Source organism: Panthera pardus, unplaced genomic scaffold, assembly GCF_024362965.1.
Source record: "Panthera pardus isolate Hobbes unplaced genomic scaffold, ASM2436296v1 HiC_scaffold_13, whole genome shotgun sequence".
NCBI lineage: Eukaryota > Metazoa > Chordata > Mammalia > Carnivora > Felidae > Panthera > Panthera pardus.
The window spans coordinates 149,522,109-150,051,365 of NW_026526688.1; the positions used below are offsets into that span (position 1 = coordinate 149,522,109).

General features: G+C 36.4%; 6 protein-coding genes and 2 long non-coding RNA genes across 13 annotated transcripts; 6 read left to right on the forward strand and 2 right to left on the reverse strand.

The window, feature by feature from the left end:
• The first annotated feature begins 28,975 nt into the window (after positions 1–28,975).
• On the forward strand, positions 28,976–80,585 carry TMPRSS11D (transmembrane serine protease 11D). Its single transcript, XM_053900718.1, has 10 exons — positions 28,976–29,042; positions 47,345–47,466; positions 49,597–49,715; positions 57,170–57,237; positions 63,848–64,005; positions 67,343–67,381; positions 70,187–70,364; positions 75,827–76,086; positions 77,210–77,352; positions 80,398–80,585. The coding sequence occupies exons 1-10, from the start codon at positions 29,035–29,037 to the stop codon at positions 80,557–80,559; spliced, it is 1,257 nt and encodes a 418-aa protein (XP_053756693.1). The 5' UTR covers positions 28,976–29,034; the 3' UTR covers positions 80,560–80,585.
• A 16,804-nt stretch (positions 80,586–97,389) lies between these two features.
• LOC109275093 (transmembrane protease serine 11C-like) lies at positions 97,390–149,424 on the forward strand. The gene is made up of 10 exons (XM_019463144.2): positions 97,390–97,445; positions 106,147–106,265; positions 113,356–113,474; positions 118,215–118,282; positions 121,856–122,019; positions 137,530–137,568; positions 141,078–141,249; positions 142,429–142,688; positions 143,925–144,067; positions 149,109–149,424. Exons 1-10 carry the CDS (start codon positions 97,390–97,392, stop codon positions 149,268–149,270), a joined length of 1,302 nt encoding a protein of 433 aa, XP_019318689.2. The 3' UTR covers positions 149,271–149,424.
• Positions 149,425–159,863: 10,439 nt separating this feature from the next.
• Positions 159,864–181,275, forward strand: GNRHR (gonadotropin releasing hormone receptor). Of its 2 annotated transcripts, none has more exons than XM_019468493.2 (3): positions 159,864–160,457; positions 178,481–178,572; positions 181,025–181,046. In XM_019468493.2, exons 1-3 carry the CDS (start codon positions 159,939–159,941, stop codon positions 181,044–181,046), a joined length of 633 nt encoding a protein of 210 aa, XP_019324038.1. In that variant the 5' UTR covers positions 159,864–159,938. The 2 variants fall into 2 exon arrangements, with proteins under 2 accessions (XP_019324038.1, XP_019324028.1); XM_019468483.2 differs by having other exon boundaries at positions 159,924–160,457; positions 178,353–178,572; positions 181,025–181,275.
• Positions 178,299–198,426, reverse strand: LOC109278275 (uncharacterized). Its single transcript, XR_002085576.2, has 2 exons — positions 198,288–198,426; positions 178,299–178,516 (listed from the first exon to the last, which is right to left on the reverse strand). It is a non-coding gene; the product is annotated as an uncharacterized LOC109278275 (long non-coding RNA).
• A 94-nt stretch (positions 198,427–198,520) lies between these two features.
• On the forward strand, positions 198,521–289,378 carry UBA6 (ubiquitin like modifier activating enzyme 6). 2 transcript variants are annotated; one of them, XM_019468540.2, is made up of 34 exons: positions 198,588–198,637; positions 202,077–202,139; positions 220,462–220,579; positions 225,430–225,524; positions 226,057–226,085; positions 230,552–230,646; positions 231,176–231,287; positions 239,065–239,145; positions 244,526–244,648; positions 246,886–247,009; positions 248,738–248,841; positions 249,453–249,515; positions 250,258–250,334; positions 250,952–251,018; positions 257,276–257,419; positions 258,597–258,664; positions 259,780–259,858; positions 261,004–261,084; positions 265,411–265,488; positions 266,838–267,019; positions 268,530–268,635; positions 270,583–270,672; positions 270,768–270,848; positions 271,620–271,748; positions 273,320–273,371; positions 273,460–273,523; positions 274,342–274,411; positions 274,940–275,011; positions 277,617–277,734; positions 279,163–279,356; positions 280,407–280,534; positions 283,768–283,855; positions 284,020–284,114; positions 287,179–289,378. In XM_019468540.2, exons 4-34 carry the CDS (start codon positions 225,461–225,463, stop codon positions 287,312–287,314), a joined length of 2,994 nt encoding a protein of 997 aa, XP_019324085.2. In that variant the 5' UTR covers positions 198,588–198,637; positions 202,077–202,139; positions 220,462–220,579; positions 225,430–225,460; the 3' UTR covers positions 287,315–289,378. The 2 variants fall into 2 exon arrangements, with proteins under 2 accessions (XP_019324058.2, XP_019324085.2); XM_019468513.2 differs by lacking the exon at positions 220,462–220,579 and having other exon boundaries at positions 198,521–198,637.
• Positions 289,379–290,859: 1,481 nt separating this feature from the next.
• Positions 290,860–297,833, forward strand: LOC128776597 (uncharacterized). Its single transcript, XR_008421758.1, has 2 exons — positions 290,860–294,223; positions 296,075–297,833. It is a non-coding gene; the product is annotated as an uncharacterized LOC128776597 (long non-coding RNA).
• A 5,408-nt stretch (positions 297,834–303,241) lies between these two features.
• On the reverse strand, positions 303,242–349,830 carry STAP1 (signal transducing adaptor family member 1). Its single transcript, XM_019468594.2, has 11 exons — positions 349,753–349,830; positions 349,134–349,206; positions 338,198–338,376; positions 329,674–329,745; positions 324,236–324,349; positions 321,710–321,766; positions 318,616–318,788; positions 317,004–317,132; positions 309,088–309,157; positions 305,456–305,552; positions 303,242–303,887 (listed from the first exon to the last, which is right to left on the reverse strand). Exons 3-11 carry the CDS (start codon positions 338,315–338,317, stop codon positions 303,865–303,867), a joined length of 855 nt encoding a protein of 284 aa, XP_019324139.1. The 5' UTR covers positions 338,318–338,376; positions 349,134–349,206; positions 349,753–349,830; the 3' UTR covers positions 303,242–303,864.
• Positions 349,831–350,083: 253 nt separating this feature from the next.
• CENPC (centromere protein C) lies at positions 350,084–431,461 on the forward strand. Of its 4 annotated transcripts, XM_019468552.2 has the most exons (19): positions 350,086–350,337; positions 354,550–354,596; positions 359,690–359,760; positions 360,478–360,572; positions 365,209–365,314; positions 370,742–371,027; positions 371,955–372,170; positions 374,999–375,612; positions 381,025–381,216; positions 387,166–387,457; positions 398,250–398,393; positions 400,811–400,893; positions 406,111–406,170; positions 411,905–412,009; positions 419,753–419,881; positions 421,780–421,875; positions 423,545–423,699; positions 430,003–430,093; positions 431,247–431,461. In XM_019468552.2, exons 1-19 carry the CDS (start codon positions 350,320–350,322, stop codon positions 431,315–431,317), a joined length of 2,871 nt encoding a protein of 956 aa, XP_019324097.2. In that variant the 5' UTR covers positions 350,086–350,319; the 3' UTR covers positions 431,318–431,461. The 4 variants fall into 4 exon arrangements, 3 of the variants coding, with proteins under 3 accessions (XP_019324106.2, XP_019324102.2, XP_019324097.2); XM_019468561.2 differs by lacking the exon at positions 419,753–419,881 and having other exon boundaries at positions 350,085–350,337; XM_019468557.2 differs by lacking the exon at positions 406,111–406,170 and having other exon boundaries at positions 350,085–350,337.
• The last annotated feature ends 97,796 nt before the right edge of the window (positions 431,462–529,257 follow it).

Consider the following 529,257-nt stretch of genomic DNA (forward strand, 5'->3'; position numbering starts at 1 on the left):
AGAACTGAGGTACCAATTTCACATGCCCTTTTCCTTACAAAGTCTCTTTATGATCACATATATTTATTGGAATAATCAGATCTATAAGAATTTCAGTGACTTCTATTGAATCTATTTTAAATTAGAACTCTTATTTTTCACTTAATGTATGCATTTATGTTCCTATGTGTCTTTTTGTGGCTTGATAGCTCATTATTGCTGAATGATATACCATTGTATGGATGTACTACACAATTTGTTTATCCATTCACCTATTGAAGGACATCTCTGTTGCTTTCAAGTTTTGGCAATTATGACTAAGCTGCTATAAACATTGTGTGCAGGTTTTTGGTAAAAGAATAGATAAATCAATTCAACAGAATAGAGAGCCCAGAAGTAGAGTCATATATATATAACACCAACTGATCTTCGACAAAAGAGCAAACACAGTTCAGTGGAGAAAGAATAGTCTTTTCAACAAATGGTACTGGAACAACAAGACATCCACAAACCAAAAATGAATCTTGATGCAGACCTTACACCTTTCACAAAATTAACTCAAGATGGGTCATAGACCTAAATGTAAAAGTTTTAAATGATATGATTCACTTGGGCAGCTGACTGCCAATTCTCTGAACTCACTTCAAGATAAAGTTGCTTCTTCATATGTAAAAACATACATAGGCTTATACATTAGTCAATATTATGGTAGTAGTATATAATTCTGACTTTCGATGTTAAGATTCAAGAAATGATATTAGAGTTACAAACTTTGTATTGCTAAACTGTTTTGGGCAGCATATCATTCTGGCTTACAAATAAGCAAATGTTGTTATATCATTTTAAATTTAATAATAAATAATGATCAGAGCATTCTACAAATAATATCATTGAATCTGTGTTAGGCCAAATCTTAGCATGAATCTTTCAACTGCTCTTACAAATTGCATTTCTTTTAAATAACTAGTTTGAGTGATTCTGAAGCAGAATTTCTCAACCTTGGCACTTTTGACGTTTTGGCCCAGTTCATTCTTTATTGTGAGGGGCTGTCCTGTGCACGGAATACTTAGCAGCTCCCCTGGCCTCTGTCAACTAGATGCCTACAACACATTCCTTCCTCCCAAATTGTGATAACCAAAAATGTCTCCACATGTTGACAAATGTCCCCAAAGGAGAAAAGTGTTCCCTGTTGAGAACTGCTGTTCTGAAGGCATTTGGTCACGTTAGAAACTAAGAGATACCTCAAAATTATGACATTGAGTATTCAAAAATTATGGTCTCCTGATCAAACTGAACATTCACTATCATGTTTCTAAAAGAAATAGCAGAATATGTCAGTGGCTATTTCAAATACAGACTGAGCTCCCCTATACACAATGTGCTTGAAGGATTTCTCTCATACCCCTGCCTAGACTATATTTGTGGAGCCCCATTAACCATTACCATAAAGACAGAATTTTATAAATACAGCCTCTTGTATAGTCTCTCTATCTTGACCACAATCCACAGTAGAAAATATATTTCACATCACAGCTCCATAAATACATACATACATATATATTAAAAATTGACACAGAAGTTTCATAAAATAGTAGTTGCCTTAGTGCAATAAAATCCAATATTTTCTATTCTATTTCAATTTTTTAAAGGGTATGAACATTTAACATTTATTTTATTTTTTAAAATATTTGTTTATTTTCGAGAGAGCTCAAGTGGGGAAGGGGCAGAGAGAGGGGGACAGAGGATCTGAAGCAGGCTCTACCCTGACAGGCTGACAGCAGCAAGCCCCATATGGGGTTCAAATTCATAAACTGTGAGATCATGACCTGAGCCAAAGTCGGATGCTCAACCAACTGAGCCACCCAAGTGCCCAACATTTTATTTTACTTTAGTTTAAAGTTTATTTATTTTGAGAGAGACAGAGACAGCACAAATGGGGGAGGGGTAGAGAGAGAGGAGACAGAGAATCCCAAGCAGTCTCCACACTGCCAGTGCAGAGCCCAGCGTGGGGCTTGAAGTCATGAAACCATGAGATCATGACCTGAACAAAAATCAAGAGTCGGACTTGCCTGACTGAGCAACCCAGGTGCCCCTCTATTTCAAATTTTTTAATGTTTACCCCACAAAGTAAGTTAATTTTAAAACCTAGCAGGCCATGACCTGCAGTGCCTATAGCACTTTCTAGAATAATAATCCACAATTATTAACATCATATTATTATTATCTCACCTACCCCCACTGCTCTTCCCACCTTCAGTTTCTCCCTACTCTGTCCATTTAGCAAATTGCAGCTCAGTTATGATGCTATTCAATAACATTATTCCCACTCACTCAAATCATCACTGATTTTCTCTTTCCCTGACAGAGTCTAAATCCATATCACCATGGATTTAGATACCTTTTACAATCTGCTAACAACCAACAGACTTTTTGTTTTTCTTGTGTTCAGTGTCCATAACTCTGAATGTTACACTTTATATCCTGAGTACATTCTCCTCTCTGGTCATGCAATGTTCTCTTTGCTCTAGAAGGTCTAACCCAAATATCACTTCTACCAAGAATACTTTTATTATTCCAGATAAAATTACTCTCCATTCAAAAGTTTTTGGAGTTTTTTTGTTCCCCCTCTAAAGCATTTCTCATACTCTACTCTGCATTGCACTTTTAATATACATGTATTATCGCTAAAGTATAGTGCTAGTAGTTCCATAAGACTAAAGACTGATCATTCATTTTTGTATCACTCACAATATTTAGGACATTATTCAGTACATATTATGTTTAGCGAAAGAATAAATTAACAGAGGCAAATTATGATTTCTATGAAGGTAAGAGACCTCAATTCTCAGTTGTTAACTGCTTCCCCCATGTCACTTTCCTGTACGCGGCCTTCCAACCTGCGCTGGTCCTGCTCTTATATTCCTGAATGTTCCTAAAGGCCCCCCCCCCTCCCTGCCTACACCAGAAGTAATCAAAATACAATAAAGCATGCATAATTGTGGCCTTTCAGGAAGCCCTCTAAATCAAAACCTGTTCTCTATATTCCCTTAAATGAGTACATCCCAAACCCATGGGAATATTTGGAAATGAGGCTAAAAATCTCCCATTCTCTTTCATTATTTTTATTTTACCTACCAGGGACTGTCCTTTCTTCCTCTTTCTGCCATCGACCTCACAAATCTGGGTACTTCCCATGGCCCTGTTAGATATCCATGATTATATTCTTCTGATTGAGGTCCTTCTCTGTTGAATCTGCCTAATAGGAAAGAACAGAGATAAAACTAAAACATACATACTATATACTTTTTTAAAGTTCACAGAAATAAAGGAATTTGAATTTTAAAAAATGATATTTTGTTTATTGATTTTAATTATCCATATAAGATTGCCTTTTTCATGTCCATTAGCAATCAAGATTTAATTGATTAATTTTTTAAAACTGTTTTTATTGTTTTCCAAGTTCAGAAGACTCCTCCATACCAGTAGTCACTAAATTAAATACAGGAAGGAAAACCCAAAATGCAACACTGAAATCCAAAAATATGCTTAATGGAAATGATTCTGGGGCTCATACGTTAATGAAGGACTGAGAAGCTCAGCACAGCGAGAGTGTTAAGACCTTTGCTATATAAGTATATGCCAGGAATATCCAAACTGGAAGAAAAATACCACATTTTAGACTCAGTAACTGAAAAATCACTTGTCTGTAACTGTGGTATTCTGAGCTAAAGTCAGAATTGCTGAGGTACAACTTTAGAGAGAAAGCTGTGTCAAAACCATCTTACAAGATGTTTAACCTGACGATTAAAGCCAGTGGAGAGGGCAATCTAGATACAAAGCCACTTAAATGGAAACAAGAAAAGTCTGAAAGAGTAAGTTCAAAGCAAAGTTTGAAACTTCAGAACCTAATTCTTAGAAGAACTAAAGGCAAAATGAGGCAGATTTTAATAGAGTAACAGTATTGTTATTTGTAAAACTAATGGTAGATGAGTTAAAGGTATCATTTCAATTTTATTCATTGAAAGACCCAAATTGCTTGCTACATTTCTAAGGTGGGAGGTGGGTTACTACAGTAGCATCTTCAGCCTATACACTTCTCAGTAGACAAAAATAGGAGTTAGCTGGCAACCTCTTCATATACTTAGGTTTTCTGCTTCAGGTTAATATAATTGGGATATGTAGATATAAGCTAGAATGGGGTCTTAATTAATTGGCATAGGGGAGAGCTGAGGAAGAAGGAAGTGATGGGGATAAATGGGAAAATTAAAGCTGAAAGTTAGGAGATTAATATTAATAGTTATTATCACCTCAAAAGGGCCCACCAAACCTTTAGACCCTGGCACTGGCCAGTAACGACAGTCAGAGAGTATATTCTACATAGTAGTCTTCCATATGGTTGGAAATTCAGCATCCCTAAGGATGTCACACAGTTGACATACTGTTGGCACCTGATCTTGATACCCCAGAGACAATACTGGTGGTACTTTTGTATGTACAGTTCCCAAGTGCTAAAAAACTTCCAGAGGAATGCAGAATGGTACAACCACTTTGGAAGAAAGTTTGGCAGTTTTCTACAAAACTAAACACATTTTTATCACATGATCTAGTAATGGTGCTCCTTGGTATTTTTACACAAGCAAATTGAAAACTTACGTCAATACAAAAACATGCACGTGGATGTTTATGGCAGCTTTATTCATAATCGCCAAAACTTGTAAGCAATCAAGGCATCCTTCAGTAGGTGAATGGGTAAATAACTGGTACATCCAGATCATGGAATATTACTCAATGATATAAAGAAATGAGCTATCAAGCCATGTAAAGACATGGAGGAAACTTCAGTGCATATTACTAAGTGAAAGGAGCCAATCTGAGAAGGCTGACTACCATATATTTCCAAGTATATGACATTCTGAAAAGGTAAAACTATGGAAACAGTAAAAATACCAGCAGTTTCCAGGGATTAAAGGGAGGGAGGGATGAACAGGTAGAGTATAGAGGATTTTTAAGGTAGTAAAACTATTCTGTATACTATAATGTTTGTCAAAACCCTCAGCATGTCAATGTTGAGAGTGAATCCAAATGTAAACTCTGGGCTTTGAGTGATAATGATGTTTTATAGTTGGCCTACTGGTTGTAACAGATGTACTACTCTGGTTGATAAGAGTGGGGGTGGCTCTGCGTGTCAGGGGCAATGGGTGTATGGGAATTCTGTATTTTCTGCTCAATTTAGCCGTAAACCTAAAATTTCTCTACATGTAAAATCAATTTTTTAAAAAAGCCATTGGAGCCTCAGAGGCCCTTGAGATGTGGTTGAATAGTATAGAGGCATACTGAGTTTTAACTCGCAATGTAGTTAGTATAAGGGAATTCTTCTTCTGGAGGTAAATTGTGTTGTTGGCAGAAAATATAAAACATATTCTTCTAACGATCAAGCTTAAACTCTTTTTGTCAGTAGAATTAAGCAGAGAACAAAAACTGAAAGTATTTTTCTTCAATGAATAACTGAATATCATGTAGCCTAAAATTCCACAGAAACTTATGGTAACAGTGTGGAGTGAGGCCCCGCACAGGGACCGACAACCTCATGAGGGTACTGGAGATCTCCAGGGTAGTATTACTACTGTTGGCTGGGAAAATCAAAGATAAAATGCAGGTTTCAGGAACAAGACAAAGGAACAAACAACCATTCCCCAGATCACCCTAATCTCTCCTCAGTCTTAAAATAGGTGTTACAGGTTTAGACATACTAGATGATGTTATGTGGTATGCAGTGTCACTGAAAATCCCTGCATAACCTGTTGAATATTTTGCATGGGCTATAATCATCAACTAGGGTAATATCGTGGTACAGAAAAGGCACTAGGTTGAGCACCTCCCTGACCGAGTTATGCAGCCCTCATAGAGTGGACTACATCTGCACTCTGGGCCTCCCAGGGCCATCTCAGAAGGCTCTGGCATTCAGTTACACTCTTATCCACAGGAATTCTCCTGCTTTCCTTTGAGAGATCATCTGCTTTAGCTGGAAACTGACAGCTAGAGGACTTCAAAATTCTCAAAATCCTCTGTTTACTTCAGCGAACGTAACACATTCAAAGAAAACGGAGGCAGTAACTATGATAGTACAAGACGTGGAAGTCCAGGCACACGGCTCCATGACACTGGTTCCCATCAAAGGAATATTTATAAATCTTAAAACCATGCTTAATGTTGAGGAAATAATATTTCTTCAAGGTATTTGATCTTTGTGGGAATGTTTCCCTGGAGAATTGGATATGAATGGAGATCCCTGAGAAAAGACTGTTTCAGTTTCAGTGATTAAAGGTAGGGTTAGTGTATAAGAGATTGGAGGAATTTCTGTCATTATCTATATGACTATCTATAAACTACACAGCTACCCTGGGGTTCCAAACTAACCTCCTCCAACATGAAGATTTGTTTTACTTTGTTTAAGTAACTAAGACATTAAAGTATGAAATGAATCACTGGGGAAACTTACATGTTTGTTACTAACCTAAACGATTCTCACATACAAAACTGTTGTGTCATTTATCTTGCTGGGATCATGTCTAGATGAAGATCATTTGCAGTTCCTCTCAGTGCTCTTCTTGAAACTATACTAAAAGTGGGAACAGTCTGGCTTCATCAAATATACATGATGGTGGTCCAGCACAAGCCTCTGGCTGAGCCTCCAACTCTCAAAGCCCCTCATGCTTTCCCAGGAGTCTAGACAGGCATTGAGGAGCCCCTTCTAGGATAGGAGTCATGCCCACAGCCTAGAACGGCTCTGTCTTTCTCCCACTGTGTCTGATGCAATGAATATTGATTGCCTTTGGTGCAAAAGCACAAACATTACTCCTGCTTTTCATGAAAACCATTCTAGACACAGTCTTTCCCTCATACTGCCTTTCACTGGGCCATTTTTAAAAAGAACTTAACAACATACTCTGATTATGCCATCTCCTATTTAATCCAAAATCCTTTTTAGATATCTCTAAAAAGATCAGATCAACAGATTAGACATAGGACAAAAAATACACAGACACAAAAATATAGGCTAGATTCCAAAGTGAGCTGGATAGCTTCTCCCTGTTCCATAACTATAGACTATTCCTAATCCTAGACAACTATCATAGTATTAAAAGTATTAATCATGGTATTAAATGGCTAAAAGCCTTGGAAAACAAATAAGGATGAATCAGTGGAATTGCATCAGTATCACTGAAAACAAAAACAAAAAAGAAGAACTTGAGTAGTCTTCTTCTGACAGTAATTGAGAATTGTTATCTTTGTGTCAGAAGGGTGTTATATTGCACTTTCATGGTTACAAATGACCTCAAGCTCTGTTTAAGTACCTCTCTACAGTCATATATTTCATAGTTTGGTGAAAAGAGTGAAACACCAATACAAAACCTGCCCATTGGTGCTCATTCGAATCAACTGGACTATTGAATAGAGGTTCAAATACTCTTTTAAAACAGTTGTAGGGGCATCTGGGTGGCTCAGCTGGTTAAGCCTTGGACTTCAGCTCCGGTCATAATCTCACAGTTCGTGCATCAGGCTCTGCACTGACAGCGTTTGGATACTCTGTCTCCCTCTCTCTCTGCTGCTCCCCCCTCCTCTGCTCATGTGCTGGTGTGTTCTGTGTCTCTCAAAAATAAATAAATAAACATTTAAAATATTTGTAAAAGATTACATCACCAAATCACACATTTGCTGAATCGTGGATAGTATAACACAGAGGTAAACAATATGAAGTTCAATGGAATGTATCTGAATCCCAGCTCCACAACCCTCCAGCAGAGTGACAATGGGTCTATTATTTGAACTTCATGATGGTTACTTTTATGTGTCATCTTGACTGGGCCACAGTTCCCACATATGTGGTCAAACATTATTTTGGATGTTTCTGTGAGGTTGTTTTAGATGATGTTAATATTTTTTTCCAGGTTTAAGATATAACTGACGAATGAAGTTGTATATATTTAAAGTATAAAACATGATGATTTGATAATACACATACATTGTGATATTATTAGCACATTAAGTTAACACATCCATGGGGCACCCGCATGGCTGTCAATTGAGTATCTGACTTCAGTTCTGGTCACAATCTCATTCGTGGTTTGTGAATTCAAGCTCCGCATCAGGCTCTCTGCTGTCATCACAGATATTTCAAGTATATAATATATTTCAAGTATACAATACAGTATTATTAACTGTAGTCACTACTGTGTACGTCAGGTTGTCAGGGGCTTAATGGCAAGATGGTGGTTAAAGAGTACAAACTTTCAGTTAGAAGATGAGTAAGTTCCAGGATCTAAAGTGCAGCATGGTAACAATACTTAATAATACTGGATTATATACTTCAAAGTTTCTATGAAAGTAGAGCTTTAATGTTCTCATAACAACAACGACAAAACGGTAATTGACATGAAGGACAACATTTCTCAATATCACATTATACACATCAAACTTTCATAATATTATGTGTCAATTATGTCTCAATTAACCTAGAGGAAAAATCAGTACATTACCTTGAATTTAGCACTAAACACCTAGAAAAAGAAATGGGAGCTGGAGGAGTGAAGATGGCAGAGAAATAAGGGGACCCTGGGCTTTCCTTGTCCCTCAAACACAGCTGTACTGAAGTCAGATCACTTGGAACACCCAGGAAATTGATCTGTGGAGTGGCGGAAGGATCTCCACAGCTGGAGGGAGAGAGCGTAGCAGATGCAAAGTGAGAAGTGAATTAGGGGAGAGAAAAATGGCAGTGCCACGGAGGGGAAGGAACGCTTTCCGTGGAGAGATGAAAGGGAGAGAAAGAGAAGGGTTGAGAAAGTGCAGCATCAAATTTGCACGAGAGGAAAACCTCTCTGGACCACGGACTGGGGAGCAAGAAGTACTTGCAACCTGAATGTCGCAGTTTTTTGTTTTTTGTTTCTTGGGTGTTTTGTTTTTGTTTTGTTTTTTGTTTGTTTGTTTTTGGCAAATAGCATTTGGAGCTCAAACTCTGAGGTTTTGGAAGTGTGCACCTTTCTCCAGAGTGGAGCTGTGGCACATGCTCCTGAGCAGAAGGGAGCTGGCCCCATAGTGCATAGGGTGGTGTAGGAATCTCCAGGGCATATAGGGAAAGAACATTCCCCTTCCTGGAGTACTTTTGGAGTATATTGCCTCCCCAAGTACAGCAGACCCTGTAGGTGGTCTTTCATCAGCAAGGGACAGAGGTGCACCCAGAGGGAATACAACCTTTGCTGCTCTTAGCAGTGCTACATCATAGATTCCACACACTGTGCATGCCTGAGACTTTTTTTCAGGAACGAAGAATTTCAGACATAGCATGGAGAGGCTCTATTCTGGAGGAGAGGGGTAGGATCTGTGTGGTGCCCGGTCCTTTAAGGCTTGAGCTCTGAATCCCAGCCACAGGCCAAAGAATAAACACAGGAAAGTTGTGGCCCAGGGCAAGCTGACTGACTGAGCTATTCTGTGAGGGCTCCTAAACAGTGTGAAGTGTGAGATCCCCTGTCCAGGGGTTGAGAAATTGGGGTGGTGCCATTTCCCCCCAACACCAACACAGTGTGACTTCAGAGAGCAGTACAGCGGCCCCCAGTAGAAGCGGGACCTGCTTATACCAAACCCTAACCCCTGTGCCTGGCAAATGGTTAATTATTGGGACGAGACTGACCCTGAGCCAATGCAGCAGGCCCTCTTCCAGGAGAGCAGCACCGCCAGCACCCCACATGGACCAAGTATACTGAAAATCAAGTGCTTCAAAGTGTTACTTACAGTTCTGGTGGAACAGTTCTGGTGGAAATAGATTCAGACTTACTTTTTTTTTTTTTTTTTTTTTTACTTTTTTCTTTATTTTCTTTTTCTTTTGGAATCAGGCTCATAGTTTCTTGTTTGTTTTGTTTTTTATTTCCCTTTCTCTTTTTGGATCAAGATTTTTTTATTATTATTATTTTCTTCTACTTCCTTTTTCTTTTTCTTCTTCATTTTTTCTTTGGAATCAACATTACAGTTTTTTGATTCTCTGGGGTTTTTTTTGTTCCCTTTCCTTTTCTCTTTTCTCTTTCCTTTTCTCTTTTCTTGGAATCAGGCTCCCCTCTGCCCTTTTTTCCAGGAATTATTTCAACAAACCAAAGTACACCTAAAGATCCAAACAGTCCCACTGCAAGCAAGGAGGAGCTCTGCACAGGACTGACCAGTGTCAAAGAGCACCCAGAATGCAACATCAGAGTGCATATGTACCAGAAACACTTCCTGAAGTGCCAGACCCTGGACAGTGTATGACCTTTTTTTAATATAGCAGTACTCTCAGGTGCAGGAAACATAACAAGCTTTAAAAAAATGCAAAAGACAGAAACTTAGTCAAAATGACAAGATGTAGGAATACTCCCCAGAAAAAAATATCCATATTGTAGGAGTTCCAGAAGAAGAGTGGGAAAAAATGGCAGAAGGTTTATTTGAGCAAATTATAGCTGAGAACTTCCCTAATCTGGGGAAGGAAACAGGCATTCAAGTCCAAGAGGCACAGAGAACTTCCCTCAATATCCAAAAAAAAAAAAAAAAAAGTCAACACTACAACACATCATAGTGAAACTTACAAAGACAAAGATAAAGAGATTTCTGAAAGCAGCTAGGGACAAAAGGTCCTTAACCTACAAGGGTAGACATATAAGGTTAGCACCAGACCTGTCAACTGAAATTTGCTGGCCATAGGAAATGGCAGAAAATATTCAATGAGCTGAATGGGAAAAATATGCAACCAAAAATTCTTCATCCAGCAAGGCTGTCATCCCGAATACAAAGAGAGATAAAGAGTTTCCCAAACAAACAAAAACTAAAGGAGTTCATGACCACAAAACCACCCTACAAGAAAATTTAAGGGGTACTCTGAGTGGAGGGAAAAAAAAAAAGACCAAAGCAACAAAAATTACAAAGGACCAGAGAACATCACCAGAACACCAACTCTACAGATAAAACAATGGCACTAAATTTGTATCTTTCAATAATCACTCCTAATATAAATGGACTACTTGCTCCAATCAAAAGACATAGGGTATCAGAATGGATAAAAACCAAGATCCATCTATATGCCGCTTACAAGAGATTCATTTTAGACATAAAGTTACCTGCAGATTGAAGGGAATGAGATGGAGAAACATCTATCATGCTAATGGGCATCAAAAGAAAACTAGAAGTGCCTGGGTGGCTCAGTCAGTTAAACTTCTATTGGCTCACGCCATGATCTCCTGGTTTGGGAGTCTGAACCCCACATGAGGCTCTGTGCTGACTGTTTAGAAGCTGGAGTCTGTGTCAGATTCTGTGTCTCCCTCTCTCTCTCTGCCCCCGCCCCTGCCACTCACGCTCGCTTGCTCTCTCTCTCTCTCTCTCTCAAAAAAAAAAAAAAATAACTACACATTAAAAAAAATTTAAAAAAAAGAAAGCTGGAGTATACATACTTATATCAGACAAACTAGATTTTAAAATAAAAACTGTAACAACAGATGAAGAAGGGCATTGTTATCATATTAAGGGGTCTATCCACCAAGAAGATCTAACAATTATAAATATTTATGCCCCCAACTTGAAGAACCTAAATATATAAATCAACTAATCACAAACATAAAGAAGCTCATTGAGAATAATACCATAAAGTAGGGGACTTTAACACCTCACTTACAGCAATGGACAGATCATCTAAGAAGAAAATCAACATGAAAAAATGGCTTTGAATGGACTTAACAGATATATTCATAACATTTCATACTAAAGCAGCAGAATACACATTCTTCTCAAGTGCACAAGGAACATTCTCCAGAATAGATTACAAACTCAGCGGGTCACAAGAAGCCCTCAAAAGATAGAAAAAGATTGAGATCATAACATGCATATTTTCAGATCACAATGCTATGAAACTTGAAATCAACCACAAGACAAAATTTGAAAACCCTCAAATACATGGAGGTTAGAGAATATCCTACTAAAGAATGAATATGTTAATCAGGAAATTAAAGCAGAAATAAAAAAAAATACATGGTGCAAATGAAAATGAAAACACATGAGTACAAAACCTTTGGGATGCAGCAAAGGCAGTCCTCTGAGGAAAGTACATTGCAATTCAGGCCTATTTCAAGAAGCAAGAAAGGTCCCAAATACACAACCTAACTTTACACCTAAAGGAACTAGAGAAGGAGCAGCAAATAAACCCTAAAGTCAGCAGAAAAAAAGGAAATAATAACAATTACAGGGGAAATAAATGATATAGAAAAAAAACAGAACAGCTCAATGAAACTAAATGCTGGTTCTTTAAAAGAATTAACAAAATTGATAAATCCCTAGCTAGACTTGTCACAGAGAAAAAGGTAGACAAAATCATGAATGAAAGAGGAGAGACCACAAACAAAACCAGAGATACAAATAATTATAAAAGAATACTATGAAAATGTATATGCCAACAAACTGGGCAACCTAGAAGACAAATTACCAGAAACTCATGAACTATCAAAACTGAAACAGGAAGAAAGAAATAGAAAATTTGAACAGACACATAACCAGCAAGGAAATTGAATCAGTTATCAAAAATCCCCCAACAAACAAGAGTTCTGGGCCAGATGGCTTCCCAGAGGAATTCTACCAGACATTTAAAGAATTACTTTCTATATGGCACCAATGTACCTTGATCACAAACTCCACTTGCCTCCCACCACAGACCCTTTGCTTACACATACAAGTTAATGATTACTATCTAATTGTTTTCTTCACACTTACCACATGTGCAAGATCTTGTTTTCTTCTCATTCACCATGTGGGTAATATCTTGTGAGCTCAATAAATATGAAGACAAAACCCCTGTTCAAGGCTCTTCTCTCCCCCTAGACATTAGCCTCTCTCATATTCAATTCTACGTTCACTCTCTTGCTGGACAAGAAAGAACTCTAGACTCATAGTCTGCAACAGTTCGAAACCAGAAAAGACCCTGAATAGCCAAAGTAATGTTGAAAAAGAAAACCAAAGCTGGAGGCATCACAATCCCGGACTTCAAGCTGTATTACAAAGCTGTAATCATTAAAACAAATGGTACTGGTACAAAAACAAACACATAGATCAATGAAACAAAAAGGATAACCCAGAAACAGACCCACAAATGTATGGCCAACTAATCTTCAACAAAGCAGGAAAGAATATCCAAGAAAAAACAAGCAGTCTCTTCAGCAAATGGTGCTGGGAGAACTGGACAGCAACATGCAGAAAAATAAACAAGGACCACTTTCTTACACCATATAGAAAAATATATTCAAAGTGGATGAAAGACCTAAATGTGAGACAGGAAATAATCAAAATCCTATGGAAGAAAACAGGCAACAACCTCTTTACCTCAGCTGCAGCAACTTCTTACTAGACACGTCTCCAGAGGCAAGGGAAACAAAAGCAAAAATGAACTATTGGGACCTCATCAAGATGAAAATTTTTTGCATAGCAAAGGAAACAATCAACAAAACTAAAAGGCAACCAATGGAATGGGAAAAGATATTTGAAAATGTCATATCAGATAAAGAGTTGGTATCCAAAATTTATAAAGAACTTGTCAAACTTAACACCCAAAAAACAAATAGAAGACATGAATATACACTGTTTGAAAGAAGCCATCCAGGTGGCTAACAGACACATGAAAAGATGCTCAACATCACTTATCATCAGCGAAATACAAAATAAAACCAAAATGCACACACACACACACACTCATATATATATACACACACACACGTCTATATGTTTATATGTATATGTATACATACATACACAATGGAATATTACTCAGTGATCAAAAAGAATGAAGTCTTGCCATTTCCAACAATGTAGATTGGGCTATAGTGTATTATGCTCAGCGAAATAAGTCAGTCAGAAAACGACAAATACCATATGATTTCACTCATATGTGGAATTTAAGAAACAAAGCAGATGAACATAGGGGAAGACAAGGAAAAATAAGATAAAAACAGACAGGGAGACAAACCATAAGAGACTCTTAACTATAGAGAACAAACTGAGAGTTGCTGGAGTGGAGGTGGAAGGGGGGATGGACTAAAATGGGTGCTGGGCATTAAGGAGGGCACTTGTCAGGATAAGAACTGGGTGTTATATGTAAGTGATGAATCAATGGGTTCTACTCCTGAAACCAGTACTATACTGCATATTAACTAACTTGAATTTAAATACATAAATTTTCTTAAAAGAGAGGGAAAAAAAGAAATGGGAAAACTATTCAAAATAACAACAAATCCAATAAAAAAAAATCAAGAAATTTAATTGACAATCCCCAGGGCCAAGGCAGAAAGAAATTCAAGTTCAGTAAAAGGTCTATGTGACTAAAGATCTAGTAGGGCATGTTAGGTATATTATAAGTAAAACAAGAAACAGAGTTTTCAAATCCCAACTGCAAAGTGAGGATAACAAGGACAAACACTTTAAATTACAAGTATTTGATTTGTAATCTATATAGATGATGCTATGTAGTTTTTTCTAGAAAAGACAGACCCAAGGGGTTATTTATTTACATACAGTTAATAATTCCTCAGAACTAGATTGGTATAATTCTTAGTATTCCTTTAAGATTTTTATTAACCAAGATAATGTCAGCATTATGAAATTCACTGAAAAGCTTTCAGCATGTTCTATACAGCCAAGGGAACAGTTAAGACAGCATAGAAAGAGGAGGAGCCAAGATGGCGGAACAGCATGGAAGCTTTTTGTGTGTCTCACATCCATGAAACACAGCCAGACCAACACTAAACCATCCTACACACCTAGAAAACTGATTGGAAGATTAACTAAACATCTGCACAACCTGAACCACAGAATTCAGCAGGTACATGACACGAAGAGCTGAACTTGAGGAGCGAGAAGTCGCAAAAGGTAGGGAACCCCTTTTGCGGACAGAGAGAGGATGGAGACTGGGGAGGGGGGAGCCTATGGGAAAAGTACCCCTTCCCAAAAGCAGCTAGAGAGAAAGTGGAAAATTGGAAACAGCCACAGGGACTAAACTAAAAAGGGAGGAAGGAGGAAGGAGAAAGGACAAAGGAGAGGCTTTAAATTCCATTAAGACTGTAAACAAGGGGAGCGCAAAAGGCAGCAACTCCACAGCTTGATACTTGGCGGTGCTCTGGTGGGAACAGTGAATCCCCAGGAACAGAGTGGGGTCCAGGAGGTTCTCAGGCCACACAGGGAAAAGTGGTTCCACTGCTAGAAGGACATTTGGTAGAAACTGTTGAGGCCACTTGGTCCCAGAAGATCCCAGAAGGTGGCCACATCGCTGGTGCTGGAGCAAGGTCGTTGAGGGTGAAGGCTGGTGCCAGATGTGTGTTGTGATTTTCCATAATCCCTGAAACGCTCCTGCTACACTGTCTCGTGAACTTTCTTTGAGGCAGGCTAGCACCTGACTGCAGTGTCAGGGCACCAGTAACAGCAGGGTCCAGTGGGCATTCCTGGGAGCAGCCGACATTCGGCCATTGCTCATTCAGCCATTGCTCAGTAAGACCCTCCCACAGAGGGGCAGAACAGGTCAAAGCCGCAGTCCTTCGGAAGTAAGGGGCCAGGGAAAACAGCCTTATCTGAGACAAAATGTGGGAGAGGTACTACCTGGGGCCTGGTCACAAAGAGAGAACGAGCAGGGAGTGGACAAGAGCTGAAGACAGAGGACTGGTGTGCAATTGCTGATCTGGGAGAACAGACTGGGTAGCTGGGTGGCGCTATTTTCTCCGCTCCCGCGCATGCGCATACGCACCTACAAGCACCACAACAATCCACCTCAGTAAGCTAGCAGTGCCATCTTGTGGAGAGCGGAGCTCTTACATCGAGCCCTGCCCAAATGCGCCAACTTAACTCTTTAAGAACACAAGCGTCACCGCCAACTTGATTTATGGACTATAAAGAGCTCAAACACTGAGCTCTAGGGGAAAACAAAGCAATTTCAGTCCTACTTCAATCTGTTAGCAGGTTCATCTATTCATTTTTTTTCATTTTTTGGTTTTTTTCCTTTTTCCTTTTTTCTCTTTTACAATTCTTTTCTTTTTCTTGAATACAGAAAGAGAAAAAATTCATTTTTATTTTAAATTTTTATTAAAAATATCTGTCTTTAATTTTTATTACTATATTTTTTACTTTTGTGTAAGTTTTTTCAAATTCTACTTTACTTCCATTATTTTATTTTAGTCTACTTCAGTGTACTCACCTTTTCAAATTTTCAAATAATTTCCTTTTTTTCTTTTTCTTTTTTTCTCTTTTTCATTTCTTTTTTTTTCTTGAATACAGAAAAAGAAAAACTTCATTTTTACTTTCAATTTCTTTTAAAAATATTTTATTTAATTTTTACTACTATATTTTTTGCTTATATGTATTTTTTTTCAAATTCTATTTTACTTCCATCATTTTATTTTAGTCTACTACAGTGGGTTCACTTTTTCATATTCTCAAACGATTTCTTTTTTTTTCTTTTTTCCTTTTTTCTTTTTCCTTTTTTGTTTCTTTTCACTTTTCTTAAATACAGAAAATGAAAAAATTCATATTTTTAATTTTTATTAAAAATATTTTTCTTTAATTTTTTCTACTATATTCTTTACTTTTGTGTATATTTTTTCAAATTCTAATTTACCCCCAACATATCATTTTAGTCTACTTGAGAGTATTCATTTTCTCGAATTTTCAAACGATTTCTTTTTCTCACCCCCCCCTTTTTTTCTCTAATCTGTCGAACCACTTTCAACACCCAGACCAAAACACACCTAGGATCTAGCATCATCTATTTTATTTGTGTGCGTGTGTGTGTAATTTTTAATTTTAATATTTTTTTAATTTAATTTTTTTTAATTTCAATTTTTCTACCTCATTAATTCCTTTTCTTCCTTCAAAATGACAAAATGAAGGAATTCACTGCAAAAGAAAGAGCACGAACAAACGACAGCCAGGGATTTAACCAACACAGATACGAGCAAGATGTCTGAACCAGAATTTAGAATCAAAATAATAAGAATACTAGCTGGAGTCGAAAATAGATTAGAATCCCTTTCTGCAGATATAAAAGAAGTAAAAAATAGCCAGAATGAAATTAAAAATGCTATAACTGAGCTGCAATCACAGATGAATGCAGCGATGGCAAGGATGAACAAGGCAGAACAGAGAATCAGCGATAAAGAGGACAAACTTATAGAGAATAACGAATCAGAAAAAAAGGGAGATTAAGGCAAAAGAGCACAATTTAAGAATTAGAGAAATCAGTGACTCATTAAAAAGGAACAACATCAGAATCATAGGGGTCCCAGAGGAGGAAGAGAGAGAAATAGGGGTAGAAGGGTTATGTGAGCAAATCACAGCAGAAAACTTTCTTAACCTGGGGAAAGACACAGACATCAAAATCCAGGAAGCACAGAGGACCACCATTAGATTCAACAAAAACCAACCATCAACAAGGCATATCATAGTCAAATTCACAAAATACTCAGTCAAGGAAAGAATCATGAAAGCAGCAAGGGAAAAAAAGTCTCTAACCCGCAAGGGAAGACAGATCAGGTTTGCAGCAGACCTATCCACAGAAACCTGGCAGTCCAGAAAGGAATGGCGGGATATATTCAGTGTGCTGAATCAGAAAAATATGCAGCCAAGAATTCTTTATCCAGCAAGGCTGTCATTCAAAATAGAAGGAGAGATAAAAAGTTTCCCAAACAAAAATTAAAGGAATTTGTGACCACTAAACCAGCCCTGCAAGAAATTTTAAGGGGGACTCTCTGAGGGGAGAAAAGATGAAAAGAAAATATGTGTGTGTATATATATACATATATATACACACACATATATATATACATACATACACACATACATATATGTATGTGTGTATGTATGTATATATATATGTGTGTGTGTATATATATATATATATAAAAGCAACAAAAGATTAGAAAGGACCAGAGAACACCACCAGAAACTCCAACTCTACAAGCATCATAATGGCAATAAATTCATATCTTTCAGTACTCATTCCAAATGTCAATGGACTCAATGCTCCAATCAAAAGATGTAGGGTAACAGAATGGATAAGAAAACAAGATCCATCTATATGCTGTTTCCAAGAGACCCACTTTAAACCTAAAGACACCTACAGACTGAAAATAAGGGGATGGAGAACCATCTATCATGCTAATGATCAACAAAAGAAAGCCAGAGTAGCCATACTTATATCAGACAACCTAGACTTTAAAATGAAGACTATCAAGAGATGCAGAAGGGCATTATATCATAATCAAGGGGTCTATAGACCAAGAAGACCTAACAATTTTAACATTTATGTGCCAAATGTGAAAGCACCCAAATACATAAATCAATTAATCACAAACATCAAGAAACTCATGGATGGTACTACCATAATAGTAGGAGACTTCAACACCCCACTCACAGCAATGGACAGATCATCTAATCAAAAAATCAACAAGGAAACAATGGCTTTGAATGACACACTGGACCAGATGGACTTAATAGATATATTCAGAATATTTCATCCGAAAGCAGAAGAATATACATTCTTCTCCAGTGCACATGTAACATTCTCCAGAATAGACCATATACTGGGACACAAATCAGCCCTCAGCAAGTACAAAAAGATTGAGATCATACCATGTATATTTTCAGACCACAACGCCCTGAAACTCGAAATCAACAGTAAGAAAATATTTGGAAAGGTAACAAATACTTGGAGCCTAAAGAACATCCTTCTAAAGAATGAATGGACCAAAAAGAAGTTAAAGAGGAAATTAAAAAGTATATGGAAGCCAATGAAAATGATAACACCACAACCCAAAACCTCTGGGATGCAGCAAAGACGGCCATAAGAGGAAAATATATACCAATCCAGGCCTTCCTAAAGAAGGAAGAAAGATCTCAGATACACACCTAACCTTACACCTTAAGGAGCTGGAAAAAGAACAACAAATAAAACCCAAAACCAGCAGAACACGGGAAATAATAAAGATTAGAGCAGAAATTAATGCTATTCAAACCAAAAAAATAGCAGAACAGATCAATGAAACCAGAAGCTGGTTCTTTGGAAGAATTAACAAAATTGATAAACCACTAGCCAGTTGGATCAAAAAGAAAAAGGAAAGGACCCAAATAAGTAAAATCAAGAATGAAAGAGGAGAGATCAAAACAACACAACAGAAATAAAAACAATAATAAGAGAATATTATGAGCAATTATATGCCAATAAAATGGGCAATCTGGAAGAAATGGACAAATTCCTAGAAACAGATACACTACCAAAACTGAAACAGGAAAAAATAGAAAATTTGAGCAGACCCATAACCAGTAAGGAAATCGAATTAGTAATCAAAAATCTGCCAAAAAACAAGAGTCCAGGGCCAGATGGCTTTCCAGGGGAATTCTACCAAACATTTAAGGAAGAGTTAACACCTATTCTCTTGAAACTGTTCCAAAAAATAGAAATGGAAGGAAAACTTCCAAATTCTTTCTATGAAGCCAGCATTACCTTGATTCCAAAACCAGACAGAGACCCCACTAAAAAGGAGAACTATAGACCAATTTCCCTGATGAACATGGATGAAAAAATCCTCAACAAGATATTAGCCAACCGGATCCAACAATACATTAAAAAAATTATTCGCCATGACCACATGGGATTTATACCTAGGATGCAGGGCTGGTTCAATATCTGCAAAACAATCAATGTGATTCATCACATCAGTAAAAGAAAGGACAAGAACCATATGATCCTCTCAATAGATGCAGAGAAAGCATTTGACAAAATACAGCATCCTTTCTTGATAAAAATCCTCAAGAAAATAGGGACAGAAGGAGCATACCTCGAGATCATAAAAGCCATATATGAAAGACCCAATGCTAATATTATCCTCAATGGGGAAAAACTGAGAGCTTTCTGCCTAAAGTCAGGAACAAGACAGGGATGTCCACTCTCGCCACTGTTATTCAACATAGTATTGGAAGTCTTGGCCTCAGGAATAAGACAACACAAAGAAATAAAAGGCATCCAAATCGGCCAGGAGGAAGTCAAACTTTCACTCTTCGCAGATGACATGATACTCTATATGGAAAACTCTAAAGATTCCACCAAAAACGTGCTATAACTGATCTATGAATTCAGCAAAGTGCAGGATATAAAACCAATGCACAGAGCTTGGTTGCATTCCTACACACCAACAATGAAGCAGCATAAAGAGAAATCAAGGAATCAATCCCTTTTAGAACTGCACCAAAAACCATAAAATACCTAGGACTAAATATAACCAAAGAGGTGAAAAATCTATACACTGAAAACTATAGAAAGCTGATGAAAGAAACTGAAGAAGACACAAAGAAATGTAAAAAGATTCCATGCTCCTGGATAAGAAGAACAAATATTGTTAAAATGTGAATACTACCCAAAGCAATCTACATATTCAATGCAATCCCAATCAAAATAACACCAGGATTATTCACAGAGCTAGAACAAATAATCCTAAAATTTGTATAGAACCAGAAAAGACCCTGAATAGCCACAGCAATCATGAAAAAGAAAACCAAAGCAGGAGGCATCACAATCCAGGACTTCAAGCTGTATCACAAAGCTGTAATCACCAAGACAGTATGGTACTGGCACAAGAACAGACACTCTGATCAATGGAACAGAATACAGAACCCAGAAATGGACCCACAAACATATGGCCAAATAATCTTTGACAAAGCAGGAAAGAATATCCAATGGAATAAAGACAGTCTCTTCAGCAAAGAGTGCTGGTGCTGGGGAAACTGGACAGCGACATGCAGAAGAATGAACCTGGACCACTTTCTTACACCATATACAAAAATAAACTCAAAATGGATGAAAGACCTCAATGTAAGACAGGAAGCCATCAAAATCCTCGAGGAGAAAGCAGGCAAAAACCTCTTTGATCTTTCACATAGTAACTTCTTACTCAACACGTCTCTGGAGGCAAGGGAAACAAAAGCAAAAATGAACTACTGGGACCTCATCAAAATAAAAAGCTTCTGCACAGTGAAGGAAACAGTCAGCAAAACTAAAAGGCAACCAACAGAATGGGAGGAGATATTTGCAAATGACATACCAGATAAAGGGTTAGTATCCAAAATCTATAAAGAACTTATCAAACTCAACACGCAAAAAACAAATAATCCAGTGAGGAAATGGGCGAAAGACATGAATAGACACTTCTCCAAGGAAGACATCCAGATGGCCAACCAACACATGAAAAATGCTCAACTTCACTCATCATCAGGGAAATACAAATCAAAACCACAATGAGATACCACCTTACAACTGTCAGAATGGCTAACATTAACAACTCAGGCAATGACAGATGTTGGCAAGGATGCGGAGAAAAAGGATCTCTTTTGCATTGTTGGTGGCAATGCAAGCTGGTGCAGCCACTCTGGAAAACAGTATGGAGGTTCCTCAAAAAACTAAAAATAGAACTACCTTACTACCCAGCAATTGCACTACTAGGCATTTATCCACGGGATACACGTGTGCTGTTTCAAAGGGACACATGCACCCCAATGTTTATAGCAGCACTATCGATAATAGCCAAAGTATGGAAAGAGCCCAAATGTCCATTGATGGATGAATGGATAAAGAAGGGGTGGTATATATATACAATGGAGTATTACTCGGCAATCAAAAAGAATGAAATCTTGCCATTTGCAACTACGTGGATGGAACTAGAGGGTGTTATGCTAAGTGAAATTAGTCAGTCAGAGAAAGACACAAATCATATGACTTCACTCATATGAGGACTTTAGGAGACAAAACAGATGAACATAAAGGAAGGGAAACAAAAATAATATAAAAACAGGGAGGGGGACAAAACAGAAGAGACTCATAAATATGGAGAACAAACTGAGGGTTACTGGAGGGGTTGTGGGATGAGGGATGGGCTAAATGGGTAAGGGGCATTAAGGAATCTACTCCTGAAATCATTGTTTCACTATATGCTAACTAATTTAGACGTAAATTTTAAAAAATAAAAAATTAAAAAAATAATTTGCAAAAAAAAAGCATAAAAAGTAACTGTTTCCTGAAACATTAGGAGTCCAGATCTTTTAGAAAAAAATTTTTTATGTTTTTCATTTATTGTAGAGTTGTTTTCCTGTCCAAGATCCCTAGCTCTTGAATCAATTTCAATAATTTTTTTTCAGAAATCTATTTTCTGAAGGCTAAATATTTTTAGTATAGTTTCACATATTATCATTTCTTATCTCTTCAATGTCTGTTATTATTACATTATTGTTCTCAATTTTCTAATTGTGATATATTTGTGTACTTTTTATCAACACAAACTACCTCTTTGCCCTGGTTCCCTTTGTTGCTTTGGATACCTACCCCTACCCACTTTGGATGTTTGCTTGATGATAGTTCTTCTCTTTAAATTTCTTTTCCCTTTAAAACCGTCAGAAGAGACTTTGTTTCATACTATATCTGTTGAAACCACTCATATATATTAGCATAATTTTATGTTTAGTACAACTTCTGTCACCTTTCTCTCTACCACTTTTTTTCCTTATATTGCCTGGCTAATTTCTTAATTATATTTTATTCCCCAAATACATGTCCATCCCCAGAACAATAGAAACCTTACTAATATTTCTATGTACTTCCCTCCTTTGGGGAGATTTTCAACATTGTATTCATAATGGTCTAGTCACTGTTTTAAATATACATAAATTTTTTTCTTAAAGCATCTAAAAACAAAAGTAAAAAAAGTTTTATGCCAATACTTAATGTAATTTCATCTTCCACAACACTCCATCTTTTCCCTCCTCTCCAGTGATATCTCTCCTTTTCCAGAGGACTTTTTTGTGCTTTTCTAGGATGTCATGGTGGTTCCCAACAGGGTTTTAGGAAAGCTACTCACCATGGGAATCCATACCCATAACTTAATAGGTTCTAGGGCCCTTAAATTACAACACTACACAGCTATCGATATATTATTCAAAAATAACTACTTTAGGGGCGCCTGGGTGGCGCAGTCGGTTAAGCGTCCGACTTCAGCCAGGTCACGATCTCGCGGTCCGTGAGTTCGAGCCCCGCGTCGGACTCTGGGCTGATGGCTCGGAGCCTGGAGCCTGTTTCCGATTCTGTGTCTCCCTCTCTCTCTGCCTCTCCCCCGTTCATGCTCTGTCTGTCTCTCTCTGTCCCAAAAATAAATTAAAAACGTTGAAAAAAAAACTTTAAAAAAAAAAAAAATAACTACTTTAAAAATATTACCATATATTCAAGTCAATATATGATGAGGCATTGTCTCAGACTTAAGATTATAATTAAATTCCTTTTATTTTTTCATCGTCTTTGCTATCTTTCATGTCATTGTTGATATTAGACAAAAATCTTCTAAACAATACTTTCTTAACACTAAACAAGAACCATACACAAATTCTTGTGGGATTTTTATACTGTCTTTGATATAATTTTAATATCAATTTTAAATACCAACAAATGTTCTATTACTACTCAAGAATCCTTCATTTTAGAAAAGACAGTTACAGGGGCGCCTGGGTGGCTCAGTCGGTTAAGCGTCCGACTTCGGCTCAGGTCATGATCTCACAGTTTGTGGGTTCAAGCCCCACATCGGGCTCTGTGCTGACAGCTCAGAGCCTGGAGCCTGTTTCAGATTCTGTTTCTCCCTCTCTCTCTGCCCCTCCCCCACTTGCACTCTTTCTCTGTCTCAAAAATAAACATTAAAAAAATTAAAAAAAAAAAAGACAGATACAAAAGATATGACAGAAGAAAAAACAAGTCCACCCATGTCACACCTCAAATTACACTTAGTCATAACCTGAAGAGAACAGATTTCATAGCAAAAAAAAAAAAAAAAGAACTGAGGCAGGTGGGAGCAAATGCTGTTTGGGCCCATACAGAGCCCCCATTTCTCCCATAGTGGCCATCTCATTTATGTACCCATCATGCCAAAACTTAGTGATACTGCACTAGAGTGACCATCTGTGCCAGTTTACCTAAGATTGGGTTTCCAGAACGCTAGAGTTTCAGTTTTAAAGCCTGGACAGTTCCGGGAAAAATGGAACAAGTTGATTCCTTACTGGTACCCTTCTCACTAGCACATTCCTGATGGCCTTGGTGAATGATATATTACCTGGGCCTTCCCATGAAACATGATATTCTAATGAAGCTTTGCATAATATATCCATTCCACCATGCCTACTTCTCTGAGCCTTTTAATCCCTTGACCTCTACTGTCTCCCATTAAAATTCTAGAATTTCAACCTTGTTTAACATGGGCCATTGCTTTTTCTAGACTTCTGGGAGCCACTCCAGCAGCGAATTGACACCATCCCCTGTACCTTGCTTGGCAGGTGTTATGTCCTGTCTACTGAGAGACTGCCCCAAGTCAATCATCCCTTCCTTAACCAGCCTTATGTACCGGAACAGTTGCTCAAGCACCTTCCAAATCCAGTCAAACAGAACATACACCCACAGCACCTGCTAGCACCTGCTGCCAGTTTTTGCAACTTCTTTGTAATATATATACTCTACTCTCTCTTTAGGCCCAACACATTCCCAGATGTTTATGTTGCAACTTAACCTTGGTAAGAGGCCTAGCATCCAGGAGAGGACATACATGCAGCTCCTGAAGAGGATAGCTATCACCTTGTAGGAAAAAGGCCTCTGCAGTGTCTCTGCAGAATACTAACTCTCAAAGGACAGAGAAGACCCACTTATGAAAATTCAGAAGGCTCAAAAGAAGTCTGCAGAGTCAAAATCTTCAGGGATGTCTAGCCAAATAACTACATTCCATGTGTCAGGTCCCAAGTTTTCCCAGGTAGGACTCTGACTTTGAAATAACAGACCTCTCTCTGTTGAGCATTCAACAATCATGGGAGTTCAGGCACTCTATCCAATCCTGTGCTTGGTATGCAGTTTTTTCCTACTCACTTACTTACCACATGAGATGAGGGTTTCCTAATAATCGACCAGAGAGAACCTTTGGATCTCGTACTCAGTTTTCAATTACATTAATGTCCCTCAACTTTCCATTATCGTTACTACTGCATTATGGGGCATACATACAGCCTACCAGCAACCATGCAATTCCACTGTCCTTATGTCTACCCCCCCCACATTCCTTTCAAATACATGAATCAACACACTGGCCTATGCATTCACCTCTACTATAATGCTGGCCCAGCTCACCGTTGGTGAGAATTTTAATATCACATCACCACCTGTGCTACAGGCTGTCAGCGTGCCACCTACCACCGAGTCCTCATTACCATCTGGGTGGTGAGTGATCCAGTCCACAAATCTCATCTTATTGCCTGTTTTCCTGGAGCTCTCTCAGTACTACCTTTCACAAGTTGGATTTTCTGGACAACAAACACTGAGACAAAGTACAAAGGCTTATTGAAAAGTAACACCTGTTACAGGAAAAGGGAGGAAGCTGTATTGTCAGGGGAGTAATGCCTATCCAATAAAATCTCTGCCAGACCAGCTGGGAACTCTGGAGTAAATGTTACTTGTTAGATAAATTTACATTACATGGAAATGGCAGTAATCTTACATCACCCTCTTGCTCAGTCATTGGTTGAGTAACCACTGAGAAGAAAATGCCCTTGCCTTGAAAAATGAGGCAAAACTTGACAAAACTAGCAGTTTCAGGGTGTCAGGTTGTCTTAAGCATATCTTTTTACTCTGGTGCTTTGATATCTGGGGCTTTGCTAACCCTAGAGGGACTGCTGCTCCCAGGGCTAGCTAGTACCTAGAGACAGCAAATGACTCCACCTTGAGGGAGTCCTTCATATGCAAACCAACCAGAGTTCATACCCTAACCACCTCCTTTTGTGAGGCCTTACAAAATCAGGTAATTGGATTTTGTATGTGTGGCCAAGTTTAATTTTACATATTATCACTTGTACATAGTTGGAAGTAAGGGAATAAGTATATCCCACTATGTTTCAAAGGCTTTTGTCTATTCAAATGGCACATTGTGGTAGAAACAGTATACTCTTTGAGGTCAGAATACACCTGGATCAAATCTAGGTTCTTCTGCTTATTCTAAAATTTACATTTATAATAAATGTTAACACGCATATTTAAATAACATTTTACAACTTTCAAAAAGTGGGAAAATTCACTATCTTTCTTTTTGTATCTATGTTACAATTCTGTGAGAGAGTCATGACGCATTCATTACCAACCATAGCCATATGACTGTGCTGCCCTGAACCTAAAGACAAAACAAACTCTAAATTGAAAGAAAACACCAGTGGTCCACACCTTCTTAGATCATCTGCTTTTTTGTTGTTTTCTCTGCTCATATTGTTATGACGGGCTCCATTCAATGATTCATACATCTGTCAGAGCAAGGCTTATTAACACACATTTGCATATTTGGAGATTCTGTCTTTACCAGGATCTCTCTGCCTCAGCCTAGGCAGGCAAAAGAAGCAACCTTGATAGCTCATACACCGCATGATTTCTTCTCCTCTAAAACAAATGATCTCTTCTATTTCCCTGAAGCCTGTTTAGGTAAGTCCTCCTAAGTCAGGTTGTCTTGGTTTTGTAAATGCAAAACTGGAGTAATAAAATCAAGCCAATGACATGGAGGAAGAAGATTCTGATAATTTTTCTATAATGTCAGCCTGTATGTTTTATTCTCGCAATGGCTATTTGTTAAGAATAGAAAAGTCAAGACCTATCCTGCCACTCCCTGAGGATTTGAAGATTAAGATTCAACATCTTTTGACCTAGCCCCTGTTAAGAGCAATTCCTTTGCCTCACAAACCATAATTTCATGCCCCACCTCTTTTTCTGTGTTGAGCTCATCACAAGCAAGCAGGAAGTCACTTTCGGACTGAATGCAATTTTTTTTTTTTTTCCTTATGCCGCTCCCCTGACTCACTCCCAAATTCTGCTGTGAATCTATGATAGGGCACCAGGATCTGCATTAATATATTCAGTTACTGGACATTTAAGTAATATATGTTGACTAAGCACCTACTCACTAAAAAAGGCCTTTGCTAAGTACTTCAGGTGATGCAAAGATAGAGAAAAGCAAGCATGTGCAGTTGGGGGAAAGTGCTGTCAACAAAAACCAGAATATTTCATATCCTTGAAAAAAAATTTTTTTAAGTAAATTTTTAAAAGTCCTTAAAATATTTATATAATTTAGTCCAATAAGTTACTTTTCCTTTCCACTTATTTCAAGGAAACATTTAGCAGTGTAGTGAAAAATAAAAAGTATATTGGTGAAGGTGATCATTGAAAGAATCACCTACAGTTAAAACAAAGAAAACATCTAAATACATTGGAAGATGGTTTTAGTATTTTATGATAAATCTATTCAGTATAAGATGATTCACCCTTTAAATTGGAGCCATTAAAATTGGTAATAACTGATGAATCTATGTACTACATCTGCCAAGTTTTCTTTCAGTTTGAAATTACATCAAAATAAAAAATTATAATGTACATTTTATACAACTATTAGGTACATATACAGATACTAAAATAGTATATATAGCTACTAGAAATAAAAACGTAATAACACAGGGATATGCTTATAGAAATAACATTCGGTATAAAGAGCATAATACAAAGTTATATACTGTGATATAACTATATGAAAAAAACTTGTACATGTTAAAAGTACTTAAAGATTAATATGTAAAATGAAATGGTTTGTTTAGATAACTTTGTTCAAAAGTTATAAAAAATTTTGTTTTTACTAAAAAAAAAAATTAAAAAAAAAATTTAAAAAACCCCAGAATATCAGACATGAGATATAGGATCCGATGGAAATATGTAAGTGAAGGGTAGAATGGTAGAGAGGAGCCCACTCCTTCCTGTCCCTCTTGTCTGATTTGCACATTATATAAAAAAAAAAAGTGTAAGAAACTGAACACTTGTCTAGTTGAAGTCCTGGAGTGAATTCATTAGCCATTAGCTATCAGTGATTTACAAGATAAAGGCACAGAATCTGAGTTGAAAAGAATCCTCTAAAACCTTCTGATTTAGCTTTCTTTCTCAGTAAGTTGATGATATTCATAAAGGAATAAGTGATTTTTCTTCTTAGGCTACAGTTAGTTGGCAAAAAAGCTAAGACTAAAATTTAAGTTTTAATACCTGATCTAATTCAATTACACATTCTGATTCTTTAGCATGCAGTATTTCTCACAAAGTAACATCAGCACAACCTTCCAGGTATATTTCCTACTCCTTCCCAACACATGGGATAGAAATGTCCTTTATACTTCCATGCTGTTCCTGCCTCTGTGTTTTCATGGGCTCTGCCCTTGCCTGCAAACACTGCCGACATTCTCCATCCTTACCCTCACCCCACACTTACTTTTTCTATGTTTTGCCATCTACTCATCTGCTAGCAGTAGCGAGTTAGAATATTTATTTCAAAACACATACTTGGAAAAAGACAAAGTCAATTTTAGTTCCAACTATTCTGCTTGCCTATCCCACAACTTTTACACCTATTCAATTACTTCTCTGAATCTCTGTTTCATATTCCGCGAGAAAAACAGTATTTTGTAACAGAGATGGGGAATTCGGAGGTAGTACTACCCATTAGTGCTTGGAAAATATTTTCTGATCATCCTCAGCTTGCTGTGGCAAAGAAGGAAGTGTATAACAATATAACACAGGCAAGAGTGTCATAAACTCTTGAATTAAAAATGACTAGAGCGTGTGGAGTAGTCGAAAGCTTTTGCAAAACAAAATGCCTATCACCTGTTATCATGTTTAGTCACAATTTACCAGAATAAATAAAATTCTTACTGATTTGTGAAATTCCCTGTTTCTGACTCCATTCTACAAGTCATACTATTGGTTCAAGTTGATTCCTTCAGACTTGTTTAACAAGTTAGATTTTAATTACGTGGGATTTCCTCCTTTGTTTTCAGCTCCTTCATAGATCACACATAATACATAGAGTCATTCATTTGAGTAGAAATCTCAGAGAAGTTGGATAGGCAGAAGAAAGGACCTCTTCATTATTAAGGATTAAAATGTATAGGTAAGTCCCGTTTTTGTCTCTGTAGTTTTAGAAGTTTTATTATATCTTAGAGCATGTGAAAAACATACAGAAGCTGAAGAAATTTTGGCTGTGTCTAACAATCTTTTCCAGAAACTTCACTGAAACTTATAGATATTGTTTAAATAATATGTTTGATGTTGTTTAAATAAGGTGTTTGGCTGACTGATTTTTTTTTACAAAATTAGTAAACCTAAAGAGACGGCTTAGGATTATGAAAACATATCTTTAAATAAGGAAGTGTTTTTGTTTTCTCATGCTTAACTTTTCAAAAAGTGATGAGTGGATTTTAAAAATGTAATCAGTAAAAAATTCTTCTGTTGTTTTAAAATTTTTCCATGATTCTGTATTTTGACTTCTGTATAGCTACTAGCTATATGTAATGAACCTGAAACCTGAAGTCTTCTTTAAGAAAATAAGATAGTATTTGTTTACTTTTCATAAACTTACCATATCCTTATTTTCAAGTATATTGTTATTGATACTTAAGAAAAAAATAGTACTTGTTCAGTTTTCTTTTTAATGAATAGTTATTTTCATACACATTTACATAAAAGGAGCAACAAACTGGTCTAATCCAAAATCAGATCGTACAATCTCAAAAATCACTATACAATTTGATATGTTTATATGTGTATCTATGATTATACCTATTGTTCATTTTGTTTTTCCATGAACACAGAAAAACCTGATACTAAGCCATTTAAAAAGTCATTTAAAAAATGTGCTAAATAAAAACATTAGAAATAGATTGGCTACATTAAGTGTAGTTGAGTTTACTTTAAATCTACCAAACTTTAGAAAACTCAATGAAAACTTAGATCATTTTAATAAAATATATATACAATTATGTGCATTTGAATATATATAAATACACAAATGAAAAATAGGTAACCATGTAAGTTTCTAACAACAATAAAGAATAATATATAAATAAAATAATTTCATACTCAATGGATATGATGAATTCATTAAAAGGGTTTAAAATCTATGAATTTATACATTGTATCTGTCCTCACTGTATGCAAAAAGTCACAGAGTTGTATTTACTCATCGACTATCACATCACAGAGCTCTACATGTGAGAAAGTCTATTGAGGAATATAAAATGCTAACTACTAATCATGCTTGTTGTATTAAAGTGGTAAGCTTATTAATTACATTTTTCCATTATTTTTAAACTATCTATAACAATGTAACATTGTTTTGGTAATCAAAATACAGTTTGAAGTGCATTTGGCTGAAACATTTTTATTTTAATTTTGTAAAGAAATTTCTCTAATTTTTCAAAAATTGGCCCTTATAAGGAGCTAAAGGTGCATCAAAATATCATTCAAAGGAAAATATAGAAAGATATAAAAACAATGCAAATAATAAAAGAGTGTACAATTTCAGAATACCTCGATCTAATTCCTAAATTGATCCACCCTACGTGAAATACGACACTCAATCAGAACCAAATTTTCCAATCACAAAAGACTCTTCTTTGAAGCCTTGATTTCTACAGATCACAGTCTGAAATATTTTATCTTTTAAATAGCCTGAACTACAAAAAATCAATCTGTGCTCCTTTTTTAACCTAAAATATATATAATTACCAATTAGTTTTGTTCATGGATTGGTTGGGTTCATATATCATGACCCGGGCTGAAATCAAGAGTCAGATGCTCAGCCAGCTGAACCACCCAGGCATCCCATGGATTGGTTGGTTTTTATGAGAATGAGATCATCAGAGTTACCATGCCAAATTGATGAAATTTTGAAAATAGTTTATGGATTCTCATCTACCAATTTGAGGATCCATGCCTAAAAACTAGTGCCTTCTGTCAACCTGAATAAAGAGTAGACTTCTCAGTGGAAAGGTGAAAGAGTATTCAAATGGGCTGGGGAGTTAAAAATTAGGCAAATTTTCACTCTGACAATTTTACTTTAAAGCCAAGACATCTGCCTGAGTTTAACATTACAAGGGATGAATTAAAACATACAGTTTCCTTCTCTGCTAGAATATTCCCATCAGCATAAACTCATGCCATACTATCTCCAATTTAAATCTCAAACTCCACGATTTTCCAATTCCTTCATATGCTCTGAAAAAGCATGGTATCCAAATTGGGTAAAAGAAGGGAAATAAAAGTGTAATATGTTTTTCAGGTAATTGTAGGCAATTTTTAGGGAATTTTTGGTATATTTCTAGGTAAATTCTGTGATATATTTTGGTTGAGAATGGGCTCTCTTGAATGGTTTGATTACTTTTATATATACATTAACCCCCCAGACCCCTCCAGGTTGTCCTTTCCTAAAGGTTGCAAAAATGCTGTGTTCCTATCTTCATCTACCTTGTTCACCCCTCTCCAAAGAAAGAAATCCTACCACAGGGCCCAAGAATCTGTACAGCTATGTTATCATGATATAATAATTATTCATTTTAAATCCTTGGGTATTCCAGATTTTGTCAAGTTTACACAAGGAGTGTCTATCTATGTCCACTAGATTACATAGAAAGTATGAAATACAGTTTGGAAAACAGGATAAAGATTTATAAGCTGGAATTCAGAATGTAGTTTAAGGAAAGACTTAAAGGTAAGGGAGCATATCTCAGCTCAGGAACAGACAAGTCTTAGCAGAAAGCCTTAAACCATAACAGATCCTATTTCCATTTTCTTCCCATTTGTCTGTGCTTGTGATACAATGAACTGTCTAAACAGACATGCCGAAGCCAATCAGGTGCTCTGCCTTCTACCAGCTCAAAACAACATGAGACAAAAGTAGGAGGAAAAAGCCATATCTGTCAAAAACATATTCCAAACTCTGCCTGTTGCTTCAATCCTGCTTTACAAATTGCTATTTTAACTTTCATAAACCATGCTTTAAATTATAAATCATTAGCAAAGAATATATGTCTTAATAGAAATTAGACAAGTGGGTATCAACTTATCTTTACAGACACAGCACCCAAAAATAGTGAACTTAAAGTTCAAGTTTTTGCCCACAAAACCCCCAGGCTGCATACCAAAACACTTGCCACACTTGGCCAGACTTTTTCTAATGGTGGTACATGCTGGGAGGTGGGGACATGGCATTACAATACATAGGAGGTAGGCTACAATTAAGTCACCTAGGATCATATATTCTCCAACAAATTCTCTCATGTCCATTTTCTTAAAAGAAATTTTTTTTAACGTTTTTATTTATTTTTGAGACAGAGAGACACAGAGCATGAATGGGGTAGGGAGAGAGATAGAGGGAGACACAGAATCGGAAGCAGGCTCCAGGCTCTGAGCCATCAGCCCAGAGCCCCACGTGGGGCTCGAACTCGAACTCACGGACTGAGAGATCGTGACCTGAGCTGAAGTCGGACGCTTAACCGACTGAGCCACCAAGGCGCCCCTCTCATGTCCATTTTCAATTTGTCCTCTAGAAGGCACTGCCAAGTTATTTCCTAGAAATTTGTTACTTACCTGATTTTATGCTGCTTCAGCCCCCAACATGGCTACGGTTGATACCCCTAAAATAAGTCATGAATCAACATCTACTATTATAAGGAAATTTAAGATATTCAATCCAATTCCTTAAATCCAATTTCTCCAACTACAAGGATCCCATTCTCTTGAGCAAAGAAAACGTCATAGTTTTTCAAAGTATGCTTTAAGTCTAAATACAGCATATGTTCATGATATGTAAAATAGAAGCACCATTCCAAGTCTAAAGCCATTCATTGGATAACTATCCAAAATGACTGAAAATAAGATTGACTTTGGGGAAGTTTACACATGGATGACTAACTCAGCAGAAAGAAAATGGCAGATTCTATTGAATACTTATAGTATCCATTTGCCAGAGATATGAACAAGTGTTTCAGTGATTAATAAAAGGATAAGTAACCTCAAGCTTTAAGGAAATATATTAAAAACAGCCATCGAACATATTTTTTCTAACCTAGACAAATTTTTACCCAGATAATCTTACTTCTTAGCCAGGATAGCTGCCTGAGTTTAATATTACAAAGAATGAATTAAAGCTTACCATTTGTTTCTCTGCTGGAATACTCCCATACGATTTCCAGTTTAAAAAACAAAAAACAAAAAAATCCTTCCTAGACCTACATTCCCTCTCCAGCTAGTGCTTTATTTCTCATTTCCTCCCTTCAACAGCAAAACTCTGCCAAAGGTTTGTCTAGACACACTGCCTCCATTTCTATTTCCTTCTTCACTACTTTTCTTTTTTAAATTTTTTATTGTGAAATATATTGCATAAAGACTAATTTTTAAAATGAGCCTCAAGGCAGTCATCATTTATTAAGAAAAATAGCATCACCAGTATTTTTGAAGACTGTGGCCCCTCCCCAACTGCATCCTGTCTACTGACTGTGTTCTCCCGACCTGGCCCAATCTGTTATCTGGCATGTTATCTAAATGTCCTTGATTTTCTTTGTGATTTTACTGCTCATAGATAGATCCCCAAATAACATATAATTTAGTTCTACCTACATTTAAACTAATATAAATGGAATCAAAATTATGTTTTAATAAAGTAGGTAGTAATAATTTATTCATTCACAAGCGATATGATATTCCATTGTAAGAATATATTCTAACTTACATAGCCACCCTTATGGTATTTTGCCATTACAAATACTGTAGCTTTAAACATTCTCAAATGAATCCTGTGGTACAAGTGTGCAAGAGTTTCTCCTGAAGATGGATTTTCTGGATCACAGAGTGTGTGCATATTTATCTTTAACCTACTCTCTCTTGTCCCACTGCAAAAAGTTTCTCTTCCCTATGGCTCTGAAATAGCTCTTGTCCAGATCTTCAGAGATTGTCTGCATTGCAAAATCCAATGGTCAGGTCTCAACACTCATTTTTACTTAATAGCTCCAGAGTAGATCATTCCTTCCTTGAAACACGATCTTCATAAAGCTTCCAAAACACCATTGTCTCCTGAATTTAATCCTATCCCATTGGTCAAACTTTCTGAATTTATGTTATTGGATTATTTTCATTTTCCTATTGCCCAAATTCTGAGTAATTTGAGGTACAATTTCTCTTCTGTAGCTATACTTACTTTCTGTATAATTCCAACTAGTTCCATGGTTTTCACTACTATGTAAGCTTATGGTTTCCAAGGGCAAGTACTGTTCCCTCAAGTCCTCAATCATTCATTGGGAAACCCAAAATGTTCTTGCTTGAAAACAAGTTTTAATTCAATGTGGCAAAATAAGCCATTTTGAATCCTACATATCCATGCACTTTATCTTTAAGTCTTTTATGATATTTATACTCCGTAAAGGATACTGCATTCATTCATTCATTATTCATCCATTTAAAAAATACCCACTTTTTCAGTGCCTAATAGTGGCACTGAAACCGTGTGGGGTGCTAGACATACAGAATGGAACTGAAAGGACTTGACCCTGCTTTCATGCTGTTTATTGGTAAGACAGGCACTAAAAAATTTAAACAAGCAAGTACCTATCTAATTATAGTTGTGGTAAGTACTACAGAAAAAAGCTTAGGGGTGGCTTTTATTAATTAAGATAAATTGAAGCAATTTTCATTGAACATATTTATTCTATGGAAATCTCAACAGAGCAAAAGGTAGTCTTTGTTGAAAATCACAAACTTTCTGGCCAGGAGACAACCTTTATCAGTGATTGATATGAAAATATGTGGTCTCATTTTTACTTTTTTAATAGGATGATATTAAAATAAGTATTGTAATAGAGGAAACTAGCCATTTATGGAAGGTTTCTCTAAGGGAGTATTATTTAATCAGAAACTTAAGTGCAGGCATGAAACAGATTATGCTAGTCATTAAACACCATAAAAGGGAGTTGGGATTATATCCTGACAGAAATGTAAAACTGTTAAAGATTTGGTGAGGGCAGAGACACTACTATGTTAGGATTTTTAAAAGACCATTCTGGCTGTCTGCAGATAATGATCCTTGGGGAAAGGAGAGACACCCATTGATGAAGGAAGACCAGTTGGAGGCTAGTGCAGTATTTCAGAAAAAAAAAAATGAAGATGGAATGGACAAATGTGGTGGGAGTGCCGATAAAACTAGAGACAGACATAAGAAGCAGAAAGGATGGGCACTGGCACTTGACTGGGGATGAGAGAGGTGTTGAGGATGAGCACTGGGTGTTGTATGGAAACCAATTTGACAATAAATTATATAAAAAATAAAAATAAATAAAAAACATGAAAAGGCAAATTTGAAAAAAAAAAAAGAGAGAGAGAGGTGTTGAGTAGGACTTTCAGTTTTTCTACATGAGTAACTTGAGAGATATTGGTATCATTTACTGAAAAAGAAATGCCAACAATGGGCTGTTTGATGGGGCAGAAACAGGTTACAAGTGCTAAAAGGGAGAAGACAATAAATTCAGCTTTAGAAATGCTGAGTTCTAGACACCAAGTGAGAATATGTAAAGGATGTAGTTGAAGACTTTGGCTTGAAAATCATGTGTAGATCAGTGTTTCTCAGAGTGTGTATTTCAGAGTGTATAATCTCTATCTGAATCCCCTAAGGCACTTAAGTGTTATATTTGAGAGATGAATCACTAAATTCTACTCCTGAAATCATTATTATACTATACGTTAACTAACTTGGATTTAAATAAAATTTAAGAATTAAAAAAAAACAATGAAGGTTTCTGAGTAGCAAGACCAGACCCACTGAAACAGTTTACCTGGATATTGGATACAGGAATCTTTTGTTTTTCCGAGCTTTTCAGTTGATTCTCATGCACACAAACACTTGAGAGCTGTTGGTTTAGATGGTAATTGAAGCTGATTGCATGAGATCAGCTAGAGAGAAAAGAGAATACCCAGACAGAGCATGAAGAAACATAAGACACCTAAGGCTGAATACAGGAGAAGCAGCCAACAAGACATTTAAGAGGAGAAACCAGAAAGCTAGAGTGTGAAATCATGGGAGAAAAAAAAAAAAGACAGTGTTTCAATAAAAAAAGGAACTGTCAATAGTACCAAACGCTGTTACCAGATATGTCCTAGCCTTCCTCAGAAAGACAGGACTGCCTCGTGGCAAAGACAATTCTTTGGCCATTTTTAAGATGTCCCCAATGCCTAGCAGAAGGGCATTGTAAGTATTCAATAGCTATTGATTTTCCTAACGTTTATTTAATAAACACTGTTAATAGAGTGCCTACCATGTCCTGGGTTGCAAAAAAAACAATAAAATAACAAAGAAGGGGCACTGACAAAGTCAAGAGGCTTCATAGCAGCACTTAAACTCTCTGTAGATCAGTTTATTCTTTTGCACAACGGGAAGTCAGAGTGGTTATTCCTGAAATTCTCTTCCATTGTTAACATTCTGTGATCATACAGAATGTTACCACTCTTGAGAAATGCCATAATAAAGAAAATATATTATTTGCAGCTAAAGCTGGGTTCTACCTAAAAGAAGAATGTAGAATTTACCATTTATTGAACACAGGCCAGAGTTCTAAATACTTTTACAAATAGTATCCCATTTAATCTCACAGCCCTCCTTGGCATGTGATTGTCTTCATTTTATAAATGGGGAAAAACTAAGGCCCAGAGAGGTTTTATCACTTGCCAGCCATCAGTTGGTCTGTCTGATTACAAAAGTCATATCACTATTGTACGATATTATCTTACATTGTCTTTTTTTTTTAAATGTTTATTTATTTTTGAGACAGAGACAGAGTGCGAGCAGGGGAGGGGCAGAGAGAGAGGGAGACACAGAATCCGAAGCAGGCTCCAGGCTCTGAGCTGTCAGCACATAGCTCGATGCGGGGCTCAAACCCATGAACTGTGAGATCATGACCTGAGCCGAAGTCGGACGCTCAACCGACTGAGCCACCCAGGCGCCCCTATCTTACATTATCTTATATTACTTGTGTAGCAATTAAAAATACAGGCTTCTGGACAGGGCTAATGCTTCATTGAATACTTATATAAAAATAGAAGAAACCCAGTAAATGGATGCATTGGTTCAGGAGACAGAAAAGAACCCCTATGTGTGTGGCTCTTCATGCCCATGTTAGGAGCCATGTTCACAGAGTAAACAGGGCCTCATCCCTGTACAGCTCCACTTAAACAACAGACCATTAAAAACTTTGAGAGATACAGTGGAGAATTAATTACAAGCAGTGCCTGCCCTCATTTATTTGATTGACCAAGCATCAACACAGGGCCCAATGCCAGATGTAATTCTAGCTGTGTTAACAAATGCTTAACTCATTTGTCCTCACAAGTCTGGAGGTACTATTGGTATCTTCAGTTTGCAGGTAAGGACATTAAGGAGAAATTAGGTGAGTTCCCACGTTCATATAGTAAGCAAATAGCAGAAGTGGAATTTGTACCCAGTTTGTCCACCTTCAGAACCTATGTTCTTAACTGCTGCCTCTCATGGTGCTTACCGTCTACTAGGAAGCAGGGATATGAAGATGGGAGATGGATAGGACCTTGTAAGCAGACAGACTTTCTTAAGAAATAGTGTTTGGAAAAACAGCGTGGGCAGTAAAGGTAAGGAAACCTACTAATAGAGTGGTCATGGAAATTTAGAAGGAGCCACCCTTGTAAAGGAGGAAAGAACAGTGTGAAGGTAACAAGTAAATTCACTGATTGTTTGTTCAATGACAACAGAGAAAACTGGAGTCCAGAGGGGTGATTTGCCTCACGTCAAGCAGTTTTTCTGACCACTTCAACAATGTTCTACCCCCACTATACATATTGTTTCCCAACATAAACCATATGTCTGCATTTTTCCTAAGCTCCAAGGGACATATTCTATTGTGTAGGCCTCAAAAATATTAGGATCAGTGACCTTGGAATTCTGTTCATTTCATTATGACATAAAACCATCATGGGAAAATAATACTGAGAATGTCAATTCTTTCCTCTGCTTCTGTAGACAAACTGGGCAATAAGCCACTAGAATTAAATTCAGGGGGCGCCTGGGTGGCTCAGTTGCTTAAGCATCCAACTTTAGCTCAGGTCATGATCTCACAGTTCATGGGTTCAAGCCCCACATCAGGCTCTGTGCTGACCTCTCAGAGTCTGGAGCCTGCTTTGGATTCTGTATCTCCCTCTCTCTCTGCCCCTCCCAAAACGGAGAGAGAGGCACAGCAAGAAGCCTCCTTGTATATTTAAATATGAATAAGCGTGTCTTCTAAGCTGGGAGTGCAATAGTTCCCATGCTCTCCTGCAGAAACACTTAATGCCTTGGGCAAGTTAGAACTCACAGAGCAGCATTTTCTTAACTGAGTGCTGGGAACATTGTGATCCTCAAAATGTTAGGTATTTCAAGGAATAAATACTTCTGTGCTCAAATAAGCTTGGGAAAACTCTAATATCTAGTGAGTTTAGGGTGCATATGGGAAGAAAGAATCAGCAGTATTAGGGAATGTGCAAAGAGCAAATGGGTTTTGTCACATCTCAACTTGAATTTAAATATAAGCTTTTTTTTCTGGGATTTCTTGGCCTTTTTTCCCCACCCTGACATATGATAGTAATATGTGTGACACACCCCCAGGGATCTAACCAGGCTTATAAGCAATTCACCATGCACTACTTGTAACTCCACCCAAAAACATAAGAAAACGCAAATCAGTAAGAGGAATGTTATGCCAGAATTATCGACTCTAAATTGTGTAAGAAGTAAATTATTTCAAAACTCTGATGCTTTAACTATTATTTGTAACAAATCACTTGCTATCAACAATAATACACCACTGTATTCCAATACTTCACTGAGAATTGCATGGCAATGGCGTTGAAACTTGAACTGAATTGGGGCGCCTGGGTGGCTCAGTCAGTTGAGCGACTGACTTCGGCTCAGGTCTTGATCTCATGGTTCGTGAGTTCAGGCCTTGCATTGGGCTCTGTGCTGGCAGCTCAGAGCCTGGAGCCTGCTTCTGATTCTGTGTCTCCCTCTCTCTCTGCCCCACCCCCACATGCTTTCTGTCTCTCTTGGCCTCTCAAAAATAAAGAAAACTAATAAAATTTTTTTTAAAAAAAAGAAACTTGAACTGAATGGATTATTGAGAACTTTTCTGCTTCTGTGAGTTTAAGCCACTCTGTCAATTATTCTCTGACAGTTTGGTAATTTTGTTACTGCAATAAGTTAATAATCAATAAAATATGGATATAATTTTTTAACAGCTTTGTTGAGATGTAATTCCAGAACATAAATATCACCTGTTTAAGTGTATGATTCAGTGGTTACTGGCATATTTATGGAGTTGTACAACCAGCACCAAAATCCAATTTCGGAACATTTTCATCACTGCAACAGATACATTTAAGTTTAAATTTTTTAAACTACTCATTTCCCAAAGAGCACTTTGACAATAAAATATCACATATGTATACTGCCATGAATATTTCCTTGTAATTTTCAGAAAGTTGGCAAATAATGTTGGTGCCAATAAAGGTTACAGATCTTCAGCCAAAAATAAGGAAAAAAAGGAAAGGAAAAGAAGGGAAAGAAGAGAATGAAGGCAGAAAATAAAACTTGTTTATTGAAAACTCAAACCAGATAGGTAAAAAAATTCTATTTGGAGGGAAATAGACAAAGAAACAAATCTTCAACTAAATAATTGTTTCTTGCTTAGAACCTGCTCTAGGTTCAATAGCTCTGTCAATAATTACACTTTCTAGAACTCAGAAGGAATACTAACATTGAACAGCAGTGCCCTCTATAGTACACTAGGTTCTCCCTAACATTAATTATCAAGGAGATAGGTAACCTGGGTCAGGAATTTCTCTGTCATGACTGTTGGTGAAATACTAGGCGTATATTCTTCTGCAATGATTGAATCAACAAAACATTGCTCCCATAACTTTGTGGATTTGATGATTTCTAGAGAAATACACTTAAAATGTCAGCATCATGAAGTTTGAGAAGAAATACTTCCATCTGTTCTGTTGTTTTCAAATCACCTAGGTAGCTCACCTTTATACACCACGCTACCATCCACCATAATGCCACTGTGCCCATTTGCACACTGAGAAGGCTCCATAATCTCCGTGATGGAAGCAAGAACCCACCCTTTGGGCAGCTGTAGAGTTCCAGCAAAGATTACTTTCCTTATAAAAGCGAGTGTATATTAAGTATAGCAGGGCAGTAAACAGAATATGCCTCCAAGTCCTTAACTGACTCTGTAAGTCAGGAGTCTTCAGACATCTTCTATTAATAATTACACAAGACTGATTCTACAGTGTAAATCTGCATGTCTTTTTCCATATTCCCCTTAGAAATCTTTTACAATGAGAGAACTGAACACTATGCTCAGAAGTTTAAAGTCAATTAAAGGAATCTTTCATATCTCAAATCTTCTATTTCAAAAACATGGCTGATGTTAAGGAAATCTCACAAAAGAAGAAATAATTTTTAATTACAAAAATTTAAATGCCTGCCTTACTTATTACAGAAACATAAAGTGAACACTATTAACAAAACTGAAAATATTACAAAATTAAACTATTTTTCAACTTAGCAGGGTCCAAATAAATTAAGATTTAATACACTATGATGAAGTATAATTTACAATATTTTCTTTCTCTAGTAGTTGTTTAATGCAGCCTCAATCACTAGGACCCAGTGAAATTTTTCTAAATCAGTTAATAATTGTGATAACTTATCTTGAAATACATTTCAATGCTATAATAAAAATAATAAAATGAAAAAAGAATGCCCATGGACTTCCAGTATATGAAAATGAATCCTTCAAGTTTAAGACCAGTTAGACAAAGTATGAATAGAGCACCATTAGGAAAGGCATTTATTTTTTCCCTCAACAGTAAAGGTAGATTTTTCCTCCTGGGGCCACACTCTCTCATGGGATTCATTCTATGACCTCAATTTATTTAAAAGAGGCTGAGTTCCAGAGTATAGCCTGAGTCCTAAGAAAGAAAAAACTTAACAAGCCAGTGAAGGAATTGAGACCACACTCTTAGCTTTATTGGCAGCAGGGTCTTACAAACCATCAACTCCCAACTCCACGACTTCACACACACACACACACACACACACACACACACACACACACACACACACACCTCTACCTATTAGTCATTTGTTCATATGAACTTGCAAATTTGGTGAGAAGAATTTGAATCCTGGATTGACTTTCCCTACAAATAACAGATTCCAGGACTTCAGCACATCATTTCAGGTCTGCTATATACAGTTGTGAAGTTTGTGCAATGCACTAAATTGCATGGCTCGGGGGAAGATTGGAAGCTGAGATGGAGGCTGTGCTCCCTGGAAAGCTGTCTGTCCCAGAGTGTTGCTGCATGCAGCCCAAGGAGCAGCTTTCATAATTTTCTCTGTGTCCCAGAAAAGCTGCCTTTTCCTAATTCTCATCAAAGTATTACATAAGTTAGCTCAGGTCCTCCATCACTTGCCCAGCCTCCGTAGCCTCAGGAAGCATAAAGTGATTTATATCTCCAAGGAATATAAACTTATTTCAATGCTACCCAAGAGAAAAATAAATTGGCAAGTAAATCATTGATTTAAAAGAAAGTCATGTAGTGCATTCCAAAGGTACACACACATAAAGTGGTGTGGGTTTGTGATTCAAGGATAAGATTCTTACCTTCCAAATTAACCTAGAGTTTTCAGAATGCACCATGGTTTAATGAAATAAATATATTCAAGAAGTCTTAAAACTGTGTCAATGACTCTGCCATCATCTAGTTGTGTAACGGGAATAATCCTCTTGTGTCTCTCTTTCTTGTGCCTAAGTTTATCAAGAACAGAAAAATTTAAGAAAGAAAGAAAGAAAGAAAGAAAGAAAGAAAGAAAGAAAGAAAGAAAGAAAGATAGATAGATAGATGTTGGACTAGATCAGTGAAAATTTACTGGAAATAGGAGCAGGGGATCCTTTTCTCCCATCCCAAATTCAAACAGAAAAGCTATTCCATTTAATCTGTTTCCCATTATTGAACTTGCAAGCAAGACCTTGTTTGAACAAAGTGTTTCTCAACCTAAAAAAATTAAAACGTTGAATTAGATGTCTACTGCCTGCCTAGTGGAACCATTTCAGAGTCTTCATACTCCAATGCATAATGTAAATACACACACATATATATTCAAATATACGTGTTTGTATATCCTGTAACACAAAGTCTATAGATATATTTTGAACTTTCCATTTCTTAGCATCAGCAATAAGGTAGGCGATAGAAATGGATAACAACAACATGATAATTAACATAAAAATCTCCTCCCATCTGATGTGGACATTTGCAGTTTGAGCTTGACAGACCTGGATTCACATTCCAGCTCTGTCATTTACTAGCTGAGTAAGTAAGCCTCTATTTCATCATCTGTAAACTAGGGTTATTTACAAGGATTAAATTCAATGATGTAGAAAAAGTCAATACAGTGCCAGGTACATGGTAAGCACTCATTAGATGGCAGAGATTATTCTCCAATCTACATTTTGTCAGTATTTAAAATAAAAATGCACATCACACAATCCTATATGAAGTCCTTCCAAACTATAAATTATTTTTAAATCCTTCTTTGCAGTGTCACTCATCATTTTTTCCCATAAACAAACCTGATGCCGACTCTGGGATGGGTATTATGTTAGGGATGGGGCATGTCCTGACAGACAAGATGCAGGTCTACTTTTCATGAGATACAGCCTGGAGGTGGGTGCAGGGAAGAAGATCGTTGTTTCCCACATGAAGGGATAAGGACTAGAAGAGGGAAATTCATTGGACATTATGAGATCAGATGAGGGGAAGCTAGGGGAGAAAAAGGCATCTACCTGGAGGGAAAATAAAGATGGTTAAATTATCTTCCGAATAAAAGGGAAATCTGCCAGGAAGTTGAGGTATCACATTTTCTAGACAAAGGGTCATCACACTGACGTGGCTGTCCCATTTGGTCTGGCTGGGGTTAAGCGGGCACATGAGGATACGACAGAAGATGAAGCTGCAGAGGTGACTATGAAGAGCTTTCAATGCCACGTGGAAGGTTTGGATGCCATCCTGAGGAGCTTGACAAACTATAGATAAATTTTCAAATGAGATAGGGGAGGGGGAGAAAGTCAGAACCTAAGATTTAAATTCAAAAATTCCCTGGAAGGATTTTAAAGGGTTGATTGGAAAGAAACAAAAATCCTGAATTCAGTCTAGAGCCCTTCCTTTCCCATATCTCATAAATGAATCATCAGCAAATCCTCTAGGGTCTAAATTAAAAATATATCCAAACTCTGACATTTCTCTTACCACCTCCTCTGCTCCCATGCTTGTCTCAACTACTATCATGCCCACCTCAACTACTGAATGACAAGTTATCTGCCCTCCATCCTATCACCCAGAGTGATCCTATTAAAGAAATAGATCTGATGTCACTCCTTTGCTCAAAACCTCAAAGACTTTTTATTTGACTCAGAAGGCAGACCTAAGGCCTTACATGAAAAGCCCTAAAAGATCGGCCCCACCGCTGACTCCTACTCTTATCTCCCTCTCATGCCCTCTACCTCTGCCTTGCTCATTCCACCCCAGTCCAGCTGCCCCCCCCACCCCTTGCTCTTCTTCAGATTTACCAGGTGAGCTCCTGGCTCAGAGCCTGCTGTTCCCTCCACCAGAATCATTCTTCTCTTGGTTTCTTCTTGCATTAACTAATTAGTGATTGAGCAGTTAATGGAAGAAGGGAGACCAGTTAAGAGGCATTTCAAGCAATATAAGTCAGGTGATAACAGTCAAAATTAAGAACAAAATAGATTAAAATAGGAAAAAAATTTAGGTATAAGATAAGCACTGTTTGGTGATCTCTTGAATGTGGAAAGTGACTAAGAGGGAGCAGGTGCAGCTAATTCCTAGGTCTCCAACTTAGAATACAAGGTAGATAGCAGTGACATTCACCAATTTTAGAAACAGTGCAGAGTAAGTGTAGTGCTGGGGAGAAAATTCAGTTTTGAACTGAACTGCTATATTTAAGGAGGTTTTAAAACATCCATAAGATGTCTGGTGATAATTGGCAGTAATGGCATGGAGCTCAAAAACAGAGGTCTGGGCTAAAGATCTATCCTAGAAAATATTATCCTATAGAACGTTTGCTAAAACCGTAACATAAAGTATGATTACTCAGGAAGAATGCTTCGTAGAAGACAACTGTGGACCAAACCTTTGTTACTAAGATATCTGAAATCTTATTTAAAAGGACACAAAATTGTCTAAAAGTCCTTTATATACATATCATGTGCATCTGAATTTGCAGTTACCCTGTCACTGTTTTCCTCCATTCTTTCAGATAATGGAAATTATTGCCAATGGCTCTATTAATCCACAGCCCTATAATGGTTGTAAGTATGTGTCAATAGCAAAGATTAATTACTACAGTAGTCCTATATAAATTTGATATATTAATGTAAGACTTACTTTCAAATTAAAATTAAATCAACAATTATTTTATTGCACACTTACTACAGTCCTACCTCTCAGTATATGTTGATCCCCTTTGCTTCCCCCAAGTGAAGTCAGAAGAGACAGAAGTCCCAAAGCTTTCCTATCTCCTGTAGTGTGAGGGAGGAGGTGTATATGAAAGGAAGAGCATGTGCTTTGATTCAAACAAACCTAGTTTCAGTTTTCAGCTCTGCCATTCCTGAGTAATTTTTAGTTATTTACTCTCTGACCCTCAGTTCTCCTATGTTCAAAACAGGGTTCATAATACCTGCTTTACAACTGTGAAGATTGGCAATATACATGTACAATGCCTGACACTTAGACTCTCATGATAAAAGTATGGAATACATTTTCCAACATTAACATAACGTTTTCAAGTCAATAAGAGAGCAAAGAGAGGGGGAAGCTGGTTAAACATGTTACAACTGAATTATCTGTTTTGCTGTTTAAATGCAAGCACTAAAAATCTCATTAATCAGGAACAAGCTTTGAAAGCAAAGTATTTTCTTGCACAGATTTCCACTGCATTGAGTAAAAATTCAGTGTTTACAAACATGTTTTCTCTACTAGTTTACAAAGTAAATATTGTGCACAATTTAGACTGTGTTGGCATAAGCTTTGTAACCAGCCACATACAGAGAGGTTCAATGACAAGGTTCACTATCAACAAGAAAGATATTTCTTCAGCTGTTTCTACAGGGTGGAACAACCCATTCTTATGCAATTAATTATGGCTTGTGAGATTAGATGACTTGAGCTCCACACCCTTTATTTATTGAGTCATATGTTTCATGGTGCTTTTTAGTCATTGAGTTTAACGTGTTTTCCATGAACTGAAGCAAAGTTGGTGCTAAAGTCATTCCCATGGGAGGCTCAACCAAGCTAAAGCATATGCTGACTTGAGCCTTTGGCTTTTCTTTTCAGCCTCCAACCTACTCCTAATCTTTCAGTACTTCTCCCTCCACACTCACAAATCTTAACACATTAGTTCATCTCTGGTTGAGGAGAAGGGTCAATCCATTGGCCCAAAATCCATTAGGTTTTTGGGTTTACCCTAGACTCCAAACCTGTCTCCTTTTGGCTCTGCCACTACTCAGCAGCCACTAACATTTTCTGAAATCACAAATGCCAAACTCTGAATTTGTGATCACATGTCATTGGTACAGTGACCACCTAAGGTAGAAGATGAGTAAATGGAGTCTCAAAAATCAGCAAATGTCAAAGTGCCAATTTTCTCCAACTTGAAGTTTACCACAGTAGTGGTTTCCAAATATTGGACTCTGGACCAGCATCAGTCAGTTTTCACCAGTATAGCAAAATGAACAAAGGAAGAGCAATAGAGTAAACAGGTATCATAAGGCTAAAGCCAAGTTATTTATTTTCTGATAGCCAGAGATTATGTCCTTCCTACTTCTAGGTACTTCAGTGTCCTTTCTTTAAATGATAAGGTTTGAGCATGGTTATTTTTTTTTAACATGTTTATTCACCAGAATTGAAGGTTGGCAAGTCTAGGTCTGCCTCCAATAATCTTTTGAAATGTTACTGGTCCCAGAACCACAGAATACAATGTGCAGGTGGTACATTGCAAAATAGCAGGAAGTGCCCTTCTGTAAGTTTCTGAGTTATGCAGAGCCCAAACAAGATCAGGCAACCCTGCAATGAAACCTAAATGTCTGGGAATCACTGACCCTCAGAGCATTCTTTTCACACTTATACCAGAATATTGGCAAAACAAATAGGAAAAATGAAAGACTATATTCTGGCTAAATGTAACTGCTTTTCAGCTCTGTTAAGTCTTTTAAATCTGACACATGCTTATAAGTTAACACATGCAACAAATATTTATAAATATCGTATTTATCACCTATTTATGCCAGGCACCCTGCAAAGTGTCTGAAACATAAGCATGCACACTATCTCTTCCCTCCAAAGGCACACAGCCTAGTGGTAACCTATTTAACTAGAAATATATTTCATAACATAACTTCATTGATCTTCAAAATGGCTTGTGAGGCAGATATTATTAATTCCATTTGTCAGACTAGGAAAGTCTCAGATTAATGACAGTGTGATCTCCAAGCACACAAGGGATAAAACAGAAATTCACACTTAGCCCTTCTGGTTACCTCCCTCGTGCAAGTATATGTGGTTGTAGGTAGGTGAAGAAGATAGCATCTGGACTATATACTCAATATAATACCATGTACTCTATTCGTACAAATCTTTTGACTCACACTGAAGTTGACAAATTCATGGGGGAAAAATGATAAATCATGCAAATCTGCTGCTGCTGGTACAGTTCTTCATTTCAGGGGCTTGCTACTCTTCCTGGATCTCAACACTTATCCTCTGTTCACACCCCACTTTTAATAATATGGAGAATATGACAGTGAGGAATGCTACTGTTCTGACTCCCTTCCCCCCACTCCCCACCCAAAATGATTAATCTTCTCTACACCACTGGGATGGTGCCCAGTTATGGGAGGTTACTACAGTAAGTGTCCAACATAGGGTCTTAGAAAAACTTACAGCAAAACAGAACAATTAGCTGTTATTCTTGAGAACTTCATCAACTGACAGAAGAAGGGAAAGTAAGTGCAAAGCATAGGTCAGATTTACTTATTTTTCTATCAACTACCAAAATGTCAACAGTTCTGTGCTGAAAGAAATTTGAAAGAAAAATTATTAAGGAGAATGTTAGTTCAGGTTCATTTCCAGGATTATGTTCTGATCAATAATCACTGCAGTTTCCTATAAATAGAACCACATATAGGCTAAGAGACTTGGGGAGGCAATAATGATCATGAGTACTGAAATCATGGCTTCTCTAAGTGAAAGAATTAGTCTTTGATCATTTTCTCTTGTTCTAAGGCCAGCACGGGTACCATCAGCCTCAAGATTCCTGAATCCCTATGTAGTGGGTTTCGTTGTTGTGGCAGGAGTGGTAATCCTGGCAGTGACCATAGCTCTACTCATCCACTTTTTAGCCTTTGGTAAGTACTAGAAGACTAAAAGTACCACTTTTTAGACCAAATAACTAAATACACCTTCAGATGACAAGTCTGTCATTCTTTTATTGCCACTTTTATTTTCTAATATAACCTAATTGAGGGTCTTCTATATCTCTAAATACATGTTTGTGTCTATATATTCCCTTGATCAGTACTTTTCTCTTCTCTCTCTGTCTCTTTTGTTTTTTTAAAATAAACATTATTACCCAGGTAAGAATTACTCTAGCCAAAGGAAAAACGTCTCTTGATTCTTTTCTGACACTAGAATTTGCTTACTGTGTTTTTTCACTTAATATCATGATTTCCTTCTTCATATAATAACCTGATAAAACTGTAGAAGTGAAATATTGCAAAGAACTTTAAGTTTCAACACCTAAAAATTGGATGTACCTAGTTATTTGTTAATTCATGATCTATTTTCTGATAAAACAGTCTTAGTTAAGAGAAGAGTTATGAAAGATAAGGGAAAAAAACAAATTTTTAAAAAGATCTGTTCTTTTACTTTTCTCTATTATAACAAAAATGTAGAACATATGGACAAGAAACAATATAAAGAACACATATACCCTGCTCATTCATAAACAATGCTCCTTAATATTTCAGTGAACATCCCTTTCAGATGTTTTAACGTAAATATGTCAAATTTCACTAGATAACATAGGCTATAATCTGATTTTATCACTTATAAATGTACTTTGAGGTTATTTTATTTCAGCTACAATTGTGTTAAGTCATTTAAATCATATGTGTGGGTGTAGATATGTGGGTATCCATGAATATGGAGAGAGAGAGAACATAACTTATTGTATGTTCTATTGTAAATGGGCAAAAATGCTTATTTGAGAGTTGAAAAACTCCTAGTGGCACAATAAAATTACCAACATTAGAAAAAACAGTAGTGAGGAATAATATTTCTCAGCCAATCTAATTACAAAGTTGTTACCACATTTTGCTATCAAATCACCCAGAGTCAACTATGTCTTAGGTGAACTACAGAGGCAGGAAAAAGAAATCTCAAGTTTCCAATTAAATTAATGAATTTTCACTTTTGATGGTACTATATTGTCACACAAACAGAACCTAGGTTAATCCTCCTCAGAGGGTGACCATTTACAGCCCTTGAAAGGCTTGTCCTTCCACTACAAAGGAATACATTACCCTTCCACTAGGATCTCCAACTCTTTCTCCTGATTGAAGTATTTCTCTGCATTAGTTATTGCATATGAATGATCAAAAGAAAGCAGGGATTTTCCTGAGACAGGTTAGGTTATGCCCTTGTTCATAATGTTTCTAAGATGTATACAGTGTGTTTTGGGAGTCTTTATTTTCCTCACACAGCTGAATGTGTCCTCTGGAAGACTTTTTTTGATGAAAACAATTCACACTGGACAACCAACTAGATATCCTGTTCAAAGGCTTATTTTCTAGTTTTAGTATAAAAAACTAATGACAAGTCAATAATACCCCTAAAAAGATTATTATTTGAAATAATTTTAAAAACTATTCAGAATTATTTTGGGTATTCCTTAGTGATAAATGAATAATAGCATATTATAGACATTCATTAATATTTCTTGAATAAATCTGCAATCACAAATCTCCCAAAAATATAGTAAAAATGAAAATTATGATACTTCTGAGCAGTTTGATTTCACAAATGATGCTGTTCTGATTTTCCTACATCTTTAAATTTTTCAGCTTTGTCAATTTAAAAAAGAGAGAGACGAATAATTTTATTATAGTTACATTTATAGTAAGTTTGGAGTTTTAAGAGAAGCAACTTTTTTTTTTTTTTTAACGTTTTTTATTTATTTTTGGGACAGAGAGAGACAGAGCATGAACGGGGAGGGGCAGAGAGAGAGGGAGACACAGAATCGGAAACAGGCTCCAGGCTCCGAGCCATCAGCCCAGAGCCCGACGCGGGGCTCAAACTCACGGACCGCGAGATCGTGACCTGGCTGAAGTCGGACGCTTAACCGACTGCGCCACCCAGGCGCCCCAAGAGAAGCAACTTTTTTTAAATTGTGTAAGATAGCCTCCCATAATCCTGAACAAACTAAAGAGTAAAGTACTTAGCAGTGAGATTGATTCTGCCTTTTCTTTGTTTTACAGATCAAAAGTCTTATTTTTATCATAGCAGCTTTCAAATCCTAAATGTCAAATACAGTAATCAGTTAAATTCACCAGCTACACAGGAATATAGGGATTTGAGTGGAAGAATTGAATCTATGGTAAGTTAATATTTCTCTTTGCTCTTTATCCCATCATCAAACAAATTTGATAATAAATCTGATATTTTGTGATATATCTGTAATTGCTAGATGCTCTATATTGTTTTCTTCCCTGAATACTGAAAGATATGTTTGTGATTTTTTCAAGTTAATTTGCTAGTATACTGGTTCTTTACATTTTTTAAGTCATAAGTGGAAAGTGTTAGAAGAGTCTTGAATAAATTAGTATTTTACATGATTATGACTTCAAAGGGTGGAAGTCTATTGTTTGTACAAGTTGAGCATTTCTTACTGCTCTCCTTGAGATTGCCTTTCTAAATCCTTTTCATTTTGCCTTCTTTCCTTTTTCTTATCCAACTAAACACACAGGTAGCAGGTGTTAAAAGATACGTTTGCATGTCCATAATAACATAGGTTAGACAACACCCTACTTTGGCTCAATGATATACATAGAAAATATGCAAAGCAAGCTCGGGCTTTCAGTTGAAGAGGCCTTCCAGGAAACCTCACAAGTGGGCCCTTTGCATTCATTTATGACCATGGACCAGTGTGTGACCTTTCACCCAGAGAGTCAGAGTTGACCAGTGTCAAGGTTGCTTACTTACCCTTCCTTTTAAAGAGTCCTAAGAATATAAATTAGTCCAGTTGCTCTAAAACTTAAACATTAACAAAATCACCTGGAAGGTTTTTCAAAACACAAATTTCTGGGCCCTGATGTGAGAGTCTCTGATTCAATAGGTCTGGGGTAAACTGAAGAATTTCCATTTCTAAGTTCCCAGGTGATGCTGATGCTAATGGTCCAAGGACCACACTTTGGGAACCACTAAGTTAATCTAAATGAGGACTCTCATGGCTGGGGGACTGAATCACTGGCTTGTCTAACACATTTTTCCCCAGAGGCAAACCTCACTAGAAGCCAACTTATGGGACAACTGCTTAGTTAGCATGGGATTAGAGCAAGGGAAGTTAGGTATATCATTTAAATGTTTAATGAGATCAGAATAACAGCTGAATCAGTGATTTGGGAGGAGAATCTATGACAGATCCTAAGATTTTCCTTGTTTTGAGAACCTTGAGAGTTTTGCAAAGTACTGGGCAGGCATTTTGTAAAATCCCATAACTGGGCTTTCTAAACTATTTCCTCATGCTTAGGGTGGAATTACAGGTTCAGGGGAGGACGACCATAAAGAAAGAGTATCATTTTCACTCCATCACATGAAGGGGGTTCATTAAATTGTCAACATGACTTATCACTGTCAACTTGATCACCCAGCTGAAGTAGTGTTTGTCAGGTTTCTACACTGTAAAGTTACTTCCTCTCTTTTCCATACCATACTCTTTGGAAGAAAGACACTATGTGCAAGCCACACATAAGGAGTAGAGGAGTGAAGCATTAAGCGTTGAATGTTTGAAGACTATTTAAAATTCTTCAGTCAATTCTCCCATGTATTTATCAACCACTTGCTTATATCAATATAGTGGTCTCTGCATTTTTAAGATTAATTTTTGTTTGTTTATTTTTAACTGTACCTATTTTTTAAAATTTTTTTTAAGTGTTTATTTTTGAGACAGAGAGAGACAGAGTGCAAGTGGGGGAGGGTCAGAGAGAGAGGGAGACACAAAATCTGAAACAGGCTCCAGGCTCCGAGCTGTCAGCACAGAGCCCGACGCGGGGCTCAAACCCACGAACCGTGAGATCATGACCTGAGCTGAAGTCGGATGCTTAACAGACTGAGCCACCCAGGCGCCCCAAACTGTACCTGTTTTTTTTATTTTTTGTTTTTTTTTTAAATATAATTTATTATCAAATTGGTTTCCATACAACACCTAGTGCTCATCGCAACAAGTGCCCTCCTCCACTCCCAATGTTTATAGCAGCACTTTCAACAACAGCCTAAATGTCCATCAACTGACAAATGGATAAAGAAGATGTGGTTTATATATACAATAAGAATAATTTTTAGGCTGCACTCCAGAAATGCTCCAGTTTACATTTTCACCAGCAGCACATAAGTATGCACAAGTATGCTTATTTCCCCACAGCATTAACCCTCAACGTTGTAAATCATTTTATTTGTTGCTAATCTAGTAGGTGAGAAGTGATATCTCACTATTATTTGGATTTTCATTTCTTTGACTACTAAGATTTAATCTGTTTTCATATAGTAATAGGTCATTTTTATGACTTCATTTGTCAATTGCCTGATCATGACTTTGCCCATGTTCTTACTGGAGCATTTGTCTATTCTATATGGATTCGAAAAAAACAAAAACAAAAACAAAAAAAACACCACTTATCCTTATTAGCATATTAAAGTTTGCCTGTCATTCACATTGCATATATTTCTCTAATAATGTGATTTGACTCTCAATCCTATTTATGATGTAGGGATTTTTTAATGTTAAACATTTAATTTTTTATATATTTCATATGTATTGCATATATTTCATATATATTTCATATGTTTATAGAGCTAAATTATCAATCCCTTTTATGATTTCTCATTTTTTGTCATGTTAAAAATGGCTTTATTCATTCTAAATACTCTTTAAAATATTAACCCTCATTTTCTTTTTATAATTTTATTATTTCAGTTTTTAGTACCAAGCTATTGAGAGTACTGTGGTTTTATAATATATTTAAACACCTGGCAGGAAAAGATTTCACTTGAAATTCTTCTGATGTATGATTTCCATAATCTCATTTATTTATCCTTCTGTAAAACCACTTTGAACATTTAAAACATTGTATGAATGATACTCTAATAAGGTGCTAATCTATAGTTTACAAAGCACTTTCACATGTATTATACAGTCATATAAATTGACAAATCACTTTTATAGATGCATAAAATAAAGGTTGTGAGTTTAGGAAACATGTCAAAGGCCATTCAACTGGAGTGTAGTAGAACCAGAATTCAAACCAAGGTCTCCTGACTCCAAATCCAAGTATCATACCATTTCCCAATGGTAACATGAGTATCATCATTGTCCTTGTCCCACAGACAACATTGTTTTCCTTCATGAGCAATAGAATAGTCTCAGAAACTTCTATGAGGCAATTCATCTCTCTTTTCTAGCTCTCAGTTTACTCATCAGTGAAATAAAGTCATTGGACCAGATAATTTTCACAGTACATTCTAACTCAAAAAGCCTATGATTTTATGACTTTCATGCAATATATTCATTCATCTGTTTTTCCTATCCTGCCTCTCTGGCCACTCCTCTCTGTCTCTATAGGCTCACCTTCCTTTATACTGTCATTAAATTTTGAAATTCCCCAAGGCTTTGACTTATGCTCTCCTCTTTTCTCACACTGGTTTTTTTCTATCCTTAGATGTTCTCTTTGATGAGTGTTACTTCAACCAACACTTGCACACTAATGACTCATTCTGTCTCCAGCCCAGACTTTTCTTCTGTACTTCAGATCTGTTCACCACACTGCCAGCCTAATGTCTCCACTTGGCTGTTTTTTTATTAATCTTAAATTTATTCTGCCCCAAATCAAACTCATGATTTCCCCAGAGCCTCCTAGCCTCCTTCCAATAATCCTGTCCCCATTAACAACATTTATTCAGTTTTCCAAACCCAAACCCTGGAATTCATCTTTGAATTACTGCCCTCTATCATTCCAAATACCCAATCCATTACCAACCTCTGCAGGTTTTATCTTCTTTATTTCCCTCAAATCCATTCATTTCTCTTCATACCTACTAACACCATGTCCATCCAAACCATCACCTCTACTCTGAACTACTAAAATAGCATTAACTGATTTGCATTTCTTCCCCAAAACTAAATATCCATAGGCAGCAAAAGAAATTATTCTCAAATTGCAAATCTGATTGTATTATCCTTTTGTTTAAAACACTTCAGCAACTTCCCATTATTTATGATAAAGACCACTAACAAGACATGCATGGTCTGGCCATTCTGGCTCCCTAGCCTCCTTGCTCTCTATGCTACAGCTGCACTGGCCTTCTTTCATTCCTGAAACACACCTGTGTGTTCCCACCTCAGGACTTTGCATGTGCCATTCACTTCACTTGTGAGGCTTTTTCCTTCCTCTTCAACTAGCTAACTTTGATTCTTCCTAACAATCTCAACTCCACCAGCATTTCCTCCAAGAAACCTCTCTAATATTGATTGGATCAAATTCCTCTACTGTATTTCTGTACTTATCAGTTTTAATTTTACTTAAATGTGGATGATAACTTGATTGGTGCTTGTCTGCTGCCATTAAATGTAAGCTCCATAATGGCAAGGACTGTTTATTTTCTCTCACCATTGTACCCAGTGCTTGATAGAAGGGGTGTGCTGCAAAAAAGTTACTGAAAACCTGTTGTTGAATGAGTGAAAAAAAATGAATAAGGCCATCTAGAAATATTGAAAGCACCAGTTTGCAATATATATATATCAAAACCATGAGCACATTCTGACTAAATGGGATGGGTCTCTGTCAATAAAACAAAAGATTTCAGTCAGGATTCATACCTGGGATCAACTGAACTGTTGAATCTCCCCTTTGTTATCAGGTGTGATAATGCAATAAATTCTGCAAACAATTGCCACTTTTTCCAAAATATATCTAATTATAGTCCCATGAACAAACTAGTTCATAGGAAGAGAAAGAAAACAATACCCATTTGAGATTAATTTTATATCACTTAAACCATCAGGGCTTCTGGGTAAAATTCATTTCAGTTACGTCCATTTAACAAGCATTAATTATTGGGGTGCCTGGGTGGCTCAGTCAGCTAAGCGTCTGTCTCTTGATTTCAGCTCAGGTCATGATTTCATAGTTCATGAGATTGAGCCCAAAGATGGACTCTATGCTAACAGCACAGAGCTTGCTTGGGATTCTCTCTCCCTCTCTCTGCCCTTCCCCTGCTTATGCACAGGCCCTCTCTCTTAAAATAAATAAGTAAGCTTAAAAAAAAAGCATTGATCATTACTTAATGCCAAAAAAAACCCAATTTGATAACATACTTGACAATGAAATGTTCTTTGAATGAATAAATAAAAGATGCATTCTATCTGTTGGTTCCTGTGCCAAGTCTTAGGGATACAAAATAAAGACATCATTGTAGTCAGAGGCTCACAGTGGTCTCCAAAATGGGGTTGTGCATTCCAGGGAGGGATTCACAGTAATTAATTGTGAATACTCAAATACTTGGATATCACTCTACATGTTTTCTTCTCATAAAGAGTTTTTTTAGAAGGAAGTGTTTTGTTACTATTTAATAAATGGATTGGCATTGGTACCTTGTTTGGTTTTATGTCAGCTGGTCCCACACACACATTGTTTGTAAAGGTATCTTGAGGGAAGAGGGGAAGGGCAGTAACACTTTTACTTCCTCTGAGTAGATTTCAAAAATGTGCAGTTTCAACTGGATTTAAAGATTTTATTATCTAGTTCTAAAACTAAACAAAGCCTCCCAGAAATCACTAAAGGAACTGAGAAGAATCCTGCAAAACACAAATTTTAAAACCACAATTCGGAGATAACTCTAATATGCCAAGGACAGTAATGACCAAGTAAAGGAAGAGTAAGGTAATAACAGAACTGACACTTCACTGCTACTGACTAAAGCAAATTTACCAAGTGAAGCAATAAACAGTATCTTTCTTAGAAGATATTTAATACACACAAACACACATACATACCCTGTCTCTTCAAAGTGTAAGAAATTAGGCGCTTTTTAAATAAAGTTCATACCATGGAGAGAAGACTTTGAAAATATGTTTAGCAACGGGTCCATCATGAGGTGTTTGGATTTTCTTGTGTTTTACTGAAAATGTTGCATCTTACCTATAAAAGTGCTTAGACATGCACACATAAAAACTGGGGGGGGGGGGGGAGGATTAACTATCATGTTTGGTTGATTTTGAACATACTTCTTTTAATGTTTTTTAAATGTTTATTTATTTTTTAGAGAGAGAGAGCACAAGCAGGAAAGGGGCAGAGAGAGGGGGATAGAGTATCTGAAGTGGGTCTGCATTGTCAGCACAGAACCCAAGGTGGGGCTCAAACCCACAAACCTTGAGATCATGACCTGAGCTGAAATCATACGCCTAACCAACTGAGCCACCCAGGTGTCCCTAAACACACTTCTTTAAAAAAAACATATAAAATGAAACACATTCCATTTGGTTTGCAAGGATAACCAATTGAAATCAGGGAAGACGGAAAGTCACGTGTTAAATTTCAACAAAACCTTTGCACAATGGTTGGGAGGGACTGACAACTTTGTGTCATGATTTATTAAATTCTGCCAATGAGGCACTTTATACATTTAGTGCCATGTAATGGTGTGGAAATATCTTCAGCATTCCAAACCAAGTATTTAAATTAAACTTAGATCATAACTTTGAATCATTTTATTACAAAGTATTTCAAAAATTATAAATTCTATCCACATTACCAATGAAAATATTATTACTAAATATAAAGGGGATAAAATGACTAAATGTTTGCTCTGTTAATTTGGTCTTTTAAATTTCTAATTTCGTCAATGTTTTATAGTATATATTATTAGCAGTACAGTGTTACTGCATATATATAATTTATAAATAAATATACATGTTTGTGCTACTCATGCATAAAATATTTTATCCATAGGAATGCATAATCAAAAATTTTTGCAGACCACTATAATAACAGATCATATTGCCACATATTTTATCTTTTTCTTGAAAACTGAACTTTCCATATCTGGTTAAACAGAAAAGAAACTGATAACTGGAGGGTGGTTGAAATCACAAAAACAACATTATTTCCATTATTCAGCTCATGAATAATATGAACAAAACCATACCTATCAAGTAAGAAGACACTAAAAATAAGGTGATTTATCTTCATGGGTAGCTAATAAGATCTTTCTTCTCTAATGATGGAAATGTGTGATAACTGCAAACATTCTATATGTAATTGTCTTACACTTTAATGGCTGGTCTATTAACAAATTTAATGATTCACTTTGTTAGAATTTAAATAATCCACATCTCACTTCAGTTCTTATCAACTATGAACATTACTGAGGTATGAGAATTCTAGACTATTCTAGAATACAAAGATAATACTGACACCCTCAATCAGTGAAGAAATATAAAATAGTACTCTGTTTTTCATTGTTTACTTGATTTTTGTCCAACACCCTTGGGAAGAGCCACCAAATCACACTGAGTACAACATCTGATGTTTAGATGCCTTCTAGTGAAGATGCATCCTATCCATTATCATGTTTGTATCATAAGTGGAGAAATAGGCACTGCATCAAAAGGCTGTTTCCCCAGACTAAATCAATCCTATGTGTTGAGATGAAATTGAACTAAAATGAACTGAACTGAAAACTCCAGTCCCTATTCCTCATTAACTTAAGTCCTGTGTTGCAAAGTTGGGAGGAAGGAGAACAACTGGAAGCATAAAAACATTTTCCCCTTTCTTTCTATAGATTACTAAAACATTCCAAGAATCAAATTTAAGAAATCAATTCATCAGAGCTCATGTTGTCAAACTGAGGTAAGTGGAACTATATAAAAATATATATAAGCTTAGGGGCGCCTGGGTGGCTCAGTTGGTTAAGTGTCAGACTTCAGCTCAGGTCATGATCTCACGGTTCGTGGGTTCGAGCCCCACGTCAGGCTCTGTGCTGACAGCTCGGAGCCTGGAGCCTGCTTCGGATTCTGTGTCTCCCTCTCTCTGTCCCTCCCCAGTGTACGCGCGCTCTCTCTCTCTCTCAAAAATAAACATTAAAGCTTTAATGTTTATTAAATAGTAATATTACTAGTAATATATTAAGCTTACATTAAGCAATATGGCCCATTTGACTTTTGTTCACAGCATAGATAATGAGACATTCACACAATTTGTTGCAATATTATGAAAGTAGTATTATGGGCAGCTTAAAAAACAATGCAAATAAACAAAAACAAAACATGCCACATTTTGATCTATTACTAATGTAAGTAAGCATATCACTTGAATACATGGTAGAAAAAAAAGAAAGGTTAAAGAGAGTTGGGTGAGGGTACAGTAACGAGGCCATCCTACTGCATAAATCCAGTGGATACCATTCACAATACAGTCTATGTAAACAGTGCCCTCTTGGAGTTGTGCAATTCTGTGGTCCTGGGCATATTCAGCCAAGATTAGAACACTATGACCAACATCAAGCTTTTTGGTTTGTATCTGCCTGGAATGCTATAACACAAAGGACCTTGTGGTCAAATCCAAGCATGTGTGGCATGAATTAACAATAAGGGGAGTAGCAGCATGCATTCTAGTTATTTGACATTCCTACCTTAGTTGAATATATACTTATCTGTGTGATGTGATGAGACAGGCCCTCCCAGCTAAAATACTGACCCTTACTGACCTTACCACAAATGCCTCAAATGCCCACATTACCCAATCCTTCAAATAATATGCAAAAGTCCTTTGAAAGGGAGGTGTTTCCCAAATACCACCACCACAAGAAAATTAATAGTTCTTATTTGCTGTAGAAATACTTAGTAAGTCCAGAGCATGAACATCTGGTCAGATACATTTTGTTGAGAAATGAGAGGGGAAGGAAGAATCCATGGGAAGAGTACTACCAAATCAATTTTAGTCAGTTCAGCACACTTTCGCCTTAGCACTGTCTTGTGAAAATCTCTGTACTAGCCACTGGCTTTCAAAACTTGTAGGATTGAATGAGTCATCTGTACTTTTTTACTTCCCACTTACTGCTCAATCCCCTGAAATCTTACTTCTGATGCCACCACAAAATGCTAATCGCCTTTGCCAAATTCAACAAGGACATTCAAATCACAAGCTCCAAGCAAATTATATCATCTTCTGTTTGGACCTCTCAGTGATATTTGGTACTGTTGTATTTTTAATCCTTCTTAAAATAGTACCATCCTGTAGTTTCTATGACCCTACACACCCTATTTTCCTCTTACCTCTCCATTCACTCCTCAATTTTCTTCACTAGCTCTTATTCCTTCTCTGCACATCCTTCAAATGTTGGACATTAGGCTGTGCTATAAGCCTCTCACCTTCTCAGTTCACATTCTTGACTTTCAGTGGCTTAACTGACCCCTATATGTTCATCATTCTCAAAGTTGCATCTCTGGGCCAGTCCTCTCTTCTCATCTCCAGTCATGAATGTACACAGCCATCTCCTTAATGTCATCATACAGGTATCTCACAGACAACTCAACTTACTAAATCCAGACCTGAACCTATCATCTCTCTCCCACCAAATGTTACCTCAAATTAAGTGAGGTGTCACTTTCAACCTAGTTGCTCAAGAAATATGTAAGTCATCTTTAATTCCTCCTCTCCCTCAACCCATACATCCAATCATCTAATCTTTCAGTTCTATTTTCTAAATATCCCTAAGATCCGTAACTTTTATTCAAACAGTGCCCTCAACCATCTCTCTCCTGGACTATGAACGGCCTCCTAATGAGTCTCCTTTCCTCCAGTCTTGCTCCACTCCACATTCTACAAAGCAGTCAGAAAGACTTTTTGAAACAAAATTCTAAACATATTACTCTCCTGGTTAAAATCCTTCCATCCTTCCATTGGCCTCTCCTGGGCTTATCTTTCACTATCATCCAACTAGACTTCTTTCAGTTCTTCCCTGGCCCTAACCTCAAGACCTTCATATAAGCTATTCTCTCTGCTGGAAATGTACACACACTTTGCCCCCTTTCCCTTCAGTTTTAAACACAGTATATAAATAGAAAGCTTGAGGTATGGTAAGTCAAAAAAAAAAATCAGGAAAGGATTACCCTTAAAAAGATAGTTTGTTATAGTTCACAAGAGGAGGGTACATGCCTCTTTGGTAGAGTTGTTATAAAGATCAAATAAATTAGTGTAAAACACATGGTCCTGTTTGGGTATCTTATTCAAAGTTTGTCATTCACTAAAGATACCTCTTCTTTGAATTGGTTCTTCTACTTTTTGTTAGTCTTTTCTTGTTGACTTGTAGGAATTCTGTATTTATAGTAGGTAGCAATCATTTGTCACTTTCTGTGTTGCAAATATATTCTTCCTGTCCATAGCATATCTTCAAACCTTATGGCATCTTTTATTGTGAAAAGTCAGTTGCAAATAGTCTTATTTAAGAAATTCTTTCTACTCATGTATGTAAAGACATTCATATTTTCTCGTAAGTTGTAAACATTTTTGCTCATATTTAGACACTTTGTATATGATATGAGAAGTAGATTTAAATTTTTCCATATGAGTCATTTTCCTTCCATTTGTGATACCACTTCTGCAATACATTGTTTACATATGTCAAAGAATCAATTTCTGGTCATTAATTCTGTTCCTTCCTATTAAGCTTAATACTTGTCATTCAAATAAAATCTACCACTATAGATTTATCTATTTCTCCTTATGCAATATATTTTAAGACATAGTGTCAAGTATATATATGTTTAGAATTGCTATATCTTCCTCAGGAATTAGTTCTATCAAGATATTAATCTTTTTTATCCCTCATTTTTTTTAATCTTAAGATCTCTTTTTTTAATGTGTATTTATTTTTGATGAGAGAGAAAGAGTGTGCAAGGTGGGGAGGGGCAGAGAGAGAGAGAGAGAGAGACAGAGGATCCAAAGCAGATTCGGTACTGACAGCAGCAAGTCCGATATAGAACTCAAACTTTAGGGCTCACAAAGCATGAGATCATGACCTGAGCTGAAGTCAACCACTCAACCAACTGAGCCACCCAAGCACCTCAGTCTTAAAATCTCTTGTGTCTGATACCATTATAGTTACATTGACGTTCTTGTGGCTATCATTTTTCAATATATTTATCTATCCTTTTATTTTTATTATTTACATATTCTTATAGGTTAGACATTTCTCCTAAAACATTAAGTTAGATAATATTTTCTAATGCATTCTAATCATCTTTGCCTTATTTTAGTGATTATCCTTAAAATTTAAATAAGGAGAGTTGGCTTAATCCATTACCCTTCTTCTACTTGGAACTCTTATTCATGTTATTATGAATGATGTTTTAGCTCCACCTTATTTATAATGACACCAAATCAGTCATTGGAATGATAGATTACCAGTTTGTCACTTTCTCTGTTCCCTATTTCTTATTGTACCTCAACTCTCCTATGTTCAATCTCTTTCTTACTGAAGTACTTCATTTATAAATTTTCACAAGAGTCAGGGCATCTGGGTGGCTCAGTTGGTTAAGCATCCAACTCTTAATTTCGGCTCATGTCATGATCTCACAGTCATGAAATCGAGCCTTGCTTTGGGTTCCATGCCAAGCATGGAGTCTGCTTAAAATTCTCTCTCTCCCTCTGCCCCTCTCCCCTGTTCACGCTCTCTTTCTAAAATAAAATAAATAAATTTTCACAAGAGTAAATGATCTGTAAAGTATCCTTTTTAATTTTTCTTTGGTCTACAAAAAGTCCTATTTTATTTTCATTCTTTTTTTTTTTATTTTTTTTTTTTATTTTTTTTTCAACGTTTTTTATTTATTTTTGGGACAGAGAGAGACAGAGCATGAACGGGGGAGGGGCAGAGAGAGAGGGAGACACAGAATCGGAAACAGGCTCCAGACTCCGAGCCATCAGCCCAGAGCCTGACGCGGGGCTCGAACTCACGGACCGCGAGATCGTGACCTGGCTGAAGTCGGACGCTTAACCGACTGCGCCACCCAGGCGCCCCTTTATTTTCATTCTTGAATAAGACTTTAGTATGGATATAAAATTCCAAATTAATAGCTATTGTGTCTCAGTGCTATTGTGCTCTAAGTGTATATATACAATTATATATCACCTTTTTCATTGCTATTAAAGAACCTGTCCTTCAGTCAAAATGTTCTTTGGTAGCTAATCTCTTCTCCATTGTCTGAATATCTTCCATTTGTCTGTGGAGTTCACAGTTTTTTAATGATGTATTCATATGTGTGGGGGTTTTTTTTATTTAGTATGCCTCAGACTCATTGTGATCTAAGCCTTCATGCCTTCATCAATTCTGGATAATTCTCATCATCTCTTGTAATATTGCTGCTCCTTTGTTTTTGTTATTCTTTAGTTTTGCATTAGGTAAACATTGAGCCTTCTCTAGTCTCTTAGCCTCTATTTGATCTGTTTCATCTCTTTATCTGTTACGTTTTGTGTGATGTCTTTATGTTCATCTTTCAGTTCACCAATTTCTCTTCAGCTTTGTCATATTCTATGTAACCCACCCATTGAGTTTTTACTTTCAGGGAAAAGTTATGATTATGTATTCCTGTCTGCAAGCTCTGTTTGTTTCTTTTGTGAACCTGTCTGGTCTGTTTTGATAAAGTCCTATACTTTTCTCATATTTATGATTCCCCTTTTATGTCATTAGTCATTTCAAGTATAGTTATCTATCTGTTAATTTTATTATGTGACGCTTTTGAGGATGCTCTCCTTTTTCTGCTGAATCTAGCTCATGATATGTTGTTTGCCATTGGGATTGTATGCTTATATTTAATCCCACTTCATAAGTAAGACACTATGCAGCCTGGATTTAACATTCAATATTACAGAGCATTTGTTACTCTAGGAGGATCAGCAGCATATGGACCTTTTTTGTTTGTTGGTTTGTTAATTTCTTTAAGTTTCTGGAACCATGAAGGTGGTGGTACTATAAATCCAAAACTTTCAGGTAGCTAGGCTCTTGATCATGAATTATCAGGAGAATCTTCTTTTTTCTGTCTAGACCTGGAACCCTAAGACCCATAGACCTACAGACCTTTTTTTTTTTTAATGACATGATGAGCGCGTTTTTTTCTTTCCAATCCATGCTTTCATTGAGGGTTTAGTTCTTTGAGAATCCTGGTCTTATTTAGAAACCTAATGTTCATCTCCCTAGTTAGCACTAGCCCAAAGAGTCCTCTCCAGCAACCATGTAAATGCTAAAAGTCAAGCCTGTTGGATACTCTAGTGCTTATCACATATTATTCATTTTCCTTATTTTTGGCTTTCCAAGATTTCCCTTCCTTTAATGTGACTTTAGCTTTGCATTCCAAATGAAATGTATTGTATTTTATCAAACACTTCTGGTTATTTTATATGGAGAAGGGTTTTTTTTTAATTATTTGGGCTTTTGAGATGTTAGAAATGGATATAAATTATTTCTTCAGTGTCTGCCCCTCCATCTAAACTGCAAAATCCATGAGAATAGCAACTGTGAATCTTGGTCACAGCTAATTTCTGAAACCAAGAATAGTGCCTACTGCAAGAAGGTACCTATTTAATATTGCTAAGTAAATATTAAATTAATATCTGGAATAAATATTACGGCAGAAATGACTATTGAGAGGAGAGGAGGAGGCCTAGAATGAATAGGAGGGACAAATTTGTCTAAAGCACCTTTTCAGGAGAGAAGATGGCCAATGTTAGGTGAAGGAAATGATGTACATGGTAATTTACACAGAAAGAAGTGGAAATTATATCAATTTTTGATAATTATAGCCTTCAGTCAAATTATTAAGGCTCACTGTGAGAACTATCTGCGGTTAGCTGATAACAGAGGTAAAATTTTAACATATGACTACAAAAGTTAAATTTTGCTTTTGTAGCCACATTAATGGGTTTAGGTAATAGAAAATTAACCTGAGGCTTTAAGTCACATAAATTTGGAACCTCTCTCCTTACAGGTTTGTTTAATGAGATAAGGGTGTTTTGTTTTATTTTTTAAGATATGTGAAGTCTAATAAAAGCTAATATGTACTGTATACTATTCACTCTTCCCAAAAGTTTTGCATATATTAATGGACATAATCTTCATAACAACCCATTTTGATGTGAGGAGACTTAAATACAGAAAGATTAAGAAACAAATAACTTACCAAAGTCAAACCATAAATGGCAGAGCTAGTATTATTCAAATTCTGGCATTCTGACTTCAAAGCAAGCTATACCAAATAGTGGATACAACATACTATGCATCAAAATCAAATATTTGTGGAACAGCATTGTGTGATAGATCATTAAGTATGCAAACACTGTTATGTGACCAGTTAAATTCTAAAGTTGAATTGCCCAAATGAATCTTTTTAATGTTTAATCAATAAGAGTATATAAACAGAACAACTGAAAATTATAATTATCTATTTAATATATTTATGGTTTTCAGGCAAGAGGGTAATGGTGTGATAGCAGATGTTGTCATGAAATTTAAATTCACTAGAAACAACAATGGAGCATCAATGAAAAGGAGAATTGAGTCTGTTTTACACCACATGCTGAATAACTCTGGAAACTTGGAAATAAACCCTTCAACTGAGATAACATGCAAGTACCATTTTTATATACCATTTTATCCCAATATATCAACTAAACCAGTTTTAATTCATATTTTAATTTAATGAGACTGACTTTTCTTTCCTTGGAATTAAACTTTATGAAAACTATATATTATAAAGCTAGACATAATACATAGTTCTCTAATATAAAACATTCTAAAATTTAAAGAATCATTTAGCATTCATATAATAAATTTTATTTCCTAAACATTCTTTATTACTTTTCCCTCTCAACACTCCTTATCTCTCAACAGGAGAGACATTACTGTCAGATCTTCAATCTGTAGGTGTGCTATAGGAATGGCAAATAGCTGCTCAAGGTCAGAGAACAATTGAATTAACACTCCACCTCACCCAGAACCCAGCATGCAATCGGGAGGTGTGTGATTAATACTCCTAGAATAAAGAAGAAAATTAGAAGATTTAGCAACATCCCTAACTCCTCTCTGAAAATATCTGTACCTCTTCTTGTCTTGAATCTATTTTCATTTTTTCCCATCCCAATTGCTACCACTCTGGTCCAAGCCCACATCATTTCTGACTTGAACTATTTGCACTAGCCTCCATACTACCCGTTTTATTTACTGTTGGCCCCTTCCAAACTATTGTCCACATACTGATGAAGTTATGTTTTATATTTTAAAACATAATCTCATCATTATTTAAAAGCTTCCCATGACTTCCCACAAAAACACAAAACAAGCAAACAAAAAAAGACCTGTAACTGGGATACCCAGCCTTACCCAGGACAGTCCCAGTTCATGTCAATTGTCCAAAAACCATTATTAATATTAATCCCTAAGTATCTTGGTTTGGACAATAAATGATATGACCATCTCATTTAAAGCACTGCATGATCTGGTTCAAACTTACCCCTTCAGCTACTTATTATACCACTCTTCCTTATTCACCATAACCTGGCCACACTTTCATTTCCTCCACCTGCCAAACTCTTCTCCTCCTGACTCAGGGCCTTTGTATATACATTGTTTCAGTTTCTTATAATACTCTCTAGTTCATCCCTTTACATCCATCAGGTCTCACCTGGGTCACTGGTTTCTAATGTAAGCCTTTTCTAACTTCTATTACTCAATTATTTACCTGTGTCATGGACTCCATTTTCCTTCATAACATTTATCACAATCAAAACTACAAAATTATTTGTGTGATATTTCTGTTGATTGTCTTCATCCTACTCTGTAAGTTTCCTAAAAGGCAAGAACAAGTCTTTCTTGTTCATCCCAGTGTGCTTCTACTACCATCTACTACATAATAGATGCTCCATTAATATTTCTTGCAGGACTAAAAAAAAAAGACTTGATATGTACATAGAATTTAAGGACACTCCTCCAACTCTGTCATGCACTATTAATAAACCATGATTCCCTTAATATAAGCTCAGGATTAAAGGATTTTGGTAGTCCCCACATTGGACTGGTATTCAATTACTATATGCCTGTTATAGCTGTACTAAATGTTACGATATTGAAATGCTTTCCTATCTATCGGTAAACCACCACTGTACCAAGCCCACAAAGATGTCTCCCCAGCCTCTTCAAATCCTCCCATCCCTACCCCCAGACTCTCAGTTCATCCCCCTGCAATTGAAGAGTTAATGCTTAGGGACTTCCAAGACACTGCTCTAGCTCCATGGTTTATTACATCCTTCTGACTGGCTGGCTGATGCTCATCCATTACAATTTGTTTAATCCCCACAACAACCATAGACTCTACTTTTATTGTTCCCACTCAGAAACGATGGACAATTGCCCAGAGTCCTGCAATCTTAATGTAGGGGAGGCAGGATTTGAACTCAAGTCTCTCTCATTCAAAGAATAAAAAGGAGTGGTCAGTTCTTTTTATTCCTGGCATCCAAAAGGATATTTGGACTCCCCTGACACAAAGCAGATATGATACCCAAACCCTGTGAAAGTTCTGGCAGGAAATAAGTTTGCAAAAATTGATTTTAGAAAGCATGAAAACTTGCCTAAGAAGTTTAGATATCTTTTATAGGAAAAAAGAAACTGGTTTCTCATTAGAAGCTTTCAAGCAAGGGAGGATATGATCGGACATAGATTTTTAGGGGGAAAAAAAAACAGCCTGGTAAAGTAGAGGCAGACACATTGAAAAGTGCAAAGGTGGAGGCATCGAACGCAGACTGAAGGTTGTTATAATAGTACAGATGTTAAATGATGAAAGCATGAACTAAAGTAGTAGCCAAAGGGATGGGGAGGATAGGCCTGATTCAAAGGATAGTTAGAGGCTAGAAGATATAAAATCTGAAAGCAAATAAAATGTGAAAATGACAGGAAGGGAGGGAACTGGAGACTGATTCAGAATTTTAGCCACTGGTAGAAGTGGAATCATTTCCTAAAGGAGGAAATATAACAAAAGTAGCAAATCTGGGGTAAAATTTGGTGACCTTGAGTTTGAGAGGGCTGTAGCATGTGCAGACCTTAAACTAGAATAGACAGACCTTCACTATCTACTATCAACATAGTTTTCTGTCTGCGCCCTCCTCCCATTTTCCCACGTCACACTTTCACTCCTAGCTCTACTGACTTCATTGTTCCACAAACATCATACATCTCCATGCACTTGTGCCCACTACCCTTCCACCTGGAATACACTTTCACTGCTTGTCTACCTAGAAAATTCCTTTCAGGTCTTCAGAACACAGCTCATATGTTTTTCTCACCATGATAACTTGGTGAATATCTCAAGTAGCATGACCACCCTCTCCTTTCTCCTCTCTACTTCATACTTAAATTTATTTGAATGATTTTTTTAAATAATTTCTAAACTGTAAGTCATGTGAGGGCAGACCTCCTGTATTTTTCTCACTGTTACACCTGCAGTACTAAGAATTGTATCAGTTGAGTAATACAGATGTATCAATATATACCTACATATATATTCAGGTAAATGAAAACTTAACTTCTCTTATACGACTTATCACATCATATCTCAACAACTTGCTTATGTTTCTCTTTTCCCAACTAAACTGAGTGAATTGAAAGCAGGAATATCTTTTAAATATCTTTTAAGTATCTTTTAGTGTTTGATGAGAAAAAAGCACAAACTTAAGTATAGATAACAATAAATTGGGGGAAGACTGTAAACACACATTTCTAGGACTTATGACTCAGAGATTCTTTCAGCAGATCTGAGATGAAGCCTAGAAATCTGTATGTATCTTATCAGGCCCTAAGTGATTCTGATGGTGGTTGTCTAAAGACTACATTTAAGAAATTAAGACTACATGTAATAATATACAGTCCTTATTGTATTCATCTTACTCTCACTTTTTTTTTTTTTAACACCAGCAATTACTGACCAGGATACAGTGCATATGTTCACTCAAGGTAAGTTTCAAAATTACCTTATAAAAATGGTTTCCAAAATATAAATAGTAAACATTCAAGTATTTGCACTCTTTGTCAAGGTAGTTTCTATTGAGGTGTTATCTTTATTCTTACTTCACTCCTGTGGTCTGAGATAAGACATTGCTGATTCCAACGGCCAGTGGAGTGATGTGTAAGTTTTCCCCTCCTTTTAGAGGAAGGTGCTGGCAGCAATGGCATTCTGTGTCAAGTCTGGCCTCAGGAAAAGTTTTTTTTGCAGCTTTGGGAAGCTTTTCCTGCCCCAGTTCTATGGTGGCACTCCCTTAGACTTATAAATTATGTTTGGTGACACCATTTATATGGCTTCTCCTAATCACCAGAATAGCTTGCTTTGTTGTGGATTTAGGTTAATCGAAAAGTATAGTAAAAAAAAAAAAATTATAAAAAGTGATGTTAGTTTTAGGTCTCAAATCTTAAGGAAAAGTCACTACTTTCCAATGTTATTCTGTATACTCTCAGGCTAGGATAGCAGAAATATAATCCCCAGAAAACAGCTGTTTACTTCTCTGGCTGATGAAATATAGTTAGAAATTAGTTCAATGTACCTCAATAGCTGGCCTATCTCAGATACTTAAGTGATGTTACAAGGTAATGGTACCTTTTTCAACTTCATTTTATATTTAATTCATGCTTATTTTTAATGAAAATGTGCTTAAGTAATTTACTAGGGAATTTGGTTGAAGGATGCAGCAGAGGAACTTATGTTCTATGTATATTCTTTTTTTTTTTAAGTGTATTTATTTACTTTGCGAAAGACGGGGACAGGGGAGAGAGACAATTCCAAGCAGGCTCCACACTGCCAGGGCCCAGGTGGACACAGGGCTCAATCTCAGAACCGTGAGAGCATGACCTCAGCAGAAATCTAGAATCAGACCCTTAACTGACTGAGCCAACCAGGTGCCCCGTTCTTTGTATATTCTTAATGAAAGTCTGGAGGTCTGTAAGAAAAAAAAAATGCCTTTGGATGGATGTTCTATTGAAGTAGTGTCACTATTTTAGAGCAATAGAAGTTGTTGCTGATGATTTACTTCTTATTTCTTAGTAATAAACAAAAGGAAATAAATCATGGGAATGAGGATGAAGAGGGCTTGAATGATCATTTCAGCTTTGGCCATTGGAGTGTTCATGGGCTTTCTCCTTTAAGGCACTTAAATAAACCTCATCTAGATGCTTAGAAACCCTCAGTTACCCTCAAGAATATTCTGTGAAATATGCCCTTGAAAAATGGCACATTTGGTAATACAGAGTCAGTTACAGAGGTAGAGTGGAACTTCCATGATGAGCTGGATTACCACTATGGAGATTTCTTGATGAAAGCAGTTTTCCTCCAACTTCAATGTGGACATGAATCACTCATAAGAATGTAGCTTCTAATAAGTTCTGAGGATCTAACATGCAGCATGGTGACTACAGTTAATAATACGGTATTGTATGCTTGGAAGTTCTAAGTAGATCTTAAGCACTCTCATCACACACACAAGAAGAGTTAACTATGTAATGTGATGGAGGTGTTGGTTATCTTGATCTTGGTAATCAACAATGTATATGGATATCAACTCATCACACTGTACACTTTAAATATATACAATTATATTTGTCAATTAGTCCACAAATTTGGGGAGGGGGGAATGCAGCTTCTGATTTTTTTTCCTGGTGTGGGTCTTAGAGTCAAGTTTTTTCAGCTTTGAGGTATAATTGACAAAATTGTAAGATATTTAAAGTATACAACATTATGATTTGTTATACATATGCATTATGAAAAGATTCTCCCATCTAGTTAACATATTCATCACCTCACATATTTACTCCCACCCTTTTTTTGGTGAGAACATTTAAGTTCTACACTCCTAGCAAATTTCAATTATACAATAATGTTATCAACTATAATCATTATGTTTTGCACTAGATCCTCAGCAGAACTTATTCATCTTATAGCTGAAAGTTTGTCCCTTTTTACCACATTCTCCACATTTCCCCCATCCTCCAAGCCCCTGGAAACAACTTTCTATTCTTTCTTTCTAGGAGTTTGACTTTTTTTTTTTTTTTTTTTTTTTTTTTTAAGATTCCACATATAAATGGTATCAGGCCATTTTTGTCTGGATTTGTTTTTGTCTGGATTATTTTACTTAGCATGATACCCTCCAGGTTCATCCATATTCTTGCAAACAACAGGATTTCCTTCCTTTTCAAGGCTGAATAATATCCCTGTATGCATGTATGTATATACAAATATATATGTATACATCCCTTTGTGTGTGTATACACACACACACACACACATTCTCTTGACCTATTCATTCATTGATAGACCCATAGGTTATTCTACACAGTGCCAACATGTCAACATTTTTAATAAACTTCCAGGGTATACCCATACTGCAGGTCCACAGATCATACTTTGGAGTAGCAAAGCTATATGGAAATTTCCTAGTGAACTTGTGGCCTGAGCTGGTATATCCAGCACTAACCTATCTTAACCCCCTTTGATGATGAATTTCAGAGAACTCTAAAGTTGCTCTAGAATTTGAAGTCTCTATGTCAATTAAGTTCAGAAATATTCTCTAAAATGCAGTCTATAGGCAATAGTAGTCACAAAGGTACTCTAAAAAACAACACATTAATCTTGCTTTTGGAAAGGCTAGCCTGTTCTAAGGACAAATACACAAAAGACAGAAAAGCTGTAAAAGATGGAGAGACTCGAACAGCATCTCCCAAATGTAAATGAATCATAATCTTCCCAGCACATTAATGCCTTTTTCTTATTAGGATGTGGGGCCCGTACAGACCTAATAACTCTGTCTGCAGAGAGGATCCTAGGAGGCACTAAGGCTGAGGAAGGAGACTGGCCATGGCAAGTCAGTCTACAGACGAATAATGTTCACCACTGCGGAGGCATCCTGATCAGTAGCATGTGGATCTTGACAGCAGCTCACTGCTTCAGAAGGTAAGGCTATAGCTTATCTACCCACCTGGGAACAACTAGGAGAGACAGATACAGGACTCCACCCTGGACTGAACATGATTGGATTATGCTAGAAATAATTGCATGTGGAAAAAAATTAATGAGTCTTTTCTGCATATTCATGATAGCAAAAACATTTTTTTTCCTCCTTCAGCTGGCTAATTTAAAACTATTTTTCTCTTTCAGGTAATAGTGTGCCATCATGGTAAAGAACAATGATCTATATGTAAGAGTGTTTAATTTAAATCCTAGCTATGAAAACTTGAGAAATTTACTGAACCTTTATAAGCCCTTTTTTTCCCTACATTAGGAAGATACTATTATCTGTGTCTTAGCCTTATTGATAGGGTTAGATACACTAATGCAAACATGTTAAGTGTTAGCAAAATTAATTGCTGTAGGAAATTTGCACATTACATCATATAAGCTGATCAGCAGGCTCATGGCTGATCTGAGACTGCCTTATGCCATTAACTAATTCTTTCAAAACAATTATTGAGTATCTACTATGAGCACAGTATTATCACAGAAGGTAATTAAACACTGCCTATACTTTAAGTGAGCCTACATTCTAGTGTTGGAGATAGACATACACAAAAATAATGATCAATAACAGTGAGTAGCATAAATAAAATGAATTTAAACAACTTCTAGAAAATTCTTCACTGATGTGACTAAAGGATAGTGCTAACATGAGGGTAATAAACTGCCAGTGGATAGTAGGATGCATAAACTTACTCATGATAAAACTTTAGACCTAGATGACTCAAATCTGTGAGGTTCAGACACACCTTATTATTGGAGCATCCTAGACCCTAACAGTTGCTGGGAATTAATCTCAAAACATTCACTAAGTGAAGACATCTAAACTCAAATGTGCCTCTGACCATATCTACTCTTTTCTCAGACTCACTCAATATCCATAGTCTAAAATCCAATTTACTACACACCCATAGCCCTCCTATTGAAACAATCCAAATTTCTTTCTCAAAGCATGAACCTTGAGCTCCAGTCAAACTGCATTATTCTCTTCCCCTGGATTCTGCCTACTTTTTCAGGTTTAAGAGCATTGTGCGCTAGACTTGTTAAACTTTACTCTCTTAATAGTTTTGTAACAGGCACTATATTATGCAGCAGTACCATCAAATCTGCAAAGGACTTCTTAGAAATAGTGAAGATTTTTCAGAATTCCAATACGAAGAAATGGAGGAAAGGATATTAACATTTTAGGGAGAAGAAGAAGATCGAGAAAATGCTCTTAAACCTGAAAAATAGTAAGAGAATAATGCAATCTGGCTGGAGCTAAAGGTTCAATCTTTATTTCCACTTGAAAGGCCAAAGAAGAACTATGGAACTAATTGATTTTAATCACTTCTGAGTGTGGGAACCAGAAATGCAAATGCTTGGATTTAGTATAACGAAGGATGTAATACATAAACAGTCTGCATTCTAAGCCCTATGCAGACCCAACTACCAAAAGCTAAGTAAAGGATATCACTATAATGAAAGTCACCATTATAAATATCATCAATGTTTACCAAAGTAATTCATGATTTTAACTTTTTTTTTTAATTAATTTATTTGGAGAGACAAAGAGTGAGCAGGGAAGGGGCAGAGAGACGGGGAGATAAAGAATCCCAAGCAGGCTCTGCGCTGTCAGCACAAATCCCACAGACGGTGAGATCACGACCTGAGCTGAGATCAAGAGCCAGACACTTAACTGACTGAGCCACTGAGGCACCCCATAATTCATGATTTTAAATGCTTGGAACATCTTTGAATTATGCCTCCCCAATCCTTCTATTCACTACTAAATTGATCCAGGAAAGCTAACAAACTATGTGAACCTTATATTGGCACACTTCCAGTAGGCCTGATTGTCACTGAGAACCCATCAACGAGGATTTCTGGGGACACGGCCAGCCTTACATCAAGATATATAGATGTGATAAGGCCCTCCAAGAGTCCAAGAGAAGATTTTTGAGTTATCACTTCCCCTATGAAGTCTTCCCTGATGCTTTCTTCCTCCCCCATGGTACTCTCACAGAAATCTGCTCAATTATCTTTAGCAGTAGTCCCTGTGATTTATGATACTTAATTGTCTCATGTGGAGCTGCTCATCAACAGAGACCATAGTTATTTATATATTTTTAAGATTTTAAATTCCAGAAAGTTAGCATACAGTGTAATACTAGTTTCAGGTGTACAATATAGTGATTCAACACTTTCATACAACACCTGGTGCTTTTTAATCCTCATATCTATTTAACCCATCCCCCCACCCACTTCCTCTCTGGTAACTATCAGTTTGTTCTCTATAGTTAAGCCTCTGTTTCTTAGATTGTTTCTTTTTCTCTCCTTTTTCCCCTTTGCTTGGTTGTTTTGCTTCTTAAATTCCACATATAAGTGAAATCATATAGTGTTTGTCTTTCTCTGACTGACTTATTTCACTTAGCATAATACTCTCTAGCTCTATTCACATCATTGCAAAGGGCAAGATTTCATTCTTTTCATGGCTAATATTCCAGTGTGTGTGTGTGTGTGTGTGTGTGTGCGTGTGTGTGTGTGTGTACCACCTCTTCTTTATCTATTCATCAGTTGATGGACACTTGGGCTTTTTCCACAATTTGGATATTGTAGATAATGCTGCTGTAAACATTAGGGTGCATGTATCCCTTTGAATTAGTATTTTTGTACTCTTTGGGTAAATACCTGGTAGTGTGATTGCTAGATCATAGGATAGTCCTATTTTTTAAAATTTTTTTAATGTTTATTTATTTTTGAGAGGAGAGAGACAAAGTATGAGAAGGTGAGGAGCAGAGAGAGAGGGAGACACAGAATCTGATGCAAGCTCCAGGCTCTGAGCTGTCAGTACAGAATTTGCAACAGGGCTTGAACTCATGAACCTTGAGATCATGACATAAACCGAAGTAGGATGCTTAACCAACTGAGCCATCCAGGTGCCCCAGGGTAATCCTATTCTTTAACTTTTTGAGGAAACCAGAGTAGCTGCACTAGTTTGTATTCCCACCAACAATGCAAGAGGGTTCCCCTTTCTTCATATCCTCACCAACACCTGTTTCTTGTGTTGTTGATTTTAGCCATTCTGACAGGTGTGAGGTGGTATCTTATAGTTTTGATTTGTATTTCCCTGATGATCAGTGATGTTGAGCATCTTTTCACGTGTCTGCTGAATGTATGTCTTCTTCGGAAAAATGTTCACGGCTTCTCCTCATTTTTTAATTGGATTATTTGTTTTTTGGGTGTTGAGATTTATTAGTTCTTTATATGTTTTGGCTAATAAACCTTCTACACTTTATCAAATATATCATTTGCAGATATCTTCTCCCATTCTGAAGGTTGCCTTTTAGCTTTGTTGATTGTTTCCTTCACTGTGCAGAAGTAATCCCAATAGTTTATTTTTGCTTTTGTTTCCCTTGCCTCAGGAAACATGTCTAGAAAGAAGTTGCTATGGCTGATATCAAAGAAGTTACCACCTGAGTTCTCTTCTAGGATTTTTATGGTTTCAGGTGTCACATTTAAGTCTTTCATCCATTTTGAATTTACTTTTGGCTATAGTGTAAGAAAGTGGTCTAGGTTCATTCTTCTGCATGTTGCTGTCCAGTTTTTCCAACAGCAACTGTTGAAGAGATAGTCTTTTTTCCCATTGGACATTCTTTCCTGCTTTGTGGAAGATTAGTTGGCCATACATTTGTGGGCCCATTTCTGGGTTCTCTATTCTGTTCCATTTATCTAGGTGTCTGTTTTTGTGCCAGTACCATACTGTCTTGATGAATACAGCTTTGTAATACAGCTTGAAATCCAGAATTGTGATGCCTCCAGTTTTGTTTTTCATTTTCAACATAACTTTGGCTATTCTGGGTCTTTTCTGGTTCCATACAAATTTTAGAATTGCTTGTTCTAGCTCTGTGAAGCATGCTGGTATTATTTCAATAGGGATTGCATTGAATATGTAGGTCGCTTTGGGTAATATAGACATTTTAATAATATTTGTTCTTCTAATCCATGAGCATGGAATTTTTCTCCATTTCTCTGTGTCTTCTTCAATTTCTTTCATAAGCTTTCCATAGTTTTCAGTGTACAGATTCTTTACCTCTTTGGTTAGGTTTATTCCTAGGTATCTTATTGGTTTTGGTGCAATTGTAAATGGGATTGATTCCTAATTTCTCTTTTTTCCTGTTTCATTATTGGTGTATAGAAATGCAACATATTTCTGTATGTTGATTTTGTATCCTGGGACTTTATTGAATTTGTTTATTAATTCCAGCAGTTTTTTTGTGGAGTCTTTAAGGTTTTCTACATATAGTATCATGTCAGCTGCAAATAATGAAAGTTATACTTCCTCCTTGCCAAACTGGATACTTTTTACGTCTTTTCGTTGCCTGATTCCTACAGCATAGTTATTTATTTATATTTTTATTCCCAGAGACTCATACTGTTTCTTATACAAAGTAAACATGTAGTAATGACTTGTTCAACTATAACTAATGAAAATAATAGTTATTTCCACTGAGTGCTTACCTTGTATGCCAAACATTGTTTCAATACTTACAACTGAGTGAGGGCATATAATCAGTCACATTTTGTGCAAAAATAAACTGAGAATTAAAGATATGAAGTAAGTTGCCCTAAATAACACAGTTAATATATGGCATAGCCAAGATTTAAGTCTATTTTTTTTTTTATTTAACGTTTTTTTATTTTTGAGACAGAGAGAGACAGAGCATGAATGGGGGAGGGTCAGAGAGAGGGAGACACAGAATCTGAAACAGGCTCCAGGCTCTGAGCTGTCAGCACAGAGCCTGACGCGGGGCTCGAACTCACGGACCGCGAGATCATGACCTGAGCCAAAGTCGGCCACTTAACCGACTGAGCCACCCAGGCACCCCTAATTCTGATTCCAAAATCATGCTCTTATTCGTTTGCTGGAAGAAAGAAAAGGAAGGGAGGGAAAGAAGAGAACAATAGCTTTAAAATTTTCTCCGTACAGAGACTGATCAAAAGAAGTTCAATATGAAAAATTCATGTATTCGGTGGTTGTAAACTACTTTTTTCTTTAGAATTTTTAACTAGCATTCACTCTTACATAAGCTATTGTACATTATAAGATTATTTCCTGGACATATAATTTTTATTTCTGTATCACCTATATCTAAACTCCACAAAACTCTTAAATTGTTGTTGTGTGGATACATTTTATTTTTATTCAAGCTTAGGAGCAACACTGAGTTAATCAACTCTTCAATTCGCAGACCCTTTAGACAAATTATCATTCATTTACTAACTATGTAATCCAGAAAATATATACCAAAGAGATACTGATCAAATAGTTGCTAGCCAGGAAAGGGATGGCAAACGCAAAATTCAAATATTTGAAATGCTCATAAATTCACAATTCAAAACACATTCTCGTATTTTTTTAGCTACCCTAATCCTCGTCAGTGGACTGTCACTTTCGGTGTTTCAACAACATTTCCTAAACAGAGAAGAGGAGTAAGGACTATTTTAATCCATAGCAATTATAACCCTGCAACTCATGAAAATGATATTGCAGCTATACAACTTGACAGAGGCATCACCTTTACCAAAGATATCCATAGGGTGTGTCTCCCGGAGGCTACCCAGAATATTCCACCTGGGTCTACTGCTTATGTAACAGGATGGGGATCTCAAGAATATGGCGGTAAGTGTCTCAGGAAAAATCAAACAACAACAACAACAACAACAACAACAACAAAATCTCCTGGGACTTGCTGTTATGTAATTAGGGAACACCTGAAGGACATGTTCTGTGGAAGGAACGATCCCATATTCTGATGAGTCCAACCTCTAGTTATTACTACATATCCTCAGCAAAGCAAAGCAGTGTCCCTAGAAATCACGGGGGATTCTCAAACACAGTAATAGGGAAACGTAAAATAAAAGTGGTGAAGAAACATGAGTTCTTCAATGAATCAGGGACTCTATAGGTCTCAAATGTCTCTCATATAAAGAAAATTTTTAATTTTGAAAAGAAGATTTTGATAGGTATTCTCTAAGGGTTTTAACACCCTCTAAGGTGTTAACAATCATTAAGGTGTTCTGAGATGAAATGAATTCTACCTCTAGAGCAAGAAACTCTACATACATAAGCATTGCTCACTCTTTGTTTACTGAATGAATAATGAGGGCAATGTAAAAGAACAAATAGGGCCATGGTGAAGAGAATATCAACCAGGGCGTGGAAGGACATAGCATTAACAATTTCCACATGCTTCAGCTCATGCTGTAGATTGTATCTCCAAGAAATAATATGAAGACTTAATTGTCCTAGAAAATACCTCATTGTGTTTTCACCACTGAAAGTAATTTGGTGTAATAGATAAAATGTGTGCCAATCATAAAAATGGCAGTGCCATTCTGAAGGAACATCAATACAAGTAAAATAAATTATTTCTTTAGCCTTGAAACCAGACTGGTTTCTCTTTCATTGGTAAATTAAAGTTTACTCAATATGTAATTTTCCAATTCAAAGTCAGTCAGTGAATAACTTAAATGCTACTAGTCAGTATTAAAATAGCAGATATGTTTTGCTCTTAAGGTCCAAGGGGCGCTGCATCACAAAGTAAAGCAAAAAAATAAAATTGATCTGTGTAGAGGGTTTATTCTTCTCTACTATGGGCATCTTTGCTGAAAAGAAACTCCCAATATATCTTCAATAGCCTGCTTTGCTAAATAAGATAGTGTTTTGGAGTACAGTTATTCCTTCCCATATTTGACATAGAATCATTAATTTACCCATTCCATTTCTGCTTTATACTTCACAGGTAGCACAGTTTCAGATCTACAGCAAGCACGGGTCAGAATAATAAGTAATGATGCATGTAATGCACCAACTAGTTATAATGGAGCTGTTTTGTCGGGAATGCTATGTGCTGGACTACCTCAAGGTGGAGTGGATGCATGCCGAGTAAGTTCAAAATAATGTTATCATGTCATCATCCAAGTTCATAAGCACTTACTGGCATGTGATACTGTGATAAGCATAGAGGTAACATAATTAGAATACACAACCCTGATCCTCCAAAAAATTGTTATATAGATTTTACAGTTAAAATTCTCTTATGAAATTGATCCAACGTTAATTTTAAGAACTTTCTTTGTGATTTTTAATATAAATAACACCTGAATATCAGCACCCTGAAGATAAAAAATGTACACAAAAAGCTTAGTTATTTCAGTCACAACAGTTTCTATAATTGTAAAACAGCACAAATGAGGGAGGGGGGAACTATTTAGATCGGTCCTGTCTTTTTTCACCAAACATAAAAATGAAAATAACTATGAAATTCTTACTTTAAAATAATTACAATAGGATTTTAATGCTAACATTTTTAATTAAATTATCTAAGCAATTAATGTGGTTATATCCTTTAATAGATTTTGATCCTATGTCTGAAATCCAACCTCATATAGTAACAGCAATAACTACTTAGTATCCAAAATTACATTTCTGGAATTAAGAAAAATTAATCTTTTCTTGGGGAATCTGCTGCTGTTTTGGGGGTGGGAGGAAATTGTATGCAGAAAAATCAAGTTTATTCTTTCCTCAAACAATGCTGACAGTTTTTTATTTCAATTTTTTTATTTCACTTTTTTATTTCAACTTAAATTCTAATTAAAATATATGGTAAAATTGGTTTCAGGTGTAGAATTAAGTGACTTATCACTTACAGACAACACCCAGTGCTTATCACAAGTGCCCTCCTTAGTGCCCTCCTTAGTACCTATCACCCATCTAGCACATCCCCCACCCACCTCCCTCCATCAAACCTCAGTTTGTTCTCTATCTTTAAGAGTCTCTTATGGTTTGCAAACATTACTGACTTTTATATTTTAGTTCTCACATTCTTGAAAAAATGGATAAGAAGTAGCTCTTCCACAGTTTTTTTCACATTTTGGGCATTTTCCCCTAAATGAAACATTTTTATTGACCACAAGTTGTGTATAAATGGAGAGGAACTGTTTATCAGTTTTCAAGAAACCATTAATTACCCATTAGCCCTTTGTTCCCTTTAAGTGGAGAGGTCTTTGTGATAGGAAACACTTCTTGTTCCACTTCCTATTTTTTTATTGCTAGTTCTGTAACAACAAATTCTCAAACTTCATAGTTTTCAAAAAAATTCACCAAATAAGTAACACACATCTACACTGACAATTCAGCATTAATTAGAACCGACTTAGGGAAACACATGAAATATAAAAGGGCATTACTCATGCCTTACTCAAAATGCCCCTTTCCTTCTGCATACACAATTTCCACTCTTCCCCTCAAGCCCGGATCAAGTCATCATGAAATTCCCCCTATGTGTTCCACTCTGGACCTCACTAATTTTCAGCTGAAATACTACAATACATAGAGTTTGTGCATCAGAAAGAACTAGCACTTTACAAAGGAGATTATGAGATCATACTTGTTTCAGTTCATTTATTCATAGAAATTGTATGTTTTCTGTGCACCAGATACAGTGCTAGCACAACTATGTGTTCCCTGCACTCATCAAGGCTATAGTCTAGAAGAGGGAACACAAGTTAAAATGCCTACACAACCAGACTGTGAAGCTGTCCAGATACAGGATAAATTGCATGTCCCTCTTAGTTTAACATCTGCTCGTCCACTCTTAGATATTATGCAGAGAAATTCCTTACTAGAAAGAATAGCAGCAGAAGCACAACAATGAAAAAGAACTGGGTAGCTGGAGCATGAACACACAACCTGAAGGAGGCAGGTGCCAATCAGCTGCATGCAGTGCTTGCCATGCGATTGGTGATTCACACACTGACCCTTCTCCCCATCTAAACTAGTAATTAGAAGAGCTAGCTACAAAGAGCAGTCAAATGAATAGCAAACCATTCTAAAAGCACACTTGATAATAGTTGGCTTTTATTAGTAGTACAGACTGTATGCCAGGCTATACTGGAAGTGTTACATGTATAAAACTCATTTAAACATATAGAAACATTACTCATAGATGAGGAAACTGAGATCAGAAAAGCTATTAAATAGTATACTGAAGGTCATATGGCTGAGAAGTGGAGAATTCTTCTTACCCAGTCTATCTAACTCCAGAACCCACAGACTCAATCTATCATGCAGCATGTAAAATGGACTAAATTTATTTCCCCAGGTAGATTATTGCATGTACAAATATTTGTTGGTTGGGTTATTATAATTGGCCAGTATTTCATAAGGAGTGTTTTACTCATTGCCTTATAAATTTCTTTGTGATTATTCACCAAAGAATACTTTTTGATGATATATTATTATGCATCAGACACCATGCAGGTACTATGAATAGGAAGATAAATGAAACTTCATCCATTCAACAAATATTTGCTTAGCATCTCCTGTGAGTTAGAAGCTTAGGATATAGCAGAGTCCAGAATAAGTATGCCTTCCCTGGCAGACCTTACAGAATAACCAGAAAAATAGACACTGAACAAGTATCCTAAATGCTGTGAGTTTTGCAGCAATGTGTGGCTGTCACAAGGGGAATTGGTGCAAGGGAATAAGTTCAAACAGGCATACAATGTGTTTGCATAAAATAATATAGAAGTGGTGAAAGAGATACACACAAGATGTGGAACACAGGAAGTAAAAAACTAACCCAACCCAAAGCTAGAAGGGGTGGCGGTGGGAAAGAACAGCCCCGGGAAGGCTTCCTGGAGGAGGTAAAGTCTGGGATGGGAAGCTGTCCACCAGATGACTGAGGACAGTCTGGGAAACATGCACCTTGTCTTCTCACACCTGAGGAAGGAACAGTGTGTGTTCTTAAAGGATTTTGGTTAATTTTCACATGAAATTGGTACACTATTTCAACTTGCTGTAACATTTCACAAGAAATGTCAGATTATTTTTATTGTCATACTGGGCGTGACTTCTACTGACAGAAATAAACTCCTTAATACTTCAGGGTGGTCTCACACTTAAATTCAATCATTGTGTTTCTTTCAGGGTGACTCTGGTGGCCCACTAGTTCAAGAGGACTCACGGCGGCTTTGGTTCCTTGTGGGGATAGTAAGCTGGGGGGATCAATGTGGTCTGCCAGATAAGCCAGGAGTATATACGCGAGTGACAGCCTACCGTGCTTGGATAACCGAAAAAACTGGGGTCTAGAGCAATAAAGGCATCTCTGTGGCAAAGTCTGTATGCAGGTGTATGTCTAAAATTCCAAAACCTTGCCTTTCAGCTGCAAAAGAACCCGAAGTTGCCCTATTTTAACCTCCTGTCACATAAATATTGTTTCACAAACACAATTTGTTCTTTATTACTACAGATTTTGTTTTCTCAAGAAAGCTATATGAATGTTGCATAGTATTGTGGCTGTGTGCCAGGGGAAAGGTGTAAACTAGTTACAGAGGTAACAATTTTATTACAGTTGTGATAAGAGCTCATAGTGAGAAAAACAGATACCCTGAGAGAAGATATTAGAGGAATCTGGACAAGTCTGCAGCATTGGAGGAGTCTTCCCTGAAAAGTCTCACTGAAGCTGATAATGGTAGAATAATAGTCAAGGCAGCAAGAATAGCATGAGGAAATAAAAATCCTATTTATTTGAAATTTCTGGTTACTCAATAGGCGGTGTAAGTCCTAAAATTAAATATGTGAAGTCATTGTACAGCAATCTTAATTACCCTATAAGAACACACTCCCAAAGAAACTGAGGAATTTCAGGTATTTAAGATCAAAGCTAAAATAGTCACTGCTCAACTGAGACCCAAAGAATTATAATTTTTATGATGAATTTTATTAAAAATATCTTGGGGCGCCTCGGTGGCTCAGTCAGTTAAGTGCCTGACTCTTGGTTTCAGCTCAGGTTATGATCTCCACACTTCGTTGAGATCAAGCCCTGCATCAGGCTCTAAGTTGACAACATGGAGACTGCTTGGGATTCTCTCTATTTTTCTCCACCCCTCCCCACTCTCTTTCTCAAAATAAATAAATAAACTTTAAAAATATCTCTCATCTATGTGAAAGAGAATTTACTTCCTCTGTAAACTGATGAAATACACCTGTGCAACCTTCTTAAGTAACTTCCAACTATACAGTGCTTTTGAACAACTAAGTAGGAATAATCTTAAGAACTAAAGATCACCCCAGTGGTGGTCATTTTTGAGAATATAAGGACCCTCAATAGCTAAATCCAAGTAATGAATTTAAAGTCACATGTGAAGTTATTTTGCAAAGAGAAGGGTTAAACAGTTTAATTTCAATAAAACTGTCTTGGGGTGCCTGGGTGGCTCAGTCGGTTGAGCGTCCGACTTTGGCTCAGGTCATGATCTCATGGTCTGTGGGTTCTAGCCCCGCGTCGGGCTCTGTGCTGAGGCTCAGAGCCTGTGCTCAGAGCCTGGAGCCTGCTTCAGAGTCTGTGTCTCCCTCTCTCTCTGAGCCTCCCCCGTTCATGCTCTGTCTCTCTCTGTCTCAAAAATAAACAAACATTAAAAAAAAATTAAAAAAAATAAAACTGTCTTAGAAAAGAAATGTCTCTCTCCTTTTTTTCTCCCTTTCTCTTCCTTACACACACATTACCAATGAACGTAAATAAAATCCATTAAAATTTAATGGCACAGTAATTTATGTAGTTTGAATCATGAATGTAACTGAATTTTTATGGGATCCTGACATTAATTAAAGCTTGGTTACGCATGACCATCTATGTGTCAGGGCTTCCTCCTTCTAAAAGCTAACTCACAACACCTGGGCATCAGAACTACAACATGCATTGTGATAAAAACTTCTTGTATTTCCTCATGTAAATTGTGAAGAGACCTACAGTGGAGTCATTTACTTTTAAGGAAAAGAAGTTAAAAATTTAACTAACTTGGTGAAATGTGCAAATTATTGATACATGTCATTTCAAATAAACTCTTTTAAAACTATTTCCCTGCCTAAGAATTTATGGAAGTTATGATTTATGAATGGCAATCCAAACCATTTATTTAATTGGTTCTCCAACAAGAGAATTGCCAAGCCAACTCTAAAGGCTTGGTACTTTCTGCTGCCTTATAATCAAGCTCTATAACTGAGGCAAGCGTCCAGCCTGACACTCCCTGGCTTCAACTGGTGAGGACAATGTTAAATTGGTAATTTAGTGTAAGCCTAAAGGGGAGCATGTTTTTGTGTATAGGTGTGTTGGTGTGTACATGTTTGTGTGTGTGTGTGTGTACATGCCCCCACATATTCATAAACATTTTTATTTATTCCTATGTATTGAAAGCTATATAAAGTACTTATTTAGCAGAAAACAGAACAAATTCCATTTATTGAAAATAAAATATTATTTAGCAAATATGTTTATTTATAAGAGAAGGAATATCTGAGGACCTTCTTTATTTATTTTTAACGTACTAATGGGTTCCATGTTACTGACAGCTAAGTAACTCCATGAAAGCAATTTTAATATTTATGGGAGGTCCTAGAAGATTCAGGGGAAATATTTTATAATATCAAAAGGAGTCTTCCAGAGTACCACTTTGCCATGAATAATAATTACTCTCGTTTAAATGGGAATGGAACAAAGAACTTCTTAGATTATTTATCTAAATCTGTCATAGATTCTAATTTACACAATTCAATTTCTATTTTCCAGTTTGCTAAACATTAAATGGTTCAAACAGATCCAAAATAGTTGTTTTCTTTCCATTTTTCATATGTCTATGTAATCCAAATCTCAAAACACAGCCCTTTTCATTTCTAATCAATCAGTTTGATTAATCTCCTACGGGGAAAACAGATCTTTTCCCTGCATATTTCAAGTGATTCATTTCTATAAGCATCAGTTGTCTTTTTAAGGACAGGTCCCTTGTCAAGGGAGATACTTAAGCAAAATCTGGATGATCACCTGCAGAAATGTTTTAAAGGATTTCTGCAAAAGGTCAGGCTTAAAAATAGATTATTTCCATGGTCCCCTCCAGGCTAAGACTCTACTCACAATTAGGAAATAGTTTGGGGGAAGCATAAGATCTCTGAGAGAGAGAGGAATTTCAGAGTATTGGGACATTGTTTAAGCTGGTGCACCACGATAAAACATACATCATCTAGAGTAAATAAATCAAACTGATCAAAATTCAAATAAAGTAGAAATCCATTTTGGAGGGGGAAAAAAAAGCAACTGAATGAAACTAAGGAATTCAAAAAGCAAACAACTCTCAGGGCGTTTTCCAGGGTGGCCTCTACCTTTAACCTCCAATCATACAAATTAGACTGAAAGTACTAATGCAATAAAAATCAGGGAATACATTAATAAAAGGGTTTTTCCCTACAAAATTCATCCATCTAACCAGTCATTCATTGTTTTACCCATCATTTGTTTATCAATAGCTTTTGAGCACTTATAATGTGCCAAGCTTTATTCTGATCTAGTCAAGACAACTTCTAGGAAAGAACAAGCCAGGCAGAGAAACAAGCAAGTATAACTTGCCCTGAGATGACAAGTTTGTGAGTTCGAGGAACAGTAAGAAGTCAATGTGGTTGGAGTAAAACTACTGAAGAAAAACATGTGTTAGAGGAGGTTGAAGAAATAGGTACATGGGCCAAAGAAGTTTTGATTTTATTCTAAATTTGAGGGCAAGATTTTGGAGGAGAATCACAACACCTGAGTTTCAGAACAACTACATTCACTGTGATGAAATCTTATACTTCCTCATGTAAATTGTGAAGTGACCTACGCTGAAGTCATTTACTTCATGGAAAAGAAGTGCAAATTTAACCAACTTGGTGAAATATATACACAAATTGTTGGTATATCTTATAACAAATAAACTCCTTTAAAATCATTTCCCTGCCTGAGTATTTATGAACATTATGATTTATAAAAAAAAAAAAAAATCTAAAACAATTGATGTAATTGCTTCTCCAAAAAGAGGACTGCCAAGTAGACTCTAAAGGCTTTGCACTTTCTGCTGCCTTATATGATCAATTTTCTGTTTCCTAAAGATTAATATGACTACTCTAAGAGAAACAACTACAATACAAAAGTAGAAGGGAGAGGAGTCAGAAGACTATTGCAGGAACCCGGGGAAATGATGGGACTGACTTGGATTGAGGAGCTAATAGTGAAGATGGTGAAAAATACTTGAATTCAGGAAATATTTGCAGAAAAAAACAGCAGAAATTTCCGATAGACTAGATTTAGGGGCTGAGGGTAAGGGAGAAATCAAGGTTGACTCAAATTTTGAGCCTGAACAACTGAAAGGAAAATTTGGGAAGGGGATCCAGTTTGAGGATGGGGAATCAAGAGTTTCTTTCTGAATCTGTTACATTTGAAATGTACAAGCAATCAGGTCAGGAAAACAACTGTAAATTCATATCTGTCGCTCAGAGAAGGGATTGAACTGCAAATACGAATTTGATGGCATTTACACTTTTAGGCAAGTAGAAGCAAAAGCCATTTTGCGTGACTAAAAGAGAGAATGGGAAATACATCTTTTAGAAAATAAGGAAATGTCTGATGACCTCTATAAATATCCTGATGTCCTAAGATGAAAAAAGTTATTTTAGTATCGCACAAAAAAAGACTTAAAGAAAAAATGTGTTCAATTTGATTTTATTAAAATTAAGAATTTTTTATTATTCAAAAGACCCTATTAAAGAATAAAAAGGGGAAATGACAGAATGAGGGAAGATACTTACAATACACATAACTAAACTGGTTAATACCTAAAATGCATAGGGAATTGTTACAAATCAATAAGGAAAATATAGGTAACTTGGTAAAAAAAAAAAAAATGGACAAAAGATTAGAACAGGTACATCAGAAAAAAGAAATCTGAATGGCCAATAAATACAATAAAAGGGGCTCAACCTCATTAGAAATAAAGAAAATAAAAAATAAAAGCATTATACCACAACTACACACCAACAGACAAAAATTGAAAGTCTGATAATATCAAGAACTGGCAAGGATGGAGTGGAGTAAATTGCTTTAATAAACTTGGGTAAGTAGCAATTCCACTCCAAAGTGAATACACTAGAAATGGGCCCACATGAGCAGGAATATACAAAGCAGCATTACTCATAACAGCCAAAATAGTGACAACAAAACGACCATCAACAGTAGACTGGATAAGTAAATTCTGTTATATTCACACAAGGGATTGTCACAGACTCTGGGTCTAGAGTTCTCTCTTGTCTAGCAAGAAAGCAGGACCCAAGATTAAAATGTCAGAGATGGCTAATGTCCAGGAGAAGACAAGAGCCCCAATTAAGGGTCCTTGCTCCATTTTTATTAGGATCAGAAGGCTTACAAACATGGTGATGGACGTGCACAAAGAGACAGTGAAATTGTGAACATTAACTCATGGACGTGAAGGAAAGGGGGTTTTGAAGATATGCCAGGTTAGGAGGTTTGGGTTTAATACAAAAGAAAATCCTGGTGCTGGGCAGTTGGGTGGTAAGCTTGTTCACAGCAGACACGAGGCACCACCTCTGTTTACCTAAACTGCTGGGGGCAAGAAAGACAGAACCTGTTCCATCAGGGTCAATAAGGCACCTTTCTTTTGCTAATTAGCTCCTCTTTGGGCAACTCTGCCCTGCAGCAGTCTAGAGCCCTATTTATTTGTTTACCTAATTTGGTCCTTCCCTCCTATGAAAGCAGCTTTCTGCTACAGTACTATATTGGGGGACGTTTCCTCCCTGAATACCTAATCTTTCCCTCATATACCTTTGTTCTATATTGGGGCCTTTGCCCCACCCTCTCTATACCTATTTACTTAATCTTGTTTACCCAAACTTGGGTGTAAGCATCCTATGGCTTTCTAATTCTTTATGCCTTGTTAACCCATCAGTGCAGGCTCAGGGAATTCCTAAACTTATTCCCCACAATGGATGATCATACAGCCACAAATATGAATAAACTAGAGCCACATTTAACAAAGTTGAACCTTAAAAACACAAAGTTAAACAAAAGAAACCAGCTGTTAAAAAATACATACTACTCCATTGATAGGTTTTTAAACTATATTGTTTAAGAATTTATTTTACTCATGAAAAACTATTTTCAAAAAAGCAAGACATCTATTACCAAAAAATATAAAACAATATTTACCTTTAGGGGACAGGGTAGAACTGTACCTAAGAAAAGAAAGGCAGAGAGCTGCTGGTTGGTTAGCATACCTATATGGATATTTGCTTTATGGTAAGTCATTAAGTTGTACATTTATGTTTTATGTGCTTTCCTGTATGTATATTATTTTTTTCATCTCTGATAAAGAACAGTTATCAGCATCCTCAGGCATAGTGAGGGAAAACAAAAATTCTCAGGTCATTCAGAAAAGAGCGCTTGAAGGAAATATATAAAACTGTTTAAAAAGTATATATCATTGTAGATAGCAGAAAAAGCATTTTCCTATTGATGATCCACATTAATATTTTGATATTGCTTTCATTTGAATTTTTATAGATCTAGCAGGATTGTCTATCAATGTTAACATTGTTAAGAAACATTTCTAGTGTGCATGGTACTATTTCTTATGCAATTAGGAATTTTCCTAATATATAAATTTGGGGATAAAATTTAAAAAAATATATAATCTCATTTTTTAATAAGAAAAGCTCAAATGATTCAGAGATTGTTAAATAATTGCATTTGCAATAATAAAAAAGTAAAACTGTTTTAAGTTAAAAAAGCCTGTATTTTTTTCTATGTGTTTGTAAATAGAATATTTGTAATAATCCTTAGAAAAGTACTTTAAGTGATTCATTGACCCCAAGTTTTTTTTGTTGGTAATTTTCTACTTTACCATTTTTAGTCTTCTCTAAAAAAAGCTTACAAAATCAGAAAGAGCATTTTATAGCCTTTATCATTTTCAGGGCTTTCATAGAAAAAGTCTTGAAATAAGCATCCTTTAATATTCTAACCATTTCCATTTTAATGGTTATTTCAATTTATTTTCCTGCTTTTGTTCTACTAGTCAAGGAAAATGGTCAGGGTTTCCCATCAATCTTTACTTGATTTGCAACAGGGAAAGAAACTATCAAATATAGTAGCTGAGTCTGACTTTAAGACACTAATATATGCTCAGAAGAGATAAATTCAGTAAGTCCCCTGGATATAGCTATATATTTAGATGTTTGTACTCAAGGCAGGGAAAGTCGCCTAAACCTGTTTCATCTAACTTTCTAAACTATCATAAACTTATAATTTTTCACAGTAGTTTTCATTGCAGGAATCCAAACTAAAGAGAAGCTTTATTGTGGTAGAGTCTTATATATACATTTTTATTTATTTTTTTTTAAATTTTTTTTTTAACGTTTATTTATTTTTGAGACAGAGACAGAGTATGAACAGGGGAGGGTCAGAGAGAGGGAGACACAGAATCTGAAACAGGCTCCAGGCTCTGAGCTGTCAGCACAGAGCCCGACGCGGGGCTTGAACTCACGGACCGCGAGACCATGACCTGAGCCGAGGTCAGCCGCTCACCCAACTGAGCCACCCAGGTGCCCCTTATATATATATTTTTAGATGACAACAATATAAGATAAATTTGATAAACAGCAGTGATACTATTAGTCTAACCATTATGGTCCAACGTTGCATATTAGACATTATCAGACATTTTTGCATATTGTTATTTTTAGAAAAAGATAAGGAAATAAATTCAACCCATAAGATGATCTGATGGTCACATTAAGTTGAAGAAGCGGGGGTTCAAACTCCAGATAAAATGTCAGAAGTCAATTGAAGTGACCAAGCCCACACAGTAGGAAAAGGCAGAGACTGCTCAACTGCTGGTTCTGTGACTCAGACCAATGCTCTCCATCTGTGTGCACCACCTCTCACCATCCACTTACACTATTCTTCCACTCACATTGGTCTACTAAAGGACCATGGTAGGTCATAGGCAGTGTTTCCATTTCCTTATCTGTAAGGCTTCAACAATAATTTTCCCTACTTCATAGCGTTTTACTTCGGGTAAAGTGAGCATTTTAATAAATTGTATGAAACAAACCATATAAAACTTATTAAGAAAAAAAGATTTAAAAATAGAGTTAAAAATAACTCTGAGCCAAAAAGAAATTTTTAAGTGGGAATTTTTGCTCTAAAGTTATACAATCAAGTAATACATTGCACCACCAGGTATATATTTTAAAAAACTATTTTTTATTAATCCTTGATTTTAATTTTAAGCAAGACCTCTTTTTCTAAAGATCTAATCACACTCAAAAAAGAAATGTCCTTCTTTAGCAGGAAGCGCAAAATCCTTTTATTTTTGCAGTTTCTAATCCTATTAGGTGAAAGATTTCAGTTCCCTCCAGTATGGTTGGGTAATTAAATAAAGGCTATCTCTTTTTGAGCAGAATGCATTGAGCTCCTTTTCAGAATTCATGCCAGACAAAACCAGGAAAAATTAAAGTGTGAAAGCTTCAAAGTTCACACTCTACTGTTACCAACCATTTACATTTTCTCATTAAGTGAAATTAACGTCAAATCTCCCCTTTTACACACACAGATCAGGCAAAGTGCTTTCCTTAAGTTAGTGTGGAAGAAAATAAGTTCTCATAAAAATACCTTCTGGATCGCTTTCTTTGATTAAAGAAATAAAGCCAGAAATATTATGAAATGAGCTTCTGTTACATTACAATACTCATTTGGGTAGAATTCATGAAGTAAAGACAATTTCTCTGAATTCTATCATAAATATATTGGAAGTGTGGTGGTTAACATATTAGGCCTGCCCTACCACTAAAGCCTATAGATAATCCAAAAGGGCCTCGATTCTGTTAAAACTTGCTCCAGATGAAAGTTTTATAAAGATAGCTGTTTTTACTGGCAGTAGTTTTGTAAGGAAATTCCCACATAAGCAGATTTGCTGGGTTACCCCAGTTAAACACATGTATTCACAGTCTTGACCAATTTTGAGGTTGCTTCAGCTAAGAACATTTATTTTATTCTAGGATTCACACATATTTCTCACTAGCTGCTCTACTTCGTTAGAGGCATTTGTCTGTGATAAGTAGAAACGATAGGAGCAAAAATTCATTTTTTTCCAGGAATTTTTTGGAAAATAATGTATGACAATGGAACAAGCAAAGGTGACTGATACTCTGCTCATTGGAAGGATGAACTGAAATAATAAGAGTAATGGTAACAGTGGTAGTTATAATAGCTGATTTTGCTTCCATAGCTGATGTAGCAGTTGGTAGCTACTCCCATCTACTAACCACCAGGTCTCACATATAACAAACCCAGGAGAGGTATTATTATTACAACTGTGTATAAGAAGCTAAGGTTCAGAGAAGTTCAGTAAAATGTCTGAGGTCACAGAACTGTTATATTGCAGAGTTAGGATCTCAAGGCAGTTTTTCAGATTCTAAAGCCTATATATTTATCCTTTAGAAACTAATCGTTAGCATGATTTGAATTTCACGTTATTTTTATTTTCCAAACTCTGATTTTTAACCTAGGAATCAGAATATCTAAATACAATTTCCTCTACACTGTTATAGTCATCTTCTCACCAGTGCCCTCCACATTACGAGAGTCACCACATTTTGATAATTTAGATTTTTCTGAAGTTTTTATGTATTCACATCTGTTATCATCAACAAACATACCCTAGCTGTAATTCAAATTGGTACCTTCAAAATCATTACACTCAGAAGGCTTAGCAAATTTCTTTGTTCTTCCTCATGTGTCTCTCTCTAAACATATTCTCACTCTCAGTGTGATGATATAACACATATGCCTCTTTTTGGAACCATGCAGCTTCCATCTGTAAGCATCCATTAAAGCTGGCCCGTTTTCCTCTTTCCCAGGCTCAAATATGCCCACAGTGCCCTTGAAGCCATTCATAAGCCTCACCACTATGACACCTATCTTCACATGGAGGCCACAAATCTCTGGAGATTACCCTAAACTTCCAACCCTTGTGAATGATGGCGATGTCTGTGCAGGGGCAGAAAGAGTAGCTTCTCAGTCTTCCCCCAATCCTGTGTCACACTTCTTCATAACAGAGGATTCTCAGATGGGGTCCAGAGTCTCAAGAGACAGCCCTTCAACATTTCATTCAGCTTTTATTAATCACCCGTTCCTGAAAATTTCCCTAACTCATTATATCAAAATGTTCTGTTCGGGACCTTGACTTCTCTAAGAAATGACAGTCCTGGGGACCTAAAGCTTCCCCTGAACTTCCTCTGGGCACTGCCTCCAATAAACTCCCCTCTCTAAAAGAAAGAAAACTAAAGCTTCCATACATATCAATACAATGAAAACAGATGGTGAGAGGGAATCCAGGATGAAGGTTTGAGGGGTGTTCGTAAAAGCTTCAGGGCTTCAGGTTAAGTCAGCTAGAAGTAGTGTTCTATTATAGTTTTAAACTACTCTATCTTCCTCTGCACATGTAGTTGACTGAATCACACTTTATCTGTAATTTCTAAACTTCTTTTCTAGTTCTAATGATGTCCTAACTCCATACCATTTACACTTATGATGGGCCACCTGAAAAATCCTGCTCTTGCTTTTCTTGTTTAGATTTATGCATTTTTCATGGAGTGATTTCACTAACATTTTGTTTATACTGAATGGTCTTAGGATTCAATACTGTTTCTTTTTGACCTTAGATATATCACTTTCTCTCTACTTTTGAGAGTCAGAGCCATTTAATAAGGTACAAATTGTAATGAACTGTTAAAATCATATAAATAGGGGTGCCTGGGTGGCTCAGTCGGTTGAGCGTCTGACTTCAGCTCAGGTTGTGGTCTCGCAGTTTGTGAGTTCAAGCCCCACGTTGGCTCTGTGCTAACAAACAGCTCAGAGCCTGGAGTCTGCTTCAGATTCTGTGTCTCCCTCTCTCTCCCTCTCCCCTGTTCATGCTTTGTCTCTCTCTGTATCTCAAAAATAATGTTAAAAAAATTATTTTTAAAATAAAAAAATAAAATCATATACAATAAAGATTATTTTTAAGAAATCAACACTAGCTCCAAAGATAGATGTATACCACCCATTTGGACTAATTGAAAAGAAAAAAACTTCAAAATTATTCTCTGATGTTATAATCTATATAATTATATTATTCTGGTAAAAAAAAAAAGATATCTTATTTGGTTTATAGCACTTCTCAGAACGTGGACACTTTGCTCTTCTAAAATCTGAAGCTTTTACGACCCCTTCTCTAAAACTTTTCTGTATACACTTCTCAAATTTGTTTTATATAAATTGCCCGTAACTTCATTTTTTTTTTCTTTTCTCAACCTTGGCTCAGGAAACATTGGTTACAGCACAAACTGCCCTTAATTTTATGGTAACATTTATCCAATTCAGAGATTAAAATGAAGACTTCCTTTCTTCTCCACCAATTCTAGAGACCCAGAGGTAAATGTGACTTTCATTTTTTCATATAATCTGGGGGATAAATGCCAACATAGAGATATAGTATTGTAGGGTTCTGCTCACTGGTAACATTAAGAAAATTAGAGGGGCGTGTGGGTGGCTGAGTTAAGCACCTGACTCTTGGTTTCACCTTAGGTCATGACCTCAGTTTTGTGAGTTCGAGCCATGTCTGGCTCTGCGCTGACTGTGGAGCCTGATTAGGATTCTCTCTTTCCTTCTCTTTCTGTCCTTCCCCTGCTCATCCTATCTCTGTCTCACTCACAATAAACAAATAAACTTAAAAATTTTTTTAAAAGAAGAAAATTAGAAAATAGTAACTGTGTCATGAAAAAGAGCTCTCTAAATAGAGGGATTCTTTCACTCTGCCCCCCCAAAAAGAGAGATTTTTATTATGCTCCTCTAAAGAATGTTCTTAAATTAGTAACATTGAAAATTTCTAAATAATTTAAAAGTGGACCAAAGAAAGACTCTAAATGAGGCAAAGAAAAGGAAGGAATAAGAACTAGAGGGTCAACAATCTAAAAGAATATTCTTCAGGACAATGTTTACTTTAAGCAAACTTGAAATTAGCCATCAATTAAAAGAAAATATTGACCGATGTTTGAGTATATATTTTCAATTACTTATGTACATATGGAAAAGTCCGATAGGATCCTACACTGTGACACACTGGATTTTAATTGTTCAGTAAGTTTTAACCACTTAAAACTGCAAGATTTGTGTATGTGTATTTACATATTATAATCATTGGGACTGAGCAGACAAAAATACAGGGCAGTTGACCTCATGTCACACGTCACAGCTTCCTCATGAAATGTACACAATCACGCAATACATGTATACAAACATTCCACAAAATCCTTGTTGGAATAAATTTTCTTAGTTTTTGTTTTTTTTTTAACGTTTATTTATTTTTTGAAAGGCAGAGAAAGACAGAGTGCGAGCAGGGGAGGGGCAGAGAGAGAGGGAGACACAGAATCTGAAGCGTGCTCCAGGCTCTGCGCTGTCAGCACAGAGCCCAACACGGGGCTCGAACCCAGGAACCCTGTGATCATGACCTGAGCCAAAATCAGATACTTAACCAACTGAGGCACCCAGGTGCCCCTAAATTTTCGATGAATTAAAATGTATTTGACTTTTATCTCAGAATTCCCATCATGATGCATAACAGATAATAGACATTTAATAAATATTTGCCAAAGGAATGAATGAATGAAAGTTAAAATCCAGTGACATTAAAAGGAAAATTAAATTTCTTCTCATAGTAGATGGAGATTGTAGCCACAGGAAATTTAATTTTATATGCAGCTATTTTTTTATCATGGTTTCTAAAATCAAAATACATTTAAAAAAAAAAAACAAACAGAATGCACTTGTTTCAAACTTTAGTGAAATTCTTTCAAAAAAATTTTCTTAGTATACAGGTTGAGTTAGAAAAGGCTATAGTGCTAATGGATCAGCTAGGTACACACAGAGACATGAACACAGATATAAACACTTCCAAATACATACAATTATATAACTTAAAGGAATTATATATCTCTATAGAAACACAATCATATGCACAATAAAAAAAGTATTTTGAGGTAAGAAGAGAGAATTTGACTAATATCTGTTTTTATGAGTTAGCCATTTTTTACAAAAATATTTAAAAATATGAATTACCAACAATTAGTATGCATTAATATATTATTATTAATATATAATAAAAACCATAAATACTATTTCTCAAATTGTGAGTTGCACATATTCCAGGATTACCTCTTAAACTAGTTTTCTAGGTATTGTAAATAAAAATTTTTGCATAGAACAATAATGTCTTCTAAAATGGCTTATTATGTTTAAAAGCTAATAATATTTCCCCTTTCCTAAGTGCCTTTTAAACATTGAAGTATTTTTGTTTTGTCTTCTGTGGTTTTCCCAACCTTCCTTTCATTAAATGTATTCCATTAGAAAACTGGATAGGAAAGTAACTTTATTTTTTTTCCTTCATTTCATTTAGGGACTCCTGGGTGGCTCAATCCGTTAAGTGTCTGACTTCAGTTCAGGTCATGATCTCCTGGTTTGTGGGTTGGATCCCTGCATGGGACTCTGTGCTGACAGCTTAGAGCCTGGAGCCTGTTTCATATTCTGTGCCGCCTTCTCTCTCTGTCCCTCCCCTGCTCATGCTCTCTCTCTCTCTCTCTCTCTCTCAAATAAACATTAAAATTTTTTTAATAAATTAAATAAAATGGATTCATTTAAAATTTTTCACCTGAAGTGTTAAAAGTGGCTATAAATGAATAGGGCCAAAAAATGTTTTAAACATTCCTTCATCTTCAAAGAAGATTACCATGTAAGCAATGATACATTAATGGGAAGGAATTAAAAGCTTAAAAAAAGGTGACACTGCCAACAACATCAATTTTCACTTTCACATCGTCTAGTTTTCTTCTAAACATATATATAATTTTACTTGGTTTGTAATCATGATTGTTGATTTGCAAACTGGCCCCTATACACAGAGGACACGGAAAGACGGAAGAGGCAGACCGCTCCAGACTGACTGGTGGACGGCACTTTTAAGAAGCAAGGGAACTTACATACAAGGCTTGTCTAAAACGCCAGGTCCGTGAGCAGATATGCACGTCACCGCAATCGTAACAGTTTACCCAGAGGAATTAGCCTGCTTCAGCCACATATTCTCTCCAGAAATTCTCAACACATTATTCTCTCAAGGCTACAGCGTCAAAAATGTCTCCCACTGTGGGAACGGTGGACAGGAGTTACATTCCAAGGATGGGGGAGGGGTGAGGAGCCCCCAATTGGTCGCTCTCTTCCCAGGTCAACTGGCAGTCATGTCCTTTCCATGACCTCCTCTAACAATAATATTAAACTACTTTGCATCCTGCCTTATTCACTTACACTTTACCTTTAACATCACTTTAAACTTCTAACCTTATCAAAAGATTTTAAATTTTCATTTAGTTTACACATCAATGTATCAGTTAATACTCATTTTAAAATTAGCTTTTAGGGGCGCCTGGGTGGCTCAGTCAGTTAAGCCTGTGACTCTTGATTTCAGCTCAAGTCATGATCTCGAGGTTCCTGGAATGGAACCACCCCCCAACCTGGCTCTGCACTGGGCATGGAACCTGCTTAAGATTCTCTCTCTCCTGCCTCTGCCCCTCCCCACAAGTGTTGTCTCTCAAAAAGAAAAAAAAGAAAAAAAATTCATTTTTAAACCTTTCCCATTTCAATCCTATAGTTGGTAGATTTTTAACGATAGCTTTTAAAGTGGACACAGCCCAGGTGGCCAGTTACATGCCTGGCTCTCGATTTCAGCTTCAGTCATGATCTCAAGGTTTGTGTTATGGAACGTTGGGCTCTGTGCTGACAGTGCGGAGCCTGCTTGGGATTTTCTCTCTCTCTTGCTCTCTGCCCCTCATCCTCTCACTTTCCCTCTCCTTCTCAAAATAAATTAAAAAAAAAAAAAAATTTAAAAAAAAAAATTTAAAGTGGACACAGAGTTGTAACAAAAAAATACTTTTAGTTTTTTTAACTGTTCTAGTATACATGATCACAAGTGTTAGATATATAGAGAAGACACAAACACATAAAATTATGGAATGTAAAGGGAAACTTAGAGCTGTAACTTCATTATAACCTCTTTCTATGGGTCTTTGTTCTATATAATTTTTTAAAGCTATCCCCTATCTCTCCTTTATACTTCTAAACATCCCATTGCTTAAAAACTGAAACTTTTCTTAAAACTTCTTTTCTGTATAACTTAAAATGTCCCCAACTTTAAAGCTCACACAAATTTGCTACTCCAGCCAATACATTTTCATGCAATAAACTGAAGTATGCCTCCCACCAAAAGTAAATTTCTTTATCACGTCTCTCTTTCAAGCCCCCGTTCTGCCTAATGGTGGTAACTGTACACTCTATTCTTATTAGATTTCATCAATGCATGGTTTTCCTAGATAGTTTGGGGTTTTCTCAGGCAAGTTACCATATTCTTTCTCTTTATCTAAGTTTTAGGTATCCCAGCTTACATAGGGTCAAAGAATGGGGGCTGAGGAGCTGATCTACAGTTATTGTCTAGACTGTCCTTTCCAGACAGACACATTGGCCCATTTGGTTCGCAGGCATTATCAACCCTCCACACCTGTCCTCTCAGAGGTCTGGGGTCCCATTTTGTCTCTGATTCAGCCTCAACAAATCATGCTACTAACTGCTGGCACAGTTTTCCAACAGGTCAATCAGCTTTCTCACACATTTTCTGCATACTTCTTAGAAGCACAGAATAAATGGACCGCTGTCTGCCACCGCTCTCAGTCAGCACCAAACTCAGCAAAACTACTTTAGGGTCTCTCAGCCTCAGTACACTGTGAAATCTCTCACTTAAGTGCTTAACCATCATGATAACTCTGCAATGTGTGAGATCCCAGGAGATTATGAGCTTCAGGTGATAGAGCAGTATATTTTGAGAAGTCCACATGGAAAAAGTAAGGATTGAGCTAACCTTAAAGAATGAGTAGGATTTACAAAGACAAATGCGAGTGAGAAGAACATACCAGAAATTTTGAGGACATAGGCAAAGGCATAGAGTCTGGAACACTCAAATACAATTAAAATGGAAAATTTTAAAGTAAATATATCTGATCAAAGTCCTATTAATAACTGATACAAGAACTGTCATTATTGTTCATTTTCATTCTAATGCAAATATGACTTCTCCGATTATCTTTCCCTTTACATGTTTGGGAAGAAAGGAGATAGTATAGGTAGAACAATGATTCTGCTTTATCATATAACAAGGTTGAGTCTCTTTAACAAAAACCTGTTACCCAAGGAAGACTTTTTTCCAGAATAACTAGTTTCTCCCTTACTCCTGGTCCCTGGCCTCTGGCAAATTTTCTCTATCGGGTGGTTAAACATTAGGATCTGTCCTATCTAGTCTCCACACCAAGATATAAATTGGCTGCTAAGAACCAGAATGCTATCCAAAACTTGGAAGATTACTGGTTAAATCCATATCTATTTTTAATAAAAATAAAATCAGCACCCTTTGGATTTTCAGGGAATGAAAGTGTTTTAATGTGTGCTATATTAGAATAGCAGTAAAAATTTCATGGAGGAATTCATGAAAGGATGATAATGGGTTGAAGGAGGCAAGACAATTATAAACTGGAGAGCATTCAGATCCTAATGGAGGGTTAGAAGTTGGAGAGCTATTAGCCTTCTGCCAAAAAGCAATAAAGAAATCCCCACATCTTTGGAAGTGAATTTTAGTGAGAAGAAGCAGCCACTCGTCTCCAAATTCACAAAATGCAACAGTGAGTAAAGACTCACTGTCCTTCTCAGAGCAGGTGACCCTATTGTTCCTCAGTCACAACAAAAGAGAGTTTTAAATTTCGCCTTCACTTGGGTCATAGGATTATTTATGGAGCAGCATATACAGAGCTCATGTTTTACTAATATAAAATTAATTAGTAAATGTTCAGAAAGCGCTTTGAAGATGAGGCGTTTGTAGGAGTGCTAAGTATGATCATTATCATAAAACATAAAAGTTACAGGATTTCGTAAGCTAAATAGGTAGAGAATGACTGCCCCACACAGCACTGGAAGACAAGATGGCGCAGAGACAGGATCCTCGGAGACAGCACGTATGGACACCGCTGCAGCACAGGTAGGCTGAAGGCAGATGGGAGGCAGGAGGGTTTGCCATTGCTCCTCAGGGAAATTCTCTGAACGGACCAAATTAGTTAAAGTAATTTCATGTGTATCCTAAAATTATTTTTAAAAATAACCTTTTTATAAAAATAGGAGCAATATATATCCCAAATGAAAGAAAAACAAGGATGATTAAGATCGACAAATCAGGAGACTATAGATGCTGGAGAGGATGTGGAGAAATGGGAACCCTCTTGCACTGTTGGTGGGAATGCAAACCGGTGCAGCCGCTCTGGAAAACAGTGAGGAGGTTCCTCAAAAAATTAAAAATAGATCTACCCTGTGACCCAGCAATAACACTGCTAGGAATTTACCCAAGGGATACAGGAGTGCTGATGCATACGGGCACTTGTATCCCAATATTTATAGCAGCACTTTCAACAATAGCCAAATTATGGAAAGAGCCTAAATGTCCATCAACTGACGAATGGATAAAGAAGATATGGTTTATACATACAATGGAATACTACTTGGCAGTGAGAAAGAATGAAATCTGGCCATTTGTAGTAACGTGGATGGAACCGGAGAGTGTTATGCTAAGTGAAATAAATCAGGCAGAGAAAGACAGATACCATGTGTTTTCATTCATATGTGGATCCTGAGAAACTCAACAGAAGACCAGGGGAGAGGGGAAGGGGGAGAAAAAAGTTACAGAGAGGGAAGGAGGCAAACCATAAGAGACTCTTAAATACTGAGAACAAATGAGGGTTGATGGGGAGGGGGGGGGAGGGGAAAGTGGATGATGGGCATTGAGGAGGGCACCTGTTGGGATGAGCACTGGGTGTTGTATGAAAACCAATTTGACAATAAATTTCATATAAAAAATAAAAAAGTGATAAATTTTAATCATTAGAATCCATTGATCTTGCTAATTTTTGTGAGACATCATTCCAGCAAAACTAAAGCATTCATGAAAAGTATGCTGAAACTGTTGAAGTAAAACTGGGGCATTTTACTTTTAGAAAGAATTTCATTTTGAAAATTGAAAGAATACAAGATAGTTATACGTATCTATTTCTAATGATGTATGTCGATAATAGAGACATTAATACTTATGTTCACAATAGGCTATTTTACCTTCAGGATGTGGCAGACAAAAGTTTTAAGTATTAATTTTTAATTATTGAAACATCACAATGCTTCACTGCTAGACATTTTTGCTGGTGTGATTTAAAATTTTAGCGGGAAACAAGAACAGGGATTTAACTTTTTCCCATTAGCTATGCCATATGCTCAGATAGCAGTTGGCCTGAAAAATCAAACAAATGGCCTGACTGGTTCCATGGTACACACAGATGAACAAATAATTTTTGTGTTTTGATTCTTAAGCTAATCAGATTAACACAAAGATAAATGTTCACATACGCATTGGTCTATACTCTAACAAGGGGCTTTGATAAACCCCTTGAGCCTGGCCCATATTTTTGATAAAATCTTTGGACAACTTTTCTGGTTGCACTATCTTGCCAACATCTAGATTCTAGGTGAACAGCTTAAGATTGTGCAGGATGTAACTTCACAATAAACAGCTTTAAGAAACAGTCATACATATTCACATTCATATTTAGCTTAATTAGCTATAAGGGAATCCCTGAAACGATTTCCAAATTGTTGCTGTTCATCCTCATGAGTTAACAAAAAGTCTAGTAAAAATGTTTAATCTTGGTTCTAATGTGTTTTATGCCCACGTTAACTCACCATGACAGTATGTGAGAACTGCTCCATAAACAGTATGTGAGAAATAATGTGTAGACATACTCTGGTTTCAGCCATTCAAAGAATTAATAATTTTTAGAGTACAACTCACCAGAAAGCCACTTTTTCTGAAATCGCTAAATAATCCTCAATATCATTACCATTTTGTTGTTATACCTGAATAGCTTCAGGACACACTTAGTGAATAAATAAAACACTTTTAAAAAATTAAGGCATGCTGCTGAAATCAAAACAAGTATTCTATTGCTCATGGTAACTACACCCAAGACCTGATTTCTGTCAAATAGGTAGTCTATTTTCAACCAACATTCCAAATAATAACACTTAGAAAAAATGGAATTTATATATCTGGCATTGTTTTTTAGAGGAATACTTAAATGAACTGGATATTGACAAAGTTTAATTTTCCTTTTGAATTCAGGAATACATACACATGCACAGGGGAAACTTCTCCTTCTAGAGATCAGAAAAGAACCCTCATCTTAACTCTAACCCTAAATATGCTGATAATCAAAGGACAAATATCTACCTGGAATGCTTATCTTCCCTAGGTTTGAAGGGTCCTGTAGAGAAAATACTGTCTTACATGCCCTCTTTAAAATTAGAAAACAAGTGTGGGTATTTGTAAAGTCCCTTCCAGTTCTAAAAGACTACATGTCTCTCATTTTAGGAACTTTACACTGAGAGGAGTTTCAAGTCAATCTCCCTAGTAAACAAATTCTTGTTTACAAGAATCACTTTTTATATCAGCTTATAGTCTAACAAGAGGAAACAACAAATAAAGCATATCTGTGTATCTATAGGTTCAATTATTATACAATTGCCAATATCCATTTTTTTTAACCTACAAAAGCAGCAGTTTTTAGATAGTTCAATCTATTAGAAGGGCACAGTGGGATGAATAGAAAATATACTCCAACTTTTTGCGACCAATTTCATACTACAATTAACACATTTTCATTGAGGTTTATTCCATGGCAAGCTGTGTTGAGTAAAATATACAGATATATATGCAGGTATGAAGGAAGATGCTTTAGGATAACATACTCATCTATGGAAATTAAGCTACCAGGTTTTACCATATAATTTAGTCATTTATCTTTTCCCCCAAATTTTAAGCTCTATTCTAGACTCAGTCAGTTGGTCAGATTGTAGATACTTAGAGGGAAACATTTTCCATGGTGTAGTGTCTTTTAGGGATTTTTATTTTATTTTATTATGAACCAAAACTGCTCATAAGCATCATACTTTCATAGAAATATTAAGATATAGATTTTTATGTGCAAGGTGAAAACCTAACTTAGACAGAATATATTTAAATGGTCAAAGTAGTTTTTAAGTAAAATGAAACTTCTAAAAACATGAGACTTGGAAACTTCACCTGCATTGGATATCTAGTTAATATTATCTCTTTAGGAAGTATCACCTATTCAGGGAATGACATTAACTAACTAAAAAAATAAATTTTTGATAGGTATTTGATTCTGTTTTCCAGCAAAAATAAAATCAATGTGGGTATTTCAAACTAATCAGGATTTAGTATGGTCATTTCAATGCATATTGATATAAATATATGAAACACACATACACACAAACATAAGCATACATAGAATATTATACACAAGGGTAAAAACAAAAAGTATATAAAATACTAAATATATAATATCAAGTACATAATATAATCCAAAACATTATTGACTGAATTGTGTCCCTTCAAAATCATACGTCAAAATCTTAACCCCTAGTACCTCAGAATCTGACTGTATTTGGAGATAGGGTCTCTGGAGTGGTAATTAAGTTGTAAGGAAGTCATTAAGATGGGCCTCAATCCAATGTGACTGGTATCCTTATAAGAAAAGGAAATTTGGACACAGACATACACACAGATGAAAGACCATGTGAATGTGAAAACCATGGCCATCTACCATCCAAGGTGGGAAACCTCAGGAGAAACCAATTCTGCCAACACTTTGATCTCAGCCTTCTGGCATCTAAAACTGTGAGGAAATAAATTTTTCTGTTTAAGCCAGAAAAAAAAAAAAATTAGGACACACATATATACAGAGGGAAGACCATATGAAGACACAAGAGAAAACCAGTCATCTATAAGCCAAGGAGAGAGGCCTCAGAATCTGCCAAAATTAATCTCAGACTTCCATTCTCCAGAACTGTGAGAAAATAAATTTCTGTTGTTGAAGCCACCCAGTCTGTGGTCCTTTGTTAACCGGCCCTTGCAAACTAGTACTACCAGTATATTGCAAACAAGCATATAGCATAAAGTACATAAAACAAAACTAATATTTTACAGTTCCTGCAGTTCACATTTATTAGTGATTTTGTTCATCACTGTATATCCCTTGCCTCGCACAATGTTTGGCACATAGAAAATACTTAATAAACATGAGTACAATAAACTACTTAATTTCTAAAAAGGCATTTCCTCCACACACATTCTGTGTGTGCCAAAGAAAAACATTTAACAATATTGAAACATGGATGCATTAGAATAAAGTTGCCTCCCAATTCATAAATACTTTGATAGCTTATTTTAAAAGCTTTTATTACTGTTATTCTCTTACTCAGTCTAACTATTGTTTCCAAATTGTGTATGTCATCTCATGCCTCTAACATTCATGAGTCTATGAATAATGATGAATAATCTCCTAGAGCTTTTTAAAACTGTTTGGATTAAAAAGGTATTAAAAGGCAGGTATTAAACATATTAAAAAGGCAGGTATTAAAAGGCATTAAAAGGTATTAATGTATTAAAAAGGCAGACTTTAACCCTAAAATACTCATAGTTACCCTAAATGTAAATTATCTAAATATACCAGTAAAAAGACAGATATTAACAAAATAGATTAAAAAACATAACCCAATCATATGTTGTCTGCAAGAAACTCACTTCAAAATAACAATAAAGGCAGGGGCACCTGGATGGTTCAGTCAGTTAAGCGTCTGATTTCAGCTTAGATCAGGATCTCACAGTTTATGAGTTTGAGCCATGCATCAGGCTCTGTGCTGACAGCTCAGAGCCTGGAGTCTGCTTCAAATTCTGTTTCTCCATTTCTCTCTGCCCCCCACCCCCACTCAAGCTCTCTCTCTCAAAAATAAACATTAAATAAATAATAACAATATAGGCCACTTACAATTGCACCAAAAATAATACCTAGAAACAAACTTAACCAAAGAGGTGAAAGACCTGTAATTCTGAAAGCTATAAAACATTGATGAAAGAAACTGCAGATGACACAAATGGAAAGATATTAAATGCTCATGGATTTGGAGAATAAATATGGTTAAAATGTCCATAGTACCCAAAGGAAACTACAGATTTAATACAATCCCTTTCAAAATACCAACAACATTTTCACAAAACTAGGACAAAGAGTCCTAAAATTTGGACTAAAATATGGAACCACAAAAGACCCTGAATAGCCAAAGCAACCTTGAGAAAAAAAACAAAGCAGGAGGTATCATAATCCCACATTTCAAATGTTTTACAAAGCTGGCTGAATGAAACATGGTACTGGCACAAAAATAAACAAGTAGATCAATGGAACAGAATAGAGGGCCCAGAAATAAACCCATAATTATATGGTCAATTAATCTTTAACAAAGGAGACAAGAATATGTAATGGGAAAAAGACAGTCTCTTCAACAAATGGTGTTGGGAAAAATGGCAGCTACATCCAAAAGAATGAACGTGGACCACTTTCTTACACCATACACAAAAATAAACTCAAGATGGATTAAGGATCTAAATGTGAGACCTGAAACCATAAAAATCCTAGAAGAGAGCACAAGCAGGAATGTCTCTGACACTGGACATAGCAACATCTTGCTAGATATGTCTCCTAAGTCAAGGGAAACAAAAGTAAAAATAAACTACTGGCACTATATCAAAACAAAAACTTCTGTACAGTGAAGGAATCAATAAAACTAAAAGGCAACCTGTGGAATGAGAGAAGATATTTGCAATGACATATCCAATAGTGTTAGTATACATCTCAGCAATTAAAAACATTGTTTTAAAGTACTATTGATATATGCCACAACCCGAATGAATTGTCAGAGCATTTTGCTGAGTGAAAAAAAGCAAAAGCCAAAAAGTTACATATTGTAGGACTCCAATTATATAACATTCTTGACATGACAAAATTATAGAAAAGGAGAAGAGACTAGTGGTCGCCAAGGGTTAAGGAAGGTAAGGGGACCTAAGGCAAGTGGGTGTGGCTATAAAAAGGCAACACGAGGGACCCTTGTGATGGAAATGTTAGGTATCTTGACTATATGAGTCTAAATACCCCAATTGTGATACTGTACTATAGTTTTGCAACTTGTTACCATTGAGGAAAACTCGTAAAATGTACAAGAGATCCCTTTGTATTTCTTACAACATATGAGTCTAATTGTCAGAAAATAAAATGTTTAATTAAAAACTTTTAAAACACAAATACACAAACTTCTCTTCTTCTGAGGTATTCTATAAGACAACTGACCCAGTGCCTTCGGTAAATCAATGTCATGAAAAATTTTTAAATGAGGGCAGAGTATGGAAGCTGTTTTAGATTTTAAAAGATAAGAAGTATAATAACCAAATGCAATGTGAAGATTTTGATTTGATTTTTGTTCAACAACAACAACAAAAAATTGTAGAAGACATTTTGAGGACAACTTAGAGGTATTTGAATATAAACTTGGTATTAGAGCCTGAGGAATTATTGGTAATTTCATTAGGTATTACAATGGTCATGTTTTTTAATACCTTTATTTTTTTATAAAGAAAATAAAGTATTTAGGGATGAATCTCATGATGTAATAACTTTTAATTAAAGTGTAAATAACCACTTTAAAACGTTTCAAAAACAAATGAAATATTGTAAAATGTTCACAGTTCTTAAATCTATGTGATGGATATATGGAGGTTTATTAAACTGTTCTGTTTTTAGGCATATTCAAAGTTTTCCATGATAAAATACAAATTCTCTTGATCCCATTTCCTTCACTGTGTATAGTCCCATTTCTTTATCACCTTTTTCAGCAAAATCTTTTATAGAATGGTCAGTGGTCATTGTCTCTAGTCACTTCCATTCTCTTTTGAAACCACCTCTAACCATTCTCTTCCCCTTCCACTCCTAAAACTTCATGCATCAAGGTCATCAATTACCTCTATAATGCTAATCCAATGGTCCATTTTCAGTGATCATTTCCTCATCCTGAGCTATCAGGAACATTTGACACAGTTAACCTCCTTCCTTATGCCTGACACACTTCTTTTGGCTCCCAGGACACCACTTTCTCTTGCTTTTCCTCCTACCCTTGTTAATTGCCCCTCTCAGTCTCCTTTGCTTGGTCTTCCTCTTCTCCCTAATTTCTTAATATGAGAGTGCTCTAGTGACCATGTCCTGGTTTTCTCTATCTATACTTACTCCCTTGGTAATCCCTTCTAGTCTCAGATACTAACCTATATGTTGAAGAATCCTAAATTTATATTACTAGCCCAAACCTCTATCTCAAACTCCAGACTTGGATATCCAACCTACATCTCCATTTGGTTGACTAGGGGACATCTAAAACACAAAATGAACAAAAGTGAACTCATAGTCTAACCCTAACCCTCAAAACTTGATAGATCAACAGACTTCCCACGTTAGTTGAGTTTAACTCCCTCATCAAGCTAAAGAACTGAAAACCATCTCTGACATCTCTTTTCTACTCATATTCCACACCAATGCATCCATAACTCCTACCAACTCTATACTCAAAACATATCCAAATTCAACCCCTTTTCATTTCTTCCACCTCTACCACTCTGGTCCAAACCAACATCAAATTGTGCTTGAATTATTATAATCATTTCCTATCTTATCATTCTGCTTTCATCCTTGCCCTTTATAATTTACTTTCCACAAAGCAGTCAGAGGGATCCCATTAAGAAATTAAATCATATTGGGGCACCTGCGTGGCTCAGTCAGTTAAGTGTCCAACTTCGGCTCAGGTCATGATCACAAGATTCATGGGTTCGAGCCCTGCATCAGGCTCTGAGTTGACATTTCAGAGCCTGGAGTCTGCCTCAGTTTCTGTGTCTCCCTCTCTCTCTGTCCCTCCCCTGCTTGTGTGCTCTCTCTTTCTCTCAAAAGTAAATAAACATTTTTAAAGGAAATTAAATCAGATCATATTGTTCTGCCCAAAGCTCACATTTCACTCAGTTAAAAGGCCAAAATTATTACAATGACGCACAGAGTCCTATATGATGTGGGCCTTGGAACTTTTCAGAATTACTGTCTTACTACTATTATCCTCATTTGCTGAGTCAGTCACAGTGCCCTCCTAACATGCCCTTCCAGGAATATCCTACTCTCATAGCCTTTGCAAAGTTGTTCCATCTGCCTGGGACACTCCAGAAACCTGTATCACCAACAACATCATCTGTTCAAGTCTACTCGGACTTTACCTTCTTAGTAGGCCTAACCTGACCACTCTAATACCACATCCTGCCACTACCATCACACATACCCTCCCACATTTCTGATCTTTAACTAGCTCTACTTTTCCTATAGCACTTAAGATCTTTCTAGCAGTTATATATCTTATTTATTAATCATACTCTACGTTGGTTATCTCTCCTCAGTAAAATGTAATCTCCATAAGGAAAGAGATCTTTGTTCCCGTTACTATGCCTAGTCCATAGAACATCTATAAATATTTGCTAAATGAATATTTTAGGATTACCATTATTATTCATATGTGCTAAAAAATAAGCAGGCCAAATATTATATCTACTAGTTCTACATGTTATTTTTCAAGTTCAGCAGTCCATTGAATCCATAAAATAAAAGAATCCATTTTTATACTTAACGTCAAGTCCATACTATTTCTTAGAGTGTCCCATATCTTGCTCATATTAACACTTGCTTTTCCTGTACCTTTCTATTCAGAGGAACAGAGCCAAACACAAAAATGAAACTCACAACATGTGGAAAGATTACCCTGGGTATCTTAATGCTGATTATTGCTGCAGTAATCATCGGACTCATTGTTTACTTTGCCACTTATGGTAAGTAGTCACTGTGTCTGACTTACTAATCACACAGAATTATTGATTCCATTATTGGGAAAATTATGAATTTTGAGAATGGAGGAAGGAAAGAAGTCAGACAAAGTTATGTAGCAGAGAGAATTTCTTAAGTTTAACAGCATTTACTAAAAACTGTTGTTTAGTGACTTTTGGCTCAGGATATTCTAAATGCAGAGATTTGGTGTATTCTTTTTTTAATTCCAGCTAAACTTTGGGTTCTGGGAATATGTTGATGAATAAGCCACAGTTCCTCCCTCTGTTGAACTTATAACATTCTGAAGAGATAATTGATGAGTTAACAAACATAAAAGCCCCTACACTGTGGGATTCTAAGCTATTTTGTTTCAAAGCTTATAATATTTCCCTCATGGAATATTTTCTTCTCATAAAATTCTTCTTAAAAAACTATAATATTCCCTACTATTGAGGAATGTAATTTAAAAAGTCAATACAAATACAAATTTTTATTAACTTTGCATAAAATAGGAAAAAAATATGGGATCCTCAAGATCAATCTTTCTTAAATACAGAACTTTATACCAAATTTGCCATGTGCTGTTCTTGTCACTTTCTTTAACTATTTCCTAACCTCTTCAAGAATGAGGACCTTTTTATAGAAAAATATTTTTTTTACATTCGCACAATAGAATACTTTGTTGACATAATAAAGACAACTATAAATTTAGCAATTCTTTTAAAATTAACTTGTATTTAATTAACTACATCTACCTATGTCTGAAAATCAGTAATATGTACAAGAATCATCATTTTTTAAGTCTAGAACAATGGCTGGTGTATACATAAATATTTTTCCCTAGAACCATCTTCTGTTATCACCATGCTGCTATCCTATGTAATTCATGGCTCATAAATTGGGTACCACTGCTTTAGAACAGAATAGTATTTTCTGAAAAAACACACTTAGGAAAAAAACTGTCTAGCTAAGTAAACAACCATTTCAGTTTATAAGGTGAAAAGAATTTCCATAGAGAAAATAGAGTTGTACACAGTGGAGTAAAGAGGCCCTCTCCCCAGAAATTGTTTATACTGCTATACTTCATCTTCCATACACACCCTTCCTAGACACAGACTGTGTGAACATGATCCTTGGTAGATTGCAATGCCAGCTGCTACCAAAGCCAGGCCAAGAGTCAGAGTCATGGCATGCTCATAAATCCTTGAATAAGATTTGCTCACTCAAGACATAGACACAGAACCTGCTGCCTTTCATCAAAAGTACGAAAGTGCCAGAAACTAGAGAGAAGAAAAGATATTTAAAGAGGTTATCTTTGGAGATAGGTATGCTGTAAAGTTTTCATACTATGAAGACCTCCCCAATATATGAATAATAGATGTTTTCCCTCTCATGTCAAGCTGAGAAATGAGCTTTGAAAGAGAAACCAATTTCAGAAAAACCTAGAAGGAAACTCGTTTTAAATATGTACTAAGTTCTTAGAACACTAAAGTAGATGACAAATTCTTAACCATTCAAGTAAGGACCTAGAGAGGTCCACATCCAGTTAATGAAGTGGGAAAGGAAGAATAACAGAACTGGGTGAGTAAAGAGCTTGGTAAGAGGGGGAAAAAAAAACTTTACATCAAGTTCAAACTGTGATTTAAAAGCAGACCTGGGCATTTTAACTTCTGAATTGAGACCATGTTTTGTGGTGTATGGTGACCATAATACTATTTGTTACTAAAGAATTTAAAAACAAAATTGTTTTTATGGTTACTAAATTATACTTGTTTGTAATGCCAGTATATATATATTTGTGTGTGTGTGTGTGTGTGTGTGTGTGTGTGCGTAATCACCATTTGCAATTTATTCTAAAGCAAAATTCTATACTGATATGTTCAGTAGGCCTAGAAGAATCTACCTATGTGAAAAGGAATATGAATTCTAATATATTTATGATCTCACTCTTAGAGTTAGTCATACATATTTCCAGAAATCATAAACTTTAGTGATTTATAAAAACTTCTAAAAAGGAAAATATTCCTAATTAAGTACCTCTGCATCAAAATAGGTAAGTTTTGTTAACAATGTAAGTTTTCTCAAGTCATAGTAAGCCTGTGGGAACAAGAATAGAACCTCCTGAGACTGTGTTAAGTACTTTGATAGGACTTATCTTTTTAAAAGTCATTGGTTTTTCACCTTAAGTTCATATACCTGATGCCACAATACTTTGCATGAGCTAAAACATTAAATGAATCAGAATGATCCTTTTAAGAAAAGGATTTGTCAGTAAATAAACCAAATCTCAATCCGGTGAACCAAATTTTAAACTTTTTATGCAGATGCTCTGGCATGGCATCATATAGAGGCAGCCTTACGATGCTTCTCTTTTGGATGAAGCTTTCAGTACCATTTGAATATTTTCTAGTTCACTACACCAGACTCCAAACCTGAAAGCAATGAGCCATCTCCTCACAAAAACTGGAAAGACAGCTGGAAAAACCAAAGCCCCACACAAATATTCACCCCAGGATACCTATCTTTGTCTGCTTCCCATGACTCTATATAATGATAATGTTGTGTTTTCTGTTTGGTTAACTTTTTAAGAGATAAATAGATAAGAAAAAAGAAAAAAGGCAACTGAAATGACCCAGATTCAATTCAACAAGCATTCATTGGGTGACTACTATGTATTTAATGGCAAATACTAGGCTAGGTGCTATAATGGAGATATAGCAGTAATGGAGGAGAGTTGCTAGAGCATCACACTACTCTTGAACTAAAAGTGTTCAGCAGGGTCAGCACAATTTTCCAACAAAGGGCCAGAAAGTAAATACTTTCCTCCTGATGAGCCATTACAGTCTCTATTACAACTACTTGAGTCTATTGCAACAAATTTTTTTCCAACAAAGGGCCAGAAAGTAAATACTTTCCTCCTGATGAGCCATTACAGTCTCTATTACAACTACTTGAGTCTATTGCTATGCTAGAGTAGACAATACATAAATAAATGTAGTGCTTCCCAATAAAACTTTATTCATAAACACTAAAATTTGAATTTCATATAATTTTCACATGTCACAAAATATTATTCTTTTGACTCTCCAACTTTTAAAAAAAGTAAAGACCTTTCTTTGTTCACAGGCTACACAAAACCAGGTAGTAGGCTAGATTTCATAGTTTGCTGACCCCTAATCCAGAGCAATGAATTTTAATCCTGGCTGTACCTTAGAATCACATTAGAAGGAATCTGGCAGACAGCAACTGAAACAAGTGAATGAAGTTAACATCAGCTATAATGGGGCAAATTGATATCAGGTGCCTAATATTTGCCAAAGGACACATAATAACTGCTGTTTTCTTACTGGCCAGAAAAACAGGTAAATTATAATTTAAATCTAATCATAAAAATATCAGTTGTATTCAAATGTCAAGCCATATAAAGTGTCCATTTTCTATAATTTCTAATTGTGTATTTAAGTAAGCTTTCTTTAAGCATTTTGGAGAACATGTCTCTTCTAACTACTCTTCTACAGAAATTTCTCAGTTTTTCTGGGCCATTAATACCATCCTGTTTAGATATGCATTTTCTTAATCCTGGTCCACAAAGAGCTGACAGAGCATGGAGGAGACCTAAACACTATTCTCCTTCTTCACTAATATCCCAGGACCCACCTCATCCCCCATAAGACTCATGGATATCCACACCTTCCCAAGTTGATCTATTGCAAAGGGAACGTTTTCAGTAGTTGCAGGTCAGTAATTCACAGTAGGAATTGCTTAAGGAATATCAGAAGTCTGAATGGAGAAAGGGGAAGTCTACATGGAGAGAGAGCTCTGGGCTATAGGGGAGAAGGAGCTAAACTTGACTGCCATAGGAAGACATGGAAAAAAAGTAGTTGAGACAAACTTATTAGGCAGGAACACAAGAGGTATAGAAGTAAATGTCTGCATGTTCTAAAACCATGGCCTTGCAGGAGGAAAAGTAGACATGGGCCCTTACCCAGGAAATAATACTTACTTGAGAACCTTCCATTTCTGTCCTTTCCTCTTCCTTTGCTGTGTTTCTTCCTTCGGTGAGGTTATGTAGAGAAATTACATCGCATCTTGAGAATATTCCTTTAAAGGCTTCGGCACAGACCCTTCACCTGCTACCACCACAGCCAGACAGAAGGGCCTTGAAATACAAGAAAGACCCCTTTTGAGTCCTTTCTCTCAGGAGAGCTTCAGAAGTAAGTTCCTTCAGAACTTCAGAAGTTCCTACATGGAGTCTCTCCTTGCCTGTCTTCAGGGAACTTCCCTTCCTACAGATGCCCCAAAATTCTCCTACAGCATGGATAATACAGGCTACACTGACCTGCCCCCACCAAATCCAGGTAGAACAAACCCTATTACCTCCCCTTGAACCAAAGGCTGAACTCAACTCTCAGAAATATACTCAGCGGCCCTCATACTTAACCCTGGCCTCACCTTAGGATCACCTGGAAAACTTAATTACAACATTGATGCTCCCGCCCAGAATAGATTGTGAGAAAGGGCACAAGTGATGACAATTCCTAAAACTCCACCTGTGATCCTAATTGGAAACCCAGGCTGAGAGCTACTTACCCAAGCCTTGCTTCTCAAGCTTTAATGTGCATAAAAATCACTTGAGTAGATGTTAACCAGACTTACTGTGTGATATAAATATATACGTATATACATAATATATATATAATATGTATGTATATATAATATATATAAATATATGTGTATATTTATACTTGTTATACATATATCAAACCATTATGTTGTATGCCTGAAACTAATATAATGTTATATGTCAATTATATCTCAGTTTTTAAAAATCACTGGGAAATTTAAAACATGTTTTAATAAAAATACAAAGAGGTGAATCAGTCAGGATCGAGTCCTCCCTGGAGCCCTAAACCCTAGCTCAGAGTGTGTCCTGATTATTTGAAAAATATGACTCTTCTAGGAAGGAAAAGAACAATGAAAATAACACTTAAAAGAAATTCTAGGTCATAAATGTTTTTAGTTGCTCAAGGTCTAGGTTACATTTGAAGGAGAGGAGCTTATTTTTTTTTTTTTTCAACGTTTTTTATTTATTTTTGGGACAGAGAGAGACAGAGCATGAACGGGGGAGGGGCAGAGAGAGAGGGAGACACAGAATCGGAAACAGGCTCCAGGCTCCGAGCCATCAGCCCAGAGCCTGACGCGGGGCTCGAACTCACGGACCGCGAGATCGTGACCTGGCTGAAGTCGGACGCTTAACCGACTGCGCCACCCAGGCGCCCCTGAGCTTATTTTTTATTATGATAGTCTGCTGGTTCTTCTGAATGTCAACAGCAACACCTAGTATACCACTCTACCTTCTAATTAAGGGTTTGGTGTCTTACATGATACCAGAGCTAGATAACGGCTTTCCTCTTTGGCGTTTGAAATTCATTTAGTAGTTTAAGAAGTTAATATAACCTAACATTGCCTCAATACCATAGATTCTCAATCTTGATAGTCTAATAGAAAAATAAAAAGTCATAGAGTATTTATGAATAAAAATATATAACAACAAAAATACTATGGTCTTCAGAATTTTCTTTTCCAGCTTTATTGAGATATAGTTGATACATAACATTGTGTAGCTGAAGGTGTACAATGAATTAATTTGATACACCATATTGAGTTGAAATGATTACCACCATAACATATATTATTTCAGACATTTCATTGTTACTGTATAGAAACACAACTGCTTAATGTATGTTGATTTTCTATCTTGCAAATTTCCAGAACTCGATTAGTTCTAGTAATTTTTTTTGGAATCTATAGGATTTTCTATATCACATCATCTGCAAATAATGACAGTTTTACCTTTTCCTTTCCAATCTGGATGCCTTTTATTTCTTTCTCTTTCCCATTTGCTATAGCTATAACTACTAGTACTATGTTGAATAAGGGTGAAGACAGTGGGCATCCTTGCCTCATTCCTGACCTTATAGGAAAAGCTTTTAACCTTTCTCCATTAGATATGATGTTGGCTATGATTTGTCATATATAGTTTTACTATGTTGAGGTATGTTTCTTCTAGAATCTATGTGTTGAATGTTTTTACGTCATGAAAGATGTTGTACTATATTCTATCAAATTATTTTTCCTCATCTATTGAGATTATCATGATTTTTATTTTTCTTCTGTTAGTGCATTTATCACATTTATTGATTTGTGTGTATTAAACCATCTTAGCATCCCAAGAATAATTTTCATTTGGTAATGGTGTATGATCTTCTCAATGTGTTGTTAAATTCAGTATTTTGTTGAGGATATTTGCACCTATATTCATCAGGGATGTTAGTCTGTAGTTTTCTTTTCTTGTAGTGTCCTCACCTGGCTTTAGTGTCAAAGTAATGTTGGCTTCATAAAATGAGTTTGGAAGTATTCCCTCTTCTTCAATTTTTAAATAGTTTGAGCCCTCTCTCTTTCTCTCTCTTCTCATTGTGCCCTCCTAGTTTATGGAATGGAGAGGTACAAAAGGACCTGAGAAAAGCTGAAAGAAAAAATTTAATTTATACTGTATTTGATGTATTAAAATAGTATAGTCCAGTTTAACACTCAACTCAGCTTTACTTTTCTATAGTTTTAAGTTTGATTTCTTTCTTCTATTTACTTAATTTGCAGTGCTTACAAGTCATGTTTCATTTTACTTTCTCTTTTATTCATTTTAACTTTCTAGGTGCTTCACAAATGATATAAACCTAGGCCTCTGCTGATTTTCCTAAATTGTGATATGTGAAGAGCACAAAAACTAAGATAATTACCTATGCCTTAATATCATTTCTCATAGTAACATATTTATCTTCAGAGGATCCAAACTTGAAAGCTGGCACATTAAAATTTTACATTAAAAATTCTGAATAAATCTTTGGATATAGTTATAGAGCTAGATTATGTTAATAAACATTGCTCTGTCAAAGTTATTTTAACAATCACTAGGAATCAAAACTATTTAAATGTTGAGTTACCTGCAATTTAATCAGAATATTATATTTCACATGATTCTCTTAAGAATGAAAAGTAGTTACACAATGTGTAACTGTTCTTTTCTCTCCTTTCCAGCAAAGACACCTTTCTACTATCATATCAGCTTTAAAGTCAATAATATTGACTATGACAGCAAGTTTGAAAAACCATATTCACAAGAATATATGGACCTAAATAAAAAGATAGTATCTTTGGTAAGTTGAAATTTTTTTCTGTGCATTGCCCTTTTAAAGGTTATGTTCCTAGAAGTGCCAGAATCCTAATAATAACCTTCCAACTTGGAAATGATTGATAATTTCATACTATTTCTTACTACTATCTTAGTTCTAGATTAATATAGTCCTTTCAGAAAGTCAGTCAGAAAACATGTACAGGAAAAAAAAACGTAATAGGGACATATTTAGAGAACACTAAGAAATGCCTGACACATGAGAGGCAGTCAATGAGTATTTCTAATGTATTAAAAAATGAATAAAATATATCCTACCTCCAAGATACCTGAACAAATACATGTTGTTTCTGATCCTTAACTAAGAAGTGCTTCAAGGAAGAATGGCCAGTGTAGAAGAGAACATATAGCCCAAAATAAAGATCATCTTGTATCTCCTCAATGTGGTAAAAAATTTTAAATGTCTACTTAAGAGTGTGCTTTAAGTTAACCTTTAGCTGACTAAAAACCTAATGAAAAGTCTTGACTACTCCTTGGACATAGATACACTCTCATTAGCTCAAGTAATTCTATCAAACAAACCAAATCCTGCCAAAAGCAGTGGTGGCATCATTCGCCTCCCATTTCTTTGAGTGCATTCTTGACAGGACATCTTCGATCTGATTGAAGCTTGCATTCTTTCCGTAACATTCCACTACCTCCAAGTTTCTAATAAATTCAGTCTTTAAAAGTCTTTGTATGCCTTTACCATTATACTAAGAGTTAGTATATAAAAAATGGAGAAAGAAAATTCCCACTTCTCCTGTAGCTTTATGATAAAAAGGAAATAACAAAGGGGCAACATAATACAATGGTTAATAGACGTTGGATGCAGAGTCCTTGTTCAATTCTAAGTTTACCCATTTACCAGCTACATAAACTTAAACAAATCACTTAATCTCTTCACATCTCAGTTTCTTCAAGTAAAAATAATATGACAAATACCTACATCATAGGATTGTTGTAGGCGTCATATAAGATGAAACACATCATCATCTTAGCAAAAGTCCTATTATTCTGTAAGCCCTTAAAAAAAGATAACCTAAAAACATACCTAAAGCAGAGCATCATTAATATTCTTAATAAATTATAAACATAACAAAGTTAATATATAACTTCAAAATAATTCAAAATATACCCAAACTAATAAAATCACTTTTCTTCTATAAATTTAGATCAAATCATTCAAATCAATTAAACTATGTTTATCTCAAAATGAATATTCTAAAATTGTTAGTTTTTATCAATTATCATATCATGTTGGTCAATCAACCACCAATCGTGACACCTTGCTTCAGACTCCTTTAGCAATCCTCATTCTCGGTTTTTAACTCATTTGTATTTTTTTAATGTTTATTTATTTTTGAGAGAGAGAGAGAGAAAGACAGAGTGTGAGTGGGGGAGGGGCAGAGAGAGAGGGAGACACAGAATCTGAAGCAGGCCCAGGCTCCAAGCTGTCAGCACACAGCCTGACATGGGTCTTGAACCCAGGAACCATGAGATCATGACCTGAGATGAAGTCAGATGCTTAACCAACTGAGCCACCCAGGAACCCCACCCAACTCACCTGTATCAAAACAGTCACCAGGGGCGCCTGGGTGGCTCAGTCAGTCGAGCTTCTGACTCATGGTTTCTGCTCAGGTCATGACCTCACAGTTAATGAAATCAAGCCCGCATCCAGCTCTGTGCTGACAGAGCAGAGCCTGCTTGGAATTCTCTCTCTCTCCCTCTCTTTCTGACCTTCCCTCTTTCTCTGCTCACTCTTCTTCTCTCAAAATAAATAAATAAACGTTATTTAAAAAATAAGGAAGTAAATAAATAAATAAAACAATCACTAGATAGTTCTCATACTTTTTCCTCTACATGTGTTAAAGTGCCTGCTTTTACTTACACGCCTTTCTGTTTTCGCTTAATACAATGATGCTCTGTGTATTAAATTATTACTGTACACAGCATTCATAAAAACAATACTGGTGATAAGAGCACAAAATAGAGCTGTGTATCATTCACAAAATCACCTATTAGTCATTATTATAATACCTATCACCTGTTCTTCTTGTGATTTTCATTAAATAATTCTTGTGATGATAGACTCTAAAAAGAAAAAAGAAATTGGATAAAGAAATGCTGCTTTACTATGAATGGTAGTAAAGCATTACCTACAGAAACTAGGCCTCCACAGGGAATATTTTCATGTTTAGATATGTGGTTTTCTAGTGGATAACTTAAGAAAAAATCTCTATGTCATTTCCTATTTTTTGTAGGAGAAAACTAGTGGACAACTCAAAATGAAATCTCTGTCATTTCCTATTTTTTGTGGGCAGCAGATATGATACCCAATTATAGTGAATAGAAATTCTAAACATTAGAGTGAGGCAGTACCTTAACAATAGTAATTAGCCTTATTAACCATCAGTACTGGCCTAAGGACTTTACTCCTTAATTAATTAATTTCATTTCTTTACTCCTCACAACGTTCTCATTTTCTATATGAGGAAACTGAGGCACTAAAACGTTGACTTACTCAGGGTCCCACTAAAAGTATGTTTCCCGCCTTCTTTATGATTTTTCTGTTCTATAATTGAAAAGCATGCAAATATAGAATCTTGAGCAAATTTCAGATTATATCAATTTCATATGGCCAATCAAATGTTCAAAAATGTTTAAACAAACTCTATGTGTTTTTCATATATAATGCATCAGATTATAGACAACCAAAATGATATCTGATATGTGTGAGGTACCAAAATTATCCATACAAAACAGGGCAGTCACGCTCGTACATCAAACCACTTGCCCAAGAGCAGGGGAGCATCTTTGGTCACTACAAACATGGTCCAATGTCAGCTTTATACCTGGTTATCCACAAACTTTTGTTGACCAAGCTCTTTTCAGGGCCTGTTGCAATTCTATTCTTACACAGGCTCTCAGACTATTTTCTAGGTTCTTCCTTGACCCCTGGAAGAGAAAGTTCCTCATCACTGCCCTGCTTCCAGGGCCCCCATAAAACCCCACTCCACTTGGTCCCAGGAGAGACAGATGTGTTGGAATTAAGAATAGAAGAGAAATGCTGTATTGTTTAGTTACCATCTTGCCAAGATTCCTTCATTGATTATATTTAGAAATAACATCTAAACTCCTTACCATGGCCAACAAGGCTGACTGTAATCTTGCCCCACCTACCTGGACAACCTCAACTTATACCCTCTCCCTTGCTCATTTTACTTAAGTCACCACAATTTTTTCTACCCCTCAAACTTAACAATCTCATTCTTACCTAGGACCATAGCACCTGGTTTTCTCTCTGTCTAAAATAATTGTCTCCCCTTGATTCTCAACTTTTCATCTTTCAGGTCCCACCCAAATGTCACCTGTTCTAAAAGGACTTATTGGATCATTCAAATATTGTCCCCTGAATCACTCTGTAGCATTATTTTATTTTATATTCTTTTTATTACCTAACACTATCTCAAATTATCATATTTATATATTTATTTCTTGGTCTACTTATTATCTGTTTCCTCCACTAAATTTCCAAATATAAATCTAATCTGTTTATAGTTTTATTTCAATAGATATCTATTGAATAGATGAACATATTCCAATGCTTTGTAACAAAAGGAAAGTGTAAACTACATATTTGCGATACTGATATTGAGTCAGTGATATTGAAGGCCTGTCTTTGCCAAAGTTAAAGCCATAGACAGTGAAATTTGTTGTTGGGTGCCCTGTGAAGGTCCTGCTGTGGGAAATCACTCATTAGGTTAAAATCAGGAACAGTTGAGAAAATGATTCTTATATAAAATTTCTGAGAGATTTTTACATATCCTGCTTCAAACCCATCAGTAGCATATACCTGAAAGAGCAGGGAAAATGGTGTGTAGTACAGCCATGAAGGGGGGCCCATAGTTAAAAAGAAAGAAAGAAAAGAAAGAAATATCTCACCTTTGGGGACATTTCTGTTAAGTTTTATGACACTGATGTTCAATAGAAAGCTGAACACGGAAGGCAATCTCTATCAGTTGGTCCTTTGAATTCACCTCTTCAAAATAAATACTGTATTCTTCCCTATCATGCTATTGTTAGGAAACAAATATTCTTGCCTTACCTTACCACATAATTTATTGATTTGAAGACATTTGTGAATAAACCTAGCTAATATAAAGATAATTTTCAAAAAGACATGTTTAGTATACATTTCATCTTTTTCTTTTTCATTTTTTAAAATATAATTTATTGTCAAATTGGTTTCCATACAACAGCCAGTGCTCATCCCAACAAGTGCCCTCCTCAGTGCCCATCACCACTTTCCTCTCTCTCCCACCCCCCCCCTCAACCCTCAGTTTGTTCTCAGTATTTAAGAGTCTCTTATGGTTTGCCTCCCTCCCTCTAACTTTTTTTATTCACCCTCTCCCTCCCCCATGGTCTTCTGTTAAGAAGAAGGTGAGAAAGAATGCATCTTTTTCTTAAATGGGTCACAATCTAGGAAAAATTTAATATTATGTATTCAATGATATTAAGGATTTATTAACTATTGGCATGTAGGTAGTAATAAAATAAAACAATTTAGCCATTTAATGGTAGCTGGTAAAGTTGAATGATGTGTACACGGGGTTCATTACATTCTTTTATTTGCTATTGTGTATGTTTGGAGTTCTCCACAATAAAAATTTTTAAAAAAATTTTAAAGAAAACATTAGTCTTTATTCATTTTATTTTTTAACAGATAAATGAAACATTTCATGGATCTAAACTGAGAAGACAGTATGTCAAATCTCACGTTGTCCAAGTAAGGTATGTAAAATAGCCCAAGAGGCACAGAGCAGAAAATTCTGTCCTTTACCTTCATGCCTCATACTTAACAGCATATATTTGTTTGGTATAAATTGAAAGGTTGAAATAAATTTTAGTTTGAGGCTTCAAAACTACTAGCATTTTCAAATGTGAAAAAAGGTATTCAAGATCTTTTGGAAAATTATCCAACCAGAACCAAGAATTCCAACTGATTATGAGTCTCAGGCAAAGGCTCAATGTATTTATATTTTATTTGAAGGCACAAGGTCAAAAAGCAAATCTAAAATCAGGAGATGATTTCAACAGAAGAAAAGAATGGGTAAGATAAGAGAGCCACATATAGAATATCTGACCTAGGAGGTACAAACTAGTAGATACGAGCCAAATCTAGCTTAGAGTTATGGATTAAATATAAAAGTTGATAACATCCATGAATATGAAATTAAAAGGAGCATAAGTGAAAAACAGGCAGAATTAAAACATAATATATTAGAAATTCTAAAAAATAAAAAAATAAGTAAAAGTTGAGAAATATCATATAAAAGACATAATTTTCAGAATGTGTTGAAAAATAAAAAGAGATCTGGCATTACAGGGCCTCATCCCCACATGGTAATAATGCACTGAAACTGAGGCCACACACTGGCAATTCCCAACACTCCCACGATGTGTGCATATGTACTTCAACCCTATCAGCTTCACTCCTCTCCTTTACTGGCCCCTCTAGAAATCCAATTCTACAGCTATTATCTAGCAGCGATGTTTATCTAAATACTGATGAGGCACAGATAACCTAGGAACAGATAACCTGCAATAGATATGAAAAAATAGTAATTACAAGCACAAATTAAAGAAAGTTAATATGTTTTAGAATCTCCCCTCCCTAAAACTAGAACTTTTTCTGTTTAATTTTCCCAGTTTATTTTTAAATAATCCAGGCTCTTAACCAGTAGCCCCCCAAGACTTTATTGATATTAAATCATTTAACCTGATAACAACCATGTATGATATGTACAGATCAGTTTCTTATTTTACAAATAAGAATACTGAAGCAAAGGTAGTTTAAGTGACTTGCCGAGGTCACACATTTAATAAATAATAAAGCTGTAGTTTGAACCAAAGTAGTCATATCCAGATGACTGCATCAACTTTAGCTTTCACTCCTGTTCCATGACAATCCATTCTCCACACAGCAAAGTGAATTTGAAGAGCACAATATCATCCTACTTAATATCCTCTGACAGTCTCTCATAAATTCCAAATTCCTTATACAGTCCACATGATCCTCCCTGATCTGGCCTTGCCTCTCTCTGACCTCACTTCAAAACTCCCATGAAATAAAGGACCATAATGTTTTTAAAGGCTGGGGTGATGGGGTATCTTAGGTCATCTGTGTTTGCTAACTGGTTTTGCCCAAGGAAAAGTAAAGTTCTCGTATTGTCATGACAGGAGGTAGTTTGACCATTTGGAGTAAGTAAAGTGCCTACCAAAGTTAGGCCCCACCTGTCTCACAGAAACTGAGAGATAGAGTCTCTATCTCTTTTGATGGTTACATTTCAGAGATGGCTTTTGCGTCCTTGAGAAAGACATTTCTGGGGCTGTCAAACTGCAAGAGGCTTTTAAAAGGTTTGCCTATAGTTCAAAGAGGCAGAGAAAGAATTTATAACTTTTCTAAAGTAAATGCTCTATAAGGAAAGGGATATTGAGGTCTAGAGTCAGAAAGAAGACTTTAATAAAACTGCGGGAAGTATTAAGTCTCTCTTGCTCAGGGCCTTTGTACTTGATGTTCCTTCTTTCTGGGACATACCTCCCCCATTTCTTCTCATGACTCACTCTTTCTTGTCATTAGGATCTCACCTCAAAGAGGCCTTCCCTGAAGCTGTCTAAAATGTTCTCATCTCTAATCTTCAAGTCATTGCTGTCTCCTTCATAGAACTCATTTTTAAGATTATTTTATTTCTTCATTTTCCTGTTTGTCTGTGTCTCTTAGTAGCATGAGAGAAGGCACCTGTGGTCTTATATGTTCATAGCTGATGTAGCTCTGGTCCCTAGAACTCTGCCTGATATATTGCTTGGACAATATACATTCATTGAGTGAATGAATGAATGAATGAACTGAAACTTCAGGAATGGAAAGGAAAATACTGTGGCAAAGAATTAAAAGCATTTGTCATATAAAACTAAAGATTATTTTATGGGTCAAGCGAAGGTAAGATCAAAATAACTTTTAGTTCATGTTTTTGGTAGAAAAGAGGATCTTATGACTCTTGATGATGTCAGATTAAGAATCCATATGCCTATATTTAGTTTAGTTTTAGATTGTTATTTGACCCAGGAGAAAAGTTCAGAGTGACATCCACGGTTGGACAAAATCTTTAAAATAAACAAAGCAATATAATATGTCCTTGTCTATTCCATGAGAAATAAAGGGTTCATCTCTACAAATCACAGAAGAAATATTAGCACTGCACAGGTATAATAGCAAAAGAACTGAGAATACTTAATAAATTAACATTCAACTACTAAATGCTTAATACTGTACAAAAGGAAATGGAAAGAATACATGTATAGTGCTCAAAGGAAGAGTGTCTGGTAAAACATAAAGTAGAAAGGGGTGATATAGAAGTTAGCAAATCTATTATCTAGAATTATCCTGCAAAAATACTATTGAAATAATAAAGCTTTATAATTACTCAGAAAACCTTGGATCTTAGCCATGGTTCCTGTTTTGTTCATGGATATTATGAAGGTTTGCAAGTGGATGTTTTCAAGATCTCTCTTGAGTCACATACTTTGAGGTTGTTGTGGATTTTCAAATATACAAATGTAGACAAATGCCTGGGAAGAGGGGAGGAGGTAGACAAACAGAGAATAGAGCAGAATAGACATCCCATCAAGTCAGTAATAATACCCCCCTTTTAAAACTTCTGATTTATACATTTACATCTTCAAGTCAGAATTACAAATAAAACAAATCCAGTCTAATGTGTTTGCTCAGTCACAATTTCCAACAGACGACAAGAACGGGCCCACCCTTGCAAGTTGTGCCTCCACCAAAAACCAAACAAACAAACAAAAAGCACTCAAGATAATAAATGATTCTCTCATCTCACCTGTTATGTTTCATTTTGTTATTTGCTATCAGCCTTACGTAGCACGTCCATGGTGGATTTTTGATACAGAGACATATTTATATTAATAAGTATATTTTGCACAGCACTGAGATTTACAAAATACCTCCGTATACATTACTTTATATGGTGTGTACAATAGCCCAGGAAATACTATTATCCCCATTACAGAGATGAAGAAATTTGTAAGTACAGAGAATGCGAACAGCTTGCTGTAGTCAGGGAATTGGCAGATGGTGAATCTAGAATACAAACTCAGTTCCCTGACTCTAAATCATACTCTCTTTACAGTTCACCATGTCCACAAAGTGCCATTTCCACTCCCTTGAGAGTGCAATAGCTGCCAGGAGCTCTATTTAACAAAATTATAAAATGACTCCTCTAAGAATGATCGAGGCTCAGTAATAAAAGCGTAATTTATTTGTCTCTTTCTGTTCTACAGCCGAGCCCAAGGGAAAGTGATAATACATGCTGTGCTGAAGTTTAAGTCCTGTTTTAAAAATAATGCAGCAAAATTTTGGGATAGAATTGAAACCATTTTATATCAGAAGCTAAAGGGAAAACCTGGGTCTTTATGTATAGATTCTTCTTCATTTAAATTTTCAGGTAAGCCTTTTTATGTATGGTATAGAATGATTTTCATCTTTTAATTTTAATATTGCGTTCTGTTATAAATATGAAAACACTTCCCTCCTTAAACGTAATTTCATATGCAATGATTATTGCTTTCAACCACTGTTAAAGTAATCAGGGTCCATGTCAATCAATTTCTTGATATAGTATCATTCTTGTATTCTTGGAATTAAACCTTACTTGATGACAGAGTTTAAAAAAAAAAGTAGGGCCTCAAATAACATTTCCTTAGAAAACAAGGCAGCCTTAAACTCTTAATAGCTTGTTCTGTGGGTCATGATTTCTCCCTCAGTTCCTTTGGATATCTCAAGAATCTAGACTCCTGGGGCGCCTGGGTGGCGCAGTCAGTTGGGCATCCGACTCCAGCTCAGGTCATGATTTCACGGTTCGTGAGTTTGAGCCCTGCGTCGGGCTCTGTGCTGATATCTCAGAGCCTGGAGCCTGCTTTGGATTCTGTGTCTCCCTCTCTCTCTGCCCCTCCCCTGCTCACACTATGTCTCTCTTTCTCTCTCTCTCTCTCAAAAATAAAGATTAAAAAAAATTTTTTGAAAAAAGAATCTAGACTCCTACATTACAGAAATGAGTTTGAATCTCTTTAACATCAAACCTACTTCCTGATGGGCCTTTAATGGGCTTTGTCTCTCTCACTCTTAAGTACAATGTATTTTTTTTATTTTTTTTAAATTCCAGTGTAGTTAACATACAGTGTTATACTAGTTTCAGGTGTGCAATTGCATAAACCAGTTCTTATTCTTGGTCATCTAACAGTATTGTGAAAGACAGCTTCTAAAAGGCAGGGACAAGTGTCCCATAATATTCATTCCCAGGATAATGAGTGTCTCTCTGGTCTTCATAAAAGGACAGCCAACGCTCAGCACAGCTAAGCTCAGCTATCAGTTCTCAGCTACAACAAATTTGACCAAGGGCAGAAAAGTATCCCTGCCCCTATAGGAAGGACTAAAAGGATGAAATGTTTGTGAAAAAAATAAATCTAGGCCAAGGGTTCATTTGCGTAGAACATCAAAAGGATCACAAAGCAAAACCTGAACATGCTTCTCCTGGATAAGAAGTCATCGTGTTGTTGAAATGTGACTCTCCTCAGGTTATTAGATGCTTTCTCTTAGAACCTTCCTTCTCACACAGCTTATCCTGTGTGTGGTGACCTCGAAAGAACAGAGAAATAAAGCAGATCTGCAAATTAGTGAAAAAACAATCTGGCTTCTTTTTCTAAGTCTAAAGTCAATCATCCCAAATAAAAATCCTTTAAATTCTGCCCTCCATTTTAACATTAACAAAGAAAGCATGTAAGTCCATATCTAACTTAAAAAATCGCTGAGAGAGGTTGAAATCAAATATTAGGAAATATTAGTTTTAACAGTTATGAAGTACTGTACAAATACTTTTGCTAGGCACTGCGGGGACTTGAAAGAGAAAAAGAGTATTGTTCCTCTCAACAAAAAAGTTTATAAAATAAATAAATACATATACAAGTATACACATTTAACCTCACACTGATTCAGTGTATATGAAAGACATAATTGGTATCATTATTACACAAATACGTTTTAAGTTTATCCAGTAGAAACAGTGTGATGTGGATTGGACCTAATGCTGTCATCCGCTGGTAAAATCAAACAGCAATTGCAAGTTCCTAAATGAGAACAGCTGAAAACTGGTTTTGTCAACAACATGCCCCAAGCCCAGGTTTCTCAGTCAACTGGTGTGTAAACCCTTGTCATCACTTTTGGCCAGCAGTCCCAGCAGAGGACAGATTCCTTTAACACGGGTCTCAGAGAAACCGGTTCCTTTCCTTCAGAGCACTTTCCAGGGTTTAATTACGTATTCACTAAAATGATTATTTGATTACTGACCATCTCTTCCATAAGTCATGTGCTTGTTTGCTCACCATTACATCTTCAAGCCTATGCAGGGGCTGGCATATAGCAGCAAGTGATTGTTGGCTGAACTGATGAATTCCACAATATCAAAGCTGCAACTGAAAACCAAAGTAGGAGAGAATATATATAGCCTTTCGCATCTAAGGTTCCACAAAGAATTAAGCCCTAACAAAAATGATGTGAGTGCCTGTTGTCAGTTCTCTTAAGGATGATACATAGGATGATTCCGGATTCATAAAAGAGAACTTCAGATAGATAAAGAGGATTAAGAGTACACTTATCTTGATGGACACAGAGTAATGTATAGAATTATTGAGCATTATACTGTACACCTTAAACTAATATAACAATGCATGTTAATTATATTTCAGGGGGGGAGTTCATTCATTTCATAAAAATGAAAGCTCCCCACGGCGTTAGAGCTTAATTCTCTTCCAGAATCCCAATTAAGGAGGGCTGATCGCAAGTCTGGCACATGTAGGCAGACACTGCCACTCCCAGATTTAGGATGGAAGGAGTGCTTCAATTATTGAGAACCATGAACACAATGTTTACTTTAATTTTCCAGTCATTCTTGAATTCCAGGAAAAATGACATTCTACTACCTTCCAAGGTACTAACAAGCAGTATTTATGGGACTGTATCCTTCAGTGATAGAGAATGTTTTCTCCATCAATTCTAAACTGAATAGATCAAAGATTTTCAAGTTGACTGGTTAGTATAAAACCTAGAAAAACCATTGATGGCATAGTTTTCCCCTGCCCATGAAAGAATAGGTTCCTAAAAAATCTCTTATAAGGCAAATTCCTTAACCTAATACCATTGACTTCAATGGGAAAAATTTTTATGCATTCCAAAACACCTGAATTTATATTCACTTATGCTTAAACCCTATCACATTCTTTTAAAATAGAGATGATAACTTCAATAGGTAAAATTGGTTAACATAGCCAATTTTCCTTTATTACTTATTTTATAAAATGACTACTTCCATGATCTTGTTATTTTATAGTATGATAACCAAAACAAAACATATATATGATACTTAATGTTTATGTAATTTAAATTTTAATACACAAAAGAGGGGAGAAAAAAGAACAAGTAAAACAATGCAAATGATATCTCACTATGATGTACTTCACTATCACTGCCATAAACTATCACACCAAGAGCTAAGGAAAAAATGTAATGCTAGACTAGATGTACCAACTACACAACTGCAAGAATGACCAGATGGTGGCCCTCTCCTGAAAGCTCTGGAAGGAAAAATTCAAGTCATTCCTTGTAAATGTGAAGAAATGCCTCATAAGCATTTTAAACGAAATACCTTATAAAGTTAAATGCTCATAATTTTAATAATCATATTTAAAAATAATAATCATTTCAACAAAAAATACCTTGTACATACTGGTACACTTAATTATCTATCGAATAGGTATGAGAAATATTTTAAATATTTATACTAAATCATAATTGGTTAAAGTAAAAACTCAAATTATGTGGAAGTAATAGAAAGAATAATAACAGAACTTTATATACAAGGATGACAGTCCTGACTCACTATTAAGAGTTTTATGAGAAGAAGAGTGAAACTCTGGCCTACCACTCATTTGTGAGCAGCTGGCCAACACTGAGATATGGATAATGATTTAGTAAAACACACTTCTTTCATGTGGCTTGATCCTGAGACAATGCATGGCTTCATTCGTACCATGCTTTAAGGAACTGAACTAACTAATCATACTTTGATAAATCCTAGAGGACATTTTTAAAAGCATACTATTGCCCAGAGAGTCCTTTCTTAACCAAGAGCCAATCTTAAGCTCTATAAACCTATTTTATCAGCAAAAGGTTTCTTAAAGTATTTTAACTAGTGTAAGACCTTGACCATTCAAAATTCCTTGGAAATAAATCTTCTAAAAAAGCAAACTTTCCAAAGAGTTCATATTTTATCTTTTTAATAAAACACAAAAAGTCTCTTTAAAATTATTTTTTCAAAAATCTTTCTCAAAATTTCCACCTACTTTTCTGACATCGCTATGGAATTCATTAATATATAGTGGATATTGGGGTGCCTGGGTGTCTCAGTCAGTTAAGCATCTGACTTTGGCTCAGTTCACAATCTCGCGGTTCATGGGTTGGAGCCCCACGTTGGACTCTGTGCTGACAGCTCAGAGCCTCGAACCTGCTTGGGATTCTGTGTCTCCCCCTCTCTCTGCCCCTCCCCTGCTTGTGCTCTCTCTCTCTCTCTCTCTCTCTCTCTCTCTCAAAAATGAACAAACGTTAAAAAAAGAAACATTAAAGTATATATATATACTATTTTATATATATATATAAAATATATTTTTTTTTTATAATATATATATATATATATATATATATATATATATATATATATAGTGGATATTGTAGTGCCCTAAGGGCATTTAGGGAAATGTAGGGTTATTGATGCCTTCAATAAATGATCCCAAGTGTTCAGCTCTCATATTTATTCTTTATATTTTCTTTCTCATACTTCAATGTCAAGCAGAGTTCTTGATGTCACTTGTTTACTCTATGTTCTTTCTTCTAACTCCTCCAAATCTATTTACATATTTCACAGTAACTTATACATAAAAATTAGAAAAGCAAATAGCCTTTGTTTGTTTGTTTTGAGAGAGAGAGAGAGCAGGCGAGGGGCAGAGAGGGAGGGAAAGAAAGAATCCCAAGCAGTCTCTACACTGTAGGCATGGAAACTGACACAGGTCTCCATCTCATGTACTGTCAGATTATGACCGGAGAAAAGCAAATAGCCTTTGAATGAGGGTATTTAATTAATTAATTAATTATAATTTATTATATGTATAATTAATTATTAATTTATAATATAAATTATAATATAAATATATTATATTATATCCTTAATTAATTATATAAGTTCTAGTGAGTTATTTTTTTAATGTAACTTTTGGCTCGTCAGACACCATCATTTCCTGATTCTTGACTTTATTCCAGAGAAAATGTTGCTAAGTCTCCTGAGAAATGTGGAGCATTATTTCTGATGGTATTTCAAAAGGTCTTCCAATAACCCTAGATATTTAATTAAAATTATATTTCTTTAAGTAATTTTAAAATTCAACCTTGAGCTTAGAGTTTGCAATATACAATATTGAATAACACAACTATGTATTAGACACACCTGGAACACAGACATGTCCTAACTGATATCCAGTATCATCCATCTGAGGTTGGGATAGATCTGTATGATGATTAATTTTATGTGGCAACATTGCTGAACCAGAGGATGCCTAGATATCTGGTTAAACATTATTTCTAGGTATACCTGTGAGGATGTTTCCAGAAAATATTAACATTTGAATTGGTGGACTGAGTAAATCTGATTGCCTTTCCCAATGTGGATGAGCATAATCCAACCTATTAAAGGTCTGAATAGAATAAAAAGATGAAGGGTAAATTCTCTCTCCCTCTGCCTGACTTTGAGCTAGAATATTGGTTTTCTCCTGCCCTTGTTCTGGGATTTACACCATTGGAAGTCTATTTCCCAGGCCATTGGATTTGAACTGGAATTACATCACTGCTTTTGTGGGTGTCCAGCTTGCAGATGGCAGGTCACAGGACTTCTCAGCCTCCATAATTTCCTGTGAGCCAATTCCTCCTAATGCATGGATGAATGAATGAATGAATGAATGAATACTTCTATTTCTCTAGAAAACTCTAATATAAATTCCCAAAGTGCACTTCCAATCACCATCAAGCCCAAATAATCTTAAATTTGAAACGGGTTTCAGACAGCCTATTTGCCTCACATAATCCTAAAAGGCCAATTGTACATATAGCTAGACTAATGCTCTTGTCTCTCTTCATATTTGTCCTAGCTTGTTTGCTTTCATTTCCCAAGAACCTAAGCCTTTTTAGCCACTGCACTCATGTCCAGCTTGAGTGAGTTATAACATAATCAAAATTAAGAGTGATGAGTTTTAGGTTAAAGAACTCCATTTTGGGAAAAGAAAAAAAAAAGGAGAGAGAGAGAGTTCCACTTTGGGGGTACCTGGGTGGCTTAACTGGTTAAGCGTCTGGACTCTTGATCTCAGCTCATGTCTTAATCTCAAGGTTGTGAGTTTAAGCCCCACATTGAGCTCCACACTGTGCATGAAGCCCACTTAAAAAAGAAAAAAAAAAAAAAAAAAAGACCTGCACTTTGGTAGGGTACATTGAGATCCATTCATTTTTGAAAAACACAAGGTCAAAGCTTTGGTTTCTAAAATTTCATTTGATAATATTGTGTAAAATGAGCTACAGGGGAGAGTCTTTAAGCAGAGAGATTGGTTAGAAAATAATTAAATGGTATAAGTGCGAAGAACTGAAAACCTGAACTGTCATAGTGAAAACAGTATTAGAATGGAATTGACATACCTGATATGAGGCAAAACAGTGAGAGAAATTGAATACAGCATCCAACGTTTAAGTCTGAGTAATTAGTGGAATGATAACTTCATATAGAAATAGCATACAATAGAGAAGTAGAATATAGGTGATTGGCTTACATTTTGAGTATTAGATAGAATATACCTCTCCAGATAAAGTTATGTATCAAGCATTTGGAAATAAAATATTGGTCCTCTGAAGGAAGTTTGGGTCTAAAACCATAAATATGATGGTCATTCCCATAATATAATAATGAAATACTAAAAAAGAATAAGATTGCTAAGAATATAAGAAGATGAAAAGAGGAAGAGTCAAAGATAGAGTTTGGGGGAATATTTTCACTTATTAAGAAGAAAAAAAGAGGAGTCAGAATTTGAGATTATAAAAAAAATAGATGAAAAGGTATGAGAAAAAGTTTTATAAATATGCCATATGGAATACATGAATTTACCATCTAGGAAGATGGAATAGATGTACTTTTCCCTATTCCCCCCACTAAATACACCTAAAATTCCTAGATATTATATATAAAACAAACTTAAGAAGATCCCAGACTGAGAGGTGACCTCAGGGCCCAACAACATGGTAACGAGTCCCATAAGTTTGCTTCATACATTCTAAAATGGGAGCTGAAGAAGCCAGTGATCCAAAAACTCCCAAGAATGCAGGGGGTTGGGGGGTGGGGAAGGCTTGCTTTCGTTAATCAAAAGACCAGAAAAGCATCAATATAGCAAGATAGAATGCTTTTAAACAATAACTGCTCTGCTGCAGCCAAAACACCATAGGAAAAAAACTATGGCTTTACCCCAACCCATGGTAGCAAAAGCTACATGGGGATCCTCTATTTCCACCCTTCCTGGGCTCTAATTAAATATATACAGGATTTATATACTGAAAACTACACAGCACTGATGAAAGAAATCAAAGAAGATGTAAATAAATGAAGAGAAAAATCATCTTCATGGATTGAAAGACTCAACATAGTAAAGATGTCAATTGTCCCCAAATTGATATACAGGATTATCTTTTTTAGAAAAAAATGTAGGAGAAATCTTTTGTATCTAGGGCTAGGTAGAGTTCTTTGGAACAAAAGCATGTTCCAAAAACAGGAAAATTGATAAACTTCATCAAAATTAAAATTTTTGCTCTGCAAAAGTCTATTAAGGATGAAAAACAAGCTACAGACAGAAAAAAAAATATTTTCATACCACTTATCAAAGGACTAGTATCTAGAATATATAAAGAACTCTCAAAAGTCAGTGAAAAAAAACAGTCAATTTAGAAACCAGCAAAAGACGCAAAGAGACATTTAACCAAAAAGAATATACACATGGGAAATAAGCACATGAATACGCGTTCGATATTATTAGCAATTAGAGAAATATAACTTAAAATTACAATGAGGGGTGCCTGGGTGACTCAGTCAGTTAAACATCTGACTCTTGATTTTGGCTCAGGTCATGATATTACAGTTTGTGGGTTCAAGACCAGCATTGAGCTGACAATACGGAGCCTGCTTGGGATTCTCTCCCTCTCTTTCTGCCCCTCACCTGCTCATGTGTGCTCTCTCTCTTTCTCTCTTCCTCTCTTTCTCTCTCAAAATAAATAAATTTTTAAAAACAAAACAAAAAAAAACTACAGTGAGATATTGCTACATCTTTATGAAAACGGCTAATTTTTTTTAAATGATGACAAAACCAAATGCTGGCAAAGATGTGGAGAAAATGAATCATTCATATAGCACTCATGAGAATGTAAAGTGTAAATCCATTCTGGAAAATAATCTTGTTTAAAAAAAAATTAAACATACAACAGCCATACAACCCATTAATTGCACTCCTAGGCATTATCCCAGACAGATGATTGTGTTTCCATAAAAACTTATACATGATGTTGATACCAGCTTTATACCTAAATGCCAAAAACTTAAAACAATCCAGATATTCTTCAAGAAGTTAAGGGTTAAACAAATTTGGGTACATCATACCCTGGAATACTACTTAGCAATAAGAAGAACTTGGATGAATCTCTAGAGAGTTACATTGAGTAAAAGAAGTCAATCCAGAAAAGGTACATACTGTATGAATCTATTTACATGAATATATGGAACATTCTTGAAATGATAAAATTATAGAAGAGGAGAACAGATTAGTGGTTACCAGGGACTAAGGAAGGAATAGGATGGAAGTAAGTAGATATGACTATAAAAGGGTAACATGACAAATTCTTGTGATGATCAAAATGTGCTGTACTTTGACAGTATCAATGTCAATATCCTGGATATGATATTGTACTAGAGCTTTGAAGATATTGTCTTTATAACATCTTGTAAGATATTGCCTTTGGGGGAAATTAGGGAAAGCATAAACATTATTTATTACAAATGCATCTAAATCTGCTATTTATCATAATAAAATGTTGGATTTTTTAAAATTACATTTACAAAACACACATTTCTTGGAATTAGATCTTAGATGTCCTGATGAATTTGGCTCTTTATCTCTCGTATTCCTAACTCTCTGAGTTACTGTTGTAACAAATATGCTTTAAATGAGTCATAGCATGAATTTTTTTAAATGTCTTTGAGAAGTCTGGCAATCTTTTAAGACTCTGAAAAACTAGCACTATGGAGTTACTCCCACTAAAATATAATAATAATATTTTATCTTCTATTCCAGCAACCTAAAGTCTTTTCTTATTGAGGTATAATTGACATTACATTCATTTCAGGTGTACAACATAATGATTCAATATTTGTATATATTGCCAAATGAACACCACAATAAATTTAGTTAACATCTGTCACCATACATATTAAGAAAAAATGTTTTCTTGTGATGAGAACTTTTAAGTTCTATTCTCTTAGGAAGTTTCAAATATGCAATATGAACTAAAGTTACCATGGTGTACCTTACATCCCCATGACGTATTTATTTTATAATGGGAAAATAATCCCCTTTTGACTCCCTTCACCCATTTTGCCCACCTCTCCCCACCCCACATTGATTGATTTGCAGATCCTTGCATCCATGGAATGAATTCCACTTGATCTTTTAATGCATTGATGAATTCAGTTTGCTAATATTTTATTGAGGATTTTTGCATCTTTATTCATCAGGAAAATAAATTTTTTCATATGACATCTCTGATTTTGGTATCAGGTAATACTGGCTTCATAACATGAGTTTGGAAGTGTTCCCTCCTCTTCCATTTTTTGGAAAAGTCTGAAAAGGATTACTATTAGTTTCTCTGTGAATGTTTGATAGAATTCACCAGTGAAACCATCTGGTCCTGGACTTTTTAGGGAGCTTTTTGATTACTGATTCAATCTCCTTATCAGTAATCAGTCTGTTCAGATTTTCTATTTCTTCATGGTTCAGTCTTGGCAGGTTGTACATTTCCAGGAATGTATCTATTCCTTCTAAGTTGTCAAATTTGTTGGCATTATAATTTATTCATAGCAGCTTCTTATGATTCTCTATTTCTGTGGTATCAGGTGTAATGTCTCTTTCTACTTCTGATTTTATTTATTTGAATCCTCTCTTTTTTTTTTTCCTGGTGAGTTTAATTAAAGGTTTCTCAAATTTGTTTATCTTTTCAAAGAACCAGCTCTTAGTTTCATCAATTTTTTCTATAGTCCTTTTAGTCTCTATTTCACTTATTTCTTCTCTGATATTTGTTATTTCTTTCCTCCTGGTAACTTCATTCTTCTTCCAGTTCCTTGAGATGGAAAACTAGGTTATTTGAGATTTTTTTCTTGATGTTAAAATCTTTTGGCATTCATTCATATAAAATTGTAAAGATACTAAAACTATGAGGCAAAACCACTTTGATTCTTCTTTTATATTACTGATGAATTAAATATGACTCTTTCCTGCTTCTATTAATGCAATATACTTTAAATAGCTGAAAGTACCATATACTAGATGCCAGTTTTAATGTTTTTTCTCCTTAAAGTGATCTACTAGTAGATACATGTATCTACTGCTACTGTAAAATTCTTCCTTATACTTTAGAATCATATAGCTTTTTTATCATTATTACTAAGTTTCAGATCAGGTTTCAGATTAATTATTCAGATAAATTATTAAGTTGTGCTTCCAAGAGCTTTCATTAAAGCTCATAATGTGGAATAATATCAATAAAGGACAAGAAAAGGCATTCAAAATATGAATACCTCTTTTTTTTAAAAAGGAAGAAATTTCTTTACTTAGTCTGTCAACTCAGGTCAGGAAGAAATTTAAACTTAAAGATTTCAGAAATATTTTCCTAACCAGTTTTTCCATTCTTGGTACCTTCTACATTCTTGTCTCTTATGTAGAATTTCTGAAGAAAAACATGAGTCCTATATGTTCTGAGTAAGAAGAGAATAGTTGTGGTTTGTGTTTAATGACAGGTTACTTGTGCAACTTCAAAAGCCATGTAATTGTCATAAATTTACTCATCAGTATTGCATAAAATAAATCTATAAATTCTCTTATGGTTATCATTGGGTCAATTAACCAATGCCTCAATATTTTTATTTTTCTTGTTTTTTTTTAAAGTATATAGTTCCAGAATAATTTATTTTTCTGTAGAAAAATACGTTTAAAACAAGCAACTTAAGGGACACTCGAGTGGCTCAGTTGGTTAAGCATCCAAATTCAGCCTAGGTCATGCTCTTGTTGTTCCCAAGTTCAAGCCCCACGTCGGGCTCTGTGCTGACAGCTCAGAGCTGGAGCCTGTTTCAGATTCTGTGTCTCCGTCTCTTTCTCTGGCCCTCCCCACTCATTCTCTGTCTGTCTCTTTCTCAAAAATAAATAAAACATTTTTAAAAACTTAAAGAAAAAAAGCAATTTAAATAAATTCCAGAGAAAAAAATTTAATTCTTTCAGCATGAATAAAATATTACAAGGCGATGGTTATTTTGCATCAAAAACTAATATATGCAAATTGGCAAGAGCAAAAGCTAAGAAATCATATGAGAAGAGGGAGTTAATAAGAAAAACTTCTTGGGGCACCTGGATGGCTCAATGGGTTAAGTGTCTGACTCTTGATTTCAGCTCAGGTCACGATCTCACATTTTGTGAGATCGTGCCCTGAGTGGAACTCTGTGCTGACAGTGTAGAGCCTGCTTGGGATTCTCTGTCTCCCTGTCTTTCTGCCCGTCCCCCACTCTCAATCCCCCTCTCCCCCCCCCCCCACCCTCCATCTCAAAAATAAATAAAGAAAGAAAAAGAAAAGAAAAACTTCTTGGAGAAGCTACCTTTCAAGACAGGTCTTAAAGAAAGCCACAGACATGAACTGAAAGAAATCCACGAAGTATTCTCTGCTTGGTGTTGTACCAGAACTAAGCCATCAAAATGCAGGCCTTCACAAAATGTCTAGGTACCAGGGAGAACCAAAGTGAAAGTGCTACCCTAAATATTAACTTTCTCTCCAATGTGTGTCCTCAAAAGGACCCCTTAGAAACACAAGTGTGTCATGTCAAAAGCATAAGGTAGATGTTATCACTTATATTTTCCATTGCTCACTCTACCAGCATAACTGTCTAAATATTCTCCCTAGCACATGTCTTGTCCTCTCTTCATTACCAGTGGTCTTTTGTGCTACTATCAAAGCTTAAAGTCAACAATGGCTAAGTATAGAAGAAGCACAAATAAGATCCAAATAAGTTTGGATTTTTCACATTTCTTGAAATATGCATTAAGATTAGAAAAATGGAGTGAGTTTCTACCTTAAAAACTACTACCTGCATATATAATTGGTTATTAGGTTTAATTAATTTTAAATATTTAATTAATTTTAAAAGGTTTATTAATTTTATTAAAGGATTTTATTAAAAGATGTATTTATTATAATTAACTCTTAAAATATTTTTTAATGTTATCTTCAGAGTCAAAATGGCAGACATATTGAAGATATGTACTGTAAAAAAACTAATCTACATCACTCTGAGGAATGACAAATATATAATGTCTAACCACAGAGATAATTTTCAGTCTAATTAGAAACACAAAGAAAAGCATTTATTGAGGTTAAGTATGCAGCCACATGACTAATCAAAACCTTCAGTGTGTAAAGAATTCAGCTTTTGTTCATCCACAGTCCAAGTCCACAACTCTGTTCCTTTGCCTTTTAATTCAGACCGGTCTTATTCACACTCCTTTTTGGGGGGGAAGTTAAGGGGCAGGAGATGAAATTATTATGAATGAACTTCCAAGGTTGACAATTCCTGTGTGATAAAACAATTCTAGTAGCTGCCTTGCTCACTAAATCCATGCCCATTTATAATTTTAAAGTTTTCACAGACCTAACACATGAAAATTTTTAAACATCCCATAAAATACATTCTGTAGCAGAATTCAGTTAATCTCCTCTATATTTTTAATGCTAGAACCCCAGGGAAACTATCTGAAAAGTAGGATTAATCAATTTATTTAGCATTTGGACTCAGGTAAAGTAAATAAATTCACCTGAGTAGAGTTAAAGCTCAGGATCTATGAAAATTTATATTATAAATGTGTCTACTGCTACTGTAAAATTCTTCCTTATACTTTAGAATCATATAGCTTAGTTTTCATTATTATTAAGTTTCAGATTTTTTAAGGAAGAAAATATTCACTGGATATCAGACTGTTACCAGTACATCCAAATTTGCATATCTTACTTTCTAATTCCAGAAAGATAGCAAATATTAAATAATTGTAGATTCAAAGCCCATTTAGAAAGCACCTAGGTATCTTTTCTAATTCAGTGTTCAATAATGAGTGAATTATGGCTATTTTTGCCCCCAGTTATTTTTAATAGCTTGACTCCTTTCCAAAAAATGTTTGTCATCAGCTATTCCTAGTTCCCCTGCTACCCCTCGATACTAAGTGACTTTTCTTGGTGCATCCAATTTTCTATGCACAAATCTGCCATAGCACTAATCATATAATATTCAATTATCTACTTAGTTGTATATCTCTTCCACTACACTCCAAGTTCATTGAGGACAGGGTCCATGTCTATTGTCTTTGATTCCTGGCCCATAGGAGAAGATCAGCGCACAGTTCCTGAAATGCTTTTTAAAACCGCTTTGTCTTATTACCTATCCTTTGATGGAATCTCCTTTTGGCAAGGGGAATGCCATTGTTTGTTGTCACTTCCTTTATACGTTACATTGTAAACAGAGTACCTTAAGTTACAGAGTTGACTCCTTGATTCAAGCATAAATCCATAAGAGTTCTAGCTTTTGAGTGTGAGCCAAAGACTTACAGCAAACACAAATAGCCACAGCAGTGACTCAATCCAAGGAGTGACAGCTTAAATCACTTCCCCCATTTATTGTACCTGTCTTTCACCTACCCAAGCAATAGTTACTCTATTAAGCTCTGGTATAATACAACTATTAAAAGCAAATTATAAGTCAAAAACATTTCTCCCCTTTAGCAAGACATACATCAATAAAGAAACCTCAAAGAAAGAAGAAAGTTCTGTGAACATAGTAGAGTTTTCTAAATAATTAGTTCATAAGGTGTAGCATTTAACATTTTTCCGGTCAAGTTACAGGAGTATAATCATTTCCCAGACTTTTGATATGGTTTTATATATTTTACTAACCACACAAAGCTCAAAATGAAACCCTAAAGGTATCATGTCCAATAAAAATTAGCTTCTGGAAGGCAGCTATGAAGGATTAGGTGGAAATGAGCCACCTTTCTGTTTAAGTGGGTGCGGCTCATACCTACTCAGTCCATCTGACAGTTGAATTGGTCCTGCCTTTTTGTTCAAACAAGTTGACTTTCTGGTAAAGAATTCTTTTGTCCCCTTGATTTGTTGTGCAACCTAATGTAAGAGTGTGTAACTATAATTGTCATATATAAATGGATACTCCCTCCTGGATTTATAGAAATGCAAGAGCATAATAAAAATGAACCTCCATTGGCATATATAGTATTTAACCTATAGAGCAACTGATGATTCATTTTTTGAAGAGAAACCCTTAAGTAGAAATGGCTAGTATATTTATAGTTCTCTACATCTGAAATTTGGGGCATAATTGTGATTCACTTGTTCACCCTCTCCCCATATACTTTCATCATGAATTAAACAGGTTTGCAGTTCTGCAGAGATTTGGGGCCCACAACAAAATCATCTATTGTAAATCTCATTCTGAAATATTCCCAAGATGTCTAGGAATGAGTAGACAATATTAAAGTCCGCTTTATTACTAATTTTTTTATCCAAAACAAATTGGCATACTTGAGTGTTCTGAATAACTGAAACCACACAAAGGGTATTAATTGTAAAAGGATCAAAATATACCAAAATGCACTCCACACCAAAAAAAAAAAATGCACTGCATAAATAATGTGCATAGTCTCTCCTAGTTATTAGCATTATTTGTTATGCTATCTGGTTATTTCAGTATCTAAGCCTGGTTTCTCAAAAAGCAGAGCCTGAGACAGACTCACATGTGGTATTTGATCTGAGAAAGAGTAAAAGGCAAAAAGCATAAAATAAGGAGGGAGAATTTCCAACATCAGGGGCAACTCTAGCTCCATCCCATAGAATCTTCTGAATTATATATCAGAACTGTGCTCCCCAATGACTAACAGGGGAAGAATTTGTCCATTGACACTCATCTTACACCAGCTCCTACAGAGTTAACTCCTACATTTCCTATTGTCCATCTGGGAATGTCCAGCAGTCCCCTTCTGGCAGAAAGTGAGAAGCTAAGGTGCTAACTTGAGAAGGGCATGTGCCAAATTACTCCTGAGTAAAGTGAATCCAAATCTGTATGAAATCAGTCACCATATTGTGGCTGATTTTAGATATGGCCAAGAGTATTTAAAGTGGTACAAAGACTAATGTTAAATACATTCATTTACCTGGTGACTTGGAATCAAGATACAGTGAAAGATCACCATTTTTATATATTTTAGTGCTTTTTAGGACCCAGACCTTTTTTTCAACTTATAATGGGGAACTTGAGAGTCTTTAGAAACAGAGGAATGAATACTAAGATTTTATTTCTCTCTATGCTAATCCATGACCATAGAAAGCATATAGTCAAAACTGAACAAAATGATTGTTTACAGAATAATGTGTTCCCCAAAACAAAATAATTAGTATTAATTAATATTTTAAAATGTTCAGAAATGTAAATATTTTTTTCTTTTTCTTTGACTTTTAGACATTGAAATGCCAACAGCAGAAAATCTTCTCAATACCTGTAAGTTCATTGACAAAGAGTTATTTTCTAATGAAATTTAATTCCTTGGATGGCAAAAAAGAACTTCACTTGACAGTCAATACAGTGTACATAAAGATGTAAGGGAAGCCTGCTTTCAGAAACTTGTAAAAGGATGACTGTGGTTGATCTTAAATTGACTGATACCATGGATTTTAAATGAGGAAGACATTATTACATGCCATAATGGCAGAGGGTATCTAGGGACAAGCAGTGATAATTAAGAACTTAGGATCTAAAACCAGCTACACATCAGTGTTGAGCCCCAGATAATACACTTACCAACTGGGTGAATTTACACAGGTTATTTAATTTCTCAAACCTTCAGTTCCAAGCCATTGTGATGATAAAAGAAGGCAGCACAAGTAAAGTACTTACAAAAGTGTACAGTTCATAATAAGCACTCAGTAGATTTCAGCTATCTGTATTTTTTATTCTGCCTATAAAAACTTCAGGCCTAGGAACTCTCTTTGGAATTCTGATGATACAAGCCAAGTTCAGTGTGCTGAGACTTACATGCAGGCAGCTCCCTTGCTGGCCAAGGCATTCTGCTTCTCTTCTCCCAACCACTGCCCAGGGAAATCTGATCCACAGGGTTGCCAGAACTTGTAGCAGGCTGTCAGAGGAGCACTGCTCTTACCTGGGCAATGAGACTAATTCTGGCAGCTGGAAATCACCCTCCAGAGCCAAGCAACACCAACGTCATTGGTCCTTACTACCTTTCAGTCACAGCATAGTTATTTCTGAGCAACCTGGGCAAAACTTAAACACAAAGCTGTATTGGATTATTTTTCTTTCTGATATATTTTTACTGAACAACCCTCAAGGAACTTAATAAGACATTTTAGGCGTCCCTGGGTGGCTCAGTTGAACACCCAACTCAATTTTGGCTCAGGTCATCATCCCAGGGATGTAGGATCGAGCCCTGCATCAAATCCCATGTTGGGCTCTGCACTAAGCATGAAGCCTGTTTAAGATTCTCTCTTTCTCTCCTCTGCCTCCCTGCCCAACTCCCACTCTCTCTCTCTAAAAAAAAAAAAATTTAAGACATTTTAAAGTCAATTATTCCAATTAAAAAATTTCGTACTGATACAATCAAAATCCACAATTAAAAATTTGTCAGGTTGATAGAAAAGGGGTATACAAGACAGGAATAAAAACAGTAGTAGGAAAGAGACTGGCCAATTTGTATTCTCTCTAGCCAGAAGACTAAGCAACCATACAGATCAGCATTCTGAATTTGATTTGACCTATCTGAGGTTTTAATTATATTTTAAATAAAAAGTAAGGGGGGGGGGGAGGGAGGCAAGAAAAATCAAACAGGGTTGAAGAAAGAATAGAGTTTGGTACATGACAAAGTATGTTAAAATACAGTCATAAATGGGATGCAAGTTACCAGGGTAGGGAGGCTGTAAGAGCTTGGTAGATTCTTTGATGTTTCTGAAAGTATCAGCCATCAAGTCTCCATTATATTCCTTAAATTCTTGAAGTTTACCCTGTGACTTGATATAACAAAAGCTCCAAGGTGTCATGTAAGATTTCAGCAGAGGTAATAACAAGGTAATGCTGCAGAGGTGGCAGCCAGAAGCTTAACAGACACAACAACCATGAGTAAATGGGAATTCAGGACAGAAATTAATGGACAAGTATAAATTAGGCTACAGTTCTGAACAAATGCACAAACAAGAAAGTGGAGTCACACAGGGGAGGTTCTCCAAGCCCACAGAGAAGCATCTTTGTTTTTATATTCCTCTGAAGGAAGTTCAGTAAAGGCCAACTTCCTTTAGGAGTTGTCCAAATGGAAGGGAGGATAGGGAAGAACCATTATACCTTTGGGTTCTGAGTTATTTGTTTTATCCTCTGTAGATTCCATGATAAGGGAGTGGAAAGAAAGGAAAAGAAAAGGGAGTTATAGTCAGTGGGTCAATATGAAAGCTCATTCAAAAATAAAAACCACAAAGGCTCTGCTTCAGCTAAGTGGTTTTATGAAAAGGATGCCTTAACAACCTGAGGTTTAGACTGCATCAAAGAAAACAATCTAGAATCAGAATCAATATACAAATTTAAGGACTTCAGAGGGTTAGTGAAGATCTTTTTAAGCCTGTATGTCCCTCCGCTGTGTTTCTGGTGCCTTTCCACCTTCAGGAAAGAATATCTCAAGACACATCTTAACACATTTCTGTGAAGCAGTTGACCATCTAACCTTTCCAATTAATTTAAATGTTCTTGTTCATGATACAAATACCTTTCTCTAATTCAGAGTTGCTTAACCTTAACACTATTAACACTGTAGGCCAATTTGTTTGTTTCAGGGACAGTCCTGTGCCTTCTACATTTTTAGCAGCATCCCCAACCTCTACCAATAAATACCAGTAGTGCATCCTCCACCCCAATTATGACAACCAAAAATATCTCCAGATATTGCCAAATTTCTCCTGGGATTAGGAGTGGAGTGCAAAATTGTCCCTGATTAAGAACCACTGCTTTCATCTATGCCCATTGCACTGATTATGGCAAGTTTTTCTCACTCTAAGTGTTAGGAACATACCCATTACAAAAATGGGTCCTGCAGTCAAATATCATTTTTATTTCAAGATGTCTTATGGGTTATATGATATGGACTTCATTTCTATATACATTTGTTGAGCACCTCATAGGTTATAGGTTCTCTGTGATAGGTTCTAGAAATATGTATATATTTTAAAATATATGGTTCCTGCCCTCTAAAACATTTAATAAGGCTGACAAACTCTAGTAAAAGATACAATAAACTGTTAAGGAACAAGCTCAGTGCTTTAGCTGGAGTAACATGACTTAGTCAAGAGAATCAGAGAGAGACACAATAATAGTGAAGTTGTACTATTACTGCAAATTTGCTTTAAAGACTTAAAGAGTCCAGCAGTTTCTCTGGATCTAAATTGACACTAGAGCATAGTCCTGTTTCAGAGAAGCATTTTACTTTGAGAAAGGGTTGGCTATCTTCATGTGTTATTCCTTTAGGCCAGATGTTATGTATTGTAACTTAAACACTAACACATTTCTGTCTACTCTATCTCTTGTCACTATCCATTGGCATTTGTAGCCATTCACTCTTTCTTATAAATGTTTCAGAGCAATCACTGTGTTAAACAACTGCTCACAAAATTACAAGCCACACATTTTCATATACAACCTAGTAACTGGTTATCAATTATTATCTTCTAAATTCAAACACTTCATTTTATATGCTTCTTATAACAGATCATAGCAAGGTCATACAGACACAGAGAGTTATGTGACTAATGAGGATGGGCAGGTGAAAATGTCAATCTATTTTGGGTGAATTCTCAAAAAATCTCATATCAGCAGTTAGTCCTAACTTCTCCAAGACTATGGGCTTTTCCTCAGTTAACAGTTAATAGTGACGTGTATTACAAGAGTTTGTTAACTATAGCAATGCATGCAAAAGCAATATCAGTATCATTATATGCTAACTAACTCCTTTTGAGCAGGTTGTGGACAACGAACAATAACTCCTTCTGGCAACAAGATTGCAGGGGGCAAGGATGCCCAAGAAGGGGAATGGCCTTGGCAAGCTAGCCTTCAACAGAACAGTGTCCACCGGTGTGGAGCCACTCTGATTAGTAACAGCTGGCTTGTCACTGCTGCTCACTGTTTCATAAAGTAAGCTCTGGACTACATAAAGGCTCAAAGCCACTCATGCACCTGAAAGTCTGAGATACGTATCTTTTAAGAACATAGATTATACAACTATGCCTCCAACTATTCAATACTGTGAAGTATACTCTCAAAATTTCTCAATGAATTATCAGTTTTTAAAAAAAGATATATTCAGGGTAGAGCAGGAATTGTCAACAGTGGCACTATTATATTTGGTCCAAATGATTCTTAGTTTTGGGGTGAGGGGTATCCTGTGCATTATAGAATATTTAGCAGCATCCCTGGTTCCCACCCACCAAATGCCCGTAGCATCCCCCCAGGACTGAAAACCAAAAATGTCTCCAGTTATTACCAAACTGAGTTTCCCTCAGTTGAGAATCACTAAGCTATACTTAATTCATTTTATAAAGAAACTATAAATCCTAAACTGAACACTATTCTTCTATTTCTTTCTCATCATTATTTCATTTGGTCTTATTTATTTAATCATAAGTATTTGAATTCATCCTGCATCCTCCAATATATATTATAGCCCTATTTGAAATTATTATTTCTTTAAAGGATACATTATTACACCAAAAGTTTGCTTTGTTTTTACCCTTTTGTTTGATGTTTAATTTTACTAATTTCTATTGGCTTTATGTAGCACTTATTGGTTTTATTTGTAAATAAAAATCCCTCTTAAACTTGAGATTTTGAATATGTTCCAGCAACACTATTTTTCAGTGCTTAATAGATAAACCCTTGATTAACAAATAATAGTAAAAGTCATAAGTATCTTCCTATTTATAGTTTTTAAATATTATAAAAGAGGATTTCTTCTATTTCCTTAATTTCCATAAGTTTACTCTGTCCCATAATCTTGCCCACTTTTTATTTAATCTTATGATCTTGTCTTATCATATTTAGCTTTCTAAATATCCTTGAGTCTTTCTGGAGAGATAAAAGGTAGTTTCCATGGCTTATCTCTTAAAATATATCTTATTAAAAAAATAAAATATAGCTTATTGCATTATTCAAAGTCTATTCATGTTATTATTTTTCTCTTACACATAGCTTTACTTTTATATGTTAAATGCACTAAGGTATTCAATACATATCTAATTGTTTTAAAACATATAAGATGTTAATTCCTGCAACTCTGAAATATAGGACTTTTAATAAATAAATCTATTTCTTTAGGGCCAGGGATCCCAAAGAATGGAATGTTAGTTTTGGTCTTCTTTTAAGTGATCCACAAACAAAGCGAAGTATCAAGGATATTATAATTCATGAAAACTATCATTACCCCGCACACGATAATGACATAGCTGTTGTGCATCTGTCCTCGCCAGTATTATACACAAGCAACATCCGAAGAGCATGTCTCCCGGAAGCTACTTACACATTCCCACCCAATTCAAATGTGGTGGTCACTGGATGGGGAACATTAAAGTCTGATGGTGAGTTCCTAACCTTCTTCCATTACATGGTTTGAGCTCTAGGAGTTAAAAAAAAATACTCTGAATCACAACTAAACCTGAGATAGATTTTCTCTGGATCATTTTGAAGATAATGTGCAATGGATTGAAAATTTATCTTCAACCACATTCATATGGAAACTACAATTTCCTAGAGCTTTTACCATAATTGCCCTTAACAATGGTAGTTTTAATAGAAATGCATTATTGAATAAGTAATTCATTTTCTTCCATTTTCTTCATTCATTATTCAATAAATATTTATCTTGATTACCACCTTTATGCCAAATACTGGTCTAGGTGGTTTGGATATATAAATCTATAAAATAGGCAAATATTCCTGCCCTCAAAATTTATATTTTTAGTAAAAGAAGACAATAACCATAAAATACAATAAATAAGTAGATTACACAGCATGTTTTATGCAGGTAAGTACCAAAGCAAAACAAACAAACAAACAAGACTACAGAGGTTTGGGTATTTTTGACGGGGAGAAATGAATAGCTCTATGTGAAAAGGCAATACTTGAGCAAAGATCATTTAAATATGTGCATTCCCATGACCGTAGTTATGTAAAGATTTAGTGGCTATTTATGTTCATAAATGCATTGGAAAGCAGAAAAAATAAATCTAAAATTAATTTTGAGGTTCAGAATTACAGTAACAGCAGAAAATCTTAAAATGATTATAAAATATAAGTTTTGGAATTTGAATTTTTCATTTTGTTTTCTAACATATACAAGTAATAAATATAAAATTCCAAAACAATTCAAAAGGGAAAAAAATCCCATTACACATGGATGAACACACTAAGTATTTCAAATATGGTCATTTTTTAATGTTTATTTTTGAGAGAGAGAGAGAGAGTTCAAACCAAGGAGGGGCAGAGACAGAGAGGGAGACCCAGAATCCAAAGCAGGTTCCAGGCCCTGAGCTGTCAGCATAGAGCCCGACGCGGGGCTCAAACCCAGGAATCATGAGATCATGATCTGAGCTAAAGTCGGATGCTCAACTAACTAAGCTACCCAGACGCCCCTAAATGTGGTCATTTTTAACAATAGCTTGGTATGTTCATTGCATTACTACGAAGGGAAACAAAAGCTTAATTAAAACATATGTTTTACATTGATTTGGAAATTGTGTACAGTAGTACAAATAAACTTAGCCAGAGATACTAATATTGACTTCAGCAAAAAGTATACACTTTTCTTCCTTTAGGAACAAGTCCTAATATACTCCAAAAAGGATTAGTGAAGATTATAGATAATAAAACCTGCAACAGTGAAGAGGTATATGGTGGTGTGATCACACCTGGAATGTTGTGTGCTGGGTTCCTGGAAGGAAGTGTGGATGCCTGCCAGGTAAATCCGCCTATTCTATTTTCAGGATTTTTTCCTTGTGTATTTTAATTCCAATTAATTTGTTCAATTTTCTCAAAAGACTGACAATTTTTAAAGGTTTAAGTTTGTTTTGTAGCCAGAGTAATTAATTAGAATTATATTGCCATCTGATAGATCCTACTAAAATACTAAAGAGCTAAGCCTCTCTTACGGTTATAAGAAGCTGGGAATAAGACTGGGGAAGAGACTAAATTTGGAATAAGCAGGAAAAAGATGAAGGGAATTTTGGTAAATTTAGTTGGATTGGCCCTCTTTCACTGAGAAACACTCAACTGAATCCAACACCAAACCTAACGATCATGGAGCTTTCTTAATTTGCGTGGCTTCAACACCGTAAATATTTTATTTATTTAATAATGCTTCTATAGCATCTCCATGTGGTAGCCACTGTTTTAAGCTCTTCACAAATGCTAATTTCTTCCAGTTATGACAATTCTGTGATGTATGCTTGTACTATTATAAGCCCTATTTCTCAGTTGAAGGGACTGAGACAAAGAAATCAAGTAATTTGTCTAAACTTACACAGGCATTAAGTGTTAGAACCCAGATTTAAACAGAGGATTTGGGGCTGCACAGCCTATATTCTGAATGCTACACTAAGCTGCCTTTCCTTATGCTTAATATGCTTCAAACACCTCTCAGGCTGTTTACAAGCAATAGTCCCAGAGTTAACAAAAGTACTACTCTGGTTATCTAGGCGGGCAGAATCAGGGGTAAATCCAGGACAACCCTTATTTTGTTCCTTCATTTCTATGCACTACTATGTCCCATACTCTGTGCTAGGTGCAGGGGAGCTAAACGTTAATAAAGCATTATTCATGTACTCTAGGAGCTAGAAGACATACAAACAAGTACTTGTAATACATAATTATCATCTCTCATTACAGATTCCCATCTTTCCAACTCTCACACTAACCCTATTCTTCAAAGTTATGACAAGCTTAGATCTCGATTTTCTCAATTTTCTCTCAGTCCATCACCCTCAGGAATATGACTGTCTTCTAAACTTATGCAGCCTAGAGGTTTTATTATTTCAACCTTTCCATTGCCAGCACCCTAATGACTTCACCATCTTCTACTTCCCCACACCCATGCTAATAATCTCCAACCACAGAGCAATATGACTATTTTACTGGCTCCTATATGTGAACTCCTGAGAACAACTAGGAGAAACCTTGCAGCCTTGTAAACTGGTGTCATATAATCACAGCTGAGTCCTTACCACATTATAGAATTATTGAATGCATCCTTTATATATATATATGCATATCCTATATAAGCAACATTTCATTGCATTGTTTGAATGTGTCCCTATATGCTCTTGTATTCCTTAACATATGACATTTCCTCATACTAACTAGAAAAAAAGAAATCATGAGAATGCCTTTAATTTCTTTTCTATATGATAAATTTATATTTGTACCTATCCTCACATTCTAGGCTCAGCACAAAAAAAAATTTCTTCTACTCTTCAAAGCTAATCTTTTCCCTGTATTCTTCATCCATTCTCTATCTATACAGATATTTGTGCTTTACATTAATTTGAACTTTCTTCCATATTTTCCAAACTGTTCCACTCCAACAATATTCTGCAAATACTATCAGATCTCTCCTTTAGTACACTGTACTCTTTCTTTTTCTGTTCTTGGTCAAATCTCTAAAGAATAGTCTACCATCAGTGTTCCATATTCTCAACTTATTCACTCTCTGACCCACTGCTTGCAGGCTTTTGCCCTACCAGTCCAGATTAGCCAAGATGGTCTAATTGCTAAATCCGATACATGCAGAATGGAAGACGGACTGGAAGCAAGTACGCTAGAGATATTATGATCTCTTAAAATATTTTACCTGAGAAGGGTAAAGAGGGCTTCAACTAAGATACAGTAAGAATGAAGAGGCACTAAGACAGGTGGACAAGACTGCGAGCCTGATTAGAAGTGAGGAAGGGTCTGACTCTTGATCTCAGCTCAAGTCTTGATTTCAGGATCATGAGTTTGAGCCCCACGTTGGGCTCCACACTGGGCATGGGGCCTACTTAAAACATCATTATCAACAACAACAACAAACAACAGGATGAATATTATTCATTTCTATTTGCTTATGGGTCAGCAATGCAACCCCGTCTATTTCTTAATTTCTCTGAACTTTCTGTAAAATCTGCTACACAAAGGCTTTGTATGAAAAGTTGGTTGTTTGTGTGTGAAAAAAAAACAGGGTAGGAATAGGGAAAAGAAAGAATACATGCTAAATTCCATACTTATCCCTGAACAAAGGGAGAGAAGATGTACAGAAGAAAAGCAGGTTTGTGGAGGTTTAAAGTTTGGGGCATGCTAAATTTGAGGTGCTTGTGGAATAACTAGGCATATGTGTCCAACGTGCCATTAGAAATCAAAACCTTGAGCTCAGGAAAGAGTTCTGGCTGTACATATATACCTGAAAGTTATTGTCAGCTGGGGAGCAGTTAAGTTCATAAGCAGAGATATAATTGCTCAGATAAAGAATATAAAATAAGAAGCACCCAAGATTTAGAACTCGGGTATAAATGCTCCTAAGAAGCTAACAGTAAGAGATAAGGAAAACTAAAGGGGAAAAATTAGAAATTGGTATCACAGGGTCACAGGAGTCCAGGGATCAGAACAAAAGGGAATAGTCAACAAGTGACACAAGCCATATAGTAAGATAAATGCTGGAAAGAGTATATCAACTTCAACAATTGTTTATTGGCAAAGTTTAGAAGGTTCATTGGTGGAAAGAAAAACCATTTAGAAGAAAGTTGAAAATAAGACAAAAAAATGGAAATTTCAATATAGACTACTACTTCAAGCCAGTTAGCTGTGAAAGGAAGATAATTAGGGCAATCGAAGAGGTCTTAAGATACAGAAAGGCTGTCATTTTTTCAGACGGGCAAAACTGAAAAAAAAAAAAAGTGTATATTCCCGGTAGGGAAAGACAGTGGAGGAAATGAAGACGTTATTAGGAAAAGCAAACAAGAAAAGAGAAGATTATTGACAGAACAATGTCCTTGGTCCAAAGAACAGGTGGGGAGATCAGCCTTAGAAAGAACTAAATACCTCCATTTATCAGACGATAGTAAATATAGATGTGGGCTGATGCAGGTGAGCTAGAAACTCAAAAGAGACAAGGACAAGAAATGGAGAGATTGCTATCTATTATTCTCCACTTACTCTATGAATTTGAAACCAAGAGATTAGGTTCAGAGTCTGGGAACCTGATTTTTAAAAATTGTAAAATAGGCCTTTTGTACTATTGGTAGGAATGTAAAATGGTGCAGCCTCTATGGAAAACAACATGGTGGTTCCTCAAAAAATTAAAAATAGATTACTATATGATCCAGCAAGTCCATTTCTGGGTATATACTCAAAATAATTGAAAGCAAGGACACAAATAGAGATTTGTACATTTAATTCATAGCAGCATTATTCACAATAGCCAAAAGATGGAAGCAACCCAAATGCCCATTGATAGAAAAGTGGACAAACAAAATGTGGTATATACATAAAATAGAGTATTAGTCAGCCTAAGGAAGGAAATGCTGACACATGCTACAGCATGGACAAAACTTGAAGACACTGTGTTAAGTGAAATAAGCCAGTCACAAAAGGATAAATACTGTATGACTCCATTCATATGAGGTACTTGGAGTAGTCAGACTCATAGAGACAGAAAGTAAAATGGTGGTTTCAGAAGCTGGGAAAAGCAGGATATGGGGAGTTATTGTTTAATGGGTATAAAGTTTTAGTTCTGCAAAATGAAAAAAGTTGTGGAGGTGGATGGTGTTGATGATCGCACAGTATGAATGTAGTTAATGCCATTGAGGTGTACATTTAAAATGGTTAAAATAGTAAATTTATGTTATATATATTTTACATAATTTAAAAATGGATGTATATGTATATGTATATAATACATATAATGTATACATATACATATATAATGTATATGTACATAATACATATGACATACAAAATAAATCAACTGTTTATGTTATTGGTAAGACTTCTGGTCAACAGTAGGCTCTTAGTAGTTAAGTTTTGGGGGAGTCAAAGGTCATGCTCAGAGTTTTGACTGTACACCTCTAAACCCCTGCATTGTTCAAGGGTCATTTGTATGCAGATGATCAGAATCAAGGTAACCAAGGGACTGGTTTCATCCAATAGCTGTAGAAATTATTCAGGATGAAGGGAAGGTCTGGAGCAAAGGAAAAGCCAGATGCTGAAGTGTTCCATCATTCTGAAAGAATGGCCTAAACATCAGTAGATAAAAACCATAAGGAGTATAGAGAGTAGTTTAGCCAAATTATACAATTCTGAAAATTGGAGAGATGTTTACATAAGAATGAAAGAGTAATAATCCAATGCTTGTGGTGGGTAAATATAAACCTTACTTTTTTTCTCAACATCTGGCTGAAAATAGGGGAGTTTAGAAAGATAATAAGAGAATTCTTCAGCACACTGATGATTTCATAAGCAACAATACTTTCAATGTCTCTTTTGGGTAATAAATAAGTTGAAATTTTTCATACATGTTTTCCATTATTGTAGTGTTGTATCCAAAGACATGTATTGACATCTTTCATTTAAATAAATGATTATAGGGGCGCCTGGGTGGCTCAGTTGGTTAAGCGTCCAACTTGAGCTCAGGTCATGATCTCACAGTCCGTGAGTTCGAGCCCCGCGCCGGGCTCTGTGCTGATGGCTCAGAGCCTGGAGCCTGCTTCTGATTCTGTGTCTCCCTTTCTTTAACCCTCCCCCGTTCATGCTCTGTCTGTCTCTGTCTCAAAAATAAATAACAATTAAAAAATTTTTTAAAATAAATAAATGATTATAAGCACAAAAATATTCTATACTAAAATCATTTTAATATTGAAATATCTAGGGTTTTATTTTCCTTTTTCTATGTCTCCCTGTCTTTATTACAAAGAAAAATAAGCAGTATTTTTATCTTTAAACTATAGTAATTGTATGTATCCTCTTCTCCCTAGGGTGACTCTGGTGGACCTCTGGTTGGTGCAGATTATAAAGGCACTTGGTTCCTTGCTGGTATTGTAAGCTGGGGAGATGAATGTGCTCTTCCAAACAAGCCTGGTGTCTACACTCGAGTAACATACTACCGAGACTGGATCTTGTCCAAAACTGGTCTCTAGTGCAGAAGTTCTTTACAGATTAAAGCTTGAGGGACACCTGGGTGGTCAGTTACTTGAGCATCCTACTTCGGCTCAGATCATGATCTCGCGGTTCATAGATTCAAGCCCCACATTGGGCTCTCTGCTGTCAGTGCAGAGCCCGCTTCAGATCCTCTGTCCCCCACCCCTCTCTCTCTCTCTCTCTGCATCTTCTCTGTTGTGCTCACTCTCTCAAAAAGAAATAAACATTAAAAAAAAAAGAAGCTTGAAAATGATCCCCTGTGAAATATTTGTAATTCCCAAGCTACACGTAACTTAGAATCACCTCTCTTTATGCACATTTAATATTGCAAACATAAAGATATATAATTTTAGAACTGTGAAAACTTTTTGTATACTAGACTTTGAAAAAGGGTTAGTGACAGTAATGAACCAGAACATATTATCTCCCCTATACCTCTCTCTAGACTGAAGGTAATTACATGAGTAAATATGGATTACAGTTTACTAAGGAGGTCTTTTCTGCTGATTTGTAGATCTAGGTCCCTTAGGAAATCATAGAAGAGATGTTAGCAATAAAGTCCCTTCTTAGTATATAAATAATCCCCAGCTGAATCACATCGTTGCTACAAAAATTATATATTGATAGGTTGTAGCCTAATGAATTGCAGTAATATAAAAATTTCCAAAGAAAATCTGTCTACCTGTTTTCTTTCTAGTCTTTGTGCCAATGCTAATCTCTTCTCTATTTATGGCTTCCTCACCTGGACTGACACAAAACAGCATGATAATGCCATGGGGTGCATTGAATAGATCCCAATGCTTTTTGATCTGTCCCTATTTCTCTTTCATATGTAAGTGAGGCCAGAAGATGTTTCTCACATGTACACACATAATAGCAAAATTATCCTCAGACACATGGGCTATGTTTCACTCGGTAAGCTTGAACAGGTAACACTGTATTACATACCTCTAATCTCTTAAAATTCCTCAATATAAATTATCAGCCAGAATAAATAATATGGAAATTTTGCTTTCGCTTCACTTTCCTTTTGCCCATACAGAAACGTTCTAGCTGAGGGTACAGATGTCTATGAATGCACTGTTAGAGCTCATGTTAACTTGCCACATAAACAGGTCAGTTGGCTTTTATCATGAATATAATCTCATGGTGATGCTTTTCCAGACTGCAGTCCACCAGTATCTCTGAAGCAGTTTACCTTTCTCTTTTGTCATCACTGACATCCCTACAGCTACCACTAACAGCTTTCATTATGATATAAATTTTGTTTACGGGCCCAAAAAATAATTGCATTAATAATAGTAGCTAACATTTATAGCCAACTTACGTGCCAGGCACACTTTACATGTATTATTACACTGAACCCTCACAACAACCTTGTAAGGGTGATTCCCTTGTAATCTTAATTTTACAGATAAGGAGACTGAAATAGAAGTGAACCTCAGAGAGTTTATAATTGGCTGAGCTGGGATTCAAAATCAGACAATTGGATTCCAGAGTCTACACTGTAAACAACTATGCCCTGTTATGTGATATGGTTATAACTAAGGATCTACCTAGTATAGTATTCTAAAATGTAATATTTGTCATAAATTTTATAGATTAATTCATACAGTAGCTTTATTATTTGATAAATTTAAAAAATATTGTGACATCTCTCTGGGCACGTGTGTGGCTTAGTCCCTTAAGCATCCGACTCTTGATATTGGCTCAGGTCGTGATCTCACAGTTTGTGAGATCATACCCCAAGTTGGGCTCTGCACTGACAGTGTGGAGCCTGCTTGGGATTCCCTCTCCCTCTCTCTCTGCCCCTCCCCTGATCACACACACACACACACACACACTCTCTCTCTCTCTTTCAAAATAAATAAACATTTAAGAAAATATTTTGACTATCTCAAGTTATACATTTACAAAAATTAGTATTTCTACTTTTCAATTTTTTAGAAATTAAGTATGTCCAAAAAGTATATGGATATTGGTCAGGATTCGTTGGTCACAAGTGAGAGAAACTCAACACTACCTTAAGTGAAAAGAAGAAATTTTCAACTCATCTAACTAAAAATCTAGAGATCTACATGTGGCAGAGCTGAAGCTAGATCCAAGGACTCAACAGTGTTTTGATCTCTAGCCACATCTTAACTTTTCTTTCATCTGTCTTCATTCATAGCCAGATGCTGCCCACTGAGTTAGTAAAGACCTACTCACTGGCTCTAGGATTAGGTTTCCTTTAGTGCTAACGGTGCCACAAAAATAGAGCCCTCCTGCCCTCTGGCTTCAAGTTTTAAAAAAATCCTGAGGATGCCTATAATGAGCATAGGTGGAGGTAAGAGGGGACTTGGTTGACAGCCCCTGTAAGCAGGGTCGGGGGACATCCAAGAAAGAAAAAAATTCGGGCAGACAAAAAACTAATGGTTATCTGTTACCCAGCGCAAAATGTGCTATTTTCTGAATCAATACAATGTTATTTCAAATTATATCATCTCATTCTATATTTTCTATATTTTCATGTGTTTATTGTCTTAACTACAGATTTTGTATAAAGCAATGTCATGCTACGTATATTCTAGTTTCTTAGTTTTAAAAAGCAAGATGATTGAGGTGCCTGATTGGCTCAGTTGGTTGAGTGATGCGCTCTTGATTTCATCTCAGGTCATGATCTCAGGGTCATGGGGTCGAGCCCCGCATCAGGCTCTGCACTGAGTGTGGAGCCTGCTTAAGATTCTCTCTCTCCCTCTTTCTCTCTCTCTCTCTCTCTCGCTCTCTCTCTCTCTCCCTCTGCCCCTCTCCCCCATTCACATATGCAGTCTCTCTCTCTCTAAAAAATAAAATAAAATAAGATAAAATAAAATAAAATAAAATAAAATAAAATAAAATAAAATAGTGGTGAATGACTAGAAAATGGAAAAGAAGGGTAAAAATTGACTTTAAGATATAATGACTAGGTGAGTGGGAAAATGGGAATATACTGAATGGAAACTAGGGAGACTAGACTGAGGACCACAAATGATGACTGCAAAATTCTTTTTTAAAATAGTCTTCAACAAGAACTGAGCATATGTATCCCTAGCATATATTTGCTTCTAAGGTAAGATGAGAATTATTTAAATCAGTATATTCTTATTCTGATGGAATATTCTATAAATATTTGTGATATATTATTCCCATCGTTTTGTTAAGTAGGAATTAGGCAATAGTTCAGTCTTATAAATACAGAGAAATTTACTAGGCTCTCTCTAGAAGCATAGGAAGTAAAATAAGTTTTAAACGCATTTCTTTACTGTTCTCCCAGAAAAAAAACACTATGTATTTAATATTTGTCAAATTATACTAATTGTTTCTAAACTAACTTTAGTGGCACTCAAAGGTACTTCTGCCATGTTGTTATACCTCACTCTGATATAAAATGGAATTAAAGATTGGAAATGTATTTAATTCTGCTAAGAAAAATACTAAACCTTAGCATACTAAACTGTATGGGGCACATAAAATTTAAAGCAAGCAATACTGATAACTTTTTATAAATGACTAATGAAAGGAGCATCAAGGAATTATAAAAGTAAATAAACCACTCTTAGAAACATCAGAAACTTTATAGAAACACTTTTAAAAGGGAAGGAATTTGAATCAAATAATAGTTAATATGTCATATAGGAATTAGTAGGATGCCAATTAATTTTATGGGAACCCAGTCTTACTGAAATGGAATTTGAGTAAAAATGGATAATACCAGGGGTGCCTGGTTGGCTCCATTGGTTAAGCATCGGAGTCTTGATTTCGGCTCAGGTCATGATCTCGCTGCTCATGAGTTCAGCCCCACATCGGGCTCTGCTGACAACACAGTGCCTGCGTGGGATTCTCTCTATCTCCCTCTCTTTCTGCCCCTCCCCTGCTCATTCTCTCTTTCTTTCTCAAAATAAATAACTAAACATTAAAAAAAAACTTTTAATGTATAATACCAATAACCACATACACTTGTATTTTTAATTTAATTTGTTATTACACATTTGCATCATAAATTATTTTTAAAAATTTTTTTACATTATTTTTTTTGAGAGACAGAGAGACAGCACGAGCAGGAGAGGGGCAGAGAGAGAGGGAGACACAGAATCTGAAGCAGGCTCCAGGCTCTGAGCTGTCAGCACAGAGCCTGACGTGGGGCTCGAACTCACAAACCGTGAGATAATGACCTTAGCGGAAGTAGGACGCTTAACCAACTGAGCCACCCAGGCGCCCCTGCATCATAAATTCTTTAAAGGAGGGGCACCCACATGGCTCTGTAGGTTAAGCTTCTGACTCTTGGCTCTGTACTGATAGCATGGAGACTGCTTGGGATTCTCTCTCTCCCCCTCTCTCTACCCCTCCCCTGTTTGCTTTCTCTCTAAATATATAAAAAAATAAAATAAAATAAATTTTTTTTAATTCTCAAAATGATTATTGGAGATGTTGCTTTCAAACATCCAATTCTGAAAATGATGGGATTAAGATGTTTGTATTTTAGAAGTGAATTACTTTATGAAATGGAAATGTTATGGGATCAACAGAAGATTACCAGCAAAAGAATTTAAAAAAATTAAAACTATGCTATTTTCAATATCCAGCAGCCCACATGAAGTTTATATAAATAAAAATATCTCAACATAATGTAATTATCTTTGGAAATACCAGATATAATGAGCTTTGGCTAGCCTTTCTTTGGTAACTACAAGTACAGTGCCTAGGACATAATGTTCAATAAATGTTCAATTAACTGAATTATTGAAATAAAAATGATCATTCTTATTTTAGTTATATTTAGTTACATATTACTAATAATAATTAAAACAAAAATAAAAGATTACTACTTTTAACATTTAGTGACTATATCAATTTTGACAAATAAACATGATCATTATGTTTCTGCTTTTTCATTCATTTCATAATATTGATTATTTGTTATATTTTTTGTTAATCTGATCTCCAATATCTTACATAGATTTTCAACACTAATTTCCTACCACTTACCTCTGACACAGCTAGACTGAAATGAGAACTATAATAATGTCTTGTGACATGATTCTTTAAATAAGATCCATCCTTAGAAAATGGAAGTGAATCTTCCATTTTAAATGCTACAGATCATTTAACATGGCTTAGAAAAAATTGAATAGCTTTTAGAATTTGTTCCTCATTTCCATAACAATTTTGTGGAAACAATTCCTCATAATTAATAATACGCATTCCTTCCTCAAATCCTTCCAATTTAAAATTGAGTGAAAATTCTCGCCTTTTATTCCCATCATAATTGCCACAGACATTATCATTCTTGGTTAAATGAAGTAAGCTATGTTTTGAAAAACAGAGGGAAAAAATTATATTCCTTTTCTCTGATAGTGTGCTGCCTCTATCTTTTCTACCAAAATTTTCTCCCAAATACTTTTCATCTACATACTTCTCCTTTAAAAGACCTGCTTTCTTCTATTCTTTCAGTTGTAAAGAGGTGTTAAAAATCTATTTCTTGTTCCTCTGGGTCACTTCCAAACTACCACTTCTCTGTCACCTCAGAATTTGGACTTGCAATTCAGAAAGAGCTTAGCAGTTAGGTACAGGAAGATGATGGAGAAGATAATACAAAGAAAAACAAAGATATCTTGCTTGAGGACCAACTGAGGTCATGAAACAGATTTGCTCATCCTTGGAACTTCCTGGGTTTCCTGTTGGCTTTCTAGGCCTTGTGTATTATGAAAGAGGCCTCTATTATTTAAGAGAGTCTCCTTTTCTTGCAACCAAAAGGACCTAATTAACATGGCATCAAACTCCATTGACTCTCCACTCCACCTATCCACTTTCATGGCCACACCCTGTACTTTCTAGTTAATCAGAACAACTTCACATCTGGAATCTTAAAATCAAATTTCTACCTACCTCCTCCTAGTTTAAGACTCCCTTACTCCATTATAATTTATTTTCTTTCCATCGAGATCCTCTTTTCTTGAGCCCCCTCTTTTATTTGAGTCTATCCTAACTCCACCCCATTCATAGATCCACTTCCTTCCCTATCAAGCCTAACTCTTTAGTGACTTACTACATAATCAGCTCCCCTAAGGGATCTGCTCCCTGTCTTTCTGCTACATCTGCCCTAGTCCCTTGACCTGTTCTCCCTTCTACTGGTTCCATCTCTAAATCTCTAAACATCCTCACTGGTTCCATCTCTAAATCTCTAAACATCCTCAAGTCTTACATACCTGTTTTTTTTTTAATCCTTTTTTCTTTATGTCTACTTCCTCAAATTTCACGTGCTCTTCTAATGACCATTCTTACCAAAGCACCAAAGCTACTATAGGCAAGTCATCAATGACTTCCTAATTATCTCATCCCACTAATTCTCTTTGGGTCTTGTCCTATCACTGAGATACTTAATGTATGGATCACTCCCTCTCTCCTGGAGTTCTTTCCTCCTATTACTTCTATTGCATCACTCTCTTCTGGTCTCCTCATTATTTTACAATGTTCCCAAACCCTGTGTGCTCTTTAAATGATTGTGTTCACAGAGTTCTCTCCTGGCACTTCTCATTGTTCACATTCTCTCTAGGTAATCTCATCCATTCCCATGGCTTCATCCACAAGCACCATAAATATATATTCTGCTAATTTATATCTCCAGCTAGGATGTATCTCTTGAGCTTCCCACCTGTATAGCCAAGTGCCTACTAAAAATTTCCTTTGGGCTAATATATAGGCATCTCAAATTCCATACATCTAAAACTTCTCTCTGTCCACTATTCCTAGTCTAATAGACAGCCCATTCAACTCATTTTTCTAAGTTGGTAATTAAAGACCAATTCTTTATTCCATCCACTTTCTCAAAAATAAGAACTAACCAACAAAGTCCTAATAACTGTACTTTCTGTATATATAAAACTTGAAATTTATCTCTCTCCATTTTATGCTACCACCCTACTTTCCATGTTGTGTTGGTAGCAAAGACTTTCTAAATAGATGAACTGCCTCAAATTTTGATCTGCCAATAATTCCCAAATGCTTTCAAAGCACTATCTGTATGTTACACAATGACCTTTCTAAAAAGTATGAATCTGGCCATATCTACATCATACCACTCCATTGTTCAAGGCACTATTTATAGGGAAAGCCCAAAGTCCTTAGCATGCACAGTAATGCTGTCTTATCTGCAATTTGACTTTCCATGGTTCCAGTTACCCCAGATCGAGTGCAGTCTAGACACAGATAACATATTGTCAGAAGGTCAATAGTAGCCTAACCCTACACCACAACGCCTAAATCATTCACTCATTTCATCTCATAACATAAGCATTTTATCATCTCACATCATCACTAGAAGACAAAGGCTGAGTACAGAACAATAAGGTATTTGAAGAGAGACCACCTTCACTTAACTTTTATTACAGCATATTATTATAGTTGCCTTATTTTATTAGTTATTGTTAATTTCTTACTGTGCCTAATTTATAAATTAAACTGTATCATAAGTATGTGTTTATAGGTACAACAGAGTAATATAAAGGTTTTGGTACTATCCACAGTTTCAGGTGGTCCTTGGGGGTCTTATAATGTATCCCCTGTAGATAAGGGAAACTACTGTAATATAGGTTTCCTGATCTGATGGCTGCCTCATCTTTGGTCACACTCACATACCCCTTTTCAGGCACAGAGAAGCTTCTAACGTTCTATTTGAGCATGACTGCTCTAGCCGCCAAGAATGTCCTCCCCATCCCACAATCGCTCTTTTGCCTGTCTCCTAAATTCCCTTTTCCTTCCTTTCTTCTATCCTTTGTTGTTTTTCTTTGTTCTCTTTCTTACTTTGATGAACAGATACATTGTGGAAGAAGTTGCAGCCAAGATGAATGTGGGAAAGGGAAAGAGACAGGAAAGGAAAGGGAGAAATTAATAATAAAGCATTCATGCTCCAGTTTTTTTATTTCCCTAAAATGAGACAGAAAGGGCAAAATATGCTTCAGTATAATCAGATTTTACCATTAACATTTTTCCTTTCTTCTTTTTGTTTCTGGCCCACATATAATAGCTTTTCTGGTTTGTAAAAATGATTACCTTGTTTTGTTTGGTTTCAGGCATATAGCCCTGCTCAGATTAACTGACATGATGTATATGCAAAGCCTTTTGAGTTCTTCAGGAAAATAAAATCTTATAATGAACCTAGTATAACTTATATAGCAGGTACAAACTTTATGGTCATAAATCTTGGATGTAAAAAAAAATACCTTTCTTTATCTATATAAACATAATTTCACCATTTCCCTTAAACTCCTTAACAGCTCAAGACTCAAATAGTACTTCAATCTATTGTGAAGTTCTAGGTTAAAACACTATTCTTTTTAATGTTATAAACATTTTATGTTTATAATACAGTTTAATTTATTTGGAAGTTCTAGTGGGAATTATTGTTTTTCTTTAACTTTTTGGTTTTATTTATTGATTTTTATTTATAGAAAATCATGAATCATGAATCATCATTGATTCATCATTCAAGCCCCGTGTTGAGCTCTGCACTGACAATGCAGAGCCTGCTTGGAATTCTCTCTCCCTCTCTGCACCTGCTCCACTTGTGCTCTCTCTCTCTCTCTCTCTCTCTGTCAAAATAAATAAAATGTTTTAAAAAAGCATTAAAAATATAGTAAACAGCATTGTTGTGACAGTGAAAGCCAAAAAAAACTTATGGTAACTGACTTGCACAATTTGAAAGGCTATATGGTGTGAAAAATGTTAAATTTGCAGTTTTGACAGTTTCTACATATCAGGAATCTTGAAAACAATTTCCTAAATATCATCTAAGTGTTATACAGGAAAAGGGTTGTGCGAAAGAGCAAGTTTTCAATGCTGAGACTGGCTTGTTTTACAAGGATGTTGGCAAAGGAACCTATTTAATGCAAATGGTGCTTTAGCTCACAGGAACCTAACCCTACACTTTTGTTAGGAGCAAGTGTTCAGTATTTGCCAATTCAGTGCTGGTGGCAACTTTATAGAGCTACCACAAATAATAAGAGTCAAGTCTATATTTATGCTCTTTTTTGTGTTTTAAAATACATGGGATATGTTTTTCCAAAAGGTGTACTTCTCATAATTTATGACTCATCTATTCCTCCCACTAATTATTTAGAAAGGGTCCATTTCAGAACCAAACTACTCCACTGGAAAATATTTCCAGTCCCTTCAGAAAGTCACTTAGGAAGCCAGATTCCATGCCCTGCACTATACTATTTCATTCAAGGCTAGAAGTAGTGAGAGAAAGCGAGTAATTCTGCCATGTAGTGACAGCCAAGAGGGAGCCGAGATACACAACTGTTCTAAGTCCCTCTAGATCCTGGAGGCAGTCAGTGCAGAGGGAATCTGAAGAGGCACCTAAGACATATCCAACACTCTTACTTATTCTTCTGTAGCAGCAAATAAGCTCCTTCAGGGCCCAGATGATGCCACGTGCATGTTTTATCACCTGCAAAGGCTAAGAGCATATATAGCAGGCATTTAGTAACTACTTATTAAATAAATGAATATAAGACACAAAAAACAAATCTATGAACCAACAAGAATGGACCATCTAAGTCAAAAGACTCACCTATATGCTTAACATTCCTGCTTTAGCTGCCACAAAAGCAAACTAGTTGACATAAGTTGAATCAACCTAGTGATTTAATAAATTCCAGTGTAAGTCATATCAGTATTGGTAAATAACATCATCAAGCACTCATCATGAAAGGTAAAGCAGCAACACAGAGATTGTTTCGAAGTGGCCCCAATTGGAAATGATCAGATAACATATATATAAAGGAATTTAAGCAACTATTCATATTATATATAAACACAGATAAATGTGGTTACAGCATTTATACAGTATTCTCTCCAATATCTATCTATGCTATGAATAATGTGCAATAATGGAAAGTAGAGTATTTAAACAATTATAAAAGCAAGGCAATAATTTTAAAAATTAATGATTTTTACCCAACCTAAGCATGGATAGTCTGACCATTGGGATTGATTGATAAATTTGAATGCAGACTAATTTATATTAGATCAAATTAATTCTGTTAAGGTATTAATTTGACATTTTGTGCAGGATGGCTTTAAATGAACATATTTGTCTAGTGTTTCATGTACAGCAGTGTGTGATTGAAAAAGAAAACCAATGCTTTTGAGAAAAGAATTAATTTATTAAAACAACAGATTTGAACTGGATTGAGTTCTTTTTTAGTATTTTTCATTTTCATCTTGTATCTCTTGGACAGAACAATAACACTTAATAGTTTTTAGAAAATCTCCTTATTAAAGTCATGTGGATAACGGCATGAATGGATTTTAAATTCAGAATTAAGCTTCAAGTGTCCTTCTCTACTTAGGAAAAATGTTGTGAAAACCAGGCCATCTGCTGAGGTACTACAGTTACATTTGGCCCTCACAATGTGTTTGACATGTTCTGTTTTAGCACTGTGTTGGATTATTAGCCCACAAAACAAGTTCACCTTGATCTTTTACATTAAATATAAACTAGCTCAGGGACGAAATTTGACATAAATCTAAACCTGTGACGTTTCCATCTAAAGAAGGCAGAAATAAAACAGGGCTTTGGGCTAGATTACAATAAAACATCAGAAGTGCCAGAAACACAAGTCTTGAAGCTCTATCAGTCAGGAGGTATGGCAAGTGCCCCTCCTGAACAGAATCAGAATCACTGCTCAGCCATAAACAACAGCATCCCACTGATGCAGGGCAACCTCCCCACACTGACATTATCTGGAAAGATCCGAGTGACGGTTACTTTCTTCCTTTTTCTACTCTCTACAACTTTTAACGCTTCTTTCTTGTTGAAACTTCAGAAGTGGACTCAGAAGAAAGAGAAAGGAAAAAAGCTTTCAAGAATGAAGATGCTTTTAAAACATCTGACCTTAGCCAACCTGTTGGAGACTCTGCTTGTCATGCCACTAGATGGGATGTGGAATATTACAGTTCAATGGTATGCTGGAGAGCTCCTCTGCAAAGTGCTCAGCTATCTGAAGCTTTTCTCCATGTATGCCCCAGCTTTTATGATGGTAGTGATCAGCCTGGACCGCTCCCTGGCCATCACGAGGCCTCTAGCTGTGAAAAGCAATGGCAAGCTCGGACAGTCCATGATTGGCTTGGCATGGCTCCTCAGTAGTATCCTTGCTGGACCACAGGTAAACCATTATCATGAACTTGTTTGGATATGGCAATCACAGATTTCCTATCTAATCTTGAGTATTGTATTGTATTATTGTATGTCAAAGGCAGTATTGTATTGTCTTCGAGAGCTTGGATTCTGGAAATTCAAGAGCAAAGTTTAATCCTGGCTGTTACCTTGGGCAAATTTTTAGCTTCTCTGGGTTTCAGTTCCTTCATTTATAAAATGGAGGTAATGCCTATATTATGCAACTTTTGTAAAGATAAGAAGAACAATGTATTAAAGTGTCTAGCATAATCTCTGGTACATAGTAAATGCTCCTCAAAAAATGTGGCTATTGTCCAATTGGACCTCAACCCCATCTTATTCTTTCCTCTAGTTCTTCTTTTGCTCTGTTTGATATGGTAAATGGAGAGAATATTTAGGAACTATGGAATTTGCATAGGTAGAAAGTATTTATAATTTGTCTTATTTGGGATTTCTTGAGTGGAAACTAATCTGTTTCTGTCGCAACTTAGAACTATTGTCAGCTAGTAGGTTGTTCTGGAGTTTGCAGCCGGGTGGGACTGAATAAAGAGGAAAAGTGGGAAACCCTGGACTTCTGAAATCTGAATATTTCTCTGAGATTGACTTGAGCTTTTCTGGAAAAAGTTTAGACAATAACAGGCTGTTAGCAAAATCAGGTACAGGTAGATATTGTTCCAGATTGTCCTCATCTGAGGCAACCTGGTTAATTGGCCTGTAGAATTTGCCTTTTTTTCAGCAGTCATATCTCTGAAGAAAAGGACACGGTCTTACAAATAGCAAAGATTCCCTAATAACAGATGAGTAAATTGTCTCTATGCTTGTAAATGTATCATATGATGATGAACCCAGGGTACAAGGATGTGTCAAGAAGTGGCATCAAGGTTGACCAGGATGTTCCCAAAATCTGCCACTACAAATGGAATTTATGTAGACATTCTAAATGGGCCAGGTGCTTTAAAAAAACAAAAATAAGAAACATAAAACAACAACAAAAATCCTGCCATGCAAAACTCATTAAATACAGTTAAAACACTAAAAAGTTGGGCCACCAAATTTTCACCACCAATTCCTCACTTAACTAATATTTCATGGATATTAGATCAATTTAGTTGGGGTGTGTTTTATGGCAGGAGGAATGGGAAAAACTAAAGTACTCTGATGTTCCTGGAGAAAGGCATATGAAGATTCTCATGGTGACTGAATATACAAGAATGGGTATAGTAAATACGTCTCTTGAAATGAGACTATTTAGATAAGGCTATGGTTTAAGTTTTCCATTTTGTTTCTTTAAAGTAAGAGTGTTGCCTATTTATTCTTTTTCTTAGGAAAGATAAACAAGTAAGTTTCTTCACACTGAGCATGATACTGATGGTTTCAAAGAAACCACCCCCCAATAAAATGTAATTCAGTTGTGGAGACAATACTTTTATAAAACTAATACAACCATATACTTAACATTTATAAAACCTAGTACCAGTGTAAGAAGGAGAAATGAGTAAGAGTTGAAATGGTGAAGGAATGATTTAAGAAAAAAGTAGGATAAGCTGGGTTTTTTCAGATGAATGGTATTTAGATAGAAAAAAAGTCAAGGATCACATATATTTTTCAGGAAAGGTTGAAATGTGTGATTAATTTTCACAGGACACTTGTCTGGCTGAAGTGAAAGATTGAGAGGTGGCACCAGCAAGATATCAGATTTGGTGGTTGCTCCCTTGTCTTCTAGTTCTCGTGTACTATTTGTCATAAAACATCATGATCATGCATTTGCTCGTCTTTGTCATTAAGGAACACATTCTTAAACGGTGGAGACTCTGTTGTGTTCAACTTCATTAAAATTCACTGTACATAATAGGACAACTAGCAGAAATAGAAACTTTAAATGTTCAGATGATCTAATTTCTCTGCAGATCAAATAAATCCTTCACTTTTTCCTTTAAAAACAAATTGGCTTCATTCATTTAAATGAATGAATGAAGGGTATAATGGACCTATATTATAGAAGACATTGATAACCAGGGGAAATTCTGAAATTAATGTGGGAGCCACATATCCTTTGTGAGTCCTATGCAAGAAATAAAATGATTTTTTAACAAAAATATTTTAGGAAAATTTTCATAGACCCAAATAATTGCGAGAAACAGAGAAACCTTTTCTGAATTTTCTGGCAATGAAATGATTAGGTTGGTGGCTAGGGTGGTCTCAGAGAGCATTGATTTTAAGAGGTACATTTCAAACAAAAAACAAAGTTTGGCAACAAATTGGATTTAGGGAGTTGATAAAGAGAACAGTATAAACTAAAGCTCTAATATTTTTAGCCAAGGAGTTTTAACAGTGAAACCATTGAAATAGGCAGGTAGGTTGAGAACAGAAGTGTCTGCCTGTTTGTTTCTCTGTTTGTTTGAAGGGGGAGGGAAGGCAAACTGTGAAAAAAGCTGAAAACATTTGCTTTAGGACATGATGATATCAGTATAAGGTCTTTGGAGAAGTATAGCCGTTTGGAAAGTAGCTGGTAAGTTAGGATATTGATGAAAGTCTGAAGAAGCAGAAATAGGTCAAATTGTGATAATAACTGAAATGCAAATTAACAATTTCAACCTTCTCTAAGCACTGTCCCAGAGGGTATAATAAAAATATTGATTTATTAATTCAATTATCTTCATCTAAGTATGTCACAGCAATAATAGAAAGATAGTGCCAAATACTTATCTGTCTTGATATAGTAAAAAGAAATTATGAAATTAAGTTTGAATTGTCTCAGATTTTCATGTAATAGCCTGACCTCAAATACATCACTCTTCCTGAGAGATTTGTGTGAATATGGGCCACAGAAAATGATGGTATTCTTTTATTTGGTAAAACACATAATTCATCCTTACTTTCAGCAACAGATTATATTTGTAAAGCACTTTGCTGAAGCTTCCTGAAAAACCTCACTCTGCAGCACATAACAGCCATGTTACTACCACTACCCCGCGTATCAGAGAACATACAAAGAGAATCTTTGAAAGCAATGGCGTGCACACCTTTCTGGCAGTAAGAAATGCATACTACATTGGGACTTTGTCTGTTCCTCACACACTTATAACTGGGAAAATTTTTCATAAAATATTCAACACCATTCCACTTCATTTTTTTTTTAAATTTACTTATTTTGAGAGAGAGAACATGAGTCAGGAAGGGGCAGAAAGAGAGAGGGAGAGAGATAATCCCAAGCAGACTTCGCACTGTCAGCACACAGCCCCATGCGGGGCTCAATCCCACAAACTGTTCAGATCATGACCTGAGCCCAAATACAGTCAACCACTCAACTGACTGAGCATCCCTCCATTTCATTATTTACTGTTTCATTATTTACTGTTGATTGCCACTGACTGGTGGGTACAATCTGCAGTTCAAAAACAACTGGTTTAAAGGGATTCATTGACTTTCTCAATGTCACTTGACCTGTTGGACTCACGTCTTTGTATTAAGTCCGGTTTTTCTTTTTATTATAGCTCTCTCTCTCTGCTGTCTCTCTGAATAAAAGAGGTTTTAATCCCATGACTAATGTTACACATGTTTAATGGGGAAGATGAAAGACTGAAAGGCCTTTTTACTTCTAGACTATGGCACATAGTAAACTTCACCATGCTCTATGGATAAGCCCACTGACAAAGGTGCATCCTGTAACGGCTAATTTACATTGAAAGGATGAATTTAATCATCACCCTCTGGTTTACATATTGATTGTCTATTGCTTGAGAAATTCTGTGATGGTCTGGGGATATATTTTCAGAAGTTCCAGCATAGCATAGCTCAACTTTCAAACTTTTTCCTAGTAATGGAATTATTTTTTAAAAAAGCAAAATTCTAAGGGTGCCTGGTGGCTCAGTTGGTTGAGCGTCCAACTCTTGATTTAGGCTCAGGTCATGATCTCACTGTTCTTGAGATTGAGCCCCACATTGAGCGTGGTGCTGACAGCACAGAACCTCCTTGGGATTTTCTGTCCCTCTCTCTCTGCCCCTCTCCCTCTCACACTCGTTCTCTCTCTCTAAAAATAAATAAGTAAACTTAAAAAAAAAAAAGCAAAATTCTATCTGGAGCTCCAATGAAACATACAAGTGGAGCTGTTCTTGCTAAAGAGAGGTAAGGGAAGCCAATCTTCTGCTTGACCATTTACTAGTCCTGCTCATGGTCTCTAAAGACCTTAGATTTCCCTGAAACAAAGCTTGGAAGAAAATAGAATAGTAGAAATGGCATGAATATTGGATTTTAACAAAGTTGGTTTCAAATCTCAATGCTGTCTGTTACCATCTCTGTGGTTCTGAGAAAATTACTGTAACTAAGTTTAAAAGCATAATTATGAAGAATAAATTATAAAGATACATAAAATCATCTAGTACAAGACTTAATTTTTAAACACTCTGATAATGTTCATTCCTTCCTCTCCTCCTGCTTTCATTCCTTTGTTCATAAAGAGTTTTTGAAGTCAGGAGATAAAATAATAGGGAAATACGTGTATGAAAATTAAATGATCCTTGAAGAGACAGCAAAGAGAATTGGCTTACATAAAGATTATTTCCAATTTCTCAAAACTATAACATTCATTCTGACTGATAAGTAAGTTTAGCCAATGTACTCCCTAGTCACCAGGCTATCCTGCTCATTCTGAAAGCTATATATGCTGATGCATAATAGTTCTAGTCTTAAAGGTATCATTTGTAACAGTCAAATAAGAAAGGAAGGAAGGAAGGAAGGAAGGGAGGAGGAAGGTAGGAAGGAAGAAGGCAGGCAGGCAAGGAGGGAGGCAAGGAGGGAAGAAAGAGGGAGAAAAGAAAAAGGAAAGGAAGGGAAAAGAAGAGAAGGAACAAACATGACCTGAAAGGCAATCTGCTTTAAGACTATGTGTGGTTAGGTTCGTAAGTGCATGTTGAGGATAAAACATTTCCTGAATTAGATGTGTCCATATCTAATCAAAAATCACATGCTTTCCAATGACAGTCATTTACCACCACAAGTGTTACAGAGTAGCAGATTATTTGCAGAAGTTCATACCACTAGCTTATCCATGTTAATATGGAGCATACATTTGGACAGCTTTTAAATTCTAACATTAACCCAGGTCAGAAGGCATGATATATGAGACATCCTTTTGGTCTTTGGTGTAAAGATACATGGTTGGGGGTGCCTGGGTGGCTCAGTCAGTTGAGCATCCAACTTCAGCTCAGGTCATGATCTTGCAGTTCATGAGTTCGGGCCTCACATCGGACTCACTGTTAGAGCAGAACCTGCTAAGGATCCTCTGTCCCGGCCCTCTCTCTGTCCCTCCCTGTCTGTGCTCTCTCAAAAATAAATGAACATTAAATATATATATATATATATATAATATATATATAATATATATAGTATAAATTTATATAAATTTATATGTAAATATAAATATTAAATTTTATATATAAATTTATATAAAATTATATAAATGTATATTTATGTATGTGTATATATATATGTATATACATATATATATATACATATATGTGTATATATATATATACATATATATATACACATATATGTATATATATATATATATGGCCTGAAGATGTGTAGAGGCTTGCCTTGACACACAGAATGCACTTGACAGGAATGGAATGTGTTTCTGAACTTGACAAGGAGCTTAAATTCAATAAACACCTGTCACACGTGTACAATATGCCAAGAACTATACTGGAACATAGTAGTAGCATACTAAATACATAAATAACAACAATAATGATGATGATGATAAATGTTAGTTATTGAAGACATAAATATGTGCCGGGAAATATGCTAAATCCTTTTGCATGCATTATTTCCTGTAAGGCTCCCAACAACTCTCTATATCGGATACAATTATCTTTTTTTCATTCATAAAGAAACTAAGGTTAAGAATGTTATATACAACGCCCAAGATTACTGTCTAGTAAGTGTGGGTGTCAGTACATCCAGTTAACTCCATACCCAGAGCTTTTAAATACTACAGTATATCACACCATGCAATGTTGTCTATTTCCTTTGTTCCTGTAGGATGCTGGAGAAGGATATGGCAGGAAAGTCTTAAGTTGAGAATAGATGCTTAAGAGCTATAAGGAAATAATATATGGTATACATTTACAAATATATAAATAAATAAATATATGAATACACATTTATAAGTTGTGTGCCCTGAAATTTTTTTCATAATAATGTTTATAACTCATATAGTGCTAACTGTGTGCCAGGCATTATTAGAAATGCTTGGCAAGTATTAAATCATTTAATTGTCTTGACAGCCCCTATAGGTAAATACTATTAACATCCCTGTTTTATAGATGAGGAAACTGAATGAAGTACATTATCTAAAAACAATTACCTCTTGGGGCTTCCCAGGTGGCTCAGTTGGTTAAGCGTCTGACACTTCCTTTCGGCTCAGGTCATGATCTCACTGTTCACAGTTTCGAGCCCCATGTCGTGCTCTTTGCTGACAGAGTGAAGCCTACTTAGGACTCTCTCTCTCTCTCCCTCTCTCTCTGCACCTCCTCTGCTTGTTCATGCTCTCTTTCTCTCAAAATAAATAAACATTTAAAAATAGTAATAAAGATAATTACCTCCGGAAAAGATTAGACAATAACGTAATTAGGCTGGGATAAGGTGAGGGTTAAAAATAATACTCTAAGAAGCATATGCAAATGACTGTAAAGAAGGAAAACATACTTCTCTCATTTATGGCAAAATAAAGCAACTACTGATGAGAACTGAGGTCAGGTATGAGAAAGGAGAAACAAAGAAATTAAAGAAATATAATCCAAAGACAAAAAAAAAAACCCAACAACCCACGAACTAAAGTAGATCCCTATACTAATCATTCAAATGAACATGACCTTGGAGCACAAAATAAACTGAACCTAGGCTAAAACAATTTATGGGAAAGTAAGATTCTGAGTTACCATAACACTTTACCATATCACTCTTTTAGCACTTATCACAGTTTACCTAGTACGTACAACAGGTGTCACAACCATGCTATTATCTCCCCTACCAAATTTTAAATTCTCTGATAACAGGATATATCTGGTTCATCTTTTATGACAGAGAGCACCTAGAGTAGTTTTTGAACAAGGAGTTGCTTTAAAAATAAGCATTTATTAAACGAAGATGATAACTATCAGCTCAAATCATAGTACTTTATTTCAAAGTCAGATTAAATTTCCTTATAACTTGCAGCCCAGTGACAAATACTTGAGGCAGGCACAATATACCTTTTCTCCAGGAACTCCTTGCTGTCTTTAAGTTAATGCTTTGCTAGAGGGAAAAACAACCTTAGCTTGAGGATAGCTAGGCCCCCAGTGTCCTGTGAGTTTTCTTTAGCATATGAAAATCTCTTTTGAGAGGGAGGGAACCAAAACATAAGAGACTTAAAAACTGAGAACAAACTGAGGGTTGATGGCTGGTGGGAGGGAGGGGAGGGTGGGTGATGGGTATTGAGGAGGGCACCTGCTGGGATGAGCACTGGGTGTTGTATGGAAACCAATTTGACAATAAATTTCATATTTAAAAAAAAAAAAAAAGAAAGAAAATCCCTTTGGAAACACACTCCTTTGACTTTACCTTCCCCAACTCCCAAGTACATAATCAGTCTCTCCTCAGGGTCCAGGCACCTCTTCCACCCAGAGGACCTGTCCTAGTGCTTTAATAAATCATCTTTTTGCACCAGGGAAAAAAAAGCCATTTTATTGAAAGTTTTATCATATTAACTTAAAAAGATGAAATATTAAAGTGAAAATGTGGCCTAGTGCAGAGAAGAAAGTCAAACTCGGATCATCTGGGTCCAAGTATGATCAGGAAGTTGTGGAGGGAAGTACCTAAGGTTTTAAAGAAATACTAGATTCTCAAGTTCTTTGTAAAGTAACTCTTCCAAAGACTCACAACATCTGTTGGGTCAAATTCAGAACTGAACTTTAAATTTAAAGTCAGTCTGCAAAGAAGTATGGAAAACTTAAATGGTTACTTTGTGATATGGAAAAATATCTGGATTATAAAATAGAATTAGTTGAATACATGTTTGAGTTTCTGAGCTTTAAATTTGATGATATGATCATTGTGCACCCTCTAGTGGATTAATTTAACAATACTATTTTGTCCTTGAAAAAAGATCTGAAACTGAAAATCAACATTTTAATTACAAATAAAAGAGCATTATATTTTATATTATTTTACTTATATTTTATTTAGAGTTTATTATATTTACATTATATTAAATTTCTCTACTCTACAAGCAAAGAAAGGAAATATAGGCTTGTTGTGTTTTTTTAAAAGCATACTCCACTACCACTCCATCACCCCAAAAAGGAAACAAATCCTGGGCCTGTGGAATTAATTAAGTTAATTGGATTTATTAATTCAATTAAAGACTTTAAAAAATAAATACTGTCCCTCAATTGCTTAAAATTTTAAAAATCCTGTAACGTTTTTGTTTGAATTTATTTGCTATTAGTTTTAAAATGCTTGGTCACTCTTATATTTTCATTTTAATAATGTGTCATGGTAAGATGAAGTTTCCCAGTGGAGAAGCTTGGAAATGACTAGGTAAGAAGTTCACTTGATAAATGGGGAAAATTTCAGTGTATACTCATTAGTATGTGTTTTTGAAAAGTACTTGGCAACATTTCTTTATTCTTTCTTATTTCAAATTTTTATTTAAATTCTAGATAGTTAGGGGCGCCTGGGTGGCGCAGTCGGTTAAGCGTCCGACTTCAGCCAGGTCACGATCTCACGGTCCGTGAGTTCGAGCCCCGCGTCAGGCTCTGGGCTGATGGCTCGGAGCCTGGAGCCTGTTTCCGATTCTGTGTCTCCCTCTCTCACTGCCCCTCCCCCGTTCATGCTCTGTCTCTCTCTGTCCCAAAAATAAATAAAAAACGTTGAAAAAAAAAATTTAAATTCTAGATAGTTAACATATGGTAAATTGGTTTCAGGTGTACAATTTAGTAATGCATCACTTACATATAACACCCCATGCTCATCCCAACAAGTGCCCTCCTTAATATCCATCACCCATCTAACCCATTCCCCACCCACCTTTCACCATCAACCCTCAGTCTGTTCTCTTATGGTTTCCTTTCCTCTCTTTTTTTCCCTTTCCCTATCTTTACCTGTTTTGTTTCTTAAATTCCACATGTGAGTGAAATCATATGGGATTTGTCTTTGACTGACTTATTTCACTTAGCATAATACACTCCAGCTCCATATATGTTGTTGCAAATGGCAAGATTTCATTCCTTTTGATGACTGAATAATATCCCATTATATATATATACCACCTCTTCTTTATACATTCATCGATTGATGGGCATTTGGATTCTTTCCATAGTTTGGCTATTGTTTTTTTGTTGTTGTTTTATTTTATTTTATTTTATTTTATTTTATTTTATTTTATTTTTATGTTATGTTATGTTATGTTATGTTATGTTATGTTACTTTATTTTACTTGTTTCAGGGAGAGCATAGTCAGGGAAGAGGGGCAGAGGGGGAGAGAGAGAGACAAAATCTTAAGTAGGCTCTACACTTAGCATGTAGCCTGATTCAGAACTCAACCCACAACCCTGGGCCGTGACCTGAGCTGAAATCAACTGACTGAGCCACCCACGCACCACCATAGTTTGGTTATTATTGATAATGCTGCTATAAACCTAGGGTGATATGCCCCCTCAATCAGTATTTTTGTATCCTTTGGGTAAACACCAGTGTAATTGCTGGCTTGTAAGTACTTCTATTTTTAACTTTTTAGGAACCTCAATACTGTTTTCTACAGTGGCTGCACCAGTTTGCATTCCCACAAACGGGGCAAGGGGGTTCCCCTTTCTCTGCTTCCTTGCCAGTATCTGTTTCCTGAGTTGCTAACATTAACCATTCTGACAGGTGTGAGGTGGTATCTCATTGTGATTTTGATTTGTATTGCCTTGATGATGAGTGATGTTGAGCATCTTTTCATGTGGATGTTAGCCATCTGTATATCTTTGGAAAAATGTCTGTTTATGGCTCTGCCTGTTTCTTAACTGGACTATTTGGTTTTGAGTATTGAGTTTCATAAATACTTTATAAATTTTGGATACTAACCCTTTATCAGATATGTCATTTGCAAATATCTTCTCCTATTCTGTAGGCTGCCTTTAAGTTTTGTTGACTGTTCCTTTCACTGTGCAGAAGCTTTTTATCTTGATTAAATCCCAATAGTTTATTTTTGCTTTTGTTTCCCTTGCCTCCAGTGACATGTCTAGTAAGAAGTTGCTACAGCTGATGTCAAAGAGGTTGCTACCTATGTTCTGTAGGATTTGGCTTCCTGTCTCACATTTAGGTCTTTCATCCATTTTGAATTTATTTTTCTGTTTGGTATAAAAAGTCGTCTGGTTTCATTGTTCTGTATATTGCTGTCCAGTTTTGCCACCATCTTTTGTTGAAGAGGCTGTCTTTTTTCCATTGGATATTCTTCCCTGCTTTGTTAAAGATTAGTTGACCATATAGTTGTGGGTCCATTTCTGGGTTTTCTGTTCTGTTCCATTGATCCATGTGTCTGTGTGCCAATACCATACTATCTGGTGATTGCAGCTTTGTAATATAACTGGACATCTGAAATTGTAATACTTCCAGCTTTGCTTTGCCTTTTCAAGATTCCTTTGGCTATTTGGGGTCTTTTGTTTTTCCATACAAATTTTACAATTGTTTGTTCTAGTTCTGTGAAAAATGCTGGTGGTATTTTGATAGGAGTTGCATTAAATGTGTAGATTTCTCGGGGTAGTATAGACTTTTTAACAATATTTCTTCTTCCAATCCATGAGCATGGAATATTTTTCCATTTCTTTGTGTTATCTTCAATTTCTTCCAGAAGTATTCCATAACTTTCAGTGTGCAGATATTTTACTTCGTCGGCTAGGTTTATTCCTATCTGTCTTATGGTTTTTGGTTCAATTATAAATGAGATCAATTCTTTGATTTCTCTTTCTCCTGCTTCATTATTGACATATAGAAATGCAACAGATTTCTGTATGTTGATTTTCTATTCTACAACTTTGCTAAATTCACATATCAGTTCTAGTAATTTTCGGTGGAGTTTTTCAGTTTTTCTACATAGAGTAGCATGTTGTCTATGAATAGTGAAAGGTTGGTTTCTTCCTTGCCAATTTGAATGTTTTTTATTTCTTTTTGTTGTCTGATTGATGAGGCAAGACTACCATTACTATGGTAAATAACATTGGTGAGAGTGGACATCCTTGTCTTGTTAATGACTGTAGAGGAAAAGCACTGTTTTTTCCCATTGAGGATGATATTAGCTATGGGTTTTTCATACATGGCCTTTATGATGTTGAGGTATGTTCCTCTATCCCTACTTTGTTGAGGGTTTTTATGAATAATAGATGTTGTATTTTGTCAAATGCTTTTTCTGCATCTATTGAGAGGATCATATGGTTCTTGTCCTTTCTTTTATTAGTGTGATGCATCACATTGATGTGCAAATATTAAACCACACCTGCAGCCCAGAAATGAATCCCTCTTGATCATGGTGAATAATTCCTTTCATGTACTGTTGGATTTGATTTATGAGTATCTTGTTGAGAATTTTTGCATCTATGTTCATCAGAGATATTGGCCTTTGGTGGGGTCTTTGTCTGGTTTTGGAATCAAGGTAATACTTGCCTTATAGAATGAGTTTGGAAGTTTCTTTCTATTTTTTTTTTTTTTTTTTTTTGGTGGGGGGAACAGTTTGAGAAGAATAGATATTAACTCTTCTTTAAATGTTTGGTAGAATTCCCCTGGGAAGCCATCTGGCCCTGGATTTTTGTTTGTTGGGAGATTTTTGATTACTGATTTAATTTCTTAACTAGTTACAAGTCTGTTAGGTTTTTTTTTTTCCTTCCTGTTTGTTTTGGTAGTTTGTATGTTTCCAGGAATTTATCCACTTCTTCCAGATTGCCCAGTTCGTTGACATAAAATTTTTCCTAATATTCTCTTATAATTGTTTGATTTCTATGGTGTTGGTTGTGATCTCTTCTCTTTCATTTGTGATTTTATTTATTTGGGTCCTTTCTCTTTTCTTTTTGGTAAGTCTGGCTGGAGATGTATCAATTTTATTAATTTATTCAAAGAACCAGCTCTTAGTTTCATTGATCTCTTCTGCTGTTTTTGTTTGTTTCCACATCATTTATTTCTGCTCTAAGCTTTATTATTTCCCTTCCTTTTCTGGCTTTAGACTTTATTTGCTGTTCCTTTTCTAGCTCCTTTAGGTGTAAGGTTAGCTTGTGTATTTGAAACTTTTCTTGCTTCTTAAGGTAGGCCTGTATTGGTATACACTTCTCTTTTGACTACCTTTGCTACATCCCAAAGATTTTGAACTGTCATATTTTCATTTTCATTTTTCTCCATATATTTGTTTTATTTCTTCTTTAATTTCCTAGTTAACCCATTTGTTCTTTAGTAGGATATTCTTTAATCTCCATGTATTTGTGGTCTTTCCAGATTTTTTCTTGTGGCTGACTTCAAGTTTCATAGCATGGTGGTCTTCAAATATGCATGGTATGAGCTCAGTCTTTTTGTACTTGTTAAGGCCTGATTTGTGACCCAATATGTGATGTATTCTGTACAATGTTCCATGTGAACTCAAAAAGGTGAATATTCTGCTGTGTTAGGATGAAATGTTCTGAATATATCTGTTAAGTCCATCTGGTCTAGTGTGTCATCAAAGCCATTTTTTCCTTGTTGTTCTGCTTAGATGATCTGTCCATTGTTGTAAATGGGGTGTTTAAAGTCCCTTCCTATTACTGTATTATTATCAATGAATTTCTTTATGTTTGTTATTAATTGATTTATACCTTTGGGTTCTCCCAAATTGGGAGTATAAATATTTAGATCTTATTAGATATATTCTTAGATATTATTCTTAGATCTTCTGGTTGGATAGATCCTTTACTTATGATATAGTGTCCTTCTTCATCACTTGTTACAATCTTTGGTTTAAAATCTAGTTTGTCTGATATAAGTATGGCTACTCTGGCTTTCTTTTGATGTCCATTAGCATGATAAATTGTTCTCCATCCTCTCACTTTCAACCTGCAGGTGTTTTTAGGTCTAAAATGAGTCTCTTGTAGGCAGCACAGCAATGGGTCTTATTTTTTTATCCATTCTGTTACCATATGTCTTTTGATTGGAGCATTTAGTCATTTTTACATTCAGAGTGATTATTGATAGATATGAATTTAGTGTCATTGTATTACCTGTAAAGTCACTGTTTCTGGAGATTTTCTCTGTTCCTTCTAATGTTTGGTGTTATTGGTCTTTCTTTCCCACTCAAAGAGTCCCCTTTAATATTTCTTGCAGGGTTGGTTTAGTGACCACAAACTCTTAGTTTTTGTTTGTCTAGGAAATTCTTTATCATTCCTCCTATTCTGAATGACAGTCTTGTTGGATAATGCATTGATGGCTGAATATTTTTCCCATTCGGCACATTGAATATATCATGCCACTCCCACTGCCCTGCCAAGTTTCTGTGGAGAGATCTGCTGCAAAACTTATTTGTCTTCCCTTGTAGGTTAATGACTTTTTTCCCTTCCTACTTTCAGGATTATTTCCTTATCTGTGTATGTTGCAAAGTTTACTACTATGTTTTACTGTTGGTCTCCTTTTGTTGATTTTGATGGGGGTTCTCTATGCCTTCTGGATTTCCATGTCTGTTTCCTTCCCCAGATTAGGGAAGTTTTCAGCTATAATTTACTCAAATAAACCCTCTGCCCCTTTTCCCCTCCTTCTTCTAGGACTCCTATGATACAAATATTATTATGCTTTATGGAGGCACTCAGTTCCCTAAGTCTATATTCATGATCCAATATTTTTCTCTCCTGCTTCTTTTCAACTTCATTCTTTTCCCTAATTTCATCTTCTATATCACTTATTCTTTCCTTAGCTTCTTCCATCCTTGTTGTCATTATACTGATCAGTTTTGCATCTCAGTTACAAGGTTTTTTATTTTAGCTTGACTGGTTTTAATTTTCATCTCTGCAATAAGGGAATCCCTAGTGTCTTCTATACTTTTCTCAAGCTGAGGTAGTATCCTTATGATTGTTGTTTTAAATTCTAGTTCAGGCATATTACTTACATCTGTTTTGGTTAGATCCCTGGCTGCGACCTCTTCTTGTTCTTTCTTTTGGGATGAACTTTCCCATCTTAGCATTTGCCTAGATCTCTGTCTTCTGTTGTTAGGAAAGACCGTTACGTTTCCTGCTTCTGAGTATAATGGCTATATTAAGAAGAGGTTATATACTGTCCAGGGCCTGGCACTTCAGAAAGTTTTTTTGGTGTATGCTGTGTGCACCCTGCTGTAGTGTCTTGGCTGCTTTTTCCCCTCAGATCAGTCCTCTGCAGAGTTTCTTCTTACCTGCAGTGGGGAGTGTTTGGACCTTATCCTGATGTGGCAAGTTTTAACCAGTTGGTTTTGGTCTGCTTGTTAGAAAAGCCAAGATCCTGTTCCCCCTAGAGCTAAAGCGTTGCATCACTCTATGGTCAGTAGACTTGGTGCATATGGAGGGTGAGGGGCTTGTGCTGGTCTTCTGGGGGAGGGGCCTGCTGCACTGGTTCTCAGGCTGACTTGCCCTAGTAGAGGTGCACCTGCAGGGCACAGTGGGGCAGGGTTGATGTAAGCAGCTTCAGCCTCCACTGGGAGTGCTGTGTTCCTCACTGAAATCTGTCTGTGCTGATGGGCGGGTGAAAATGGTGCCACCTCACTCTCTTGTCCCAGGAAAGGGGAGTTCACACATATCTCTTTTCAGCAAGCCCTCACATAAGTGTGAACAATCTCTACTCTTGTGTTCCAGGCTTCCATCAGAACGCTGCCTTCACCTTGTCTGTGTCTGAGCTATCTGGTTCAGTGCTCCTGTGTTTTAGCTCAGGCATGTGGCTGGGTTTCCAAACTCTAAAATTTAGGGACATGCACTGATCTTTTAGGGAAAGTTCTCACTGCACTGTGGTTGGTGCCAGTTTGTCCCAGAAAAGAAGTCACACAACCATGCAGGGTCTCAGAGTTTATGATAAAACACAGCCAAAAACTGACTTCCAGGTTAGCTGTCCTCAGCAGGTACCTCGCTGCTATGCTAATTACTGGGACCTCTCAATGGTGCCACCATTTCTTTTGTCCTCCAAGAGGCAGTGCCACCTCTCCCAAATACACTCCAATAAGGGGAAATGTCTTTCTCAGTGCAACCCAAAGGATCCTCAAAGCACACTGTCTGCTCCTGGGCCTCTGTCCTCCTTCCCCACAGGAGCATCGCTAAGCCTGCCAGGCATGATTCCAGCAATGGTGCAGACTTCTAAAACTTCAGACTTTGAGTTCTGCTGCTTGTAAAAACTTACAATAATCAGCCCCTTTCATTTTCCCAGTGAATGCTTTTGGGGAAGTGTTTTTCTTGTGCAATCCCCTGTATGCTGCTTTCTCTCTCTCCCCTCTCTCTGTGATCAGGGCTCCCTCCACTCTACAGCACCTACAATTCATTTCTGCCCCAACAACTCTCCACAGTTCCTATCTTCCACTATGTGGCCATTTTTCTCCCTCTAGATGTGCAGATTGTCTCTCAGTCCTCAGACCAATTACTTGCGTGTTCAGAATGATTTTATATTTATCTGGCTGTGTTCAAGGAATGAGGCAAGCATAGGGTCCCCCTACTACTGTCATCTTTGCAACGTTTCTTTAATGGTTGATTCATTTGTGTTTTAAAAACAACAACAACAAAATAATTTCACACTTAGAGAAAGGTTGCAAGAATCATAGTTTTCTGGAATACCTTTCCCTCAGTTTCCCCAAATATTAACATTTTACTACATTACTTATTTGCTTTGTTTCCTATAAATTTTTTCTAAATTATTTAAAAGTAAATTCAGATATGATGTCCCTTTTGATACTTCAGTGTTGTTTTTTTGTTTTGTTTTGTTTTTTCTGGCACATACCCACAGTACAAGTATCAAACAAAAATCAGGAAATTAACACTGAAAAAATACTATTCTAATCTATATAACTTATTCATACCTGAGCAACTGTCCCAAAAATGTTCCTTTTAACAAAAAAGAATCCAAGGTTATAATCCAAGATAGCAAAGAAGTGATGGTTAGTACCTGTCAATGAATTATATAAGGAAGCAGATGTTGTCAGTTGGTCCCATTATTGGCTATGTTAATTTATTTGGTTATCTACTGTAAAGGTATTAATTTTACTCTTTATAAGAAAAGCGGTCTTGCAGGTAAATACTTCAAGATGATGTTAATACCCTGCTTTCTTCAAATTTCATCCATGTTTTTACCATCCATTGATGATGCTTGCCTGAATCAATTATTAGCATTTGGTAATCACTACTTTCATTACTCCTTATACATTTATTATTTGGCTTTCTACAGTATCAAAGAGCTTTTTTCCCCCTCCCCATTTATTTGTAGTCATTCTTTTGTAATTACTATCAGCAAGAATTCATGGATTCTTCCTTTATTTTATTGTTAATCATTCCTTTTATCAGGGTTTTTGTTGTTGTTGTTTTGTTTGGTTTGGTTTATTTATTTTTGGTTTTGTTTTCAATGCTTAAACTGTCCCAGATTTGACCAATGGGAGTACTTTCAAGCTAGCTCCCGAGCTCTTTTTGACATGCTCCATTATTCTTTTAGTACTTCTTGGCTTTATGGCACAAACTGTTCCAAGCACATATTCAGTTTGTCAGCCTTGGGCTCACTCATCTCTCCAATGAACTCCGTCTGGTTCCTTTTGGTAGAGAATGGTATTTAGAAAACAAGATCTGGGTACTAGAGTGCTGGATGTGCTTATTGCTACTGGGATATCATTTTTCCTAGGCTCCCAGAAGACAGAGCTAGAAAATAAATACACACACACACATGCACATAAATATACAGAGATTTTCCTTACTCTTTTTTTGCAGCTGTATAGCACTCTGTTGTGTGATCCACCACAGTTTATTCAACTACTGTTCCATGAATTGGTATTTATGTTATTTTTAATGTTTTTTCAATTACAAACAATGCATCAATGAATAACTTTCTGCCTATGTATTTTCATATAACAGAGGTGGGAGTGTATCTTCAGGGTAAAATCCTGGATGTCAGATTGCTGGGTCAAAGGTAAATTCAGATATAGTTATGCTAGCTATTGCTAAATTCTTCTCCCTAGTGGTTGTGCCAATTTGCATTCCTACTAGCAATGTGGGAGAGTCTATATTTTCTTACAACCTGCCCATGAAAGTATGTTATTTTTAATTTTTGCCAATCCTTATAGTGAAAAATGCCATGTCACTGTAGCCTTAATAGGCATTTTTCTTCACACAAGTGAGGTTGAACATCTTTTCACGTCCTTAAGGGCCACTGTTACATCTTTTGTAAATGGTCTATTCATGTCTTTGACCATTTGAATGGGGTTTTCTGTTTCAAAAAATAAAATTTAAATATGTATTTGGGGAGCACATTCTAACTGCTAGATACAGCTTTAGCTGCTACAGTTATGATGGACAAAATCACTTCCAAAAGGTTTACTCAGCATAATTGCATCTGAAATTGAAATACAACAATGTTTAAATCCTTGGTTGCTGATCATTCTGCTAGGTTGAAATAGTTTCCAAAAAATCCAAAATCCTATAGATCCATTCACATTACCCAAACATATTTTAAGTAAAGATCCACTTTACAGCTTCTCATTGAAGTGACAAAAGGATTACATCAAGGAGCTTAGTCATTGCTTTGGGCAACAACGTGTTAGAAGACCTGGAGAATACAGAAGGAAAAAGCTTTCAAGAAAACATGCAAATACTGTTTGAAAGAAAGTAACACCATCTTTTAATTGTTTTCTTTTCTCATACAGTTATATATCTTCCGGATGATCCACTTAGCAGACAGCTCTGGGCAGACAGATGGTTTCTCTCAATGTGTCACACACTGCAGTTTTCCACAATGGTGGCATCAGGCCTTTTATAACTTTTTCACCTTCAGCTGCCTCTTCATCATCCCTCTTCTCATCATGTTAATCTGCAATGCAAAAATCATCTTCACCCTGACACAGGTCCTTCATCAAGATCCCCACAGTATGTATTCCTTAGACTCAATGTTAATTGTGGGCAAACAGGTTTCAAACAGCAATATTCAAAGCAGAGTGACATGCACTATGTGCCAGACACTGTTCTAAGCAGTTTACATACATTAGCTCAGTTACTATTCATACTCACCCTATGAGGTAATACTTTTATTATACTTTTACTATCCCTAATTTACAGATGAGGTCATTTGGTATCTCCCAATGTTCTAAATTTGTACCATGAAATTAAGAATGAAAGAACAACTACATTAGTTTACCCAGTATAAGCATTGGCAAATTGCTCCTGCTGGGCCACTATAACACCATACCAAACACCTGATTTCTATAATATTGCAAAGTATACCTCGTTAAATGGTAGCCAAGAGAATCGTTAAAGTTCAGCTGTTCTGTTTCATATTCAAATCCCCTATTCCACACAACATAACTGGGCTTGTGTGTGTGTGTGTGTGTGTGTACATTGGTGTGTGAAATACTGTTGTAACTGACACTTTTATCTGAATTTTCACAGCTGTGGTTGTGCCTTTTTTGCTTCAGTAATCTGGTACATTCCCAAAAACTAAAATTTATGAATTTGCAAAGTAAACATGGCTACGTCATCATAACATCCAAAAGACATGTTATCAGTGACATAATGCATAAGTTATACCTGGTACAACTTAATAGGAAAATCATCTGAATTACTGTAGTGTGATTACTCTCAACATATTTTTTTCTAAAGGAAATAATTATGGTGATGCTCTGTAATAGAAACTTGGGCAGTTCCCAGCACAAAATGATATTTGATTCTTATTAAAAAGTATACTGCAAAAACAACAAAAACAATTTGCCTTCAAAATCTTATCCTAGAGAAATTCAGTTCTATAAGGGATATCTAAGGATGCATACAGAATAAGAAGATAGATCCCAAATAGGGCTGAATCTGAAGAAACGTGAGGTAGGCAGAAGCAGAAAAACAAAACAGCAGAGGCAAAGGGCAATAGTTAAATATTATTAACATAGATTTAGTTACTTAATCTTTTATTTACTCAACCAGTATGTATTAACTACTCAATATTGCTAGAAATGATGATAGATGTGGATACCATGGTGAATAAAACAGGCCAGTAAACTATTCCACTTTCCTGGAATCCACCATCTAGCAGAAAAGATAGTAAAACAGTAAACCAATAATGAAATGTGATGATATTTCAAAAGAGGGAGAAATACAGTGTGTTATAGGAGGATCAATATTTTTTCAAATCTAGCCCCCGTGCTAAGCCAAGATTTTTTTTTATTAAAGTATTTATCCCTACTGATTTTTTTATTACTTATGTCATTAAAGTTTACATATATTGAAGATTAAATGAAATAATGTATGAAAAGAACAAGGTCCATAGCAAGGTACAGAGTAAACGGTAATTACGTTTGTATGACAAAAATCTATAACCAATCTGTACTCAATGAACTATCGACTTTAACATTTCTAGTTAAAAATTGATTTTATAATTAAAACATCATGCATATAAATGTTTTCTTCCATATTTCCACTCTTTTGTGATCAATGAACAAGAAGTTGCAAACTTCACACAGACACCACACGTATCACACACACACCAGACACACAAAACACACACACACCATACAGTAAGCACATATATACCACACACACAGGCAACATACCCCCAGACACACACACACCACATACACCATGCACACACGCACACACACCTGCGAACTTTAAGTGATGCATTGGTATGAAAAGTGAAATTTTTTTGAATATCATAGAACATGGTTGAGAAAGACAATCTTGGACAACACACTTTCATCCATGCGTGATCCTCATTATCCTTACTCAGAGATATTTCAGTAAGTATAATTCTGTGTGAACAGATAATTCAATTCAGCTCAACTTTATGTTTATATTTTTTTAATTTATATTTTAAGAGTTTGAGTACTTTCACACTTCAAATCCAAATTAGTTTGGTGGAAACTTACTTTAAAAAAATTTTTTTACATTTATTTTATTTTTTGAGAGACATATAGAGACATAGCAAAAGTTGGGAAGGGGCAGAGAGAGAAGGAGACACAGAATCCGAAGCAGCCTCCAGGCTCCGAGCTGTCAGCACAGAACCCAATGCGGGGCTCGAACTCACAGACGGTGAGATCATGACCTGAGGCAAAGTTGGACACTTAACCGACTGAGCCACCCAGGTGCCCCTGATGGAAACTTATTTTTAAGAGCACTGTCATCTTTAATCTTTTCTATTCATTATGTGACATAACAGTGGAAAACCTGAAACATTAACATCCTTTTCAAACAAATTACCGTTATTAAAAATATTGGAAATGTGTTCTTATTCCAGTAATTAGTTTGAATTAGTGATTCTCTCTTCCTTTTTTGTCCATTTTGGTTTTATAATAAAACTGGTCTTTAAACACCTACTTTTTTCTCTATCTCACAGAATTACAACTGAATCAATCTAAGAACAATATACCAAGAGCTCGGCTGAGGACCCTAAAGATGACAGTTGCATTTGCCACTTCATTTACTGTCTGCTGGACTCCCTACTATGTCCTAGGAATTTGGTACTGGTTTGATCCTGAAATGTTAAATAGGGTGTCAGATCCAGTAAATCACTTCTTCTTTCTCTTTGCTCTTTTAAATCCATGCTTTGATCCACTTATATATGGATATTTCTCTCTGTAATTGGTAGAATACGCAGGAAGTCGTGAAGAAGAGCATGGTAGTGAATTTCATCAAATGAGAATAATAAACACAAAGGTTGCAGCGTTTTTATATAAAAACAAAGCAGAGTTTAATGTTAACATTCTTATTCTTTTAGACATCACATTGTCAGAAATTCAAATATAAAGAAAAAAATACAAAGAAAAAGAAAATTCATGAAAAATATTACCTCATAATCATACACTGAACTAATTTCTGCCCTTTCTGAACTCCTATGTTATATAGATTTCTTATCATTTTCTCCCTGTCTAATAATGTGTAAATTTTTAAAAGAGCCATGGCCTAAGGCAAAGAGATTCCAAAAAGTAAGGCTCAGAAACCACAGCACAGTCTTAACCTAGGCATGCCTTTGAGAGTTTTACTCCAAGGGCTTAGCAGCAATTATATCTTATACTACAATAATATGCAAAGCACAGACAGAGTATTTCCCCTGCCCATAAGATCAATCTTCCCTCCTCTGGTTAAAAAAAAAAAGTGCAATGGATCTAATTTTTTCTTTGATTCCAAAAACATCTGAAGTTTGAATTATTCAGCAACCAACCCACCATCCATTCCAACCATCTGACAAGACTTACAAGTAGCTCTCCTTCATCCCAGTCTTGAGACAGCATGAAGTGCCTTCATAGAAACGGCAAGTGTAGAAGGATTCATATTTGGACAGGGGTTAGAACATTCCTCTAGGCTGCATAATCAGTGGAGTTTGTGGTAATTGTACTAATATAACACTGTTTTTAAATACAATCAAGAAGAGACCTATACTGATCATGTCTTATACATAATATGCCCTCTGTTTTAATAGGAGATTTTTTTCTATCTTCCGATCTTACTGAATCTATAATCCACAAGTCACTAAGAAAAATAAATAATCAAATGCATAAGTGAAAAGATATTTGATACATCAGAGGAACACTGAAAATTACAGTTTCAATATATACAAGTCAACGGAGCCAACAAAGTATTGAAAACAGATAAAGAAAAACTCCGTAAATGTGTAACTAACACCTACTGATATTCACATTAAGTGGTATCATTTTCAAAATATGTGGGCACAATACCTCTTTTTATTCAGGCCTATTTCTATGTTCCATTAAAGAAGGAAAAGGATAAAAATTATGAGACTCTAATACACATTATGAGAAAAGCTTATAAGGGACTTTAAAGTAATTCAGGTACGATTTAATTTCTTTTTTAAAAATAGGTAAAATAGGGGCACCTGGGTGGCTCAGTTGGTTAAGCACTCAACTCTTGATCTCGGCTCAGGTCATTATTTCCTGGTTTGTAGGATGAAGCCCCGCATCAGGCTCCCCACTAACAGTGCAGAGCCTATTTGGGATTCTTTCCCTCTCTCTCTTAACCTCCCCTGGTCATGTGAGCGCGCGCGCGCTCTCTCTCTCAAAATAAATAAACTTTTAAAAAAATAGGTAAAATACCATTACATTCATATGAGATATTTAGTGCCACTCAAAGATGAAATGTAATTTCAAAATTTCCAGTGCACATGAAATTGTGGAAAGTAAATTACTAATTAGACTAATGACGGTCTTTACTTATTTTGCTCTTCTGCTCACACATACTTTTCAGTGCAGTTGTGTGTGTGTGTGTGTGTGTGTGTGTGTCCAATCACACATTATTTTCTAATTCCACTTCAACTTATCCTGTTTGTTACCATTGACCTCCTTCCTTCTACTCTTTCATTCATATCTTCTTTTTTACTAAGCCCATACCTTTAATTAATCAATCCATGTACCAACTCTACAGTTGAATCGGGCAAGGCTCAAAATTTGTAACATGCTAAAATACTCAAGGTTAACTTTTAAGGTATGTATATTGACACCAAGATTTTATGGTTCTACTAGATGACACAATAATATCTGTAAGTTACAATAAAACCAATCTTCTCCTTTAATCTTTTATAATATACTTATTCCTAAATTGATAACAATTCTTACTTCCAGATTTAAAGGCAAAAACAACACATGTATACACAATATAATTTAAGGGCTTTATTAGACATGTGTTTAATGAACACACATGTTAGCTTTGCTCTTAGATGTTTAAGAAACTGTTCTATTTAGATATGTTCTCAGGCATTTTCTGATACATTAGGTAAAGGGCTATTCAAAATTTGGTGCAGGGGTCTTTAACCTATGGTCCATGCACAGAACTGTATTTCAATACAGCTGCTTTTATTTCTGTTTATATTATTTTATGAATTTAAAAACATTATCCTGAAAGGGCTATCTAGGCCAAACCAGACAGCCAAAGGAGCTCATGTGACAAAAAAGATTAAGAATTCCTCATTGATTTTGTATAAGGAAATTTATTATGATAAAAGTGTCTCAGAACATATTCATTTGTTTATATGCATGCATAGTAATGTTAATATTGAACTGGATTGTTTCAATTTGGTTACTTACCATTTGAGACTTAGAAATCTCTCAAGGCTCAATATGTAATGAAAAACTTTGCAGAAGGAAGTAAATTATACAAATATTGTGGCCCATAAATTATAATATGAATATGGATTTAAATTAAAATTTATAGCCCAGGGCACTTGGGTGGCTCAGTCAGGTAAGTGTCCAACTTTGGCTCAGGTCATGATCTCACAGTCCATGGGTTCGAGCCCTGTGTCAGGCTCTGTGCTGACAGCTCAGAGCCTGGAGACTGCTTCTGATTTCATGTCTCCCTCTCTATCTCACCTCCCACGCTTGCACTCTGTCTTTCGCTCAAAAATAAACAAACATTAAAACAAAATGTATAGCTATAAAAGGTAAATGGGGCTTTAAATTAAAGACATACCATTCAACAGAGAATATTCAACATTTGATATTTTAGTTATTTACTCTATCTCCAATCATCATAAGAGATGAGGAGTCCTTGTAAAAAAAAAAAAAAGAAAAGAGGATATATTCTGTAGAATGAATCCACTATATCAGATAATTAAGATTCTATATTGGTTATCTCCTCCTGGCTACAATTTGGGTTTCCTCTTGCAATTCAATTTACTAAAGAAATGACATAAATGAATAACAATGAATTGAAAAAAAAAAGACTGCACTAATTCAATTTCAGCCTAAGAAACAGAACTATAACAGCTAAGAAAGAAAAAAAAAATACTGGAAGAGGAGTGGGTACCACAATTATATTATCTCAGTTAAAATACATTTAGAATTTCATCTATTTTACCTTTAGCCTACTTTCAAATGTTGAACCAATTTCTTGAGCTTGTCTACTTAGTATAAATTGTGTCCATAGGAAACTAAATAAAAGAGTAAGGTTGACTTTAATCTCTAATTAAAATTAATTTATTTAGGGGCGCCTGGGTGGCTCAGTTGGTTAAAGCATCTGACTCCAGCTCAGGTCATGATCTCATGGTTTGTGAGTTTGAGCCCCACATTAGGCTCTCTACTGATGCATGTGTAGAATGTGTAGAATGCATGTGTAGAAACAATAGAAGAATATATGTATTGATATATTTATCCCTGAGTGATTTTTTTTAAATCATCTTTCTCGTGAATTCCTATAATTCCAAACTTCCCAAATGAACATAGATAGACTTTGCAATGAGAAGAAAAATCATAAATGTTATATGTGTGTTTGTATGAATTTTATATATCACTATTTCAGTCAGAATGCTTTCTGCTGTAATAAGAAACGTCAGACCAGAACTGACATGTTTTCATCTCATATTACAGGATGTTCATAGGAAAGCATGTAGAATTGGTGAATTCAGAGCTTTGAGTTATTTTCTCTGCTTCCACTAGCCTTTACTTTCATGATTAGAAGTTAGTTGTCACCATTCTAAGCCTCCAAGTCAGAAAGAAAGCATGGCTTCTCATCAAGCATCTTTCCTTCCCAGAACTTTCAGCAACTTCTTGTTAAATTGGCTAGAACTGTAGTGCACCTGGGTGGCTTAGTCAGTTGAATGTCTGACTCCGGCTCAGGTCATGATCTCGTGGTTCATGAGTTCGAGCCCCGTGTCGGGCTCTGTGCTGACAGCTCAGAACCTGGAGCCTGCTTCAGATTCTGTGTCCCCCTCTCTCTCCGCTCCACCCCTGCTTGTGCTCTATCTCTCTCTGTCTTTCAAAAATGAATAAACATTAAAAAAAATTTGTTTAAATTGGCTAGAACTGTAACACATGACCAGTTCTAACCCAACCATGAGCAAAGGAGAGGGGGATTACCTTAAACACCTTAAGGGTATGTTTCATTTTAGGGAAGCAGGGCTCATTTCTCTGAATGTTTAGCTACCTGATAACAAAAATAAAGAATGAAGTTCATTCTCTCTCTGCCTCTCTATCTCCTGTCTCTCTCCTGAGAGCAGAAGGGAAATGTGGAGGTCAGAAAACAGCAGTAAATTCCACTAGTAAAATAAAACTGAAATTATGTATACAATAAAATTTAAATCACATAATTTAATACAAAGCATTAAAGACTAAATACAGCTATTGGAGCATAGTAATTGCCTAGTAACTGTAGCCCTAAGGAGAAAGAACAGATTTTATTGTTTTTCACAATCTAAATCCAAACATTTTAAACTCTACTAGTTGGAATCTTCAATAGAAGTACAGGGTGGCTTCCGCCCAATTATTTACTTTCTTGGTAACTCTTGGTCCCTGTTTTTTATTTGTCTGTTTTTATAATTCATTTCATTGGGTAAGAAATTTTCAGAAATTTTTCAAATTCAGAAAATACTTCAGATCCAGAAAATAATTGTCAAATAAATTAATAGCTAAGTATGTGGCAATCTGAAGCATATTTCCCAAAAAGCTAATAAAACTTAGCTCCAAATTCCTTACTTATTCTGTTCCCTCCTCAGGCCCTGGATGTTTTTATCATTTTTCTAATATTTATTTATTTTTGAGAAAGAGAGAGAGAGACAGAATTGGAGAGGGGCAAAGAGAGAGGGAGACAGAGAATCTGAAGCAGACTCTAGGCTTCGAGCTGTCAGCACAGAGCCCAACACAAGGCTCAAATGCACAAACCATGCGATCATGACTGCAGCCAAAGTCAAACACTCAACCGATTGAGCCTCCCAGGCACCCCCATTTTTCTTATCATTATCAAGTGATGTCCTTTCATTTTCTGATAGCTGCACATCATCCCTTGATCATTCATGAAAACTGTCACTGGAGGGGCCAAGATAGCAGAGCGGCATGGAAGTTCTCTGCTTCGCTCATTCCTGAAATGCAACTAGATTGGCACCAACCATTTTGCACACCTAGAAAACTGATCTGAGGATTAACACAACAGTCTGTACAACTTGAACCACAAGTGAACTCGACAGGTACATGGCACAGAGAGGTGAACTGGGGGAGAGAGAAGCCACAGAGGGTAGGGAGCTGTTTTTATGGAGAGAGGTCACAGAAAGGGGGGAGAGTACAGGAAAAACATTCCCCCTGAAAGTAGCTGAAGAGAAAGGGAAAGAGTGGAAACACCCACAAGTGAAGAAAGGGAAAATGGAGAAAGGAGAGGGTTTCAATACCATTTGGACGCTATAAAGAGGAGAGAGCAATCAGTATTGAGTCCACAGCTTAATACCTGGTGTGCTACAGTGGGAAGGGTGAATCCCCAGGAACAGGCAGCAACATCGAGGGGTCCACAGGCCACATAGGAAGAAGCAGTTCCCCTGCTAGAGAAGCATTTGGTAGAGGCAGTACAGCCACATCACAGGCAAAGGTCCGAGCACATATTCATGTTTGCTGGTATTGGAACAAAGACGCTAGGGTGCAGTGAAACCTGATGCCAGTTTTGTGTTGTGATTTACCATAATCCCTGAATGAAGGAATTCACCCCAAGAGAAAGAACAGGAACAGATATAAGCAAGATGTCTGGACTAGGTTGAAAAAAGCATAGATTCCCTTTCTGCAGAGATAAAAGAAGTAAAATCTAGTCAGGAAGAAATTAAAAGTGCTATAACTGAGAGGCAACCTTGAATGGATACCAGTGCAGCAAGAATGGATGAAACAGAGTAGTGAATCAGTGATATAGAGGACAAACTTATGAGAAAAATGAATCAGAAAAAAAGAGGGAATCTAAGGCAAAATACCATGATATAAGAATTATAGAACTTAGTGACTCACTAAAAAGGAATAATATCTAAATCATAGGGGTCCCAGAAATGAAGAGAGAGAAAAGGGGTAGAAGGTTTATGTAAGCAAATCATAGTGTAAAACTTTCCTAACCTGGGGAAAGACACATACATCAAAATCCAAGAAGCACAGAGAACTCCCATTAGATTCAACAAAAACTGACCATCAACGAGGCATATCATAGTCAAATTCACAAAATACACGGATAAGGAAAGAATTATGAGAGCAGCAAATTCCTTAACCTATAAGGAACACAGATCAGGTTTGCAGGAGACCTATTCACAGAAACTTGGCAGGCCAGAAAGGAGTGGCAGGATATATTCAACATGCTGAATCAGAAAAAACATGCAGCCAAAAATTCTTTATCCAGTAACGCTGTCATTCAAAATAGGAGAGATAAAGAGCTTCCCAGACAAACAAAAACTAAAGGAGTTCATGACCACTGAAAAATCCCTGCAAGAAATTTTAAGGGGGACTTTCTGAGGGGAGAAAAGATGAAAAAAAAAAAAAAGCAAAAAATACCAAAAGCAACAAAGACTAGGAAGGGCCAGAGAAGACTGCAAGGAACTCCAACTCTACAGGCAACACAATATATCATCCAGTACTCACTCTAAATGTCAATGGACTAAATGCTCAATCAAAAGACATAGGGTATCAGATTGGATTAAAAACAAAACAAAACGAAACAAAAAAACCCAAGATCAATCTATATGCTATTTACAAGAGACCCATTTGAGACCCAAAGACATCCTCAGATTGAAAGTAAGGGGATGGACCCCAAAGGCAAGGGAATTAAAAGCAAAAGTGAATTACTGGGACCTTATGAAGATAAAAAGCTTCTGCACAGCAAAGGAAACAACCAACAAAACTAAAAGGCAACCAACGGAATGGGAAAAGATATTTGCAAATGACACATCGGACAAAGGGCTAGTATCCAAAATCTATAAAGAGCTCATCAAACTCCACACCCGAAAAACAAATAACCCAGTGAAGAAATGGGCAGAAAACATGAATAGACACTTCTCTAAAGAAGACATCCGGATGGCCAACAGGCACATGAAAAGATGTTCAACGTCGCTCCTTATCAGGGAAATACAAATCAAAACCACACTCAGATACCACCTCACGCCAGTCAGAGTGGCCAAAATGAAGAAATCAGGAGACTATAGATGCTGGAGAGGATGTGGAGAAACAGGAACCCTCTTGCACTGTTGGTGGGAATGCAAATTGGTGCAGCCGCTCTGGAAAGCAGTGTGGAGGTTCCTCAGAAAATTAAAAATAGACCTACCCTATGACCCAGCAATAGCACTGCTAGGAATTTATCCAAGGGATACAGGAGTACTGATGCATAGGGGCACCTGTACCCCAATGTTTATAGCGGCACTCTCAACAATAGCCAAATTATGGAAAGAGCCTAAATGTCCATCAACTGATGAATGGATAAAGAAATTGTGGTTTATATACACAATGGAATACTACGTGGCAATGAGAAAAAATGAAATATGGCCTTTTGTAGCAACATGGATGGAACTGGAGAGTGTGATGCTAAGTGAAATAAGCCATACAGAGAAAGACAGATACCATATGGTTTCACTCTTATGTGGATCCTGAGAAACATAACAGAAACCCATGGGGGAGGGGAAGGAAAAAAAAAAAAGAGGTTAGAATGGGAGAGAGCCAAAGCATAAGAGACTGTTAAAAACTGAGAACAAACAGAGGGTTGATGGGGGGTGGGAGGGAGGGCAGGGCGGGAGGGAGGGCAGGGTGGGTGATGGGTATTGAGGAGGGCACCTTTTGGGATGAGCACTGGGTGTTGTATGGAAACCAATTTGACAGTAAATTTCATATATTAAAAAATAAAAAATATTAAAAAAAAAAAAAAAAAAAGAAAGTAAGGGGATGGAGAACCATCTATCATGCTAATGGTAGCCAAAAGAAAGCTGGGGTAGCCATGCTTCTATAAGACAATCTAGATTTTAAAATAAAGATTTTAGAAGAGATGAGGAAGGGAAGATAAAACCAGCAGAAGATGGGAAATTATAAAGATTAGAGCAGAAATCAATGCTAGTGAAATCAAAAAAACACTAGAACACATCAACGAAACCAGGAGCTGGTTCTTTGAAAGAATTAACAAAATTGATAAGCCCCTCGCCAGTTTGATCAGAAAGAAAAAAGAAAGAACCCAAATAAATAAAATCAAGAATGAAAGGGAGAGATCACAATCAACACTGCAGAAATACAAACAATAATAAGAGAATATTATGAGCAATTATATGCCAACAAATCGTGCAATCTGGAAGAAATGGACAAATTCCCAGAAACATATAAACTACCAAATTGAAACAGGAAGAAATAGAAAATTTGAACAGACCCATAATTAGTAAATAAATTGAATTAGTAATCAAAAATCTCCCAACAAACAAGAGTCCAGGGCTGGATAGCTTTTCAGGGGAATTCTACCAAACATTTAAAGAAGAGTTAACACCTATTCTTTTAAAGATGTTCCAAAAAATAGAAATGGAAGGAAAACTTCCAAACTTATTCTATGAAGCCAGCATTATCTTGATTCCAATACCAGACAAGGACCACACTAAAAAGGAAAACTACAGACTAATTTCCCTATGAACATGGATTCAAAAATTCTCAACAAGATACTAGCCAACTGGAGGCAACAATACATTAAAAGAATTATTCACTATGGGGAGCCTGGGCGGCTCAGTCAGGTAAGTGTCTGATTTCAGCTCAGGTCATAATCTTGTGGTTGGTGGCTTTGAGCTCCACGTCAGGCTCTGTGCTGACCGTGCAGAGCCTGGAGCCTGTTTCGGGTTCTGTGTCTCCCTCTCTCTCTGCCCCTCCCCCACTCATGCTCTGTCTCTCTCTGTCTCTCAAAAATAAATAAAAATGTTAAAAAAATTTTTTTTAAAGTTATTCACCATGATCAACTGGGATTTATACCTTAGATGCAGGGCTGGTTCAATATCCACAAATCAATCAATGTGATAATAAAAGAAAGGACAAGAACTACATGATCCTCTCAATAGATGCAGAGAAAACATTTGACAAAATACAGCATCCTTTCTTGATAAAAAAAACCTCAGGAAAGTAGAGATAAAAGGATCATACCTCAAGATCATAAAAGCCATAAATGAAAGACCCACTGCTAATATCATCCTCAATGGGAAAAAACTGTGAGATTCCCCCCTAAAGTCAGGAACACAACTATGATGTCCACTCTTGCCACTGTTACTCAACATAGTATTGGAATTCCCAGCCTCAGCAATCAGACAGCACAAAGGAATAGAAGGCATCCAAATCGGCAAGGAGGAAGTCAAACTCACTCTTCATGGATGACAAGATACTCTATATGGAAAACCCAAAAGATTCCACCAAAAAACTGCTAGAACAGATCCATGAATTTATCCTAGTCACAGGATCTAAAATCAATGCACAGAAATCAGTTGCATTCCTATACACCAATAATGAAGCAGCAGAAAGAGAAATCAAGGAATCCATCCCATTATAATTGCACCAAAAACCAAAAATACTTAGGACTAAACCTAACCAAAGAGGTGAAAAATCTATACACTGAAAACTACAGAAAGCTTATGAAAGAAGTTAGACACAAAAAATGGAAAAATATTCTATGCTCATGGATTGGAAGAACAAATAGTGCTAAAATATCAATACTACCAAAGCAGTCTACATATTTAATGCACTCCCTATCAAAATAACGCCAGCATTCTTCACAGAGCTAGAACAAATAATCCTAAAATTTGTATGGAACCAGAAAAGACCTCGAATAGCCAAAGCAATCCTGAAAAAGAAAACCAAAGCTGGAGGCATCACAATCCTGGACTTGAAGATGTATTACAAAGCTGTAATCATCAAGACAGTAGGATACTGGCACAAAAACAGACACTCAGATCAATGGAACAGAATAGAGAACCCAGAAATGGACCCACATACGTATGGCCAACTAATCTTCGACAAAGCAGGAAAGAATATCCAGTGGAATAAAGACAGTCTCTTCAGCAAATCGTGTTGGGAAAACTGGATAGCAACATGCAGAAGAATGAACCTGGACCATTTTCTTACACCATACAAAAATAAACTCAAAATGGATGAAAGACCTTAACGTAAGGCAGGAAGCCATCAAAATCCTTGAGGAGAAAGCAGGCAAAAACCTCTTTGACCTCAGCCACTGCAACCTCTTACTCAACATGTCTTCAGAGGCAAGAGAAACAAAAGCAATAATGAACTATTGTGACCTCAACAAGATAAAAATCTTCTGCACAGCAAAGGAAATAATCAGCAAAACTAAAAGGCAACTGACAGAATGGAAAAAGATATTTGCAAACGACCTATCAGATAAAGGGTTAGTATCCAAAATCTATAAAGAACTTCTCAAACTCAACAACCAAAAAACAAATAATCCAGTGAAGAAATGGGCGAAAGACATGAATAGACACTTTTCCAAAGAAGACATCCAGATGGCTAACAGACACATGAAGAAATGCTCGACATCCTCACCATCAGGGAAATACAAATCAAAACCACAATAAAATACCACCTCACACCAGTCAGAATGGCTAAAATTAACAACTCAGGCAATGACAGATGCTGGCAAGGATGCAGAGAAAGAGGATCCCTTTTGCACTGCAGATGGTAATGCTGACTGGCACAGCCACTCTGGAAAACAGTACTGAGGTTCCTGAAAAAAATTAAAAACACAACTACCCTATGACCCAGAAATTGCACTACTAGGTATTTAACCAAAGGATGCAGGTGTGCTGTTTTGAAGGGACACATGCACCCCAATGTTTATAGCAGTACTATTGACAATAGCCAAGATATGGAAAGAGCCCAAATATTCATTTTCAGATGAATGGATAAAGAAGATGTGGTGTGTGTATATATATATATACACACACAAACACACAATGGAGTATTACTCGGCAATCAAAAAGAATGAAATCTTGACATCTGCAACAACGTGGATGAAACTAAAGGGTATTATGCTAAACAAAATAAGTCAGTCAGAGAAAGACAAATATCATATGATTTCACTTATATGTGGAATTTAAGATACAAAACTGATGAACATAAGGGAAGGGAAGAAAAAATATATAAAAGCAGAGAGGGGTCAAAACATAAAAGACTCTTAAGTATAGAGAAAAGTGAGGGCACTGGCTGGGGTTGTGGGTAGGGGGGATGTGCTAAACAGGCAAGGAGCATTAAGGAGGATACTTGTTGGGATGAACACTGGGTGTTATATGTAGAGGATGAATCATTGGATTCTACTCCTGAAATCATTACTGCACTGTATGCTAACTAACTTGGATGTAAATTAAAAAATAATAATCATCATAATAAAAAAAGAAAACAGTCACTGTACTAAAGCAGTCCTGAGCCCCCATCTGAATAACCATTCTGTGTGGAAATTCCACTTTTCATCAGTCTAGTACATTTTTAATTCCCCTGAAAGGGAAAAGGGGTAATTTTTTAAGAACTTGAGGAGAAAGCCCAGCATCTTGAGTGGAAGTGGACAGTGATGAAATCCTACACCTATTAACTTCCTAGCTGAGACACTCTTCTTAGTCCTCTGAAACCATGCCTCCCTGGTTTTCTTCCTATCTTACTCACTGTTCTTTCTCAGTTTCATTTTGTGTTCCTTCTCTTCTACCTAATATATATATGGACTCAGAACTAGGGATTCTTGGTTTGTCTATCTTCCCTACCATGTAAGGGTGTGTGTGTGTGTGTGTGTGTGTGTGTGTGTTTGCCTACACACACATGTAGAAAGCAGGAGTTAGAGGAAGCAGGGTAGAGCAGTGCAAAATGTGGTCATAGGTCTGGCAGCACACATATCATCAGGGAACTTGTTAGAAATGTAAATTCTCAGGCCCTGCCCAGGCATACCGAAGCAGAAATTGTGGGGTCCAACAATCTGTGCCTTAACTGGCAAGTCAGGTAATTCTGATGTGTGTGAAGTTTGATAGCTGCAGGGCTAAAGTTTCTAGCTATCAAATCAAAGATGAGAAAACAAGTCAAAGATGAGAAGGAGGAGGATCTGACATTGTTTCAGTCAAGAAGAAAAGGTATAAATGTGACAACATAGTTCAGGAAGCAACTGTGTCTGATGGTGAACAGTCACTGTGGTTGGATTTGGATCTCTGGAATAGGGCTCTGAATGTCTTCTTTCACAAAAGGGCTTTTTATGGAGGTGCCTTTATCCTCCAATTTGGGAGGAACCTGATGTGTTTACAGTATATTGTCTAGAAAGCCACAAGGATGTGGAGCCCCACTTAGGGATTTTTAGGTTTGTCATCTGTTTTCTATCAATAATAGCAGAAGGTTAAACTTAGGAGCATCACTTATTACATTTTATTTCCAGTCACTATTGCATAAGTAGTTAAATCAAACAAGAAAAGAGTCTTGCAAAATTATATTTCAGCTGTTAATCTATGATTTGTCTACTGCTCTGTAGGCAATATTTTTAAAATATTTCAGGAAAATCTGATATGCACATATCCTAACTCATAGAGCATTTAAGAGAATAATTATTCACATTTTGAAAAGGCTTATTTCCTTCACAAAGGAATTCCTCTGGGTTCTTCTATATAGTTACCTTCGAGCCAGTTCAAATGTTACTGCAACACCTTTGGGCAAAGAAGCTTGCCTCAGAATTCAGGAGGTTGGCTGCTTTCCAACTATGTCCATGGAGACCTGACCCGGGGACTGAGTACTTCCTATTCTTTCTGATAATCATGAAACAACTGTTCCAATTTTGGGAATCTTGGCATAATATATTAGGGAAATACTAAATGAGAAATAAAATTAGGTTCTAGTCTTGACCCTTCACCTCCAATGATGTGAATTGATTCAAGACATTTAACCATTTTGAGTCATCCTTGGAAAAACTATCAGGCTGTGCATGTATATGACTATTAAGTATCTTTCCTTTGCTAATATTCAATAACTTAGGACCATAAGGTGAAAAAGTGCATGTAAATAAGCTCTGTAATTATAAAACACAACATAGATGTTATCTTTACCATTTATGATGTGAACTATTTGATTTACAGAAAGCCAATTGGCATTAAGTTTTCAGGAAGATATTCATTACAATGTACACCTATATAATGATCAAGATGGGGAGCTTTTAAACGCATTGTTGTATCATGGATTGGATCCAGAACTGAAAAAAAGTGACATTTGTGAAAAACTGGTGAAATCAAAATAAAGTATATAGTTATATAATAGTATTGTACCAATACTAATTTCCTTGACAAATGTATCACGGTTATGGAGGATGTTATCTTTAGGGGAAGCTGAGTAAAGTGTACACAAAAATTCTCTGTCTTACCTTTGCAACTTTTCTAATTTTAAATTGCTAATATTACACCAAAATAAATATTTAAAATAAAATTATTGTGCTACACCTTTGGAACATAACTATGCATTCATACATACATATATGAATATATATGTGCCACATGAACAACAGAAATAAAGGAAAGAGACAGTGGGACTTTGACAGATCAAAGTTGAGAAGGGAAGTGAGCCAGGAAATCACAGAACTGAAACCACCATATTTTTTTTTAACATTTCACAGAAAAGAGAGCTCTTTGAAGTTAGAAAAGTTTTACTGAAAGCTGTGAGAAAGAAAAGATAAACTTGGACTAAGAAAGTAAAAATCTGCCTTGCCATTCATCAGATATAGATAATAGACACAGATAAAGTAAGCTGTAAAATTAACAGAAGATAATATTTTTCTCAAAAACATGCTGCAAAGTGTCACAAAAATTTCCAACTTTAGTTAACTGCCACATTTTTTACTCACAAAGAATCCTTTTCTCTAAAATCAGAGTGTCAAAAACCTTGTTCTTTGAAATCAATTCATTAAGATTAAAATATCCTACTCTTGGTGATGATCTAAATCACTTAACAGAGAAGCATGCTCTACTTTCAACCCTAGGACAGAACTTCAGAAAACAGTTATGTGGATACATGACACATCTATGTTAGCTGCAATTTTCAAGAAAATAGCACCTGGAATCTATGATGGAGTCCAGACCTAATTTAGACACCTTTACAAACAGCCTCACTTTCTTTTGAGCCTACAAAACACTTCTTTAATTTCTCCTAAACTCCACACTTCCCCAAATTCCTATAATAAATATATATTCTCCTTTGTTTGGTGAGGCATCCCATAGTTCTGGAATGTGGACTCCTTCCTTGCAATGAACCAGAAAACTGACTTTCTTGAAATACAGGTTTTTTTGGGTTTTTTTTTACTGATGGATTTAGGCTTCTTGGACGAGGAAGCCTGCCTCATACTAAAAGTTCAGGATAATAATTTCACATAAAAATCAACAACAAAAAAGTATCAAGTTCAAATACTATATAAAACTATTATTTAAAAAGAGAATAAGGAGCATAACATCATCATTATATATAATGAAAACATATCTGAAAGATGTACCACAAAAATAGATCAGAACTTGTAAGTTACTATTTTTAATTTTTCTGAGGGGGAGGTGAGGGAGAGGGAGAATACCCCAAGCAGGTTCCATGCCCAGCACAGAGCCCCTATGGTGCTCCATCTCACAACCCTGGGATTGTGATCTTGAGATCACGACCTGCAGGTGCCCCTGTAAGTTACTATTTTTAAGCTAACTAAACAAAAAAGATACAAAGTAGGAAAGAACAATATGATTCAGAATTAGAAAAACTCAACTCCATGGCAGGCATCCGTTCACAATTTTTATTAATATCAAATCATCACATTGTACACTTTAAGTATCTTACAATTTTGTCAATTACCTCAACAAAAATGGAGAAAAACTCACAAATGGGGTGCCAGACCTCAGGAGAATTAATAATAAAGAAAAAACAGGAAGTGGGGTAAGTGGGATGCATAGAATGGGTGAAGGGAATTAAGAGGTACAAACTTCCAGTTATAAAATAAATATGTCACAGAGATGAACAGTACATCATAATGAATATAGTCAGTAATATTATATCAACATTATAAAAGAAAAAAAAGAATAAACTAGAAGGAACACAAAAGCTAAGGCATATAACAGATTATGATTTCCTGTAAAGAACATGAGCCAATCCTTAGGTTGATGTTTCCCTGCTCATTTTGGTTGTCTGATGTTCATTCTCTAGTAATTCTTCAGGAAGCGTTCATGACAACGATAGTCTCATCAAATATTGATACAATATCAAGTGTTGATATTAGTTTATACACTTTGTACGTGAGAGTTGCTTTTGCTGGATATAAAATCTTTAGTCCATATTTTACCCTTGAGCATCCTAAATATATTGTTCCACTTTCTTTTGGCAAAAAAGTTTCAATGTCAAAAGTCTAGTGATTTTCCAGTTTTCTCCTATTTTGCAAATGTAACAATATATTAAATTCTGTTAAATAGGGGTATTTGCTATATATTTGAAACAATTCACACTGTATTTCGCCATATCTAAGATGATCTCAAATTTACCATTATTTTCTGTATTGATGAAAAAGGAAAAATTACATTCCACTGTGGGTTCAGCTTCTGGCTTTGTCCAGCAATGCCAAGGGTGGCAGAAACGTTTACTCAAGACGCCAAGCAATTCAAGAGAGGTGAGAGGGAGGCTAAGGAAAGACTCCCCAAGCTGCTCTCAAGCTCCTGTATTTATTAGGCATACATTATAAAGAAAACATTGTGCAATATGTCAGTGGCTACCTGCCAGTTAGAACATATAGAAAGCATGCAAAACAAAAACAAACACAAAAACTACAAGGCATTCCCAAGACTACAAAAGAGCAGATGCTGAAAACAGATGGAGAACACGACAAGATAGTCCATAGCTAACATTGTCTAAGGAATTCTTGAGCACAGGCAGGACCCAACCCCTAAATACACATTAACTAGATACTAGCCCATTGTTTTCAGGAGAGCCAGAAAGCAGTGTAATGCATTCCCTATAATCTCCTTAACCAGGACATAGCTATTTGACTTCCAACATTCCAACTTAAGGGATATTAAAATGTAAAGAAATGTGGATTGCACATGAAATTCAGGCTATTCATTTTCTTTTTCTGTATAACAATTTACCATAAACATAGTACTAAACTTAGTTACTAGAGTAGAACCTTGAAAGAATGAGAGGTAGACCAAGTTCCTTTTAATGATTGTGTAGAAAAGGTACACAACTGGATTAAGAAACTTGAATGATGCCATAGGTCAGTAGTATGAAGTTCCAGGTATTTGGAAATGTTAAATTTTGAAATGAGACTAAAGAGGCACAAAGGATAATGCAGTTTTGCCTGGATCCTCCGTCCACACTAGAGAGGAAGAAATTCTAATTAAGTAAAAGTATCATACATCACAGAAAATGATATAAAGTCAAAGTATATGTTAACTTTTAAAATCCTCTAGCTACTTCTTCAAATATTCCGTTTATTTACAATGAAAGACAAATCCTACCTAATGCTGAGTCCTACTAATTCTTGTTTTCTAAGAAAGGTGAAAGGGGAACCAAATGAAAAAGGATTAGAAGTACTTAGACATGTGTTCTAGTACTTTATCTTGACAGTCTGTGACCTTGACCAAGTCACTCATGCCGTCTGCAATTTCCTTTCCCTCACTCATAAAGTGGAGGCAAACTGGATGACAATGTCATTCATTGCTCTTAAAATCACGACTCCATTAAATCAGTTAACGTGCCTGGCTTGTAGCAGAAGCCCAAAATTATTTGTTAAAAGTATAACGTCTTAAAATGGAATTCCAGAAATCCTGAAAATCTGGAACTACTTACTACAAACTTTCAATCTTTTAAAGCTATCACTTCGCTAGCTACTGGAACCTCTGTGCCTTGCTACAGAGCCAAGGTTACCTCATAACTTCAGTGTTTCAGCTCATTTAGAACTGCAGAATCCTCAGTCGCAGCAGAGCCTTTCACTACACCCACCTGCCGCAAGGCCGATCCTCTTCCTGGCGGCCACACCCAAACCGGAAACCAGGACGTCCCTGGGGTTGACGGGAAGGCTCAGCTCGGCGGCACGCTCTCCGGCCCCGCCCCCTCCGGTGATGTCACCGTCCGCCCCTTGACCTCGCGGTCCCGCCCCCTTCCCTGCCTACCCGTAGCCAGCGGCGGCGGCGACTCTTGGAGGAGATGGAGGCATCCGAGTCGGTAGTCGCAGCTCGGGAGGAAGAGGCGTCCTGCTCTTCCTGGGTGGCCGGCAGGTAAGAAGATGAGTGTGAGCGCGAAGCATCGAGGGGTGGCAGGCGGCAGCCGGGCGCCGGCTTTCTGCTGCTCCCGCTCGGGCGGCCAGGGAGCGCGCGCGAGGCCGCGGAGCCGGGCAGAACCGGCCCTGGGAGGCGAGGGGAGCGCGCGGGGTGGGTGTGGCGCCTTGGGTTTAGACCTCGGCGGCTCCCGGCTTCTCTGAGGAGAAAGGCCAACTCTCGGTCCTTTCGCCCCTCAGTTCCAGTCGGGGGTCTGCCATTCTCCCATGCACCGGACGTGGGGCGGGGGTGGAGTGGAGTGGAGAGGGCCCGCCGAGAGTTCTGGCCCGGGTCGCTTGGTGTGAGCTTTCACAGCCCTGCTGCCAAACACGTTTCCCCCAACCTTTCGGTGAAATGAAAGCTAAGAGCGCCACTGTGGGCGATCCCGCACTGAGATCCTCCTTTGAAAACTGTTACCAGAGGGAACTTGGTAATGATGAATCAGTGCCAGTCAGGACACCCGGAGTCCTGTGTTCACTACAGTTAAAAAAAAAAAAAAAAATCCAGGGAGAAACGTACGAGTTACTTATTCCCTAGTTGGTGTTTGTTTGTTTCACGTCTCTAACATTCCAGCAAAATTGGGGGAAATGTTCGTATGGTTCCTGTTTCAGTTACCTCGTAATTAATAAAACCGTTAGTTACATACTGCCCTCCACCAGAATACAATATTCCAAAGAGAGAAGTGATGGATATATGATTTTGAGCTAATGGGAGCCTGTCCATAAACCTGTAGCTTTTTCGCCGGTTCAGATTGAAGGGATGTTTTCGGTACCATACTACCTGCAGTTGCCAGCATTGCCACATTTACTTGAGGGAAATTATGTAATACAAACAAAATCTCCCCTTATTTAAAAAGATTTTTGATTGCCATATAGATCTTATTACAAAAATGATTTTTGAAACATTCGAGTAAAGCAGAATATTCTGAAAAATCAGTGCTAGTCATATATCATTAAGTGACAAAGCTGGTTAGAAAGGAGTTCATGTTTACTTAAGAGCTGTACCCACTAGACCATTGTCCTCCATGCAGGGAAGGCAGCTAGGGATAAGAAAACTGTGAAATGAGAAATTTTGTTTATTTTCATATTTTATCACTCTGCCAAAAGAACATATTTTGTATGTGTGTGTTTTTATTAGGTAGGTGATCTCTTAAACACAGCTGTCTCCTGGTTTGTGTTCATAATTGCAATCAGGAATATTTCTAATAGTTATCCATGTATAACTTAGCTAGAAGCTGGTATCTTTTGATAATACCAATCAGTGTTTGGTAAGATAAATGATAACATTTTGATTAACTGTATTTACAAATCCTTTGGCCTGTATATCAGTACCAGGCTTAGAAATTTGGATTCCAAAACCTCAGTTTTGTGTTTTCACATGATTTTTAGAATCCTGTAATTGATAGAGTTTCCCAGAACCTGGAAAGGATTTACTTTTTGCCAAGATGATAATTGATCTTAGCTGTCACTGTGGCTCAGGCCAAAATGCCCCAGGCTGGTTTCCTTTGCTTGGGAGCCATTCCTATTTCCTAGGGTTCATCCTGTTTTCATTTTTCTTTGTATGCCATGCTGTGAAAAAGTCGGGATGAGCTGTGGTAAATGATGCATAAGTATATCTTATCATGCTAGTATGCTTGTTTTAAAAAATGTGCTTTAATTTCCTTAAGTAATGTCTGTACCCAGTGTGGGGCCTGGTCTCACAACCCTGAGATCAAGAGTTGCATGCTCTACCAACTGAGCCAAGCAGGCACCCCCTTTTTTTTTAATTTTTAAAATTCATTCGACAGATACATTTTGGGTGCTTTCTTTGTGCGTACTTTGAGATGCAGTAGGGAGTATAGCATGGTGGTCAAGAGCTAGACTACGTAGGTTCAGGTTCTGGCTCTGCCATTTACCTGCTCTGGAACCTCAGATGGGTTATTTAAATAAACTTCTGTGAGTGCTCGCTTTGGCAGCACATATATTAAATAAACTTCTGTGAGCCTCAGTTTTTTTCCTCTGTTCAACGGAGATGGTAATAGTGCCGATCTTATAAAGTTGTTGTAAGGGTTAACTGAGTACATCTAAAGCACTTAAAACCATGTGTGACACAGTGCTCTTAAATTATTATTAAATGCCAGGTACAGTTTTAGGTATTTGGAATACATTAGTGAATTCTTAACAGATCATACATTCTCTTGGGGAAGGCAGACAGTAAACAATTAGTAATTTGAAGAACATACAGCAGGTTAGTGAGTTAGGAGGTGACCTAAGGAGAAGGGGAGGCATTTCATTGAAAGGATGATCAGGACTCGTCTATGTAATATTTGCGAGGCAGTATTTTAGTCGAGGTTTACGTGATAAGAGTCAGCCATTCAGAGATCTAAAGGGGGAACATTCCAAGCAGAGGAAAAAGCAAGTATAAAAACTGAAGTGACTTTTAGTTTCACTGAAGTGAAGTATAAAAACATGCTTGACTTTTTGGAGGAATAGCAAGTTGACCAGTGTGGGAAAGTAGTGGGAGTTGTAATTGAAGAGATGATTGGGAGACAGAACACCTAGACCCTTTTGACCATGGTAATGTGTTTCAATTTTATTTAGAAAGTAGAGTTACTTAAGAATAGTTCTAAGTCAAGGACTAACGTCTGACTACATTCTAAAAAATTTAGGTTGTTATATGGAGAATACACTGAAGGGGGAGGGCAATGGAAGCACTAGAGAGACTAGTTAGGAGGCGTTTGAAGTAGTTTAGATGAAATACGATGATGGTTTGGCCTGAGATTGTACCAGCATGCAGATGGAGAAATGAGGGAACAAGTTAAGATCTCTAGAGTCTGGGCCTGCGCAAATGAGTAAATGGTGATACCAGAAATTGAGTTGGCAGAGATTGGGGAGGAATAGATTAAACAGGGAAATTGAATTCTGTTTGGGGCTTGTTATGTTCATGAAACCGATTAAACATCAGAAGAGAGAGATTGTTCTAGCAGGTGTGGACAATTTGGATGCCAGAAAAGATGTCAAACGTGGAAAAATAAGTTTAGATATCCTCAGTATCTGGTAAATTCCATATATGGATTGAACAAGATTATCTAGACAGAATGTGTTTATTAGAGAAGGTATATGGGGCACTCCCAACAAACTTCAGAAAATACAGATTCATCAGAATATATGTAAAACAATATCTGATAACACCTGAGAATAAAAACTATAGGCTATAATTTTACAATACACACAGAATAGACATTCAGTGAATTTAATTTTCACCTATTTTTTAAATGGAAATAAAGGAGTGGAAAATAAAATATATATCTGGTTTGTAAAATCCTCTTTAGTAACTGCCATGTATAATTGAATATTAGATTACAGAACGTGAATATTAAATACTGGAACTTGCTCTTATAAGTTGTGTTTTATTTTTTCAGTACCAATACAAATTTGCCCATCATGTCAGCAGAATCTGTGGAGATTGATGATGCATTATACAGGTGAGAACCTTATGGAAACTGAAACTTATTTTCCTCATTTGTTGTTCTAAAGTAATGGAATACTCTATTTGAAAATACCATTAGACCTATGCAGAGTTTTATAAATATCCCAAGAGTTCTCTGAAGGTAAAATTAGCGTTTTGTCTGATTTTTCTTTTCTGCAGTCTGAAAGCTTGATTAATATTTAAATCTCAGTTCCTTTAGGTTTAGGTAATATGACTTAGAATGATTTTGGGGATGTCTGGGTGGTTCAGTCAGTCCAGCTTCACCTCAGGTCATGATCTCAGGGTCTATGAGTTAGAGCCTGGCGTCAGGCTCTGTGCTGACAGCTCAGAGCCTGGAGCCTGCTTCGGATTCTGTGTCTCCCTCTCTCTCTGCCCCTCCCCTGCTCACGCTCTGTCTCCCTCTCAAAAATAAATAAAAATTAAAAAAAAAAAAAAAAAAGAGGGGCGCTTGGGTGGCTCAGTCGGTTAAAAGTCTGATTTCAGTTTAGGTTATGATCTCATGGTCTGTGGGTTCCCACCCACAGACCCACATTGGGCTCTGTGCTGACAGCTCAGAGCCTGGAGCCTACTTCAGATTTTGTCTCCCTCTCTCTCTGCCCCTCCCCTACTCATGCTCTGTCTCTCTCCCTCTCTGAAAAATAAATATTAAAAAAAAAAAAAAAAAAAAAAGAATGATTTTGTTATCCACTATAAAATATACCTCTTGTTTTTGGACAGGAGTACATATTTATTATGTTCTTGATAGTGCAGGAATCTAACGAAAAACAATCCATTTTATGCAAGTTATATAGTAACATCTAGAGATTATTTTTACTTCAGTGTAGTCTCATTAACAACATTGCATGTTTGCACTGTATAGACAGCAAAGAAGTACTATGTGCTTAAAGAACTGTGATTTGAATGGAATTTAGTGAGATTCTTTTTTAGCATACCTTTTCATGAAATCAAAATACTTTTATCAGAATTAAAGAGAAGTTAAAATATGTATACATTGCTATCACTTTTTTTTTTAGTTTTTTATTTACTTACTTAAGTAATATCTACACCTAACATAGGGCTTGAATTCTGGATCCTGAGATCAAGAGTCCAATGGTCTTCTGACTGAGTCAGCCAGTTGCCCCTAAATTGCTATTACTTCTAAGATTTTTTTTTTAAATACGTCAAGTTGTTTGTATGGAAGATAGTATAATCTTTTTGTATGGAAGGTAGTTTAAAAGTTTTTAGATTTCTTCTGTATGAAGAAATAGATTATGTAGATAGATTTTATGTAAATAGAATTTGGTACAATAAGCTATTATGTATTTTAAATTCTTTTTTATATTGTTTTTATGTGGGATGCAGAGTCAGTTTCTAGCATTTTAGGAGGAGCTGATATGTACATCCTAGTATGTTAATTTCAATTACTGTTTTGCAATTAGAAAAAGAGGTAAGACTGGACTTAATTTTGCTTATGTGAAAATTACTTTACCATGCAGTTTCCTGATTATAATATACAGTAGTTTAGAAATCACTTTAAGTTTGGAGTCTTAATCTGTAATTATGATATTCTTAATATCCTTTTGATCACATTCTCACGATAACAAATGGCAGCTTCTTAAGATAGCATTGGTTAATTTTATTCATTATTTAGTTATAATCTTTGTGAAACTTTTTTGTATCCCTCTAATCCTGTAATGGCTGATTAATGAACATAATTTTCAGTAAACCAGAGATAAAATTTTCCATTTGCAACATTGTGTAAGTAGGCTGCAGTTTGCTTGACTGAAAATTACAGCATGTAACAGTTTATTTATGATCAGGTATTGCTGGATCATAAAGTATTTCTGTTTTTAATTTTTTGAGGAACCTCCATACTGTTTTTCATAGCAGTTGGACCATTTTACATTCCTACCAACCCAACAGTGCACAAGGATACCAATTTCTCCACATTCTCAACAACACTTGTTATTTCCTGGCATTTTGTTTTTGTATAATGGCCATCCAAACAGATGTGAGGTGATACCTCATTATGGTTTTGCATTTCCTTGACAATTAGTGATATTGAGCACCTTTTTATATCCTGTTGGCCATTTGTGTATCTTTGGAGAAGTATCTGTTCTAGTCCTTGCTCGTTTTTTAATCAGACTCCTTGAGAGTGTTTTTGCTATTGGGTTGTAGTTCCATATATAATTTGGATATTAATCTCTTATCAGATATATGGTTTGCAGATATTCTCTCCCGTTCTGTAGTTTGCCTTTTCACTTTGTTGATTGTCTCATTTGCTGCCCAGAAGCTTTTTAGTGTAAAGTGGTCACACTTGTCTACTTTTGCTTTTATTGCCTGTACTTTGGTATCATATCCAGGAAATTTTTGCCGAGACCAGTGTTAAGAAACTTTTCCCATATGTTTTCTTCATAAATTTTATAGTTTGAGGTCTTAAATTTATTTTTTTTAATTTTTTAAATATTTATTTATATTTGAGAGAGAGAGAGAGATAGAGAGTGAGCAGGGGAGAGGCAGAGAGAGAGAAGGGGACACAGAATCTGAAGCAGTCTCCAGGCTCAGCTGTCAGCACAGAGCCCGATGTGGGGCTCAAACCCATGAACCGTGAGGTCATGACCTGAACCAAAGTCAGACTCAAGCGGCTGAGCTACCCATGTGCCCCCGAACCTTAAATTTAAGTCCTTAATCCATTTTGAGTTTATTTTATGTATGGTATAAGACAAAGGTCCAATTTCTTCTTTCACCTGCAGAAATCCAGGTTTCCCAACACCACATATTATCCCCAACCTATCTTTTCCTCTGACTACACAGGCCATAGTAGATTACTTTCTTACCAAACATAGTTTATACTTCTGTACCTCAATTGTCTTTTCCTAGAGTGCCCTTTTATGCCTTAAAAGCACTCAACACTATTGGATCTCTTTTCCTTCTTCCCTCTTTCCATTCCCAGGCTTAATTAAAAGCTGTCAAATCTATTCAGTAACCTAAGCCAGAAACCTTGCTGTCATCTTAGATTATTCCGTTTTTCATCTTCCAAATTCAGTTTTTAATAAATCCTTTTAGTTCTTTCTCAGCAACTCTTTTTTTATTTTTTATTTTTTTAATTTTTATTTTTTTAATTTTTTTTTTTTAACGTTTATTTATTTTGGAGACAGAGAGAGACAGAGCATGAATGGGGGAGGGGCAAAGAGAGAGGGAGACACAGAATAGGAAGCAGGCTCCAGGCTCTGAGCCATCAGCCCAGAGCCCGACGCGGGGCTCGAACTCACGGACCGAAGATCGTGACCCTGAGCTGAAGTCGGACGCTTAACCGACTGAGCCACCCAAGCGCCCCTCTCAGCAACTCTTAATTCCAACTCTTTGATTCTCTCTCCCTGCCTTCAGCATCTCTCAGTTGAAGTATTATAAGAGTCTCTTATGTGATCTCTTCAGAGCTACTAAATCTCTAATCCATCTTCCATACTTTATTCAAAATTCAAATATTTTTCAAATTTACCTCAGAGCCTCTGGCTTCTCTGTTTAAAATACTTAAATAGTTCCCTGTCATTTACATTAGTGAGACCAAACTGTATAATATGTATTTAAGTCTCCTTTTTCTATATAGCATAACATAGTGGTTGAAAGTATAAATTTTAGTATTAGATCTGAATTTGAATCATCCTCTACCATTTAGGAGTGTGTAATCATAAGTCACTTAACCTCTTAAGTCTATTTTTTCTTTATCTTTTCATACATTCAATATACATTCATCCATTTAACAAATATTTAAGGAGAAAAATGTACAAATTGCAAATTAATCGTGAAGAATAATGCCTAGGAGCTCAATAATTTCTAGTTATTATTTACCATGAGTTATGGCCATATCTTTCTTTTTAGTGTCCATGTCACTCCTCACTATTTAATCTCTAACATTCTTTAGCTTTGTCGAATTCTATATATATGGTGTCAGAGTCTAGAATTTGATATTACCCTACTTATAACCTAAAAGCTAACCTATTATTGTTTAATGGGTGCTGAGAAAAGATGTTAAACTTCTGGGCCAGAGACCAAGAATTTCACTACTTATGATATAGCAGTTAGCATGGCCATCAGTGTGGTGTCGGTTCCCCTTGCTCCCAAGTCCCACAGGAGCAATGCCATGGGCCCAGATGGATTCTTTGTACATAATGGGTTTATACCACAGCTGAGGAACTCTGAATTTGGGAGACCCACCATTTTATGGCAGACAGTAAGCAAGCCTGCTCTTTGTTTTGGAGAGAGACTCGCCTTACCCTCAATTTATGTGCTGCCAACACAACCCTGAGAAAAGGCCTGATTAAAAATAGTCAGGACCTTGCCTGCTAGGCATATATAGTGAGACATGTAGGAGTGTGCGTAGCCCATAAAAGAGTGTCTTCCAACATAAATAAATGTTTTTGTCACAGTTTTATTGAGGTGTAATTCGTGTATAATAAACTGTACATATTTAAAGTGTACAATTTGAGGGGCGCCTGGGTGGCTCAGTCAGTTAAGCATCCGACTCTTGATTTCTGCTCAGGTCTTGATCTCAGGGTCATGAGACCGAGCCTGGCATTGGGCGGCTCCACACTGGGCATGGAGCCTACTTGAGATTCTCTCTCTCCCTTTGCCCCTGCTCTGCTCACACACACTTTCTCTCTCTGTCTCTCTCTCTCTCTCTCAAAAAATAAAGTATACAATTTGATGTGTTTTGACATATGCACATACTAATGAAATCACTACCGCAATATCGATAACTAACATATCCATCACATGCATATATTTTTTTTCTGCCCCTTTTTAATCCCTCCTCCCTTCTCTCTCCACCTACCATTTCCCCAGGCAACCACTGATCAGCTTTTTGTCACTGTAGAATACTTAGCATTTTCTAGAATTTTATATAAATGTTATCATATAGTATGTACACATTTGGGGAGAGTTTGGCTTCTTTAACTTAGCATAATGATTTTGAAATTCATCTGCATTGTTGTATCAGTAATTTGTTCCTTTTTATTGCCGAGCATATATCCATATGCTTGTATTCTAGCATATGGATATACTACAATTTATTTAACTATTTATTAACTGTTGATAAACATTTGGGTTGTTTCCAGGTTTTGGCTATTCTAAATAAGGCTGCCGTGAGAATTTATATGCGAGTTTTAGGGTAGACATATGCTTTCATTCATGCTTTGATAAATACCTAGAAGTAAATGTCTGGGTTGTAAGTTTTTAAGAAATGCCAAGCTGTTTTTCAAAGTGGTTATACCATTTTACATTTCTACCAGAAATGTTTATGAGAGTTTGAGTTACCCCACATGTTCACTAAACACCTGAAATAGTCGTCTTTTTTAATTTTAGGCATTCTAGTACATGTAGTAGTATTGTGGTTTTAATTTGTATTTCCATAATGACTAATGATCATAGGCATCTTTTCGTGAGCCTATTTGCTATCTATCTTTGGCAAAGTATCTATAAAAGCTTTTGCTCCCCTTTGGTGTCTGTCTTAATGAGTTCTTTATATACTATATATACATGTCCTTTGTTACATATATGGTTGCAAATATTTTCTCCTAGTTTGTGGCTTGTCTTTTTCTTTTCGTAATAAGGTCTTTTGCTTAGCAAAATTTTTGATTCTGGTAAGATACATTTTTTAATGTATAATTGATGTGGTTTTTGTCCTGTTTTTTAAATGTTTGCAAAGCTCAGGGATACTAAGATTTTCTCTGATGTTATCTCTTCTTCAAGTTTCAAGGTATTAACTCTTAAAATTAGGTCTATGATCCATTTCAAGTTAATTTTTATATAATGTGAGGTGAGAATCAAGGTTTATTTTTTTCCATATAGCTCTAATGTTTCAACACTCCTGTTGAAAATTATCCATTCTCATTGAGTTCTCTGGATATCTATGGCAGAATTTAACAGAGTAAATATCTGTTGATTGGTTTCTGGACTTTTTCAGTGATCTGTTTCACTTTACACCAGTATCACACTGTCTTGTTTACTATAGGTCTGTTATAAATCTTGGAATCTGGGAGTGTAATTCCTTCAACTTTGATCTTCTTTTGCAGAGTTGGTTTGGGTCTTTTAGGTCCTTTGAATTTCCATGTACATTTTAGATTCAGCTTGTTGATTCTTTAAAAAAATCCTGCAGGAATTTTGTTTGAATTTGTGTTGAATCTGTAGTTCAGTTTTGGGAATATTGACATTTTAACAATATTGAAATTTAAGATCCATTAAGAAACATGGTGTGTCTGTCAATTTATTCCTTTAGTCTCTCCTAGTAGTGTTAGAGATCTTGCCCAAGTTTTATCAAATTTATCCCTAAGTAATTTGCATGTTTATACTGTTGTAATTTTTAAATTTCAATTACCAATTTTTCATTACTTTTATTTTTTTAAGTTTATTTCTTTATTTTGATAGAGAGAGTGTGCATGGGACAGGCAGAGAGAGGGAAAGAGCAAATAGGCTCATGAAAAGATGCCCATACTCATAAAGTGCAGAGCCCCAGTGTGGGGCTTGAACCCACAAACTGTGAGAAACATGACCTGAGCTGAAATCTAGAGTCAGATGCTTAACTGACTGAGCCAAGACACCCCAATAATGTCATTGCTTTTAAATTAGAGCTCAATTGATTTTTGAATAATAATTCTTATCCAGCAGTCTTGCTAAACTCACTTGCTAGTTCTAGTAAATTTTTTGTAAACTCCATAGGATTTTCTACAGTCATGTTGTTTTACTTCCTCCTTTCCAATCTAGATGCCTTTTGTTTCTTTTTCTTGTCTTATCACACTGATTGGAACATCCAGTACAATGTTGATTGGAAGTGGTGAAGGTGGACAACCCCACTTTGTTCCTTATGTTTGTTGGAACTCATTCTTCTATGGTGGAGTATGTTGTTTTCTGTAGGTTTTTCATATATACCCTTTATTTGGTTGAGGAAGTTTCCTTCTGTTACTAGTTTACTTAGAGTTTTGTTTTTTGGGATTTTTTTTTTAAGTCAGAAATGGATATGAAGTTTGTTAGACACTTTTTCTGCATTCATTGAAGTGATCATATGGTTTTTCTTTTTTAGTATTTTAATGTAATGAGTTACAGTGATGGCTTTTAGATTATTATATGACCCTTGCATTCTAATTCTAGGATAAAACCTGTTTGGTCATGATGTATTTTTACATATATACAAAAACTTCTGTTAAGAATTTTTGCATGTGTGTATGTGAGGGGATATTGTTGTGGAGGTTTTTTTTTTTTTTAACATTTTATTTTTGAGAGACAGAGTGGGAGTGAGGGAGGGGCAGGGAGAAGGTGACACAATCTGAAGCAGGATCCAGGCTTTGAGCTGTCAGCACAAATATACTGTATACAAATATATACAAATATATTTGTATATAAATATATACAATATATAAAGTATATAAAATATATACAATATATAAAGTATACAAATATACTCCAGCTGCCTCTGGAGTATTGTTTAATTCAGTGATTTGTCTTGTTTTGGTATCAGGGTAATGCTGATTTCAAAGAGTGAGCTGAGAGGTATTTCTTCGAATCTCTACAAAGTTTGTGTAGAATAGGTATTTTTTCTTCCTTAAATTTTTGGTAGAAATAACAATGAAGTTATCTGGCCTTTGAGTTTTCTTTGTAGGAAAGTTTTTAACTACAAATTTTACATCTAATAGACATGGTGATATTCAAGTAATATACAGTTGACCTTTAGCATAGGTTTAAACTATGCAGGTCCACTTATATGTGGATTTTTTTTCTATAAATATATTGAACATTTTTTTGAAGATTTGCAACAATTTGAAAAACTCATAAACCACATAGCCTAGAAATACCTAAAAATTAACAAAAAGGTGTGTCATGAATACATAAAATATATATAGATAGTAGTCTATTTTATCATTTACCATAAAATACAAATCTATTATTAAAAGTTAAAATTCATCAGAGCACCTGGGGGCTCAGTTGGTTAAGCGTCTGACTCTTGATTTCAGCTCTGGTCGTGATCTCACAGTTCATGAGTTTGAGCCTGATGTTAAGTTCTGCACTGACGTTGCAAAGCCTGCTTGGAATTCTCTCTCTTTCTCTCTCTGTCAAAAATAAACAAATAAACATTTTTTAAAAAGAACATTATCTTTAAGAAAAGTTAAAATTTATCAAAACTTAAGCACACAAACAGAATATACATGGTACCACTTGTAGTCAAGAGAAATGTCAACAACGTAAGAATGGAAGTATTAAATCTTAACTGTGTAACTAATATAACACTGTATTACCTAATGGGAATTAGAATTAAAGTTTAAAAAATCAAAACTGCATGAAATTAACTGTAGTGCATACTATCGTAATGATTTTTGTAGCAACCTCCTGTTGCTATTGTAATGAGCTGAAGCGTTGGCAAGTAAACAACATGTGATGTTAGTCATCTCTGAGCAGTTTCTCTCTGCAGTAAATTGTGTATCTCAAAAAGTGATCTTGAAGTTCTCACGTATTTTTCAGCATGTTTAGTGGAATACTATAAACCTTGAATAAGACTGTGACTCCTTCAGAGTGCCACTAATGATGCCACAAGTGCTCTCTAGAAGTAGAGAAAAGTCATGACATTACAAGAAAAAGTTGCATTACTTGAGATATATACCATAAATTGAGGTCTGCAGCTGTGGTTGCCTGCCATTTCAAGATACGTAAATGCAGCATAAGGATCATTGTAAAAAAAAAAAAGGAAATTGCTGAAGCTGAAGCTGCAGCTATACCAGCAGGCACAAAAACCTTGCACTTTTTGCAAAGTACCTTTTTATCTCATATTGAAAATGCAACTTTTATGTGGGTAGGAGTTGCTCTAAGAAAAGCATGCCTGTGCACTCTAATATGACTAATATAAAAAGCAAAGTCATTATAACACAACTTAAAGCAAAACGAAGGTAAGTGATATACAGCTAGAGAATTTAATGCCAGCAAAGAATAGTTTGATAATTTAGAAAGAGATTTGGCTTAAAAAATGTAAAGATAACAAGAGAAGCACTTGCTGAACAAGAGGCAGAAGTTGAGTTCCCAGATGCCATTAATTAAGAAGATCACTGTGGAAAAAGAATATCTACCTGAACAGGTTCCTAATGCAGATTAAAGTGTCGTATTCTGGAAGAAAAATGCCACAGAGAACATTTATTAGTAAGGAAGGGAAACAGGCACCAGGATTTAAGACAAGAAGGAATAGGCTAACTCTGCTGTTTTGTGCAAATGCAGTTGGGTTAATGATCAGGACTGACCTTACCTATGAAGCTGCTAAGCAAACCCCTTGAGCCTTGAAGGGAGAAAATAAACACCAGCTGCGAATCTTTTGGTTGTACAACAAGAAAGCCTGGTCAGTGAAACCCCTTATTCTGGATTGGTTCCATTGATGCTTTGTCCCTGAAGTCAGAAAGTACTTTGCCAGTAAGGGACTGTCTTTTAAAGTTCTTTTGATATTGGACAATGCCCTTGGCCACCCAGAACCCTATGAGTTCAGTACAAAAGGCATCAAAGTGGGCTACTTGCCCCCAAACACAACGTCTCCAATTCAGCCTCTAGATCAGGGAGTCATAAGGACCTTTAAGGCTCATTACACCTGGTACTCTAATGAAAAGATTATTACTGTTATAGAAGAGAACCTTGACAGAACATCATGAAAGCCTGGAAGGATTATAGCATTGAAGATATTGTTATAGAAAAAGAAACGAGAGCCATCAAGCCTAAACAGTAAATTCCTACTGGAGAAAAGTGTGTGTAGATACAGTAGATGACTTCACAGGATTTATGACAGAGCCAATCAAGGAAATTAAGAAAAAGACTGTAGGGGGCGCCTGGGTGGCTCAGTTGGTTAAGTGTCTGACTCTTGATTTCGGCTCGGGTCATGATCTCACAGTCTGTGAGATCAAGCCCCACCTGGGGCTCTGTGCTGACAGCACGGAGCCTGCTTGGGATTCTTTCTGTCTCTCTCTGCCCCTTTCCGAACTTGTGTATGCACGCGCTCTCTCTATCAAAATAAATATTTTTTTAAAAATGTGATTTTAGATATGGTTGAAAAGGACAGGATGGGGGATGTAACAGGTTTCAAGGTACAGATTTTGGAGAAATTCAGGAGCTAATAGATACCACACAAGAGGAATTAACAGAAAATGACTTAATGGAGGAGAGTGCTTCCAGAACAGTGCCAGATTGATGTGGAAGAAGATGTAGAAGAAGCACATACAGAAAATAAATTTGACCTTAGACAATCGAGCAGAAAGGTTCTGATTATTCAAGACTGCTTTTGACTTCTTTTACTTACAAAATGGACCCTTCTATGATACGGGCACTGAAACTAAAGGAAATTGTGGAAGGATTGGTACCATGTAAAGACATATTTAGAGAAATGAAAAAGCAAAAAAGTCAGACAAATCATGATGTATTTCCATAAAGTTACACTGAGTGTGGTTTTATCTCTTGCCTACTCTTTCCCCTCCTCCACCTCTGCTACCCTAAGATAGCAAGACCACCCCTCTTCCTCCCTCATATTCATTGTGAAGATGACAATGATGAAGACCCTTATGATCTGCTTCCACTTAATGACTAGTAAATGATCACCATCCTGTATAGTTAATAAATTGATTTGTTGTATATGAGTGTGTCTTCATATGAAAAATGAGTAACTGTACAGCAAGAACTGTATGAGAGATTTTTGTGTCATTGTCATTATCATTTGTCTCATTGTATTCATTGTACTCATTGTGTAGAACATCATGTGCAAGACTCATAGACGTGGATAGCCTATCCTTACATAGGCACGAAGTGAATATTTAATGTAAAATTAATGTGTTTTCTGATTGTTGTATATGTTTTTGCTTTCAAAGAATTGCATTACTTGTACAGTATGCCCCCCCCCCCATCATTGGAGAAACTGTTTATCAGCTTCTCATTACCAGTAAGTGTTTTTTTTAGAAAATGTAACAATGTTTCCATTACTGTGTAGGTGGATGACTATAGTATATATGCCATAAAAATTTTGTAAAGATTTATTCATTAGTGTATAAGCTAGGCTACCAAGAACTGATTGAATCAGTTACCCTAGGCTTCCAAAACAGTCCTATTGCTGCTGCTTTGTTTTCAGTACATGGATTGTTAAAACTATAAATAAATATGGATTCTTTTTTACATTTTTTCATTTTTAATGTATAGTGTTGGTAATACATATAACATCTACAGTGTTTTGTATCATGATAGACAATATTGATATAGATACTGACAGATGATTCATCTTGTAAAGAGCTGATGATAATTTACAGTATCAAATACAGTACAGTACCGTAAATGCATTTTCCTTATTAATAACATTTTCTGTACCTCACTTCATTTTGAGAATACAGCATATAATACATTAAACATACAAACATTATTGGTAAAGCTTCCAATTAAGAGTAGGCTATTATTACTTGAGGTTTTTTTGAGCCAGAGTTATACACAGATTTAAAAAAAAAATTTTTTTTAATGTTTATTTATTTCTGAGACAGAGAGAGACAGAGCATGAGTGGGAGAGGGGAAGAGAGAGAGAGGGAGACACAGAATCAGAAGCAGGCTCCAGGCTCTGAGCTGTCAGCACAGAGCCTGATGCGGGGTTTGGACTCACAAACCATGAGATCATGACCTGAGCCGAAGTCGGACTCTCAACCGACTGAGCCACCCAGGCGCCCCTATACACAGAACTTTGCCTGTGCGGAAGGTTAGTGCCCCTAACCTAACATTGCTTAAGGGTCAACTGCATTTCTTTTTGATTGAGCTTCAATAGTTTGTCTCTTTTGGAGAGTATGTTTGTAACTTAGTGATTTAATTTAGTTGCATAAAATTGTTTGTAATTTTCCCTGAATACCCTTTTTTTTTATTTAAAAAATTTTTAATGTTTATTTTTGAGAGAGAGACAGAGTGTGAGTGGGGGAGGGGCAGAGAGAGAGAGGGAGACACAGAATCCGAAGCAGGCTCCAGGCTCTGAGCTATCAGCACAGAGCCTGACACGGGGCTCAAACTCACAAACCGGAAGATCATGACCTGAGGTGAAGTCAGACACCTAACCCAGTGAGCCACCCAAGCACCCCTGAATACCCTTTCTTATGTCTGTAGAATCTGAAATGATGTTCCTTCACCCATTTCTGTTATTGATAATTTTTCTGTCTTCTCTATTTCCCTGTTCATTCTGGCTAAAAGTTTATCGATTTTATTTAATTTTGAAAAGAATCAGCTTTTAGTTTAATTGATTTTCCATATTATTTTTTCTGTTTTGTACCTCAGTGATTTCTGTTCTTTTTGGGATTTTCCTTCTGCTTACTTTGATATTAATTTGCTTTTCTTGGGGCACCTGGGTGGCTCAGTTGGTTGAACGTTTGAATTTGGCTTAGGTCATGATCTCACAGCTCGTGAGTTCGAGCCCCATGTCGGGCTCTGTGCTGACAGCTTGGAGCCTGGAGCCTGCTTCAGATTCTGTATGGAGCGTGCTTCGGATTGTGTGCCTCCCTGTCTTTCTGCCCCAACTCACTTGTATTCTGTCTCTGTCTCTCTCAAAAATAAATAAACATTAAAACAACAACAAAAAAAACCTTTTAATTTGCTTTTCTTTTTCTAATTTCTTTTTTTATTAAGTTTTTTACTTAAATTCAAGTATAGTTAACATACAGTGTTATATTAGTTTCGGGTGCACAGTATAGTGATCCAACAATTCTATTCATTTCTCAGTGCTCATCAGGATAAGTGTACTCTTTAATCCCTATCACTTACTTCACCCGTCTCCCCATCCCACCTCCCTTCTGGTAACCATCAGTTTGTTCTCCATAGTCTCCTTTGTTTTGTTTCTTAAATTCCACATGAGTGATACCATATGGTATTTGTCTTTCTCTGTCTTCTTCTGCTTAACATTATACTCTAGCTTCATCCATGTTGTAGGAAATGGCATGATTTCATTTTTCATGGTTGAGTAATATCCCATTATATTTATGTACCACATCTTTATCCATTCATCTATCCATAGACATTTGGGGTGCTTCCATAATTTGGCTATTGTAAATAATGCTGCAAGAAACATAGAGGTGCATGAATTCCTTTGAATTAGTGTTTTTGTATTTTATGGGTAAATACCTGGTAGTGTGATTACCAGATCATAGAGTAGTTCTATTTTTACTTTTTTGAGGAACCTCCATACTGTTCTCCATAGTAGTTGCACCAGTTTGCATTCCCACAAACAGTGCACAGGGTTTCTTTTTCTCCACATCCTCACCAACACTTGATATTTCTTGGTTTTTGATTTTAGCTATTCTGACAGGTGTGAGGTGATATTTCATTGTGGTTTTCTTTGCATTCCTGATAGTTTTCTTTGCATTTTGCTGATGATAAGTGATGTTGAGCATCTTTTCATGTGTCTGTTAACCATCTGTGTGTTGTCTTTGGAGAAATGTCTGTTAATGTCCTCTGCCCATTTTTTAATTGGATTGTTTTTGGGTGTTGGGTTATATAAGTTATTTATATATTTTAGATATTAGCCCTTTGTCATATATGTCATTTGCAAATATCTTGTCCCACCCAGTAGGTTGCTTTTTAGTTTTGTTGATTATTTCCTTCACTGTGCAAAAGCTTTTTATTTTGTTGTAGTTCCAGTAGTTTATATTTGCTTTTATTTCCTTTGCCTCAGGAGACAGATCTAGAAGAATGTTCCTACAACTGATGTCAGAAACATTACTGCCTATACTCTCTTCTAGGATTTTTATAGTTTCAGGTCTCACATTTAGTTCTTTAATCCACTTTGAATTTATTTTTGTATATGGTATAAGAAAGTTGTCCAGTTTCATTGTTTTGCATGTTGCTGTCCAGTTTTCCCAACACATTTTATTGAAGAGACTGTCTTTTTCCCATTGTATATTCTTCCCTCTTTTGTTGAAGATTAACTGATAAAATAATTGTGAGTTTACTTTTGGGTTTTCTGTTCTATTCCTTTGATCCATGTGTTTTTGTGCCAGTACCATACGGTTTGATTACTGCAGCTTTGTAAAACAACTTGGAAGTCTGGAATTTTTTTTTCCTATTTCAGGATTGCTTTGGCTTTTCAGGGTCTTTTGTGGTTCCATACAAATTTTAGGATTGTTTGTTCTAGTTCTGTGAAAAATGCAGTTGGTATTTTGATAGGGAATCTAAATCTGTAGATTGCTTTGGGGAGTATAGACATTTTAACAGTATTTGTTCTTTCAATCCAGGACTATGGGATGTCTTTGACTAATTTCAGTTTCTTTCATCAGTGTTTTATACTTGTCAGAGTACAGTTCTTTCACCTCTGGTTAAGTTTATTCCTAGGTATTTTATTATTTTTGGTGCAGTTATAAATGGGATTATTTTTCTTAATTTTTCTTTCTAGTGCTTCATTATTGGTATATAGAAATGCAACAGATTTCTGTATATCAATTTTGTATTCTGAGATTTTACAGAATTCATTTATCAGTTCTAATAGTTTTTTGGTGAAGTCTTTAGGGTTTTCTGTGTATAGTATCATGTCATCTGCAAATAGTGAAAGTTTTACTTCTTACCAATCTGAATGCCTTTTATTTCTTTTGTTGTCTGATTGCTGTGGCTATGACTTTTAGTACTATGTTGAATAAAAGTGGTCAGAGTGGATATCCTTGTCTTATTCCTGACCTTAGGGGGAAAACTCTTAGTTTTTTCCCCATCAAATAAGATGTTCACTGTGGGTTTTGGATATAAGGCCTTTAGTATGTTAAGTGAGTTAAGTGTGTTGTGTTTATTATGTTACATATGTTCCTTCCAAATGTAGTTTGTTTATCATGAATGGATGTTGTGTTTTGTTAAATGCTTTTTCTGCATCTGTTGAAATGATCATTTGGTTTTTATCCTTTCTTTGTTGATGTGATGTTCTTTTTCTTAGAGTATAAGTTGAGATCCTTGATTTTTGAGACCTTTATTCTTTAGTAATATGCGCATTTCATGCTTAAAATGTCCCTCTAAACACTACAGTGTACGTGTCTCACAGATATGTCTTTGTTTTCATTCAGTTCAGAAAATTTTATAACTTTTTTTTCTTATTTTTTGACTCATAGGTCATTTAGAAGTGTTATTATTTGACTTCAAATACTGAGAGATTTTTCAGAGATTTTTCTGTTGTTGATCTCTAATTTAATTCTTCTGCTGTCAGTGGATACAACTTTTTATGACCTATTTATTTTTGTGTTTTCCTACAAAGATTGATCTACCTTGTCATTGTTCTGTGTGCATTTGAAAAGAATGTGTATTCTGTTATGGTTGGATTGTCCTATCCATGTCAGTTAGGTCAAATTGATAGTGTTTTTCAAGTATTCTATATCATTACTGATTTTCTGTCTAGTCTTTATACCAATTATTGAAAAAGGGGTGTTGTCATTTTGTGTTTGAACATTTCTCATTTCAGTTTTTGCTTTGCGTAGTTTGAACCTCTATTATTAGTGCATAAGCCTTTAGAGTTGTTCTGTGCTCTTAATATCCTGACCCTTTTATCATTATGAAACGGCCTTCTTTATCCTGATAGTTTTCTTTGCTCTAAAATGTATTTGTCAAGGGGCACCTGGGTTGCTCAGTCGGTTAAGCATCTGACTTCGGCTCAGGTCATGATCTCACCATTTGTGGGTTCAAGCCCCATGTCAGGCTCTGTACTGACAGCTCAGAGCCTGGAGCCTGCTTTGGATTCTGTGTCTCCCTCTCTCTCTGCCCCTCCCCTGTTTGTGCTCTCTCTCTCAAAAATAAATAAACACACCCACAAAAAATTTTTAAATAACTAAATAAAAATAAAATGTATTTGTCAATATTAATACAACCAATCCAGTTTTCTCTTGATTTTAGGTAGCATGGTCTGTCTTTTTATACTCTTTTATTCTTGTTTATGTATTTAAATTTGGCTTCTTGTAGATACAATATAGTTGGGTTTTTGTTTTTATTCAGTCTTCCAATCTTTGTCTTTTAATTGGAGTGTTAACACCATTTACATTTATATTTATTCACATATTTGTCATTTCTGGTATTCTCTATTCCTTTGTGTAAGTTAAATTTCCAGTTAGTATAGTATTCCGTCTGCCTGAGGATTTAGTGTAATATTTCTTTCTGTGAAGGTCTGCCAGCAATGAATTCTTTCAACTTTTATATGTCTAGAAAAGTCTTTATACTTTCTTATTTGTAATTGAATATAGAATTCCAGATTGACAATTTTTTTTTACTTTCAGTGCTTTAATAATGTTGGGTCACTGTTTAATTTGTTGTGCTTCCTGGGAGAAAGTCAACTGTCATTCTTTCTTCTGTAAATAATGTGCCCTATTTTTCCTTGATTACTTTTAATATTTTCTCTTCATCTTGCTTTAAACAATTATGATATGCCTTCTTGTAGTTTTCATATTTCTTATTCTTGAATTTGTTTACATTGTGGTCTGTGAGTTGATTGTATTCCTGGAAAAATTTTGGCCATTAGTTCTTTAAACATTTTTTTTTTTTTTAATGTTTATTTATTTTTGAGACAGAGCATGAACGGGGGAGGGTCAGAGAGAGAGGGAGACACAGAATCGGAAGCAGGCTCCAGGCTCTGAGCCATCAGCCCAGAGCCCGATGTGGGGCTCGAACTCATGGAGTATGAGATCATGACCTGAGCTGAAGTCGGACGCTCAACCGACTGAGCCACCCAGGCGCCCCTCTTTAAACATATTTTTATCTCTCTTTTTCCCCAATCTCTTTCAGGGACTCTAATTTCACGTATATTAGACCAAGTGAAGTTGTCCAACAATTCACTTATGCTCTGGGGTTTTGGTGTTTTCTTCCAATCTGTTTCATTTTGGAAAATTTCTTTTGTATCTTTAAGTTCACTTCTGCAGAGTTGAGTTATTAATTCCATCCAGTGTATTTTTTCATCTTAGATTTAGTGGTTTTCATCCCTAGAAGTTTTGCTGCTCATGCTTTCCCTTGCCTTCTTGAGCATATGAATTATATTTATAATTATTTCAGTGTATTAATCTACAAAGTCTATCATCTGTGTCATTCCTGTCTGTCGTATTGTCAATTTTATTATTCATTATGAGTTGTATTTCTCTACTTTGCATAACTGGTAATTTTTTAATGTATGCCAGACATTGTGAATTTTACCTTTTTGGGTGCTGCATTTATTTGGAATTCTTTTAAATATTCTTGAGCTTTGTTGACAGACATAGTTAAATTACTTGAAAACAGTTTTATTTTTTCAAAGCTTGCTTTTAAGCCTTGTCAGGTAAGATTAGAGGAGACTTGAGTCTGAGGCTAATTTTTCCCCACTGTTAATATAAAATCCTTCTGAGCATTCTATCCAAATTTTCCACTTGGCTGGAGAAGAACACAAAGTATTTCTGGGTCTGTTTAAACAACCTTCCTTGTTTCACCAACTCTTTTCAGGTAGTTCTTTCTAGCTTGGGGCTGTTTCCTCATATACATTTGCTGATCTTACTCAGCCAGAGACTCAAGACTTCTACAGATCTCTCTTCTCTTTGTGCAACTCTCTGCTTTCAAATTTTAGCTTTCTTGAATTCACAGTCCTGTGTCTTCAATTCAGGGAGATTACCAAGCTCTGTTTGGGTTCCTCTTCCTGCACTGCAGCCTGGAAACTCTCTTGGCAATAGCTAGGGCATTCATAAAGCTCCCCCATTTGCTTTTCTTCTCTGAGATTACTGTCCTGAGTTGCCTGTTGTTTAGTGTCTGAAAATTTGTTGTTTCACTTATATTGTCAAGTTTTCAGTTGTTTAAGGCAAGCAGAAGATAAATCTGGTCCTGTTACTTCACCATAGCCAGAAGTGGAAGTCTTAATGTATTTATTATGTATCTCTTATATGCCATTCTTTTTCATGCTTTTCTTTTTTCCTGTCATAGAATGCCTCTCCTTTTTTGATTATTTTTTTAACTCCTGTTAAGTCTTCAGAATTCAACATGGATGAAGCTCATCTGGGAAGCTTCCCATGACTTACGCTGATAGAAATAATTACCCCCTCTTCCATATTTCATGTTTCCTTAGTTTCCAGTACTTCTTTATATAGTACTTAATAATGAATTATTTGATTCATTCTGCTAGGTATTTCATATATTTTATCTTACTTAATTTAATCCTCATAGTATCCATATGAGGTTGTTATTATTATGGCTCCTACACAGTGCCAGTGCCTGGCTTGAGATAGATATTTTAATCAATTTATGAATGCGTGACGAAGATAATTGAAATAACATCCAGAAGAAATTGATTAGAGTGTTGAGGGGGACTCAAAATGATGTCATGTTTGGAATTGTTTAAGGAACTGGAGATGTTTAGCCTGGAGAAAGAAGACTGTGGAACCTGAATACCATCTTCAAATGTTTGGAGGGCTGTCACATTGAAGAGGGATTAGAGGAGTTCCCTTTGGCCCCAAGGAGGTAAAATTAGGAATAGTGGGTGAAAATTGTAGGAAGATATCATACCATCATAAAAAGGAGAATCTTTAGTGAATAAGGCTCTCTAAGAGTAGAGTAGATAGCCTTGATAATTTCTTTCTGCTGGACACTTTCACTGATACGTTAGGTATCCACTTAATAGAATAAGCTATAACATAACAGTGCTGGATGTGAGGTTATACTCTAGGCTCTTTAAATCCCATCTGTGCACTTATTAACAATATGAACTTCATAGAATTAAGTGTCAATTACCGAGTACCCTGACATTGCCTAGGACAAAATAGGTATTTAATTAGTACCCTTCCTCTTGGTGGTCAACCATTGAAAACATAGGTGATTTAGGTGACTGCTGAGAATCTGTCTGAGAATTTATGATTCTTTGAAAAACTTTGGTTTATATATCTTTGTGTTATCCTTTTGTCTGTATTACAACCACATTTGTGTCGTGGCTATTCATTATTTACCTAAGTAATCTTAAAAATAATACATGAGAACAAGTCTGAGATTAAAAAAAAAACAACATTTTTTAAGTAGTTCCTGTGACTCTGAATATAGAAAAAAGAATTCAGGTTCTCTGCTAGGTAGCGCATAAACGTGTTGTTCTTGTTCTTATGTGCCAATTCATTTCATTAAATTAGCAAGTTGTTTTTGTGTGTCTATAGTTTGTCAGACCCTGTTGACCACTGAAAAAACAATAGTAAATAAAGCAAACGCCCTGCCTTAAGGAAGCTACAATCTCCTAGGAAAAATAGAAAAGTAGTGAAAATACATTGTGGTAAATGTTGTAATAGATTGAATGTAGGATGTCATGGATGCACATAAAAGATGTCCAACACTGTATTGAAGAAGTTTAGTGGTGTTGTGGGACACATCATGGTGGAAAATCATGTATAAGCTGAGACCGGAGGATGAGTAGGAATTTTTCAGGAATAAAATATTGAGGAAGAGGAATGCCCCAGAAAAATGTCTATTGGCCAAAGACAGCATACCACGTTTGTGGAACTAAAAACCTTTAGTATTCCTGGAACATGGAGTTTGATGGAGGAGTGACTAAAGATAAGACTAGAGAGCCAAACAGAGACTGGATTATGAATGGCCTTGTGGCTAATATTAGTATCTGGACTTAATCAAAGGGAAATAGGAAACCATTGGAATTTTTAAACTAGGAGAATAATTTGACCAGATTTGTATTACAGAAAGATTAGTCATGTTAGTAGGAAGTTAATAGGTTATATGTAAAACAGAAAAATCAAGAAATAGAAGTAGAAACATATTATTGAAAAAAAGGGGTGTAAATATTAGAAGAAACAAAAAAATTCAGATTGGTTGCCTTCAGTGTATAGAATTCTGGGTAAGGAAGAGTTAGGTCAGGGAACTGAGTTTTTTTTTTTTCTTTTTTTCTTTTTCTTTTTTATTTTTTTAATTTATTTTTGTTTTTTGAGATAGAGTGTGAGCAGGGGAGTGGCAGAGAGAGAGGGAGACAGAATCTGAAGCAAGCTCCAGGCTCTGAGCTCCAGGTTTTGAGCTCCAGGCTCTGAGCTGTCCGCACAGAGCTCGATGTGGGGCTCGAACTCACAGACTGCAAGATCATGACCTGAGCCAAAGTCAGACGCTTAATCAACTGAGCCACCCAGGTACCCCAGAAACATTTGACTTTCTTAATCAACTTGCAGTGTGGCATAGTATGGATGCCATAGCATGGATGCTTGGGTGCCTGGGTGGCTCAGTTGGTTGAGCATCTGACTTTGGCTCAAGTCATGATCTCACGGTTCATGAGTTCGAGCCCCACATTGGACTCATAGAACCCACTTCAGATCCTCTGTCCCCCTCTACCCCTCTCCCACTTGTGATCTCTCTCAAAACTAAATAAACATTAAAAAAAAAAAAAAGTATGAATGCCAAGGCCAGACTGTCTGGATTGAAACTTATATCCACTATTTTTAAAGTACTTAAATTAAATTACTTAATTTCTCTGTGCTTAAGTTTTCCTCTCTGTATAAATGGGAATATGATAGAACTTATAGAATTTTTGTGAGGATTAAATTAGTTAATACAAGTAAAACATTAAAACAATGTGGCGCATAATAAACACTCAATGTTAGCAGTTTTTCCTACATGTCAGCACTGTTTAGGTATTGATATACAAGAATAGACATATTTACTGTCATATTGGTGGAGGGATTTAAATGTTGCTTTTACTAATCAAGAGAACAAGCAGACAAAAAAATCAGAATGAGTATAGAGGTCTTCAACATGGTTATTAAAATTACTATAATGCACGTGTAAAGAATGCTGTTTCTAACCAACTGTAAAACAACAACCAATGTCATTTTCCTACTGTAGAGGGAAACGAACCACAAGAGAGTCAACAATAGAGAACGAACTGAGGGTTGATGAAGGGTGGTGGATGGGTGATATGTATTAAGGACAGCACTTGTGATGATCACTTGGGTGTTGTATGTAAGTGATAAATCACTGAATTCTACTCCTGAAACCAATGTTGCACTCTATGTTAACTAACTAAATAAAAAAAGAACACATGGAACATTTGCAAAATTGACTAAAAAAATTCTCAAATATTAAAAAATGAAATCATATAGATTGTAATTTGTTTTCACAATGCATTCAGGCTAGAAGTTAACATAAGAGATAAATAGAATATTCCCCATGTAATTAGAAATTTTAAAATAAACTTCAGATTAACCTGTAAATCAAAAAAGAATCATAATTAACACCAGAAAATAATCATGAAGTACTATGTATCAAAATTTGGAATGCTCTTTAAGATCAGTTAAAGTTTTACATGTATATTTTAGGAAAGAAAACCTGAAAACTGATGAGTTATTATTTTAGGAAATTAGGAAAAAACAAAATAGAAGACACCAGCCAAGGGCTAGCCCTATTCATGTTAACTTTTTCCTGCACATTAAGGATGTGAAACTACACGAGCTTCAGTATACTGCAGGACAGTTATTTGGTATACTTTGGGAAAAGTTTGGCATTAGATAGTAAAGTTATCCCTGCATTTCCTCTCCTAGATTTATGCTATATATATTTATAGAAACTGCTGTATACACTTGTGTTTCATGAGACATATGTAAGAATGTTTATAGTCTCGGGCACCTGGGTGGCTCAGTCGGTTAAGTGTCTAACTTTGGCTCAGGTCATGATTTCACGATTCTCTCTGCCCTTTCCCTGCTTGCTCTTTCTCTTTCTGTCTCTCAAAAATAAATAAACATTTAAAAAAAAAGTAATGTTCATAGCTCACTATAACTGTCCAAAACTATAGAATAGCAGGGGTGCGTAGGTGGCTCAGGTGGAAGAGCATGCAACTCTTGATCTTGGGGTTGTGAGTTTGAGCCCCATGTTAGGTGTAGAGATTACTAAAAAAATAATAAATAATCATGCTACAAAGCTATAGAATGGTTAAATTATGGTGTGTTATTACAGTAGGATAGTATAATACAATAGACTAAAACAACTGAAAACTAATAGCTACATGCATTGATAATAAATAAATCTCATAAATTCAATTTCATTCAAAAGAGGGATGACACAGAAGACACCATTCAAAATGCTCCCTTTTATGTGAATTTCCAAAACAGACAAAACTTAAGTATATTGTTTAGGGGAACACAAATAAGGTTGGCAAGACTATATAATACACTATTCCATACATACTATAGTAGGTGTTCAGCAAATATTTGATGAATAATAATAATAATAATAGTTTTGATCTCTGAAATAAATGGTAAGTACTGATTTAAAAAGAAAAGTCTAGGTTTTATTATATTTTGTAGGAATATGGAAGGAAATGACAGCTTGTGTTTATAAAGTTTCTTCTGACTAGACAAGAAACCCCTTTTCAGACTTGTATATTGAATATGAATAGCTAAAATATGAAAATTAATCAAACATCTGTATACTAAGCAAACATACATTAAACTAGCGTGTATGTTGTGAATTCCAAAAGAAATATTTGTAAACCAAAGGGTTCATTTATTTATACTGAACTCATCCTTCCAATGATTTTTGTCAGAATCCACTAGAATGTACATTATCTTCAGTAACTTAATCATCAAGTTTATCACTGTTCTTTCAGATAAACTTTCTTTTTTGGCTTTATTATTGTATCTAATTTTTTAAAATAGCCAATGTGTATTTTTTGAAATTCCCATTGTAATGCTGCCTGTGGCTATTAGGATGGATGGCTTAACAAGATCACTTACATGCTTTATCAGTATTTATACTTTAAAATAATGATCCAGGGCACCTGGCTGGCTTAGTTTATAAAGCATGTGACTCTTGATCTCAGGGTCAGGAGTTCGAGCCCTACAATGGACATAGATATTACTTAAAAAAAGAAATAAATAAAATAAAATAATGTTTGAAACTGCTTAAGTCCTCTCCAAGAAAAGCGGTGATTTTTTTTTTTTTTTTTTTTTTTTTGGTCTCAAATTCTGTTTACAGTGACAAGTTTAAAGCAGAGATACCAAACTTAAATGCTTGTAGTGGCCCCTGAGGTAATAAATGAAAGGACCAGGATGGGAACTGTGGCAAATCTGGAGCAGAGTCCTCCTTGTCTAAACAGAGCAACTCCTACTCAACTCCATTTGTTTGTTGCCACAAGGGAATGTGGTGCCAAATACTCATTTTTTTTCTCAATATGTCATCTATTTGGCAATTAATTTAGAAATGTTGAACACTGCAAGTGATCCAAAACAAGTATGTGGGCAGGATCTAGTTGTTAGGCTGTTAGTTTGCAAACAACTTTAAAGGATGGATACTTTTGGTGAAATAATGTATTGGTTTTTATTGTGTTTTACCTATAGTCGACAGAGGTACGTTCTTGGAGACACAGCAATGCAGAAGATGGCCAAGTCCCATGTTTTCTTAAGTGGTATGGGTGGTCTTGGTTTGGAAATTGGTAAGTAGTATTTTTATTCATAATTTTATATTACACTTTGAGCAACATAAGTTAAAGAATTTAATTTCTTCCCCTTGTACTATTTCCTATAAAGGGAATTCGATCCAACACCTTGAAAAGATTGTTTTGGTTCTTTCAGCAACATTGTTTCATAATACTGCTATATTCTTCCTAAAGGAATCAGTAATGACTCTCTTGTTTCTCTTTGTGATGTTAATAGCAATTAATGATCATTTCTGTATCCTTACTTATGATAGAGTGCATACAAACATATATTTGTAACAACATGTCTAGAATAATACTATAAAATTTTAAGAGTGATTACTTCTGTGTGGTATGGTTTTAGAAAATTTAATTTTTTCCTTTTTGTTCATCTGTATTTTTTAAGGAACTTATACTTTGGTAGTAAAAAAAAAAAAAAAAAAAGTTAAATTCTCCAGTTAAAGATGTGTCCAAGCTCCATGAAGAGTATCTAAAATACATTCCTAATATTAAGCTATTCTTTTTCTTTTTTTTTTTTTTCCCTTTATAGCAAAGAATCTTGTTCTTGCAGGAATTAAGGTAAGTGAATAAATGTCCTTGGTTAGAATAATTGTGATTTTTTTTTTCCATCCTCAGTAGTGGTAATATTACTTACATTTTGGCTTAGTTTTTGCATCTTCATTTAGTGGCAAAACTTTTTTTTTTGTTAAGTTTATTTATTTTGAGAGAGAGAGTGAGCAACCAGCAAAGAGGGAGAGACAGAGAATCCAAAGCAGGCTCCACACTGTCAGCACAGAGCCTGACATGGGGCTCAATCCCACAAATCATAAGATCATGACCTCAGCTGAAACCAAGAATAGGTCACTTAACTGACTGAGCCACTCAGGTGCCCCAGCAGCAAAATTGTTTTAGTGCTGTATTTTTTTCTTTTAAAAAAAAAAGATATTCTAGAAAATTCCAAAATTTTATGAAAATGGAATTTTTTTTTAAGTTTGTTTATTTTTTGAGAGAGCAGGAGCCAGGGAAGGGCAGAGAGAGTGGGAGAGAGAGAATCCCAAGCAGGTTCTGCACTATCAGCGCAGAGCCTGACACAGGGCTTGAATTCACAAACGGTGAGATCATGACCCGAGATGAAATCAGGAGTTGGAAGCTTAACAGACTGAGCCACCCAGGCATCCCCAAAATAGCATAGTTTTAACAAAACCCCATATACACATCATGCAGCTGCAATTGCATGCTCGTGGACAGATTTGTTCCATGTATCTCCTTCCCATTCCTCATGGCTCCCCAGCCACCAAATTATTTTGATATAATACTCAGACATCCTATTATATCATTCTTAAATATTTTAGTATATAATTCTAAAAGATAAGGGTACCTTTTGAAAGCATAACCACAAAGCCATTTTTGCACCTTAAAATGTAACCATTTTGTTAATATCATTGTCTTAGTTATCTATTGCTGAAAACAAATTACCCCAAAACTTGGCAACTTAACAACACTTATCTCAGGGTCAAGAATTGCGTGCAACTTAGCTGGTTCCTCTGTTTGAGGGTCTTTCATGAGGCTCTAATCATGACATTGGCAGGGCTGCAGTCATCTCCAGGCTAGGGGAATAATCTGCTTCCCAAGCTTGCTCGCATGATGATTGACAGGATTCAGTAGCAAGGTCATTCCACTTCACGTTCCCATCTCAGTTCCCTGCTGGCTCTTGGTTGGAGATCACCCTCAGTTCCTTGACATGTGATCATCTCCATTAGGCAGCTCACAATATGGCAGTTTGCTTCATCAGAGTAAGCTAAACAAGATGACTAGAAAGGAAGTGTACTAGCAAAACAAACCAGTCTTTTGCAACCTAATCTCAGAAGTGACATTTCATTATCTATGCTTATTTGCTAAAAGCAAATAGTTTCACTAGTTTACAAATGTATGGAAAAGGAATTATGCAAAGTCCTGAGTACCAGGAACTGGGAATCATTAGGGCCATCTTACAAGCCTATCTATATCAGTCATCAAATATCTAGTTAGAGTTCAAATTTTCCCAAATGTCGTACGAAAATTTTTTTTTGGTTTGTTCTAATTAGGATCCAAGTAAAGTCCATATACTGAATTTGATTTCTTTTAATCTATATAGTTCCCTTCCCTGATATTTATTTACCCTTACAATGCACTTGTAACTAACAACAGGTCATTTACTACATGTACCTCTACCCTTGTATTTCATATAAACTGGTACAGAGATTTCCTGTAAACTGAATCCAGAGATTCAGGTTCAGATTTGATTGTTTTGGCACTACTGTTTCACAGATGATTTTATATTTTTCTCATCAAGAGGAAATCATAATCTGTTGTCCTTGTTTTGATTATTACTGATAATAATGATCATTGCCTAGATTCATTATTTTATTAGGGATAATGATATTCTAATTCTGTCCTTTTTGATTTATTAGCTGGAATAATTTAGAAAGACAATTCTCCATTCACATATTTGGTTTCACTAAAGTATAGTTTGCACTTGTACAAAAGGCAAGATAAATACTTGTTGGTTTTTTTTCAGCCTTTATTTACCAGTTTTCAAAATCAGTGGTTTCCCTATCATCCACTAACAGTGACTAGTGAACTTGTGTGGCTTGTTTGTACCTGAACGTCATAATAAACTCATGAATTTAAACATACATGATTTGTTTTGATCTAGTGTAGTTGTTATTCTCATTTATGCTTAAATTGTTTCATCTTTGCTTGTTAGGATCTTCTTCAACTTCTTGAGTCCTTTTGACCTAACCCCAGTGGTCTTTGTCACTAATGATGAAGTCTTTTCAGTGGACAGATCTAGAACATTCATCCTGAGTGAACACTGAAATATCTGAGTTTCAAGTTTAGGACCACAGCATATCTACTTCTTTGATTTTATGATTTTGTATCTTTATCTCTTACTGTAAGGGTTTGAGTCTTAATGACATGAACCTAATTACATACTTGCTTTATTCTATGTTACACCTATTTATGATATAGATTCAGCATAGCAGTTCTAATATTATTAATAGCAATATAATTATTGAAAACCATTTATGATTTATTATTTTTTTTAATACTTATCTTTTGGGAGAGCACAAGCAGAGGAGGGGCAGAGAGAAGGGGACAGAGGATCTGAAGCGGGATCTGTGCTGACAGGCTAACAGCAGTGAGCCCAATGTGGGGCTTAAACTCACGAACTGTGAGATCATGACCTGAGCCAAAGTCGGATGCTCAACCGACTGAGTCATCCAGGTGCCCCAACTTTATTTTATTTTTAAAATTATATTTATTTTTTGAGAGAGAGAGAGCATGAGCAGGGGAGGGTCAGAGAGAGAGGAGTACAGAAGATCCCAAGAGGACTCTGGGCTGACAGGCTGATAGCAGCAGACCCACTATGGGGCTCAAACTCATGAACCACGAGATCATGGCCTGAGCCAAAGTCAGATGCTCAACCCACTGAGCTACCCAGACACCCCTAATTTTTTCTTTTTCATCCTTAGGATATATCCTGTCTAGATTTGGCAGGCAAATTAACTACTTTTTAAAGTCACTTTAAATAATTCCTTTGGGTAGTTATGCAACATATTCAGTAGATAGTTTTCTCCATTCATTTTGCTCTGGATTTCTGGGGATCACGTTTAAATTTAATTAAATTTTACTATTATGAGACTTATATAATTCAAAGCAGAATTTATGAGGGCACCTGGGTGGCTTAGTCGGTTGAATGTCTAACTTCAGCTCAGGTCATGATCTTGTGGTTCATGGTTCGAGCCCCATGTCGGGCTATGTTCTGACAGCTCAGAGCCTGGAGCCTACTTCAGATTCTGTATCTCCCTCTCTCTCTGCCCCTACCCCACTTGCACTCTGTCTCTCTCTCCCAAAAAATAAACATTTTTTTAAAAAGTAGAATTTATAAAACAAGCTTTATTCAGGTAAGGCTACCTTCTCTTTACCCTATTCCCTCCTTCCCTTATTAGGTCACCCCCTTTTTTTCATGTTTTGAAATATAAGCAAATACATGCATACAAATATGCAAATCTATATATATTTGTGTATACAAATTTACTCTCAGCTGCCTCTCTTAAATAAAGTGCCATACTTTCTTCCACCTTGCTCTTTATCACTTAACAGCATATCCTGGGATTATTCCTTAATGATAAATATATATGTTTCATTTTTTTATAGCTGTACAGGTATACATTGCATGGATGTATATTATTATACCCAATTCCTTACTTGTAGACATTTTAATTATTTTCAGTCTTTTTCTATTACAAGTAGTGCTGCAGTTAATACTTTTGTACGTATATCATTTTTAATCTTTCCCAGTGTGCCTTTATGATAGATTCTTAAAAGCGGAATTGTTATGTCCAAGGATAGAAGCACATGTTATTTCACTAGAGATTACCAAGTTCTTTTCCATTGAGGTTATGCTATTTTACATTCTCACCAATAACATATAAGAATGCCTGATTCATGTCACTCTCCAGTAAAGTATATTGTCAAACTTTTGGATTGATGCCATTCTAATAAATGAGAAAACATATTTCATTCTTGAGTAGAGTTGAACATTCCTAAATATTTTAAAGGGCCATATGCATTTCTTTTTCAGTATTCTCCATGTTCATATACTTTGCCCCTTTTTCTGTAAGATATGTCCTCTGATACAAGTTGAAAATATTCTTTCCAAATGTTGTTATCTTTTTTTACTTAGAACATGGAGCATTTGGAAATGTTTATGTGAATTCTTTTGATTGTATTTTAATACAACATGCTACTTTCCTAAATTGAAATTCTCATATGGTTTAAAGTAGTTTTTCCATTAATTTTCCTGGGTTTCCAGATGTATATGGTCATATCATCTGTGAATGAATCCAGCTTTAGATCCTTTCTAATTCTTAAGCTTCCTATTCCTGTCTATGTCTAATTACACTGGATAATACTTCTGATACAATGTAAATGAAATTGGAGATAGTGAGCATCCTTGTCTTATCCCTGACTTTAACAGAGATTTTTTCCCTTTTTTGAAGGCACTTACCATTCATGATACAGAAAAATGCCAAGCATGGGATCTAGGAGCCAACTTCTTTCTCTGTGAAGATGATGTTGTTAATATGAGAAACAGGTGAAGATGAGATATTTTGATGTTTTATCATAGAATTTTTTTTTTACTCTCACAATTACATAGGGTATTTTCTGTGCCTAAAACACTAACTCATTGATAGTTGTTTGACTCATCCCCATAACACATCACCATAGATAAATAAGTATTAACATATACTTATTTAATTATTTAGATTTGTGAAAATTTTAATACACTCACATTGCTACCTAGAAGTGAATTTTAAGTTTGTTAAAGGTCTTTATTACTGCTTTATTCTTAAAAAGCTTGAAGAGGTTGGAACTAGGGTACACTTTGAGATTGTATGGCTTACTATGGAATGTGACAGTATACTACATTTCAAGAGTGCATAGTTGTCTATAAAAATAAGTAAGTCTTAGCTTCTTTCTTCCTCTACAGTTTGTTAAATTTCCATTGAAATTTTCTAACATTCAGGTTTCTCTGATGTTGTCAAAGTGTCCAGGTATGAGGGATTGAATATATTGAATGAAAGAGTAGTAAAAGTCCTTTTTTTTTTTTTTTTTTTTTTTAGGGCTGAAGCTGTACTTCAACATATTGCAGAACTCAATCCTTACGTTCATGTCACATCATCTTCTATTCCTTTAAATGAAACCACAGATCTCTCCTTCTTAGATAAATACCAGGTTGGTACTCTATTTTATGTTAGTATATATATATATATATATATATATATATATATATATATATATATATATATATATATATAGTTGTAAGTATTATCGTAGTGTAACTAATTAAACCTAGTCTGTTGAGCAGAGCAAAAAATTGCAGGTCAAAATACTTCCTTTAGAATACCTTTCAAATGCTCCATTTTAGGGAAAGGGCCTGAGATATTGACAAAGCCATTATATCAGTCAGCTACTTTCATAGTTATGTGCATAAAAACTACCCAAAACTCAGTGGTTTATAGCAACATGTATTTATTTCTTTATCCTCCATCTGCATGTCATTTGGAGTTCAGCTGTTCTAGGCTGACCTTGAACTGTAGAGCCTGGGTTTTTCTCCATATGCCTCTCTTCTGGGACCAGGAGGCTACCGAGGACATGGTGTCATACCAATAAAAGAAGTGTAAAGGGGCAAGTCCAACTATCCAAGCACACTTCAATCTTCCATTCATGTTACTTCTATTTATATTTCATTAGTCAAAGCAAGTCACATGGTCAAGACCAAAGTTGAGCAGGAAGGTATACTCTGCTCTTATGAAGGCCATGGGCAAAGGATGATATATAAGCTGATGATATATAATCAGTATATAATCTGATGGCAGAAGTAAAATATGTGGATCAACATTCAGTCTGCTTTAGTTAAAGTTAACTTTAGTTAACAACAATTCTCTCTTTCTCAAAATAAATTTTTTAAAAAAAGAAAAAGGTTGCTTGGGTGACTCAGTCAGTTCTAAGTGTCTGACTCTTGATTTCAGCTTAGGTCATGATCCCATGGTTCATGGTATCAAGCCCCGTATCAAGCTGTCTGCTGGCAGCATGGAGCCTGCTTGAGATTCTTCTCTCTCTCTCTCTCTCTCTCTCTCTCTCTCTCATTCTCTCATTCTCTCATTCTCTCATTCTCTCTCCCTCCCTCCCTCCCTCCCTCCCCTCCTCCCCTTCTCATTCTCTTTCTCTCTCAAAATAAATGAATAAATTTTAAAAACAACATTTCCTAGCACCTTAGATGTTTCAAAAGCAACTAGGTTGACCCTGATTTTCTGTGATTAAATTATGATGTTGCCCTTTGGGGAAGAACACTCCTGTGTTTCACCTCTACTCAGTACTTTTCACACTGTGTGACCATATGTGTGTGGGTTTTTCCCCCAAACCAAGCAGTTCTCCAAACTCCTCGGACACCTTCAGTGTCCTACAGTTCAATTCAGTTTTGACACTATCTACCTGGAGAAGATAGCTTCGGATCCCACAAGTTAAGGATTCATTCCCACAAGAGCCCCTCTCTGTCCACTTTCTGACATCAATCACAAATCCAGGTTGTTACCTGTTCCTCTGAGGGCTGGCTATAAATCAGAGGTTTCCATGTCCCTCTCTTAGGGTCCAATTAATTTGTCAGAGTGGCTCACAGAACACAGGAAGACCGTTTACTTATTAGATTACTGGTTTATTATAAAAGCTGTAACAAAGGAACAGTCAGATGGAAGAGATGCATAAGGCAATGAATGGAAAAGGGGGGCTGAGCTTCCATGCCCTTTCTAAGTATGTCATGTTCCTGGCATGAATCTGGAAGCTCTCTGAGCCCATAGTTGAGGTTTTCATGAAGGCTTCATTATGGAAGCATGAATGATTAAATGATTGGCCTTTGGTGATTAAGTCAGTCTCCAGCCCCTCTCTCCCTGGAGGTCTAAGAGATAGGGCTGAAAGTTCTCACTCACAAATCACAAGGTTCGTTCCCCTGGCAATCAGCTCCCATTCTTAGGGGGCCTCAAAGTTATTTCATTAATCTAAACTCAGGTGTGGGTAAAAGAGGCTTGTTATGAATAACAAAAGACATCATTATTTAACCTTTATCACTCTGGAGCTATTTCAGGATCTGGGATAAAACTAAATACATAATGAAAAATGTCTCTATAGCTCTTCTATAGGAAATTGCAAGAGTTTTTAGGAGCTATGTGTCAGGAACCTTGGATAATGACCAAAAGGTATATTTATTATTATTATGTCACACCAATTTGAAAACCAGTGTAAACTTCTGTTCTGGACTAGATAACTTGAAATCCATCTTCTACAAAGATGTGTAATAGACTTCTTACGTAGATTTATGTAATAGATTTCCTTTTATGTTTTTATTTTTTATTGAGGTATAATTAACACACACACAGTGTTAGGTTAATTTCAGGTATACAGTGTAATGAATGAACAGTTTTGTGCATTACTCAGTATTCACCATGATAAGTGTAGTCGCCATCTATCACCAAGCAATGTTATTAAACTATTTTAACTATATTCCCAATGCTGTATTTGTCATCTTTGTGACTTACTTATTTTGTAACTGGAAGTTTGTACCTCTTAATCCTATTTACCTATTTCACTAGTCCCTCTACCATCTCCCCTCTGGCAACCACCATTTTGTTCTCTCTGTTTAGAAGTCTGGTTTTTTTTTTATTTCTTTGTTAATTTGTTTTATATTCCAACTGCAATTGAAATCATATAGTATTTTTCTTTGACTTCTTTCATTTAGCATAATACTATGTAGGTCCATCCATGTTGTTGCAAATGGCAAGATCTTATTTTGTTTTTATGACTGAGTAATATTCCATCACATGTAAATATTACATCTTCTTTATCCATTTATCTGTTGATGGACACTTGGGTTGCTTCCATATCTTGGTTAATATAAATAATGCTGCAATAAACAGGAGTTCATATATTTTTTTCAAACTAGCATTTTTGTTTTCTTTGGGTAAATACTCTGTAGTGGAATTATTGGATCATATGGTATTTCTATTTTCAATTTTTGAGGAACCTCCATACTGTTTTTCACAGTGGTTGCACCAATTTGCATTCCCACCATGCATTCCCCTGCCCTGATACAGAGCATCAGCCGTTAGGTGATGACCTGAGCCAAAGTCAGATGCTTAACCAACTGAACCACTCAGGCACCCCGATTCTACCCATTTTTGACAAATATGATGAAATACCTCGTTGTGGTTTTCATTTGCATTTCCCTGATGTTGAGTGATGTTGAACATCTTTTCATGTGTCTGTTGGCTATCTGATGTGTTTGAAAAATGTCTGTTCAGGTCCTCTGCTCGGTTTTTGATCAGATTATTTGGGATTTTGGTGTTGCATTGTATAAATTCTTTACAAACTTTGCATATGAGCACGTCATCAGATACATCATTTGCAAATATCTTCTATTTAGTAGATTGCCTTTTCATTTTGTTGATAGTTACCTTCACTGTGCAAAAACTTTTTATTTTGTTATGGTCTCAATAATTTATTTTTGCTTTTGTTTCCCTTGCCCAAGGTGACATATCTAGAAAAATGTTGCTATGGTAAATATCGGAGAGATTACTGCCTGTGTTCTCTTCCAGGATTTTCATGGTTTCAGGTTTCACATTTAGATCTTTATCCATTTTGAGTTTATTTTTGTGTGTGGTGTAAGAAAGTGGTCCAGTTTGATTCTTTCATATGTAGCTGTCCAGTTTTCCCAGCACTATTTGTGGAAAACTATCTTTTCCCCACTGTACATTCTTGCCTCCTTTGTTGCAGATTAATTGACCATATAAACATGGGTTTATTTCTGGGATCTCTATTCTGTTTCATTGATCTATGTGTGTCCATACTGTTTTGACTCTACAGCTTTGTAGTATATCTTGAAATCTGGGATTGTGATACCTCTAGCTTTGTTCTTCTTTCTAAAGATTGCTTTAGCTATTTGGGGTCTTTTGTAGTTATATACAAATTTTAGTATTATTTGTTGTAGTTCTGTGAAAAATGCTGTTGGTATTTTGATAGGGATTACATTGAATCTCTAGATTGCTTTGGATAGTATGGACTTTGTAGCAATATTAATTCTTCTAATCCATGAGGATGGAATATCTTTCCATTGGTTGTATTGCGTCTTTAATTTCTTTCATCGGTGTTTCAGAGTTTTGAGAGTAAAGGTATTTTACCTCCTTGGTTAATTTTATTTTTAGGTATTTTATTATTTTTGGTGCAATTGTAAATAGGATTGCTTTCTTAATTTCTCTTTCTGGTACTTTATATTGATGTATAAAACGAGATTTCTGTGTATTAATTTTGTAACCTGTAATTTTAATGAATTCATTTATCAGTTCTAGTAGTTTTTTTGGTGGAGTCTTTAAGGTTTTCTGTTTATAGTATCATGTCATCTGCAAATAGACTGCTTTACCTCTTCCTTACCAGTTTGACTGCCTTTTCTTTTTCTTGTATGATAACTGCAGCTAAGACTTCCAGTGCTATTTTGAATAAAAGTGGTAAGAGTGGGCATGCTTGACTTATTCCTGATCTTAAAGGGAGAGCTCTCAGTTTTTCACCATTGAGTAAAAAATATTAGCTGTGGGTTTTTTATATATGGCCTTTGTTATGTTTAGGTATTTTACTTGTTAACCTACTTTGTTCAGAGTTTTCATTCACGAGTGGACATTGTACTTTGTCAGAAGCTTTTTCTTCATCTGTTGAGATTGAGATGATCATATGGTTTTTATTCTTTCTCTTGTTAATTATCATTTATAATTTTGATCGATTTATAAATATTGAACCCCACCCTTGCTTCCCTAGAATAAATCCCGACTGATCATGGTAGAACGGGTTTTTTAAGGTATTGTTGAATTCAGTTTACTAATAATATTTTCTTACAGATTTTTGTATCTGTGTTTCTCAGAGATTTTGGACTATAGTTTTGTCTTTTTATTTGTAGTGTTTTTATCTGGTTTAGAATCAGAGTAATGCTGGCCTTATAGAATGAATTTCAGTTTTCCTTCCTCTTCTATTTTTGGAATAGTTTAAGAATAGGTATTAACTCTTCTTTAAATGTTTGGTAGACTTTGCCTGTGAATCCATCTGGTCCTGGCCTTTGTTTTCTGGGAGTTTTTTGATTACTGATTTGATTTTTGATAGACTTTTTAAAATTTTTAATGTTTATTTTTGAGAGAGAGACAGAGGGCAAGCAGGGGAGGGGCAGAGAGAGAGGGAGACACAGAATCTAAAGCAAGCTTCAGGCTCTGAGCTGTCAACACAGAGTCCAATGTGAGACTTGAACCCACGAGCTAGGAGTTCATGACCAGAGCCGAAGACGGACACTTAACCGACTGAGCCACCCATGCACCCCTGATAGACGTCTTTTAAATGAGTAGCTGAGCTCAAAATAAAATGCTCAGAGACCAAAAATAAATAGGTAGCTAAAAGAAGATGAGTGAACTATTTATTTGCTGTGGTCACTTTCACATTGGAGTTGCTGATCTCAGTAACCCCATTTCTTAGGAATTAGTGGTAACACAGAAACCGAAGATCTCAAGTAGGTTTATATGAGATAGAGAAATGGAATTGAGACCTACCCCCTTTTTGTAAAGTTAGAACCTCAGAGAACTACACCCTCAGTGAAAGGTGGATGAGGACAGTCTTTGCACCTCAGAACAAGATTGCCTGTTTTTTCTTGAGCTCTGGATGAAAAAATAATGAAAAATAATGAAAAAATAATGAAAAAATAATTCCTCTGGGAATTCACAACCATATGCCTATTCTGACCCAGGTTTGGAGATAAACTTTATAATTCTTTGTAATCTAAAATTTCCCAAGCTGGGAATTCAAAACATAAATAGTACTAAGCTACTGTCAATATCCTGGAATGCCAGACAGAAAGAAAACTAAACAACTACAGAGAAATCTATGTTCAACTAAGCCATAGTATATTCCAGTATATGGAGCCTCTTTGAAGATGAGTTCAGAGTACAAAATAGCAAGACAGGCAGTTCAGTGTGATGAAAGGTCAATGGATATAACAAATAATAGAATTAACCTCCAGGAATTTCAGATAATAGAATTATCAAATAGGGACTAAAAAACATAGATGTCCAAATTGAATTTTAAAAGAAGGAATTAAATATACAATATGGAAATAATTAAAAAGAATCAGGCAGATGTGATAAAGAACCAGTCGAATTTTTAGAAACGAAAATATTGTCTTAAAAATTAAAACTCAGTGAATAGATTAAACAGTGGATAGATACAACTAGTGTAAGAATTAGTGAATTGAAAGAGCTGAGATTACTGAGACTACAACCTTTAGAAATTAGAGTAAGTATGAAAGAGAAATTAAAAGAAATACAAGCTTAAGTGAAATGGTTCAATTCATGAGATTAAATTTCTGAAAGAACATTAGGAAAGGTCAATATTCCAAAAAAATTATGGCTGAGAATTTGTGATGAAACACAAATTAGATTCAGTGTATGCTAAGGCTAAGATGTGATTTTACTGTATTTACAAACTTACTAAGTCAGCCTGTTACTGTTCTTTGGTTGCTGACAGAAAACATGAGATTCCTGAATCAGAGACTTTATTTCTCTGAGTATGGTAAGAAGTGTGAGTATTGTATTTGCCTTATTTCCTCTTGCCTTTCCCCAAAACCCACTAGTGTAGTGTAGAGGACTTAGTGGATGCCTGCACATGTAATGGGCTCCTTTTGATAAGAGGAACACCGAGCTTGGAAAACCTGTGCTTTTATAGCAAGCAATTAACAGGCTTGTTCTTTGTTCCAGAGGGAAACATTACCTCATTTCTCCAGCTTGCACAAAGCAAATATAATCCTGAGAAATGGCCCAAGAATAGTTAAGATCCTTGGATTCATAGCATACCCAGTTGAGACATGTATAAAAAGTAAGAGACCCATGGAGGAGAAATCAATCTTGCAGGAAGCACACTGTATTCTGAGCTAGGTAAATAAGAATAAATCCACAACTGGATATTTGTAGTGAAAAAAAGTTATCCAATTCATGGAAACTACCAGCAAGGAAAACTCTGGACTGAGAGTCTAGTTCTACTTTTGCCACTTGATAGGTAGATGAATGACCTTAGGAAAGTTTTTTACCTTTATGAATTTAAGTTACTTATGTTAAAATATGATTATAAAAGCACTCTACTTATCTTACAGGGTGATGATAAAAAGTTAAGCATTGAGAACTATAATTTGCTATTTTAAATAACAGAACTTGGTAGTTTTACTAATGACACTGTCATAAAGCAAAAGTTGTTATATTGTGCATCTGAAGTAAAAGCTCAGCCAACTAGTGTATCTCTTTAAAAATATAATCTTTACTCCTTTAAGCTAGCATTTAATTAATATTCTGAAGACTAGGTTAGTATTCCCATGGCAATAACAGATCAAACAAAATCTCCAGCCATTTAGAGTACAAAAATGCCACATATGATATTAAGGTTTGCTTCTTATGTAAATCCTATGATAGTAATTGAATTTAATATGGGCAGGTTTGGGGCGCCTGGGTGGCTCAGTCCGTTGAGCGTCCGACTTCGGCTCAGGTCACGATCTCGCGGTCCGTGAGTTCGAGCCCCGCGTCAGGCTCTGGGCTGATGGCCCAGAGCCTGGAGCCTGCTTCCGATTCTGTGTCTCCCTCTCTCTCTGCCCCTCCCCTGTTCATGCTCTGTCTCTCTCTCTGTCTCAAAAATAAATAAACGTTAAAAAAAAAAAATTAATATGGGCAGGTTTTCCTCTGTATGTGTTATTTTTACTTTTGCTATTCCATGACTCTGAAGGTTTTAACCTTAGAATGGAATACATTGGGAAAGTATTTTTTTTTACAAGGAAAACAATGTGTTTTTAGCATAATGCAAACTGTGACATGCTTCTGACTTAGGAGTGTATTTTACCAAACTAGTTGTTTATTTTCTAATATTTAATGTCTTATATTCTTCTTAACAGTGTGTAGTATTGACTGAGATCAAACTTCCGTTGCAGAAGAAGATCAATAACTTTTGCCGTTCTCGGTGCCCTCCAATTAAGGTAATAATATTACTTAATAATGACATGTAGTTAAGCAAAGAAAGAACACCTTCACTGTTAAAATTTATAGCTTTTCAGTAGGTTTTGTAAGAAGTTCTTATGTACACGAGGACAATCACAGTAATATTTTTCTCTTTAATTTTGGCATTATTCATTTCCTGTTTTTAAAACCAAGATCTAAATTTGGCTTATAGCAAATTGCCAAAACTGAGGAAGAATAAAGATGGGAATGGTAAGGATGGTAAATATTGAATTCATCATCTAACTTTAAATATGGTGTAATGGTGGTTTTCAAGAGGTTCATTGGTTCTTACAACAAATATTCATTGAGCATCTTCTCCCAATACAATTCTAGGCACTAGGAATACATTAGTGAATAGGACATACAAATTTTCCTACTCATGAAAATTACCATCCAGTAAGGAAGATATTTAATTAAAAAGCAAATAAATAACATAGTTTCAAGTCCTATGAAGAAAATAGCTAGGTAAAGAATATAATGTCTGCATGATGTTGGGGTGGGGATCAGGGCTGGTTCTCTTAAATTGAAGGTCAGGGAACTCCTCTGAGGAGATAACGTTTGAATAGAACCCTGAATAATGGGAGAGAGCCAGCTATGGAAAGAGCATTCAAAGCATGAAGAACATCAAGTGTAGACTTGAAAGCATAAAAAAATTCGCTTGGTGTGTTTACAAACAGCAAGAAGCAAGCAAGACCAGAATGGAATTTGGGTAAAGAGGAGAGAGTAGTATGAGTAAAAGTTACCAGGGGATTATGTTCAGAGAAGTAATTAGAGGGCCATAACTTACATAACTTTGAGGATAGCGGAGTTTTAATCCCATGGGTTTTGACTTGATTTATATATACAGTGTGTGTACATAGGAGAGAGAGAGTACGAGACAACACACCGAAGCAGGGGAGGGGGCAGAGGGAGAGAATCTTAAGCAGACTCCATGCTCAGTACAGAGCCCAACATGGGGCTTAATCTCAACAGCCATGAGATCATGACCTAAGCTGAAATCAAGAGTTGGATGCTTAACCACCTGAGTCACCCAGGCATCCCTGATCTGATTTATATTTTTAAAAGATCACTCTGGATGTGCTGTAGGAAAAATAGTCTAAAGCATAGTTTTCAGAGTATGGTCGAAGGATACTGAATATTCTTGAGATCTTTTCATGGGATCTGCAAAGTCAAACTATTTTCATAATATTACTAAAATGTTATTTGTTTTTTTTTACTCTGATTCTCTTATGGGGTACAGCGGAGTTTCCAGAGTCTATCTAGATGATATGCAGTAGATATTATAGCTCTGATAGCTAATGAAATGTATGTGTGTATTCTTAACATTTTAAATGTTTCTCAGTTTTAATTTCCAACACCGCAAATACCAGTAGGTATAACCCAGATAAATAGAAGTTCTTTCAGTCCTCAATAATTTTTAAGAATGTGAAGGAATTGGGGTGCCTGGATGGCTCAGTCAGTGTCCAACTCTTGATTTTAGCTCAGGTCATGATCTCACAGTCATGACATTGAACCCCATGTCAGGCTCCACGCTGAATGTGGAGCCTACTTGGGATTCTCTCTTTCCCTCTCTGTCTGCTCCTCCCCTGCATGTGTGCATGTGTGCACACTTTCTCTCAAAATAAATAAATATTTTAAAAAAAGAAGAACATGAAGGAATCACAGAGCCAAACAGAAAGAAAGCCATTGAATTAATAAGAGAGTAGAGGCAACTAGACCAGTTGGAGGATAATGCAGTAATCCAGGTGTGAGATGCTGGTAATTCAAGAGAGGTAGAAATAGAAATTTTGAGAAGTTAATGAATTTGAGATATCTTCTAAAAAAAATTGGGGCGCCTGGGTGGCGCAGTCGGTTAAGCGTCCGACTTCAGCCAGGTCACGATCTCGCGGTCCGTGAGTTCGAGCCCCGCGTCAGGCTCTGGGCTGATGGCTCGGAGCCTGGAGCCTGTTTCCGATTCTGTGTCTCCCTCTCTCTCTGCCCCTCCCCTGTTCATGCTCTGTCTCTCTCTGTCCCAAAAATAAAATTAAAAAAAAAAAAAAAAAAAAAAAAAAGATTTAAAAAAATGGCTTACAACTTACGAATGGATGAATATGAGTTGTGAGGGAAAGAATGATCAAGAATCACTCCTAGATTTTTTTCCAGAGTAACTGAGTCATGGTGACATTGGGAAGACCAGTAATAAGTTTAGATCAGAAAAATCATAAATTATCCTGTGCAGTTACATACATACCATTAACTCTAACTCCTTTGTGGGGTTATTTGTTCCTTTGAAAAAAGGAAAAAATCACTTGTTCTTTTGAGATAGGCAGTAAGCCAACTATCATACTCTATTAAATAGTTGTGCTAAAAATTTTTGGATTGTGGTATTTACATAGCATATTTACACTCTGTACATTTGTGCTATGGTTCACAATTTAAACAGATGAATAAGACATAGAATAGTAAAGTTAAAATCCCCGGGCATGGAAGTTTTACAAAATAATTACACTAAGTTATGAACTAAAATCTTTTGTTTATGTGATTGGTATATGTAATCCTATTTGAAAGTTGTTTTGAAGGGAAATTGTCCTCAAATTTGCAGCTTTTAAACTTAAAAATCATAATGATTATATATATGATTATATGTATGATTATATATATGATTATATGATATATATATGATTATATACATATATGATTATTATACATAATATATTAATATATTATGTATAATAATCATATATATGATAATGATATATAATGATATGATATATAATCATATATATATGATAATGGTAATGATAATAATATATATATTATATATGATTGTATATATGATTATATATATGATTATATATGATTATATGATTTTTATATATATGATTATATATATGATTATATATAATATATATCATTTATATATTAAAAAATGCTGTGTGTACCTATTTTAATGGTAAAGGCAATACATGATCCAGTAGGAGGTAGCCTTTTATTAGCTCTTTCATTACTTCATGTAATAGGTGGTATAAATTGTTTTTTTTTTTTTCAACGTTTTTTTATTTATTTTTGGGACAGAGAGAGACAGAGCATGAACGGGGGAGGGGCAGAGAGAGAGGGAGACACAGAATCGGAAACAGGCTCCAGGCTCCGAGCCATTAGCCCAGAGCCTGACGCGGGGCTCGAACTCACAGACCGCGAGATCGTGACCTGGCCGAAATCAGACGCTTAACCGACTGCGCCACCCAGGCACCCCTAGGTGGTATAAATTGTTTTAATGGGCTACATTTTTATATCCAAATATGAATAGACTTTAGTTTTTGTTTAAAAAAGTATCACTTTAGGGGCTCCTGGGTGGCTCAGTTGGTTAAGCATCTGACTTCGGCTCAGGTCATGAGCTTGGGGTTTGTGAGCTTGAGACCCACGGTCAGGCTCTGTACTGACGGCTCGGAGCCTGGAGCTTTCTTCAGATTCTGTCTCCTTCTCTCTCTGCCCCTCCCCGGCTTGCACTCTGTCTCTCTGACTTTCTCAAAAATAAGTAAACATTAAAAAAAATTTTTTTTAAGTATCACTTTACACAGGATCATAGGTGTTACAGAATAAGAATTCTTTACTGTTAACTCAAAATGAAATTAGACACAAAAACGTTTTCTTTAGAGATTCTTAGAATGGAGTATATGTGTTACAAAAATCACTTTTAATAAAGGATTAATGATTGTGGTTAAGAATATGATTTTTGGGGCACCTGGGTGGCCCAATCAGTTAAGCAGCCGACTTCGGCTTAGGTCATGATCTCGAGATTCTTGGATTTGAGCCCAGAGCTTGCTTGAGATCCTCTGTCTCCCTCTTTCTCTGCCCCTTCCCAACCCTCCCCACACCAACAAATAAATAAACATTAAAAAAAAAAAAAAAGAATCTGAGTTTTACCTTCCTTGCTTTGATGCATACTGTCAGTTCCTCAGCTTTTTCTATTTGTTGCCTCCCTTTTCAACTTTTAGCTCTGTTCTCTTTTCCATTAACTCTACTACTGGTGAATGGATACTTCTTTTTTCTCAAATGAAAAGTAAAAATTCACTGCTCAAACCATTGAACCAAGATACTGGTTTCTTTCTTTCTTTTCTTTTTCTTTTTTTTTTGGCAATATTTGTTTTATTGAAGTGGTGTAGAAATGAACCTGCAATATCTCTCAGGTGTGCCTGCAAAACCTAACTGAAGGTTTTTTATTGTTGTTCAACCAAAGCTTACCAAAGTTTCTAATTCTAAGATAGTGGATTTTATACAATTCCAAAATATTTAGTAGTACTTAGTTTTCATCTGAATATAAATATATATACATATTCACTAAGAGAATTTAGAGAATGTAGAAAAGTATAATGAAAAATGTACCTTTAAGCCCATCACCAGAGGTAACAGCTGTTAACATTGTACTGTATATATCCTCTATAATTCTATAAAGACGTGTGTACCTTTTTTATTTTTTTGCCACATTAGTATTATATTTATGTGCAGTTGTCTATTCTGTTTTTTCAATTAGTAATGTTTAATAAAAACAAACTACAGCATGCAAACCTCAAATACTTATAGGTACAATTTACTTAATTTTTTTTTTTTAATTTAAATCCAAGTTAGTTAACATATAGTGTAGTAATGGTTTCAGGAGTAGAATTTAATGAATTATCACTTATATATAACACCCAGTGCTCCTCCCAACAAGTGCCCTCCTTAATGCCAGTCACCCATTTAGCAACCCTTAGTTCTGTATATTTAAGAATCTCTTATGGTTTGCCTCCCTCCCTGTTTTTATTTTTCCTTCCCTTCTGCTATGTTCATGTTTTGTTTCTTAAATTCCACATGAGCGAAATCATATATTTGTCTTTCTCTGACTGACTTATTTCACTTAGCATAGTACTTGCTAGTTCCATCCACATTGTTGCAAATGGCAATATTTTATTCTTTTTGATCACTGAGTAATATTCCATTGTGTATATATCCTACATCTTTTTTATCCATTCATCAATTAATGAACATTTGGACTTTTTTCATAATTTAGCTATTATCAAAAGATACCAGTTTCTTATGTACTTTGTTGGATTTTTAGGGCAAGGAAAGAATTTCTGTTATTTAAAAATCATAGAATGTACAATGATGACGTGCTGCATTTTTTAATTATATAGCACTAGATACCCAGTCTCAAATACCAATATCCTTGATTCTTGAACCACTTCACAGACAAATAATGTATTCTGTTTGTGATTCACTTTATATCCCAAAGGATAATCTTAATTATAAATAAAGTCATGAAGAGGCTTAAAGTACTTGAGGTGGGGTTTTTTTTTTTTTATATAAATAGATAAGCTTGAACTTCTTTTCATCATTTCACAGTTTATCAGTGCAGATGTACATGGAATTTGGTCACGGTTGTTTTGTGATTTTGGTGATGAATTTGAAGTTTCAGATGCAACAGGAGAAGAGCCAAAAGAAATTTTCATTTCAAATATAACGCAAGTATGATTATATATATATATTATTGTATATGTATATGAATTTTTTTTAATGAATACATTAAAATGATTTTTATGTGTGTATGAGTGGGGTAGGGGCAGAGGGAGGGAGACACAGAATCTGAAACAAGCTCCAGGCTCTGAGTTGTCAGCACAGAGCCCGACTCAGGGCTCTAACTTACAAATCGTGAGATCATGACCTGAGCCGAATTTGGATGCTTAACTGACTGAGCCACCCAGGCACCCCGATGTGAATACATTTTTTAAAGGTGACAATAGCAAAATACTGTAATATGCAATATTTTTCATTTGTTTTATAATATTTTAAGGTAATTCATGAGGGAATGTTTTGTTAATTTCTTGATCATATTATATTAAAACTAAATTTAAGTTAGAATATAAGAGTGTCTGAATTCCTTCTAACATTAATAATCAATAGATCAACATTTGCTTGTGATAAATTTTAATTTTGCTCTGTGTCGTGTTCCTATTGGGCATGAAGTGTGATTCAGTGTTTACTAAACTGTGTTTATTGTGTCAGATTGTAGATGTAGTAAGTATGTCTTAAGTCACCTGGCCCAACACAAGACTGTGGGGAGGATACACAGGTCACTATAGACAAAAGCTTTTCTAAAATTTTTTATATTTCTAAAACATTTGGAGGAGGAAAAAAAGTATTAGAATTAATTACCCTTAGATCAAAAAGTCTGAACTTTCACGTTCTCTTCAGGTAAGCTTAAGTTTTTTATTCCCTAAAAGAATTGGAGATATCATTGTGATCCAGTTTTCCTAGTTTTTTAAGTCTGAATCATTACTTTTACTTGCATTCTTTCTAATCAGTTTACATTAAAGATCAAAGAAACCAAATGGATAATAGTATTTGTGTTTCTATATTTATGCTTGATTTTTAAGCCCAGTGTAATGTTGCCTTTTCACCCCTTTTTAAGAGAAATGCATTAAAAAAATCATTCTGTGTCTCTGTGCTTACAGAATGATTTATTATTCAACCTTTAATCTTTGTGCTTGTTTTTAGTTTGTCCCTGCGAACATCATACAGTTAGAATAGAATAGGCTCCAGGAAGTAGTTGGAATCTGGTATTGCATTGGTATTTTCTTTTCTTAAATAGTGTAGGCAGTATGAAGGTTATCCACAAAGAATTAGAAAGTACCATAAATGTTCCCATTTAACTTATATGCAAAAGTATTTCTCTTTTTTAATAAAGTCCTTATGAATTTTATTCTTCTTGAGATATTAGTAAACCCACATTATGTTAATTTTATATACATGTTTGTGATCATAATCTTAATTCTTACCCAGATCATTAAGCCACAGGACAATTTTCAGAATCTTCACAGTTAAGAAAGAAAGGATGATAATTCTCTTTAGGTTTTATGTAGATTAAATTATTACCACCTTATTCAACCAGTGTGTTGGATTATATGCATTAATAAGCAAATTTCTGGGCCTTGGACCTATCTCATCCATCCTCTTTGGTGAGATAGGTCAATTTCTTCCTATTTTTGTCCTGATAAGCTGAGCTACACAATATTTTTTTATCCTTTAACATGTTGGGCAGCAAATTTTAAATTACCAGTTTTCTGGCTTTAAATCTCCATCCTTCTTGGGACACCTGGATGGCTCAGTCAGTTGAGCGTACAACCCTTGATTTTGGCTCAAGTCATGATCTCACAGTCGTGGGATTGTGAGCCCTGTGTCAGGCCCCTCACTGAATGTGGAGACTTCTTGAGATTCTATCTCTCCCTCTGCCCCCTCAGCCACTTGAGCACTAACTTTCTCGCTCTGTGTCTCTCTAAAAATAAAATTAAAAAAAAAATTTAAATCTCTGCCCTTTCTTGCATTTCTTTCATCTTCAAAGTTAGACTTGTCTTTTATGCACAGATTTTTTTATAACATGACTTTAAAACTTATATTTGATAACCTTGAATATTTTTAAGTGCAAAGAATCTGTATCTATGAAATATTTGAACTTCCATGTAGAATCTCCTTCTCCCCCAAACACAGAAATTATATTTTAAACATTCATAATAAAATAGTAAATTGATCATTATTTTGCAATAATTCTTAAAAGGCTTGCTTTTACTAAGGAAGAAAAGGAATGACTTGCCATTTTGATTGTTTTGAGAATTTTATGATAACCTGGTCCATTTTGTGTGAGATTTGAAATTTGTGCAAAAAAGGAATACATGAACTTGTTTTTTTAGTAGAATTCTCTTATTTAGGCTAATCCTGGTATTGTCACCTGCCTTGAAAATCATCCTCACAAACTTGAGACAGGACAGTTTTTAATGTTTCGAGAAATTAATGGAATGACAGGGTTAAATGGATCGACACAACAAATAACTGGTAAGTTCCTGTGTTTTATTAATTCATTTATACTTATTCATTATTCAACACATTAATAGTTTAGACAGTATATTCAGTGTTGAGGACACTTCATCAGCTTAGACAAACATGATCTAAGTCTTGGACTCAAAACATTCAATCCAAGTGAGGACATGTTAACATTAAGCAGTGATGTCAAGAGAGTGTAAAGACAGTACAGGCATTTCTGGGAACTCTAAACATGGCAAGGAAATCTACCCGGTTTGGGTACAGCAGCAGTGGGGACAAGTATCTTGATTAAAATTTGAAGATTGCTTTGGCTTAGGAAAATGATGAAAAGAATATTCTATGCAGAGACCAACAGTAAGAGGCAGTTTGTTCAAGAAACTAGAAGATACAATATGGCAGGGCTGGCAGTGGGAGTTGATATGGCAAAAGTCTTAAGACATTTAAGAGGAAATTTGATAATCTCATATTGTAGGTAAGCGAAGAATCCAACATGGGCAACTTATTCACTTAAGGAGTGCAGGTTTTGGAGAGAAGATGATGAGTACAGTTTAGGTTCGTTGAGTAAGGTGGCAATGAAGTATTCAGGTGGAGACATGTTTTTGTTAGTGACTTGGATAAAAAGAATGAGTGGATGTTGTTGCAGGCAAGTTTGTGGGTTTGTTGGCAAAAAGTTGAAGGAATTTGATTTTTATTTATTTTTTTTTGTAGACTAAGATGAGATCGTTGCCCAAAGGAGAGCAAAAGTGCCAAAGTCATAGATTTAAGGAGAGTTAAACGTTTTAAAAAATAGATTATCAGGTTTCATTTAGTGCCCATTTGAAGTTGAAGATAGTGAATTTGTAGCAGTGTTAGTCTGCATAATTTGTGATTTTTCTCCAGCCATGTTTAAAAGAGTCAAAGACAATGCTAGACATCCTATAACTCAAAGATGGCATATTTACACTTGTTAGCTAAGAAGATTCAGGTTTATCTTTAGGACATTTGAAAGTCTAATTATGTGATGAGTGTGTAGACTAGCAAATGGATTACCTTTTTTTTTTCTTCTAATGACTACAAAATGGATCCTTAGGAGAGACAAAAATCAGTCCCTATTATGAATTCTTCATAATAACTTTGGATCTATAGTTGGTTAAGCATCTTTGATTACAAAATTACTGGATTTTGTTTCCCAGACTATATCCAGATATGTAAAATACAGGTTACATCATTAATATTAAAGAATTTGTATCTGTTTTTGTAAAAATTAACTAATAATTTAGGATTATCGTTTGTTATTGTTGTTATTGTATTTATCATTTGTTATTTGTTAAATCACTTAGGATTTATCATCATTCGTTATCTATGCAATGGGGGATTGTGATAGTTCAGAATCTTGAGGCTACATACAAAGTGTTCCATTTGTCTGCCTGTTCATTAACAAGTACCACATTATATTTAGTATTAATTGCATGTAATTAGTATCAACATATTATTAATGCCTTATAAAATATTCTAATATCTAGTAATAAGCATCTCATTATGATTATCCCCCTCTGAGTTTTCTTGGTAATTTTTAAGTCCTTAAGTTCACACTGGACAAATAATCTATCTAGTTTTCCTCACTTCCTCCCACCTCCAAAAAAATTTATAGTGGGATCTTCTAATTTTATAAATTAGGGAATATTACCATCTTTATCATGATAAATCTTCAAGTTTAAATACTTATATCAGCATGTAATGGTTTTCTTATTTTTCTTTTAGTGGTATCACCATTTTCTTTTAGCATTGGTGATACTACAGAACTGGATCCTTATTTACATGGAGGCATAGCTGTCCAAGTTAAGACTCCTAAAACATTTTGCTTTGTAAGTATGTTTTTGTTTTTGGTTTTTTTTTTTTTTTGCTTAAAATATATTTCTTTGCGGAAGAATGGCAGAAGAGAAAAAAGTAATAATACTCAGTTAACCAAACAGTTAATTTAAGGGCTGACCAGATTTTGATTTTTAATTTGTACCCACTTTGAGGGAAGTGGGATCAATTTAAGGAAATAAACTAATAACAACAAAAAAAATTATAGCTAGAATACCAGTGCATATGAGTATATAAGTTGTTTACCTCAGAGGATCTATACTTTTGTGAATCATCAAAGAGTTCATCATACTTCTTACTCCCTAAGTAAGATAAAAGATGAAGCTAATATATATTTGAAAGATTTAACAAGCACTGAAACAGTATATGTTTTGTTTTATTAGTCAATTATTCCACTTTAAGTGGAATTAAAGATTAAGTCTAGCAAGAAGACAATGGGGAATGGTAGCTCTTTTATATTTCTATTAAATCAAATTAGCCCAACCTTATTTATTTCAGACCTTGGGAGAGATGCATTGCTTTTAGTGCTCTATATTTTTTGTCAAGTAATCACTTGCTTGAAGTAATAGTTTTTGTTTCTGAAGTAATAGTTTTTGTTTCTATTAAGGAACCATTGGAGAGGCAGATAAAACATCCAAAGTGCCTTATTGTGGATTTTGGCAGACCTGAGGTAAATGAACACTTTGTAGGTTTGAGAGAGGCAGCAGAGAGGGCATGGGAATTGGTACCTTTCTGTCAGGTTTTTTTGATAAAGGTTGTATTCATATATCTAGAGTTGACTCCCAAGAATTAAAAACAGGGATTTATATCATGGAAAAATTTTAAGAACAGAAAAACATTTTACTTTTATAATATGTTAGCTTTGATAATTGAAAAACTATTTCAATAATTTTACAAAGTGATCTTACTAAAAGATTTTCTGAACCATATAGAGTTTTATATGATACATGTTTCTTCCTAAAAAACCTTGGAAGCATTTATTCTTTTGTTTTAAATCACTGAATATAATTTTATAGCAGTGAATGCATTTGTGATAAGGAAAGAATAGTATTAACAGTTTCCAAATTTATAACTTGATAAAGAAGAAGGATTAGGTGATTTTGATCTTATACAAATGTCTTGTTGGTGTTGTTTAGTTGATATTACTCTTTCATAGGAATAACCTACTAAAAACTGGTTACATCACCGGAGATTGAAACTTGGATCTGTTGCTTAAATATAGCTTATGGCCTTGAAGTCAAGTTGTTTAACTTCTCTAAGGCTTAGCTTCCTCATGTGTTAAATACAGATAATAATAGTATTAATCTAATTAATTTATTATAAGAATTAAATAATTTTTAAAGTGTTAGCACAGTGCCTGTCATATATTATGAACTCAATAACTGTTGACCAATTTTTAATGTTCCAAATAGGCACCTTTACAGATTCACACAGCTATGCTTGCCTTGGACCAGTTCCAGGAGAGCTATAGTCGCAAGCCAAATATTGGGTAATGTTCTTCATTTGAAATAACTTTTTTTCCTTATTATAAAAGCAGTATTTGGGAAATTATAATTTAAAACATTTAAACTAAATGTCGTAGTTTAGAAACTAAAGTTTAGTAACTAAAGCCCTTCATAGTTGCAACACTACTAGATACACTGAACTCTATAAACAGTTATTATGACCTGGTCTTTTTTCTGGTTGGAGTGGAGAGATCAATTCCTAAAAATGGAATTATGCTCAGTAAGAATTTTTCCATTTTGAAATCTTCAAAAGCTACTTTTTAAACTTTTTAAAATAAAAAATCTGAGAATTATTGAATTATGAATCCACTATGTAACTTTTTACTTTCTGGTCTATTAAGTCAGAAGTACTATTGCAAAAAGTATTTGCCTTGTATATTTAAAACCATTATCCTATTTATATACTATCCTTAGGTAAATGTGATTTTTAATTAATGTATTTATGAGTCCATTACCTTCAAGTCAGGGAAGCACTTCATGCTACCTGCTGGCAAAATTCCACTTTTTTTCTTACAGATTTCTTAAATTTTAGTTTTGATATGACTTACTGTTTATGGCAATTAAGAATATTGAAAGTGGGGTGCTTCATGTTGAATCCTAGGTGCCAGCAAGATTCAGAAGAGCTCTTGAAACTAGCAACGTCTATAAGTGAAACCCTAGAAGAGAAGGTGAGTATTCAAAGTTAGGACCATCAAAAAAGGTGTAACATGATAAACATTCTATATATTAATATTCTCTTACCTTTCAGATCCCAGCTTTGCTGCTTATTGACTCTGTGACAGTAGGCAAGTTACTTAAATTTGTTCTGCTTTAGTTTATAAATCTATAAAACAGGGTTATCCTGTCTCTGAGTGTTACTGTGAACAGTAAATGATTTAATTTTGTGAAGTGCTTAGAATCTTAGTATATGGCATATAGTAATTACTATTTTCTGCTCCTGCTATATTTTTAGTATTAGTATTATCTCTTCTGATTTACTTTGTTAACCCACTGAAACTCACTGTATAGCTGTAAGTTTTCCTATAAATCATCTTTTTCCATTATATATTCATATCTCTTAATTGCATTTTGCATATCATGTTTGGACATATCACCTAGAAAACGATTTTTTCATGTCATGGTGCCAGTGCCTGCTGGCCAGTAGTTTCATTTTAGCAGATATCAACGTTAGCAGTGTTTGTGCACTTAGTTGAAAATTTTACAGTTTTTGTTATGGTATAAAAATGAGGGGGAAGTGTAAAGTCTTAACATTAGTGGTTAAGAATAATATGATCTCATATTTTATGTGATTAAAACAAAGGAAATAACAAATGAACTGAAAACAGTGAGTCATTAACCACAAGTTAAAGACCTTTTATGTATGCATATTTAGTGGTTACAGAAAAGTGTGAAAAGCTAGAAATAGATTGATGAAGCCTGTGATTACAAGGAATGATATGATTAGGGATTTATCAGATTTATTGAGATAAAACTTAGATATAGAAAATTTCACCCTTTTTAGATGTACAGTTATACAAAAATTTATAGACAACTGAGCTGTGCACCATTAAAGTGTATAGTCCTATATCTACCACGATAATCAAGATCTAAAACATTTCCATAAGGCCAGAAAATTTCCTCATGCCTCTTTATAATCATCTCCCTCTCCCCCAGCCAAACCACGGCAACCAGAATATTTTTGCCTTTTTTTTAGAATGTCATGTAAATGGAATCATGCAATATGTAGCCTTTTGAGTCTAGATTTTTTTTACTAATTATAATGTATTTGAGTTTAATCCATGTTGCATGTTCATTCCTATTTATTGGTTGACTAAGTAGTCCATTGTATAAGTGTACCACAGTTTGTTTTTCCCTGTACCAGCTGGACATTTGGGTTTCCAATGTGGGCAATTATGAATAAAGCCCCTACAAACATATGCATACAGATTTTGGTGTGGACATATGTTTTTATTTTTCTTGGGTAAACACCTAGTGGTGTATTACAGAGACAAATGATAGATACAGGTTTAGTTTTATAACAGACTGCCAAATTGTTTTGCAGAGTAGCTATACCATTTTGCATTTCCACCAGAAATGTATGAGATTTTGAATGGCTCTGTATTCTCTCTATAATGGTGTATTATCTATTTGTTTGATTTTAGCCATTTTAAAGTGTGTGCATTGATATCTTGTTTTGGTTTTAATTTCCATTTCATTGATCATTATGAATTTGGTATCTTTTCATTTGCTTATTTGCCACTCATATCTCTTCTTTAACAAACTGTCCTTTTAAATCTTTGTTTTTTAATTAGGTAGGTTTTCTCATTGATTGAGTTCTTTATATATTCTGGATATCAATCCTTCATAGGATACATGTTTTGCAAATATTCTCTTCTAGTCCATGGCTCATCTTTTCATTTTATTACAATGTCTTTAAGGAGCAGAAGCTTTTAATTTTGATAAACTTCAGTGTATCATTTTTTTGGTATGTGTTTTATACCTTCTTTTAAATCTAAGGTCACAGCTTCTGTCCTGTGTTTTCTTCCAGAATTTTTACAGTTTGTGACTTCATTTTTGTATGCCATGCAAAGTATACAAGTGTAGGTCAAGTGTACACAACTGTACATTTTTAATTCATTGGACACAGTTTTATACTTTTGTGAGTTCATTTTTTCATACTTTGCCATGTATAGATCAAGATTAATTTTTTGGTATGTAGAATATCCAGTAATTCTAGCCCATTTATTGAAAAGATAATTCTTTCCTTATTCTATATTCTGGGTATTCTTTGTCAATAACTTATTGACCACATATGTGTAGGGCTGTTTCTGAACTCAATGTTTTATCTTCCATTGGTTGTTTCTGTCTTCCATTGTTTTTTGCTAATACCATCCTATCTTGATTATTGTAGCTCTGTGGTAACTCTTGAAATCAAGTTTGGTCTCTAGTATATTTCTCCAAAGGAGCTCAGAATTACGTTTTTTTCTGAGTTCTTACATGTTTTAAATATTTTTGGTAGCCTCCATACTTGAAAGGCAACTTGGCTGAATATAACATTCTAGGCCTTACTTTCTTTAGTGGTATCTTACTGTTGAGAAATAATGATGCCACCTTAATTTTTTACTCTTACAAGTAAGTCTGGCCTTTTTGCCTTGTAGTTTTGTATGTTTTTTTCACCTGTAAAGTGTATAATTTTAACTGATTGTATCTCAGAGTTGATCATTCAGTCCATTTTTCCCATATTATGAGCCCATTTTAATACATAGATTCAGATTTTCTTTTATTTTTTTCCTTTTGCGGGGAGAGGATTGGTGGTGGAATGGGTTCCTTTAGTATTTAGTTGAATTTCTGATTGGAGGTGAGGTTTTTTTGTTTGTTTTCCCACATCTCTCAAGTGTTCTTTAAGGATATAATTCACTCAATCAAATTTCCATTGCCTTGTAATTAGTTTGGAGGAGAAATTTTCATTGGCTGGAATGTTTTGATTCTAATTTTCTGTTTACTTCTTACATTACTTTTGTATAGTAAACTGTTTTTTGTCTATTTTGGGGGCAGGATAAGAGTTTTGGGTGCTTTTTCAGATTTGTACTTCTAAAACTCCTTTCCCTTAGGATACTAGAAAGGGGTTTCTTTAATGGTTGAGTTTGTTTGTTTTTGGTGGTTAGGTATTGGTGTCTTGTAGATCTCTTTGATTTCTGCCAAATCATTAATTTTCTCTCTTCTTAATTTAGCCTTCTGCGTCAAAGAATGTCACCCTCTTTCTATTTACATCATTGCCTCCCTCCCACTGAAGTTCTTTCGCCATAGCCAGTGCTGAGATCTGCCAGATTACATACGTGTTCAGTACTTTTTGCACTTAGTGCTAGGGCTTCTGTTTTCTCAGGATGATTTTGACTGTGGTTTGTCACTGTTCTCTTTTCATTCTCTTTTCTGTGGTTACACACTTCCTGCTCTCTGTGAAGGCTTATAGCAATGTGACGTCCAGAAGTAGTTTTGTTGGAGTTTGGTACTTATTTTTCTATTTACAGGTAATTTGAAGTTTATAATACTCTGTTTTCTAGTGATACTGAAACCCTGCCACTGGTTTATTTCTCTTCTGTTGGATATGTATCTGTTTTTAGAGATTGTGTAGGCAAATTTAGATTTGAGCTATTTATCCTAGGGCAACCAAAAATTCCCCAGATTTGAGTGTTTGTTTCTTTTTTTTTTTTTTTTAAATATTTATCTTAAAAATTCTTTACTTAATTTGACAATGCAAAAAATGTTCACTATGTTCATAGATTTTAACTGTTCTAAACTTGGTTTCCATAGACTTCTGGATATTATAATACAAGCAAATATCTGGAAACATGTTGAAAATATTTTAAATAAATGCTAGAAACTGTGTACCTTTGTCATATTCCGTATCTATATTATTTTCTTCAGTTAACTTCAGTCCAGTGAATGACATTTTCCATTTTAAATTCCTATTTCATAGTGAATTTAACATTTCCAAATTTGAACTCACAAACATATCTCCCCTTCTTTTTCCAGTAACTCCTCATATTTTCTAGTCTCTATCAAAATTTTTCAGAGTATCTTTGTTCAAAATTCGGAGCTACTCCCACTCATTCGGCCATCTTTGGGTTTTCTCCTCTATATCTGATTAATCATTGTGGCTGTAAAGAAGCTTTTGGAAATATTTCTAATCTTTATGTCTGCCTTCATTGTAGCTTAGGGTCCTCATACCTTACAACTTTTTCATTGAATCAGCCCCAGAACTGCTTACTCAAATTGAAATTATTCATCTCTCTACCACTCTGCTGCTGTATTATCCTACTTCTTTCATCATACGAGTTTTCTTCTCAAAAGCATCCAATGCTCCCTTTATTTTTTCTATCATGTTAAAAGTCAGCCATGGTCTTTGGTGTTCTTCATAGTCTAATCATACTCTAACATATGATCTTATTTTCTTCCTCTCATATAAAACGTGCAAATTCATTGCAGCTTTTTCAGTTTTACACACATTCCTTCTTCTTTGAGTTGCCATTTTCCCTGAACTGAATCCTTTCCACTTCAATTCTAATGCAATTCATTCTTCAACACTTAGTTCAGATTTAAAGTTTTCCATAGCCTTCTCTGCTCATTGTATCCATTATTTATCCTTTCCTACTCAGAACTTCTGCAGAACTAATATTTTATTTTTTTGACATTGTATTTTGTATAATTTATTTATTTTTTATAATTTACATCCAACTTAGCACATGGTGCAACAGTGATTTCAGGAGTAGATTCCTTAAGCCCTTACCCATTTAGCCCATCCCCCCTCCAGCAACCCTCTGTTTGTTCTCTATATTTAAAAGTCTCTTATATTTTGTCCCCCTCCCTGTTTTTATATTATTTTTGCTTCCATTCCCTTATGTTCATTCTTAATTAAAAAATAATAGAATCTTGGGAGATATTGTAACCTACTGGTAAGTTAGACTTTTAGGGCTCAGATTCTAGTTTCACTTATTAGCTATAAAATCATAAGGAAATTACTTTTTCAAACTTCAGTTTTCTAATCTATATGATAAAAATTATATTTCCTAGGATTATTTTGAAAATTACATGTGGATTTAATAGACAACTCACACTAGGTGCTCACACAAATTACCTTCTTCTCTTTGCATTCTCATCATTATTTTTAATATTATCACTGCACCAGTATCTCTGCATTCAGAAAGGGCACAGCTTAAATGAAATTATAATCAGAGTTGAGTTTAGTGCTAAATAGTTGAAAAATAATGACATATAGAACACTGAAATGGAGTGAGTGGAATAGTAAGTAGATAGTAATGTCTTTTTGTATCACAAATATCTTCGAGAATGTAATAAAAGCCTTCTATTACCCCCTAAATGCACAAGTAGTGTTATTTTACATAGGATTTCAGAGCAGTTGAGCCCTATTTGAATCTTAAGGTTAAGATTCAGGTTACTAATGTTGAAAGAACAGGAAGAGAAAGAGAAGCCAGAGGTCATGAAAAGATCTTTCTCACAAATAAGAAATTGTGCTAAAACAATAGCTCCAGAATCCAATTCTCCAATATTTCCTTTAAAATGCTAATAAACAAATCTTATTTCAAGGACAATCATTTCAGTTTTTAAGTATGATAATGAGAACTTTATGATGATTGGCTCTTAAATATGCAAAATTACCATGTTACTCTCACTTTTTTTCTAACAATGTTAGTGCCTCATTATTTTTGACTCTTCTTTCTTTTCTTTTTTTTTTTTTTTTTTTTACTACTTCAGACTCCAGCTAAAAGCTCCTTATTTTTTTATGGATCAGTTTATTTTTATTTTCATTTATTTGGGATCAAGATTTTCCCATAGTTTCCATTAGAACAGTTTTTTAAAATTCTAGATGTTTATAAATACTGACTGACATCACAGAACTGATCTTTAACAAACGCTATAAATGGTAGATGTTCCAGTTAATCTTAAATTTTGCCCTAGTGTAACATAGATTCAAAAAGCAAAAATAGGCAGTTACTGGTAAAGAGAAATACTGCTTAGGATAACTAATATGCACTTGGATCTTTTATTATGAGATTGGAACTTTTTTAGGACTTAAAATCTAGTAGGAAAATTGAGTAGCTTTTTTAGAAGTTAAGCTACAGTAATTTGATAATTCTCACAGTAAGTCATTGACATGTTGAGTATATATGTAAAAACTTGTGGGGTTTTTTTTTTTTAAGTTTATTTATTTATTTTGAAAGAGAGTATGTGTGTAATTGGGAGAGGAACAGAGAGAGAGGGAGAGAATCCCAAGTAGGCTCTCTGTGCTCTCAGCCGGCAGGCAGTGGGGTGGGGGGAGGGGGAGGTAGGTAGTGCTCAACCTGAGCCCAAAATCAAGATTTGGACGCTTAACTGACTGAGCCACCCAGGTGCCCAAGATTATTATCTTTCATGGCTTGTGTTTCAGCCGGAAGTAAATGCTGACATTGTGCATTGGCTCTCTTGGACTGCTCAAGGTTTTTTACCCCCACTTGCTGCAGCAGTAGGAGGTGTTGCTAGCCAAGAAGTATTGAAAGCCGTAACAGGAAAATTTTCTCCTTTGTGCCAGTGGGTAAGTTTTGTATTTCAATATTTTTATAGGCTTGAGATTGAATTTTCCACCCATGCAGTGAATGTTATGAATTAGAATATTAATATATTATAAAGGCAACCTCAAAATATATTTTTGATGCATTAGTTACATGTGATACACCACCAAAATTTAACTCTCTAATTGAAACTGACAAGATTATTGGTTGAGGCTATTGGAATATAACCCAAAGTTGTATTCTAGGGTTGATTTTTTTCTCATTTGTGAGTGAAGGAATGAATTTTCTACCCTTATACTTAGTTTTCCAGTATGATTAGCTTAGCATTCAAGGACTCTCAGGACTTTTAAACAGTTGGATGGAATCTTTAGGCACCAGAAATCTTCAGAATCCTTTCCTAGGTTTAAACTCCTAAAAGTAAAAGCATAGGAATGGTATAAGTTTGAGAACTATATAGGTAAAAACATCTTAAGAAGGAATAAAAAATTATGCTTTTGTTACTGAAAAGAATAATTGGCAGAGGGTATCAAAGGATACCCTTCAGGTCCTTTCCTTTTGAAACACTTTAACATTTTGGATATAACGTTTATCTTTTTTTATGTTTTAAAAAGTATCCATATAATGCTATTTTGCTGTTGAATTATTTGATTTATTTTAGTACAGAGTACAAGTTCAGTTGTAAATGTCTGGTTTAGATACATCTGTTAAGTATGTTACTAATGTAGATTCTGTCTTGTTATAATTAAGTAAATAACCATCTAACTAAGTTCAAATTTAGCCACATAAGTTACTTAAATGGAAATGAGAGTAAATTCTTTTTTTAATTAATTTCAATTTGTTGTTTTTGTTTTAATACTAAAATTGTGGCTTTCTAGGTCATTTCCTCTGTGGTATAGATTTGGAGGTGAAATTTTCCTTTTGTTTGTTGAAATTAGAATATACCATTTTTAAGATGGCTAAGTGACATGAATCAAATTATATCTTTTAACAGTTCCTTCAGGTTTAACCATTGTTTTAATGAAGTAATACAGGAATGTATACTGTATAAAAATCATATTTTTTAATGTATTAATCTGGTTTGGCATTTTTATCATTGATTTCCTTAATGACTATTAAATAACCATGGAAGAGAAAAACCAATTTTTCTAGCAATTTAAGGTTTATACATAGTAAGTTGTGTTTTTGTCTTCTACTTTAAAGTTGTACATTGAAGCAGCAGATATTGTCCAATCCCTAGACAAACCTGAACGTGAAGAATTTCTCCCACGGTAATTCTGAATTTTTTCTTTATCTTTTCTTTTTCTTTCTCTCTTTTATGTTTATTTATTTTGAGAGAGAGAGTGTGTGCGAGCCAGGGAGTGACAGAGAGAGGGAGAGGGATAGAATCCCTAGCAGGTTCCATGCTGTCAGCACAGAGCCCAAAGCAGGGTTCGATCTTTCGAATCGTGAGATTATGACCTGAGCCACAGTCAAGAGTCAGACACTTAACCAACTGAGCCACCCATATGCCCCTTTCTTTCTTTTTTTCCTAGTTGAATGTTTGTGAGAGGTAACTAGGTTAAAAGGTTTGTGCTCAAATATGCATTTGTCTTAGATGTCTTTTCTTGTAACTTATTGACTTCTACAGTCATTTTTTCCTCTACTTAGAGGTTATTTTAAGTGTCAAAAGAATGCAATATCTCTTTACCATTTTATAAATAATGAGTGTAATGTTTTAAATTGTATACCATGATAATAGTTAGCATTCAAAACACCATTCTGGAAGCACCTGGGTGGCTTAGTCGGTTAAGCGTCCTACTCTTAATTTCAACTCAGGTCGTGATCTCGTGGTTGTTGAGATAGAGCCCTGTGTCAGGGCTCTCTAAATAAATAAGTAAATAAAGTCAAAACAAAACAAAATACCATTCTGAATTTACATGGAAATAGATGCTCTCTGCAACTTTTATATTGACATCAGTCATTCTTCATCTTTTTGAGTCAAACCTCTGAGAAATAAAAGCTTATGGATTCATTCTACCCCAAATTCACATAATCCAAAGTTCTTCTTTCAATTTAAATGTGTTAACAACTCCAAAGCTCCTCCATAGACTTCTCTAGGAACCTTTATTAAAAATTCCTACCTTGGGAAACTGTCTTTTCTAGATAAACTGAAGTCACCTTTACATAAGTCATTTAAACATAGGATATTAAATCAAATGGAAAAAGAAAAAACTGATTTCTTAATGGGTTTTTTTTCCTCTTTGAAATAAGACAATTTTCCTTTAGATTGTCAGGAATTCTAGCGTATCCTATTTAAAATATACATTAAATTGGTATTAACAGTAGTGAAACTAAACAATTTTTTTATGTCTTTCTGGTTTTTGATATATATTATTTTCTGCAGAGGAGATAGATATGATGCCCTACGAGCTTGCATTGGAGACACTTTGTGTCAGAAGCTACAAAAGTTGAATATCTTCTTGGTAAGTATAAATAATGATAAGAATAATAACAGTCAAACTCCTATTGTGTACCATCAAATTAATTTATTAAAGCAAATTCGAGTCTTGAGTGAATACAATTCCTAAAGAGTAGACATTCAGTAAAAGTTTAAGACAGGAGTTTGCCAATTATGGCCCACAGGCGAAATCCTGCTGCCTATCTTTGTAAAAGGTGAAAGATTTATATGGTCTAAGAAAAATCCAGTGTACTGCTGCTGCCTATTTTTGTGAGTAAAGTTTCATTGGAACACAGCCAAGCCCATTCATTTATATATTGTTTGTGGCTTCTTTCATGTTATGATAGCAGAGGTGAGTAGTTATGACAGAAACCATATGGCCTACAAAACAGAAAATATCTGGCCCTTTACAAAAAATATTTGTCAATCCCTAGTATAAAAACAATACATTTAAAATTAAAATATGAGTGTGATAGTTTGGAAATTAAATGATTTTCTAGAAATACATTAAAAATTAGGTTTGGGGTATTTTTCCATGTTTTAAAATTTTTTCTTACTGCATGAAGGAAGATGTAGGTAAAATCTGGCTTTCTTAAATGTCTTGGTGCATTAGCAGGATATCTCTCCCTGATACAAAAAAAACTCCTTTTCTTGTCATTTATGGGTTTTTTAATTATAGTCAGTTCTAAAAATAATTCTAATTTTTAGTAATAATTTTTTAAATAATGTTTTGAATGTCAGCAACTGTTGCTAAGCTTTTACATACATATAGAAATTCTTAGAAAATCTCCATCAAATAAATTTTGAAAATTATCTGTAAATAAGAAATCTTTTTCATTAAAATGCTGCACTGATATTTTGTGGTATTTGTTTCTATCTCATAGAAATAATGAGCTCAACTGTTAGCTTTTGTTGGAGTGTCTTCTGTTTAAAGGAAGTGTAAATATTATGCTTTTCTTTACTTGATTTATATATTTTTAACTGTACCAGTTATAATAGTATCATAAATTAATTATTTTAAAGTAAAATGAGTCGCAGATGTTCAAGTTATTTTTAAAAGTATGTATATATTATAAATTGTCATTTGAAGTAAGTTTAAGATGTAATTTCTCCTTAGTTAGTAGTTTTGGTTTTATTTAATTGGTTATATTTCATTTTTCTTCTCCATAGGTAGGATGTGGAGCCATAGGCTGTGAAATGTTAAAAAATTTTGCTTTACTTGGTGTTGGCACAGGCAAAGAAAAAGGAATGGTAAGACATAAATCCTTGAGGGGCTCCTGGGTGGCTCAGTCAGTTAAGTGTCCAACTTCGGCTCATGTCATGATCTCACGGTTCTTGAGTTTGAGCCCTGCATTGGGTTCTCTGCTGTCAGTGCAGAGCCTACTTCAGATCCTCTGTCTCCCTCTCTCTCTGCCCCTCCCCCACTCTCTTTTAAAAATAAACATTTACACCAAAAGATATAAATCCTTGAGAGTTAAAATTTTATATTTCTGTTGCTGCCCATTTTTTAACTGTATTTGACTGCATAGAGCTGAAATACTCATTTCTGAGGAGAAAGACTTAGGCTAGAAATTGAAAGATTCTGATTCTAGCCTGACCACTGTTCAAAAGATATGTGACCCTATGGCAACATATTTTTAATTCTCTGTTCCTCAATTTCTTTCTCTAATACTATGAAACCGATATATGTACTAATAGCACATAATGTAATTATGAAGATCAAATGTGAAAGGGCTCTGCAAACCATAAAGCACATTAGAATTGTTACTATTTCTGTTAATATTTCTTATTAATTATTAGATAAATCTTTAAGATAGGAGAAGCTAACATTAGAAAGTGGCAGAGTTCTCAGGTATAGTTTCAATTAGTGATTATCAAAAGGAGAGGGAATAATACAAACTTCGGTGTACAATTTAAATTCTAAAGGTGATAAATGTGAGTTAATTGGGTAGCCATGTCTTATATTTAAATAAAAATATGTCACTGATTTTGTTTTGCCCTTAAGATATAAACTAGCTTCCCAGAGTAGTGATTTATCATAGTGACTAACAGTAAATAATGAAATGGCTAAAATTTGTATACTAGCTCACATTTTATAATTTATAAAACCTGGCTTAATATTCTACTTAAAAAGGGCATTTATTACTATCATAGTTATAGGCAGATGTTCTTACATATGATATTATTCCTGCTTTGCATTTCCTAAATTGTGTTTCACAAACCACTATTCTTTAAAATATATTTCTTTAAAAAAAAAATCTTGCTTACCTAAGTTTGGGAATCACCTGAATACCTTAACTCCTTGGAAATTTATAATGCATAATGCCTGTCCGCATATAAAGATCAGGAAAAGAATTACAGCATATAAAAGTCAGGAAAAGAATTGTAGTAAACAAACACACTGACTTCAGGTAACAAAAAGTAAGTTAATGTGCACGGATCTCTATCTTACTGCAAATACATAGACTTGCTGTATAAATTACTCTTTTTTTAAAGTGTTTACAGATGTAGCCAAACTAAGAACAAGGAAAGAGAAGTCCCTAGGAACCAAGAGAAATTAATTCCTGAGCTAAACCTGTGACTATTCATAAGTGTTTCAATCTTGAGTATGTCCAAAACATTAAATAGAGAAGTAACTCGTGAGAAACTGTTAACTAAAAGCACGTACCACACTGGTATATGGAATCCAACATTATATAAAAATTTATCCAAGCAGAGTCATGCCTGGGTGGCTCAGTTGGTTAAGCATCCGACTCTTGATTTTGACTCAAGTCATGATGTCATGGTTCATGAGATCAAGTCCTGCATGAGCTCTGCGCTGAGCCTCCTTGGGATTCTCTTTCCCCCTCTCTCTCTCTCTGCTCCTCTCCTGCTCATGTACACACGCTTTCTCTTTCAGTGTAAGTAGATATTTGTTTTCTAAAAAATATTTCTTAAAAAAAAAAAAAACTTTAAGCAGAGAGATGAATGCAACAAATAAGACCATTAAAATCAACAGAGCTCTGACTAAAATAAATGTAAAACTGCATCATGGTGATACCTTAACACCAAGAGTACATAGAACTGTGCAGAGAAATCAACATCCATTCAAGACAATTCACAATAAAAAAAATGACAATCCACTAGAAAAAAGGCACCACTTGGAAGAATAATCAGCCAATGAAAACAGAAGATTAGCTAAGAACTGTAGATAACAGGAGTGCTACAAATAATAGAACAAACAGGGGTGCCTGGGTGGCTCAGTTGGTTAAGCATCCAGCTCTTGATTTCAGCTCAGGTCACAATCTCACAGTTAGTGAGTTTGAATCCTGCATCAGGCTCTGTACTGACAGCGTGGAGTCTGCTTGAGATTCTCTCTCTCTCAAAAATGAATAAACTTAAAAAGATAATAATAACAGAACAAACAAATGTTAAAGTTTGAAATGACCAAAGGTGAAAAAAAAGAAAAAAGAAATAGAAACATGAGGGAGGGGGGGTGAAGCACTAAGTTTTATAAAAAGTGAGATAAGAATTTCTGTATAGTCCAGTGAACTTAAAATTCATATATAGCTAAAGTGAGAATTGATGAATAGAAGATATGCACCCAGAATGTAGTGCAGAAAGATACTTGTTTTAATGAAAGAAGATGCATTTGCATGACCCAACATAAGTATAGTAGAACTTTCAGAAAGAGTGAAGATAATGAAGAAGCAATATATTCCAAAGATAATGACAAAAGTTTCCAGAGTTAGAAACAGCTGTATTGAGATTGCAAAGGTAAACTGGTTACCAAATCAAAGGCAAAGATAAAAAAAGAGATTACCTTATAGATTTCTCATCAGCAATAAATGCACACCTACACATAAGAAAGGGTATCTTCATAATGTAAGGGAAAAGTAACCTAGATTTCTATACCCAGCTAAATTATCTTTCAAGAGAAGTAAAAATAACTGACCAGTGAAATGATGAAAGGTTATCACTTAATTGTTTCTCATTGAAAGAACTATTAGATAACATGGACAGTGCATAAAGCAAGGGTAAGTAGTGGCAGCCTTTGTCAGCCTTCTCAGATTTAAATAAGCAGTGAGGGTTTTTTTAACCTTTAATTAAAATATGGACTTTGCGGATGGGATGATTCAAAATAAGTAAAATGTTGTTCATTGATAAGGAAGGTGGAAGGGAGATTTCAAATATCCTGATTGTTCAGGAGGAAGACAGAAATTGTCATTAATTTTAGATCTTAAGTCACATGTGCATGTGAAAATTTTGGGTGTAACCACATAGAAACAAATGTTTAACTTCTGAACCAATTCAGTGAGGAATGAAGAGGATTGGAATTAAGGAAACTTAAGACAAAAAAAAAATGGAAATGGATGAAAAGTGGGGTCGGGGAGGAGGTAGGAAAAAAAGGCTTATATCAGTAATCACAATAATTATATATTGATTAAACTTATTGTTAAAAGACATTTTCTGTTTGGTGCTTTTTTTTCTTATTTAAAGGAGATACTCTGGGGCACCTGGATGGCTCGGTTGGTTGGGCATCTGACTGTATCTGACTTTGGCTCAGGTCATGATCTCACAGATCATGAATTCAAGCCCCATGTGGGACTCTGTTGTCAGCACAGAGCTGGCTTTGGATCCTCTATATCCCACACCACCTCCCTTCCCCCAGTTGTTCACGCCTGCGCACACACTCTAAAAACAAATAAATAAACTTAAAAAATAAAAGACACACTCTAACACATATAGAAATGTTGAAAACAACCCCCCAAAAAACATATATTCAGGAAATACCAGTTGAAAGAAAGTGAATGTGTTTGTGAACATCGGTCAACATCTAACATCTTAAACACGCTGGAGAGATACTGCTTCTAGTCAATTTCGTACAAATGCCAACTTAAGTGACAAACGCATTATCAGTATTTTTCTGAGTATCTTGGAGCTGCTTTTTTTCATCTTATTCCTTGGAATGTCTGCAAACTTTTTCTTAAAGGACCAGATTGCAGCTCTTCTTGACTTGTGAACCAAGGGTCTCTGTCACAACTACTCAGCTCTGCAATTATAGTGTGACAACAGCCATAGACAATACTTCAAACAAATGGCATGACAGTGTTTCAACAAAATTTATTTACAAAACCAGGCAGCCTGCCTGCACTGTAGTTTGTAGACCTCTGCTTTAGCAAGAGTTCCTTTCAAATTGGAACTTGTAAGCATTCTTTTTCAAATTTGTTGCAATTGAAAACAAGTATGTTTAGACAGAAGAAATATGTTTAACTCCTCTATGGCTAATCTATTACATGTTTCTAAAATGTGATGGTGATGTTTTAGTCTCCATTTTGTTTTGAATAATTAGAAAAAGTTTTGAATATGAATTGCCATCAGTTTCAGCTGTCTTGTTTAACATGTTCCTGTGCTAAACATTAATTATAGTTAAATATAGTATAAAAACATTAGCATTGGTAACCATTGGAATATTTGTGTTATAACTTCTACCACCTAAAATAATTAGCATAATTGTTTTAGTCTTTCTGAGAAAAGCAAAATCAATTTAAATTTTTCTCTGACATGATTTCAGCTTTTTTCTTTACTTGATACTAGGTTACAGTTACAGATCCTGACTTGATAGAAAAATCCAACTTGAATAGACAGTTCCTGTTTCGTCCTCACCACATACAGGTTTGTTGCTACTGTTTCAAATTTAAATAATCTATTGTGTTCCACAAAAAAGAGAGTTTGTTTTTTTATAAATAGAAAATGGCACTTGAACAACCTAATGTGTTTTTATTTTATTAGAATCTCTCAAATTTATCAAACAATGGGAATGACATTTGGGGAAAAATATAAAATTATTTTTTAATATAAAAATTGGGTTTTGCATTGATTTTGGATATAAGATGTAAGTTGTAAATCATGGGCAGTATGTTTTTCATTTTATAATCAAGGTGTATGTACATATGTAATCTTAGAAACTAAGCTTGCAGAGACAGATTTCCTAATTTAAGGTTTTACTAAATCACACATTTGGCACTCTTTTGGAAGGAAGGGGAGTCTTTTTTACCAAATAGGTAAAGTTTAGCACTTAGAATTTTTTGTTCTTTGATCTTGCTTGACTATTTAATTAACATCCTCTTCATTGTAAAATATTCCTGGTTTTCAGTCTTTTTCATAGAGATCAAAATATTTCAGTCAAGAAAAGAAACTTTAGGCAGTCAAGCATATTTGCTTTTTCTTTGGAAATGTTTTTGCACTTTATTTTTCAATAGCCCATTGATAATCTTGGTAAACTAAGGAATGTCATGAACAGAAAAGTAATAACTAAAACAGATGGCATAGTTAACCTAATTGCCTCACCTATCCAAATACAAAAAAAAAAAAAATTAATAAGGTCTATCAGGAACCAAAATATATGTCACAAAATTCATTTATTCTGTGCATTTTACTTACAGAAGAACTGTTAAGGTCTCTTTATTCTTATTTTACTGAGTTCTAACAAAGTTTGCAATTTGCCTACATGCTTGACAGCACTGAGAAGTAAATACATGTCAAGGGGACTCTCTTATAAAACTAAAATGTATATTATTTCTTTAATATTTCCATCCAGAAATAGTAGTATTTTTTAAATTTTAGTACCAGTGTGTTAACTTTGCATACCTCTGAGAGCTCATTTTCTGCAGTTAGGATTTCTAATATTTCAATGAATTCACTGTTGTTATTTTTTCTAGGCACATATCTAGTTTAAACCTTCATATTAGAAGGAATTGTACCTTTAATAACTGATATTTTAAGAACTCTAAAGAACAATAGCTATAAAATAGAGGTTGTTTAGATTTCCATTAGTAAATTGTTAATTATTCAAACTAATATGGATTGTTAAATGTACAATGTACAATGAATGCAATGTCCACAAACCAAAAATGAAAGCTGGTCTCATTACTTTACTCTCATGTAAAAAATGTAAGTTCTGTCATGGCCTAGCTTTTCTGTTTAAAATTTATTTCTTCTGTTTTTGTTTGTTATTTGTTTAGAAACCTAAAAGCTATACTGCTGCTGACGCAACCCTGAAAATAAATCCTCAATTAAAGATAGATGCACACTTGAACAAAGTATGTCCAGCCACTGAGGCTATTTACAATGATGAGTTCTATACTAAACAAGATATAATTATTACAGCATTAGATAATGTGGAAGCCAGGAGATATGTAGACAGGTATGTTCTTGAAATACGGATTCATAAAAATTGTCTTTTCTTTTGTTATCACTTCTTTTCCACACCTATTTATTGAAAAGTTATCCAATTTTCTGATTATTCTTTGTATTTCTATTGTAGTTCTCCTTGAATCCAAATCCTTTTTATGATTTCCCATTATACCTAGGATAAAATTCAAAATCTTTAACATGGCCTAAATGTTTTTTGTAGTGTCTGCCATTTGTCTATCACTCCAGCTTAAAATTTACCTATTTGCTGGCTCCCCTTATTCCAGCTACACATTTCCTCTTTGAGTTCTTATAAGGCATCCAACGCTTTTTCACTTGAGAGTGAGAGTACATACTCTCGTTCAGACTCAGGAAATTGTTTACCTTGTTCTAAAACTCCTGACTCCAAATCTGCCTACTTTGGTTTATTTTCACATCCTTTCAGTTTTAGCCTAAATGTCTTTATTCAAAGAGACTTTCTTTAATGACTCAATTCTGTAGATCCCCGTATGGTAATCAGCATTTGTTTTTTCCCCTTATAGTGTTTATTTTTATTGATATATTAATATTTGTTAGCTCACTAAATCATTTATTAAAGGACCATTTATTTTCCCATCACTGTATTCTCAGTGCCCAACACATTCAGTAAATAGTTGTTAAATAAGTAGATGAATGAATGACTATCATGTGTACACCTTACTAATTTTTCTTACATCTTTATATGACTCTTTAATGTTACGGCTCTAGTTGAGCAAATTTATTAAACGGAGGAAAATTTGCCAGTCTAGAGTGTAGTTAAAAGTTTATTGTCTTGGGGGCATCTGGGTGGCTCAGTCAGTTGGGCGGCTGACTACAGCTCATGTCATGATCTCAGCGTCTGTGAGTTTGAGCCGCGCATCAGGCTCTGTGCTGACAGCTCAGAGCCTGGAGCCTGCTTCCGATTCTGTGTCTCCCTCTCTCTCTGCCCTTTCCCTGCTTATTCTTGGTCTCTCTCTCTCTCTCTCTCTCTCTCTCTCTCTCTCTCTCTCTGAAAAATAATAAACATTAAAAAAAAATTTTTTTTTTAAGTTTATTGTCTTGAGCAGAGGAAGGAAGAATAAAAACTTTAAGAAATTAAAGTGTGTAGAAAATAGGTATTGTAAGTTTAAAAAAAAGGAGGTTAATATTGTTTGGGATAAAGAGAACATTGAGAAGATATAGTAAGACAGAACTTATAGTCCAAAAATAACCAAGGAAGAAATAGACATCAGCAAAGAGTTAACCTAGAGTAAAAAGAAGTTGAAGCCCAAAATCTAGTAAGAAGAGAAAGAGAAGAAATTATCAGATTGGACAACAGAATTTGTGGAAGGAGGGGGGATGGAAATGATAAATGCATTGTTTGGTGGTAATGTATCTGTTTCCTAAGATATTACGTTCACTAAGTGATCAGTGTGTAAAATGACCAACAGAAAGTAGTAAGATGTCCTCTGCTTACATTGTTATTGCTCACTTAAATGTTCGTTACCTATTATCTTTTCAAATAGCCGTTGCTTAGCAAATCTACGACCCCTCTTAGATTCTGGAACAATGGGCACTAAGGGACACACTGAAGTTATCGTACCTCATTTAACTGAATCCTATAATAGTCATGTAAGTGAACCAATTTTGCAATAAATGTCTCTTCTTTTATCTCATAATATTTATCTCATTTTTTTTCTCTTCAGTCAGAGATTTGATTTATCTTTCCTTATGTGTCCATTCCGTCAATAATTTCTATGCATATGTGCATGTGTATTTTTTAAAATACAGCTGAACTTAACCTTTTTAAATTTTCAAAATTTTGTTTCTTGTCTTTCCATTGTCTTATTGTTATATTTACTGTTTATTTCTCAGAGGTGCATGATTGCTTTTCTCACAAACTTTGAACTGGTGACCTGTCCAAAATCTTAACTGAAGACCCAATTGCTCCACAGGGGAAGCCAGTACATATATACATAAAGAGATAGAGATATAGTAATAACTTTATTTAATCTCTGCAAGTGATTTTGATATACTGCCAAAATTGAAAAACTCTGGCCTAGGAAATAATTGTAGGCTTTAGGATTTTAAAAAAGATCAACGCAGGTTGTAAAATGGAAAGCATAGTGTTTTTTTGTTTTTTTTTTAACAAGTGTAAAATCACTGTATTTAATAGGTAGGTTTGCTTTAGTAAAGTTATTAAACATTTATAAAATTTGTTTTCCCATTTACTCGTATGAAATAAAGTTTATAGTAAAAACATTATAGTAGAAAAAATTTAGAAGCTTAATTTGAAAGAAATTACATGGAGAAAATTATGAGGTCATGTTGGAAGATTTTCAAAGTAGAGAAGTCTGTAGAATTCTAAAAGTTCCCTTGATTCTGTCATTCTACCACATTTTTCCCTATATTCCACATCATTTTCTATATTCTCTGACTTAATACCCAGAAAAAACAGGTTTCTCTTCTGGCTTCCTTCTTTGGTTTATAAAACATTTTATGATATTTCATAGCTCAACAAACTAAAATATAAATCTCTAAGTAAAAAGAGACAAAGTGTGTCATTTTATAGTGGTTAAACCAAATGTACCCTGTAATAGGATGTGGGTATTTTTTCATTGGTATATTTACCTGAGACAACATAGGCATTTGCCGTTTCTTTTTTTTTTTTTTTCCTGAAAGTATTTCTTAAATTTTGATTTTTTATCTTATTTAAGTTTTCGTTTAAATTTCAGTTAGTTACCATACAGTGTAATATTCAAGTGTACAATATAGTGATTCAAAAATACCATAACAGTCCTCATCACAAGTGTACTCCTAAATCTCCATCACTTCTATTACCCATCCCCCCACCCCACCCCCTCTGGTAACCATCAGTTTGTTCTCTGTAGTTAAGAGTGTGTTTCTTGGTTTACCTCTCTCTTATTTTTTCCCCTTTGCTTGTTTGTTTTGTTTCTTAAATCCCACATATAAGTAAAATCATACAGTCTTTGTCTTTCTCTTATTTCGCTTAGCATAGTATTCTGTAGCTTCATCCATCTTGTTGTAAACAGCAAGATTTCATTCTTTCTTATTAGCTGTTTATTTAATACACACTTTCTGCAAGAAACTATACCAAGCATCAAAGACATAGGATCCCTGCTCCTAATTTTTTTTCTCCATGGAGAAACAAACACATGGTATACTGAGCACCTTTTTGAGGATTCTTGAATTACTTTTCAAAGTAGGGAATGTTGGGGAATATTGTAAAGTTTTCAATGTCACCCTGATTCTTGGAGGAAAAAAATTAATTATATATGGAAGTCTGCCTGTAAATACTACGTGGTACCAAATAAGTGCACAGATAATAAGTTATAATAGAATTCATGTTTTTTGTTACATTGCTATTGACAAATGATTAAGTGTCAAAAGAATCCACTTTTCCTCTTGTTGCCTAGGAGAAAGAAGATATAAAAATGTTGGATTCATTTTATTATTTTTTTAAAAATTTTAATGGTCTTAAAATACTCAAGTAAATTTAATCAATAAAAAATTGTTGTTGCCTTTCTTAACTATCTGTTGTCATATTTTATAAATTAGCGGGATCCCCCAGAAGAGGAAATACCATTTTGTACTCTAAAGTCCTTTCCAGCTGCTATTGAACACACTATACAGTGGGCAAGAGATAAGGTAATAAAGATCTTTTTTTCAAGAAATTTTTCTTTGAAGTGAATAGAAGATTATCCAATTTTTAACTTTTTTTCTTTTTTTCCCATACATGTAAGTTTGAAAGTTCCTTTTCCCATAAGCCTTCATTGTTCAACAAATTTTGGCAAACCTATCCATCTGCAGAAGAAGTCTTACAGGTAAAAATCAATACATTTTAATATAATCTCAACACTGTCTCAGTGTAATCTTACTTGCATATTGCCTACAAATAGTTTATTTCACCTCTTTAAATAACATCATTGTACAGAGTAAGTGCATGAAGAATCTTGACATTAGCAAGTCACAAATGACCTTTTTGTAGTTTGTATGAGCTATGTGGAATTGCCATTATTTGACCATGTTTGACCCACAAAACAATTCATATGCTTCAACCTAAAAAAGATGTCATAAAAATGATAGCTTTGTGTAATAAAGCAACTTGTTAAACTGTTTGAAAAAAACCCAACGTGAATTCTAGTGAAAATTTTGTGAATGGATGGTAGTGTTAATACTCTTATGATGAGGGCGACTTTAAAGGTATTTTCTTACTTTTCTTTATTCCTGCACTAAACAGACCAACTTTTTAGTATAAAATATTATTCATAGCACTTCTTTTGTTAGGTACATATGTAGTACTAATAACTAGCAAGACATAAGGATAACTTGTCAGATGAGAAACTCTACAGTTGAAATTTCATGTACTGTCTTTTCCCATTCCCCCTCCAAAAAAGGAGAAAAAGATGAAGAAAAAGGCAGGGACAAGGAGCTCATAGTGAAAAAATTAGTCATAAATTACATGAGCTGGTACTTCAAACTTTGGCTAATACTTCCCAGGAATGTGTGTGTGTGTGTGTGTGTGTGTGTGTGTGTGTGTGTGTGTGTGTGTTTACTTGGAAATAAAGTTATTTTGCTTTTTTTTTTCTCTCTAGAAGATACAAACTGGACACAGTTTAGAAGGCTGTTTTCAAGTTATTAAGTTGCTTAGCAGAAGACCTAGAAACTGGTCCCAATGTGTAGAATTAGCAAGATTAAAGTTTGAAAAATATTTTAACCATAAGGTAAGTATGCATTATAAAACATTAAGAAGAGATATTACCTTGGCTCATTTAATTGCTACCGAATTAATTTCACTGGACCAAAATGTCTACTTTTTCTTTCAGGAATCTTTTCAAAAAATAGTAAGTTAAGTGAAAACAAGTGCAGGGCACAGAACGGATTTCTCTTTGAGTGTTAAAAGAATACACTTAAACTCCATCCATTGGTTTTTCAGTTCTGCATTTAACTGATCCTTATCCTTCTGTGTGCAATATTGGGTTTCAGATACAGGTTCTTTTAGAAAATAAGGAATACATTTTATCAGTAGTCTAAAACAAGTTTGTTGTTCAGAATAAAGCAAGAAATTGAGAAAATAGATTCAGTCAGAAATTGTGTTGAATTTCGCCTTGCCCATCCATATTCAAAATCACATTTTATATCTGTTTGGTGTCTCTTTCCTCATTTGTAAGATGGGGATATTAAATTGGTGTGTAATTCATATGGTAGTGTGAGGATCAAATGAGTTAATACCTGCGAAGCATTTTGAGTAGAACCTAGCCCAGAAATGCTCACTATTAGCTGTTATTCCCATCCCCTATTACTTGCACTTGCTAGAATGTGTCCTGCCCTCTCTCCTGAGCCTCTCCCCGTCTTCAGGCTCATACCTATCAGAATATAAAGTAAGTTAATCTTTTTTAAAAAAGTCTTTTGATTACATTTATCCTTGCCTTTCCCTTCCTTCTTTGCTACTTAGAAAAGGGGTCTTATACTTAGTGTTGCTACTTCCTCATCCAGTTAACGTGTCTTCTTTCCCCACTCCTATTCACATTATTTTTACCATTATAATCAATGACCTCTTGTCTCAAAATCTGAAGAACTCTTTTTAGTCCTGATTATCTTTTGTACTTTTTTAAAGCTTTTTTCTGGAAAAATTCTACTGTAGAAAGTAGAAAAAATAGTATAATGTAATCTTCATGAATCTGTCACCCAGGTTTAACAAATTTTGTTAATTTTGTATCAATTTGTAGATAATCTTGTTTCATCTTTATACCTCCCCAGATGGTTTTGAAGCAAATCTCAAACATCATTTATCATTTCTAAATACAAAATGCTGTATATTTTTACCGGTTTAATTTTTATTTTAAGGATTAGCTCTTTGAAAGGAGCATAATGGTATGTAAAATATGCCGCCTTTTGTGTAAAAAGGTATAAAATACAGGTACCTGGGTAGCTCAGTCAGTTAAACGTCCGACTCCTGATCTCTGTTCAAGTCTTGATGTCAGAGTCATGAGTTCAAGTTCCAAGATGGGCTTTGTAATTAAGCCTACTTTAAAAAAAAAGGGAGTAATGTATATTCATGTTTGTTGTGTATGCAAAGAAAAAAAAAACTATATTGATTTAAAAAAAAAAAATAGCAATAGAAGTTATTCCAGGTATAGGGGGCCGTGACAAGACAATGGACAGAGGGAGTATAAGAGTGGCTGGAAACTTCACTGTATATCTTTTTGTGTGTTGAGATTTTTTTTTTTTTTTTTTTTTTTTTACCTCAGATAATGTTAAGTAATGATTTTTTTAATTGATTTTTTTTCTTTAGGCTCTTCAGCTTCTTCACTGCTTTCCTCTAGACACACGATTAAAAGATGGCAGTAAGTGTAACCAAGTGTTGAGAAGAACAATTAATATAATTTATTACGGGATAAATACAATGAAAATAATATCTGTGTCTTGTTTTAGGTTTGTTTTGGCAATCACCAAAGAGGCCTCCATCTCCAATAAAATTTGATTTAAATGAACCTTTGTAAGTATTTATATCCAGCTTTATATGCATCCTTTGTTGTAAATTTCTTGACTGAGTATAGTTTTACATGGCAGGGTGAAAACTTCAGGCTCTTTAAGTGTTAAATTAGTGCATCCCTGTTAATCTAAGAGTTAGCTCATTAGTCTGGCCAACAAAGCCAGCCACAGCCCTTCTCCCCCACATACGTGAATCTATTTATTTACATGGTAAAATAACTTCTTTATTTTTATCTTCTCTAAAGCAGATCCGAAGTGTTACCTCTTTGACTTTATCCATAAGAAAAAAAACAAGAAATGACAACAAATGTTTTCATATTATATGAAGCCAGTATTTAAAAAACTTTAGTTATATATTAAACATTGAGCCTGTTAACCTTCCTTTCAACAAGTAACTCCATTTAATCTCCTCATCTGGTGCTTATGTTAGGCTTCTAGTCACCTTATCCTGACTGCTTCTCCTGTAAAACTTACTTTTGTTTTTACCAAAGTCACTTGCTTAAGTTGAGCCTAATGTATGCTCTTTAAAACCAAATTTCTAATTTTTTTATGAATTAAATTTTCTTTCACTAGTCTAATTTTTCTACTTTTTGCCCCTCCTCTCCTGAATATTACTACTTATGAGGATAAATAGCTAATGTTTCTTATAGCTTCTGAAATGCTTTGGTCTAGACCAGGACTTCATTGCCTAACTTTTAAATATTCCTGTAACAAAAGTTCTGTGATTATTTTCTTCAGCATTTCAAAAGACTATAGTTTTTGATGAATTAAACACCTTTAAAACTGTGCATTCACACTTTGCTTTATTTTTTATTTCAAAAGGCACTTCAGTTTTCTTCTGAATGCTGCAAAACTGTATGCTGCAGTCTATTGCATTCCATTTACAGAAGAGGTAAGATAACCTTCAAGCTCTAGCAAGTGATACAAAACCAGGTAAAAATTAGATGACCTAGCAGCTAATTGCATCACCTACATTCATCTTGAACCACTTAAATATTTTTCTGCTTCCAAAGGTATGAATTCCATTTATTTATTTATTTTATTGAATCAACATTTATTGAGTATAACTTTGTGCAGGGAACTTTATAAAACAATGATGAGATAGTCTCTGACCTCAGAGCACTCAGTCTGATACAACCAGTCCCAAAATTACCTTTTTAAAATGAATGGAAAGAACTAAGATTTCAGGTTTGTTGACTAATAAGTACTTTTTCACCCATACCACCCCTGCCCCCCCAGCCTTTATGGATGATATTTCTATAGAATAAAGGTAAATGTCACAAATAGATGTGTTCTAAATAGTCAGATGATAAATTATTCAAATATTTTAGTATGATAAAGGACCTTATTAGTCCAGAATTTTTTAGAATTCAGAATTTTTAAAAATGTTTGTTGATAAAATTACTTTTTAACAAAACAGGACTTATCAGCAGATGCCCTCTTGAATATTCTTTCTGCAGTAAAGATTCAAGAATTCAAACCTTCCAACAAGGTATGTTTAGAAATTTATTCACTCAGCAAATAGTTATTGAAATTTTACTAGTGTCAAGTCCCATTCTCAACCTGGAGAATCCCATAGTAAACAAAACAAAATTCTTACTGTTATGGATGTTATATCGTCTAATGCACCAGAGGCAGACTGTTAAAAAAAAAAAATGCTATTACATAATATTACAATAGGACTTAGTGCTAAGAACCAAAAATAAAACAAGGAAAAGAAATAAAGGATGATGAAACCGGTTTCATTTTATGTGGGATAAAAGGGGAAAGCCTCTGTGATATGGTAACATTTGGGCAGAAACCTGAAGGAAGCGATAGAGTGAGCCATGCTATTACGTGTTGAAAGAATAATGCACATAAGCAGGAATAAGTTCAGAGAAAGGCCTTAAAAGATTTGAAGGCCAGGATTTTTCTGAAAGAGAATATTCAAGAAGATTGATAGACAGATATGAGAGATACTTGGGGTTATGATAAGTACTTCATGATTTATTAGGAGATAAGCCAGTGGAGGATTTTAAGCAGAGGACGCAATCTGGCTTATATTTAAAAGGCTGACTCTGCCTGTTGTGTTAAGAATGATTGTATGGGACATGAGAAAGGAAACATGTAAAGCTATTAGGAGGATATAGGCAAAAGATGATGGTGGTTTGATGAAGTAGTCGGTAACAAGTAAGTTACAATAAGATTCTGGATTCTGGTATATTTTGTAGTAGCCCTGACAGGATTTGAAAGGGATTGGAATTAGAGTGTAAGAGGAAAAAAAGATTGTTTATTTTTTTAGTTGAAATAAGAAGCACAATTAATAGCTCCAGGTAAGGAGAAGAAGTTTAAGGAAGTTTGAGCAGAGGAAAAAAGGTGTGAAATAATTGTTCAGGGCGATGGGAAAGTCAGAGAATTTTGAGTAGAATTTTGAAACAGCGCTAAGGATGCACTTAATGTTAGTCCACTTAATGTATTACATTCAATGTGGCTGGGGAAAAAAGGCATTTAGTTGCCTAAGTATTTTTCACATAGTCATTGTATGACTTTTTGTATACACTCTAAAAATCATCCACAAACACTCTTTTGTTCCCCTTACCCCCTAGCTATATTGGAAAATAGGGAATCATGATTTCCTCCCCATAAAATTCAAATAGGAAATGGTGTGTGCAGTCTTCTAGTCTGCATTTTTATTTTAGAGTAAAGGAAAACTTAACAGCTGTTTGATTTTGTACAGTAAATGGGTTTGCTGAATGAAATGTTCATAACTTGTAGTTTATCAAGAATAAAAGAACAGGGAGGTAAACAGAATTCCTATATAAAGAAGCTTCTGGTTATGGAATTAATAAGTCAAGGGAATAAAAAGTACAGCATAGGGAAGATAGTCCACAATACTGTAATAGCGTTCTGTTGTAACAGATGGTAGCAACACTTGTGAGCACAGCGTAACTTACGGAGAAGTTGAATCACCATGTTGTACACCTGAAAGTAATGTAACATTGTGTGTCAACTATATTCAAATAAAAAAAAATTTTTTTAAACAAAAAGAAGGTTCCTAGCCCGCATTCCTAGTGGACAGAGCTGCTAGACAGAAGCCAAAAGAATTATGTGTCAATAACTTTTCTGGTCTTAATAGCTCTGCAGTGTTTTGTGGCTTCAGTTGCTTCTTTCTATACCAGAGTTTTGGTGTAATAAATTGTCCTGAGCAATTTAGCTACATACAGTTTTAGCTTTAACATGAATTAATGAGCTTTTCACAACTTCTTGAAGCAACTCACACTGAAACTTCAGAGTCTGGCACTTCTAGTTAACAGATGCCAAAAATATCAACTAGTTACTCTGACAAATAAAAGTTTCTGCCTCCTTAACTCTTTAATATTTCCTAAATACTTACAATAATATTTAATCTGTAAAAACACAAGTTGAATGTATAAAATACAAAGAAATAGTATTTTTAATTAGTGATGATGTAGATGGTTTTTTAGTTTGAAAATACGAACTTTACTGCCCTTGTGGAATGTCTAATTAGTAATTTCTTAAAGATAAATTACTTGCAAGTGCTGCTCTGAGCATGCACCTATATGAAGGAAGACATGTTCTTTAGGAAAGAACCTCTTGTCAGCAATCAATAAATATTTAAAGAGGCCCATTTTATATATTTTATGATTTATTTAGAGACAGAAAACAGCTCTGCACTAGTTAGAGCTATGCAATTTGGTTTCAAGTAGATTTGTCAGAATCACAGACTGTTGATTAATATTAACTTTATTTTGCCGGGGAATTTTAAAAGGGATCCATGTGAGCTCAGATCTTATAAGCTATTAAGTAAATATTTTAACACTACCAAATTTGTATTAGATATTTTGAAGTTGTCTCTGTGAACAACATAAAGATCCCTGTTCCCTGTTTACATGTCAATGTGAGCAGATAGATAGTAAAACAAATACATAAATAATATTATTTACTAACAGAAGGTGTAAAATACATTGGACCATAATAATTAATAATGTGACTAAACTATACAGAGGGAATATCTTCTGTGTGTGATCTGTTTAGTAAAACAGATCTGGTATAGGATATGATAACATTAATGATAATGTATGTCCATGTATTTAAAGGTTGTTCAAACAGATGAGACTGCAAGGAAACCGGAGCAGGTTCCTATTAGCAGTGAAGATGAGAGGAACGCTATTTTCCAGCTAGAGAAGGCTATTTCATCTAATAAAGCCACCACAAGTAAGGGAAATCTTTATAAAAATGGTTTGGACTGGAAACAATTTTTATTTTCACTAACTCTACACCCAAAAGCTTATGGGACTAAATAATAGCTACAATATTAACGATGATAATTGAATTCATGATCATATGAAAGTCACTGTTGATCTTTAACTGTGACTAAATTCATTATTTTTTTCACCATTGCCCTACCCTCATTTGCTGAATTGTAAGTCTGCTTTATTGTCGTTGTTCTGATTGTTTTAGTCCTTGAGGTTGTACTGTGTGATTCTTTTTTTAATGTTTATTTATTTTTGAGAGATAGCATGTGTGCACAAGTGAGAGAACAGCAGAGAGAGAGGCAGAGGGAATCCCAAGCAGGCTCTGCACGGTCAGCATGGAGTTCTGTATAGACTAACACTTAGACCCAGTTAAGTCACTAGGATAAAAAACTATAGACAGATTTCTTCTTGGCTTTTTAGTCTTTATAGTTACACACAGGGAATACATACAATCTGACCTAAATGGTTTTAAACAGAAGGAAACCAAACTTTTATTCCTTAAAAACAGTCATTCGCTCATGGATTTTAGACCTGCTCACCATCTTTTATTTACATAAATCAGTAGTTGCCAAACTTTCAGGATTGTTGTGCACAGACAGTAAAATTCAGGGAAAAAAAAACCATCCTAGGCTAGCCACCTATTTATCCTGCAAATAAAATATAGATGTGTTAATTTAATAATTACAATTCTGGAAGAAAACTTACTTCCATTTCTTACTTTCTCATTTCGTAACATATCAAACTACACCTATCTATAGAATGATTTTTGAGAACCACTAATGTAGAAATATTTCAGATACATATTTTTATTGGATTAACTAATCCTATTAGTTATCAGAGGCAAAATGTTTCAGGGTAATATTTATGGAATCAATTTTTGAATAGTACCCAATGTTAACTGTTTTAATCATAAACAACAGCAGATGTGGTACATGGCTTTCTTATTTTCTGTCTCTTAGAAAGGTTTTTTTAATATAGAAACTTCTCTGATTTAGTGATACTCAAAGCCATGTACCATATCATTTCCATATTCTTCAGTAACTTTAATTTCCTAGATCTTACTTGTGTTTTTCAGTCATTTAAAAACATAAAGAAGGAATATTTAAGAGTAGTGAATCCACATTTCTTTTTACCTAATAAAACCTTTACAAGGTACGCCTGAGTAGTATAGTCGGTTTAACATCCAACTTTGGTTTTGACTCAGGTCATAATCTCATGGCTCATGGGATCTCTCCATGCTGTGAGCATGGAACCTGCTTGGGATTCTCTCCCTTCCTCTGTCTGAACCTCTTGCACTCATGCTCGCTTGCTCTCTCTCAAAATAAATAAGTAAATAATAACCCTTACAAGTTACTACAAAACTTTATTTTTCTGGTGTTATGATTAGGTGACCTTCAGATGGCGGTGCTTTCATTTGAGAAAGATGATGATCACAATGGACACATAGATTTCATCACAGCTGCATCAAATCTTCGTGCCAAAATGTATAACATTGAACCAGCTGACCGTTTCAAAACAAAGCGCATAGCTGGTAAAATTATACCTGCTATAGCAACATCCACTGCTGCAGTTTCTGGCCTGGTGAGTTTATTCTTTGAATGGAAATGCTTCTTTTTCATTGCCTCTTAACCTGTCTTCCCCATTATACCACCCTAGCCAGTCACTCAGATCTTAGAGAAGAAGGGATATATATTGATCTTATAATTTTAAATTTCATGGTATTTCTAAAAATACATTAGACCAAATTTTGAAGGTTAACAGATATACAAACATTTTAACATAAAAGTTAACCTTTTTCAGGGCACCTATGTGGCTCAGTCGGTTAAACATCCAACTTCAGCTCAGGTCATGATCTCACAGTTCATGAGATCGAGCCCCGTGTCGGGCTCTGTGCTGACAGTGTGGAGCCTGGGGCCTGCTTTGGATTCTGTGTCTCCCTCTCTCCCTCTCTCTCTCTCTGTCTCTCTCTCTGTCTCTCTCTCTCTCTCTCTCTCTGCCTCTCCCCTGCTTGCGCTCTCTGTCTCAAAAATAACATTAAAAAAATTACCTTTTGTCAAAACAGTATAATTTTTCTTACAATAATCCTTTTAGTCATTCTTGTATCCTCCATATGAAACAGGTACTCTTTTTCTTGAATAAAATGAACTGCTTTAATGGTTGCTCTTTGATTATATTGGAGTTCAGTTCTTTGCCTTAAAAAAAAACGCAATTCCTGTTATTCAGATTTCTTAAAATTTAATCTTTCCTTAATAATTCAGAATCTTTAGGGTGGCCCTAGTCATTATGCTGTACTACAGTGTTATACTTAGAAGCTACATAATTATCTGCCCCTTTATTAAATGACTTTAGACTAGTGTATTTCTTGAGTTTGAGTGTCTTCCATGATAGGAATATTACATGATCAAGTGGATTTTTTAATGATTTTGTTCACCATATATAGAACAGTTGAAATTTTGAAAGTATGAGAATAAAAGTAGACAGATTTATAAGAAGTTTGCTATTTCAGTCCAGTAGCTGCTTTTACTCATTACAGAAAAATGCTTGAGAGGAATATTGGAAAATTAAATAGATACATTTGAAGTCATAAAGTTTTAGGCTCTTTATATAATCAGATCACTTTCTTTTATCTAGGTTGCATTGGAGATGATCAAAGTAGCTGGTGACTATCCGTTTGAAGCTTACAAAAATTGTTTCCTTAACTTAGCCATTCCAATTATAGTGTTTACAGAGACATCTGAAGTAAGAAGAACTGAAATCAGGTATGCTTGAAGGTCTATTTCTCTTGCATAATTAGAATGAAATAAAATTTTTACCTTCTAAAAGGAAAAAGTCATAGTTTTTCCTCCCTTTTCTTCTATATATTTAAATCCTTGCCATCACCTCAGGATTAGATCAGTGGGGTGCCTGGTTGGCTCAGTCGGTTAAGTGTCCGAATCTTGATTTTGGCCCAGGGCATGTTGTGAGATCAAGCCCCAAGTGAAGCCTGCTTAAGATTCTCTCTCCCTCTTCCTCTGCCCCTCTCCCACCCATGCTCTCTGTCTCTCTCTCTTTAAAAACAAAATCAAAAAAAGTCAAAATGTCATCTTCATAAAGCATTTCTTTTTTTTTCAATTGAGACATAAATTGGCATGCATTAGATTAGTTCCAAGTGTGCAACACAGTGATTTGACGCCTGTATGTATTAAGAAATGATCACAGGCGCACCTGGGTGGCTCAGTGAATTGAGCATCTGACTCTTGATTTTAGCTCAGTTCATGATCCCAGGGTCATGGGATAGAGCCCCACCTTGGGCTCTCGCTGAGCATAGAGCCTGCCTAAGATATGCCTTCTCCCTCTCTCTCTTCTTCTCCCTCTCTCTCCCTCTCTCCCTCTCTCCCTCTCTCCCTCTCTCCCTCTCTCCCTCTCTCCCTCTCTCCCTCTCTCCCTCTCCCTCTCTCCCTCTCCCTCTCTCCCTCTCCCTCTCTCCCTCTCCCTCTCTCCCTCTCCCTCTCTCCCTCTCTCCCTCTCCCTCTCTCCCTCTCCCTCTCTCCCTCTCTCCCTCTCCCTCTCTCCCTCCCTCTCTCTCCCCTCCCTCCCTCTCTCTCCCCCCTCCCTCCTTCTCTCTCCCCCCTCCCTCCTTCTCTCTCCCCCCTCCCTCCTTCTCTCTCCCCCCTCCCTCCTTCTCTCTCCTCTCCTTCCTCTCTCCCCCTCTCCCCCACCACTCACACGCTCTCTAAAATAAAATAATAATAAATAAACCACAAGTTTAGTCAACATCATCACCATATGTATTTAGCAAATTTGTTTTCCTTGTGATAGTCTTTTAAGATCTACTGTTAGCAACTTTCGACTAGACAGTATAGTTAACTGTAAGCACCATGCTGTACATTACATACCTATGACTAACTCATCTTAAAGCTGGAAGCTTGTACCTTTGGACTCCCTTTGCCCATTTTGCTCATCCCCCACCTCCGGCGACTACCAATCTGTTGTCTATCTATGAGCTCAGTTTGGGTTTTGTTTTGTTTTTCTTTTAAGGTTCCACATATAAGTAAGATCATACAGGTACTTGTCTTTCTCTGTCTGACTTATTCACTTAGCATAATGTCCTCGAGATCTATCCATGTTGTTGCAAATGACACAATTTTTTTTTATGGCTGAATTCTATTCCTGTGTGTGTGTCACATTTTCTTTATCCATTCACCCATTGATGGACTTAGGTTGTTTCTATATCTTAGCTGTTATGAATATTTTTCTAGTGAACATGGAGGTGCTGATAAGTTTTGGAGTTGTTTTCATTTTTTTTTGTATAAAAACCCAGAAGTTTGAATGTCTGGATCATATGGCTGTTCTATTTTTAATATTTTGAGGAACTTTCATACTGCTCTCCAGAGTGGCTGCACAAGTTTGCATTCCCACCAACAGGGCACAAGGGTTTCTTTTTCTCCACATCCTGTCAACACTTGTTATTTCTTAACTCTTTGATACTAGCCTTCCTAGCAGGTGTGAAATAATACCTCATTATGGGTTTTTTTGATTTGCAGTTCCCTGATACTTAGTGGTGTTGAGCACCTTTTCGTGTACCTATTGGCCATCTGTATGTCTTTTTTGGAAAGTGTCTATTCAAATCGTCTACCCATTTTTTTATCAGATTGTTTGGTTTTTTGCTATTGAGTTGTATGAGTTCTTTATGTATTTTGGATATTCACCCCTTATCAGATACATCATTTGCAAATATTTGTTTCCATTCAGTAGATTGCCTTTTCATTTTGTTGATGGTTTTCTTTGCTGTGCAGAAGATTTTTAGTTTGATGTAGTCCCATTTCTCTGCTTTTGCTTTTGTAATAAAATCCAAAATACTATCACCAAGACTGATGCAAGAAGCTAACTACTATGTTTTTTTCGAGTTTTATGGTTGCAGGTCTTACATTCGGGTATTTAATCCATTTTGAGTTAATGGGGGTCAGACTTACAATCCTGAGATCAAGAGTCACATCTTTTACCACACTGAGTCAGCCAATCATCCTTGAGTTAACTTTTGTGTGTTGTAAGATAGTGGTCCAATTTTATTCTTTTGCTTTATGCAAAGCATCTATGACTAAACTAGCCATAGAACTCTCACAACATTTAATCTACCACATTATTTAGCATTGTACTTTCTTATTGTTTCATCTATGTTTTCCTAATTCAGATGAGTTAGAAGCCACTGTGGTGTCTGAATAATATGTCATGACATTTAGTATCTAGTTCTAAAAACTATGTGACAGAGCAGAACAATTCCCCTGGACCTCCATTTTTCACTTTCAGATTAACAACAACCAAAAATTTGAAAACATCTATCTCGGCAAGAATGTGAAAGCCCTCTCCTCATATATTACCGATGAGAGTATAAAATAGTGTAATCCATAGTAAGGGAAATGTGCTATATGTCAAATTTACAGATACATTTGCACTCATCTCAAATAGTACATTTATAAGATATTTATTCTGGCCTTGTTTATCATAGCCAAAGATTGAAACAGTGATAGACTAGAACGTCCACACAGGAAACCCATGCAGCCATTTAGAGAGAGAGAGAATGGTTTCACTAAGACACATAGATTCATTTTGAGACACTGGAAGGATCAACAAGGTACTGATTAACAGTGGTTACTTTGAGGGCGCCTGGGTGACTCAGTTAAGCATCTGACTGTTGATTTCAGCTCAGGTCATGATCTGGCAACTCGTGAGTTCGAGCCCCTCATCAGGCTCTGCACTGACAGTGTGGAGCCTGCTTGGGATTCTCTCTTCCCCTGTCTCTGCCCTTCCTCTCCCCCCCCCCCCAAAAGAAATAAATAAACTTAAAAAAAAAAAGCGGTTACCTTGTGTGGTGTCTTGGGGAGATAAGTTGTATTTTTCTTTTTCCCCTGTATCATTATGTAGCTAAATCACAAATAATGGACTTCTGGGTTTTTTATTATTACTAAAGGGAAAAAAATTAAGATGTTTTGTTTTTAATATTTTTCTACAACAGAAATGGAATATCATTTACAATTTGGGACAGATGGACTGTACATGGAAAAGAAGACTTCACCCTCTTGGATTTCATAAATGCAGTCAAAGTGAGACACTTATTTACTTAGTTCATTAGTTGGAGGTTTTCATAAATAATATTTAGCAGAAGTTTGTTTGCTGTCCTTTTACTGATTGTAAAACATTGTCACCCAGCATTTTATATTTGGACATAGCTCTTATTGTTTCTCTTTTGGGTATTCTTCACATTTAGGAGAAGTACGGAATTGAACCAACGATGGTGGTGCAGGGAGTCAAAATGCTTTATGTCCCTGTAATGCCTGGCCATGCAAAAAGATTGAAGTTAACGTAAGTAATGACCATTATACCAGAAGATTCACAACAATTAAAACATAAGGTGGATGCCCACTGGAAAATCAAATATAGAGATTATCAAAGTTGAGAAAAAAGTATGTGATTTACTCCTGTGTAATGGCTGTAATAAAGATAGTAAATGTACCAAACTCAACAGACTACCTCTCAAGAGAAATTCATAGGATTCACATATCCTTGTGAATTTTTTGTAGTTCAGATTCAGTTTATAAGTTAATAAGCTTAGAAACACGATTTGGTTAATACACCACATAAAAGTAGAAACACATAATGACCAGGCTTATGAGACTGAAGTATAAAACAAAAATGCCAAATTGTTACTTTCATTCACTCAACAGATTTTTTTGAAGAGTGCCTCCTATGTGCCAGGTATTTTGTGGGCAGTAGGGATACAGCAGTGAGCAAAGTGAAGTCCATGCCCTAATTGAGTTTGCATAACAAAGTATGCAAACCTCTTGATAAGTATATCAGATGGTGGTAAGCACTGTGAAGAAAATAAAGCAGAATAAGGAGTGTTAAGTTGCTGTGGTATGTTGAGTAGTTCATGTATTCCCTCTGCCTGTCACATTCTCACCAGATACGGTGGCATTTGAGCAGAGACCTAAAGGAACAGAGGGAACAAAAAAGGCCAGTCTCAGCAGTGGTCTGCAAGGCCCTGCTTCTCAATTACCACTCTAAGTTTTATTCCTACTTGTCTCACTTGCTCACAATATTCCAGTTGTGCTAGCTTCCAGCTATTTTTTTGAATAGTCCAGTCATACTCCTGCATGGGACTTTGGCTCTAATTATTCCAAAGAGGCCTCCCTGAACCCTATTTAAATATGTTTATGCTTCTCTGTCTCCTACCCACTAGAATGTAACCTTCACAGATGCAGGACTCTATAATTGATCTGGTCGTGGATGTATCTCAAGGACCTACAACAATGCCTGGCAGCAATAAATATTTGTCATTCATTTTGTAATATATTCAAATATCAAACAATTGTGTTGTACACCTGGAACTAATGCAATGTTATATGAATTATACCTTAATTAAAAATGTTTGATTTTTTAATAAAAATTAGCATAAAAATATTTGTCATATGAATAAATGAATCTGCATGATAGGTGCTTTAACCTATATGCAGTTTTAATTATAATCACCAATTAATGAGATTAATCACTTTTTAGTTATTATAATCCAGGCTTAATGATCTGTACTTTAAGAAACAAAATCACTATTACATAGAGAAAGGTTATTTTGCCTTATATTATTTTGTCATTAGAATCCCTGAGTATCTCTTGGATATGTGAATAATAGAATTTACTGTGTGCTGCCTAGATGAGAGTAGAATGTGTGGAATTTAAAATTTGCTGCAAATAATTCACAATAAGTGCTTTATAGAGTTGGCCAGTATTCGCCATCTCCAGCATGATAAACTTTGTGAATGTTATTTTTCATTTTATTACAGTTTTCATTTAGCAGATAAGTACTAAGTACCTATCAAGTGGCTAGATAAGCTTGGCTTTGGAAAGATCAGGGTTCACATCCATCCCCAGCTACTTACTTGTTTTGTCACATTGAGGAGCTTACTGAACTTTTTTGAAACTTAGTTCTTGATCCATAAATGGAAATGATTGTGCCCATAGCTATTAAACATTGAAATAATAATAAAGGCTAGCAATGTAATAGCAACCAAGAACTATTCCATAAATGTTACTCCTGTTAATATTTTGTCATTATACCTCTTTATCAAGTAGCCTGTGCCCTCAGGGAATTCCCATTCTACTGTGAGAAAATGACATGTTAATCATTAAAATCATTATTCAATTTATTAATTGAATAATCAGTATAATAAAGATTTTTACAGAACACTGTAGGCACTACTTAAAACTTCACCTTAGGCTAGATTTCATTTGAACTACCTTTGAAAAAGGATATCAGGCAAAAGTGATAGCTTTTGCAAAAGCATGCAGCTAATAAAAAGTGTGCATGATCTATTTGGGAAATCAGTATTCTGGATTGACTCAAGGATGAGATGGTAAGAATGAGAAGGTATAAATGGGACAAAATACCTTTGTAAAATGGAAAGGACTATTATTGAGGATTAAATAGATTACATAGTTGAGAGTTTAGCGTGAGATAGATACATGGTATAAGTATATTATTAAGCAAGAGAGTAAAATCAAATTTACATTTTAAGAGGATTCTGGCAACAGCGGAGATTGGAGGTAGGAGACAGCTGGATCGAAGCTAATCCAGTAATCTGAGGATATATAGATGATGATTTGATTTAAGACAGTATCAGTGACAATAGCAATAATAAAGTTTTTTTAGTGAATGGGATATACATGGGATATAAGACAAAGGTAAAACTTAAGAATGTCTTTCACTGTGATTAGCTTGTATTTGAAGATTTAAATCTAGTTTGCTTTTTACTTTTCACATAGAAATGCTTGAGAAGAATTTTTGATGCCTCCACACTCTATAAGGGAGTATGAGGATAATTCATTTTCCTTAATGTTTATTTATTTTTGAGAGAGAGAGAGAAAGGGAGACAGAGTGTGAGCAGGGGAGGGGTAGAAAGAGAGGGAGACACAGAATCTGAAGCAGGCTCCAGGCTCTGAGCTGTTAGCACAGAGCCCGATGCGGGGCTCAAACTTGGAAACAGTGAGATCATGACCTGAGCCGAAGTCGGATGCTTAACCGACTGAGCCACCCAGGCCCCAGAGGATAATTCATTTTTAAAAACATTGTTTACATTTTGGTTTTGTGTGTGGGGTTTTTTGTTTGTTTGTTTTGTCTTGTAACAAATGGTCTCTATTCTTTATCAGTACTAGCAGTGTTCCAAATTGATTCACTGTTAGGTAGATGAATATCTTGAGTTTAGTGCTTTTAGTAAAGAAAAATTATAATATATGAAAGCAGATGAATTCTTAGATTTAAAAATAAATGTAAAGTCTAGACATAAGTCCAGATTCTCTGGGCAACATTAAACAGCAAATCACTCTTCATTTTATAGAATTTACTAAATCATTTGTCCTTGATTATTTTTCTTAGAATGCATAAACTTGTGAAACCTTCTACTGAAAAGAAATATGTAGATCTTACTGTGTCATTTGCTCCAGACACTGATGGAGATGAAGATTTGCCTGGACCTCCAGTGAGATACTACTTTAGTCATGACACTGATTAACAGAAGTTCTCTTAAATTTACTCCAGGACTACTTGATTTTGAAAAGATTGCACTTAATTCAGGAATGAAAATATTAACTCATAGTATTATGGATTTCTCTTTGATGAAGCCTTAATTTAAGGGAAACGTCATAGAAGACTACAGTGAAGAATTGTAAAGCATTTTGGAATATAATATATACTTGTCTAGTGCTTCATATGTGGATATGATCACAAGCAATTTTGAACTGGACTGCTATTTTATAATGCTTACAAAAAATTAGTGTGTTAACCTCTGGATGAGAAGAAGAAAAAAATGTATGTATACATCACCAGAAGAGATAAAAGATCAAGAAATTGAAAGTAACAAATGCAAATATCCAAGAAGTTTAATCTTATTTTATGAATTTCTTTTTGTGCACTATTTGAGGCCCAGTTTTTCCATACAAATAGTGTTTGGCACCCTGCACCTCTCATAATTAGGCTTTGAGTTTAACACCAGTGGGAAGAGGAGAGATGGTAGCAGTGGATGAAGAGTAGACATTTTAAATTGTACAGGTACAGTTTACTGTCCTGAACCTCTGCTAATTTAACCAGAGTTTGTTAATATCACTGTCTTGCAAAAATCAGGATCTTTGTTGATAACATCAGTGTTGTAACCCATGAGCAGTAGGTCGGATGACAAATGTTAACTTGGATTAAATGTGAACAGATAAATGCAGCTAATCCTTTGATTCTTCAGTATGCCTTCTAATGTGGCTATTTTATTTATTTGGAACTCTAAACCTGACTGTCATAGTATAGAAGACTAAAAGGTCTTGTAAAGGGAGTATCCTTAGAAGTAGATGAAAACTAGAAATTAAAAAAAAAAAAATCATTACTAGTTGAGTCTTGATTTTTTTTTTTCTTCCAACAACCTAATGGACAGAAAAAAAATATTTTATTTTAAAGGGAAACATATTTTATTCTGCATTCCCAGAAAGGGTGTTGACAAAGATAAAAATTTATTTTTTTAGGTCTTTATTGATAGAATCTTTCTGTTTTCTGATAGGAGATATTGCAGATAATCATTATAAATTCTTTCATTAAAATGACATAAAATGTACTCTCGCTGTAAACTTGGTAAAAATGGCAAGTGTTTTTTTAATTTCTAAAGCTATCATGCATTCTAAAGCAGTTGGCATTTTATAACCACAGGAAGTCATTTCCCTCTAGCTGCTTCTCTTCTGATCTCCTGTTCAGACCATTAATAAGTACTTTGATAAACTAAAGACTAGAATCACACCAGTATTACTCCTCTTTGGTATCTTTTTATACTCTCTACTTGACTTTCCTTTTATTTCATTTATAAATAGTTGAAATTACTTTGTCAACCACCTGTATTGCTTTATTCTTTTGTAAAAGTATCATCCAGTTGGGAAAACATATTTGGGAGTGGAGGGTAAGTTTGTATGAATAAAAGTATATTCTGCATTGGAGGCAAGGATAAGTGGACAGGTTGAGTTTAAAGGAAATGGATACCTTTGAAATAAGTAATTTTTGTTCAAGTATAATGTTTAAAATTAATTTCTTAAAGTTGAATTCAGGAACATCAGAGCTCTATGCCTTGGAATTCTTGAGGCTAGCAATAATAAAAGGACTTTTCTGTAAGAAGCCTCTTCCCCACTTTCAATTTCCTTTGTATAATAGATATGCTTATATTTTATCTAAATCTCCACATCTCTTCAGAGGTAAATTTGGAACCATGCTATCAGCTTTTATTTATAGTAACTAGTGCTTTAATAGATACAAACAAAACCAACAGGATTAAGTTCATTTTATGATTAAACCTGAAATCATTTCATCATTTTTCCCCCTGTAGGTAATGGTTATTGCCATTAATTTCTATTTAGTTCTAAGCGGGAAAGCCACGGTGAAGTTAATGACAGGGTTTTTTTGGTTTTTTTTTTTTCATTATCTGTTTTATCTCTGTACCGTGAGATCACTTTGGGTGATTAAAATACCAGGTGCAAAAATTATTTGATTTTGTATGATACCACTGAGTCATTTTTTACTTATTAAAAATAAATTAAGATATTTGACAGTATCTTTGTAAATCTTGTTCCATGGTTGACTCCAGAGATTCCAGTTTTGCTATTCGTTTTATGAGTGGTGTTACTTTGGTGTTTTCTAATTTTCAAGTTTTGCAATCATGGAGATACAACAGTCACTGGGTATAGAGGAACGTTACCTCAAAGTGCTTTTGGATTCTGGAAATTCTGTTAAAACAATTGAGGGAAAATAATAACCATGTAAAACCTAGAAGATCTGGTTAAATCTCACACTATTGGTTGCAGTTGTCTAAAGTATAGTCCTTTTTAAAATTTTTTTTTAATGTTTATTTTTTGAGAGAGAGAGAGAGAGAGAGAGACAGAGTGTGAGCGGGGTAGGGTCAGAGAGAGTGGGAGACACAGAATCCAAAGCAGGCTCCAGGCTCTGAGCTGACAGCACAGAGCCGGACATGGGGCTCGAACTCACAAACTGTGAGATCATGAAATGAGCTGAAGTCGGCTGCTCAACCGACTCAACCACCCAGGTGCCCCAAAGTATAATCCTTTTTAAAGTTCAAAACAGTTGTGGTACTCAGTAATTTCCTGTGAATGGTCCCAAAGCTAGAATTTGGAAATAGATATATATCTTTGTTTTCATGTTTTAACTATTGTAACACTTTCTGGTGGTACCAGTGATGAGGCACAAAAAGGTCGGCAATGTTTAAACTCCACTATTAAATAATAGTAAAAATGAAAACAAAATTTTTCTCTTGAGAACTTAAGGAAAAATCTCAAGTAATTCCATGATGGAAGAAAAATTTAAATTACAAAAATTCATTGTGATTATAAATAATCATTTTGTATACAGTCACTAGGTATGGATTTAACTATTTTAACAAATTCAAAACAAATCAGGAAGTTGAAATCTTAGAGATCAGAGTAAGTATTCAATAGGTAATTTTCAGGTTCATTTTTCTCTTGGCATTTCTTAACTTTGTTTAAGTTGAGAAATACATATTCAAATATATGTACAAAAGAATATATAGAATATAAGTACACAGTTTAAAGATTAATTTTAAAGTGAGTGCTTGAGGCACGTGGTTGCCTCGGTCACTTAAAGCAGCTGACTTCAGCTCAAGTCATGATCTCATGGTTGGTGAGTTCAAGCCCTACATCAAGCCCTCCGCCAACAGCAGAAAGCCTGCTTCAGATTGTCTCCCTCTCTCTCTGCCCCTCCCCCACTCTCAAGCACACATGCACTCTCTCTCAAAAATAAACATTTAAAAAATAAAGTGAGTGCCTGTATAATCAGCTATCAATCATATTTGACAGCAGCCCAGAAATGTCCCTGATAGTCCCTTCTCAATCACAATCAGCTTCCCTACACATACCCTCCAGCAATTACCATTATCCTACCATTCGTGATAATTCTTTGTTTTTACTTATATTGTTAACCACCTTCATGCACTTAAACAAGATAGTTTATTTTTGATGGGTTTTGAGCTTTATATAAATGGAATCAGACTTTTTTTTTTTTTTTTTTTTTTTTTTTGTGGCTGCTGCTTTCATTCAACATGGGAATCATCCATGTTGTAGCTTATGGCCACAGTTTGTTAATTAACATGGTTATGGAATTTACCTTTGCATTAATACCACAATTTATTATATTGACTGTGGACAGGTGGGATGTTTTTAATTTGGGGCAATTATAGTTCTTCAATGAACATTATCATATGTATCTCCTAGTGCAACTAAGGTATATGATTGTTTGATCATAGGTGTTTACATCTTAAATTTTATTAGATAGTAACAGAGTTTTGCCTTAGCAGTAGAGATATCCTATATTTCCATTTTTGCTCAACACGTGTTAAACAGATTGCCAAGCTGGTGAAATTTGCAGTTGTATGTCATTGAAGTTTTACTCTGCATTTCCCTAACAATTGAGCACCTTTTTCTAAGTTTGTTGGCTTTCTTTTTTGCAAAGTATCTTTTCAAGTATTTTGCCCATTTTTCTGTTGTGTTAGCAGTCTTTTTCCTCGTTGATTTGTAGAAGATCTTCATAAATCCTGTTTTTTGTTAGCTATTTCTTTCCAAATATTTTCCTTCTCTTTATGATGTTATCTACTAAAAAGAATTTCATAATGGTTGAGTACTAAGAAGAATCAGTGTTTTTGTTTTAAGGTTAGTGTATTTTGGGAGTTGCTTAAGACATTGTTCTCAATCCAAGGGCATGAAGGTACTCTATATACTGTCTTCTAAAGGCTTTAGCTTTGTCTTTCACGTTTTCAGCTTTCAATTCATGAAGAATTAATTTTGTGTAAGCTGTGAAGTGCCTCACCACCATTTACTAAAGTATGTTCTCTTTTGCAGTGCCACCAAAGTCATATATCCATTAATGAGTACATCTCTGAATTTTTTTGTTTCTTCTTTTCTATCCCTGTGCTAGTATAGAGCCTTCACCACTATACCTGATATATAGTTTCTGATATTTATCAGAACAAGTTCTCCCTACTTATTGTTCTATAAGAGTGTCTTGGTTATTCTTAGCCCATTGTATTTTCAGTTCTCAAATTTCTAATTGCAAATATGCAAATCTGTCACTCTTGCAGTTTCCTGTTGTCTTCTTGAAATTTTCAGTCTTTTATCTACCTGAACATGAATAGCCTTATTATTATTTTATGTTCTTGTTTAAATCCCAATCTGAAACCCTCCAGTGGGTCTTTTTATTTTTCTTTTGCTTCAGCTAATCTTTATCTTATATCCTTGCGTGTGGGGGGTTATCTTTAATCGTATGCCAATATCATATTTGAAAAGTTGCTTGTAAAAATAACTTGATGTCCTGCATAGTATTTTCATCCTCCACAGAGTCACTTGGGCACTGGTATTTCAAGACTAATTTCACAGTCGAAATTTTATGACTTACCGTGTGACTCCAAGCTGAGCTGTAGACTACTAGTGCTCTACTTCCTGTTTACCCTTACTCCTACAAACTTTCAGAGTTGAGTTGCAAAGTGTTGGTTAGGGTTACCAGGGCCCCCACCTCTTGGCTGGCAGTGGATTCTATCTTTCAATCCCTAGTCCCTTAACTCTCCTTACCTTTTCAGTGGACTCTTATCTGCAAAAGCTCCAAGGGCACAAGTGGTCCAAATGAATGGTTCACTTCTTTGAATTTCTATTTTCTTCCAGATTTTAGGCTGATCATTCACTAACATAGCTCTCCTATGCCATCCAACATTTTTTGAGTATACTTTGTACACCTTTTCTAAATATTCTCAAGTGAGAATGTTAATTCAAATTATCTAGCCCACTTTCTATCCTAACTGTTGATTATGTGTGAAATACAATTTTTTGTATTGCTTCTGTATCTGGAAACTCAATTCTATTGGTTCTTGTAAATTATTTGCAAATTAATATGGATATTCTGTGTAATCTTCAAATAAGGACAGTGTTTAGTCTTTTCTAAGATCCAAATTTTGTTTTTGTTAATCCTATTGTACGTTTGCTTTCTATTATTATCTGCTCTTACTAATACTACTTTTTCCTGTTTTGTTTTTTTTTTTTTTCTAGTTTTCATTTGTGACTTCTTGAGCTGGATGCTTACCTCCTTGATTTTCAACCTATCTTCCCACATATACATTAAAAAATTTTTTTAAGTTTTATTTATTTTTGAGAGAGAGAGAGAGACAGAATATCCCAAGCAGGCTTCACGTTGTTAGCACAGAGTCCAATGTGGGGCTCAAACCCATGATCGATGAGCTCATGACCTGAGCCAAAATCAAGAGTCAGATGTTTAACCAACTGAGCCACCCAGGTACCCCTACATTTAAAAATTATAAGTATCTCTATATTACTATAATGTAATTATATGATATTCTGTATTACTGTTGTATCCATATTCCACCAAGTTTTGATATATAATATAGTTAATATTTAGTTAAAATATATTTTCATTACGAGTTCTTCAACTCAGCTTTTTTACAAGAGTATTTCTTCATTTCTAAACATGGAGTTTGGATTTTGGGAGTTTTTTAACCCAATTTGATAATCTTTGTCTTTTAACTGAAACACTTAGGCGATGTACATTTAATGCTGATATATTTGTGTTTAGTTCTGACATGGGGTTGGATTTGGCTTGGTGTTTTTGGTTTTTTATTTGTGTTTGTTTTTGTCTAGCCAGTTCTATGATTATTTTTCTCTATTTTCTTGCCTTTTAAAATTTGTTTTATGTAGGTTTTGTTTTTGTTTTTGTTTTTTGTTTTTGTTTTTGTTTTTTGAGAGAGAGCAAGTGAGGGAGGGGCAGAGAGAGAGGGAGACAGAAGATTTGAAGTGAGGATCCAAAGCAAGGCTCACACTCCCAAACCATGAGATCATGACCTGAGCTGAAGTCAGACACCTAACCAACTGAGCCACCCAGGTGCTCCTTTATGTAGCTTTTTAATTCCATATGTGCCAATTACTAACATTATCTCTCAACCCTAGACACACTTTTGTATTCTGAAACTTTGCAAACTGCATATCTCTTTTGCCATTTGGCTTCCTTTAGGTTCCACAAATAAGTGGCACTAGGAGAAGGATTGGAATGCTGGAGAAAGGGAAAAGAGACTTTTTACCCTTGCCATTTGCTTCCTGATGTTGTCAGCATTGCCTCAACAGTGGCTTGTCTTCTAGTAGTTCTGGTTGGTTTTTAGGCTCTAGCCTTTCTCTGGCGCTTTGCATGGTATCTCTTCTAAAGGCTTCAGGTGCTAATAATCTCACCCTTTCCTTTTAGTAGTTGTATCCCTTGTTGGTATTTTCAATTCTCCCAAAACCTATTTAACTAGTTCCTTATGTTAAATCCTTTTTTTAATATATATAATACAGGTTCTCTTTTCCTAAACTATACATACTTTTTTTCTTTTCTAGTTTAGTTACTTTTGTCTTTTGATGATTACCCTGTGTCACAATATGTACATTCAGATTAAGCCAGACTAAACTTAATCATTATCTTTTGCTGATTATAGTTTCCAAAAATGGCTCCAGCAATATTCCCAATCTCATATGCTCTTCAACCTCCCCAAACCCCATTAAGAGACCATCTATTTTCACTCTTTTTGAATCTGAACAGGAATTTATCTAATATAACATTAACTTGTATAACAAAATGCATCATATGTAACTGTAACTTTGGAGCTGAGGTCATAAAAGGCTATATGGTTTCTACTTGGCCCTCTCTCACTCTCTCTTACTAGCTCTCTCCCTCTTGAAAAGTTTACCCTTGGATTCCAGACATCATGTTCATGAGGAAGCCTAAACTAGTCCACATGGAGAAACTGAGGTCACCAACCTACAGCCAGCATCAAGTGTCCGACATGAGTAAGCAAGCTCAGGTGATTCCAAGCAAGCCCCAAACTTAATGGAGCAGAGACAAGCCATCCCTGTTGTATCCTGTCAAATTCCTGACCCACAGAATCCATGAACATGGATGGTTTATGAAAGTAAGTTTTAGGATTAAAGTTTAGTTTTTATGTTCTAATAACTAAACAACTCTAATTTCCAATTTGCCTACTATGATCATGTGTGTTATGTGCTTTAATTCTATTGTCATGTACTTAAATGTCCCTTAATTCTGCAAGACTTTATTATTTTGTTTATGTAGTCAGTATTGTAGTTACCCGTACACATATATCACCTTCTTGGCTCTATTCTTTTTTGCCTTACCATCTGGGATCAATTTCTTTCCACCTGACATGTTTTAGAATTTAATTTTGTGAGCCCCCCCCCCACCCCCCGCCAGTGGCTTACTTGTTTGTGGTTTCTGTGTCTGAAAATACCTTTATTTTGCCCTCATTCTGCAAAGATACGTTTGCTGAATATAAAGTTCTGATTTGGCCTTTATTATCTTTCATTGGAGATATTTTTCCACTCTCTTCAAACTTCCCCTGTTGCTTTTGAGTCAGCCATCAAGCTAAATATTGAAGCTTTAAAAGAAATCTCTTGATCTGTTTTCGTTTTATGAAGTTTAATTATTATGTGTCTGGATATGAATTTTTTATTAATCTTGTTTGAGATTTATTCAGCTCTTTAAATCTAGATCTGGGTCTTTTGTTAGTTCTAAGGAAGTCTCAATACTACTTCACATACGGCCTCTTGTGCCATTCTCTTTTCTTCAGTGGCGATTGTCATCAAACACAGCAGACTTCCTGTGCCTTCTCTGTTTAAAACCTGTCTTCTGTGTTTTCCAGTTGTTTTTGTCTTGCCATGCATTATTCTGTATCATTTCTTCTGACCCATATTCTAGTTTACTTCTCTTCATCTGTTTTGTATGTTATGGCCATCCATTTTACTTTTAATTGTGTTTGTATTTTCCAGTCCCAGAAGTTCTGTTCAGTCCTGGAAGCTCTGTTCAGTTCTTTGTTTGTTTGTTTTGTTTTTTACTGTTAGATTACCTTCTGTAGTTTTATTGTTCCCTACAGATATTTTGTAATGTCTATTATTACCCTTATAAGGGCCATTGTATGGTCTTTGCCAACTTCAATTTCTGCAGTTTTTGTGGCTTTTATTTTTGTTGTTTCTCCCAGCTGATTTTGTCGGCGGTCTTCTGTTAGACTCTCCACCCTTAACATTTTGAGATGGCTGCAAATTGGGGCTCTTTAGTCTCCTGTTTCTAATTTTTTTTTTTTTTTGTAATGTTTATTTTTGAGAGAGAGCATGTGCAGGGGAGGGGCAGAGAGAGAGAAAGAGGATCCGAAGCAGGCTCTGCACTGATAGCAGAGAGCCCAATGTGGGGCTCAAACTGGGGCTCTAACTCATGAACCACGAGATTATGACCTGAGCTGAAGTTGGATTCTTAACTGACTGAGCCACCCAGGCACCCCATTCTCTTACTTCTTATCAATATTTGGACTAACTCAATTGTAAGGCCTTTAAGAATAAGAATCAGATTTGATGGTTTTTTTGTTATCTTTGCATGAGTTAACACACTTGATATCACAATAGATTTTAAAGAAGTAGTTTGCAGACTTGATTGTATAAAGCAGACTTTATTGTGGTGTGTGATTAAAAGGCAGATTTCTGGGCCAACAACTTCTAGAAATTAACTCTGTAAGGTTAAGGAGGCTTAGGATTCTGCCTATTTTCAGGCATCCTATATAATTGGTTTGCTAGGGTTCTGTAACAAATACCACAGACTAAGTGGCTTTAACAACAGAAATTTATTTTCTCACTTCTGGAGGCTAAGACTGATCAGGGTGTCAGGAGAGTTGCTTTTTTCTGAGGCTTCATTGGCTTGTAGATGGTCATCTTCTCCTTGCATCTCACATTGTCTTCCTAATAAGTTTTCTCACATAAGCTTATTTTTCAAGGGAAAAAAATAATTAAAAAATATTCCTGAGATTTTGATTCAGTAGATTAGTATGGGGCTGAAGAGTTAGTATTTTTAAGGAATTCGGATTATAATCAGTCTCCTACTGTGTCATACTTGTGAAATGGGTGATTACATAGCCTTTTACCATCTTTGTAGATTAATATTTTTACAGAAGGAAGTGTGGGTTGATTTTAAGCTAGCAAAAAAGACAACGTAGGGGGAAAACATGAAAATTGATAAATTTTATTTATTACCAGTAAGAGAAAATGGCATGGAGTTTTTCCATTAGGAAAGAACTTCTAGTATGTTTCATGTCTCTGGTTTCTAACTAGATAATCAGAATGTATTTGGTAAGTTGATCAAATCAGATTTCAACCAAACCTAGTGAGGCTTTTTTGGAATTGGCTAGAATTTAGGAGAACTAGAAAATCTACTATGGAAAATCGTGTAGAGGAAAATGTACCTAATTGAAGCCTAGGAAAATAAAAATTTCCTTGAGAAAGAACCATATGTTTCCAACTTATATCATTGCATGGAATGTGTTTATCTATGAGTTATTCTCACAGCCATATTGTATGGTTTCCCAGTAAATTGGTTTCATTCAGGTAAGATCATGAAATCGTATGCAGATAATGAATTCTGGTATTCAGGTAAGTGACTTGGTAATCAAGATCAGGAAAATAGAAGTAATTTTCTTTACAAGCAAGATCTTCCTTTTAAAAATAATAAGTTATCAAGATACATAAAGGGGCTTTTCCTATTTTATTTCATGCAATATGTAGATTTTTCTCCTACCTTTTTCTTCTCCCTTCTTCGATGGGTTCTCAGCCTAGAAATTGTGGGCGGAAACACTTTATTAAGTAAAGAACCAGTATCAAGGAACAGAGCAGTTCTTTATTTTCAGTGTGAATTGATTTTCCTTTTTGTACTTGGAACGTTGGTGGTGTGTTTAATAAATGTTAATTAAATAATGAGTATTCATATGCTTTTCAGATTTTTATTTTATTCTTGTGACTTGGTTCTTAATAAATTTTTCTCTAGGGAGCATACTTTTTTCCTTCCTGGCTAGCTTAATATCAGTTATGTGCCCTACCATATTTTAAAGTGACTTTTAGTTTAAACTGCTGATTTCTGAGATTGGAAAAAATAAATTAAGGAAATATCTTTGATCATCCTGGTTTTATCATTGTTCTTTCCTTTTGGTGTCAAAGAAAAAGTTGAATGTTGACATGGGTTAACATCAGAATCAAAGAAAATCTCATTTTCTTTTTGATAGTATGTTTTTGGAAACACCTTAATTTTCTCCAAGTCTCCAGATTTTAACCCTTAGGTGCTCTACAACTGCCATTTCCCAACTTGAGGCAAGTTAAAGCTCACAGCCCCAGCATCCCCACTGTGCCTCAAGCAACTATGAGCCTAAACTAAAACAATTGTAGGGTTCCCCACAGTTTCCTTAAAGCTTACACACTATTTGTCAAGGTGGGTTTTGGTCTTTTCGTAGGTTTTTTTTAAGTCCTTTTTCCACTTTCATTTACTCTTCCAGTTTACTCTTTCATCATCTTTCTGCTTTTGAAAGAAAATACATTACAGAATATAGTCTAATTATTTGAAGTCTCTCTTCATGTGACCATCTAATTCGATATGTTCCTATGTCGCTCCCTAACTCTTCTAACAAGGCAATCTGAAATCCAAGGATGTTGACTAATTTGTTCTGATCGCAGAGCAAACTGAACCAGTTCAGCCACCGGAGCAATAGTAATCTGGTTGTCTGTTTCTAAAAGCATTGACATTTTATGTGAACAGACCATTTTTGGTTATTTCCATTCTTTATTTTTTTCTCTTCTGACCCTGCTCTGAGGATGGCTCAGCACTGTAGCAATGGATGGCAGCATAAGCACCTAACACCCCCAGAGAAAGCTCATTCTGGTTAAGGAACCTAGGAAAAGTGGACCTTGTGGCCTAAAGAATGGGTGGACAGGGTGGGCAAGGACTGCCAGGGTCAAGGGTTGGAATTAGGTTGGAATATTTTTTTCTTTCTCTTCTTTTAATGTCTTTTCCCAAGGGCAGCCCCAGTTTCACAGAACTACATGGCAGCACAGGTGGCTCCAACTGTTAAGAAGCCCTATCTTTACCTAGAAGACCAGGAAAAAGGACCATTGGTAGTTGGAGAGTGAGGGAAATTCTAGAGAGGTGAGAGAGCTGAAAACGCACCCACTAGTTCTGTGTATGAAGTGACATAAGTTCCAGGCTCACCCCTAATCTATGCGTGCACAGAACAGGCAAAACAGCAAAGGCTTTGAGAAGTAAAATAAAAATCACCAAACTATATAAGATAAACAGTTTATTTGTCTATACATGTAGTTTATTATGTATGTGTATAGTCTATAAGTAAACTATAAACCACTGTCTAAGTCCCAGACCAATCCCTGATATACACATATATGAGACAGACCCAAACCAATATAACAATGGTTTTGCAAACAACTGATACTGGAACCCCTTCCCACAAATGGTAAGGCAGAATAGGTTCAATCTAATTAGAATGATTGTCTGCTTTTAAAAATAAAAACTCTCCAGAGGCTTGTGACTTAGTATACCAAAAATGTCTAAGATACAAACCAAAATTACATGGTAGACAAAGAACCAGAAAAAATGTGACCAACTGTCAAAAAGACAACAGACGCCAAAATGAAGATAACCAAGATGTTAAAATTATCAGACAAAGGCTTTAATGAGCTGTGCTCCATGAGATGGTGATAAACACTCTTGAAACAAATCAAGGATAGATATTCTCAACAAAGAAATAAAAACCAAGCAGAATTTTTTTAATGAAAAAAAATATCTAAAATAAAAGATTCACTTGATGGGCTCAGTTCTTCAAGTTGAAGGAAAATGATACCACAGGAAAACAAGCAACAAGAATGGGAAATACCTAGGAAATTCTCTTTTCTCAAATTCTTGAATGTAACTATTGAGAACAAAAATTATAACTTGTTGGGATTCTCATTGTTATGTAGATATAATGTACAAGGCAACTTAGAGGAAAGAGTAAAGGGACCTTTGTGGTTACAAGTCTACATTTTCCTTGAAGTAGCAAAATTATTAACCTTAAATGGATTGAGAAAAGTTACATATGTATGTTGTGATTTCTAGAACAACCATTATGATAATACAAGTATAGCCAAAAAGTCAATAAATAAATAAAAATGGAATACTAAGAAGCATTCATATCAAAAAGAGGTCAGGATGATGTTGGGGGAACAGGAAGACCGGTGAAAAAATGTTAGACATAAATCCAACCATATCAAAAACCATACTAAATGTAAATAGACATTTCAACGTCAGAAATTTTCAGACTAGATTTTGAAATATTTTTTTTTAATGTTTATTTTTGAGAGAGAGAGACAGAGCATGAGCAAGGGAGGGGCAGACAGAGAGGGAGACACAGAATCCAAAGCAGGCTCCAGGATCTGCTGTCAGCACAGAGCCCAATGTGGGCCTTGAATTTAAGAGCCGCGAGATCATGACCTGAGCCGAAGTCGGATGCTTAACCAACTGAGCCACCCAGGCGCCCCCAGAATGGATTTTTTAAAAAGCAAAAACTTAAATATATGTTGCCTACAAGAAACGTAGCTTAGATAGAATGACACAGATGAGTAAAAGGACTAAAATACTATGCAAACGCTTTTTTTAAGTTGGAGTGGTTTTATTAATATCAGACAAAGTGCATTCCAGGACAAGGAAAATTCCATAATGATAAAGGGATTAATCCCCAAAACGACAACAATCCTAAAAGCATATGTCGGGGCGCCTGGGTGGCCCAGTCGGTTAAGTGTCCGACTTCGGCTCAGGTCATGATCTCGCGGTTTGTGAGTTCGAGCCCCGCATCAGGCTCTGTGCTGATGCCTCGGAGCCTGGAGCCTGCTTTGGATTCTGTGTCTCCCTCTCTCTCTCTCTCTCTGCCCCTCCCCTGCTCATGCTCTGTCTGTCTCTGTCTCTAAAAAATAAATGTTAAAAAAAAAATTAAAAAAAAAAAAAAAAAAGCATATGTACCTTGTAGTGAATTGACCTACAAGATTCCCATTTACTGGTATTCATGTATTGTGTAAACCCCATATCTTAAGGTTAGTTTGGAGACCTGTAACTTGATTTCTAACCAATAGAATATGGCAAAAGTGGGGGATTCAATACCATGGTTATGTTACATTGTATAATAGATGTCATTCCCATAATTTTATTACATTATATAAGACTCCATCTTCCTAGAAGATTTGCTCTCTATCCCCATCCCCCACCTCCCTGCTCGTGGCTATCTTTGAAGAATCCAGCTGACATGAATCCCAGAGCTACAAGGAAATGAATTCTCCAAACAACCTGACTGACTTTGGAAGTGGATCCTTATTCAGTCAAGTCTCAGATGACAATCCAGCTCTGGCCAACACCTTTATTAAAAATGCAGAAGACCCAACTAAGACAGGCCCAGCCCAGACTCCCAACACACAGAAAGGAAAAGATAGAGTGAGGAGAGAGAGAAAGAGCATATCAGTATCTATATATAAATATCTATCACTGAAGATGCAGAATTACTGAGGTTTTTAAAAAAGGCTTCAGAAATAAACAGGTTTGGATTCCAACTTCATTTACTCGTGTTTTTGACTTTAACTAGCCTTGTGTGAAAACTGCTTAAGTGGTGATTTTCTTCATCATAAAACAAGGATAATAATCATTCCTCATAAGATTGCTGGGAGAAATAAAATGAGACAATTTGGGGCACCTGGGTGGCTCAGTTTGTTAAGCATCTGGCTCTTGATTTCAACTCAGGTCACAATCTCAGTCATAGGATTGAGCCCTGCATCAGGCTGGGCTATGGAACCTATGCTGGGCCTGGAACCTGCTTAAGATTCTCTCTCCCTTTCCCTCTACCACCTCATTCCCCTGCTCATGCTCTCTCTCGCTCTCTAAAAACAAAACAAAACAAAACAGGAAACATACAGCCAATATTGTACTTATTAGTGAAAGATAAAATGTTTTTTCTTTTAAAACAGGAAGCAAGGTAAGGATGTCCACTCTCACCATTTCTATCTGTCATTGTTCTGGACCTCCCAGCCAGTGCAATAATACAAGGAAAATAAATAAAACATATCCAAATCAGAAAGTGTGAACTAAAACTATCTGTATCCACAGATAGAATGATTTCTACATAGAAAATTACAAGAAATCTTAAAAAAAAAAAAAAACTCTTAGAAATATATACATGAGTTTAGCAAATAGAATCTTGGAATTACAAGATCAATATACAAAAATCGTATTTCTGTCTACTACTAATGAATAATTGGAATCCAAAATGTTAAAAATAGCATCATTCACCATAGCACCAAAAGTTAAATAGGTATTAATCTAACAAAATATGTGCAGCATCTGTGTGCTGAAAACTACAAAGAACAGTAAAAGAAATAAAAGATAACCTAAGTAACTGGAGGGATCTATTTATTCCTCAATTGAAAGATAATATTGTCAAGATGTCAGTTCTCTCAGAACTCATCTAAAGCTTCAACAAAATCCACATCAGAACTCTAGAGGATTTTTCTGTAAATAATGTGCTGATTCTAAAATTTATACTGAAAGGCAGTGAAACTAGATTGGTCCAAACGATTTTGAAAAAGCAGAATTGGATTCATACCTTCTGATTTCAAGAATTACGGTAAGTCTACAGTAATCAAGATAGCATGGTATTGGCAAAAGGGTAGGAATATACCTCAGTGGAAATTGGCCCACAAAAATATGGTCAATTGATTTTTTTTCTTTTTACAAAGGTGCAAAGGCTATTTGATTAAGAAAAGATTATCTTTTTTTAACTAGTGATGCTAGAACAATTACATACATAAATGCAAATAAAATTAATTTCGCCCTTAAAAATGAATTTCAAATGAGTCATAGATCTAATGTAAAACATAAAACCTAGGACACTTCTTGAAGAAAATATAGGAAGAAAAATCTTTGTGATCTTAGGTTAGGCAAAGAGGTTAGGCAAAATGAATATTTATATAGTTTAATAAGTAATTGCCAAAAAGTGGAAACAATCCTAATACGTTTTATTTTTTCTAAGTTTGTTTGTTTGTTTGTTTGTTTATTTTGAGCAGGGGGAGGGGCAGAGAGAGAGGGAGAGACAGAGAATCCCAAGCTGACCCTGCTATGTCAGCACAGAGTCCTATGTGCTGCTCAAACTCATGAACCATGAGATCATGACCTGAGCTGAAGTCAGACATTTAACCAACCCTGGGGATGGGGGTTAGGCACCTCAATCCTAATATATTTAAATTGTTGGGTGGATAAACAGACTAGTTCTTCCATACAGTGAAATACTACTCAGCAATAAAAAAAAGAATAAGCTAGTAATACACACACTTGTGCGAATCTAGACATTATGATGAGTGAGAGTAATGAGCCTCAAAAGTTTCCATTTTGTGATTCCATTTACATGACCTTTTGGAGAATGGAAAACAGATCAGTAGTTGCCAGGGATTGTGGGTGAAAAGAAGGAAGGGATAACAAAGAAAATTAGGGCATTTCTTTGAGGTGACAGAACTTTCTGTATTTTTATTCTAGTGGTGGTTGTCAAAACTCATAGGACCATACACCAAAAAGTGAATTTTATTGCATGTAAATTAAATTTTTAAAAAAGAAAGATGTACAGCCCCTGTACATAAGACACTTCACTCTCGGATTTATTTACTTAATTCACAGTTTCTGCCATACTAAAACCTCCAACAGGGCCATACTTGATTCTTAACACTAAGAATTTCTAGCCCAAGGATTTGAGCTATCCTTTTCTTAACAGGTCCGAGATCTGTGTGGGAGTGCTTGAGCTAACTCAATTATTAGAGAATATGTGAAAAGAGTGGTTCAGCCAGATACAGCTGACCACCAGCATCAGATGTGTGAATGATGCCAACTTGAAACATACAGCCCCAGGCAGGCCACCAGCTAATTACCATTGTGTAAGTGATAGCAAGTGAGACTAGCGAAGAACTGCCCAGCTGAATCCAATCCAAACTGCCAAAGCACAGAATTGTGAATAAAATGGTTACTGACTTAACTACCATATTTTAGGGTAGTTTGTTACACAGTATTAGATAACTGACATGAAGCAATTATGTCACAATCCCCGCCACCCTAAACATTTTTTTTCAGTTTTAGAGATCATACAGGAAATCCTTTGGTCTCTGGAAAAAAAAAAAAATCATATTAATAGTTAATTGTTAAAATCTCTACAAATGGTGTTTTCCTGCATTAAGGGTAATAAATTATTCTAGCCATATCTATAGTAATATGTTCTTCCTTTGTAGTTCTATTTTAAGCCATATGTTCAGAAATTAGTATACAGAGGAGGTCAAAGATGAGAGTAAGAGAGCTGAAGGAACCAATAACCTATAGAGGACAGAGACTAAGGTGGGGCGGGGGGATGGGAGGGGGGCATGGTGGCTGCTTTTAAATATTTGATGGACTTTTTAAAACCCTGAGTTGATTCAAAGCCAGAAATTGGATTAATATGTAGAAGTTAAAGGAAGAAATGTTTCTGATTCAATATCAAGGAAGAATTCTCTAACATGAGAGTTGATCAAAAGTGAAGTGTACTGCCTCAAAAATCAGATGACCATCATGAGGAATTTTCAAACAAGCTGAATGGTCGCATCTTAGAAATATTTTCTGTACTGGGTATGCAGGTTATTTCTATACAGAGTGAGACACTGTACTAGATAATTTTCCTAAATTTCCTTCAGGTTCTGTGTTTCTTTAATTATTTGGCATCACAGGAATCATCACTATGTTTGCAACCTTGGACTTTTAAACCTACTGGCTTTTGAAATTTAACCAGACTTTCCGGATATGCCCCGATGCAGGCAGCCAAACAAAGTTGTTTTTCCTCATAATCTGTAGGAATGGGGACTTCCTTTGATAACTGAATCCAAACAAGCTGGAGATATTTTCTCTCTCCTGCCCACAGCTTTTGTCAAATGACCATGTGTACCAGGAATTGTTTCAAAGGACAGAGAGAAAGGTTCACCTTCAGCCCCCTCCTGCCCTGCTAAATCTGGACTGCAAACAGGGCCAGTTTCATGGTCATGAGAACTATGCAATTGCATAGGGTCCCATTCTTGGTTTAATGATCTGTTATCACTGCTTTGAAATTTTTAATAGTTTATGAACAAGGGGACCCACAAATTTTGTAGCCAGTCCTGTCTACAATTTTTATCTATAGTTCCTCACCACCCACTCCCTCCTTGTTATTTTAGACTGACTCCTGTCTTTATGGTGGAATAAGCCTCTCTCTCAAGTCCTCTACTGCCTAATGGCCAATTCCCTTAGCCTCTCCTTAATCATCATACATTTTAATCTGACTAGAGTATCTGATATTGTTGACAGATCATACTTTTAAATTCTCTGTTTGGTTTCCATGACTCTATGGAAACCATAGAGCATGGTTTTCTTATCTCTGAACTTGTTTGATAAAACCAAGTAGAATAATGGATGAAATTAGTAGTCACAATACATGCCTTTGGGCTTTTCTCTCTCTAGAATGGGCCAATACTCTATCCACTAAGATATATTGGTACTCCCTTTTTTTCCACAGGGTTAGTGACAAAATGGCATCCAAATCGATAAATTTAAAGGCTGAACTACATTCCTACCTGGCTGGTATTACAAATCATATACGGTGGGTGAGAGTGGGGGCAGGGGGTTATTGTTTTGTTTTGCTTTCCTTGACACAGCAATGAAGTGAAGAACATACCAAGGCGTTCATCAGTTGAATATATAAATGGTCGTAAATTTCCTCGAGTCTCCTTCATGAAATAATCAATGACGCTGAACAGGTTTGGGAGTGTTACCTGTTTAAAGAAAGTGAGAGTAGGCTCAGTGTCATCTGTGTAAAGACAGAGTAAGAGAAAGCTCACGTGAAATTTAATGAAGACTACTGTGAATTTCCTGATCTCTAGAAAAACACATCAATACCTCACTTCAATGAGGTATTGAATGAATGGCCAAGGTTTACCTACCCATGCATTGTATTTCTCTTTTATAATATCTAATTCCCTGTTGAGAAATTTCCCTTTTCCCATTTGGATACATTTTGGTGGACAATAATTTGGTATGCTGCTTTTCCCCAGTTACCAGATAAGAATGTGACTCAGGCTAGGCCAGAAATTTGAACTTGAGTAGAGGAACAAGAAAGGATAGTAGATTCCTAATTAGATGGTTCTTACTACAGTTGACCCTTGAACAACAGGGGGTTAGGAATGCCAACCCCATGCACTCAAAATTCCATGTTATAATTTTTGATTCCTCCCAGAATTAAACACTAATACCCTACTGTTTACCAGAAGCCTTACCAAAAACATAGTTGATTAACACATACTTAGTATATTATATGTATTATATACTGTATTCTTCCAGTAAAGTAAGCCAGAGAAAAGAAAATGTTATTAAGAAAATCACAAGAAAAATACATCTACAGTACTACTCTTTATTTAAAAAAAAAAAAAAATCCACATGTAGGTGGACCCAGGCGCTTCAAACCCATGTTGTTCAAGGGTCAACCATACAAGTAACTGCTTCCTAGTCCCTGAAGGTCTTCCAGCTTTCCAGTCATTTTATATGCTTCCTATGTTCTTAAATAAATCCTTTTTTGCTTAAGTTAGTTATTTGGTTTCTTCCATTTGAAAACAAAGAACAGTTAAAGCTGGAAAATTTAGCACTTTAATATCTCACTGGAACAGGATCATTTACTTGACTAAGAGTAGCTGAAAAGTGTTGCCACCCCCAAGCTAATATTTTTACTTTTTTTCCTATAATTTATTTATTTTTTATAATTTACATCCAAGTTAGTTAGCACATGGTGCAACAATGATTTCAGGAGCAGATTCCTTAAGCCCCTTTCCCTTTTAGCCCATCGTCCCTCCCACAACCCCTCCAGTAACCCTCTGTTTGTTCTCCATATTTATGAGTCTCTTATGTTTTGTCCCCCTCCCTGTTTTTATATTATTTTTGCTTTCCTTCCCTTATGTTCATCTGTTTTGTCTCCTAAAGTCCTCATATGAGTGAAGTCATATGATATTTGTCTTTCTTTGACTAATTTCGCTTAGCATAATACCCTCCAGTTCCATCCATGTAGTTGCAAATGGCAAGATTTCATTCTTTTTGATTGCCAAGTAATACTCCAGTGTGTGTGTGTGTGTGTGTGTGTGTGTGTGTGTGTGTGTGTGTACACACACACACACACACACACCACATCTTCTTTATCCATTCATCCATTGACAGTCAGGCTCTTTCCATATTTTTGCTATTATTGATAGTGCTGCTATAAACACTGGGGTGCATGTGCCCCTTTGAAACATCACACCTGTATCCATTGAATAAATACCTAGTAGTGCAATTGCTGGGTTGTAGGATAGTTCTATTTTTAATTTTTTAAGGCACCTCCATACTGTTTTCCAGAGTGGCTACACCATTTTGCATTTCCACCAACAGTGCAAAAGAGATCTCTTTCTCAGCATCCTCATCAACATCTGTTGTTGCCTGAGTTGTTAATGTTAGCCATTCTGACAGGTGTGAGGTGATATCTCAATGTGGTTTTGATTCGTATTTCCCAGATGATGAGTGATGTTGACAAGCTAATATTTTTATAAAAGTAAAATCAGGTTAAGCCTGAATATCCCTGGTAACCTTGAAAAAGAAAAAGAATTCATAGAATGACAATCTGGTTGAGGGGTAGTGTTAGGGAGTGTGGAAGGTGAAAGAACAATCCAGGGGATTGTTCAGGCTAATTATGGATAAACGAGCCCCAGTTCACCAGTCACAGAGGTACATTCTTATTCCTGATTGCTTCCAGTCAGTTGGTATTTGGGTTATCCCTGAGCAATCTAGTTCTTTGTTTCCTTCATTAGAATTTTTTGAAAAAGCCCTGGCAGTCATGGATGTGAGAACTGAGAAGATTTGAGAGACATTTATGGCAAAGATGTAAGTGGGATGTACAAATCGGCAGCTTCTCTCCTTTTGGCAAAGGTCACCACTGCATTCAAAGAATTATGGTCTAAACATTAATAATTCAACCATACAGGGGCGCCTGGGTGGCTCAGTCAAACTTAAGCGTCCGACTTCGGCCCAGGTCAGGATCCCATGGCTCCTGCGCTCGAGCCACGCATGTTTCTCTGCTGTCAGTGCACAGCCAGCTTTGGATCCTCTGTCCCCCTCTCTCTGCCCCTCCCCTGCTCACGCTCCCTCTCTTTCAAAAATAAACATTAATAAAAAATTCAACCATACTGTCCCTTTCTCTATTTGATTAACACAGTGGGCCTAGAGAGGCAGAGGCATTAAGAAGAACTTAATTTTAGAGAAGTTAAAATAAGTATCTTCAAGACTCATCAGTTCCATTTATGTCATATCACTTTTCTGGTCCAATCTTCCCTGCCACTGCAGCCTAAGATCACACAACTATATTCCCTTTTCTGGCATCCGGGACCATAACCACATTACTACATTTTCATTGGTTGAGATGAATGTAAATGCCAGTTTTCTAACATCTATAACAGGCATTACCTCGAGGTAATGGTGAAGATGAAATTAAATGGTATCGGGGTGGGGTGGAGGGCGCCTGGATGGCTCAGTCTGTTAAGTGTCCAACTTCAGCTCAGTTCATTATCTCATGGCTCGTGGGTTCCAGCCCCATGTCAGGCTCTGTGCTGATAGCTCAGAGCCTGGACCCTGCTTCGGACTCTGTGTCTCCCTCTCTCTCTGTCCCTCCCCTGCTTTGACTCAGTCTCTCCCTCTCTCACAAAAATAAATAAACATTAAAATTAATTAATTAAATGGTATCGGTAAAGTACTTAGCTCTCTAATACAGTGACTTTGTGATTCTGATATTATATCAGTAGCCCCATGGTAAGTTGATTGGGATAACAGAGGGGCTGCAGATCAAGAGCAAACCATTTCTTCATGATTATGTTGCTATTATGACAGGCATTTCTGAACTTCTGCATGATGGGTATAAGAGGACTAGGCACGCACAGAATTTTTCCCTTTAGAAATAAGTGCATTGAAATACATATAGTTGGAGGATGTACAACAGATGTTTAACAAAAAAAATATTCTCTCCCTGAAGCAACTCTATTGATAAAGAGTGCAGAGAAACAAAAGTAGAAAGAATTCTTAGCAGATTATCTTCTACTGTGCCACATCCCCCTGTGCTTATACCTCACTTCTTACCCTGACATCTGCCACGTTCAGGCCTCTTTAACATGGCTGTTTTTCACCAGCACTTTGTTCCTAGGCAAGGGGTCTACTTTTCTACCTTTCTTTGAATTCTATAAGGTAGATTTAGGGAAAAGCAGAAGAAAATTCATCAAAAACAAGGAAATAGCTACTTACAGGTTTTTCCAGTTCAATGGTGTAGTTTTTTCCTACACTCATCACTTTGTAGTGCTTGATTCTTGGCATGCTAAAATGAAAAAAAAAAAAAAATGTTACTCTCCATTTGAGTATATTACTGGATCAAATCAAACTAAAGTGAGTATAAAATATCACCTGTACAGTAAAACCTATGTATCCATTCCCATAGTTAGGGGGAAAAAAAGGGGGTTTTATTTTATTATTTACCTGGTTCTGTATGTCTCTTTTGGGGGGTTATACGCTAGGGATATAGGAAACCTGAGTCATTGAGTGGGTGAATGAATAACTAAAAAAAAAAAAAAAAAAAAAAAGGAATCAAGAACAGAAAATCTTTCAGGCTCTAGCATTTTTTAATACTAGTAATTTACAAAGCAGGCAACATTATAAGATCCTATGTAGGCACATACAAATCAAATATATATCCTCTATAATAAAAGGGAAGTAGAAAAAATTGCTGAAAGCAAATTACTTTCTACTCCACCTTATCGCTATCCTATCAGAAATCCTTGAATGACTGTTCTTCCTGCTAGCTCATATACCACTCTGGATATCCACTAACTTCAGGACTGACTTAGAGACAGGGAAGATGCTCAGTATTAGGTACTATACGAATGTAGGAGACAATGTAAGTACAGCAGAGGAATCGTAATGTCTTCCTCTTCTGTGGTCACATAGCACTCTAAATTATTACCACCCAAACACATGGTATTTTACTGACTAGAATTGCTTAAGAACAAGAAGCACAGAATAGAAATTCACCTTTGTCTTCCAGCATTAGGCACACGATAAATATTTATGAAACTGAAGTTTTAAAATATTGCAAGCTCATCTTTAAGTGCTATTTGATAGAATTAATTTATATTGAGAGAAGCCAGTAGGTTTGCCTTGAATTCCCTTGATTCATATGACAACAGTGTCACAACCAGGACTTCTTCTAATGTTGAAAAGTTAAAAGCATTTATTACACTGCCATTTGCTTGAAAGAGAAACTAATTCAACATTACACAGAAGTAGTCTAAAAGCTGTCTATCAGGTTAAGTTTGTTAGCAGGGCCTCCTTCCTTCTTTCTTCTTTTTTTTTTTTAATTTTTTTAAGTTTATTCATTTATTTTAAGAGAGAGCACAAGCAGGGTAGGGGCAGAGAGAGGGGAGAGAGAGAATGCTAAGCAGGCTCCATGCTATTAGCATGGAGCCTGATGTGGGGCTTGAACTCACGAACCGTGAGATCAGGACCCCAGTGGAAATCAAGAGTCAGACACCCAACTGGACCACCCGGGACCCCCTCCCCACTTCTTCCTAATCAACCCTCTCTCCATTTCCAGGTCACATGTCTCTAGGACTGAAGTACACTTCTTTTTAAGGGACTTTTTCCTCATCTACTACTATATCCAAATATTCATTCTCTCAATTGAATATCACATTGGAAAATAGCTAATACTTTTATTCCAGTGGCTTATTGTAGAGCTTTACTTTTAAACCATTGCATAAAGCCTAACAAACCCTCTCCCCTTTGAAAAAAATTAAAATTAAAAAGTATTCTTTATTGCTGAACTTTCAGGAATCAGTAACAGACTGGTGAAGGAAACATTTTTGGACAGAGGTACCTTCTTTTGGGGTGGTTGATTCTAGCTTTATTTTTATCTCTACATGAAGAGATCTTTATAATCATATAGTTACTTTTGAAAACTCTCACCCATTCCAATGAGAATTCCTGTATTCCTAAAAATAAGTGATTATTATTCCTTGGAAGACTGATAGAAAACTTGAAGGGCATGATCTTTATAACAAGAAAGGTTAGGTTCACATTGTGATTCTATTGTGTAAGCGCTCACCCTTCATGTTTTCATCTATAAAACGGACATGGAAATGCCACTCCTTACAGGGCTATTGTAAGTTATTGTCTGAGAAGTCCTTAGTACAACATCTGGCACATTTAGACATACAGTAAATCATAACTATTTTTGATGCTTTTTAAATTTATCATTTTAACTTAGTTGTTTCTGCAAGGCTCAACTGCTTCATTCGTAAAACATGAAAAAAGAAAAAAACTGTTCGTTTTTATTGTTCCTGAAGGAAATGCTTGTCAAGCACCCAACACAGCACCCACAAATTGGGACAGTGATTGTTGTTATTAATAATAGCCACTATATCATCATCATCATCATTAATGACAAAACTGTGGGAGGAAAGGTAGCAAAGATGAGCAGGGTCTCTTGGAGCTTTTGACTAGAAGGACTAAATTCTGAAGCAGAAAGGTAGGAAAAAAAAATTCCATTGAAGTCATTTAGGGTTTGAGTCTCATTTTAGACTTTTGTTTTTCTTTCATACTTTGTTTTGTTTCTCCAAAAAAATCAAGACCGAGGAAAAAACAAGATTGATAAAATGTGCTATATTGAGGTTTCCTGACAATGACCTCAAAAAAGAAGGAACCTGTCTTTTAACAAGTGTGTGGCTTAAATGTGGTATAAGTACTTGTTTTTTACTTCTGACCCCAATTTTTTACAGGAGTTAATTTGGGGTCAATATTTTCTGTTTCCTTGGCTAATGGATCTCCAAAGTGTGTATACTACTAGCTTGCCATGTAGTCATAGCAATTTTAAGAAAACAAAGCCAAACCACTAAGTTTGTCGTAAGAACAGCTCTACGTCTTATGAATTCACACACCACTGGGCTGGCTAAAGGTGGATGGTATTTTGTATCAAGAGAGGAGTCACCTGATACTTTGACACTGAATGACTTTTGCTTCTTCCGGAGAAGAATCAATCTACCCTCCCACAACTGGTTTGTTAACAGATGGAGATAATTTTACTTTCAAGTACTGCTTTGTAAACTAGCCTGTCCTTTTCAGCCAGTGTTTTGCCAGATACACTCACTTAAACTTGCATACCTGCATATTTCTCCTATAACCTATAAGACAATAAATTGGTTTTGTGGGTTGTTTCTCACCTATGTTCAGGTGCTTCCTAATCATCTAAATTTTTGCATTAAGCTTTACATTAAACCTTTACATTAAGCTCTACAGTCTAACAAGCTAACATTCTACTATTCTCTACAAGTGCTATCCTTTGTTAAACAGAAGATAGAATCAGGCACTCTGAAAGTTCTATTTTGAGGCGTTAGGCAATGCACAGAACAGTCGCTAACATCATAGATACTTCTGACTCATAAGGAAAACTGGTACAACAACAGTTCAAATTTTTCTTATCCATTTCCAACCACAAACTATTTCCCTGAGCCTAAGTGAGCATATAGTGACTCTAGCATTAGAATGCTCTACTTTGACCATTCCCCTCACTCATTCTAAATATGAACTTTGGGGGGAGGAGGAGGAAATGTTATGTTTTTAGGACCATCAGCTGTACAAAGGCATGGATTTCTATATGAATTCAAACTGGAAATAAGTTTACTAAAATTAGAATTATGTAAGTTTGATATGAACTCCTTTGCCAGACAGGAGTTTAAATACAGACAAATAATAAGTAAAAACTATGGCATGAAGTTCATATCCTAAGTATAGAAACATATTGCATTTGGTCACAAACCACACCTACAGCAGAAAACACTGTTATATCTTGGGAGGCCTGGGTGGCTCAGTCGGTTAAGTGTCCAGCTCTTGATTTTGGCTCAGGTCATGATCTCACAGTTCATGGGGTCAAGCCCTGTGTTGGGCTCTCTGCCCTGACCTCAAAGCTTGCTTGAGATTCTCTCTCTTCTCTCTCTCTGCCCCTCCACTGCTTGTGGTCTGTCTCTCTTAAAATAAATAAATAAACTTTAGGGGTGCCTGGATGGCCAGACTTGATCTTGGCTCAGGTCATGATCCCACAGTTTGTGGGTTCAAGCTCCGTGTCAGGCTCTGCACTGATAGCTCAGAGCCTGCTTAGGATTCTCTCTCCCTTTCTCTCTGCTCCTCCCCCATTCATTCTCTCTCTCTCTCTCTCAAAATAAATAAACATTTTTTTAAAAGCTTTACAAAAACAGACACATAGACCAATGGAATAGAATACAGAACCCAGAACTGGACCCACAAATATATGGACAACTAATCTCCAACAAAATAGGAAAGAGTATCCAATGAAAAAAAGATAGTCTCTTTAGCAAATGATGCTGGGAAAACTGGACAGCAACATGCAGAAGAATGAACCTGGGCCACTTTCTTATACCATACACCAAAAATAAATTCAAAATGGATGAAAGAATTAAATGTGAGACAGGAAACCATCAAAATCCTAGAAGAGAAAACAGGCAACAACCTCAGCTGCAGCAACTTCTTACTTGACATGTCTCCAAAGGCAAGGGAAATAAAAGCAAAAATGAACTATTAGGACTTCATCAAGATAAAAAGCTTTTGCACTGCAAAGGAAACAATCAACAAAACTAACAGACAACCAACAGAATGGGAGAAGACATTTGCAAATGATAAAGGGCTAGTATCTAAAATCTATAAAGAACTTATCAAACTCAACACCCAAAAAACAAATAATCCAGTGAAGAAATGACAGAAGATATGAAGAGACACTTTTCCAAAGAAGACATCCAAATGGCCTACAGACACATGAAAAATACTCAACATCACTCATCACCAGAGAAATACAAATCAAAACTACACTGAGATACCACCTCACACCAGTCAGAGTTGTTAACATTAACAGCTCAGGAAACAACAGATGTTGGCGAGGATGTGGAGAAAGGGGAACCCTCTTGCATTGTTGGTGGGAATGCAAGCTGGTACAGCCACTCTGGAAAACAGTGTGGAGTTTCCTCAGAAAATTAAAGGTTGAATTACCCTACAACCCAGCAATAGCATTACTAGGCATTTATCCAAATGATACAGGAGTGCTGATTCAGAGGGGCACATGTACCCCAATGTTATATAGCAGCACTATCAACAATAGCCAAATTATGGAAAGAGCCCAAATGTCCATCAACTGATGAATGGATAAAAAAGATGTGGTATATATATATCTATATATCTATATCTATATCTATATCTATCTATCTATCTATATATATATATATATATAATGGAATACTATTTGACAATGAAAAATAATGAAATCATGCCATTTGCAACAACGTGGATGGAATTGGAGGATATTATGCTAAGTGAAATAAGTCGGAGAAAGATAGGTATCATATGTTTTCACTCATATGTGGAAGTTGAGAAATTTAACAGAAGACCATTGGGGAAGGGAAAGAAAAAAATATATATAGTTACAAACAGAGAGGGAGGCAAACCATAAAACACTTTTAAATACAGAGAACAAACTGAGGGTGGAAGGGAGTGGGGGGGGGGCAGGGAAAATGTGTGATGGGCATTGAGGAGGGTATTAATTAGGATAAGCACTGGGTGTTGTATGTAAACGATGAATCATGGGAATCTACTACTCCCGAAGCCAACAGCACACCGTATACACTGTATGTTAGCTAACTTGACAATAAATTATATTTAAAAAATAATAATAAATAAATAAAAACAAAAGAAACAAAAAATTAAAAAGCTTTAAAAAATAAACTTAGAAAGAAAAAAAGAAAACACTTATTTCTGATAGCTCACATGTATGGAAAATGCAATGCAAAAGTTGGGGTAATCTAGACCACCTTAAAGAGACCAGGCTGCTATTGTGCAGGAAACATACAGTCTTTAGAGTCATTAGGTCTCCGGACTTTGTTCATTTTATACAGAATAATAACACAGCGTTCACATACTGATGGATCAAACACTCAATCCAACCAAGAATAAAATGAAGGAAGAAAAGCTAATCACTCTCTTGTGTGATTTAGCTTTCAAGCAATTAGATTAAATTTCTTTTTTTAGAAAATCTGAGAAATAGATTTTAATTCAGTTTTATATGCACTTCATTTTTAAAGCGAAAGTAAATTAGTTAAAAGCATTCTGTACTCTATGTGATATTCAATTGCCCAAACTGTGAAAAAAGACAAGTTTCTTGACCAAGATTTACTCAACAGAAAAATTCACTTTTCTCCCAGGAACGCTTCTAAGTCCCCCTATATTTAATGTCAGTCAATTTTTATTTCTTCTGGATTTGTTTCAAAATAATCAATTAAATTATAAATCAAATAAATTAAAATTGACTAATCTGTGATATTCTACCATATTAGTTGAAAATACATCAACCCCGGGCACCTGGGTGGCTCAGTCACTTAAGCCTCTGACTCTTGATCTCAGCTCAGGTCATGATCTCAAGGTTCTTGAGTTCGAGCCCCACATCAGGCTCTGTGTTGATGGTGCAGAGCCTGCTTAGGGTCTTCTCTATCCCTTTCTCTGACCCTCCCCTGCTTGTGCTCTCTCTCTAAATGAAATATAAATAAACTAAAAAAAAAAAAAAAATTAAAGAAAATACATCAACCCCAAGTGTCAGGCATTATAATAAAAAATAATGAAACCACAAGAGCATTAAGTTAACATAGATATTCATTGTGGAAAATGACACACACACGGAGTCTCTTCACACACAGAACCAGGATCTGATCTGCCGTCTATCATTCTTGCCATCTATTCGGTGCACATGGCTGAAGTATAAAGACAAGTCCCTGTTTACATGGAGTAATTGGTAAGTGATGAAGCTGACTGGGCCATGGCTCACTGTAATTATTTTCTCTTTACTGCCTTTATTCACAGTCAGTGTCTTCATATTTAATATTTACAGTGGGCTGGTAGATAATGTTACAGACAAAATAATTGATGGAATATTATCCCCACAAAGAATAATACATTCAAGAATCAAAGTTCTGTTTATATTTTTATATGAAAGATAATTACTTATTGAACATTTTCATTTAGGATAAAAATCTGTATTTTAATTTCACTATCATTTGTTAAAGTGTTAACTAACCTAGAGTACCTATTGAAATGTGAGATTTCATGAACCCTGAGAGCTGGAGTGGACCTTCGAAGATCCAACCACCTTAGCTACATGGAAAAATCAACTTCTGTATGTGTTACTGATTTCATCAAAGGTAAGCCACTTTACCAGAAAGAAATTATTCACCTTTCCAACAGACTCCTAAGCAGTCCTTTTTATAGATGTCAGATTATGTCGCGTCTTCATTCATCACGGTCTAGTGACCTCTCATGTCATTCAGAGTATATAACCCTTGTCCCTACAATGACCTGTAGGGTTTAGAGTAATTGGTCCCCACCCCCACCTCTGGAATCTCATCTACCACTGTTTTCTTGTTGGCATCACCAAGCAGCCTCTTTCTGTTTTTGAACAAACCCAGACTTCTGCCTCTGGGCACATGCACTTGCTACCGGGAATGCTCTTGTCCCAGACCTGGGCAAGGTTTGTTCCCTCACTTCCTTCAGGCCCCTGCTTAATTAATGTCAGTTAATAAAGTAGGCCTTCTCTGACCACTCTGTATTAAAACAACAATAGCAATAAGTAAACGTTTCTCTATATATCGTCTCTGACAGTTCCCATCTCCCTCATCCTCTTTTATTTTACTTCTATAGACCTTATTACCATATATATGACTTTTTAGTTATGTTATTTATTTATAGTCCATGTTTCCTTACAAGAATGTAAACTCCTTAAACCAGGGAGGATGTTTTGTTCACTACTCCATCCTTAGTACCTAACATATTACTTGGCCATCTAGTAGTTGTTCAATAAATATTTGTTGAAATGAATGAACAATAGAACTATACTCAAGATCAAAGTAATTTGTCCATTCTTCTTCTCCCCTGCAGTAAATATTAGCCTTGGCTCAGTCTTTAGCATTGTTTCTATAACATTCTCTCTCTATTCTTGTGTTTCTATCTTTAGCCCCAACAAAACACACAGCAGCTGCTGATCTTGTGTGACTTTGCCTTTTAAAGTGATACCGTGCTTTTAACAATTCCATATGTTTTTTTTTTTTTTTAATTAAACATACTCTATCCCCTGCCGGATAGTGATGGAATAGTTTTTGCTGTCACTACCAGGCCTCAGGATCATATTTCCCAAAGAAGGGTTCTTCTCAAGCATCTCGATTGCTTCTTTCCGGGACACCGCATAAAAACATCTATAAAGGTGAGATGAAAAACAGGATTTTTTTAACTGATGAAGATCATTACTTGAAAAAGATGCTACCAAAATAACTCTAAGAGCCGTAGTTATTAATTTTTCTTAATTTAATTCCCAGTTTTATTACTACAATTACAATGATATAATTACTGTTATTACAAGCCTGGGGCACTATTAAGTACACTTATGCTTAATTAAGGTCTTTCTTCCCTTTTCCTTCCAAACCTCTTTCTTTAACCAAAGAGGATCTGAAAAGTTACCTACTGGTCAGTATGTAATCACCATTACCATTTGAAAATCTAAAATAAGAATTAATAGTATATCTCCAGTTCATAATCTCAGTTTATAATAAGCTCTTGGATAAATAATACTGGTTGGTGGTTTCTCTTCAGGGATACAAAACATTTCTATAGATGATTCTCTTCTATGGTCTCTATTTTAAATAACTGATATTTAAGGGCATATCTGAATCCACTCCTTTTAGTATAATATGGCTTTCCAATGGCATTGATGCTATTTTAATGCATAAATGTTTAAGAAAGCACTTCTCATTTTTATAATACATTTTGTAGTCAATGAAAAGTCTGGGTTTTTTCAACAGAGAAAAATATGGCAAGATATGCAATTCCCCAAAAGGTTAACAGTGAATATCTCTGTGTGGTGGGGAAAAGAATGGTTTTAATATTCTTTTTATCTATTTGTAAAAATACATATTACTTGTTTTATTGAGGAAAAAAGAAAAAGAGTTTGTGTGACTTTTAACCTATCAGTCCTTCAAATGTCACTGGTTTCAGCTGACAGTGATGGTAGGCAGGTGTCAGCAATTATAGTACAGCTAGACTGTACAGAGCAGAACCTGATGTCGCAGGTGGTACCAGCCTAAGTTTCCCTGACAAGAAGACCGCGACTTCAGGAGGAAAGGGATCCCAATCTTAGCCACACTTGTCAGCAATATAAGAGTGAAAAATAAGGATGTTGCTGGATTCAGCCTGTCTGTGCCTCTTCATTTTCCCACCAACACCTTCTACACTGTTCACAGGGCTTTCCTCAAAGTACAAGCTCAATCAGTACTCACTGATTAGACAACTGAATAGAACATTCAGATACTTGAAACTCTTTGGTCTAATTTTATGACAGAAAAATAGTCAACCATGGAGTTGCATGGTTAAAAAAAAAAAAAACCAACATCTTTTCCTTCCTTCTACATAGCGGTTTTTATTTAGGGTTGAGCTTTGGAAAGAATATCTATTTGGTCTAAAGGTGTGGGTGGAAGGGGATTTCCTGTGCGGTAAAACCTGCATTTTGAATTTTGTTTATCATGACATAGAAGAGGAAATGTGGCATCTACTCCGAGATCTAATGTTCATCCACAAGACAGTTTACTATCCCTGGTTTAATGAGGTCAATGGCTCACTCTCCTTGATAATTAGAAATTAATATTAACAATCTAATAAACAAACTAGAGTTTGTGGTACACTTACACTGGCATAGGGTTCAGTACATCCACATAATCTTCAGTAGGTTCCTGCTCCTTTTCTATAGCTGAACTCGGTATCCGCTCTGTCTCAATCCTCCTCCTTTTCTCTCTCTCTAGGACTTCTTGCAGTCGAATTACTTGCCCAGGAAGGAGTGACACGTGTAGGGGAACTGACAGCTGAAACCAATTAAGTCAGTAGGCAAACAAGAAAGCAGAGTAACTAAATGATTTCAGCAAAGAGGAGACCGCTGTGGTCCTAAGGAGCTTCAGTTATCTGACATGGATGGAGAGGATCATGAATAGAGGATCTTGGTGTCTTAAAACTGCCTTCAAGGTGCACCTGGGTGACTCAGTCAGTTCAGTGGCCGACTTCGACCCAGATCATGATCACTCAGTTTGTGAGATCGAGCCCCACATTGGGCTGTGTGCTGACAGCTCAGATCCTGGATCTGCTTTGGATTCTGTGTCTCCCTCTGTCTCTACCCCTCCCCCATTCATTCTCTGCCTCTGTCTCTTAAAAATAGACATAAGAAAAAAAAAAAAACTGCCTTCAAGCCAACCACACAGCTTTAACTTGCACAATGTGCCCAATCTTCTTCCTTCTTCCTAGAACTGTTCCTTTTGGCCTGGCACATAGCAAAGTCTACCCACCTTGCACTACAGGCTAATTCAAGTAACAACATATCTCTCATTTTTCATTCTGACCTCACTAGTTCTTGCTGCCAGTTAAGTCCCAAAGTACCAGTGAGGTGCCTTGCTGTCCCACAGCTAACCTGGAATTCGCTGCACCAGCCATATGGCAACATAGGGTTCAGGTGGAACTATTCGTTAGATGACCCAGCGTCTGTAGCCAGAGGTCTAGACTTCGGTGTATCTGTGTGTGTATTTCAAATTTTCATTCACACATTAGGATTATGATACTGTTGTACTTAGTTTCTTTTAGCCTTCTCTAGAGATGTATTTTGGATTGAGTAACCTACACCCTCCTGATATTCGTACCCCTGATTTACATCTCCTTATGGCCTATTTACATGTGCTTATTAATTCCTATTGTTTATATCTTATATATGTGCATATATGTGTGTTTGTGAAGTTTGAAATAAAAACGGAATAAGGGTACACAATAAAAAATGATTAGAGACTGTTTTTCTGGATAACTTAGCTAAGCTAATAATCAGTACAGTTATTTCCTTATATACCAATCCAGAAAATAATAGAATGAGGAGAAACTAATGAGGAAGGTACTGCTTATTAATGGCCTATTATGTCCCAAGCATTGTGCTATTGGAAATCCTCACAGCAATACTATAAGATAGCTATGTTGTCCCTACTCTACAAATAGGAAAAAAAAAAAAAAGGTTCAGGAAAAAGAAAAAGGTTCAGAAAAGTTAAATAACTAACAGGGTCACATAGCTAGAAAATTGTGGACTCAAACTCCAGTTTATTTAATTCAAAAGCAAAGTTTCTTTCTTTTTTATCTTTTCATTTCTTTTCTTTCTTTCTTTTCCTTTCTTTCTTTCTTTCTTTCTTTTTTTTTTTCCTGCTCTTTCAACTACAGTCTATGTTTCTCGAACTTCTGGTAAAGCTGTCCTAACAACAGCATGGTGTGAATGTACACAGAGTGTTCAGGGAACCTAGTAAAAAACATTTATACAGCACAAAATTTAAGACAACTGTTCTCTTGGAAATTCACATGAATTTTATTTTGCATTCTGTAATATAATTATGTACATTTTAATTAAAATAATGCTTTTTATCCTTAACTTAAGGAAAAAAACTAAAAAACAATTTCTTTTTGCCAAAACATAATTGGTGTACCAGGTAGATGCACCCCAAGGCTTTCCAGTGGTTTTGGTATTCTCTTTGATACCTACTCATATACCCTTGGGATACTTGTATCCCAATATAAAAGTGCTGTGCCACACAAAGATGCTTTTTCACAACATCAATGGACTTCCCCATTGAGTTTCTTCCTCCACACAAGTCAAAATGTCTTTCCATCTTTGACTCGACCAGTTTTCTAACCTCCTAAGACTTCCCTACATGGTAGCTGAACGTCCAACTTTCACCTGTTATTGGCTGATATAAAAAGCCAGCATCAGGGCACCTGGGTGGCTCAGTCAGTTAAGCATCTGACTCCTGGTTTTGGCTGAGGTCATGATCTCACAGTTCATGAGATTGAGCCCCACTTTGTGCTCTGCGCTTACAGAATGGAGCCTGCTTGGGATTCTCTCCCCCCCCCCCCGCCCCTCCCCTGCTTCCACTGTCTCTCTCTCTTAAAATAAATAAGGAAACCTAAAAAAACCCCAGCATCCATCATCTCAATAAAGTGCAGTGCTTATCTCATGTGACTGCAAAGCCTTTACTTAGGAACTCACTTTGGATAGTCTGTACTTAACTGACTTCTTCTCTAAAAGTATCAGAGAACATGGTCCTTCTTTGGGGGCTGGCTCTTAAAGTACCTAATGTTTATAAGACAGTTGCTACAGAAGCTTCACTTAAAATAATGGTAGACATCCTGCTGCAACTGTTAACTATAAGCAGTAGATCTTACTATTTGTCTCTGAGAAGATGCCATGGGAGTTGAACAGGTAAGCATCCTTTTGTCTTAAGACTAACTAAACAAATGTTTAAAGGTGAATATTCATTTTGATGGTCTTCCTGTTATATTGTTTATGATATTCATAAAATTCATTTCAGCATTTTATAAATACATATTAAATGAATAAGAAAGGAATTGGAAACTATTTTAGATGATGCTATATAAGCTGTAACTATCAGCATATACAAAGAACCATTGTGTCAAAAGACCAAAAAGTAGATCTCCCTGACCACCTGTTACTCTCTAGCTAGCACATGGCCTGGTTTATTTTCTTCATAACAATTATCACAATTTTAAACTATTTTGTTTATTGCCTTTCTTCCTTTCCATTCACCTCATACAAATATAAATTTCATGAGTAAATGTACGGGTATATATCTGTCCTTTTCAATTCTTGTATCTTCATTTTACCCCTTTCACTCTGTATGGTTCATAGTCAGTGTCCAGTAAATATTTGTTGAATTAATGAATCAATCAAAAGTAATGTCCTTCCTACCTCTGTTACTGTAAGAATGAAGCCTCTCCACTCTTCCCCACTTTCTGTGTTTTCTGTCTGAGGATGAAAACAAAAACATAAAGAAGAAAAGACATAAATGTGAACATTAACACTTTTATTAACGTCAGGTAATTTTAGAATCTCATATGATTGTTTCATAAGACTCCAAATGTGTAAGTTATCAAAACCCAGCAAGGTTGACAAAATGCATATCTTTCTATTGAAGCACGTTGTTTTAAAAAGTCAGTTGTAATTTTTAAAGCACTTTAAATTAGTTGAAAGGAAGAAACAATTCATTTTCCTTTTTGTTTAAGACAATGTATATGTTATGAATTTCAAAACTATTTTCTTTTGTCAGAAGTATATAGCTTCAATCTATCTGCTTACCAAACAAGTAAAATCATACACATTTACTTTTAAAAAAGTAAATGTTATTCACTTATTTCTGCAATGTGTTAATGGTTGATCCACCCCACTGGTATTTAATATTGACTGGCTTTAAGTTTGCAACCAGGTAAGACCAATATAGTTAGTCCTTAAAAACTTCCAATTCTTAGCTCTAAATCCTACTAATATAGCCAACATTTATTAAGTATTTATAAGGGGCAGCTACTGTTCTAAGTACTTTACACATTAAATGATTTAATCTTTATGGTAATTCTGCAAAAGGTACTTTAAGAAATTTTTATTTTATAGATTTGCTCATTTAACATATTTATTGAGTACCTTAAGGGCTAGGCACTATTCTAGGTACTGGTTCACATCAGAGAACAAAATACTAATCCTTGTTCTGGAATTTTGGATCTAGTTATGGAATAATATATCATAAGTAGAATAGTAAGTAAATATTGTAGCGTCAGAAGGAAATAAATGGGAGAATAAAATGTAGAGCAGGGTAAGAGACATTGAGAATGTCATTAGGGGCTAGGGGAGAGGAAAAGGGTTGCAATTTTAATAAAATGGTCCAGGTAGTCTCAGTAAGAGAGATACAGCTGAGTAAAGACTTACTTGTGGATGAAGAAACCAAGGCATAAAGGAGTTAAGTAACTTGCCTACAATTACACAGCTGATGAATAAAACAGCCAGAATTCAACCCCAGACATATGATTCCAATCTCGTGTTCTTTATCCACCATATCAGACTCATCTGGGAAGTTTGCTTAAAACAAAAAATCTGGGGCCCAGGGTTAGGGGTAGGGCCTAGATTTCCTAACAAGCGATTCCTAGTACAGTATTCCCCCTTATCTATGGGGATACATTCCAAGACCCCCAGTAGATGCCTGATATCGAAGATAGTACTAAACGCTACATATACTATGTTTTTCCTGTACATACATGCCTATGATAAAGTTTAAATTATAAATCAGACACAGAGATTAACAACAGTAATGGAATAAAACAATTATCACAATATTCTTCAATAAAAGTTATGTGAATGTCGTCTTTTTCTCAAAATATCTTATTGTGCTGTACTCACCCTTCTTCCTGCAATGGTGCAAGATGATAAAATGCCTACACGATGAGATGAAGTGAGGTGAATGACGTAGGCCTTGTGGTGGAGTGTTAGGTTACTACTGACCTTTTGATAAGGTCAGAAGGAGGACCATGTGCTTCCAGGCTGCAGTTGACCACGGGTAACTGTAACCACTTTAAGCGGGGGAGAGGGACTACGGTACTGTAAAGATTCATGAGCAGTGCTTGCAAGGCCAACTCGAACAACTTCTTATTCAATTGCAACAATACGTTTAACACTGTAGTTGTTGGTTGACTTTAACTGGCTCGCTTTGAATGTCAATTCAAGAAAAACTTTTTTTCTGTGGAAGTGCTAGCTGTACAGTGATGAATTTAACAAACAAATTTCTGCTCGTGTGGGGCTTAGAGTTTTATGAGATTAATACCATCTTTCACAAACGGTGTATATCTAATACACAGTTCTTTTCTGAATTTTTCTAATTGTAACAGTAATGTTCTTTATAGTTTTTTGTTTTCCTTTTCTAGCCCAGAATCCAGTCCGGGATCACACACTGCATGTAGCTGTCATACTCCACAGTTTCCATAATTGGACACAGGTGTCTGGCCTTCCTTTGGCTTTTCTCACAGTGATATTTTTGAAGATTATAGTACAGGCCAATTGCCTTGCAAAATATCTCTCGATTTGTGAAATGTGGGTTTGTCTAATTCGGTAGTTCCAAACATGTATCATGTTGGACACGTCTCAGATTCATCTGGGAACTTGGTAAGTATCAACTCAAGAACAACTTCTTAAAAACACCAGGTGGGATCTCTGACTTTGCCAGAGGACAGAAGTGTATGGTTTCAATGTGCATGTATACTAAACAAGTGGACAGGCCCTTTCAAATCCCTATTTAGAAAACTGCAGTTTTTGGCAAGAGGCAAGAAATATGAACAAAGAATGAGACTTGGCAGGTCCTCTTACGATTCCTCTTTACCTCAGCCCAATGGGTTGTGAAGAGGCGAGTGCTATTTATAACAACTTGTTTCCAGCTAATTGCGTCTCCTCACTCACCTTCAGTTGCACTTCCTCTTTTGGTAAAACAAGGGTGAATTTTGCGCAATTCTTTTCGGTTGAATTCTGGTCAGTAAGGCATGTGAGGTCTATTATGTCTAACTTGTCAACATACTGCAAAGATAAGGGAAATCTCATTAAATTGTTTCATGGGTAACATACATTAGTTCTAGAAAGGAGGAACATGACTGATTTGGACCTTGCATGAAATCCTGGCTTTCAACTGGGCATCGCAAGCCTTCCGAACTCAGAAGGCATTTGGAGATGTATTCTGTGATGGTGTGCTGGACCTGGCCCACATGACTTTGCAAAAGCTGATTTTTTCATTTTTAGGAAGTTTGCAAGCCAGTCACTAAACACAGCTGTTAAAAATTAAATTATATAAACATACAATTATATTAAAAACAAAGGTAACTAAAATTCAAAACTCATTATTTTCTAATTATATTACTACATTGTATTTGCTATGCCCTTGAGGTTATTTACATTCTCATTTCTGTTTGAGGGAAATACTATCTAACAGTGTATTACCATACCTTTCTTCCCAATTCAGGAAAGTCACATTGATAGGTTAAAATCAGCTGTGGTGGGAGTATTTACACCTTGGAAATTGGTAAACCTTACAAATTAGGGCTTGATTTATTGTTTTGTTAATTGTCCTAGGAGCCAGCAATTTTTTTTCTGCAAAAGCTAGATTGCAAATGTCTCAGGCTTTGCAGACCACACAGAGTCTCTGTTGCAAATTCTTATTGTTTTCATACAACACTTTGAAAATGTAAAAAGCATTCTTAGCTCATAGACTGTACAAAATCAGGCCACTGGCTAGATTTGGGTCAAGGGCCACAGTTTGCTGGGCTCTGGGTAGCAAAGTGAGGGGTAAAATATTAATAAAGCAGATAAAATGTTAAAGTTTCTTGTGTCTGAAACTTTTTCATTGTGAACAGAACAAAAAAAATTGACAAAATATTGTCCCATGATTCAGAAATTATCATGTTGTTTAGCAAAGAACTTACCCATGTCATTATCAAAATAGGTGAAGTTCTAACATACATGATTATTGCTTTGCTTTCCTCTTATCATTAATGTAAACAAAAATATCAGTTGACATTCATATCAAATGTCACATTTAGTGACAAATTTATTAGGGAAACAGCAGATTGGAAGACAATTGCATTTGTCAAATCATGATTGAATTGCAATTTTAGTTGCCTGTGGATCCAAGTTCAGAAAGATCAATGAAAGTATCTGTGAGAATCAATTACCTATATAGAAACTATAATAAAAAATATTGTAGGGGCGCCTGGGTGGCTCAGTCAGTTAAATGTCTGACTTCGGCTCAGGTCATGATCTCACAGCCCGTAAGTTCGAGCCCCAGATTGGGTTCTGTGCTGATAGCTTGGAGCCTGCTTCAGATTCTGTGTCTCCCTCTCTCTCTCCCTGTGCCTGCTTGCGCTCTGTCTCTCTCTCTCAAAAATAAACATTAAAAAAAATTTTTTTAAGAAAGAAAATATTTTTAAAAATTGTATATTTTATTTTTTCAACTTTGTGCTACACATTCTTTATATCAGTAATATTTATAATAAACTTGTATACATATATTCATACACATGATTTTTTCAAGAATGCTCTTCTTCAACATTTATCACATCACTGGTTATAAGGATCATATTAAGAAATTCCTGGGCGCCTGGGTGGCGCAGTCGGTTAAGCGTCCGACTTCAGCCAGGTCACGATCTCGCGGTCCGTGAGTTCGAGCCCCGCGACAGGCTCTGGGCTGATGGCTTGGAGACTGGAGCCTGTTTCCGATTCTGTGTCTCCCTCTCTCTCTGCCCCATCCCCGTTCATGCTATGTCTCTCTCTGTCCCAAAAATAAATAAAAAACGTTAAAAAAAAAAAAATTTAAAAAAAAAAAAAAAAGAAATTCCTCTCTTAGCCCAATACAATTAGAATATTTCTTCTGAACAACTGGTATATCTGGGCTAATCTGTATGCAGCTGGTCAGACCTGTTCTCTAGTGTGGGAAGATCAGATCCACCTCCAGTAAGTATAGTAGAGTTTTTATGGCATAATTTTTTTTTCTGAATTAGCCTCATTCTTGACTTTTTTATTTTCCTCTGTTTTGCCCAATAGAACTTATTTTACTAGGTTCTGCTTTGTGTCCTTATTTTATTTTTCTGAATAAAGTAAGGCAGAAAAATAAGTAAGTAAATTTTTTTTCCAGACCTATTTCTATAATGATGAAGTTGTGGGTTCGTTTGGGTTGACCTATTTATTTTCAATGGACAAAGAGCAATTAAAAATGGACGGAAAGGTATAAGGGAAGCAGGACAGAATTAAAAAATTGCACACAAATCTTTTTCTGATGGATTGTCTAGATTAAGCTAAGTAAACTTTGCTGAGACAAAGGAGGAAGCAACAGAGGAGGAAGTGGCCGAATTAGATAGAGTGCTGATCTATTGATTAGAAGAAAGGAAGTTTTATCTTTTTTTTTTTTTTTAATTGTAGGGTTGAAAAGAGCCTTAAAGGTCATCTGTCTAATCCAGCTGCCATCTGATGCTTGCATCTCCTCCACGGCATCCCTCCCTGTAGCCATCCTGTCTATGTTGGAATATCTCAAACAACATGGAACTTATGCCTCTATGCCATTCTGCCTGCTAGCAAGCTTTTCCTTGTATTAAGGCACAGTCGTTCCTCCAGTTAATTTCCATCCAATGGTCCTAGTCCTCTTTCTCTGTAATAACATGAAACGAATTCATTGACTCTTTCACATGACCTCCTGACAGTCTTTCAAATATGTCAAGGCAGCTTTAAATTCTTCCCTACTATAAGCTGAATTATCTCCACTTCTGACCTGTTCTATCTCTATGCTTTCTCCTGAGACTATCGCCCCCTCCCCAAATTTCCTAAAGTCTGCACCCTCTTTTAACAAAATGGGTAGATGGACAACTCTGCAGTATTTCATTGTAACAGTCTGTTCATGGCATAGTGGTTAAGAATGCTGGCTCAGGAGCAGGACCTGGATGGTACCCCTTTCATTAATTGTCTGATCTTGTACAACTTCTGAATCCCTAAACTTGACTACTCTCATCTATAAGTGGTGATTAAAATAGTATACCACTCAGAAGAGTTGTTATGAGAATTAGATGAGATAATGTATGTAAAATGCTTGAATGTGTGCTATGTGGCAGCTCATCTCTCAAGTCCTTACATTCATTATCTCGTCTAATCCTTTTGATAACCTCATGTAATGGGTGATTCTTTTTATCCTAATTTTAGGGATTTGGAAATGATGTTGGACAAGATCTTTTATTTGCTTCCCTGGGTTTCCTTTTATCCCTTTACCACACAGTGCTGTGCACAGGAGAGGGACCTGTGGGGACAACATCAAGGGCCCCTTTATTCCCATTGGGTTGGACCCTAGTTAACACTGGCAGGAGATCAGAAGCCTGAGGAGAGTGAGGTATTTTTGCAATTGCTTCCTCAGTCAAAGATCTTACTCCTCTCAATGCAGTCATCTTCATACACTTCTGTTCACTTTTCTCCCACTTTTTTTTTTTTTTTTTAAATTCTGGGCATCAAAGTAGGGAACTGTTCCTAGCCTCAGAGTTCTATTCTATCCTTTGTAGTTTTCCTATATCCTGTCCACTGCTTTGAATATAGCATCTTCATTAAGCTCTCTTCAAAAATGCCCAATCTGAGGGGCTCCTGGCTGGCTTGATCAGTAGGGCACGAACTCCTGATCTCGGTTGGGGGCATATGTAAGTTCTAGCCCCACGTTGGGTTTAGAGATTACTTAAAAATAAAATCTTAAAAAAAAAATGCCCAATTTGAGATGTCATCTGTTTCCTACCAGTTTCCTGTCTGATATACTGACACAGACAGGTTAGGTAACTAGCCCAAGACCCACAGTTCACAGTGGCAGGAGACAGGATAACAAGCCAGGCAGTCTGCCTGAAGACCAGGCGGCAGTCACTAAGCTGTACTCACTAAGCTGTACTGCCTCATGCCAGGTAGCAAGTGAGCAATAACTATTCACTCACCCACTATATATACTGTACAAGGGTTAGACCAGGGTCTCTCATAGTCTCACTGACATCAGTAGGAAATTGGAAGGCACAACAGAGGGACTCATTTTATTAAAATTTATTATGGCATTTGAAAACACCTCCATATGAATCTTACCTGTCCAGAACTCTGGTGAAAGTCATCATTTTAAGTTTGTTTTTGTTTGTTTTTACATGTTCTTATTTTTTTTCAATCTTTTATTTAAATTCTCATTAGTTAACATATAGTGTAATATTGGAATAGAATTTAGTGATTCGTCACTTACATGTAACACCCAGTGCTCAACACATTTTGTTTGTTTGTTTTTTAAATGATTTCTGGTTAATTTACCACTAATGGCACTAAAATACCTGCAAGGTGGAATACATCACAAAGGCTGTTTTTTCTGTCTCTTTCGTTAAATCTGGGCATGTAATAATGATGTTCCAAGAACTGTGGGCTACTGCATCCATGGTACAAAATGTTTGTATTTAAACAAGTTACTAGATCATAAAATCTCCTACAGGTATAGCATTCCATGGTAGGCAAACATTTGACACTAAAACGCTACATTTTATTTGTGGGAAAAATGAAATACACAGTTTTTGATCTTTGTGGAAAAATTGAAATATAAATCAAGTATTTGATAGGGGCGCCTGGGTGGCTCAGTTGGTTGAGTGTCCGACTTGGGCTCAGGTCATGATCTCACAGTTCGTGGGTTCGAGCCCCACATCCGGCTCTGCTGACAGCTCAGAGCCTGGAGCCTGCTTCAGATTCTGTGTCTCCCTCTCTCTCTGCCCCTCCCCTGCTCACGCTCTGTCTCTCAAAAATAAATAAATGTAAAAATAAAAAAAATTAAAAATAAATTATTTGAAATTAATACTAATAAATAAATCTCAGAATCTCTTTATTCTCATGCTTAAGCTCTTAGAAGTCTCTTTAGCAGGTTATGTTTTCGTCTCCCTAGAAAAATTAAATTGTGACATATTTTATGTTATGAGGCTTTGGGGATCATCTAGTTTCTTTCGGATAATAACTGCATGATACAGCCAGATAAAAAACTGGGGAAATTAAGGCTACCCCTTGGCATTAAGCAAGTTGTATCTTGTTACCTAGCTAAAATTTTCACTTTTCAACTAAGTTTCTACCATTGGGATCAGAAAGAAAAAAATGCAAAACTAAAGACACAAGTTTATATCTTCTTCGTAGGTGCCCTGGAAACTTTACCATAGGTCTTATATCTGATAGTATCCACAGATATCAATGTTCTTATTTGAATTGGTTTTACTAGAATATCTTTACTCTTGAGAGACAGAAAACCCCAAATGAATAAAACTATATAACATGTCTATATTGGAAAAAATTGAACGAGTCAAATGTGTTTAACTACTTACTGTTGGACTTTTTTTGTCAGAATAAAAAAAAAGTGTAGTTCCTCTCAACTCTGTCCAGTAATGTTTATACTCCTGTGGGAAAGAAATTAAAAGCATTATTTCATTGGTATATATTCAACTGTTTTCTTGTTACCACTTTTCTTTGTAACTCCCTTAATTGCTGTTTGATATAGGTTTCTTCTTTACCCTGAGATAAATAACCTAACTTATGGCTTAATTTTACATTTAACTCCTTTTTTTAAAGTTCATTCATTCATTCATTCATTCAGAGAGCAAGGAGCAGCAGAGAGAGAGGGAGAGAGAGAAAACTCCAAGCAGGCGCTGCACTGTTAGCACAGAGCCCAACGTAGGACTTGAACTCACAAACCCTGAGATCGTGACCTGAGCTGAAACCAAGAGTCGGACCCTTAAGCGACTGAGCCACCCGGGCTCCCCTTTACATCTAGGTCTTGATTAAATCTTTCACAAATTTATTTTAGCATAAGGTGTGAGGTAAGGATGTAATTTGATTTGTGTTTAAATAGGTCATTTTTCAAAACTTTCCCCATTGATTTAAGACACTTGACTTTTTATGTAGGCATCAGTGGAAGCCTGCACCTGTAAGAGGAGCCATTTAGGGGTCAAGATAGGACAAGCATTAAGTATCTAGATTCCAGGACAATTGAAAGGATTGAATAAATTGGCATATGTAAAGCACTTAGCAGAGTACATGGCTTATAGTGTGGGTCCTATAAATAGTGTATGTTTATATAAATAAAGGCAATGGAATAGTTCATAATCATAAAAATAGTTTAACATCAAAGCTAAACATTGAAGTCCGAATTTCATTCATTATTGCTACATTCACATTATTATGGGTTTTATAGAAATACAACTTTTTAGGTTTAAAAAATTTAATAACCTAGTTTCATTTCACTCAAGTGAAAGTTATTTAAATAAGGGGAACTTACATTCTGTGAAGACTGGCTGTATTACAAAAGAATGACATGGGGGTTTCGGGAATAAAATCCTTCCAAGTGTAAATACTTACCTTCATACCCAGCTCTTTCCAAAAGTATGTTTTTAAAAATTCCAGTTTTATAGACATGTTAATCATTCCTTTAGAGTTTAATAAGCTCAATGTTTATGACATGCTGGATTATCTTGACTTATATTGAGGATTAATGTAAGACAATTACATGATTTTTTTCTTATGCTTATAAATGTGAAGACACTTTTATATATTATGGCATTTTGTGTCTCTTTAATACTGACATACCATTTATCCTTTCTTAGCCCATCAAACTGTTTCTCACCTCTTCAGAACTGATATACTTCTTTTCTCAAATAATGGAAACTCTATAACCCATCTTGTTTTTATTTGTCTTGGTTCCCACGAAGCTCAAGATTAAATTCATTTTGAATTACAACAATCATCTTTCTCATGTTCTTAGTAGAACTATTTTATCCCTTTTTCTTCATGGCTGATAAAGTGCTATATTAGTTAGCTTTTGTTGTGTAACAAGCCACCCTCAAACTTAGTGGACTAAAATAGCAAATGTTTGCTATTTCCCATTATTCTGTGGCTGGATGATCGTTCTTTGGATATACTTCACTGTGGCTGGTCTAGGGGTGGCCTCACATACTTGCCTGGGGTCCTAGCTGGGAATGCAGAACTGAAATAAGTTTTGGTCTTTGTCCCCCATTTCCTGGCACAGAGATCCTAAAACCCTTCAAATTTCCTGAATGGTAGGACTGTTTTTGTTACTAGTAATGAGTCACTTTACGTAAGTTTATACTACAGTTTATACTAACGAGTTTATACTAACGAGATGACTTAGGATGGAATCCCTGGATAGCTTCAAGATAGGTCTGGTGGCTAAAAGGACAACCGATTACTGGGTTGGAACTTTCAGCCCTACCCACCAACCTCTAGGAAAAATGGGGGATGGGCTGGGAGATTTAAGTTTCATAAAAATTCTTGAACAATGTGATTTGATAAAATTCCTAATTGGTGAACACATTCACATGTTGAGAGGTTGGTACAGCCAAACAGTACGGACAGAAGCTTGGGGCCCTTCCAGATCTTGCCCTATGGACCTCTTGATCTGCCTGTTCATTTGTATCTTTTACCAGAAAATGTAAGTAACATGGCATCCTGAGTTCTGTGAGCCAGTCTAATAAATTATAAAGTCTTCAGAGGGAATCATGGCAGCTTTTGATTTATAGTGAGTTGGTCAGAAGTATAGGAGGTCTGGGACTTTCAGTTGGTGACTGAAGTGGAGGGCAGTCTTGTGGGACTGTGCCCTTAACTAAGTGGTGGGGTCTGCACTACATCTGGATAGGTAGTGTCAGAATTCAGCTGAATTGTTGAACAGCCAGATGGTGTCCAGAGAGTCAGAGAATTGGTTGTTGGTGTTGGAAAACACTCTACTGAGAAAACCAGAGTCTCACTCCACAGGGTCTTGTCTCCAGTCAGGTAAGCCTATATTTGTTCACATGCTGGCAGAAGGATTCCCAGGAGCAAGAGAAGGCAAACCTAATGTGTGAGGTTTCTAATTTTCTCCCTTTGTCACATTTACCGAAGCATGACCTAGTCCAGATTTCAAGGGGTAGAAAAATAAAGTCAATCTCTTCATGAAAGACCAGAGAAGTCACATTTCAAAGGGGTAATGCATACAGTGAGGCTTGAACAAATTGGTAGTATTACTGTAGCAATCTACTTCAGGGGCAGAGTTGGAATGTGGGACAAGTTTCTTTGTCCAACCCTGTGGTCTTTCCAGTCCATCCTACCTCCTAATTGAGAGCTGGCTATAATGTTACATAAGGAACCTGCTGATACCTCCTGAGCTAAGAACAAATTAACATAGAAAAGACCAATTCAAAGGGGCATAGGATTGAAGAATCAGCCAATGTGTTATTGGCATTGCGATAGCATTTACCTGGTTTCTCTGCCACCTTCTTATGCCCTCCAATCTATCCTGCACAGTACAGCCAGAGTGAATTAAGAGGCAACATGTTCAACTTAGCCCCTTTCTATCCTCTCTCTGCTCAGCGTATTAGGAGAGAGTAGGTGTTCTTTTTCTGGTCCTGCCTTGTGGTAAAGGGCCTCCAGGAGGGGTAGGCTTGTGGCTTTTAAACTGAGTTAGTGAGTGACTCAAGGTAGCTCAAGCCTACCTAAATCTGGTATAAAGTGTTAGCATTGTTTTGGCCATAAATCTAAACTACATAGCGATAGATTTTATTAATGATAAAAGTACCTAATTGATCTGTGTGGGATTCCTCTGTCTTAATTTTTAATTGGTTTCAAAATTGGGAGACAGAAAAAAATCCCAACAAATGCATATAAAAACGTATAGAGCAGGGGAAGAGGGATTAACTGCTAGTGGGATTTCTTTTTAGCAGGATGAAAATGTTCTAGAACTAGATAGTGGTGATGTTGAACAACTTTCTGAATATATTAAAAGCACTGAAGTATGATGATGATGATGATGATGATGATGATGATGATAATGACCATTGTTTTTCCTGTGTGAGAGTGTACTGCTAGGGGACCAAGAATAGAGGTAGAAACCAGCCTCCTGCTATTGCCTTATAGAGTTGTTCAAGATTGAATGGAATAATACTGTGTGTAAAGCACACGGGACCTGGGACATAGCAAGTGGACCATAAATGTTAGCCACTTAAAAAGAAAAAAAGCATTACCTCATCACTCACATTATTAACAGGTACTTTGCATTTTTCATTATTCATATGTTACTTTTTGAGGATGGAGATTTGTATGTGTGTGTGACAGTGGTGGCATCCAAAAATCTCCAAAATAGATCTCCTTCAATGGGATTATGTATGAGAAGGGGAGGATATCTTGTGAACCAGAGTAATGAAACCCATCGCCATTCACATATACTTTCACATATGAAAGGGTGCCTTCATGTTGTTCAGTAGAGAAATATAAAACTGCATTGAGAAATTTGGCTTGAAAAGTTGTCAATATATACTGTCTCCATAATCAGGCAGATGTTCTATAAAAACCATGAAAGTGTCTAGCCACTCTGTTGAAAAGTACTTGGATTTTGTCAAGTTTGACTTCTGATTAATAAAACAATTTGATTTGGGGGGACTTTTTTTTTTTAATCATATCTCTCTTTTTAAGCCTTTCACATCCCGTTCTACTGGTAAGCCTCTGCCATCAAGTCGAAGCTACACTGTAATTTGGAACTAGGATGGGAGTGAGGGAGAGAGGGAAGATCAGCATGCAGGCAAATTGGTTGGAGAACTTAATGACAGGGTGTGTGGTTTTACTGGAGTATGGCATCTGAGATCAAGTTCAAACTGGAGATTCTATGATTCTTGGATGAAAAGTAAGCAAGGGAAAACTCTGAAATCAAAGTGTACCACTCTCTTCGTCTTCCAAATTAGATTTATGGGTATTAACCTGCCATATGATAGGAAAACTAAAATCCCTCATTGCCAAAGCTTATTGAGTTCCTTCTATACATACAGGTGACATCCATCTATGCTCCTAAGAAAAATTACAGAGGTGGTTCAGTCAGGAGAGAATGATATGAACTGGGTAGAATTAATCAGGGAAAAATAAGAGTTTTACTGATAAACAAACATATAGATTCATGGAAAGGATTAAGGAGGGCTTATTAAGGGTGGGACGGGGGGGAAGAAGCAAGAACAAAGGTAGTGAGCTAAGAATAAAGGCAGCCCGGAGGAAGGTAAGATTACAAATAATGATAGGCCCTGTGAACTTCAACCACAGCCACAAGCCTAAGAATAGATCAAACTTATATTCAGTACGCAGAGACCAGTGGGTCACAGTCTTGATTGAGTTTCAGATAAGCTCTTATAAATATACCAGTATAATTCTAAATGAACTAGTGGTGAGGACTAGTCAGAGATATGTTATTTTGACACTGATATGGTGACCACATTCTTATGTTCAAGTTAATAAAAAACATATTATACATATTGTTTTTAAGGCATATCACAGATTGAAGAAACTATGAAATGTTGCCCGAGTTCTATCTCCGATTTTTTTATTAATTTTTTTTAATGTTTATTTATTTTTGAGAGAGAGAGAGAGAGCACAAGCAGGGAGGGCAGAGGGGGAGACACAGAATCCGAGGCAGGCTCCAGGCTCTGAGTTGTCAGCACAGAGCCTCATGTGGGTCTTGAGCTCATGAACCACGAGATCATAATCTGAGCCGAAGTCTGACGCTTAATCGACTGAGCCACCCAGGCATACCTCTATCTTAATTTCAAACAGTTCCAGAAAAATGAGAATTTTCCCCATTTGCAAAAACTGTGTTTTCATTGGCATCCTGTTGTGGCATTTAATAGCACTTATTATCAAATAAATCTTCCTGATCAGTCCAAAATTCTCGTGCTGTGGTTTAAGTAAGTCCACATTATCTTTTTCATGAAGATTATGTATTTTTAATGGATTCTTGACCTGGGATCCATGGACTTTCTGGAATTACATTTAAAATGGTACATGTTGGTACCTTTTCCTAGGGGCAAAAATCCTTAAATTCTTACAAGTGCCCTGTCACAAAAATAGCTAGGAAGCACCTCTAAATGTGTGATCTCCTTACAGACCAGGTTAGTCCTCAGTTATATTTTCTCTAGTTTAAATGTTCTGAATTCCTTCAACAAAGACTCCACTTAACGTTCTGCAGAGTATCCCAACTTCCTCTATCCCATTTTCTTTTAAAGATAACCTTCCATATATCCCTGGCTTTCCTTCACTTTTAAAGGTTCCCAGGCACTTCGCTGCTGCCTAGAAATCCCATTGTTTTCCTTAGATTTTTCTCACAGCTTCTATTTTCACTAGCGCTCTAGCTCTGTGGCTCTCCTTTGAGCCATATTACCAGTTAACCCTCCAACAATGTAGGGGGTTAGGGTGCTGACCCTCCTGCACAGTAAAAAATTCACATATTACTTTTGACTCCAGAAAAATTTAACTACTAATAGCCCACTGCTGACCAGAAGCCTTGCCAGTAACACAAAGAGTCGATTAACACATATTTTGTAAGCTATCTGTATTATATAGCTATCCTTACAATAAAGTAAGCTAGAGAAAAATGTTATTAAGAAAATGATTGGAGAAAAAGATACATATATAGCACTGTACTATATTTATCAAAAAATCCAAGTGTAAGTGGACCCACACTGTTCAAACCCATGTTGTTTAAGGGTCAACTATACCTACGGATTCAAAACTGATTTTAGTATGTTAATTAGATTATAATAAATAATAAAATGAATGAATATAACCTTTAGTGTAAGCCAGGTATTTTATATGTTATCTTCTTTAATCCTTGAAACCACCCTACAAGTAGACAATATTGTTATCCTCTTGCTCTCTTCTCCTTGACATACAAGTGAAAGATGTTGCTATGAATTCGAGTGGAAACAAGTCAATTTCATCAGAAATATTTATATCTATAGTTTATTCTTTCCATTTCAAAGCATGCTTTCTAAGAAAAGGTAGAGTAACAGTCAGGTAAGAGAGTCATCACTCCTTACTATAGACTAAGCCTCTTGAAGGTAGGATCTTTGTGTTATATTTATATTCTCTGGAACTCAGTAGGATGCTTGATGCATAGGGGACACACTATAAACATTGTTTGAGTGAATAAATTAGTTGAGCACCTGTTGTATTCCAGGCATTGTACTTTAGGTGGCAAGTTGTAGTTTTTCCATTTTATAGTTTGAGAAAATTGAATCTCAAGAAGATAGAGTAAATTCCACAAGATCACAAGCAGTTAAGTGGCAAAACCGTCAGGTAAAGACATGTTTTACTGACTCTAAAATCCTTGTTCTTCCTGCTAACCGTCATCAGAAACAGTTATTATAAATACTTCGATGAACATTTAATGAATAATCAAATTTAAATTACAAATTAGAGGGGTGCCTGGGTGGCTCAGTCGGTTGGGTGTCCGACTTAGGCTCAGGTCAGGATCTCACGGTTGGTGGGTTCGAGCCCCACGTCGGGCTCTGTGCTGATAGCTCTGAGCCTGGAGCCTGCTTCAGATTCTGTGTTTCCCTCTCTCTCTGCCCCTCCCCCACTCAAGCTCTGTCTCTGTGTCTCTCAAAATAAATAAACATTAAAAAAATTTTTTTTAAATTACAAATTAGAAATTTCTTTTTCCCAATTCTTCTTTCCTGCCAAAGTAATCATGTGGCTAACCTATTGTGACAAGATAGAATTCACTTTCAAAGCATATAAGGGGGGGGCACCTGGGTAGCTCAGTCAGTTAAGTGGTCGACTCTTGAGCTTGGCTCAGGTCATGATCTCACAGTTGGTGGGAAAGAGCCCACATTGGGCTCTGCACTGAGAGTGTGGAGTCTGCTTGGTATTCTCTTGCTCTCTCTTTGCTCCTCTCTCACACATGCTTGTGTAGGCTCTCTCTCTCTCTCTCAAAAATAAATAAACTTAAAAAAATGAAAATGAAAAAAAAAAAGGGATGCAAAAAATAAAAGCATGCAGGAGGAACCAAAAAATATTCTAATATAACTGACAAATTTATTAATACATGTTTAACACCTCTAACAATATAAACTACCATGTCTTTACAAAAACCTCGAATGTGCTATTGTAGATATTTTCACAATTTTTCCATTAATAAATCTTAAGAAAACATATCTTATTATCATTATTAAACATTTCTTATGACATTTCTTGAAACACTTACATTTTTGCTACTTTGTTACTTTTAAAATTTCATAAAATTTGACCCAGCTTAATGATTTCTTTTTTCATTAGTAACAGACACTTTCATGTTTATTTCTCTCATTAATTTCAAATTATCCATAACTGGTATTTTCAAAGCACTGATTTTAACTTATTTAATTATAATTTTTCATTTTTACATTAAAAAAATATGAACTGCTTTTTGAATTTTGTTAGAATGAATGTATTTATATCTTAGTGTACATATTACATACACTGCAACCTACATATTGTCTTTTCAAGTCACTATCTTCATGTTTTTAGAATATACAACTATATTTAATGTTAAACAATATCAATTTTAGCATTTTCATAATTTATTTTTACAAAAGTTTACTATTAAAAAATAATTTTACCATTATTTGTAAACTTCAAACAACTAAGAGGAAGAGCAAAAGTTTTCATTTCAATCATAATATTTTGTATTAAATGATACAAGTCATTGTGGAAGCATACTAGTAAATAGAAAAAAATATCAAACATTTTATCTTCCAAGCTGAAATCTTCTGTTATGTTTACATAAATTCTTTGGAAATGTAGCTTATTCAATTTTTTTTACATTGGTGACTTAACATTAGAATGTTATATTATTATATATAATACATACATATATACCTGAATGTGCTTAAGCCACACATTGTCTTTATAATTATGCAAAATTGGCATCATATTTCTGAGCTCAGGGAAGAGGGCTTAATCACAACAGAAACAAGGCAGCACTTGTCACATCACATCACCATGAAACAAATTTTATATTAAGGCAGAAGCTGCTAGTTGCAACGTTATCATCTATGGACTTACCTGGTATTCTGACCTCTTGACTAACAAAAAACCTTCAAAGTACAAAGGTAGAGCAGTAATCTTTAACCTTTCTTGGAAGATCCTGCGAGGAGCTGGTTTTGGGGGCTTCTTATCCATCATACCCTCTTGGTGTGTGGTTTGATTTCAACTATATCCAGTCTCAAACAAAATGAGATCTCCTTTGTGTGAGAGGAAAAAGCAACTGTTCAAAGAGGAAGTCCCAACTCGATATTTAACCACCAACAGTACACACATACATACATACATACACACACACACACACACACACACACACACACACACACACATACTTTTTTTCCTTTACTTTTTGTGAGGTGAGAAAGAACAGGCATAGACCAACTTTGAAAGGGCAATCTCTATGCAAATTTAGAATTACTGAGGATTACAGTAGCAAAATAAATAGAAGATTAATATCACCAGGGGATGAAAAGAACCGATGTGGAGGTTATAAACTTTGGAGGAGTCATCAAGGTTACATTTGTTTTCTTCCACCTTCTTTTATTTATTGCTTTCCATCTTTACGCCCACAAGATATGACTGGAATTAACTTGACTCCATTAAAAATTACTTTATAGGATAATTTTATTAGTACTATTTCTGTTGTAAATCTTTTAAGACTGAGCTTTGCTTACATTTTATTAAAGATTGGAGTTCCTTATCCCATGCCTATTTTGATGATCCACTAAATATAAACCACATGGCAACATGGGATTTTTTTACTTTTCTGTCAGTAAGAATTTTGAGTTCATGGGTTACCAGTTGGCAAAATATATCTGGCAGAGAAAGCTGTAATACTTCAAACTTTTATTTTGTTCTTTTATGCTTTCTGAGCTGTGGATCACTGATGCGAAGATGCATAGATGGGGTCTCTACAGTTATCTAGTAAGATTTAGAAAGCTACATTGGGGCCCAAATGCATTCAGTAGTTGTACATGGGAAATGGTCCTTTAGAGACTGGATTTGGCCGAGCACTGTGCAAGGAATGATGGGGGAAGGAAACACTGGAAGGAATCATGGTATGTTTTGCAGGGATCCTGAGAAGTTCCACCCTTTCTTATTTCATCCTCTGTATTTCAGAATTACTATGGATTTAGTATAGCCAAGGCCTGAGCATTCTCCCCAGTGAGACCAGCTGATTCTTAGAAATCAAAATAAGGTAGGACTCTCGAGTCTGATCCTCCTTTCCTAATGGAGGTGGTTTTCCCCACCAGTATGGGTTCCATTGGATCTGCAGCTGTAGATATGTTCAGCCAAATTGTCTACAAAGTGAGGTACAGCAATATAGACTAATTATCAGTTAACCAGAGGAAAGTGTTTAATTAATCGTCCAAAATAAAAACAGTTTGAGACAGATATTGGGAGTTGAAGATTCAAAATCACTCCCTTGCTTATATATATCTTTGTACGTTTATTTATTCATTTTTTTTATTTTGAGAGAGAGAGAGAGAGAGAGAGAGAGAGATAGCATGAGCAGGGGAGGAGCAGAGAGAGAGGGAGAGAGAGAGAATCCCAAGCAGGATTCTCTGAGCTAAAATCAAGAGTTGGATGCTTAACCTACTGAGCTACCCAGGCGTCTCTCCTCTGCTTTTATATTCAGTCGAGACCTCCTTCCTATTATTACTCAAACCTTCCAGTGATAAAATACAAGTCCTGCTTTTTTTTTTTTTGAGGTAAAACCACACTACTTTTCAGTTTCAGTATAATCGGAAAATGAATGACAAGGGAAAACCTCCTGATTTGATAAGTGACCTAATCCACCTTTTTGGCAACTGGTAGCTGGTGTAACACAGGCAGGAAATGAAAGGAGAGATGAGAACAGAAAATGGAAAGAAGGGGAGGGAGATAGGATGCTGTGAAACAGCCATGGTTGGAATATGAGAAAAGTAGTCACTGGCATTGTGGCCAGGGAGAAAAGAATGCTTCTAGAAAAATGTAAGCATAGGAATATTTCTGAGGAATAATCATCTAGTTAACTATGTCTTTCTTACCTACCTTATGAAAAAAATACGCAAAATTAAAGAAAAACCAGCTTATCAGCCTCTGGACGTTGCTTTGGTTTGCTGATTTGCAAGTCACATTAATTGTTAATATACCAATGTTCAAATGATGTCTCCCTAAAAAAAAAAAAAAAAAAACAACAACTACGAGATGCAAACATCCTGAAACGTTATTAGCCAGTTAGACCTGCTCACAGTTTCCAACTGCATCATGACAATGGAAATCCTCTTATAGATATCTCAAATTTTAGGTGGTGAATAATGAGTAGCCAGTTTTGCTACTCACCAGCTGAGCCCTTGAGCAAACCGTTTAACTTATCTAGGATCACAACTTCCTCCCTCGTCTCAAGAGCTACACTAGGTTCCTCAGAAGTCTCCTACTTTTCACACTTTTTCTTCTCTAATTCATTTAAAATGACATCTAATCAAGTCACTCCCCAGCTTAAAACATTTTGATAGATTCTCATTGCTTTTGAGCACTCTTTCATTTTTTTTCAGTCAACACTAAATATTGAGCACCAATAATGTGCTCACACATAGAATACAAGATCCTTCATAACAGGGCCCTTAAATTGAAACTCCTTAAAAAAAATCTCTCTCCTCTAATAACTTTGGTTAATCCCAATAGGCTCGATACCTCATGGTCTTTCGCATCTCCTCATACCTTTCGAACTACTGTATATCTTGTTTGGGTGCCCTTTGTTCTTCTTAAAATGACAACTTCCTGCCTACCCCTCAAGACCTCAGTTGAATATATCCTTGTCTGTGAAGATTTCCTGATTTCCTGAAGCCTTCCCCATCTCCAAGGAGAAATTTTATTGCTTTCACCCTGCATTCCACAGCATCTTACAGATATTTTATTACAGTATTTGGCCTACTGTATATTAGTTATTAGTATACATTCTGTATCAACAGGAAACTAAGTTTTTCAAATACAGGGATTGTGTTGAAGTTGATAGGTAGTAGATTGCAGTAACCATTGATTAAATGACTAACTTCCAGCTGGAAAATACAGTTCTAATTTGGGAGCTCTTAGCCTCTGCTGTGACAGAAGCTTCTTTTTTTCTGATATGTGTGACCATTGGTTGACGCAGGGTTCTTTTGTTGCTGTGTAGAACAATCACATTACTGTCAAACTGCTGGACATAGCCATCATCAGCTCTGTGAACAGGAGTTTGTTATACATTAGATACATGGCTACAAATTAAACAGTTTTGAATGAAGTATAAGATTAACTCATATAAAATCAAAATCTCAGTGCTCTTTTGAGTCATCCATGTTATAATGCAATTCAAATGAATACACATTTTTATGACAGTTAAGGCTCTCTAAAGTACTTTACTATCCACTTATTAGAAATGATTCAATCAATCACTCTGTATTAGAGCCTCCAACCTGTCTCCTGTATTTCCCAATTTCTGATCTTTGTTTCACGTGTTTATTGATGGTTTATTGCCATTTCAATCACAACTCATTGTAGTAAATTTTGAAGATGTTTGAATACATTTATGTTTACCATCCGTAACTGAAGAATACAGCTTTAATTTTAATGACTGTGGCTTACTTTGTGGCATAATGAGTCATAATTACTCAAAAAAAAAAATTCTACTAGGTGTTTTGGGACAGAAAAAAAAAGGCAAGGAATCACTGTTGTAGAAGTGATATTCATAGCTCTGTCAGAGTGGTCTAATTTGCTGACATGATTTTTAGTACAAAGAGTTGCATCTAGGATGATAAAAAGTCTTTCTAGTTAAATGTTCTCACTATTTTTTAGTGTAGGGTATTATTGATATTAGCGAGAAATGTTTCTTGTATGTCACAGATACAGGTTTCTAAATGAGATAAATCATTGCATAATAGTAGCTGTAATAGAAACTGAAAATTCCAGATAGGGTGATAGTTTGGGTGGTAGAGCAATAATGAATTTAGTTTTAGCCATATCAAGCTCAATACAAAGAGAGGTTAGGTCTACATTTTTCTTCCTCTTTGCTTCATTTAAAACCCACTAAAAAACCCAAAAAACAAAAAAAACAAAAAACCCCACTACTGCTGCTTTCTGGGATAAGGCAGGTTAGTGCTCAGTATGCATTCCAGCCCCTTCCAGTATGCCATTATTATTATTTTTTAATGTTTATTTTTGAGAAAGAGAGAGAGAGAAAAAGAAAGTGTGCACACATGTGCATGGGGGAGGGGCAGACAGAGAGGGAGACAGAATCTGAAGCAGAAGAGAATCTGAATATGTCAGCACAAAACCCAACATGGGGCTCAGGCCCACGAACTGGGGAACCGTGAGATCATGACCTGAGCTGGGTCGGATGCTCAACCTACTGAGCCACCCAGGCACTCCCGTATGCCATTCTTTACTGCAGAGGCTGAAAAGCTAAAAGCTACATATCCAGACCTTTTTTTTGGAGCGGGAGTTGGGTAGCAAGGTAGATGGAAACAGAATTTATTCTTGATTTGCTGTTCCCCTAGGCTGAAGCATGGTCTATAGGCTTCTAATTTTTTGTGTGGCAATACTATCAGAAGTCTCAGTAGTTGATCACTAGTTTCATGGGTGGTGATAGTTAGTCAAAGCATGGAACGTCAATTTTCTGGTACCTGTCACGGTGAATATGATGTGTTTCTGGAGCCAGCAGCAACAAGGAGGCTTCCTGCTCATGGAGACTTCTTATTCGTTGTGGCTTCCTAGACATGGAACTTTTGTAACAGAAGTGACTTCCTGATTGTGCAGTGTCAGTATGGTTCTGGAGATTCCAGCACCAGCATTAGCTTCTCAGCTTTTCAGTTTGCTTCCTGATTATACATACAACAGCTGGCTCTTGGTGTTCAGTTCTGCAGTGTATCTTTAGGAATCATTCCTGAAAGCCCTGAATATGTTATTTCTCCTTCCATCCCAACAATTCTGTAAACCAATAATGCATACTAGTAGATCCCGTTTTTGCCTAAAGCAGCTATTATGAGTTCTATTCTATAGAAGTGACCCCTGATCAATATAGTTCTGCACTGTCTACAGGAAGAAGTGAGAATTTATGCTAACATTGAAGGTGTTCGTAATCTAGTTCATTTTGCAAACATGAACACTCTACAATATCTGACAGATTTTCTGTCAATAGCACAGCATTTCCTTTTTTAAAATATTTTTTTAATGTTTATTTTTATTTTTAATGTTTTTAAATTTATTTTTGAGAGAGAGAGAGAGAGAGAAAGCAGGGGAGGGGCAGAGAGAGAGGGAGACACAGAAACCAAAGCAGGTTCCAGATTCCGAGCTGTCAGCAGAGCCCAGCACAGAGCCCAATGCAGGGCCCTAAGCCACAAACCATGAGATCATGACCTCAGCTGAAGTCGGATGCTCAACCAACTCAGCCACCCAGGTGCCCCTATTTATTTATAAAATAATAATTTTTTTTGAGAGATAAAGCACATGTGGGGGAGGGGCTGCGAAAGAGGGAAAGAGAATCCCAGTGCTGCCCAGTCTGGTTAGAACCAGACATGGGAATCAAACACACGAACTGAGATTATGACCTTTTTGCTTTGTGTCTTTGTTTGCAGTTTATTTTCCTACTTCTTTCACCCTTTCCCACTGTTAGGTATGGCCTACAAGCTATAGTTTGGGCACTTTATTGTTTATGAATTTCTATAGGTGCTTAAATTTACAAACATCTCATATAGCATGCTTTATAAATACTTAAAATATTTTCTTAATTTTTCCTAATAAATGGAAAATTTACTTATATAAGTTCTAGAAAAAACAAGTCTTCAGGCATAAATTAAAAAAATGAAAATTACATGCTCCAGCACCAGCATCTACCATTAGCACGGTTTGGATGGGTACCATCGCCTTTTTGGCACTTTTTCTCTATTTGTGTATATTTACATAATCAGATAAGTACATGATATTTGATAAACTACATTTTTTCATATAACTTGTCTGGAGCATATATCTGTGTCAATAACTACTAATGTTTATTATTTAAATTTTTGCCTAGTACCACTAAAGTAATTTAAGTCTTTGCAAGGTTAAATTATAATGCAGAAAGTATTAAACTTTTGAAAATCTAATTGTACTTTTTGAAAATTTATTTTTTTTAATGTTTGTTTTATTTTTGACAGAGAAAGAGAGAGAGAGAGCATGCAGGGGAGGGCAGCAAGAGAGGAAGATGCAGAGGACCTGAAGTAGGCTCTGTGCTGAGCTGGAGAGCCCGATGTGGGGCTTGAACTCATGAGCTGTGAGTTCATGACCTGACCCAAAGTTGGACGCTTAATGGACTGAGTCACCCAAGAGCCCCTATTTCTTTCTTTAAAAAAAATTTTTTTTAAATGTTTATTTATTTGTGAGAGAGAGAGAGAGAGGCAGACTGCGAACAGGGGAGGGGCAGAGAGAGAGATGGAGACACAGAATCTGAAGCAGGCTCCAGGCTCTGAGCTGTTAGCACAGAGCCGGTCGTGGGGCTTGAACTCATAAACTGTGAGATTATGACCTAAGCCAAAGTCTGATGCTTAACCGACTGAGCCACTGAGGCACCCCTAAATGTGTTTTAAATGACAAAAGCTAATTTTTCAGAATTATGCTGACTAGAAGTAAACTACAGGCTACAGAATGGAGATCCAGAGAATAGTGTATTTGTTGTGTTCTTTTTATTTATTAAAAAAAATTTTTTTATAAGGAAACTCTACCAGCAGTGTGGGGTTCAAACTCAGAACTCTGAGATCAAGAGTCACATGCTCTACCTACTGACTCAGTCGCCCCTGTTGTGTTCTTGGGAAGAGAAACAATATATATATATATATATATATATATATATATATATATATAATAGAATTCAACAGCAACTATGAATCAAACACTTGGCACAGAGGTAACTGTAAAGATTTTTATGTAGCACTCAATTAAGAACTCATGGGGACTTTTAACCCATTGTATAAAATTGTTTTCGTGAACGTTGCTGCCACCTACCTGCATACTGCAAACACACTTTATAATTTGGCAATTAGAGTCTTAGAAGAGCCTATTTAGTAGAGAAAAGGCTACTTAAAGTGAGTGTACTTAACACATGGAACAACATTTGACAGTAAAGAATTTTAAAAATTTAAATGTTATATTAAAAAATAAACTCCAAAATTATATAAATAAGTTTATTTCACTTTAGCAAATTAAGTTATAATTGAAATGTTTATAATTTTTACAAATTGATTTTTGGAGTGTAATTTTTTCTGACAAAATTATCCTATAGTAAATTGCTAATATTTTCACTTTTGACTTTTGTGTGAGGAATAAGCTTAGGAATCCCCCGGGCTTGCCAATGGGTTAACAAGGCAATAAAGAAGTACAAAGCCATAGGATGCTAACACCTGAGTTTGGGTAAACAAACAAAGCAACCAAGAATAGGGAGGTACAAAGGCACCCAGTATATCGGTATATGAAAAAAACAAGATTAGATATGCAGGGCGGAAGCACCCCCAATTTAGTGCTATAGCAGAAAGCTGCTTTCACAGGAAGGAAGGACCAAGTTAGGTAAACAGGTAAATTGGGCTATAGACAACTGGGCTGGAGATGAGGCAGCCCAGAGCAGAGATGATTATTAAAAAAAAGGTGCCTTGTTAACCCTGAGGTCACGTGTCCTATCTGTCTCCTCCCCTAGACTAGCTAAGATAAACAGAGGTGGTGCCTCATGTCTCCTGTAAACAACTTTCTGCCCGACTGCCGGCATCAGGATTTTGCTTTGTATTAACCCAAACCCCTAACCCTGAATATCTTCAAGACCTCCTTTCCCTCATGTTCATAAGTTAATGTTCAGATTTATTGTCTCTTTGTGCACGTCCATCACCATGTTTGTAAGCCTTCTGATCCTAAAAAAAACGGGGCAAGGACCCTTATTTGGGTCTCTTGTCTTTTCCCGGACATTAGCCATCTCTCATTTTTCATCCTGCATCCTGCTCTTTTGCTGGCCAAAAGAGAGCTTTAGACTTAGAGTCTATGACACTTCGGCATAATAATTTTTTTGCAAAAATTTTGAGAACTTCAGTAATTTTATTAATGCCACTTTGCCCTATCATTTTAGTATGAAAAGTTTCCAACAGAGAAGCTGAAAGAGCAGTATTTTTATTTTTTAAAGTTTATTTATTTATTTTGTATGTGTGTTTGTGTGCGTGTGTGTGTGTGAGAGAGAGAGAGAGAGAGAGAGAGAGAGAGACAGAGAGAGAGAGAGAGAAAATGCAAGTGGGGCAGGGGTAATAGAGAGAGGGAGAGAGAATCCCAAGCAGGTTCTGCACTGTCAGCATGCAGCCCGATGTTGGGCTCAAACTCATGAACCATGAGATCATGACCTGAGCCGAAATTGGACACTTAATGGACTGAGCCACCTAGGCATCCCTGAAAGAGCAGTATTAATAAACACCTACACATCTACCATGTAGTTCCAATAATTGTTAGCGTTTTGCCAGATTTGCTGTAACTATATCTTTTTTTTTTAACTGAACCATTTCAAAGTACTTACAAACATCACATTTTACCCCTTAATACTTCATATGTATATCCTTATCCTAAAAGAATAGGACATTTTCTTACATCAACACAGTAGCATTATAATATCTAAGAAAATTTTACATTTCCCTGTCATTTAATAATTACTACTTTAGTTTTCCATTGCTTAATGCTCTTTATGGCTTCGTTTTGAATCACAGTCTGACCCTAATTCCCACACTGCATTTGGTTATCTCTCTCTCCCTCTATTGGTCTGATCCCCTGTGCTTGCACAGATGAATCAGAAGTGCCAGAGGTGGGGTGGCTCAGTTGGTTGAGCATGAGATTTAGGCCATGATTTCACAGTTCATGGGTCAGCGTGAAGCGCGCTTTGGAACCTCTGTCCCCCTGTCTCTTTGTACCTCCCCTCACAAGCTCGCGTGCTCTTTTTCAAAAATAAGTGAACATTTAGAAGAAGAAGAAGAAGGAGGAGGAGGAGGAGGAGGAGGAGGAGGAGGAGGAGGAGGAGGAGGAAAGGGAAAAAGAAAGTGCCAGAGCTGACCTCAGCTTCATTATAATGTTAAAATCCCTTCTGAATATTTATCCCAAGGCCTAATAAAAAGAGCCTGCTTTCCCCTCGTTGGAGAGACACTGTTTTGGAAATTATTCCCTGTGATCTCCTTGTTTGTACAAATAGTTGACCTTGTGAGGCAACTCCACCTGGTGTAGTCTGCCTGTAAGTCACCGAGGAGTGGGTCCACTTTGGTTTGGTAACACTCTCTAACATTAATTTTTCAAGTCCAGTTCATTGACGTATAATATATAGCAAAAGTCATCCTTTCTTTAGGAGCACAGTTCTGAGAGTTTTGACAAAAACATAAGAGTATTATTTTGAAGACATAGACTATTTCCAGCATCATAAAATGTTCCCTCCTTGGCCTTTGTTGTCAGCATCTTCTACCCCCAACTTCATCTGCTGGCAACTATTGGTTTCATTTCTATGTGTATAATTTCATCAAGTTACATTTATGTAATCATACAGCAGGTTGCCTTTGATGTCTGGCTTCTCTTACCTAGCTTTTAAGATTCATCTAAGTTGTTGCATGTATCAGTAGTTTGTTTTTATTGCTGAGGAATATTCTGTCACATGAACTACACTTTATAAATATGTACATATTACATTTACATGTACATAAATTACATTTAATATGTAAATGGTGGACATATTACCAGTTTGAGTTTATTATAAATAAGGAACAATTTAAATTTTAATAGCAATTGTGTTACAATTCCTAGAGCAAGTTCATTTAGAGTGTAATTTTTAAGGTCTAAAATATTCTTTAAACTAGTTTTAACCAATTTTAAACTATCTGCATAAAATCCTAAGCAACTAAAAGTTTCTAGTACCCTCTTAAGTTCAGTTTCTGTAAACTTTATTTCCCATATACACATTGAATACACATAATTCCATAGACTGATACACACACACACACACACACACACACACACACACACACACACACACTCCTCACCTAGGTTATGTAGCTGTGATGGAAAACTTCAAGATTTATCCAGTTACCATGGAAGTTCATAAAGAGAGATCTGAATGTATTTGGGGGGGGGGTGCGCAGGGGGCCTATAATGACAGATCTAGGTTTTATAAACATTAGTCCATCAACTAGCAATCCTATTTTAGGATGCCAAAACCATTGTGGGGCTATAAATAGTAGGACAGATGCAGAGGGAACTGAAAAGTTTGCTTGGGGATGGTGGAGTTTCCATAACTTTTGGTTTTCATAAAGTGTTGCTCCATTTTCTCTGTAGTTATTACCAACACCCTTTGTGCCCTGCATTCTATACCAGCATGTCACTGCATTTCAAGTTTCACAAAATACCTCTGAGAGTTACTGTTTCCAGTGGAAACAGGGAATATCATTTTAGATGTGGAAATTTACATTGGTGATTGTGCTTGGTAAAATTTCTCACTGAGAAATAAAGAGTGTAGTGATTAAGTGCTCAGTTCTGGAATCAGAATACCAGGGTTCACCCCCAGTTCTGCCATTTAATGGTAGTGTGATTATGGGGCAGTTAAACACTATCCCACTTCTGTTGTCTGTAAGATGGGGATACTAGCTGTCTTCTTTTAACAGGAATGTTTTAAGAATAAAATAAGTTAGTGCATGGAGAGCATTTAGAAAAAAAAAAACAGTATATGGTGTGTACGGAATAAATGATAGTTTTTTTATTATAATGTATTCCAAATATGACATCAAATTATATAATGTAGTCTGATTGGCAAAACCCTATAATAAAACCAATCATTATTTATTGAATTCTTACTATGTTCCAGGCATTTCACCTAGATATTAAACTGAATTAACCCAATATCTCAGCAACTTTAATATTATTCCCATTTTACAGACAAGGGACTTGAGAAACAGTTTAATCAACTTACCCATTATGACAGAATTCTTGGGAGTAGAATGGAACCCAGTCTGATTGTAGAGTTAATATATAGTACCTCTTCCCTACCAAAAATAAACAAACCATAGGTGATAACATTTGTTAAATCATTACATGTTTAAAAAGTTTATTAGTTCAACTCTTGATTAATGAATTTATTCAATAAGTAATGTATTTTATGATTAAAATTTCTGTGCAAATTTTTATTAAATCACAAAAATAGAACACAAGTTTCATAACATCATAAAATGGTCAAGTCTTCAGAGCATTTATAAGCTCTCCTATTATATAATTATATAAATAAGGAAACACCCGGAATAGTGCCACAATTTTATTCTAGATGATACAGCTAGTCGCTGAGTATATTTCAAGACTACTGATTTAGGTCTCCTTTCAGGACATTATACTTAAATGACATATATTTACCTAAGTCACTTTGTTGGCAATGCTTCATGAAAATACTACCCACATATTTGAAAGAAGAATACATCGTTATCATCATCAACGTTACATTGTTATTACTTTCAGAGGTGATGCATAGATGGACTCGGTGTGGAGGATGAGCCCGCACAATGAACTATTTCTTTTCAAACGATTTCTGCAATTTTTACCTTTATCCTTCCAAGTATTATTTTTTACTCTGTAATAGAACCGCTGACAAGTTTTACACCCGGCTCAAGAATAAAGGCTGTTCTCGAGACGGTGCCTGCTCAGAGCAGCTTTACGGAAACCCCCAGCTTTACGTTCAATTCTCCGATTGCCTAGCCAGCAAAAGAGGAGAAAACAGTTAGAGAAAGGGAGGGCGGGGCTATGGGAAAGATGGGGCGGGGCTGCGGCGGGCGCTGCGAGGGGCGGGACTGTTGGAGTGTCCAATGTGAGGGCGGGCCTTTAACGGCTTTCTGTACGGTTGAGCGGTTCGTTTTGCGCATGTGCAGACCGTTTCAAACCGCGGAGACCGCTGGGTGCTCCGGCAGGGCCGAGCCAATGGGTGAAGAGCGTCGGTAGCGCGCTTACTAGCCCGCAGTTCCTTCCGTTTTGCCACCTCCCACCTCAGGGGCGCTCCTGGGGTGCCGCCTAACTGCTCCTCCCGCGACTCTGTCTGTGCCGGGCTTCTTCGAGTCACGGCCCGCGAGGGCTTGCGTGCCAGACCCCCGGCGCGGGTGGGGCCGGGTCGGAAAATGGCTGCGACGGGTCTGGTAAGTGCAGGCTCCTGCCGCTTCTGCGTATGGGAGCTCGGCAGCCCCTGGCACCTGCGCTCGGGGCGGGAGAGAATGAAATGTTTTACTGTGGCTTCTTGGAGATTTCACTGGAAAAGCCCGCCAAGTGTTTGAGATCAGAGCTGATCGTGTGCTGATAGCCAGGAGTTAACTTCCTTGTATTGTTTACCCACAGGTTTTAGTTTTGGTTGTGATGGCATCTGTCTCTTCAGAGAATCTTGTGATTGCTACTGTTTTGGTCTAACTCTGGTTTCTAGTCCTCCAAATAATTTTCTGTCTATAGAAGTTTTGAAACGCCTAAAAAGTGTGGACTTGCTGGTCTGCAGAAGCATATTATTTGTGGAGTGCTTGTTACTGGTAAAGTTTTCTGAAAGGCAGGTGTTAGTTAAAAAGTGCTTAAGGTATGAATGCCCAAGGGGGCGGGAACTAATTTTTTGTTTCCGTGTTATTGGACTCCCTTGGTATTCAGTATTCTGTATTTCACACTTTGCTTATAGTTACTATATATTGTACAACCAATGTCGGCCCCTGCCCTAAACGTGTGTTTTCTACTTTATCTCTCTTTTTAAGAAAATCTTCACCAATGATATCCCACTTATATAAAGTTATAAAGTAATGCTTGTTTGCATAAAGATGTGTAAAAAATACTGTACAGCGTCCTTTTAATGTGAGCACATACATTGTTTATATTGTATAGAATTAAACAAAAATAAAGCCATTCTCATTGTAGGAAGAGGAGGGGAATAAAATTTACCTAATGCCCACGGTTCCTTTTTTTTTAAGAGTTAATTTTTTTAGAGCAGTCTTGGGTTCTTAGCAAAACTAAGAGGAAGGTACAGAGACTTTCCATATACCCCCTTACTCCCACACCTGCATAGCTACCCCTGTTGTTAGGATCCCCCACCAGAATGATGTATTTATTACAGTTGATGAACCGCATTCACCCATCATTATTGCCCGAAGTCCATAATTTATACTAAGTCTGACTCTTGGTGTTGTACATTCTGTGTGTTTGGACAAAAGTCTAATGACACGTAGCCATCCTTGTGGTATTATCGAGTGTTTTTACTACCCTACATATCCTCTGTGTTCTGCCTATTTCTCCCTCCCTCCCCACTGAACTCTGGTAACCACTGATCTTTTTACCATCGCGATAGTTTTGCTTTTTTCCAGAATGTCATATAGTTGAAATCATACATACATAGCCTTTTCAGATTGACTTGTTTCATTTAGAATGACGCGTTTAAGATTTATTCATGTCTTTTCATGGCTTGGTAGTTCATTTCTTTTTGGTGCTCAATGATATGCTATCGTCTGGATGTACCACACTTTATCCATTTACCTAGTGAAGGACATCTTGTTGCTTTCAAGTTTTCGCAGTTATAAAATTGCTATAAACATCTGTGCAGATTGTTGTGTGGACATAAGTTTTCAACTCCTTTGGGTAAATAACAAGCAATATGATTGCTAAGTCATGGTGAGAGTCTGTTTACTTTTGTAAAAACCACCGAATCTGCCTTCCAAAATGACTGTACCATTTATATTAAAAAATAAATGAGAGTTGGGGCACCTGGGTGGCTCGGTTAATCGCCTGACTTCAGCTCAGGTCATGATCTCACAGTCTGTGAGTTCAAGCCCCGCATCGGGCTCTGTGCTGACAGCTTGGAGCCTGGAGCCTGCTTCGGACATGTGTCTCCCTCTCTCTCTGCCTCTCCCCTGCTTATGCTCTTTCTCTCTCGCTCTCAAAAATAAATAAACATTAAAAAAATAAATAAATAAATGAGAGTTTTCTGTTGTGCCATATCCTTACCAGCATTTGGAATTGTCAGTGTTTCAGATTTTGGTCATTCTAATAGGTACAGTGGTATCTCATTGTGGCTTTTAATGTGCTTTTTCCTGATGATATGTGATGTGGAGCATCTTTTCGTATGCTTTTTTGCCATCTGTACATCTTATCTGAGGTATAAGGTCTTTGGCCCATTTAGTTTTTAATTGGGTTGTTTATTTTCTTATTGTTGAGTTTTAAACATTCTTTGCATATTTTGGATAATAGTCCTTTTCAGATATTTTTTTCTAGCCTGTAGCTTTTCCGCTCATTCTCATTTTTGTTTGTTTGTTTGTTTGTTTGTTTTAAACCATATATTTTAGTTGGGTCAAATGGCAAGAATTCATTCTTTTTCGTTGCTGAGTAGTATTCCATTGTGTATATATACCACATCTTCTTTATCCATTCATCAGTCAGTGGACATTTGGGCTCTTTCCATAATTTGGCTATTGTTGAAAACACTGCTATAAACATTGAGGTGCAGGTGCCCCTTCGAATCAGCACTCCTGCATCCTTTGGATAAATTTCTAGTAGTGCAATTTCTGGGTTGTAGGGTAGTCCTATTTTTAATATTTTGAGAAATCTCGTACTGTTTTCCAGAGTGGCTGTGCCGGTTTGCATTTCCACCAACGATGCAAAAGGGTTCCCATTTCTCCACATCCTCACCAACATCTGTTGTTTGCTGAGTAGTTAATTTTAGCCACTCTGACCGGTGTAAGGTGGTATCTAAATGTCGTTTTAATTTGCATTTCCCCGGTAATGAGCGGTGTTGAGCATCTTTTCATGTGTCTGTTAGCCATTTGGATGTCTTTGGAAAAGTGTCTATTCCTGTCTTCTGCCCATTTCTTCACTGGATTATTTGTTTTTTGGGTATTGAGTTTGGTGAATTCTTCATACATTTTGGATACGAACACTTTATCAGATACACCATTTGCAAATATCTTTTCCCATTCCATTGTTTGCCTTTTAGTTTTGTTGATTGTTTCCTTTACTGTGCAGAAGCTTTTTATCTTGATGAGGTCTCAATGGTTCACTTTTGTTTTTATTTCCCTTGCCTTCAGAGACAAGTGAAGTCAGATGTTGCTGCAGCCGAAGTCAAAGAGGTTGCTGCCTGTTTTCTCCTGTAGCATTTTGATGGTTTCCTTTTTCATTAGTTTTTTCATCCATTTTGAATTTATTTTTGTGTATGGTGTAAAGAAAGTGGTCCAGTTTCATTCTTCTGCATGTTGCTGTCCAGTTCTCCCAGCACCATTTGCTAAAAGAGACTTTTTCTCCATTAGGCAATCATGTTTTTAATTATTAAGAATTTTTCTTGGTCTTAATTTAGTTGTTTAGTGTTTATAGTATATCACTTTTGTTTTATGAGTCCAGTATTTCAAATCTCTCTTGAAGGTACTAATTGGATTTTTGTTTTTGTTTTTTTCAAGTTTTTTCTTTCTCTCTCTCTCTCTCTCTTTTTTTTTTTTTTTTTTTTTTTTTTAAATAGAAGCCTAGTTGACACTCAGTGTTACATTAGTTTTAGGTGTACAACATAATAATTCAACAAGTGTGTATGTTGGCTTATGCTCTTCTTTCTCATTCTTGGTATCAGTTTTCTCTTGGCCCTTTTTCTTCTCCATTTTTAAAATTTATATCTTGATATTCATGTTTTGTTTTAGAGACCTCTGAGTGTCTCCTGATCCACAGATGCTGGTGATATTTAAGACAGACAATAGAATACAGTTTTTTAAACTTGTGTTTATAGGGATAGGGGATGTGAGAGTCTGTTACTCTGTTCATTCCCTTTCTCACTCTTAGCCTCCTCATATTTTGAGTTTTGTAGTTCTGCATTGTTATGGTTTTCTCCTGGGCAGATCAGCTTTATTCCTCATCAAAGACTGGATCCTCTGAACTAACTTTTGTCTGCTACTGCTTTTATTCTGTTATATCAATTAACATACTTCATTTATTTTCCATCTTCTACAAATTTCTTAAATTTGTTAACAGATGGTCCTCTCTTCATTGTCTTTTTCATTGGTCTATGCCATTGTAGCCCTTAACTATTATTTTAGAGGAATCTTCCTGCAAGGAAAGGAGATAAGTAGATACTGCTTATCAACCAGCCTGAATTATTGGAAGCCCAGATAGTTGTGGTTTTGATGATGGGAAAGGTATGGGAGTAAGGGGAGGAAGATGGAATGATTCCCAGGGTGAACAAATTAGTATAAGCAAAGATTTTGAAACAGTAGATATGAGGCAAGTTCTCCTTCACTTGATCCAGAAGAATTCCTCTTTATGGTACTGTAATAGACAATAAGCAAAACTTGCTGAATGAACAAATGAAGAACTTAACTTTTCACCAGTTTGATGATTTACTTTTCTTTCAGGATCATCTCAAAAATGACTACAGAAGAAGATTTTGCCGACCGTCCAGGTGAGTTACATATTTAACTTTTAAGGTCATTTTTATTTCCATTTTTAGGAAGTGATTTTTAAAAGAAGAAGGGAGAAATTACTTCTGTCTAACATGATTTCTGTGCCCACTGATTAAGTATAGTCGTCTTAGTGATTTTATACTAACAGAGAAATATTAACGCAAGCAGTGTAATGACTACTTAATGGCAGTGAGAAAAGAAATTCACCTGATAAATTATGGATCAGGAAGAGGTAGTCTCAGTTATAAGTGACAGCCATGGGGAAAGCAGTCTATAGAATGGATTGAATGGTAATATTACAAAGATAGAGCTCATTTGGTAGGGCTAAAAGAAAATGTGCGTATAGATTATAAAAAGAAATAAAAAGTATCTTTGTGGTGTGGAACTGTTCAGTATCTTGACTGTGGTGGTGATACCTGAACCTATAGATGTGATAAATGGCACAGAATTAAATGGGAACAGAAACACACAAATGAGTACAGTTGACCCTTGAACAACTCAGGGGTGAGGGTTGCTGACCCCTGCACAGTTGAAAATCCTCGTACAACTTTTGACTCCCCCAAAACTTGCTACTAAAAGCCTACTGTTGCCTAGAAGCCTTACCAATAACATAAAATAATACAATAATACAATTAATAAAGTAGAGAATAGAAAATGTTATTAAGAAAATCACAAGAGAAAATACTTTTACAGTACTGTATTTATTGATACATTTTATTAATATATCATCTCTCTCATTATCTACATCATCTGTCATTACCTACATCGATATAGTTATATGATACAAAACACTGTAGATGTTATACATATTACTAACACTAGACATCAAATATGAAAAAGTGATGTGGAAAAGAAATTCACATTTTCATATTTATAGGTATAACGTACTGATAATGAAAGCAATATGATTGCTTTATGGTAGCCTAGTGTAATCGATACGATTGTTTCGTGGTAGCTAGTCTGTACACTAATGAATGAATCATTATAAAATTTGTATGGCATATGGTATTATAGTTATATTCATAATACAGTATTAGAAACATTGTTAAGTCTTTTTAAAAAAATACCTGTGATGACAGGCGTGCTGTATGGTAATGTACTTCTTTAAAAGAAAGTTACAAGACAGTAAGAAAATAAACAGATTATTAGTTTTATGTTAAATATCACTTACCCACTTCATTCAAGTTTTGCACATGATGTTCTACACACTGAATACTTAGACAATGATGATGATGACTTAAAAATGTCTCCTACCTGTCTTGCTGTACAGTTAACTAGATTTTCACATGAAGATACACACATAACACAGTTTATTAATGGTACGGCATGCTGATTATTTACTGTTCATTAAGTGGAAGTGCACCATCATAAAGACCTTCATCCTCATCGTCTTCACACTGAGTAGGCTGAGAAGGAGGAGAAAGGGTTGAGGTGGTCTTGCTGTTTCAGGTGTGGCAGAGGTGGAAGAGGTGGAGGAGGTAAAAGGGGAGGCAGGCACATTCAGTGAACTTTTTGCAAATACATCATAATTTCTGTCTGACTTTGCTTTTTCATTTGTCTAAAAATGTTTTTATATGGTACCAATCCTTCCACTGTTTAATTCAGTGCCTGTATGCCTGTAACTAAGGTCTATGTTATAAAAGAAGTCAAAAGCAGTCTTGAATAATGGGAACCCTCTGCCAGATTGTCTAATGTCAATTTGTTTTCTGGCAGTGCTTCTTGTATATCTTTTTCCCCATCATCTGGTACTGTTGTGAAAGTGCTCATCTCCATAAAGTCATCTTCTGTTAATTCCTCTGGTGTGATGTCTACTAGCTCTTGAATTCCTCCACAATCTGTATCTTGAAACCCCCAAACTTTTTTGCCATATCCATAATCTCATTCATGATTTTATTTTATGTATTTATTTTAATTTTTATTTATTTATTATTTTTTTTTTGAGAGACAGAGAGAGAGAGAGCATGTGCACATGCTTGAGTGAGGGTGGGAGTGGAGAGGGAGAGAGAGAATCTTAAGCAGGCTCCCACCCAGCACCGAGCCAAGGTGGGGCTCCATCTCAGACTGTGAGATCATTACCTGAGCCGAGGTCAAGAGTTGGATTTTTAACTGATTGAGCCATCCCAGTGCCCCATGTTCATGATTTTCTTGATTTGCTCTGTTGTAAATCCTGTGAAGTCATGTACAACATCTGCCTACAGTTTTTTCTAGTAGGAATTTATTGTTTCGGTCTTGATGGTGTTCACAGCCTTCTGTGTAACAGTGATATCTTCAATGCTTTAATGCTTCCAGACTTTCATAATGTTGTCTCTATTGGGTTCCTGTTCCATAGTGTTGACAGACTTTTCCCTAAAGTACCATGTGTAATGAGTCTTAAAGATCCTTTTGACCCCCGAATCTAGAGGTGTTATGTTGGGGCGGGTAGACCATTTTCACTTCTGTGTTGAACTCTTGTGGTTCTGGGTGTCCAGTGGCATTGTCCAATATGAAAAGAACTTTAAAAGACAGTCTCTTACTGTCAGGGTACTCCCTGATTTCAGGGACAAAGCATTGATAGAACCAGTCCAGAAGAAGGGTTCTCATTGTCCAGCCTTCTTGTTGTAGTATAACTAAAAATCTGGCAGCTGGTGTTTAACTTCCCCTTCAAAGCTAGGGATTAGCATCCTTATAGATAAGGTCAGTCCTGATTATAAACCTGACTGCATTTGCACAAAACAGTAGAGATTAGCCTATCCTTTCCTGTCTTAAATCATGGTGCTTGCTTCTCTTCCTTATTAATAAATGCTCTTTGTGGCATTTTTTTCTAGAATAGAACACTTTTGTCTGCATTAAAATCTGTTTAGGGAGATACCCTTTGTGAGGATCCTCAGTGATTTTCTTAATGGCATCTGGGAGCTCGTCTGCTGCCTCTTTCTCGTTCAGCAAAAGTTGATTTCCTGTTTATCTTGACATTTTTTAAGTCAGATCTCTTTCTAAATTATCAAACTATCCTTTGCTGGTATTAAATTCTCCAGCTTTAGATCTTTCATCTTCCTTTTGCTTTAAGTTGTTTTGTAATGACTTAACTTTTCTCAAACCATATTAGAATCATAATCATGCCTTCTTTATAGCATCTCCTGCATCCACATAAAAGCTGTATGTTCCGTACAAGATCAAAAGGTACTTTGCAGAAAGTGCAAGGTTTTGTCCTGCTCTAGCCTACAAAGACAGCTTCATGAATTTCCCTTTCTTTTTTGGCAGTGGTCCTTATGCTGCATTTATTTATCTTGAAGTAGCAGGCAACCATATCTGCAGACCTCAATCTATGGTATATATCAAGTAATTCAACTTTTTCTTGTAGTGTCATGACATTTTTTTGTTTCTTGGGAACACCTCCAGCATCACTAGTGGTAACCTTGTTGAGTCCCTGGTGTTACTCAAGATTTATGGTAATGCACTAAACATGATGAAGAGTGGGAGAAGTATGAGAAATCACTTTTTACTGCAATACACAATTTACTGGAGAGGTGAATTGTTCACTCAGAGATGATTAGTGTTATATGGGCATTTTAAAGGGATAGTCACCAACAAGGGAGCTCACCACAATAGCAACAAGATGGGGGCTCCTGGATGGCTCAGTCAGTTAAGCGTCCAACTCTTTATTTCAGCTCGGGTCATGATCTCGGGGTTCGTGGGATTGAGCCTGTGTTCGGCTCTGCGTTGACAACACGGAACCTGCTTGGAATTCTCTCTTTCCCTCTCTCTCTGCACCTCCCCCGCTCACATTCACTTTCTCCTCTCCCTCAAAAGAAATCAATAAAGTTAAAAAAAAATAGCAACAGGAGGTGGCTACAAAATTATTATAGTAGTGTTATAGCATGAACTATAATTAATTTTATGCAGTTATGATTTAATACTGTGTCTTTATATCTCTTGACTATAAATGGCACTGTGTACTGTGTATGTAAGTTTTGATTAATTTTAACTTCTAAGAATAGATTTGTGTGTATTTTATTGTAGTAGATGATAAAATAGACTAGTATCTACTAATATCTACATCTATTTTATGCATTGATGACATTCTTAACTTTTTGTTAAATATTTTTTATATTTCTAGGCTTTGTGGTTTGCAAGTTTTTTTTTTTTTTTTTTTTAATTTTTTTTTCAACGTTTTTTATTTATTTTTGGGACAGAGAGAGACAGAGCATGAACGGGGGAGGGTCAGAGAGAGAGGGAGACACAGAATCGGAAACAGGCTCCAGGCTCCGAGCCATCAACCCAGAGCCTGACGCGGGGCTCGAATTCACGGACCGCGAGATCGTGACCTGGCTGAAGTCGGACGCTTAACCGACTGCGCCACCCAGGCGCCCCTGCAAGTTTTTTAATTGTTGAAGGTCTCCAAAAAATTTTCTAATATGTTTACTGAAAAAAATCCGTTTATGAGTGGACCCATGCAGTTCATAACAATTTTGTTCAAGGGTCAACTGTATATGTAGAACTGGAGAAACCTAAATAAGATTAGTGGGTTGTATTGGTATCAGCATCCTGGTTGTGATTGTATAGTATAATTTTACAAAATGTTACCATTGGGGGAAACGGGATGAAGTGAACAAGGGATCTCCTTTATAACATTTTTTACAACTGCATGTGAAATTACAGTTAAAATTTTATACTGTTTCATAAGCTGCTAAGGGTAATGATACTGAATCAAAAGTGCATTTGAGAACTTGTAGGGAAGACTGTTACTTAGAGCTGTTAGGACTTGTGACTATAGAGTTTTTATTAAAGAAGTGTCTTAGTACTGATTGGATTTGTTCAAAAATGTTGATGTTCTTGTTTAGATATAAAAGTGGTCTAAGATGGCTTTAGATGTCACTGTTCATTCAAGGAGTATAATTGTTATTATACATAATGACATACTGCTTCACATACTTTTCTGGGAACTCTTGGACTCAAGTACTTGTTTTGTCCTTACATAGTAAAGGTGATATTTTTCCCATTAAGTAAAATAACATTTTATAATGAGATATGAAATTTTCAAAGTAGATGGTAACATAAATAGCAAGTGTCTTATGGAAATGATATGTGACATTTTCCCTTCATTCCTTCTTATTAGAGCACCTGACATTAATACGAAGCAAGGCCAAAACATACTGGAAATCTTACAAGATTGTTTTGAAGAAAAAAGTAAGGCTTCATTTCAAGATGGACTTGAGGGTTGGGTTGGATGAAAATTTGTGATATTCATTAATATTAAATTCAGCAAATGTGTTCTAGTATTTAAATAAATGTATGTAAAATGTTTTTCCAGGAATTTTGAGAACATGTGCAATCCTTTACCTTCTGTTACACTAAGGATAATACTGTCAAAAATGAGCATAATTTGTCATTTCCTTTAGGTCACACTAGAGTTCTATGGTCTAGAAGTCCATAAATAATTATCTTATGCAAGAGAAAGTATTTCATGTAATGGGAATAAATGTGCAGAATTCTTAGGATCCCTAAGAGAGAATGTTTGGTGATTCGCAGTTCATTTTAAAGAAATGGTGAATTATTGCAAAAACTTTTCTAAGTGCTTGTCAGCATCAGAAGGTATTGAAAAAAGAGAATAGGCCAACCAAAGAAACAAACACAGAGAGTGGAAAAATATTTCTTCTATATAAGCTCTGAAAGAAGAGCTGGCTCATTATTTCTTCAAGAATCTTGTTTGTCTTTTTCAGTTCCTGATGTCTTCTAGGCACATTTGAATATTGAAGCGATGTTTGTATGTAATTTAAACTAATTGTGTTTAAAGAGTCAGCAAACGTCTTCACATTTCATGTAGGGCTTCTTTTAATTATAACTCAAAGATTTTATACCATATGTCATTTAAACTTTTTTTTTTTTTTTTTTGCTTTTTTTAAGGTCTTACCAATGATTTTAGCACAAATTCTACAAAATCAGTGCTTTATTCAACACCTAAAATGGAAGACATTTGTATTCAGTCATCAAGCAAAGAGGTAAGTCAAAAAGGAGAGCTGATATAGCTTTAATAAGTGAAGCATTACACAATATAGTTACATCTATTTTAGTTGTTTGTAAGTCTTATTCTTAGAAGGGAATCCTATATTCCCATTGACTTTCTATAATTTGGAGGTGGTTTGTGAAAATTCTGACTTGACATTTCCTGTGTTTGAAATTGGAGGTATGGGTTTAGAATTATAAAATTTTGGGGTGTCTGGGTGGCTCAGTTGAGCATCTAACTCTTGATTTCGGCTCAGGTCATGATCCCATGGTTTGTGGGTTTGAGCCCCGCATAGGGCTCATTGGTGTGGAGCCTGCTTGGGATTCTCTCTCTCTCCCTCTCTCTCTGTGCTCCCTCTCTCTCAGAATGAATAAAAAAAAACAAAAACAGGGGCGCCTGGGTGGCTCAGTCGGTTAGGCGGCCGACTTCGGCTCAGGTCATGATCTCATGGTCCGTGAGTTTGAGCCCCGCGTCAGGCTCTGTGCTGACAGCTCAGAGCCTGGAGCCTGTTTCAGATTCTGTGTCTCCCTCTCTCTTACCCTCCCCCGTTCATGCTTTGTCTCTCTCTGTCTCAAAAATAAATAAATGTTAAAAAAAAAAAAAAACAAAACCCTTGGGGGAAAAAAAAAAGAAATACCAAATTTTAACAAAATTATTTTCACCTTTCCTAAAATAATAATTAAATTAGGTTTTTAGGAAAGTAGGCAATGACTTAAGTTCCTAATCCAGATTTGAAAATTTGGTTGTTTTCTGAATATTGAGGTTAATCTATTGCTGTATAAGGGCACCAGTCTTTTTTTTTCTTTTTTTTTTTTTTAATGTTTATTTATTTTTGAGAGAGAGAGTGTGAACTGGGGAGGGGCAGAGAAAGAGGGGCAGAGGATCCAAAGAGGGCTGTGTACTAACAGCAGTGAGCTCAGTGTGGGGCTCAAACTCATGAACCACAAGATCATGACCTGAGCTAAAGTCACATGCTCAACTGACTGAACCACCTGGGTGCCCTGGGAATCAATCTTTTATAGATCATATCTTAAGAGGATAGGTTGACTTAACTCTACAAAATAGCCAACTTTCAAATAGAGTTTGTGAAGCTAATGAATAAAGACAAGTTATTCAAAAGCACAATACTAATTGGAGAGAAAAATTATGTAGTGCTAGAAATAGCTTTACTAGAAATTTGTATAAACATCTAATTATACAGTTGACCCTTGAACAATGCAGAGGTTAGGGTTGCTGACCCACTTGTTAGTTGAAAATCCACTTAAAACTTTTGACTCCCAAATATTTAATTACTAATAGCCTACTGTTGACCAGAAGCCTTACTGATAATGTAAACAATTGGTTAACATGTATTTTGTATGTTATGTGTATTATATACTGTATTCTTATAATAAAGTAAGCTAGAGAAAAGAAAATGTTAAGAAATTTATAAGGAAGAGAAAATACATTTTTGTTATTATGCTATATTTATTGCAAACAAATGTGAGTAAGTGGACCTGCACAGTTCAAACCCTTGTTCTGTGGTGAACTATATATAGCCTTTTGGTTCCAAGGAATGTAGACAGATCCATTTCTTTCAGAATTGAGAGACCTTCTTTAATGTGGTAAATTATACTGATTTTTGAAAGTTAAATCAACTTTTTAAGTTTTCTGGGATAAACTTGACTTGGTCATATGTATTAACCTTTTTTGATTTGGTTTGCTAGTATTTGAGGCATTTGCATCTATGTTCATGAACAGTATTGTCTTTTTCTTTTCTCAAAACATTCTTGTAGGGCTTTGGTCTCAGGGTTATGCTAGAGGTTTCATTTGTAGGTAGGATGTGACAAATTGCAATAGGCCACATTCCTCTTGCAACAACTAGTTAAAAAGAATGAAATGCAAACATCATATTTTTAGAGACATGGGAGCTGTGGAAAGAACAAAATCTAGATAAAATTCCAAAGAGAGAAGAATCTTGAGAAGATGAGTTGATGATTATTAGTCATTTTTTTCCCTGAGAGTATTAACTAATTTGGGGTAAAAGCTGAGGGTTTTAAGCTGGTCCATACAGAGTGTCTACCATGGGGAAGCACAGCTTTTTTCAGGTTCCTCTAACCCTTGTTATTAAGATTTCTTGTTTGTAGTTTCTGTTTCCTGCAAGTACCTTTTTGCTTACCTTCGTTGTTTCCTTTTATTTTAGAGCCTTTTGTCAGATATCCAGTGAATCTTAGTGGTCTCCTTATATTTAAGAGTGGAAACTAAAATGGTGATTGCAAATTCTTGTTGTACAATAAAATTTGTACCTTGGTAGATTTTACTGTGGTATGATCTGAGCCATGTCATTGTGGATGTCCAGGTGTTAATATCTATAGGTTTTGGTTTTTTTTTGTTTTTTTTTAACTTGGTTTGGTAGGTTTTTCTAACAAATCTCTTCTGCTTGGGAGCTTGATTCCAATGACAAATGTTCTCAACCACGTGTAGCAGAGGGAAGGCACAATTTGAATGCTTCTGCCTAAAATCTCTATTTTTACTATATTACTGTTACCTTCATCTGTGTCTGAGTCTATAGTCTCTCTGATTCTGAAACTCAAGAGTAAACATCTACTATGCCAGAGTTGGGAGAGGAGAGGCTCTGCAACTCTTGACTACTTCGTATACATACTTTTAACAACTTCACTGTTCGTAGGCCCAACTTGGAGCCTCTCTTAGAGTGGCCTTGCATCTCTAATAAATGATCTTATGGGTTAAACGTAAATGTGTTTCCTTCTGCACTTTCTCCACTTTCTGGACTGATTAGTTGCTGCTGATTTGCTTTCTAGCTTAAACAAAGTTTGTTGACATCTCCCATCTACTCCCTTTTCTTTTCTCTACATACTTCTGGATTTATACATTTTATTTATTTTTTATTTTCTTAAAGAAATATATATATTTTTTAAATGTTTATTTTTGAGAGAGAGAGAGAGAGTGAGCGAGTAGGGGAGGAGCAGAGAGAGGGAGACAGAATCCTAAGCAAGCTCCATGTTGTCAGTGCAAAGCCCAATGCGGGGCTCAAACTCATATGAGTCATGCGTGAGATCATGACCTGAGCTTAAACCAAGAGTTAGACCCTTAACTGACTGAGCCACCCAGGTGCCCTGGGTTTGTACAGTTTAAAAAATCCTAATGAGGTTTCAAGAGGAACAGAGACTAGTGAGAGCTTGCTTGTCTTTCTTTATGTAATTGAGTTCTATAATGTATTCACTGAACAGTGCAGGACCTTCTTTACTTATATATCCCCCTATTGGTAGAGTTTTAGGTTGTTTCCATGTATTCATTATTACAGCAGTGTACACCTTTGTTCATGCCTCCTTGTGCACATGTTGTAAATCGAATTTCTCTAGGACATGCATATTTCAAATGAAATTGTTAAATATTGTCTATTTTTTCTGCAAAATGTTTACAAGTTTTGTTTCCTACATGCAGTGTATGAATGAGATTTCCCTTTTCTATATTTTTAAAATTTATGACTTGATATATTTCAAATGTACAAAAGACTATATGTATATAAGGTATTAAAAATAATATAAATGAACACTTATGTACTTATCCTTAGTGTAAGACGTATCAATCAATACTTTTGCAGCATCAATGTTTCCCTTTCTAATCCTGTTCTTCTCCCTCTCCTCCCTGCACAAAGGTAACCACTATCTTGAATTTTATGTTCATCATTCCCATCCTTTATTTTATAGTCAGACTTTTATGCTTCCCACTGGGTCTGCAGAAAGTGCACTTGTTCTTTCTAGCAGTGAAGTGCATATAGTCTTTCTGCCCAGGGAAGCCTTCTGAGGCTTAACCCGTTTTTATTGGGGGCTGATTATATTAGGTACCCTCTGCCAACCAACATCCTATACTTCCTGAAGGAAAAAAACAGGTGTTCATTATAAATCACATTTTTATACAGTCTAGGCAGGCTGGCATGGTAGGCACAACCTAATCAGCTGGTAATAGAGGAAATATTCGGAAAGCCAAATTCCCAGCTGCCAGTCAAGGGCCAGCCTTGTAAGCAAGTTCTTTAAATGATCAGGTGTCCTATGTTAACTCCTCTAGTGAGTGAATCTCTAAAATATAGTATATATATATATATATATATATATATATATATATATATATGCATGTGTGTGTATATATATACGTATATATGCATATGTGTATATACATATATATGTGTGTATGTATATGTAAATATGTGTGTGTGTGTGTGTGTATAGTTTAACATGCCTCTACTTTGAACTTTGTGTAAATGGGATTATAACCTACTTCTGTGGCTTGTTTTTTTGTGTTTTTTTTTTGTTAACAATTATTTATTCCTGATTCTGTAATTTATGAATTTCACTATTGAATGTGTGATATTATATTATAGGTCTATCATAATTTATCCAGTTTACTGTCAAGATAGGTTTTTGCTGTTCAGAGCAGCATTGTTTCTATGTTAGGATTTATGAAATTTCAACTTTATTAGATAATGCCAAATTGTTTTCTAAAGTAGTTATTCAAGTATATAACTCTACCAGCTGTTTTATTATTTTCCAAACTTTTTTTTTTCCAATTTAAAAACAAATGTATTCAATTGCTAATACAATGGAGTAGATCTAATGTTGTATATCTTTTAGGCTCAGTGCCAGAAATCACATCCAAAGTCAGTTCCAGTTTCTTCAAGGAAGAAAGAAGCCTCTAGGCAGTTCACTGTAGAACCAAGGGAAGTTGTCAACAGATCAGGTTGGTGGCATTCCCATGGGTGTTATTTGCTTAGACATATTTAAAAGGAAATGCTGAAGGTGTTACCTGTATTGGCTTGAGTGACGGGGTCATGGATTAGCCCAGGCAGAATGGTCAGTGTTTTTGTTTTTGTTTTTTTAAACATGAATGATAAACTTTTTTTGATTACTTATTTCTTTATTTTAGTGATAGGAACATTGATTACTATGATCTGGTAAGAGACATTAAGAATTATTACAGGGACTGTAGCTTTAAGAATTTTCAAATAGATTTGTCTTTTTTTTTTTTTTTCCTGAACAATTAATATTATCTCACACAGTTTCTGTGGGTCAAAATTGAGAAGCAGCTTAGTTAGATGATTGTAGGTTGAAATCTCTCATTAGGTGGCAGTCAAGATGTTGGCCATGGTTGCAGTCATCAAAAGCCTTGACAGGGGCTATGGGTATGTTTCTAAGATGACTCACTCGTGGGCAGGAAGCCTTAATTCCTTCTCACATGGACCTTTCCATCGGCTTTTGAGCATCCTTTTTTTTTTTTTTTTTTTTTTTTTTATTAAAAGGGAGTTATAATTGACATATAACATATTAGCTTCAGGTACCCAACATGATTCAATATTTGTGCATACATGGTCAGTGTTCTTTGTCTCTATTCTCCTTTTGTTCATTTTTCTTAATTATTTGTATGTGCTGCAACTTTTTTAAAAGTTTACTTTATTAATGCTTTTCAAATTAGAAGAGTCCTTCTTTTGAGGTAAGCCTCAAAGATTAAAAAAGTGCTACTGATTGTTACTGCCATCATCCTGCTGAGGTAACTTTGGAATGAAAACCTATGTAAATGTGTGTGTGTGCTTGCATGTGTGAGTGCATGTGCATGCATGCTTTCAGAAGAGGCTTTACGATTTTCTTTTACACCTGTTTTCTTTTACAGTATAGGCAAGTACCTTTTACCTGATCATTTACTGTTTTATTCTTTTTGCCATTTAGATAGTATTACGTGATCTCATTGTCACTTAGTGTCTATGTCTGTCATCACCACTGAATTTGAGCACTGTTTTTATATATTTACTGGCTATTTGAATTTCCTTTTATCTGAGTTGTCTATTCATATCCTTTGCCTATTAGTTTTTTCTTGTTTATGAGAGGTCTTTGAATTGAGTCTCTCTGTTTATCTGTAATTTGTGTGGCAGATATTTTTCCAAATGGTCCCTCGACAGTTGTATATTTTGTTTATAGTATCTTTAACCATATGATGAGTATGATTTTTGGAGAATGTTTATTTTTGAGAGAGAGAGAGAGAGAGCATGTGAGCAGGGAAAGGGACAGAGGATTTGAAGCAGGCTTTGTGCTGTCAGCTCAGAGCCTGATGCAGGGCTCAAACTCATGAACCATGAGATTGTGACCTGAGCTGAAGGCCCACACTTAACTGACTGAGCCACCCAGGTGCCCTGATGAGTACGATTTTTTATTTTAATTGTCAAATGTGTGATTTTTATGGCTTTTCTTGTTGTGGTATATGTAGTATCCTAGCTTTCATCTTAAGTTTTTATTTAAATTCCAATTAGCATACAGTGTAATACTAGTTTCAGGCGTACAATATAGTGATTCAATACTTCCATACAACACCAGGTGCTCATCACAAGTGCACTCCTTTTTTTTTTTTAATTTTTTTTTATTGGTTTTTTTTTTTTTTTTTTTTTTTTTTAAATTTTTTTTTAACGTTTATTTATTTTGGAGACAGAGAGAGACAGAGCATGAACGGGGGAGGGTCAGAGAGAGAGAGGGAGACACAGAATCCGAAACAGGCTCCAGGCTCTGAGCTCTGAGCTGTCAGCACAGAGCCCGACGCGGGGCTCGAACTCACGGACCGTGAGATCATGACCTGAGCCGAAGTCAGCCGCTTAACCGACTGAGCCACCCAGGCGCCCCTGTTTTATTTATTTTTAAGACCGAGAGAGACAGAGCATGAGCAGGGGAGGGGCAAACAGAGAGCAAGACACAGAATCGGAAGCAGGCTCCAGGCTCTGAGCTGTCAGCACAGAGCCTGACGCAGGGCTCGAACTCACAGACTGCGAGATCATGACCTGAGCCAAAGTCGGATGCTTAACTGACTGAGCCACCCACGCACCCCGCAAGTGCACTCCTTAACCCCCATCACCTCTTTCACCCATTCCCCCACCCACCACCTCCCTTCTGGAAACCATTGCTTTGTTGTTTATGGTTAAGAGTCTGCTGGGGCGCCTGGGTGTCTCAGTTGGTTATGCCTCCAACTTTGGCTCAGGTCACAATCTCACGATTCTTGAGTTTGGGCCTTGTGTGGGGTTCTGTGCTGACAGTGTGGAGCCTGCTTGGATTCTCTGTCTCCCTGTCTCTCTCTGCCCCTCCTTCACACACACACTGTCTCTAAAATAAATAAATAAACATTAAAAAAAGTCTGTTTCTTGGTTTTTCCTCCCCCACCCCATTTCATTTGTTTCTTAAATTTCACATATGAGTGAAATCATATGGTATTTGTCTTTCTCTGACTGGTTTGTTTCACTTAGCATTATACCATCTAGATCTATACATTACCACATTTTGTTTTATTCATTTATCCATTGATGGACATTTGGGTGGTTTCCGCTTCTTGTCTGTTTTGAATAATGCTGCTGTGAATGTAAGTGTACAAATATCTCTTGTAGTATCTGCTTTCAGTTCTTTTGGATACATACCCAACAAAGGAATTATTGAGTCATACAGCAATAATATTTTTAATTTTTTGAGGAGCCACTAAACTTTTCTGTAGTGGCCGTATCATTTTACATTCCTACCAGCAGTGCATAAGGGTTCTGATTTCTCTACATCTTCACCAACACGTTATTTTCTGTGCGTGTGTGTGTTTTGTACTAATAGCCATACTAATGGTGTGAAGTAGTATCTCATTGTGATTTTGACTTGTTCATCATTGTCACTAGGGAATTTTATTTTTTATTTATTTATTTATTTTTTTAAATTTTTTTTAACGTTTATTTATTTTTGAGACAGAGAGAGACAGAGCATGAACGGGGGAGGGTCAGAGAGAGGGAGACACAGAATCTGAAACAGGCTCCAGGCTCTGAGCTGTCAGCACAGAGCCCGACGTGGGGCTCGAACTCACGGACGGCGAGATCATGACCTGAGCCGAAGTCGGCCACTTAACCGACTGAGCCACCCAGGCGCCCCTCACTAGGGAATTTTAAATTAAAATAATAATTAGATACCACTACATACCTATAAGAATAGCTAAAATCTAAAAACACTGGTTTTTTTTTTGTAACTCATTTCTTTGAGAGTTTTGGTCTTTTGTTCAGGAGAATTTATAACTAATTGTTAAGACATTTTTATGATGGATGCTTTAAAATTCTTATTAAATAGTTCCAGCATTTGATTCATCTTGTCCATATGTGTCCACTGATGATATTTTTCTTATTCAGGTTATGTTTTTCTGGGTTTTGTATAATGAGTCATTTTGATTATATTCTTGACATTTTGGTTATTATTTTAATAGACTCTTGATTGTATTTAAATCATTTCTTATATAGCACACAGTTGCCTTGTTTTGGTTTATTGTGTAGGTTCTTGCCTACTTTTGGGGGTTTTATTTCTAGTGACAATTAAGTGTTAGAGTCCTAAGCAGTGGTGTTTTGGTCTGTTTGATTTTCTGATGCTGCTGAGATTCCAGGTCAGTTCTTGCTGGTGCTGTGTCAAGTGAATGGAAGGTGCTTTCCTTGGTACCCCATGTCCTCATTCACTCACGTCGGGGCTGGGGTCAGAAGCTGTTGGGATTGGATCTCCTTAAATTTGAGACAGGTGGAGGACAGGATGGGGGTGTAGGATTCTTTTATGTTTTTCCTGCCGTAGTTTAGACTGTCCATTGGTGCCCTTGTTGTGAAGCAAGGCCTGGGGTGTACTAACTGTGGTTCAGAATGTCACCTTGGTCTGGGAAGCAGTGGTTGGGAAGGTAAAAGCCTTTAGTATTCTGCAGCTCTTTGTGGATCATATAGCCTGCTATTCTTGATTGTTAACTGGAGACTAGGTTGGTCCAGGCACAGGGTTAGTCCAGTACTTTGCTCCTCTGCTACTGCTGTCCTATAGAACTTATGGAGTGGGGCCTGAGTCTTTGCTGCTCTGACACTGCCACTGCAGAATGGAGTAGTTAGTGGCCCAAGTTGTGGAATGGGTGTTGGGGTTCCCCATTAGGTCTTTGTTGTGTTTCCTTTCTGCAAGTCTATTGGCCAGAGAACGTAGGCTATTTTTTCTCCTATGCCTACTGGTGGTTCTGGATCGCAGGAATCTCTAGAACTCAGTCTGGGGGTACACGGGAGATTAAAAGAAAACCCAAGGGATTCATCATATTGTCTTTGGTGGCTTAAGGCTTGAGGTTCCTAGCAAATACTCCTTTTCCCTTCCAGCTTTCAGAGTTCTCTTATTGTTTCATGGGTAATTACCAGGGAATTTAGAGGGAAAAGCAGGGAAAGCTGAGTATGCTGTCTTGTTCCATAAATCTTCCAAAAGCCCTTTTTTGATTGTATTTAAAATTTTTAATATTTGCTTGTTAAGGATATAAATCAATATGAATACTCCCCAGCAGTTCTACTTTTTTTTGACATTTGGAGGCATACGGCTAAGAGAATAGAGTGTGTGTATAAATATATAAAGGTATGTATATATATGTATGTATATGTATACAAATATTATGTATAAAGAATATATTTTATGTATATCTTTATATATGTACATATAATTTTTTATGTATCTCTGTACATATCTGTTATGTCTCTATATGTGTATGTATATGTACAAATGTGGTCATTTAGCTGCCCTAGTTTACTGACTTATTTTTTTAAAGTTTATTTATTTATTTTGAGAGAGAGAGAGAGCATGAGCAAGTGGGGGAGGGGCAGAGAGAGAGTGAGAGAGAGAGAATCCCAAGCAGGCTCCACGATGTCTGCCCAGAGGCTGATGCAGGGCTGTATCCCACAAACCGTGAGATCATGACCTGAGCCAAAATCAAGAGTCAGACATTTAACCAACTGAGTCACCCAGGCATCCCCACTAAATTTACTGACCTAAAGATCAAATGTCATAATTCTCTAAGATTACTTTATTATTTTAGCTGTGTATAGATTTATTCAAATCTTGAGTAAATTGACTTTCCATAGAATTGTGAATTTCTGTTGAGAATTTTTGTCATTTCAGAACTTCAGAGCATGGATTGAATACATCTTCACATTCATTAATTTCATAAATTAGAACTTTTAAAGCACTTGCATATTTTGATCATAGATCTTTGATTATAAACTTAATGAACTGCAAGTCTTTTGAAAACCCATTTCTAACTTGCTGAATTTTAAAAAGCACATTTGGCTCTAATATTATTATTTTTTGATATCTTTATATAATTTTCTTCTAGTTCAGGACCATGAAGTTCATCAGCAAATTTTGGCAACTGATGTTGGTTCTAAAAATACACCTGACTCAAGAAAAATGTCAAGTGAAAAACTAAAAGGTCATCACGGTGGAGTTGATGAAGAATTTTACTTATCTGTTGGTTCACCTTTCGTTCTTTTGGATGCAAAAACATGTGTATCTCAAAGTGCTGTCTCATCTATTGCCCAAAACAGAAAGACCTACACTTCTGAAAAGTCAGAAAATACATTGTCTTCAAGTACAGAGATTTCTCTTAAAACCAGAAAAAGGTGAATTTTTATTTACTTAAGTAATAGTCATCCTGTTTAAAAAATTTTTACCTTTTATATTAAAGAGTAAGTAATTTGGTCTTTTATGTATTTTATAGCAAGTATTGAGGAATATTAACATATTGGGAGAAGAGCATATATTTCAGTTTATATTTAATAATAGGAAAGCTTACAGTATATTTCAGAGAAGTTTGTGGGTAAACTTTTCTGTGGAAAAAAATTATTTTCTTCTAATGATAAATTTTCTATAACTCCTAAGAGTATTTTCTCTATGTTATTTGTAATTACAAGGATAGGTGTGTCTCAGGTCATTTCTAGGGTAACAAAGGATAAGTATTTTGAGGATAAGTTGTGGTAAACCCATGTCTATTTCTTGGGGTTTACATTTTGGCCTTTAAGAAGAAAAGTAGATCATTCAAAGTCCTTTGCTGTTGGGACCTTTGCAGTGAGTGTAACTAATATCTGTCTGGTGTCTTGTGTTATTCTTGGAGCCAAGAAGTTAAGTACATTCTAAGATTTTGCTATTCAAAATGTGGTCTACGGCTCAGTATCTAGAGCAATGCATTATCTGGAAACTTGTTAAAAATGCAGAATTTCAAACCCTCTCTAGTCCTGATGAATAAGAATCTACATTTTAAACTCTTCAGATGATTCAAAATTTTACTGTTTGAGAACTAGTGCTCTAAGCTGTAGATTTTCTTGGCCTGTTCTCTTACTTTTTCCCATGGACTAATAAGGCATTTAATTTTCCTGGGCACTTGCCTTGTATATTTTAAGACATTATAAATCAGCACTTACAGATTTTAAATAAACGTCTAGTAGAAAATTTTGTAAGCGGTCTGTATTCTTAACTGAAAGGTAATTCAGGAAAACTCCTAATTGAACAAATTTTGACAGTCTTCACCTTGCCGTCCTTTTACCTCTTAGGTTAAATTTTGAAGATAAAAATGTTTCGAAGAAAGTAGAAATACCAAATGAATTATCAGAAACAGAGGATAAAGTATCAGAAGAACCGCAAGAGAGGAAATCGTCAAGAACATCTCAGAAAAGAGTACAAGATTCAGAATATGAAGTTCAACCACAAACTAAAAAGAGTTTTTCAGCACTGTTTTTAGAAACTGTAAAAAGAAAAAGTGAATCCAGGTGAGTTATTAAGAAACTGTCCTTTGAGATGTTTGGTTTTATATTCTGTGAACAGTGTCATGGATTCTTAGTGCTATTTAACTAGAAGTTAATCTTAATTGGCACAAATTTTAATTGAAATTGTGCCCAACCTATAAGGAATATGTAGTTTCTTACCAGCAAATGACCTCCAAAACCATCATTTAATAAATACTAAGTTAACTGTGAAAGAAAATAAGTTTATTCAGCTTTCATTTCTTTTGCCCATTAGCTCGCTCTTTTTTCTTTTCTTTTCTTTTCTTTTCTTTTCTTTTCTTCTCTTCTCTTTTCTTCTCTTTTCTTCTCTTTTCTCTTTTCTCTTTTCTCTTTTCTTTGAGTTTATTTATTATTAATTTATTTTGAGAGAGAGGGTGGGAATCCTCAACAGGCTCCACTCTGTCAGTGCAGAGCCCAGTGTGGGGCTCCATCCCATGAACTGTGAGATCATGATCTGAGTCTGGATCAACAGTCGGATGTTTAACCAACTGAGCAACCCAGGTGCCCCATATTAGCACTTTCTAGTTTGTATGATATCACAGAATGAAGACAGTATTTAGAAATAGAATTATGTCATGGTGTATTTCACTATTACAGGTTTTAAGTCTTTTTTCCTTTTCTTCTGCTTGTGTTAATAAATGTATAGTCCTAAAATAAATTTTAATCTGTTCGCCTATTTAAAAACCTTCAGAGGTTTTTAACTGATTCTTAACTGTGATTCAGTGATTCTTAACTGTGGCTGCACAGTAGAGTTAACTAGAATTAATGGCAGCTAGGGTTGAGAACTACTGGCTTATATAAACTTCAGATTTACTAGCTGGTGTTTACGGCCTTTACTCTCCCTAGTTAACTCTTTTTGCCAGCTTGGTCATGCACATTTGCATTTGTCCCTGTATTGGCCTACCATTTTCCCTTGTCATGTGCCAGTCTCCTTTTCCTCTCCTGGTGACATCTGCTTCTTACTTCATGGATGGCTGTCTTCTTACTGTAACCTTATATGGCAGAAGGTTACAAGGGGGCTCTCTGAGGCTTGCTTCTTTTATGAGGGTATTACTTCCATTCATAAGTGTTCTGTTGTCATAAAGGCCCCACCCCCAAATACCATCCCAGTGGGGATTAGGTTTCAGTTTATGAATTTTGGAAGTATACAAATATTCAGTCTGAGCAGGTATCAATGTTGTGCCTAAGCATATCTTCAGTTTGAATGATCTTGATATTATGGAAGTCCCTTGAAGTGGAATAGAGGAGCAGATATAGAGAATTCTTACTGGCTGGTTTGGGAAATCTTAATTTTTAAGTTCTTAGCATTACTTCTGTATATTATGAAAAATGAACAGATATTATGAGTTATATACAATAAAACAAATCAAATCTATAACAGATTGGCTATTTCTTTTTAACGTTTATTTATTTTTGAGACAGAGAGAAAGCATGAACGGGGGAGGGTCAGAGAGAAAGGGAGACCACAGAATCTGAAACAGGCTCCAGGCTTTGAGCTGTCAGCACAGAGCCCAATGCGGGGCTCAAATTCACGGACTGCGAGATCATGACCTGAACCGAAGTCGGATGCTTAACCAACTGAGCCACCCAGACTGGCCTACCCAATTGAGCCACCCAATAGGCCCCCAGATTGCCTATTTCTTTAAATGTTGAAAACTAATATTTCTATTTCTGTTTCATTCATTGTGGTCTTCTATTTATATTGACTTTGTTTTTCATTAGATTTCTAAAATTTTCTAGTTACATAAACTTGCTAAAGCTCTACCTATTAGAAGATAGTATGTTTCTTAGTATATATATTTAGAAGATTTACGTTATTAGATTTATCACAGATTTGAGATTAGAGAAGTAGAGAAGGCATTTTCATTTCATAATCTTTTTGTATATCTTATTAATGAAAAGACAGAAAAAACATAGTAATCTAATTCTTCCATTCTAGCTTTGCTTCTTTTATGTGTAAGAATGGTTAAGCATCCTTACTCAAGTGAAAAAGGCAGAAACAGGAGTGCATGTGCTAGCTTTGGAGTTTGGATGTTTACCCTAAGTTTTTATTTATGCATGTCTCACTTCAGTACCTGGTTTGCTTGAGGCTGTTGCTTTAAAAAGGAAGGAAATGCAAAAGAGTACCATCAGATTACTATTCCTTTGAATAATTCCTTCATTCTCCAGAAAGCTTTCTCAGCTAATTGGAAAAGATGCTGTTTAATCCCAATTGTTTACCTTTCTAGATACATTACATTTATTTCTGTACCATGATTACAATGTTAAATTTGAAAATGTGTGAATTATTCAAACTTGGAGTGAATTTTTACATAATATAATTTAATGTAAAATTTACTAGTGTTTTCTTAGAGTATTAGATTTGAAGGAAATAATCTTGTTTTGGATGTGAAGAAATCTGGGCCCTAAGAGATCTGTATACATCTATACAAACATATGATTAGTATAACATTATATATAATAACAGCATGCATTTGGGACTGTCAGTCAGTGTATCTGAGCTATATTTAACACATTTCTGGGTTTCAACTTTTTGATATATATATATAATGAAACATTAAATTAGTTGATGTCTAGGCTCTCTTGAAGCTCTAAATTTTCTTTGATCTCATTAGTATTATAAATGAGTATAATGGTATTATAGAAATGTAAAAGGAGAGGGATTTTCAAGGGTAAGGGAAAATTGAGATGTGAACTGTTCTTTAAAAGAAACATAGATTTTATTCCTACACAGATTATTTTACTTTCTTCCAGAAAGCAAAGGTAAAAACTTTCTTTTTTGAGTTATTATTTATTGTAACATTCTGTTTTAGTCCTGTTGTTAGGCATATAGCAACTGCTCCACCTCATTCATCTCCTTCAAATGATCTAAAGTTGTTAGAGGATGAATTTATAATTGATGAATCAGAAAGAAGTTTTGCCAGTACATCTTGGATTACTATACCCAGAAGGGCGGGGCCTCTGAAACAATGCACAGTAACCCCTGCAGAGAACACTGCACTTCTTCAAAGTAAAAAGTCAAAAGAAAAACATCACAGTGTATCAACTGCAGATTTGACAAGTGACAAACGTTCTGGCAAAGCTCACCCAGTAGGGAGATCTCAGCCCTCTGAACAAAAAGGAGTGAATAAGGGTTGTGCTTTGTCAAATGAAATGGAAAATCATTGTAGATCTACAAACTATGAACTGTATTATGAGAATGCAGAGAAATCATCTGGAAACAGAAGGACTATAAGACAAAAACAGAGAAGAAAATTTAAGGCCAATGTACTTGAAGAACAGGTTGATACAGAACAATCTAAAGATAAAAATACAAATATGTCACATATCACCCAAGATAAGTTACAAAGAAATTCAGACAGAAATATGGAAGAGTGTGAAGATACGATAAATGTTGCCGTTTCCAAAAAACAGGTGCTGCCCGTAGGTAAGTGTTTTATATTAAGTATAACTATGAACATTATTCTACTGCTTTATGTTTTTATACTATTTCTATTTAGCTTTGGAAAGTAGGCAAAGTAAACCTAAATCTGTAGGCTCTTTTCTAGAATGTCTGTTTTACATATAATTCAATTCTGAGTCACTTGAGTTTTGTGTAGCTTCTAAGATGGTGCACATGTAAAGGAAGAAGTGAAGGGGAAAGGCCCGTAAATCAGGTGGTTACCAGAATATGAATAAGACAGCATCATGTATTCTTAGAGGTTTATTAAAATATAAACTGGGGAAAAAAACCCAGGGTAGTATGGGAGTATTTCTTATAGGATAAAACATTATACTCTTTTATATCATTTTAGTATTCATCTATACTCATTTATCTAATATTCACTCAATTGCCAGACACTGCATTAGACACTGAAATTACAAAGATTAGTAAGACACAATTATTGCCATTAAAAAAAATCAATCCAGTAGTATCTGTAGACCAACAGGTATGCCTGTACATTCACAGGACAATAATGGAATCACACAGAACAGTTATCTAACTAATAGCTCAATAGGTCTTTTTATCTTGGATCACTATATTATTTATCATCCAAACTGGGACACTTGAGAATGAGAGGAATGTCAGGACAGGAAGCATAAACTGGGATTCTCTCAATCTGAAGTGTGGTTACTCTCGTTACATGGCTACCCATTTTATAGTGATTGAGGTATAATGATGGCAGTGTCTTCTAGATCTATCTATTTTCTTTGTACCACTTTTTAAGTAATAAAAAAGATCGTCATTCTTATAGAATTTCTTTAGTTAATGGAATGGAAAGCACTTAACAAATGTATTAGACACTTTAGGTGTACATAACATAATTTAATCCTTCTTGACAATCCCATAAATTAGAAAATGCTCATGGTTAAAATATGCTGGCTCAGGATCTGTCCCATCGTAGAGCCCATATTTTTTCAACACTATTAAGAAGTTTTGAAGTAAAAATGCTTTTGATGCTCAATTGGAAAAACTATTAACCAGAAAATTCTATTCAACAGAATTTTTTATGTACTTAGAGATTCTAGATGACTATACTGTATTGCTGATACAGAAGGGAGAAAGTATATTAATTTTTTTTTTTTAATGTTTACTTAGAGAGAGAGAGCGTGAGCAGGGGAGGGGCAGGGAGAGAGGGAGACACAGAATCTGAAGTAGGCTCCAGGCTTTGAGCTGTCAGCATAGAGCCTGATGTGGGGCTTGAACTTACAAATTATGAGATCATGACCTGAGCTGAAGTTGGAAGCTCAACTAACTCCCAGGCACCCCTGGGAGAAAGTATATTAAAGCACAGTATTTAAGCTAGTTGTTGTGAAAAGAAATTCCACTTTAATAATTACCTAATTATTTTAGCTTTCTTTTTGTGTAATCTATATCATAGACTTTATATTACCTGAAATAATAGTTTTGTCCATGTGTACCTTTGTGTACTTGAAAAATTCTGCTTAAAATAAAGGGGAAAACTACCTTCTCTATTTTGTGGACCTCTTTTGTAAATGCCTGACATGTCCCAGGTGATTTTTGTTGGAATTATTTTTCCTTCCTTCCTTCTTTCCTTCCCTTCCTTCCTTCCTTCCTTCCTTCTTCCTCCCTCCCCCCCCCCACCCGCTTCGTCCCTTCCTTTTTTTTTTTTTTTTTTTTTTTTGTTCTTCCTTTACTTTCTCATTAGCAGCTGGCTATTTGAAGAAAATATAAAGAATCTGACTAAACCGAGATTATATTATAGGAATTTTTTTTTTCTTATTAGTCCCTTAAGTAGAATATGAATTCATAAAATTTGAAGGTACAAAATTTTTATTTATCCATAAGTTCTTAGGAAGAAACATTGTATCAAGAAAGTATACTTGAAGGAGACTCTAATTATGAGTGTTAAACATTTATTGAATGCAAAATTCTTCACGCTAATTTTCAGTTATATTAAATTCTTCCTTATCTAGATTGGTTAGTGAATATAATGTCTGATTAATTACCAATTAATTTTCTATCACTGTCATAACAAATTACCCCATACTTAGTGACTTAAAACCACATACATTTATTATAGTTCTTTGGGTTGGAAATCTGAAATTGATCTCACTGGACTAAAATCAATGTGTTGACAAGGTGTCTTTTGTTTCTGATAATTCTAGGAGAGAATCTGTATCCTTATCTTTTCCAGCCTCTTGAAGTTGCTTCTATTCCTTGAATCATAGCTCCCTTCTTTCATCCTCAAAGCCAGCAATACCAGCCTTCTCGCATTTCCAATTTTTTTTGTGTCTTCCATTGTCCCATCTTTCTGACCACTACTTCTAAGAACACATGTAAATAGATTGGGCCAGCCTAGATAATTCAGGATAATCTCCCTGTTTTAAGGTTTATAACCTTAATCATTTCCTCAAAGTCTCTTGCCATGTAAGGTAATATTTTCACAGATTTGTGGGTTGGGTGAGTACATCTTTGGGAGGCCATTATTCTGCCAACCATATCAGTTTTCAAAGACTAATAATATGAAGATAATTTAAGTCCAAAGATATTTTTACTCTGAAGATTTTTTTTTTTTTTTTTTTTAATTCAAAAGGCACTTGACAGGGGCGCCTGGGTGGCTAAGTTGGTTAAGCGTCAGACTTTGGCTCAGGTCATGATCTCGTGGCTCGTGAGTTCAAGCTCCTCATCAGGCTCTCTGCTGACAGCTCAGAGTCTGGAGCCTGCTTTGGATTCTGTCTCCATCTCTCTCTGCCCCTTCCCTGCTCCTCGAACTCTGTCTCTCTCTCTCAAAAAGAAATAAGCATTAAAAAAAAACAACAACAAAAAGGCACTTGACAGATTTGTAATGCCTAAACTGATGATTTATTTTGAGGCAGTGGACTTTTCCAGTTTTGATGTCTCTCAGGCTTCTTAAACTGAATGTGTTGGAAACTAAATTCTCCCAAACTTCTCCTTCTTTTGTTTTCCTGTCTTCATAAATGGGACCATAATAAATCTAATAGCTCAGAAAGGAAACTCGAATCATCTTTAACTTGTCTTTTCTTTACTTAGCAACCCGTATAAAGTTAATTAAGTCTTTTGACTTCTCCCTAAGTAGCTTTCATATCTGTTACTTCTCTCCATGCCTCTTGCTATTCTTTTTAGCCAAGTTAGAGTCATTTATTTCTTAGATTATTGTAGCAGTTTATGCACAAACCCTCTGGCTTCTTAATACTCTCCAGATTCATCTCCTGGGTTGCTTTATAATGAATTTCTTTCAGTTCTGTGAACAAACTTCTGTCTCAACTGTGGGCCCTTTAGAAAAATTTTCCTAATTTTTCCAAGCTTTCCAAGTTTTGTGTTCAGTTAAAATACCACTTATTACTTGCCACCCTGGTATGTTCCTGTGTATGCTCCATTAGCGTCCTTTGTATTTTATCACACATGTAATTAGTTGCTGGATTTCCATCTTTCCTTCTGGCATTTAGACTGAAAGCTCCATGAGAACAGGAACTGTATCTGTCCTATTCCTAAAATATCCCTCAGATCTTAGCCTTAGCAGTTATCTCTATGGGTCATTGGCATACATTTTTAATCAATGACAGAAATATTACTCTATTTTGGATGAATAATTTTGCTGTTCATTAAAACGTGTCCCACCTTCAGAACGATACTTCTTTATGTGTAAATATGCAAAATTTTCTACAGTAGTGGAAATTTATCGCTTGTGAGTCACCTCTTTTTCTGGCCATTGCCCTACTTAGGACATATATTTCCTCAGTTCTAAGTCAACTATCTTCACTTTACTGTCTGTTCACATATCAATTATATCTTCTTTATGTATTCTTGTTTATTAGTTTTCTAAATTGTTTGTCATTCAGTTTCTAATCTTCCCTGAACTGAAATTAGTTTCTGAAATAATCGGTTCGTTTTTGACTTTGTATGATATTCTTTTTCTGTATCACTGTCTGAATGAGTCTTCGGTGATAGCATTTTCCTCCTCAGATTCTTTTCCCTTTTTCCATTGTTCACACTGATTTTTTTTTTAAGTCGATTCATGAACATGGGCAGTTATCTCTGAAATCATGAGCACCTCTCATTTATTAGAACAGTTCCTGAGAATACTTTTGATAAATATAAGGGAAAGTGAAAAAGGGAAACATAGAAGAAAAGGAGTTAGAGAATGAAAAATGAGGGTGGACACATAGTAGGCCTGAAAGTGATGCTCACTGCTGAGGATTCTTGCCATTTTACAGATAATTCCTTAAACCACTTATTAGTGGTAACTATGTTTGTTTTTGTTTTTGTTTTGTTTTGAAAGCTTAGGAATGCAAATCTGGGAGGGGGGGAGGGTGGAAATCTTAAGCAGGTTCCTCCCCCAGCCTGGAACTTGACCTGGGCTGAAATCAAGAGTACTGACTGAGTCACCCAGTGCCCTTAGTGGCAACCATGTTGAAAGTTCTCTATTTTTGCTTTAGTGTTTTGTAAAACTGACCCTTTTATTATTTTCTATATCCACTCCCCAAAATACCTCCTTTATTGTCGAGTTTTTACTGTCTGTGGTGACCCTTCCAGTATCTCCCATTCTCATTACTTGGCAAGTATTGGTTGATTCTAATATTAAACACAGTATTGGTAAGGTATATTCTTTCCTTTTCATCAACTTTTTTGTGCCTGGTTCACATTATTAAGGCTACTATTTTTCTTTTACTCCTTTTATAAGCATAAATCATTCTCTTTATCTCAAATTCAGAACATTGCCAAATCCTGTAACTTATTCTCAAACTGGAATTGGAGAGTGATACCATTGTAAGGAATCTTGACATAATTTGGCTCGTTTTCTCTTCTCTCCACTCAATCCAGTTTAACTGGGAGAATGACTAAAACACGTAGAATAGTGCTTTTCAAACTTACATATGCATTTGAATTCCCTGAGGATTTTGTTAGCGTACTGATTCATAAGCTGATTTAATGGGTGCAAGGTGGGACCCAAGGTTCTGTATTTCTAAAGTCTCTCCCAGGTGATGCTGATACAACTGATCTATGAACCATACTTGGTGTATCAAAAACTTAGATTGTATCTAGAGTAGTTAATGCTGGGTAGCACTTTTGCCAGTTTCATTGCCTACTGTAACATTGGCCTCATCCTGAATTCATATTTCAAGTATATGTTAGTCATCAAGCAGTGTGAAAAGTTTCATTTAACTGACAGATCTTATTGAGAACATTTGACTTAAAAAAAAAAAAAAAAGGAGGTGAAAAGAAGCTCACTGGATAAATTTAAGATATTCCTATAATTGAGGTTTTTTGTTTTTTTTTGTTTTGCTTTGTTTTGTTTTTTTACCTATTGTGATTTTCTGAAAACTCTTTGGTTCAATAGATTGTAAATTGTTTTAATGGTTTCCTTTAATTTAGGAAGCAAGAAAAATAGCACCAGTGTTCCTTATGCAGAGAATCAGAAAAAAGCTAAAGAATATAAAAAGAAGCAATTTTCCAGTGGGTCCAAGAAGAACAAACTCGTACCTGATGAGGTGACTTCAACTATTACAAGAAGTCGTAGAATTTCGAGGCGTCCATCTAATTGGTGGGTGGTAAAGTCAGAGCAGAGTAAGTATTTTATTTAAATTATGTTCATTGAGAGCTCCACAAAGTCATTCTATGAGAGACTTTGTTTTATACAACCATTTTCCACAGAAAAATCTTATGAGAACAAAGTTAAATTGGATCGTTAATAGAAATATTAAATCAGTTAAGTATGCAAATCTTCATTTGGACTCTATTCTATACTGTATTCTAGATATAGGGATATATCTAGAAAACAAACCCCTGTCTCATGGGACTTACATTCTAGTGGAGGAAGACCAGCAATATAGATGTATAATTCATGCAGTGATAGGTAATAAAGAAAAATTAAGCAGATAAAGGATAGAAATGGGAAGTAGTTGACAGAAGTAGGGGTGGATGAAAAGATAGAACAAAAGCAGTAAGAGTCCATTTTGATCTTTCAGAGCACATATCACAAATATGAAGAGGGGAGCCATACAAATAACTTGGTGTGGAACATTTCAGACCAAGGGAACAGTATTTGTAAAGGTTCTGATGGAGCTTACTTGACATCTTTGAAGAATTCAAGAAGGCCAGTATGGCTAAAAAAGAGTAAGCCAGGAGAGGTGAAGTCAGAGAGGCAGGCTGTGATAGAGAGTTTAGAAAAAGTGTATTGGGAAACTCCTGGAAGATTTTAAGCAATAAATTAAAATTTAAGTGACTTGATTGAGTCATCCTTTTTTTTTTTTTTTTTTTTTGTAATTTTTAAGTTCATTTATTTTTTTGAGAGAGTGAGAGAACGAGCAGGGGAGGGGCAGAGAGAGAGAGAGGGAGAGAGAGATTCCGAAGCAGGCTCTGCACTGACCATGCACCTTGCTGCTCAGACTCACGAACTGTGAGATCATGACCTGAGCTGAAATCAAGAGTCAGATGCTTAACTGACTGAGCCACCCAGGTCCCCTGATTGAGTCATCTTGTAAAAGAATTACCCTTACTTCTGTAGAGAGGAAGCTAGGGCTCGGCAAAAATGGAAACATGAACACTAGTTAAGATATTGTTGGACAGAAGAGATGAAAAGTGGTTGGATTCATTATTAATGGAGTAGAGTAAGAGAGAACCAGGAGTCTAGCATGACTCAGTTTTGTTTTTTTTTTTTTTGCCTGAACAAATAGAATAATGGAACTCTACTGTTTAGTGAGATGAGGAAAAGTATGAGAGAAGCAGATTTGCGAAGGATATCAAGATTTGAGGTTGTGATAGATACATCGTAGAGATAGCCTGGTTAATGAGTTTAAAGTTAGGGGGAAGGATCTGGGAGGACATAAATAATTGGGGACTTATCAATATATAGGTGAATTTAAAACTTTAGGACTGCTTGAGATCTCCTAATGATAGACTGAACCTGGCAAAGAAAAATAAGCCAAGGATTAAGTTGGGAGACACCAGTGTTAGGAGTTGGGAAGGAGTGGGAAGATCCATCAAAAGAAACTAAACATGCGCAGTTAGTAAGATTAAAGGAAAATGAAGAGAACTTAGGGTTATGGAAGCAAAGTGATGAAAGCATTTTAATTAAGGATTGAGTGATGAACTTTCTAAAATACTGCTAATGGTCTGAAGTAGTTGAGGTTTAAGAATTGACAGTATAATTTTGGGCCACATGGAGGCTGTTGGTCACTTTGATAAAAATGGTTTCTGTGGAATGATTGGATCAAAAGCCTGATTGGAGTGGTTTCAAGAGAGAGTTGGAAGGGAAGAAGGAGAGACAGTAAGATAAAGGAGCATAGCAGATATGGGGTTAAGAGAAGGTTTTTTGTTTTTTTGTTTTTTTAATTATAAGATATTACACATGTTTATCTGCTTATTTAAAATAACCCCATAGAATGTAGAAAAGGAGAACCCTCTTCACTGTTGATGGGAATGCAAACCAGTGCGGCCACTGTGGAAAATAGCATGGAGGTTTCTCAAAAAGTTAAAAATAGATATAATATAGCAATTGCACTACTAGGTATTCACCCAAAGAATATAGAAATACTCAAAGGGTACATGCACCCCAGTGTTTATAGCAACATTATCTACAATAGCCAAATTATGGAAACGACCCAAGTGTCCATCAACTGATGAATGGTTAAAGAAGATTCACACACACACACACACACACACACACACACACACACACACACACACACACAAGCAATATTACAGAGCCATAAAAAAATGAAATCCTGCCATTTGCAACGACATGGATGGAGCTAGAGAGTATTACGCTAAGCAAAATAAGTCAGTCAGAGAAAGATAAATACCGTATGATTTCACTTATATGTGAAATTTAAGAAACAAAACAAATGAACAAAGGGAAAGAGGGGGGTGCAAACCAAGAAACAGACTCTTAATTATAGAAAACAAACTGATGGTTACCAGAAGGGAGGTGAGTGGGGGGATGGGTGAAATAGATGATGGGAATTAAGGAGTGCACCTGTCCTGATGAACAGTATGGAAGTGTTGTATACCTGAAATGTTAACTAACTGGAATATAAATAAAAACTTTAAAATGACTCCTGAATACAAAAAATAAAAAAATTAAAAAAAATAAAATGACCTCATAGAAAGGTAGAGAATAAATCTAGATCACAGTCCTTGAGTAGGCAAGGACAGGACTGTGATCTAGTATACAGATGGAAGTAGTTTGGTAGAATTGAGGGTGGAAATATAAAGATCTACTTTTCTATTGTTTTTCCTCCATGAAAATAGTAAGGAAGAACATCAGGTGAAAGTGAAGTGAGAGAAGTGATAGTTAACATCAGAAGGATACAAAGGAAAATCAGAAAAAAAGTACATGGGCAAAGTCTGAAGCAGCCCTCTCCCAATGGATTCTTACCAGAGGCACATAGTTCCTCCAGCAATGAATATTTGCGACAGATGTATAAAATGTTGTCTACTAGGGAAGCTCATTAGGGATTAATGCTCAAGATCTTTACTGGAGGTAGTCACCTAGGCACTCTGCCTAGCAAGTACTAAAATTCGACTCCCTGAAGGAAAGCAAGTATTTGACATAAACTGTATTTTTTGCACAAGCAGTTTAGGCACACTAAACTACATTTGTCAGTTAGGAAATGATGGGAACCCTCCCAAAATTGAAGTTCCCACATGCTAGGCTAGGCAAGAGCTAACTTTGCAAGCAGGTCTTTCTAAGGATAACATTCTTAGGTCTGCAGTGCTATCTCTTTTCTGTACAGGGTGAAACATTTATTGTTTTGGAAACATTTTTGATTTTTTGTAAGGGAGGTGATCATGAAAAGATGGTAGATGATAAGGTAACATTTAATGGATACTGTTGACTCTGGTATTGAGATCAACAAGTGAGAGACTAGACAAATGTGGCACTCCATCTGGGGACTTGCTGCTATGAATTTTTGAGTCATTGGGATCCTTGATTATAGCAGAAAGAAATATTCTGTTGCAGCCTTCCTTGGATTTTGGATTTAGATCTCAGTTTAAATGATTATTTCTCTACTTTGGCTAAGTTATTTTGTTCAGTTTCTTACTCTGTAACATGATTACAAACACATCTACCTCATTGTAAGGATTTAGTGACATGTAGTTAGTATATAAAATGTTATCTCCTCCTGATACTACTTTGAGGAACTCACCTTTCTGCCCCAAGTGCCTGAAACTGTACTATGGCAGATGAGTGTGTAAATACATGAGAAAATGAAAATCTTACAAAGCTTGTATAAGTGTTTTAGAACTCTGAAACTTATCAAAAAAGACTTGTGTAGCAGCTTTGAAACAGGTGTTGAATTTCTGATTGAGTAGGGAGCCACAAAAAAGAGGAATACTTAGGGGCGTCTGGGTGGCTCAGTCAGTTAACCGGCCGACTTCGGCTCAGGTCATGATCTCACAGTCCGTGGGTTCGAGCCCCGCGTCGGGCTCTGTGCTGACAGCTCGGAGACTGGAGCCTGCTTCAAATTCTGTGCCTCCCTCTCTCTCTGACCCTCCCTCATTCATGCTCTGTTTCTCTCTGTCTCAAAAATAAATAAACCTTAAAAAAAAATTAAAAAAAAAAAAAGAGGAATACTTGTAGATCTCATAGTTCAAACAGTCCTTCATCTGGTAGGAAAAGAAAGTCTGAAGCTCAATAAAGCAATATGACTTGCACCTAAGGTCATAGACCTGTGTGCTAGAACTGGAAAAAAATAGAACCCAGGTTTCCTGACTCTTGATCCATTGCTTATTTCCCTATCAAGCAACCAAGCTGCCGATAGTGGATGTGTGGCCGTACTGCTTTTTCGTGTATGTTGAGACAAATTTATTGAGTGCCCACTGTGAGGCAGGAATGGTGTAAGGTAGAACCAGTACTAGAGTGAGTCAAGTGAGTAATATACAATGAGAAATTCGAGGAGGCGTTTGGTCTCTAGATTGTGTGTGTTCACATTCAGTACTTGCATGACTCTGAGAGTGAGAACCTTCTTCAGTTTTTTAATTTTATGATGAGAAAAAAAAACTTTATGGTAACTTTTAAGATCTACTTGTTGGTATTTATTTTGCAGTGTATACATATATAAAACTATCACATTGCGCACCCTGAACTTATACAATGTTAATGTCAATTATATCTCAGTAGGACTGGGGAAAAAAATTGCTTCACCACTGTCCTGACCCTGATGTTAGGCATTGGAAATGTAGAGATAGGTAAAAGAGCAAACTTGGTCTCAAGGAATTGCCAGTCTGCTGGAAGAGAAAGATAAGTAAATAAATAGATGGATGATAAATGTTATCAGAGGGTTGAGAGAGAGAGCTACCTAATTTAAGCATGGGAATTTGGGACAGCTTCCTGAAGAATGAATTAGGAATTAGTTAAGTAACTGGGTGGGGTGAGGAGGATGGATGGAATGTTTCAAGCAGAGTAGCATGTGCAGAGATCTGGAGCTGAGAGTGTGACCTTTTAAAGATTATTTTAGCAGAGTTATATGGAAGGCTTGTTAAAATACAGAGTATTGGGCCCTACTCTGAGTTTCTGATTTAGTGGGTCTGAAGTGAGGCCTGAGAATTTGCATTTCAAACAGACTCTTAAGTGATGCTGATCCTGCTGGTCTGGGACCAACCCTTTAAGAACCAGTGCTTTGGAGAAATGCAAATAGTTCAGTATTGCTGGCTGCTTTTTTTTTTTTTTTTTTTTTTGTCAGTTTATTTGGAGGATAGAATTTTGATTAATGAAATAAGTACTCTACATGTAGAAATAAATTATTGAAAATATTTGGACGTAATCCTTAAGTTACAGATTATCACTAAAAGACTTTAGCAAGGTTGTAATGACCCAGCTTGTGTTTTCCTAAGATGATTCTTGAAACAGTGTGAAGAATGGATTGAAGAACGGCAAGGCTAGAGAAAGGGAAACTAATTAAGAGGCTCCTTTGATAATCCAGATAAGATGCCAGTCCCTGCTAATGACAGGCAGGAGAGCTTGAGAGAAGTGGATTTGAGTGGTATTAAGAATGTAGAAATGACAGGATAAGGGGACTGATTGCAGATAGAGACAGGAGTCTTGGCTGACTGAAATTTCTGATGTAGGTATTTGAGCAAATAGTTGTGCTTTTTGTTAAGAAAGGAACTAAAACCAGAGGGGCAGATTTAAAGGAGAGTGATAGGTGAATATTATGATACCAGCATCTACGTAGTAATTACAGTTAAGAGTACAAGGGCGCCTCAAAGTAGGTACATAAGAGTGAGAAGCTGAAGCTGGAACCGTGGGAAATACCAGGATCTTAAGGATGGCCACAAGAGTAGTGGGCAGAGACAGGGTGGTTTTGGAAGCTTGTGATAAATTTGGTACCTATGTCTAAAAATTGAAAAGCTGCATAGTTTATGAATTTAATTTGAAAATAAATATAGCCTACGAGATTGGTGTATGTGTGTATGTGTTTACATGAAAATATATATAATGTTGGTATTTCAGTGAACCAGATAATTTGGATAAACATTATGCTAACTTTAGGTTATCATTGAATCCTTCAGGTCTTGTTTATAACAATTCTTCAAGAAGAAATGAATTGTCAGTGTGTCACAACAGTAGACAAACACCTGTTGAAAAACCAAACCAGTCATCTAAGAATATTGGGGACAAAACTATTCCATTTAAAGGGCAGAAGAGAACTACTTCAGGCAGCTCAAGAACACAGGAGTTTTTAACTGCTAAAGATTCTAGAAGAATTATTGACCATGATAAAATTTCTGGTTCTTCCCAGAATGAGTCATTGAAAAGTGATGAGGAAGACCTGGTTAAGAAGAAAAATCATGATCATTCTGGGTATGTCTATTATGTATACAATATAGTTATTTTTGCTGTTTAGCATTTAATAGTTTGTGTCATTTAATCATTTGTGGAGAAACAGTATTAGCGTAAAGGGCTCTGCAGTCTGACAGACATGGTTGTAAATTCATGCTCAGCCATTACCTGGTGATGCCCTAGGGCAACATAGTACTCTTGAATTTTTTTCCTCATTTTAAAATGGGGAATAATATATATAGTACATAGGATGTGACTAATATATATAATAAGAGTAAGTATTATTGTCATTGAAGAGTTGCTGCTTTTTTGGAGCACCCGGGTGGCTCAGTCGGTTGAGCGACTGACTCTTCATTTCGGCTTGGGTCATGATCCCAGGGTTGTAGGATGGAGCTCCGAACCAGGCTCAGCACTGGGTGTGGAACCTGCTTAAGATTCTTTTTTTCTCCGTCAGCTCCTCCTCCATAAACTCTCGTAAATAAAAAAAAAAAAAAAATTTTAATTAAAAAAGTTGATTCCTTTTTAAAAAAAATACAGTGGTAAAAACATAAATTTTACCATTTTGGTCATTTTTTAAAATTTTTTTATCTTTTAATTTTTATCTTTTAATCTTATTATTAACGTATAGTTTGATTTGCTTCCTTCTGAGTGAAGTTAATGTGATTTCAATAATTAGGAATATATCTTAATACTTCTCCCCCTAAGGTGATAATAGTTAAGGTACTTTTGAGTGCTTATTATGTGTCAACTATTTGCTAGGAGCTTTTCAATGAATTTTCATCAGTCCCTGACAACCTAGTGAGTTAGGTATTGTTCTTGCATATTTTTACTTCTTAACATAGCATTTATTCTTTCATTTACTCAACAAATAATGCATATTACATGTGAGAAACTGCAGGGTGCTAGGGGTGTACAGAAATAAATCATTAGAGTGCCTTAAAAATAGCAGTGTATGTAACCAGTAAGGAAATCAAATTAGTAATCAAAAATCTCCCAAAAAACAAGAGTCCAGGGCCAGATGGCTGTACAGGGGAATTCTACCATACATTTAAGGAAGAGTTAACACCTATTCTCTTGAAGCTGTTCATAATGGGGTATATCTCTGGATTTCGTTGCATTTTCCTAATTATTAGTGAAATTAAATAGTTAAATGTCTTTTCATTTGTTTCATGCTCATTTTTATTTTTTCTTAGAAAAAAACTTTAATTTATCTATTTTGAGAGAGATAGTACAAGTGAGGGGTGAGGGGCAGTGAGAGAGAGAAAGAGAGAGAATCCCAAGCAGGCTTCATGGCTGCTGACGCAGAGCCCTGCATGGAGCTCGAACTCACGAAACTGTGAGATCATGACCTGAGCCGAAACCAAGAGTTGGATGCTTAACCATCTGAGCCACCCAGGCCCCCCTTGCTCATGTTTAAATAGATTGTCTCTTTGTAAATTGCTTGGCCAATTTTATATTTTTTTAGAATTGATTTTTAGGAACTCTTTATCTATTTTGGCTTTTAATCCTTAATGGGTCACATGTATTCGTGTCTTTCATACAGAAGACATAATTTTAATGTATGATTAACCCTAGAGCATCATGGGAGTTAGGGGCACTGACCCCTGCACAGCCAGAAATTTGCTTGTAACTTTTGACTTCTCCAAAGCTTAACTACTAATAACTTATTGTTGACTGGAAGCGTTACTAGTAGCATAAACAGTTGATTAACACATATTTTGTTTTTTACATATATTGCATGCTATATTCTTAACAATAGAATAAATTAGAGAAAAGAAATTGTTATTAAGAAAGAGAAAAAACATTTACAGGATTGTATTTATTGAAAAAAAATTGCTTATATGTGGACTTGTGCACTTTAAACCTGTGTTATTCAAGGGGTCAGCTGTAGTAGAATTTATTAGCCTTTCAGTGTTGTGAACATTTGCTTTTTTTGTAGACTCCAAGGTTATAAGGATCTGTTTTTCTATATTTTTTTCCTAAAAACTAACTTGTTTTTTTATATTTACTTCTTTAACCCATCTGTAATTTATTTTTGTGTTTGATGTGGAATAGGAAATTTAAATTCTTTTTTTCTCTGTGTAGGTGTTGAATGGTACATTTCCCCCACTGATTTGTAATGGCCTCTCTTTTATCAGATTTGCATATTTATATCATCTTGTTTCTTGTATCATTTATTTGCATAAGATTCCTGAGAGGTGGGTAGGACACTCGTTAGCTCCATTTTTACATATGAGGAAGGTCTACATAGATTAAATAGCGTGTCATTAGAGAACTAGGTCTTCTGACTAGTAGTCCAATTGTTTTTACTTGAATGTATTAATAATAAAAATAAATCAAAGTTTTACTAAACAAAGCAGTTGAGCCTTACCTATAGGTTGAGAGAAATAGGTTAAGATAAAAAATTTGTTTACATTGAGTTTTTAAATTTCAGCTAGTATTCTTATAACAAACCTTATCTTTTATGTACAATGAGAATGTATGGTACTCCCCACACCATACAGTTCACTCATGAAATGTGTACAATTCAATGTTTTTTTAGTATATTAACAGATAGGTGCAAACCATCAACACAGTCAATTTTAGAGTATTTTCAGCACTTCACAAAGCCAGTACTCATTAGTTATCATTTCCCTAGTCCCCTCTGCCACTACCCTAAGAAACCACTAATCTACTTTTTATCTGTATAGATTTCTCTACAGTTTGGATTTTCATCTGAATGAAATCATATAGTATGAGTTTTTTGTACTGGCTTCTTTTGGAAATTTTCAAGTTTCATTCATGTTGTAGTGTATATCAGTACTTCCTTACTTTTTATGACCAAAAAATGTTTTGTTTTATGGTTATACCATGTTTTGTTTATCTTTTCATTCACTGATCGACATTTGGGTTGTTTCCACCTTTTGGCTCTTATGAATAATGCCGGTATAAACATTTGTGTACAGGTTTCTATGTGAACATGTGTTTTCATTTCTCTTGGATATATACCCAGGAGTGGAGTTGCTCTGACATATGGTAACTATATTAAAATTGTTTGAGGAACTGTAAGATTGTTTTCCAAAGCATCTGTACCATTTTACATTCCTGCCAGCAGTGTATGAGGGTTCCAGTCTCTCTGCATCCTTGTCAACATTTGTTATTATCTGACTTTGATGCTAGCCATCCAAGTTGGTATGAAAGTAGTATCTCTTTGTGATTTTCATTTGCACTTCCCAGATGACTAATGATGTTGAGCATCTCTTCTTTTGTTTATTGGCCATTTGCATATCTTTAGAGAAAAATCTATTCAGCCTAATTTTTTGGGTTTTTTTATTGTGTTGTAAGAGGTCTTTATATTTTGGATACAAGTCCCTTGTCAGATACGTGGTTTGCAGATATTTTCTCCATTCTGTGGGTTTTCTTCTTGCTTCTTAATGGTGTCCTTTGAAGCACTAAAGTTTTTAACTTTCATAAAGTCCAATCTGTCTATTTTATCCTTTTGTTGCTTATACTTGGTGTCATATCTAAGAATCCAAGTTCATGAAGATTTGTCATTATCTTTTCTTCTAAGAGTTTTTCTTACATTTAGGTTTTTGATCCATTTTGAGTTAACTTTTGTGTATTCTGTGAAGGATTCAACTTTATTCTTTTGCATGTGACTATCCAGTTTTCCATAATTGTTTGTCAAAACGACTACTTATTCCCCCATTGAATGGTCTTGGCATCATTTTTGAAAATCAGTTGACCATAAATATATGAGTTTCTTTCTTAATTCTCAGTTTTTTTCTCTTAATCTATATATTAATTCTTGATCCAGTACTACACTGTCTTGATTGTTACCATTGCTATGAAAAGATTTGAGATCAAGAGGTATAAGTCCTCATTATTCTTCTTTTCAGATTGTTTTGGCTATTCTGGGTTCCTTGCAATTCCATATAAATTTTAGAATCAGCATGTCAATTTCTACAAAGATATCACTTGAGAATCTGATAGAGAATGCATTGAATCTGTATATCCGTTTGGGAGATATTGCCATTTTAACACCAAATCTATTGATCCATGAACATGGGATGCTTTTCCATTCATTGAGGTCTTTAACTTATTTCAACAGTGTTTTCAGAGCATAAGTTTTACACTTTTGTTAAATTCATTTCTAAGCATTTTATTATTTTAATGCTATTGTGAATGGAATTGCTTTTTTTTTTGATAGATAAATCAACTTTTATTTAACTACAGACATTATTCAAATTCTCTATACTCGTTTCCTTCAAAATAATTAAGAATATAATTTATCATAAATGGGAAAATGACACAAAACAAACTTCCCCAAGACTTTGCAATAATAGCACCAACAATACAAATTACTATATTTCTTTGGGCAACATTATTTTTTTTCCGTCTCTCTCCTTTTTTTTTTTAATTTAATTTTTTTTTAAATTTTTTTAGTTTACATCCAAATTAGCATATAGTGCAACAATGATTTCAGGAGTAGATTCCTTAATGCCCCTTACCCATTTAGCCCATCCCCCTCCCCACAACCCCTCCACTAATCCTCTGTTTGTTCTTCATATTTAAGACTCTCTTATGTTTTATCCCCTTCCCTGTTTTTATATTATTTTTGTTTCCCTTCCCTTATGTTCATCTGTTTTGTCTCTTAAAGCCCTCATATGAGTGAAGTCATATGAAGTCTTTCTCTAATTTCGCTTAGCATGATACCCTCTAGTTCCATCCACGTAGTTGCAAATGGCAAGATTTCATTCTTTTTATTGCCAAGTAATACTCTATTGTATATATATACCACATCTTTTTTATCCAGTCACCCATCGATGGACATTTAGGCTCTTTTCATACTTTGACTATTGTTGATAGTGCTGCTATAAACATGGGGGTGCATGTGTCCCTTCAAAACAAGGGATACCTGTATCCCTTGGATAAATACCTAATAGTGCAATTGCTGGGTCGTAGGGTAGATCTATTTTTAATTTTTTGAGGAGCCTCCACACTGTTTTCCAGAGTGGCTGCACCAGCTTGCATTGCCACCAACAATGCAAAAGAGATCCTCTTTCTCCGCATCCTCGCCAACATCTGTTGTTGCCTGAGTTGTTAATGTTAGCCACTCTGACAGGTGAGGGGTGGTATTGCATTGTGGTTTTGATTTGTATTTCCCTGACGATGAGTGATGTTGAGCGTTTTTTCATGTGTCGGTTGGCCATCTGGATGTCTTCTTTGGAGAAGTGTCTATTCATGTCTTTTGCCCATTTCTTCACTGGATTCTTTGTTTTTTTGGGTATTGAGTTTGAGAAGTTCTTTGTAGATTTTGGATATTAACCCTTTATCTGATATGTCATTGGCAAATATCTTCTCCCATTCTGTCGGTTGCCTTTTAGTTTTGCTGATTGTTTCCTTCGCTATGCAGAAGCTTTTTATCTTGATGAGGTCCCAGTAGTTCATTTTTACTTTTGTTTCCCTTGCCTCTGGAGACATGTTGAGTAAGAAGTTGCTGCAGCCAAGATCAAAGAGGTTTTTGCCTGCTTTCTCCTCAAGGATTTTGATGGATTCTTGTCTTACATTGAGGTCTTTCATCCACTTTGAGTTTATTTTTGTGTATGGTGTAAGAAAGTGGTCCAGGTTCATCCTGCATGTCGCTGTCCAGTTTTCTCAGCACCACTTGCTGAAGAGACTGTCTTTATTCCATTGGATATTCTTTCCTGCTTTGTCAAAGATTAATTGGCCAAAGGTTTGTGGGTCCATTTCTGGGTTCTGTATTCTGTTCCATTGATCTGAGTGTCTGTTCTTGTGCCAGTACCATACTGTCTTGATGATTACAGCTTTATAGTATAGCTTGAAGTCTGGGATTGTGATGCCTCCTGCTTTGGTTTTCTTTTTCAAGATTGCTTTGGCTATTCAGGGTCTTCTCTGGTTCCATACAAATTTTAGGATTGTTTATTCTAGCTATGTGAAGAATGGTGGTGTCATTTTGACAGGGATTGCATTGAATGTGTAGATTGCTTTGGGTAGTATCGACATTTTAACAATATTTGTTCTTCCTATCCAGGAGCATGGAATCTTTTTCCATTTCTTTGTGTCTTCTTCAGTTTCTTTCATCAGCTTTCTATAGTTTTCAGTGTATAGATTTTTCACCTCTTTGGTTAGATTTAGTCCTAGGTATTTTATGGTTTTTGGTGCAATTCTAAAAGGGATTGATTCCTCAATTTCTCTTTCTGTTGCTTCATTGTTGGTGTGTAGGAATGCAACCAAGCTCTGTGCATTGGTTTTATATACTGCACTTTGCTGAATTCATAGATCAGTTCTAGCACGTTTTTGGTGGCATCTTTAGGGTTTTCCATATAGAGTATCATGTCATCTGCGAAGAGTGAAAGTGTGACCTCCTGGCCGATTTGGATGCCTTTTATTTCTTTGTGTTGTCTGATTGCAGAGGCTAAGACTTCCAATACTATGTTGAATAACAGTGGTGAGAGTGGACATCCCTGTCTTGTTCCTGACCTTAGAGAGAAAGCTCTCAGCTTTTCCCCATTGAGGATGATATTAGTGTTGGGTTGTTCATATATGGCTTTTATGATCTCAAGGTATGATCCTTCTATCCCTAGTTTCTTGAGGGTTTTTATCAAGAAAGAATGCTGTATTTTGTCAAATGCCTTCTCTGCATCTATTGTGAGGATCATGTGTTGTCCTTTCTTTTATTGATGTGATGAATCACGTTGTTTTGGGGATATGGAACAAGCCCTGCATCCCAGGTATAAATCCCACTTGGTCGTGGTGAATAACCTTTTTAATATATTTCTGGATCCTGTTGGCTAATATCTTGTTGAGAATTTTTGCATCCATGTACATCAGGGAAATTGGTCTATAGTTTTCCTTTTTAGTGGGGTCTCTGTCTGGTTTTGGACTCAAGGTAATGCTGGCTTCATAGAAAGAGTTTGGAAGTTTTCCTTCCGTTTCTGTGTTTTAGGTCGGCTTCAAGAGAATAGGTATTAACTCTTCCTTAAATGTTTGGTAGAATTCCCCTGGAAAGCCATCTGTCCCTGGACTCTTGTTTTTGGGAAGGTTTTGATTACTAATTCGATTTCTTTACTGGTTATATGTCTGTTCAAATTTTCTGTTACTTCTTGTTTCAGTTTTGGTAGTGTATATGTTTCTAGGAATTTGTCCATTTCTTCCAGATTGCCCATTTTATTGGCATATAATTGCTCATAATATACTCTTACTATTGTTTTTATTTCTGCTGTATTAGTTGTGAACTCTCTTCTTTCATTCTTGATTTTATTTATTTGGGTCCTTTCCTTTTTCTTTTTGATCAAACTGGCTAGTGGTTTATCAATTTTTTTAATTCTTTCAAAGAACCAGCTTCTGGTTTCATTGATCTATTCTGTTTTTTGGTTTCGATAGCATTAATTTCTGCTCTAATCTTTATTATTTCCTGCTTTCTGCTGGTTTTGGGTTTTATTTGCTGTTCTTTTTCCAGCTCTTTAAGGTGTAAGGTTAGGTTGTGTATCTAAGATCTTTCTCTCTTCTGTAGGAAGGCCTGGATTGCTATATACTTCCCTCTTATGACCGCCTGTGCTGCGTCCCAGAGGTTTTGGGGTGTGGTGTTATCGTTTTCATTGGCTTCCATATACTTTTTAATTTCCTCTTTAACTTCTTGGTTGGTCCATTCATTCTTTAGTAGGATGTTCTTTAGTCTCCAAGTATTTGTTACCTTTCCAAATTTTTTCTTGTGGTTGATTTTGAGTTTCATAGCGTTGTGGTCTGAAAATATGCACGGTATGATCTCGATCTTTTTGTACTTGCTGAGGGCTGATTTGTGTCCCAGTATGTGGTCTATTCTGGAGAACATTCCATGTGCACTGGAAAAGAATGTATATTCTGCTGCTTTAGGATGAAATATTCTGAATATATCTGTTAAGTCCATCTGGTCCAGTGTGTCATTCAAAGCCATTGTTTCCTTGTTGATTTTTTGATTGGATGATCTGTCCATTGCTCTGAGTGGGGTGTTGAAGTCTCCTACTATTATGGTATTACTATCATTGAGTTTCTTTGTGATTAATTGGTTTGTATATTTGGATGCCTTTACATTTGGCACATAAATTTTTATGATTATTAGGTCTTCTTTGTGGATGGACCCCTTAATTATGATAGAATGCCCTTCTGCACCTCTTGATACAGTCTTTATTTTAAAGTCTAGATTGTCTGATATAAGTATGGCTACTCCGGCTTTCTTTTGTTGACCATTAGCATGATGGTTCTCCATCTTTACTTTCAATCTGAAAGTGTCTTTAGGTCTAAAGTGAGTCTCTTATAAACAGCATATTGATGGATCTTGTTTTCTTATCTATTCTGTTACCCTGTGTCTTTGGATTGGAGCATTGAGTCCATTGACCTTTAGAGTGAGTACTGAAAGATACGAATTTATTGCCATTATGATGCTTGTAGAGTTGGAGTTTCTGGTGGTGTTATCTGGTCCTTTCTAATCTTTGTTGCTTTGTCCCCTCAGAGAGTCCCCCTTAAAATTTCTTGCAGAGCTGGTTTAGTGGTCACAAACTCCTTTAATTTTTGTTGTCTGGGAAACTTTTTATCTCTCTTTGTGTTTTGAATGACAGCCTTGCTGGATAAAGAATTCTTGGCTGCATATTTTTCTGATTCAGCACGTTGAATATATCCTGCCACTCCTTTGTGGCCTGCCAAGTTTCTATGGATAGGTCTGCTGCAAAGTTAGGGACTTTTTTTCCCTTGGTGCTTTCATAATTCTCTCCTTGCCTGAGTGTTTTGTGAATTTGACTATGATATGCCTTGTTGATGGTCAGTTTTTGTTGAATCTAATGGGAGTCCTCTGTGCTTCCTGGATTTTGACGTCTGTGTCTTTCCCCAGGTTAGGAAAGTTTTGCGCTATGATTTGCTCATATAACCCTTCTACCTCTATTTCTCTCTCTTCCTCTTCTGGGACCCCTATGATTCTGATGTTGTTCCTTTTTAATGAGGCACTGAATTCTCTGATTCTTAATCGTAGTCTTTTGCCTTAATCCCCCTCCTTTTTTCTGCTTCATTATTCTGAATGGAATTGCTTTTTAAATTTTATTTTTGGATGTTCATTGCAAGTGTATAGAGATACCTTTGTTTTTTGGTTTTTTTTTAATTTTATTTATTTATTTCGAGAGAGTGAGAGAGCGTGAACCAGCAGAGGAGGGGCAGAGAAAGAAAGAATCCCAAGTAGGCCCTGCGCTCTGAGCTAGAGCATAGAGCATGGGGCTTGATCTCTCGAACTGTGAGATTGTGACCTGAGCCAAAACCAAGAGTCAGGAGTACAACCTGCTGAACTACCCAGGTGCCCCTACAATTGGTTTTTGTATTTGACTTGTATTCTGCAACCTTTATGAAGTCATTTATTAGTTTTGATAGCTTTTTAGTGGATTTTGTGAGATATTGTGAATACAGAAATCATGTCATTTGTTAATAGTTTGACCTGTTCCTTTCCTGTATTTTATTTATTTTATACTGCCTAATTGCTCTGGCTAATACAGGTGGCAATAGCAGATTTCCTTGTCTGGTTCCTAAATCTTAGGGGGCAAGCATCCAGTCTTTATGTTGCTAGCTGTAAGTTTTTCAGCTACCCTTTATCAAGTTGAGGCAGTTCCTTCTAGTCCTACTTTGTTAAAACGTGTTGGATTTTGTTAAATGCGCTTTTTTTTTGCATCTGTTGAGATGATGCTGTAATTTTTATTATTATTGATATGATGTTTTTCGTTAATTGGTTTTCAGATGTTAGACCAAACTGCATCTGTGGTGTAAATCCCATTTGGTCATGATGTATGTATAATTACATTTATACGTCTCTAGATTTGCTCTGTTGAGTTGTTTGGTCTGCACTTTTCTTGTGATGTCTATCTAGTTTTGGTATCAAGATAATACTGACTTCATAAAGTGATTTAAGAAGTTCTCTTCTGTTTTTTGAAAGAGTTTGTGAAGAATTCATATTCTTTGAATGACTGGTAGAATTCAGCAGTAAAACCATTTGGGCCTTTATTTCTGGGTAGTTTTTGACTACTGATTCATTTTCTTGTTATAGGTCTTTTCAGATTATTTCTTCTTGACTTAGTTTTGGTAATCGTATGTCTTTAGGAATTTATTCTATCTTGGTTATCTAATTTATTGACCTATAATTGTTCATAGTATTCTCTTAATATTTTTTCTAACTCTATGATAGGACTTGTAGAGAGAGTAGAATCTTCAGAAGTAAACCATCAAATCTCAAAAGTTTGCATGCTCTTTAGTTATGTTTATGCAAATTATTTTCTCACATATGGTAAGAATAGGCTGGTAGACTGAGTGAGAAACAAAACATAGGACTTACAAGAGAAATGTGAGAGAAGAGAAATTATGCAGTCTGGGAATAGTATATCTTCTTTACATATAATTAGCTAGTAGCTGTTAAAGAATCCCTCCGAACACACTACTGTTCCTCAGTAGGCTGACTAGGGCTGTCAAAGAAAACAATTTAAGTTGTTTGTGGATTTTCAAAAAAACCATGGTAGATTAAATGTGTAATATATATCATATGCTGCCCGTAGGTAATGTCTCTGGGTGTCCTCCTGTCATCACTTCCATCTTAGGCCTGGTCTGTACCATTTCCTTTATCAGAATTTTTCTTTGCAGGTCCTAGAAACAAATTTTCTTCCTAGGCTACTTACAAGTCCTAGGACCTGAATAGGTTTATCTGATATTTGTTACAACCAATATTATATTATCTACTGATGGTATGTTTCTGGAAGGAATGTTTTATGGAGAAATGTAAACAATTTTTCACTTTACATATTCACAGAGGTACAAGAAGCCCAAAGGATCAAGATAGTATAACTGCACAAAATGTTCATCCAAAGTCTCAGGTCAAGGGATTTACATGCAAGACACTAGCAGAGTCTAACTTGGATTCTGGAGAGCCTAAGACTTCAGTTTTGGAAAGAAGGTATGCATGTTTTCTAAGGATAATTGGATTTACTTAGTATATTGGTTACTCTTTGCTGTGTAACAGATTACCCCAACTTTTATTAGTGGTTTGCAAAACATTTATTGTTTCCTAGTTCCTGTGGCCCAGAAGTCTGGGAGAAGAGCCTTAGCTGACTAGTTCTCTCTTAGGGATTCTTATGAGATGTAGCATTCAAAATATCTGTCAGGTTTGCAGTCCTTTGAAGGCTTGATTGTAAATGAAAGATCTTCTTACAAGGTACTTTGCTCCTATGGTTGTTAACTATAGGCCTTCCTTGTCATGTGGCCCTCTCCATGGGGCTGTTCAATATGGCAGCTGGCTTCCAATCAAGCAAGTGATCCAAGAGAAAGTGTGACCATGATGAAGGTCATAGTGCCTTTTAATGACCTAGTCTCTGGAGTTGCACACTTTCACTTCCACTTTATTCTGTTAGAAACAAGTCATTAAATTCAGACCACATTCAAGGAAAAGGGGAAAACTCTCTCTCTTAAAAACAAGTATTTAAGAATTTGGGTATGTGTTTAAAACAAGCACACTCCATGAACAAACCAAATTAACCTACTCTTATAATATCTGAAATCATATACCCTTTTTTAAAATGAAGGAATGGTAAATTATAACAGATTCTTAAGACTTTTCAGGGATGGCTGAGATTTCTTTACTTTTTGATGGGTTATGACTACTATGCCTATCCTGTGTTCATAATAGAGGCAAGGAATCTCAGACAGGGATAAGCTGAATCATTTCTGAGCAGTTTTTAAATTTAAATATTTTAAATTCCACTTGTTTTTGGCTTTTTTTTTTTAAATGAAAATAAGCTGTTTGATTTTTTTTTTTAACAGAATTTAGCAGTATTTATTTACGAGAAAAGACATATTTGAAAATGACATAAAATTTAATCAGATCAGTATTAACAGAGGAAGTTCTGCATTGATTTTGTTAATGAACACTGTCTTTGAACCTAATGAAGAAAAAAAATTTCCCCCTAAACAATTCCATTCTCCTAGTCACTAAATATATACTCCAAAAGTATATGTGATTTTCATTTTTATATTTTATTTTATTTTATTTTATTTTTTTTATTTTTTAAATTTTTTTGTCTTTTTTTTATTAACTTGTTTTTTATTTTTTAAATTTACATCCAAATTAGTTAGCATATAGTGCAGCAATGATTCCAGGAGTAGATTTTTTAGTGCCCCTTACCCGTTTAGCCCATCCCCCCCTTCCACAACCCCTCCCGTAACCCTCATTTTGTTCTCCATATTTATGAGTCTCTTCTGTTTTGTCCCCCTCCCTGTTTTTATATTATTTTTGTTTCCCTTTCCTTATGTTCATCTGTTTTGTCTCTTAAAGTCCTCATATGAGTGAAGTCATATATTTGTCTTTCTCTGACTAATTTCGCTTAGCATGATACCCTCCAGTTCCATCCACATAGTTGCAAATGGCAAGATTTCATTCTTTTTGATTGCCGAGTAATACTCCGTTGTATATATATATACCACATCTTCTTTATCCATTCATCCATCAATGGACATTTGGGCTCTTTCGATACTTTGGCTATTGTTGATAGTGCTGCTATAAACATGGGGGTGCATGTGTCCCTTCGAAACAGCACACCTGTATCCCGTGGGTAAATGCCTAGTAGTTCAGTTGTTGGGTCGCAGGGTAGTTCTATTTTTAGTTTTTTGAGGAACCTCCATACTGTTTTCCAGAGTGGCTGCACCAGCTTGCATTCCATAAGCTGATTGATTTCTAATTTTACTTTTTAAAATTTGATTTTTATCAAGAGGTGTTGAGTTGACTAAAAATTTATTAACTGATCCATGAGTTTATTTTTATTTATTTATTTATTTATCTATCTATTTATTTATTTATTTTAATGTGGCTGCTAGAAAATTTTATTTATTTATTTAATATAATTTATTATCAAATTGGCTAACATACAGTGTATACAGTGTGCTCGTGGTTTTGGGGGTAGATTCCCATGATTCCATCGCTTACATGCCACATCCAGTTCTCATCCCAACCAGTGCCCTCCTCAATGCCTATCACCCATTTTCCCCTCTCCCTTGGGTCCCCCCCATCAACCCTCAGTTTGTTCTCTGTATTTAAGAGTCTCTTATGGTTTATCTCCCTTCCTCTCTGTTTGTAACTATTACATGAGTTAGTTTAAAAGGTTATAAAATTCAGTATTTATCCTGACAGTTACAGGATTAAATTATAGATTCTTTGTTTTATGCAGCATGTAAGTATATTCTTGGCGACCTATAAATCACTGTTGGTTTTATAAGAAAGGAACGTTTGGCAGTTTTAGGACAAAATGTCCATTAAGGCAGATAACTAGATATATGTATTATAAAGGCACAAATTTTACGGTTTACTTTTTTATGTTAAAGTGGACCTTTCAGGCTCAAGAATTATTTATCATCTGAAAAGAGTAATTCTGATGTGGATGATAAGGAAGTTCAGGAAAGTTCAGGTAAGTTATTATTTATTGTCTACTCTCTTGATATTTATGGCTTTATGCATACAGAGTACGGTGTGCTATATTTTATTTAAATTATCACCAATGGCAAATGTGTATTGAGTACTTACTTTTTAAGAGCCTTACTATATGTTTAGAGATTTGTAAGACCTTACACCTAGGTGATAAAGGGAGGGAGAGAAAGAGAAAGAATGACACAATGACAGTCCTTTCTTTGAGGTAGAACATAATGAAATAATTGATACTTAAAATATCTGTTCTAATATTTAAAAATGTTAAGCTGATAAGGGTATAAATGAAGCAAGATTAGCCATGTATTGATTACTGAAGCTGTATAGTGGGTGTATCAGTTTCATTATACCATTTTTTCTTTTTTTGAATGTGTTTGAAACTTTCCATAGTAAAGTTTTTTAAATGCCTGTTAATAATTTTGTAATTTTTTATGCTTCTAAAGAATGTATGCTTGAAATATAATCTGTTATACTGTTTTTTCTTTCCTAATTCACTTAATTCTTTTTCTTTTTAATTTCCTTTTCAAATGCTAGAAAGGTGGAATTTTTTTTAAAAGATTGTATTTTTAAGTAATCTCTATACCCAATGTGGGACTTAAACCTACAACCTCTAGTTCAAGAGATGCTCTGCCACCTGAGACAGCCAGGCACCCTCTTTCTTTTTCCTTTTAAATAGTTTTTTTTCTCCCTGTGTTTAGATTTATTTTATTATTTTTTTCCTCTAAGTTGAATGCTTTCTGTATTTATTTTTCTACTTTTTATTTTATAAAAAATAAAAAACAGTGAATTTTCCTAAGTTTAGTTTTGGCTTAATTTTAAATGTCATGTTCTTATTGTAGTACACCCCAAATTGCAGTGATTTTTCTTTGACCCAGGAGTTTTTTTTTTAAGAATATATTAGTCAAGAGGTTGGTCTTAAGAGCCAGGAGCCTACAGTTGAATTCAGCTCAGGTTGAGCTGAATTTTATATTACTTACTATGCTATCTTGAGTAAAAAAATTTCAGTGTTAATAACTCAGCCTTCTTATCTGTAAAATGGTGATATCATTTCCAATCCCATAGCTTTCTTGTTTAGTTTAATATCTGGTCTATATTAAATACATAATGTTGGCTGTTATTCTAAAATGTTTTGTTCTTTGTTAATAGTTTCTAGTTTCATTTCATTGTTCTAGGGAACTTTGGCTTTTATTATTTATTCTTTGAATTTATTAAGGTTTTCTTTGCATTCTGTATAGTATGCTTAGAACACATAAAATTCATGAAAGAATTTTATAGTTCTCTCATGGGTACTTGAGAAAGAAGAGAATATTACTTTTTTGTGTATACATGTATGGATTTACAAATATATATCTTTTTATTTTGTTAATAATGTAAGTATGTGTAAATTTTTGAATATATTTTGACTACAGAAATCTTAAATATTTACAGAATATTATGGGACACTTACTATGTATTCTTTTAGGGGCTAGGGATGTGGTAGAGAACCAAACTGACAAAAACTACTGTCCACCTGGAGCTTACTTTCTGGGGTACCAGGAAAGAAGCAATAAAAAGCAAAACTTAATGATTTGTTGGATGTTGAGAGTAGAAAAATAAAACAGATTTTTGGGTGGGATATGGTGGTTGCATTTTTAGGTAGATGAGCAGAAAAGGCCTCACTGAGGAAATGATCATTTGAGCAAAATATGAAAAAGATGAGAAAGCAGAGAATGCAGCTGTATGAGGAAATAATGCCCCAGGTAGAGGGAAGATGTTCTGATGCGGTAATGAGTCTGGTGGTGAATACCAAGGAGATTGGGTAAATCAGAGTAAGAGAGGGAGAGTAGTAGGAGATGATGTCACAGAGACAACGAGAATGAAAGATCACATAGGATGTTAAAGGCTATTTTAAGGATTTTTGGCTACTCCTAAGAGAGATGGAGGCATTGGGAGGTTTTGAGCAGAGGAGAGACATGACGGACCTATAAACAGAATTACTGTGTCTGCTGTGTTAGGGAGGGACTCGTGAGTTTGAGGGGCTCATGTAAGGTTGGAAGCAGGGAGACAGGTTGGTGAGACATTCATAATCTCAATGATAGGTTGCTTAGACTAGGGTGATGGCAGTGAAAGGTGGAGAGCAGTAGTAGGATTTTGAATATTTTTGTAGATAGAATCAACAGGATTTCCTGATGGATGGGGCTATGGGAAGAGAGAGATGTCAGGGACATCTTTAAGGCTTTTGGCCTGAGCACCTGAAAGAATGGTGGTGTCACTACTTGATTTGGAGACTACTAGGGAAGGAGCAGATTTGGGGGAAAAGAACAGGATCTTAGAATTGAACATGTTACGTTAGATGTTATTTTGATCCTTTATAGACTTTCTTGTGATTTCTGAAATCTGCTGAGGGCTGCTAGAGTTGAAGTAAAGTATTTCCACTGTAGTTGTATGCTTTTTTTCCTCCATCTGTTTCCTGCAGTGTTTGCTCTATACATTTCACTGCTGTTGCTGAGCATATAAGCCTTTATATGGAATGTACCTGCTTTGGTCAGATTTATCATCTTGATCCTGTTACAATGCTTTTACCTTGTAGTCTGTTTTGTCTAATATTAATATTGTGACCCTTGCTTTCTTTTGGTTTGTTCTTACATTTTTGTTCATACTTTTACTTCACCTTTACTACAGAACTAAAATAAAGTGGTTTAGAAACAGTACATGATTGAATTTTTAACTTTCTCTGTCAATATTTTTTCTTTTAATAAATGCTTAACACATTTGTACCTTCTGTGAGAACAGATAGACTTCTTCTTTATAAAGTTGGTAGGCATGCTCATATATGCTAAGAAGAACTCAGGAATTTATTTTTTTTACAACCAGTTGAAGAGTAAAAATAACCTTGAATCATAATCTATTTTCCTTTAAACTAGCTGGCTATTGGTCTTTGTCTTCACGATAGCTAATGTGTGAGTAGAAATTTAAAGGCAGACATTTCTTGTTTTCTTTGTAGGAAACCTTGTTTTCCTCAAACTCCATGCTTATTAGGTTTCTTTCTTTTTTTAAACTTTTACTTTTTTGTATTTTTAATTAATTAATTAATTAATTTTTAAAATTTACCTCCAAGTTAGCATATACTGCAACAATGATTTCAGGAGTAGATCCCCTTAATGCCCCTTACCCATATAGCCCATCCCCCTTCCCACAATGCCTCCAGTAACCCTGTTTGTTCTCCATATTTAAGAATCTCTTATGTTTTGTAGCCCTCCCTGTTTTTATATTATTTTTGCTTCCCTTTCCTTATGTTCATCTGTTTTGTATCGTAAAGTCCTCATATGAGTGAAGTCATATGATATTTGTCTTTCTCTGACTAATTTCGCTTACAGTAATACCATCCAGTTCCATCCACATAGTTGCAAATGGCAAGATTTCATTCTTTTTGATTGTTGAGTAATACTCCATTGATATATATACACCACCTCTTCTTTATCCAGCCATCTGTCAATGGACATTTGGGCTCTTTCCATACTTTGGGTATTGTTGATAGTGCTGCTATAAACATGGGGGTGCATGTGTCCCTTCGAAACAGCACACCTGTATCCCATGGATAAATACCTAGTAGTGCAATTGCTGAGTCGTAGGGTAGTTCTATTTTTAGTTTTTTGAGGAACCTCCATACTGTTTTCCAGAGTGGCTGCACCAGCTTGCATTGCCACCAACAATGCAAAAGAGATCCTCTTTCTCCGCATCCTCGCCAACATCTGTTGTTGCCTGAGTTGTTAATGTTAGCCATTCTGACTGGTGTGAGGTGGTATCTCATTGTGGTTTTGATTTGTATTTCCCTGACGATGAGTGATGTTGAGCGTTTTTTCGTGTGTCAGTTGGCCATCTGGATGTGTTCCTTGGAGAAGTGTCTATTCATGTCTTTTCAGGCACTGCTACTTTGATTTCCATAGCTCTCTATAGATATGCCTGTTCTGGACAGGGAAATTAGATCTTATGCTCACTAAAGTTTCTTCTAAGCCAGCAATTTTATGAAGTATCTAATTCAGTCATTTTTAACCATCTTTTGCTATCATGGACTTATTTGAAAATATAATGAAAGCTTAGGCTTACTTTTCAGGAAATATATATGACATGTAAAATTGTATCAAAAATTTTAGATCATTAATGGACATTAAGTGTTCTAGTTACATGTTGCTGCATAATAAACACCTAAAACTTAGTGGCTTAAAATAGTAATTGATTTATCTCTCATGGTTCTGTGGGTTTATTTGGCTTAGTTAGGCAGTTCTCTCTTGGGCCATGTCATGCATTCATAGTTAAATGCAAACTGCTGTGGCTGGAGTCATTCATTTGAAAGCTAAACTGAGTTGGAAGTCCAGGGTGAGTTTTTCACTTCTATATATAGCACTTAGCTGGGGTGGCTGGAACAGGGTGGGTGGGGGCTGACCAAGTATATCTTTTTTCCTCCACATGGCCTTTCCATGTGGTTAGCTTGGGTTTCCTCACAGCATGGCAGTCTTGGAGTGGTCAGATGTCATATATGGTGTCCGCCTTTTTCCATAATGAAGTTCCAAGAGACCCAGGTGAAACCTGCTATCTTCTTAGGACTTAGCCTTTGAAGTCCCAGAATGTCATTCTTACGTGTTCTGTTAGTCAAGCAAGTCACAGGTTAGCAGAGATTCAAAGAAAAGGGCATTGGACTCTGCCTCTTGATAAAGAACAGCATTTATGTATAGGAAGACAAAGAATTGATGGCAACTATATTTGGATGCTATTTATAACACTAAAGTTGAAAACTCTGACCTAATTGGAGCACTGATAATTTAGTATACTTGGCACTATTTTAGAAATTTGGAGATCATGCGTTACATTATTAGCATATTAATTGTTCATTATTACACCCTGCATTTTTATCTATCAAGTAGCTTATTTCACCTGAAGTCCAGAAGCCATAGAAAGCCTGCTTTTCTGTTATTTTTAACTATTAGGCTCCTTAGACATATACATTATAGCAAAATCTAGAGAAATGTTTCATTAGTCTTTATTCCTTGGCAGTAGAAAGTAAAAGAAGTAATAAAATGTATTGTCAGGTTAAAATTTCTTTAATATTGATTTAATCGATTGATTTAATTAATATTTAATATTGAAATTGACCAACTAATACACTTTAATTCAACATGGAATTAATAGTCTTATTCATGATATTATCATTTGCATTTTGCAGGTGACTCAGGAGTAAAAATATCTAGAGTACTATCAGTGAATAAAATACATCACAAGTTAGGTAAGATTATTTCTTTTAATATCTTCATATTATAAAATCTCTGTTACTAAGTAGGACTTAATTTTTCTGAAGCAGGGGGAAGTATTTGGATTAATTGACAGATAAATTAAAACCAAGTGTTTAGTTTTCATGAATTTTACAATAACTCATCTCCGGCCAATGATTTTCTTTATTGTTCACTTAATAAATCCTTTATCCCTCTCACTCTTTTTCACATAGTAATAGTAGGAAGCATGATTTCACCTAGGCTAAAAGCTAGGGCAGAGAATCTGTAAAATAGAACTGCTAGGTAGATGACATCCCTGACAACTCCCGTTTTTATCCAGTTGACTTGTAAACAAAGCAGTAACTGGAATAAATAAGTAGGCAAAGATGGGAGCTGAGGAACCCATGGAGAGGCCATGGAGGATTAAAACTCTGTGCTTCCCAAAGAGATATTTGCCAGTCAAGATTCATGGGACCTCTCACCTTTGTAGGATTGGAGTGCCCTTGTATGTTTCTCTCTGTGCTTGAGGTTGGGAGTGCCTCTGCACTTGTACCTGAAGAGAACCACTCACTGGAAGAGAAACTTCCTTGGATTGCTTCAACGACAAACTCACATCTTGTCAGTATTTTGGGCCCAATGAAGAGAGACTCTTAGTGCTTAATGCTTGTCTTGAAGTGGATTGCTAACTAGTCAAGTAGTAGGCAAAGAGAAATAAAAATGTTCCTCAGCAGGGGCTTTATCAACCAAAGAGAGGAAAATCAAGCATTATGCCTAAAAACAGTAGTCAGCTACTGGTGAGGTAGAATTTTTGCAGTAGATAGATAACAATTTTAACAATAAAAGAAAGATTCATTTACAGCATAGAAAACTTTCTGGTATTGAAAAACCCTATTTTTTCAATTTAAAAAGTTGGTAGATGAAGTGAAAATAAAGATGGTCACTGTTACTGAGAGCTGAATTAGTAGCTGGTGTTGACATGGAAGAAATTCCTCAGAGACGAAAAAAAGAAAGATGGAAATCATGAGGGGAAAAAAGGTATGCAATGGAAATAACATGGAGACAGTTGAGAAAACTTGCAGAGAATAGGATTTACAGAAAAGAGAAACAGATGGAGGAGAGAGAATTACAAGTAATATGTTATATGTATATGTTGTAACATATTGTAACATATTACAAGTAATATGTTAAAGTAATATGTTAAAACCCCTGGATTAAAGATTGGCTCCTATCTGTAATTTGAATGAGTTTGCCAACTTTTAGTCAAAATCCTTCAAAAAGATATACTTCTAGTCATCAGTGAATAAAATTCCTAAATTTCAAGAATATAGGGAAGCTTTTAGAATGAAAAGGTTACAGATAAAGGAGAAAAAATGACTAGCACTGCTTATCTGTGTAACATTGGAAGAATAAAATAACATCTGTAGCCTAGAGATGTATTATAATCCAATAATCTTATATCTGGCTAACATATTTTTCTTACTGATAAGTGAATTTACTTTGCAGATAATGCGAAGATTGAGTTTACTCTAAATCCTCCAGGCAGAATACTCATGTGAGGTATTCTAAACAAGTAGATAAATCAGAATAGAGTCCAAAGAGAGGAAACAGTGATGAGGAATAGTTCTTGTAATATATGTGGTTAAATTTAAATAATGTGTATTCGTTTTCTGTTGGTATGTACTAAATTACCATAAATTTAGTGGCTTAGACAACACACATTTATTTATTATCCATATTTTCTGTGGGTCAGAAGCCCAGGCACAGATTAGCTGGGTCCTCTGTTCAAGAGCCTCACAGGCTGCAATCCGAAGTATCATCCTGGGCTGTGGTGTCATCTGAGGTCCTCTTCAAAGCTAATGTGGTTGTTAGAATTCAGTTCCCTGAAATTGTGGGATGGAGGTACCTGTTTTCTTGCTAGCTGTCAACCATGGGCCATTACTTTCAGCTTCTAAAGGGTACTTGCAGTTCCTTGCCACATGACCCTTTCCAGAGGCCCCTTCACAGTGTGGCACCTTGGTTCTTCAGAGCCAGCAAGGAAGAATTTCTCTCTGCTTCTGCTAGATGGTGTCTTAAATGTATAATATCCTATATATTGTCATATATATGTGTGTGTGTGTGTGTATACATACATATATATATATATATATATATATATATATATATATATATATATGTATGTATAAAATCATGATTTAATCACAGGATTATATATTGTTACTATTACTATCACCATACTCTCCAAATGAAAAGAAAGTCACAGTTCACACATACATCTTAGGGGAGAGGATTATTATACAAGGATGTGAATCATTGCTGATTACCTTGGGGTGTGACTAGTAACTAATGCTAATGTGAATGGGGATTTATAAGTGCTAAATAATGATTTTTGTAACAGTACCTTGAAATCCAGACTATATTAATAAAACTTAGTATGGTAGGGAAGAGAGTAGTGGCAGAAGAGTGGTATTAAAAGTAGTCTAGGGGCGCCTGGGTGGCTCAGTCAGTTGAGCATCCGGCTTCAGCTCACATCATGATCTCGTGGTTTGTGAGTTTGAGCCCCGCATCGGGCTCTGTGCTGATGGCTTGGAGCCTGCTTCGGATTCTGTGTCTCCATCTCTCTGGCCCTCCCCCACTCACGCTCTGTCTCAAAAATAAATAAACATAAAAAAAATTAAAAAAAATAAAAGTAGTCTAAAAGTTTTATTTTACTGAATGAGAAAAAGGAGAGGAGAGTGTATCTTGGTAAGGGTTATATAATGTTTTAAGTATAATCACGGAGAAACAAGAGTTTGACTTTTGAGTGTCAGGAATGGGAAGGTGACCAATATTAGAACGAAAAATCACAGTAGAACTTTGAAATGACCAAGGGAAGAGAGGAAAAAGAAATGGGCATTTGTTGGAACCAATAAAAATGAGAAAGAAGAAGCACTGATATAACTAGTAAGTATAAAGTAAGATGGAAGGAATAAAAGGAAACATGTTAGTTGTTATACTAAATAAGTGTAAATGGATTGAATTCCTCTCATGTAGGGACTCTCAGATTTGGTTGAATAGTACAAATTGACGTATGTGTTTATAAGAAACACTTAAAACAGGTTTTAAAATAAAAGATTGTCGAAAAATTAAGTGGGCTAGTGTAAATATAAAGAAAATAGTGTAATTTTAGTATTAGGCAAAGTGGAATTTAAGGTTAAAATACAAGTGCTGAACAGAATAAAGAAGGGCATTAGTGATAAAATAAAGAATTAATGAAATAGAAAGAAAAATCACAAACTCTTATGTACCAAACAACCTATCAACTAAAATGTATAACTACAGTTAGACTGGGAAATTTTAATAAACTACTTTCAGAATTGGAAATTTCTAACAAACAGTAAGTAAGAGCATAGGAATTTAATTATATAGCCAATAAAGTGAGTTTAGTATATAGAACTTTGCATTGTTCAGATAAAATGAGTGGATTTATGTATACAAACATGCACACATAACTACCTCGATTTACAAATTTCCTACTGTGGAGCATTTAGATGGTGTTCAAACTTGTTTTTGTTTTCTAACTATGAATAGTACTACCATGAACATTCTTGACTATATAGCTTTGCCCGTTAAAAAAAAAAAAAAGTAATAGAAGGTTGCCTGGTTGGCTGAGTTGGAAGAGCATGTGACTCTTGATCTGGAGGTCATGAGTTTGAGCCCCGTGTTGGGTGTAATGAATGAATGAATGAATGAAAAAAACAGTAATAGTTACTGTTTAATGAATTGCTATATATCAGGCATTTTACAGCATTATATTAATTTATATCTCACAAAACTCCATGAGGTGGGTTCTATTATTTATCCTTATTAGACAGATGGAAAAAACTACAGAGGTTGAATGACTTTAGCTTCTGTGATATTTCACAACTGGTTCATGGTATAGTTAGTATGTAAGTTTGACTCCAAAACTTAGCTCTTGAGAATTCGGAAGAAATACTTCTAACAGAAAGCCAGATAGATGGTTATGATAAACTGTAACAACCAAAGTATTTTAAAAGTTGTAATGATTATTTATAAGAGTTTCAGTTTATTGATACTGCTTTTTTTTTCTACCGCTTTTAAAAAATATTTGTTTATTTAGTTTTGGTTAATGTATAGTGATACATATATATATATATATATATATATACACACACATATATATATATATATATTTAAGTTTATTTTTGAGAGAGAGAGTGCACAAGCGGGAGAGGGACAGAGAGAGAGAGAGAGGGAGACACAGAATCAGAAGCAGGCTCCAGGCTCTGAGCTGTCAGCACAGAACCTGATGCGGGGCTTGAACCCACGAATCACGAGATCTTGACTTGAGCTGACGTCAGACATTTAACCAACGGAGCCACCCAGGTGCCCCAGGTGGATTGTTCCTTTTTATTTCCTTTAGATTTTTTTTTTGGTGTGGTTTATCTTGCTCTTTCGTTTGCAACATATTTTTCTGTCTCCTTATTTTGTCTAATGTTCTATTTGTTTCTCTGAATTAGAACAGCTTCCTCTCTTGGTCTTGAAGAAGTGGACTTGTGTAGGAATATCACCTGTATAGACTGTGTGTGCTTGGCATCTTTGCCTGGCCAGCTGGAGCCAGAGTGAGCATGGGCTGGGGGTTCTGGGGCATTTCATGTCGAGGCTGCCCTGGTGGGATGGCTGGACCTGGACTGTGCTTGGGCTGGGGTCACCTTGGCATGATGGCTGGAGCTGGAGCAAGGGTAGGATGGAGGGGGTCCCTGGGTGCTTCATGCCAGCACTGTCTTGGTTGGATGACTGGAGCTAGGGTGCAGGGATGGGGTGCTACCCTGTGAGGATAGCTGGAGCTAGGGTCCTGGGGCTGTCTAGCAACCCTAGCAGACTAGCTAGAGCACCCAAATTCTGATCCCATCTGTGTTATCAAGGTGGAAGAACATAAGCAATGGTCCTTGCCAGCACCTCTGATCTGGAGAGAGTTCTGGCAGCTCCACCACTTTTTGGCAGATGTTGTAGGGTTAGTAAATGAATTTCCTTCAGTTTGGGTCCAGTTACCCTTTAAACCACTGTTTTATTTGTTTTATATTGTTTTGTATTGTTTTGTTTTCTTTTGTTTTTGTGCCTCAGGGCAGGTGAATCTGCATTTCTCAGTGACATCCATTCCTTTTGCAGGTCACAGTATCAGGGTAGGGTTTCTGATGTTACTGTGTGTTGTCTCTCCTTTCTCTCTGTGTCCCTCTGTCCTTTGTTGAGCAGAACCTGTTCAGTCAGCTCTCAGTTCTTCAGGAGGAATCGCTCTATATCTAGGTGTGGGTTCAGTGTGTCCATGAGAATGGGAATTGAGGGTCTTCCCTATGCCACCATTTTGGGCCACCTCTAGCTTTGGCTCTTATTGTGAATATTTTTGCAAACTCCTTTCCTATAAATTAAATTCTGAATCAGAGATTATTATAATAGTTATTGCTAATTTATCCTCAATCTGTTTACATTTCCACCTACAGTGTATTTATTTCTGTGCTTCTTTAACATCATTCACTCTGAGTGTTAAGTTTTTTAATCTTTGCCAATTTTTTAGTTTATTGTTACATAGGCATTTCTTTAATTACTAACACAAATATATTGTAAAATTTTGTTTTTCTATTGGTTTGTCTAGAAACATAAGTGTTCCATAGGGTAATATCAATTTTTCCACTACAAAGTACCATACAACTAAACATTTATATGTATACATTTTTGTTTAATATTTTTTTACAGTATTGCCTTCCAACACACCAGATGTTCGCAGGACCAAGAGAACACGATTGAAACCTTTGGAATATTGGCGAGGAGAGCGAATAGATTATCATGGAAGGCCATCAGGTAAATTCCAATTTACACTTTAATATCTGACAATAAAAAATAATGAGGATAGCCACAGTTTATTTATATATATATTACGTTTCAAGCACTATCTTAATATTTACTCAGATTACCTCATTTTATCATCATCCTTCAAAAATGAGTCAAGAATAGATTCAAGTACAAATTTGTCTGATTACTATAGAGATGCTTTTCTTTTTCTCTCTTTGGTAGCAGTTTGAGGTAAGTGTGTGGCTTTATAGAGTTTTATTACTCTATACTATTAAACAAGGTTTTTAAATGCATAAAATGAGTCACTAGATCAGAATATGAGAAAATTATGACTGGCAGATATTAAGTATTTCCCTTTACTGTTCTCATCCCACTTTCTCATCATATTTCTCTACATAATGTAGAGAGTGGGCAAGGAAGTACAATGAGTGTTCTCTAAAAGTTATTTCCTTTCTGTGATGGGTAAATGTAAGTCAGTGAGCTAAGCTGGCATGTGGATTATTATAAATATTTCATTGCTGGCCTTTGTGTTCTTTGTTTTTTATTTATTTGTTTATTTTAAATATAGTTTATTGTCAAATTGGCTAACAGCTAACATACAGTATGTACAGTGTGCTCTTGCTTTTTGGGGTAGATTTCTTTTTTGTGGTTCATCACTTACATACAACATCCAGTGCTAATCCCAACAAGTGCCCTCCTCGATGTCCATCATCCATTTTACCCTCTCCCCCACTCTCTCATCAACCCTCAGATTGTTCTCTGTATTTAAGAGTCTCTTAAAGTTTGTCTCCTCAGTCTCTGTTTGTAACTATATTTTTTCCCCTTCCCTTCCCCCATGGTCTCCTGTTAAGTTTCTCAAGTTCCACATATGAGTGGAAAACATATATCTTTCTCTGACTGATTTACTTCACTTAGCATAACACCTTCCAGTTCCATCCATGTTGCTGCAAATGGCATAATTTCATTCTTTCTCATTGCTAAGTAGTATTCCATTGTATATATAAACCACATCTTCTTTATCCATTCATCAGTTGATGGACATTTAGGCTGTTTCCATAATTTGCCTTTGTTGAAAGTGTTGCTATAAACAGTGGGTTACAAGTGCCCCTATGCATCAGCACTCCTGTCCTTTGGGTAAATTCCTAGTAGTGCTATTGCTGGGTCGTAGGTAGTTCTGTTTTTAATTTTTTGAGGAACCTCCACACTGTTTTCCAGAGGGACTGTACCAGTTTGCATTCCCACCAACAGTGCAAGAGGGTTCCCATTTCTCCATATCCCGCCAGCATCTGTTGTTTCCTGAGTTGTTCATTTTAGCCACTCTGACCGGTGTGAGGTGGTATCTCTATGGTTTTAATTTGTATTTCCCTGATGATGAATGACGTTGAGCATCTTTTCATGTGTCTGTTAGCCATCTGGATGTCTTCTTTGGAAAAGTGTGTATTCATGTATTCTGCCTATTTCTTCACTGGATTATTTGCTTTTCAGGTGTTGAGTTTGTAAGTTCTTTATAGATTTTGGATACTGACTCTTTCTCCAATATGTCATTTGCAAATATCTTTTCCCATTTCATCAGTTGCCTTTTAGTTTTGTTGATTATTTCCTTTGCAGTGCAGAAACTTTTTATCTTGATGTGGTCCCAGTAGTTCATTTTGCTTTTAATTCCCTTACCTTTGGAGATGTGTTGAGCAAGAAACTGCTGTGGCTGAGGCCAAAAGAGGTTGTTGCTTGCTTTCTCCTCTAGGGTTTTGGTGGTTTCCTGTCTCACATTTAGGTCTTTCATCCATTTTGAGTTTATTTTTGTGTATGGTGTAAGAAAGTGGTCTAGTTTCATTCTTCTGCATGTTGCTGTCCAGTTCTCCCAACACCATTTGCTAAAGAGATGTCTTTTTTCTATTGGATACTCTTTCCTGCTTTGTCAAAGATTAGTTGGCCATACATTTGTGGGTCTAATTCTGGGTTTTTATTCTATTCCATTGGTCTGTGTGTGTGTTTTTGTGCCAATACCATGCTGTCTTGATGATTACAGCTTTGTAGTAGAGACGAAAGTCTGGAATTGTGATGCTTTGGTTTTCTTTTTCAATATTATTTTGGCTCTTCGGGATCTTTTGTAGTTCCAGACAAATTTTAGGATTGTTTGTTCTAGCTTTGAGAAGAATGCCGGTACAATTTTGATTGGGATTGCATTGAATGTGTAGATAGCTTTGGGTAGATAGACACTTTTTTTTAATTTTTTTTTTTTAACGTTTTATTTATTTTTGAGACAGAGAGAGACAGAGCATGAGCAGGGGAGGGTCAGAGAGAGAGGGAGACACAGAATCCGAAACAGGCTCCAGGCTCTGAGCTGTCAGCCCAGAGCCCGATGTGGGGCTCGAACTCAGGGACCGCGAGATCATGACGTGAGCCGAAGTCAGATGCCCAACCAACTGAGCCACCCAGGCGCCCCTAGGATAGACATTTTAACAATATTTGTTCTTCTAATCAATCCATGAGCATGGAATGTTTTTCCATTTCTTTGTGTTCTCTTCAATTCCCTTTATAAATTTTCTATAGTTTTCAACATACAGATCTTTTACATCTTTGGTTAGGTTTATTCCTAGGTATTTTATGGTTCTTGGTACAATTATAAATGGGATCATTTCTTGATTTCTCTTTCTGATATTTTATTATTGGTGTATAGAAATGCAACTGATTTCTGTACATTGATGTTATATCCTGCGACTTTGCTGAATTTATGTATCAGTTCTAGTAGCCTTTTGGTGAAGTCTTGTGGGTTTTCCATGCAGAGTATCATGTTGTCTGCAAAAAGTGAAAGTTTGACTTCTTTGCCAGTTTTGATGCCTTTTATTTCATTTTGTGTCTGATTGCTGATGCTAAGACTTCCAACACGATGTTAAACAAGAGTGGTGGGAGTGGACATCCCTGTCATGTTCCTGATTTCAGGGGGAAAGCTCTCAGTTTTTTTCCATCGAGGATGATGTTAGCTGTGGTGGGCTTTTCCTATATGACGTTTATGATGCTTAGGTATGTTCCTTCTATCCCAACGTTCTTGAGGGTTTTTATTAAAAAAGATGCTGAATTTTGTCAGATGCTTTTTCTGCGTCGATTGACAGGATCATATGGCTCTTATCCTTTATTTTATTAATGTGATGTATCACATTGATTGATATGCGAATATTGAACCAGCCCTGCAGTCCAGGAATGAATCCCACTTGATCATGGTGAATGATTCTTTTTATGTGCTGTTGAATTTGATTTACTAATATCTTGTTGAGAATTTTTGCATTCATGTTCATCAGGGATATTGGCCTGTAACTCTCCTTTTTTGTGGGGTCTCTGTCTGGTTTGGGAATCAAGGTAATGCTGGCTTCATAGAATGAGTTCAGAAGCTTTCCTTCCTTTTCTATTTTTTGGAACAGCTTGAGAAGGATAGGTATTAACTGTGCTCTAAAAGTCTCATAGATCCCCAGGGAAGTCTTCTGCTCCTGGACTCTTATTTGTTGGGAGATTTTTGATAACTGATTCAATTTCTTTTCTGATTATAGGTCTGTTCAAGTTTTCTATTTCTTCCTGTTTGAGTTTTAGAAGTGTGTGTGTGCTTAGGAATTTGTCCATTTCTTCCAGGTTGTCCAGTTTGTTGGCATATAATTTTTCATAGTATTTCCTGATAATTGCTTGTATTTCTGTGAGATTGGTTGTGGTAAGTCGATTTTCATTTGTGATTTTATCTATTTGGATCCTCTCTCTTATCTTTTTGAGAAGTCTGGCTAGGGATTTATCAATTTTGTTTATTTTTTCAAAAAACCAACTCTTGGTTTCATTGATCTGCTCTACAGTTTTTTTTAGATTCTATATTGTTTATTTCTGCTCTGATCTTTATTATTTCTCTTCTTCTGCTGGGTTTGAGGTGTCTTTGCTACTCTGCTTCTGTTTCCTTTTGGTGTGCTAATAGATTTTGTATTTGGGATTTTTCTTGTTTCTTGAGATTGGCCTGGATTGCAATGTATTTTCCTCTCAGGACTGCCTTCACTGCATCCTAAAGCGTTTGGATTGTTGTATTTTCATTTTTGTTTGTTTCCATATATTTTTTAATTTCTTCTCTAATTGCCTGGTTGACCCATTCATTCTTTAGTAGAGTGGTCTTTAACCTCCATGCTTTTGGAGGTTTTCCAGACTTTTCGCTGTGGTTGATTTCAAGTTTCATAGCATTGTGGTCTGAAAGTGTGCATGGTGTGATCTCAATTCTTTTATACTTATGAAAGGCTGTTTTGTGACCCAGTATGTGATCTATCTTGGAGAATGTTCCATGTACACTCAAGAAGAAAGTATATTCTGTTGCTTTGGGATGCAGAGTTCTAAATATATCTGTCAAGTCCATCTGATCCAATGTATCATTCAGGGCCCTTGTTTCTTTATTGACCGTGTGTCTAGATGATTTATCCAATGTTGTAAGTGGAGTATTAAAGTCCCCTGCAATTACCACATTCTTATCAATAAGGTTGCTTATGTTTGTAATTGTTTTATATATTTGGAGGCTCCCATATTCAGCGCATAGACATTTATAATTGTTAGCTCTTCCTGCTGGATAGACCCTGTGATTATTATATAATGCCCTTCTTCATTTCTTGTTACAGCCTTTAAAGTCTAGTTTGTCTGATATAAGTATGGCTACTCCAGCTTTCTTTTGACTTCCAGTAGCATGATAGATGGTTCTCCATCCCCTCACTTTCAATCTGAAGGTGTCCTCAGGTCTAAAATGAGTCTCTTGTAGACAGCAAATAGATGGGTCTTATGTTTTTATCCATTCTGATACCCTGTGTCTTTTGGTTGGAGCATTGAATCCATTTACATTCAGTGTTGTTATTGAAAGATATGAGTTTAGAGTCATTGTGATGTCTGTAGGTTTCATGCTTCTAGTGATGTCTCTGGTGCTTTGTGGTCCTTGCAACATTTCACTCACAGAATCCCCCTTAGGATCTCTTGTAGGCCTGGTTTAGTGGTGATGAATTCCTTTAGTTTTTGTTTGTTTGGGAAGACCTTTATCTCTCCTATTATTCTGACAGACTTGCTGGATAAAGAATTCTCGGCTGCAATATTTTTTTCTGTTCATCACATTGAAGATTTCCTGCCATTCCTTTCTGGCCTGCCAAGTTTCAGTAGATAGGTCTGCCACTAGTCTTATGGGTCTCCCTTTGTAAGTTACATCCCGTTTATCCCTAGCTGCTTTCAGAATTTTCTCTTTATCCCTGTATTTTGCCAGTTTCACTATGGTATGTCATGCAGAAGATTGATTCAAGTCACGTCTGAAGGGAGTTCTCTGTGCCTCTTGGATTTCAATGCCTTTTTCCTTCCCCTGATCAGGGAAGTTCTCAGCTGTGATTTGTTCAAGTACACCTTCAGCCCCTTTCTCTCTCTTCTTCTTCTGGAATTCCTATGATATGGATGTTGTTCCATTTGATTGCATCACTTAGTTCTCTAATTCTCCCCTCACACTCCTGAATTTTTTTATCTCTCTTTTTCTCAGCTTCCTCTTTTTCCATCATTTAATCTACTACTTCACCTATTCTCTCCTCTGCCTCTTCAATCCGAGCTGTGGTCGCCTCCATTTTATTTTGCACCTCATTTATAGCATTTTTTAGCTCCTCATGACTATTTCTTAGTCCCTTGATCTCTGTAGCAATAGATTCTCTGCTGTCCTCTATGCTTTTTTCAAGCCCAGCAATTAATTTTATGACTATTATTCTAAATTCTTGTTCCGTTGTATTGCTTAAATGGTTTCTGATCATTTTGTTAGCTGTTGCTACTTCCTGGAGTTTCTTTTGAGGAAAATTCTTCTGTTTCGTCATTTTGGGTAGTCCCTTGGGTGGCTCTAAACTGCAGAGCACTTCCCCTGTACTGTCCAGGTAACTTGTGTTGGTGGGCAGAGCCGCAGTCAGACCTGATGTCTGCCCCAGCGCACTGCTGGGGCCACAATCAGACTGGTGTGTACCTTATTTTCTCCTCTCCCAGGGGTAGGACTCACTGTGGAGTGGTGTGGCCCCTGTCTGGGCTACTTGCACATGCCAGGCTTGTGGTGCTGCTTCGACGGGATCTGGTCTATTAGCCGGGGTGGATCCACAAGATGCACAGTGGTGGGAGGGGCAGGCTTAGCTCCCTTTGCCATCGGTGGTCCCCTGTGGGAGGGGCCTGTAGCACCAGGAGGGAGGCAGACCCGTGGGAAGGATGGATCCACAGAACCACAGCATTGGGTGTTTGTGCAGTGCAAGCAAGTTCGGTGAGGGGAACTGGTTCCCTTTGGGATTTCGGCTGGGGGATGGGAGAGGGAGATGGTGCTTGCCAGCACCTTTGTTCCCTGCCGAACTGAGCTCTGTCTTCCAGGGCTCAACACCTCTCCCTCCCGGTGTCCTGTCATCCTCCTGCTCTCCAAGCAGAGCTGTTGGCTTATAACATTCCAGATGTTAAGTCCCGCTGGCTCTCAGAACTCACACAGTCCGGCCCCTCCACTTTTGCAAGCCAGACTTCGGGGGCTCTGCCTTGGCAGGCAGGCTGCCCCTCCACCGCCCAGCTCCTTCCCACCAGTCCATGTAGCGCGCATCGCCTCTCTGCTCTTCCATGGACCACTTGTCTACGCTTGGCTCTGGAGAGTGTTGTGCTAGTCTTCTGGCAGTTTTCTGGGTTATTTAGGCAGATGTGGGTGGAATCTAAGCGCTCAGGACGTGGTGAGCCCAGTGTCCTCCTACACCACCATCTTCTAGAGTCAACTCCAGCTTCATCTTTTTCTATAATTTTATCTTCTATTTTACTTATTCTCCCCTCTGCCTTTTCAATCCTCACTGTCACCGCCTCTATTTTATTTTGAACCTCATTTACAGCATTTTTTAATTCATGACTATTTTTTAGTTACTTGATCTATGCAGCAGTAGATTCTCTGCTGTCTTCTATGCTTTTTTCAAGACCAGCGATTAATCTTATGACTTACTCTAAATTCTTGTTCAGTTATATTGTTTATATCTGTTTTGATCAATTCCTTAGCTATTGCTACTTCCTGGAATTTCTTTTGAGGAAAATTCTTCCGTTTTGTCGTTTTGGCTAGTTTTCTGTACCTTATGTGTTTTAAAAGCTTGTTATATGTCCTGCATCTGTGAGCACTACTATATTAAAGAGGGGTCATACACTGTCCAGGGCCTGGCCCTTCAGGAGGTGTTTTTTGGAGTGTGTTACTTGCTCTCTGTTGTTGTGACTCTGATTGCTTTATCTCCCTACTTTTAGTGTTGTTTTTGACCCTGTACCAGGTGTGCTTTGATTTGTTTGTTAAAGTAGCTCTATGGCCCGCCAGGTTGTCCGGGCCCCTGGAGAAATCTCTGTCACTCTGCAGCCTGGACTCTTGGGGTTCAAAGTCCTTTGGCCTCAACACTGCTGTGTTTGAGGGATGAGGGAACTTTGGGTCCCCCTATTTCTCCGCCATGTTGAATCTCTCCTCTTTGTGTGTTTTTTAACCTTCCATTGATGACTGTTGATTTCAAGCAACAGAGATCATTCTCCCATCTTCCATCAGCTCATCTGTATTTAGGGTAGTAGAAACATAAGTGGGGTTGGTTGGTATTTGTGTTATTTGAGTTACTAGCTGTAAAATGGAATAGTAGTATATCCTCTGGTAGTCTGAAAGGAAATACGCTATATTAATTTAAATTTTTTTTAATATTTTTACTTTCCCAGGTATGATACTTTATTACCTTTTTTGTTGTTAACTTCCAGGAGGATTTGTGATTGGTGGAATACTGTCCCCAGACACAGTACCATCTAAAAGGAAGGCAAAAGGAAACATTGGAAAAGTCAACAAATTAGCTAATAGGAAAAGGATCTGTCTTGATAATGATGAAAGAAGTATGAACTTATTCCTGAAAGTAACTTTTGGATTTTATTTTAAATAATAGTACGCTGGTGGGGCAACTGGGTGGCTCAGTTAGTTCAGTCTCTGACTCTTGATTTTGCTCAGGTCATAATCTCAAGGCTGACAATGCAGAATCTGCTTAGGATTCTTTCTCTTGCTCTCTCTGCCACTCCCCTGCTTGTGCTCTCTCTCTCAAAATAAATAAATAAACATTAAAAATAAGTAGTGCTCTGAGAGGTAGCTCTTTATAAATTTTGAAATTTATTTCTAAAACCTTTAGATATAATAGTTTAGGGTGAATTCACTTTTTTTCTTCTCTCTTTTCTATTAAGTTTTTTGTTTAATTCCAGTATAGTTAACATATAGTATTATATTAGTTTCACGTGTACAATATAGTGATTCAGCAATTCTATACATCATTATTCAGTGCTCATTATAAGTGTACTCTTAATCCCCTTCACATATTTCACCAAGCCCCTCTCCCACCTCCCCTCTGATATGCTTCATTTTAAATGAGTACCCTCAGTTAAAGTTTTTTTTTTTAACGACTTTTTTACTTGAAGCATACTTCAGAATACATGGTTCTAAAAGATGTATTTAAAATAGAATACACATTTTCTTCAAGTACACACAGAAGAATCCCCTATTAAAATCACATGAAAAGAAATATGATGAATATTGCAAATTTAAGAAGACTGAAATCATATCAAGTATATTTTCCAACCATAGTGGTATAAAACTGAAGATTAACAATAAAATAAAGCTAGAGAATCTACAGTGTAAATATTAAATATTTAACACATAAATATTAACACACTACTCCACAAGATTGGACCAGATAAGAAATCAAACACAAAACTTGTCGTTACTTTCAATGTTATTGTTTAATCTGGTCTCTATTTTATTTACTTCTGATATTTATTTATTTATTTATTTATTTATTTATTTATTTATTTATTTATAATTTTTGTTTTTTTCCTTCCTTTACTAAATTTCAGCTAAGTCTTTTCTTTTACTGGTCCCTTGTGGTGTAATGTGAAGTTGTTTATTTGAAATTTTCTTAATACAAGCATTTATAACCATAAATTTCACTCTTAACATCTGCTTTTGCTGCATTTCATGAGTTTTGGAATATTGTATTATTTATTTTATTTTATTTCCTCCCCTCCCCTCCCCTCCCCTCCCCTCCCCTCTCATTGTGGGGCTTGAACCCACAACCCTGAGATCAAGAGTCACACAATGCCCCATGTTTTTCTTTTATTTTGAATTTACTTTTTAGCGTCCACTTTTGTCAAGATTTTGGAAATAACGCAGATTTTGTTCTTTAAAAAAAATCATTAATGGCATAATATAAAGCATTTCTTCATGAGTAAATTGCTTTTCACTGAAACTGCCCTTTCCTGTGCTCAAACTATGATTAAAATAGATATTTTAGGGGTGTCTGGGTGGCTCAGTCAGTAAGCATCTGACTCTTGAACTCAGGTCTTAATCTCAGGGTCATGAGTTCAACTCTGTTGTAGCCTACTTCAGTACAAATAAAATGAAATAGATATTTCAATAAATTTTTTTCTGAAGTGTATTACATACTTCAGCTCTCTTAAAGGATATTCAGTATGCCATATAACTTCTTGATGACGCAAGAGTATCAAGAGTTGTCAAATCAAGCTTACAAAAATAAATTTAGTATGTTTGCTTCCATACTAAATCATTGTGGTTTTTGAATTTTTCTTTATCAGAGTGGTCATTTATAAATAGGAAAATTGGAAGAGAGTGTTATGCCTCTGGCAATTTTTTTTTGCGTTTGGTTTGTAGCTATATTTCATACTAGACTTATTTTTAATTGAGAAGAATTATTTAACTAGTTTCTATTTCAGTGATACTTCTTTTGCAGAGAATAAATTCATGGTAAATCTGAATGTACCTTTGGGAGATCCATTGCAACCAACAAGGGTAAAGGACCCAGAAACAAGAGAGGTGATTCTCATGGGTAAGATTAGAGATGATACTGAAAATGCTTAATTTAACAGCTAGTAAGGGCAAACTGCTGGCTGGATGACTAGCCTATCTACTTTTTCTTTTTCTTCCCAGCTGTTTCAGAGCCAAAGTCCAGTAGGGTATCTAATTCCAATAAGCAGCCTGTGTGAAGACTACTCTGGAGGAGCATTGATACCAAACAACATCTAGAGGGCACATAACACAATGCATTTATACTCTGGGTTACAAGTGCTATCATTAGGAGTGTTGCCTCCCTGGTAGGGTATAGGTCTTCTTTGATCAAGAGGACACATGGGGACAAGGGCTTTTTATGGGTAATTGTTGCAATTTAGCTGGTAGATCCCAGGATACCCCCTTACTGTGAGACCAGACAGGGACTGTGGGCAGGATTTAGACAGCCTTATGGGTCATGCATACCAAAAATAATACCTGGGATATCAGACCTTTAGGATGATGACTAGCAAGGACACTGATCTGCCACACAAATGCCAGGTTTAAGTTGAAGGTCAGCACAGGGTCCTAGAAGCCTCCTGTTGTATCTAGTAGGCATTAAAAGTACAGTGCCTGGGACACCATGTTTGGTTCCAAAGGAGGGGCTATAGTGCGAGAAGGGCAAGTAGGGGACACTCAGCTGTTTAGCAACTAGGCAGTATTTACATACAGGAAATATTTAGATGTTTTAACTGTTTTGACAGTACCAGTAAGTACTGAGGACTGGTTATCCTAAGTCAGAGGACAAATAGGTCAAGTCAGAGAGGTAGTAATGGTATTTTCACTTAAAATTTTGGCTGTGAAGTAAGTTCCATTTGACATCTTAAGTAGTACAGTTATTTTTATAATCAGATTGTTTATTTGGCAACAGGTAGAAGTACAGAAAATTTTGTTTAGTGTAGTATCTTAAAACATTTGCTGTTTAGGTTCGAAAAGTAGTGAGTTTGTCAGGAGTTCATTGCTTTTTATCTGTTTCTTGCATCTATGTATTTTCTATGTCCTATAACCTGTGAGATTACTAACATTACCAAAAATCCAAGGAAACAAGCCGATGATAAAGAATATATTAACTATATATTTGGCAAGGTTTATAAGTAAAAGGGAAATTGAAGAGTGAGGTAGTTATTTTTGAGCATCTATTAGAACTCTTGCTTCACATGACAGAAATCTTGCTATTTAATAATCAGTCAGGCAAGCACAAAATCTGTTGTTATGACGATACATTTGTTAATTGTGGGCTTTGTTAAACTTTTTAAAGATATGGAATTCTACCTTGTGTCCTAGCTAATTTTGTTTTCTGAGCTATAATAGAAATAATAATAATACTGCCACTATTATCATTAATATCCAAGGCTTATCTAATGCTTATTTTGTGCCAGGCCGTGTTTTAAATACCTTATACACATTAATTCATTTGATAGTCACAGCTCTAACATAGATGAACTGTTGTCTCATTTTATAGAAAAGGAAGCAGGCACAGGGTGAGAAATAACTTGCCTGGTCACACAGCTTATAAGGCAGACAAAATTCTACCTCTACCATTTTATTTAGCTCGAGTAAATGAGGTTTATATCTAGAAATAACTCTCTTGTATACATGTGTGTATATGTTCTATCATTGATCATTATTATTGCTATTGCTTTATATTTATAGTAGTGTTTTTCCCTTAGATCTTTTAAGGCCACGAGATACATATCAGTTTTTTGTTGAGCATGGTGAATTGAAAGTATATAAAACACTGGATACACCCATTTTTTCGATGGGAAAATTGATATTAGGACCACATCAAGAAAAGGGAAAACAGCATGTTGGCTCAGATATATTGGTAAGTGTATTTCTCCATATATTTATGTTTGGGTATAACTCTCATTTATTGGACTTGATGAGGCATTAAAAATACTGTTTTCTCAGAAATGAAATTACTATAGTATATGAGAATTTTTTTTATTTGTTAAGTCTTTTTAGAGTTGGTCAACCAATGGTTATTTAAAAGTGCTTATTCTGTACATAGCACTGTAACTTCAAACTTCAAAAATTCCGACGTTTCTTTACTTAAAAGAATCTAGGTTTGCAGACAAATCAGTAAAGCCAGTGAAAATTAAGCCTAAATCTCGTTTCTCAGATCATGTAGTTTAGCAACAATGAGGTTTTAAAAGTCTTCTTCAGAATCATGTAATTAGCAGTAGACGGAGGACTAGAAGCTAGTTACTTCAGTAAGTACTAAATAATGTATTACTGTATATGGCAGTATTACTGGCTGAAATTATAATGAGATGGCAAGGTGGGTCAGTCTCTGTCTCTTACTGGAGATACACACCCCTACACCACTGATGTGAGATACATATATTTGCACATTTTGAATTTGAAAATTACAGAATTTGAAAATCACCAAATTTTAAGAATAGTAGTATTTTACTGACATTTAAAAAACGTTATGTCTGAGGCACATTTTTCAGTAAGTAGCGTTTCAGGAACTTGTGGTATCATGGGTTAGTAGAGTATTGTGTTCAAAACAATTATTTTTACTGACAAAATTGAAGTAAACTCAAGAAGGAAAAAAAGAAAGAACATGCGGGCCCTTGAATTTGTATTAACAAAGAAGGGCAATTTGAGACAAGGAAAGAAGTTACACATGAGAGTAAAAGAGTAATTCATTATTACATTAGTATAAGTAGAATCCAGATTTAAAATGCTTTAATTTTTTTTTAAATTTATTTATTTACTTATTTTGAGAGAGCACACACATGTGCTCATGAGTGGGGGAGGGCAGAGAGAGAGAGAGGGAGACAGAGAATCCCAAGCAGTCAGCACAAAGCCTGATAAAGGGCTCAAACTCACAAACCGTGACATCATGACCTGACCCGAAACCAGAAGTTGGACGTTTAACCAACTGAGCCACCTAGGCGCCCCAGATTTAAAATACTTTAAGATATACTTTAAGCCAATCTTAAAATGTTATTGATCTTCAGGTGCTATTAAAGGAGTAAAAGTAACGCATTTAACTGAAGTAATAATTCCTGTATAATCGTTAAAGAACAATTAATTAGATAAGCATTGTGCAATACTATCATTGAAATAATAGCACTTACCTATTAAATTGTAATGCCATTATTATACAAAAGAAAATTTGAGTAGTGAATGTTTTGTAAGTATTTAACCTGGCCACTATTCAAAGGAACCCACGTTAGAAACGTGGATATTTTATATTTACTGAACTAGTAGAAATTATTGGAAAGATAATTGTATTCTTTGACCTATGAATCTCATTTCAGAATATTTTCCTAAGAACATAATTTAAAGGTTAGGGAAGCTGGACATATGTAGGTATTTATTGTAACATTGATAGTAATTGCAAAAATTAGACACAGTTGAAATGTCCTGCAGGAAGAAATGGTTATATTTTATATTTTGACCTAATAAGATAAACCATTATATGATACTAAGCAGTTATATAGCACTTAGATGTTCCATGTACTCTACTAAGTATTTTTATATCAGTTTAGACATATTATTTTAAAGAATAGCCATATAAGAAGACCTTTAGGATAAATATTTAAGCAAATTTTTATAAAATAGAGAGTTCCCTATTTTACTGTGACTAGAATTTAAAAATGAAATTGAAGGAACTGTAGAAAAATAACATGTTATTAGGTTATTATAGTTGATTTTTATTTCTTTGAAATATTGTCTTTAACGGTTTTTAATGAAAATGAGTTAGTTTTTTTTTCTTGATAACAAGGAGAATAGTTTTACATTTTTTGTTTAAACATGAAGCACACTTTTATTTTTTTAAATTTTTTTAAGTTTATTTTTATTTTTATTTTTTTAACGTTTATTTATTTTTTGAGACAGAGAGAGAGACAGAGCATGAATGGGGGGAGGGTCAGAGAGAGGGAGACACAGAATCCGAAACAGGCTCCAGGCTCTGAGCTGTCAGCACAGAGCCTGACGTGGGGCTCGAACTCACGGACCACGAGATCATGACCTGAGCCGAAGTCGGCCGCTTAACCTACTGAGCCACCCAGGCGCCCCAAGTTTATTTATTTTTGAGAGAGGGAGAGAATGTCAAGCAGGCTTAGCACAGTCAGCTCAGAGCCCAATGCGGGGCTCGATCTTAGGAGCTGTGAGATCATGACCTGAGCTGAAATTGAGAGTTGGCTAACAAACTGAGCCACCCAGGTGCCCAAAACATGAAGCGTGCTTTTCAATATATGCTTTTGAGAAACAAAAGGGACCAGATGGAGAACCAGCATAGGGCATTAACTCTTTCCTTCAGACTCAATGTTAAAGAATCTCTATGAGAGGGACATGATAGCAGTAGTAGATTTGTTAAAATCAAACCACAGAAGAATTAACAGATTAACTATAGGAGTTGGTTGTGGAGCTCTCCCAGAAGACAAGAAGAGATTAAGAAATGGAAAATATAAAAGTGAAGCGATGTGGGGAACAGAAAAAAAAAATAGAAGAGAGATAAAAGCACAAATGAGTGAAGGGTAGAAATATTTGAAAAATTAGACAATAAATGTTCCAGAACTGAAAAACAGAAAAGTGAGAGCAACACACTTAAGGGAACCAGAGTTCCTTAGAGAAATGTCTGAATGCAGGCCTGGGGCTGAGGTTGAAATATTTTGGTCATACCTATGGGCAGACTTAACCAAAGACCATTAGAATTGGGTCATAAGGTCACAGGATCCAACTTGAAGATGCTTTCATTGGACAAAGATGTGAAAGCTTGAGTATCAATAAAAATAACTTAAGTGAATTGATACACATCTGTTATATCTAAATTCATGAATTTTAAAGACAGCTACAAAAAGAAAAACTAATTCACCATTGTTGGAGAATTCTAGGAAGCTAACTCATTTTGACAACAAATATGGTAAATAAAGGGAAAGAATCAAACATTTATTCTGCCCTTTTCATATAAACGGTACTATTATGTAACCAAATAGATATGAGGCAAAATTTGTTCTCTTAGAAATATTCCAATTAATACATGAGGAAGAAGTGTTAGAATGAAATATTACCATTTTGCAACCCCTGAGAAACTGTTGGATCTATCTAGATATGGAGCATCAGTCTCTGCTAACATCTGAAAAAAAGGACAGCCAGACATTATGTGCCTCCTCATGGAAGAATACAGCAATATGTATGAAATAGTCTTGTCTCTTCCATCCCCTTAAAAAAAATTAACAACAACAACAAAAATACCTGAATTTGATCCAACTACCAGTATAGGAAATAAAGAATAGATGACCTTTCAAATGACCCCCTCGGAGTGTAATGAGCAAAATTCAGCTGTGCAGAGGTTTTTACAACAAACTTTGCTGCTCGATTTCTTTAATAAATACATTGCAAGAAATAAAAAAGAACCAAGTAGAACCTATAGATCAGGGTTTCTCAACCCTGGCACTATTGACATTTTAGACCAGATAATTATTTGTTGTAGGGGCTTTCTGTGCACTGTGGGATGTTTAGAAGCATCCCTGGCCTCTACCAAATAGACTCTAGTAGTACTTCTCTAATTGTAAGAAACAGAAATGTTCCCAAATATTGCCTGTTGTGTCCTGAAATTGAGAAATCATCCCCAAATTGAGAGCCACTATAGTGATTTAAGTGATTTAAGAGGATAAGTAAACTCTTCAAAACACATTTAAGAGACAATTGGAAATTGTAATACAGACTGGGTATGTGATATTAAATATTCATGTTTAGGTGTGATAATGCTGTTGTAGTCGTGTTTTTAAAAAAGCACCTTGAGGTGTACCTGGCTGGCTTAGTTGGCAGAGGCTGCAACTCTTAATATCAGGGTTGTGAGTTTGAGCCCTACTTTGAATGTGGGGATTACTGAAAAAAATAAACAAGACTTTAAAAAATACATAAAATAAAAAAGCACCTTGATTTTTTAGTACACGCTGAAATATTTATAGATGGGTTTATGATGCTGGGGTATTATTGCAAAATAATATGGAATGGGGGAAGTAAAGAGACTGAACAGGGAAGGTTGTTGGTGTTAGATACTCATGGTAGTTCAACATTCTATTTTTGTGTATTTCAAAAGACTTCTTAATAAAATGACAGAAATGAGGAGTTGTGCTTAGAGAGCCAAACTGAATAGGTAAGGAAAAAAAAAAACACCTAGAAATATATGCTTGACGTTCTGGGTAGTATGTTTGTTGCCTTTTGTTTTTTAAATTGGGACAAATTTTTTTAGATGTAATAAAAATTTTTTTAAATTAAATTATAAAAGTACCTTTGGAACCATTACAAGAGCTTTTTTCCCATTTAGGGAGTTAGTATATCATATTAAGAGCATGCATTCTGGAATCAAAGTGCCTGAGTTCAAACTCAGCTCTGCCATTTACATTGTGAACTTGGGAAATTACACCCCTCTGTTGCCTCTATTTCTTCATTTGTATAAAGCTATTAAAATAGTACCTGTCTCACTGGTAAGTACATACATTAAATGAATATAAATTAAGTGATCAGAACAGTGGCTGGCAAGGAGTAAGTGCTAAATAAGTGCTAGCTGCTATTTTTCTGGTATTTTAGGCTCATTTTACAAAGAATTAAAAAAAAAAAGGAGGAGGAAGAGGAGGAATAATTCTCAGAATGTTTTTGATTGCTAAATCTCAAAATCTGAATCTCATTGTTTGAAGGCTTTATGTTGTTTTAGTTGCCAAAAAACAGATCATTGCCAGGATGCTACGTATACATAAATATAAAAATTGCCATGTTTGAATATGGAAGCCTGTACGACTGAGAGTTGGTTTTATCCTTTTACTTTCTTAATGTTGATACTTATTTAAATGTATCATTTGTTTGGTTTGTTTTTGCTCTCTCTTTGGTTTGTCAGTTTGAATTACATGTCCCGAGCATGTAACCTTCAACGAGGTGTATATAAAACCTAGCTGTTTTTCTAGTATACTAAAGTGATCTTATTTACAGTGGTTCTGAATTTTCATAAGCTGGTAAAAAATAAGAACAAAAGAAATTTCTTCCCATGTTAATTTTCTATTGCTGTTTTAACAAATTAGTATAGTTCCAGTGGCTTAAAACAACACCCATTTATTATCTCATAGTTATATAGGTTAGAATTCTTCTATTTTTAAATGTTTATTTATTTTGAGAGAGAGAACGGGGTAGAAAATCCTAAGCAGGCTCTGTGCTGACAGTGCAGAGCCAGACATGGGGCTCAAACCCACAAACTGTGAGACCATAATCTGAGCCAAGATCAAGAGTCAGAAGCTCAACCAACTGAGCCACCTGGGCGCCCCTATAGGTTAGAATTTTGGTGAGCTTGGCTGAGTATTCCGTTTAGAGTATCACAAGGCTGGAATTAAGATGTTGGGAGCCCTGTATTCTTTTCTGGAGGCTCTTAGGATGAATTTGCTTTCAGGTTCGTTCAGGTTGTTGGCAGAAATCAGTTCCACATGGTTGTAGGACTGAGGCTCCCATTTCCTTGCTGGCTCTTGGTCAGAATGTCATTCTTAGCTTCTAGAAGTAGCTTCTATTTCTTGGCTCATGGCCCTCTTATCTTCAGTGCCAGCAGTCTGTGTCTTTAACATGCTTTGAATTTCTCTGTCTTTTCCTCTCCTTCATCTCTCTTCTGCTTCCAGCAGAAGCAATTCTCCACTTTTAAGAGGTTTGTGTGATTAGAATGGGCCCAACTAGATAATCCAGGCTTATTTTATTTTTTTAGAAGATATATATATATATTTTTTTAATGTTTATTTATTTTTGAGACAGAGAGAGACAGAGCATGAATGGGGGAGGGTCACAGAGAGAGGGAGACACAGAATCCGAAACAGGCTCCAGGCTCTGAGCTGTCAGCACAGAGCCCGACGCGGGACTTGAACCCACGGACCGTGAGATCATGACCTGAGCCGAAGTCGGATGCTTAACTGACTGAGCCACCCAGGCGCCCCTAATCCAGGCTTATTTATCTCCCCATCTCAAGGTCCCTTTTGCCATGTAACAAAACAAGTTCTGAAGATGAGAGTGTGGACATCTTTGGAGGGCCATTTTTCTGCTCTTTCTTAAAGGAAATGTTTCCTTTAAGTTTCATTACAGTGAGTGAGTTGTGGTGGTTCAATTTGAAATGAAATTTTAATTTTTAATTTTACAGGTTTTTTATGTTAACTTTGGTGACCTTTTATGTACCTTACATGAAACACCTTATATAATAACAACTGGGGATTCATTCTATGTTCCTTCAGGTAAGAATAATTAAATACATTTTCTTTCATATAGTTAAATATTTATATAGTTGCTCATGAGCACCATGCAAATGGAAGCCACAGTGGTCAAAATGAAACTGTTGTGTGACTGATGCCAGAGAAGTTTGATACATATTTTAATTTTATCATTAGGTAAGTATGTTAGTATTTGGTTACCTGAAAATTGAACAGGAGTTGTTTGTTACTAAAGGTAAAAATATTTAGTTAGAAGATATGTTGTGTCCAATGTAGGAGGAAAATTATTTCTCCTGTATTATCTCTGAGACATTATGTAGTCAAACAATTTTTAGTAGGTTATTTTAAGCATACAGAATAGTGTGTTTCATTAGCTGTTGAAGAGCACAAGCCTTTGGAAAGAGGACTTTTAATTTGTTCTTTTGTTTATTCATCATTCAGTGAAGGTGACTGAAAGTCTCTCAAACATTGCTCTTAAGAGTGGGATACATAAGTGAACCAAATAGGGAAAAATCCCTGTCCTCATGGAGCTTACGTTCTAATGAAAGGAGACAGTAATAGTAGCAGTGTTTATACAGTCTTTAGTATGTACCAGCACTGTTGTGAACACTTTATTTATTATAACTCAGTTAATCCTAATATGTATCAACTTCTAATGTATAGAAAGTCACAGTGTGTCACAGTATTGTACTCACTGCTATAAACCTGCCTTATATGTGTGGCTATTCTATATTTTACTTCTGTTGTTATTTATAATTAAGAGAAGCATTTGCTCTTTTTAAACTTTGAGATTCTATTTTACCTTTTATAATTACTTTTATATGCATATATCTGGTTTAGGGGAATCTACAGCAGTTTCAATGAACTAATAACAGTTGAATTCAGAGAAAAATTTCCTCTTCCTTCACCCTTGTCTGATTCATCTTTGCATTTAGAATGATCAGAATGATGTAACATTTTCACTTTTTCAAACCTTATCTGGATTACAGGTGATGGTTAACTCTTGGATTTTTTTAGTTCATGGAATTAAATAAGACTTACTTTAGATGAATTTATCTTCAAAAAAAATTGGTAGTATATAGTTTTTAACTGCCTTAGTGATAGCTAAACATTTAATCAAAAGGAAATAATTTCTATGGAAATAACTGTTTTTTTTTTCTTACTGCTTTACTTCTAGGTAATTATTACAACATCAAAAATCTCCTGAATGAGGAAAGTATTCTTCTTTTTACTCAGATAAAAAGATGAAAGATGAAGCAAAGTTTAAATAAGTGTGTGTGTGTGTGTGTGTGTGTGTACACATATACACATATATGTATAAAACAGTTTGTGCAGTTGAGACATTTATCTTTGTAATTATTTGTGATGTTTTAAAATAAAAGTTTTATTCAATTTTGTGTTCTTCTATTTGATAAACATTTCAAACTCCCATATGTGTCTTCTACTTTTTCCACAAATGTACCCCATAGGCCTGTATTGATACCCACACTCATAGTATTTTAATAACATGAAAAGAATACCAAAATCACTGCTCTCATGGTGAAATATAGGACATACCTATTTTAAAAGAGATTTGATTAATATACTCATTCATTTAAAAATCTTTTCCAAATGTTAGTGTTAAGTGACGAATCCAGTAATAGGAACTGTGGTATATATATCACTAGTACATCTGAATTACTTTCCTAAGGCTTTGTAAGAAAATAGTACAAACTGGTGGCTTAAAAACAAAAATGTATTTCCTCAATTCTGTAGGCTAGAAATCTGAAATCAGAATGTTGGCAGGGCCATGTTCTCTCTGAAATCTTTAGGTTTCACAATAATGTTTCTGCTTAGAATTCCTCTTTCTATTAAAAGGATAGTCAGGGGGTGCCTGGGTGGCTAAGTTGGGTAAGAGTCTGACTTCAGCTCAGGTCATGATCTCACAGTTCATGAATTCGAGCTCTGTGTCTGGCTCTGTGCAGAGCAAGCAGCCTGCTTTGGATTCTGTGTCCCTCCCCCCACTTTCTCTCTCTCTCTCTCTCTCTCTCTCTCTCTCTCTCTCTCTCTCTCTCTCTCTCACACACACACACACACACACACACAAATAAACATTAAAAAAATCATTAAAAAAGTAAAAGAGTCAGTGTGAAAGATGATTTAAAAAATAACTCAGGCTTTCTTCTTACCAGATGCACTGAAAATATGTAGGAAACTAAAGAGATTTAGGGGATAAAATGGTTAAATGTCAAAAACAAATTGCTAGCAGTATTTCTGTAGTCATTTTAAGTATTCTATTAACCTGAAAATCTGAGTTTCATTTGTCATCATTATAATTGAACAGTATGTTTTAAATGTTGCTCTTATTTTGAAAGATCAATGCAAATGTATTACTTTTTCATTTGAAGCTGGTAGGGCATTGTCTATGAACTTCTCAGTGTCTCCATACAAAGTTGCAGAGTTTAGTAAATGAATAAACTTTTTATCACTAGAGCAACTGGTATACTTGCTTTCCCAGGTCAAGAGTTGTAGACGTTAAGTCTAAAGTTCTTTCTTGTCTAGCAAGAAAGCTGGACGCAGGATTAAAATGCCAGAGATGGCTAATGTCTGGGAAAAGACAAGAGCCCCAATAAGTGTCCTTGCCCTGTTTTTATTAGGATCCAAAGGCTTACAAACGTGGTGGTGAACGTGCACAAAGAGACAATAAATCTGTGAAGATTAGCTCACGTACTCATGTACGTGAGGGAAAGGGAGTCTTGAAGATATTCGGGGTTAGGGGTTTGGATTAATACCAAACAAAATCCTGGCCCTGCTGAAGGTTGTTAAAAGCAGAACTGAGGCCTACCCCTTCTGTTTATCTTAGCTAGCCTAGGTGATGAGATAGGACTCGTGACCTCAGGGTTAACAAGGCACCTTTTCTTTTGTTAATCCTATCACCTCTGTGCAGCGCAGCAGTCTATTGCCCTGTTTATTACCTTGTTTACCTAACTTGACTCTTCCCTCCTATGTGAAAGCAGCTTTCTGCTCTAGTACTAAATTGGGGGTCACTTGTGCCCTGAATACCTAATCTTGTTTATTTCATAACCTATGTATTGGGGCCTGTGCTCCTCCCTACTTTATTCTGCGGGCCTTAGCCCCCCTTCTCTATCCTTATTTGCCTAATCTTGTTTACCCAAACTTGAGTGTGAGCATCCTATGGCTTTGTCCTTCTTAATGACTTGTTAACCCATTGGTGTAAACCCAGCGAATTTCTAAGCTTATTCCCCACAAAGAGTTAATAGGACTAGCTGTGTTTTGGTCTTAGACTGGCCAGATTTTGCTCAGTAATTTGCAATGGTTTGATTTTTTTTTTTTTAAGTGAAGCATTTATTTTATTGATGTAACTTACAATTACATCTCACAGTTCAATGAGTTTTTGCAAGTACATCGTATACCTAAGTAACCCACAAAATTTCTTCCACTTAATGTTCCTATTCTGTCCAGTTCCTGCCAGCCTGACTTCTATCTCTTGGGCCATTGTTCTGCTTATCATTGTAAAGAGGTTTTACTTGTTCTAGAACTTTATATACATGGACTCATAAAACTACTTACATTCAACACAGTATCTAGGATTCATCCACTGTGGTGGTTTGTCTATCGGTTGTTCATTCATGTTTTATTGCTTAGTAGTATTCCAGATGAGCATTGTTCCTTCTTTTTGTAATCTCTAGAAGAGTATACAAGATTGTTAACATTTCCTTCTTAAATGTTAAGAAAGAATTACCAGTAAAACCATCCAAGTCTGGACTTTTCTTTCTGGGGAGATTTTTAATTAGGGCTTTAACTTCAGTAGTAAGTATCAGAATATCCATATTTCTTACCTCATTAATTTTGGTAAGTTTGGTTTTTGAAGAATTTGCCTATATCTAAATTTCAACTTGATTTGCATGAGATAATATTTTTTTCTTTCAAGAGCTTTCTTGAGATTTGATGTATCTTAAAATATTTAGAAGTTAATATAAAAATGCTTAGTGCAGGATCTGAAGCACAAGTTACACTATTAACAATTTTTTAATCTTTTTTTGGTCATTTTTTTGCTATTTATCAGTTTTGTTACTCTTTTAAAATAACCTTCGTTTCATTGATTTTTCTCGTGTTTCTATTCCATTCATTTTTGATCTGATTTTTATAATTCAGTACATTCTACTTTGGATTTTATTTTTTTTTCTACCTTCTTAAGGTGAATGTATTTAGATTGTTTATTTTAGAATTTTCTCCCTTTCTAATTCAGCCATTGAAAGCTGCACTTTGATATGTCATTTAATTCAAGACATTTAAAATTTTTTCTTGTTCTCATTGACCAGTGGGTTATTGGAAGTGCCTTTTATAATTACCAAATATTTGAGTTTCCCAGATTTGTTTTGCTGAACTAATTTGGAGATTTGCTAAGTTTTCCCACAGGTTTAGATTGTGCAGCCCTGTGATTTCTATTGTATCTATTCAGTTCTGCTGTTGAAATATGAAGGCATCCGTAGACAAAGTAAATGAAATAGATGTTGCGATAAAACTTTACATACAGAAATGCAATGATCTTCATTCAGCATGTGGGTGTGATTTGCTAGTCCCTGATGTGTACAGAAAACATATTTTGTATGCTTTCAGTCCTTTAACATTTATTGATACTCTTATGATCTGCAGTATGTTCTGTCTTTGAGAATGTTTCCTGTGTTAGAAATGTGTATTCCGTTGCTATTGGAATATTCTGTTGATTAAGTCTTCTATATCCTTACTGATTTGTGTGTAGTTTTTCTTTCCATTACTGATTAGGAATATTGATACCTCTGATTCTACCTATTGAATATTTTCTTTTCTTCTCTGTCAATTTTCCCTTCATCTATTTTGAGACTATTGAGGTTCATTTTCATTTATTATTTTACTGTTGTGTTGACCTATTTATCATTATGAAATACCTTTTTTGGTAAGATTTTCCATTTTAAAGTTTATTTTGCCTGATGTTAGTATTGGTAATTACTTCAGCTGTCTCACATATACCATTTGATATATCTTCTGTCCTTTTACATTATTATGTCTTTGAATTTAAGACGTGTCTCTTTTAGAAAGCACATAGTTGGGAGTTTTAAAAATCCAGTCTAATAGTCTATGCCTTTTTTTTTTTTTTAACGTTTATTTATTATTGAGAGACACAGAGTGTGAGCAAGGGAGAGGTAGAGGGGGAGACACAGAATCTGAAGCAGGCTACAGGCTCTGAGCTGTCAGCACAGAGCCTGATGTGGGGCTCAAACTCACAAACTGTGAGATCATGACCTGAGCTGAAGTCGGTAGCCCAACCAACTGAGCCACCCAGGCGCCCCTAATCTCTGCCTTTTAATTGGAATATTTAATCCACCCATTTAATGTAAACATTGGTAAGATTGGATTTATGTCTGCCATTTTGTTTTCTGTACTTCTTAAGGGTTTTTTGTTGTGTTTGTTATAACTTTGTTCCTTTCTGCCTTATTTTGGTTTAGACAGTCTTTATAGTGTGCCATTTTAAATCTTCTGGATTTATATTTTGAATTATTTTAGTAGTTGCTGTAGAGATTTCTTTATTCATCTTAAATTTATTTCAGTCTCTGTGAGGTTACTTACTACTAACCTCATTTCAGTAAAATTTAGCAATTTTGCATTGCTATCATTTTATTTCTTTCCCCTTTTAATTTATGCCATCATTATTATATAAATTACATTATGATATGCATATATTTGATTATGTGTATTTATGTGTTCCAAGAATTTGGTGTTATAATTATTGTTTTGAATGATACTCTTTTTTTTTTTTTTTTAATACTTATTTTTAAGAGAGACAAAGTGCGAGCAGGGGAGGGTCAGAGAGAGAGGGAGATACAGAATCTGAAGCAGGTTCCTGCCTCTGAGTTGTCAGCACAGAGCCCGACACAGGGCTTGAACCTGAGCCTTAAGTCAGACGCCCAACTGACTAAGCCACCAAGGCGCTCCAATGAATGGTACTCTTTTAATTAAAAAAGAAAACATATATACAATCTTTTATATTTACTGTCCTTCATTCCTTCCTATGTATCTAACTTACCATGTGATGTTCTCTTAAGCCTGAACTTTAGTACCTCTTACAGGGTAAGTCTGTTAGCAACATATTCCCTTAATTTTTGTGTATCTGGGAGTGCTTTTATTTTGACTTCATTTCTGAATGATGGTTTCCCTTAATAGGTAATTTTAAGGTTACAGTTTGTTTTGTTCTAGCACATTGAGTTTGTTTTTCCATTGCTTTTTGTCCTCCACTTCTGACAAGAAGTCCATTGTTAAGTATATTGTTCTTTGTGATGTGTCATTTTTATGTGGCTCCTTTGAAGATTTTTTTGGTATTTTATCACTTTGTGGTGTTTCTAGATGCATTCTCTTTGTATTTATTCTGCTAGGGATTTGGTGAGCTGTTTATATCTGAATGTTAATGTTTTTTATCAAATTTGGGAAGTTTTGGGCTGTTACTCAGAAGTTTTTTACTTCTTTCTCTTTCCTCATTACATGTGTTTGTTTCTGATCTGTTCATTTTTTCAATCTTTTTTTCTTCTAATTCTTTGGATACTTTCTATTGATTGTCTTGAAATCAATGAGTCTTTGCTATCTCACATTTGCTGTTGAGCCCATCTAATGATTTTTATTTTTAATTTCAGTAATTATGTTTTTTAACTCTAGAATTTAAATTTGGTTATGTTTATTTTTTTATTTTTACATATAGATTTTCTTTTTTGTTGATTCACACACACTTTAATTCTTTAAACATGTTTATTAATCTCTTATTCAAATATTTGTTAATCTAACATCTAGGTCCATGCAGACTCCATTACCATTAGCTACTGCTTTTTTCTCTTAGTATGTTTCATACTTTTCTGTTTTTTGCATGTCTAATAATTTTTGGTTGAAAATTGGTCATTTTAGGTAATATATTGTAGCAAGTCTTGATTATGTTTTATATTTAAGGTTTCTTCTTCTTCTTCTTCTTCCTCTTCCTCTTCCTCTTCCTCTTCCTCTTCCTCTTCCTCTTCCTCCTCCTCTTCCTCTTCCTCTTCCTCCTCCTCCTCCTCCTCTTTCTCCTTCTCCTCCTTTTTTACTTTTTTTTTTTTTTTTTAAACTTAGGAGCATGCCTGGACTCAAACTATGGAATCTGTTGCCTCTGTGGTGTGGAGCTTTTGCTCTCTCTGCTCAATTTTTAAAATTCTTTCAGTTTTTATCCAGAATAAAACTACATCTTCTGTCTTTATATAGTATATATATAAATCAGGAAATGATGTAAACAGAGGTTAACATCAAACACTTTTGAGTCTATAGACTTTCTACCCTTTGCCCATTGCTTCCTGTGTGGGATGGGGGAGATACAGTGTTGCAGCCAGTTCTAAAGTCTTCATTGACTTTTACATTTTGTCATTCTTGGGTCTCTCCTACGCATGCATCATATTTGAGTTAGAATGTTTACAGAACTAATCATAGCCCTTCGTTCTTGTTTCCAAGATCATCTAAGTAAACTTCTGGCAGCTCTGCTGCTCTCCGAGAACTAGGACAGACACTTTTGGCTAGTAACTGCAGGTTTCCTGGTCCATTCCTGATTTCCCCCACTTTAACAGGCAAACTTGTATGTTTGCACTGCTGCACTGAATCAAGTCCATCATCTTACAGCAAAGTTGTTGATTTTTATAGTCTGCTACAACCTGTTAAAGCTATAATCTTTACTGACCAATTTAGGTAGGATGAGAACCTCACTCAAGAATCCCAGACTCCCAGCTTTTTTTTATCCAAAGCTCTAGCAATTTTCAGGAATAGTTCTCAACTTATTATTTACCTTTGGTTGATTTCCAGTGCCTTGAAATGATAGTTTTTGACCATTTTTGTTTGACTTCTTCATACTTGTATTACTGGAAATAACCTTTCGTTTGTCTTACTGAGTTTTTCTTCTTTTAAAGAATTTTATTTAGGAGGCTAAATAATAATAATTGTTATTAATTACTATTATTTAATGTTTGTTTATTTTAGAGAGAAAACACAAGCAGGGGAGGGGCAGAAAGAAGGGGAGACAGAGGATCTGTCAGCACAGAGCCCAGTATGGGGCTCGAGCTCACAAACTGAGATCATGACCTGAGCTGAGGTCAGACGCATAACCAACTGAGCCACCCAGGCACCCTGGAAGTTAAATTATTATTGATCAGCATGATCCTGTTGAGAATTTGTTTTAGTCTGTTAGGATAGTTTTAGATTGGTTGTTACTCTAGAGCAGTGATTCCCAACCAGGGGTGATTTTATGATTCAGTGGACATCTGGCAATGTCTGGAAACAGTTTTGATTGTTACAGTGAGTATGTGTGTGGATGCTACTGGCACTTAGTTTGTAGAGGCCAGGAAGGCTGGCAAACATCCTAAAATGAACACACCCCCTCCCACCCCCAACATGCATGCCAAATAATTATCTGTTTAAAAATGTCAGTAATGCTGAGGTTGTAAAATCATGCTCTAGAGACAGAGTAGCTTTCCTCAAGTGTGGCCTTTCTGTATCTAAAAGTAAAAGCCTGGGTTGTTCAGCAAGGGCTCTCTACCTTGGTTGGTGTCTATATTTTGCCACTTCTGTCAGCTCACAGCTCCTGGTAATCATCAGGCCTCACAAAGATATTTTGTTTGTTTGCTTTTAATAAAAATTGTGTATATTTAAAGTGTATGACATGGTGTTTTGACATATACAGTGAGATGAGTACTGCAGTCAACTAGCATGTCTGTCTTCTCACAGTTTCCATTGGTGTGTGTGTTTGTGTGTGTAATGAGAGCATCTGGAGTCTACTCTTAGCAAATTTTCAGTGTATCATTCTCTATTAACTGTTGTCATTATACTGCAAATTACATCTCTAGAATTTACTCATCCTACATAGCTGCGACTTTGTACCCTTTCAAAAACCATCTTCTGATTTCCTTCACTTCCCCATCCCCAGTAATCACTGTTCTACTCTTTTATGTGTTCTACTTTTCTATATATGTGTGTGTGTATATATATATGTATGTGTATATATATATATATATATATATATATATGTATGTGTGTGTATATATATATATATATATATATATATATATATATATATATATTTCACACATATAAGTGAGATATTTTCCAGAGGAGACCTATATGTCTGTTTATATATGCCATTTATAGAAATTGCCAGCAGGTGTATGAAAAAATGCTCAAATCACTAATCATCAGGGAAATGCAAATCAAAACCACAATGAGTTATCACCTTACATCTATGAGGATGGCTATTATCAAAAGGATAAAACAGAAGTGTGGATGAGGAGGTGGAGAAAAGAGAACCCTTGTACACTGTTGGTAGGAATGTAAAGTGGGACAGCCTTTATGGCAAACAGCATGGAGTTTCTTCAAAAAGTTAAAAGTATCATGCAGTTCTATACTCTTCTGGATATATATCCAAAGGAAATGAATCAATACCTGGAAGAGCAATTTACACACCCGTGTTCATTATAGCACAATTCACCATAGTCAAGATATAGAAACAAACTGTCATCAGATGACTGGATAAAGAAATTGTGGCATATATACATACAATAGATGCTAGTCTTAAAAAAGGAGGTCATGCCACTTGCAACAACATGGATCAATCGGGACTATATTATGCAAAGTGAAGTAAGCTAGAAAGGGCTCACAGAATTTTGCTCTGCATATTTGCAATTTATTCAGTCAAATTCTAGGGCTATGATGGCTAATACAGTAGCCGCAAACCATATGTTCTAGCCATTTAAATTTAATGTCAACAAAATGTTTAGTTCCTTACTTATACTTGCCACATTTCAAGTACTCAGTAGCATGGTACTTACTGGTGGCTACATACCAGACAGCACATTAAATATTTCCATCATTGCGGAAAGTTCTATGGCACAACACTGTTCTTGGGCACCATGCAGATTTCTGAAGCTCTATTTCCTTTTTGATATCCCACTCTACAATTCCAGCTCTGTCAACAGCCCCATATAATCTGTTTTCTTTGACCAGTGAGGTCATTGCTCTGAATTCCACTCCCTGTGCTCAGTGTTGGAAAGTGCCCTTAGGAATGAAATCAGGTGACTGTGGAGTTAACTTTTTGCATCCTACACTGTTGGCCAATGCCTGCACATAGTTACTTCTTAACATGTTGCTAGTTTAGAGTTGTGCTGGGAAGATAAGTTTAATATCCATTAATCAATCATGGTCATCTCCCACAAAAGCTCATGATGCTTGTAATAATTTATTTTTATTGTCTGGTAGTGTTCCAGTTTTGTTATCCATTCACTTGCTGAATGGATGTACCTTTCATAAAATTTCCCCCAATGGTTACATGTTATGTAACTATTAATACAATGTCCAACACAAAATTTGCATGGGTAAAATGTGTGGGTATGGTTCCATTCATTTTATCATATGTAACCACTACTGCAATCCAGATACAAAGCTATCACTGCAAAGCTATCCTTTATATTGCCTCTTTATAGTCACATCAACTCCCCTCCTCCCCCCACCCTGCCTTCTAGTCTTAACCTCTGGCAAACACTCATTTATTCTTCATCTCTTTTTTTTTTTTAATTTTTTTTTAACGTTTATTTATTTTTGAGACAGAGAGAGACAGAGCATGAACAGGGGAGGAGCAGAGAGAGAGGGAGACACAGAATCTGAAACAGGCTCCAGGCTCTGAGCTGTCAGCACAGAGCCCGACGCGGGGCTCGAACCCACGGACCGTGAGATCATGACCTGAGCCGAAGTCGGATGCTTAACCGATCAAGCCACCCAGGCGCCCCTATTCTTCATCTCTTAATATTGCCACCTACAGAGTGTTACATCAAGGAATCATAGAGTATACAACCTTTGGCTTTTTTCACTCAACATAATGCCCTTGAAAGCCATCCAAGTTGTTGTACATACCAATAGTTCATTTCTTTTTATTGCCGAGTAGTGTTCTTTGGTATGGATGTGGTACAAGTAAAGATGGTATAGTATTGTGTACCTGTGTCTGTGTAAATTTACGTTTTTATTTTTCTGGAATAAATGTGCGGAAATACATATGGTAAGTTTTTTTAAGAAACTACTAAACTATTTTCCAGAGTGACTGTACTGTTTTACGTTCCCACTATCAATATATGAGATAACCAGTTTCTTCGCATCCTCACCAGCATTTGCTATTGTCCCCTTTTTTTTAAAGCTGTTCTGTTAGTGATATCTCATTATAGTCTTTGTTTTTCTCTATTGATGTTGAACATCTTTTCATATGCTTATTTGTCATCCATATATCTTCTTCAGTGCAATGTCTGTCTCTTCATGTCTTTTAACGATTTTCAATTTGGATTTTTTAATGTTGAGGTTTGATCATTTAAAAATATATACACCTGGGGTGCCTGGGTGGCTCAGTTGGTTAAGTGTCTGACTTTGGCTCCAGTCATGATCTCACAGTTCATGAGTTCAAGCCCCGTGTCAGGCTCTGTGCTGACAGCTCAGAGCCTGGAGCTTGCTTCAGATTCTGTGTTTCCCTCTCTGCCCTTCCCCTGCTCATACTCTGTCTCTCTTTCTCTATAAAAAATAAACATTATAAATGTTTAAAAATATATATGCCTGAAACTAATACAATGTTATATGTCAATTATATCTCAATAAAATGGGAAAAATATATTTTAGATAGGAGTCATGTGTTAGATATGTGGTTTGCAAATATTTTCTCCTAATCTGTGGGATGCCTTTTCATCATTTTAATGGGGTCTTTTGAAAAGCAAAGTTTTAATTTTGATGAAATCAAATTATGAATTTTTTTCTTTTATAGATCACGCTTTTAGTATCATTCAGGCACACGGATGTATTTTTAAGGTGTACAACTTGATATATAACATGTATACATTGTAAAATGATTATCAAAATCAAGTTAGCACATTACCTCACATAGTTACCATCTGGGGGGATGTATGGTGAGAACACTTAGATCTACTCTCAGTAAATTTCAATTGTACAATACAATATTATTAATTATAACCATGCAGTACATTAGATCCCCAGATCTTATTCATCTTATAACTGACATTCTGTACCCTTGACCAACATATCATTTTCCCCACCCCTCACCCCCTGGCTACCACCATTCTACTCTCTAGTTCTAGAGTTTGACTCTTTTAGATTCTACCTGTGAGATCATACAGTATTTGTCTTTCTGTTTCTGGTTTATTTCACTTAGCATAATGTGCTCCAGGTTCATGTTGTTGCAGATGGCAGGATTTTTTTTTTTTTTAATACCTGAACGATATTCCATGTGTGTGTGTGTGTGTATGTGTGTGTGTGTACCATATTATTCTGTCCATTCATCCATCAGTGGATGCTTGGGTTATTTCAATATCCTGGCTATTGTGAATTATGCTACAACATACATGGGAGTGTAGATACCGCTTTGAGATCCTGATTTCATTTCCTTTGGCTATTATTCAGAAGAGGGATTACTGAATTGTATGGTAGTTTTGTTTTTATTTCTTTGGGAACCTCCATACTGTTTTCCATAAAAGCTGTACAGTTTTACATTCTTATCAACAGTGTACAAGGATTTCCTTTTCTTCATACTCTTGCTAACACTTGGCAATTTCTTGACTTGATAATAGCAATCCTGGTGGATGTGAGGTGATAACTCTGGCTACTTGCATTTCCCTGATGAGGGGTGATATTGAGAAAATATCTTTGAAAAAATAGATTTGAAAAAATATCTATTCAGTCCTCTTATGATTTTTAAATTGTATTTCTTTTCATGTTAATTTAACTTAATTTAGTTTTGCTATTGAGTTATAGGAGTTCTTTATATATTTTGGTTATTAACTCTTTTCAGATATATGATTTGTGAATACTTTTTCTGTAGGTTGCCTTTTATTTGTTGAATTTTTCCTCTGTTGTACAGGGCTTTTTAGGTTGATGTTGTCTCTTGTTTATTTTTGGTCTTGTTGCCTGTGCTTTTGGTGTGAAACCCCCAAAAAATCATTGCCAAGACTAATGTCAAGAAGATTTTTCCCTATGTTTTCTTCTAGAAGTTACAGAGTTTCGGGCCTTATGTTTAAGTCTTTATTTTGAGTTAATTTTTATGTATAGTGTAAGATAAGATCTTAACTCCATTATTTTGTATATGGATATACAGTTATCTCAAAACCATTTATTGAAGAGATCCCCTTTTCTCCATTGTTGGTATCCTTGTTAAGGATTAGTTGAATGTATATGCATGGGTTTATTTCTTGGCTTTCTATTCTGTTCCATTGGATTATGAGTCTATTTTTATGCAATATCATACTGTTTTCATTACTATAGCTTTTTAAGACAGTCTGAACTTAGTGTAAGGCCTCCAGCTTTGTTCTTTCCCAGGATTGTTTTGGCTATTTGAGGTCTTTGATAGTTCGATATGAATTTTAGGATTGTTGTTTCTATTTCTGTGAAAAATGCCATTGGAATTTTGGTAAGAATTGCATTGAATCTATAGATGGCCTTGGGTAAGATAATCATTTCAACAATGCTAATTCTTCCAATCCATGAATAAGGAGTATCTTTCTATTTGTGTCTTCTTCAATATCTTTCATCCTGTGGCTAAGAGGGGCTATAGCTAGGTTATAGGACTATTTTAGGATCTACATCTGGACTGAATTTGGAAGTATATGCATGTGTGTGTGTGTTTATTTTTTCTCTTTTATAAGAGGGTTCTTGTGAGAGGTTTAGGTTTTACATTTAAGTACTTTGGCCAGAATTATCAGAACAAAGCTTTGTCTCTGATTTTCAAAGTAACGTGTGATCAAAAAGAAAAAGGAAAGGACCAAGAATGAAAGAGGAGAGATCACAACACAGCAGAAATAAAAACAATAATAAGAGAATATTATGAGCAATTATATGCCAATAAAATGGGCAACCTGGAAGAAATGGACAAATTCCTACAAACATATATGCTACCAAAATTGAAACAGGAAGAAATAGAAAATTTGAACAGACCCATAACCAGTAAAGAAATCAAATTAGTAATTGAAAATATGCCAAAAAACAAGAGTCCAGGGCCAGATGGCTTTCCAAGGGAATTCTACCAAACATTTAAGGAAGAGTTGACACCTATTCCCTTGAAGCTGTTACAAAAAATAGAAATGGAAGGAAAACTTCCAAACTCTTTCTATGAAGCCAGCATTACCTTGAGTCTAAGACGAACACCCCACTAAAAAAAGGAACTATAGACCAATTTCCCTGATGAACATGGATGCAAAAATCCTCAACAAGATGTTAGCCAACCAGATCCAACAATACATTAAAAAAGTTATTCACCATGACCAAGTGGGATTTATACCTGGGATGCAGGGCTCGTTCAATATCCGCAAAATAATCAACGTGATTAATCACATCAATAAAAGAAAGGACAAGAACCACATGATCCTCTCAATAGATGCAGAGAAAGCATTTGACAAAATACTGCATCCTTTCTTGATAAAAACCTTCAAGAAAGTAGGGATAGAAGGAGCATACCTCGAGATCATAAAAGCCATATATGAACACCCCAATGCTAATATCATCCTCAATGGGGAAAAGCTGAGAGCTTTCCCTCTAAGGTCAGGAACAAGACAGGGATGTCCACTCTTCCCACTGTTATTCAACATAGTATTGGAAGTCTTAGCCTCTGCAATCAGACAACACAAAGAAATAAAAGGCATCCAAATTGGCCAGGAGGTCACACTTTCACTCTTTGCAGATGACATGATACTCTATATGGAAAATCCTAAAGATTCCACCAAAAATCTGCTAGAACTGATCTGTGAATTTAGCAAAGTGACAGGATATAAAATCAATGCACAGAAATTGGTTGCATTCCTTTACAGTAATGAAGCAACAGAAAGAGAAATCAAGGAATCAATCCCATTTACAATTGCACCAAAAACTGTAAAATACCTAGGACTAAATCTAACCAAAGAGGTGAAAAATCTATGCACTGAAAACTATAGAAAGCTTATGAAAGAATTTGAAGAAGACACAAAAATATGGAAAAATATCCATGCCCATGGATTGGAAGAACAAATATTGTTAAAATGTCGATACTACCCAAAGCAATCTACACATTCAATGCAATTCCTACCAAAATAACACCAGCATTCTTCACAGAGCTAGAACAAACAATCCTAAAATTTGCACGGAACCAGAAAAGACCCAGAATAACCAAAGCAATCTTGAAAAAGAAAACCAAAGCAGGAGGCATCACAATCCAGACTTCAAGCTGTATTACAAAGCTGTAATCATCAAGACAGTATGGTACTGGCACAAGAACAGACACTCAGATCAATGGAACAGAATACAGAACCCAGAAATGGACCCACAAACGTATGGCCAATTAATCTTTGACAAAGCAGGGAAGAATATTCAGTGGAGTAAAGACAGTCTCTTCAGCAAGTGGTGCTGGGAAAACTGGACAGTGACATGCAGAAGAATGAACGAATACCACTTTTTTACACCATACACAAAAATAAAATGGATGAAGGGCCTAAATGTAAGACAGGATGCCATCAAAATTCTTGAGGAGAAAGCAGGCAAAAACTTCTTTGATCTTGGCTGCAGCAACTTCTTACTCAACATGTCTCCAGAGGCAAGGGAAACAAAAGCAAAAATGAACTATTCATCAAAATAAAAAGCTTCTGTACAGTGAAGGAAACAATCAGCAAAACTAAAAGGCAACTGACAGAATGGGAGAAGATATTTGCAAAAGACATATCAGATAAAGGGTTAGTATCCAAAATCTATAAAGAACTTCTCAAACTCAACACCCAAAAAACAAATGATCCATTGAAGAAATGGGCAAAAGACATGAATAGACACTTCTCCAAAGAAGACACCCAGATGGCCAACCAACACATGAAAAAATGCTCAACATCACTCATCATCAGGGAAATACAAATCAAAACCACACTGAGATATCACTGCATACCTGCCAGAATGGCTAACATTAACAACTCAGGCAACAACAGATGTTGGCGAGGATGCGGAGAAAGAGGATCTCTTTTGCACTGCTGGTGGGAATGCAAACTGGTGTAGCCGCTCTGGAAAACAGTGGAGAGTCCTCAAAAAATGGAAAATAGAACTACCCTATGACCAAGCAATTGCACTACTAGGTATTTATCCATGGGATAAAGGTATGCTGTTTCGAAGGGGCACATGCACCCCAATGTTTATAGCAGCACTATCAACAATAGCCAAAGTATGGAAAGAGCTGAAATGTCCACTTATGGATGAATGGATAAAGAAGAGGTGGTATATATATACAATGGAGTATTACTCGGCAATCAAAAAGAATGAAATCTTGCCATTTGCAACTACGTGGATGTAGCTAGAGGGTATTATTGTAAGCAAAATCAGTCAGTCAGAGAAAGACAAATATCATATGACTTCACTCATATGAGGACTTTAAGACACAGAACAGATGAACACAAGGGAAAAGAAACAAAAATAATATAAAAACAGAGAGGGGGACAAAACATAAGAGACTCTAATATGGAGAAGAAACAGAGGGTTACTGGAGGGATTGTGGGAGGGGGATGGGCTAAATGGATAAGGGGCATTAAGGAATCTACCCTTGAAATCATTGTTGCACTATATGCTAACTAACTTGGATGTAAATTTAAAAAATATTAACAATAAATAAAATAACAGTAATGTACATTGTTGTACATTGTTAAGATACTGGTTTAAGATAGATAGTCTTAGGGGCACCTGGGTGACTCAGTTGGTTAAGCATCCAGCTTTGGCTCAGGTCATGATCTCATAGTTTGTGAGTTCCAGCCCCGCGTTGGGCTCTGTGCTGACAGCTCAGAGCCTGGATCCTGTTCCAGATTCTGTCTGGATTTCTCTCTGACCCTCCCCCGCTCACACTCTGTCACTGTCTCTCCCAAAAATAAATAAACATTAAAAAATTTTTTAAAAAGATAGATATTCTTAATATTCTTTGTAATGTTAAGGAATATTCTTCTGTTCTACTTTTTAAAGATTACGGAAGTGTGGCGCTAAATCTTATATCGTGTGAAGGTTCTTGACTTATATTAAGAAGTTTAATAGGTTAAAATTCACTGCATAGCAACATTAGGGTTAGTAGTTGGTATATGAAGTCGACAAACTCATTTCCTTCCCACCAAATCTTTTTGTGTTCCTTTGCCAAGGTTATGATGGTTAAAGATCAGAATGATCTCTAAGACTATGACAGTGGGCTTCTTTATACACACTCCTACTACTTCAATATTCCCAGGCTTCATATTATTCTGATATTCTTGGCCTTCTGGAACTCATAGTTCTTTTTTTGGCGCATCCTGATTAATCTGTAATCAGGCCATAACATGCAGAACATATACAAAAAGAAAAGAATAATAGTTTCCTTATTTGGCTATTGCCATATTTTTCCTCTAGTGGCCTCTTAAGAATAGGACATGATGGGGCGCCTGGGTGGCTCCACCTGTTAGGTGTCCAACTTCGGCTCAGGTCATAATCTTGCCTCCTGTGAGTTTGAGCCCCACATTGGGCTCTGCGCTGACAGCTTGTAGCCTGCTTTGGATTCTGTGTCTCTGTCTCTTTCTGCCCCTCCCCTGCTTGCACTCTCTCTCTCAAATAAATAAATGCTAAAAAAAAAAAAAAAAAATAGGGCACAACATGGCAAAAGTTTTTTTCTCAGCAATCAAGATACAGACTCTCTTCCCACATTGTCATATAAAATCCATCAGAGTTAAAGGACTTAGACAAATAATCGTTATGGCAGGGTTAGGTTATGAAACTCTGAGCTACCATTGTGGTTGGATTTCTACCCAATGATAGATCAGCTTTTTAGATCAGACCTCTATGAGTGAATACTTTTTGATTTCCCTCAGAGAATCTTACACATCAGAAAATGTAGGTCACAAACCACTGATGCTGTTAGTATGAAGGATTTACGTAGTATAAGATATCTTATTAGTCTCTTAATATTTGAGCATTTTCTTCCTCTGGTAATTCTGGCAATTCCTTCCCGCCAAATTTCCTAAAATCTTAGCACAAATATTTGCTAGTTAGAATATACTTTCCTAGCACAGAGTAGGCCTTCAAAAGCAATGTTTCATATGATTCAAATGTGGGTAATATAAAGAGCATATTTTTAGTAAAACTAGTTTTAATAATTTGTGCCAGATGTTGCTACAATTTAGTGGGGTTATAAAAACAATATTTTGATAAAGTATAATTTTAGGTTTTTTTTTAAATTTTTTTTTTTAACATTTATTTATTTTTGAGATGGAGAGAGACAGAGCATGAATGGGGGAGGGTCAGAGAGAGAGGGAGACACAGAATCCAAAACAGGCTCCAGGCTCTGAGCAGTCAGCACAGAGCCCAATGCGGGGCTTGAACTCACATACCGCGAGATCGTGACCTGATCCCAAGTCGGACGCTTAACCAACTGAGCCACCCAGGTGCCCCAATTTTAGGTGTTTTTAAAAAAATTATGATTATGTGCTTAGTCATGTTGCCTGATGAGCCAGAAGGAGAGAAAATTTTAGATATCAGATTCTCACTCCAGTGAAGCAGATCAACCCTATCAAGATACCAAGGAATTATTAGTAGTCTGGAATAGGTAATTTAGCAAATGATACATACTGAACTTAAGAAGGATAGTTATTTTAATATTTTTGTCCTGCCATCTGCGTTTAATTACAATCCAATTGTAGCTCATAAACAGCTGCTTAATTCATTCAATGATCCAAAAGTATTTACTGGACACCTGCTATCTGATGATTAAATGATGCAACTAAAGGTTTTTGTAAACGATAAAGTGCTATAAGAATGCACGGTAATGGTATACAACTCAATAGCAAAAAACCCAAATCTGATTAAAAATGGGCAGAAGACATTTTAAAAATATATAAAATAAATAAATATATAAAATAAAATAAATATATAAAAATAGACATTTTTCCAAAGAAGACATACAACTGGTCAACAGGTACATGAACTCAACATCACCAACTATCAGAGAAATTCAAATAAAAACCACAATGAGATATCACCTCACACATGTTAGAATGGCTGTTATTGAAAAGATAAGAAATACATGTTGGCAAGGATGTGGAGAAAAGGGAACTCTTACATACTATTGGTCGGAATGTAAATTAGTTATCTACTATGAAAAATAGAATGGAGTTTTCTTTTAAAAAAAAATTAAAAATAGAACTACCACATGATCTAGCAGTTCTACTGCAGATATTTATCTGAAGAAAACAAAACCACTTAACTTAAAAAGGTATGCACCCTCATATTCATTGCAGCATTATTTACAATAGCTAAGATATGGGGAACAAAGTAAATGTCCATTGATAGATGAATGGATAAAGAAAATGTGGTATATATATATATATAGATATAGATATATAGAATAGAATTCTATATCTATATCTATAGAATAGATATCTATATATCTATATCTATATATATATAATCTATATAGATTCTATCTATGTATCTATCTATCTATAGAGTAGAATTCAGCCCCCAAATAGAAGGAAATCTTACCATTTTCAACAAGAATGAACCTTAAGAGAAATATCACATTATCTCACTTAGAAGTGGAATCTAAAACAAAAACAATCAAAACCAGCCTCATAGATGCAGAGAACAGATCGGTGATTACCAGAGGTGGGGGATGAGAGGTCGGTGAATGAGTGGAAGGGGTCAAAAGGTAAAAATTTCCAGCTACAAAATAAGTCATGGGGACGTGTGTACAGCATGGTAACTATAGTTAATACTGTATTGCACAGTTGAAAGTTGTTAACAGATGTTTATAAAGTCCTCATTGCAAGAAAAAAATAAAAAAAAAACTTTTATGTTTATTTTTGAGAGAGAAAGAGAGACAGAGCATAAGCAGGGGAGGGGCAGAGAGAGAGGGAGACACAGAAACAGAAGCAGGCTCTAGGCTCCCAGCTGTCAGCACAGAGCCTGACACGGTGCTCTAACTCACGAACTGAGAGATCATGACCTGAGCCAAAGTTGGCCGCTCAACCTACTGAGCCACCCAGGTGCCCCCCCAAAAAAATAATAATAATGTATGTTGACAGGTGTTAATTAGATTAATTGTGGTGATCACTTTGTTTTATATATATATATATATATATATATATATATATAAAACATAGATACATACATTTTTGTATGTATAACAGTGATATAACTTGGTGTTTGTTCATTTATCAACTGTAACAAATATAAAACACTAATGCAAGACATTAATAATAGAAGAAACTTCTGTCAGAAGAGGGGGCATGTAGGAATTTTTTGTACTTTAAACTCAATTTTTCTGTATACCTAAAACCACTCTAAAGAATAAAGTCTCTTCATGATGATGATAAGAAGCAGCAACAAGGAATTTTGTTGTTGCTATTGAATACAAGGCAAAGTATCTGAATATTATCTAACTTTAATCATGCCTACTGGTTAAAAGAGTATTGTTAAGAAACTAAAAGTTTCCTAATTCAAGATAATAGACTAAGCACCACACATTCCACCACCCCCCACCCCCCAGAATGGAGGAGATACTTGAGCAGTTCCAGGTTTAGGTACTGGATCCTGAGAAAAAAGTAGAATACAGCTTGGATCCCCCAAAATAGATACAGATGAAAATTAAAAGAATAGGTGGCTGCATTTATGGGTTAAAATGCTAAATACTCTGTGTCCTTATTTTTTCAAATGGCAGCTCTGTCTGCCTGTTGGTTGGTTCCAAGGCTACACCCTGAAGGGAAGCTTGCTATTGACAAGTGTCCCTTCCTCTACATGGAGGCTACTATCCTCCTCAAATGAAAGGATTATTAGGGAGAAAGAACAACCAAACTGCAGAAGAAAACCACACAGCAGTAAAAAAAATTGGCATGAAAAAGATCAGGATGAACTGGCCCAACAACCAACAAGAGAGAAAACAATTCCGGTAAGAGAAAAAAATCTAAAAAAAGAAAAATTCTAGTTAGTATCTTTGGAAGTATTAAAGAAGAAATTGGATCCACAAAATAAGCATCAGTGTTGTTGAAAAAAAAAACCTGCCAGGGAATAAAAAAGAGTTATTAGTAATTTAAATATTCTGTAGGCATGCTAAATACTAAAAAGGACATGGTTGAAAAACCAATCAGCAATCTGAAAGACAGAGATAATAAGAGAAATATACAGAAAAGTTAAGGGACATGGTAGATAGATTTAGCAGGTACAGCATTTGTAGGAATTCCATTAAGAAGGAACAGACTGGAAAGGAGAAAAATAATGGCAGACAATTTTCCTGAGTTAAAGAAAGAAAAGTTTTCATACTGAAAGAATCTGCTAAGAGCCAAGAAGAAAAGAATTTGAAAAGATGCACCTAGAAACATTTTGACAACATTTTCTGATCTCTTAAGGATAATAAAGGAAATTCTAAAAGCTTTCAGAGAGAAATAGAACAAGAGCCTTACAAAGGAATAAGAATCAATTTCAGACATCTCATCAACAATAGTGGGCTGGTAAGAAAAGGAAAATTTCTTCCAAGCCTGAGATATAATGATTTTGAACTTAGAATCTATACATAGCCATGTAATCAAGTGAAGGTAAGATTGATTGTTAAAATGAAAACATTAAAAAAGTTTGTGACCATTAGACATCATATGAAGAAACTTGAGAATGCACTCCAGAAAAGAAGTGTTTTTTTTACAGATAAACTCAGAAGATACTGGAAATAGTAAGGAATGGTAGGCCCCAAGAGATACATTTCTTTAGCCTTTACTGTAACTTGATTCTATACTGAAAAGTGTAATATTCATTAAAATTATATTGTGAAGGCTATTTGTTTTAGCTTTAAAATAAACGTAATGTAGAAGGCCCAGAGATGTAATTTTAGTTACAGATCATAGTGTAAGCTATCCTTAACATTGCAAGAAATTATATCATTAATAATACAATTTCTGGGTGCCTGGGTGGCTGGCTCAGTCGGTTAAATGTTCAACTTTGGCTCAGGTCATGATCTCACAATTCATGAGTTTGAGCCCTGCATTGGGCTCTGTGCTGACAGCTCAGAGACTGGAGCCTGCTTCAGAGTCTGTATCTCCCTCTCTCTCTGCCCCTCCCCTGTTAGCACTCTGTCTTTCTCAAAAATAAATAAACCTTAAAAACATTTTTTAAAAAATAATAATAATACAATTTCAGTTTATAACTTACAAATTCTCATTAAACCCACGGGTTCTGTATGACTTTCCCCTAGGGCCTGAGTTGGGTAGACAATAGCCAAGAGTCATCCACCCAGATTGCTTCATCTCTAGCCAGATAAATGTTGAATCTGTATTTTGAGCTTTTACTTCACTCTTGGACTCTAGTCTATATTTCACACTGCCAGTTGAATGTCTTGCTCTGGATGCCTACTAAAATCTCAAACTCAACACGTCCCAGTCTGAATCCATCATGCGTGGTTAAAAGCCCAACAAGATTTTCCTTATGACTGCCCTACCTGTAATTAACATTACCTAAACTACTTAGGCTTGCAACCTTAGTCTTTCCAGATGCTTCCTTTCTTTCATCCTCTTATATATGATTATTATAAAATTCTGCAGTTCTGTTTTGTCATGTATTTCAAATGACAAATAGGCCCTTTATATCCAGCCTTATCCTAGCCTTGTTTTCTGCCTAGACTGTTGCATCAGCCTCCCAAACCTGTCTCCTGCCTTGTCTGTAATATCTCCTTTATTATAGCCATGTTACCGATAGCTACTAGATTAATCATCCTAAGATATAGACATAATTTGGTTATTCCCTTGCTCAAAAATTTTCAGGTCCATTTAATAGTGTCCTACCACCTTTTGCAATGGTTCTCACGTTTCAGTGTGACAAACAACACCCATGGAGCTAGCTACAAATGCATGCTCTGGAGACCCACTGGTAGAGATTCTGACTTATTTAATCATGAATAAGGCTCAAGAAACTGCATTTTTAACAAACATCTCAGGTGAATTGTTGAAATGCACTGGTTTTTTATATCCAAATTCTTTAGCTTTATAATAATCTTCAATAATTGGTTTCTAGAATACTCTTGTTTTTATTTATTACCTCTATACACATATACATGCTTCAATGAAATGATATTATCTCAAGTTCTCCAAACACCAACATTTTCAGACTTCATTGATTTTCTTAATCTTTTATCTCCAGCTAGAATATACTGCCTATGAATTGCTGCTGGTCTCATTGTTAGGGGGTCTGTTTGAATATCACCCCCTCAATGGAACGTTCCCCACCCCCTGACCAGATGTGAGCTCTCCTTTCTCTAAATTTCCATAGTAACGTGACAGCGTATCCCTGCATGAGATTAGACTTTGGGATTTTTTTGAATCTTAGTGAACAAAGACTGAAGGAAAAAAAAAAAGTAAAGTCAAGGTTGGTGTTCTATATCCTAAAAGGCAGAGTTTTAGATTTATCTTTAAGGCAAAATTCACTTTGTTCTGGAACATCAGATGGGCTCAATGAAACACCAGCCATGTATCCAGACAGTGCTTACATTACAACCCATGTAGCCTTTCCTAAAAGAGTAGTTAGTTCTTGATCGTAGAGAAAATTATGAATATGTTCAGATTTTAGTGTGATATATAAAAAATAAATGGCAAGTGGATCAGTTTGCTATGACTGTGATAACAAAGTACCACAGACTGGGCAGCTTAAAGAAGAGAAATTAATTTTCTCACAGGTCTGGAGGCAAAAAGATCAATGTGTCAACAGGGTTGGTTTTTTCTCTTGGCTTGTAGATGGGGTCTTTGTGTCTTCATATGGTCTTTCCTCTGTGTGTGTATCTGTGTCCAAATTCCTCTTCGTAATAAGGATGCTAGTTATATTTGGTTAGAGCCCACTCTTTTGACCCCATTTTAATTTAATTACCTCTTTAAAGGTTTATTTTCAAATACAGTCACATTCTGAGGTATTGGGGGTCAGGGCTTCAATAGATGAACTTTTCAGGGACACAATTCAGCCCACAAAAGTGATTACAAGATAGTATCATTTCATACTGGTTAATACTTATTTAGAGGAAATAAATTCAAAACAGGATTTGGAATGAGAGATCAGCAAAAACAGTTTTGATGACACTGAAAATGCCATTAATTGTATTGAATTTTATTATTTAAATTAACTCCTTCAAGTATGTATTTCAGCAATATATTCATTATCTTTATTAGTCTATATCATCTGGGGACCAAAAATGTCACAATTTTTAATACTAAACTCTTCAGAATATCTAAAAAAGAAAAAAATCATGAAGTGTTGTCTCTTTTCCACTACTTGATTTTCCTCCCTTTTTAGTTATATAATTAAACACTTAAAATCATATCAAAATATTATAACAGAATATAATTAACATTTCCAGTGTTGAGACCCAGAAAGACATGCCTTGCTAAGGTCACAGAGTTAGAAAGGGGAAGATTTGGGACTTTGAATCCAAATCTCTCTGAGGCCTATTCCCTTCATAAGTGTACAGGGTGCATAGTGTCCCCTAAATTCATGTCCACTTGGAACCTCAGGATTGATCTCATTTGGAAATAAGATCTTTGCATATGTAATTAAGTTAAGGATTGTGGGGCACCTGGGTGTCTCAGTTAAGCATCCCACTCTTGATTTTGGCTCAGGTCATGATCTCATGCTTTGTAAGATCGAGCCAGGGTCAGGCTCTGAGCTATCTCTCTCTGCCCCTCCTCTGCTTATTCTCTCTCTCTCTCAAAATAAATAAATAAACTTTTAAAAAGTTAAGGATTGAGATGGGAGCATAGTGGATTAGGGTGGGCCCTAAACCCAATGCTAGTGTCTTTCTAAAAGATAGAAAATGACACCCACGCCACATAAAGATGGAGGCATAGATTGGAGTTACGCTAGGGAGGCTAAAGAAAGGATGTCAACAGCTACCACAGGCTGGAAAAGGCCAAGAGAGATGCTCCCCTAGAGCCTTCAGTGGGAGTGTGGCCCTGCTGACACCTTGATTTCAGACTTCTAGCCACTTAGAACAGTGAGAGTACATTTCTGTTGTTTTAAATCACCAAGTTTGTAGTGATTTGCTGCAGCAGCCCTGTGGACAGTTACCCAATCCCACTGCTTTCAGTTCTTTTGGGTATATACATCAGCGTGGAATGTCTGTGTTATTGGAAATTTTATGTTTAACTTTTTGAGAAACGACTAAATTGTTTTCCACAGCAGACACACCATTTTACATTTTTACATTCCCAGCAGCAATGCACTAGGGTTCCAATTTGTCTATGTCCTTGCCAACACTTTTTATCTTCTGTATTTTTAAAAATTATAGCCATCCAAGTAGATGTGAAGTGGTATCATTGATGTTTTCTTAGTCGTCTTTTTGCATTAAAACAATTAATGAATTGCAATTGGGCAACAGAGTTAAAGTAACTTTTTGGTAACCAATGGATTTTTTATGATCAAGGTTAAGGTGATTTGTAAGATACCTTTGTTTATCAAAATATCAGCTGCTGCATCTCCACTGACTCACTGAGAAATCACACATCCAGACTTCCCACCATGTTAGAAATGTGTTCTCCCACTGGTGTTTCACTCTAACCCCACTGATGCTGCTATACCTCTAATTCCACAGGGTGCTCCAATAATAAGAAAGCACTGAAATGTCCAGTCACTTTTACTTCCAGGTGACCCCCACCCAATTCTAGCACAAAGAAAAAAATATTGGCTGATGTTATTGGGAGGATATTGTAGCAGTTCACTAGAAGGAAAAACTGCAGGAAGTAGAGACTCGGGACTAGAAACTGAGATTCAGCTCTGAGAAGAGAGCATTCTGGGTCTTTCTTTCTCTCTCTATGTACATCTTTCAATGTCTCCTACTGAAAAATAGGTAGATGGCCTGTTCTAGTTTTATACTCTTTCACATGCTGTGTTTTCTTTGGTATCTCTATCAGAAAAATGCTGGAGATTATTCTGATTCACCTCACTCCCTGTGACCCCGCATTGCTGTGGTGGAAGATGGCTTTGAGTAATAGTGGGATGGTTAGTTTTATGTGTCAACCTGACTAGGCTAAGGGATATGTAGATAGCTAGTATAATATTATTTCTGGTATGCCTGTGAGGGTGTTTCTGGAAGAGATTAGCATTTGAGTGATGAACTAAGTAAAACAGATGGTCCTCTCCAGAGTGGGTGGGCATGTTTAGAGGTCCAGATAGAACAAAAAGGCTAAGGAAGGACAAATTCTCTTTCTCTCTCTGCTTGAGCTGAGACATCCATCTTCTCCTGCCCTTGGACTCTGGGGCACCTGGTTCTCAGGATTTTGGATTCAGATTGTGACTTTACACCATTAGCTTCCTGATTCTCAAGACTTCAGACTTGGAATGACACACCACTGGCTTTCCTGGTTCTCCACCTTGCAGATAGCTGATTGTGGCACTTCTCAGTCTCTGTCATTGTAAGAGCCAATTCCTATAATAAATATCTATATCTCTACATATATCCTATGTATCCTATATATATATCTCTATATGTTATGTTTCTCTGGAGAACCCTAACACAAATAGTGTGGAAGAAAGTACATGGGGAGAGAACAACACTTGGATTAAAGTTGTCTTATTCTGGGTGGCTTAAACAACCATAGTCTGGGTGGCTTACACAACAGAAATTTATTCCTCACAGTTCTGGAGGTAAGAAGTCCAAGATTAATGCATTAGCAGATTCGGTATCTGGTGAGGTCCCACCTCCTGGTTTGCAGCAGAGTTCTGCTTACTGTGACCTCACATAGAAAGGGAATGGAGGAGGGAAGGAATCTCCCTTCTGTCTCTTTATATAAGGGCACTAATTCCATCATGGTGGCTCCACTCATGACTTAATTACTTCCCAAAGGCCTCACTTCCAAATACCAACACATTGAGAATTAGGATTTCAATGTATGAGTTTTGAAGGCATACAAACATTCATTCTACAACAAAGTAGACATCATGAAAACTATCCTTCAACAAACATCATTAATAATATTGAAAGACTTGGGGCGCCTGGGTGGCTCAGTCGGTTGAGTGTCTGACTTCAGCTCAGGTCATGATCTCACGGCCCGTGAGTTCGAGCCCCACGTGGGGCTCTGTGCTGATAGCTTGGAGCCTGGAGCCTACTTTGGATTCTGTGTCTCCCTCTCTCTCTGCTCCTAACCCACTCGCATTCTGTCTCTGTCTCAAAAATAAATAAATATTTTTAAAAAATTAATAAAAGTAAAAGACTCGTAGAATGGGAGAAAATATTTGCAAACTGTAAGTCTGATAAGAGATTGGTATCTTTGGGGCTCCTGGATTACTCAGTCGATTAAGTATCCAACTTTGGCTCAGGTCATGATCTTGTGGTTCGTGAGTTCGAGTCCTGAATTGCGTGAACTGGAGCCCTGCTTTGGGCTCTGCGTTGACCAGAGCCTGCGTGGGATTCTCTCTCTCTCCCTCTGTCTCTGCCCCTCACTCACTTGTGCCCTCTCTCTCTCTCAAAAATAAATTTAAAAAAATAGAGACCCTTGTATATCTGATATATAAAGCACTTCTACAATTAAATAATAAAGAAACAAATAATCCAATTTTAAAATGGGCAAATAATTTGAAAAGATATTTCACCAAAGATTTGTACAAATGGCCAATAATCACATGAAAAGATGCTCAACATCATTAACCATTAAAGAAATTTGAATTGAGACCGTAGTGATATATCATAACCATTAAAGATGGCTAGTATAAAAAAACACAGATAAAGACAAGTCTTGGAAAGGATGTGGAGAAATCAGAACCCTCATGGAATGCTGGTGGGGATGAAAAACAGTGCAGCTGCCTGGAACATGGTCTAATAGGTCTTTAAATAGTTAAACCTATGTTATCATATGATCCAGCAATCACACTTCTGGATATATACCCAAGAAAAATGAAAATATGTATTCATGCAAAAAGTTGTATGCAGATGTTCATAGCAGCAATATTCATAATAACTCCAAAGTGGAAACAAACCCAACTCTATCAACGGATGAGTGGGTATGTGAAATCTGGATATCTGTACAGTGGGGTATTATTTGGCCATAAACATGATGCTGATACATGCTACACTTGGATAAACCTTGAAAACATTATGCTAAGGGAGTGAAGCCTGTCACAAAAGACCACATTATTTTGTTTATATAAAAAGTTTAGAATAGGTAAATCTATGAGACAGAAACTTTATTCATGGTTGCCTAGTGCTGGTGGGGAAAGAGGAATTGGAGAATGATGTGTAAAGAAGGGTGGTGATTTTCTTTACACAGGGATTGAAAATGTTCTAAAATCTATAGTGGTGATGATGCCTGATGCACAACTCTGTGAATGTACTAAGAATTAGTGAGTTTTGCACTTTGAATGAACTGTATGCACGTGAATTTTATCTCAAAAGAACTATTTTTTAAAAAAGTACCATGGCTGTCTGGAGGAAGAGCACTTATGTTTGAGCTGTGAGCTGAACCAGCCACTTTTTTCGCGGAACATCATTTTTACCTGAGTGACTGACAGAGGCTATTGTTATTCAGACTTAGGTATTGGGCGGACATGTTTTTAAACTTAATTAAATGAGCCTGTAAAAACAAGGAAACTGAGAATATGTGTGTCCAATAATAAATTTGAGCTTTCAGGTGAGAATTAGAATTTTCTTTGAAGACTTGGAGACTTGTATCTGCCAGCTTGTATCCGTCATCTGCTGTAAACTGCTTCCTAAATAAACATGAGTTTTTGATATGCTAGAGTGAAATGTGCTAACACTGGAAGATCTGTGTAACTCAGTGAACCAATATGTTTAAATGAGCCACGTGTGATGCAAAATCGTATATGGATAAAAGATCCATTCAGAGTATAAGAGAAACCAATGGAGTTTAATATAATGGAGTTCAGAAAGTTCGATAATGTGACATTTCAGATGTAACATTGCAACTAACACTTAAGATTCTACCACTTGCCAAGTTTTCTCATAGTATCAAAGAAGAATATACACTATAATCTGAAAAGGTTATTAAAGTACCCCTCCCTTTTCCAAACACCTATCTGTGTGACCAGATTTTCTTGGTGTATTTCAACCAAAACAACATATTGTGGCACACTGAATGCAGACCCAGAGGTGAGAATCCGGCTGTCTTCTATTGTTATGGATGCATGTTTGTGTCTCCCTAAAATTCATATGTTGAAACCCCAGTCCCCAATTTGATGGTATATGGAGTCTTTAGGAAGTAATTAGCTTATGAAGGTGGAGCCCACATGATGGGATTAGTGCCCTTATAAGAACAGACAGGACAGTGTTCTCTCTCTCTGCCCCCTCTTCCTTCTTCCTTCCCTCCCTGCTAAGTGAGACACAGTAAGCAGGTCTTCAATCATCTGCAGACCAAGGTTAGGTCACAAGACACTGAATCCGCTGACTACTGATGTAGCCTTGGACTTCCCAGCCTCCAGAACTGTGAAAAATAAATTTCTATTGTTTAAGTCACCCAGTCTATGGTAGTTTTGTTAGAGCAGCAGAACAAAGACATCTATTAAGTAGATATAGATTTGCAAAAACATGAAATAATGACACGCTTTCTGAAAATGTGTTTTTTTCCTTATGAAATACTATGTGTTATGTTAACATGTAACAGGTTTATTGCTACTTAAAAAATAATTTAAATAATTCGGAAATAAACACTTAAAAATTATCCATTTTAATTGTTAATACATCAAATTTTAATAGATACAATCCACACAAAAGCTCTTTGGGGTCCTCAAATTTTTCAAGAGTGTAAAAGGACCCTGAGACCAAGGTATTGAGGAGAGAGAATACAGGCTATATCAAGGCATGTATTACACAGAAGGGGAGAGGTGCTCCCCCCCCTTTTTTTTCAGCTCAGGCAGGAGCCTGCATGGGGAAGAGAGGGTAGAGTTGCAGAATGGAGGTAGGTGTAGGGCCTACTCCCTGTCCCCACCTCAAGGTATAAACCTTGGATTGGGGGGAAGAGAAGTTTGGGCAATTGCAAAGCAGAGTATCTTTGTGGCTGGTTTTCCATCAGAGAATCTGGGTAGAGAGGTCCTGCAGTCCTCCCCCAGCGTGAAGTGGTTGTGGGGGATTTACCCTACTTGATTCCCTGAGGCCTATGAGTGGCGTGAAGGGGACAAAGATGGTTCCTATGTCCTTCTGGGGTATGTGGGATGTGTCCAGAAGTGTAGGACTACGTTGCTTGCAGGTAGATAGCTCAACGCTGGAGGCTCATGGGGGTCATGGGAAAGTCACAGAGGTCAATGAGGGTCAGGGCAAAAGCCAGTCACAGTGGTGGAGGAGACCACCGATGTGGGCAGTGTTGACAGAATAGTCAGCACTCAGATCCTTCAGCTGAAAAAGGCTGAAAGAAGGATGCTCACAAGTGAGACCCAGGCGAGGTATTAGGATACCTCAGAGATCAACATGGGCGGAGATGCCCCTCCTTCATTACCTAAGCTGACCCTCTACTCTGAGAGGCGGAAAACCCTCTGAGAGAACCAGAGACCAAACTAAATTGGAAGAGAGGCTTTTGTTTTTGTTTTTAATATAGAAGTAACGATGAATGGGCAATTTTTCCTGCTGTTGAGTGGAAATGAAGGCCTTTGAGGAAGTTAAGCTTATTTATAAAAGAATTAAAAAAAATTACATCTGAGTTGTGACGCATTTCTCTCTCCCACTAAACTTTCATTCCTGTGTTCTGTGTTATACTCACTGTTGTATCCCTAGAATTTAGGCTTATGTTTGGTCTCTCAGTAAATAATTGTTAATTGAATGAAGAGTAAACTGATTTGGAGATCCTAGTTCTGTTTTATGTTTGACCTTCTTATATACTGTTTATGAACCAGCCAGGCCACACTGAGCCCAAAGCCCCATGGTAGTCAAGCCAGACTTCTGCTCAAAGAAGCCAGACTTCTGGTTTCCCAGGAGACTCCAAGTAAAAGTTCAAGTCCTTACAGTGGCTTTCCAACATCCCCCCTACACCAGCTCTCCTCTTTGATTTCTTGCACGTCTCCATCCACTCACCCCATTCCAGCTACACTGGCTTCTCTGCACCTAGAATATACAAGGCATGCTCTGCTTTGCCTATCTTTCCCATGATGCCCACCTGTCTAACCCCCTCACACCTTCCTTGTCTTTGTTCAAATGCCTCCTTCTCCTTGAAATCTTCCCTGACTGTCCTGTTTAAAATTGCAACCTACTTGATCCCACCTGTGAGCCTCTTTGCAGCTTTATTTATCCCCATAACCCCTGGCACTTTCTAATTCATATTTATTTGCTTATTTATATTGCTTATGGTCTGTCTTCCCTTACTAAAATGCTCAACAAGGACAAGAATATGTATTTCAAAAATTCCTTTTACTGCAAGAATATTGTTTGGCATAAAATAGTGTCTCCATACAGATTTGTTTAATCTATTGAATTGAACTGAGCTCTGGTTCTTTCCTGGAACTTCATTCCTAGAAATCTCTCTGAATTTCCCCTTTTCTGGCACACAGCCCCATTCAGCTCCCTGAGTTATATTCTCTGTTCTCCTCTTCTAACCTTTGGCTTTCAAACCTTATTCCTGCAGCTATTCAAGGAGTTTATCTTGAAGTCTTATCTACCTTGTTCAAAACAACTTCATTTTTATTCTCTGTTGGATCATCTGTTTCCTGGGAAAAGCCTTTATTTCCTTCATGTCACTGTCATTCTTTGCACCCGCCACCCCAGTCACACATCCAGGAGGTTGTTGGCAGTCTTGTCTTGTCTTGTCTGTCATGTAGTCTGACTGTCAAACAAGATTCACTCACTCCCAACGTTAGCATATTGAAATCTCCCATTTACATTGCAAGTACACTTGGCCCAGCTGGATTGAGGCCATTCTCCACACATAGTTTTGGATTTGTTTTTTGTGATGGGTGGGAGGTAGGAGTGGGAGGTTGAGGAAGGATGGGAACTAGGCATAGTGATTATATGGTGAATTCAGCAAACCTTTTTTTTTTTTTTTAAAGAGTTGGCAGTTTTTGAAATCTATTGCTTTAACTTATGGAAATGAATAAACATAACCTTACAGATATCAAGATCTTTCCAAGGCCGTCAGTAAGTAAGTGGTAGAGATAGGAATGGAGTCCAGGCTTTCTGTTTCTCAACCCAGTACTCTTTCTGTTCTATCAGGCTAACCCCCCAAAAGAATATTTCAGGAAAACCATTTGCCTTCTTCTTTAGCATCACCAGATATACCTTTCCTCATTCCATTGGTTTCTTTTATTTTGATCGAGTGGAGTTTATGAATTTGGAAAACTACTTGGTCCTTAGGTTTAACCTGAAGACACAATTTTAGGGAGTCACAGGTGGCACTAAAATGCAAATGTTTTATCTGCTTTTTGTTCTCTGGTTTCCTCACTAGAATACATTGTTTTTCTGCATGGCACTGATGGTGATTATTACTTCCTAGTTACAGCCTCTGAAGTAAGTGTACAGTATGCTCAGGTTAAAATAGTTTGTGAAAATGATTTGAATAAGTTTCTGCATAAATATTATTAGCTTCTTGGTAACACCAGGAGTCAGCTGTCTGAAACTGAATGGGAACCAGTTTGAAAGTATTCATGTTTTTTTGTTAAAAATTTTTTTAATTTAGTTTATTTTCTTAGTTTCAAGTGTACCATATAATGATTCAACAATTCTATACACTACTCATTATTCACCAAGATAAGTGTGCTCTTGATCCCCTTTATCTATTTCACAACATCCCCCCCCCCCCCCCGCCTTTCTGGTAACCATCAGTTTGTTATATTTAAAAGACTGTTTTTTCTTTGTCTTTTTCCCCTTTGTTCCTTTCTTTCTTTCTTTTTTCTTTTTTTAAATTCCACATGAGAGATATCCTATGGTATTTGTCTTTCTCTGACTGACTTATTTCACCTAGCATTATACCCTCAGGTCCATTTTGTAAATGGAAAGGTCTCATTCTTTTTTATGGCTGAGTAATATTCCATTATATATATGTATAATATATAGAGTTTTATTATAAAGTTAATATACAGTTTTATTAATTTGGTTTATCTTTTCAAAGAAACAACTCTTGTTTTCACTGGATCTGTTATTTATTTATTTATTTATTTATTTATTTATTTATTGTTTCTATTTCATTTATTTCTATTCTAATCTTTATTACTTTATTACTTTATTAATATACAGTTTTATTAATTTGGTTTATCTTTTCAAAGAAACAACTCTTGTTTTCACTGGATCTGTTATTTATTTAATTTATTTATTTATTGTTTCTATTTCATTTATTTCTATTCTAATCTTTATTACTTTATTACTTTATTACTTTCCTTCTTTTACTGGATGTGGGCTGTTTGTTCTTTTTTAGTTCATAGGTGTAAAGTTGGTTGTTTGAGATTTTTCTTGTTTCTTGAGGTAGGCTTATACTGCTATAATCGTCTCTCTTAGAACAGATTTTGCTGCATCCTAAAGATTTTGGACTGTTGTGTTTTAATTTTCATTTGTCTCCATGTATTTTTTGATTTCCTCTTTGATTTCTTGGTTGACCCATTTACGGCTTATTAGTATGTTATTTAGCTTCCATGTATTTGTGTTCCTTCCAGTTTTATTTTTGTTTTTGATTGATTTCTAGTTTCATACTGTCGTGGTCAGAAAAGATGCATGATATGATTTTAATCTTTCTGAATTTATTGAGACTTGTTTTGTGGCCTAAGATGTGATCTGTTCTGGAGAATGTTCCATATGAACTTGAAAACAATGTATATTACACTGTTTTTCGATGGAATATTCTGAATATATATGTTAGGTTCATTTAGTCTAATGTGTCATTCAAAGCCACTGTTTCCTTATTGATTTTCTGTCTGAATTATCTATTCATTGTTGTAAATGGGGTGTTAAAGTCCCCTACTATTATTGTATTGCTATCAATTTGTTCCTTTATGTCTATTAATAGTCGCTTGACAGTGTTGACTAAAGATAAAGCAATTACATGTGTTGGGTATATACATGGCAGATTGACAAAAAAAAAAAAAAAAAAAAGCCACAATAATCCTTCACTCTTGCCTGGATATATGCCCTTACAGCGTGACTTTGTAGGCCTTGTTACTCACCTTGGCTGATAGAACGCAGCAGATGTGATAGTGTACCAAATCTGAGCATAGGTCTCAAGAGTCCTTCAATACTTCTCAGTTTTGGCCTTGGGAACCTGCTCTGACGGCATGAGAATGAGCCTGGGTGAGCCTGCTGAGGGGTGAGAGACAATGGGCAACAGAGACAAGTAGTCCCAACTAAGCTCCTTGAAGACCAACCACCTTCTGGCCAACCCAGCAAATGACCAGAGATGTATGTGTGAGGTGGTGAAGACCAGAAGAGCCATTGGCTGAGCCCAATCCAAGTGGCTGAACTGCAGAATTATTGTTATTTAATTCAGTACATTTTGCATGGTTTCTTATATAGCTACAGATACCAATTGCTCAGCTCACCATTAGTTGTAATAACTTAATTGATCCAGATTAGAAAGTCTTTTCTAGTGAATTCATTTATAGTGTTATCTCTGAGACAAAGCAAGGCGTTATTTAAGGATGGATGTGTCTGTAGTCTAATGTTCAGTTAGCATTTTAGTTGGGAAATTACAGATTAGCTTAAGTTGTGGGTTCTGTTTTAGCTTCAAAGGTCATCTCTGGTAGTTCTCTGTTGGAGCCATGGAAACATAGGAGAATTTTTTTTTTTTAACGTTTTTATTTATTTTTGAGACAGAGACAGAGCATGAATGGGGGAGGGGCAGAGAGAGAGGGAGACACAGAATAGGAAGCAGGCTCCAGGCTCTGAGCCATCAGCCCAGAGCCCGATGCGGGGCTCGAAGTCACGGACCGTGAGATCGTGACCTGAGCTGAAGTCGGACGCTTAACCGACTGAGCCACCCAGGCGCCCCAGGAGAATTTTTGTTTTATATGTGCTACGTAAATAAGAGTATGATTCAAGTGTATGGTGGAAATAAAAGTGCACCAGAAAATATAGAACCTAAAGGTTTTCTTGAGTTTGGCACTGAGACCCTGGAGTTGTGTCCTCCAGCCAATGCGGGCGACTGAAGATGAAAGGGACATTAGGGCTCTCGCTTTGTCAGCAGTTAGAGTGATGTGAGGGAGGTGCAGAAAACGGCCGTCTGGATGTAAGAATAGAAAGTTAACAAACTAACAATAGCATCCCACAACAACACTTTGTCTTCAAGTAAGAAGTCGTATTGATTATATCTTCCAGGGATATCAGTAGTTTTACTGATAAGAAGTAGGAACGATACACTTGCAGAGACTAGCTTCTAAGTAAGAAACCCGCAGGACTGTGCAAATTTTAGTCTTCCTTTTTAAACTCGGCAGTTTCTCATGTTTTATGTCATTTATTGCCAATGTATACAAAATATTCTCCCCTTTAAAATGTTATCGGGACTGAACTTTTGAATATCTGGCATTTTGAGAAACAGGGACCAAATGCAATCATCTAGTATTTTTAAGTGGCAGCTTTAAATATCATGCTGAGATACATTAATATTACATAGATGAACAGTGTATCTATTCAGCTTTTATAAAGATCTGTTTAACACAATGCAGTGTGCAAATGAAACCACAAGGTGGCAAAAGGATGACTCTAATCTCCAAGGCTTTTTCCCCCTCCAAACTAAATGATGTATTCTCTATGAGCTAATTAACCCTGTCATTAATTCAATGGAAGGGTTAATTAGTTAAAGCTAGGCATAATAGTTACAGTTTCCAAAAATATTTTAACCTTTTAATAATCTCCATTTCATTTGTATCCAGGGAACACCAAGGAATGAGAATTTGGCTTGCCAAGAATAAATCCACAATTCTTTTTGGTCTAAGAACTAGAATCTAACATTTAAAGTCGATTACAGTGAGTAGACACAGGGCTCAAATATGCTCAGATCCCCCTGAAATTAAAACGAATTTAATTGTCTTACATTTAAGCCCCAAATTCTTATGTAGAGAAAGATCAAAGAAAAAGGAGCATTATTTTCTAGAGTGATTTTGGAAAAAGAAGATTTACATGCTAGGTTTAATTTCCCACTTCAAATGATTGCTGAGACAGGCGAGGCTAGCATGTGGATTGGTGAGGGGTTGGGCAGGAGAGGGATGATGGACTGAAGGTGGAACTAATTGTACTATAAGTAACAACCTTTCTGTTCCATTGTTATAGCCTTCCAGATGTTCCCTCTTTAAATTCTCTTCATGAACCTGTAAGATGAGGAGTATTATTACCATCCCCGTTTTATAGTAGAAGAAATTGAGGCTCAGGGTGGTTAACCAAAGATGACCTAGCTAGCTAGAAGATAGAACCCAGGTAGTCTGAGTCCAAAGTTCATGCTTTTTAGCAATTCTATTTTACCAACCCTGAACACATGCTGAAATTAGCAGCATGACCTCAAGTTTTGTACTTTTATAAGCAAATGTGTTTCTGGGGCGCCTGGGTAGCTCAGTTGCTTAAGCGTCCGACTTCGGCTCAGGTCATGATCTTACGGTTCATGGGTTCGAGCCCTGCGTCCGGCTCTGTGCAGACACGCTCAGTGTCTGGAGCCTGCTTCTGATTCTGTGTCTTTCTCTCTCTCTGCCCTCCCCTGCTCACGCTCTGTCTCTCTCGAAAATAAAATAAAACATTTAAAAAAATATGTTTTCCACATAGTATAATGTATATAATAAACAATACACTGACACAAACTAATATATGGCATATATATTTACATGGTAAAGTTGATGGTAGTTTTTATTAACATATGTTTCAATGTAGCTGATTTCTTTTTACAAGGGAGAAAGAACCAACTTAAAAGCCAGGAAATCTAAGTTATTACCTGGTCCATTTAGCAAAAATTTCCCAGGAGTATGACCTTAGTTTTTGAAATTGAGACAGTGCTACATCTTAACAATTGACCAGCTGTTTTGTGCACCTCCAGGAACAAACTGGGAAGATTTCCCAAGTTTATAGCTTTTGAACTGGTCTCTGCATGTATGAGTGAATACATGAATATGTGTGTCTGGATGAAGCTGGTCATACTGAGAAGGAGAGGAAACTCAACCCAACCTTCCTGTATCAAATAATTATTCCTATGAAATAGGAATCAAAATCACCCCCACTGTTGCTAGGGGGTGCTTATGAATCTCAGTAGGTTGGATGGTCTTCATCAATCTTGGCTGAATAAATATTTTCAGTTCCTCTGATTGAAGATGGCAAACTCTGACTGAAACTACAAGTTAAAATTAGAAATTTGTATTTAAAAACCACAAAACTAAATAGGAGTGAATAAAATTTAAATAGTTAAACCCTGAAATGATTTTTTTGCAAGTTGGTAGCATTTATAATTTTGGAGTTATTAAAACTTAAAACTACACTATGACTTTTGGGTCTCTCTCTCTCTCTCCATATATATATGTGTGTACACACACACACACACACACACATACACATACACATACAGATACATATACATATACATATACATATACATATACATATACATATACATATTTGATGAGGAAACTGCTGTCCTCAAGCAAAAATTACCTGCTTTGGCACTGATGTCATCTGCCTATACCGTCTTCTCTTCCTACTTGTTGTATTAGTTTCTCCCTTATATTTCATAATGACGTTGACACCTGCTGATGCTCTTTTCTCTCTGCTGCCATTGACCAACCAATGTCCACTAGACAACTCAGCCAACACCTAACCTAGTGGTACCTCTACCCCTGTGACATATACTTTTACCCACACTTGTGACATTGTCTTCATCTGGATGCTCGGGGATGAACCCCTGTCTGTCCTAGCCTCCCAACCACTTGCTTCCTTATTTGCAGTTTACCTTTTCTCTCATCTCATTGTGATCTCTAGTCTCTTGCCTTTCATGTTTTCCTAAGTCTAGATGTTAGGGTTTTTTTTCCTACTAAAAACACTTTTTTTTTTTTAAAGAAGCAGCTATATATTTTTAATCTAAAGATTGGGCATACAAGAAGCATTTTACATAAATTCCTAAGGGACGTACATCCCTTGCACAGTGTCTTTTAGTTTCTTACCAGTACCTTCTTCTCTTATTTTTCCACCAAACTGCAAATCTTATCTTGCAGGACTTGGGATCAATGTAAGTAAATTCTTCATTCTGCATTCATTCCTCAACCGTCAGTACTTTTTTGTCCTTCCTCAGACTCTATGGTATTGTATTTCATCCAGAACAGTCTTTTTTAAACCCAGTTTTACAGATTAGAAGCCTGAGGCTCAGTGACATTAAAAGCTTGTTCATCATTCTCTGGCTAGAAATTGGTAGAGCCAAGTTAGGTTACCGGAGTTGAGTGACTTTTTTTCCTTATAAGATGTTAAGTAATCTCAGAAAAATAGTATACACTTTTTAAATTTATGTTAATTACATCTTTTCTGAAATTAAAATTTATTTTTGTGATTTTTGGGAATAGAAAAATGACCAGAGTATTTGCTATAATCAAGGAAAGTTGCATGAGTGTACATATTATACCAGCAGGTGGCGCTCTGGACCCGTAATCTACTTAAATCAGTTTCTGACTAATGGTAAGAGTTTAACTTTATCAAAGAAAAAGACGTAACACACCATCTAATTTATAGTATCTCTAGCAAATATAGCTCAGTTGTCACATGTAGCGCCTGCAAAAGCGGATCGGAATAATTTAAGGATTAGAACCAAGGCTCTAGAGGGAAAATTTGGGTATTTGGTCTCATTTTGGAAGTACCTTAATAGGTAAGTTTTTCATAAATTACCAAACCATTTAGTAGAAGGAATTTCAATCCTTGGTTTTATGGCACATTAGGACGTCTCCAGTTATCTCAAGATGTGCCACAAAAATCTTATAAAATGATTATGTTTCTCTTTGATGTAACTAAAAATATAGATTTTAATGCTTCTAGGAAAGATAGGAAGCAGCAACTTAGATAAATGATAGATTTAAGAAGAACTGAAAGAATGCTCTTGCCTATCTAAAATGTCTCCCTTATTGATTTGCAATAGTGTTCAAAATTAACATTTCCCCACCCCTCTTCCTTACAGGTAAGGCTTTGAAGGACCCAGTAAACTGCAAATGTGTTATCTGGGTAGGCTAGACCATTACATCATTCAGACTTGTCAATACCACCACAACAGGAATTAGATTAACTTTAGTCATTTAATCACCTGCTAGTGATTTGAGTGCAAAGGGCAAAGGTCAGAAAATCAAATGGAAGAGAGGATTAACGAAGATGTATAGCTTCGACTGAGGATGTCTCGTGCCCTGAAATGGCTGCTCTGGATACCTGTGTTTAGTTTTACACATTTTCTTTTGTCTCTTTTCCCGCCTTCTCCCTTCCCCTCCCCTTCCCTACTTTTCCCTTCCCTGGAAAAAAAATCACTGAGCCCTTCAGACTGCCATAACAGTGTGAAGGAATCCTCTTTGACAAGTATATGCTCCAGAAGTAGCTTGCTTGAGCCATCTTGCTAGTAGTTTCCTCTCTCATCTGCCTGAGGGGGCTGGATGCCAGGTTGAGGGGACTCCAGGAGCAAGAGCCCAAGGAGTGGACCACCATAAGTGGGAGCTAAGGGGGTGTTGGGGAGGCTGGGCTGAGGCATGTCTCTCACATCAAGGAACTCTGTGGAATAGAGGCCTTGGCAGAAACTCCCTCCACTCCCAGTCCTCCAGAAAAGGATGTACACATGGGCTCCACAGAAGAACCAGCATTTGGACACTTGCCACCCAGAGGGCATCCATGTCTTAGACCACAGAAGCATCCATAAATAAAAAGACAACACTTTTCTCTAATTCTTTTCCCTTGTTCAAAAAACCCAAGAGCTGGAAACAGAAGAGAAGGAGAGGAGGACTTATTTATACAAGGAAGCCCGTAGACTGAGGTGGTTCTAATACCTTAGCAACCTACTAAAGCAAACCAAATCCTAAGCCTGTAATGCCTCCAGGTTAAGAAATAGAAACCTGAGGACAACCAGCCAACAACAGCCAATGAGGCTTTCTCAAATAGTGGACCTGCTCAAGCTATAGCCAGTCAAATCATTTCCTTGTTTTGCTTCCATCTCTGCTCTATAAAAACCTTTCCCCTGGCTCCAGTCAGTGGACCACTCCTAACCACTGCCAGTTTGGTACTGCTTGATTCAAACCTGTTTTAATATGCTTCATTATGAAGTGAAGGTCACACAGCGGTGCCTTAGTGTATCCCATCCCTTCCTTCCTTGCTTCCTTGCCCTTTTTCCTTACCCTCTGCTTTGACCTCACTGCCTCCCACCAAAATACTACCAAGGCTCTACCTTCCAGAGGCCCCAGGCTAAGATAGGATGCTATCTGTGGTAATGATGTAAATAGTTTTAGAAATCTCTGGGAATTTGCAGGCCATCAAATGGGAAGTTAGAACATTTTCCAAGTTAGTTTCTCTCCCACCTACAGTTGTGAACACCTGAGCACAAACGTATGTATGTTTGTCTTTGAATTCTTGGTCTGCAGTAGATTCATGGCATCCAGGAGGGACTCAACAGATGCTATAGCTGATTTTAAAGGGTTACATTTTAAAAAAATGCTTTATTTATTTTTGAGAGAGACAGAGAGACAGAGCGTGAGTGGGGAAGGGGCAGAGAGAGAGGAAGACACAGAATCCGAAGCAGGCTCCAGGCTCTGAGCTGTCAACACAGAGCCTGACGCGGGGCCTGAACCCACGAACTGTGAGATCATGACCTGAGCCGAAGTTGGGTGCTTACCCGACTGAGCCACCCAGGCGCCCCCTTAAACTAAAGCTCTGAAATATCTAAAAGTCATTCATGGACATTCTGCTGGAAGAAAACCTTATACTTAACTCAAAATACAAATTGATAAGTGCAGTTAGTCAAAGAGAGATTACTCACATCATAAAATAGCTTCTTTAGATAATTATACAAAATAAGAAAAAAACCTCTCATAAAATTTGATTTATCAGAAAATTGGCTTATACAAATATATCCAGGATTATGTTTGTTTCTAACAGAAGCAAACCAGCTTATATACGTGCTAGAGTCATTCATAATCAAAGATCACTTGTGACAATATTGAAATGTTCTATAAAGTGTGGACTTTTCTTGGCATATGACAGAGTATCTACATAGATGATGAAAATATTCACATAAATATGCATGGTTAAAACAAGCTGTTCAAAAACGTAAACCCTTTAAAAATGACCTGTCCTCCATAATGTATGGATTAATAACAAATATTCATGCTTATGTTCACTAATATGAAGTGCTTCTGATATACCTCATTTGTGTCCTTTCAAAGAGTAATCATGTAAGTTAGGATTCAGGGGCTTCTACCCAGAAGCATCAGGGAGGCTCAGCATTGAGTTCCTATTAGCTGGAATGCTGTCTGTCCCAAAGGTGGGACGAGCTTATCTTTTTCTTTTTTAAAATTTGTTTTTACATTTTATTTATTTTTGAGAGCAAGAGAGACAGAGTATGAGCGGGGTAAGGGCAGAGAGAGAGAGGGAGACACAGATTACGAAACAGGCACCAACTCTGAGCTGTCAGCACAGAGCCCCATGCAGGGCACCAGCTCATGGACCTTGAGATCATGACTTGAGCCAAAGTTGGACGCTTAACCAACTGAGCCACCCAGGCACACCACCCACCCCCCACTTTAAAAAAATAATTTTTTTTTTAATGTTTTAGGGACAAGCTCAGCTTTAATACCAGGCTCATCTGCTTTCAAATATTGGCTTTCAAGTTTTAAACGATAACTTAACCACAGTTCAGTCCCCTCCTTTATAAACTAATGATCATAATGCCCTCCTGATCAGCTCTGGCATTGTTGAATGGCTCAAAAGGGATAAAGTATGCAAAAGTGCTTTGCAAAGTCTAAAGTGCTAGTTAAATGGGGATATTATTATTATTACTCAGGAAGAACACTCAGCTCATTGCTTAGTAATGGTGAGGCAAACAATGTCACTAAATAAGACAATATAATGGTCTTAAGAGGCTCTAATTCAGTTTCTCCTTTTTATTCAAGCACACAATTGCATTCTAACACTTCACAGACAGCCTGAAATGGGCCCTGTGGAGGCTGATAAGGAAAATTAGAACAAGGAGCTATTTGCTCCCTCATTTTAATAACTGAGTCAAGGAGCAGGCACTTCAATACAAAAAAGAAGGAACACTTTCTCTTACTCAGTCCTCAGAAAGATAATGACTCCATTACAAAGCAGGACTTCTATAATAAAGGCTGAGGCGGTGCTCAAGGAGTTTTCCCTGCATTTGAAGAAGGAGAAAGACACATCACCATCAAAACAAAGTGTCTTCCAAGTGTAAAATCTGACTTAGATTCAGTCACCATTCACAGAGGATGGTCATTTTCATAGAATTTTTTTTTTTTTTTTAAATCACTCTGGATAAATGGGCCCTCAGTTACAGATAGTTGCTGGGTATCATGCCTTTCAATTGCATTCACCTTTATTTGTATATTGTAAGGGAAGAAAAAGTTTATCTTGACCCTCTGAGGGTGTCTGGCTGGGTCTGAAAATTAAACTGACAGAGATTAATAGGAGAAAAGCATACCCATTTATAGAAGTTTTACGTGACACAGGAGCCTTCATTAAGGAAATGAAGACCCAAAGACACACACCTGAATATTTTATGCGAGGTTTGACAGAGAGTGGGCAGTTTTGTAGAAATACAATAGGTCAGAGTATGAGTTAAGTTAGTTAATGGCGGGAAATGTCCTTCTTGGCGACCCTTTGTCTTTGGAGATAAGCATGTTCCTTTCTTTCCTATAAGAGATGGCACCTTCCACAAGAGGATTTTGTCTTATTTTTAATATTTTTATGCTTATTTATTCATTTTTTTGAGAGAGAGAGAGTGAGGGAGGGGCAGAGAGAGAGAGGGAGGGAGGACCAGGGAGAGAGACTGAGGGAGGGGCAGAGAGAGAATCCCAAACAGGCTCCTCACTATTAGTGCAGAGCCCAATGCAGGGCTTGAACTCTTGAACCATGAGAACATGACCTGAGCTGAGATCAAGAGTCTGATGCTTAACTAGCTGAGCCAGCCAGGCACCCCCTAAGTGGTCAGTCTTATCCAGTGTTTCAAGATGAGGTTAATGTAGAGCTGCTTTTGTGCCAACAAGTGACTATTTTTAATTCTGTCAATTCCCTTCCTATTCATGGAGAGTGACTCTAGCATAGTATCCTTTGCTGACAAGGATGGAATCATGTTTAAAAAGATAGTTGCATATGGGCACCTGGGTGGCTCAGTCAGTTAAGCATCTGATTTTGGCTCAGGTCATGATCTCAGGATTGGTGAGTTTGTGCCCCGTTTTGGGCTCTGCTGACAGCTCGGAGCCTGGACCCTGCCTCAGATTCTATGTCTCCCTCTCTTTCTGCCCCTCCTCTGCTCACACTCTGTCTCTCTCTCAAATAAACATTAAAAACAAAACAAAACAAAAAGGATAGCTGGATACCAGCAGGCACTATAACTGTTAAACATCACACTAGTAAAGAGTCAAATTGGGACTTTTCCTCTGAATTCTCAGAGCATTTTAAACTTAAAATTAATTTTTTAGGGGCATATTGAAGGATCTAATTTTTATCAATCAGCTTTCTAGAATTTTTGTATTGCTCTTTCATTGTGTATTAAAATGTATTTTTTTAAATTATAAAAGTTTACTATAGCTAATTCTAGAAGTAGGAGAGGGATTCCTGGGTGGCTCAGTCAGTTGATCATCCAACTTTTGGTTTGGGCTCAGATCATGATCTCATGGGTTTGTGAGTTCAAGCCTCATGTCGGGCTGTGTGCTGACACTGCAGAGCTTGACTGGGATTTGCTCTCTGCCCCTCCCCCACTTGTGTTTTCTCTCTCTCTCTCTCTCTCAAAATAAATAAATTTTAAAAAAATTAGAAGTAGGAAAAAATTAAAAGGGCCTGTAATCTCCCAGTCTAAAGATATTGGACTATGTTTTTCCATAATTTCTCTTTGTATCTCTGAATATATTGACAGCATTGATTAAAATGTACATATTATTTTATAACATTTTTCATCAACTGCATCATGACTACATTTCCACCAATAAATGCTTTAGTGAGCCCTTACCGATCTATGTCAACAATGACTTTTCATTTGTTTAACACTATTCTACAAACTTTATATGTATTAACTCATGTCCTTCTCAGAACACCCTATTTATAATAGTGTTACTATTTTTAAAAAGTTTTTTTAATGTTTATTTATTTTTGAGAGAGAGAGAGAGAGACAGACTCTGAGTGGGTGAAGGGCAGAGAGATAGGGAGACACAGAATCCAAAGCAGGCTCCAGGCTCTGAGCTATCAGCAGAGAGCTCAACGTGGGGCTCGAACCCATGAACCGTGAGACCAGGACCTGGGCTGAAGTCAGATGCTTAACCACCCAGGCGCCCCAATAATAGGATTACTATTATACCCATTTTACAGATAAGGAAACTAAGGGACAAGAAGATAAATTACTTACCTTAGTTAATTCAGCTAATATGTGGCAGAGCCAGGATTTGAACACAAACTATGTTTCCCTGTTAAATTCTCTTTTCTATTCTCCTTCAAAATGATCCCAGACTTTATGCTTTCTCATCAAACCACCAACACTCTGAGGATTCCTCAGTGCTTTTCCACGTTTGGTGGCAGATTTCCCATGTTCCCCTTGAAGGGGAGCAGGCTATGCCACCCACTGTGTGCACTTTGGCATGTGGATTATGCCACCAGGCAATTGAGACGATGTAAGACTCGGGGGGAAAATGTTTTATCTCTCTCTTAAGTGCCTAAAAGACTTTAGATAGGGGGCCTGGCCCAGAAAGAGAGCTATTACCAGAGATAATGTTTCATCTGAAAAAGGTTTTATCTGGATGGTAGGGCAAATGGCTGATTACCAAATATTTGCTGTGAGCTGCCCTCCCCTTTGAAGCCCCAGGACCCGTCCTATTCCTTAGCTCAGGATAGCATATAAGCCCCAACTGCTCAATTGCCTTTGGGTCTCCTATTTTTATGGGGCTCCTGTACATACAAAATAAAATGTGTTTTTCCCCTGTTAATTGGTCTTATGTCAACTGAATTATTAAACCAGCCGAAGAACCAAGAAAGGAGGAAGGAAAAATGTTTCCCGCTCCTCGTGCACAGCGTGCCACTGCCTCTGCCACCTGTTGCTTCTCTGAGCACAGCTTCCTTCTGCTAGCTGCTGCTATCGCTCCCTCATCCCAGGCCTCTGAGAAGGAAGCCACATCCAGTCCTCGTCCTTCATTTCTCACAGCACAAACCAGGCTGCCTCCTAGAGCAAGATCTTGCTGAGTCTCATGGAATAATATCTAGGAAGTCCAACACAAGGGGTAATTTAAACACAAGGTCTCCTTACTGCAGCTACTGTGTAAGCCGGTCCTCTAGGAGGGCCCTCCCTGCCTGCTGTACTGTGCGTCTCCATGGACAGGTATCGACTTGAAGAATTTCCATGTCTTCGGTTGGGATACTTGCCTCAGTCTGAGCTAAGTTCCTAATTCTCATTTTCTGTCCTAAGGGGCCTTTCTCCAGCATGGCTGAAGAGGAAGTATCTGCTTCATTTAGAGAAGGCTCTATTCCCACCCATGGTGGGGAGGGGGGTGAAAATTATAGTAGGAAAATTATCTCAGCACATATTATCAAACATCAGCATATCTGGGGTTATTCAATCCTAATTAACACTGCATAAAGGACACCAATATTCCAGCTTCATTTCATTTTCTGTGTTTTTTTCTTGCATTAAAGATTATTTCTACATGTGCTTTCTGCAGTCCTGTGGTTCTTAACCTATATCGCTTATAAGCAACTATTCAACACACATCCTTTCAGGTAGCAATTGATAGTACCTGAGCTATACATACAGAGATAAGACATAAGATATTCATAGACAATTATTTTCCAGCATTTTCTTTCTTTTACAAATGCAATCAGGAGACAGGAACAGCATGGTTTAATGATAAACAACAACAATGAAATTTTCTTCGAAGTAAAAAAAAAATCTGAATTCAGGTGATGTCACAGTGTTACAGCTTTCTTCAAGGCTATTCAGTGGATCCTTTTTTTTTTTAATGTTTATTCATTTTTCAGAGAGAGAGAGAGAGAGAGAGAGAGAAAGGGCATGTGTGTGCACAAGTGAGGTAGGGGCAGTTAGAGAGGGGGACAGAGGATCTGAAGTGGGCTCTTCACTGTCAGCACAGAGCCCGACGAGGGGCTCAAACTCACAAACCCTGAGATCATGACCTGAGCCAAAGTTGGACGAATGACTGACTGAGTCACTCGGGTGTCCTTTGTTGGTTCTTTTAAAACAAATTGGGGCCACACCTCAATGCTGATCATACTTTCCCTTCCAACCTCTAACATCACCCAATTTCAGGACTTGTTATAAAGCTACAGTAATCAAAAGAGTGTGATAGTGGTACAGAGACAGACAAATAGACTGGTGGAATAGAAGAGAAAGTCCAGAAATAAACCCACATATATATGGCATAGGTATATGGACAACTGAGTTTTCACAAAGCTGCAAAGACAATTCAGTGGAGAAAGGATAGCTTTTGCAATAAGTGGTAAGGGCATAACTGGATAGACACACAAAATGAAACAAAACAAAAACCAAGTAACTTCGACCATACTTTGTATCATATATAAAAATGAATTCAAAATGGATCGTAAAACTAAATGCAAAATCTACAACTATACACTTTCTAGTAAAAAACTTAGTAGGAAATTTTTATGGCCTTGCATTAGGCAAATATTTCTTAGGAATGACACCAAACACATGATGCATAAAAGACAAAACTGATAAATAGAAATTTAGCAAAGTGTTTGAAATACACTCTTAAGAGAGTGAGGAGACAAGCCAATGACTGGGAGAAAATATTTGCAAATCGTATATCTAAAAAAAGACTTGGATCAAGAACACGGAAAGAACTCTCTAAAATCAGTAAGAAAACAAAAATTTCAATTAGAAAACAGGAAATAGATTACCAAAGAAGATATATCATGGTGAGTAAGAACGTGAAAAGATGTTTAACATCATTAGTCATTAGAGAAATGCAAATAAAAACCATGAAACACCACCACACACTTACTAGAAAGGCTAAAGTTAAAAACACTGACCTTACCAAGTGTGGGTGAGGATGTGGAGAAGTCGACTTTCATATACTGCTGGTGAAAATGAAATACGGTGCAAACACTTTGTAAAACAGTTCAGCAGTTTCTTAAATAGTTAAACATACACATAACATATAATCCAACTATTTCACTACTAGCTATTTACCCACTTTGTAATGGCTTTATTTGTAACAGCCCCAAACTGGAAACAACCAAAATAGGCAAATAGCAGATGAATAGATAAACAAAATGTGGGAAATCCATAAACAGAACCCATGCTCAGCAGTAAACAGGAATAAACTGTTGATGCATGCTGCAACATGGATAATTCTCAAAATAATTATGCTGAGTGAAGGAAGCCAGACATAAAATACTGTACTGTATGATTCCATTCATATAAAATTACAGAAAATGAAAAATAATGTGTGGTGCCAGAAAGTGGATCACAGATGGCCTGGGGAAGTGGGGCAAGACAGGCTATGAGTAAGGAATTATGAACAGGCACAAGAAAACTTTGGGAGGGTGATGGATATATTCATTATCTTGATTGAGGTAATGGTTTCATGGGCATATACATATGTCAAAAATTACTAAGTTGCACAATTAAAACATATGCAATTTACTGTACATCAATTATACACCAAGGAAGTTGTTAAAAAGGAGACTGCCGCTCCCTATAAAAATATATAAGTTCTTTTAAAATCTTATTTTCCAGCTTTGGTTTTCTTCCTTCAACAGAAAATATTTCACTCTCCTCTCCTCTTGCTTACATGATTTCTTATGAGAAGTCTGCTGTAATTCTTTTTTTTTTTTTTTAATTTTTTAATGTTTATTTATTTTGAGAGCAAGAGAGAGGTTGAGTAGGGGAGGGCAGAGAGGGAGACACAGAATCTAAAGCAGGCTCCAGGCTCTGAGCTGTCAGCACAGAGCCTGACGTGGGGCTTGAACTCACAAACCGTGAGATCATGACCTGAGACGAAGTTGGATGCTTAACCAACTGAGCCACTCAGGTGCCACAGAAGTCTGCTATAATTCTAATCCTTGATCTAATACAGGTATGATTCCCACCCCATCTCCTCCCAGCCTAGCTTCTTGCAAGACTTTTTCTTTGTGTTTTATTTTCTGTAGTTTGATATGATATGCCTTAGTGTAAATTATTTTATTTATCCTGCTTGGTGTTCTCAGAGCTTCCTGGCTATGTGGTTGGGTGTTTGTCCTTAATTTCGAAAAAATTTGCAGCCATTATTACTTCAAATATTTCTTCTGCTTTATTCTGTTTTTCTTCTCCCTCTGATATTCTCTTTACACATATGTAATACCTTTTGAAATTACCCCATAGTTCTTGGATGGTCCATTTGTTGTTTTTATTCTTTTTTCTCTTCGTATGTCAGTTTGGGAAGTTTTTATTTACCTGCCTTCAAGCTCACTGATTTTTCTTGGCTGTCACAAGTCTGCTGGTGAGATCACCAAAGATGTTCTTCGTTTCTGTAGTGTTTTTGATTTTTAGCATTTTCTTTTGATACTTGGCTAGAGTTTCCATCTCTTTGCTTGTATTACCCATCAGATCTCAGATATTATCTACTTTGCTGTCAGAGCCCTTAACACATTAGTCATAGGTAGTTTAAATTCTGTGTCTCGTAATCCCAAATTTCTGTTGTATCAACTCCGGTTTTAATGTTTGCTTTGCTGCTTCAATTTTTTCCTGCCTTTGGTGTACCTTGTAATTTTTTTGTTGAGAGCTATACCTACGTGTTGTATTGAGTTATAGGAACTAAGGTTAAAAAGGCCTGTATGTGTGAAGGTTTTTTTTAAAAATATGGCGAACGGTAGGGCTGTTTAATGTTTGCCGTAGCTGCGGGTGTCAGAGGCTTCAAACTCCTTGAGTGTCCTTGTTTTACAATCCCGTGTGGTCTTTTTGGTCTTCCCTTAGGATCTCTCCCTGGATAGAGCCTTCATCTTGCAACTCTCTCAGCTGTAATCCATTGCAATTATACCGGAGCCCTGTTGGTGTGGTGGTGAAATGTGGGCAAGGGAAGGTTTCCACTATCTTATGATTAAATTTTAGTCTTTTAGTCGGCCTTGCCTGTGATCTTCACAAGTGTTTCTTAGTGTTACTTTTACCCCTTTTGTAATGCAGCAAGGCCGGAGGGGGTTGGAGTCAGAAAAAAGCCCATCCCCAGGTGGGATTAGGCTCTGATGACGTCTTTTTCCACGTAAAGTGGGCCTTTGCTACAGAAACGCTCTGGGTATTTCACAAAGGTGACTTTCTGCTTGCCCCTACTGGTGCCAGAAGAGGATCTTTCTTGGCTCTTCACAATGAGAATCTGGAAGGTTTCTGGAGGTAAAACCCACAAAGAGGGCCCTGTAAGACTGCAGCTCCCCAGGCTTTATGATTCTCACACTAGTCCACACTTGGCCTCCAGCAGTTCATCCAAATTGCCATGTGTTTCTACCAGCCAGCTTCTACTCTAGGTAAGCAGAGCTTAGCCGTAACTCTCTGGATTCGCTTGTCTCTCTAGGTTTTAGGATGGCAGTTTCTCCTGCAATCTCAGTCCTCTGATGGGTCCAAGAAAAGTCATTGAATTTTCATGTGTTTCGCTTTCTTCTTGTTCTAAGGATTAGAGCGACAACTTCTAAGCTCTTTACATGCTGGATCTGAAATAGGAAAATCCCCTTTTCCAGTTTTGGACAATTTTCCTAAACTTTTCTATGTTTCAAGCTAGATCACAGGAGATGAGGATCTTTTCTGGCTTCTCTCCCACCTTTACAAAATGGAAACCCTTGTCCTGCTCTCACAGGGCTCAGTTGAAGGTACGGGAGAGAAATACATCTAAGCACAAGAAGAGAAGTAGTTGACAGAGAGAGGCCTAGGGGGTCATGGAGCACAGAGGGCTATATTCCACTGCGGAGGGGTGAGGCAAAATATGGAGAGGGCAGGGAAGGAATCAGGAAAGAGATGATTAACACGATGAAGGAGAGATGAGAAGGAAGGATGTTCAGGGTTTAGGGAACAGCAAATGCAGCAGCGTAAAGATGAAAGGGAAAATGTCTTAGACGTTATCGCTTAGTATTTTTGAGTGATTGTTTTCGTGCCGCTTAACTCGGAATGCTCTGCACCGTGAAGGGAGTGTCTGTGGATGGCCTCTGAAGCCTCAGAATCTTTCAAGTTACCCTAACCTGGTACAACTGGTAGCTTTATTTTCTGTCGAGTTGTAAGTGGAAATGTGATACATTCATTTCAATTATAATTTTTTTCTAATGTCTTAATTTATGAGATTATAAAACAAGAGGGAGATCCTTAATTTCCGTGTGTTTTGAGAATTTGTTTTGTGAGAAACGCTTTAAACTAATTAATGAGACTAATAACAGAATCGTGCAAGTTGCAAGGTGTTCAATTAAGCACCGCTGCCCTCTGGGAACATTCCCCGGACTTCAGCTGATCCATTGGAGGTTTGTGAGAACTTAAGGCAGAGCTTCAGGCTCAGCCCAGGAGAGGACTGTCTAATTAGAACAACTGACTGGGACTTGGTTGCCTTGAGCTGTATTTTTGCTTTAGTAAGTTTTTCTGTCTGACCTTGGGCAAATTGCATAATCTTTGGGGGTTTTCTTATCTTTCGAATGCTGATAATACTTGCTTGATTTGAGGCCTCTTAAGGTCTTGGATGAAAGCTGTTTTATAAGCTTGTTGTATTATCAGGAAATACCAGATTTAGAAGTTATTATTAAGTATGGTAGGCGGGTGAATGCACATCTGCCCCCCTTCCAAGATTAGAAAAAAACCCTCACCATCGGAGTTCAGCTGCCGGGTTGCCATGGGCACAGCGTTCTTTTCACAGTCAGTAGTGACTGGTGGGCAAAAGTTGTGCTTTCACTGTTCTTTTCAGACATTATTTATTTATTGACTTCAGGCCTCATTATGGTCCACTGGCTGGCTTTATAAGTGTCACCACAACGAACATCAGACATTGGTTCTTATAGCATAAAGGAAATGACCTGATCTAAATGTGGAAGCCCACAAGATAAGTGAATGAACCTGGTTTCAAAAACAACACTGAAGGGTGCCTTGGTGGCTCAGTTGGTTAAGTGTCTGACTTCAGCTCAGGTCATGATCTCGAGGTTCGGGAGTTCAAGCCCTGCATTGGGTTCTCTGCTGTCAGCATAGAACCTGCTTCAGATCCTCTGTCCCCCCCTCTCCCTGTCCCTCCCTCACTCACACCCTCTCTCTCTCCTCTCTCAAAAATAAATAAACATTTAAAAAATGCTTTAAAATGTAGCCAGTAAAAATTAAAAAAATAAATAGTAACCAGTGTCAAGTATCTACTATATATTGAGACGCACCATAGGCACAGAGAAAGTGAAGAATGATAAAACTCAGCTCACACTTTCCAGAGATTTACATTATAGCAGAAGAAACAGACATCCAAACTATGTAATTTGACTATTTCTAGGTCTTACCAGTCTATTGGTAAAATCTGATTAACTCAGATTTGATTAACTACAAATATAGTTATTAACACAGAACCTGGTCTTTTTAATATCCACACTCCCTCCATTATTCATGAGGATTCTTTGAATTGATTCACATGTCTTCAAGAATAGTCCTTATATCTTCTCTAGTCATTCATTTTTACCCTGGATGCTGCTGCTGGTGTCTTTTTGGAAAGGTAACAACATTAGCTCAGGTATCTATAGATAGGAAATTGCCTAGGATTAACTCCAGAACCAGGGTTCTGGAAACTGGGTACCTAGCAGTAGCACTGATCCAAAAGGGGGAAGTAGGAGGAAGCATAGCATTTTGGGAAGAGTTAAAAAGTGCATATTGTCTGTTTTGAATTAAAGGGTCTGTCAGACACCAAACAGAGATGACAAATGGGCAGAATTACAATTCTGTTGCTCAGAAGAGAATTGTGTACATTTGGGATTTGTCAGCATATATGGGCTGTTGAAGGCATATTTGTTGAGATTGCCCTGGGACAGTGTTTAGAGAGTGGGGAGAAGTGGAACACATCATAGGGAAAAGCGGTTCCAGCTTGTTGTTAAAACCATGTTTTGGTAGGTGACAGAATGGAGAGAATATGAAGGTAAAAGGTATCTTAAAGATAGGAGGTTCAGGGGACTAATACAAGGGGGAAAGGGCACCCCTTTAGGAGACTGGTTAGCCAAAGAGACTCCAACAGTTTCCTGGTTTTGCCAATGACTGCCCCTTCTATATAGAGGATAAAAGTTTGAAAATTGAAAGTTGCAGTAATTGGTTCCCTTGATAAGATTCTGTGGTTTCCAGTGTCATGCTCCAAATTATCTTTATCCTCCTAAAACCAAGTCAAGCCAAGCCAAGCCAAGCCAAGCCAAACCAAACCAAACCAAACCAAACCAAGGCAAACCAAGGCAAGGCAAGGCAAGCCAAGCCAAACCAAACCAAACCAAGGCAAACCAAGGCAAGCCAAGGCAAGCCAAGGCAAGCCAAGTCAAGCCAAGCCAAGCCAAACCAAACCAAACCAAGGCAAGCCAAGGCAAGCCAAGGCAAGCCAAACCAAACCAAACCAAACCAAGGCAAGCCAAGCCAAGCCAAGCCAAGCCAAACCAAACCAAACCAAACCAAGGCAAGCCAAGCCAAGCCAAGCCAAGCCAAGCCAAGCCAAGCCAAACCAAATCAAACCAAACCAAAACAAACCAAACCAAACCAAACCAAACCAAACCAAGGCAAGCCAAGCCAAGCCAAGCCAAGCCAAACCAAACCAAACCAGTATTCAGTCCACTGCAACTACCAATAACTCTATATTCACCTGTGTGTTCTTCCCTCTCCCATCTCCCATGTCACCTCCTGGAGTAATCAACATACTGATTTTTGTGATGTTCTTCTTGCTTAAAAAACAACAACAAAAACCATGTATATCTGTAGGACTAAATAATATATTTTCCTTTGCCTATTTTTAAACTTATAAAAGGGTATGTATCAAACTTTACGGCGTCTTCCCCAACTTGCTTTTTTCACTTGGCCTTATGTTGTTAACATTCATATATCATGTTGCCTGTAACAATATATTTTATTGCTGTGCAAATATCCCATGATTTTTTTATCTATCATGTTTGTCATTGGGAATTTGGGCTGCACGAACGTTTTTACTATTATGAACTGTGCTGCTATGATCATCTTGTACATGTGCAGAAGTTTCTCTTGAGAACTGTCAGACAGGATAAGCAGATTATGCTGTGATAACAAATTAACCCCTAGACATAGATGGCCTAACACAACAAAGGTTGACTTTGGTGGGGGAGTCTCAGGGACTCAGGCTGACAGAGGCTACGTTATTATGCACCATTAGATGCATCTTGAAGACTGTGAGACCTCCTTTGCCCATTTGGGAAACAGGGACACTGTGGAGCTGTACTGGGCCTTTTGGTGCCTTTTCCCACAAGTGACAGATGATTTCTAGCCACACTTCCTCTACCTAAAGTAGCCATATGGCCAAACCTACTGCAGGAGAGGGAGGGTGAGAACTGCAGGAGAGCAGATGGAATGCAGTCGCTTTGTCTCTGATACTTAGGAGGGAAATTTCTGGATTGTAGGGTTTATGAATGTTCAGTTTTACAAGACAATGCAAATTGTTTTCCAGAGTGTTGATACAAATTTATACATTCAATAGCAGTGTAGAAGAGGTGTAATTTATTTTTTTAAAGCATCTAACAAATATTTGCTCCCCAAAGTCCTTTTTTTGAGGCATGTTTTTGTGCTTTACCTTTATACTTCCAGGCAATGTGAATAGAGATATTCTTATGCATATTTTCCAGATAAAATAAGTGATGGTTTAAATAAGTTATGTAGCAAATTTGTGTTGTTTTCTTTGGTTGTTGTTGTTTGTTTGTTTGTCTATTCTATCCTTCGTGTCTGGTAATAGGACCTGATCTTTCATTTCTTGGACCACGTTTTTCCACTGCATGTGGTGATGATGATTCTATCACTGTGTTTTGATCCCCTCCCCTCCTTCTTTCTTACTGCAGGAAGTGTATAAGAAAGAAACTGCATGGTTCAGATTCTTTTGTCCCTTCACCACAGTGAATGGTTCAGGGGTGGACCTATGATTCAAATTAGATAATCAGAGACTAATGTAAAATTTTGCTTTTGTATGTTCAAAGAGAGAAAAACTATCTTTTAATGAGACTGAGAGTTGTAAGGCCCATGTATACCTGGGGCTGCTGTTAGCTGTCTGCCCTAGCTACCTTGAACACACTATCTGCAGAATAAAGCCAATATAGAAAGTAAAGAGAGGCCAAATACAGGAGAGAGAGAGACATAGAGCCTTGGCAACATGGTTCGATCTCTTTGATTTAGCTATGTCAGAAGACCAATCCCTGGACTTTTCAGTTACATGAGCTAAAATATTCCCTATTTTACTTACGTTCATTTCAGATGGATATCTGGGGGTCCTAATCAGCTACTTAGTGTCAGGGATAAGATTGGATTCTAGGGTCTTCAGTTTCTTGGTTGGACTCTGTTCCCACAAATCTTATTGTGACTCTCGGCTCTGCTCTGCTGGGCTAAATATTACCAGCTTCAGTTTCACATTGATTTCTGGAGGTAGAGACCTAAGAAAATTTCAGTAGAAGAGGAGGCTTTAAGATTTTGAGGAACCATTTGGAAGGGTACATCATGAGTAATGTGTCACAGCACAAATTAATATATTAGACAATTTTGTCATTGTTCCCAAGTCTAGAAATTGATTTTTGAGTTCCCTGGTCCATGGCACTATAAAAAGTTACACATCCATCACCTTACACAGGATGGTGAGATTTTATCTTTGTACCTACCTCAAAGTGACAAATAGTTAATTAGACACATAAAGCATTTTCTAACATAGACAGTTTTGAACTTGAAGTTTTGCTGCTAACAGAGAGAAGAATCCCAGAGAGTATGGGGGGTCTGAACACAAAATAAATCCAAAACTCTCTCCAATGTCTCAATAACTGCCAAGTCAGCTCTGAGGCTAATTAATCAAAACAAATTTACAATTAAGCCCACAAAGAAGCACTAATTACTATGCTTGGCAGGGGGAAAATGTGCTGAAAAGGGAAACCTGAAAGTGAGAATGGAGAATTGTCTTGTCATTGTCCTGTCAAGGGCAGTGCTTCAGGGCAATCCCACAGGGGGCACTGGACCTCCTTGTACAGGCAAGGATGTCGCAGCAGCAAGAGGGCTGGAGATTCAGGCCCCTGCCTCCTGGGCAAATGCAGGGATCTTGTACCTGTCCTCCAGGGTAAGGCCTGCTGTCAGTTGAATGTTTGTATGCCCCCCCCCCTCCAATGCCCCTCATAATATATATATATATATATATATATATATATATATATATATATATATATATGTGTGTGTGTGTGTGTATATATATATATATATATATATATATATATACACACACACACACATACACACACACACACACACACACATATATATATATATATATATATATATATATATATAAATTTATTTATTTTGAGAGAGAGAGAGAGAGTGAGCAGGGAAGGAGCAGAGAGAGAGAGAATCCCAAGCCTCCCTCCCCGGAGAGATATATACTCCATTAGTTTTTCATTTGCCAGAATCATCGGTTTAAAATATTTTCTCTTTCCTTTTATCTATCTATCTATCATCTATCTATCTATCAAAAATATATTTTGATTTATTTATTTTGAGAGACAGAGAGCAGCGGAAAGGCAGAGAGAGAGAGAGAAAGAGAGAATCCCAAGCAGGATCCATGCTGTCAGAGCAGAGCCTGATGCAGGGCTTGATCTCATGAAGTGTGAGATCATGACCTGAGCTGAAATCAGGAGCTGGATGCTTAACTGGTTGAGCCATCCAGGCATTCTGCTCCCCTAATTTGTATATTGAAGCCAATCCCCAATGTGAGGGTATTTGGAGGCAGGGCCTTTGGGAGGTAATCAGATCATGAGGCTGGAGCCCCATAACAGGATCAGGGCCATTATAGGAAGAGACAGGAGAGAATTTTCTTCTCTCTACTCTTTACCATGTGAGGACACAGCAAGAAGATGGTCATCTGTAATTAGGATCAGGATTCTCACCAGAACCCAACTGTGCTGAGACTCTCTGATCTCAGACTTCCAGCCTCCAGAACTGGGAGAAATACATGCTTGTTGTTTAAGTCACACAGTCTATGGTATCTCTTTATAGCAGTCTGAACTAAGATAAGACAAGTTCCTTCCAGAAAAGCATCACCTTTTTAGAATCTTCCCCTTGGTCTACATGTGTATAATAGAATGAGGAATACAGAGGCTTAAGGTTTTGAGGGATCCATATCTTTCCCAATCATCTCTAGTGAATAGGGCTTATAGACCCCTCTTTCATCAGTTGTTGGTATTACTGACAGTCTCTGCCTAATTCTGCATACTGAGGCACATTGGTCTCCCATGAAACTCAACTGCTTCAGTTTCCAGAATATGATGGACTTGAAGCAGGTGTAACTTAGCTAGCTTTGCTGCCATTGGTTTGGTATTGATATTTGGTGATAGTGAACTATGACACTGGCCACTGTCCTTGGAGTTGTAGAATCTCTGTATTGATTTTCAGTCCTAGCCTCTTATTTTGGATTTTAGTTTCTTCCACTCTGTTTATTCCCTTTCCCCCCAAGCCTGTCTGGCTCTTAGAATATTGTTCCCAAACCTTGACTGTTATTGCTGGATGACAAATGCCTGTCTAATTCCTAATGTTGATCACTTAGTCCCTCAGTGCATATAGACTGACCTATTAAGTGTGATTTTCTGGCTAGAGTCCCCCTCTTCCTTCTGGGGACATAGTTGTATTACATTATGCAGCTTCCTCTACTGGTGATTGGGCCCATATGCCTGAGTTCTGGCTGATGGAATGTGAGGGGAAGTGATAGATGTTACTTCTGGACCTGGCTTCCTAAATCTCCCTGAAAATCCTTATAGGTTCTCTCTTTCTTTAATTGCTGGTTGGATGTAGAAGATTCAGTGGAGGATTCAGAGGCTCTGGAGGAAGTGGAAAAGCAAGATGAAAAGATCCCAGTGTCTGAATGGTTGTGCAGAGCCCAGCCGCATGCTGACCCACATCGGCCTAAGACACTGGGATATCGAAGTTGTTTGATGACAGCAGTTGCTTGTCTCGATGAATACATCTTACATTCATCCATTCAGGGAACAGATATCTACTGAATACCTACACAGTGCTAGCTAGGTTCTGTGTTAGATGCTGGGGTTTAATGGTGAAAAAATATATACGTTGGCTTCACAGCTCTTATAATCCAATGCTAATGCCAGTGGTGATGTGGGGCTTGTGGAAGGAGATAGAACCCAAGTAGCATGATCAACAATGTCAAGGAACTAATGTCTGTTGAATTTAATATGATAAAATTGGGTAAGGAAGACTTTCTGAAGTTATGGATCTTGAATTGTTATTAAAATAGAGTAGTACATGAGTTAGTAAGTAGTTTATGTGAGTAAAAGGCTCTTTTGGGTCAAGGTAAAGTTAACTGGAAAAATGTACTACAGTACAGGGAAAGAATCGAAAGCTTACTGATCCTTACTAGATCCTAACCAATATGCCTGTGTTCTTGTTTAATCCTTCTTACATTATAAAGTAGACATTATCTCTCCTTTTTGTTGCAGACTGAGGCTCAAGGACATTAGGTTATATGACTGAGGTCACACAGCTGAGAAATGGTAGAACTGTCATTCTAATCTAAGCCTATTGGGTTCTTTCTGCACCATGCTATTTGTTTGGGTCGGGGTTATTCTGTCACAGCATCATGGACGGGACACCAGCACCCTGCCCGTTAGCCCACGTGATAGGCTTCAGTCTTGGGAATGAAAGCAAGTGCAGAGTACCTCTCTCCCCGGAGAGATATACACTCCATTAGTTTTTCATTTGCCAGAAGCATCGGTTTTTTAATATTTTCTCTTTCCTTTTATCTCAGGGGAATATCAATCTGTACAGATTTATTATTAATTCCCTAGTAACATGCTTAGCTGCTCAAAATTTTTTACTGTTGCTTGTAAAAGAAGGCCTGCTTGTTCTTGAAATTTCAGGGACTTCGATCACTCTGGGATGAAATATCACCTTGAGAGACGTAAGGAGAAGAGAGAAGTACAGAAAAAAGTAACTCCCTCCACCCCCCACCCCATCTGCCTTTTCTCTGAAACAAATACCAGCCACTTTTGGGAGGCTTTCTTTCCATTGGATTAACTCTATGCTGTTTTTCCATAGTCCTCTCCTTCCAAGGAATATTGAACTTATACTTAAAAAGGCATTTCCAGAGGAAATGAATCCTCCAGCAGAAGATTCTCTCTCTCTCTCTCTTTTTCCTCCCAACTTTTTTTCATGCTTCAAAGTCTAATTTTTTAATCGATTAATCTGGTAATTAGGGCATCTTTCATATGTGGATGTGACAAAGCATACTTTTGATTGTTAAGGTCAGTTATTGAAAACTTTACAATGAAAATTCAGGAGAGTTAACTTCTATACACATTCACATTTTTTTAAATCAAAAAAAATTTTATTTAACAAATATCAGTGAGAGGGACCCTGTGTGTCAGTGCTGAGCTGCTACTGGGGAAGTGACGTCTGCCCCCGTGGAGCTTATAGTCTAGTGGGAAACAAGAACACTAAACAAAGGAACACACTGATTATTTTATAAAACCATATAAACTATAAACCATATATAAAGTATATAAAATATATTATCCATCAGTTAATTAAACTGCCTGAATTGGGTGGGATGTAAGCATGAAACAGTTTTGTTTTTCTGTAGTTAGTGCCTTCTGTGATATGTAATGATTCTCCTTTCCTGCTTGTTAATGACTTCTAGAGAGGGATTCCATAACTTTCTAGCCACTTTAGGGTATAAAATACTCATTCCAGACTAATTTAGAAGTCAGCTCGTGGGGTGCCTGGCTGACTCAGTGGATAAAGCCTGCAACTCTTAATCTCAGCATCATGATTTCAAGCCCCACATAGGGTGTGGAGCCTACTTAAAAAAAATTTTAAAAATAAAAAAATAAAAGGAAGAAAAAAGAAGTTAGCTCCCTTGTCTATCTTACTTTCGTTTCCCTCTCCCAGCCCTGGCCTGATCCCTGGTAGGATGTGCCCTGGGAAGGCAGGTATGGTCTGCTTTTCCATTCCTGTTTTCCTGACTCAGTCTGTCAATTGGGACCCATCAGTGGTGTGTGGGGTTGGGAGAGTGCTGTGGGTGGAAAAGAATTACAGAAAAGGGGCAAAAGATTTTTTAATCAGCTAGTGCCCTGTGTGGTGCTGTCTTGACTTCTGATTGTCACTGTGGCAGCTCACCTTCAGCAACCCCCTCCTTCCAGTGGTGCACCTGATAATTGCCTGATACTAAGACCCCTCATCTGTAAGGCTGCTCACTCTGTTGGGCAGGACACAGCCAGGCACCTCAATGTGGGCTGCCTTTTGTAGAGTCTACCCAAGGAAAACATACACATCCTTCCTCTTCTCTTGTAGGCATTGATTTTGGGTGGGGGGTGGGGAAGAAAACTAAAAGCCATCTTGGGGTCTTTGAAGAAGAAGAATAGACTCTTTTATTAATTAAACTAGACTCTTTTATTAATTAAAATTAATTTAATTTTATTAATTAAATAATAGAGATCATTTAATGTAGCCTCATCAGTTGTTCAGTAAACAGACACGTTAGAATGTAGGCACTAAGAGCGCTGGATTTTGAATGAAATGAACCCAGGTCCTAGTCTTGCCCTGTAACCTGCAGATTTTGTGACTTCATCCTGCTACCTCATTTTTCTATTAACAACATCAAACTGAGTATTACGTGCCAGATGTTCTACTGATTATTTCACCATTTTATCTTTTTATCTAATTTTGGCTTAAATGACGATGTTAATGTTACCGAGTCGTTCGGTTCTTGTCTCAGATGCACCAAAGAGTTGGAGACCTGAGACCAGAATGGGGAGATAGAGTTTATTGAATAGATAAGTATAGTACACTTTCAAGAGTGAAAGCAGATCACTGCCGGAGCAAGAGTGGCAACGGCACTGGGAAGCTCTAGCTGCACCCTTTTAAGTGTGCTTTCTGATAAATTTGGCTTTGATTGACGTTTTTGATTGACGGCTGGTGGTTACAAAACACTTTGGCTTCTGCGCATGAGCCTACCCATGATACATTCTGTTATACTTGTATTTATTTATGTATTGTATATTTATGAGTGTCAGTGAGCTTTTGTTGTGACCTTAAAGATACGTAAGGGCAAGTTGCACCTTTTGTGCACATGCTCAGCTCCTGGAAGTCCCTGGTGGCTTTTGAGCTGGCTCAGTGGCTAGGCCTTTCTTGTTCTGTTAGCCCTTGGAGGCTGCTTGGAAGGTATGGCTGTTAACCTCTGGGAGCTGGGGGTGTGGCTCCATGGGTGTCGCCAGCACCTGCTTTATCCCTTCTCCTTCATGCCTAACTAACTGCCTAACACTAAGAGTCAGTTACAAATATCTCATTTCACCAATGAGAAATTTGGAGGCCAGAGAGGGTCACTAACTTACTTAACAGGACACAGTAAGTGGTGGTAAATTTAATAATTTAAAAGTAAATTTGGTATTATAAATGGAGACAGTCTGAATCTAGCACTAGAAACATAATCATTTCACAGTATCTGCCTCAGTTTTCTTACTAGGAAAAGTAAAGAAAATGCTGGTATTTGTATCATAAACCAGTGAGAATTTAAATGCAAGGCAATATGCATAAAATGTGTGGCACACGGAAAGCACTGGGAAATTTTAGCTGAAGTTATTTAAAATTATTTTTCATGTTGGCTGCTTTTAAATATGGAGCTGCATTTAGCTCATCACTGCAGTTAAATAATTGCTTAAATGCCTTGGCTTGTCCTGCAATGATTTTATCATCATTTGGTGTTCTAAGTGTAATTTGCTACTTATAAAAACACTTATGGCACTTTATAATTATTAACACACCATTTATAGCAGCTGTAATATTTTTTTCCTTTTTAAAGTTGGTTGTTGTAGTTTGTATAACTCCAGTATTAATCCCTTGAGAACCTCAATGCCAAGGGCAACAAAATACTCTTGTACATGTATATGCAGAGTAATTAAAAATGTGCAAGCTCTTGTTCATACACATGTGGCAAATGTGTCATATGTGGACACACACACACAACATGTGTGTCTGTTACATTAGTATTTGACAGTATAAGGCATAGGGTAGTGAGTTATTTATTTCTCTCATTCCTTTGCCAGAACTTGGAAAATAATCTTTCCTATTTTACGTTAATCTATAAAATTGACACATATATAATAAATTATAGTAGACATAGGCAAAGTCAACTTAAGTCAGAATGACTCCCAGGCCTCCTAGAATTGACTGTAAGGTGATGGAATAAGCACATGTAATTAATGAGGGGAGGTAGGTCAGCGTGGGAGCAGAGACAAGGGAGATATCCGTCAGTAAGTGCTGGTAATTCTCATCGAAGCATTGACCAGGGGAAAAGGAGGCTCAGATCACACAGAATAACCTCTAACTCTTGTGGAAACAAATACAACAGGCAATCCAGTCTGATGCCACTAATTCACTGAAGCAGCTAATATCCTATTCATAATGTTCTTCCAGGTTGGTTTTCCAATACAGGAAGAATATAATAGTATTCTGGTGGGAATAACAGTTGTAGTTTATAATATAAATTAATGAATGGGTGTTCTGACTCCCTGAGTCCCATTCCTGAGAGATGGTTCTCTCTCTTTCTTTTTAGAACTAACCGAGTTTGAGCCTGCAATCTTCATAAAGTCACTGGGCCCTGAGCCTTGGTAAATGTACCAAGTTTTTACCGAGTGGCATATGTCACTATGTGACAATATAGCCCAGCCCTCTGAGAAGAGATGCAGTTCTGACACCTGAGAGTGATTCAGATGAATCCCCGGGAGGGGACATTAATTCATCCTTTTATTCATTTATTTAATAAACATTTATTGAAAACCAATTATATATGAGATTTTCTAAGAAGCACTGGGAATATAGCAGGAATCTGCAAATTTTTCTGTGGAGGACAAGAATGCAGGTAATTTAGGCTGGCGGGCTATGAGATTGCTTGTCACAGGGCTCCTTGGTGGCTTAGTTAGTTGAGCGTCTGACTCTTGATTTTGGCTCAGGTCATGGTTTCATGGTTCGTGGGTTCAAGCCCCACATCAGGCTTCAGGCTCCGCACTGACAGTGTGGAGCCTCCCTGGGATTCTCTGTCTCCCTCTTTCTCTGTCTCTGTCTCTCTCTTTCTGCCTCAAAAATAAATAAATAAACATTAAAAAAAAAAGATTGCAGGTCACAATTCAACTCTGCCATTGTGGCATCATAGCAGCCATGGATGGTACCTAAATAAGTGTAGCTTATAAGTTTTATTTATGAATGCTGAAATTTGAATTTCATATAATTTTTAATTCCCATGAAGTATTGTTCATTTGATTTTTTTCAACCATTTAAAATGTAAAAACCTCTCTTAGCTGACAGGCCATACAAAACCAGAGAGCAGGCCAGGTTTGACCTCTTGGCTTTATTTTACCTTTGGTTTATAGCGATGGATAAAGCAGATATGATACTTGCCTTTTGGCACTTTCACTCTTGTGATATATCCCCTTCGATTACATTGCAGAAACTTACAATATGCGTGTGACAGGGGCAGGGCCATCCCCTTTCTACTCACAGGGCATGACCCTAACATTTGTGGGACCCAGAGCAAGAATACACATGAAGGCCCATATCTTGACCATAAGTCAAAATATTAAAAATTAAAAAAAAATTTTTTTATTACTTTTGAGAGACAGAGTGCAAGCAGGGGAGGGACAGAAAGAGAGGGAGACACAGAATCCAAATCAGGCTCCAGGCTCTGAGCTGTCAGCACAGAGCCTGATGCAGGACTCGAACTCACAGACCGTGAGATCATGACCTGAGCTGAAGTCGGACTCTCAACCAACTGAGCTACCCAGGTGCCCCATAAGTCAAAGTATTTAAAAGCTACACATCAAGTTGGCAAAGTGGTAAATAAAATGTATTCTATCATATTATCTGCTTTTAAGCTTCATTGATATATAACATTGTGTAAATTTAAGATATACAGTGTGATAATTTGATGTGTCTATATATTGCAGAATGTTTACACGCATAATTGCATGTTAGTTAACACATCCGTCACTTCACATAATTGCCATTTTGTTGTTCTTGTTATGGTGAGAACATTTAAGATCTAATCTCTTAGCAACTTTCAAGTATACAAGTATACCACATTGTACATTACATCCCCAGAACGTATTCCTCTTCAAACTGGAAGTTTGTAGCCTTTAACCAACATCTCCTCATTTTCCTCTCTCACCAGCCCCTGGCAACCTAGAAGTCCTGATTCTAATTGAGACTTGTCATACTCTTTGGAGTTCCACACGAGAATCCTGCAGCCTGAGAAGATACAGTCCCAAGCATTGACTTGCATCTGGCCCTGCCTTCCCTCTCCACTCCCAGCTCCATCTTCCATGGTGAGGGGCTTCAGGTACATTCCTATTGACATCTTAGCCTGTAAATCCAAACTCTGACCATATCCATGCAAGCATCTTCCCTTGGGTCTACTTGGGTAAGAGGCTGGGTATAGGCTCTGGAAATGGCTTAGGGACAGTGGGGTCCATGGAATATGGTATAGAAATGGGAAGGGATTTCGGCTCCATGTGCCATATCCTATTGGGAGAGCAATAGGATATGGCACATGGAGGCTCAGGGAGGAGTTTTCTTAAGTGTAGAGTCCAGGAGAGGGACCTCATGGGACAATGAGGGGATGGTCCATGATGGAGGGCCTTCAGAGGCCCTTCTTCTTTATTTTTGTCTCATCTTTGATAAAGGTTCTCAGCTCCTTCCTACTTTGGACTTCTCATCCCTCTGGTCTTTCCTTTGTTTCCTGTTTGAAACATCATCCTTCTGTCTCCCTTTTCCTCCTGCCCAGACTTGGCTAGTCTTTTTGGAGGCACTCTGGATGTGACCAGAATCTTTCTCTGGTACTTGTTCTAAATGCTAATTTGAATCTCTTTTTCCACTTTAGTATGTTTGATGAGAAAAAGTAGCCCTTTGCTACAAGCAAGAGAAAGGGGGAGGGAAATATCTAGAACGCAATTAGATTAATACTTTGAGACATGGCCATGCTATATGTATTATGTTTCCAAAGGATTACCTATTCATTATTTTCCAGCATTAATATGAATTAATAGTTGCTTATTTGCAAATGCTGATAAACTGTAAAAGAAGATACCAATTGAAGCAAAATGTAAAGGAACAAAACATCTATACATTGAACAATATAAACCACTGAGTGCTTTGAATGCATCAGGTACTATATATTGATTTATTCAATTATTTCAACCCTATGAGATAGATAATATATTAGTATCAATTTTACAGGTGAAGAAACTGAGGCACAGAGAAGCTGGGTAGTTTCCCTAAGGTCACACAGCTAGAAAGTGGCATAGCCAGGATTCAAACTCAGGCAGCTTGGCTGCATGTTTACTTTGGTGTTAAAAGTTATTAGTATGTGTGTAGATGGAGAGTGGTCAAAAGTTTAACTGTTCATCTGTAGAGATCAGCTTTTTAGCCACATCTGCAGAATCAGAATTCAGTAAAATTCCTTAGTGGTCCCTCTGAGTTTTCTTAGAAACTATTCTTGTAATAAGGCAGTGATAACTTTCCATGTTTTTCCCGTGTCTAGAATTTGTTCAGTTAGACCATGCTCGCCCTGTTTCTAGAACTTTCCATTTCCAATTGCTTTCCTTTCTCTGGGGGACTTACCCACTTTCCCTTACCACTTGTTCATAAGACTTACACATTGTGAAGATCTTTATATTCAAAGTCAAAGAAGCTGAGAGCTGCAAAAGCTTAGGTGTTCTTGTCAGTCTGCTTTTTTTTTTGAGACAGTTCTTCCAAACTTTTTAACACAGTTTAAACATATATCATAGATAGAAACATTACATTTTTTTTTTTTAACATTTACTCATTTTTGAGAGACAGAGACAGAGTGCAAGTGGGGGAGGGGCAGAGAGAGGGAGACAGAATCCAAAGCAGGCTCCAGGCTTTGAGGTGTCAGTGCAGAGCTCAGCATGGGGCTTGAACACACAAACTGTGAGTTCATGACCTGAGCTGAAGTCGGATGTTCAACCTACTGAGCCATCCAGGTGCCCCTAAATAGAAACATTTTTTAAATAAACAATAGGAGGTTTGTCTATCTGTAGGGAAATTTGGAATGGAACAACTGTTTGAAAGTTGTTGTTGTTGTTGTTGTTTGTTTGGTTTTAAGTAGGCTCCATGCCCAGTGTGGGGCTTGAACTCATGACCAGGGGATCAAGAGTCACATGGTCTGCTGACTGAGCCAACCAGGCACTCCTGGAAGTCATTTTCATGTGAGTGTGATTATCCGAGATATCACTCTTCTTTAAGGTTGTCCGTAGAAGGAATGGATCATTGAGTTTTGTCAAAGTCTAGATGATTATTCATGTACTTTGTTTTTTAAGTAAATAATTTACCCAGGTTTCTCACCAGTTTTCAACTAAATCAGATATAAAACAGTGATTGCTTATAAAAAATTTCAAAATATGCTAAAGGAATGGGATCCTACCCTATTACTTGCTACTGACTTAGAGATTGTAGACATTGGACTTCATTTAAACTTGAACTCCTATGTGCCAAATAAGCATTTTTTCACAAATGGGTTATAAAATAATGCATTTATTGAAATTTATGTGTAACTATAGGCTAATATCTCATAGAAAGTCTGCTTTTGAACTGTGAATTATTTGGCTTAAAACATCAGCCAGCACACATAGAGTTGTGATATCGATGACACAATCATACCTCAAGAACAGTAGGCATTTTATATGTGTCAGTGACAGATCACAAAACTTTTTTGGGTTTTTCAGTATTTCAACAGCATTAATAGGATGTACCATAATACTCTCCTTTTGGATATTTTTTTAATATTCAGTTTTAAGATGCTATTGATTATAAGATGCACCATCAATGTAAAAAGAGTTTGTCAGAGAAACAAAAAACATTTCAGCATATCAAATATGCACATCAAAGGTGGGATTATATCCAGATTTTAGAAACATTACAGTGTGAAGAAATCTACATCTCAGAATTGGAGCAGTGTGGCAATTCCTACAAAAAAAATGTAATAAGAATAATTGAACTGGTTAAACAATCCCCTTGACCCCATTTCTCCATTTTAATAATAATATTAATGATATAGATAGCTTCAATCTAGAGCTTTCTATTTTCCAGACATTGCTAACAGCTACCATGGATGATCATATTTAATCCTCACATTAAGTATTTCATGTGGGTACCATCATTATCCCTGTTTTGAAGACACAGACACTGTTTTCAGGTTTAGAGTGCTTACCTTTAACATACATACATACTGGCCAAATACCCCTTTCCCAGATTTTACCCCAATTCATATCCATCATTACCCTACTAGTAAGATATAGAAAGAGAAAAGATGGGACTTTTTGATAACTGTTTGTGGGTAGCTAATTTTGGAAGAGGAGACAATAAAAAATTTTATGGCAACCTTTTGGTTAGGTTCAGTTTAGACTGCACACAAGGGTAGCTTTTTATCTCGAAGTATGGATTTGTGATTTAGTCACATGTATAAGAGTGAATGTAAGGCTTACCTTTTTGAGAAATATAAGGTCTTGGTATTGGTTATTAGTCTTTCACTGTAAATTTTGCACTGTGGGGGAGAAAGAGAGTATGGGATTTCCCAAAGCTGGGAGACTTCTGTACTTCACTTGTATCTTAGTTTGATTTTCTCCAAAAGCAGACCTCAAGACGAGCATCTGGGTGTAAATGTATTATTTGGGGAGAAAATCTTAGGAAATATGGTGAGGGAGTAGGAAGTGAGACAGAGGAGAGAGGGAAGCCAATCAAGACTGTTTTAATGAGCTGGCTACTATTTTGGGGAACCAAGTTTTAATCCTGCAGGGAACTTTCTAAGATACTGTTAAGGCCATACCTAGAACTGGGGCTCCTGGGTGGCTCAGCAGTCAGTTGAGTGCCCGACTCTTGATTGGGTTCAGGTCATGAGGTCAGTGTTGTGGGATCAAGCCCCCTCTCGGGGGTCTGTGCTGAACATGGAGTCTGCTTAAGATTCTCTCCCTCTGTCCCTCTGCCCCTCTCCCCACCTCACATATGCTCTCTCTCTAAAATAACAATAAAAAAAGAACATATGTAGAATTGTGCACTGAACAGAAGGCAGCTAGTATAATTATTTGAGATATGCTGTCCTTCATTGGTTGAGAATTGTTTCTAGCATGCTGTCACTTCCAGCTCCTGGCTGAGAATGCTCTGGTGGACATAGAAAGCCAGAGACACAGAACTTGAGGTAGGGCCCATAGTCATTGGTATATAGGAACTAGCCATCAAAGTTGCAGGTGACATCAGGGAAGGACTCAGGGGATATGGGAAAGGTACCAACAATGTCTGCCAGAGTATTCTTGAAATTGGAATCTAGAATTCAGTGAATCAGGATCAGGTTGCTTTTCAGTGATGTTTTTTATCAAAGAGGCTATGCTCAAGGTATTATGATACCCCTTCTGATAAAAATGTGATGGATTTGGGAACAAATCCAGGTGTTCTGGCTCCAGAGTCTGGGTGTAAAACCCTCTGTGTAAAATACTCTCTCACTCAGATAAATCACCTTTGTTCTGGCCCAAGCTTTCGCTGAAATCGCTTCAGGCTTCATCTTTTTCAGATTTGAAATTAAGGCTAGGGTGAGTGTATTCATGTCATGATCTTCAACCAAATTTTGGACTTAACTCTGATTAAGCAGAATCTGTCAAATCACAATTCGATGGCAAATGTTACATCTTTCTCAGCACTCTGTTATCACCTTTACCCTTTGGTTTTCTCCTCAGGGTCAGAGTTTACATGAGTTACACTCCCCTTTCCTAGCTCCCAATAAGTCATCCTTGTCTTCTTGTTTTAAAAATTATGCTGTGAGAGTTATTACAGATGAGAGAAGAGGGCAGGCATATCAGGGATAGCCAAATGAACAGATGGCCAGCGGCCAGGCACATTCACTAGTTCTGGGATTTACTTCATTGTATCAGACTCCTGGTGAGGGGTGGTGGAGAAGGGATGTGATTCAAATTCAGGGTCCACAAAATTAAAAATGACTATAAGCCATGGAACTTGGGGGTCACTGAAAAGTATATGAAATCTAAACATTGAATGTTCCGTTGTCAAAGGTTTACTGCAGTATTTTTGTCTCTGTTGGTTTAGTGCTAGCCATCACTGTGGGATGATGTAGAATCTGCTGATTCTTAAGGTTAGGTATTTTAACTATTCTACATTATGATGTATAGTTCTATGTTTGACTTTTTATCTGTGAGGTAAGAAATAGAAATAAAATGTCCACAGTAATTTTGACCTGTCTTACACGATATGAATTATTCCTTTGATTTTTGCTTTAAAGGATAAACTTGTGAGGCTGTTTTATCTTTACTGGCTTGTTGATGATTTGTTTCTGGAATTAGAATCTGACTTTGCTTAATATCTTACCAACATAGGGCAACATCCTTTATTTATGTCATAAAAGGTGACAAACAGAAATGTGTTTTGATTAGCAGCTGCCCTCCAAGTCACCCACACACAAAAACATTTCTAGTCAGATGGGGCGCCTGGGTGGCACAGTCAGTTAAATGACTGACTTCAGCTCAGGTCATGATCTCACGGTTCATGAGTTTGAGCCCCGCTTCAGGCTCTGTGCTGATAGGGAGCCTGCTTCGGATTCTGTGTCTCCCTCTCTCTCTGCCCCTCCCCTGCTCGTGCGCACTGTCTCAAGAATAAATAAACATTAAAAATTTTTTTCTAGTTAGAGCACACCACTCCTCCTCGTTTAATCAAACTGGATGCCATGCCCCTACTTGATGTTGAAAGAATTTAATGCTGAAATTTCAGCCCGAGTTTTATTTATGAACCAGTTGCCTGTGAAATATGCATAGGCATTCACAATTAGTAATAATGAGTTGAATGCATACGTATTTAGAACAATGTGTGGACTATTTCCTGACTTTCCTTGTGGTTAAGGCAGACTAGGACAGCGGCGGCTGCCATTACCATTCCACATTTCTCTTTTATTGCCCATCAAACATGTATAGATTTAATGACCTGGAGAGGGATCAGTGAAATTCTTCACAGCACTGCATGTTTATTAATGGGCCTCCTGTTCATTGTGATGTGTTAGTGTCAGGATTATGCCAGTGGTATTGCAGGAGGCAATTAAGGGTTTCTTTATTCCTGATAAAAAGGAAATTAGTCACTGATCAGCAACACAGGGCAACTCAACATCTTGGCAAGTGCATGGGAGGAAGGAGGAAAGCAAGGGCTAAAAAGAGGTTAGAAGATAGGGAGATGTTTGATGAGTTTGCTCTGTTGGGGGACATGACAAGGAGGAGCAGTAACAGGGGCTGTGAAAGAGGAAAGAATGGAAAATAATGAAAGCAAAAAAGAATTGGAAGATGGCTAACACGGGGATCTTTGCCACGGTTCTTATTAGATTGATTCAATGAAATGTATTTCAGTTTCATTCAGGAGGAACTCCTTGATCAACTATTTGTATGAGTCTATGGAGGTTCTTTGGGGATGTAGGAATAATTAAGGCTTAGTCCCTGTCCTCAAATAACAGCAACAACAATAAAAACAAACAAACAAGCTTCGAGAGGAGTTGATTGGGGGTTGGGGATGGAGGCCCATTATCCGATTCAGGCATTTGACAAGCATTTATTGAGGCATCATATCGTGTGACTCCAGCACTATTTCCTTTCATTACACAATTACCTTTATTATGGGCTGAATTGTATCTTCCCAAAATTTATGTGTTGATGTTCTAACCCCCCAGTGTTTCAAAATTTGACTGTGTTTGGAGATAGGGTCTTTAAAGAAATAATTAGGGTTAAATGAGGTCATTAGGGTAGGCCTTATTTCAATATAAGTGGGGTCCTTATGAGAAGACAAGATTAGGATGTGGACACACAGAGGGAAGAACTTGTAAGGACACAGGGAAAAGGTGACCAAGGACAGAGGCCTCAGAAGAAATGTGTTACACTGTTGACACCTTGATCTTGGTTTCTAGGCTCCAGAACTGTGGAAAAATAAGTGTCTGCTGTTTAAGCTACCTAGTCTATGGTAGTCTGTTATGGTAGCCTTAACAAATCAATTCAAAATAGGGAGGAACAATAATCCTACTCTAAGATGAAACTGAGGCTCAGGAAGTTATACAAGTAGTCTGGATTGACAAAACTAGTATGCTTTCAGAATTGGTATCAAAAACATTCCCAGTCATTGAAAACACAAGCATTAAGAACATGAGCATCAGAATTTCTAAAAGAGTCTTGAAATTTTAATTAATAGTTTAACTTTACACGTAAATGGTTAAAGGATGCCAATTCAAGCAGTCAGGATTCTTAGAAATCTATATACAGTGACAGTAGAATCTCTTTCCTCTATTTATTCCTAACCTACAGTATCACATTCAGATCTCAGGATCATACTTTTAGAAAAACGCGAACACACGAGAACTTGTTCCACAGAGAGTGAGTCAAAGATGGCTGAAGGACTCAGCAACATGCCATGTCAGAAATGGCCTAAAGGGCCACAGATATCTTTCTAAAGATAGCCATCTTCATTTGAAGAGAAAAGAGGGAATAGACTGTTTGGAATGAATCTACAAGGAAGAAGTAGGCCTAAGCTCTAGAAGGATTTAGTTTTGCACATGGGCAGCTGAGACACAAGGGAAAAAAAAAGTCTTTAAGGTTTTTGGGGGCATTTTGGAGCAGAATAATGTTTGCTGTCTTCACCTTTATTATAAAGCATGAGTGAATTTCAAGCCTTAAATTATGGATGCCAGGTCTTGGAATGTAGTACTGGATCTGCTATTCCAAATTTCATTTGCGTTCAACACCAACAAGGCAACTGTGAGGGGCTCGCTTTGAATTTTTCCTGGTCGGACCATAGGCCAAGAGTCCCCACACCTGGTGGTCTCCAGTTGGTTCTCTGTTGGTTAATTACCTAAGAGAAAAGTCATTCCCCAGGGGCCACTTTTCTTTTTCCTAAATAATTCTATAGCAAGAAGCAGTGGAAATACTGTTTCAGGCACAAGATGGAGAAAGTCTGAAAGAGTGTGGAGGCTCTGTCATTAGGTAGAGTCTATGTCTTTTTTAGTATGAAGTGCCAGAAACACAGCCCTCAAGAGAGAATTGGAAATTAAAAGCTTGTGCATAGGTGGATATCCCCTCAGAAATGGTAAATGCAGAATGCCAAAATTAAGCCCTTGCTAGTTGTTCCTGAGTTGAGTTTAAGTCCACAGATTCTGAATTCTGGATAGTTGTCTGGACTGATAAATAGCCTGGTGAGGTTAAAACCTGAGACATCTTCTTCCATCAGATACCATTCTTTATTTTGCTTGTGGCCTTTGGCAACACTAAGCATTTGGTTCTATGAAACAAAATTTGTCTGAGATAACTGCTTTAGGGTTGAACCTTGCCTTATATTCTAAATTTTCTACTGCTAGATGGTAATCTCTGCGTGCCATTAATTCTGAAGTCTTTGGAAAGTGTGGCGGATCAGAGGCTTGTTATTGAAATAAAATAGCTTCTTAGAGCCTGTGGCAGAGACAACAGATGGCTTGCCTTTCCTTCTACAGTGGAGTGTTGCTATGTAGCCACAGGCTCCCTTTCCCAGGCCCTCTTGTATCCAGGGGGCAGGTGTTCACTCTCTCCCATGTGTGTCTCAGGGGCTGTGGAGGTTAACTTGTGGATGTGCCTTCTTCACCCTTCCCGATTTGCCCTTAGGATATGCATGCGCAGGGTGACCTTGGAGGCCATGAGTTGAAGAGTTGAGGATGGCCTAGCTTTCATCAGTTTAGGCCTCTGAATGACAGTATAGATCAGAAAGCACCACTCTCCCCCTCCTGGTAGTCCGGAAATCCACAATGGACCCAATGAAATAAACTTAGTCATGTTAAAGCGCTTGGCTTTTGGTATTTACTTATTAAAGCAGTTGGCATTACCTTAGCAAATTCATGCCCTGAAGTCATGATGCTCACTTGGGGAAAGATGATATAGCTAGTGATGCTTAACAAGACAGAACACCTCAATCCAGGTGACATAAGAAATCTGATGAACAGAATAATAAATCAGGGAGGATTCTTTTTAGATTTTTATTTAAGAATACCAAACTTTGAACTGCAATTCAAAAGGGAAAGAAAATTTGAGTTTGGAGCTTAATTTCTTTAGCTCAAGCTTGCCAGTGTACTTAATCTTGAGCTGTAAATTCTCACTGAGATGTTTATGCTAGAAAGGACTCTCTATTAAAAATTTGAGAATTTCTATGTTGATAGTGGCATATTATTGAGTGAGTTTTATTCTAATATTGTCTAGTCTCTTTGCAGAAGGTATGAAATGCTATACTCTAGACAATGTTTCTAAAAAAAGTTTAGAATGAGAAATGGGAAAGACTTGATTTTCAGCTATGTGTTCCGAATACCCTTGGGATTGGTTTAATTGGTGTATGATTTTGATCTATATCAGAACCTTCTGGGGGAAAATCTAATTGTTCAACAGGCCTTCCCAGGAGGTGCAGTAGTTGGTATCTGGGGAACATCCTTGGAAAATGGGCACTGGACTGCCCTGATGGAAAACCGTTTCCCTTCCCTCAGGATGATGACTACACTCCTGCTCATCTATAGGAATACTAGTTAAATGCAATGGACACGAGGAAACTGGGAAACATTGGAGTGGGAAATGTTTTCGCATAACTCTTGGTTTCCATGAGGAGAGATTTTCTATAAGCATAATCCTGGCCCATTAACTGCCCCGTGGACAGTGGTGGTACACCTGGGAAAATAACTAAGCATATGTGGCTTAGTCTCCATACTTCTCCCTCTTACAAGAAGCCAGGAGATCAGGGGGCCCCTGTATTCCTCGATGGACAGACAGGCAGCCCCCGTTCCCCATCAGCCCACCACTCCTGGGGAGGCGTGCCAAGTCTAGTACCACCAGTTAGCAGGCTGGTAAGCCTTTATTTCTGGTCCAAGCCACATTTTCCAAGTTGCCTTCCTTTGGTTTTAAAGGCGATATTTTGACTCTTCTTCTGCCATTTCTTTGCTTTACTTCCCAAATTATTCAGTTTGAGAAATCTTGGGTAGGGAAGAAACATTCTAGTTTTGGAGATCCCTCAGAAATTCCATCAGGTACCCAGAAATAAGGTCCAATGTGAAGCTGTTCTGTTATTGTACTATAAATACCAACCATTTATCTTATTAAAGTGTATGACTTTTCCTTTGGGTCAAGAGGGACATCAGATGGGCAAATCTCTGTGATTTTATGAATTTCTTCTTTGATTTTAATGGATTTCAAGAAAATGTTCATTATATGTTAGCAATTTGTCATTATCTTCACAAGGCAAGACTATGACTTTAGATGCTTTGAGCAGTGTAAGGCATTGATGCTCTGCCTTCTCCCCACTGTTATGTGCTAAAAATGAAAAAAAAAAAAAACAAAGCCAACGACACAGTATTTGAACGATAGAGAAATAGTAATAGCAAACTGTGTAGCATTTATTGTGTATCAAATACTCTAAGTGTTCTTCATAAATTAATTTACTCACTTCTTATTGCAAACCTATGACATAAGTACTGTTTTGTAGTTCATGGTAGACCTGGGATGCAATCCTAGATGCATTGACTTCAGAGGCTTGCTATGCTGCTATTAATATTAATATTAGTATTAATACTAATAATAATGTAAGGGTGTTCAACAAAGTTATGTTTTTTTCCTCCATGATAAATCTATTGGTTCTTATTTTGAAATATATAATTCACATATTGAATTCTTAAAAATTTCTCTCCTCTCCCCTTTCCTCTCCCCTCCTCTCCCCACTTTGGTGCTCTTGTTTTGCTTGGACTTTAAGCATATTCTTAGTTTAGCTATTGGATAGTCTAACAGTGGCCTTGAGTGAATACTTGTGTTACCTGCACTGGGCATAAATATAATAAAATGTAATAGGAAGCTCTATTGGGTGGAAAAGAATACGCTGCATTCTTTGCCTCCAAAGCCAAAAGAGGAGCAAGTGACTTATGAATCTCTTGACTTCTTTCGTAGCACTTTGAATTCACATATTTTCTTTTTTTTTTACACCAGCCTGAGAGGTCTCTTACCTTCTAAGCCATTCACCAAGCTGCCTTCCTTTCAACATAATGAGCCATAATTACTCAATGATCTTTCAAAGAGCAAGTATCTCTGGGACCTAAGATCTCCTTTACAAAGGCTTTCTCAGGTTTGATTTGCTAATACCCTTAGTTAAAATGCAGTTATTCCTTTTGGAGATCAAAACTCCTGCAACTACAGTGGGTTTTTAAATAATGGGCTAAAAATGTTATACTTATAAAGGTTATCTGCAATCTATTAGGGAACACTCCTCTCTATTCTCTATCTACATAATCTATTGTTCTAATCATGAAGGTGGAAACAACAGTGCCTGACCTCAGGCAGACAGGAAATAAATTGCTGTCAGCTTCTTGTTGAATGACAACATCCCTGAGGCAAAACTCTCCTAACTTTTTATTTAATTTGTGTTGTACCTACAGCACAGCCCTTCTTTGGTGTGTCAAGAATTTATTGAGTTGTAATTAGACTGTCTGAGGGGAAACTCCATTCTACGCTGGCTGGGACCACTTGTGGATTACCCAACAGCTAGAGTAAACTGTGCTTAAAGTACCAGCCAAATGGGGGTGGGGGAGACAGAGATAGAGAGAGATGGAGAGGGAGAGAGAGAGGTGAGGGGGAGAGATTTGTAGGATTTGATATGTGCTATTTCAGAGTAAAAGCCTTCTGACATGTACTAGGGGCTTGATGTTATCTGGAGCCAGGGGTCCTACGAGAAGTGGTCTCAGTCTTCTCATGGGGCATTTGCTTTTCTATCCTTTGGTCACCCTGAGCCCCATGATTCCTACATATGTTCCTTTTTTCTTTCCTCTAGTGTTATTAAAGTATTGTATTTAATTATCATTATTTTAAGGATCCTATCTATTTTCAGATTCTAAGTATTGTACACATTTGTGACACTAAGGTCTTTATCGTAGCCTTGTCTCACCTTCCAATCTGCTGGGTGGCAAGCAGCCCTCGCATTAACATTTAGAATACCCTCGCTGACACAATGACCCAGCCATTTGCCATACAAATGTAATCAAATCTATTAATGCCTTTATAGATCAAGTTTATTTCTTCTTTATGGAAAGTAGTTGAGGAGAAATGGTACAAAGGAACAAAGGGATTGGCATCTAGTGGGTATGGATGAAGGAGTTTTCCCCTTCCAATTGCCATACAAATCATGGGGGACATTTTTGTTTTGTTTTGTTTTGTTTAGCAATAAACTCTTGAGCTGAAACTTGGGCTGAATGTAATTTTCTTTCAGATGAGATAAAGATGGGTAAGGAAATTAGTTGTTTCAGAAGAAAGACATGTAAAAAGAAAAAATTTCTTACAATTTCTGGCTGGAACCTCATGGGACTCCCTGCTCTAATAATTGCTATTAAGGTCCACTGTCTTGTCTAAGATAATTCTGAAATCAGCACTATGGGAGAAAGGTTCCTTATTTGCACTTCCACATGTGGAGGGGTATTTTGTACATCATGAGCTTGCATGGGATCTAGGTTTGTGATGACATTTACATAAAAATGGAGTGGAAAAAGTTTTAAGCATCCAGACAGAAGAAGGGAAGATGGGTGGTGGAATCCATTGAATATGATTCAGAACGTTACAATTCTGTGTATAAATTTGTTGGCTTTCCATGACATAGCAATGTGTGTCCACTAGAGGTCAGTAAAAGGCAAGTGGATGACAAACTTCCAGCAGGGCACTTCCCCCACACCCAGGTCGGTTTCTCATTTTTAACACTCACATTTTGAAAGGCTTTCTTTTAAAGAGGACTAAAAAATGGTACTCAAGGTTTCCTGGGAGAGGGGAGCAAAATAAAGAACTTCATCTCTAAAAGAAGCGAAACTATGAAAAAAAAGGTTTGAAGAAGTTACACACCAGAAAACCTTTCTATCGCCATTGTTATCTAAGAGTGAACAGTAATATTTACCTTTACTGATCTTTTGGATGTGGGTTTTCACCAAAGGTGTAATAAAGCCTATTACACACCTTCACTGTCTTCCCACAGTGTTGAAAGGCAACTCTCTCCTGTGTCCCCAAAGCACATTTTCCTAACCTCTATGGCATTTGTTGTGTTGTTTACTATTTTTCCATGTAGATGCCTTTCTTGTGTACTAGTTTGCAATCTTCTGGATAATAGGAATCTGATCTCAGGCATTTAAAAATCCTCAGTACTTGGACATTGCTTCACTAGAACACTGTAAGTCATCAAAGAGGTTTGTGGAACATGTGTGAATCATGCATAATGTTCTCATTATTATTATTTACAAAACACAGTAGTATTTGTGTGTGTGTGTGTGTGTGTGTGTCTGTCTGTCTTTTGCTTTCCTTAGAAGATTTAAAGTAGATAAACATCCATATACTATCTTTCTTCTCATAAAGTTAATCAAAATGATAATGCCTCAATTTTATCTGTTTTCTTTTAACGTTCTGGTCCAATTCAGAAGTAATGTCTTCAGAGGTAATATGCAGGAGAAAAAAGATCACTGTCACTTTAACCACAACCAGTTTTCTTGCTTAAAGTCAAGAAGGATTTCAGAGCTTTTCAAATTGATGGGTGTTAGTCTGGCAAGCAGTGAATTCTGGCCCTCAATTCTCAAGTTGTCAGACTATTTCACAGACCTGCTGCATGATGGAAGACTATTGAATATTACTCAGACATTGACCATTATGTTATTTTCTTCTGGCAAGCATTAAGCACTTCCCCTTTAAGATGGGCTTCAGTTTCCCCTGGCTTTGTGTGTTTAGAAGTCCTGTACAGGAAGCAGGTACCCAATCTGAAATCCAGAGCACTCTCAGCTTTGGCATCCTCGTCTTTCATGGTAGGTAGCTCAATGTGGTGCCTTTGAACACACGGCCCCAGTGGGAGCCCTATTATCTGCTAAATATTTCTGGAAATGTTTATTCAGAACATGGAGCACAGCAGGCTGCCCCCTACTCCTACACTGACAGCTAAGCCTTTGAAATGGCAAATGCATAGACCTCCTGAGCGCCTCCACTTGGCCCCTGCTGTTGACATTTTCAAAGTTAACATATAAAATGATTCCATTGAAATAATATTTTTGAAGATCTTACTGCCCAAACTTTATCAAGGTTCACAAATTAGCTCTAGTATGACATTTGACTTAGGTAGAGAGTGTGAGTTTTAAAATGAATATCTGATAGATTATATTCAAATGAATCTCATGATGACACCCAGACCATGTTGTTATGCCTCCCATTATTCACTGGAGGCTGTTTTTTCACTTTCTGGTGTTATTTGCGGACACATAGTACTAATTCGTTAGAGCTAGTTGACCCCTCAGAGACCTTCTAGTAAAATAATATCTTCATTTTAGAGGCAAGGAAACCAACGCTCTTGGAAGATACCTGAAATAACTCCAGAGATGAGACATTCAAACTTTTTTGGGCAGCGTTTCCCTCAACAGTTTAATTAGCTCAGTCTATATGTGATAATTGAGAATGGTATCGATAGTATTTGATTATACCACAAAATGACACCATCTCAGGACCATAGCGGCTAACGGGGCAGGCATGATGGGTAGAGTCAAATAGCATCATTTCTGATTAAACCATTCTCCTTTCTATTCTTTGTTTTTTCCTCTCTCATCTTGAAAGGAGGTGAATGTGGGAAAAGATATGTCATACGTGTAAAAAGAAAAAAAAGAAAATCTGATTCCAGGGCTCAGGTAAGTGGGGAGTAGTGGCAGAAGGAGTAAAGATGGGCTCCTAAACACTGTCTCCTTTAAAGCTTCTCCTAAGAAGCACATACAAAGTAGTAGTAGGCTGGCTAAGCAAATCAAAGCAAAATGGTGATAGTGGAAAAGAGGTTGTTTTAATTTTGGTGGAGAGATCTAACCCAAGAATACAAGGCACTGTCTCAGTGCCATAGGTAATACACTTTCTGTTCATTTCAACTCAAAAAATACTTCCTATGTATTTTAGGCATTGGGTATACATCAGTGAACAAAATAGTCTCTGTTCTTATGGAATTTACATTCTTATGGAAGGAGATAGACAATGAACAAATAAGGGATGAGAAGTGCCAACCAAGAAATTGTAAGCAGGACAAGGGAGATAAGAGTGATGGCAGGGGTGGGGTGACATTTTATAAAGGATGGTTGTCTTGGGTATTACGATGGAGACTTCAAAAGGTACAACATTGCTTAGGCTTTCCTCCAGAGAACAGTATGTCCTGGAAGATAGGAAATTGGAATCTCTGTCACCTGTATGGCTCATTCGATCAGCCTGTACCAGCCAGGATCCCATCCTTTAGCCTCCAGGACCAGCCTCCTGGCTGCTTCTGCCCCACCCTGAAATGAACATGTGTGGTTCCTGCTGTAGCTCATGTCCCTGGTGCAACATTAGCGGCATTGGCCCAGTTTTGCTCTGTGCTTGTGAGCCAAACTGAATTTAACTGTTAGTAAACCCATTTCTGGCAAATGAGGCTCAAAAGGTATTTGCATTGGTTTGAGAACCTGGTTAACAAAGACTATAGGAACTAAATCCGTGGCTATTCTGGTCATATTACTCAAGAGGTGTTTTTGAGATGGAGAGCCAGATAGGTGAAGGCTTCCTTTGTGTTTGTGTTTTCTAAGAAAAGTCTCAGAGCTAGAGAATTTGTGAGCGAGATTAGCTATACATTATTTATTTATTTATTTATTTATTTATTTATTTATGGCACATCTTCACAGAGTTTTTGAAAAGAGATTCTGGTTGTAATTGGCTTTTGATGTAGATCAAACAGGCAGCTCTTAAAGATCCTGGAATGACCTGCTACTTTCCCCTAAAGACTTTCCTATAAGATATTGAGTTATATTTAATTTAATAGATCTCTTTATTCAATAAGCATTTAGTCAACACATAGCTTACTATAGCTATTGTTTGGGGAGGGCTTTGTCCCTTGCTAAAAAGTAGGATACCCTGGAAGGTGTGAGACATTAATGGTTATCAGACGTTTATACCTTATTCTGACTAAGTTTCAGATTTTTTTTTTTTTAAGTTTCAGACTTTTGTCCTTGATGGTGTTTGGTGGAGGGAGGGGGGATAAAGAGTTGAAGAGAACTTGATTTTACAGAACAAGAGAAGATACGATGAGGAGGCCCCCTGGGAATGGGTAACAGGAGACAAATTTCCAATTTTGATGAAGGCCAGGATGTTCTTTTGATTTCGTTCTTCTGATATTCACTGTCTTAGTATTTTAGCTCATGCCTCTGTACAAGTATGGTCTTAAATTAACTGATATGGCACTGAAATCAACCAATCAAAACAGACACTGTGAATACCCACTACTATGGAACCAGAGGGGATTTCTTGGTTATAAAATAATTTGAGAGGGGGAAACAAGGAGTGACTCCTTAATAAACAAATATGACTGAAGTAAATATAATGACCTAAACAATGGGGTATACCCTCCCTGGTCTTAGTTCTGAGGTAAGCTGTGCTGGCTACCTTTGTGCTTTTGTGGCATTTTCTTTCTCTTATGTCATGCCTACTTTTTGTAGACTTGTGACCATCTTGTAAATAATATAGAGGTTGTTTAGCAATATTTCTGCTGGTGTGCTTAGTATAGACTAGTGACTCTTACTTATAATAGAATTTTCAATCTCAAGGTTCTTTAAAAACTTACTGCATTCATGTAGTGTTGTATTTAATTTGCACTGAAAAGTTAAGATGTCTTTCCAATATCAAAGTGGATGCTCAATTAATATTTGTTGGATGAAAATTTAGGAAAGCAAGAAAGCAAGCACGCAGGGCTCAGATAGATCGTGTCCTCCCTAAAGTATTCCTGACTGCCTAAACTGGATGTGATTTTTCCTTCCTCCGATTTTCCACTGGCCTTCTTGTTTGTATTTATTGCCTCACCCAATTTGTTTTCTCATATGCACAATGCCATTTTCTCAGATGAATTACAAGATTGCAGGGTGTTTTACACTTTTTTCATACCACCCACTCACGTGGTGATAAAAAGTTGAATTGGGAAGAGAGAATGGGAGAGACAGGGAGACCTGGTGGTGTGAATTGTTAGTGGTTTCAGCCAATGTGGTAACAGTAGGAATGAAAGAGAAGGGAAGATAAAAGAAGCATCATAATAGAATCACTCAGACTTTGTAATTGGGTATGGGAAGTTGGGGAGAAGGAAGAGTCATAGCTAACTTCTGATTTCGAGCCTTTAAAATGTTAACATTCTTGGACCTAATCCCTTTCGCAAGCTATGTTGTGAAGCCAGTGCTGTCTTACTTGTGGAATATGAGCTGATATAGAGGGTTTAGCTATTGCTTTTCGACCTGGAATAGGTTTACAGTTCAGCCAAGGTCACACAGCTAGTAAATGGCTGAGCAGGGATTATGAACTCAGGGAGTCTGGCTCTAGGGCACGCTCTCTGGCTACTGTGCTGGGCAGCCTCTTATATTAAATGAGATAAGGCGTATCCTAAAGCTGCATACAAATATTAGTTCAAATGAACATTATGGGAAGTGCAAATCATTGGAACCGAAACTCAAAGCATCAGGGGCAGTCAGTGGCAGACTGAAGAGGGTTATAAGGGAAAATAGAGAGATACCAAAGGGCAGGTGATTCCACAAAGGCACGGTGAGTAACCTGAAGTGTGGAAGTGGGAAGAAGAATGTGCCTGGGAAGCAACCTGACCAAACCTTTTCCCAGTCATTTCAGTGAAGATGGAAACCCGGGGAGAGTATTTACTCTTAGTAATTTGACTCCAGAGTTTTCTAAACACTTTGGATTTGAGAGAGGGGGACAGTAACTTGGGTTTTGTAGCTGAAATATCTCTTCCACCTGCCACATATACGCACATTATTTTCTTTTTTTTCAATATGCTATTTATTTTTGAGACAGAGAGAGAGAGAGAGAGAGAGAGACAGAGACAGAGAATGCAAGCAGGGGAGGGGCAGAGAGAGTGGGAGACTCAGAATGCGAAGCAGGCTCCAGTCTCTGAGCTGTCAGCACAGAGCCCGATGCCGGGCTCGAACTCACGAACTGTGAGATCATGGCCTGGGCCGAAGTCGGCCGCTCAACCAACTGAGCCACCCAGGCACCCCTACACACAATATTTTCTTGCTCATCAGTTTAGAATAATGTTTATCTCAGAGCCTGCTAAAGCAAGGCCATTCTATCCTTGGAATTGTTTCTAAATGTAAAGTAGGAAGTGATCTTTTGTTTGAGCCGCAGAATATAAGAGCCAAGAGTCCAAGATTCAGCACTCAAAATGCAAGAGATATCCTCAGAGAGTATCACAGTATAAATAGAACTCCTAAATGCAGAGGGCAAGGATTCTGCATGGCACACATACACAAAAGAACCAATAGGGTAGCATTTGGGAATCAATTTTGTTAAATGCAAAGACAATAGGGACCAAGCACTACATTGTTTCAGAGGCATTCTTAATTAAACAATTCAAATATGCATTTAATTCCTGCTTAAATGAGGAACAGAGAGACGGCAAGTGGACAGCCCTTAGAGTTAAATGTCACGCCTTGGAAAGTACAGGGTGTTAAAGGAGCCTGAACGGGGCCAATTTGGTAAGTGCACAGGGCATGGGAGTAGGACACAGTGGGGTCAGCTAGAGAAGTGAGCAGGGTCAGTTCATGAAGGGTCTTTTAAGCCATGGGAAGGAGTTAGATGTTATTTTAAGGCAATGGGAAGCCACCTAAAAATGAAGAAGAAATTGCATCTTAAGTTTAGTGCTGGAGAGGGATAAAGAATTGTTCAGGATGATGAAATTAAGAGATTGTCGTCATAATCTCTGCGGGAGACACTGATGACAATGATGGCTAACACTTGGGACCCCTGGCGGGCTCAGTGGGTAGAGCACATGACTCTTGATCTCAGGGTTGTAAATTCAAGCCCCACCCAGGCGCCCCTGTCATTTGCTTTCTGAAGGAAAGAGAAACCACGTGGATGAGACATGCCTGCTATCTTAAGACATTGGCCAGGAAATGGGTATCATTTCTGCCAATTATGTCAGGTGGTCACACCTACCTGCAAGGGAGGTCAGGAAATGTCTATCTAGTAAGCCACACGATTTTGCTACAATTTTGTTTCTGTGTCATAAGGAGAGAAGGATTTTGGTGGACAGTTTAGTCTTCTCTCAACAGAGGAAAGTTTCAAGTATAAGTTAAGAAATATATATTCTCCAGAATCAAATGTCTTTTTAACTCAAATGCTTTTCAGGAGTTAGGAGGAAAGCAATCTGATTGAGCTAATTCAAAATGAGTATGTTCATGGCTAAAACCCATCACCTTCTGGGAAGTATTTGCACTGGTAAGGAGAGTACTAAAGAGAATATTGTGACTTTTAAGTTAGAAAACAGAAATATCCCAGGGCACCTGGGCGGCTCAGTTGGTTAAGCGTCCAGCTTTGGCTCAGGTCATGATCTTGCCATCTGTGAGTGCGAGCCTGGTGTGGGACTCTGCACTGACAGCTCAGAGCCTGGAGCCTATTTCAGATTCTGTGTCTCCCTCTCTCTCTGCCCCTCCCCCACTCACACTCTTTCTCTCAAAAAAGAATAAATGTTAAAAAAAAAAAAAGAAGTATCCCAAGAACATTTGCCTAATAAGAAGTAAGAAGCTTTAAGCCAGGTGGAGCTTTAAAAAAGAATCAGCTGTTAGATCAGACATATTTTGGGAGGAGAAACTTTCTCTGAACACCTCAAATATAATACCAGGTATGTGTTGCTGTTACTACCTTTTCCGTCTATGTATTGAAAACTGGCTTCTGTCCTTAGACCCCACTGAAGTTTATTCCTTTAGGTCAGTTGTCACTCTTGCATTTGACAATGGGAATACAGCAAGGGCAGATGAAGGTAAGAATATTTGTTTTTAAGAACACACAAATATATTTTGATCGCCGTAAAAATGAGCCTTTCCACTATGAGCTTCCCTTCTGATTTCATTATGGTAAATTGTAACATTATTATTTCTAACTGGAGGTCATTTATCGGCCATCCTCAGTTACCTGAAACAAAACAGAGAAATTATGTAGGAAAATATCTGAACATTGATATAAATGTCACAAAATTCATACATTAAAACTCATGTACTTTTCTTTGGGAGAATTTCTCAGACTTCCCATTCACTCCTATTTCACACACGGTTTGCACAGGCTGGATTATCTGGAGTAGAGCTGCAAATGAGGTAGGAAGCAAGCTAGAGGCAGGTATACTGAGAGTATAGGCAATTGATGAGAATAACTCAGTGAGGAAAAGCAATGTAAAAATAAGTATCATGCAACATGAATGAGACTCTTGAGTGTTTTGTGTTTGAGATTCAGCTCCATATCCTTTAATAATTTCTGAGGTCATCACCAGTACAAGTATCAGAATAAGAATTCAGAAATAAGATCTGAAATAAGAAATCAGAATAAGATCATAATTGTTCTGGAGTAGTGTAACGTAGGGTTGTTTAAAAGTGGAAGTAAGTTTTAAAACACCTTGAAAGGGTATAAAATCAATAACAAATTTCTCTCCCTCTCAGAATGAATTTTTATCAAAAGACCCAGAAGATGAGTAAATCTTGTTATTAGTAAATTAGTTCTGTTATGTTTTGTGTCCAGGAAACAGTGATGGAAGGAAAAAACATTTTTTTCTCTTCCCTGGGTGGGACAAACTTCTCAAACAGATAAAAGTTGTCCATCACACTTCTATTTCCTTTCCTTGACTAAATTGAATATTTTTGACCTTGAAGGGATTCTCATTACAGCCTCTATGCCCTCATTCTGCACTAAACCCTCAACTGTGGTACACCGACACCTCCCCTCCACAACACCTCCCACCTCCCCAAGGGCCACCCTTGGCCACTAGGTGCTCCAGTGTTTAGAACAGGGCTTAGCACCTGATGCATTCAATATGTCTAAATGAATGAATGAAAGAATAGATGGATGAATGGAAAAAAAAGTTCTCAATGCCTCTAATTGTCTTCATATTTTCTCCAGATTTAAACTCTTTAATTCATATGCTTTCCAGGAGTTAGGAGGAAGGCGATCTGATTGAATTAATGCAATATGAATATGTTCATGATTGAAAGCCCATTAACCTTTTGTGAAACATTTGCAATGCTAAGGAGAGGGCTTGATAATCCAAATGAATACCTAATTTATAGAATTCAAGGCAAAGGACGTGAGACTACAAACAAACAGGCAGGTTTAGTAATGATATTAGGCAGAAGAGAGCTGATTAGGGCAGATTAACTTTACCCGGGAATCTGTTCCCAGAGTATGAGTCACTGAAGCTGCTTCTACCTTTTTATAACTTCCTTTTACCCTCTCTTCCAAACCAGTAAGTTCTCTATGAGCACATAAATGTTTTTTGGACTGCTTTTATGTTCCAGTAAAATAGAGCATAGGACGAGAGTGATGACAGCCATTTGTATGAATGGGCCATTGCTAAGTCAGGGACTGTTTGCAGGAGAGATAGATTTAGGTCCTTGTGGCAGAGGATGTTAGTTTTGGCAGAGCAATTCAAGTTTAAATGTAGAAACTTGAATGGTTTGTGTAGGGATGCTTCACACATCTAAGATCAATTTCTGTGACCCCCATGAGTTTAATATTAGACTATGTCTGGATTGGAGTGTGTGTGTGTGTGTGTGTGTGTGTGTGTGTGTGTGCACGCACATGAAGGGGAGGCTGGAAAAGGTAAAGTTTGGAATGAGAAAGAAGGGGCAAACAAGGCTGGCCATAGATCATCCTCTGTCTCTGGAAAATGAGTCAGCCCTCCTTTCCTTACTCCCTCCCTCCTTCTCTCCCTTTCTGCCTCCATTATTCTTGTTCTTCATGTAACAACATTCACAGATCACCTTCTGTTATGCCTGGCCTCTTTCCTACATTTTCGTTGAATTTGGATATTAATTATGCTTGGAGACCGCACCAGATTTTAAGTTGCTAAGACCTCAGCTTTGCTTGATTTTCTATAATTAACCAATCCCCAGTGGTTGGTGGCTGTTTTTGTAATTCTAGATGTTTGAGGGTTAATTCCTTAATACTAATGAAGCAGGCAGTTCTCCGTTCTTTTGTGCCTTATCAATTCCTTCTACTCAGGGCATCAAAGCAATGAAATCTTTGATGAAAATTCTTCTCAGTAGATTTCTCAGTGAGAAAAATAAATTGAGAAGACATGACCCTGCAGTGCCAAAGTAGGATGTGAACAAAAATTTGACTAATTACGCACCAATTTATATGCATTTCTTTAATTTTCTTCCATATCCTAAGATTGAGTTTGGGACTCAGATTGTTTTTTGCTGTTTGTTTGTTTTGATATATTTCTTTCATTTCTGGGGTACTATTTATTTATATGTTTATTTATTTATTTTGAGAGAAAAAGAGTATGTGCATAGTGTGTGCAAGTTGGGGAGGGACAGAGAGAGAGAGAGAGAGAGAGAGAGAGAGAGAGAGAGAGAGAATCCCAAGCAGGCTCCAGTGCAGATCCCCACACGGGCTCTATCTCACGAACTGTGAGATCATGACCTGAGCTGAAATGAAGAGTCAGATGCTTAACCAACTGAGCCACCCATGCACCACCCCTGGAGTACTTTTTAGATTATAATAATGACTAGCTTTTATTAAGATCTTAGTAGGTGCCAGGCATTGCACAAAGTACTTCACAACAACCCTGAAGGGAGGTGAGATAGGTACTGTTATTTACCAACACTTTACTGATGCGAAGACAAAGTTGAGAAAGGTCAGGTCATTTGCCCAGGCTCATACAGGTAGTCGGTAAGGAAACCTGTTTTAGAAGCCCAGAGCCCCACCCTCTGCCATTCACTACGTCTTTTCTGTGATTCTAAGAATATAGACAGTCGAGCACAAGACATTTAGGATAAGAGTAATATCTATGACTATGTATATCTCATTGACCATAATATGTACATCTTTCAAGATTTTGTTAAAATTTTTTTTGGACATGGATAAAATTGGTAAAAGGGCTAAAATCCATTCTGCCTTAAACTGAGATTTTTCTCCTGTACCAGGAAGAAGAGACTGGTAAGAAGTGTCCTGGTATTTTCTTCTCTTTTTCTATTGCTATTCTGAGCGAGATGGGTTTCTGACCTCTTTTTCTTGCTTTCTACTTAAATAGTATCCTCTGACAGCCACATAGAGATTAGTCAGTGTAAGAAAAATCAAAGCTATTTCCTATTTGAAAAGGTTACTGAGGTAAATTATTTTTTCTCTTCTGGAGATCTTTCAAACAAACTAACTACACACACACACACACACACACACACACACACACACACACATTCATTTCAGAAGAATTAGAAACCTCTGGAGAAGTTTAAGGCCAGAATAGATTCTCTTACTTGCTTAAATGTAGAAAGTAAAGCAGATAATCTTTGTTCTTTTATAACTCTGATATTTTTCCTCTGTAGAGGTTACTGACCAGTTCTATGGACAATGCATAGAATCACAATAAAAGACTTTAGTTTCTGTCCCAAGACCTTTGATAATATGGCAGAGCAATGACCTTAGTCATGCCTTACACTTTGAAAAACAAAAGTTAATGTTTGCTGGGTTAAGGCTGCACATTTTAAAAACCATATAAAACCATGCTTCCTTTATGGTTCATGCTATGTCTTTGGGAGTAAGTGAAGACTTTGTAGAAAATGGTTAACAATTTGAAGTGACTGGGAAAATAGGAAACATTGTCCTTGCTAAAGACATAATGATACAAATTGCCCTAAATAGTCTCATTTCTTTTTAAAATAGTATAACGGCTCCTGGGTGGCTCAGTCACCCACTCAGTTGAGTGTCTGACTCTTGATGTTGGCTCAGGTCATAATCTCACTGTCTGTGGGATTGAGCCCCATGTCAGGCTCTGTGCTGGCAGTGCAAAGCCTGCTTGGGATTCTCTCCCTCTCTCTCTGCCCTTCCCCCACTTGCACGTGCACTCTCTCTCACAAATAAATAAGCGTTAAAAATATAGCATAGATAATCCACTAAATTCCTCCCAGTTTTTCTTTGTTATTGTGGTAGGCAGGAATAATGGTCCCCCAGAGAAGTTCATGTCTCCATCCCCAGAACTGTGAATATGGTAGTTTATGTGGGAAAGGGGTTTTGCTGGTGTGATTAAATTAATCTCCCTGAGACAGGGAGATTATCCTGGATTATTTAAGTGAGCCTATATGATCCCAATGACCCTTGTACGTGAAAGAAGGAGGCAGGAGAGTAGGGGTTAGAGTTGGACATTGGAATGTTGCATTTGGCCATTGCAGACGGCAGACTTCCAGACATCACCCTGGAAGAGGGCCCTTGCCTGACTATCCTGGCACACTGATCTTCTACTCCCAGCCTCCAGAATGTGAGAAATAAATTTATGTTGTTTATAAGCTAACAAGCTAACTAGTCTGTGGTATTTTTTAAGTTTATTTATTTATTTGGAGATCATGAGTGGGGGAGGGGACAGAGAGAGAGAGAAGGAGAGAGAGAATCCCCAGCAGGCTTTGTGCTGTCAGTCCGGAGCCCAATGCAGGGCTCCATCTCATGACTGTGAGATTATGATCCGAGCTGAAATCAAGAGTCCGATCCTTAACTGACTGAGTCACCCAGGCGCCCCATGCGGTATTTTGTTGTAGCAACCCAAATGGACTGAGAAATCCATTAAGACCCATTTTAGATTCTGACCTTAGAACTGTACGATAATAGTTGTTTTAAGCTATTAAACTTGTGGCAATTTGTTACAAAGCAATAGGAAATTAGTACTTGCCACGGATTGTAACATTAGTTATGGGACAGACATTAAACCTATAAATGGAATCAGCATGGGAGAAAGGTGCCAGGAAGTAATCCAATGTGTGTGAGTGATCTTGTTGCTGCAGAAATCCGAGATAATGTCAATTTGGAGAATACTGCACTTGTTGTTCTTATATTTCTACATCTACCTCTGGGGTTGGTAAACCATCTGGATGGGTGGTTTATAACTGTGTCATAATCAAATACTGAAAGACCTTCAGGTGGGGAGGGGAAAGGAAAGAAACCATGTTGTAAGTTTTTATCTAGGAGGATCAAGGTTAGAATCAGTCATGTGTAAGATCTAAGTTTCTAAATATAAATCTCCTGAGACCTCTGATTACATACAATACCTAAATGTGAAAATTTAAAAATAATGCGTTCTTTGCTATCTGAGATAGCTTTCATCAGACCTTTGTTTGTGTTTCTGCACACATCTTGTGAGATAATATAAAATATTTATATTGGTCTTTGCCCCAGTTCCTGGCACAGAGCTTTTAAAAAGTCTTGTAATCTTTCTTTCTCCCTTCCTTCCTTCCTTTCTTTTATTTTTCTTTCTTTCTTTCTTTCTTTCTTTCTTTCTTTCTTTCTTTCTTTCTCTCTCTCTCTCTCTCTCTCTCTCTCTCTCTCTTTCTTTCTTTCTTTCTTTCTTTCTTTCATTCTTTCTTTCCAGAAAGAGAGAGACAGAGAGAGAGAGAGAATCCCAAGCAGGCTCCACACTGCCAGGGTGGGGTATGATGCGGGGCTCAGACTCACGAACTGTGAAATCATGACCTGAGCCACAACCAAGAGTCTGATACGTAACTGGCTGAGCCACCCAGGTGCCCCAAGTCTTGTAATTTTCTGAATAATAAGAACATGAAGAACATTTTTTGGTTCTAATATTTGGTCTTTGACCCCAGTTCCTAAATTCTTTGGAATTTCCTGGGTGTTAGCAGTGTCTTTGTTCTAATGAGATGTCTCTGAGTGGGCTCTGGCATGGAAGCTGGTCACAAGATATATCATGCCATCATTAGAAGCTTGGAATTTTCAGCCCCACCCCATATTCCCTAGAGAGAGGAGATGGACTGGAAATGGAATTAATACTTGATCATGCCTATATGATAAAGTCTTCATAAACAACCCAAAAGTATGGGGTTTGGAGAGCTTTTGGGTTGGTGAACTGGTAGAGGTGCTGGAAGAGCGGTGCTCCTAGAGAGGGCAGGGGAGCTCCATGCCCCTTTGCACGTCACTTGCCTTCTACATGTCTTCCATCTGGACGGTCATTTGTCTCCTTTATCGTATTCTTTTATGATAAACTGGTAAACAGTAAGTAAACTGTTTTCCTGAGTTCTGTGAACTGCTCTAGAAAATTAATCAAACCCAAGGAGGGGGTCATGGGAGCCTCTGATGTGTAGCCAGTTGGTCAGGAACAAGGAGACAATGTGGACTTGTGATTGGCCCTGAAGTGGGGGTGTGTGCTTTGTGGGAACCCTTAACTTGTGAGATCTGAGATTGTCTCCAAGTACATAGTGTCAGGATTGACTTGAATTGTAGGACCCCCAGCCAGTGTCGTAGAGAATTACTTGTTAAGGGGACAGTGCCCCCACATCTGGTGTTAGGAGTGTTGTAAATATGGTATTCGTGTAAGAGTAGAGGAGGAAGTAAGAGGAGGAAGTAAAGGAGGAAGACAGAGTTTTTCCCTCTATACACCTATATCTGTACCTGATCCTTGCAAGGATGCTTCTGAGGAACTGTGATACGGCAACATGCTTTGTTAACATCAATGAGGTAAAATCATTGCTTAATGAATTTTACTGATCATTTTGAATATTGACAATCCACATGAGCCATATACATTAGGTGCCGTTGTGATATTCTGAGGGACCAGACATCTTGGAGGCATTAAGTCTTGAGTTCTAATGTTATTTCTTATTACCTGTGTTGTTCTTATGGGCTTATAGGACTTTGGGGGTGAGAAGTTCAGTTACGCCTGTTTCATCTCACATGTGGGGATAGCCCCTTTGCATGTACTTTCTAATTGTACAATGGGATTATGTAATATTATCTTTCTAATAACTTCAGGGGATCTAAGAGACTTCAGAGACTTAAAATGTCATATTGCATTTAAAATATTTCACTTCCCTAGTATATTACAGATGTCTAAGATTTTATGAACACCTAGGACACTTAATTAGCTGGAAGACACTATTCTTGACAGTGCTGGATCATAGAGAAATGGTCATGTAAGTAACATTACCATCTTTTGAAAATTCACTCATGCTGGCTTTTGGGAGGCAACAATGATAGTGAGTCTCTTTTCTCCTATTTGGCCTACATTTAGCCCCACTTTGCCTTTCATTGACAGGCTTGCTAATTTCTTTTTTCTATCTAGAGAGTATAAGCCTATATACTATGGCTAATGATATCTTTTCCTCGTTCCTGTTTCATTTCCTCATTCCCATCAGTGGAGGGGAGTCTTGGCTCTGGAGGACAGACAGTTCTGTTTTATATGTCTTGGGGCTGATTTTTTTCCATAGGAAGCACAAGTGAATGAGAAAAGTATGGTTTCAATATCAGCATTTTGCTTTAAAGACAACTTTTAATAACGAACTCTGTTTTATTGAGGGATATCCATATAACTTTGTTTCTTCTCTGTGCTAAGCATTCCAATGTGACATCTATTGTTTGTTACTTTGAATGTTCTCATTAACTCAACACTTTTGAATGAACCGTAGAGTTAAATTATTTCAGTATCTGAAAGTGAAGATATTATCTAGTAAGTTGCTGTTCTAGCATATTCTGATGGCTTGAAGGAGGTAATGAGGTTTCCAAAGGTGCCAGTTTGGAAGAAACTAACTGACCACAGACATCAGGCACAAACAAGTGTGTAATACAAAACTATAGCTGGGAATGTGAATAACCAATTGAAAAAACCCAGAAGTGCCCGGTTTAAATCTGGAGGATGAAATATGGATTCTACTGCAGAAAGCTTAATGAATCACTATTTGGAAAACTATAAAAAGGTTCTTCCTTCCCTGGATTCTTCTACTCCCTTTATTGTTTTCCCTTCTCAGTCTCTTTTCTTTGCTTGTCCCTTACATCATTCCCTTAAATCCTTAAATCTTTGGGTCTACCTTGACCTACTATATTTTTACTCTTCAAACTCTTCCTTAATCTTACCCATTTCCATGATGTGGCAGAGATTGCTGTTTGTTGAATCAATACCTACTCATCCCTCTTCCTTAGTTAGCAGAACCCTGATTTCACACAGGGAGTTAATGGGCCCAGCTAAAACATCACGCTTCCTAACTTCTGTTACGCCTACGTGGGGCCATATGGCTAAGATCTGGCTGAGGAGCTGTGAACAGAAGTGGGGTGCGAGATTTCAGGGGAGGCTCCTTCTAAAAGGTGCTAGAAATGCCGTCTCCTGCGCTGTCCACCTTCTTTCAGCTGCCTGCAATGCAGACATACTGGGCAGAGCTCAAAGAGCCACACCAGACCAGGAGATGACCTTGAGGAAGGAAAGCATGCAGAAAGCTGGGGGCCTGGCTCCCTGATGATAGGTTGTAGCCACTGTATCAGCCCTGGAATCCACACCTCCAGATCCAGAGAAATTGATCTGAATTCTGTTAAAACCACATTATACCAGGCAACATAACCTTAATTGGTAAACATAAATTTTTATGTGGATACCTACCACATCTTTATCTCTAAACTCATCCCCCTGAGTCTTAGATTCATGTGTTGAAATAATTACTAAACATTTCCTTATTGACATCCCTTAAGTACCTTAACATTATCTTCTCCACACTGAGCTCATAACATCCCTCCACTACTCTCCCTAACCTGGCTCCACCGTGTTTGGAATTTTACCACAGTTGCAGCATCCAAGGAGAACCCATATGGTGGTCCTGGACCTCCCTGCTTCCTCTCCCATCATTCCAATCAGCCATCAGACCCTTCAAGTGCTTTTGTCCTCATAAATATTTACCAAGTCTGTCTCCTTACCCCTCCATCCCTCTCACACATCCCCAGTTCAGCTTCTCATCATCTTCAGCCTTTCCTGGGTACATGAAAGGTGATTCTGCCTTTAACTCTTATCATCCATACAAGTAGTTTGTACACATGTCAAAAAGGATTTATTTAAAAAGCAAATTGGATCCCATCATCTCCTGCTTAAAACATTTCAAGAGCTCTGCAGCAACAGGCCCTTGATCTTGGCGCGCAGGGTCATGGTCTGCTCCTACTTATTACATAATTTTCATGACCACTCTTCTCTGTCCTGTATTTCATACTCGGGTAATACCGCAATTTTTCATTTCTAGAACGTGCATGGATCTTCATACTCAGACCATTCCCTTTGCCCGGAACTCTCCTCCTTTCCCCTTAAATTTTCTTTTGTGTAGTGCATATTTTTCCTGACCTAATTTGGTCCCATCTCCTCTGGGAAGCCTTCCTGGACTGCCATTCCCCCCCAGACCAGTTTTCAGTGTGGAGGAGTGGGGGGTGGGGGTGGGGGGGTGGGGAATGAGGGAAGAGGAGGAAAGGGAATCTGAAATAGGATTGCCTGATTTAGCATATAAAAGGCAAGGATGCCCAGTTAAATTTGAATTAAAAAAAATAAATAATTTTTAGGTGTAGGTATGTCCGATGCAATATTAGGAACATGCCTATACTAAAAAGATATGTGGTTTGTTTAAAACTGGGCATCCTATATTTTACCTGGCAACCTTATATTGAAGACACATTAACATCTTCTTATTCTTGCCTCGGTCTCTTTCTGGCCTCACTTATGAAAATACTGATAGCAAAGAATTGATCGGTTTTAAAAATCACTGTCTTGACTCCAGCCTGCAGAACCCTTCCTTGAAGGAGGGAGAGAGGGAAAGAGGGAGAGCACAGAGAGGGAGCAAAGTTCACAAGAGCTGTTCACTTCTTTAGGTGCACAGCCCTCCCCGTTAGAGTAGGGGCAGGTTTGAAATAAATCAGATCCTTGCCTACTGGATATTAATCGAGCTTGTTGAAGTGTCATCCTGAATCACTACAACCTGGCTTATCATCCTATTCTGAAGAGGAAGAAAATGCTTCAGCAGCTCGCTGGAGCCTCAGGAAGGCTCTCCGAAGACGGCAGGGGGCAGGTATGTAGCGCCAGGTGTGGCTTCCAACAGGAGAATTGCTGAGAAGCTTTGTCACAGCGAGTGCAGATGAACTCAACCTGCCTGTTTGGCTGTTCCTTTGAAGGGAAAGAGAGGCAACTTACATTTCTTGGGCATCTACTGAATGACCTATTATGCCTAGCATTTCCTGAAAGTTCTGCAAACCCATATTCAGAATTTTGGTATCCCATGGGGGTCTAGTAGCTTTCTGTTGAGAATTAGGTCATATGCACTTTGATGTAAGGTCTGCTTTCATAAAACAGGGCATTATATAATATATCTATAAAAGTAAATTTATCAGTAAATGATGCTGGACATTTTGAAGTATAAATATGAACTTTTTTTTATCACTTCTTTTTTAGGGTTTGTTTACTTTTGAGAGAGAAAGGGGAGGAGGAGCAGAGAGAGAGAGGGAGACACAGGGTCTGAAGTGGGCTCTGTGCTGATAGCAGAGAGCCAGATATGGGGCTTGAACTCATGAACCATGACATTATGACCTGAGCTGAAGTCAGATGCTTAAACTACTGAGCCACCCAGGCGCTCTGATATGAACTTAAAAAAAATTGTTCATTTATTTTTGAGAGAGAGAGAGAGCACAAGCAGGGAAAGGGCAGAGAGAGAAGGAGACACAGAATCTGAAGCAGGCTCCAGGCTCTGAGCTGTCAGCACAGAGCCCGACGTGGGGTTCGAACCCATGAACCGTGAGATCATGACCTGAGATAAAGTCGGCTCCCCACGGAGCCACCCAGGCGCTCCTAAATATGAACTTTTTAAAAATAGTGAACAAGGATCTTGTAAAATCTGAGGGATTTTAGCCAGGTTATTTTAGCTGTGTCCACTGCTAGTTACAAATTTCTTTTTTCTCTGTGAAAGAGCTGTTGCTAACCCACAGCCTCTCTGCATTAGGTCTGCTCAGTTTCTTGCTTTTCTCCCTTCTCACAGCTGGAATTGCAACAGATGGGGTTATCGAGTGCAGAGAAAGAGATGAAATTAACACAGGTAATGAGCAGTACTTTTACTGATGGAGGAATTTTAGTTCATTTGGGAAAATTCCAGACGCTCAAGACTTGCAGTAAGATAAATCAAAACCTAGTTTTGGGAAATAAAAAGGGTAGAGCTGCACTTTAACATTTATCCAGAGCCAACATCACACTTAACATGGCGTGAGGAAGAGGAACAGCTTGGGCACTGGCCTCTGCCTGGTTTGTTGTCTAAGAAAAAAGCTTTTGGAAGTTGGAACCACTTCATATTTTAATTGGTTCACATGGGCATTTAAAAAGTGCATTTGGTTAAGAGGATGCCACTTGTTCTTTAGAGGCTGATAGTTTCTATTTATCTATGTCTACTCAGGAAGCATTGGAGTAGGCTGATGCCACGGGGTGACTAAATGTCATAAAGGAGTTAGAGGCTGTTTTCACACTGAGAGGAGCTAGGGCTTTAATGATCCTTGCAATCCTTCCTTTGTTTGTTCCTTCCTCCCCTCACTCCCTTCCTACTTCCCTCCTCCTCTTTTCTACAGTATTTACTGAGTGTCTACTATTATTCTTGGTGTGAGAGATAGAGCAGTGAACAAAACAGACAAAAATCCCTGCATTCGGTATAGTCTAACTGAGGAGACAGATCTTAAAGAAGACAAATGTGAAAATACGGAGTACGGTAGAGTGACCAGCACCAAGGAGGAAACTAAGCGGGTGGAGGAAGTTTATGTGCATGGTTGTTAATTTCAGATAGCGTGGTCAGGAAGCTCTCACTGAGATGATAGCATTTCAGGAAAAATCTAAAGACGTAAGGGAGTAAGTCAGGTGGATTTTTGTGGGAAGAGAATTTTAGGAAGAGTGACCAGCAAGAGCAAAGGCCTGGAGGTAGGAATGTACCTGTGTCTTTGAGGAATAGTAGCAGGCAGGCTGGTGTAAGGAAGGGTGATCTTAGTGAGACATGGCCAGAGAAGGGATGGGGGACCAGACTGCATGGGGCCTTGAGGTCTGTAAGGACTTTGGGCTTTACTCTGAGTGAAATAGGAAGTTGTCTGGGGGTTTGGAGCAGAGCAGAGACATGCACTGACTTATATTTTAAAGAGATTCCATGGCTGCTGTTTTGACAATAGACTGAAAATGGGCAAGGGCAACATCAGGAATTCTAGTTACAATGCTATTACAACAGTCTAAGCAAGATGTGATGGTGGCATGGACCAGGCAGGCCATCAGAGGAAGGTGTAAGAATTAAAGGATTCTGCATATATTTTGCAAGTAGAGCGAACAAATTATGCTAGTGGATTGTGTGTATAGTGTGAGAGGAAGATAGAAATCAAGGATGATGCCAAGGTTTTGGCTTGATACTGAGATGGGGAAGATTTGGGGGCAGGCAGATTTTGGCTGGAAATGGCAAAAACTCAGTTTTTGCATGTTAACTTTGAGATGCCTGTTAGACATCCAAGTGGAGATGTCAATAGGCAGTTGGATATACTGGGCTGGTGTTCAGAGACGCGTCTTGGATGAGACAGGAATTTGGTAGTTATCAGCATGTGGATGGCATTGATGGTCATGAAGCTGGATGAAATCACAAGATAGGAAGGCAAAAATGTCCCCAAACTAAGCCACTGGATACTCCAAATTTGAGATTTGGACAAATAATTAGAAAGTAGCCAGGAAAATGGAGGGAAAGTACCCTAGGAAGGAAGAGGGAAGCTAGGGAAGTTTGATAGGTCATAAGCTCTGAGTGAAAACAGTGTTTTAAAGCAGAGAGTGACCAATAGTATCAAATGCTACTTATAGGTCTGCTAAATGTTGCCAACAGGTCTGAGAATCCTTCATGTGGAAGGCCTTGGTAGCCTTAGCCAGAACAGTATTATAACTGAACTTGCCACTTGGGGTGCATTGAATTGAATACAACCCAGGGGAGTGCTGAAGGGCAAAGAACTTTTTATTTGTTACAAGTAACAAGACAGGGAGATAGCTCTCAAAGCCCTGTCTCCCTGTGGGGCTAGTCCAGGAAGCTTTGATTCAGTGTATTAGGGGTTTGATTCAGTGTATTAGGGTCAGGGAGCTTGCATATACATTAAGGAACTTATACATAATCTATTACTTAGGCACTTCAGTTTGATTGTGCATGGCTAGTAAGTCAACATGCTGGTGCCTACATTGTATGTTCAAAAAGTGTTGAAACTCACCCCCAGCCATAGGAGATCTTAGTATTACACTGAGCTAAAGGTAACTTTAAAACAACTCAGGAGGTCTTCTGCACAGGTTCTCAGCTCCAAAATGGCTTATACTGGCTCATGGAAGGGAGTATCAGGTGAAACACCTAGCTGGGGTCTCCTTGGCAGGAGTTGCTGGTTTTGCAAAACAAGACACATTTCTTCCCTGCTTTTGTCCCTTCCTCCTCTTTCCTCCTGCTGATAGCTTTCTGCCCTCTGATCTAAGTAACTCCATTGCATCCTAGCTAATAGGGGCAGAGGTCTCCTGAGAAGGTGGACACTGTTGACTGGAGGCCCAGGAGGTCATGCTAGCAGCTGTCCTGGTGTCACTTCTTTTGGTCCCCAGGGGTCTTTTCCATCTCAAGAGACCTGAAATCTAAAAAGTATCTTTATTATTTATGTTAGAGCTTTCCTTTGGTACATTTGGTGATTACATCTCTAGGGTAGTGCTGATGAATGGCCTGTCCTACAGATTCCTTTGAATGATGAACAAGCATTTCCATCCCTTGAGCCTCCACTAATGTGTTCCTTGCTTGGTCTGCCTTGCCTAGGGATGAGATTATGATAGGGAAAGATAGGATAAAATAGACAGAGGGCGGAAAGTTAGGACCTGAGGTCCCTGGGTGGGGAAAGCCATGTATGTTAAAACAATGCTGGGAGCATCTGACCAGAAGCAAACTCCCTCAGGCTTAAGGTTCCTCTTAGGATTGTAACAGATACCACATATTCCCCTCAGGTTTCCCTCAGGAATTTGACAATCAAAATACCTAACTAAAATAGGTAAACCATAATACTTATGTTACATGAGGGACAGCATGACCATAGTCTGATTCCTCACATGACAGATTCAAGCCAATCGGGAATGGACAACCCAGCACCTGGAGTTATCAAGCCAATAAGGGTAGAACCTGAGAAGGAACAAGGGGGAATGGAAGTTGGGTGGGGGGAATGACCAGAACCTTATAAAACAAAGTCCTTTGCTTATAGTCAGGGGTATTCACTTTTGAAGGCCCCCTCTCTGTAAGGAGAGCTTTCATACTATTCTTACTTTTATAATCTTAGACTCTAATAAACTTTTGCCTGCTGCTCATTTTATTCTGTGTCCACCTCTTCATTCTTCGAAGCGGCGAGACAAGGAACCCCAGGTATTGAGGTAAAAAATCCTGCAGCAATATGACCTGTAATGTTCCGAACTGACAGGATGGGCCTGGATGCCGGCTTCGGTATCAGTGCTGTGATGGAGGACATGCTTGGTCACACAGAAGTAGAGAGGAAAGGAGGAAAAGATTGAAAGTAGTGAGTATAGAGAACTCTTTCAAGGAGTTTTACTAGAAAGGGAAGGACTCCCTTCAACCTCTCCTTCGTTCCCCTCCTCTCCCCTCATTCTTTTACTTCTTATTTCCTTTCCTTCTAATTTTCTGAGAAGATATTAAAGGAGAAAGAAGTGCAAGACCTCTAGAATCCTTACAGCTTCTAAATGTTAGAAGAAAGAAGGCTTTAAAACAGTAGGCAGAAAGAAAGAAGGGAAAAGGAAGAGAGAGAGAGGGAGGGAAGGAGGAGGGAGTCCAGGACAAACATTGTAGGATTTAGTCACATCGTTCCTTTCCGGTTCCACTACTTTACTGCTCTATTACCTTGACCATGTTATTTAACATGTCTGTGTCCTAGAGACCTCATCTATATAAAAGGAAGAATTTCTCCCCCACTAAGGTTACTGTGGCAAAGTTCTGCATAAGGCATAAAATACCACGAGGAATGATAAGGTGGCCTTGGTGGGAACTGAAAAAATATTTAGAGAATTGAAGAGTAATTTGCAACAGATGTTGACCTTTTTTTCAAATTGAAAAAAAAGATTAGCATATTCTATTTTAGATTTAACAATATAGGTTATATTTTCTTTGATGAGAAGAAATAACTACTATTTTTATGCAACTAGTATGTGTATAATTCTATACTATCTGTCTTTATTTCCATGCTCTGGGACCTTAATTGGGAAAACAAAGCAAAAATACACACTGGTTTAAAATGAAAAGAAAATATAAAAGTTTGTTATGTAGAATACAGTAAGAAAATTTCTTTTTCTATTATCAGTTTACAAAATGCAATATAGGCAAAAATGTTATGGCAATTTTTTCAGAGTTCAGAGTATACACTAGCAATGTATACATTACCTTAAAAAAATCATGAGATAGTCATTAACATTGTCTCATTTACCATGCACTTAGGTGGCAAAAGTCAATTGTTATTCTAATTCTGGAATTCAGGCCTGAGATGTATGGCCCTGCCTCTGTTGGAAGAGTTGGAATGAATTGGGACCTCATAGGAATTATAATTCTGGGAACTTGTGTCTTGGAAATAGAAAGATTATCAAGTGACAATAGGATCATGATTCTTGGCATAATTTCTGCTTCTGCCAAGAAACCAACACAGTTAACTAAAACCTCATTCAAAAAGTATCCATAATAGAAATGCAGAAGGAAGGGTACCTCAGCCACACCGTTAAAATTGCCTGTAGCTTTGCGGTGCCTGGGGGGCTCAGTTGGTTGAGCCTCTGACTTCAGCTCAGGTCATGATCTCCTGGTTTGTGAATTTGAGCCCCACATCTGGCTCTCTGCTGTCAGCCATTTCAGCACAGAGCCCGCCTCTGACCCTCTGTTCCCTTCTCTCTCTGCCCCTCCCCTACTTACTGTCTCTTAAAAGTAAACAAACATTTAAAAATCACCTGTAA

Coding starts and splice junctions, on each gene's coding strand:
- TMPRSS11D (XM_053900718.1), top strand. Junction 49,716..57,169: donor GTGGAAGAATTGAATCTATG/GTAAGTTAATAT, acceptor TTCTTTCTATAG/ATTACTAAAACATTCCAAGA. Junction 70,365..75,826: donor GCAGCTCACTGCTTCAGAAG/GTAAGGCTATAG, acceptor GTATTTTTTTAG/CTACCCTAATCCTCGTCAGT.
- LOC109275093 (XM_019463144.2), top strand. CDS start 97,390: ATGGCGCAGAGACAGGATCCTCGGAGACAGCACGTATGGACACCGCTG. Junction 97,446..106,146: donor TGGACACCGCTGCAGCACAG/GTAGGCTGAAGG, acceptor CTTTCTATTCAG/AGGAACAGAGCCAAACACAA. Junction 141,250..142,428: donor GCTGCTCACTGTTTCATAAA/GTAAGCTCTGGA, acceptor CTATTTCTTTAG/GGCCAGGGATCCCAAAGAAT.
- GNRHR (XM_019468483.2), top strand. CDS start 159,939: ATGGCAAGTGCCCCTCCTGAACAGAATCAGAATCACTGCTCAGCCATA. Junction 160,458..178,352: donor GTATCCTTGCTGGACCACAG/GTAAACCATTAT, acceptor TTTCTCATACAG/TTATATATCTTCCGGATGAT. Junction 178,573..181,024: donor CCTTCATCAAGATCCCCACA/GTATGTATTCCT, acceptor TCTATCTCACAG/AATTACAACTGAATCAATCT.
- UBA6 (XM_019468513.2), top strand. CDS start 198,567: ATGGAGGCATCCGAGTCGGTAGTCGCAGCTCGGGAGGAAGAGGCGTCC. Junction 244,649..246,885: donor TCATTTCAAATATAACGCAA/GTATGATTATAT, acceptor TCTCTTATTTAG/GCTAATCCTGGTATTGTCAC. Junction 271,749..273,319: donor AAAAATATTTTAACCATAAG/GTAAGTATGCAT, acceptor TTTTTTCTTTAG/GCTCTTCAGCTTCTTCACTG.
- STAP1 (XM_019468594.2), bottom strand. CDS start 338,317: ATGATGGATAAGAAGCCCCCAAAACCAGCTCCTCGCAGGATCTTCCAA. Junction 321,767..324,235: donor AAGAGGAAGTGCAACTGAAG/GTGAGTGAGGAG, acceptor TTTCATCCTCAG/ACAGAAAACACAGAAAGTGG. Junction 318,789..321,709: donor TCATTCTTACAGTAACAGAG/GTAGGAAGGACA, acceptor AATTGGTTTCAG/CTGTCAGTTCCCCTACACGT.
- CENPC (XM_019468552.2), top strand. Junction 360,573..365,208: donor TTCAGTCATCAAGCAAAGAG/GTAAGTCAAAAA, acceptor TATATCTTTTAG/GCTCAGTGCCAGAAATCACA. Junction 419,882..421,779: donor TCTTGATAATGATGAAAGAA/GTATGAACTTAT, acceptor CTTCTTTTGCAG/AGAATAAATTCATGGTAAAT.